Here is a 435538-nt window from a genome sequence, read left to right as displayed (position 1 = left end):
CTGATTGGAGTATGCCAGACAGAGAAAGACAGATGCAATATGCGGAATGTAAAGAACAAAATAAACAAACAAAACAAAAACAAACTCATAGATATAGAGAACATTTTGATGGTTACCAGATGAGAGGGGTGATGGGGATGAGTGAAAATGGAGAAGGGATTAAGAAGTACAAATTGGTTGATACACAGTAATCATGGGGATGTAGTGTATTTCATAAGGAATATAGTCAATAATATTGTAATAACTATGTATGGTGTCAGATGGATACTAGATTTGCTGGGGTGATAGATGAAAGGGTTTTGGGGGCAGGGTAAAGCGAGTAAAGCAAGTAAGAAGCACAAACTGATAGTTACAAAATAGCCATGGGGATATAAAGTAAAGCATACAATACAGTCAATGATATGGCAATAAGTATGTGTAGTGCCAAGTGAGTACTATACTAGTCAGGGGGATAATTTCTTAAATTATGTAAATGTCTGATCACTACACTATACACCTGAAATTAATATAAAATAATATTGAATGTCAACTGTAAGTGAAAAATTTTAAAGTGAGAAAAAAAGGTGAAGGTGAAGAGGTTCAAATCTCCTGGTATAAAACAAATAAGTCAAGGGGATGTAATGTATAGCATAGGGAATCGAGTCAATAATATTGTGATAGCGTAGTACGGTGTTAGATGGTCACTGGCTTTATCATGGTGATCACTCTTTTAGGTATATAAATGTTGAATAAGTATGGTGTACCCCTGAAATCTAATATTAATATAATGTTGTACATTAGCTATATTTTAATAAAAATCTCAAAAATAGAAGTATATATTGAGTATTTATTTTCCAATAATAACAAATGCTATCCTGAAACAGCAATTTCATTACCAAATGGTGAACACCATCACTAAAGAATGGCATTCTTAGGTTCCAATCCTTTTTTCTGACACAATGATTAAGATATGATTCTGCTGAGAATAAATGCTCTCTTGGAGCAAGGAAGATAGGATTGTCATTAATTATCTTTTATTATTTTGGTTGAGATATGCTAGTTAGCATTAAGATTTAGCTCAGCCACTCCATTCCTATTTCAACCAGATTTTCAGCTCAAGTTGCAAATATGACTACTGTGTTTCCCCCAAAATAAGACCTAGCTGGACAATAGGCACTAATGCATCTTTTGGAGTAAAAATTAATATAAGACCCAGTATGATATATGATATGATATGATATGATATATGATATGATATGATATGATATGATATGATATGATATGATATTATACCGGGTAATATATTATAGCAAGTATTATATTATATTATATTATATTATGTTACATTACATTATGTTATATTATGAAGACCCGGTCTTATTTTACTATAAGTAAATTTTTAAAAAATTTACTTATATATTACTTATATATTATATTATTAATATTATTATATACATTATATAATTATAATAGTATATATTATAATTATATATAGTTATATATATTAATATATGATTATAATTAATATATAATTATATATATTAATATTATATATTATAATTATATATTATAATAATATATTAATATTATTATATTATTGTTAATATAATATATTATATTATATTACTTATATATTACTTAGTATAAGTAAATTTTTAAAAAATTTGATAGTATAAGTAAATTTACTATAAGTAAATTTTTACTATAAGTAAATTTTACTTATAGTAAAATAAGACCGGGTCTTATATTAATTTTTGCTACAAAAGATGTGTTAGACCTGATTGTCCAGCTAGGTATTATTTTCGGGGAAACACGGTAAACTAAGATACAATCCTTACATAATTTTCATCATTCCCATTGTCCTTAGAATAAAACACAAATGCTTTTCCAGGGCATACGAAGCCTTCTACTATCTGGCCCCTGCTTATCTGACTGAATTCATTTCCCACTATGCTCCTCCACTATTCCTTAGCCACACTGGTCTTACTTGTTTTCCTATAACATTCTAAGTCATTTTCTGTTATTATTTTATCTTATTTTTGCTCTTGCTATTGCCTCTATCCAAAAAGCTCTCACTTCAATCTTTATGGCTCAGCTCAAATGTTGTTTCCTCAAAGTGACATTCCCTGGCCTTCTTAGTTACTATTAGCTGACCTTGCTTTATTTTCTTCATCGCACTTATCTTTATCTGGAAAATTCTTGTGTCTCTATTTCTTTATTTACTTATTGTTTATCTTCTATTGCTAACATGTGAAAAACACACATGCATGACACTCATTTCTCTTTTCTGTTGCTGTTTTGTGTGCCTATGATGACAGTGTCGTCGTTGAATAAATGATTGAAGAGGATATATAGAAAAGATTGAGATCTCTGTTCACCAGGTGATTGGAGCACTGTAGCTCTTCTGCGTTTTTCATGGACTGCCAGTTTAAGTCTCTCAGATCTTAGATATTTTCCCCAGATCTTGGGGCTCCCATCTTGCTCCAAATTCCAGTGTTTATGTCTTCTTACCTTTTTAATCTACTTGGCATATGTCCTATGGCTGACTCTAACGCTTCCTGTGCCTCATGCTCCATGTTGGACCCAGATACACCAACTTAGTTTCTTGCTGTGGTCTTTAATGCCCAAGGCAATATGTGATGATGAGGGGCGGAGCCTGGATTTGAGTCCAATCCTTCTGCCACTCTCTGACCTTTGGACGAGTCATTCAAAACATTAAACCTTTCTGAACCAGTGTTTCCTGAGAGGCTGGATGTGGAGTGTAAAAGAAAGTGAAAAAGAGACTCTGAGGTGTTGGACCTCAGTAAACAGAGTTGTTTTCACTGAGATGGAGATAAATGCTGGAGCAGCAGGCCTGAGGTGGGGGAAAGCATCTGCAGCTGTTAGGGATGTGTTAATTGTGAGACACCAATACAAATTTAGAGGTCATGAAGGCAGTTGCCAAATACATCTAGAAGTTAGGAGACAGGTCCAGGAAGGAGGTAAAATTTTTGGAATCACTGGCATATGGGAAGTATTTAATGCCTCAAGACTGATGAGACCACCTACTTGTTACCCACAGCATAGAAAGGAAAGAGAAGTGGCCTGAAGTCTGAGGCCTGGACACGCAAACATTAATTGTTGGTGAATTGAAGAGTAACTAGTACATGAAGAGCCAAAGAGGGTGAAGAAAAAAATACAACAGACTATGAAAAAATGATAATTTCTTTATCGTGTACTTTATATATAAATTTTTAAAAAACTATTTACTAGGCATATAACCAGTGCAAGTCACTTCATGGTAACCAAACAAATCAAATCCGTCATGAATCCTGTCTTCAAGGTGACTACAAGTCTAGTAGATGGATAAATGTCTACAAGTAATTCAAATGCGAAGTAAAGAATAATAAGTGAGTCATCAATAATAAGATTTAAAATATGTGGTTACTAAATGCAGTGTGATATCCTGAAGTGCATCCCCAAACAGAAAAGGAGCTCAGTGGAGAAACCAGTGAGATCTGAACTAAGTCTGAAATTTAGTTAATAGTATTGTACCCTTGTTAATTTTTCAGTTTGGACAAATATGCAGAGAATTCCTGCATACTTAGTTTGGACAAAGACATTACAGAGAATTCCTGTATGCCCCTCACTCAGGCTGTAATGTGTTCGTAACTTTCCTGAAAAAAAATTTTAAACATTTTTTTCAAAGAGTATGGAGATTTAGATGAAAATGATCTAGGCAGAGGAAGGTGACATAGGGAAAATCCTCATGCAACAAGCATGGTCAGTATTGGGTGTATAGGATTAATACACAAGACTAAAGAGGAGGGGCATTCTAAACAGGGCAAAAACACTTATGAAGGCAAAGGTAGAGTTCTGAGTAAGCAGAAGATGTCAAACAGCAGTAGGTCCTCCACTAACTGGTTTTAAGTTTGTTTTAGAATTATTTCCCCGCAAGAGTCAGAACTGAGGGTCAATCATTACACCTAGAATTTTTCATCATGTCCCCAAACTTCTTGTCTATTAGACACTCAACCCTTTTCCTCCAGGGACTATCTGTCTCCAAGATCTTGTTTTCTTCCTTGATCCATGATGGCAGGCACATAACATATTGTTACAGTCCCTTTGACTCACGTTTTGGCATGGGATTATTTCGACATCACTTTACTCGTTACAATTTCAATTCAGATGCCACTTAGAAAACGGAGAAGTCTTCCTTCTTTCTTTGTGAACTCCTGAGCATTTTGCTGGAGGAGCCACTTAGGAGTTATCACTTTCTGCCTTGAAGTCATCCAGTGCCTGAAGAAAAGACACAGTGCTGCAAGGTGAAGCGCTCGGGGCCTGGCATTCATGTTCTATCACCTACGGGTTGTGTAAGGTAAGCCATAGTCATCTTTGACTTTCTGAACAGTTTCCTCACTTTGTGAAGTTAGTCACTTTAAGCATTGGGTTGCTGTAAGCATGTAATGAAGTGATGTAACATAGTCCAGGGCCTGGAATAAAAGAAATGCTTAATAAATGTTTGGTATTATTCTCAAGAAGAAATTTCTTCCTAAGAGGAGAGACTACATCTTCTGCATCTTGGAATGGCCTCCAACAGAGTGCCTTATGTCTATCAAGTTGAATTCTCTTATAAAAAGAAAACTTGCCAAGATAGCTTTCAGTCACACTGGAGAATTGTACTGTATTGTTTGTCTTAAGGGTGTAGGAATTATAATGCTTTGTACTGTAGAGTAATATGGATATTTTTACATTACAAGTCTCTCATTGTATAAATTTTATATAAAGAAATTGAAGGTCAAAGAGGTTAAGTGATTTGCTCAAGAGGAGACAAGCTAGCTAGTGGTTATGTTATTCCTATGAGATATTTCCTATTTCACAAAGGGAAGCCAATGTATGTTAAATACAGTGTCAATCATTGTCATCGATAATTTCAAATAAAGATTTTTAAATCAGCATGAAGAGAGAATTCTTAAACATGATCTTAGTATTTGGATGTTGCTTCCTGCATTCCACCAGCTTCTACCTTCACTATTGAATGGCATTTTGATTGTGAGCAGTTACAGTTGGAAGGATTGACCTAAGGGTGGCCCATTTGAGTTCACTGCCTAATCTAATTAAATTCCTAAGGTTGCATGACAAGTTTTAAATTAGTAATAGAGCCTCCTTTCCTTACCATAGCTCTTTACTCATCATCCCTGCTTTCTCTGCTAGTTTATGACCAACAAACTCAGCATAAGATAACTTCTGTCACATTCAATGAATGACATCATTTAGGTCAAAAAACATCGCTGCTTTACTCTAGGTGAAAATTTTACCTAATTCCGACAAGATATAATGTCAAAATATGTGATTAGTGACAATATATGGTAAAGGAACAGCAACTTCCCCCAGTGCTTTTAATGCAAAATTATGTCATGCTGTGCTTTTACTTCTATAGTTAGAGGTGGAAATTTGTCATATATAAATGGTTACCATGTCATATACTGAGGTGCCAAAAAATGTGTACAAATGGACATTTTGGTCAACATTTCAAACAGTAGTTCGCCATAATCAGAAGTGTCTGGACGTTGATGGTAACCCCTTTGAGCACCTCTTTTAATGGCAGAAGTCAAACGTAACTTGTGTTCATCTTTTGTTATCGGTATATATTGAGTATAACAATTTTAATACAGTTTTTTTCCTTTCTTAAAATGTGTATACATTTTTTGTACCCTCTGTATATAAACTTATAATATATGTGATATATATACCAACTATAGCTGAGTTTCTTTTTATTTATAAACATTAAAAATATAAACAAAACTTGATGTGTTAGCCACAATGTGGAAATCATTGGAATGAGTGTCTTTATTTTTTCTATCATATTTGTAAAATAACAAAACTTTATGAAAACCTAAATTTCTATTTAAATAATAAGAAAGAGTATTTGGAGTTGAGAAAGTAAAATTCTGAATTTGGCGGAAAGCCATATTAAGATATATTTTTTAAAATTGTTATTAAAATATAGTTAGCATATAATATTATATTAGTTTCAGGTTTACACAATAGTCATTCAACATTTACATACCTAAAAAACTGATCACCATAAGTCCAGCAACTCTGAAACTGTAACCATGCTGTCACAATTTTATTGATTATATTCCCTATGCTGTACATTACATCCCCATGACTTATTTGTTTTGTACCTGGAAATTTGGGCCACTTATTGCTCTTTACCTTCTCTCCTCCTTTTTAAATTTTTTCAGTTACAGTTGACATTCAATATTATTTTACATTAATTTCATGTGTACAGCATATTTAGATATTTATATAATTAAAGAAGTGATTCCCTTGACTAGTCTAGTACTCACTTGACACTATACGTAATTACCATGTTTCCCCAAAAAGTGGACCTAGCTGAACCATCAGCTCTAATGCATCTTTTGGAGCAAAAATTAATATAAAACCCGGTCTTAATTTACTATAATATAAGACCGGGTCTTAATACAATATAATATAATATAATATAATATAATATAATATAATATAATGCTGGATCTTATATTATTTTTTGCTCCAAACGATGCATTAGAGCTGATGGTCCAGCTAGGTCTTATTTTCGGGGAAATAGGGTATTACCATATTATTGACTATATTCTCTATGCTTTGCTTTACATCCCCATGATTATTTTGTGACTATCAATTTGTACTTAAGTCCTTCACCTTTTTCACCCTATCCCCCAAACCCCTTCCCATCTATCACCCCAATAAATCTAGTACCTGACACCGTATGTAGTTATTACAATATTATTGACTAAAATCTTGATGCTATACCTACATCCCTATGACTACTTTGTAACAACCAATTTGTACTTCTTAATCCCTTCCCCTTTTTCACCCACCATCTCAAAACTCCTCCAATCTGGCAACCATCAAAATGTTCTCTGTATCTATGAATCTGTTTCTGTTTTGTTTGTTCATTTTGTGCTTTAGATTCCACATGTAAGTGAAATCTCATTGCATCTGCCTTTTACTATCTGACATACTCCACTCAGCACAATACCCTCCAGGTCCATCCATTCCACCACAGATGGCAATAACACATTCCCTTCCCTGGCTGAGTAATATTCCATTACTTCTTTATCATATTCCACACCTTCTTTACCAAGCTTCTATTGATGGACACCCAGGTTGCCTCCACATCTTGTATTGTAAATGCTACAATAAACATGTGGATACATACATCCCCTCAAAGTAGCATTTTGGTTTTCTTAGGATAAATACCAGGAAGTGGAATTATGGGGTCCTTCTTTGTCTCCTGTTGTAGCCTTTGTTTTAAAGTCTATTTTGTTGGGTATAAGTATTGCTACCCCAGTTATGTGCTCATTTATTTATTTCCATTTTCATGAAATAACTTTTTCCATCCCTTTACTTTCAGTCTGTGCATGTCTTTCAATCTGAAGTGACTCTCTTATAGACAGCATTTGTAGGAGCTTTGTTTTCTTATCCATTCAGCCACACTGTGTTTTTGATTGAAGCATTTATTCCATTTACTTTGAAAGAAATTGTTAATAGATATATAGTTATTGCCATTTTATTATTTATATTTATGATCCTTTTTTTTTTCCATCTTAAAGATGTCCCTCTAACATTTCTTGTAATACTGGTTTGGTGATGATGAACTTCTTTAGCTTTTTCTTGTTTGGGAAGCTCTTTATATGTCCCTCAATTTTAAAAGATGGCTTCGCTGGGTAGAGTACCCTTGGTTGTAAGTCCTTGTTTTTTTTCACTTTGAATATTTTGTGCCAATCTCTTCTAGCATGCAAAGTTTCTATTTAGACGGACAGTCATATGGGAGCTCCCTTGTAGGTAATTAACTGCTTTTCTCTTGCTGCTTTTAGGATTCACTTTTTGTCTTTAACCTTTGCCATTTTAAATTATGATGTGTCCTGGTGTGGGCCTGTTTGGGTTCATCTTGTTTGGGACTCTGTGCTTCCTGGGCTTGTATGTCTATTTCCTTCACCAGGTTCAGAAAGTTTTCGGTAATTTTTAAAATAGGTTCTCAATCCCTTGCTTTCTCTCTTCTCCTTCTGGTGCCCCTATGATGCAAATGTTGTCGTGCTTGATGTTGTCCCAAAGGTCTCTTACACTTTCCTCTTTCTTCTTCTTCTCCTTCTCCTTCTCCTTCTCCTTCTCCTTCTCCTTCTCCTTCTCCTACTCCTACTCCTACTCCTACTCCTACTCCTACTCCTACTCCTACTGCTGCTGCTGCTGCTGCTTCTTCTTCTTCTCCTCCTCCTCCTCCTCCTCCTCCTCCTCCTCCTCCTCCTCCTCCTCCTCCTCCTCCTCCTCCTCCTCCTCCTTCTTCTTCTTCTTCTTCTTCTTCTTCTTCTTCGATTCTTCTTCTTCTTCGATTCTTCTTCTTCTTCGATTCTTTCTTTCTTTTTGCTGTTCTGATTGGATGTTTTCTACTACTTTATCCTCCAAATCACTGATTTGACCCCCTGCTTCATCTAGTCTGCTGGTGATTTTGTTTAGTGCATTCTTTATTTCAGTTATTGTATTCTTTACTTCTGACTGGTTCTTTTTTTGTGGTTTCTATGTCCTTTTTTTTTATGCTTGCTACCTCTTTGTTGAAGCTCTCACTAAGTTCCTTGAGTATACTTATAGCCATTGTTTTGAATTCTGTATCTGGTACGTTGCTTATCTCCATCTCATTTATTTCTTTTTCTGGAATTGTCTCTTGCTCTTTCATTTCAAATGTATTTCTTTGTTTCCTCATTTTGGCTGCCTCTCTTTTTCTGTGTATTAGGTAGATCTGCTATGTCTCCCAGTCTTGCCAGGTAGCTTTATGTAGTAGGGGTCCTGTGGGGCCCAGTTGGCACAGTCTCCGTAGCCACCGGAGCTGGGTGCTCTAGGAGTGTCCCTTGTATGCGTTGTGTGTGCCCTCATGTTATAGTAGAGACTTGATCACGGTTGGCATGTCAATTGGTGTTATTGACCCTCAGGTTGACTGGCTGTGGGGTTTGGCCATGTCCACAGCTTACAGGCTGCTGTGCAGTGGGCTTGCCCCATGGAGCAGGTTCTGGTGCTTGTTGAAACCACACTTTGCCTGTGCCACTTGAGGGGCTAATGGGGCAGTACTCTGCAGCCAACCTCCAAGTACATTTATTCTGGGGCCTGTTGGGAGGCCCAGGTCGCCCACTGCTTGTGACTGGCCAGAAGTACCTGGTAGGAGCTACAAAGCAATCCAGTTGATTGTTGCCTGTGCTGTACCTGGAGGCATGTGGGAGAGGCCACACTCTGAAACAAGGAAGGCTGCCAATAATACCAGGTCTGGGGTATCTCTGCAGAAAGCCAGGACAGTTTATGGCCTGCTGCCACCTGCCAGATCCCACAAATTTCAGCCACTGATAAAGCCTCTTGTGGTATGCAAAATGGATGCAGCAGGGTCTTAGTGAGTCAGCAGGTTGTAGCAGCAGCACCAGGCCAATCAGATTCAGATTTGGCATGTGGGGATGGAGGGGCTCAACACAGGAAAGATGGTGCCTGCCTGCCAGCTAGAAGGGAGAAGGGCCCCACATAGGAAAAATAAGGACTGTCCCTCCAGTCTTCATCCCAAAGTTACACAACTCAGTCTCTCCCCATCTGTCTCCAAGCCCTCAGAGTCACCGTCTCTTTGCTAGAGCCCAAGGTGAGTGCCTCTGCAGGCCCTTTAAGAAGATGTCTGGATTTCCCACAGCCTTCCGTTTCACTTGAATGGACAGTCAGAATCCTCAGTGTTTTTAATAGCCAGAATTTATGGGCGCTCCTCTTTCTGACACCAGTACTTCGAGCTGGGGAGCCTGGTGTGGGGGCTGGGATCCCATGCTCCTTTGTGGGGAATGTCTATGGCCAAGATATCTTGATTTTCAACTATCACACGTGTGTGTGGGACCAGCTGGTTTCATGTTTCCACTCATCCTATCAGTCTCAATGTGGCTTCTTCTTTATATCCTTAGCTATAAAACTTCTGTTCAACTAGACTTCAGATAGTTCTACAGGTTGATTGCTCTATAATTTAGTTGTAATTTTGATGTGTTCATGGGACGAGGCAAGCACAGCATTTATCTACTCTGCCATCTTAGATCTGTTCTATATTAAGATATTTTTAAAAACAGTTTCTGATAAAATCTTATAGAATTTAGGTTTTGTCACGTGTGTTAATCAAATTAACATTAATACATAGTAATTTTATAATTATGGACTCCCATTTTTATATTTTAAGAAATATATCAATGTTTTGGTGTAAAAGGTATAGAATACAGATCTCTCTGTGTAAATAAGCAGAGTGCTGTTACATACCTGGGTTATTCCACTTGATCATGGTAAAACTTGTTTGTTCAGTACCTCCTTTTTTTTCTGAAGAATTACATTTTTTTCAATGACTTTATTACAAATATTTATTTTATCCTGGTTAATTTTCTATTTGTCTAGTAATGTTTTTTTGTTTGGCCTATTGGGTCCTCATATGGATGTTAGAGTGGATGAGTAGATAGAGATTTTTATTGACATTTGAGCCTTTCTAAGTTTCCTTTATTATTTTTCTGCATAACAATTTGTTTTTTCCTTTGAGCTGTGGGCAGCTTACTGAAAAAATAACTAGAGATATAAATAGAGTAAGAAAATGTTTTCTAAAACCATTTTAAAATATGTGAATGTGTACTACTGAACCATGTCATATATAATTGGTGTCCCAAAAAATTATAATATAATTTCAAAAGAATTGCTCTACTAAAATATCTTTGAAAATTTGGGTACATGCAGTTGTCTGCCTAATCTTTTGTTCTTGTAATGACAACAAGAAAGTTCCATGTTTTCCACAAATATTCCTTTGATAACATTGACCCTTGAAAAGAAAACAACCTTCAGTAAAGCAACCACTTGAATAGCCTATGAGGTCAAGACATTCACTTCTGTGTCCTCTTGACATATTTCCATCATTTTTGAGCACCTACTTATTTTCTGGTACCACAAAATATTCCGGATTTATCTTGCACTTTTTTTTTTTTTTTGTCTCAGGCCTGCAATCAACCATTTCTCTATGTAGCTCTGGTTTCTTTTATTAGGGAATAGTTTAGTGTATTATAAATGAAAATGAGAGCTTATATTCCACCACTTTAAGTCAATCATAAAATATTAGTCTAGGAAAAATTTGAGTAGTAGTAGATGATAGTAGAACAATGAGAAACGACATGTGGAAGCTTGGGTTTTCATCGTGTGATTGGCTTTACAGTAAAAATTGTTGGCTTTCAGTTTTACCAGCTGGAACACACCTTGGTGTTTTACATACTACATACTGGTACTGGATTCAGAAAGTAATGATGGGGGCAGGGGATGTTAAACTGCCACATGAGATCTTGTTGGTGCTGGACAGAATGCTCAGATATGGGTTATAAGCAGGACCATGGAGCTAATATTTAATACCATAAAATTCTGGGCTTGAAGCATAGTGAAGAGGAACTCAGTTTAGGGTGTCAATTGCTGAGCCACCTGATGCCCCAAATGACTTGTGAGTTAGGAAATTGTTTAGAAAAAGGCCTGGGTGAGCTCCAGCTGAAGTTCAACAATCTCTGTCTGTGAGGAACTATGATTTTCAGTCTCTCCTGCACTAAGAAATGGGATGGAGACACTCAGAGGCATTTTCCACTGGAATTTCTGTGAAAAGGGGAAATTTTGTCACAACGTTAAAGAAAAAATCATCACACCGGCTATTTCACTCAGTAAACTCAGTTTTTAGAATGACTCCTGAATTTTTAGCCAATCTTCAAACATCATTTCATACACTTTTCAACATAAAAGTGAAAATGCATACTATTAGTACGTAAACTGAAATCACAGTACTTGAAGAGTGCCCGCATCCTAAAGCTACTTAGGTAAAATCCTAGGCCTTTATAAAAATGAAAAAAACTCTCAGAAGGTGTACACTGCCCCATTTTCCCACCCAGTTTGGCATCAATAAATAGGGAGAGTGAGAGAAAGAGAGAGTGAGAGAAGCATCCTATCATTTTTTCAGGAGTATACATTGTATCCATGTCTACCTTTCCATGTCTTTCTTCTAAGTGGATGTCGTGCGGGGTGTCCGGCAGGGCGGCCTGCAGGGTCTCTGCTCCAGCTCCCCACATAAGAACTCAGGACATGGTGAGGCCAAAAAGGAACACCCACGGAGCCATAGGTAGGGAAGTCATACCACTAAGGTCTCACTGGAGGCTGGGTTTTCACGACGTGCGACCTGCTGTCCACTTTGCTGCCAACCGACCAACTGTCCTCAACTCTCCTTACTCTCCTTCAGTCTCCTCTTTCACTCTCTTCTGCTCCCCTCCGTAGCCGCGGCAGTTATATCAGTGACCAATGGCTTAATGGCTACAGCTGATGGCCAACCAGCCACAGCTGACGGCCATCCACTATCTGAGCCAGCACCTCTCCACGTGAGGCCGAGAGCCTGGACACTGCTTTCTGGGGCTCTGTCCCCACAGTGGATTTTTTTAAATAGAGATAAAGGAATTTCCTCTATGCCCATTTTAGTCAAGTTAGAATTAACTTAAACTTGCCAGGGATAAAGGGAATAGAGTCAATGGAATTGTCACAGCTGTATATGATGTCAGAGGGGTTGTAGATTGGGGGAGGGAGGTTATCACTTGTGACGGGTCAAAATATCTATCACATTGTTTTGTACACCCGACAGTAATAAAAACACACACACACACACACAAAAAAAACTTCCCAGCTCCCAAAATGATGCTGACCATAATTCCTTTTGGAATGGGAAAGCCTGTGAAATCCCGAAGGGGAACGAGAAGGTGCTACAGTGGGTCTCTTCCTGGATTTTCTCCATGTGCCGTGTCATTTCTGCTTCATAAAGTAGTCATGTGAGCTGCAGTCTCTCATTCCACTCTAGAAGTTGTCCTTGAATAGCCTCCAGAAGTGAGGCAGCGGAGGAGTTCCCTCGCTGGAATGTTCAGCAAGTACATTTTTACCTGATACTGTAACCCTGGATTTATCCTTGGCTCTGAAAGCTTCTCCTCCCACATGGTGTGCAAATCAACTCGTCCTCATCCCACTACGCCTGTTCGTCCCACTGCTTCATCTGATGATTGTTTGTAGCGGTAACATCTGTTGCTTATCTGCCTTTCAGGAGGTGGTGGAGACGAGTGAGGTAATATGTGTTAAAATGAAAGGAAAGCACTCAGCTGCACCCTTTGCCAGGGCACAGAGTCACTGAAAACATCATTTTCCCAGAATACCATATGATTTGATAGTAGAAGCTGTCCTTTCACATATAAGAAAATTCCCGAAGGGTGAAGAGACTTAGAAACACAATTAAAGATACAAAAAAATCCAAATTTAGAGCTTACATTTACAGATTCCTAGGCTATGTTTAAAATACTATGTGTCTCTCTAATCCATGGAGCACGTAAGAAAGTTGTATTAACATGTATAAGACTCAACTTTATAGTAACTTTATAGTAAAAAATGTGAAATGCAAAAAAGTAGAGACCACTATTAAAGACAATCCTTATAATTTTGGTTAGTAAAATTCCACCCCCCCCATTTTTTCTTTCTTTTTGTTGAGGTATAATTGACATATAGCACTGAATAATTTTAAAGTGTACGACATGCTTGTTGATTTGATACAATTCTCCAAGGACTCTGGTTCCTTTTATTGGAGAATAGTATTAGAAACCAAGATCTGGACACTGGGTTTGTTTAGTACTTTATATTCTGTAATCATGGGTATAGTTTCTCTAATTTTAATCTGGTTCTCATTTCATGTATATATATATATATATATATATATATATATATATATATATATATATATATATATATTATGTATTACATATATATGATATACATATATATCATATATGTGTGTGTATATATATAATTACATGTTCTATAAATTTATCTTCAATTTAAGACTATTCTTTGTGGCCTGTTGGTAGAAATAAAGCAAGAATGTTCTCAAGCATATGATACATTTCTTTCAATATTAATATGAGTAGCTGATGCATGGATACTTGCATGATGGGCAGAAGGCCTTTTCACTCTTCTTGAGGTCTTCCTAAAACTCTCAGCCTTAGGGTAATAATCACGCTTACAAGCTCTGTGAACTTGCACAGGAGGAAGGAGAAGCTGCATTCTGTCATTTTGCATCCCCGCAGTAAACCCAGTCATCAAAACTTCTATTGTACTTTCGCTTTCTTCACACCTCCCACTAAATAGCCCTAAGATTCTGCCTCTGAAAAAATCAATTTTATATAGCAAAGTGGTAACAGAGCAAAAAAGATGCTGAGTTCATGTTGCGTTTTGCACCATTCCACCTTTAATACAACTTTTGTAAAACGACAAAAGAAAAATGACAAATTTTAAAAAAACATGAGGAGGTCCATTACTTTTTCTGCAGGCATTGGACAATGACAGGGACCATTTGAATCAGAGCTAAGATGAGAAGAGAGATAGTAGTACAATGGGGAATCCATCAGGCACATTAACAGCAAATGACATACTCATCATTTATCCATTATTTATCATACAAATAAGAGTATGCTGTCTAGAATGCTGAAGTACTTAAATACTAGGTGTCACTATATACAAATAGTTAGAGAACTTTATTAAATAGTTGTAAACATTAATTGTAAATTCAAATGAATGCAATGTTAGGGAAAGCACCTTCTGGATTGTGTTTATCAGCATAGCCTAGTCTAGAAAATTGTAATAAGAATTTTGGTTTATATTAGGTGCTAAATCAGATTTGGGGAATTGGGTGGAAAAAAAAATACTTGGTTCAGATTTTGCAAATTAAAAAACATTCTTGCTAGATAAAAGAGCCCTACCTGAATAGAATGTTAAATGTAAATACACAGTGGTTATGGTATTTCCAGATATTTTAATTTGATTTTCAAAATTTATTAGATTAACTTCATGTCCAATAAAAAACTAAAAAAAACTAAAGCAAATGGTTTACCTTGACCATGACTTCTGTCGCCTTGTACAAGAAAAGATCACTGTTCAAGACAGTCATTATTCTAATTTCGGTTAGCAAAATCACAAAATGTAGTGTAGAATTGAACATACATTTAGATAAAGTGAGGAAATAGCCCCCAAATCTTCCTGTTTTGTTTTGTTTTTCATTCAAAGATGGAGTTTCCCTCTTTTGCTGAGTTGTTCAATCAAAAGAGTATTTCATTTGGATGCTGTGGCCAAAGACTCACAGTGAGGCAGGGCAGGCAGGAAAGAACCAGGCTTGACAGGAGAAGGGCCCATTCTTTCCTCCTGGGAAAGCTGACCGAGGTTCCAAAGCTTACAGCCTGGACTTAGACTCATGGGTATTTACTCAGAGAAAATCAATTGAGTCCATCCCCTGTGCCAGGAAAGCTGGGGGCCCCTGACAATCATTATCTGCATCTAAAGAGTCCTTGGCACATGTGTTAGAGAGCTGGGTTGAGAGTGGAGATCCATGATACAATACCGGTGTCTCCATAAATGTGTGGGTCCTTAGCTGCTGGACATCCAGGTGTCCAGGTGGAAGCAAGGCCTTAGCTGGTGGACTGGATTTCAAGGATTCCAATATCTGGTGAGGGATTTGCCTGGCTAAAACGAGCTTCTAGTTTTTCTGGGTGGAACCAGATAGGTTGTTTAATAAAGACCTTGAATTGGATTAAAGCAGAAATCCAAATTTAGAATCAGAGGCACAGAACAAAGGTGGGTTTGGGGACAAGACCACTTTATCAGAACATGGCACTCAAGGGAGGTCGTGAATTGGGCATGAGTGTAGACGTCAAAGTTCAGCAGGATATATTTTATCCTAGGTCAAATAAAGAGCAACAAGGTCTCAGGTTCATAAAAGCCGTTGCTGGGACAGAGCACCACAGAAAGCCTGTGCTGCAGGTCTGATTTGCTGCCTCAGCACGAGCTTTTGGTATGGGTTGGGTCAACTTGATGAAGCTGGGACTTGAGGTAAAGGCTTCTGCCTGCAGGACTGGAACAGCTTAAATATCATCTGACACAGGGCTGCAGTTGCTCTAGTAAACGGGAATGCAGAAGATCAGGCTGTGGGAACCAGGAATTACAGAGGCTCAAATCAGGAGATGTGACAGCTAAGCTTTGGATGGTATTCTGAATGGAATCCTGGGATAGAAAAAGATCTTTGGTAAAAACAAGGATATCTGAATAAAGTATGGACTTCAGCTAATTAGAATGTGTCAGTTGTACATTATTTGTTACAAATGTATCAGAAAATGTCAGATGTTAACAATAAGAGAAACGGGGCTCCAGTATATATAGTAAGCCACTGTACTATCTTTGGGACTTTTCTGTAAATGTAAAATTGTTCAAAAAAGTTTGGTTTTAAAAAAAATCAGGCTCCTTATCTTTTTTTTCTCTGGTAGACACTTTTCCCTGGTCAATGAGGAAACAGCATATCTAATTTATTTGAACTGAGTGTTTTTGTTCTTACGGAACTCAAAATATTCCCAGTAATACTACACTAATGCATATAATGCCATTTGTGTACATCATATACAAAAACTGGCCCATTTTCCTACCTACTGCTCTCGTATTGCTTTCAGAACAAGGAAGAATACATATTACGACTTCAAATATAATAATTTGAAAAAATACTTGTATTCATTTGAAAAAAGCACATTTTAAAAACACTATCATTAAAAAAGAATACATTTACTTTTGTTAATAAAGATTATGTTTTAGATTAAAATTTGAAATCATTCTAACTTAGTTTATTCCTCTGCTTTCTTTTCTTCTTTACCTCATTTCTCCCTTCTCTCCCTCTCCCTCCTTCTGTTGCCTTTTCTCGTTTATTCCCATTTCTTTTCCTTTTCGTTTTAGTAAATTGAAATGCTTACCTAAGTAGGTCTTTTTTTTTGGATTCCTTCCCATTCTAAGATTATTTATCAACTCTCTGTGAATTAGTAACCTGGATAAATATACCCTGTAGTGTTTTGTTGAAAATCTACCATTATATTTGATCATTATAAACATCTAACTCAGTCCCATCTTTTGATAAGGAAATTGAGGTTCAGGCTTTGGAGAGGCTGTCACCATGAGCTATACAAGTCCATGTGATAATAAATAGCAGAACTGGGCCGAAATCCAGGATTTCACCTCCCAGTCAAATGCATATTTGACTGCACAATGTTGCCTTCACTGTATAAAAATTACTTTGTTTGCAGAGTTACTCTTGAAATTTCCTTTCCTTTAAGGAGAAAGGTAAGTTTGTGCCAATAACCATTTACCTTTTGTTCCAGTAGAATGTTGTGAATTCTTTCATAGCCTGACATTATTATCTCTTTAAAAGGAAATGCTGAAAAAAATTAATGATTCTCTTACTTAGATGAAACCCCAGCTAGTTAATAATATATAAAATAATTTCACTACCATATGGATTTTTCTCCCATCTAATCAGATTGTACAAGTACATATATGCACAGAAATTTTAATAGTGTAAACAGTGGTGTTGCTTTTTAAATCTTCTCTCCAAAGAGTTACAGAGCTGTAAAGGACATGAAATTTGTCAACCTTGAAGGTGGTACTATAAAGATATACAATGTCTTGTAGGAAGACGCATGTTCAGTTGTATATTCTGAGCTGTTCTTTATTTTGTGGCTGCAGTTTATTTTCTCTAAGGAAATTCCTGCTTCTATCACAAGCGGTCTGTGTTCCAAAAGAGCCACCCAATTTAATTTCTAACACTCATTGCATTCCCTACAACTCAATGTCCTGCTACACTTAAGATATGTTTTCATGTCCCTAGACCATCTCTTTAGCCCAAACTAGCAGCTGCCTCAGGTGGTTTTACCTGATAGCAGCTGTTGTAATCATATGTGGCCATCAATGATGGTTCACAGTACAATGGAAGAGTATTTTCAGGTGATTAGAACAATGGCTCAATAGACAGATTGTTGTTTTGGCAGGTGCCGGGTCCTTATTTGGTGGAGGGAGGGACCCTAGGGACCCTCCCCCTCCCCTACTATAAGCTGTTTGGTTTGGGGCTTAGTGACTCTCTGGCGCCACACACTGGCGTCTTGATCTTAGGCAAAGCCCTCTAATTGTCATCAATCAGAGCAGCAGATAATCCCAGAGAAACCAGTAGAGAAGGGAACGTAAAAATCTCTGTGTCCTCGATCCGATTCCAGAGATTTGGGACTAGCCTAAATAATTTTCTCGAAGAATTTGTTCTCCTTAGGTATTTAAAGTCAGTGCTAGACACAAAGTCAGCTTTGAGTTCCCATTTGTACCATCTATTTTTTAATTTTCATTTTTCTTTCTTTTGTATTTTCTAATTACAAATAACATAGGCATCATTGAAAAATTCATTCAAAAGGAAAAAATAGTGAAAATTTCTGCCGCAATTCTCAGAAAACCATTGATCACATTTGATATATGTACTTGCAGCTTTTTGACTGTTTATGTAAACACATATGAAAATGTACTAACAAAAAATACATAGTACTGTCTGTGTGTGTGAAGTAGGAATACAAATTCATTTTTTCCCAATTGAATAGCCAAATTTCATGATCCATTTACTTGTCTCATACAAATTAAGGTATATTGATCTATTGTTTGTATTTCTATTAGTATCAGGATGTTTGAATTACTATATTTTTATAATATGTTTTAATAAATTACAGGTCAAGATTTCATTTATCCTTCTTATATTTTTTTCTTGGCTGTTTTAATTTATTCTTTTCTGAGTGAAATTTAAAATTATATTTTCAAGGTTCAAAAACTGCTACATTTAGTTTTAACTGCAGTTTCAAAAACTTTATTATAATTTATCACTTTATACTCTTTCTCTAACATCATCATGTTTCTTCTTTATTTCAGTTTGCTTTTCTTATTTTATTAAAGATCTTGTGTCTTTGTTGTTGTTGTAATTTCTAGGTATGTTCGTTAGTGTTGCTAATGAGTATTTTCTCCCATTTCATTTTCTAACTTGTTAGTGATTTTTGGTATATTAACCTTGAATTGACTGCTTCCCTGTACTTACTTTCTGTTGCTATTAACATATCAAATAATTCTCTTGGTTTTGTTCCAAGGAAGCTATAAAATTTTTGGTAAGTGACTCTACATTTTCTCCCTTGTATATATGCTTCATTTCTTTTTCTTATATTCTTTCATTGGCTAGAGGTTCCAGAATATTGTTGACTGATGGCAGAATTCACAGAAAGATTTTTTAAATTTATGACTTCAATGTGATTATTTTGGTACTTCATTATTAAGTATTATATTTGCTCTGGACTTCTGAAAAATACTTCTTAGAGAGTTAAGAAATTTTGTTTCTTTAAAGCTCACTAGGAACTTTAATCAGAAATAATGCTGAAATTTAGAAAAACCTCTTTTAACATCTATTAAAATTATAGTACCATATTTCTAACATTGAATAATTTTTGTATTCCTTAATAAATTTGATCAGGTAAAATATATTACTCTTTTAACATTTTAATATTTACTATTTTAAAATAGTTCATTTTCATTTCTGCTTATCAGAAAGATTAGTCCCTGGTTTTCCGATATATTTATCAGATTTATTGTATCAATGTTATGCCTTTTTAGAGCTGTATACAGTTAAACAATACAGAATTTAAGACTTTAACATATTTGATAAAATTTTTGGAGAAAACCAACAGGGCCCAGAGCCATTTTTTTTAGAATTTTGACAAAATTTTCAGCTTTTTTTATGGATATTAATCTACTTGGGCTTTCTGGATTTTATTCAGCTAAATCCCGTTGCTTGTATTTTCTTTTAAAAAGATCTATGTAAAACTTTTATCTGCAGGAAAGTGTAGTTTTTTTAAATTATAATTTTTAAAAGTCTTTTCTCTTTCCTAATTGGTGTTTTCTTGGGTTTTCTTTTGGCTAGACTTACCAGGAGTTGCTTAATTTGTTTGTTCAATTTATTTTGGTTTTGCAGTTTTTCAAATAACAGCTCACTGTTTTTAATCAATAAACTCTAATGTTTGGCTTTCTCATTTTTAAATCATTTCTTTTAGTTCCTTTCCTCTTGGTTTTGATTTATTTTGATATTTTAAGATTTCCTGAGTTATATACTTAAAATATTTTTAATAAATGTTTTTCTAAGGTATAATTTGGCTACATCTTATACAATTATATTATGTTACCAGTTTTTCCCCCCTCTTTGTTGCAAGAGTATCTAGAAGATTGTATTTTTATTTCTAGGTGATAATGAAAAATGGACTCTTTTTATATTATTGTCTATATTTTATTGCATTGAGTCAAAACATATTTCCTGTATGCATTGTTGATTTTCAAATATATAATTACACAAGTAGCATATGAATACATTGTTATTGAAAAAGATTCATATAATATACATAAAACAATTTCCTTTAGTTCCATCTATAGTGGCAACCACAGTCATTGGTTTGTTGTATAGCCTTTCAACCTCTGTTCTATTCATTTATATACTATTACTGATGACTAGTACCAAACTGTACTTACTGCGTGCGAGCTTGTCTTCCTTAGGAGTTATGCTCAATTAAAACCAGAAAAGTCAGAAAAAGAGTGGAAGACAAAAAAAAGAAATAAAAACAATGAACAGATTCCAGTTGCAAATTTGGTAAATATTAATTCAACTACATCAATAATCACTTTCACCATGAATGGTCTAAATACACTAATTAAAAGGCACAGATGATCAGAGTGGGTTAAAAAAAAAACAAGACTCAACTATATATTATCCATGAGAAATCTACTTTAAATATAAAGACACAGATAAATTAACATCTAGGAATAGAGAAAGGCATACCATGCTAACCCTAAGTAAAAGGAAGCTAGAGTAGTTATATTAACTTCAAACAAAGCCAGCTTCAGAAAAAGGAAAATTACCAGGGATAAGGATAGGGTACTTGATATGTACTGATTGTTTGTGTCCCCCTAAAATTCATTTCTTGAAATAATAATGCCCAATGTGATGTATTAGGAGTTGGGTCTTTGCGGAGGTGATTAGGTCATGAGGGCTCTGCCCTCATGAGATTAATACCCTTATAAAAGAGTCAGGGGAGAACTCCCTTGCCCTTCTACAATGTGAAGATAGAACAAGAAGTCTATAATCCAGAAAAGGGCCCTCACCTAACCATGCTGACACACTGATCTCAGACCTGCAGCCTCCAGAACTATGGGAAATACATTTCTGTTGTTTGTAAGCCACCCAATCTATAGAATTTTATTATAGTAGCCTGAACAGACTAATATGGTATTACATAATAATAAAGTGGTCAATTCTCCAAGAAGACATAACAATTCTTAATATATTTGCACCTAATAATAGAGCACCAAAATACATGAGGTAAAAAAATTATAGAATAGCAAGGAGAAATAGACAAACTCACTATTACAGTTGGGGAATTCAACACCCCTCCATTAGTAATTGAGGCAGGAAATCAGTAATGACATAATTCATCTGAAAAACATTATCAATCAAGTTGGACTAATTGCCATTTACAGAATAACACATCCAACAACAGCAGAATATACATTCTTCTCAAGCTCATGTGGAACCTTCACCAGGGTAGAGCACATTCTGGGCCATAAAACACACCTTAACAAATTTAAAAGAATAGAAATTACACAAAGTCTCCTCTCAGATCACAAGGAAATTAAATTAAGAATTAATAACAAAAGATAGCTAGAAAAATCCTGAAATATTTGGAGATTAAACAACACACTTCTAAATAACAAATGGGTCAAAGAAGTCTTAAGAGATATTTTTAAATATTTTGATCTAAATAAAGATGAGAATGTAGCTTATCAAAATTTGTAGGATGCAGTGAAAACAGTGATTAGAAGGAAATTCATAGTACTGAATACATCTATTAGGAAAAAAGGGAGATGTAAATTCAATAATCTAAGCTTCCACCTAAGGAAACTGGAAAAAGAAAAGCAAATTAAATATTAAGTAAGCAGGAGAAAAAAATAATAAAAATTAGAGCAGAAATCAATGATATTGGAAACAAGAAAAACAATAGAGAAAATCAATGAAACCAAAAGCTGTTTCTTTGAGAACAATAAAATTGGTAACCTTCTCACCAGGTCAATCAAGAAAAAAAAGAGAACAGACTGAACTTACTAATAGCAGAAATGATAGAGGTGTCATTGCTACTGATCCCATGAACATGAAAGAATAATAAAGGAATACTATGAACAACTCAATACCCACAAATTTGATAACCTAGATGAAATGAACGAATTCCTTGAAAGACACAATCTGCCAAAATCTGCACAAGAAGAAATAGACAATCTGAATAGGCCTATTAAAGACATTTAATCAATAATTAGCAACTTTCCAAAACACAAAGCAATCTCTTATAGAAACTAGAAGTAGAGGGAATACTTCCGAACTCATTCTTTGAGGTTAGGATAACCCAAATACCAAATACAAGTAAATTACAAAGGAAAACTATACACTATTATCTTTCACGAACACAGATGCAAAACTCCTCAACTAAATGTTAGAAAACAGAATCAATAATGTATAAAAACAATTATGCAACATGACTAAGTAGGATTTGTTCTAGGTATGCAAGTTTTGTTCAACATTCAAAAATCAATTAATGTAATCCATCACATCTATAAACTAAAGAATAAAAATCATATGATCAATAAATGCAGGAAAAAGTGCTTGACAAAATCCAACACACATGAATGATACAAACTTTTCACAAAGGAGGAATATAGGGGAACTCTCTCAACTTAAAGAACATATTTAAAAATCCTATTCACATCATATTTAATGGTGAAACATTAGATACTTTCTTCCTGAGGTCGAGAACAAGATAAGAATATTCCCTCTCACCATTCTTATTCAACATTATAGTGAAGTCCTAGATAATGCAATGAGACAAGAAAATGAAATAAAAGGTACACAGATCAAGAATGAATAAATAAAGCTATCTTTGTTCACAGATGGCATAATTGTTTATGTAGAAAATCCCAAAGAAACAACCAAAAAATTCCTGGAACTAATAAATAATTATAACAAGTTTACAGAATATGAGATTAATGTGCAAACATCCACTGTTTTGCTATGTAACAGTGGTGAACAGTTGAAATTTGGAAATAAAAACAAAACATCATTTATATTAGCACCATAAAAAATGAAATACTTAGGTATAATCTAACAAAATATGTACAAGATCTCTATGAGGAAAACTAAAAAACTGGTGAAAGAAATAAAAAATGATCTAAATAAAAGGGTATTCCAGCTTATGGACTAGGAGACTCAATGTTGTTAAGATGTCAGTTTTTCCCAACATACTATATCTATTCAATGTAATCCCAGTCAAATATCAGCAAGTTATTTTTGAAAGCTATTTCAAAAGTTTACATGGAAAGGCAGAAGACCTAGAATAGCCAAAAGAAACAAAACAAAGTTGGAGGACTGACACTACATAATTTCAAGGCTTACTATAAACTACAGTCATCAAGACAGTGTGGTATTATAAAAAGAATAGATAAGTAGATCAATGGAATAGAATACAGAACACTGACATAAACCCACACAAATATAGTCAGCTAATTTTTGACAAAGGAACAAAGGAAATTCAATGGAGAAAAGATAGTCTTTTCAACAAATATGCTAGAAAAACTGATGTCCACATGGGAAAAAAAAATGAACCTAGACATTACATCTTCCAGAAAAATTAACTTAAAATGGATCATAGACCTAATCATAAAATGCAAATCTATAAAACTCCTAGAAAATAACATAGGAGAAAATTGAGGTGATTTGATTTGGCAATGAGATTTTATATACAAAACCAAAGTCATGAGAGATCCTTGAAAGAAAGCATTGATAAGCTAGACTTTATTAAACTTAAAAACTGCTCTGCAAAAGACACTGTTAAAAGAATGCAAAGTCAAACCACAGACTCATAGAAAATATTTGCAAAACATATCTGATAAAACACTTGTATGGAGAAAACACACAAAGATTCCTAAAACTCAACAATAAGAAAACAACTGAATTTAAAATGAGCACCAGATCTTAACAGATACCTCACCTAAGAATATATACAGATGGCAAATAAGCATAGAAGATGCTCAGCATCATATATTATTAGGAAATTTCAAATTAAAACATCAATGAAATACCACCAGAAACCTATTACAATGGCTGAAATCTGAAACACTGATAACATCAAATGTTGATGAAGATATAGAATGACAGGAACTCTCATTATTGCTTGAGGGAATGCAGAATGGTTCAGCCACTTTGGAATACAGTTTGGCAGTTTCTTACAAAGCTAAACATAGTCTTACCATATAATCCAGCAACTGTGCTCCTTGGTATCTACCCAAATGAGTTGAAAACTTATGTCCACAAAATGATCTGCACACAAATGTTTGTAGTAACTTTATTCATAACTGCTAACATTTGGAAGCAACCAAGATGTCCTTAAGTAAATGGATAAACCGTGGTACATCCATACAATGGAATACTATTTAAAAATAGAAAGAAGTGCATTGTCAACCCATGAAAAGACATACAGGAAGCTTCAATGCATATCGCTAAGGGAAAGAAGCCAGTCTGAAAAGGCTATGTACTGTATGATTCCAACAGTATAAAATTCTAGAAAAGACAATGCTATAAAACAGTAAAAGGATTAATGGTTGTCAGGGACTCAGGAAAAGGAAGTGAAGGATGAGTAGGTGGAGCACAGGACAATTTTAGGGCCTTAGTAAAACTACTGTCTTTGATACTCTAATGGTAGATCCATGACGTCATACATTTGTCAAAACCCATAGAATGTACAACGGAAAAAGAGTGAACCCTAATGTAACCATGGATTATAACTAGTAATAATGGTCAATTGTAACAAATGAACCATGCTAATGCAAGATAGTAATAATAGGAAAAACTGTGTGTGGCAGGTCTCTGAGATTGTCTGGTTCTTTTCCTCATGCTTATAAGATGGCTGCTGCAGCTCCAGTCATCACATACACAGTGAAACAGGAAACACAGAAGTCTTTCCAGCAGTTTCTGACTACTCAGAACTGTGGCTTGGCCCAGTTAGATCACCGCATTGCCAAGTAAACTTCCAGACATCTTTATGGGTCTCATATCTTCTTCTATATTCAGAGTCTAGCTGTCAGTGATGTAAACAATTCACCTGCTTTTTTGTACAGATCAATTTTTGAGAGGAATGGAAACTGGATGCTTACCTCCTGGGGAGTGAGATGTCAAAACTAGTCTTGTATCCAGCAGGCCCACTTGGTTACCAGGGTCTTCTGTCAGAATGAGGGAAGTGAGAGCTCTCTCAGCTCTCAGTTGGCCAACTTCACAAATAATTTAAACTGGCTTCTAGCACTTGGCAGGACTGCTTGACGCTGATGTCTCTCATGGCAAATCACGTTTCCTGAAAACAAAATGATGGTGTTTGCTTAATTTTGTCGAACTCCTCTTTCGTGGTGAATGTTTATTATACTAGTTTCTAAAATGGACTTTTAACTAGCTCTGAGGATAACTAACACAGAGGACCAATAAATAGACTGAAGACATTTTAGTTGCCCTTAATTCTGGGAATAAGTTGCTTAATATGGTAAGAAGTAGCAACCCATCTCACCACCCTGACATTCCACACTTCTGTGATATCGCTTTGCTACAGAAGCTACTAGCTCTCCCAATGTCTTGCCTCAGATGGACAAAGAATCTGGGTCCCAAGGGAGTAGTTTAATTAGCTGCTTCACAAAATCTCAGACTATTGAGGAGTACCCTTCCCATCTGACAAAAGAGAGAGAATGCTCCATGACAAGTGCGTCCCCTCTGGATTGGCTAGTTCCATGGGAAGGGCATCTCACGGCAATCCCCTGTAAGAAGGTGATGGTAGTTGTGCCAGGGAAGCTCAAAGGCTGCCCCATCAAGAGAAGATGCCATGATCACCATTTAGTATAATGTGAAAGTGCTTCCTACTTGGCTAAGTATTTGCAAGTATAGGTGTCATGCAGGGTGGCATGCAGCGTTTCAACTCCTGCTTCCCACACAAGAACAAAGGATATGGTGAGGCCAAAAAGGAACACCCACGGAGCCATAGGTAGGGGAGTCATACTACTATATTCTCTCTGGCGGCTGGGTTGGAGACACAGGAAGCAGGAGCCACACGACCTGCAACCTGCAGTCCACTTCTCTGCCAACCAACCAACCTCACTTGCTAACTGCAATCCGCTCTTGTTAGCTCAGCCACCATCTTCTTGCTAGCACCCATTTTCTGTGAACGTAGCCATGGCAGTTATATTAGTGGCCAATGGCTCATTGGTTACAGCTGACGGCCAACTAGCCACAGCTGATGGCCATCTAATCACAGTTGATGGCATTTACTACCTGAGCCAGCACCTTTCTATGTGAGGCCGAGAGCCTGGAAACTGCATTCCTGGCTCTGTCCCCACAATAGGTATCCTTAGAGAATTTCTGCCAGAGCTGGGCCTTGAGAGATGAGTACAAATTCAACAGATGGAGAAGGTGGCATAAATTATTGGCACCCAAGAGGCAGGAAAAAAATAAAAGTAAATGATGAGTTTTTTTGGGGAAATAAGTATTCCTATGACAATAGAATTCATAACTATTTGAAAAGTTGTAATCATGGAAGTTGAAACCCTGGGTTAAGGTCAGATTAATCATGGAAGATGTTGAACATGCTGAGGACGTGAGATTTCCTGTAGGCCATGGGAGTCACTGACTATTTTTTGGGACAGGAATAATATAATCTGACCTATAGTTTCAGGAAGATCATTTGATTGACAATGCTAAGGAGATACGGAGATGCAAGGTGAGATGCAAGTTACAGAGCTTATTCAATAAGGCAACAGCAGTAGAAATAAAAATGAAGGCTCAGGTTTGAGAAATGTTGCAGAGAACAAATCCCTGGAATTTGACTATTCATTGGATGTTGTGGTAGAAACAGTGATCTCTCCCTATGTCTGTTTCCTCCCCTGTATTAGTGTCCTAGAGATGCATTAACAAAGTGTCACAAAACTGCATGGCTTAAAACAACAAAAATTTATTGTCACACAGTTCTGGAGGGTAGACATCAAGGTGTCAGTAGGGTTGGTTCCTTCTGAGGCCTGTGAGGGCCTGTCTCCCAGCTTCTGGTGACAGTCTGCAATCCTTGGCATTCCTTGGCTTGTCATTACTCCAATCTCTGTCTCGGTCTTCATGTGGCATTCTCCCTGTGTGTCTGTCGTCTTATAAGGTCCCCGGTCACATTGGATCAGAGACCTACCCTATCCCAATATGATGTCATCTCTTAACTAATTATCTCTGCAATGACCCTATTTCCAAATCAGGCCACATTCTGAGGAACTGGGAATTAGAACTTCAACATATCTTGTTGATGAACACAATCCAAACCATAACATCCCCCTTCCATAAAAATGGAGCCCTGACTTAGGGCTGAGCAGCCCCAGGATGGAGGCTCTTTTCCTAGCTTTGGCCACGTGGAAGGATAAAAGCCAGTGAGGTGAAGGTGGAATTGTTGGCAGCTTCTTCTGCAAATTTTCCTTAAGAGACAGTGTGCATGTGCCTTTTTGACCTGTCTTCCTCATTTCCTCCATCTTGTTTTAGGAATAGGGTTGTCAGCTACAACCAAAGTCATCTTAAGTCTTACAGATGATGAGATGCTTACAGTGACAGGCCTTGCGTAAGGTGGACACCCTGGGTAAAGTATTAACACAGCACTCTTTCAAAAGGATAATCCAAAAGTCCCTACCTACCGCTGACTCTAGCACACAGGTGTGCGTTTGTTTTTTTTTGGCTGACACAATTTTTAAAAATTAGAATTAAAATGTATTAGGTATGGCACTTACTCTAGTTTGTTATGGACCCAATCATGCCCTATTACCTTATATCTAGGTCTACTTAACTATGATATATGCCTGGTCTCTGAAGAATTTGAGTTGAAGACCTCTGAAATGCCTTTTAATTATCTGTTTAACATTTTCTTAGACTAGATGTTGAAAGCTGTGGAGAACAAAGACCCCTGGTGGTGGTGGTCTGCCTCTTCTCTACTACCCAGAGCAACTGAGTTTCATCCCAAACTCCTATATATACTCCATTCGGCAAAACAAAAGCTCTGCCATTGCCCTGACATCCACTGGGGAGAAGAAATTTAACAATTTACTGTTACTCTCAAATACTTGATATGGTCTCTCTCACCAGTTACCCATCCACCAAAGTAGTTTATGAAGACATTTCTTCCAAGACACACAGTATTCTTCCTGAGCAGAATTCTGGTAAGTGGATTACCTTCATCTTGTCACACTTCCAGGGATATTTTAACACCTTTAAGAGACTGGCACCCTCAGGCCGTCTGGCTCTGTCATGAGGTTTCTAACATATCATGCGGGTGCAGTTTCCAGAGACTGTGGACACTGCAGACTTGGGAGGCTTTTGAAATGAGTACAGTGAGAACACATAGAATTTGAATCACCCTAAACCAACCATGTGGCTTGTTCAGAGCAGGAAGACCACATCCTATATGCCGAAGTGGGATTGTCAAAGTGGATTTATACCACAGCCTGCCTGCGGGATGTGCTGCGTCTGGATATACGCACAGATGAGAGAATGGTTCAAGCAGAATGAGTGAGTAACTCTGGCAAATGCAAAGACAGATTTGAGGGAGTGTGGGGGTGGGGGGGCGATGTTTCAGATCTGTATGAGACCTAGATGGTGACTCTCACCTAATCTCCACACGACTTTTTCAAAAGCTTTTCAATGACTCTCCACAGAATCCGTGGTAGTTAGAAATCTCCTGAGTTAAGTCACAGAGTTCCCTACAGCATGGACAGTCCATCTGTAAGTCAGCAAAAACTGGTGCAACCAGCAACATTAGCACAACTGTTATTAGTGGATGCTCATTTGGCCTATAAATAACAACTCTTCATGCTGAACAGTGAACAAATCTGACTAAATGCATTGGCACTATGTTTCATACCTAAGGCAATTAAAAAAATCTGGAGTGAGCCTCAGTTGTTGGAAAAAAAAGTGATTTTTACCTACTTCTTTCACTGAAATCTTAATCTTTCCCCACTGCCCTCTATGGCAAAAGAGCTCTCCTTGGCTCAACTCATATAAACATGTGTGAAAAAAGTATACTCATTAAGTTGGTTTCTTAATGAAAGGGTGGTTTCTTAACTAGTTTTAAGCTACAAATAATCCTTAAAAAGTGGCTTTCTCAACTCAAAATGCATATATTACAATGTATTTATAGTTGTAAAAAGCTGGAAACAACCCAAATATTCAAAAACAAAGAAAAGATTGAGCAAAATATATGTTCATATTATGTCATGCTGTGAAATCATTAAACATGATTTACAAAGAGTTTTAAATAATAAGGAACATGCTTATTAAATTTCAAGCAAGAAAAAAATGCTTGATGCAAAGTGTTACATGTATGTTACATGTAAAGTTGTGTTACATGTATGTCACAACTAGCTAAGTCTGTATTGTAAAGAAACTGGCAGGTATATACCGAAATATTTGCAGTATCTTCTCTGGTTGATGAGAGTGGGGTAATTTTTTTAAACTATTCTATTTTAATATAATAAATATGGTACTTCTATAATGAAAGAAAAAAAAGCAACCCAAAGGTATCATTTCTATTATACTGAGGGGATTTTCCTATGCCCCAAGCTCTCAGAGGGACACATCCGAACTTGTACCTTTGTGGTGTAGACAAATGTGAATGGGGAAAATAATTTGCTCATTGATTTTGTTAGAAAATGCTTATCTAATGCAAAAACTAAATCAAAGAAAATGCATAAACATTGAATATTGTACGGATATGCATGAACACAATTCTTCATGCATCTTTAAGCAAAGACCCATGGCTTTATGAAGTTGGCTTCTTGGAATACAACATAAGGGAGATACAGGGGTCCCCATCTTTTCTCAAATTAACAAGGATTATTATCACCTTTCCCCTCAAAAAAAGAAAAAGAAAAGAAAAAAGATTTATCAGTTTTTAGAAGTACTTGAAGAAAAGTGTCTTCAGCCCATTATAGACTAAGAGGAAGAGCTATTACAATAATTCAAGAACACTAATGTAACTGGAAGCTAAAACAGGGTCTTGAAATCTTCCCTTGTGAAACATGTTTCCATGAAACTCACCTGCATAAATCTATTCCCCTCCATCCCCACTAATTTTGTGGTAGAATGAGAAAGATAAATAAGTGACATGTAGGTATTTCTTCTGCACAATGAAGAACCGTGTTCTGTAACTCAAATATGGAATTATCATGTAAATACATATCAGTGAATATTACAGTTCATAAAAAGGGATAACCTTCTACTGAGTGAAGTTTAAAAGCAATACCCCATTATGTTATTTACACTGTAGAAACAATCAATCTGTAGATTAATATTTTATCATAAAGAATATCTTTAAAACATCACTAAGATTATTAGATAAGGTCTACAAAGCAAAAAGAGCAACCTGCACAGGTTAATACATAGTTATCAAGAAGTTCCCAAAATTGTGGACTGATATTTTCATGAAATATTCTCGGCACGGTTTATGCAAATGTTTCATTAAAAAATAAACACCCACAAAACACTGTCTTACCATGGTTAGCAAATCACAAAATAAAAGAGGCAAGCCCATTTATTAGAATAGCTTCAAAACACTTCTTTTAGTGCTATTTTTATTTTAAAAAAATTGACCACAGAATAAAACTTTAAATGGCTTTATGAAAATATTATTATATTTTGTAATGATGAGGACAGGGAGTCTTATTAATGATTTTCTAAATTCTAAAGTAGGAAGGTATATCAAACTACAAGGGTGTCACATGAACTCATAAAATTTTATTAAGGACCTAGTAAGATAGGTCTTCACTAGATCTACTTTTTAATTTTGCAATCTTATAAACGTGAGACATGCATACACAATTGTAAAAATACAGACCCAACTTTTAGATGGAAACTATAATCTGTCAATAATGAATAGTTTTAGGCTAGTAGAATCTTCTTAGAATTATCTTGATTTTTGTGACATCATTTCTATTAGCATAATTATAAAGCCAATTTTTAAAATCTACTGGGTTTCTTTATTTTGTTTTAGAGCTTGATTGCAAAAATTCAGGCAAACATTCATGAGTTTCGACACTCTCTCACTCTGCTTTCCCTGCACCCTCCCTCCAACAGTTTCTGACTCAGATACTATTTAGAGAGAACACCTGTTTTAAATGCATGGACAGGAAATACCCGTTTTCTTTTCATAATTTGACCCTGCAGCTGGTTGGCTGAAATGTGATCATGATTTAAAAAAAACAAAACAAAAACAATGCTGCCCACAGACTGATGCAATTCCAAGGTGACAACATTTACTGGAAGGCAGAGGGAATCCAGTTTGTATTTATTTTCCTTCCATTAAACCCTGGATGTGTACTGTAGGAAAAAAATAAGTAAGTAAAAGGGCAAAAACAATTTAACCCTCAAAATATTAGTGTTACACACACAGATTTTACTTCCAAACTCAGAATGATTTGCTTTTAAACGGAATGCAATCTTGCAACATAGACAGTTACCTGACACTTTCTTTACAACCTTTGATTTATAAACCTCTTGTCAAAAGTTCACAGTCTGTCTTGTTCTATATTAATAGGATATTTGTAAATTTTCTATGGAAAATGCAGTGCACTTCATCTACTTTAATAGAATTTATAAGGGAATTTCATAGTGATGGAAAGTAGCCTGACACTAAACATCCAATTAGGTTCCAAATAAAGCAAGTCACTCTACTGGTGTCCTAAGTGATACCCCACGTTCACGCTTCTCCAGTCCCTCAGCACCGAGCACCCCACTTGGCCATCCCAGGGAACTCCGCAGCTCAGTGGGAACGGTGGTCGACACTGGGGTCCCCTCTTTCAGTGCAGGGTTCCCGACCTGCCGCCCGGCCGCGCACCCTCCCCGCGAGGCTGCTGCGACCCGCGGCGGCCCCCAGAGCGCGGCGCGCCCTTCCCGAGCCCTGGTTCCAGTCCCCTCCGCACTCCTGGGACACCTAGGGGGCGCCCCCGGCCGGGTCTCCTGGGACCCCGAGAACGCAGGATGACGGAGATGACGAAAGAGCTGACGCCACGCCGCCCGCCGGCCCCGGCCGCCGTTAGAGCCCGCAAACGCTGCCCCGCCCGCACAGGTCGCTCCGCCACTCGCGGTCGCGCCGGTCCCGCGGGGCGCGCCCCGCCTCCGCCCCGCCCCGCCCCGCCCCGCCGCGCCGGGCTTCCCACGCGCGCGCCCGGTGCCTTCCGCCCTCTCTCCTCGCTGCCCAGCTCGGTGCAGGCCTTGGCGAACATGGCGCTTGTTCCTTGCCAAGTGCTGCGGGTGGCGATTCTGCTGTCCTACTGCTCTATCCTGTGCAACTACAAGGCCATCGAAATGCCCTCTCATCAGACCTACGGAGGGAGCTGGAAATTCCTGACGTTCATTGATCTGGTAAGGCCGTCCTCCCCCTCCCCCGTCTGCCCTGCACCGGAGCCCGTGTTTGTGGGTGTGTGAGCACCTGCGCGGGAGCGTGCCTCCAGATTCCACCCCTGCCCTCGCCTCTTCCCCAGTGAGTGCGTCTACAGGCCTGGCTGCCCCCACAGTACCCCCTCTGCACCAGCCAACGTTTCCTGGTGATTGGGGCACGAGTGGAGGTGGGGGGCAGCCAGGTGGTGGGGTGTTTGGAGGGAAACACAGACCTACTTCTAAGAGGTGATACGGAAAGATTCTCAACCTAGCGAATGGATTGGACGACCTTGATCTTGAGGGGCCAGGCCTCAGACCCCTACGCCCCCAAGGTGCTTTCTGGAGCACCCATCGTGGGATCAAGTTGCAGCACCAGAGGAAACTGGGTACTGTCGAATTACTTGAAGCTTCCTCTGAAAGGACCAAAATACTCTTCACATAGAAGCACCTAATAAAGTTGTCTGTTTTGCATCTGCTTTTTTTTTTTTTTTTTCCCATTGTCAGTAATTTCCTTACAACCTTTTACCCAAAAACATTAGGGGAGAGAGATTTTAAAAATGCATTTCCAGTGTGACTTGACACTCTTCTTTGTCTTCCCATGTAAACATTTGCAGTAGTTTGCATAAGCAGCTCCTCTTTTGGTACAACATAATAAGCCTTGACCCTACTGTTTGTGTGTGTGTTTGTTTGTTTGTTTTGTAAACATACCCACTTCTGGCACTAAAAGGGCCAGAAAATCAGAACATGAACATACGCCCAAGAATGACATGGGGTGGAACCTAGGAAAAGTGACTAATGTAGACTGGGCCCAACGCACTAAAAGATGATCAAGTATGGGTGCAAACAAAAGCAACCAATGCTAAGGACTACAGAAACTGTAGCACCAGCTCCTGGGACGCCAGAACTGTCCGTCCAAGATTATACATGAGGTTGACTATACAAGCAAGATTATAATCTCTAATTGTTGACCCTCCATTTTGATGAAGAGAACTTGATACCTGTTTTCAGATATTTCCAAAGGCTTAGTATTCTTCAAAGAAATACAGTCCCAGGGTTTTAATTTAGAAATACCACCTTGTATTTGTGTCATGTTAGATACTTTCAGAGAGCAATTTAAGTTCTTTCTCCCATCAGTCTTCAAACTGTGCTCGTACCCCAGGGCACCAAGACTTCCCAGGACATGGAGTGTTTCAAGGGTTTCAATTTTCAGATCCTCAACTTTCATCTCTTTCTTGAAACTGAGCTGCCTGTGAACATGGGTGATGGCTGCCTGCCAGTTCTTTTCTCTTCCTCCCCGTTCATCCAGGGGACGAGAACATGACAGGGCTTTGTGTTGTATTTATCTATCCTTCTAGCATTCAGAAGATAGATGATCGTCACCAGGAATATCTTCGTATTTGATTGAAAAACGAAGTCAGACTTGTTTTGACAGGAAGTCTTATTGGGTTGATTGGCATATCAACGAAGATTGGTTCTGCCAATTACGTTAGATAGCAGACATTTTCCATAGATTGAGTGAGGGAAATCTGCAGCCCTGAGGTTCCGATAAAAATGTATCAGAGCAATAGAAATCATACTCCTTTTTCAACTGTTTAAACTTACGTTAAAAATGTTTAGATGTTACTTAAAAATATGTGCATAGATTTTCAGAATTCTGTAAGGGGCTATGTGAACAAAATTCCTCTTAGATCACTAAAGTATCCCATTCCTCAGTCAGGTGTCACTTAGAGCTGGTCCTTTTGAGTGTCACCAAGGAGCAGTGTTGAGCTAAAATACTAATGGAGCTTCCACTCGAGCCACAGGAACTATGAACAGTTCTCAGAAACAACTTCACCTTAAATGTAGTTTGGGGAAAGCAGAGGAGGGGGTCAGCAGGTGAGAGGGATAGAAATTGAAGTCGGTAAATCCATGAGAGATTACTGCTTCTCACATTGGCACTGCTTACTTCATTAAAAAACAAGACTCAAGAAACAACATACCTCTCATAATCTTTGTGTGACATGAAATTGTAGTAGAGCCAATTTCACTCTATTTAAACTATCATACAGTTTATAGTTTAGCGTTTGATGATTGGACTTGCCCATTTTAAATAATGATCATTACAAATATAGTTTTGTCCATCAGAATTCAGGCATAAATTCAAATTTGAAACTTTTATTTTGTTTCATATTTAGACTCAGTTTGTACAGGGCCTTCAGCCACTCATTCAAACCTCTTACTCTCTGTGGCTTCTGATTGAAATATAATAATTATCTTTAATCAAGACTTCCTAGAAGAAAGTATGTCAAGAATATATTCATAGAAACATACAACAACATATTATTTTTAGAGATTTAGAGTCTTTAGAGCCTAAGCATATTGTACAGCTGTTAAAACAACCAACCTGTCAATCCCTAGGAATGGCATGAAAAGATTAGGCTACTATAATTCACCCATTTAACTTTTCATTTTTTTCGTGTTGAAAAGATGGAATAAACTTTATTGCTTAATGCCTTGGGCAATTTTAATGATTCTTTGCTCATTAGAGCAATTTGGGAAGAGGTTTTAGCTTCTCAAAATTTTTTTTAGAAGGCCTGTTTTCTAGTCAGCTTGGACTGAAGAGAATCTGGATCCTTATCCTGGCGGCCACAGTCTGATTCCATGGTCCATGGCATAAGTTGGGAATCTCAGAATACATGGTATCCAGGAGTAGATGGTTAGGTGGCAGTGGCCATTCCAGCTATATCCATATCTTTCTTTGAGTATGAGAGTCATTGTGGGGACAAAGCCCCAAAAAACAGTTTCCAGGCTCTCGGCCTCACATAGAAAGGTGCTGGCTCGGGTAGTAAATGGCCATCAACTGTGATCAGATGGCCAGCAGCTGTGGCTAGTTGGCTGTCAGCTGTAACCCGTAAGCCATTGGCCACTAATATAACGGTTGTGGCTACACTAGCAAAAAGAATGGGGGCTAGCAAGAAGATGGTGGCTGGCAAGTGGAGACTGCTATTAGGCAGATTATGTAGATCCTGCTTCCTGTGTCTCCAGCCCAGCCGCCAGCGAGAATATATTGGTTTGACTCACCTATCTATGGCTCCGTGGGTGTTCCTTTTTGGCCTCACCATGTCCTGCGTTCTTACGTGGGGAGCGGGAGCTGAGACCCCGCAGGCCGCCCCGTCGGACACCCCGCACGACACATGGCGTAGTCGGCAGGATACGGTGCTGGCCAAAGCTTTCCGAAGGTCAGTGGAGCAGTTTGTGCGTATGAAAGCTCAGTCTGAGGAAGACCAGGAGGAGCAGCTGCCGGAGAGCTCGATTCCCCTGGAGGGGTGGAAAGAAGTGGATGGTTCCCCAACCAGCAGAGGCCGGAGAAAGCGGAGAAAGCGAAGGTTGTTGCCGTCCTGTGGGCTGGGAAGTGCTTGCTGAGGCAGCCTGGATGCGGGACTTGTCCCAGGAGGAAACGCTTGCTGAGTCCTCCGTGGGAGATGAGGGTGAGGTCAAGGTCATCCCTCACCCCCAGGACAGCCCTGGCGAATGACTGGACTATGAGGAATTGCCTTCTATCCCTGATTTAATGGACGCTTGACTGTTTGGGAACATACCACCATGTAGTGGGACTGGCGGATGTTTGCTTTTGTGTCTTGACTGGCCGCCATCAAGAATATGTAAGTACCTTGATGTGAGCCGCTGTTGTTCCAGCACAGTACCCCGAGAGGCCCAGAGAGAGAGTGGCAGTGCCCTGAGAGGCCTGGCTGTGTCCAGGAAGTCTGGCTGTGCCCAGAGAGAGTGGCAGTGCCCTGAGAGCCCTGGCTGTGTCCAGGAAGTTTGGCTGAGTCCAGAGAGAGTGGCAGTGCCCTGAGAGCCCTGGCTGTGTCCAGGAAGTCTGGCTGTGTCCAGAGAGAGTGGCAGTGCCCTGAGAAACCTTGGCTGTGCCCAGAGGGATTGGTGGTACCCTAAGAAGCCCAGGAAGTCTGGCTGTGACCAGAAGTACTGGTGGTGCCTTGAGAAACCCTGGCTGTGCTCAAGAGAGCCTGGCTGTGTCCGGAATATTGCATTCACCTCCAGGCTCCTCGCACAGGGCCCCTTGTGGAAGACACTTGTCGAGTAGATTGTGAGGCGAGACCCTGTAGGGGTGGAGTGTGGGGACAAAGCCCCCAAAAAACAGTTTCTAGGCTCTCGGCCTCACATAGAAAGGTGCTGGCTCGGGTAGTAAATGGCCATCAACTGTGATCAGATGGCCAGCAGCTGTGGCTAGTTGGCCGTCAGCTGTAACCCGTAGGCCATGGGCCACTAATATAACAGTTGTGGCTACGCTAGCAAAAAGAATGGGGGCTAGCGAGAAGATGGTGGCTGGCAAGCGCGGACTGCTGTTAGGCAGATTATGTAGATCCTGCTTCCTGTGTCTCCAGCCCAGCTGCCAGCGAGAATATATTGGTTTGACTCCCCTATCTATGGCTCCGTGGGTGTTCCTTTTTGGCCTCACCATGTCCTGCATTCTTATGTTGGGAGCGGGACCAGAGACCCCGCCTGACACCCCGCACGACAGTCATCCCAATAGAAAGAGAGCTCATAGTTAAAAACTGAAATGCAAGTTTTTGCTCTCAGTAATTTTATACTGTTATTCCCCAAGAGCTCCTCTTCCTAGCATTGAAGAGAACTAAACTATAAGAACTAACTATAAAAGAAAGTGCGTCAAGAAAATTCATTAGTAAATGGAAATGGTGGTAGACAGAATAATGGGTCCCCAAAGATGTCCACATCCTAATTCGCAGGACCTGTGAATGTGTTAGGTTATATTGCAAAGGGGAGTCATCCGGGATTATCCAGGCGTGCCCAAAGTAATCACAAGGGTTTTTGAGGGAAGTGGAAAAGGAGTCAGGTGGAGGGGACGTGACTGCTGAAGAAAGTCACAGAGAGATGCAACATTGCTGGCTTTAAAGATAAAGGAAGGGGCCAAGAGCCAAGGAATGTGGGAATTGTCTAGAAGTTGGAAAGGACAAGGAAATAAATTCTCCCCTCAAGCCTCCAGAAGGAACACAGCCCTGATGACACCTTGATTTTAGCCCAATGAGACCTATTTTGGACCTCTGCCTTCCAGATCTATAAAATAGTAATTGTATGTTGTTTAAGCCGCTAAGTACTGTGTTTCCCCGAAAATAAGACCTAGCCGGACAATCAGCTCTAATGCGTCTTTTGGAGCAAAAATTAAAATAAGACCCAGTCTTATTTTAATATTTGCTCCAAAAATAAGACCCAGTGTTATTTTAATATAATACAAGACTGTCTTATATAATACAATATAATATATAATATAATATAATACTGGGTCTTATATAACATACAAGACTGGGTATAATATAATATAATATAATATAATACTGGGTCATATTAATTTTGGCTCCAAAAGATGCATTAGAGCTGATAGTCTGGCCAGGTCTTATTTTCGGGGAAACTCGGTAATTTGTTACAGCAGCAATAGAAAGCTGATACACTTGGTTTAAATCCTCTGACCTAGGGGAAAAAAAAGAAAAACTTAAATGTATTTTTGCCCCAAAACTTAGTGGCTTAAAACAACAAACATTATTATGTCAATAACTTAAGGAATGCAGGAGACCCCATCTTAGAAGTAGCGACGGTTTGAAATAACCTCTGATGAAAGTGAAAAAAGAAAGTGCCCAAACAGGACTGTATTTAAACGTCAAGAAGACAAAAATCATGACTATAAAATAAACACACAACTTTAACATGGACAATGAAGATATCGTAATTAAAGATTTTGCTGACCTTGTTTCAGTCATCAATTCAAATTTATCTCAACTAGTTCTTTATGTACATTAGATAACTTGTTAATTTTAGATTTGATCAAAATGCAGGTTTTAGCCTACTGCATGTATTAAACTATGCAGAGGAGACATACATGTAATGGGGCACTATGAGAATCAATAAAAACAACATTGGAAAAACTAGGTCTCTAAAATATTATCCTGTAACAACATGTTGTGCTAGGAGAAGGAATACACTTAACTGTAAATCAGCTGGAAAGGAAGACAATTTAAACGAACTGATGTTCAAATATTTTCTTAACAGATGTTATAGCTCAGGCAGATTCATTCACTTATCACTAATGAAAGGATAATTGCTCCCCCACTCCAAGTTACATAACAGTTGGCTCCAAAGATAATAAAAATGAAGAATCAGATTAAAACCAGCATAAAGGAAAAGGCAACTGCATGTTGAGGCCTCGTACTGGGGTATAATAGGTGTTTGTAACCATTGACCACATGGAATCTTTCTCTTACCAAATTTTCAAGGAGCATTCCTTTCTTGTCCTATTTCCTCCTAAAACATTCAAAATAATAGGGATTTTTGAAATATATCAACCAGAACTTTATTCCGATGTATATGGTAGAGCGTTAAACATGCATGAGCCAGAATCAACTTCTTTTGAACAACACGCATTGGACATTTGTTACTAAAAATTAATAGCGACGTTGGATTTAGGACACTGGATTTTTGAAGACTGAAACAAAAATCTGGCTATCCCCTTTGCTCTGGTTTGCGGTATCCACCATTTTTGAGATCCATGAGATTGTGGTATCCATCATCTCTTAAGGCTGACTTTTACTTATTGTTCTTCTGGTACTGACTTGTCATTCACGCGTGGAGAGTAGCTTGTTTAGGTCCTGCCTCCTCAAGTCTGGTCTGAGGACCCGAGCGCTGACCTCAGCAGGGGTCCTGCTAGAAATGGGGGACCTCTGGCTCCACCCCTGACCTTCTGAATCAGACTCGACACTTTAATAAGATCACGACTAGGTGGTTCGTCTGCACGTTCTAGTATGATAGATGCTGTAGGCAACACCATTTTCTGTATTGTAATTTAACATGGAAGAGTTTGGAGGACACAGCCTCCGTATATTAGTTCTGCCTACTGTATTGAAAACATTTAAACGTATTTCAAAATATATTGAAGGTGACTTTTACTGTGACATAACTTAAAACATGTTGGAAAAAATGACAACTTTAAAATAAAAGGAGAAAAGTATGTGTTCGGCACCTGGGATAAGTTATTTATTGCCATTGTGAAAACAAATTTAGCTAATCTTCAGGGCAAGCAAGGCGAAAAAGAATACACATTTGGTCGCGTTGTCGGTAGAGCTGGCATAAAAGAAGCTCGACAATTTATCATTAGAAATAGTTCTTTCTAGGCACTGACTTTTCAAGGTTATTTATTACTCAGATCGTCATACAAAGAACATCGGGAAGCATAGTAGATAATGCCTTTGATTAGTTTTTAGCGAAATATATAGAAATGTTCTTATAGCTGATGTTTCTTATGTCATGATTTTATGACAGCCAAAGGCATGGTGTTATATTTTGATTGGATATTTTTGTGGAGGCGTTTTTGTACAGGTTGAAGGTAATATAATCTTGGCACGTGTTTTTGTGTCTAAATCCATATCGCAAAAGTTTAAGAAAACTACAGAAGGATAAATAAGGGCTCAGATGTTGAAAAGCTTGGGGTGTTTAACGATCAGGAAACGGTCAAATATACAAGGAGGATACATTTTCTGGCTTTTAGACATACAAAGAATTTTTGACATTTAAAGAGGCAGAATAAACTGTGTAAGTATATTAAACAATGCATTTGAATTTGTCTTATGTTTACTTATAAGAAAATATTCTTGACTCTGGTTTATGGCTTAATTTTAAATAAGAAATAGTGTCTTGAGAAGAGATGCTGTATCTCATTATGTAACTATGGATGGTACTTAGCTTTGCCACTCAAAACCGTAGCGTGTCATGTGAAGGCCAATAGTTCATTGAGTACTCAGTGAACAAAATGAGGTGGGTTATTTGTTTCTTTGTTTGTATTTGGATGTTATACAAAGGGTGAAAATGCAAGTTTTTTTTTCCAGTAGTATCAGACTTGACTCTGAAATGTCCACGTAAACTTGAAGGATTAAATAATGCTTTTTCCTAACCCAGGGAAAAATTGTGAATACAATAATTAGCATAGAATCCTCTTCACCTTCTTTGAACGTGTTTCTTTTGGATCAAACATAAAATAGGGGTCTGGTTTTGTCAGAGTAGGGGAGATAGTTGAGGATATAATCACTCATTCCCTTTCTTAGTTGCAAGTGTTATTAAAATTATAGAAAGTCAGAGAGAAAAAAATGGCGGCGTGAGGTGAGCCTCTGTAACGCTCCCCTGGAATTTACAACGAATCGGACAACAATAACTCCACAAAGGACTCCTTGCACAGCAGACAGGCAAGACGAAGAGGCCGAGGCTATTAGACCACCATCAACAGGGACAACTTGTGGCAACCAAAACATAAAAAGGGGGAGCGTAAAGGCCTGAACTGGAATATGGGAATAGAGAAAGTAAGCGGACTGAAGAAACTGGAATACTCTAAATATCAAACTTTCTTTTACATAAACTCAAGGGTAACCACTCAAAAAACATCCAAATCTGAAATATATACTGTAATAAAAGAAGAAACAGAGGGAAACATCATAGAATACTACCACACAGAAATAACAGACAACAACAAAAAGGCAAAGAAACAATGGAGACACAGCCTTACCAGAAAACTAAAGACAGAATGACAGGAAATCCTCACATATCAATAATCACCCTAAATGTAAATGGACTGAACTCACCAATAAAGAGACACAGAGTAGCAGATTGGATCAAAAAACTAAACCCAACCATATGCTGCCTACAAGAGACACATCTCAGCTACAAGGACAAGCATAGACTCAAAGTGAAAGGGTGGAAATTGACACTTCAAGCAAATGGTACCCAGAAAAAATCAGGTGTAGCCATAATGATTTCCGATGAAACAGACTTCAGGGTGAAAAAGATAACAAGAGACAAAGATGGACATTTCATAATGGTAAAGGGGACTATACAACAAGAAGACATAACAGTCATCAATATTTATGCCCCCAATCAGGGAGCACCGAAATATACCAAGCAACTACTAACAGAATTAAAGGGAGAAATTGACCAAAACACAATTATACTAGGGGACTTAAATACATCATTGACAGCTATGGATAGATCATCCAAACAGAAGATAAATAACGAAATCGCAGCCCTAAATGACACATTAGATGAATTGGACATAATTGACATATATAGAGCACTTCATCCTAAAACATCAGACTATACATTCTTTTCTAGTGTACATGGAACATTCTCAAGGATAGACCATATATTGGGACACAAAATCAGCCTCAGCAAATTTAAGAAGATTGAAATCATACCAAGCATATTCTCTGATCACAAAGCTTTGAAATTGGATATCAACTGCAAAAAGAAAGCAGGAAAAAACACAAATACATGGAGATTAAACAACATACTTTTAAAGAAGGACTGGGTCAAAGAAGAAATTAGAGGAGAGCTCAAAAGATACATAGAAACAAATGACAATGAAAATACATCCTACCAAAATTTTTGGGATGCCGCGAAAGCAGTTTTAAGAGGGAAATTTATATCATTACAGGCCTATCTCAAGAAACAAGAAAAATCCCAAATAAATAACCTCATGTTACACCTTAAAAAACTAGAAAAAGAAGAACAAGCGAAACCCAAGGTCAGCAGAAGAAAGGAAATAACAAAAATCAGAGCAGAACTAAATGAAATAGAGAACAAAAAGACAATAGAAAAAATTAATGTGACAAAAAGCTGGTTCTTTGAAAAGATTAACAAAATCGACAAACCCTTGGCTAGACTCACTAAGATAAAAAGAGAGAAGACACTACTTAACAAAATCAGAAATGAAAAAGGGGAAGTTATCACGGACACCACAGAAATACAAAGGATTATCCAAGAATACTATGAAGGACTATATGCCACCAAATTTAATAACTTAGAAGAAATGGACAAGTTCTTAGAAACATATAGCCTTCCAAGGCTGAACCGAGAAGAAGTGGAAAATCTAAACAGGCCGATCACCAGTAACGAAATTGAATCAGTCATCAAAAACCTTCCCAAAAGCAAAACTCCTGGACCAGATGGCTTCACCAGTGAATTCTACCAAACCTTCAAAGAGGATCTAATACCAATCCTGCTCAAACTCTTCCAAAAAATTGAAGAAGAGTCAGTACTCCCTAACTCATTTTATGAGGCCAACATTACCCTGATACCAAAACCTGGTAAGGACAACACAGAAAAAGAAAACTACAGACCTATATCTCTGATGAATACAGATGCTAAAATCCTAAACAAAATTCTAGCAAATCGAATACAACAATGCATTAAAAAGATTATTCATCACGACCAAGTGGGGTTCATCCCCGGGGCACAAGGATGGTTCAACATTCGCAAATCCATCAATGTGATACATCACATAAACAAAATAAAGGACAAAAACCATATGATTCTATCAATTGATGCAGAAAAAGCATTTGATAAGATACAACATCCATTTATGATTAAAACACTTACTAAAATTGGTATAGAAGGAAAATACCTCAACATAATAAAGGCCATATACGACAAGCCCTCAGCTAACCTCATAATTAATGGGGAAAAGCTGAAGCCCTTTGCTCTACGTTCAGGAACACGACAAGGTTGTCCCCTATCACCTCTGCTTTTCAACATAGTGTTGGAAGTCCTCGCCAGAGCTATCAGGCAAGAGAAAGAAATAAAAGGCATCCAAATTGGGAATGAAGAAGTTAAATTGTCACTCTTTGCAGATGACATGATGCTATACATAGAAAACCCTAAAGACTCCACCAAAAAGCTATTAGAAACAATCAATGAATATAGTAAAGTTGCTGGCTACAAAATCAACGTACAAAAGTCCATTGCTTTCCTATATACCAACAATGAAATCTCAGAAAAAGAGATAGAAAAAACAATTCCTTTTGCAATTGCAGCAAAAAGAATAAAATACCTAGGAATAAACTTAACCAAGGATGTGAAGGATTTATATGCTGAAAACTATAAGACATTTTTGAAAGAAATTGAAGAAGACACAAAGAAATGGAAAGACATTCCGTGCTCATGGATTGGAAGAATCAACATCGTTAAAATGGCCATATTACCCAAAGCCATATACAGATTTAATGCAATCCCCATTAAAATCCCAATGGCATTTTTTAAAGAAATAGAACAAAAAATCATCAGATTTGTTTGGAACCACAAAAGATCCCGAATAGCCAAAGCAATATTAAAAAAAAAGAACAATACTGGAGGTATCACACTCCCTGATTTTTCCTTGTACTACAGGGCTACAATAATCAAAACAGCTTGGTATTGGCGGAAAAACAGACTCATAGACCAATGGAATAGAATTGAGAACCCAGAAATAAAACCACATAAATATGGACAGATAATTTTTGACAAAGAAGCTAAAAACATACAATGGAGAAAAGACAGCCTCTTCAATAAATGGTGCTGGCAGAATTGGATAGCCACGTGCAAAAGAATGAAACTGGACTGCTGTCTGTCACCATGTACCAAAATTAATTCAAAATGGATCAAAGACTTAAGCATAAGACCTGACACAATAAACTGCATTGAAGAAAACATAGGTACTAAACTTATGGACCTTGGGTTCAAAGAGCATTTTATGAATTTGACTCCAAAGGCAATGGAAGTAAAAACTAAAATAAATAAATGGGATTATATGAAACTGAAAAGCTTCTGCACAGCAAAAGAAACTATTGACAAAATAATGAGGCAACCAACTGAATGGGAGAAGATTTTCACAAACAGTTCCTCTGATAAGGGGCTAATATCCAAAATATACAAGGAACTCATGAAACTCAACAACAAAAATACAAACAACCCAATTGAAAAATGGACAGAGGACCTGAAGAGACATTTCTCCAAAGAGGATATACAAATGGCAAATAGACATATGAAAAAATGCTCAACATCGCTAATCATCAGAGAAATGCAAATGAAAACCACAATGAGATATCACCTCACCCCAGTCAGAATGGCTTTCATCAACAAAACAAATAGTAACAAGTGTTGGAGAGGCTGTGGAGAAAAAGGAACTCTCATACACTGTTGGTGGGAATGCAGACTGGTGCAGCCGCTATGGAAGGCAGTGTGGAGGTTCCTCAAGAAATTACGAATAGAATTACCATATGACCCAGCAATCGCTCTCCTGGGTATCTACCCCAAAAATATAAAAGCATTTCTCTACAGAGACACGTGTACTCCAATGTTCATTGCAGCTTTGTTTACGGTGGCCAAGACATGGAAACAACCAAAATGTCCTTCGATAGATGAATGGATAAAGAAGTTGTGGTACATATACACAATGGAATACTATTCGGCGTTAAGGAAAGATGATATAGGAGCATTTGTGACAACATGGATGGATCTCGAGAGAATAATGCTAAGTGAAATAAGTCAGACAGAAAAAGCAGAGAACCCTATGATTTCACTGATATGTGGTATATAAACCAAAAAGAACAAGACAAACAAATGAGAAACAAAAACTCATAGACACAGACAATAATTTAGTGGTTACCAGAGGGTAAGGGGGTGGAGGGTGGGTGATGAGGGTAAAGGGGATCAAATATATGGTGATGGAAGGAGAACTGACTCTGGGTGGTGAACACACAATGGCATTTATAGACGATGTAATACAGAATTGTACACCTGAAATCTATGTAAATTTACTAACAATTGTCACCCCAATAAAATTAATTAAAAAAAAAAAAAAAAAAAAAAAAAAAAAAATTATAGAAAGTCATCTGATCACTAGTTGAGGTCACTTCTTTTCCCATCCCTGCCATCCCCCACGTCTGGTATAACATTTAACAAAATTGGTAGCTGCTTTGAGGGTTTTCATTTGGTTTTCTGCGTTCCCCTGAAATGTCATATGTTTCTGTGGAAGCGTGAACAATAGTACAATTTTCCATGTTGAATCAGATGTTCCTGTGATCCAAGCATGCTTGGAAAAATCTTGCTGCTTAGGATTCCATAACAACAGAACTCTCTTTTGTGTCTAGCAGCCTATGGCTATTTAGCCAAAGGGCTCACTTCTCACCTGCAGGGCCATCCTACCAGAGTACAGTGAGCACAGAGTTCTCTTTGAATATGAGACTTCCCTTGATCAGATCTATTATGGAGCAAAGGTATGCAATGTAGCTTCGATGAGCTTGATCAAGATAGTCTAATCAAGAATAACCACAGATACTGCTGGAATTTGCAAAGTGGCAAGAACACTGTCATTTTGAACCTTGAGAAAATGGGATGTGTTTGTTACAATTCTTGAAGCCTGGAATTCTAAAACGTCACTTAGCTAAGAGTCTAGCCCTTTCAGATTGACTTATATTTAGATGTGTCAGGCGGTTATAATTTAAAATTTTAATTTAAAAAGCAATGCATAGAATTATAAAAAATTTGTAGAATACAGAAAACCCAAGGGAAGAAAATATATTCCATTCTAATTATCCCCAATTTTCTGTGCTTCTTAGTATTTTAGTGCTTCAAGATGGTATTCAAGTATATTTCAGAACTTTATACACACACACAGAGAGTCAGACTGCAGTTACATATACCGGGAGTGCCAAAAAAATGTATGTGCATGACTTGGATTCATCTTTTGTTACTGGTATATATTGAGTATTACAATTTTAATACAGTTTTTTCCTTTCTTAAAATGTGTATACGTTTTTTTTCGCACTGTCTATAGTCAGATTTCAGAAAAATCATGTTCTTTATAAAAATTACTTTTAAATTACAGAGAAAAATATCACTCAGAAACACCAATGGGACTATTTTGGTATTTGCCTTTTGAGCCATATGTAGACTTGAAAACAAAAGCTCAGTATATACATATGGTTAGTATAATTTCTTTGAATTAACATACAGCAAAATTCACTCTTTTTTTGTTGTACAGTTCTATGTGTTTTGACAGATGCATAGAATTCATGTAGCCACCACCATACTCACCTGAAAATAATTCCTTCGTGCAGTCCCCTTATGGTCAAACCCTCTCCTGAATCTTAAGAACCACAGATTTGTTCTCTATTTCTATTTTGCTTTTTCTAGAAAAATATATGAGGCCTAGAGTATATAGCCTTTGAGTATGGCTCTTTTTGTTTAGCGTAATGCATTTCAGATTCCTCCATGTTGTTGTGTGTCAACAGTTTGTTCCATTTTATTGCTGATGAATTCCATGGTATTGGGTCATTTTGCTGATCCACTCATAAATAGAAAGGCATTTGAGTTGTTTCCTAGTTTGGGATAATTATAAATAAGCAGCTACAAACATTTGCATACAAGTTTTTGTATGAACAGGAATTTTCATTTTTATTGGGTATGTACCTAGGAGTGGAATTGCTTGGTAATGTGGCAAGTATATGATTAACAGGATAAGAAACTGTGAAACTGTTTTCCAGAGTGGCTGTACCATTTTACATTTTTACTAGCAATGTGTGAGGGATCTAGTTTCTCCTGATGTTTACCAGTTATTTGATGTTGTCAGTATTTTTAATTTTAGCCATTTTGATTGATGTGTAGTGGTATCTCATCAAGATTGTAATTTGCATTTCTCAAATGGCTAATAAGGTTGAACATCTTCCCATGTGCTTATTTGCCATCTTTTTATCCTTTGCAGTGAAATAAATAGTATTATTTTGTTATATTTTACTCCCTGGGTTGTTTATTGCTGGTATATAGAGATACATTTGATTTTTGCACTTTGACTTTATATCCTGTGATTTTTGCTAAACTCACTTATTGGAAGAGATTTGCTGTAGACTCCATGAGATTTTCTTGTCTTTTTAAAATAGATAATCATGTCATCTGTTAATGGATGGTTTTCTTCTTTTCCAATCTTCATGACTTTTATTTATTTTTCATGTTTTATTGCATTGGTTAAGACTTCTAATACGATATTAATTAGAAGTGGTGAGAGTGCATATCTTTGCCTTATTTCTTTTTTAGGAGGAAAACAGTTTTTTTTGCAATTAAGTATGTTAGCTATAGTATTTTTTGCATATACCCTTTATTGGTTTGAGTACATTTCCTTTTATTCCTACTTTGCTAAACAGCATTTTAAAAAAACATAAATGGGTGTTGAATTTTGTCATGTGCTTTGACTGCATAAATTGATAAGTTTACATGACTTTTAATTTTTTTTCCTGTTAATATGGTGAATTATATTGATTGATTTTTAAATATTGAACTAGTCTTATATTCCTGGAGTGACTGCATTTGATTGTGCTATATTGTCCTTTTTAAATATTGCTGCATTTGATTTACTAATATTTTGCTGATTTTTTCCTTTCAGTCCATGAGGAATATTTGTGTTTCTTCTTCTCCTCCTCCTTCTCCTTCTTCTTCTCCTCCCCCTCTTCCTTCTCTTTCTCCTTCTTCATCTGCCTTTGATACTAGTGTGATGATAGTTTTATTCCTCCTCAGTATTCTGGAAGAGATTGAGTAGAATTGGCATTATTTCTTCCTGAAGTTTTTGGTAGAATTTACCACTGAAAACCACTGGACCTGGAGTTTTCTTTGTTGGAAATTACAACTACAAATTCAATTTGATTGAGTTCAAGATATAGGACTATTCAATTTATTTCTTTTTCATTGAGATTTGGTAGTTTATATCTTTCAAGGAATTGGTCTATTTTGTCTTAAGTTCAGCATTTTCTTCTTACTTTTATTGTCTGTGGTGATAATCACATGTCATGCCTGATATTGATAATTTGTGTCTTTTTTCCTTCATTAGTCTAAGGATTTCTCAATTTTATTGATTTTTTTTTCCAAAAATGAGCTTTTGGTTTCACTGTTTTTTCCTATTGTTTTTCTGTTTTTGATTTCATTGATTTCTTTTTTTTAACCTTTATTATTTACTTATTTCTGTTTATTTTGAGTTGAATTCATTCTTCTTTTACTAGTTTCTTGATGTTGGAACTTAGATTATTCATTTATTAATCTGAGCCTTTTTTTTCTTCCCAGTATAAACTTCTAATGCTACATACCACGTTAGCTGTATCTCACAAGTTTTAATACATTTTATTTTCATTTTTATTCACTTCAGAGTATTTTTAAAATTTCCTTTGAGTCTTTTATTAAACAAGTTATCAAGACTTTATTTTTTTAGAGCAGTTTTAGGTTCACAGCAAAATGGAGGGAAAGATATAGAGATTTCCCACGTATTCCCCTCTCACTCACAAGAGTCTTTCTATTTCCTGTTGGTTATTTAGGCATATGTTGTTTAATTTACACACTGTAGATGTATCTCGGATATCTTTCTGTCATTTATTTCTAGTTTAATTCCATTATCGTTAGAGATCATTCTTTGCATGATTTCAATTCTTTTAAATTTGTTAAATTTGGTTCCGTAATCCAGAATATGAGCTATCATGTTGAATATTGCATATGCACTTGAAAATACGTATTCTTCTATTGACTGTTCCTTAAATGTCAATTCCATAAAGTTGGTGAATAGCATTGGTCAGATCTTCTATATCTTTGCTGATTTTCTGTTCACTTACTGTCTCATTAACTGAGAGAGGAACGCTGAAATTTCTAAGTGTAATTGTGGGTTTGTCAAGTTCCCATTTCAGTTTTATCAGTTTTTTTGCTTTATCTATTTGGAACCTAGACATTGCTAAGTGCATACACGTTTAGGAATGCTATATATCTTGATGAATTGTCCCTTTTATCATTATAAGATATTCTTTCTTCTGAATTTTCCTTGTTTGAAAGTCTGCTGGTGCTTGATATTAATGTAGCTCCCCTAGCTTTCTTTGGATTAGTGTTTGAATAGTATATCTTTTTCCATCGTTTTATTTATATCAATATATTTAAAGGGGACTTTTGGTAGACAACATATAGTTGAGTCGTTTTGATTTAATTCAATAATCTCTATCCTTTAGTGGATAACCACTTGTATGCACTTTGTCTATTGAGCACAATCAGTGAATTTTTAAATTTCAGATTTTGTCTGTTTCAGTTCTCAATTTTCATTTGGTTCCTTTATATCTTCTATTTCTCAACTAAGAATTTCTATCTTTCATTCATTTAAACAGTGTTCGCCTTTTGGAGGATTGTTCAAGAGCTGTCCTGGAGTCCTTTCCTCATAATTCCAACATTTGGGACATCTTGGAGTTGTCACTTGTTGATTGTCTTTCCCTTGAATATCGGTCAGATTTACCTGGCTCTTTATATGTCAAGTAATTTTTGATTGTAGCCTGCACGTTTTGAATATTATGTTGTGAGACTCTGGGTCTTGTTAAAGTCCTTTGGAGAATGCTAATTTGTTTGTCTGTTTGACCGTTTAGGAGGCCGTCAACCAGGTTAGGGCCAAACCTCATATTCTGTTTCATGGTGGTTCTGATGTCAGGTGAATTTTCAAAGATCTTGCCAAGCTTTCTGGACCTTTCACCACTCAGGGGCTAGTCTGGGACTGGGGCAGTGGTTTATATGGTAGTTTAGGTCTTGATGCGTCTGCTGTCCTATGCAGCTCCAGGACTTATATAAGTTGATACACAGATTTAGGATTTGCCCTTTTCAGCTCTCTTCTCGCCATGATTTCTCCCATCCAGCTCTCAGATTTTCCTTTTCTTGGTTCCTCTGGCCAGAAAGATGGAGTCCTCTCAGAATTTTAGCCTCCCATGCTGTCATGCAGCTTTATAAAGTTGAGGCTACCTTCACAGAGAGACAGCAAGAGGAAAAAAAACCTGTGCTTGCCCCACACTGCTCATACAGTTCCTCTAGCTAGAGAGATGGGTTTTTTGGGGGGGTTGCAGATACCTGTGCTATTGCCAGCGCAGTTCTAAAACCTTGCCCATCCTCAGAGCAAAGCTGGGAGAGAAATGAAAGGCAAAAAAGGAAAAAGAAGATCTCCCTCACAATTTCCAGTGCACAGGAGTCTTTTTGTCCCCAGTGCTCTTGCTGGAAAGCAGGTGTTTCTTCTAGAGTCTTTGGTGTTAGTGCTTGTTGCACAAAATTCCAGGATTTAGCTCACCCTCAGGTCAAATCTAGGAAAAGGAGAATAAAAATACATGAACCTCAACCCTTATGGTTTGTTTGTTTTCAACTTTTCACTTAAGTTCCCAATCCATCTGCTTTGTTCCCAATCCATCTGCTTTGTGTACTTTTCAAAGTCCTCAGGTAGTTGCTTTTTTTGTTTTGTTTTGTTCAGAGTCTTTAGTTGTAATCAGTGACAATGATAGGCTGTAGTCATCTTTCCCCATCTTGGCTGGCACCAAAAATAGCTTGCATATAATTTTAATGCCTGTTTTTCTCCACCTAGAATATTTTGTAAACATTTTCCCATACCCTAATACATTCTTCTATAACATTTTTAATGACTGCATATTCCTTCATGTGGGTGTTTATACTGACCGTCTTAGTGAACATATGAATAGATAAATCTTTTCACACACCTGTGATTTTTCTCCTTAGGATAAATTATTAGAGGCAGAATTGCTGTACTTTATTTAGAGAGTATCTTAACTTTCTTTCAATTTACACTCCCTCCAATATTTAGAGTATTTATTTCTCTATATTCCCACCAACACTATGAATAAAAAAATAATGCAAATGGTTGTTCAGGGTTCTCCATCTTTACAGTTTCCTGCTCAGGAGTCGCCCTGCAAATATTTAATCACATATCCCGTAAGTGTAAGTAAGTAGCTGTCTTTGACTCTATGTTTGTAAAACCCAGTGGTATTAGGCACATTTAGTTTGGGGTCATAAATACTTGAATCAAACATAAATCTTTAAGTGCTTAGAGCATCGTAATTAGGATAGAATTGGCATGGCTGAAGTGAGCAAGAATAGCTTTCTATGCACGATAGTCATGGGTTTGCTTGTACATTCCATGCACCTTGCATTAAAATTATGCCGTAGCTGAGTTGTGAGTGATTTATTAGATCCAATTGAAAAATCAACATTCGGAGTCCAAGGAAAAGTATGTTTGCTATAACATTATACATCCTTTTCTTTGTAATTACATTTACACATCTTTGCTATTTTTAAAGACATGGACATTCAGAATACGTATAAAATACATACAGATATTAAGGCATCTGTCCTAAGCCAGAATAGATCACTTTTGTATCAGCCCAGGTCCTGGCAGAGAAGAGATGACACACTCAGACTGGGGAGTTTGAATGAGTTTAGTGAAGGAACAATTTACAAGGGTGAGCAGGGTACAGAGAAGTCACAAGATACAGCACAAAGCTGTGGGCTAGTAACCAGGGCAGGTTACCATTGGGAGACCTGGAGCAGCAATCTTTGGTGCATATCTAGCATGCAGGGACCCTTCGGGGACTGGAGGAACAAAACAAATATCCCAAGTTCCTTTCTTTCCTCTGTCCTGTCTCCTGCCAGTACTCCACAGTGGTCAGACCTGTTGCAAGCCAGAGAGGTAAGAATGCCTCTTCATACAGAGCACAGACATCTACCAACATCAATAAAGTATTGAATTTAAATCCCCTGCCACAAGTCTCTGAATAATGTGCAACCAATTACATATGATAAAGGAACATTTCTGTCTCACAAAGTATTTATAGATATAAAATAATAATTTTCAACATATGGATTTTTAGCAACATATACTGTCAATTTATTAGTGAATTAGATACAACATATTGTATGCATATAGAGTTCTAAGACCATAAGAGGTGAGCACTTGAATTCAGGAGTTGGTCTGAAATGGAATCTCATCCCTACCATCCACCAGTTATCTGACTCTGGGTAACTTTCTTACTTTCTCTAGGGCCTAATGTTTTAATTGTTTTGTTGTTTTTTTGGGTTTGTTGCTGTTGTTGTTAAATAGGAATAATAATAGAACTTATCACATAAATTTGTAAGGATGAAATGAAATAATGTATGTTAATTGCATAACCCAATGCCTGGTGCATATCAAGTACTTAACAAATGTTGTCTACTGTTATTCTAAGTGTTATATACATGCCCGTGATCAGGGATGAGAACCATGAATTGAGAGGACTGTGGTAATTTTAGGATGAATGAAACTAATTGCTTAACTAAAGGTAGTATTCAGAAAGGACAGAAAGTCCAACAATGAAGTGCACAAGTTCTGGATGAAGACATTCTGGGGTTGCGGCCTAGTCCTGCCTCTTCTGTTTCCTTGCACAAGTGACCTATCTGCTCTGTGGCTTAGTTTCTTCATTTGAAAATTGTGGATAAGAGAAATATCTATCTGTCTGTCTGTCTATCTATCTTTCTTTTTTTCTTTCTTTCTTTCTTTCTCTTTCTATCTATCTATCTATTTATCTATCTATCTACTGTAAGACCTCACATAACATCATCAATAGGTTCTTGGAAAGTGCAACTGTTAGCAAAAGAACATATAAAAAACAAGTTTTGCCATTGGCTAATTGATATAAACAAGAGTTAAGTTTCTATAGCATATTTCTATTCACAGAAATAGCACCAAACTTCTGAATAAAGACCCCAAATAAATCTAATATTTGAACACTGAAATAAATATGAGCTATAATACATTAAAGAAAAATGAATAAAAACAAGTAAGATAATTCCTTTCCAATGCCCTTATTGCGGTTCAGGGTTGAGGGTATCCCTCCCAACAGCTCAGAGTTCGAGGCGGTCATCCACCATGGACAGGATGCCCTTCCATCTCAGCGCCACTCATCCCTACGCCCAGTCACTCAGACTGAGACAGTGTAGACATGCCCGTTCACCTCATGTGCACAGCTTTGGGATGTGGAAGGAAACAGGAGTACCCAGAGAAAACTCACGCAGACATGGGGAGAACAGAGGAGAGAATGCAAACTCCACAGACAGTGGCCCCAACTGGGAATTGATTTATTTTTTTCTTACCAATGTTACAATTATACGACATTGAACTAAATGTCATTCAAGGACGTACTGTGTGTGTGTGTGTGTGTGTGTGTGTGCATGTGCTTGTATGTGTTTAAATGGAAAGGATTAAAATTCACAATAGTTTAAAAAATTTAGTATTTATAGTGAACCTGGTTTCAGAATTTGATTGAATAGTCCCAGAAATCCAGGGCTGGTGAAATTGTTTTCAAATATGTAACTGATAGCTCCCAATATCTGCTGGTTTCAAATCTAAGATGATGGCCCTGAAGCTCTTTTCCTGATTCAGGGATACAGTATCTGGAAATTCTTCTTTTTGGTCCAGGGGGTAGACATGGAAGGCAGCTAAAGTGTGGCCTGATTGGTGACTATGAAACTCAGAAAACAACTAGGCAGGAAGGAAGTAGGAAAAGGACCAAGAAGTGTATTTCATCTTGGGAGGTGTAATACACAGTGTTGTAGGTTCCTGCTAATAGGAAGAGATCTATTCCCAGTACTGTACTCTGGGATTTATAGTTTCTTTTTTTCTGTACTCCATTACTTCAGAGTGACAGGGAACTAACCTATGAGTAGAGGAACATGCCTTTTCAATATTGCAAAGGTTTGTTAACTGGAAACTAAACAAAATACTACTTAATTGAGCTAGAATTTTTCATATTAACTATTATTCAACCATATATCTGACTAGAATAGCACTCAAGTAAAAGAGTGACACCCCCTCACCAAGATCAATCTACATATCCTGTCTGTTGAAAACTAGTAGTAGTAGACAAATCTTTCCTTGTCCGAGGCTGAGTAAATAGATAAAAACTATATGAAACCCTTAAAGACTGTTGCAGAACAAAAAAAAATGGAATAGGGATCCGGATCAAAATGGCGGCGTGAGGTGAGCCTCTGTAAAGCTCTCCTGGAATTTACAACTAATTGGACAACAATAACTCCACAAAACACTCCCTGCACAGCAGACAGGCAAGACGAAGAGGTCCACTACTGAATTCACCTCCAGGTGGGTGAATCGCGCGAGCGGGGGAGGAGGGAAGGGAGAAGTGCGGGACGGAGCCCCGCGGGCGCAGGACAAAGACCTAGCTCAGTGCTCTGAGCTCGCTGCATCCTGGAACTACCGCAGCTGCGGGAAAGGGAAGGACTCGGACTGCTAGGGCTCCGCTTACGGCCCACAGGGCTGAGGGGGCAGCATATAGCACAGCTGAACCCAACGTTCACGGCAGACCTCGGAGAAAAGACTGAGGGAAGAAGGCTGAAAACTGTGATTAAGCCCTCACTGCCGAGCGGAGAACGGAAGCCTTAGGCACTGAGACTAGCCGCCCCTCCCTACCCTCCCAGAGCTCGCCCCACCCCCACCTGCCCGGTGCTAGAAGCGATAAACTAGCAGTGTCAGATCACAAGGACAGGATCTTTGCTGTTCTGAGAACTGTGGACTGCAGAAACAGATTCGCAGCCCAACTAGTTACGGCAAAGGGGAGGGAGCTGTGGAAGCAGGACCGGCTGTGGTGGTGGTCGCCGCCATTGCTCTGGGCCACCTCTCACAACTCACCCCGCCCCTGGCCCCACCTATCTGGGCGGATCCCTGCAGGAGTAAACAGAACTGCTGAAACATACGGGCTCTGAATCGGGTGCAGAAAGAGCTTTGGAACTTCAAAAGCTCTCCGCACCCCCACAGGGACGTGACGCCCTATGACCCAGGTGAACTGTTAACAGAGGAGAGGCCCGTCTCCCAGGGAATCCCCCCATCGTGTGAGAAGCTGGAAAAGTGCAGAGAAAATATAGCACTACTGTGTCAGAGAGACCTCTTCCTATCAACCTGTTGAATAAACCACTCCTGTAGATGTCTAGGAAGAGAAATAATAAATCAGTAATTGCCATGAATAACCAAGGCAACAAGACAGCTCAAAAAGAAAGTGAAAAATCTCCAGAAAAGGAACTTAGAGATATGGAAATATGTGACTTAAATGATAGAGAATTCAAGATTGCAGTTCTGAAAAACCTCAAAGAGATGCAAGAAAACACAGAAAGGCAATTTAATGAACTGAGAAACGCAATCAAAGAACAACATGAGCATTTTACGAAAGAGATTGAAATTTTAAAAAAGAACCAAATGGAATTTCTGGAGATTAAGAACTCAATAGAAGAAATTAAGAATGAAATAACCAGCTTAGGTAGTAGAGTTGACCAGATGGAAGAAAGAATCAGTGACATCGAAGATAGAAACCTGGAAATTACACAGATGGAAGAAGAAAGAGACTTGAGACTTAAAAGAAACGAAAGAACTCTACAAGAACTTTCTGACTCCATCAGAAAGAGCAATATAAGAATAATGGGCATACCAGAAGGAGAAGAAAGAGAGAAGGGAACAGAGAATATACTCAAAGAAATTGTCAATGAGAACTTCCCAAATTTGTGGACAGAACTGGATCCTCGAATCCAAGAAGCAAATAGAACACCTAATTACCTCAATCCCAACAGGCCTTCTCCAAGACACATTGTATTCAAGCTGTCTAAAATTAACTCCAAAGAAAGAATCCTCAAGGCAGCCAGGGAAAAGAAGACGGTAACCTACAAAGGAAAGCCCATTAGATTATCATCCGATTTTTCAGCAGAAACTCTACAAGCCAGGAGGGAGTGGAACCAAATATTCAAACTATTGAAAGAGAGAAATCATGAGCCAAGAATAATATATCCAGCGAAGATATCCTTTAGATATGAAGGAGGAATAAAGACCTTTCCAGACATACAGAAGCTGAGGGAATTTTCTAATACACGACCTGCACTACAAGAAATACTAAAGGAGGCTATTAGACCACCATCAACAGGGACAATTTGTGGCAACCGAAACATAAAAAGGGGGAGCGTAAAGGCCTGAACCGGAATATGGGAATGGAGAAAGTAAGCGTGCTGAAGAAAATGGAATACTCTAAATATCAAACTTACTTTTACATAATCTTAAGGGTAACCACTCAAAAAAATTCCAGAACTGAAATATATATTGTAATAAAAGAAGAAACAGAGGGAAACATCATAGAATACCACCACACAGAAATAATCGACAACAACAAAAAGGCAAAGAAACAATGGAGACACAGCCTTACCAGAAAACTAAAGCTAGAATGACAGGAAATCCTCACGTATCAATAATCACCCTAAATGTAAATGGACTGAACTCACCAATAAAAAGGCACAGAGTAGCAGATTGGATCAAAAAACTAAACCCAACCATATGCTGTCTCCAAGAGACACATCTCAGCTACAAGGACAAGCATAGACTCAAAGTGAAAGGGTGGAAACTGGCACTCCAAGCAAATGGTACCCAGAGAAAATCAGGTGTAGCCATAATGATATCAGATGAAACAGACTTCAGGGTGAAAAAGATAACAAGAGACAAAGATGGACATTTCATAATGGTAAAGGGGACTATACAACAAGAAGACATAACAGTCATCAATATTTATGCCCCCAATCAGGGAGCACCAAAATACACCAAGCAACTACTAACAGAACTAAAGGGAGAAATTGACCAAAACACAATTATACTAGGGGACTTAAATACATCATTGACAGCTATGGATAGATCATCCAAACAGAAAATAAATAACGAAATTGCAGCCCTAAATGACACATTAAATGAAATGGACATCATTGACATATATAGAGCACTTCATCCTAAAACATCAGATTATACATTCTTTTCGAGTGTACATGGAACATTCTCAAGGATAGACCATATATTGGGACATAAAAGCAGCCTCAGCAAATTTAAGAAGATTGAAATCATACCAAGCATATTCTCTGATCACAAGGCTTTGAAATTGGATATCAACTGCGAAAAGAAAGCAAAAAGAAACACAAATACATGGAGATTAAACAACATACTTTTAAAGAACGACTGGGTCAAAGAAGAAATTAGAGGAGAGATCAAAAGATATATAGAAACAAATGACAATGAAAATACATCCTGCCAAAATTTTTGGGATGCGGCGAAAGCAGTTATAAGAGGGAAATTTATATCATTACAGGCCTATCTCAAGAAACAAGAAAAATCCCAAATAAACAACCTCATGTTACACCTCAAAGAACTAGAAAAAGAAGAACAAGTGAAACCCAAAGTCAGCAGAAGAAAGGAAATAACAAAAATCAGAGCAGAGCTAAATGAAATAGAGAACAAAAAGACAATAGAAAAAATTAATGTGACAAAGAGCTGGTTCTTTGAAAAAATTAATAAAATCGACAAACCCTTGGCTAGACTCACTAAGATAAAAAGAGAGAAGACACTAATTAACAAAATCAGAAATGAGAAAGGGGAAGTTATCACGGACACCACAGAAATACAAAGGATCATCCAAGAATACTATGAAGGACTATATGCCACCAAATTTAATAACCTAGAAGAAATGGACAAGTTCTTAGAAACATATAGCCTTCCAAGGCTGAACCATGAAGAACTGGAAAACCTAAACAGACCGATCACCAGTAAAGACATTGAATCAGTCATCCAAAACCTTCCCAAAAGCAAAAGTCCGGGACCAGATGGCTTCACTAGTGAATTCTACCAAACCTTCAAACAGGATCTAATACCAATCCTGCTCAAACTCTTCCAAAAAATTGAAGAAGAGTCAGTACTCCCTAACTCATTTTATGAGGCCAACATTACCCTGATACCAAAACCTGGTAAGGACAACACAAAAAAAGAAAACTACAGACCTATATCTCTGATGAATACTGATGCAAAAATCCTAAACAAAATTTTAGCAAATCGAATACAACAATGCATTAAAAAGATTATTCATCATGACCAAGTGGGGTTCATCCCCGGGGCACAAGGATGGTTCAACGTCCGCAAATCCATCAATGTGATACATCACATAAACAAAATAAAGGACAAAAATCATATGATTATATCAATTGATGCAGAAAAAGCATTTGACAAGATACAACATCCATTTATGATTAAAACACTTAATAAAATAGGTATAGAAGGAAGATACCTCAACATAATAAAGGCCATCTATGACAAGCCCTCAGCTAATCTCATAATTAATGGTGAAAAACTGAAGCCCTTTGCTCTACGTTCAGGAACACGACAGGGCTGTCCCCTATCACCTCTGCTTTTCAACATAGTGTTGGAAGTCCTTGCCAGAGCCATCAGGCAAGAGAAAGAAATAAAAGGCATCCAAATTGGGAATGAAGAAGTTAAAATATCACTCTTTGCAGATGATATGATGCTATATATAGAAAACCCTAAAGACTCCACCAAAAAGCTGTTAGAAACAATCAATGAATACAGTAAAGTTGCTGGCTACAAAATCAACGTACAAAAGTCCATTGCATTCCTATATACTAACAATGAAATCTCAGAAAAAGAAATACAAAAAACAATTCCCTTTGCAATTGCAGCAAAAAGAATAAAATACCTAGGAATAAATTTAACCAAGGATGTGAAGGATTTATATGCTGAAAACTATAAGACATTTTTGAAAGAAATTGAAGATGACACAAAGAAATGGAAGGACATTCCGTGCTCATGGCTTGGAAGAATCAACATAGTTAAAATGGCCATATTACCCAAAGCAATATACAGATTTAATGCAATCCCCATCAAAATCCCAATGGCATTTTTTAAAGAAATAGAACAAAAAATCATCAGATTTGTTTGGAACCACAAAAGACCCCGAATAGCCAAAGCAATCTTAAGAAAAAAGAACAGTGCTGGAGGTATCACACTGCCTGACTTTAGCTTATACTACAGGGCTACAATAATCAAAACAGCATGGTATTGGCGGAAAAACAGACACGTAGACCAATGGAATAGAATTGAGAACCCAGAAATAAAACTACATAAGTATGGACAGATAATTTTTGACAAAGAAGCTAAAAACATACAATGGAGGAATGACAGCCTCTTCAATAAATGGTGCTGGCAGAATTGGATAGCCACGTGCAAAAGAATGAAACTGGACTGCTATCTGTCACCATGTACCAAAATTAATTCAAAATGGATCAAAGACTTAAGCATAAGACCTGACACAATAAACTGCATTGAAGAAAACATAGGTACTAAACTTATGGACCTTGGGTTCAAAGAGCATTTTATGAATTTGACTCCAAAGGCAATGGAAGTAAAAGATAAAATAAACAAATGGGACTATATGAAACTTAAAAGTTTCTGCACAGCAAAAGAAACCATCGACAAAATAAAGAGGGTACCGACTGAATGGGAGAAGATTTTTGCAAATAGTTCCTCCGATAAGGGTCTAATATCCAAAATATACAAGGAACTCATGAAACTCAACAACAAAAAAACGAACAACCCAATTGGAAAATGGGCAGAGGACCTAAAGAGACATTTCTCTAAAGAGGACTTCCAAATGGCAAATAGACATATGAAAAAATGCTCAACATCACTAATCATCAGAGAAATGCAAATAAAAACCACAATGAGATATCACCTCACCCCAGTCAGAATGGCTATCATCAACAAGACAAATAGCAACAAGTGTTGGAGAGGCTGTGGAGAAAAAGGAACCCTCATACACTGTTGGTGGGAATGCAGACTGGTGCAGCCGCTATGGAAGGCAGTGTGGAGGTTCCTCAAGAAATTACGAATAGAATTACCATATGACCCAGCAATCGCTCTCCTGGGTATCTACCCCAAAAATATAAAAGCATTTCTCTATAGAGACACGTGTACTCCAATGTTCATTGCAGCTTTGTTTACGGTGGCCAAGACATGGAAACAACCAAAATGTCCTTCGATAGATGAATGGATAAAGAAGTTGTGGTACATATACACAATGGAATACTATTCAGCGTTAAGGAAAGATGATATAGGAACATTTCTGACAACATGGATGGATCTTGAGAATATAATGCTAAGCGAAATAAGTCAGACAGAAAAAGCAGACAACCCTATGATTTCACTGATATGTGGTATATAAACCAAAAACAAGACAAACAAATGAGAAACAAGAACTCATAGACACAGACATAGTTTAGTGGTTACCAGAGGGTAAGGGGGGTGGGGGGAGGGAGATGAGGGTAAGGGGGATCAAATATATGGTGATGGAAGGAGAACTGACTCTGGGTGGTGAACACACAATGGGATTTATTGATGATGTAATACGGAATTGTACACCTGAAATTATGTAATTTCATTAACAATTGTCACCCCAATAAATAAATTAAAAAAAAAAAAAAAAAAAAAAAATGGAATATCACCCTGAAAACCCTCAAAAAGAGCACATTAATGAAAATTGTTTATAATAGAAAACAAAAATTTTTTGTGGTAAACTTTAAAATTCTCAATAGAATTGAAAAGTACTTTTTGATTTTTTAAGGAAACTTTAAAATTCTCAGTAAAAAAAAACATGGCATTATAGAAACAATATAATGTCGGAAGTTGAGAATAGAGAAATGAAAAGGCAGCAGGAAATGAAAATGGATGTGGGTGAGATAAGGTTAATTGCAAGATTCTTAAAATTAAATAGCAAAATTAAAATCTGCAATGGGGTCAGTAAAAGGTAAAATTGATACTGTGGGAAATCAGACCATCAAAGCTGAGAATAAGGGAAAGAAATTCTCCCAGAATTCAAAAGAGAAGAAAAAAATTAAAATAATGGAAGTGAAGATATGTAGTAAAGAGAATGGAAATTCAATAACGCTTATTGATTGTTTTTGAAAAATAGACCGTAGAAATAATAATTAAAACAAAATTGAAAATAATTCTTACTTTTGGGGTGGGGAGTTGTGGGGAAAGGCCCGAATATTTGGATTGAAAAGGTTCTTTATCTCTCAGGCAAAATAAATAAATGACACACACCTGGGCTTATCCTGGTAAAGTTCGTGATTTAAAATAATTATTACCAATCATATAAGTATTCACAAATGAAAAACAAAATAAATCATAAACAAAGAGTACTCCAACAAATTACATGCTAAGGAGCAAGAATTATAGTATGCTGAGTCATCTAAATTTAGCTTCTATCATTTAGACTCTGAATCAAGGATAGTAACAGAGGAATACCTATGGAATTTTGAGAAGAAAATAATGTGATTTAAACTTTTATACCTCACCAAGTTATATTTCAGAGTTCCAAGTTACTGACATATATTTTCAGTTATGTAAGGTTTCAGAAATATTTACCTCTTCTTGTTTTATTTTTTCTGTTAATTATTGCCATTTTATTGAACAAGCCAAAAGGAATTAAAACAAGAATGAAGTAAACATAGTATAAAACTTGTGTTGTACGTGAAACTAATTGATTATAGAGTTAATTCCAAAGAATCTGTTTTTTCAGGTTATAAGGAGGAGTAGTATAATTAAAAATTAAAATGTCACTAGGGCAACTATTGGTCAGTGTGGGGACAGACCAGGAGTGCAGTTTCCAGGCTCTTGCCCTCATGTGGAGAGGTGCTCACTCGGGTAGTAAATGACCATCAGTTGTGATTGGATGGCCATCAGCTGTGGCTAGTTGGCCGTCAGCTGTAACCAGTGAGCCATTGGCCACTAATATAACTGCAGTAGCTACGCTAGCAGAAAAATGGGGGCTAGCAAGAAGATGGTGGCTGAGCTAGCAAGCAACGGAATGTGGATTGCGGATTGCAGAGAAACGGATTGCAGCTAGCACATGGGGAGTTGGTCGGTTGGCAGAAAAGCGGACATCAGGTCGCACATCGTGTGAATCCAGCCTCCAGGGAGACTATAGTGGTATGACTCGCCTATCTATGGCTCTGTGGGTGTTCCTTTTTGGCGTCACCGTGTCCTGTGTTCTTATATGTGGAGCGGGACTAGAGACCCCACGTGACACCCTGTGTGACACATGGTTCAGGGAGCAGGGTACGGTGCCAGCCAAAGCTCTCCGAAGGGCAGTGGAGCAATTTGTGCATCAGTCTCAGGAAGACCAGGAGGAGCAGCTGCGGGAGAGCTGGACCCCTGTGGAGGGGTGGGAAGATGTGGACAGTTCCCCAACCAGCATAGGCCGGAGAAAGGGAAGGTCTTTGTGGCCCTGTGGGCTGGGAAGTGCTTGCTGAGGCCCTCACCCCCAGGTTGGGGAGGACTTGGAGCCCTCGCCCTGCTGAGAGGGCATACATCCTGAGGCCAACCTACAGCCCTGGCGAATGACTGTGGACTATGGGGAATGTGCTCCATCCCTAATTTAATGGATGGCTTGAATGTTTGGGAATGTACCACCATGTAGTGGAACTGGCGGATGTTTTCTTTTGTCTTGACCAGCCGCCGTGGAGAATAGGTGAGAAAGACTGGATGTGCCCTGAGAGGCCCTGGCTGAGTCTAGGAAGTCGGGCTGTGCCCAGAGAGTGGCAGTGCCCTGAGGCCTTGGCTGAGCCCAGGGAGTCTGGCTGTGCCCAGAAATGGCAGTGCCCTGAGAGCCCTGGCTGAGCCCAGGAAGTCGGGCTAGAGTGGCAGTGTCCGGGGAGACTGGTGGTACCCTAAGAAGCCTAGGAAGTCTGGCTGTGCCCAGAAAGACTGGTGGTGCCCTGAGAAACCCTGGCTGTGCTCAGAGAGCCTGGCTGTGTCCAGGATATTGCATTCACCTCCAGGCTCCTTACACAGGGCCCCTTGCGGAAGATGCTTGTCACGAAACTTGTGAGGCGAGACCCTGTAGGGGTGGAGTGTGGGGACAGAGCCAGGAGTGCAGTTTCCAGGCTCTCGCCCTCACATGGAAAGGTGCTCACTCGGGTAGTAAATGGCCATTAACTGATTGGATGGCCATCAGCTGTGGCTACTTGGCCGTCAGCTGTAACCAGTGACCCTTTGGCCAGTAATACAACTGCCATGGCTACAGTAGCATAAAAATGGGACTAGCAAGAAGATGGTGGCTGAGCTAGGAAGAATGGATTGCAGTTAGCACGGCAGATTGCAATTAGCAAGTGGGGAGTCTGTCGGTTAGCAGAAAAGCGGACAGCAGGTTGCGTGTCGTGTGAATCCAGCCTCCAGTGAGACTATAGTGGTGTGACTCCCCTACCTATGGCTCCGTGGGTGTTCCTTTTTGGCCTAGCCACATCCTGCGTTCTTATGTGGGGAGCGGGAGCAGAGACCCCGCAGGCCGACCCGCACGACCGTCAGAAATCTAGATGAGTTAGTGTGGTTTGAAATATATATATATATATATGTGTGTATATATATATATGTGTATACACACACACACACACACACACACACACACACACACACATATATAGTGTTTTTTTTCCTGATTAAGGTTACACAGAACTAATGTGGGCAAATATTTTCCAGTAGAGATACTACTTTAATGAGTACATAAGCATTTTTTGTACTTAGTACCTGAAAGTACTAATCTGAGCAGTATAGGCTTTTGCTGCTTCCATTGCAGTTTATATAACTAAATATAAATTGATATGCCTAAACTGGCTAAATTATCTTTTCTAAGCCATAAGTATGCTTTTATCATTAGTCAGTTTCAAAGATAAATTTGAAATTGATTTCAAATAACATAGAAAAAAAAAATTTGTGTTATTGTCACTGTAAATAAGACTTAACTTCACATATCTCACCATGTGAATTCCCTTGGGCTAAGATTACATTTATGTGTATACTTCCATAGTGCCATGCCGATATGGATAGTCAATAGATAACTATATGATAATAATTGATAAGTTATTTTCCTAATGACTTCTCTGTCTTCAAAAAATTATTTAAAAACAGAATAATTTATGATCTAGACGTAGATCTCTATCAAATATACATTAGACGTTAATAGGAGTGTATCATATATACTGTAATAGAATTGCAATTGCTTTATTCCTACTTCACATTTTTACTGAATGTCAACTTAGCATTGTAATTTAAAATGATTTTTCTTCTAATTCATTTAATTTTTCCGTATGTTAACATAAGTTAAACTTCTCATTTGATTGTAATAAAAATATCTGAACCAATTTCTGTTTGCCACAGAAAGCCATTATGATGTGTCCTAATTTAATATTTTGAAAATTGCCATTAGTAACCTTAGGCACAAACAGAAAGGGAGCAGCACTGTACCATAAGGTTTAAATTGTAAAGGAAAAGATATTTTTTTTTCCTAGGAGAATGCCTGTTAGATGTAACCTCCTTTTTTGCAGAAATGGGCCTTGTTCTGTTATTTTATAGTGGGAGGATTTCTCAGAGGTATTCTGCTGTAGCACCTTTCCCAGTCCTTACACTCTCCTCATTTCCTCATTTTTTTTTTTCTTTAGAACATAGGTTCCATGGCCCAACATTATAAGCACACCCTTGCATACCCTCAACTACCATATTCCTTTTGCCTTCATCTTATTTGCCTAAAGAAATCTGTAATCCTGATGAAACCCAACTACCTGCCTACTCATGCCTGCACCTGAGTAGTTGAGCATGATTAAAGAAAATCACAGAAGCATGCTGTTTAGTCTTGCTTGCTATTTATGACCACAGATATAAAGTGGGCCCTCAGTACTGCAGAGGTGTACTACGTTTCCCTAGTCAGTTGACTCTCCTGTTCTCACATTGCCTCTTTCACCTATTTTCCTCTATCCTCAAATCTTGGGTATCCCTTCATTGATCTTCTCAGTGTTCACTTAGAGAACAATCTTCATATTGACCAAAGAGCATAATGAACTTGCTGTTTATTTCAATAAAAAAAAACAAACACAGAGACTTCTACGTTGGAAGAGACTTCTCCATTCTCCCATCATCAAATCTACCAGTCTACCTTCAACTGAAGCTGTACTTTATGTTCTCTCCTCTTACAATGGATGAACAGTCTGTATATTTCTAACGACAACACTTCTGTGTGTACACTCCACAACCTCTAGCCTACCTCAGCATTCCATTACTGAGATTATCTCCTCTCCCTCCTGTATTATATAATTTTCCATTTCACCTGCTTCATTTCTATCAATCTACAGACATACTATGCTTGCTCTCATTGTAAGCAAAACAAAGTAAAATTTATCTTGGTCTTGAGTCGTTTAGTGCCACCCTGTTTTTCTTGTTGTATTTTCAGCAAAGCTCCTTGAAGAAAAACTGTCTACATGTCCAGTTTCCACTTCCTCTTCTCCCATACTCTCTTAAACCCACTTCACTCCACTGAAAGAGCTATAATTAAGGTAATCAATCACCAGTACATGGATAGATATAAAGGCCAATTTTGAGTCTTTATTTAATGCAAACTCTCAGGAAAATTTGATCTAGTCAATCACTTTTCGTTTCTTGAAACACTTTCTTAAACTTGGCTTATGGGTAAATATACAATCCTGTCTTTGATCCTACTTTTCTAGCTGTTTTTTAATTAGTTTCCCTTTTTGGTTTCTCTTCCTGTTCTTAATCTCTCAATGTTGAATACCCAGAAACCAGTTCTAAACCCTGTCCCCTTTATAATCTACATTCACTCCCTTGGGGATCTCACCTACATTCTGTGTGATAATGGTCCTCCAGATTTATATCATGAATCCCAATTTCTCCTGAGTTCCATTTTCCTATATCCAACTTCCTACTTTATGTCTCTGCTTAGAGGGTTAACATGAATTTCAAACTTATGCTCAAAATCAGTGTTCTTGGTTTCACTTCCCAAACCTGCTTCTACTTCATTTTTCTCTATCTCAATAAATAGCATCATACAGGACTTCAGGGTAGTACAAATCCATGGTGCATTTTTCTGATGGGTTAATTGAATTTTTATTTGTATCTTCCATGCATTTTTCCTAATAGGCATCTTATTTGTTTGAAATGGCCTTAATAATGCAAACAATTTTTTGGCAACTGTATCTAGCTCTTGAAATTTTTAAACTCACTGGGGAACTGCTGATTAATTACATTATGAAATGATCAACCAATATCCCTTTGTTTGAGACATTGCCAAAGATCGGAGAATAACCTTCATAATGGCCAAAGAACATAATGCAAAAAGGAAGAAAAATCTTTTAGCCAGATTCAGGTATTGGAGAAATTTGAGCAATGGTTTTTTGATTTTTTTTTAAATTAGTTTTTACCTGGCACTTAGGGAAGTAACCATACATTATATTTTAATTCCACCAAAGTTGGCCATATTTATTTTTGATGAACAAGTGGTAAATATTGTGTACAAAATCCAAAAGAATTGACCAAAAAACGCCTGGAACTAATAAGTGGTTATAACAAGATTGCAGGATACAGTTACTTTCCTATATAAACAAATAGAATTTGAAATTAAAAACACAATACAGTTTACATTAGGACTTCCCAAAATGAAATACTTCAGTATAACTCTTACAAAATATATATAGCATGTATATGAGGAAAACTACAAAACTCTCTGTTGAATGAAAACAGGGAAGAACCAAATAAATGGAGAGATAGTCCATGTTCATGGATAGGAATACTCAATATTATTAAGATGTCAGTTCTTCCCAACTTGATGTATAGATTCAATGCAATTCCAGTAAAAATCCCAGCAAGTTATTTTGTGGATATCAACACACTGATTCTAAAGTTTATATGGAGAGGCAAAAATCACAGAATTACCAACACAATATTGAAGGAGAAGAACAAAGTTGGATGATTGACATGTAAATTCAAGACTTACCTAAAGCTACATTGTCACGCAGGGTGGCCTGCGGGGTCTCCGCTCCCGCTCCCCACATAAGAACGCACGACATGGTGCGGCCAAAAAGGAACACCCACAGAGCCATAGATAGGGGAGTCATACCACTATATTCTCGCTGGTGGCTGGGCTGGAGACACAGGAAGCAGGAGCCACACTATCCACAACCTGCTGTCCGCTTCTCTGCCAACCAGCCAACCCCACTTGCTAGCTGCAATCCGCTGTGCTAACTGCAATCCATGCTTGCTAGCTCAGCCACCATCTTCTTGCTAGCCCCCATTCTCTGTTAGCGTAGCCACAGCAGTTATATTAGTGGCCAATGGCTCACTGGTTACAGCAGATGGCCAAGTGGCCACAGCTGATGGCCATCTAATCACAGTTGACGGCCATTTACTACCTGAGCCAGCACCTTTCCTTGTGAGGCTGATAGCCTGGAAACTGCACTCCTGGCTCTGTCCCCACATACATTAATCAAGAGAGTGTGGTATTGGTGAATGAGTAGATAAATAGATCAGTGGAACAGAATAGAGAGCCCTAAAATAGACCCAAATAGATACAGACAACTGATCTTTAACAAAGGAGCAAAGGCAATTCACTGCAGCAGCGGTAGTTATTTCATCAAGTCATGCTAGAACAACTGGACATCACATGCAAAAGGGGACTCTAGATACTGACTGTTGTGTGGGGAGTCACACGGGGTCTCTGGTCCTGCCTCCCACATAAGAACGCAGGACATGGTGAGGCCAAAAAGGAACACCCACAGAGCCATAGGTTGGGGAGTCATACTACTATATTCTCGCTGGCGACTGGGTTAGAGACAGAGGAAGCAGGAGCCACACTGTTCGCAACCCTCACTGCACTGCTTGCAGGCTCAGCCACCATCTTCTTGCTAGCCCCCATTTTTTTCTGCTAGTGTAGCCACAGCAGTTATATTAGTGGTCAATGGCTCACTAGTTACAACTGACGGCCAACTAGCCACAGCTGATGGCCATCCAATCACAGTTGATGGCCATTTACTACCTGAGCCAGTGCCTTTCTATGTGAGGCCGAGAGCCTGGAAACTGCTTTCTGAGGCTCTGTCCCCACACTGACTTTATACCTTTTACAAAAATTAACTCAAAATTGATCCCAGACCAAAACATAAAATCCCAAACTATAAAAACTATATAAGATGACATAGGAGAAAACCTAGGTGACCTTGGTTTTGGTAGTGTCTTTTAGTTACAACACCAAAAGCATGATCCATGAAAAAAATAATCAATAAGCTGGATTTCATTAAAATTAAAAAACTTCTGCTCTATGAAAGACAATGTCAAGAGAATGAGAAAACAAACCACAAACTGGGAGAAAATACTTGCAGAAAACATATCCGCTAAAGGACTGTTATTAAAAATATGTGAAGAACACTTAAAACTCAGCAATTAAAAAAAAGCTCAGTAAGAAATGGGCCAAAGATCTTAATAGATACCTTACCAAAGAAGATACACAGATGGCAAGTAAGCATTTGAAAAGATTTTCCACATACTATGTCATCAGGAAGATACAAAACAAAATAACAAGATACCATTATACACCTATTAGAATGGCCAAAATCCCAAACACTGATTGCATCAAATGCTGATAGGGAGGTGGAACAACAAGAAGTCTCATTCACAGCTGGAAATGGTTCAGCCACTTTGGAAGACAGTTTGGCTATCTCTTACAAAATTAAATATACTCTTACTGTACAATCCAGCAGTCATGTTCTTTGGTACTGTGTTTCCCCGAAAATAATACCTAGCTGGACAATCAGCTCTAATACGTCTTTTGGAGCAAAAATTAATATAAGACCCAGTCTGGCTAGGTCTTATTTTCGGGGAAACACGGTATTTACCCAAAGGAGTTGAAAACTTAAGTCCACACAAAAATCTGCACACATGTTTATAGTGGCTTTATTTGTAATTTCCCAAACTTGAAAGCAACCAATATGTCTTTCAGGAGGAGAATGAATAAATAAACTGTGGTACATCCAGACGATGGAAAATTACTCATACTAAAAAGAAGTGAGCTATCAATCCATGAAAAGACATGGAGGAATCTTAAATGCATATTACTAAGTGAAAGAAGTCAATCTGTAAAGGCCACATAGTGTATGATTCCAACTATAGGACATTCTGGAAAAGGCAAAACTATGCAGATAGTGAAAAGATTAATGGTTGCCAGGTGAGGGAGGTGGGAGGAGGGATGAATAAGCAGAGCATAGAGGATTTTTAGGGCAATTAAAATACTCTGCATGTATAGAAAAGCCTCTGGAATCTACAAAACATATATACTAATTAATAAATACAACAAATCTCAGGATACAAAAAAAAAAATACTCTGCATGATACATTAATAATGCATACTTGTCATTATACATTTATCCAAAAACCATAGAAGGTACAACACTAAGAGCGAACCCTAAGGTAAACTACGGACTTTGGGTGATTGTGATGTGTTAATGTAGGTTCATCAGTTGTAACAACTTACCATTCTGGTGAGGAATCACAGTGGGGGAGGCTCTACTGTGGGCCAGGGAGTGTGGGAAAATCTCTATACCATCCCCTCAATTTTGCTGTGAACTTAAAAGTGCTCTAAAAAATAAAATCTTAATAAAAAGAAAGGATGGTAAATATCAAAAAAACTAAAAACACATTATTAGCTCTTTTTATATGCTGCCACTACTACAGCATACTTCATAAGCTTTCCAGCCAGGAATATTGCAAAGTTCAAAGAACGTTCAAAGGAATTTCGAATTAACAATAAACATAGGTTATTCTCTCTGCATAATCCAGGCTTGCTATGTTCTATTCCAGAGAGTACTTCATAGTCTAAGGAAGATAGAGACTTTTTCTCAAAAGTCAGTCATGGAAACAATGATATACATGAAATAGTATAATCAATAAGTATTTAAATCATTAAGCATATTTATGATTTTACTACTATTGTTGCTTTCCATACCATGTTCCTATCCCATCCCATAGTTCTACTTTCTGCCAGGGGTAGCTGCCATCCTGAATTTTGTGTTTATCACTCCCTTTAAAAAAAATGTAGTATGTACTCGTAAACAGTATATTGTGTTGGTTAGTTTTGCTTGATTAAGGCCTTCATAAAAATGGTATCATTATGAGGCTTTCTTTATCCGAATAGAAATAGCATGTTTAAGTAGGGTAAACTTGACAGTACAATGAACCATTGTGATATTGTTTACATGCCTGTGTTTCTTATTGCCTTCAGTACTGTGTAATTTGGTCTTGCAACTGATTAACCAATTAGGAGTTGGAAGAGTGATATGTAAATGTTACTGTCTAACTGACAGAATGATTTATTAGAAGCGTATCTTTGTGGAATTTCACCTGCTTTGTTGTTTGGGAGGCCCAGTGCTAAACCAAAACATGTGTGTGTCATTTGCAGCCCTGTGGCCAGCTTTTTAAGAAAATTCAGCTACAGTTGAATTCCATACAAGCACATTTTTTTTTTCTTTTGTCAATGGGGTCATACTGATTTTAAGCTTCGATCAGTATTGTTAAAATTTTCAGTGCACGTGATATAAACCAGGGGCCCTGATACCACCCAGTGACTGCATTCGCTTAGTTTTTGCCACTGCTTGTGCTAGTACCTTATATTTTTCCAATGTCAACTGCTAGGTGGATCCTCCGAACCATAAGATTTGCATGAAGAGGTCTTTCCTTTGCTCTTCACGTGTGGCTCATAGAACCAGCTTGTTTACTTTGATCTCAGAGATGGTTGGAGTTTTGTTTTCATTAAAAATATTCTTTTGTGTTGAACCAATGCCGGGTGTCTCGTTCCTGGAGTGGCAGTGTCCTGGAGTGGCGATGTCCTCATCCACCTCTCTGCTGTGTCCAGTGGCCTCCTGAAGGTGCTGCACAGCATCTCCTATGTGGAACTGAACCAGTACTGGGACCAGCACTTACACGGTGACAATGAAGAATGGGAGAAATTACTGAAGAAAAGCTGTGTGTTGTATGTTGGAAATCTTTCCTTTTACACAACGGAAGAACAAATCTGTGAACTCTTCAGCGAAAGTGGTGACATAAAGAAAATCATTATGGGCCTGGATAAAATGAAGACGACAGCATGTGGTTTCTGCTTTATAGAGTACTATTCAGGAGCAGATGCTGAAAACTGCCCTGCGGTGCATAAATGGAACTGGATGACCAATCATTCGCACAGCCTGGGATGCAGGCTTTAAGGAGGGCAGACAGTACGACCGTGGATGGTCTGGGGGCCAGGTACAAGATGAGAATTGGCAGGACTCCTGTGCTGGGAGAGGCGGCTATGGAAAAACCTGCTTTATGAGCAATGAGGGCCCCATCATGGAAAACTCACTCCGTTGGCCTGTTGAATTGGACGTACGTACACTACTACCCAAAGTCTGCAAACCTGCCCATTGTCACCAGGCTTTAATCAATATCTCTCCTGAACCAGAGGCCTCTTCATGATTTCCCTCTGGAAATTATTAAAGGACAGAATTCAAAAGAATGTCTTTAATTCCATATTCTTAGAATATTGGCCATGTGTCAAGTTACCAGTGATTTTCTTACCAGGTCAAAAACTGTTCGTTGGCAACAGATTTGATCTATAATGTTGATCTGTCAGTCAAAACATCACACTTGTGTTAGGAAGACAGGAAAAAATTTTCAGTCTGTTTATTATGTTTTGTTTAAGTAGGTCCAGGATCTACATCGGGGCCTGGCGTTTCTTATTTTTTAAATTTTAAGTTTTCATGAGAGTACTCCATAGCATAAGATTAAGTTTAATAAATGGAGTTTTGCTACATTGTATAGTTTTGCTGTAAGTCAGAAACAGATGTTTCACAACTGAATTTGTTTCTATGTTGAATTCTGATCTCTAAAGGCAAACTTAGGAGTCAAGTGAATTTCCTATATAGTTGTAAAGTAGGTATCCCCCGTTGACAGGGGATACCACCTGCTTACATGCTTTATATATCAGGAAATTAGGTACAGGACTTGAAGGGTATTTACTAATCACATTTTTCAAAAGGTGTGTTTTTCCTAAAGCTAAAATAAAGCAAAAGTTTGTATTACAGAGAACCTCAGATACGCTAAGGTACGTAGGGGACAGTCAGTAGGAAATGGGGTGCAATATCAGTGGACACAAGTTTAATACATTACCTTGATACAATGAAAGTTGCTGTGAGGACCATTAGATTTATTTGTTTCATTTTCAGAGTGATCTTGGGAATGGAATGCGTTTAAAAAGAGCTTGAAGACCAAGCGAATCTAAGGAAACAAAAGCAATTCGAAATACTTACCTCAGGAAGTGTGTTTTGACCGATTCTCATGTTGAAGTGTGTGTTGTTTTTCCCCCTAATTGTGTTTACTGAGTTTCAGAGCCTTGAGAGTGAGCTGAGGATCTCTACAGAGAGGGGAGTCCAGAGTATTTATTTTGCGTTTCTAAGGAAAGAGATGATATCTCTCTAATATTATCTGTGAACTACTTCTCATTTAAAACTGCTAATCTAGTATGGTTTTCTCTGGCATAAGTGAAAGTTTTTTTATCTAGCAACAAATTATCTCCAAACTTCCCATAGTTTATGAAATTTGGGGCTGAAGTATCTCAAATGTGAACATCTTTGATGCTACAGTAAGTGTAGCTTTTCTCGTTGAATTAAAACCGATTATTTGAGTTTTTATAAAAAGATGTAACTGCTTTTAAGTGCTCAGGGAAAAAAAAACATTTGCAAATATTTAATTTCACGAGGACATACTATTCATTTTTTAAATTTCTTTTTACACTGTAGTTTGAATGAACATGTTTTATATTCTTTTGTAGTAAAACATGACTCAGATTTCTCTTGGCCTTAAAACCACAGACAATGGTTCTATTTGAATTGTGTTTTCTGTAACAGATTTCAATAAAGTGGGACCAACTTAAAAAAAATGTTCTTTTAATTTTAGTATTTTATCTCAATGTGATTTGGATAGAAAGTGCTATCAATTATTTTTATAAAGATAGCTGGAAAAGAAGAAACTGACATTTTAGCCGTAACTTTAATCTACCAAAAAAAAAAAGAAGAAAGAAAGAAAGAAAAGCATTGATTTGCTTTAGGAGATAATAGGAGTCAGTATTTGTGGGTTTTTTTTTTTGGGGGGGGGGTTGGTACGGCACGTTCTCCCCACGGAGGGGGTGGCCTCCGGCTGGCCGAATATTTTTTAAAATGTTAGTTAAAGCCTCCTAATTTTAAGATGCTCCCTTAATTGTCTGCTCTGTCTTTTTTCCCTGTGTTTTAGAAAGCAAGCAATATATACATATCCCCATAAAGATTTTATAAGATGCTAATGGAGACTACAATAATAGGATCATACTTAAGGTTTATGGCCTCAAAGAATTAGTTTGTGCTTACTGTTGTAAAACTTTGAATTTTATTTTGTATTGTCTTTGTATGTGTATCTCAGAAGCCTTTTTATAGATAACATTTTACTTAGACTAAAGTTAAACTGCTTTAAATAGCTACCATAGGTAAGTTTATAAAAGTGAGATATCAAGTTGCTGGCTTTCATTCTTCAAGTTTCTATTTTAGGGGAATCAGGTGATAGTGAGATGGCATATGTAGAGGCACCTGGGAGACCCCTGAACCCAATGCTTAAAAAATCCTGGTGGGCCGGTCCGGTGGCTCAGGCGGTTGGAGCTCCATGCTCCTAACTCCAGAGGCTGCCGGTTCAATTCCCACATGGGCCAGTGGGCTGTCAACCACAAGGTTGTGGTTTCAACTCCTCGAGTCCCACAAGGGATGTTGGGCTCTGTCCCCTGCAACTAAGATTGAACACGGCACTTTGAGCTGAGCTGCCACTGAGCTCCCAGATGGCTCAGTTGGTTGGAGCGCATCCTCTCAACCACAAGGTTGCTGGTTCAACTCCCGCAAGGGATGGTGGGCTGTGCCCCCTGCAACTAGCAATGGGACCTGGAGCTGAGCTGTGCCCTACACAGCTAAGACTGAAAGGACAACAACTTGAAGCTGAACAGCACCCTCCACAACTAAGATTGAAAGGACAGCAATTTGACTTGGAAAAAAGTCCTGGAAGTACACACTGTTCCCCAATAAGTCCTGCTCCCCTTCCCCAATGAAATCTGAAGAAAAAAAAATCCTGGCGCGTACATTCCGTCAATTAAAGTATAAGCAGCCAGCAAGGGTGATACCTACCAATGATTCACAGCATTGTGTGAATTACTCTAATTACATAATCACGTTGTTTGCCTTCTACCATCTTAGCCTGATTTCTGGGGAATTATTGGTTAGAGGAAAAAGGAGTAAGTTGGAAGGGTTGGGGAGAGGAAGACCATGCTTAAGGGCATGAATTCCTTCTAGAATGGAGCTTGGAGCAGGTCGAGGTCTTCAGGGGCTGGAGACTGCTGGAGGACAGCATGAGGGGTGGGGCCCTGAAAATTGGGGAGACAAGAGTCCAGAACTGCTTGTCTCAAATGACCACTGTAGAAACCGTCTGCTCTGGCTCCTGAATTCATGTCTGAGCAAACATTTTCAGCCAGAAGAATGACATAAAACATCTAGAAGATGTTAAGTGGAAATGTCCTTATTTCAGGACTTTTCAGATATGTTTTCAAGACCATAGACAGAACATATGCAATGGGAGATTAATTGTTCATCATTGTATTCATTTTAACCTTCTGAGCCCTGCATGTAAAAGTGTCCTAGATAAAAGGGTAGTGGTTGATATTATTTTTATTGCCATTATACACCTTTACTTTTTGTTTGATTAACAGATATCTGACTTAATAAAATACAAACGTTAGTTATAAGCAGAGAGAGATGTAGATATATCAAAGTAGTCATTTATTTTTTTCCTCAAAGTCCAAACCAAGATAAAACAAAGAAACAAGTGAAACTTTATACATTGGATTGATTGACACTTTATTTTATTTTTTATATTATCCCAGAGTCATGAGGATTTGTGTACATGTTAGGCACCAATATCTAGCGTGTGTGTATGTGCATGTGTGTGTGTGTGTGTGTGTGTGTGTCTTAGGCCATTAGCAGTGAATCTGTTCTTTCAGAAAGTGTCATTTAACTATACATTTAAAGTCAACCCAAAGGCAATGAAAAAACCGGCCATTTTTTATTAGTTTACTTCGTTACTCAACAAACACTTTCTGAATACCTACTATGTACTACTCTGTTAGGTTATGGTAATACCATAAGTACTACACAGACCCTGACATGAAAATTATTGCAGTCTGAGGGGACATCAAACCCAGACAGTTATAAGACAATGTGGAAGTATAGTGAAAGAGAGATACACAGGATCTTACGAGTGATTAAAAGCTCTACTCCTATCATTGTTGGAGTCTAAAGAAACATTGATTAGCTAAATTAAGTCCCCTGACGTTACAAACGTTGTACATTGTTGTCTACATTGTAGAATGTAAACATCCATTCTGCCTTTGCCTGGTGTAACCTATGGCTGTGTTTAGAATCACACTATTTTAACTCATTGAGATATCATTTATAGCATTGTCAGGCGTGATAAATAACAGAAGTTTTCTAAAGTGAGCTACCGAACATCCTTCTTCCTGATAAGTTTTAATCCCCAAATTATTCACTAAAGAAGAATTACTAGGGTCTTGGAAGAGGTTTTGTAATTAGTCAGGATTCTTCTGAGTGAATTTGGAAAGTGCTTGCCCCATGAAAACATTTCGCCTTCATTTTCCGTCCTAAATTGAAAGACTTAACAGTGTTTCTGTTGTTGTTTCTGCTGGTAGTGGTAATGATATAGTGGTGGGGACACAAAATTACGTTGATATGTGGGCGAAATGAGATATTTTCAAATTATGAGTGAAAATATAGTTATTTGAAAGTAAACTGGAAAACTTTCCCCCAAAATGCAAGCAACAAAAATATGCGAACTGGCCATATGTGGAAACCTCAGCATCCATTTACTCGAGTTTTAGCTTTTGTACCAAATGGCTGAAAAGCTGAGGGGTGGGAGCCTTATTGGAGACTATCAAGATGATAGGAAGACAGAAGGACAAGGGAAGAGGGGGAGGATTCTGGGTCAGAGGTGGCAGGAATATCATCTGTTAGTTCTTGGAACCCCCAAGTTGGAAGTCTTTTCTGAAAGCTTGGAGATCAACTAAAATATCCTTTACCATAACCATGGAAACAATTTTAACTCAATATATTTTGTGTGTTTCAGTCCCCGTGGTTCTTTGTGTGTGTTTGGTCGTGTTTCTTCTAAAAGAGAGAAGCAAAGAACAAACACTTGCATTAAATTCCTGCTCCACTTAAATAAATGATGGGCATCATGGTTTTACCTAAAAGTTCCCTCTGAAAATTCATTTGCTTGAATTACTATTGTTTAAAATGCAGTTATATGTTTTGCTTAAATGTTTAAACCTGTCAAAATGGCTGCATGGAAGCTTTTATGCTGAATTACATCTCTCAGCTTACAGTTAAGGAGAGAAAGTATTTTCAGAGTACAGGGAAGAGCATATCCTGTGTGGTCAGAAGCGATTCCACGGTGGCTTCTCTCTACTGAGTTTTCTGTATGACATTACTCTTAGGTTGGTGCAAAAGGAATGCGGCTTTTGCAATTATTTTTAATCTTTTAAATCACAATTACTTTTGCACCAACCAAATACAACGAGAGTGTGAATTAGAGACACAGACTCAAGTCTGCTTTCAGAACATTCCAGATTTGCTCTACTAAAAATGTTAAAGGGAAAAATGTTTTTAAGATTTTCTACTTGCTGCATAACATTTAAGAAAAATGTACTCAAGACAGTATCTTGGGAAACCTAAAACCAAAGGGAAAGACTTGGAAGGACTTGGAAAGAGCATAGTGGTAAGATGTTCTGGTGTCCCTTTGATAGTGCAACAAGTGAAATAGAACTCCTTGCTTTTCCATTTCCCTGATCTAACCTCTGTTTCTAGGAATAAAACAAAAACAAAAACAAAACCAGAAGGGCAGTTTGCAGCTCAGAGACTTCTCACTTAATAACTTCAGCTGGGTGAGGCCCAGAATCTCTGGCTCTAGTGTGTAAATTACACTTCTAACTGTATGTGAGGATGTGAACACTACCCTTTGCCAGTTCCAAACAGACACCTATATGTAGTATACACGTAAGTATTTAACTTGCAAAGATATTTACTTGTGAAGATATTTTAAAATACCTTTTAAACCCCTGGTCTACATAGGTGTATTAGTGTAGCATACTATGATTCCATACACTTGACTCCGTCTTACTATGTCCCATTTATTTGCACATTTATTTATTCACTCAGTCACGACTCATTCATTCATTCATTCACTGTCTAAGCGTAACAGACATACTGAGAAGTGCACAAATCATACATGAGTAGCTCCAAAAACTTTTACAAAGGGAACACATCTGTGTAACCACCGCCCAGATAAAGACATTAAACACCAACACCCCAGAAGCCTCCCTGTGTCCCCTCTATGTCATCAGCCCTTCAGAGATAACTACTATTATGACTTCTGCCATTGGAGATTAGTGCTGCTCTTTGTTGAGTTCTGTAGAAATGGAATCCTGTAACCTGTACTCTCTCCAGCTTCTATTGTGCAGTGTCGTGCTTGTGAGGTTCATCCATGTGGTGGAATGTACCAGTACTTTGTTCTTTTTCATTGCTATGTAGAATTCCATATTGTGTGTTTTAAAATTTACTTTCCATCCTATTGCTGATGTACTTTTGGGTTATTGATAGTTTTAAGCTGTTAATCATAATGTCTCTTTGAACATGCTTATATATGTGCATGTGTGCCTTGGAGCAGAATTGCTGGGTTATAGGATAAACATATGTTTAGCTTAGTAGACACTGCCCAAAAGCTTTCTAGAGTGGCTTTAAAAATTTACATTCTGCCAGCAATGTTTGAGTTCCAGTTATTCTGTATCCTCACCAATGCTTTATAGTGTTAATGTTTTATTTCTGATTTATTTTATTGTTTTTATTTTACTATTCTGGTCTGCAATAATAGTTCATTGTGGTTTTAATTTGTATTTCTCTGGTCACTATGATGTTAGCTATTTTATTTGCTTGCTGGCCATTTGAGTAGCCTCTTTTATAAAGTGCCTGTTAAAGTCCTTTGTCTGTTAAAGACCACTTGGGTGGTCTCTCTTTATGGCTTATCTTCACTCTTGATGGTGTCTTTGATCAAATGAAGTTCTTACTTTCAGTGAAGCTCACTTTATTAGTCTGGTTCATTACCGTGCATGCTTTCTTTTACCCTTTTAAGAAATGTTTACATAATCCAAGATCATGAAGGTGTTCTCTGATGCTATATTTCTGGAAGTTTTGTCATTTTACCTTTCACACTTATGATCCATCTGGTAGTGAGTTTTGTGTGTGGTGTGAGGTAAGAGTCAAAGATTATCTTTTCTCATGCGAATATCCATCCATTCTTTAGCCCAAAGAATGTTGATGTGTGGGTCTGTTTGTTTCTATTATGCTCCATTGGCCTATTTGTTGATTTGGGCACCAAATGCCACACACTTTTAATTATTATAACTGTAAATTATGTCTTGATACCTGGTAGTATAAGTCCTTCAACTTTATTCTTCAAAATTGTTTTTTACTCCTCATGACCTTTTGCATTGCCATTTAATTTTAGAATCAGCTTGCCACATTTTACCCAAATCATTTAGGTTATTAATTGAAATGACATTGAATCTATAATCAAGTTAGAGAGAGTTCACATTTCGCAATGTGGTACCTTACAGGAGCGTAGTATATTTCTGCATTCCTTTAGGGCTTCTTTAACCTTATCTCAGTAAAGTTTTGTGGGTTTCTTTGCGGTGATCTTGTACGTCTTTCATTAGCTTCATTCCTAATTACGTGCCCCCTTTTTAGCAGAGAGCTGCTATCTACTTTGCATGCAAGCAAAATCTTCCTTTAGACTAACACCCTTAAATAAAATATTACGGAGAAACTCTATTTTAAAACTAAAGAGAGGAAGTGCCCTGGCGCCTTCAGGAGGAGGTGTGGGTTCTTTTTGTTGTTGTTATTGGTTTGAGGTAGGTGAGATGCAGTATGTCCTGTCCAGATGGAATCTTTACAATATCCTTAAAGGCAGCAGATGTGTGTGGGAAGAATGACAGAGTATATTGAGAAGCAGACTGACTTGCAGCCGTGGGTAATTGCGTAGTTGAATGAAGAAACCGATGCGTATTTTAAGTATCTGAAGCACATTCGTTGATGTGAAACAAATGACCATTCTAAACAAATAGATTAAATTCTGGACCTGCTTTCCTAAATCTCTGGACTTATCTTCACTAATCACCAGAGATTAAAAGTTTTAAAATTAATGAGCAAAATATTATTAAGGTGACTAAGTGAGGGATACATTTGTTGGATTTACCATCAAGCGTATTTCCCATTAAATAAAAAAAAAAAACTTTAAACTTCAATAAATCCTGCATGAGTCAGTGAGAGCATACTGTTTCAGAGTTGAAGTCTTGGAATTCCCTCTAATTACTACTCTATTTTTCTTTCCTTTCCCAGTCATGCTTTGGGAAAGAATATTTCTTTCTCACTGATTTCAGTGTCTTGGCTCCAATTCACTTCTCACACTGGCTCCTGACTCTGAAAGTCCATTGAAACTGCCTTATCATCAAGACCCAAAGACCTCCTGATTGTTAGATCCAGTGAAAGCAGTTCTCCAACTTCAACTTTTAAGGTTATCGAAATACTCCTTCTCCATGGAACTATTTTTTCCTGGCTTCCTTGACAATTATTATCCTCTACTGGTTCTCCTCCTACCTCTCGGACACTGTTTCTCAGGCTAGTTTTCCTTCTCTCTTCATTCTTTTAATGTTGGTGTTGCACTCGACCAGCTTCAGAGTCGTTTTCTCATCGTGAACTCTCATTCTGGGGGAACTCACTCACTCCGTTGGCTTCGTGGATCAGTCAGTATTCTGATTTTTTTTTGAAGGCTGTTCTTGAGATATCCTGCACTACAAACACACGTGTCCAACTGCTTGTTGGCCTTCTTTAAGTGCCCCAATGGCACCTTAAACTTAATATTTCCACACAGGACACTTGTAAACATGCTCTGCATCTTGGCAAATGGCACCCTTTTCAGTAGGCCTGAAATCAGGAAGTGGTTATTGACTCTTCTTTCTCCTTTCTCCTCCCGTATGCAGTGACATCGTCCTGGCTGATCTTCCTCCTTAGTATCCTTAATACCACTCCAGTCTCGGTCCTCCTCTCTGTGTCCACTGCTTTTGTTTCTGTTCCCACATCACTGTCACACCCGGCCTTCTTAAACAGCCTCTGCACTGACCCCTCTGCCTTCAGTATTGTCATGCTCCCATCCATTATTTGTTCTCAGGGTGATCTTTCCAAAATGTGCTATTCCTCTGTGTAAAACTCTATAATGGTTTTATTTTTTCCCGTTAGCATTTTTCCTTTTTTTAAAAAAAAAAAAACTCCTTATGATTTCTTAACCTAGTCGTACTTGAGCTCTCCCTGCTTCTCCAGTCTCATCTCTTGGCATGACCCCTTTTTCACCCTGCTTTCCTTATCCATCACCCTCTTTCTGAGGACTGCCTCTCATTCATTCTCCAGAACTCAACTCAGATAGGACCCACTCCAGGGGAGACCTTTTCTCATCCTTCCCCACCAATCTAGAGTATACTGTATTGCCTTGTAAGTGGTTTTGTATTTTGATAAGCCCACTCTGAACTTCTGGAAGGCAAGGACTGTGTCTTTCATGTGTATATTCTTCCTCCATGGTTGCTTTTATGAACTGGCACTGCACCAGGGTCTGGGGATGCTGAATAAGACATCATATTTGCCCATGGGGCTCTCATAGTATAGAAGGTGAAACAGACACATCAACAGATAATCACTGTGAAATTTAATGAGTGCCATATCACAGGTATTTATAAAATATGGGAGAAAGAGTATCTGACTCTGGGTCTGACAGAGTTCTGTTTCAGTGTACAAAGGGATCTCTAGAGATGTGATGTGTGGAGAAGTAATCCTTCCAGTAAATATCATCTCCAGGAAAATTTCTGGCAACCCCATTGCCAGCTTTACCGGCTGCTCTTCAGAGATTGTTCCTCTGATCTCCAGACGCGGACAACATGTATGGGAGCTAAAATGTTTACAAGTGATACCTGAACATACAAATAAAAATTATGTGGCTTGGTTGGAGAGATATATGCTGTTTTTGTTTTGTGTTTTTTTGGTTGGAGATTATATACATTAAGCTGAGTTGAGACTTGAAAGAATCAGCATTTTATTCTGTGTGCACAGAAGTCGCTGACAAAACTACTAACTCTGATTGAGACAAAAGTCCACCCTGACTTTGACTGTAAAGGTTTGCCTTTTTTGGTGAATGAGAACTTAAAGCCTTGGATGATTCAATCTAGTTTGTTTTCACATATAATGTTAACTCCCGGAGAAGCGTTCAGCAAAGCAGGATCTTTACATTTTGGTGTCCCTCTGTCCACATCCCAGGGGAGGACAGTTCGAGGTTGAGAGCTATTCTATAGCTGTTCTGCCAGGTTGGAGGGTGATGACGAGAGCCTAATACAGTTTGGGATGAACTGACACTGTAGCTGTCAGAGAAGGAAGCTGAATTCCTCTGGCCCAAGGTAATCTAGTCTTTATACAGGATCATCTGAGATAGGGACTCCTACTGGTTCCTACAGACTCAAGGGACCATGACTGAGCTTCAGGGCATTTGGAGAGCCCCTAAAATTCCTCACAAAATTGAGTATGTGTGCATATGGGAAGAAAGGCCATAGTTTTCATCAGATCCTTCCAGTTCTTGTAACTCAAAGAACCACTGGTCGACCAACTTTGGTTTATGTTCACTGTACTTATTCATTTGGTAATCATTGATTGAAGGTCTCGGTCTGAGGCATTTTGCTCAATGCTGATTTACTCTCGGGATGTGTGTTGCAGCCATGAATTCATATTCAAGGTAACATTACCTCAGATCTAGGGGGCCATTTGCTTCCACCTACAATATTTCACTTAATGTGTACAGTCAATCTGTGTGGCAAATATTCTTATGACCATTTGATAGAAGAGGACACTGAAGTTCTGAGTATAAAAAGCACTTTCCTAAGGGCCACTGAGCACGCAAGCATGTAACCTTGACCTAAGAAGGAAACAGTAACTCGCACCTTATGCTCTTCTCCACGAAGCTCATAGTCTTTTGGGGCGGACAGACAGAAACAAACACCTAACTGCAGTGACATAAATTCAAGGATAGAGGAGTGTAAGGTATGAGATCTTGGTAACAAGACACATGTGGACAATCCAGCTGTGCTGTGTTGGGGAGAGTTGGAGATGGGTCTGAAAGGATGAAGAATAGTGGTCTAGCTGAATGGGACTTAGAAAAGCAGGCCAGGTTGAGGTGGAAGCATTTGCAAATCAGACATGGGAACTGTCTCCTGCTTGTGATAGTGGTTTGGAACGGTGAGCTCGTAAGTAAATAGCGAAGCATGGAAAGAGATCTGTGGGATAACCAGGCATTGCCCGATGTAGTTTCACATGTATTAACATATCTATAATTCCTTTCCAGAGACTAGTACAGGCTTACGTAATGACATCTAAAATAATTTTTTTTAGATTTTTTTCCCCAAAAGCTGTTTCAGTGGGTGTGTCCCTCACACTGTGAAAAATGCTAGAATGACAAATTAATTCTGTCTGTTTCCTTAAAAGTGGAGAAACACTGTAAATGTTTTCTTAACCGAAGCTGATTACAAACAAAATTCCAAAGCTAACAACTAACCCAAACACATGGGTAACTGCTTCAACCATTTCATGGACCCGAATGCAGGAAAGTTAATAGAAAAGTATACACGTATCTTCAAGTTGAGCTATCAAAAGAGATAATCTGTTTTCAAAAATCTTATAGGGATAATAAATTTAATGCTCTTTTTCCTTCCTGAAAAACAGTATGACTAGTTTCAAGCAATGCTAGATAATTCCTAAGGGAAAATACTGTAAGAAACTTTGACATAATTAGTTCATGACTTAGCTTGTTGTTTTAGTTGCAAGTTTTCAACAAGTTCTCCAAAATATGAATGGAAAAATTTCTCTGATTCCACTTTAAAATATGTGGGAAAGAAAATGCACAGATGGGAGTGGTGACAGGGAGAGAAAGAACATGAGCAAATATGAGGCCAGCACTATTTTCATTTTATTAACAGTTGGACATAGTGAGTTCTAATTTGAATAAAACGCTCAGGTTGTAAGAGTGTGTTTTCTCATTTGAAAAAGTGAGTTAAACTATAATAGAATTTCCAATGGATGTCAGCTTACAGGTATTTCATCACTGGCACATAGATAGTATCATGTCAGACCATTTGTGTGTGTCACATGTCACTGCATCAGGTGCAACTCCTGGGAACCTCACCAACGAGTGATGTCCACAGTGTCTTGTCCCCACAGCCCCATTCAGCTCCTTTAGTCTCATACCTGTGCTTCCTTTTTGGAGTCCGTCCATCTCATTTGTGGTCTTCCTCGTTCCCTGCTGCCTTGTCTTTTCCCAGCATTATTACCTTTTCCAAAGCCCCCTGCCTTCTCGTGAGATGCCTGAAGTAGGACAGCCTCCATTTTGTCATTTTTGCCTTTTTGATGTTAACGGCTTAATTTGCTCTAGGACCCACTTGCTTATCTTTCTGGAGTCCAGAGCATCTGTAGAGCTCTCCTCCAGCACCATGTTTCACGTGAATCTTTATTTTATTTTTTCCCTATCAGCCTTCTTCACTGTCTAACTTTTGCATCCATATGTTCAATTGGGAACAAAGGTGTGGATGGTATTAGCCTTGGTCTCTAATGACATGTCTTTGTATAAATGTTTTACATAAATTTGAGATCATGCTATCTGCAATATGCTTCTCTACGCCTTCATCTGTACAAGTTATTTTACAGGGACTATTGGGGTCGCTGGCTCATGGGATTGTTGTGAGGATTAAATGAGATGGATTAGTAAAGTGAGCAGCAAGGTGCCTGCACACAATCAGCATTCAGATAAGATTAGTTATTGCTGTTGTGGTTATAGTTACTTTGTGTGTGTGTGATGAGAACTTTTTGAGACCCTCTTTCTTAGCAACTTTCAAATATACAACACAGTATTATTAACTATAGTTACGGATGGTTACATTTTGTTACTTGTTTTTTACACTTGATTGTATATTGTAAGCATTTTTTCAAGTTGTATACTGTTATTCAAAGACCTGATGTTTCATGGATGTGTAACATTCCACCGTTCCCTCAAGATTTAAATATGTCATTTTGGTCAGTTTTACAATTTCCAGATTGTTTATAGTATAGATTCCAGTGAAATAAACATTCTTGTTCATGAGTTTTTGTGACCAAGTAAGACGCATTTCTAAAAGTATTTTTAAAACTTTTTGATTCATATGTTCAAATTACATTCCTGAAGATGGTACCCATTTGGAAGTACCTATTTTTATCATAGTGTTTAAAAGAATTAAGTAAATGTAAAGGAATGTGGAGAAATGTAATAGAAGCCTATAAGTTCCAGAAAGTGCCAAAGCAGGACAGCATTTGAACATCAAGAAGACAAAACTCATGACTACAGAAGAAATACACAACTTTGACATAGACAATGAAGATACTGAAATTATTTAAGATTGTACTCACCTTGGTTCAGCTATCAATTCAAACAGAGACTGCAGCCAAGAAATCAAGAGAAGGCTGAGACTTGGAAGGGCAGTAATGGGAGAAGTAGGAAGGATCACCAAGAGCAAAGATGTATCATTAGAGACCCAGGCTGAGATCATCCACATCCACTACATACAGATGTGAAAGTTGGACAGTGAAGAAGGTTGGTAGGGACAAAGAAATGATTCATTTGAAATATAGTGTTGGAAGAGAGCTCTACAGATACCATCAGAAAGACAAAAAAAAAAAAGAAAAAGAAAGTTATTAGAACAAATTAAGCCTGAAATATCATTGGAAGCAAAAATGACAAAATGGAAGCTGTCCTACTTCAGGCACCTCATGAGAAGGCAGGGGGCTTTGGAAAAGGTAATAATGTTGGGAAAAGAGAAGGCAGCAGGGAACGAGGAAGACCACAAATGAGATGGACGGACTCCAAAAAGGAAGCACAGGTATGAGACTACAGGAGCTGAGCGGGGCTGAGAGGACAGGACACTGTGGACATCACTCGTTCATGGGGTTCACAGGAATTGTAGCTGACTCAGTGACACATAACACGCATGCATTTCAGAGCCAGAATATTGATTTATACAATAGGAGGCAAGACAAATATGATGTCTGTTCCTTCCCTGATTTTTCTATGTTTCATTAGAATAACTGAAACATCTTTAGCAATGCTATTAAATATTAACGAAGTCACAGTGAATTAAATGAGATCTGTATTATCTCTCAGCTCCCAATTGCATCCTCTATACCTGCTCTTCCATAACTTTGTAAACATTTCTTCACATTGAGGATGATGTTGAACTTTCTCGGTAGAAGGCACTGAATGGATATTGCAGGAAAAAGGGGTTACGCTAACTGGTTCCAGCTGCTGCTTCACTGGTCAGCCGCGTAGGGTAGGAAGACATCTAGTTTTGCTCTGCCCCAGCCTTCTGCAGGGGAAGTGCAGTCCCTGGGGATCTCAGAGTCCAGCCTGCTCTGCTGACCAGCTCCCTGCAGCCCTTCAAACAAGGGCATCACTTGCTCCGGGGTCTCCTGCCCAGAGTGGTTGCTCAGCTCTTTCTGTGCACCGGTTCATCAGCCGAGGCTCACTTGCACCTGGGAGGACTGCTTTCAGCTTGCCCACTGACGTGGACCCAGTGTTGCCCAGGCAAGACAGAGAACTACACCACCCAACAGGCTGCAAACCCACCTTCTCCCGTGAAATCTGAAGGTCATCCTTGGGGAGGGGTCTCTTCCAAGTTCTTCCCTTGGGTACTCTCCCTGAGCCCCAGGGCACCCTGTAGAGTTCTCTTTATATCTCGTAATTGCTCTCCTATGATCGTTTAATCATTCCTTATATTAAACTTCCTCTGTTAAAAAAAATTGACACTGTCGCAAGCCTAACAGACTTCCTGTTTCATTGTTCTAAATGTTACCGAGTCTTTAAAGTACAAGAAAATCATGTTATACTTTAGTTATGACTGAAATTCATGTACATTCAGTTATTTTCAAGCCGTAAAAATAGCTTATTTTTAATAGAAACTTAAGGTGACAACTTTGTTAAGAAATTAATGGCTGTATTTACTTTGTTATCTAAGTAATTGAAAACTAGATAAACTCATATTTCTTAGTTTCCTAATATAATAAATAACAATACCACTTCTTCCTTTATTAAAAATATAATTATAGTCTAAAGGACAGAAGCATATGCCAACACCTCCAATCTTATTTCAAGTTATATACTCTAGGTCCCAGGAGACATACATAAGACCATTCACAGGTATATGCATCTTCAAAAATACTAGATAATGCCATTATTTTCCAAAGTAATTGAACCAAAATATATTCCCACTAGCATTGCTCCACATCATCTTCCACACTTGATATTATCAGACTTTTCTGTATCATTAATGAAATTATACATTGTCTTAGGGACTTGAAATTTACATTGTCACTTAAGTTGGATGGTGGTAGGACTCATGTAGTGTTAGCTTCATAACTCTCAAACTATAAGAGTCCTGGGATTTTATAAATACTCTTAATCTAGAGGTAAAATATCGTGGAGTCATAGATGAACTAGCGGAGAACAGAACTGAAAAAGAATGGTGCATCTTAGACCTTTTAGTCTCTGCACCAGTAAACTTTAAACTGATAATAGTAAACAAATTAATGTTGTATAACAATGGCCAGGTTGAGTTAGAAATAGCAAATATTGTCTGATAGGTTGTGAGACCTCTCCAAGCCCATCCAGAAACTTTTGTCGGCAAGATCCTATTTCTGAAGGCAGAAGTCAGCGTAACCGCCTTCATAACTATTTTAAGTTCCCTATCAAGTGTTCATTTACAATAGTATAGATATAGCCTTTATGTAGACTCAATGTTAGTCCAAAATTAATAGATTTCTAAATATTTCAAATGGAAATTTCTAGGGACAGGGACCACGTCTTTCAAATCAGCTTTATTAACACAATTTCACCTGCAGTATATTCTCTCTCTCTCTCTCTCTCTCTCTCTCTCTCTCTCTCTCTCTCTCTGTGTATACATATACATATATATGTATATATATATATGTTTATTATATAACAGATTGTATATGGGTTATGTGGGATTATCTGATTCTATAACATCTAATCAGTTAAGATATGATTTGGTCAATTCAAGTCAAGGTTCTTTTTAAATTAGTTTTTAGATTTATCTAGCTCTTTAAATAATCATTATGTTTGGGACTTAAATCATCTGCTGAAGTAAATTGTTATCATGAGTAAAAATTTAGTGAGATAAAATACATTTTCCAATGTTAGGAAATTTAATGCACTTCCGAACAGATTTGTGTGTTAAAGACATAGCTTTTGTTTTCAACAAATGTTCATCACTGTTATTGTACTTAAATCTAGATATCATGTTTTAGCAAGTGTATATCCCACTAAGTTAGAGGTGAGAGCCTTGTAAGCACATTCACATTTGCAACACAGCATATAGTCATTTAATAGTCTGTGTTTCTGCATTAGTCGTTTACCAAGTGCTTTGTACACAGTAGCTAATCAATAAGTATTTGTTAAACAAATCAATGGTGTGTTTAATACAGTGTTCAAAAGGATTCATACTAATATTAATAGTTTAGAATATTTAGCCTCTAACAATGTTGAGTAGCTCATAGTGTCTCAGTGAGAACACCCGAGGGGGAATTTTCTCTCATTATCTGCAGCTTAGTATGGAGTTTCTGGAAAGATCCTGCAGCACTTATCGGCTGTTGCTGGAACGTGGCATGATTGCCCCCATTACTTTGTGAAGCATATCCAAATGCCTTCTTTAGATGACTCTTCTCCGTGCTACTTATGTATTGAAAGCGAGTATGTGATAATGTAACAAATTTTGTGGACAAGCTTTCCTTTCCAAAGCTGCTTCTCTACGGGCATTATTTCTCACTGAAAAGCTTATTTTTCTTTTTTTCTGTCTGAATGGATGGCTTGCCAGTGGTGACTTGTGGCTTACTTCATCGATTTTCAGTAGTGAGGTAGAGCAGTATGAGATAAGTGTTTGTGTACGTGGGCAAGGATCCTAAATCACATTCTGAAAGCCACGAGCTTGACGATGCAGTGAGTCCATGTCCTCAGAAATGTTTGTGGTGAAGATTCCTTGAAAATGTTTATGCTTAAAGTGCATCACTTGAATGACAGATTCAGAAAGAGTTACAACCATTAGAGTGAGGGAACCATATTGGCTAGTTCGGGCTAATGCTCTCCAACTACGGTAGAGGAAAATACACCAGACTCTGCATCTGTGGGTATAGTCTCAGTGGATGAGGGAGGCAGAGGGAGCCTGTGGAATACTTTTACATGCATTCATCGCTCTATAGAGTAGCGTTCAAACATGTACCTAATCACAGCTTCCATGTAACGAATGGACTCCATACTGAAACTGAGATGGACTCCCGTGGCTGTAGAATTGTTTGGGATGTTCAGATATCTCAGGCAAGGAAGACACTGGAAACAAATGCAAAGGAATCCTTGAAGAATTCAATCATCTGATTTCACACTGAGTCACTGTCTCATGATGCCGAAATACTTTTGGCATCCACTCTTGATCTTGATAATGAGGAGAAGGAATTATGCACTATTAAAAAGTAAGATATGTATGGAATGGAAAGGGACTCCCTTGAAGATTGTGTTCCGTGGTGCTGCTATTTTATGGCTCTTGGATCCTTTCCACGTATTATTTAACTCCTTCGGTCAAATTCGCTCTTCAATGAACACAGATACTGCCATGGATTGGTTTCTTGCAAGAACTGCATTGAAAGTTTTATGAACTGAAAACAAAATAATGATTTATGCTCTATAATGTTACATGGTATGTGGCTGTAAGTGAGACACAGGAAGGCCTCGAGCTCACACCATTTTTCAAAATGTGTTATTCAACCTTCTGAGTAGGAGAAATTACACACACACACACACACACACACACACACACACACACCATGTATGTTATATATATGTCATCTATCTAATTAGATAGATGTCTACCTAAAGCTGTCATAATTACCTGTCATATCTATTATACTATTCTTTCGATTACATATATGTTTATTAAAGGTTACATAATATTTTGTTCTCTAATTAAAAAAAAAAGTGGACTTTTCATTTCTTCGTTATCATCTCCCCTTTAATTAATGCTCTTGTTCTCACATAGAGGACTCCTCCAGGCCTTCCCTTACCTGGAAATCTCCCTGCCTTTTGTCCATCTGTTCTCTCCACAGCTCTCCTTTATTCCATGATCAACCTCACTCCGGTTGCAGTGCTGCCCCTTGGAGTTTCATCTTATTTCTTCTATGTGTCTAAAAGTAACTTTAAGCAAACTTTTCAAAACAAACATCGTGGTACTCTTTATGTTAATTTTATGAAGATGCAATATGAGCAAAATGTAGTACATCCTAGTAAAGGTCATTGGAAGTCATGCTCCCAAAGGTCAAGACAGGTCTGTACTCTGTGCTACACTCTGGTCTTTTAAAATTTGCATAAATAATGATCCCATTTCTTACTTCATGTGCTGCTTTTCCTACTTTGGTGCATTCTTGGTTCCTGCCTGGCTTTGGCCAGTGAGGCAGAAATGTAAAAATTACCAACTAATTAAAGTAATGACATGTGTGTGTTTGTGTGTGTGTGTGTGTGTGTGTGTGTGTGTGTGTGTGTGTAGAGAGAGAATGAGAGAGCGAGAGCGAGAGCGAGAGCGAGAGAGAGAGAGAGAGAGAGAGAGAGAGAGAGAGAATAGCTTTGGTGCAATCACATATGATTGAAGATAGTGATGATCTAATGAAATGAAATAAAAAACCTGTTCTAGATAAACTATGTCATATATGTTTGGGAATAAATGGTAAAAGTCTAGTGAATTTGCCCTATAGTACAAACAGAATTCTAATGGTTTAGTACATTCCAGAAGAAAAAAGAAAATAGTATTAATTTAATGAAAACCACTCATGTGTGAAAAAGATAAAGATATGAATGGAATTTGGGTACATTTTGATATTTGTGGGAATGAATCTTTTACCTAAAATGACTCAGTAAAAAAAGCTATGATTTCCTGACAGGGAGAGTTGAGGGGGTGGAGAAAAGATGCAGAAGGAGTTGAACAGTGGAGAACATTCTGCAGGAACAAATGCTAGAGTGACTCCAAATTATCCTGGGATATTTTTTTCATTCTGATAAATCCCTGTTTATATTTCTTGGAGAGAAATGGTACATTTGACCACTTCATTTCTACACGTGACACAAAACAATAAGAGCAACCAGCCTGCTAAGAACTTAAAGCCAGATGGTGTATAGGTGTGTCATGCTGAGTTGATGCTTTGGAAATGCCAGCTCTGTAGAATGACTGGAGCCAAATAATGCTTTAAGGTAATCCTACTGAAGATTCACTTGTGCGTCTCCATATAACCTTTACATTTTTAACAGTTATTTTAATGAATTTTAAGTTGCAATAGACAACATGACACAGGCAATAAAAAAAACTCAAGTAAAATGTCTCTAATGTGATTTGTTAGGCGTCAGCTCAAATCAAATTATAATAAAGTAGCAGAAATCTAAAGTGGTTTAACAGTATTGACTAACTGCTTCTTAAGTGAGCAAATAACCAAAAGTTAGTTCATGCTTCTCCCCAGAGAATGGCAAACTGTTCCATAAATTGTAGGGATTATCTTTCGAGGATTATTAGTCAGTGTGAGTTTGAGGGAAAAAAAAAATTTAAAAAAACCCAACAATTCCCTCTCTGCCTCCTGATGTTTGGAGATGAGAAGAAAAATCACTTTGTGGTGCCCCTTTTCCCTGACCTCCACATTCTCACTTTGAGGAAGTATTCCTCAGCAGTTCAGGTGAGATGGGGCCACAGGAGGGAATAGGTGGTGGAGAAATCTAAAGACGATGACAGGGTTGCCACCAGGTGATAGTGAGACGGGACTGCTGTGGTAGATGACTCCACGGGATAAGAAGATGGATGAACTGTATAAAAGTGTAAGACTTCATAGTATCATTAACATTACGATTGGCAAAATGTTCAGACTGTTGCATTTATAGTTGCAGAAATTCTTTTGATTTTCTGTTCTAGCATATGAGGTTCTGTTTATCCCCACCCATTTTTGCATTTTAAGATTCCCTCCTTTCCTTTTCTTTTAAATCTTCAGAAAAGCATCAGTGAATCAGTGATTCATTTATTTACCAAACATTTGTTGGGTAATCTAGCCCTTTGTTAAATATGGTTTTGTTTCCTCTACTTGGAAGTTCTGCTATTAGGTACATACACATTTAAGGTCATTGTGCCTTCGTAATGAATTAACCCTTGCTGGATATTGTAATGTTGGATATTCTTGAACGTCTAGATTGTGTTACCTTCTTTTAAAGAGTAGAATTTTATGTTTGCAGGTGTTTGAGTTACCTGTAGATCAGCTTGATCTCTTTGAAGTTTGTTTTTAAGTATGGTTGGAGTGGATGTAGACTAGCTTTGACTCCAAGGCTATTTTAGCATCGCTATTTAGGTATGACATTTCTTAGGTCTCCTCTGAATGCCTGTTGTAGTCAACAAGGCTCTCTGTTTGGTCAGAACTTGAATACCTCTCCATCCTAAGTGAGCTCTGAGAATTGTTTAACCTACAGCTTGTGGTAGGTAGAATTCTAAAATGACCCTCAGTGATACTCACCTTTGTGTAATGCCCTCCCACTGGGTTTTGGAAGATCCTGTGAATATAATCTCCTGCAATTACATTATTTTGTTACACACAAAAAAATAATTATCCAAGGTTGGTCTGACTTCATCAACTGAGTTCACTGGCCATATTGGCATGGATATTATTATTGCCCAGTTTCTTAAACCCTGATAGGATTAACATAAAGATCTAACATCTAAATTCGTAAGATATGCTGTGAAAATGTTCCCAAGTATGAAATTATTCCCTGAGTCATTTAAATTGTTTCTGGTCATCACAACATGATTCTTGCCCACATTTCCATTGCATCATGTTCAATTTTGGTAGTCTTGGTTTCTTTTACTCTGGTTTTGTTTTTTGTTTTTGTTTTTTTGGCTCTAGAAAGAACAACAATAAATTAAGTCATTGAAACTAAAAGGTAGGTTAAGGTATGGGGAAGAATAGAACATTACTCTGATGAAGACTGGCTAATAATAGAATTTGGTGGGTTCCAAAGAGCCCAGTATACTATAGTAAAATACTGCAAGATTTTTGTTTATTTGACTAAGTCTGATGATGGACTCTCCATTATGGGGAATTTTCAAAGTGGCTTCGATAAGAGTTTAAACAGATAATTAACAACCCGAGTGTGCCAGTGCTATGCTAAGGGATAGAACCAGATAATTTTGAGGTCCTTTTTCCCTTTGTTCTGTGCCTCAGTGAGGAACCCATCCACAGAGCTTTCACAGATTCTTTCCACTACCAACATGGAAATTTACCATATATATAGATATACATATGTTTTCTAAACAGGTAATGAGTAAAACTGTATATTTTACAAATAAATACAGCACCAATAAGGTACTTCTGGGAGAAGAAGGCAGAATAATTCCCTAGAATTTCTTCCTAGTGCTAAATGGCATAATTTTGAGCCCAGAGAATATATTTTCTGCCCTTTCCATAATCTTAATTATCATTTGCCAAGCTGTATTACAGTATGCTGCCTGCCTCCACCCTAGCTCTGGATCCTCAGTACTTTTACCTCCATTTTAGGAACATCACAAATAATTGGGCTGTAGCATTTCAGTATTCTCTCTCTGTGAGTCCCAGTCCAAGCAAAACATAGCTAATGTAGGTAATTCAATTTGTAATTGATTTGGGAATGCACAGTGATTACTTTTTTGGGGCAATGGTGTATCTAAGTTTACATTACTTTGTAAAGATTTTATTTCATAAAAACTGAAAACCTGAGAAGGAGATCATTTAGTTCACGTCTGATGATAAAAATTTGCTCCATCATCCTTGATTATTGCCTTCAGTTGATTTCTCTATGACTCAAGGACTGGAAGCTTTCTACCACTTCCTTTGGTGAAAATTTCTAAATCTAACAGAATAAAGCATAGGAATGTTTCTTCACAGTTGGACTAAATTGTCTCATTTATTATTCAGACTATCCTGGTCGTTTTCTGTGCACTCCTTGGATGTTTGTTAAACCCTACTAGTCAATATAAATAGACCACAGATGTGATTTTTTTAAAATAATGGACATATCATTTGATAATTGATATTGCTTTCTGTGGGACCATGTGTGTGCATGCATGTTTTGCATTTGTCCTTAGGTGAACAAAAGTGGAAGTAATGTTTTTAAGATGAATTTTCTCACCTATCTTTCTTTTTTTTATGGGTAGGGCGAACTACTTAAATGTGTCTGATCCTCTCTTACTGTGTGAGTTGCAAACGTGTAGCTTGTTTGCTGTTGTATAGGTGGAGTCTCGTTAGATCTCATTGACTAATACCAGCTATTGTCTCCCTCCAGGTCATCCAGGCTGTCTTTTTTGGCATCTGTGTGTTAACTGATCTTTCCAGTCTTCTGACTAGAGGAAGTGGCAACCAGGAACAAGAGAGGCAACTCAAGAAGCTCATCTCTCTCCGGGACTGGATGTTAGCCGTATTGGCCTTTCCTGTTGGGGTTGTGAGTATGATATAGAATGCATTTAACTACGGAAGAAACATATGTCTTATTTCAGACTTCTAAGAGAGAAAAAACTTCCTCTTCATAGGAAGTTTTGATATTAGTTTGCTCTGACTGCCATTACAAAGCACCACAGGCTGGGTGGCTTAAACAACAGGCATTTATTCTCTCACAGTTCTGGAGGCTAGAAGTCTGAGATCAAAATGTTGGCAGAGTTGATTTCTTCTGAGGCCTCTCTCCTTGGCTTGTAAATGGCCACCTTCTCCATGATTTTTCATATACTCTTCGCTCTGTCTGTATCCATGTCTTAATCTCTTCTTCTCATAAGGACACAGATTAGGGCCCCTCAATGACCTCATTTAACCTTCATTACCTCTTTACAGCCTTACCTCCAAATAAAATCTGAGGTACTAGGGGTTAGGACTTCAACATATGAATTTTGCTGGGAAACAATTCAATCCTTAACAGTTTCTTAAGCACCCCAAACTTGAAATGTATGGTCCTTGGGTCTGTGACCATTCTAGTATTTTTGAACTTGAGAGAGATGAAATCAGCATTCACTCATACTTCCTCACTTACTCAACTGTGCTATTAGCCAACATCACTTAAGTAAATGTTGCTTAACGTTTGGGTCTGTTCTGGCTTCATTGATTTTCATTGTTTCCAGTTAGATTCCCTCCATAGCTTAACTTCACAAGTCTGTTAATCATCCATTATCTATATATTAATGTAAATCATGCTTCTTTAAAGAGCCTGGGCCCCATGAGATTCTATAGATTTTTTTAACTTGTGTATAGCCAAGAGAAGAATGAGAGAACTCATAAATCTCCAACTGTGAGTGCAAGTAAGTGTGTGTTACCTAATTCAAATTCAGACCTTTCATTTGCCAGGAAATTTCTGGGAATAACAGAACCACAAGTGACCTGGGCTAGCATATGTACCAAGTCCAAGGTCCCGTGTAGAAAGAGTCAGAAAGTTATTTTTTAAATCCTTCCAATGGCTCTTATTTATATTTGCCGGATCTACTGTTGGCAGAAGCCAATACATGCTTGTTCTAAGACCAGTTAGTAAGCTCCCAGAATATCAGGGAATTGCTTTTTTAATGTACTGGGTTGTATGAGTATGTTCTTGGATGAAAGAGCCCTTCGGGGTGTATTATAATCTGCTCACACTCCTCTTCTCATTCCCTCATCTTTATCCCCGGGAAACTTAAATGAGTGCTCAGGTTGAAGCCATCTAGCAAATCTCTCAAATTCTAGTGCTTAACATAATCGAGTTAAGTGCTTCATGTATTATTTAATATTTCCTTCTTTGGACTTGCCTTATAAAATTCACATGCTTTCTATCAACATAGTCACCTAAGAGAAAATTTCCAGTGGCAATAAGATAAACACATACACTTTCGGCATAAAGGATTTTTATCTAGAAAATCCAAGTCTATATCTTTTTTGTTTCTTTTTATCCTTTACTCCTTTGGAATTTCTATAGACATGTCATTGCCTCAGGAAGTCTTCTTTGGCTAGAAGGAATATAGTAGTAACAGAATACAAAAGTAAATGGGAATACAATATTAACGCGTTTTCTGTTAGCTCTGCCTCTCCTTCTGTTATATGATGTCAAACTGTGTCTCTAGAGCTTAAATGGTGAGTCTTGCCACTCTCATCACAGGCTCATTGCATATGCCCTTTAGACGTTTTTGACATTACTTTGGCCAGAAACTTTTTGCTCCTGCTTGAGACGCGAGGTATCTGTCAGCTTTCTGTGTCCTTTCTGAATTCGGTCCACGTCTGTGTGCTTCGTGGTTTGAAAAAAGAAAAGGAGCTTTTTTGTTTACTTGATGTTTGATGATATCTGATCTTTTCCTCCATGTTTCACTATTTTTTGTTGTGTTTTCTATGTTTTAAAAGAGGGAAGAGAAGCAATCATACCTTTAATTCCCTCTCCCATTTTTTAACCAGAGTCATAACATTTTCATTATAGATCTATGCACCTTCCCTAGCTGATGAGCTTCATAGAAAAATTTACAGACTAAATAATGAATCTGAGAGATACAGCTTCACTAATTTCTTTAACTCGTATTTGTTTCTTGCCCACTGTTGTTTTATAGTCAGTATTTACATTTTCATAATCTTTCCTGTTATTATGAGTCACTTTCTGTTTTATAGTCACTAGCCTTAAGTTCCTGTTACATTCCCCTCCTGCCTTTTCCCCCATGTCATGTGCTCCTGTTCTGTCTCTCTCCTTCCTTCCCTATATCCCTCCCTCCATCTCGCCCTCTCTCCCTCTCCTCCAGCCCTCCCTACCTCTCTTCCCATTAATATTAAGAAGAATCCTTGCCGGTATTCTCCAGAAATCTCCTTATGTTTTCCACTGTTTCTCTCTTCCTCTTTCATTTGACATTTTGTACCTGTTTAACCAGTTTCTACCTGATTTCTCACTCTAATACACAAAAATTCATTTTGAAGCAAGCACTGACAAATGGCTTCTTCCCAGACCCCATTAATTTTATTGCAAAGTCATATTTACAGAGGATATGAATTTGGCTCTTTATAAGCATTTTAACGTGTTAAATAACAAAAATTTAACTGAGTGATTTTAGGGATCAAATTGGTTTTATTTAGTGAGTCATGAATTGGGCAGCCTCCCATCTAGCAAACAGAAAGGAGCTCCACTGAGCTATAGAAAAGGAAAGGTTTTTTAAAAGTGGAAAGGGAGCGGAAAAAGGAAATTATTAGGAAAGAATGTGTGTTTCAGCCCTCCTAAGGGGAAGGAAGGGGGCCTGTGGGCCAGATTATCTCACTAGTGCTAACCAAGTAATTCCATGTTGACCAGTTAAAAGTTACATTCCGGGGAAGCTGAAACTGCAGTTAGTTTAAGTGTTAAATCTTGGTTTGCTGACAATGGGCCTAGCACAAGTGACTCCATTTTGGGGCCTGTTGTCCCTTTTTTAACAAACACAAAATATTTTTTTTCATGAAGACACATAATTTTGTGAGAGATATATATATATATATATATATATACACACATATATATATGTGTATATATATATATACATATATATATATATATATATATATATATATATATATATATAGCGCCACTCTTTTTGTATATACATATACAAGTATATGTATACATACTTGGTTATATATATGTATATATATATATATACATATATATAGCGCCACTCTTTTCCCAAGGTTATTTCCCAGCTTTCCTTTCAGTGTTCGCTTGTCTTTGTTGTGACCTCAGAACTCTCCCCTGCCCCTTCTGTATCCCCCTCTCCCCCTATAGTCCTCAACTGCTCAGTGGGATCTGGAATTCCACTATTTTATCTTTATCACTTAAGGTTTTCTCCCTCATTAAAATGTGAACCCTTCCTGGAGCACTGCCTCTAGGAATCACCTGAAGAGGCATCATCTTTACTGTTCTTGTGGCTCCTGGCTTGCAGTGAGGTGCCCAGCCTAAAGGGTTTATTACATGAGAAAGATGGGAATAGCAGTGATGCCCAGGACCTGGCAGACATATAGGTAGACCTGTAGGAACCTGTAGTGTAAGAAGGTTCACCATATGAGCCAGTGATTCATTATAACATTTGTAATTAAGCACCTTTTTCCATGTTGGTTGACACAGTCGGAATCCCAGAGGGCGTACCACCCAGGCCCCCCTTGGGTGTCCGGAGAGCCTCAGGCATGGCTCTCACTTCCTAAGGGGGAAGGCGCAGAGCCTCTGCACAGAGCCTCTGCCGAGGGTCCCTACAGGCTTCCCGGCCAGGGGCTGCTAACCTCTCAGACTGCCTCCTCTGCCCTGCGCCACTTGTTTGTCAGCCAGAAGTTTACGAAGAAAGCAGTGTTATTTTTGCTTCCTGGTGCAGGGCAGAAAGGCAACGGGCATAAATAGAGGGCAGAGTGGCAGCTGAATTTATCACCTCTGCTCAAATTTTCCTGAAGTGCCCTCTTAACCCTGAGCTTTTCTTGATGCTCCCATTATGTCTCTCTCTCTCTCTCTCTCACCTCAGCTGCAACTGTGGCAGCGAAAAAAGACATGGGGAGGTTATCTAGGATTTGTATTTTCTACACTAATGCCTCTTCCGATAACGAGGTTAATTGACAGTTGACAGTAATTGCTTTATGCGGGCATGAAGCACTCAATATGATGTTGTGACCTGTGGACCTAATACGTCTACCGCATGGACTCTCTCTAGCTCAAGGATGTATAAAAATAATGAAACATTCCAATCAAAGATAATTGGAGTAAAGTTTTGCTTCAGCATAACCTTGAAGAAGTCAGGCAGGGTTACTTGAGTGAACGTAGCACATGTCATCCTGATTTGAGTAGATTCCCATAAACGCTAAGCTGGCCTTGGTTAGTAGCACTAATGGCCGGAAACCAACACCACTCCCAAAGCCTTGCCACTCACTTTGCAGGCGTGACCCATGGGAGGCTCTTCTTACCATATGCAGTTTATTTCTGAACCCTGTCACCCTTTTAAAGAAGCATTATAACAATTCTATGACATTATGTGGTCTGGAAGCACTGAAGCTTATTAGGAACAATCAAACCAAGAATGTCTTTTGTCTTCTGTGAGTTTGTGGACTTTTGTGCCGGCAGACACTCTTCTAGTTAAGAGAATAGGCTACGGTTTCAACAACAAAACAAAAAAAGATGAAGAAAAACAAGAGCAGCAACAACAACAACAAAAAAAGAATATGTTGAGTATGAAAATGCCCCTCTCAGAAATCCTAAATGTGTCTCCAACTGCTATCCAAAGCAGCCATTTTAATGACAAAAAAAAAACAACCCACAATCATATGTTTTCCATTAATTCAAGTCTGTGCGTCCCATTCAATTGCAGCTGCTCAGCTTGCATGATGCACGTCATCAAATCTCACCACCTCCCGAATATACCTTTGTCCTCCCTGGTAATACCTTTGGTGTCATCTGGTTGCTCTAGACCAGATGCTGGGCTGCCACTAAACTAACCTCGGCCAGTCCTCAGGGTGAAGATGGAGGATGTACCTCCCATAATAAAGAGGGTGTGGGTCCAGGAGGGCCCTGGAAGTTTGGATCTGTTCTAACTTGGAGGCAATGAGCATCCAGCATAGAAGAAACAAATTAGCGTGTGCCAGGATGAACTTTTCTGAAATTTGGCCTTCTTAATAGACCATTTCTGTTGTTATAACCATGTTCTTGAAAAGACTTAGTAAATATTTTATAGGTACCAACCTAGTCTAGAATCCTTTAATACTTGTTTCTAATTATAATGGGGACCTGTGTGTGTGGCACCTGCTTCTTTAGGAAACATGGAAAATGGAATTTGAAATCTCAAATGCAAACTCAAAGAAAAAGTATTTAAGAATTATTTTCACAAAGTGTTTGTTGATAGTCTTAATTTATTGACACACTAGCTAACTCTAAGCCATCCTTAAGAATAATTTTGCAATTCATATACATTTGAATCATCATATTCCTACAATTTAAAAACCATTATTTTCATTTCTGAGTTTTAAATGTAACAGATTGGTTTAAATGGAAAGCAAACATTAAATAATATTAATTACTAATGTTAATGTCTGTTAACATAACACATAAGGAAAGGGAATTTACTTCTATTTGAGATTGTAAATAAAAGCAAATTACTTTCCTTCCATCTTGATATTAAGGGGGATAGTTTTTAAAAGCACATTGTTTATTTTATTCTACAAACACTGGATTTAATTTAAAAATGCACTGACTATCTGCTGATCCTCTCTTCTTTAAATTTTCACACAGGTACCTAAAATCAAACTCTTTTTCTATTGTCTTTAAGCCTCCGTTCATGTTCTAAGTTTCTTCAAATTACCTTTTCCATTCTCTTTACCTTTGAAGTTAAAAGGACAATATCTGCTAGGTCATGGTTTTTGGTTAAAGCCAGTTCATTTTCAGGTTTAGTCAATCACAGACTTACCCTCTTTCACTGAAATGAGTATGAGTTGAGTTGCCTAAGAAGGAAGACTCATAGATGAGGATTCTTTCAAGATCCATAAGCTAAACGAACTCGGAGTAATGCTCAGAAGATTGATGACTAGGTAGGTCAGTGGTCTTACAGTCTTTTTTTGTTTTCTGATAGCCGTTTCAAAAGACCAAGGACATAATGCAATTAGACAGATGTACCTGATAGGGAACCAGGTTGCTTCTCAACCGTATTATATATTCTTCTCTCCTAAATGAAAACCAAAGATTTTCTGCCTACGTGACCTATTTAATTTGTACATGTTCATGCTAACTCAGAGTAGTCAGCTTTCTCACTGCTTGCAAGACAAATTTCTTCAGCACAAAACGTAGTCTCACTAACAAAATTTTACTGTAGATGCTCACTTCTCATCATATTACAGTGAAAAACACACATATCCAGAACATTCAAAGGACAGGCATATAATCAAGTCAGTAATCATTTGTGGGTTCATGGTGCTTACTAGGCAGTGAGTACTGGGTGCTAGGGGCCAAGATGGCCATGACTAAGAATCAATCTTGTCTTTCAAGGGTCTCCCAGTCTAGAGAGGGTGACTTTATACGCTGTGTCAACAACTAAATTAAAAGAAGGCATGATGAGCAAAATAATACATGTGTCTGAGGTACAGAAGTAGCCCACAAGAGGAAGGGATTAATTTTAGTGAGTGGGAGGTCCTGGAAGACATCCCAGAAATGATGATATATGAGCTCTATTTTGAAAAATGACTAAAAGCTTATTGGATGTATAAGTTAATGGCACCTTCAGCTGCAAGTAACAGAATACCCCCAGATATCCACCTGGCTCATGTTTTTTACTCCGTTCAAGTCTCTGCTCACATGATTACCCCTTAGAAAAGCTTGCATGAATAACCTATATACATTGGCCTCCATTATTCTCTATCCCCTGACCTACTGTGTTTCCCTGAAAATAAGACTTAACTGGAAAATAAGTTCTAGCAGACTTTTCAGCATGACATCCCCTGAACATAAGCCTTAATGCATCTTTTGGAGCACAGCTTGATATAAGACCCGGTCTTATTTTCGGGGAAACACGGTAGCTTTACAGTCTCCATAATGATTGCCTCTATCTGGAACAGTCCCTGTCAATGCTTTTCTTTCTGTAGTGTATGTCTCTTCTGACTTGGTACATCCCCTATGAGGCCAGGGAGGTTGTGTATTTGATTTCCTGCTGCAGTGGAAGCCTCAGGAGCAATGTCTCAGTAACAGTGTTTGCTGAGTGAATATCCAACCAACCATGATGTAAGCAATAAAGATATGTAATATCTCACAAAACAGGAAGCCGGTAAGCAGGTAGTTTCAGGGTGGTATTGCTTGGCGTTATCATTTGAGTCTTAGACATTTTCTGTTTTCCGCTTTTCTAGCTCCAGAGTGTTGGCTTTTTGTCTCTGGAGTTGCCGCCAGCAGTCTCAGAGGGTTGGTAAACACCAAACATCACATCCTTCCCAACCATGCTCAAGGCAGGAAGAGGAGGAAGCTCTTTAGGTTGCTCTCCCCCAATGTTTGTCTCTTCATCAGGCAAATGAATCTTTTCTAGAAGCTCTGACAGAAGAATTTCCTATAGGTCTCTTGGTGAGGACTGTCACCTGGCTGGAACCCAGCAGCAAGGGAAGCTGGGAAAGCACAAGGGGGTGAGGTCACCATGGGGGCTTCAACTAATTGTGAGTTATCTGTATGGGTTGGACACATTGCTCCCCAAACAAAATCAGGACTTTCAAGAAATAATTATAAGTAACAAATTTGGAGAATAACAATTAAATATTAAGTAAGTAAAAGCTAACAGGATTTTAGGTAACATTGTTTGTTTCTCTATTGATATGAAAAATAGATTCAGTATAACTAGGCGACTAATCATGAACATTTTGTATCTTAGCCATGAGAGGCATATTTTTTCCATTTATTCTCTGCCAATGCCATTTTTTGGGGTACATTTTCATCAGTATCATCATAAACAACTAATCTAAAACTGACATTTGAAGTTCTCAGAGAAGTCAGATATGATCCACAATTGACCGAATGGTTTCTGTTCAGTTTCTGAAACTCCATATGAAATTTGGAGTCAGAGGTAGCCCTGCTTTAGACCCCCAGTTCAGGTATGCAGACAACCGGGTTCAGTGAATAAAATCTTTCTTTCATAGTCCCCTAGAAATGATAGAGAATTATTGTGCCCTGTGTATTATTTCACAGAGTTCCCACTCTCTGGGCACAAAGGCAACAAAAAATCTCTCGGATGAGTGAGATGTCTTCGTTCTATATTTGTATCTGTAAGTGAAATACACTTTTGAAATATGTGACTGAGAAAAGGTAGACTTCATCTTCAGTAACATTAATGTGATGTACATTGTAAAATAGACATATAATTCCTGGTCTCAAAAATATAATCCCCAAACCAGAATCTGTTGTATGCCCGTGTCTGGGGGACCAGGAACAAGGTGCAATATTAGTTGTTGATTTTAAAAAATGGAAAAGAAAAAAGGGACACAATTCATTTTTCTTCTTCCTTCTCTGCCTGTCCCTATCTCATGATCTCTGTCTTTCTTACTTCTCCCCGCTTATCTGTCTACCCCAATCATCGCCTTCTTTGTAAAAAAAAAAAAAAAAGAAAAGAAAAGAAACAATGATTTGTTGTGTGGGTGTTCCTGAAATTACTACAGTCCCTGTGGGCGTTTTGAGGTAACTCTTACTTGTTTTAGTTGGATCAAAGTGTGCTGTGTTCCATCAGCCAATATCAAAAGGAACATTTCCCCCCCAGGAAGGAGCTAGTAGACATGCCACCTACACAACATTTATTAGCTTTCAGTTGTGATCGTGCAATTACCATGCTGATAACTTGCTTATTTTTACCACAAATCGCCAGTCCTAGATAGGACTTTCATTCATCATGCCTTTTTATAACCATCTGAGGAGCAAAAGTGGAGGCATAATTCAGACTCTGGGGGACGTGTCCCAGAAACACAAGTGGGAACACAAGGAGAGGGGAGGCGGTGGGGGGGGGGCAGTCGTTGCTGCCACACATCACAGGCAGCCCTGCTGGCCCAGCACAGTCCTCAGAAGAGCAACTTTCCAGAAAGTTTCCCTCTTGAGAATGTCTCTTTATCCTGTAGGTGAGGCCTGCGCTTCGTTTACACATAGGAACAAGCATAGTAGGAGTATGGGTTGTGCTGTCAACATTTGCTGTGACAGGAGGAGAAGAAAGGGAGCTATGTCACAGAGTGCACCAGAGGAGCCTTCCATCTCTGTCGGCTTTATGCTTCTCTGGGTTCTCCACCACTTTGTTCATCGGTCACCAAGGGGAGACCAGGGAGGGATGTGAAACCAGGAAGAATCCTAAGGACAAATTAGTGTTGTGTCAGAGTGGGAAGGCATGAACGGAGAAGAGTTTTCTGGACCTGTCTTTATCACCTCACCCCTTAATCTTAGAAGGCTTCTCCCCCTTTTCACCTACAAGTTAGAATGACCAGCTTCATACAAGCTCAAATAACTAGGTAGAAAGCCTCAGTGCTCCGACATCTAGAGAATAACATGAGCACACACGTTGATTGCTGTCAAAATGAGCTTTGAGTCAGCAAAGGAAAAGGCCCCTAGAGTCATTGATATAATAACAGTCTAAGTGTTCAGAAATGCCACTTGTACCTCCTTCCCCGCAATCTGACCTTACAGTTTGAAAGAGGACACCTCATACCCAGAGGCATTTGCTATTGCCTTTCTATTTGGTTCTAACTGGTGGATGAACAGTTCCGTTTACGCTTTCTGAGACTTCACACCATCTCCCTTCCCACAAACAACTCAAGAGGCTGAAAAAGCTAATAATGAGAGCGAACTTTTGATCCTTGCTACTGCTTAAGGCTTTCCCCTAAGTATTTATTCCTTATTGCCCCAACAGGTAGGATTTTCCATCATTTCCATTTCACAGAAGATGCTTTCATTTTACAGTTTTTCATATGTCGTTCCCACTTTACATGTCACTTTCCTGAGGTCCACAGCCAGTAAATGGTCCAACCAGGACTTAAAAAGCCAAACACTGACTAATGGAGCGCTTGCTGTTAGTAAGTACTCGGAACTTTCTGACAAACCACCCCTAAGTTTGTTTTTTGTCATTTGCCTGATAGACATTTTCAGCTAAATACATAAAGTCTGAGCTAACCACAATTTCTAATTACGAAAATTCATCAAAATAAGAAAGGGAGTTATGCAGAATCTGGATCAAACGTTACTGCTTATCTTTTTCCTTGAAGCTGTTTAACAAAAGACTTCATTTGTGCTTATTATTGTTTCTGTTTGATACATTATTTCACACTATACAGCAATGGTTTTATACAGTTTTACAAGCCAGTTTTTAAAGTACAAATTTTTGCAAGAAAAGAAAATCTTTCCTGCCTTGTCTTCACATTACAACAATTGATTACAGATTTAAGCTACTACATATTTTCCTAACATGCTTATTTTTAATATGTAAAAATAAGGTTTTATCAGTAGAATTAACTACATTTTAAAAATGGTTACTCAGTGTATCCAATATCATCTGTAAATCATCTCTGGGCTTCTGAGGAGGCATAGTTCATAGCTACACAATTGCAAAAGAATGTTTTTGCCAACAAATGATCCAATACCTTTTGCGTGGGTATCTTAACAAATGAACTGTGCCCACCCAGTGAAATATTTTACGAATAATTCCTACCTGAAAGCCATTTTGTTGTACTATATCAAGAGAGGTTTAGCTCAAGTCTTTTTTATACTTTTATTTTTTATTTATAATTTATCCCCCACCTATCGTCGACAAGGGTTTGGGGTCATCTAAGTCAAATCAGTTAATCCGAGTGGCACAGCCTTCTTGTACAAGTGCTCTTCCCTATTTGGATAAGTGTCTGCTGTATGATTGTGTATTCTATATTATGTTGCAGGATATACAGAGGAACTTTCTTATGCACTTGATCTTGAAAAGTGAAGCAAGCTGGGAAAATGGAGAGACACCTTCAATTCTAGCAAACTTCAGTTAACATTTATTGAGTGTTGTGTGCCAGTCAGTACGTTAAAGCCTATCACATGATTTCACTTACCTACAAGGGGATCTTACGTAAACAAGAGGCAGTAGACAGTAGGAAGTTCACTGGTCCCTTCAGGGTGTGATGCCAAATAGAGGACTTTGGGACGCAGAGGCTAGGAAAGCTGCCACCACCCTAACCATGACAGCCGGTTGTGGTTTTGCTTCAGTACTGCCTAGAGAATCATGCCTGCCATATTGGACCTGGTCAGTGATGTTTGGTGAATGCTTGGTGCTTGAAGAGTCTCAAGCAAAAAGGGTATTAGAGGAAGAGAAAAAAGAAAGCTCTATGGGTGAAAAATCATCCATATGAAGTAGATTTTCTTTGGGTCTCCCAGCTTTTTTTGCAAATCAGCATCACAACAGATGTGTCTCCCCAATCTTGGCTCCTTCTCAAGCTGTTAATTCTCAAACTAATTAGTTTAATATAACCTTTTGGCTCTTAATTGATGAGACGGGTTCTTCAGCCACACACAAAACTCCATATTGGTTAGCAATTCTAAAAGGGGCCCTAAGTGGATGACAAGGAATTCAGGTACACCAAATGCCAAGAAAAGAATCCTGAAGTGCTGGGAGGCAGGCAGACTGCTGAGTAGATGCGTCTTGTAGCCCTTTTGGTTCCAAAGGTGACCATTTGCTTGTTGAGTCTGTCTACTTTATTTATACAGCATAGATCATCATAGAACAATTTAAAAGGCAAAAACGAAAGTCCACACTAATTTCCACACTGAGCATTTATGACTTTTATAATTTAAAAACAACCAGAAAGGTATTAGATAAGCTCTCACACAATGCTCACATGTGAGGGAAAACAATCACAATGATATTTGCAAATGTATTCTCATTCAGAGATATTCACGATCTAAATCTAAAGGGTAAATTGTTTGTAGAGGAAAAAAGAAGCAAGATTTATATATAATTGATATAATACTAAAAACAAACACAGTCACTTCTCCAAAAGGTCTTTTCCTATTGCAAACTTTGCACAAAAATTACTACGTATTTTCCCAGTTTGTTTATGCATGTAATCTAAACAAAACACAGAAAACTTCAGCCTCCTTCTTCTCCTATCTCTGTAGCAATTCAGAGGCAATGAGGTGGCCATTTGTGGGTGTCCCAGTGTGCTGGGACATTATTCAAGTATCGTTATAACCCAGGACCAAGATTCAAACGCTCACTTTTGTCAGTGTATTTTGAGGTAATCCTTCTCTCAGTAAATGAACCCATGCTAACTAACGTTTAGCTCAGAAAGATAATTCAGCAATTAATAATGACAAAGATTGTCAGGCAGACTGGAGACTGCATAAGCTCTCCCTAGAGGCAGAACAACTTTGAAGAAGACAAAGGGTAGCCAGAAGATTTCTGGGTAAACTGGAAATCAGTGCTGTAATTGGATGATGTTAGTGTTAAATTGTGAAATTTGCACCATAGAGATTGACTTTTTGGGTAAACCAGGATGGTACCTGGGGTGGCCAGAGGACCCTGTGGAGACACATCCCTGCTCTTTTATATCCATAAGCCACTACCCACATTTCTCCTGTTTACATCCCCTTCTTGGGCAGGTTGTGAGTCATTCGATCAGGCTTCAGCTTGCACTGTTACAGTATTGTTCTGGTCTATTCTGGCTATTCTGATACCAAGTAGAGGCAGTCATTGACACAGAGCCACCTCCATGGAAGGTTTCTACAAAAGATGCTCTACTTACTTTTATTAGATTCGATTAAATGAGATTTCCCTTAATTTCATTCTCAGGTGGTAACTTTAAATTCAAGGTGCAGTTAGCTGGATGTCTCTTGTGGGTACTTGTAACTGCCCTGTGGATATTCACTTTAATGTAACCCTAGCTATAATTTCCTTCTTTTTCCTCTTACTACAGAGCTATGGTTCTAGCAGGATGTTTCCTCCCTGTCAGCTTCTCTGCCGAGGGTCATTTCTCATTCACCCTTACACTGAAGGTGTAACCCTTTGAGGTGCCAGCTTTCTGTGGGAGCCTCAAGGTGCCTTCCTGTGCTGGGCAGCCTTTATCTCCTATCTCCTGAATTCCACAGAGCATCATAAGATAAACTCAGGGTCACTGTGCTTTGACCGATCCTCCCAAGGAAAGCTGGCCTCTGCTTGCTGAACTCAGTTTATTTTGACATCTGCATTTTCACTTCTGTTTGTCACATAGTGCTTTATTTATGCTTTATGTTTCCTGGATATGTGATAAAACAACAAAATCAAGGTTCTATGGTATGATATTATGCACATCTAAGAAGGGGATATTAATATAATGCGTGTAATGCCTATATATAAGGGGATATATATCCCCATCTTAGATGTGCATAATATCATACCATATAACCTTGATATATATATAAGACGGGGATATATGTGTGTGTGTGTGTGTATGTATACACACACATAGACACACACATACATATGAACATGGAGACATATATATGTGTGGGTATAAACCTTTTTGTGTGTGTGTTTGCCAAAAGAAACACTGAAAGAATAAAGAAAATATCCCCCACCGGCTGGTATTCTCAGGAAACATTTGTGTCCCAAAAATGACATGAGGATAAGATAGCAGCTTATTAACTAAAATTTGAGTAAGGAAAAGAACGTGACTCCAAGGTTTAAGATAAGAACCAAATATCAGTTAGGACCAGCAGATATTCTCAATCAGTACTGTTTGTCTCTCCTGTGGATATGAATTTGCCAGAGAGAAGATGTACCCTGTCAAGTAATCCTTGTTGAGATGCTTGAGATTCCACTAATGCATTTATTACTACAAGAAAAGAATGATTCTGCTACTGATTCTGCTTCCTGTGTTACTGTCCTGTGGCTTTGTACGTCACGTTCGGTCCAGAGAACTAGCTTGGCGATTTTTCTCCATATGTGACCCTCTTTCTTTTCCTTTTGGTTTTTCTAGAGTGACTGACCAAACATGTCATTCACCCCACATTCATTGAATTTCTGCTATAAGCGGGCCATTCTAGAGGACCCAGAAGTCTTTGGCATTTCATTTTTTTCATTCAAGTATTAATTCCTTTAAAAGTACATACTACCTACTGTGCAAAATATTTTTTTTTTAAAGTTAAAGCCATTGGTTCTGGGGTCTCCCTGTCTGGCCTCACATTCTGACTGGCTACTTGCTAACTTTTTAACTCTGGAAAAGTTACTAAAATTCTGTAAATCTAAGTTTCTTCATCTATAAAACTAGAAAAATAATAGTAGCTACCTGAAGGTAGCTGTGATTCTTACCTAAGATGTTGCTTGTGAAGCCTCTGGCCCATACATAGTAGAGATGTAAGACTGTCTTCATAAAACACTGGGAAATATTACATTATATAATATTCTCCAAGTGACAAAGTGTAGTGATGGAGAACAGATCCGTGGTTACCAAGAGTAAGGTTAGGTGAGGGTGTGACTCCATTGGTGTAACATTAGGAAGTTTCTTTGTGATGATGAAACTCTTCTGAATCCTGATGATGGAGTGGTTACACAAATGAATGCATATGGTAGAATTTCATAGTGCAATAACCATCCCCCAACCAAACAGAAAAGAGTGCATGTAAAAACTGGTGAAATCTGAATAGGTCTGTAGTTCAGTTAATAGTATTGTACCAATATCAGTTTTCTGGTTTTGAAAAATGTACCATGCTTGCATAAGATGTTATCATTGGGGCAAGCTGGGTGAAAGATACACAGGAACTCTCTACATTGTTTGGCAACTTCTTGAGTCTTTATTTCAAAATAAAGAGTTAAGAAATAAAAACATAAAGTACCAAGAGAGATATGACAATGTAACAGCAAGGAAATAGACTGGTCCTTGTTCTCATGGAGTTTGCATTCCACTGGGAAGAGAAATCAGTAATTACACTGTCAATTATTTAATCGTAATTATGCTCTGTATTACGAAGGAAAAGCATAATGTGCTGTGACAGCACATGCAAAGAAAAGGGGCCCGAGTCTGGGGCAACTCAGATGAGGCTTCTTAGAGGTTATGACACTTTTGATCCTATCTACATGGTAAGGATGAGCTGGAAGGGATGGAGGGAAGCATTCCAGGCAAAGGGAGCAGCATATGAGGGGGCCTTGCAGAGGGAAGGAGCCTTCGGCAACTTAGAGAGGCCATCAAGTCAAAGGACATAGAAGAGTCAGAGTTAAATGGGCTAATGTTGTAAGCGGAGTGCTACAGTGGATCAGTGAAAAAAGCACTGCCTTCTGACAAGAAGTTGGAGGGATGAGGGAATGACTGTACAACAAATTTAACACCTGTGAACTTGAAACCTATATAATTTTACCAAGCAATGTCACCCCAATAAATTTAATAAAAATTAAATTTAAAAAGTAACACTTGATAGAGCTTGGATTTTGAAAAAGAATTACAATGAATTTCGAGCTGCAGTTATAAAAATCACAAAGGAATGGATACTTGGAAGTGTGCAGTGAGTTTGGGAAACGATATGTAATCCGGGGATTGGGTTCCTAGAAGAAGCTGGAAAGGGACTGGAAAGAGAATTCAACCAGATCACCAAAGGGATTTTTCATTTCATTCTGCAAGCAAAGGGGTGGGGGACACTGGAAGTTTTAACCTGGGAACTTCTTAAGAGTTTTAATAAGATAAATCTGAAGCCAAGATAAAGCATAAATAGAATTACGAAAAGAAACTGAAGCCAGTCGTCTAGCCAAGAGGCAACCGAAATAGTAAAGGATAGGGACAGAATGGTCTGGAACTGGGGTAAAGTTGGTGGAGCATTGGGAGCACAGAATGACAGAGGAGCCTTTGTGAAAGTCAGCTCAACAGGCAAAGGTGACCTGACATCCAGGAGCTTCACTTCTACTAATTTATTATTCTGAGGTACTCAGTGCATAAAAATGTAGACATAATATGTCCATTGCAGCACTGTTGGAAATTGTAATCATTCGAATGTACATATCCATTAATGAGTGTTTAGTGAATTCTGGTGCATACTCATATAGTGGAGTTCTAAAACGCACTTAAGAAAAATGCGTTGTATCCTTAAAATATTTTTAAATTAAACAACTGCAGAAGACTAGGTATAGTATGATCTAATTTTGTAAAATAGCATATGGGATATATTTTCCATGCATGAAAAAAGATATTGAAGGATATACCTATCCTTTTGACAATGACTATCTCTGCAGGGTGAGATTGCAAATACATGTCTTTATGGTGATTTATTTACTAGAAATGTTTTCATGTTTAAAAATGTCTATCTATTGTGCTTATACATGAATGGCATTGTCTTGGATCCGGTGCCCTGAGACAGGCTCTGAGATGAAGAAGGAGGGAGCTTTTGGGAGATACACCTGTTAGGAAGTGAGGAAGAGCGTGCTGGACAGAGGGAGAAGATTGCAGTTGTGACTGAAGCATCATGGGAGCTCTCGAGCTGGGATGACACATGAGAGTTGCTCTAAGTTGAGGCAAAGGGCTTGAGTATTTGTATTTTTGCATTAGTCAGTCACTGGGTTTGGATTGCCCCTGGGGTGAGCAGGGCAGTTCCCTGCAGCTGAGGGCAATTCCCAGCGAGGAATGCAGCTGACAGTGACCCGGGACGATGTTCCCAGCGGATGGGGTATGGATGCAGGCGGTTCTGAACAGGGTCCTGGGAGACGCACTGCAGTATCCACGACAGCTATTGGGAATAAGTATCCAAGTTATGTTCTGACTTTGCAGACCTTGCTTAATTACCACAGCTTAGCTTTTATGCATACAACTATAAAGGAGGAAAAATGATCTCAGTGCAGAATAAAATTCAATGAAATGAAGCCTTTTTGATTAAAAAATCTTCGCAATTAGGAATAGAAAGCGATTTGTTTAACCTGATGAAGGGTGCTTTCTCTAGCCTGCCCTTGCACTGCAGGTATGCCCTCCGTGTGGGCCAGGCTCCTGGTTCAGTGCCTCCTGCACCAATTTGCATGGGCCCCGAGGCCCTAGGCATCCATCTCCTTGCCCACAATGCGATGAACGCTCTGATTCTAGCATTGGCATTTACCTCCAGGGCAGCCCCGTTTCTGTGCTTGCGACTGTTCTGGTTTTCCTTTTTTCTTTTTTCCTTGTTCTTTTACTGTCGGCATGACTTTTTTTTTTTTTTTTTTTTGGCTCCTAGTGATTTCCTTTCCTTTCTTGTGTGTTCTGAAATACATTTGAGAGTACATTTGTTGTAATTTATTTAGCACCTAGTGTTTCACACCAGGAAGATTTTTCAGTGTATCCAGTCCACAGTGCTGCTTGGAAAGCGAAACCCCAACTGTCTTGACCAAAGGCATTTTTTTCCTTTTCGCTGCTTATAATGTGACTTGCAGTTTGAAGCAGTTTTATTTTTTATATTTTATTTATTTTTAAATTCTGTCCTTCATTTTTACTCTCTTCTCTTGCTTTATCTTCTCTTCTTTCAGTCTCCATTTTTCTTCTTTGACCTCTATTCTTTAATGGAGAATTATTTGATCATAAATTATATTTATCCTGGAATCATTTTTCTGGTTTGTATTCTTCAGTTGCCCCCTTTTTTTGGTCATATTCCACTTTATCTCTTCCTTTGTGTGTGTGTGTGTGTGTGTGTGTGTGTGTGTAATCCATGAATACATTCGATGCTATTTCTTTTCTTATGATTATTCATCCTTAAATTAGTCTGTTCTACCTGAGCCAGCTGTTTGTGAAAGGCTAGCACTGGAGACAGGCTAAGGAACTGAGCTAGGGCAGTTTGAATTTCCAAATGTTTTCAATCACCACCCTCCCCTGGAGAATGGCTTCTTTCTGGACTACACTCATTTCGCTTTCCTTGCCTCATTTTGATCGCAACCCTTTTGTACAGTGACAGGAAGCTTGGCCTCTGCCCGGGGAGCTTGAGGCTGAGCATTCAGGCTGGTTATCCCTTCTCGTTTACTTGAACAGACCCACGTCCTGCTTCTTGAAGAGATGACACGCCTGCCCATTTTCACATTTCACATCATCACTCATGACACCTGAGGCCAAGCAGGAAGGAGAACATTTCCCCAGTGCTCCCATGCATCTCAGACCTCCTGTTCCCAGCAAGGGTCATTTATTGTCCCTTAGAGTGTGCCACCTGTAGTGATCTCTCTGCTCTGCTTGCTCAACCAGAGAGCCCTCAGATCTTGTTTCTTCCACCAGAGTCTCCCCCTGTCCTGGTTCAATTTTCCTAATACTTGGCAGCCTTTTCAAAAAGGTGATGTTTGGATTCTGGGTGTTTCCTACTTTGACTGGTTTCATGTCTGTATCTCATTCTCCTTATTGTTGGTTGATTTCAGGAAAGAGAGCCTTGAGTCTTCCAGTTTGATCTAGCATTCCAGAGGGTTGTTTCAGGGTGTAGAAGACTTAACCAGGTGAAGGAGGAGCTGACTCATAGAAGGGACAGGCTGGAAGAATAACCTTGGGGAGAAGACAAAAAAAAAAATAGGGAGGACATAAAAGAGAAATTTTAGGTCAATGGGAAGAAAATTGAAGGTGTAAAAGGCAACTTGCTTATGAGAAGCAGCAGTACACTTTTATTCATTTATTCAGCTTTTTTTTTTAATCATAAACATGTTCAGTGCCCTGCAGTGGTGAAATAGCAATGAACAAGACAGACAAGTTCCTGTTCTCAGAGATTTCACTTTCTCATAAACGAGCCAGGCAATGAACAATTGAACAACAACAAAAAAAGGCTATTTTTCAAATCGGAGTCTATTTTTTAAATCAGAAAATAGTGGAGCAGTGGAATCACTGGCGAGGCTTCCACGAAGAGGTGATGTTTAAGATGGATCTGAAGGAACAGAAAATCCACCCACGTGAAAATGAGGGAAGAGCATTCATGGCATAGAGAGTAGGAAATACTATGGCCTCGAGGCAGGAAACAGCTTAAGGAGTTTCAGGAACAATCAAATTGCCAGTTGGAACTTAAGGAACAAGAGAGACTATGGTACAAACTGAGGCTGGAGACAAGTCAGGCATCAAATCATATCAGCACTTTCAGAAGTTGGGTTTTTATTCTCACATTATTTATGCAGCCAGGAGAGCTAATGAAAGCTCTAAAGCAGGTAGGTGGATAAATTATAAATTCCACCAAAAAGATGATAGTTAACAGCCATATAGAAGGCGTAACATCAGCGTGTGCTTTAGAAACCCTCTAAATGGAGATTCTAGTTGTAAGGCAATTTGAGCAAAATGCATAGCATGAAAAGTAAAATGTCATAGCCTCATAATTACAAGTAGAGGAGTTCTATGTCACACTTCTAGGAATGAGTACTAAAACTAATTGTACTCTGGAACAGAAGATGCTCTAACATTTCAGAGGGCCCTGGGCTCCACTATGCATTTCTTAATTTGAGGGTATGGCTGAGGGAAGTCAGCCAGGAGGAGAGCACTTCGGAGTCAGGAACTCCTAGGTCTGGAAAGCGAGAAGACGAGCCATGTCAAAATGAAGCATTTACTCTGTGCATGGGGGGCCATCTGAGACAAAGCCAGCTAGCATCCAGAACATGAAACATATTCTCGTGCTTTGTGTATTTGGAAAGAAATCACAACTGGAAACATGTCCAAATATTACCTCTCAGCAACAGTATGACCATGGAAAGAATTGATGGGAAAGCAAATCATGAATAAGAAAGCTGGAAGCAAAGTAATAGAGCCCAGAAACAATTTAAATTTTTTCCAATCAGTATTTGGTAAAGTTCAAGTTCTAAAAGATTAGTTTTAAATGGGAAAACAATTTCATAGGATCATGTCATGCTGAAGCTGTAGACTTTAAAGATGTATTCACCTATTTCTTCTTCCCTCCCCTTCTCCTTCCTTCCGTCCTTCAGCAGTAGGTGTTTGAGATCATGCTAATGGCCTTTCTAGACCAATCTGTAGATAAAGTGACTTTTCTCTTTAGCCTCCTTTGTGGCACTCGTCACTGAAACATGCTTTGCATTCTAATCTGTTTGACTCAATTCCAAAGAACTTCCCTCTGATCAGTAAAGCTTTTTCTTAGAAGTAAACTAAAGCTGATCAGCTTCAGCTTCTAATGGACTCCGTATGAGAGACTTCTTACAGAAAGAGACAAAGTGTGAATCTGGTTTACTTTTGCATTCATTTCTTATAGTTCCGTGGGTTCATACGAGGGCTTCGGTGAATTGCTGTAACAGAAGTATTTTGTCTGGGAAGCTCGAAGGACTGGAAAGTGACCGTGCCCCTTCGACTGTCAGTTCAAGTACAGGATTCTGGTCCTGGCAGCGGAGAAGCAGCAGGTGTGTGCCGAGGACTAGCTGGCCCTCCATCCTGGCCACAGAAGGAGCTTCTTCACTACAGTGGAACGTTTCAGTGTCACCTAGCCTGTTCAAGAAAACCTATTTTTGTTTCATATCCATGCGCTGGTAGTAGAGCTCAAAATTATTTTCGGTTTGCTGATGACCATACTATCAAGAGGATGTCAGCGCAGGAAGCCAAGGAGCTGCCATCTGTGCTGCGTTTATATCTCAAGCACTATTTAGAAGGCTGGTTACTCAGCGGTGCCTCTTGACCTTCTAGTGTTACACTAAGAATGGTGACTTACACTTTCTTGAAAGTCACCTTTATAATAATCCTTACAATTCCCTCAAGAAATGATAGAGGGTCCAAGGATTGACCAAATTGCACTATTAAGTATTGATCCCACAGTGCTTTCCACGTGGTAGGGACTGAATGATCATTCACGGTCAACATGTAGCTTTCAACACTGGTGTTAAGGGAAAGTGATTCATAATCAGCTTTCCAGGGAAAAGGTACCCAATCTGCAACATTGGCTGATTTCCATAGTGGGATATGAAGAACATCTTTATAAATTCAAAAACTTAGATAAAATGGAGAAATTCCACAAAAGGCAAAAATGACTCAAACAAACTCACAAAAGAATAGAAAACCTGAAAACTCTTTATCTAAAAGAATTCAAATTCACAAGTAAATCTCACAAGAAAACTTACAAGTCAAAAAAAAATAAAAGAAAGAAAGAAAACTTACAAGTCCAGAGGGCTGCACTGGAGAAGTATATCAAATAGGTAAAGAAGAAATAATATCAATCTTGCACAAAGCCCTTCAGAAAATAGAGGAGGGAACACTTCCCAGTTTATCTTTTGAGGCCAGCATTATCCTGTTACCAAAATTAGAAAAAGACATGACGAGAGAAGAAAACTAACTACAGATCGATATACTTGATGAATAAAGATGGGGAAAAAATCCTAATGAAATATCAGTAAGTTGAATCCAGCAATATATAAAAATTATAACACAGAATGACCAAGAATTAAAGGTTGGCTTAATATAAAAAAAAAAAATCAATCAATATAAGTCATTGTATTAACAGAATAAAGGTTAAAAAACTATACGGTCACTGTAAGAAATACAGCAAAACTATCTGAAAAAAAGTCAGTACTCATTCATTACATACATAAATTAACAATAGGAGAAATTTTCCTCAATTTTATAAGAGGCAGCTACTTGTGTCCATTTGGGCAGGGAATTGCAGGGTTCTGGTTTCCTGGGATGTAGTCTAGAAGAGGAGGGGTACAGGCTCTGGGTAGGCAAACCACTTGGCCCTAGCTAGGTTCACGTCACTCCTTGGGTAGGGAAGAGGCTCAAGGTGGCTAGGGTAAGGCCTTCCAAAGCAGGACATCTCCAACTTATTGTGCATGTGAACAACCTCAGAAATACAGGATCAGAGCATATGAGGATGGGAGGTGGCATTCTGCACATTCTGCACATCTACCCAGCTACTGTTCTATGGGACCCCACTTTGGGTAGCAAGGCTATAATGCAGGGGCCCCGGTCTGAGGGCAGGGAACACTGATAGGCACTACATTTGAAGTCTGTAGTGGAATAAATAAACTAAAGTTATGGATAATACAAAAATGATTCATTGTACTTGGAAGATCCAATTTTATAGTTAACCTAAAGCTAATAATAGATTTTTTTTCTTTGTTCATCCTGTGCATTTATCAACTCAGTGAAAATAGTTGACCCAAATGCAGGATAAATAACTGAGGACCCTAATCTCCTATTAAAACTATGTACGTCATCTAGAGTTGACTATTGTAATTATCATTCAGTGTGTTTTATGATAGAATAAATATTCACAACATCCTCGATTTTAAGAGTGAATATTTTTGGGGAGCCAAGATTACCCATGTCATAACTGAGATACTTGGAATAGAACTTTGGAACCCATGTGATTACCAGCCATGAGCTATATAACCACCAGGGGTTTTATAAAAAGTGTCATTAAAATATTTATTATTTTTATTAATAAAATGTGGAGACATGGATGACTTATAAGAAATGAGATTAAAATTGTTGCTGTTGCATATTCGTGCTGCATTTCATCATTCTATAGTATGACTATATTATCTGAGACATAGCTCTGCAGAGAATTTGATCCCTCTCTCAGGGTGGTTCCCTTTTCCCAAGCTACATTTATTGACTATTTACAAAAGCATTCACTTTTAAATTCTATGCTGAAGGATAACACCTTGGGCCAGTCATTTCTTTATTGTCTGAACTTATTTTCTCATCGTTAATTTTAAGAAGGATGATAATAAATTGAGTACTCTCTTTTAATGAGTATGTTGCTGATGGATCATAATCAGCCTCTGGAACCCAGATGAACTTTTAAGTTATTCCAAGAGAATTAGGAATCTTCCTTTGCCCTCCATACTCTCTTCTTCTCAGTGCAGCTAAAGCCCCTGCTTAGGCTATATAAATTAATACATTTGCTCGCAATGTGACTTTGGGACATTTTATAGCAGTGATTTCAATGCTGTTAGTGGTAAAATAGAAACTTGAGAATGTGAACATTAATTTAAACCACATGATGGGTTTAAGGAAAAGGGACATCCACTACAGATTCTTGAGTGTGTGCTAACTCTGTACAGTGGGGAATGGGATCCAAAAACCACCAGTGAACTTTTAAACCCTCTTGAGAGGAATCAAACCAACACAATTAGCCCGGGAAGGGAGCTGTTCCAGACAACAGACAGACCATTTCTCTCTCGCTCACAAACAGATCCCTTTGCCTGAGGGAACACCGTTGAGAGATAGAAGAAAAAGGAGGGACTCCAACCATTACCACTAATGGCATGAAGTTAGAACTATCTTTCCGGTCATTAGCTGGTTTACTGATTGTCTTTCATTATAGGTTACAAATTATGTTGGGTTCTTTGAACAATAGATAATTAACAAATTGTATGTTGTGGATAGTTGGTGAATTTGAAATAAAGGATTTCTTTTCCCTTCCAGTTCGTTGTAGCTGTGTTCTGGATCATTTATGCCTATGACAGAGAGATGATTTACCCGAAGTTGCTTGATAATTTTATCCCAGGGTGGCTGAATCATGGAATGGTGAGTGGACGCAAACAAATGATTTCCTTTTGTTTAAAAAAGTCTATTAAAGAGCTGTTTTCTAACTTATGCTTTCCGTAGAATTTATCTAACTGTGAAATGTTGGAAGGCTATAATGCAGTTATAACTAGAGAAGAATATTGAATGTAAGTGAAAAACATCTTCCCATGCAACTGAGTCACTATAAAACGATGTAGTAGATGAGTCCACACTTTGTAAGACGCATCCGTGGTGGTAGATAATACAACCAGCTCATTCATGGATGAATTTGATTTCTGGGCCACTAAAAGGATTGTCCCCTGTTGGGGGATCATTTCCCACCTGTGCAACTGTTAATACCCTGCTCTTCCTCCCCTCCCATCAATGGGATTGTGTTGGAAGCAACTGCGTATTGTACTTGGAGAATCTCGCCCCCAGAAGAGCAGCATGGCTGTTCTGTTCCCCGGGAGATCTGCCATAGGCATTGCAGGGGGCCTGGGCAATGGTTGTCTGCCTTGTCTGGCTCTGCCTGTCCAAAGGTATTTACCTGTGGCTGCTAGGTCTTTTCCTTCTTCTCTGTCTAATTCTTTCTAGTTTATTAGCCATGGTGTTACCTTCACAAGTCTCAAATCAAATGCTTTGGATGATTTCCATATCTCTTTACAAGATTTGGAGAGGTATTTTCTGCAGAGAAGTTGTGTATCGTCTTCCCTTTCTGCTTCTGGAATTGAGCACAGTTTTGGTATTACCTAAGAAGCCTGCATTTTTTGGTTACAGCAATTTTTAGACTGCCACTGGGTGCTCCTAGTGAAAAGGGCAACCTATCACAGAAATTAGAGGGGAGCAAAGAGCTGGAAATTATGTGTCTTAGGTCCAAAATAATAGTTTCCCTACTGCCCCAATTTTGGTTTATTTTAAGAAAGTGGCGTGTACTAACAAACAAACATTACTATACTGAAGAGCTTTGATTAATCCTTTTGTAAGCCAGTGGCACATCTCAGAGGACTGGAAGTTTCTTTGAGTCCAATTAGAGCCACATTCTTGCAGGATTAACATGGCACCTCTGGTCTGGTTTCCCACAAATCAGCCGGGTCTTATCAGTTCAATTTAAACATCTAAGGGACCTGCCATGGTTCCTCTGCCCCTCTCCAACTTTTCACTTTTCTTGAATGTGAAAGCCCTTTCATGGCTCCATGTCTTTGCGATCCTCTACCCCAAATAACCTTCCCGTTCTTTGCTGGGAAACTCCTGCTCATCCTGACGGTTTATATAACATGTTCTCTGAGAAGTCTTTCCTCACCCTCCCAAGCCAAGTTCGCTCTTCTGTCATTTTGTGCTTGCACAGCACTTACAGATGTCTGTTATACATGCATTTATCCCTCACCACAATGTCACCTCTTTAGTGTAAAACAGCAGCCTCAGAATCCAAAGCGTTCGGACCAGCTGCCTGGCGTATAGTATTATCAGTGCATATGTATTAGATTGATGGATGAATTCAGTATTGCCAGGTTCCATAATTCCTTGCCAGTCAGTACTAATAGCTACTATTTTTGAGAACCTACTGTGTGCCAGGCATTCCGTCGTGGTTATATCATTTAATTTTCATAGTAGTAATATGAATGATAAAGTATTATCCGTTTTACAGATGAAGAAACTTAGGCTCAGAAAGTCTTCGACACCAGAAGGGCCTTAGCTGAGAACAAATGGTGCATCACGTGCTAGGAAGTGCAGTGCTTGACTGTCTGGGCTATTGTCCACATCCCTAAAATGCATAATATTACCTTCAGGCCAGAAGATAAATCACAACCTTTGCAGAGGCTAGCACTATTTCATGTTTCGACCAGTTTATGGAGCGTGTATGCAGCCATTAGAACTTCAACTTGACTCTCATCCTTTTCCCTTGATTCACTTTGATGGGCTGAAATTCTCAATCTTGGAGGCAAACACTACTTGGAAGTGCAAGGAGGATTGAGTGACACAAATACTTAGGAAAGGGGAAAGATAAATTAATTAACATGTCAAATCCTCTCAGATGATACGCACTCAGCAGATTGTTTCACAATGAATTTTGTGTCTTAGTAGAGATAAATGACTATGTCTTTGCTTTCTTCATGTTCCAATTCTGGTTCCAAAGTTACTAACAAAGACCTGCATATGGTGGCTGAGGAATATTTTTCAATATTAAATCATTTGCATTACTCTAAATCTGTATAGAAGAAACTTTAACTACAACATGCCTAAAGCATGATACTGATTCTTTAGAATGGCAATTAGAATATGAACATTAAATGCTGGAATCATGAATAATTTTTATAAAAATGTGTAGCAAGATTTATGAAATATCAAAATATTGAATAAGCATTTTCAGCTTTGTTTAAATTTTATTTAAAAGTTTAATCTTAAGTACTTATAATCTGTTTGCTTTTAATTTTAATAGGTAAGTTTGAATATTTAATTCTTAAATAGAAAAATAATTTAATTACAACTTTTTACAATTATTTTAATGTTCATGTTTTTATGAAAATATGCATGTTATGTATACTTTGATTCTAATTACATTGTACGTTTAATTGATGTTAGATTTAGATTAGAGTAACACTCTCAGTAGAGCTCAAATTTTATGAAAATTTCCAACATCTTAATGAATTTGCTGACATAAAAGCAAGAAAAAATTTGGAATATTTAAATGATTATTTACATTATTATATTAACTATTTAGATGAGTTAGAATAGTAACCCACCATTGATGTGTAACTAGTAGATTATATCTAGGCTCCATGAAACTTGCACACACACAAAACAAGTATTTTAATTTATTTCAATTAAAAATATAAATATATAAATACAGTATATTTAAAATGGACTCAGTTCAATATCCAAAATCAAAAACTGTCTATCCTTGAAGCCCTTATTTACCTTTGTATTCCCAGCAACTCAAAAAGCACATGATGCTCGTATGGCGCTCACAAAATATTGATGATAGAAAAGATATTTGTGCGTTTGCTTTTGAAACTTGGAAGAATGTCTACATCTATATCCTTCTACCACCTTTCTATCCTAAGTCTACTGACGACCAGATAAAAGAAAAACAGAGGTGATATCAGCAAATGAGTCAGTTTTTAAAGTGTAATGAGAATGATCGTGGACTGTTGTGGGAGGGTTCTGAATGGATGCAACATGGGGGAGCTGAGCTTTGATTTAGTTCAATTTAGCAAATATTTATTGAAAACCTATTATATGCAAAGCACCCTGCTAGGCACTATGTGGTTATAGGTTGAGAAAAATACTTGCAATTTCAAAGGATGGAAATGACATTTGACATGGAGGAAGGTAAATAGGGAAACCATCCCACAGGCCAACAGAGTACTCCCAGCCAGCTGTGTTCATTCTGACAAGGAGAAGCACTATTACTATTCTGGCATGCTCCTTGGCTGCAAAAATAGAACCCTGAACCTTTCTCTTCTGCTGATTATAGTTTTAAAGCATTGTCAATGGAGTAATTATAGGAAGGAAGGAAGGAAGGGAGGGAGGGAGGGAGGAAAGAAGGAAGGAAAGAAGAAAGGAAGATAGGAAAATTTAAACTCTAGAAAGATTGCAGATGCTCACTGATGATATAACAGGGGGAAAAAACCAACAATGAGACAGTATCTCTGCTTATTGAAGACCTAATGTTTATGAAATGCTTTGAGAATGCCAAACAGTGTAAAAGGTTAGGATATTCTTATTTTTACCACAGATCTTTAAGCAGACATGACATAGATGTTCTTATAATCACAGCAGGAGTTGTTCATTCCCCATATAATTTGTAGGGAGAAAAAAATAAAAATCCCACCTCTCTTCATGCTTGATTTCTCAGTTGTTCTTGTTATATGTAACGGATCCTCAAGAGAACCTTAATTTAGGAAACTATTCTGTTCAGCATTATTTTGACATTTGGTAATTAGTAAAGTTTCTGTGCATTTGTCTTTCCCAGAAGAGAAGCCATGAAATACTGCTTCCATGATCATTGTTTTTGCGAGAACTCAGATTTGGCATTATTCTTTTGGTACATAACACAACTTATGGAAAGTTTCCAGTTCTGAGATACACATATTTGTATGTATTTCTGTACCCGTGGAGTGTGTTCCATTTTGGTAGTGGATATTTTATAAAATAAGCTATTGGTTGAAAGAAGACCATCATAAATATCCCATATGAAAAAAACTGACCTTTCTCAATTTTTCCACTATATTCTAAAGTAACTAGAAGATATCTGGAAATTTTCAAAAATAAATGTTAAGACCAGAACAGAGGTCAGAAATTCCTTGGGAACCTCTTTCTAAGACTCCCAGTGGACCTCCCAAAGAAATCACATATGACCCCAAGGATCCAGGAACAAGGACAGTTACAGCCACAATGAGGCAGACACTTTCAGAAGTGTTGCATACTATTATTGTTTGTAAGCTTTTATCATATCCAGTTTTACCGATCGGATCTTCTTCCGTTGTGAACTTTCATTTGTGATCATTAGTCCTACCAAGTCCTTCCTTGGAATGCTGTCCCCCAGAAATTTGTGTGGCTCATTCCTTCAGCTCCTTCATGTCTGCCCAAGCTCACCTTCTCAGTACCGGTTACTCTGAGCAGCCCGTTAGGCACTGCCGCTAACCCCAATGCTGCCCAGACACCCTTACCCTGCTCTTTATCCCCCTCGTGCCACTTACCATCGTTGACACATTACACAGTTTTAGTTCATGTTGTGTGTATGGCTTGTTGTCCATCTCTCTCTGTGCTAGCATATATTTTCCATAGGGGTAGGGATCTTTCTTTTAGTTACCAAGTTATCCTAAGCACCTAGAACAGTGCCTCTGCATAATGGACAACCCATGAATATTTGTTGCAATATTTCACATCTATGTGTTCTGTTGTTCTCATTTTCCTATGCTTTATCTTTTCATCTACGTAGCAGTTGACAGAAAATGCAATCCAAAACCATTCATTTCTTTCCTAACTTGTATTTTATGGCACTCTTCAATCTTAGCTGCAGTGTAGCAAAATCCTGCATAGATATGGCCTACTGCCACCCTCCCCAGAGGGTCTTACTAGTCGATACATGTCATAATACTGTTTCTGCCTGACAAGGCCTGAATTGACATCCAAAGAACGTACCGAGGGTCCCTGGAACATCTAAGAGCTACAGGCCAGGTAAATAATAGCCTGGATCAAATTCATTGAAATGCTCTTCCATAGATTGATTATTTTATCTGGGTATGACTTATTTTTTTTCTCTAGGGTAATAATCAGACAAAAGCTTTTTAAAGCAATTTCCTGCCATCACAAATTCCTTTGTAGACCTAATTTTCCGTGCAAGGGTAGAATTCGAGGCTAATAATATTTGGCTTATACTCTGCCCCTTTTCCTGCTACATTTAATAGATGAGCAGGCCCAGCAGTCGTGTGAGTTCATCAGAAGGTCTGTAAGTTATATTCAGATATTTTGGGGTCAGCAAAACCAAAAGTGTGGTTTACTCAAGTTCTTTTACCCCTAATCCTTAAATCCATAGATATTTCAAAGTAAACTTAATTCATATGTTTCTCATTCATTTGCCGTTAACTCGTCATAGTTGGGGGCGGGGGTGGGGCAGGGAGGAAGGTATTGTCTTAGGAACTGGCTTCCTTCTTCGCTACCACAGTCAGGTCATTCATTAGCCACAGACCCAACTCCTTGGCAGAAGTCCATCCCTATATCTTTTCCAGCTTTTTTTTCATTGACACTCCAACCTCAGCAAGCATCAGTGATAGCTGCCAAGGAAAGTGAAGTGGAAAAAAGCTGTGTTTTCTGTCATGGAAGCACAGAATCCCAAAATCTTAAACTTGGGAAGTGATTCTAAAGATCATCTTGTCCGTATACCATGTATACTTCAATCATCTGAACAACATCTTGGCAAATTCCCTTTCAGTCTCTGCTTGAGCCTCTCCAGTGATGGAGCTTCAGCAGTGGACCAAGACTGTGGGGTCTTTAGCCTTAGGAAAGACACAAGGAACTGAATCTTCTGTTCTTTTCTATTGAAATCTGCCCAGTCCTTCCATCTGTTCTGCAGGATTCAGACACCAGCCCTCTTTGTTCTCCTCGTGTTCTCATCCAAGAGGCTCTCACTGTCCCTCATGACTTTAGTCTCTGCCATGCACAGGTCATTCCACGTCTGTATTTCCTGGTTCCTCTTCCCATGGGGCGTCACACTCTGCATTTGGCACAACGACCTTCACACAAACATATTGAAACAAACTCATTACAGCGACTTCAACACGAACATAGTGAAACAAACTCCTTACATTAACCCCTCCTCTAAATCATGTTACTCATCTCATGTTGCCATCACAAATAATGGCAAGACGCGTCTAAAAGCTCCCCTTTCTGCCACATCCCCCACAGTTAGTGGACAAGTCCTGTCAGATGTACCTCCAAAGTAGCTCCAGCACTCCCCCAGCGTCCTCGTCTCCACCACCCCTGCTTTAGTTCGAGGCTTCCTCATCTCTCAACGGGACTCAGGCAACAGGCTCATCTCTCATCGCCCTGCCTCCCCACTGTCTCCTCGCCACATCTGTTTCCACATTGCTGCCTCAGTTCCCTTTCCAGGGGAGCCGAAGTTCTGATGGCTCCTTGCTACACTCCTTTCTCAGACACTGCCTATGAGTGGTCCTTGGTCTCCTAGGCATCTAAGTGGCCCCTTTTTACTGCCTTGTTCATACACCTGGGATTTCTCATATCGCATTGTTTACGATGCATATTTACTTGTTTATTCTTCCAACGGTCTATGAGGCCATAAAGGGCAGCACCTGGTTTTCTCCTGTTTCTCCAGAACGTAGCAGAGTGTTTAGCATTCAGTGCACATTCGGTAAATGTTTACTGAGGAAATGGTATACAGGCCCTTCACCATGATACTCAGCCTCCTCTGACTAGTCTTCAGCTTGTCTACATTCGTTTTTACAGTTTCGTAGGAATTGGCAGGTGCACAGCAAAGTAAGCGATTTAGCCATCATCCTTGCTTATTAGTGCTATTCAAGCTTCCATTACATTTTTTGGCAGTTTCATTGTACTCAACACTAAAACTTCCACGTGATTCTTATATGATCATTGTGTGGCTGAGCTAAGACTTAAAGTTGTTATTTTCAGGGTTTGTTTGCACATAAAAGGTAAGACCCCTTATATGTATGCCTAGTGAATTCCATCTTGTTAAACAGTCTGAATACAAGATGAGCTCAGGAGAAGCCACGATACTAAGAATTTGAGGATCATTGAATGGATATCAGAGGATTTAATAAAATGACGTTCTGTTTATTTTGAATTGAGGTGCCAAAGTTTGTGCCATTAAGTTGAAGCTGCTTTGGAGGCTGTGGGTAAAGTCAGTAAACAAAATAGTAGATTTTTTTCAGAGCAGGAATTTTTAAATTTATTTTTATTAAATTTATGGGGGTGACATTGGTTAATAAAATTATATAGGTTTCAAGTGTACAATTCTGTATTACATCATCTGTATATCACATTGTGTGTTCACCACCCAGAGTTAGAGCTTCCATCACCATGTATTTGATCCCCTTTACTCTCTTCTACCACCCCCTCCCCCCTTACCCTCTGGTAATCATTAAACTGTTGTCTGTATCTGTGAGTTTTTATTTATTTGTGTTGTTACTTTCAGTTTTATATCCCACATATGAGTGAAATCATATGGTTCTCAACATTTTCTGTCTTGTTTCGCTTAGCATTATAATCTCAAGATCCATCCGTGTTGTCACAAATGGCAGTATTTCATCTTATGGCCAAGTAATATTCCATTGTATATATGTACCACATCTCTCTCCAATCATCTAGTGAAGGACACTTTGGTTGTTTCCATGTGTTGGCCACCGTGTATAATGATGCAATGAACATAGAGGCACATATATCTTTATGTGTGGATACATGTTTTCAGATTTTGGGGGTGGATACCCAGAAGATGGATTGCTGGATCTTGTGGTGATTCTATTCTTAATTTTTTGAGGAAAAAATTTTTTCCGTAGTGGCTGTACCAATTTACACTCCCAGCAGCAATGTATGAGGGTTCCTTTTTCAGAACAGTAAGTTTTAACCATGTTGTAACCATGCTTGGAGAGGATGATTGAGTCTTAAAGTATTTAAATAAAGATGATGTATGTAGTGGCAGAAGGCAGTAATAATAGGCAGGCAGTAATAATGACTACTGAAAATGATTTCCATGTGCAAGGATGGAGAGACAGGACATTAATTATGCATAGTGGAGAGAGAATTCTGTGACGAGGGACCTTAACGGCTGGAATTGGCAACAAGTGGATGGTGGCCTGGGAAAAACCTCACTTATGGTGGAGAGGTATTGATTTTTCCCAAATTGGCTGGATTCTAGAGTTCCTAAGGGATGGTTGGGTTGTACTGGTCATGCTCACGTAAAGGGGGGAAAAACCTTTTCTGAGAATCCAGAATTATTGTCCCAAATCTTTACATTGCTCCAAATCATGGAGATTCCAAGAATGGGTTGATTGTCTCCCTTGCCTTCCTCTTATCGACATCATTTTATTATTATTATTATTATTATTATTATTATTTATTTAAGTCATGTGCAAAAATGGTTAGCTAAAGAAAAGTGAGGAAAAGACTGTGGCAATCCACTGAAATGTGTTCAACCCAGATTTTTTTTTTTTTTTTGTCTTTTCTATTTGATTCTGAATCCAAGCCACTGACTTTGTCTCCAAACCGCCTCGCCCTTTACGGATGCTGGCTAACTTCCCTGAGCCCATTTATACCTCTTTTCAAAGTGAGGCTTCTCCAAGATGTCTCCAGTATCCCCTCTGCTAGCCTGTGGCTAACAGAACTCCAGTCAGACCTGCCAATGCCCCGCCAAGTGTCCACTCAACCCTCACTTCCATGTCAAAACTCCACTTGTCCTCTGTGTCCACTCATCCATCAGCTTTCCCCTTACATAATATTAATAGAATTGACAACCCCTTTTTTAGAGCCTCTTTACCCAATATGAACCTACTATAGCTTTCACTACACTTTACTTGCAGTTTGTTGTCGCATTTCTCTGGAACTGGGTGTTCTTCTGGGGCAGACACATGGTCTTAGCTTCCTCTACATATTATCATCATCTGGCTCAGTGTCTGGCACATAGCAGGTGTCAGAAAATGTTTTATGAAAGAATGAAAGAATGAATGAATGAATGAATGAATGAATGCATTTCTATTGTATTTCCTTACTCTTTGAGTCTGTAACACTTTCTGGAAAGGAAATAAAATTATTTTCTCTAACTGAACTTAGGTTGATACCTGTGGTCTCCATTTAATTTTCTACATTTCATACCCTAGACCTTCAGTGGCCCATTCTAGAACCTTGTAGCATTCTTGTCAAGCTCATTGGTTTATAATGCTCAGGGTCAGTCCTGTCTTTCTGAATAGCAGAACTGTATCTGCTGGCCTCCAAGTGTCCAGCATGTTAATTTGTCCGTGTTCTCACGGCTAGTGCATGGACAAGCTGGGCGTCAAATGCTGAGGTGACTGACCCCAAGCACTGACTATACCCAGGGACCTTCTGCATGGAGCTTGGTGAACATCTAGTTAAAGAGATGCTTTTAAACATCCATTGGCATTCTCTTTCACCAAACATATCTCATTAGGACACTAATACACATTCCTAGCATTTTATATTATTTTCCTTTTCATCTAAGCCAGGATGATTTTTTTTCCCTCTTGCTTTGCCATGTTCATATCCACGTCTAGGGACTGAGCTTGCACTTCATGGTGTAGTTAAGATAAGTTTTAACCTAGGTACAAGCGTTACCTCTGATTGGTGGACATGTTTCCTTAATACAACTGCTTTCATCCTTATCAAGTACTGTAATTTGTGTGACATAGTGACACAACGAATTGTCCTACACATTCACGTGCTGCTGCTCACGTTGCTACTATCTACACGTGTTGGGATCAAAAGACTGATGTTAGTAAACATGTCTTTCTATACTGACCCTGCTGCAATCACCACGCATACAATAGATGTCTTTCTTGCTCCATTCTTTTTCTCATACCAGCTTAACCCAAAAAGAGCTACTCTGTTTCTGGATGTCATGCTTCTAATAGATGCAGACATATGAGCCACCTAGAAAGGGGAACCGAACCAAATTACCTCTCAAGTTTTCTCTGGTTTTATTATTCTGTGAAAACAGTTTAGTGTAAGTGATTTAAGAGGTTAGTCAGAATAGAATTTTCTGTTCAACAATCTTTTTAAATTTCTCTGCCCAGTTCCATGAGTGGCAAACTTATAGTTTGTTGTGGAATTTCATGAGGTTGGCCCTGGAAATCTATAGCACAATGCCCGACACATAGTAGGCCTAATAAATGTAAAGTTCTCTAAAATAGGACAGGATAGAATGGGATAGGATGGGATGGGATGGGATGGGACGGGACGGGACGGGACGGGGACAGGACAGGACAGGACAGGGTAGGATAGGATAGGGTAAGGTAAGGTAGTGTAGGGTAGGATAGGATAGGATAGGATAGGATAGGATAGGATAGGATAGGATAGGATAGGATAGGGTGGTATAGGATAATATAAGATGAAAGTTTCCCTATACCTAATGATATAATTTATTATCATATAACAGATAATAAGTGAGTGTCAAACTTTATCTAAAGCTTCAAGGAAAAAAATGCCCTGGTGGAAATCTTACATTTGTAGCAACACTGAATAGGTATATACTCCTAAAGTAAAAAAGTTAATAAAATTCCTTAAAAGCTTATATAAAATGTAAGATAGTTATCCTTGGACATAGAATTCAAATCTTCCTTATTTTTAAGCATTTCCCCTCAGTTGCACCTATTCAAAAGAACTTTGCTTAAACTTAGAATTTGACTGCTAATATTCACACATATGGCAAATATGAACTAATCAGACCACAGATATTTTGCTGCATTCCATGGTGTCTCATTTATTTGTTTAATTTGCAGCTATAGCAACTAGGTTCCACCACTTTAGGCTTTTACACAGAGACCTACAGTCTGATCAGCTTGGTTGAAGTTTGGCACTCAGCACTGTATTCAATTGAAGACATATGCACAAGTTCACTTACCACATTTTTTAAACTGGTTTTCACACAGGGCAGATATGTACTATTTGCATAAAAATATCAAAAGCAACCTTCTTCAAGGATAGTAGGCAATTAAAAGATGTTGTGACCTTCTTCTCTGTAACATTTCAAATCTTAAAGTTTTCTTGGCACGCTTTTCAAAAGCCCATCTGACTTTGAAGCAGCCTGCCTCTCCACAGAGAGCTCACTCCAGCAATGACTAATGGATTGACCTGGTGCCATGCTAGTACTGCTCCACGCATGCTACTCTGCACAAGACGCGCGTTTGGAAATGACCTTGACAGAGGGTTGCCAAGTGAATGAAATATGGGTCTTCAAGAAGTGCCGTGTCACAAGCAACTTACAGAAGGGTATTCGCAGCATCCTGAAAGCTCAGCCCCTTTGCTTCCTATTAGTTTACCAAGAGCATTTTACATACATGAGGAATGAGGCTCCTCCTGAGTTTCATAGCTGCACTTTGTAACAGGTTGGAAAAATTAGGTAATGGGGGAAATTGGCATTCCACTGTTGTTTCTCTTAGGTGTTTTCAAACTTTTTGCTGAAGGAAAGGAAGATGCTCAAATGGTTCAATTTTAAAAGGGGAGATAAGAGCTTAAAATAAAGGCTGAACTGCACATGGGGGTGAAGGTGCAGTCAGTGGATAAAGAAAAAACGGTAGGAAGAAGTACCTCTCTGTACCTGTGAATTGCACGGTTAATAGGATTCTAGCTCACAGATTTAGACTTCAGGAGGAGAACATTTTTTATCACCGTATGCACACCCATAGAGTAATCTGTTGTAGTTGTTTAAAAAAAAGCTGTTGGTTGCTAGATGGGAGGGGGTGAGGATGGGGAGAAGGTAAAGGGATTAGAAAGTACAAATTAGTAGTCACAATATAGCCACAGGGATATGGAATACAGTTTGGGGAATATAATCAATAATGTTGTAAAGATTATGCAGGGTGCCAGGTGGGCACTGGACTTATTAGGGAGACCACTTCATAGACTGTGTAGCTGCCTGACCACTGCACTGTACACCTGAGGCCGAAGCTGAATAATAATGAATGTCAACTATAATTATATAGAGGTGGAGTACAGTGTAGGGAATAGAGTCAATGGAATTGTAGCAGCTCTGTACCATGTCAGAGGGATAGTAGATTGGTGGTGGGAGGTTATCACTTTGTGAGGGGTGTAAATGTCTAACTATTACATTGTTTTGTACACCTGAAACTAAAAAAAATAACTTTTTAAAGAGATGAAGAAAAACAAAAAAAAGAATGCTTATCAATGTTGACGTCAGTTGTTCCTCTCTGGTTTCCCATCCTACTGAGTGATGTGTTTGTGTAGGTGCACAGTATCTCCTGTTGATTGGACTTCTCATGCTGGTGAAGTTGGCTGCCATTTCGGGATCTGGGTAATGAAGCCATGCTTTACCTTATTTGGCAGTCAGTGACCAGGATCCTGGATTGGAATGACTTTGGAATGTCCCCCTCAACTTCCCTTCCTGTGACCTTGCTTTCACAATAGTGGGGAGGCTGAGACAGGCCCAGGTCAGGACAAAGTGGGATGTTGGAAGAACACTGGGAAGCAAGTCATATTCTGTTCATTCATTCTTAATTAATTGCCTTAGGCCAGGTGTCCGATTTTTATGCAAAATCAGATTCCATACTTATTCAAAAAAAAAGAAGAAAAACCATTCAACTCTGTTAGAGTTCCCTGAGAAGACTGCAAGAGACTTCTGGCCACTCTTATTTTTCAAATGCTGATAATCCTTACTGAGCAATCCTGGGAAATATACATCTATAAGTTCAGGGCAACATACTGTCAACAGCAACTTCCCAGAACATTCCTTCTTACTTCATCTGGGATTTTTCAATAAGTAATTTGATATTTCTGTAAATTTATACTGGAATAACTAAAATGAAGGCATTTTTTCCTTATAAGCTCAAGACTTCCAGACTCGTCATTTTGTAGTTACATAAGTAAGCCATGCAACTAAGCTAAAAGTCTGAATTGTAGAATATAGTTGTTGCAAAACTGTTCGCACTTTATACAGTAACTTATGTTAAAACCAGTAACAAATTTGCAAAACAGATTTTGCATGCAATAACTTATACTGAAATCAAGCTTGGTGATGCTAAGTGTCATACGCTAAATTATTTGATTGTGATTTTTTTCCCTCTAATTGCCTGTATATGGTAAGTTTGCTTAAACATTTTTGGCATAGGAAACTCAGAGGATTCTATTATTTTATCTTGTTTTCTATATTTAGTGTGATTTGTTTTAAATTACATTACCACACCTTTCTTTTTTTACATTTTAATGGTGTTAATTAGAGAACACATTTTTGCAAATAACCCTCATCCTTAATTTAGATCTTTCTCATATTAATGACTGATTTTTTTTTTTTTAAAGGAGGGCGCAACTCACAGTGGCCCATGTGGGGAGTAAACCGATATGACTGATTTTTAATGTTTTTTTCTAAAATGCTTCTCAGCTGCTTAATAAAGAAGTGGGGCAGGGGAGAAGACCAAAGAAGGGATGAGAAAAAGAGAGAAATGTAACAGGGAACATCAAGCATAAGGAACACCATGACTTCTGGTACTTAATGTCATAGGTCACCAGAACCAAGGCACAGAATAAAAAGAGAAGGCCTGAGCCAATGAGCTCTTGACACCCTAAAAATCCTGTGTTCTTGTCATCCTGCTCACTTCAGCACTGAGCTCTGCCTTGCTTGTCCTGATGATATTTTTTATTTATCTTTTCAGTAAACTTTTTAGACCTGAGGAAGTAGGGAGCTTATCATTATTCAGTAGTCAGATAATGCCCTCACCTTTAAGCTGTGTTCATAGTCTCAGCATTCAAATTTTTAGACTCCCTTGAGATGATTTATGTGTATGAGAATAGAATGTAAAACATTTCCTTATGAAAAACTTTATTTTGCATCCCCACCGACCTCCCCCAATTGAACAGGAGCCTGCCTTCTTACCAAAGCCCCAGTCGGCACTTTCTCAACCATTATTTTAACATGTGACACTTTGTTCTATTTGCTTTTATGTTTTATCATTGCAAAATATCTCTCAAATATGCTCTGTGTACCTTCATATATGTTTATACAAGAGCACACAGTTGAAAGAAATATGATGCTGTATCACCAGCGTTCTCCAGAGAATCAGAATCGACAGGACATGTGTATATAACAAGGAATTAGTTCACGTGATTATGGAGGCTAAGAAGTCCCAAGATTTGCAGTCAACAAGCTGGAGCCCCAGGAGAGCCAATCATACAGTTTCAGTCCAAGCCGAAAGGTTTAAGGACCAGAGGAGCCAATGGTGTATGTTCTAGTCCAAGTCTGAGTCCAAAAGCTTGAAGACAGTCAGGCAGAGAGAGGAAGCCCTTTCTTAGTCAGCCTTTTATTCTGTCCAGGTCTTCAGTAGACTGGATGAGGCCCACCTCCATTGGGTGGGGCATCTGCTTTACTCAGCCTACTGATCCAAATGTTAATCTCATCCAGAAACACTTTCACAGACATATTCAGAGTAACGTCTAACCAACTACCTGGGCACCCTGTGGTCCAGTCAAGTTGATACATAAAATTAACCATCATAGATCCCCTTGAAAACTCCTCTTGGCTTTTAAGAACAACTCCATTTGTCGATATCTGAATAACGCTTTCCTTCTTCCATGCCATTAAAGTGGCCCAGGTCTCAGGCTTAGAGGTTCTGATTTACTCAATCAAGCATGAGACCCATGCACCATCTGTATTTATAAAATGCTCCCTCACATGGTTCTGAGGCATAGCCAAGTTTGAGAACCCTTAAGTTTGCTGATGTCTAGGCTTCCTTGGGGTCAGTGAAAGTAGTTAATGGAAGAACAAAAGAAGAAAGTCACCTTGGTCATGACTGGCACTGAGCTGAATGGAGGGTATGACAAAGAGATAAACCTGGTTAAATGTGCATAACTAGGCTGACTTAACCATTATGGTCTGGTTACAAGGTGACATCTCTGCCTTAGTTCCTGCAGGCACTACCCCAAGATTCTAGGAAAAATGAATCAGTATTAACATTTCTTAGAAGATGAAAAGCATAATACATGCGTCGATTATTATTAATCCTTGAAAATATTTATGGAGTTAAGTTGTCTGTAACTAATTAAAGATGGAAGTTAGCAGGGTATATGGGTTTCCTCTGAGTAATATGAAACAAAATATAAATCTTTTAAGTAACTATTTCCGACAGAAAGGATTTTTGCTTGTCTGTGGGATTTTTTAAGTTTTATTTTATTTTCTGGGATCTCATTACTTTTCCATAAATCCTATAAACAGAATTACAGTGAGATGAGTCACAGTCTTAACACTTTTTTGTAGCTTCTTCTGCCCGTACAGCTTGGAATATGAGGGATTTTTAAAACACTGTTTGGAAAACATGGGAAAGGAAAGGAAAGGAAGGGAGGGAGGCAGGGCAGGAAGGAGAAAGAGGGAGGAGTAAGGAAAGAAAGAAAGAAGGGAGGGAAGAAGGAAGGGAAGGAAGACACAAAGTATTTTACTTTAAATTACTTTTTTTTAACTTAATCACATTATAAAGGTAAAACTTTTCATGGTATCTCATTTGTATATTGTAAACAAACTTGAAATACAAATGGTTTTGGATTTCAAAAGTTCATGAGCTAGTCATTGGGAACTAGGAACATATTTCCTGACAGAAATTTTGTTATATAACTGGTAATTAATTTTCGAGGCAAGCTCATAAACTCGCCGCATTCTGTTTTAAAGCTGAATGATTGTGCATTTACAATGACAAATAGTAGACTATACTGTTGAAAACTTGTAGATCTAAAGAACATAACAATCTAACGGCGATAAAATCAATTGTTGAGTCACTTCCAACTTGTCACTTGAATGCTGGTGCTGGAAGGAAAGAAGATTTAATTGGAGGAATCTAAAGATATTCAAAATGTCTGATGATATTTGAGAGTGCCGGATACAGGAGCAAGAGCCATTTTCTCTTGAGGGTCTCTGCAGCCACATTTATGCTTTAAGTTGGGCACCAAAAAGTGACACACTTGGACTATATGAATAAGTCCTCAATAAAAATGCCTCCTTTGGGGGTGGCCAGATGGCTCAGTTGGTGAAAGCGCGAGCTCTCAACAAGGTTGCTGGTTCAATTCCCACATGGGATGGTGGGCTGCGCCCCCTGCAACTAAAGATTGAAAACGGCGACTGGACTTGGAGCTGAGCTGCGCCCTCCACAACGAGATTGAAAGACAACGACCTGGAGCTGATGGGCCCTGGAGAAACACACTGTTCCCCAATATTCCCCAATAAAATTTTTAAAAAAAGGCCACCTTTCCTTTCTACAAAAAATATTGATGAAGCACATGCTGTGTGTGACACGCTCCTTACCACTTAATTTGGAAGGAAAACAGGAAGAATACATCTCTTTGTGGCGCTTATAATCTAGTGGGGGCGACAATCAAATAATTGTGCAGATAGATGACCTATAATTCATCCATTTTTATGAGAAATGATGACGTGAATATTAAAGTTGATACATATTTATAAGGAAAGATGATCGGCTCCTGGAGGGTGCACCTAGGGATGGGGAGGGCGTAAATCTTTGTCAAACCATGAGCCATGGGCCACCACTTGCTTCACCGCTACCTCATTTAATCCTCAAAGTGACCCTGAGGGGTACAGATCACTATCACCGTTTCCCAGATGAGGAGCTGAGACGCAGACATGTTAAGAAATGTGTCAAAGATGGGAAGACACTGTGCAGCAGAGCTTGGGTGCAAACCAAGCCTGCCTGACTCCTGGCACTTTCTGCCACTCTAAGCCGCCTGTTCTGTAAAACCACCCTGGAGATATTCTCTATTAATTTTACTCAATATCTTTTACATAAGTATCCATGCGCGAATCTTCTCCTGGAATTTAGTAATGGATATAGAGCTTTCTGTCCTGATGCTGTCCTGATAATGCGAACTATTTGGATCTGCCTCTGCTCGGATTCCACAGTTAGTCCTCTCATGCCATTGCCTGCTCACATGGCGATTCTGGAACCGTTTCCTCTCCTTTCCGAATCATCTATTTTTGTCTGATGCTTCATTTCGTGTTGATTTCTACTACTCTGAGTGTTTTATTGCAAGCTGCCTTGCCCTTTTGAGGAATAGTTCGAATATACATAACACAAATAGAAAAGAAATAGATAGGCCATCTGGAATTCCTTAATGCTCTCTTTCTGTACACTCGACGTGATCTAGGACAGAGCCTTGCACTCAGGCCTGAGCAATAAGGATCAGTTAGTAACTGATTAACTTCTGCAATTCTGAAGGATAGTCCCAGTTAATTTAGATAGGACCCGGAAATTGTCAGCTCCCACTTTATATGTGAACTTCACCATAACACTTACTACTTTCCTTTTCCTTAATGGATGTTTATATTTTGCATCTTCTATCACTAATAAAGGGAATATAAAGAACCATGATTACAGCCAACATGCATCACACTCCTCCCTCTTGCTGTGCTAAGCACCTTCTAGATATTGTCTACTAAATCCTCACAAACTCATTATTTTCATTTCACAGAAGGAGAAAACAGGGGGTTAAAGAACAGGTGGTTAATGGGAAAAGTGAGGAAATAACCTTTCTCCTGGTAATTCAGCAATAGATGGAAGACAAGATTAGGGAAAGAAAAAGGATTATAAGAGAAATGAATTGTTTCAGGTATGATCAGTAAAATGCGGAAGAGGGCTGGGAAAAATTGCAAGTGACTTACAAGGGAATTATTCTTCCTGCCCATCCCCTGCTCTGTTGACAAGGAGGGAGAAGTCCTATGCAGATAGGTATTTTTATATATGTGAGACATTCTCTCATCAGAAGATCATAACCTGGGGGTAACGGGGGAGAAGGCTGTAGTAGAAATTCCTTACATCCGCATGTTTATTTGGATAATTTTAAGTTTTACAGTTTAAGGTATGGACAGGAAACTGAAGGTCTTCTTTATCCTTCCGGGTTGCCCCTTGTGTTCGTGAGTCCAGCCCACACTAACCCAGGATCCCTGGAAAAGGTGGATATGTGCTTGATCCCTCTACCTCTTGGCAGGTGAGCCCCAACATACTCCCAGTCATAACTGCCACTGGTGGCAGCATCCAAGGCTCTCAGAGCACATCTGCAGCTCTCCAGAGCGGAAAGACAAAGAAAACAGGGTCCTCTCTGCTTATGCACACTAGAAAGAGGGAGACCTCCATTGTGAGTGATCCCCAGGAAGTAAGCTTCACACAGGGGATGGAAGGGAGTCATAGTCAGAGATTAACCCATTCATGGGTATTTGCTCAACAGATATTTACTTAACATTTCCTGCCTGGGACTATTCTGGGTACTGATTTTGTTCCTCTTGAGAAAAAACAGCCAATCAAGGGAGAGGAATTGAAGCTCCAAGGAAGGGTGGAAGAGGGAAGAGTCCTGGTAACCAGTTTTCAGGAGCTGAAATTGGAAGTCTAGAACAGGTGCAGTAATTTGAGGAGAATTTCTATTCATGATGAATTTAGGGAATTCAAAATGATTGGATATATCTGGAACTGGAGTCAAAGGTGGGGGCATAGCTAGAGCTGTGGTTAGAAAAATAAGGGGGGTTCAGATCTGGGAGATCCTTACATATCAAAAACTAGTTTAGGTTTTATCTTTTAGAAAATAAGAAGCATGGCAAATTTTCACATGAAGATGATTTGACTTATACATTAGAGAGAGATGAAAAAAAAGGAAGGGTGACTGAGCATTTGCAGAGGCAGGAAATACAACCATATGTTGGACAAACTGCATGAAGTGTGATCCAGCAGCATAAGAGGGGCAAGAAGGCAAGGGCACTGAGAGGTCATCCACGTGAGAGGTCCTCCACGGCCGGTTCAGGAACACCCAGTGTCCTGCTCAAGGAGACTGAACTTGATCCTAGTAGATTTGGGAAGTTGTTAAAGGATGTTAAACAGAGAGAAAGTGGGGTCAGAGGAGAATTTTAGAAAGCTTTCTCTGTTGTGGTTGAGGGAGAGTTGACAGGGTCATCCTGGATTTGGGAGGGAAGAGAAGAAGGCTGAGGATGGAGCTTTGGCCAACAGTCGCACGACAGAGAGGGAACACTGAGAGGAGGCCATCACAGGGGTGGGAGAACAGCTCAGTGAGGAAGAGCACTTCTAGAAGAAGGCAGGGTCAGGAACGTGCTGGGCCACACAGGTCTGATCAGACAAGGACAGCATCTGGGTGCCGAGGTGTGGCCAAATGACTACACGTGGACGAACCAGCAGAGAAAAGAGGAACCTTCCTGAAAAGCAAAAAGCAATTTTAAAAAAACCCATTGATGTGGCATTTTTTCAGGTGAGGGAAGATGGGTCGTTTCATTTTTCCCTTTAGCCAGAAACAATGGCAGATCGAGGAACAGCATTTGAGGGATAATTTTTCTGTTACCGGCCTCACCTCTATGTTCTCCTGGTGAAAGAGGTGGTATTTCTGACATAAGCCCTCAGCAGGTTCAGAAGTTTACCCGGGAACAAAGTTTCCCCAAGTACATGATAATGGCCTCTGGTGTTCTTTCTACCACTTAATGTACCGTCATCCCGAATAATTCTTTCTATATCGATGTGAATGTTAATCCATACATAATTAGAATAAATCATAGGAGAATATGCAGAAAAATGGTTAAAGGAAGTTACTTGTTTTGCTCATTTCTTGAGTGGAGAGGAAGAGAAACTTTAACATAATCCTTCCCATTTGTGACTTTTCATTTGTCAGCCCATCAGAAGCAACAAAACCAAAAATAACAAAAACATGGTTTGATTCATTGGAAAGCTGCATGAGTTAGATTATATGTCTTTCTTTAAAATTTTCTGAAATCTGATTTGACTATTTAAGAATCTTCATAAATTTCTGGGTGCAGGCCGTTAAAGATAAGCCATTTGTTTTTGTGAGGATTCAAGAGAGAACTGTATTTTAGAAAATAGATAAAATTGGACTTGACCTGGAGAAATAGTTCTCTGACCAGTGGTTATTTAAAGACATCGGACTATGGGCTCCAGGCTTTGACTGTTTCTCAAGATAAATAGGCATGTAGGAATCAGGAGGAACATTTTCAGAGGTTGCTATGAAGTTGTTATTACAGTGTTCTCAGTGTGCCCATGACATCTTTGGAGGTATGAGAGTACAGATGAGATATAAATGTCTCTCAGTGCTTTCTCATAATTCCTCTAATCTTTCTGGCAATTTAAAAAAAAAATGGAAAGGAAAAACTATTCAGGAGTATAAAATGTTATTGGATTTACAGCAGTCGTCATGGTTACCTGCATAGTTTCATTGCTTTATTAATGTGTAATTCCCTTTATTTCTGGAAATATCATTATAGCAAAACATAATACTCTGCAGCCTCTTAGCGAGTTTCACCGTGTATCTCAGAGACTGACGGTGTCTGTGATGAATGTGTGTGTGGTTTCTGGGCCACCTGTGTGCTGTTGACCCAATAACTAGGACATCGCTGTTTAGGAAAAAACAACTTGAAGATAATGACCTTTGAGTATCCCTTAAAAGTTCAAATACTTCCTTTAACAAAAGTGCTCATTTTTTCCTAGAGGAAAATGATCCAAAGCTCAGTCTTCTTCTAACTAAAATAATTTAAGTGTTCTGCCATTAAATTTTTAAAATGAATTATGATTACTTATTAAAATCACTTCAAGGTGTTCAGGAAATTTTTTTTTTAATGTATAGACATTTATTTTTTAAATTTTTATTGGGGAATATTGGGGAACAGTGTGTTTCTCCAGGGCCCATCAGCTCCAAGTTGTTGTCCTTCAATCTAGTTGTGGAGGACGCAGCTCAGCCCCAAGTCCAATTACCATTTTCAATCTTCAGTTGCAGGGGGTGCAGCCCTCCATCCCATGCGGAATTGAACCAACAACCCTGTTGTTCAGAGCTCCTGCTCTAACCAACTGAGCCATCCGGCCGCCCCAGCAAAATTTTTTTTTTCTGATCAATTCTTTTAAAAATTATCTTTCCTAAAACATTTTTTTTTTGGTATCATAGGATTTTTGTGAGACACTGTTAGTATAGGTTTTGAGCAAGTTTTTCTAAGAGTATTCTTGTACTACTCAGGTTGAATTGTTCAGTATATTACCTCCTGGCTAACTTATGGCAGATACTAGTAGATCCCCACATTATTTCCCTTCTTTCTGGGCACTCACCAGACTACATTTCCCAGCATCCCTAGCAGTTTTGTCTGACAACTGGACTCCTGGGACAGTGGAATGTGAATGGAAGTTATGAAATCACTTCAAGGTCTTGCCCATAAGTACTTCCCACTTAATTATCCCATCCCTTGTTTCCAGATTGACCTGCTGGTCTGGACCCTTGGATACCCAGATGGAGCAGAGCCTCACTGCTGACCAAGAACATCTATTGTTACAAAAAAAAGATAAACCCTCTGAAATATGAGGGTTGTGGGCTATATTGGCTTGTGTTGCCATAATACACTGCTTATCAACATTTCTTTTAAGTAAGCATGTAATCCTTGGGAGAAGGTCCATGTTTTCCATCCACAAGTTTTTCCTGTAGCTTCTTTCACAGACTTTGGAAAGAAACGAGCATTGTAAATCCCAGGGCCCCAATCAGTGTCCAATGATAACTTTGCTGTTTTTGACAAGTGCTGAAGACTGGCTACAGCAATAATAGATAATTGGAAAATATCATCAGACCCTTTTGATTTATTTGCACAGGGAACCAAAGGAAATGGAATTAACTTCTTTCAGATATTTCTATGTGCCAAGTACTGTGGTCACTCCCCTAATATATATTATTTATTCTCTGTAATTAATCTTCTAGGAAACTTTGTCATTCCCATTTTACAGATTTTTAAAGTGTCCTGTAGTTTTAATAACGTCTTCATAGCTAGGGAGTAGCAAGGGAGGTTTCAAATAAAAGTTTGCCTGGAACCAAATCCAGCCAAGCTTTCTACTTCACTGCTTTTTGTGGTATACACTCAGTAAACTAACATCAGTTGTTCCTCAGGCTCCGAGACAAAATGAGTGATAACTAGTAATAAGTGGAAACATATGCATAGAACAGTTGATTAGCTGCGATGTTGGGAACAGAAACTCTCATTAGATTTTTAGAAAATTATAGTACTGACCTTAAGTTTTACCTTCTATCTTAATTAAGATGTCAGAACAGCTGTTGTAACAGATACCAAAATAAAAGGAGTTTAAAACATGGTCTGGAGGTTGACAGGCGAGTTCTTCCTTATGAGGTCAACTAGGACCCCAAGCTCTTTCATTTGGTTGCCTCTGGATCCTCTTGGGTTGTTCTTCATCTACGTAGTGGCAGATGGCTTACTACACCACAGCTGCATTAAGAAGAGGGTGCAGTTAAAGGCATGACCCAGAAATGGCACACATCTCTCTTGCTCAAAAAGTTGCGTGGTCTTGTAGCTAACTGCAAGAAAGTCACGGTATGTCATTTTCAAATGCTTAGCCTTTGAAGAATACTTGTATTCTTATAGAAGGAGATAAGAGATATATGGGACAAATACCAGTCTTTGCCACACCATTTTCTTCCCATTTTTGATAAACATGCTAATGAGAAAGATCCAAAACAGCAGTAGCAGAAAAGGGAAATAAATGAATCAAGGAAACTAAGTAATTCAGAAATTGAATATCTCCTTTCTCCTTAACCTCTCCTAGCACGTATGCTAAAAGAATCAAGGGTTAGTGTCTTGCACTAAATTGCTTGAAAATAGGCTATAACTATTAAATCAAGCATTCTCTGACTAAAATGATTGCAACAAATGGAGGACATATGAACAAAGACTAGATATTAAATTATATTATGTAGTTAGAACTAATTTCATTAGTTTTGACATGTGGGTAAATTATAAAACAAAACCCTATATGGTAAGAGATATTTACTGAAGTCTACATAAGTGAAATCATATGATGCCTAAAGTATGCTTTAAAATATTCCAGGAAAAAAATGGGAGATGAATAGATAAAATTAAATTGGTAAAATGTTCTGAATTGTTGGAACTGGATGATTGGTTTCATGGGGGTTCATTATGTTATTCTTTCTACTTTTAGGTGTATTTGAAATATTCCATACCATAATAAAAAGTTAAACAAATACTTGTTAAGAGAAGAAAAGCAATTTTTGGCAGTGCCCTGTTGTTCATATGAGCTCATTTCTGTACTCCAGTTAAGTGCATTCCTAAGTTTCCAGTGTATTATTATCTATTCTACATATATACAATTGGAAAAACTCATTTCATCTAAAGAAATCATTAATAATTTGCTTTTGAACCAATTAAACAAAACTTTGGTGAGCGCTTGCTGCATCTGGTAATGCAAAGTATACAAAAATAAGTAAGTTTAAAGTCATTAAATTTAAAGTTTAATCAGGCAAATAAGACAGTCTCTCAAATCCATCTAATTTAAGAGACATACAGAAGACGGCTTAAATATTAGGAAATTGCATCAAATTGGAAGGATCAGGGAAGTTTCCTGGATCAGATATCATAAGCTTTAAAGAAAGGGTAGGCTTTTGACAGATGCAAGTGGTGGGTTGAGTGGTCTGGACAGGGGACCACCAAGAGAGAGGCTGTAAGCTGGAGTATATGGGATGGTTTTCTGGTGACAGGAAAAGGAGATATGCATTTGAGTGTCTCTGAATATCCAAGGAAATAGGGGAGTAAAGAGTACCCGACTGAGAAAATTTATACTCTTTATAGGGACTTGTTATTTTTGAGACACTGATGAGACTCAGGATGAGATATCCATCTCCTGATGTGGTGTTGGAGCACAGAAAGAAGTTGGTATAGGTAGCCAACTGAATAAATTGATAGTTGAATCTGTAGTTAGATGATGAGCTTATTACTGAAGAGAATAAAGATTTTTTTAAGCCAGTTTTATTAGAGGATGGAAATTATGACATCATTGTGAAAATGACTAAGTGGTTGCAGTTGACATTAAAGACAATATAGGTCCCTGTTCTTCTCCTACCCTCTTTACTGAGTTCTCAGCACTCCGTACTCTCAGAGAGCCCACTGATTTCTATTTAATCCCTCCTGTCTTCTTTAGCCTAAGCTTTCCAAAGAGTTGTCTACACAGAATGTCTCCACTGCCTGACACCATTCACTGATTAACCCAGTTGAATCAGAACCCTGCTTTACCGTTCCACTGAAAGTGTGTTCAGTTCAACATGGAGGCTTCGTGTTGACCAATTTCCTCCTCACTTCCCTTGACTCTCTGAGCAGTATTTGACCTAACTAGCCACTCCCTCTTCCTTGGAACTCTCTTCTTGACCTCTGGTTTTCTCCTGGCTGCTGTTTCTCATTTTCTTTGCAGACTCTTGCTCTCCTGAACCTTTACATATTGTGGTATGTTGGGACACAGGTTAGATTTTCTTTTCTTCACACAGCCTCTCGTGGAGAGCTTTTTCTTGTTCTATGGTTTCACCTAACAAAAGTCAACAAAGCTCTCACATGTATATCTCATTTGAGTCTGGACCTACCTAATACCTCCACTTGGATTTCTCACAGATATTTCATATGTAACAAAGCTGAAATTTGGACTCCCACCTCCCTCCTTGTTCTACGTCTTAGTAAACAGCACCACCATCCCCCTTGCTGTTCAAGCCCATGAAGTGAAACATTTCATTTGCAAAGAAAGGTCCACGAGGAAGCCCCAGCAAATACTGCTTCATGATGAAATGTCCTGTGACGCCCAGACTGTTCCCGAAAGTAGCTAAACTGAGTAAGCTGTTAAAAAAAAAGAAAGAAAGAAAGAAAGAAAAGCTTTGCCACATACCTTCATTGCAACACAGCAGTTTGATTTAGGCACCAGGGCCAGCTGTACATTTAAATTTATGGTTGGCTTTAAGCTATGTATGTTAAAGGATTTTGTGGTCTGCTTGTCCTGGGCTGCCAAGCTGTCTGAGCCTGACCACACTTGGTCACAGTAAGGACTCACCCCAGGGAGTTCCATAGTAGACGGGACCCCACAGATGATCTCAGAGATGCAGATGCTGTTTTTCTTTCGACCAGGTTAGAAATGCACAAGCCGTGGACCTCTCCACCACTCTTTACTCTGCCCAGAGTAGTGAAAAACCTTAAACCTAATTCTCCTCTTTGGCCAGGAACTGGGAACACTTTCCTTTCTATCCCACTAGGTCTCAAGCAGATGGAGTTAAAGCAGTCTTGCATTTTGTCCATGCGTTATGACTCTTTGTTCTCAGTGGAAAGACAGCAATTTGGAAGGAAGAAAACCTGTTTCTGGTTCCACCTTCGGAATTAATAAATTAGTTGTAAATCTGATTAGTAGAGTAGTCTTACTTCTGTGCTACACCCCTCCATCCACAAAGAACACAACAATAACTAACGCTACTTGAGTATTTACTTGCCAGATGCTGTCCCAATGCTCTCCATGAGTGAACTCATGCAATCCTCATAACAGCCTATGAGTTAGTTGTTATTAGTAGCAGTATTTAACAGATGAGGAAACTGAAGAATGTGAAGTTAATAAATTGCTGAAAGATACCCAGGGTTTAAATTCAGGTTATTCAATTCCAGCTTTTACCCTCTTAACCCCTCAGTTATACCAAGTTGCCTAGAAAGTACCTCTAAATTACTTTTTCCCCTGATTCCTATTGGGCCATTGATGTAAGATGCACATCAATTTAATTAAATAATAGTTTTCAGGAATAAAATAAGCACTACCAAATCTATAGTAGGGCTGTCTTTTAAAATTCTGATATTTTCTCCTTCTTGGTAATTCCTTTTTACATCATATTCCTCAGGCTTTTAGCTTCAGGAACAAGTTAATTGCAGGAAACAAAGAGGCAAATTCTTGGCTATTGACTTCTAAAACTGGGTCATACAATTAATAAAAGATAGTTGGGAGCCAAGGTTGGTTTTTGTTTTGTTTTGTTAATTACAAGATAGAATTTTATAAAAGGTAAACTTTAAAATAGTATCTTCAAGGTTTGCCTTGCACATCAAGAGCCAAAGCCTGACACTTTAGTTGCATTGGGGAAAATGAAGGGTAATGTCTGAGAAGCTTCTTGTCCCATAGGAGATGACATTTTACCTTTTGGCAGGAGGAGAATCTGTAGTTGAGATGGTGAAGGACCATGAGGAGGTACTCCATGCCCTGGTACCCCTGGAGATGGGAGATAATGGAAATCCCAGGAGCATTTGGGGAAATCCCAGAGTCCAAGGGAGCTGGGTTTGATTCTGATCATCACTGTGGGAGAGACCACACCGAACAGGGAAATCTTGCAGCAGCATGACGGTGGAGTGAAAAGGCAGCCCAGACTGGCAGAGATGTCTGGGACACATGGAAAACATTTTAAAATTCCCTCTGTCCCCAGAGGCTGCACTGGAGAGGACCAGAAGGACGCTGGTGTCCTGCAAAAGGGATGCTCTCAGGAAACTTGATGTGGATTTCATGTGCTGGAGGCTGTAGAAACAGAAGCCAGGTCAGCAGCACAAGCAGTATGGGTCAGTGTCCCCAACAAAGGGCAGCAGGGACAGGGGCTAAGGGACCTGATGTCTCTTCCCTGATGCCAGGATGGAGAACGCATATGATGAGCCTTCTTTGAATTTAGATACTACGAGGAAAAAGGGAAGGAAGGCCATGACCCTAATTTGACTGATTAAGTTTTGCATTTGACTAAAATAACTGAACATGATTGAGTTTCCCTGGAAATGGCTCTAGTTTTAATAGCTAAGTTACTAAAGGTCACATAGCTAAGTTACTCAAGGTCACATAGCTACAGAGGACTGCAGCCAGGCTTCTAGCCCAGGCAGTCTGACGGTAAACCACCATCTATGCTGTATTATTCTATACTCAGCTATCTCCATGTTTCCCACAACGAAATGGAATGGTGGCTCACGACCTAAGTTAAATCACGGTATACAAAGATAAAGGGTGATTTATGAGATTCACCCTGTGACTTTACATGTCACATTTTAAGATGCATACAAATTTCAGTAACACTAAAATATCCTGAACATATTCTTTTCTCTCCATCTCTACTGCCACCACCTAATCCATGTCTTCCCTGCATGATGGCAGATGCCTCCCAATTGGAGAGATTAGGCTTTTTCTATGTAATTAGGACCAAGAGAACTAGGACCAAGGGATGGAAGCTTTAAAGGAGACGGAATTCTGTGCCGACTCAGAGAAAACTTCCGCATAATCTCCGGTATCCAAGGATAGAAGGAGCATCCCGGGGTGGCCCCAAATGCTGCTTCCCTTGAGTTGTCAGCATCATCAAGGTGCCTACTTTTAAGATGCGGGGACCTTATAGAGGGGAATTCAGAAGCGAGCGTATGGCCGGATAATGGAGCTTTTAAGGTCCCCTTCAGCTCTGTAATCCTGCCATTTTAGGATGGAGGTTCTAAACACCAGATTGCCGTGTGTTTAAAGTGTGGGAAATGAGGACATGCAAACAGTGGGTATAGACTAGTTTTTTGAACATGGCTGCCACTGAGGGAAGCAGAGCTTTACTGTAGGATAACGTAGGATTGAGGGAAGATTTTGACACTGGGAAGGACTGAGCGGATCTGTACGTAGAAAGTAAGGAACTGGTAAAAAAGAAAAAAAAAAAGAAAATATTGGAGTTCTGTTCCTGTATCTATTGCCACATAACATACTATCTCCAAAACTTGACGGCTTTGAATAACAACCATAGTACTATTCCTCAGGATTTTGTAGGTCTGGAATTAAAGCAGGGCTCAGCTGGCTAATTTTTCTGTTCCACATGGTATCAATAGGGGTCCCTCAGGGGTCTTCAGCTGGCATGGTCTTGTGTGTTGGTGAGGATGGCTGCAAGGCTGTATTCAGCTGGGGCTGTTGACCAGGGCACCGACATATGGCCTCCCCAGTCTCTCAGGGTAATCCAACTTCTTAGATGTCGGCTCATAGCTCCCGGAGAAGTGTTCTAGGAGGTCCAGGCACAACCGCAAGGTTTCTTAAAACCTAGCCTCAGAAGTCTAAAGCATCACTTCCACTGTATCCTTTTTGTCAGTCAAATCCCTGAGGCCAGGTCAGATTCAAGAGGATAGGAACGTGGTGCCATATGTCAATGACAGAATTACAAAGAATATATAACCATCGTTAATCTCCCATAGAGACAACTGAGGGAACAAGATTCTGAACAAAGTGGGGCGTCCAAGTTGAGAGCAAAGATACAAGAATTATCCTTCAAATCATGTAGGGTCATGTCTGCCATGGAGATAAGAACAAAGAAAAGGGGTTCCGGAGAGTGAAGACAGAAATTTTGAGATGAAAACAAGAGAAAGGGGAAGGAGTTATTTTCCAAGAACTCAAGTAATCCGAGGCTACCTAGTGGGAGTTTCACATAACGGACATAGTGCTCCCTGCCCCCAGTTCCTGTTGTTACCTCTGGGTTGTTTCTTCAGTCTGATACTAGGAATCTTGACTGGCTTCACCAATTATGCCTCCCATTGCCTTTTGTCTGACACCCCTGGCTACAAGATTTTTGGTTCATATTTTCAATGCTCTTCATGTACCCCATGCTGCATGCCCAACTCTAGTGTCATCCAGGGCTGTGGAAGGTAAATTGGTCTCCTGGAAACTGAGCCCATCCGTGGCCTCCTTCCAGTTCACGCATAAAGGACCGAGCAGAACAACCACAAACCGAGGTTTAGTGGCAAAACACGAAATCTGCTCTCTACAAATTCTCCAGATAATCTCTTCTAAGCCTCTTCAGGATAAAAAACAGAGCCACACGAGGGTGAGTGACATTGGCAGGCATTCAAAGCTGCAGCGGTGGTGACTTGGCTCCTATTACATGCACAGAGCCTTTGGATGGGGTTGATTGAGCAGAGCTGCCTCTGTGCGTCCTTTTGATAAGTATCTGTGGTAGTTTTATAATTAATTTTAAAGGAATGTTTCTCTTTGGCATCGTGTCTCATTCTTTTCACATTATAGATTCCGGTGATAAGTGATGGGTGCATAAATATGTTACCTTTGCTCAATCAGTGTTTGCTGTTGTTGATGGAAAGTGCACACATTGGATTTGTTTCAGGATAGCTGAATTTGGAATGTGACATTTTGCCAAGTCAGAATCTCACTTGCCCAGACAACACACATGTGGATTTTGTAGTTCTTTTCTTTATAAAATAGTATATGTCTGTGGTGCCATGGATTCACGTACTATTGCATTGATGTGTTGTTACGACCCCCTGGGACATGGATGAGTTCTTTCAGCCAGCAGTCAGGAATTTCCCCAAACTAAACTTTTTAATAAAATACAGATTGCAGGGCGGGGAAAAAAAAAAAGGGATCAGCGTGAGAATTTATGGATAGCAACAGTGCTTGAGGAATCAATGTTTCATGGACAGTGTCATTGGTATATAATTTTGTTCCTATAAATTATTTGACATTGTCTATATCTATATCTATTCATTTATTGAATATGGGGTTTTAAATGACCCAGCTATCTGACTAAGTTCCCCAACTTCTATGTTTTTATTTTTTAAGTTTTCGCTTGCTGCAATGTTTGTGTATTTGTATTGTCAGCTCCAAAACGTCAGTGACGGCTGACATAGCCACATGTGTGACATGGCTCAAACTGTAAAAATTAAAATTCAATTCTTCACTGTCCATTGTAAATAGCTAGCAGGCAATGTTTTTTTCAATACAGTGCTGATTTAACTCTGGCGTGGGGTCATTCTGGAACTATTTCAAGTAACAACTGTTTTGTTTTTTTCTGTCTCAAGGTAGTTTTCAATCTTTAACTGTCATATTTTTCCTATTACGAAAATCTGGAATAATAGTTTTCTAGATCAATTCACTGATATAAAATTTAGCTGAATAAAAATACTCTTGATACAATATATCCGACTTTGTGAATGGAGAGGCTACTGCAGCGTGCTAAACAGAGGGCCTCAATCCACTCTCCTCTTTTTCAGATTCCAGAGGTATTGTTGTTTTCAAATGTCTATTTGATAAGAGAAACACAGATGAGTTTTTGCATTTTTAGCGTAAACCTACCTTAGCCTTAGAGTGGATTGAAAATCTAGAAGGTAACATTTTTCCTCTTAACCCCCTAAAACTTGTAAGATCCTTAGGAAAGCAAAAATACACAAACGAAAACAGGATGGTCTTCTTAATGGAAAGAAAATGTTTCTGTAACCAAGGTTTATGAGTCAGCATTTTGATATAAATAATTTACAACTATAATCAGAAGATCATTAAGTTCAAGCATGCAGAAAACCATTTCATGGTCTTTGCTAATGGTGCTAATAGAAGCCAACTCAAATGAGCTTGGCCACTGAGCTTAATAATATGCTTTCAATGCAGCTGGTGTCGATGTTTACAGTTGAGCTAAAGAAGAGGGTATTTCTCTTATATTGTGATGTTGTTAGATCTGGATAGTTTTCTGTGGATTCTGTAACGTAAATGTCAATTAAGATTGGCAATTAACAGTTAAGTTAGGGGACAGTATCTCTCTGGTGGGTGGTTGTCTGTGTTTAAAAACCATATGTCAAGGGAACAGGGTTTATGAAGGCATCAATGATATAAACTCAGGAGGCATTTGGGGGGGCACCCCCTTACTCCGTCAGAGTCGTGTGGTATAGGTCGGGGAAGCTGCCACTGCCTCCCAGATATCACCTCTCTTGTGAAGAATGCAGTTTTGTTTTGCCTCCTCGTTTACCCAAGTTGTAACAACCTAAGACTTCGATTCCATTCTATGACTGCCTTTTCCCTAAAACCACCAGATAGAATACCTCCCATGTCCCAATTATACATCCCTCTTGTCATTTGTCTGGTGTTTGTATTCCCATAGTTGCAAATAAAAAGTATATTTTTAGTTTTAGAATTTTCCTTTCCATTAAAAAAAAGAAATCCCTGAAGATTTGTGGCACCACTGTTATTTCTGTTAATGTCATTGCTTCCATAGCAGCAAGCTAAGACTGTGTTTACAAAAAAACACAGTCTTACTATGTTTACAAAAAAGCAATTATCTAAGTGAACATTATAGCTACATGTAGCAAAGTTTCAATGTAGCTTTAGCTTTCTGGTAACTATTACAACACACACACACACACACACACACACATACCTCCCAATTTGTGTTATAAACACTGTGTAATCAGCTAGACTGTCCTGTTCATGAAGCTGAGGTGTGACTGGTTCTTTTGGGTTTTGTAGCAAAATGAAACCTCACACAACTCACTTTGTAAGCCATAGATGGTGCATTCTTCCCTGCTCTGAGTTCCAAATTGGAGGATAATATAACATAAATGATTTTGTACTGATATTTAATCCTTGGGGTGGACTTAAGGAAAAATATAGAGAGGAAACAAAGAAAATTCCCAGGTTTTTACAGCTCATTTTGCTAAGCATAAACTTAACCATATTTATTTAGCCTAGAAGGTTTTTCTCCTCTCAGTTGGGAGAGTCATGTCTTTAATTTAGGACATTTCAGATTTGCTTTTACCATCTTCTGGGTCAGAGACTTCAGTGGCCATGCTACAGAGAAATAAAAAGGTCTGTATGAATGGTAATTTCTAATTAGAACTAACTCAGTAGAAAATGAGAGGAGAATGACACCTAGAGAAAGCATGCTAGGGAATGGACCGCAGAGTTTTTCTCTTCATATGAATAGGGTTGCCTTCTCAAATGTTCTCATGTGGCTTGACATTACCAATTTTCTCTGAAAAACTAATTCCAAAATCCTCTTCATGGACGTGGCACATGTTCAGCTGTGCAGATAAAAGCTAGCTAGGAAATAAAATTAATATTTTTTGGCATCATTTTCAAGCCACATTCTTTATTAAAATCATCTAATTCAGCAACTTTTGGCCACAGAACTTGGTAGCCATTGTACAGAAATATAAGCCAAGGTAGAAAAGCTGAGGGCCTCTTTCTCCCTTCCTGCTCAGAGCTTACAGTTGCATGGAGAACACAGCTGTGAATACACAGCAAAATAGATGGATCCAAATGAAAGAAGCAAAATGACACCCATGAAGCCAGCCCTGTTATGTAATCCGGGGCAGGAAGGGTCAGTGATGCAAGGTCTTGTTAGACTGTCAAGGCTCAGTTCTTCTGAGACATTTGGAGGAAAGAAGGCTGTAATTTAGTGAGGACGAGGAATAATGTGCTTCGGATCCATCCAGCCAAATAGTGGCATCATAAAATTGAGCAACACTGCAGAAATTAAAAATTAAACTCACCATCTTCATACTGCCTAACAGCAAGCCCATAAAACTGTCTAATCTCACACTCACCAATCAAAAGCCTTTTTAAATCATTTTTTATCTTTCCCCCAGCTATTCGAAAATTCAGTTTCTTTATCTGGAGCCATGATCACCTAGGATCCTTAAAAAAACAAAACAAACAAACAAAAAGACCTCCATGTTGTACGTCAGGAAAATTGCCACAGCCAACAGAAATCAAGGTGGTAGAGCTCTCAGGAAGCTGAAGGAAAAGGTTTTGCTGGGAGGAGGGAAGAGACGCACGCCACCAGGAATCACTCACTCCTGATGCTGAGAATACCGCTGTGGCAGGGCCAGCCCCAAAGGAGAAGGTGCAGAAGGGACATTTCCTCCAGAGCCTGACGTGGCAGGGGCCCCTGAGCCTCTCTGTGCCCTGGCATAACTTTGTGTTAAGCTGGAAGTTTGAAACATCTGCCCCCCTTGCTGATGCTGCAGTAAAGAAAATGCAGCTCCTGCTGTGATGATTTAACAAGAAGCAAATATATACAGTTCTGATCCATTTACTAAGTATTGAATGTATTAAACATCTCTTCTTTGTACATATTGAACAGCATAGTAAAACTATTGTCTCGCCTTATATCATTGTGGTGGGCAGACTAGTGGCCCCAAAGGAGACCATGCCCTCCTCTCTGTGACCTGTGACTGTGTCGCATTTCACAGCAGAGGGGGTGTTAAGATAATAGATGGACTACTGATTGAGAATCAGCTGACTTTAAGTTAAGGTGATTATCCAGGTGGACCCAGTTGTGATCACAAGGGTCCTTTAAATGTAGAAGAGGGAGGCAGAAGAGGCACTGTCTCATGTGAAGAAAGACTTGTCCAGCTATTGCTGGCCTTGGAGGTGGATGAAGGGACCACTAGACAAGGGATCCCGGCCCATTCTAGACCCTGGAGAAGGCAAGGTGTGGGGACAGAGTCCCAGGGAGCAGTTTCCAGGCTCTCAGCCTCACGTGGAAAGGTGCTGCTGCCGCTAGTAGTAGATGGCCATCAGCTGTGGCTAGTTGACCGTCAGCTGTAACCAGTGAGCCATTGGCCACTGATATAATTGCCGTGGCTGAGCTCACAAGCGTGTATTGCAGTTAGCAAGGGGTTGGTTGGTTGGCAGAGAAGCGGACTGCAGATTGCGGCTAGCAAGTGGGGTTAGGAAGCGTGGATGGCAGATTGCGGATCGTGTGGATCCTACTTCCTGTGTCTCACCTGGCCACCAGCAAGACGGGTGCAGGAAGACCCCCTGTTGGGGTACTGGCGGATGTTTGTTTTTGTGTCTCGATCAGCTGCCATCGAGGAGATAGTGGTATGACTCCCCTGTCTATGGCTCTATTGGTGTTCCTTTTTGGCCTCTCCATATCCTGCGTTTTTGTGCGGGGAGAGGGACCAGAGACCCCGCCTGACACAAGGAAATGGGTTTTCCCCCAGAGCCTTCAGAAGGACTGCAGCCCTGACAATGTCTTGACTTTTAACTAAAGTTGTGTTGTTTTACACTACCAAGTTTGTGGTAATTTGTTATAGTAACCATAGAAAACGAATACAATCATGCTCTTGGTTTGTTTCCTTTAAATAATGTCAGAAATCACCTGATTCGTTTGCTTCTTTTTTCTTTTTTTTTAAAGATCTTTTTTATTGGGGAAGGTGGTGAACAGGACTTTATTGGGGAACAGTGTGTACTTCCAGGACTTTTTCCAAGTTAAGTTGTTGTCCTTTCAATCTTAGTTGTGGAGGGTTGTGGGGACAAAGCCCCAAAAAGCAGTTTCCAGGCTCTCGGCCTCATGTGGAGGAGTGCTGGCTCAGGTAGTAGATGGCCATCAGCTGTGGCTAGTTGGCCGTCAGCTGTAACCCGTAAGCCATTGGCCACTAATATAACTGCTGTGGCTATGCTCGCAGAAAAAATGGGGGCTAGCAAGAAGATGGTGGCTGAGCCTGCAAGCAGTGCAGTGAGGGTTGCGAACAGTGTGGCTCCTGCTTCCTGTGTCTCCAATCTAGCCGCTAGCGAGAATATAGTGGTATGACTCCCCTATCTATGGCTCCGTGGGTGTTCCTGTTTGGCCTCACCGTGTCCTGTGTTCTTATGTGGGGAGTGGCAGTTGGGACCCCGCATGACGTCCCGCACGACAAGGGTGCAGCTCAGCTCCAGGTCCAGTTGCCGTTGCTAGTTGCAGGGGGCACAGCCCACCATCCCTTGAGGGAGTTGAAGGGGCAACCTTGTGGTTGAGAGGACACGCTCCAACCGACTGAGCCATCTGGGAGCTCAGCGGAAGCTGAGCTCAATGGTCTCTTTGTGCTCAAGAACGCCCCCTCTGGGCAGGCAGGCCTTGCCTGTGTGATCACTGAGGTGTCCCAGGAGCTGGGAGCAGAGCTTGGAATACACCAGTGCTCAATCAGTGCTTCCCGATGTCAAGTGAATAATTGTGACCAGGAATGAATGAATGGTTAGAAATCACACTTCTCTTTGGAGCTTCTGCAAGACATAGATATAGGAAATAACCAAGGAAAAATGAAGAGTAGTGAGACCCCCAGGAAGTGTAAATGTAAAAAGTCAAGTTTTACAAAATATCAAAGAAACAATTAAGATTTCCACTCTCTGTGTGCTTGAAAGAGCCCTGTGATACAAAAGAATGTCAGACTGTAGAAAGAAGTCACTTTTATACAGGAAGAAGATTAGTGGTGTTCAGTCACAGCAAACTATTAAATTCCTTTTTCAGGTTGATTTACCATAGTGCCACAAATCAGTTTTCATCAGGAGACAATAAAAAATGAAATTAACCTATAGCAATAAATACAGGGCGAAAACTAGACATGACAGAGCAAGTGGGTAGAACATTTATTGTGAAGTGAAATCAATATGGCAAAAGTGTATATCCTGCTAAGGCTTTCACTGCTTTTGCCTGTAAATATTAATAAACAGCCTTCCACGTTTGTTGCATCACAAAGAAGAAAAACCTTCCATTTCTAAACTCCCACAGAGTAAAAACCAAGGTGCTTTATATGTTTTTCTCTGTTGTTCATTTTCTTCATTGCTGGTTTGCAGGCAGATTTTTAACCCTATCTTTGTTTGCTTTTTGATGCATGACTCACCAACAAATATGAATTACACACTTTGCACGTGTTAATGTTTTTAATTCTACCTGTGAGGCAGGTATCGTATATCCCCATTTTTATAGATGAGGAAAGTGAGTCTTTGTGAAAGTTAAGTGACTTGCCTAAGGTCACACAGAGTTACTGGTGAAGTGAGGATTTAGCGCAGGCAGTTGGACTTCAATGTCCCCTTTCTCAGCTGCCCCCCATCCATCCCACCCCACCCCACCCCACCCCCCAGACCCTGGGCTGGGTCCTAGGATATACGGGAAACACATCAGACCCAGCCCCTGGACTCATGCTGCTTGCAGGCTAGTAGGAGAGGCATATCACAAATAACTGTGGCACAAATGTTGATAGCGACCAGTGCTATGAAGGTGACAAAGCGTAGAGTGCCGAGAGTGAATATTGGGTGCACTAGCCCAGTTCTGGGAGCACCACATGCCAGTCGCATTGCGGGGCTCCATTTATACTCTGTACCAAGAACAAAGGAATATTTGTATGTGAAAATTCATCTCTAAAGTGCCTCACACTCAAACATTAGGTGAGGTGGAGGTTGACCTGAATGAGTTTTTTTTTAATCTTTATTTTTTATTATTAGTTTCAGGTGTACAAAGCACAGTAGTAGACATTTAAACCCCTCACAAAGTGATAACCCTCCCCCAAGCTACTACCCCTCTGACGTCGTGTATAGCTGTTAAAGTACCATCGACTGTCTTCCCTATGTAGTACCCCACATCCCATGATTACATATACCTATGTATTTAGTTATAGTTGACATTCAATATTATTCTACTCCAGCTTCAGGTGTATAGCCCAATGGTCAGGCATCTACACCGTCCATGACGTGATCCCCCTGGTAAGTCCAGTGCCCATCTGGCACCTTACACGATCTTTACAACATTGTTGGTTATATTCCCCATACTGTATTAGCTATCAATTTATATTTCTTAATGCCTTCGCCTTTTTCACCCTGACCTCAACCCCATTCCCATCTATCACCTGATAGATCTAGTACCTGTCTGGCACCATACCTAAATATAACAACCAATTTATACTTCTTATCCCTTCCCCTTTCACCCATCCTTAACCACCCTCCTATCTTAAAGAAGTCCCTCTAAGATTCCTTGTAATACTGGTTTGGTGGTGATGAACTCCTTCAGCTTTTTTTTTTGTCTGGGAAGCTCTGAATGAGTTTTTTATTTCAATAATAAATTAATTTCTAACCTTTTTTCCATTCTTATATATAGTATAACCCTGTTCTGAATGTCCTATCTCTAGCCAGTGTTTCTCAGCCTCGGCAGTATTGAATATTTGGGCCAGATAATTCTTTGTTTTGTGTGTGTGTGTATGTGTGTGTGTGTGTGTGTAGGTAGGGTGCACTGTAGGATGTTTAGCAACATCCCTGGCCTCCTTCCACTAGTAACAATCTGTCCCCGCCCCCAGGTGTGACAACCAAAAATATCTGCAGACATTGCTGATTGTCCCCTGGACATCACCCTGGGTTGAGAAGCACCAATAATCAAATTTCATCCATCCCTGAAGACTAGTTATCTTGGCTGATGTTTCTGGCCCATTTTCTTCTCCATCTTCTTTTCTCAGCAACACTGCAGTCTTTGAAGCTCTGCAGTTGCATTTCCTGAAATCCTCCTTCCACCCCCCACGCCCATCCCCCAGCCAAGCTGGCTGCCCTAGGATGGGAAGGAGTACAAACAGAGAAAGAAGGAAAGCCTTAGGCTGTCAGCTCCCCACTGCTCTGCATGAGGCTGGATTTGGTTGGGTTTTCTGCCTCACTCTGCCCCATAAACCCTCCCCTCTGCATCCCTAAGCTCTGAAGATGTTCAGCTTTGAGACCAGAAGAAAAGAGGGACACTGAGCTTACCAGAGAAGAAGGTCAGGGTGGAAAACACCGTTCTAGAGACTAGTTGAGAGCATGGATGTGAACAGGGTCTAAGGCAATTCTAAAAAATGGCTTCCAGACATGTTTTCAGCGAGACAAACCAGATAATGAATTCTGATCTATTGGTGAAAATGTTGCATTACTTTATAGTCACACCTATTCAGGCCTTAAAGCTGAATCATAAAATTGTGGTGCCATACATTGTGGTGCTATTGAGGAGAAAAGGTAACATGTGTGAGCATAGAAGGGCTTTGATATATGTCTGGGACTAGGGGTCCCTTGAGTGTAGCTGCTATTTGAACCCAAACTTAGAGGCTCCCCCCTGGGAATTATCACCATGGAAAGCAAAGAAGGGAAATCAAGTGAATTTTAAAGACATTTATGCCCATAGCGTGACATGTGGTCTCATAAGACAGCAACTCAAGAAAGCTTAAAGACTTTCTGCTTTTAAACGAAGAAAGACTGCCTTAATCTGTAAAGCCTGTACCTCGTGTGGGAGATGTGACAGGGAAAACACTGAACCACGAAGCAGCCATATCTGGATCAACTTCTTAAAAAGCACTGTGGCCCTAATTCTTCCGTATCAGAATGGACCCCTACACAGTCCCTCTCAATTCCACACCCCTGAAGTTGTTTCTAGAGCTTTTGATTTTTTTATGGTAAAATTACAGCAAAGGTAGTTCTGTTTTTTTCATGTGCTAAATATTCTTTTACGGTACCATTTTAAATATAATTGCATGTGTTTAGTTATATATAACAGCTCCTTTCTGTTAATGAATCTACAATAGTTATTAACTATCTAAATAGTTATTGTGAGCTATTAAATGCCAACTACCGTGCCTGGAGGTAAAAAGAAAAACAAATACCCAGTTGCTGACTCCAAGTATCTTCCTGTCTAGTGGACAAAAAGGTGAGGAAACTAACAATTATATGCAGGTTTTTTAAGTGTCTTGACAGAATGTGGGACAGCATAATAAATGAGGGGCAGCTTCTAACTCAAACATGTAGGTCAGGGGAAGAGAACAGGTATCCGGAAAGTTCTTTCTGAGAAGACAGAAATCGATGAGAACTATTTGAAAAATAAAAATATTATGTAAGTTAGTTGATTTGAGATTTTAAACAAATGTATTTTGGGAATTCTTATGGCTCCCCACATAAATGTTGAAAAAATGGTCTATAATCAAATAGAAAGTTGGAATTGTAGAGAAACATAGACCATTCATGAGTATTTGAATAATTGCCACAGCACTGAACCAGAAAATAATAAAATATATGGTAGATTTTTCCTATTAAGAGAATTTGCCAAAGCCTAATAAAATACTCTTGATATCTTGCCTCATGAAGTCACTGAAGGGAAATGTCTCCGTGTTTTCCTGTGTTTAACACCACTAACATATCTTACTGCCAAGACATGCAAATAGTACTGCCTGGATTGGATTTAAGGGTGACAGGTTGGGCCTGGAATGCTTGTTGCTCTCAAAATGCAGTAAAAAAGAAGAGAAAAAAAATCCCTAGCCTTGGGATCAGAAAAACTTCATACAAAGCCCCACTTAACTAGCTGTGAGGTTTTAGACAAGCCACTTACCTTGTGTGTAAGATGGGGCTTCCCAGGATGGCTGTGAGGATTAAATGAACTATAGGTTGTTTTTATCCATTATAGCTCTTTACTAATGAGCTATTGGGTGAAGGGATCTTCACGTGCAACAATACAGGATCATACTTGAACTTAAGCATAATTACAAAATACGTGATGAGAGATAAGTGGAAGCCTTCTGCCATCTTTCTACCTCCTCACCCCACTTCAGTCTGTCCTCACTATGACCTGAATGATCTTTATGAAGTAGACTGATCATGTCACTCTACTGAGTGACACCCTTCAGTGCCTACTCATCACTGTTCAGAGGAAGTCCAGCGCCTTGGTGCCAAGACCCCTTCTGTTCTGGGGATGATCTGGGCCCACCTCTCTGGCTGATCTATTGTGCTCCCAGCCAGGCTATATATGCTCACTCGCTCTCTCAATCCTCCATGTCTGTACATGTTACTCCCTAATTTGGGGAGGCCTTTGCTCCCACTTCTTTTCTTTACGCCACAAATTCCTTACTAGTTCTTCGGCATTCAGCTCAAGTCTCAAGACCTGTGTGTTTTCCATAGAGCGCCAGTATCCGCCTCCCTAGGAAGCTTCTCTCCCTGAAAGTGTATTGTCCGTGTGCTTGTCTGTCTCCATTGTTGACTCGGACTCCCTGGGGGCAAAGACCAGGGGTCAGTACCCCTGGTCTTTGCCTCACACCATGAGCATGCTGGGAACATCGTACGTAGCTCCTCAGTCAGTCTCATTGAATGGATGAGTTGATCAATCACTGCAATGGAGTCAATGTTTGTGTACTCTCAAAATTCATATGTTGAAATCATAACCCACAAAGGCTATGGTACTAGGACGTGGGGGACCTTGGGAGGTGATTAGATCATGAGGGTGGAGCCCTCATGAATGGAATTAGTGTCCTTATAAAAGGGACTCTTATAAAAGCTCTCTGATTCTCCTTCTACCATATGAGGACCCAGCGAGGAAAGGGCTCTGAGCCAGGAGCTGCATCCTCAGTGGACACTGAATATGCCAGTGCCTTGATCTTGGCCTTGCCAGCCCCATAATTGTGAGAAACAGATGTTTGTTGCTTATACCACGTAGTCTATGATAGTTTTGTTTTTGTTATTGCAGCTCAAATGGACTAAGTCACTGATGTAATTGGCTAATATACATATCAAATGATTAAACATAAGGTAAAAGTAGTATTTATGATGCCAGAATACAAATTCTTCATTCTTCAAACATTTCCACCCAAAAATGGAAACAGGTACGGGTTACCTGTGAATCCGCTACTCATGATTTCACTAGTGTTTTGTAGACAAGACTGCTCAAGATGCCTAACTCAGCATCCACTCTCTCTTTAATCCAAAATAATAGACTCTTATTTTCACCTGGGCACCTGGCTACCAGAAAAGGAAACTTCATTTCCCAGTCTCCTTTGCAGCTAGACATGGCAAATGTCTAAGTTCTGCAAATAAAATATAAGCGGAAGTATTTTGTGGAACTTCCAGAAAGGCTACTTAATGGGAGCTGACTCATCAGGGAGGGGTCCCCCTTTATCCTTCTGCTTTCTCTCTCTCTCTCTCTCTGTCTCTCTGTCTCTCTCTCTCTCTCTCTCTCTCTCTCTCTCTGTCTCTCTCTCTCTCTCTCTCTTTTTCTCTCTCTCTCTCCCTTTCCCCCCTTTCCCCTCCCCTTCTTCCCCCTCCTCTGCCCCTTACTCTCTCCTTCCCTCTCTCCTTCTCCTCTTCCTTCCCTCCCTGTCTGTCTGTCTTTCTCAGAAACGGTAATGAGAGTCTCAAAAGCCATTTTGGACCTTGAGGTGCCCTTGACGATGAAAGCCATATGCCAGGATGTCAAATCGGAAAGATAGAAGGAGTCCATTCCCTGATGGCCATACTAATCCTCCTGCTGCTGCCCTCTGGACTTTTTTACAAAAAGAGAGAACTAAACTGACACTCCAAGGCAGCAGTTAGCAAACGTTTTCTGTAAAGGGCCAGAGAGCAAATGTTTTAGACTTTGTCGGCAATATAATCTCTGTCACAACTGCTTGACTCTGCTCTTAGACTGCAAAGGCAGCTATACACTACTCATAAAGAGATGAGTGATTGTGTTCAAATAAAATTGTATTTTACAAAAAATGGGTGGCAGGCTGGATTGAGTCCATGGGCTGGAGTTTGCTGACCCCTGCTCTGAGGTACTGAAGTGTTGAGTCTTTCTGATATATGCAGCCAACTCTAACCCACGCTAGTACATCATGTTTGGTGAGATGAATCTTTTGACTTGGAAGAGAGACACTATCAAGACTCTTCTTTCATTTGTTTAAAATTTTTCTTCCAATAGACTATCCCATATCCTGATTGAATTATAGAGAGTTTTGACATTTCTGTTTCCAGGCTCTTTTGATTATTTAGACCAACTAATAAATTGGACAGGGTTTTTCTAGGTTTCTCTCAGTTCCATTATGTTTAGTTTGGAGGATTCCAGCAGAATATAAATGGGACAGTCATCAGGTGTGTGGACAAGGAGAATGGAGGACTAAAAGCAAGGCCTATAAGGACGGAACAAAGCATGCCACGCTGAGAGCTCCTAAAATGTGTTTGAATTATACCACAAAACGTTCAGTCTGACTGGGTGATCCTTATTGTGCTCTGTTGCCAGGGAGATGTACAAGCTGAACTGGTGCTCAGCAGCAGGGCAAGAGCTGGTCTTCAAGATTCTTTTAAGCAAAGACTATGCTGGATGCTCTTAGGAGGTCTTGGCTTTTCTGGGTTAGCTCATCCTGTGAAAGCAAAACGATATCGTGCAGACCACGAATGGTGAATTGATGTCCACTTACAGGCAAACGCCACTGACGGGCGGTAGATATCTGGAACTCTGTGTTGAGAAAGATTCTGTGGCTGCGTCCAGGTTTCAGCAGAGGGTTGTCGGTGCTCCCCTACCAGTGTCTTCCAGGTACCTCAAGGTAGGAGAAGAAGGGCTACAAAAGGACCTCACTCTTGGTATAGACTCAAGGAACATGAAAGCTAGAAGGGAGCCATAGTTTAACCCATTTCTAACCTGGTTCTTTATTTTATAGAGGGCTATCTGAAGGATCAAATGTAAAATAATTCATGCAGGATCCACACATACTTAATGGTAAAACCACAATTAGACATTGATAGTGGGGGTTTTTCATTGCACAACACTACACATATTTAAGATATTTTTTTTATACTTTCCAGTGATTCTTTTCATTATTTCTTTCCAACAAAGAACTTGAACAAGCTTATTGGTGAGATCTCGCTTGGTTCCCAACACCACACTTCTCGAGCTCTTATTCCTGGCATTTTACAAACCTGATCCTTCAAACTCCATTTAGTTCTGTGAGCCCTGGTAGCCTTCCAAAAATTGCCCTTTCTGTTGCTCGGTTAGTGATGATCAGAGTCAGTTTCAATTATCTGCAATCAAGAATTATGGTTGATATGGAAATGATGCCAGGAGTGGGTTACAGGAAAGAGACTCGGGGAAATATGAAGAATTGAGAATTGATTATCTAACCTAGATTAGGTAGAACACAGAGAAATCCCACTTCATATCCAGAATGTGATTCTAACAGCCCATGGCACCCAGTGGTGAATGAGTTAACTAAACGCACCGGGCTCACCTGGCACCACCTGCTCATGGAGGAAGGGCAGGGCCTTGGATTACGACTGCCATAGAAGAACAGAAAGGATCTGAGGAATTCAAGGCCCCTGAGGCGAGAACTATGTTGTACTCACATCCACATGTACATGGTTCAAGGTAAAACAAAAATCCAAGGACATTCAGGGGTCACATGAAAAGACTCTTTTATGTGACCTCAAAACAGAGCTATGTACAAAAGAAAAACCCACAAAAGTTTGACCCTGTGGGTGTTCTGAATCATAGTTGTTAGTTGAACTCACAGTGTCTTCAGGTTTCATGGAAAGAGGAAGACCAAGAAAATTGGAGCCGGTAATTTGGGGGTCTCAAAATCCCTGGAATCCCTGTCCCGTGGGTCGGCCTTGCACTTGGACATGGCTTCTCCCTCTTGCTAAAGCCACATCTGCTCTGTTACCTGCAGGGGTTCCTTGCCCGGGGAAGCCACTTTTCCATTTTTGGGAATAAGATTCTGGTTAGGATACCAGAATCTTATCTGTTCTTCAAGCCCAAACCTTTGGAGGAGTTTTTAGCCTATCATGTTTAGGTAACAGAATTTCTTAAGCTCATGCTTCAGAGTAACTTTTATTCATTTATGTGAGACTCTGAAGACTTCCATGTGTGAAGTACAGTGAATCTCTGGTTTAGAACCCTCATAATTTTTCTACTAAAATGAAATCATTTATTGAGTTAACAAATCATAAGTACTAACGATACAACTAAAAGCAATTTTTAAATAAATAAAAATTCTTAAGTATACTTGGTACTTGCTTCATTAGTAATCTTCATCTTTATTCAATAACCACACTATTTTTCTCTTTTCTCATTTATTATTATTATTTTTTAAAGGTACTATAACCACAATACAAAAAAAGAAAGGAAGGAAAGAAAGGGAAGGGAAGGAAAAGGAAAGGAACCTGACCCATTCATTATTTCATCATTGTTACCACTTTGGTTTATTTCCTTTGGGCTTTTTCATTTGCTTTTTCCCCTAAACACTGTGGTAAATGTAATTCATGTGTATAGCTTTTTAAATTTAATATATTGCACATACTTTAATCTCCTAGTGTTCTATAGCATCCTTTCCAATGGTTGCCTAATATTGAAAAGATTACAGGCATTTAAGTTGTTATGAATTAATGGGGGAAAGAACTCTGCTTTATTATACCCAGCTACTGGTAGGTTTTCAATGATCATTTGTTGAATTGAATCAAAATTCCTTGCCAATTCTGGGTTTGTAGTATTTTAAACACTATTCTAACAAATACCTTCATGGATATAGCTTTTCACATATTTTTGTTTAAGATAGATTCCCACAAGTGAAATTACTGGTCATGTGGTATGACCATGTTTATGGCTCACCATGTATTGCCAAATTGCTTTTCTTCTGGAAGGGCTGTATTGATTTCCAACGTCCCCTGCAACGCATGAGCTCACCAGTTTCACTACACTCTTGTCAGCACTCATGTAATGGAAGGAAGTAGAGCATCTCATTGTGATTTTAGTGGGAACGTTTTCTCACTTGTGTATTTAGTAATTGTATTCTCTCATTTGTCACTTCACTTACTTTAGCAATTTGAATGAACTCTAGAGTGAAGATATTAACTTATATTTATTTATTGCCAGTATTGTCCTCATTTGGATTGTGTCCATATAGTTGTGGGATTTTTTTGGAACATCTTTACTCTCCTTTGAAGAAAAGCCTGTTAGCCTTCTGAAAGTACCTTGAGCTCTGAAAATTTCAACCTTGTGAAAATGCTTCTGTCACCTTGCTTGAGTTTCCAGTGTTAACTGACCCAAAGAGGACAACTTATCCATAACTAATGTCCGCTAATCCAGGAAACACTTTAAATTACCTCATCCTACATGCCAGTATTGCTTCCACAGTCCAAAGTAGAATAAAATATCATATATTCCCCACTGTCACTGCCCTTTTCCAACTAGGAAATTTGCCTCTATTATCCTGCCCAACTTCCTGTTCTTGAAGCAGGTGTTTGACATATGTCTTTCCAAACCTTTGCAGATTTCTGGCTTACTCTAAACCTGTTTGTAATGTTTTAAAGTAGCCAGCTGGTCCCCCTCCTTACGAGAATTTTTTGAGCCTAAACAACATAAACTGCTTTTACTATCTAAGGTAGTGATTCCTCAAAAATGGGTGTCCAGAAGGATCCCTTATTCATTCTCAACCTTTTGCAAATCATGTCTTTTATTGTTTTCCTAAACCTCTGCTGCTTTCTGACTCGTGATTCTGTAGTTTACTCTTTCATCAATTTTCAGCTATAGGAAAAGTTGGAAAGAGTAATTTGACTCTTTTATAATCCTTTCAGAAATTGCTGCCTTAATCCTATTCCCTCAAATTTCACTGCTAGATCCTAACTGAAATATCTTTTGGTTCTGAAAAAAATCTCTGTGGACTGCAAGACACCAAAAACAAGCCCTGTGTTTGCTCTTCAAAATTAATTAAACAGAAACAGTACTTTCTAAAGCATCAGAACTCAGATATACACCTTTATTGAAGAGAATGCATACTAGTAGACATAGGTTGAACAGAAACAAATTTCATACCTACAAAGATCAGTGTAGGTGTTTTATATAAGAAAATATATGGGGAAATTATTAAATCAGAGATCAGGAGATGGGTTCTTGGCCCAGTTTGCCATAATCAGCTAAATGGTCTTGAGTAGGTCACTAAACGTCTTTGAGGTTCAGTTTTCTTACTTATAAAACTGGAATCAATTGGTGATTTTCAAGCTTTGGGGTTGTCTTTAGCAAAACAACTCAGTTTTCAAGTGAAAAATAAAACATAGAACAGACACTTGTAGATTTCCTCTGGTTGAAGTGAAGGCAGAAGGCCAAGAGTCCCATCCTCCGAACCGCCCCTAACCTTCCACTCCTCAGGGCTTCAGGGGCTGCTCCAAGGAGCCCTTCCTTAGCAGGATGTGATCACTGATTTATGGGCTAACCAAGTGCTTTTCCAGCTCTGACAATCTGTACTCTCCAGTGGTTAAAATACGGATCATACTAGGATTAGATTGGGTAGGTTAGATTGGCAGAGCGGCAGGTCCCTGGGAGGAGGCCTGGGCACGTTCGAGTGTCCGTGGATGGAGAAGTGATGCCCCTATCTACCCTAACTACACCAGGTCATCGATATGGAATTTTTTAGTGTGAATAATGTGAGTGTTTTCCATGTGCCATGGAAGGTAGTGCAGATCATCTTACGTTACCTCCTTTGATCCTCATCTTGAACTCCTCACCCTGACCCACTCCACACACACTAGTCCAACTCAGTGGGGCCACACAGGGCGTTTGCTGCTTCCTCTGCTAGAGCTTCTCAAAGCCGGCCCCTTCTCTTAGTTTAGGTTCCAATATATATGTCACTTTCTAAGGGAAGTCTTCTTTGAACATCCTAACTGAAGATATCCCGGACATCCTGTTATTTAATTCACAGCATTTAATAACTATCTGCATAATTATCTAGTCAGTTTGTTACTTCATTATATTTATGTTTGCTTGTATAATTTCTGAATCTGTCCACACGCACACTGAAATGTGAACCCCTTAGAGAATAGCGATATTGTCTGTCTTGTTCATCACTAAATCCCGAACACTTAGAAACGTGCGTGGCCCACAGTAGATGCTTTATAAATATCTGGTGAATGAATAAATGAACAGGAGAAGTAGTTATTCTAATCTTTATTGTACAGATGGGGAATGTAAGGCTTAGGTTTAATTACCAACTCTAAGGCACATAACTAATAAATGATAGAATCTGGATTCAAACTCAAGTTTGACTTCAGAGCAACTCTTAACTGTCATTTGGCCTCTCTTGGTGGAACCATTTTCAACTCTAATCAATGCCCATATCTACTTGGTAGAATGATAATAAACGATTCCAGTGACTGAAAATTATGGTGCCAGTAATTGTACACCCTGTGTGTGTTTCCTTGGTGTCGCCTTGATCACCACAGCACACACCAATTCAGCCAGCAGCATGTTCATTTGTAAATACCACTAACTTTTTAAAAGTGTTCTTTTGAGCCAAAATCTACCTTCATGAATCTTTCACTCATTGCCTAGTTTGTCCCTCTGTAGCAAGACAGAATGAATCTTTTCTAGATGCTGGGTTAGAGAGAAAATGGGTAGCATCAGGGCAGGGTCTGTCTTAATTTCCCTGGTTTCTTGCCCAGGTGCAGTACCTGGTACCTCAAGCATTCCCTAGTGGGCAATTTACAAGGCAGTTTACCTTCCAGGGGTGCTTTAACGAGCAGTGGCATTGTTGTTTCATCTTAATTAATGGTGCTGTTCTTTTCCTTCTCTAGTAGATCAGTGCACTTATTAAGGAAATTGAGTCCTCACCAGTGGTTCTGAGTGATCAGTGTTGTCTTTGCAAACTGCCTCCTTATGAAAGAGGTCTACATGTTAGGTTCGCTTTCCACTCCAACTCCAATGTGATAAAGATTGACGAGGGGATGTCTAGTAAACCCTCTGAGCTCCTTGAAACCAAGGGCCCAATACCAACCTGTTTAATTCTGGTCTTTTGTGGTCTCTGGCTTCAGCTTTTGGCCTTGGAGAGCATTTTCGTCCAAGCTACACTGTGGTCACTGTGGTTTCCACTGGTGGCAACTGGCCCCTGCGGATATTCCCTATGTTTGAGTCTTGCATGGCTCATAACTTTTATCTAGATCCAATTTCTTTGGGCTGTTCCACACGAAGAAATAGAGAAAAATGTGATAATAACAGCTAGTATTTAGTATGCCCTGTGCGCCAAGAACTGTTTTAAATCCTTTACTTGGATTATTACATTTAATAGACAATAACATGTCCTAGGAAAACAGTATCGGCCCTGTGCTGAGAGCTTCACTTTCATTATTTCATTTCATCCTTAATTCCCATTTCCTATCTTACGACATTCTAGCTTCCTCAATGATATGACTGATTAAATGCAGTAATCCATGTAAAGTGCTTAGGACAGTGCCTGGCATAGAGTTAGCACTCAAGAAACGTTAGCCGTCATTATTACCATATTTTTTTCTTAATGCTGAAGACATTCAGTATTTTTGGATCTAGACTCGGTGAAGCACGCATTTCTCTGGCTTAACTCAACACACTCTACTGGAGTCGCCAGGAGAATAAGGTAGAAGAAGTAGCAGCAGGCTGCTGGGCAAGAGATGTGTGGCCGGTGTTACTTCCGCCATTTAATCAATTGAATGCCAGCAACTTCCTGGATTCTTGGGAGCTTTCATTTCCTTATCTATTCATGAGATGTGTGAACGCAATCATCTCTAAGATCCTTTGTTCTCTGTACTTCTTTCCCCACCTATTTCTTTGTCGAAAGGTGAATTTTTACCGTGAGGCTTATGTATCTGCCATCTCAGCCTACACATTGTATCAAAGAAACCCAAGTCACTATAATGAAAGATGCTTCGGGAAATGCTTACTAAGGAAGATGAGAAAAGCACCCTTCAGGACCCCTTCTTTCTGTCTGCTCCCCCAGCACTCTCACTAGTAGGCAAAGCCATCAGTAACCAATTGATTTAGGCATTTTCAGGGAAAGCACAGCATAAAATGAACTATTGGTAGTACTTGTTTTTTGTTTGCTTTTTAAATGTTTTCTTATGATTCTACTGCATGGGAGGTGGTAGCTGGTGGTAAGGAAAGTGCTGGCCCAGGAGCCTTCGAGCTTTATTCCAGTTCCAGCTCAGCCACTGTCTGGTCTTTAGACAAGGGACATTTACTTTCCTCAGGCCTTCATTTTCAATGTCAAAAGAGATTGTTAAAAATTCCTCCCAATTCTAAAAACTCTCTGCTACTAAGTTCTTTATACCAGAACAATACTCAGATGAAATCCTATGGACAAAAAAGCATTTTGCCTCTCTTTTTTCCATGCCAAATATATTGAGAATTGGTGTGGAAAACAAAAAAAAATCTTCTGTGAAAAGGTTCATTCAGCCTTTTTCTTAATAGATTGAGCGGTTGGTATTTCTGCTGGCTTCTGAAATACATTACAAATCACAATCTGGAAAAAGTTCCAAAGCGGCTCTGAGCCTTCCTGCTGAATTTGGATACATCTTTAGGTCTTACACTGCAGCTCATCCTTAACAACTGACAAAATATTTACTTTGCTCAGTACAGAAAAGGGTAACATTTTCCAAAATATTAAACTAGGTTGGATTCAGAACACAGACAATGAGGCAAAAAGTTGGACCTCTATTTGAAGCCATGTCGTTGAATCATTTTTCCAGAGTGCCACGAGAAACAGAGCCTTAGTGGATGTTTGTGCACCACGGTAATTCTGAAAGGGGCAGAAGCCAGCCAGCCCCTGTCTAGCATACCCACTGGCATGTCGACCAGAGGTTCTCAAGGTGTGGTCCCTGGACCAGCTCCATCTGCACCACCTGGCCACTGGTAGAAGATGCCAACTCTTACAAACCCATCCCAAACCTGCTGTATCAGAAAGGCCCAAGATGTAGCCCAGCAATCTGCGTTGTAATGAGTCCTCCAGGTAAACAAGTTCAAGTACAGTGCTGGTAAAAGTTTGAGAATCACTGGTGTTGGCCCAGAAAGGTGACAGGTGCTTATTACTTTTGAATCGACAGTGTGAAGCAGTGACAAGACCAGTAACTTCTCATTAATAAATTGATTTTTTTCTAATATAAATGAACCGGTATGTAAATTTGAACCTTGGGCATATTGCTTGTTGAAATGCTTTCCTCCACCACCACCACTACCCCCACCTCCCCTCTGCCCCTCATCTTGCTCTATCCTCTCCCCTGGCCCCCACCTACATGCTCATGACGATGGTGTCTGAGTTTTATTTGGCTGTTGTTTCGGTCTGTAAAAACGCACTGCAATTTGTTGTAATGTATTCGTATGTAGCTAGTGATCTTGATAACAACGAATCGCACTTTTTAAAAACTCACGTGTGAGGTCCCTCCTAGGATTAAAAAAAAGCGGACAAAAATTGAATGACTGCAATTTAAAATTTTCTGCTCTACTAATTAGTTTTATTGTTAACAAAGTAACTGTTTTTATAAATAGTGATTTATTTTCAATTAAATTACTGACAATTACTGTAGTTGCCAGCTTTGATTAAGAAATGGACTGCTATTTTAATGGCTGTATTCTTTCTATCTAAAATTTCCAGTAATTTCTGGGAGAAACTAAGATAATCACAAACACCTCCCCCTGCCCCTCCCCAACGTCTCGTTCTTGCCCCCTCACTCAGGTTTGTTACCTGCCTTGCCGCTGCAGGCATCTGAGCTGTGACCTTTGTCCTGCAGTCTCATGCTTGGCAATGTCATTTGATCCCAGGGTCCTGCATCTGTTGATTTGGAAGGCTCACAAATGTATAACTAGAGTGTGATTTTGCTCCCAGGCTGCAGCCAGCATCTCCCACTGCGTCAATATCCTTCCAGCACCTTAAAGACCTTATAGGACCACACATCCCAACGAGAACGTGTCACCTGTTTCTCTAACCTGACTCTTTCTGACATCCCTACTTCTTTTAATGACCCTCCCTCTCTCTGTGCCGTCCACAACCTGTCATAACTTGGGGCCAGAAAACCAAGTATAGTATAAGATTCACAGGTTTTGCAACTGTAGATCGGGATTCAAATCTAGGCTTCCCACCTACTGGCTACAGGGCCACGAGGCACCTCCTCAGATCTTCAGCTTCCTCATGTGTAAACTGGAGGAGTGTTGGGAGGGATCAAAGAGGAAAAGTAAATAAGAATATGATTGTGAAATGTATTGTCCAAAAAAAGAAACATTAAGAGTGAAAGAGGCTATTGTTAATAATCAACCCGTGATCAAAAGAAAGAAAATAGGCATAAACTCAGACTGCCAAGAGAAGCAGGACGTGTGTTCATCTGTTATACTTAGTGTTATAACACGTAGTTCTGTCCTCAATAAATCCTAGTCCCCTCTCCCTTCCTTCCTGCCATTCCCGTGTTTGCCTTTATGTTTTTTGAATCTGCCTTTCATTTTCATTCCTCTGTCCCCAAAGCTGTCCTCACTCCCTGGTTCTCAGAGGATAGTCATGTTCTCTGGATTGAGCTCCTTGACTTCCATTTCTCCTCTCGAATGCGTTCTATGCACTGTTGCCAAATTAGTCTCCTGAAACCACATCTCTTAAACCATTCAAGACCCTTTTAACGACTTCCCATTGCCCACTTAATAAAGTTAAAACTCCCCAGCATGGCATTTGAAAGTCTTCCAGTTTGGGATCCAACTGATTTTTTCAAGCACCACCCCTTCCCCATACCAAGTTCTAGGCAATGTCCCTGCCATTTCCCTAACTACCCCACCTTCTCTTGTACTTTTGCTTATCCTCTTCCCTGACTGTCACATCTTTCCATCCTGTCTCCAGTTTTAAAATCCATGTTGTCCCTCATGCTGAAGTGTGACCTACTCTAAAGAAAATCTTCCCCAGTGTGCCCAGTAAGAAGCTCTCCCTTAAGCCCCTGAATTCTCCTAAGGGTGTCACATTCATATCCGAGAACATTGGATGTTCTCCGTTTTATATTGTAGTTAATGAGGGTTAGGTTTTAGACACCCCACAAGTAGGGGGTGGTGAGAGGAGGCAGAGAATACACCTGGCCCATACCTCTTGGCCCCAGAAAATTCTCATATAAGAGGAACTTAGTAAATGCTTCTTGAATGAATACCTGACTGAATGAAAATCACTTTTGCCCTGCCAATTATTAAATACTACTGCTATTGCCTCCTCAATTAGCCAAAAGTTCCTAAAAATATATGGCAAAGATTGTCATTTATTTTGTTCCTTTTAAGAACTAAAAGATTAAAATCAAGTCAGACAATAAAGATTCTAAATCTAGACATAACTTTCCCTGACTCTTCACATTGATGGTATTAGCCTGGTTTGCCCAGAGGAAAACATAATTTCATAATTTTTTTAAAAAATTGTTGGTCAAAGAAGCAAATTTTACACATGCATATAGTGAACGTCCAGCCTAGTATCTACTTACAACTCGGGCTTTGGGAAATACTTAAAATCAGTCTCCGTGAGTGCCTCCCTCCAAATTCCAAAATGTGTGGGAAACTTTGTCTTGATTTTTCCTTGCTTCCGTCCCAATGTGAGAAGCAAATTTGTATGTATTCTAAGGTAATGAAGTTCTATCTCTTTTGGCATTTGTTTGTATAACTGTTTTATAGTCAATATGACATACAGATTTTTTAAAAGAGATTGTGTATGGTTAAAATAATAGGCTTTATCAACATTTTAATTTTTAATTTATGCTCAAAATCTCAACAGGAGGAAGCTCCTTGTTTGCAAAGAGATCATTTGGAAAAGTAACAGAGGAACTCAGTTGTAATTTTCTGAGTTTTCCTGTGTTGATATTTATCCACTTGTTTGACTTACAAAACTGCTCTGATGTAGTGAAAAAAGTCACACCTGAACAATCTTAAGTTAAAATGGCAGCTCTAGATTCCATTCTCTGTAACTTTTTGATTCAAGAGATCATTTTCTTTGCATTAAATAATCACTCCAACAATTCTGCCAACTGCTGTGAATATTTTTACTCAAGACTTTTATCTCAGTAGGGGTTTTCAGAAATGAAAATATAGGTAGTTAACCTTCATTGAATTTGAAATGCTTAGGCCTCAGAGTACGCATAATTTTATGAAAATTATATAGGGACTAGTTAACTTAGGTGGCTATTAAAAAATTAACGGAATTACAGAGAGGTAGCTAATTCATAGCCCTTCTCAGGAAACTGGGATGTTAGGGCCGGCCATCACACATGCTATACATATAGCTAACCTAATGTGCTAAAGAAAGCTAATTAATGAACCTTCTGTCTGAACTCTTGTCATTGAGTTACGATTCTTGAACACAGATAATAGACTTCTCAGAGGTAGGAGGGTTATCCGAGAAAACAAGAATCTTACCTGTAGTCAGTCAGTCAGCCTGTCATAAACACTTATTCAGTGCACTGGGCTGGTGTTGGGACACATTGAGAAACAACCAGGCATGGCCTTGCCACGTGGATCATGCTGTCTAGTGGTGAGGAGCCATTACAGCTGTGCCAGTTCCTCTGCCCCATGCCCTTCCTTCACCCACATCTGACTCGATTGGCATCAGGAAGAAGGCTTTAGAAAGCAACAGTGAGAAGTATTCTTTAAGTGTTCTCCAGTCTGAGACCTGGAACATTCTAGACTCTTCAATCTAAGAGATTGTTAAATTGAGGAAAAGAAGAAGAAGAAGGAAAAAAAAAACAGGCTAACTTTTAGGACCTGAAATAGCTCTGTAACTATGCAGAGGTCAGGTCTTCCAATTGTAGGCCAGAAAAGCTCTGAACTCTTTGGGGTAGAATCTTTTTCAACATGGAGAACCCTTGTGAATATTTTAGGGTTCTTTCACTAAGGTTCTTTAGATGCAAGCACCAAAGACTCACTCAGCACTGTCTGTGGTTGGGTCAGCGCGGAGCTGAGGGTGGGGTATGGCAGTTTACTACAAGGGTACATGTGCACGGGCCCCAGGACAAGCCAGGAAGAGCTGGGGCTACAGAACAACAGAAGTGCCTGGTCTTCAGCTGGTGATGTGCGTGAATGTGATCAGATGTTCTCCAGAGCCCGCTGCATTCTCCTGTTGGATGCCTATTAACTGGGGTCTTTAACCTTCTCTGGTTCTACTTTTCTCTTCTCTATGATTTTCAAACACTTTTAAGCAGTGAAAACCTTTCTTTAAGCAACATCTTATATTTAAAGCTGATCAAAGTGGAACTTCTCTGGATAAAAGTGGGTGTGAGCGTGGGTCCTCCCACCCAACCTCTCCTATCCTTACATCAGGCCCTGTGTTACCTCCACAGAACCCCAGTGACTCTTTGGAATACACTTTGGAAACCTCTGCTCTGCCCTGAGCTTTGGCTTTCTCATAGTTTACTTTTCCCCAAGACCTAATATAATCATTTTAAGCTCCGAAGAGAGAATCTCATGGACTCCACTTTGGGTTTTTTGCACCAGGCTTATTTATCGACTGGACTAATTTTTTAAAAAACTTTTATTTATGTAAGTGTGTTTTTCCAGGACCCATCAGCTCCACAACTTGTTTCAATGTAGTTGTGGAGGGCACAGCTCACAGAGGCCCAGGTGGGGATCGAACCAGCAACCTTGTTGTTGAGAGCTCGTGCTCTAACCAACTGAGCCATCCCTCTCCTGACCTCCCCCCGCCACCCCCGGACTGGACTATTCTTGAATGAAGCATCCACCCTTGATCCAATTAGTTGTGGCCAAGGTGGGGGGGGAGTTAAGTGGTGTAAAATGTGGCTACATAGAGCTGTCCTTCAATGGGCTGGTGGTGGTGACTAGGTAGGACTGTGTGTGTGTCAGGCGCCATGACTGCTGGTGACTAGGCAGGACTGTGTGTGTGGCAGGCGCCATGACTGCTGTGTCTAGTGCACAGCGGGATAGAGCAAGTGCCTAGAACCCAAACCAGAAGAGTATGTGGGAGGGCAGAAGCGTCAAACAGCCATGGGCCAACACAGGTGAGAATAGCTGAGGAGCAGAAAGGAGAATCTGAGCAGTCATTATGGGGCTATAACATCCTTTACTTACACAAATGAGAGGAATTTAGGGGGTTTTGGACTGGGGACTGTGGGAAGCTCCAAACCAATAAAGAAATGATTGGCACCAAAGTGAGGGGTATGGTCTGGCAAACGGGGAAAACAAAGGTAACCTTCATCTGCCTCTTTGTGTAGGTGTGGAGCTAGCTTTTTAAAAATGCCTTCTTTCCATTTGCAAGATGTTAAGTGTAAAACGCCAACTCACTCTCAACTTACGAGTTCAATTCTTATTCCTGGGAAAAGGCAAAAGTTGCTTTTGTGGCCACAGGAGAGATGGCTTTGAAGGATGCCTGGCCAAGATCTTTTTGGCAGTGTTGGATCACACCGACACCATGGTAGAAACCCAGATTGGGGGCCAAGAAGAGAAACTGATTCTCCCAGCCAAAGGAAACTGAATGGCCCTGAGTGAGCTCCAGCAGTGCCCTTGGACTTGATGATAAGGCACTGTGAAGAAAGCAGCTCTGTTTCCTACAACTTGAACAAAAGTACTTAAAACTATGTATACTTACTACTCACATTGGAAGACCTTTGCCTCCAATAAGGAATTAGTCTGAGGAGAGTCATGTTATAATAATTCTCTTCCATTTTTCCATTTTTTCTGGGATTCTATCACAAACACATAGGGGTAGCTTGTAGGGAGTTGGAAAAAAGATATATTATTATGTACTATAAATGTTTTATTATGTACTATAAATGCTTCCCAGAAAAGGTGATACTGAAGCTGAGTCTTACAGGCTAAGGAGGACCTATCTCTGTGGACGAAGAGAAAAAAGACCCTCTTGCCGAGCGAGCTCGGGCATAGCTGTAGACCAGCGCTGCCCAACAAGACCATAAAGCAAGCCACATGTGAACCAGATTGACCAGAGGTACAAAGACGCAGGTGAAATCAGGTGAATCACATAATTCATTTAATTCAGCAAATCCTAAATATTATCACTTAACAAGTAACCAATATTTCCAATTACATTCTTTATTTCATACGAAATTGTTCAAATCTGGTGTGCATGACGTACAACGTACAGCCTACCTCAATTTGGACAAACTGTATTTCATGTGTCCGGTAGCCATATGTGTCCAGTGGCTACCGTATTTGACAGCACAAGTTACAGATGATAGAGGCAGCCTGGAATACTAAATACACAGCGAGTTCTTTGATATACGTATAGCACAGGCTGTATGTGGATGACTAGTGGGAGATGAAAGGGAGATGTAGGCAGACACCAGACCACAAAGGCCTCAGATGCCACGTGAGGGGCGTCTCAGTTTAATCATGAAGGCATTCACGAGCCTTTGATGCCGCGGAGAGGTTTTATGTAGATCAGATTGGAGGTTTTCAAAGATTATTCTGGCAACTGTGCGAAGGGTTGATTGGGGAGGCACAGTGCAAAGAACATTGGTGGTCCTTTCTCAATCCGTTGTGTTTCTCCGTGTTCAGTGAAACTTTCATATAAACTCAAGCAATGAGATGACAGCTGTTCTCAATTTTCAGTGTTTCATGAGTTTTTATCATTTTCTGGGCCTTTATGAGAATTTGAAGGGTAAGGTGAAAGAGGAATTAAGAATACCAGGTTGTAAAAGAGAAAAGGTTGGGATATAAACACCATTAGGCTTAGACTATTAAGCAGTTCTTGGTGTGTAGTTTTTATTCAAAGAAACCCTGGCCTCCCCAAAACCACTTTGTACAGGCATTCTGCCATTCCTAAGTGCATGCGAGCAGGCCAGCTGTCCTTACTGGTAAGGGAAATTCTTGTCACCCCCTTTAATACTTTCTTGCTAAGATGCTTCTACTCCTACATTCCAGATTATATAGCTTTCCTGTGAGGTAGCAATGGAATTTTCTAGGTATCTTCTCTGAAAAGGTAAATGTTTTAAGAGGGTGCCAAAAATAATGTATACACATTTTAGGAAAGGAAAAAAAAAACTGTATTAAAATTATAATGATAAATACAAATAATAAAAGATGAATACAAGTCATGGGTACACATTTTTATGGCACCTCCAGTATTTTATCACCATAACCTGCTTATCATTGAGTCTCTTGCTTTGGTTTTCCCTTTATGGCAAAAGACAAACTTCCTGGATTCATTTTTTTCTCAGGATTGCCTAAGAAAGACAGAATCCTTTGTTCTTATTCTCACCTGCCCTTCTGCCATTTTGCTCCATGGCTCTGTTTCAGCTCCACTGGTTTCTAATCCAAAAGACAAGCATATCAATAATTTTTTTATGTGTGAAAGGTAGAACAAATGAACACAGAAATGTAAAATAGAATTTTTTCAAAGTAATAGTTGACCATGCCGCCTCTTTTTTATGTTCTGGAGCTCCCCAATCTCTGCAAGTTCCCCTGAGCCAAATAATAACTAAAATGTATGTGGAGCGGCTGGCAAGATTGGAGGCCACGGGCAAAAAGACGTGTTGCCCTCACTGATGCAGGAGGTGTCTGTGAGTCTCGTATCTGCCTCCACTCCAGGCGCTATCCTACCCGCTTGTCCCCAAAGCCCAGAAAGTGGCAAAAGCACGAGATGATTCTGATGACCCCTTCACCTCAGGGCATGGCCCGTAGGGGTGGCTCTGCCTGGCCCTGCAGCACTGCAGTCTTCAGTCTTATATTTTAAAATCTACAATTTCTTAACCCTTTTGTCATGACGGTTGGATATATCCGAGTGAATATTTCCATGCACTCACTGCGGATGGAAATTTCAAGAAAGGAAGTTTAGGAAAGCATATGTACATTTTTCTATATTTTTGTGTTTTTCAAGAATGAATAACAATACAGAATTTTTATACATAAAATTAATGTCATTTATATACACAGCAGCTCCGTTGTTATTCTTAAATGCTTAAAATAGTCAAAATAACAACTTTTTGGTTTTTTTGTGGCTTTCTGACACATTTTGGGGAAAAAATAACTTGAAATCAAGTAACACAGCGAAAGAATTAAATTTCAAAACCAAGTCCTCAGATTACACAACACTGGTGGAGTCACTTATTTTGCTCAAATTAGAGCCCAGAAAATTCAGAAATGATTGGCAGTTTGATGAGATAATCAAGACAGAGGAGGATATGAACCCTGTTTACGTTGCTGGGGAAACACCTCAACTTTGTTGGTCAGCTGTCTGTGACTGTTATTCTTTGTCCACTGTGTCCATAGTTTACTGAGTTAGTAGACCATTAGAAAAGGCTTTCTTTCTGTCTTCCCTTTAACAAAAGTAGCTACATTTTGACTTACGTGCTTCTGAGAAGCCAGCTCCCGTGCCTGTCTGGCCTCTGTCCATGGTGCTTGAGAAGCAGCAATGAGGTTCTGAAAACTACTAAGCCCCCTAACACACTGCTCTGCCCAGGCTTGTGGGGTGGGGGCAGCAAGAGGGGAGTGGGAATGACAGTATATCTAGGAGGAGAGAAAGACCTGGACTTGGACAGTTAACACTGGGCAATTAGCCTTTTCAAAGGTAGAAGATTTCTGTTCATGATCTCTTCACATGTTACTGCTCACTCCTAAAAGAAGGAAAAGTAATTATGCTCTGGAAAACTGCATGAGGTCAGTTTCCGTAGCTTTTTTCAATTGTCTTCTTTCAAAGCTAGATTGGTGTGATTAGTGATAGTAAGATGAGTATCCCTAAGGGAGTTTCCCAAAGAAAAGAGAAAATCCTTGAGATTTCCCCACCTGGTTGGGAATATTACACACTTTCAGGAGCTTTGTGGTCAAAAGAGAAGTAAATATTGAGTGAGCACTGAGTAGGAGGTTTTGTCTGTATATGGGTGGGGGGGAAATTAACTGCTGGAGAAATAAAGCAGGAAGGGGAAAAAGAATCCATCCAGCTAATATCTCCTCACTGGTCCTCCTTTCTCTTTATCTAGATTTTTCAAGTGTCCTTTTGAGTTGGGGTGAGTAAGGATTCCTTACACAGATCCTGATTAGGATCGTTTTATCGGGGAAGAACGGCTCCAAATTAGACTTGAGAACCTAAACCAACACCCGTGATAATGGGATAGAACAGAAATACTTGGACCTTTCACAACTGGTGTGACTGTTCTGTGATGGGTAACATGAACAAAAACCAATTGGGAGATGAGGATGAAATGAACTTCAGTCAAATTGGCTGAAAACATGGCAAAAGGGTTATTTCATGCTAAGCTCAAATGCACTTCCCTTCTGGGGAAAACAAAAACAAAATTATTACTCCGTAGCTTTGTATGCATGCATTTACTCATTCATTCATCAGTCATTAATTGAGGGCTCACTAAATGTTATGTCGGTGGTGTCAGGGATTTAAAAATGAATAATATCTGATGCTGACTTTAAAGGGGCTGAAATTTTAGTGGCAGAAGTGGTAAGCAGTAAGGAATGGTAAGCAGATAGGAGTTGTGTGTATGGTGTTATGGAACCCCAGAAGACAGACTTTTTCTTCAAATGGAATGCTATGAGGACTTTATCCCATCCTATTTTTTTTTTAAATAGAGTTTGGTATTTTCTTTCATCATTGCATCACCATCAGGGTACATTATGTATTTCTGTATTGTTGGAAGAAGAAGAAAAACAAACCCCGCAATTTGTTTGGATACTTTTGCACTTGGTTTTGCATATGGCTATATTTTATTTTAAAATGGCAAAGGAAATATACATATATAATGTTTCTGATATGAAGCCAAACCTGTGCATCAGGAAGTAAGTATATCAGATTAAGCTCCTGGAATGGAGAACGGTAGCCTTTTTTCTGCTAAATGCCTCCTCTAGGTTCCCCATCTTACTCCCTTCTCTCTCCCCTGATACATTTTTATCTTCGTGTAGCCAGTAAGCCCAAAAGGAAGTGCGATGTTTCACCTGACCAGGATGTTCTTCCTTATTTAATTTTGAGAAGCCTCTGTGAGCTTTACAGGTTGTGCCAATTCTCAGGAGTAGAGCACGTATGGCTGGTGTCCCTCCTGGTGACCTTCGCAGCCATCTGGGCCAGGACCTGCGTCTGCCTGCTCAGCCCAGCGGGGCAGGGCCTGGGCCCTGAGTTTGCAGATGCTTCACTGGGACTCCACTTCCGTGACTCACACCATCTGTTGGTAATTTGTCGTTATTCTGGAGTCAGGGGCTTTCAAAGGTTTCAGTACCTGGAGTCCCTCCATGAGATGTACTATCTGACCTCAGTTCAGCTTCCCATCAGGTCTCAGGCCAGCCCCAGCGCTGAGTCAAACTGCCGTGAATATAATAATAATGTTCTTTGCACTTCAGAGAGCTTCACACCAAGTTCCTGCCCCCCTCCTGAGCAAGCTTCACTCTTCATGGGACCTGTTTTGAAGTTCAGCCAAGCTGGCAGCCATGGGGTTCAATTTTTACAAGCTCTAGCTACAGTAGGCTGCTGTCCTTTGTGTCACCATGCCATCTGCTTAGCTTTTTCCCTCTTCAAACTAAGCAAAATGAGCTACCTACACCAAAAAATGCACCCCCTCCCAATTAAATCACATTTGCATCAAGGCAACCTAAATGGCAAGGCAACCACTTCTGCCACTAAGATTTCAGCCCCTTTAAAGTCAGCATCAGATATTATTCATTTTTAAATCCCTGACACCACCGACATAACATTTAGTGAGCCCTCAATTAATGACTGATGAATGAATGAGTAAATGCATGCATACAAAGCTACGGAGTAATAATTTTGTTTTTGTTTTCCCCAGAAGGGAAGTGCATTTGAGCTTAGCATGAAATAACCCTTTTGCCATGTTTTCAGCCAATTTGACTGAAGTTCATTTTATCCTCATCTCCCAATTGGTTTTCGTTCATGTTACCCATCACAGAACAGTCACACCAGTTGTGAAAGGTCCAAGTATTTCTGTTCTATCCCATTATCACGGGTGTTGGTTTAGGTTCTCAAGTTGAATTTGAACAGTTTTGTCTGTTCTAAACCACACCCCTTCCTCATACCTCTTTAATAAATTTTATTTTCACCAAAAACATAGACAATAATAATAGTGAATATATATTAATTATTTTCTACATACCAGGCACTCTGCTATGTGTTTTATGTTCTCATGATGCCATTTTATCTTCAAAAACCCAATGAAATACTATACTGTTCCCATCCCTGTTTTTGCATGTAAGGAAATTGGGGTTCACATAGGTTAATTAACTTTCCTGTGACCATGTTGTTAGTAAGTAATGAAACCTAAATATAAATGCCACTGCCAGGCTCCTGAGTGCAGAGTTTAACTCTTTTCGTGTACTGCCCCTTTCCTGATATTAATTATGCGGTGCTTTGAATTTTAATGCCTTTGACTATTTAATCCTTTACTTCGTAAATATAGCATCACACATCCATTAGCAATTTCCATTCATTCATTCATTCATTCTCCCAACAAATATTTATTGAGCATCTACAGTGTGCCATGCACCATGTTGGGCCTTGAGGAGACAATTATGAGGAAGTCTTGTCTCATGGAATTTGTAATATAATTGGGGCTACATTTATTTATTTAACAAACCTTTGTCAGTAACAGTATAGTCACTGTGCTACGGACTGGGGCTGTAAAGTCAAGACAATACCATCCCTTAGCTGTGTTACACACTCATAGTTAAGTTTTCCAGTGTATCTGGACTCTCAGGAATTGCATTTCCAGGATTAGGAATTAGAGAAGCTGGATTTAAGCACCAGTGTTTATTATGTATGTCCTGGCCAAATCATTAAACTTCTCTCTCTGTTTCTTCATATATTGAATAGATCTCACATAAGGTTACCTCCAGCTCTAGAAAAATCACTTATACCCAAACTGGACTTAACAGGAAGACTAAGGTTTAGAATTGTGGGGAAAGATAAAAGGGAGAAGGAGGAAAAAACTTCAGGAAGCTTATTAATCAGAAAACTTTTGGCTTCTAGTAACAGAAAACATGACCAATGACTTTAAAAATTAGGAATTTATTTTCTCACATCCAAAGAAATCCAAGGACAAGTGTTTCTGGTGTTATTTCAGTTGCTCAGCAATGCCACCTAGTTTCTTTCTAGGTTTCTGATCTGCCAACCTTGGTGTGTTGGCCTTTTGTCCTCAAAGTAATTATCTTGTGGTTACAAGATGGTTCCTATTGTTTCCAGAATTATTTTCTCATAATGGTGTCCCAAACAGAAAGGAAGCCAGAGGAGAAAAAGCCTTTCTTTCTGGTATGGCACTTTTTTATTGTTTTTATTGTTGTTTTCACTCTATAATAGAAGCCCTCCAGCTGACTTTTCCTTTTATCTCATTGGCTAGAACTGAGTTACATGTCAAGCCCTAAACCAATCATAGTTAATCTTTTGCATGTGAAGAGGGGCTTCTCTTCTATTTTCTCTGAAGTCATGGGATTTCTACCTTACTTCTTCTGCTATAATACCTGGGTTTGATTTGCAAGAAAGAAACTGAGGAGGCAATTAAGGATGTCTGTTATAGAGAGTTGAGTGGAAGCACACTCTAGCAATGGTGATTTAGCCCTAGAAAAGCCTAAAATACTTGAAGGCATTGTACTGAGCAGGAATGCCCAACAGGTTCATTCTAGGAAAGATAGATCCTGGGGGGAAAAAAACACAAAAACCTTTGTTGTCCAGAAAGATACTGTGTTCAGAGGAAATTACCCATAGAAGGGAAAGCTAGGGGATAAGATTGCCACTGAGATTCCTGTGCACTTCTCATGATTAGCTTGTATTTGTAAAGAAGAAGGACCAATTACAACTTCTCTTTCATCTTAAATTCACACACTGTAGAAATAATTAACAAGGCAAATTGATGCTCACTGGAACAGCCTAAAAGAACATCAGTCATCCAAAAATCTATTAAACTGGACGCCATGATACAAAATGAATAAAATACAGTCCACTCACAGAAATGTTAGATTCCTATGCCTTTCCAACTGTCACTGCTATACGATGAGTGTTTTACCATGCATGAATGTACGTGCACAGGATACAGTTGGAGAACGGAGGAGGGACTTGTCAATTCTGTTTGGAATGGGGCAGGTGAGGTTGCAGGGAGGATGGGTATATGACATTTGAGCTGGACCCTGAAGGAGGAAAAGAGCTATTCAGAGTTGAAACATAGGAGAAAGACAGTCTAGCCAAGGGAATCTCGTAACAGAAGTGAAACTCTTCTGAATCTTTTTCAGCAGATACTTAAAGTTAAGACCTTAAACACCCAAAGAACTGCCACTTACACCTGCTAATTGGAAAACCTGTACTATTTTTCTGTGTTGGAATATACTATTGCTATGGCTTCAAAATGAGGAGGTGGTGAATGCTTCTATCTGGTTGCTGGCTGAGGAGCTGAGGAGCCACCCTTGGCTGGAAGACTATGGCAAGCAGCCCCTAATGGATATCGGAAGAACCATGTGTTCAGTTGCCCACCTTTGTTACCAGGTGGTATTGTTTCCCTCTCATCTTCTCTCTTGCATATTCATGTTTATGAGTCCATCCTGCCCAGTAAACTTCACCTCCTAAACAGTGAGGTATGTGGCATTACATCTTTGACTTTCCCATGCCCTAGCTCAAGACCTGACACATTGTCAATGTTCAAAACATGGATGTGGAACAAATGGATGGTTAAATAAATGAAGTGAGAAGTTGGACAAGGGTGACCTATGTGTTGGCCTCATAGACAATTGGAACTTCTCAAGTGGCCTCCCGGTTTCATTATATTAAGCGTATCTGGCTCAGGATGTTTTACTTGACTATAACTTGTGAAATGTGTCAATAGGTGGGGAGTAGAGGCAGAAAGTCTCCCTATAATCAGGTATGTGTAGCATCTGAGGGTCTGAGTTGAATGGAGCCACTACCAAAGCCCACCTAAAATGGCCAAAGAGATTAAATGAGCAGGGAGCAAACATTTATTCAAACTACACATGAAAGGGAGTATGATGTAGGGGGCTAAATTATAGACTCTTCAACCACCTGTTTGAATCCCAGTTTCATCGCTTCCTGGTTGTATGACTTCGGCCAAATCACTTAAACCCTTTATGCCTCCATTTCCTCACCCATAAAATAGTGATGAAAATAGCAACTACCTCAAAGGGTTGTTGTGAGGATTAAATTAATATATGTGTGTCATTCTATGTTACTAAATGCCTGGAGATTAGTGAATGCTATACAAGTGTTAACTGCTTGAACTTCAAAATAAACCCACGAAATAAGTATTACTTTCAGACTTTACAGATGATGAAAGTTTAGCTTACATAGGTAAAATGAGGATCTGAATCTCCTCGGTCAAGTAGGTAGTAGGTGACAAAATCAAGCTTGACATTTAAATCTGACCCTACAACCTCTGTTGTAAGAAATTGCGTGACCACAACTTATGCTACTAGTGGCAATCTATTGACATTAACATGGCTAGATAGTAGCTGAGACTTGTGTAAAGATTTCTCCTTTAACAAGCCTGGTATTTCTACATGAAGAACATAAACCACAGACACCCATTTCTGTGTAGGATCATGAAATTATGGAATCACAGATTTGAGTATCAACCAAACATGATTCCTCCCCTCTGGACCAATGGCTGGTAGAATTTACCTAACTTAAACCTGTGGTGAAGGAGCATTTGTTGTTTTTGTTTGTTTTTAACTGTCAATCTGCCATGAACCAAAATTTTTATAAAATAAAATAAAAAATGAGTTACTAGAAAAAGGAAATGAAAAAGCAAACAACATTCTAGCTCAAATTTTTATTATTAGATTCAATGGGCAAATTGCTTGAAGTTTCTATGCTTATTCTCCATAAGCATCTTTCCACAGACCTATACCAACGGTTGGTCACTGGTACACACACCACACTCTGAGTGCATGATTGAAAGGATTTCCATGAAGACATAGTTACTCCTCAAGTGGAAATGATTCACAATCCTATTTGCTCTTTGCTAATGGGGAAGTTCTTCAGATTTCTATGAATTTTTCTATACAAACATTGGCCTGACGTTTGCAAGGCCATCTGGAAAACCTCTATCCATCATCAGAGGGCATTAGAAAAATGATCTCAGGGTGGGAGGGAACAAAACAGCCCCTACAGTTGATCCTGTGTGGGGCAGAAGGTAAATGTTAAGTCACTTTTCACAAAGGCTCAAGAGAGCTCCTGGAAGAGACAGGCTCTCGAGATATTTCAGAAACACTATTTTAGCACAGAGCTAGTCCAAACCTGTAAGTGATACCCCCTAGCCCTCATGGGTAAGACTGAGGCATTTTAGAGAGACAATATGTGGGGCCCTCTTCCTCACCCCTCAGCCTATATCCCTGACTCAACTCAGACTGGCTTGACAACTTTTCCCTCAGGTCCAAAATCAAATTCGGCTGTCACCATCTTCCCACTCTTGGGATTAAGACATTAAGAGACAAACAGAAAGATAGGAGCCAGACAAAGAGTTTATTCCCATGAAGCCCCGCCATTATACCGTCTGCCAAAAGCTCCACTTTCATTTTCTTTTTATTTAAGAAATACTTCCACTGTGCTCGTTATGTGTCAGGCACTGTTCTAAGGAATTTGCAAACATCAACACACTTAATCCTCACAACAACGCTATGAGGTAGGGTCTATTATTCTCCCTATTTTATAGATGAGGAAACTAAAGCACAGAGCATTTGAGGATTACCCCACGGTCACACAGCTAAGTTCTTACCTGTGTCAACATATCTCCTCCTCCAGGATAAAAAAAAAAGAAGAGTAGAAGGAGAGACATAGAATGAGTGAGATGTAGACCCCCCCCCCCAAAAAAAAGAGCTTGTGTGGAAAATAAAATCACAGTGTGATCTGATCATAAATTCATAACTGGGCAGGTCATGATGGGTATCAGGTCCCAGGCACATAACTTCTTTACTGAAAGGTTTATCTTTGCCTTAAGCAGTCGTGTCCATTGTTTCTGTGCATCAAGGTAAACCACTTTCATATCCCTCATTCTAATAACACCTTTTCAGACCCCTCCTTCTGAAGTGTGCAAGAGAGCACATAATCTTAACTGTCCTGTTTTGTAATCCGCTCACCATCTTGCTTTCTCCCATCTTCATGTAATCTTTCTGAAATTCCCTCCTTAATCTCAAAGGCAGAAAAGAAACTGCAAACTGTCTTATGCACCTTACAAGAGAAATGTGGACATGATAGCTGAGACTATGTCCCCACTGAAAACCTCACTGAAACTCACTGTATCTGTCTCTCTTACACCGGGGTGCATGTGGTCTGTGGAAGGTGAAATGTTACTGAGCCTGATGCCGATCTGATGCCCCGGATGGATGACCCACTAGAGTTATTGGGTTCTGCCAATGTTATTTCCGTCCTAGATCTGCATAAAGTTTGTTGGCAGATAGAGCTGGTTCCTGAGACCAGACCAGAGGGTCATTTCATTATTCCACAGGACTTGTATAAATCCATTCCCTCCTTTACATGATAATCTTCTTCAGTCAAACTTCTTTTCAGTCCTTGCTAAACAGTCACCGGATTGTACGAGAACATTTGTAGTTGTGTGTGTAAATGCTAAAGCCGTATTGAGTATGAAATTGGAATTCTATCTGGGATGTTCACAGTATACCTAAGGCAATTCAGGAAGAAGACAATAAAAGCCAAATAATTCCAGGATGGGTCATCAGGAGTGATACTGGAATGCCAAGTGAAATGGTGAAAATCGCAGTGATGAGAGTTTCCAAAAAAAAAAAAAGAAGAAAAAAAATAGGAAGCTTGTACATTCTTGGAATTGGCAAGGTACTTCATTATAATGATATACTTACCTGGAAGCCTAATCTTATCTCTCTTTGAATGACCCCCCAGTTAAAAATAGCCAGGTAAAGTATCCTAGATTCCAAATGCCAGGAATCTTTTGACCAGGTGAAGTCTCATCTTTCAAGATATCTGATGTTAAGTCACCCCGGATCAACCTATACGTTTTATTCAGTAACAGACAGTGGTAATATGGGTATTGTTAAAGTATTGATATGAGATGGTGGAGGAAAGAGGCTTTCTGTCACCTGCTTAAGAAGAGAAATAATTCTGCATTGCCACCTGGCTATGGTTCAGAAGTATTACCCTGGACTGCTGCTTTCTTGACACTGAGGGTGGACTAGGAGAAGAAATCCCCTGTGGTGTGGGGGAAAGGAGGACTTAATAGATGGAGATTTTCTGGAGAGGGTTAAGGTTCAGGGGGGAAAAAACAGCAACAAATATTTGTAATCCGTGCTTGCCAGGCTCATCTGTGACTATATGTCCATTTAGTTTGAACCAGAAAGCATTCTCCATCCACGCATCCATCCCGCTATGGAAAGGATGTGAACGTGACACTCGTATCTCAACACTCCCCGCCTGCTCTCAACACAGACATAGCCAGTCAATCACAGCTCTCTTCCTTGCCTAGCCAGGATTTGGCATCAAAATTCTTCTCTCTAGACAGATCCTCTCAAGCCATGACAGTTGGTACCTGAGTTGAAACTTGTTTACCTTCTCTGGTCAGCACTGGTAATACAAAGGTGAATAAAACATAACTCCTGGCCTTAAACAGTTCACAGACTTGAGGGAAACAGACTTCTCAAGAATGACTTATAATATTGCAAGATGAAATGATCGATGAAATGGTATAGGAACATGAAAGGAAGAGGAACTATTCTTGAAGGAGTGTTTCCTGGAAGAAATGAACATGAATGAGATCAGGAGAGAGTTTGCTTTTCAGTCAAGGTAGGATAAGCATGGGGGTCTCTAAATAACATGGCCTGTGAAGGTGCCTTCTCAGTCTAGGGTCTGAGTGGAGGAATGGCAAGGGGTGGGGATGGGGGGCCAGGCCTCAGGTCAAGAGTTGCCTCTCCTTGATTGCCAGGTAAGATGCTGAGGGTTTTTCTTGTAGAAAAATTCCCAGGCTGAGTCCTGTGGACCCCACGGGTGCCATGAAATCATTACAAGAGCTCCATGAATTCCCAGCTCACTGAATAGCTTTTGAAACATTGTATGTGTGTCTCACATAGGTGTGTACTCTAATAATGTCGCTGCTAAGAATGCACAATGTGCTCGGAGCAGTAGAAGATATAAGGGAAAAAAGGCTTTCACTCTCAACAATTTAATATGAAACCCCACAAACTGAACACTGTGGGCATAAGGGCACCAGCTAGAGAATTTATTTAATTGTGAAAATGTGCTTCCTCTGCAAGCGAGGAAAATGTAGGGAGTTTAGATGAGTCCTGGGTTCTGAACATCTATGCGCTTGCTTTTGTGATATTTTACATAAAGAAATTAATTCTTTTTTTTTTTTTGAAAAATACTATATATATAAATTCAGTTTGGGTTCACAAGCTCATAGCATGGGTTGCCACTAAAGCCTTTTCCTAACAACCCAGAGTACTTGAACTTAGGTTCATTCTCTGAGAAATCATTATATTTGAACACTCTCTGAAGGCATTATGGTCAGCCATTAATCTGACTCATAGTTCAACCTTCAGAGAAAAATAATCTAACATTGTTATCACTAAATTAGCATCATTAAGGATCGGCAACGATCACTTTTATAGGGGGTCTCAACTCTCAAAGCCTAATTAATAAATAAGCTTTCTGGGTTTATTAATCAAAACATTGAACATTAGCCAGTCCTCATTACGCAAATTAATATTATAATTACTCTTATGTTTGCATAGGACAGTTGGCAAAGCCCTTTCTTCCAATATGTTATATCACTCAATGCTCACAATAGCCACTCAAGGTAGATGGGAAAGTGTTATGAAGGCTACTTTAGTGATAAGTAGTGTCATTATCCTGGGTCTTAATTTTTTTGTTAACAAATACCTATGTAAACAGAGTGAAATAAAGGATTGAATAATTATCTGCAGTGAGAATTTGGGGACAATTAATTGTATTGGCCTTTTCCCATTCCATACCAGTTCAATCATAAAGGGATTATACAAGGTTTATGAGAGCCCTTTCCTATTTTTCAAGGTGAGTAAGCACCCCAAAGATGAACCGAGGGAACCTGGTAACAAATTGGGTCCCATGGCAACCAGGCAGCATGTAATTTGAAGAATTATCCCAATTTGAAATATTACTATTAATAGCACATTGTCAAAAGTACAAACTGTACCCCTGAAAACATGAAAAATGAAGTCAAATTTGTATGAAACTGAAGAGAGGGGAAGGAGGTTGAAATGAACAAGACTGGGAAGGAGAAAGGGAAGAGGTGCTACTGGTAATCGCCAAGAAGTGGGTGTGTAATCATTACAATCCATCAAAGGATAGAAATTGTAAGATTTGTTGTCAGGTTATTGTTCTAGACAACATTGTGATATGTGCAGCAGCAAACTCTACTAAAATGGCAGCCATTTATACAAAAGTAGTAAAAGAAAAAGATGAAGAAGAAAGAACACAGCTCCCAGAGAAGATTTTTGAGTGCGTAGTTTCATAACGATTTGACTCCCGCCCCCTCCCACCCCAACACCCCCCCCCCCCCCCGCAGGGCTCCGCACTAAATTTACTGCCTCTTTCATTTTATTGACACCATAATGGAACTTGATACACTCTAATATAGAAACTAAAATGTTTATTCATTTCATATGTCAGTGCAAAATCCAATCAAGAATAAATACCACCCCTCCCAAAGCTACAGTCATACAGAATGCTAATAGCTCTGAAAAGAAATAAACAAGCTTTGGGTAAGGGTGTTATTCTTTGCTATCGACCAATGAAGCAGTCTCAGAAGTGGGGCTCTTCATCAAGATTTTTCCTGCGGAATGATTTGAGTGTTTATATCCTGCAAGGACAAACACTGGAAACTTGAGAGCTGCTGCTCCCGTTTATTGATCCCTTGCTTGGGGGCTTGCAAACATCTGTAATTCTGAGAGCAATATGGTCGATGAATACCCTCAACAGAGGTATGTCATGGGGCAGTTTAGCATATCAGCTCACAGCATAGGCTTTCAAGAGATACAGGTCTGTGTTCAAGTCACAAAGATCACAGTTTAAGCCCTCGCTTCTGCTAACTGACTCAACCTAGATGAATTATTGAACCCCTCTAAGTTTCCTCTTAGTTGGGAAGTAAACGAGAGGATCCATTTGAGCCATTCAACACAGCAATGGACACGTAGAAAGTGTTCATTTTAAAATGATTAGTAAATGTGTGTGAAGCATAAAATAATAGCCCACATTCAGTGAGCAATGTGTAGACAGACCATGCACTGGTCTACATGTGTTACCTGGAGTCTTCTCAACAACCATATGAGTATAAGGAAATCCAAAAGGCTCATTCAACTGTGAGAGTTTAGCCAACTATATAATGAGAGGGAGCCCTGCTCACACGAGATCATCCATCCTCACTTGTGATACCAGTGAGTATTGCAAGTTCAGGGATTCTCAAAACCATCCTCAGGTTCAAAAATATGCTGGAAGGACTTACAGAACGCATTGAACACTGTTGTATTCAGGGTCCTGGTTTATTACAGGAAAAGGATCCAGATTAAAATCAGCCAAGAGAGTAGAGACATCGAGCTGGGTCTACATGGGTCCTGAAGTAGAGCTCCAGTTGTTCTCTCCCCATGGAGCTATGGATGGCATCAATTCCTCTTGGCGATGTGTGACATTGTGCGCACAGTACTGAGCCCTCGGTGTCCAGAGTTTTCACTGGGGCTCAATCACATACTGCTGCATGGCTGACCTTAAGTCTCCAGCCTTTCTGGAGGCAGAACTGATGCCACATGCCCCAAAGTCCCTATCATAAAATCGCATCATTAGACTGGTGGCCAAAGCTCCAAGGCAAACAGACACTCCAGTGAGCCAGGACATTCCGAGGGCCTCAGGGCAATGGCCAGACCTCTCCTTGGGTTAAGGTTAACTCTTCACTACTAACATTCCCGTTTTATGGATGAAGAAACTGAAACACAGAGAAGGTTAAGAAACTTGCCTAAGCATTCCTTGCTGGTAAGTGAGAGAGCTGGGATTCACATCCAGGCCGTGTTTCTCTGGGATCTTTGAATATTGCTCTTTGCTGCCTGAAGATACCTTGTTGACTGACTCTCCCAGACTGCTGATACATGGTAGGACCTAGATTTGAACCTGGGTGGATCTGATTCAAGAGTTCTGTCTTTCCATGTTCCTCTGGCAAGTCCTTGCAACCATATGAAAGCCCCACTGACCGCTTGTGTAAGGCTCTCTCTCCTTCGTAGGTGAAGTTGCTAATAACCTCCACTGGGTCCTCCCTCTGGCCCACTGAGCCATACTGAGGCTCTCTCAAAAGTAAAGTGCTCCTTTGTGGTCTCCTGGAAGCGTCATAGGACTATTAAGACTCGATGGAGTTTTTATGAGCTTTGAAAATAATATTTTTATGAGGCTGATAATTTTGTATTATTTCTGCAGGAAAAAAAAGTGCTACCAGTACGTATTTGTATATGCATGTGAGTTTAAAACCGAGAGAATGTATTGATGGTCGTGTGCCTTCAGTTTATTTATGAAAGCAGTGTTGGGTTTCACTGGTTCGCTACAGTATATCACAGTGGCACAAGAGAATGCCTCCTGACACATTTCGAAGACAATTTTATCTCTTGGTAGGCTGTATCCAGTACCTTGAAATCTAGGATGTAATTATAGATACCAAGCTAGAGCTTGTTCCTTTAAAAACCCTATCTTAGTTGCTTGTCAGGCACGGATGGTTTTAAAGGGAGTAGTGGGAGGACAGCCACACCCTCACCCCCACCCCCACCATCAGAGAAGTACTTTCCTGAGTAACCACTGCGTGCAAGAGAGGGATCATGGATGAAAACCAAAGGGGCGGGCATACCCACCCACAGACTGGCCATGCTGCTGCACAAGGCCAAGTCATCACCAAGCCCGAAGTCACGTTATGGGAGTGCAGTTGATTGAACTTGAATCAAGGCAAAATATAGGTGAACTTCCTCCCCTATTTCATACAACTCCCATCGGTTGTATGAATTCCTCGTTAATTCAGGCTAAGGTATAAGCAACTATATGCATATTTTTAAGTTTCACAGAGATTCTAAGGCACAGCAAATGTCAAGAGCGTAAAAAAGCTGAAAACTTAAATTTGCATAAGGTGTGAAACAGGACAACGTGTCATTTAATAGTCATTTTCAGCATCTAGGGCAGGTTCATTCTTTAAAGAGAAATGAAATGACCGATCTCCACTTAATATTTAATTTTGGTTTGTAAGAGAGGTTATTAGTGTTAACTGAAAGCTAAGCACATAATTATATAGCATGAATATTTTTAAAATTAGGGCAAGTTTACCACAAAGTAATTTCATTGGCATTTATAAATACATTGCAGTGTCTAAAGTGTTTTCACACTGGGTATAAATGACCACAACTCAAGGAAATCCTAAAGCAGCTTTCAGGTATGGACATGTCCTTTGGTGTAGCTTCTGTGGAGACAAAGGATTGGTTTGAGCAGTTTCCTCAGTACACCATCAATATCACACTGATGAAATAATTAATTATTAAGTGTTTAGTGACACCAATGGGATATGCCGGCTGCGTTCCACGTTCTTTCAGGTTGTGAGGAAGAAACAAGCATGGGTTACTGAAGTGATGTGGATATAGTAGGAGGACACTTGGGGAGGAGAGGTAAGACGTAAGACCAGCAGGGCAGCCTCATAAGCCAGGCATCGCAGAGAAGCAAACAGTGGTCCTTGCTAAGGCCAGGACTGGACAGTAGCACCTTTCATCTAACAGTAGTTCTAGAAACCCAACAGCTGTTCTCATAGCCTCCCAAGTTCAGTAGTCAGCTCTCCCATGTCTGCCCCTCTCTCTACCAGGTTGGATTTCCTATTTCACAAGCAGCTCACAGTTTCTGCTGCTGTTTCAGAGTACCTCTCCACTTTGCAGCTTCTGTTTACTCAGAGCTTCTCTTATCTCATGGCTTCTGCTTCCTGCCTTCCTCTGTGTTTTTTGCTTCAGCCCATCCTGCCATTTGCCGATGCTTTTTGTGTGTCTCCCATTTAAAACCTCTAAAAGAAAGGCTGGTCACAAATCAGGATCCCATATTATACACCTCCATTGGACGTGCATTGCAACAAAGCATGTCCCCGTAAGAGCCACTGCCTGCCTATAGACGATGTCTTTGGATGAAGCACTGGTTCCTTGTCCAACTGGCTTTGACCAGGAATGTAGAGTCATGGGATATGTGAGGTCAGATAATTAAGTTTGCGAATTCATCCTAGAAAAAGTGCTACATACCTCATTGCGGAATATCATTATGGTCACCTTCGAAGTACTCCCCTTGGGAAGCTATACACCGATGCCAGCACCTAGTCCACCCTGCAATATACCAAGTATCATGTTACCCATACTGTAACCAACATGTATTTATTCCATTGTTAGTCTGTGAAAACATGCTTTCCAGATTTCAAGTGGGGATATGGGGTCAAATTGTCCAGTTAATGGATCCTCAACATAGCACATAGGGAATTTAGAAGCTCTACACCTCTGCCATCAGGCCCTCATTCACTGTTTTACACTATGCATATGAACAGATAATTTCCATGTAAAATATTTATCCACTAGCTGATGTTCATCCATGATTTATTTGCTGTGTAGTCATTCTGTGAAGCCCTCAGTATTTGCACTGAGCATCTAAATGTTTCACCAGGGAGAGTAAATCATTTTCTTTTTTTTTTCTTTTTTTATTTCTTTTTTTTTTTATTAGTTTCAGGTGTACATCATTTTCAAAGTCTTTCAGAATGTGTCGTTCAAGGACCATTTCAGATCCTTTTTAAATTCTTATAGAAGAAACAAAAACTTGCGTTGCAACAATACTGAATCTCCTAAGCTGAAGTCCCTGGTCCTGGTTTGTTTACACTAAATCTCATGGGTTAGTGATGATGCCACCTCCTTTCCCTGCAGTTCAGCGTGGAAGAATCTCGCTGTTCTGCTAGCCAAAGAAAGACTTTTGAATTTATAGATTCATCAAAGACTGGTCCTTTCCCTTTAAGAAGTCTCCTCTTGCTTCCTAGCCATTGGGGAGTGCTTTGAACTCAGCTCCCACTGGTCCTGTTTCCGCTTCAAAGGCTTCTCCCTTCCCATGTGGGAAGGAAGTGTCTCTTGAAAGTCCTGCCTTGCCTGAATCTGTCAGTAAGCAGCAATAAACAAAAGTAAGAATAAGCAGCAATAGCCGGTCTTAGTACTTACAGAGAGGGCTGGAGAAAATGGGGTCAGAGGAAAGGCACTTTGCAGTGTTACTTGGAGGAGAGGGTATTTACCATGCCTTATTCTCAGTGGTGCAGCAACTTCTGTAATTTGCATGAGGCAGGATGGCATCTGAAGTGGCTCCTCCTTAGGTGGAAGTTTAGGGCCAGCTGCACATCCCAGAGGGATTATACATGAGAAAGCTCAAATTTAAACAAAGTTACTTCTATGGGAATCTTTCCCAGGTACCTGAGCAGTAAGACCCTGCTGTGAGGAGAAAGTCCTGGACATCCTGGTTATATATCTGCTTTGTTTCATCTGTAACCACAACCTGAAGCTGAAATTCTTGGGAATTCTTTTCTTTCTTTATTCTATATATTGACTCATGAACTAATTATAGGTTGATTCTGTCCTTTTTTCTTGTTTTTTAGTTTAAGTGTGTAACTTAGATATGTACAATTTTAGCGCTAATTAAGTATGTGTTGCTTTGTTTTCTAAGGAAGATATTACTAGAGTTGTTGCGATGCCTTGTGAGGCAATTAAAAGTTGATTCTTCCCACTCTAGAAGTCTCTGATTCCGTAATCTTAAGTACACTCTCAGGGAGGAATATCAGCCAGTGTGACGTAGAATAGCCCCTTAAATCTCAGCCTCATATGGAACAGTTCAGGTCTGGAACAGCCATGATCTTCAATTAGCAACACCAATCAAACCACACTTTCTTCCATATATGGTAATGGTTCTTTCAGTCACAGGAGGGGTTTAGTTTGCTAGGGCTGCCGTAACAAAACACCACAGACTGAGTGGCTTAAACAACAGAAATTTATTTCTCCCAGTTCTGGAGGCTGGAAGTCCAAGATCAAGGTGTCTGCAGGTTTGGATTCTTCTGAGGACTCTATCCTTGGCTCGCCACCTTCTCGCTATGTCCTCACATGGCCTCTTCTCTGTGTGCATGCATTCTTGGTGTTTTTACCTGTCCTTGTAAGCTCTAGTCCTATTCTATTAGGGCCTCACCCGTAGGATCTCATTTTATTTTTAAAGTTTATTGAGGTGACAATTGTTAGTAAAGTTACATAGATTTCAAGTGTACAATTCTGTAATACATTATATATCACATTGTGTGTTCACCACACAGAGTCAGTTCTCTTTCCATCGCCAGATATTGGATCCCCTTTACCCTCATCTGTCACCCCCCCGCCCCCACTTACCCTCTAGTAACCACTAAACTATTGTCTGTGTCTATGAGTTTTTGTTCCTTCATTTGTTTGTCTTGTTCTTTTGTTATTTTCAGTTTTATATCCCACATATCAGTGAAATCATATGGTGCTCCACTTTATCTGTCAGACTTATTTTGCTCAGCATAGTAATCTCAAGATCCATCTATGTTGCAGCAGATGGTCCTATTTCATCTTTTCTTATGGCAGAATAGTATTCCATTGTGTATATATACCACAACTTCTTTATCCATTCATCTATCGAAGGACATTTTGGTTTCCATGTCTTGGCCACCGTAAATAAAGCTCCAATGAACATTGGAGCACATATATCTTTATGGATAAATGTTTTCAGATTTTTTGGGTAGATACCCAGGAGAGGGATTGCTGCGTCAAATGGTAATTTGATTCTTAATTTTTTGACGAACCTCCACACTGCCTTCCATAGCGGCAGCACCAGTCTGCATTCCCACCAACAGTGTATGAGGGTTCCTTTTTCTCCACAGCTTCTCCAACACTTGTTACTATTTGTCTTGATGATGATAGCCATTCTAACTGGGGTGAGGTGACTTCTCATTGTGGTTTTTATGTGCATTTCTCTGATGATTAGTGATGTTGAACATTTATTTTTTCATATGTCTATTTGCCATTTGTATGTCTTCTTTGGAGAATTGGCTATTCAGGTGTTGTGATCTCATTTAACCTCAGTTATCTCTTTAAAGGCTCTATCTTCAAATGCAGTCACATTGGGTGTTGGGACTTCAACATAAGAGTTTTAAGGGAACATACTTCAGTCCATAACATGAGGTTACCCACAATGCCAATGGGTGGATTGGAGGTCATAGATGGTTTTTAAAAATATATGAGTATGTGCATGCATATGTTGATTTTTCTGGAAAGAAAATTTCTAGCTTTTATCGGAATTTCAAAGAATTCTAATAAATAGGATACACTGTTTTATATCAAATTCCTTGAATATTTTTCAGGTGTGATGATATATATGAAACCTTCACAAAGATTCTGTAATTCTAAACCCTGTTCCGTCCTCTTTAGATTCTGAGGTATTGTTTGGCTAATAATCAGTGATCTTTCCAAAGATTAGAGAATAGTTAGAAAATGTGTTTTTTTATCCTGCTGAAATGAGTAAAATGTTGATGTGTTTTTTCATTATTGCACAGTTTTAGAGTGTTTTCTTTTGTAAATGGTGGCTTAGGTGTTTACAAAAATATATCATTTTATAAATCAAATAAATACCTGAGGTAGGTAAAGAGAATAGCAATTAAAAAGCAATCATGAATTTAGGACAGAGTAATTGTATTGCAAAAATTAATTGGTTAATTAATTAATAAAGTTGAACTTCCCAATATAGGCAGTGTTGTTTATGCTTATATAATATATGGAGGAAAGCAATGAAAAAAGTGGCTGGGAAATGGGCCCTATGGTAAAAATCTAAAGAAATTAAAATTTTTAAAATGGAAAATAGAGGATAAATGACACTTTAAAGTTACACCTACCCATTGTTTTCTCTCCCTCTCTTAAAGATCTTCACCTTTATTTGGGTCCTATCATATGCTGATTTCTGGAACTACTATTTTTATTGCATATTTGTGTTACTGGCTTCTTAAACCTGAACTTTGGATTTTCATTTGCCATCAATAAAATTAATTTTGATAGGTTTAGACATTTTTCTTGCCCCATGATTTTCACATCTTTCTCTGCTTATGGAACCATTAAATCCATGGATGTTAAGTAGATAAAAATGGAACTTATAGCTGATAGAGTGTGGGAAAGGGGTCCTACTGAAATAAAAATATATACTATAATCTGGTTTCTCTAATCCAAAGTAGTCTCCACTATATGAAACTCTCCAATCCATGAGCAGTTTATAGTCCATTATTGCTTTCTTTGTTTATCACTCCCTATCTGTTGAAATATCAAAAAAAAAAGAAAAAAAGAAAAAAAACAGAAAGAAAGAAAAGAAAAGAAAAGAAAAGAAAAGAAAAGAAAAGAAAAGAAAAGAAAAGAAAATTATGTTCCCAGTTTGGTTTTTTTTTTTTTTTTTTTTTTTTTTAAAAAGAGCAAAATTAACTGGAAAATACTTATTTTCTCTGACTGTCACCTCTTGTAAAAATGTCAGTCCTGGATGGGAAAATTAAGACAACACTCACTTCCTTTTCCTCATTTTAGGACAATGATGGCAAGAGGGGACAAGAAATCTTAAATCATATAATTGGCTTTGGAAACCCTTTCAACCTTTGGTCTCTCATTTGCCCCTAAAACATGCAGCTGAAGTCACAGAAGTAAATATTAGGGCATCCTCTGACTTTCTGGTGAACAGCTCCTTTGGAAAGAGTCATTTCAAAGCCCATATCATGCTCGCTGCACTCACTCTGTTAGGATCACAGACAGCGGGCAGCTCCCACTGTTGTGGTCTGGTCCATTTCTGATGGCTTGCAGGGAGTGCTCCAAGTTCCTGGGGTCCCCTCCATTTCATTCCTGGAGTCAGTAGCACTTGAAACCCTGAAATAAAAAGAAGTTTGAAATGTGTTGTTTTCTATTTAGAGGGGCTTTGAATACTTCCAGATAGCATAATTTCGTTAAAAAAAAAAAATGAAAACCATCATTCGATGACTCCTCAAAGAATTGAGGAAACCTTTAAAAAAACAAACTAAACTTTTGAAATTACTACAAATAAAACACTTGTGAATCTTGAGGATGTTCAGTGGAAACGTACTGCTGAGTTTCTGTATGTGGGTATCTATTAAACTGTTGTAGTTAGCATTTATATTGTTACAAAAGCTTTACGCCTGCTTTTTTGATGGTGTGTGTGTATGTGTGTGTGTGTTGGTTTTGGTTTGTTTTGTTTGGGTTGGGTTGGGTTGGGTTGGGTTGGGTTTGGTTTTGGTTTTTCGTTTTGTTTTGGTTTGGTTCTCACAGCATTTTGGCTTTAAGTTGCTCAGCAAAGAAATAAAATGATGATGTTTTATGTAATTTGCTCCAGGTCATGCAGAGTTTGTGCTAAAGCCAAGTTGAGATTTTTTTAGCCAGGGGTTTTTTAATGTGCTGCTTTAACTACCCAACACACTATCCCTTGTTTCTTGAGTTATCTGCTAGGTTCTGGATACTGTATTAGGGGCCATGGGAACATAGAAATATAAGTCAAGTTCCATCCCCTCACACGTGTGCTCTCTGCTTTGACTGCACAAGCTCAATCTGATAGGCCAGGATAATCTCTTCGTGAGCTCTAATTCTTACTTCTGTCCAGTAATGCCTGAGGAGGATGAATACTTACTTCCCAAAGCATGCACTTTGATACCAGGCTGAGTTCCCTTACTAGTCGTTGTTTCTGCCAGTCCTTAGGGTCAAGCATATCGGTGGGCAGCTGGTGGTGCTTTTTATACTGGGATTTTGAAAGTTAAAGAAGAAGGGAGGAGAGGAGAGGAAACTAATAACTATTGATTGCCTGTTTATGCCCAGTTGCGGGTTTAAATAATTTAATCCTCAGGACAATCCCTTGAGAACATTATTATTATCCCCATTTAATAGGTGAGGAAACTGAGACTCAGAAAAACCAAGTTGATGCCCAAGATCTTCCCACTCAATCCATGACATCAGCAGTATTTGAATGTAGGTTTCTCCGAAAACAAAAGCCAGATGTTTCCCACTAGAACTTTTTCTATACAAATGCTAGATAAGGTAAGCCGTCAATTTCCTTTTCAATAAAATCAACTCAAAAGACTGCCACCTTGTTCAATCTGTCATTAAATGGGAGAGTCTTGAACATGGCTGAACAAATTAAAATGAATTTGTGTTCATTCATCCTCTTCATGAATTGTGAGCAACCACCAGCAAATTATGACTGAAATCATCCATAGAATTAATGTTTGCTCTGACTCAGCAGTGATGAATTACATGTCATTCCAGTGCAAAGATGTCTTCTTAACTATTGCTAACATTCAAGAGAGCAGTATCTTCCATTTTCACCTACACCCTTTTGCAAAACTCGTAAAGCCTTTGTTTAAAGATTTTTCTTCTCTCAAATACATCTTCCCTGCAACCTCTGCTAACCAATGAAGGTATTTCATGGATTTGATTGGCAGGGAGAACCAAAGAGGGACATGGGTGGAGAATGGAGAAAGAGACCAATAGTGGGACTATCGTAGCTGAGATAGAGACACTGGAGATTATAAATGAAAGCTTCAGTTGCATACAACTTGAGGAACAACTGATGAAAGGTCTTAAATGCTAGACCCAAGAGTGCTGATTGAATGCTATGGGCCAGCAGGGTCTCCTGTACTTTTGTCCTCTGTTGTCGTCATCTACTGAAACGGGTTTTGCCAAGCTCTCTGTTGAACTCCATTTGCCAGAACATCAATAGACATGTTTCAGTCCTTATTTTGCCTTCTCAAGAGTATTAAATGCTATTGCCTGCTCCCTCCATTTACCACCTGACTAAGGATTCTTTAACAAGCTTCAGACCCCCATGAACTTGAACATCATAAAGGTGCCTCATGGCTAACATGCTCATAGCCAAAGCTGGGAATGAGCCCCAGGCCACCACCAAAACCTTGTCCACGCTCACTCCTTCCAATACAGTTTTACCAGCTAGAAACCCGAAGGGAAGGCAGGAATGACTTTCAATGTCTTGTCTGAGCAGTTGTTTGGATAATGGATAGGGAACACTAGAGGAGCGATGACGGCAAAATGGCTGGTGATTAAATTTAGTTTGCGACTTACTGCATTTGAGCTTCTTAAACGTTTCAATACAATAAGATTCAGATGTAGTGACCTGGGGGTCAACTGAACAATTTCTGTAGAGTACGTAGGCCAAAGTTATATTAGAGAAAGGTTAAATGGAGACAGTGAGGTCTTCTGCTTCTCACAGACACCCCTCCCCACCCTACTACTTCAGTTCAATATACATAGTTGTATTCAGTGTTTGTTAAATAGTTGGAATTTACTTCCATCCTTTGCTTTCCTTTGGGAACCAGTAAACTTCATTCATTCATTCATTCATTCATTCATTCATTATAATAGATTCACTGTAAGAGCCAGTTAAAGCCACTCCATTCCAAATTCACTAAGAAACCTTTGGGGTTCTGTGATCACAAAGGAGACTCAAGGAAAGACTATAGCTGGAGCAAGAAACAGTGAAACATAAATATTTATTGAGCACTTACTCTGATGCAGCTATTATGAAGAACCCTTAATATACATTGTCAGATTTACTCCTGCACAGCACCGTTAGATAGTTATTCTTTTTAATCCCATTTTAGAGATATGTGAACTAAAGATTAAATAAGTTAACTATTAAGGTCACAGAGCTAGTAAATGCAAAGCTGGAGTTGCACCCAGGTCTAACTTCAGAGCCCTTCCCTTAATCACACTACAAAAACTTCCAATTCATTGACCAATTCATTTTGCATACAGAAGCCTGCATTTGGCCCCATTCTTCCTTTTTCTCACTAAAATTGATAAACAACAAACAAACAGAAGGAATGCCTTTCTCTTTGGTTTCAGTTCTTTAGCTGAAGGGAAACGGGAGGAAAATTAAAAATGTAAGTCCCAGAGTCTCAAACACACAAGCAAACAGTATGGAGATGACCTCCGAGTGTTATTGTAACCCATACATGGCTGACACTCCAGAGAAAGGGAAGGAAAAAGGAAAGCATCGGTTGCCCTTCGATGCAGCCTGTACAAGCGGATTTGGGGGTGCGAATACTGAGGAGCTTGACCTAAGCAGGCAAGTTTCCCCCTGAAAAGTAGCTTTGCTTAAATGTCAGAATTCATAGAGGAAAAGAATAAAGCTACTAAAAAATATGTACAAATTGCAACCCTTAGCTTTTCCTCCATATAAAATAAATGTTAAATACATGAGTGTAATGTTTTTCAACACACCTGGAGAAATAGAACCACCACCAAACTAACCCCACAATGGGTTGAGTTCACAAAAATGGAAAGTTAGAGGAAACCTCATTAACTCAGAGTTTTCCTTGCCTCATGAAAGGAAAAGAGCTCTAGTGTGTAAGGACACCTACAATGAGAGCAATAAGCTAAGCAAACAGCTCTAACTTCGCAAGGATTTAAGGAACTCCTTGAAGTTCTTTTCCCTCCTTGATGTTAGTGCAATAAATTTAAGTTGGCTGATAATCCTTGGACTCTGGGAAAAGCCAATGGTTTAGTTTATGGTCAGTTTCGCTCAATGATTAGCTTTCAGAAAATGTGTGAGTTATGAGAGAGAGTATGTAACCTGTCCCGCTGTTGAAAAAGAGAATTGGATGACACGTTCAAGGTGCGGCGGCTAAGAGCCTTCCAGCAATTGCTGCAGCTCGGCCATGCATGTTTCCGTGAAATAAATAACAGAAGGCAGTCTAAGAATTTGCCAGAGGAAGTGTTTTCATAATATGGCTTAGCAAAAACATCTCTCTATTAAATTGACATGCAAATTTAAACTGTACCAGGGGAAGGTAAATGGGTTTATATAATCCAAGTAACATAGGAAATATTAAATAGTTCATGTTGTTAAAACAGGGTGACCTCATTACCAAGGTACTTTTTTCTCCAGGAAATTGAAGGCTCTGTCCACAAGTAAGAGGTAGGAAGATTTATTTACTGTGGAAGAAACTCGAGCATACTCACAGTTCCGCCTTACGTTAACTGTGCCACTGGAAAACAAGAAATGCCCTATTTTATCTCATCTCTCCCCTGCCCCCAAGATGCAAAACAAAAAGAAGAGAAGAAATAGGGAAACGAAGGAAGTTCTGGGAAGCCTTGGCCTTCAAATGAAGGACACTGCTGCCAAGAATCACATGAACTTACTAGTTGGTCATATATAGACTTTAAGAAATAGCTTTCTTCAGGATTTCTAGAATGAAGAAAGGAATTTTATTCAGGATTAGGAAAAGATGGAGGAAACCAAACTATACCAAACAAAACTGAAAATTAAAGATTCATTTTTAAAAAAGGTTTACAATCTAGCAAATAGGAGATCTTAGAAGGACATACAACAATTATGGACTCCACTAGTTTCCCAGAGGGTCAATCCAGGGATAGAAAATCATTAGGGCACCACAAATGAGAATCCTGTAATATACGCTTTTCCGGCTAAACACAGTGGTCAATTTTTCAGGAGTTTTTCAAAGTCAAGTTAGTTTCAATGCATTGTTATGGCAAACCTTTCGAATTTTCTCCCCTTTAAAGTCTTCCTCAGACAAATCTGCTTAGCAAGCCAGAAATATCATCCACAAAATTAACACCAGAGATAAACAGGAAGATACTAATCCAGTTGGCAGGGGCCAACTACAAAAAATATTTTGTTATGTCCCAGTAGACTGACTTGAAAACTTGAAACCGAAAACACCATTAACTCCTTTGCTCGTCACTGTGTACGAGGGAAATCAGGTTGGTACACCATCTTGACTTAGCCGAACTATCTTTCACTTTGCTGTTTGTAAAGTCACACGGCCTTACCCCAATGTTACTTATGGTGACCAGCATTTTGAAGTGGTACTCTAGCAAAGCAAAAGGGATCTAGCATTCAGCTCTACAACTTCTGTTGGATGGTTTATCCTTTTCATCTTCTATGCTGTAGTATTTTTTCCGGGTTTTCTTCCTTTCTTATTACTTATCTAAGCTTCTTCCTCATCCTCACTTCTATTTCATTTCTGATATCTAGAACTTGCCTACTTGCCGTTTCTCCTGTTTATCATCTCAGCTTATATTACAAGCTGTGCCCAATTTCTTAATATTTCTGTGTTTTCTTGAAAACACTATATTCTAATATTTTTCTATACACGTGCCATATTTTTAATGCATTTTTCAATTTTATGAATTTATCTTTAATAGCAAAGTAATACAGACAGGTAAAGAACACTTGAAAAAATATAAAAATGTAGACACAAGAAATGGGATCACTCATGATCTTTCAGAGAAAGGAAATAACTGTTATCGTTATAATCTGTTCCTTTTAAACGTTTACAGATAAGATTTTTAAAACCAAATATGATAATATAAGTATTCTTTGACATTCTTTGGTGCCTACTGATAATACAAGTATTTTTCTTAGTATCTTTTAATGGTTATGTAATAGCCATTGAGGGCATGTATCTTAGGTTAAAAACCATTACTTCATTGTAGATCCTTAAGATAATTTTTCATTGTTTTGCCATTGTAAATAGTATTAGAGGAAATATCTTTGTTTACTAGGTTAAGGAAGAATGTGTTTTTATGTTGTGTTTATTTGTTTTATTTAGGCTGATGTTTATTTCTTTAGTATAGATCGCAAAAGTTTAATTATAGTCCTTGGGAAACGGGTTAGGGCCCTTGACAATAGGGTCGATTTGCTTCCAAAACAGTGATTGCAATGTGGTCTTTGTCCAACATTCATGAGTGTGAGCTTTTCACCTCATTCTTGCAACATTAAGTATTCTTAGGAAAAGAAAAAAAGATTAGGTTTGCTAATTTAATATGTGAAAATGGTGTTTCACTTGCATGTAACTGCTTATTAGTAAGGATGCATGTATTTCCATGAATTTGTTCATTATTAGTCTTTGTTCATTAGCTCTTTCACCCCCTCTTTACCTTTCCATTACCTTGTGCCCCACACTGCTAATTTCCAACACTTCTCCTCATTCCCTCTGCTAGATTTTCCTCCCCCAAAGTTATTTTCATAATTCCCTTTTGTCTTGTGTCCAGTAACTTGTGGGGGAGTGGGACCCAAATTGCACTTTTAAGATCATTTTTATGAGTCGTTCTCAGCAGGTGTCTTCAAGGCCCCAAGTTCTTTTTTGGCCCCCCACTGTGAAAAACTGATTGGCAGCTGGCGACGGGCAGGGCACTGGCACTTGGCACTCACAGGAAACCCTGCAGGAGGTGCCCAGAGCCATAGCGAAAGAAGTGTGGCCAAGCCAGCACAAGGTGGGGGACCAGATGTCGCCCGATTATGTTCCATTGAAATCCAAACAAAGCCCCAGATTCAGGATCATTTCCTTGAGACTCCCCAGTTGGAAACTGGCGCCTATCCAGAATCTCACAACAGCTGGCCTCCCCATGCTAGGATTTATGTGCCTTGCAGAAAACTTTACCTGGGTGTTATTGATTGGTTTCTGTAGAACAATCAAACAATATCTCGAAGACCTAAAGCTTACTGTCCTCTGTCAAAAATAAAGAGACCGTATATCACCGAACGCACCAGCAGTCTTATTACAGGCTTGGGAGCTCTGAGAAGGATGCGTTTTCCTGGTTATTTATGTTGCCCATGTCAACCCTGAGGCTGTATACTGACGCTTGACAGCTTTGCAGTGACAGTGCTCCACTCTTATTAGGAAACTAAGCCCATTCTTTGGAAATAAATTATATTATTTAAAAAAAGCTTTCAGGGGACACCAGCAGATGAGAAATCGTGCTTGTGTTTCTCATCATCCAGTTCATGTTGGGAAATCTGAGAATCTTTCCAAAAGCTCATTACTTGTTATGGTTCAAGACATTTGCATGTATGCTTCCACTTTCCTCCTCCGAAGGAAGGTGAACTGTAAGCCTGGCAGTTTCATTTTCTGAATATCAAGGAGGAAAAACAAAACAAAACAAAATCCTCTTCATTCCCACCCAAACAAAATAAAATATATTGAGAAAAAAGATATTATGGTTGGTTGTGCTGAGCAGCAGAGGAAGGTTTTAATTATAACACAAAACAAACATTTTTAAGAAAAAATAAAGAATTGTGAAAGCACATCGAATCGTATGATATTTAGCTAAATATTTCTTTCTGACCTACATCCAGGAACTGTATTTTGTGCATTGCCTTTAGAACTGGCTGCTCCTGCTGTTTCAATCACCTGATAAGGTCTCTGTGACTCACTCTCCATCTCTCCCTGTCTCCCTCTCCCTCTGGCTGCCTGGCGGTCCTCAACCCAGATTCTCAGACCTCACAGTGAGATTTTGGAGCAAACCCTCTCCATTAGAAACAAACAAAATAAATTGTTTCCATTCCCCAAAGGAATGTGCTAAAGCCCTTTTTCCTCTTTAACATGGATGCAATTTAAGTTTGGCAAGATCTGAACACAATATACCTCACTCGGAAGAGGAAGCTTTATGAAAGAGATCCTTCTAGAAAGACTCCCTCATCCTCCCTGTGAACTGAAAATGAAGAAAGGCAACTCTCTCATGTCTTCTGCATCCACAGTGTTTCTGCAGAATCCTCACCCATTCCCTTATGCAGCGAACATGTATGAAGGCCCTACTGTCTGAAAACCCCGTGTACATGTTCCTTCCTGGCGTCCCTGAGAGGCTGTGAGGTCAGTGCTTCTTATGGTGTGCATTTCATGTGCTTACTCTCTAGCCCTGACCACAGCAGGGACATCCAAATATTGTTCAGTGACATTTCTCTTCATTTCGCTGATTTAGAATCCTGTTTATCTGTAATGTTCCATCAGCGATGAATTGAAATAAGTATTAGACTATGGCCCATTCACTACAGATTTCACTATGAGAAAATCACCTGCGATGATTTGTCAAGAATTGATCAAAGACAATACTATGATCCATCAATGGCCAACTTAATCAGAGCCAAAGAACTGAATCTCAAAGAATATGCATATGACTCAGAAAAGCGACGCTGGCCCTCGCCAGAGTCCTGCCTGTCTCTCTCTGTCCTTCTCTTTCCTGTTCTTCATCTGTTTTGTTAAACCTCTGCTCAAAGATCTGAAGGAATCTGACATCTTTGCTCAAATGTTAGAAGCCATCTTGCTTCCCCTAGACCGAAGCAATCACCTTAGAGGGTCGGACCCTACCCAGGTCAGTTCGGGCCACTAGAAAATATCCTCTGAGGCCATGTTGGAGAAGAAGTTCTTCCTCTCTTAACTACTTAACTATAAGGACACCTGATATTCTTAATGCACCCTAACTTTTCCTAGTAAGTTTTTATTCATTTGATCACCTTCACAAATTTATCAAATTTATTTGAATCAATATATTGGATCAATAATTGAATCAATATTTGAATCAATTTATCCTTTTAGTCTCTTCCTCTTTCATACCTTGTAGGCTGCCTATCCTTTTATAGCACAGCACACAGCTATTTTATAATCTCCAGCTCACTTTATTCCTCGTCCCAGTAATTCCAGGAACTGGCTGTTACATCTAGTGCATGCAACCCACGCAGTTCCTCATGTTATACCTTTGAGCAGGTCTTCTCCCACCCTTTCTCCCTTCATCTTCTCTGATTCTTTAAACTGAAAATATTCTCAAGGCCCCAAGTGAGCTCTGACCTCATCCTGCTTCCTCCTTTAATGGCTTCCAGAAAGCTTGGATTTATGGCTGTCAACGCAATAGGAATACCGGGTGAGACAGCTCTGTTGGCTGGAGCCAGGGATGGACCTGAAGACAAGAGCTGATGGCCAGTCCTCGAAGGTCCAGTGTCCACTAAAGAGGAAGGCGCCTGGTGAAGAGACGTAAATTCCACTCATCACTGTATACACTGGGGATGTTTCTGTTTACCTAAGATATTCGCAGAATAGGGATCTGACTCCTAGGGGTCAACAAAAGGAGGTGTGGGGAAGAGCCCCAAGCTGTGCTTAAGCTTACAAAAATGTATCTCTATCCACGATGAGGCTGCAGGGGCTAATGAAAATGTCAGGTTTCTTTGATTTGGCTGAACTTTTCGAGCACGGTGCAATAATTCTGTTGATTTCATACTGATCCAAAATGGGCCAAAATATATGTCTTTGATTAATTTGTATTAAAATGGGGAGGCTTATGACCATATATAATTTGTATTAAAATGGGGAGGCTTATGACCATATATATATATGTGTGTGTGTACACACACACACACACACACACACACACACACACACACACACATACTTCGGGAAATAAAATCATTTAAAATATCGGTCTGTGGGTGAAAATAACAAAACATAGGGCCTTAAGGAAGAATAACACCAAAGGTCATTTGTGTGACCTAGCTAGGGAACCTGAAGCATGTTTTCCCCTCCAGCCACCACTCCCAAGTGTTCTCTGTCATGGGAATAAGAGCTTTATGTTCATACAACTGGCATTGTTTGTAGAGCCTCAAATGCAGTGACCAAAACTGGATGGCCGACTGTGTGCCTTATTCAGCTGAAGAAGATATGAATAGCTACAAATGGATAATCAGTTTTCAAAATGATTAAGCGCTAACTTTATGACCTGTTTCATGAAAATCCCGGTTCCATATCAAGGAGGCTTATTCGTCATGCATAACCAAATACCAAATTACAGTAGCTGGCTTTGTAGTCCCCAAATGAGACTATTCTCTGACCAGTCTGTGTCCTAAAAACACTAAGTCCCCATAAGTGCCAATGTCAGTGCATTTGTAGTCCTGCAGTGTGACTGTGAATGGTCAGGCTCCCTTCACTGTGGGTATTTCCTCCATGAATTTCACAGTCGGGTTCAGACTAGCTGCACTGATAGCTGTGTGGCCCAGATATGGAAGGTGCAGGGAAACATGACCGGAACAAAGACCACCTGTGTTCAGTGGATGCCGTGATGTGCCACGCAGGTAGGTCCCCTTGGGGACGGAAGGACTCACGTCCCCAGCCTCTAGGAGTGTTGTCCCCTGCAGGAGCTGCCTTCATCTGAAGAGAGCTGTCTGGCTACAGGTCAGACCCCCTCCCCTGCGCCACCCCACACCCGACAACTGGTCCATGTGAGGGTATCAAAACCTGGCCCTTTTACTCCAGTTTGGGGCAACTCGGAAGGGCCATCCCAAGTTCAGAGCACCTGGTGGGGTCAGCCAAGGCCTGTGGAGACTGCACTGCAGACAGACTTCTCCAGAACTCTGCTGCATGGCGTGTCCTTCTCCTCCCATGACTGGTGCTGACCGTCAGGGACTCCCTGCTCAACTCTCTGCGTGTTGCTCTCCATCTCAGAGCCTGCCTCACAAGGAACCTGATCTGCAACACTATGACAGTCTGTGGTGCTTGCGTCCAAAGGCGACATAAGTTAGGAATATTGCCCTATAAAGAGCAAGTATGAGAGTGACTGGAACGAAAAAGACAGACAACCTCAAGGATTGATAAGGATGTGGAACAAGTGGAACTCTCAAGCACTGCTGATGGGAGTGTAAATTGATACCCATCACTTTGGAAAACTCTTTGACATTATCTACTAAAGCTAAATAGCCAGTATCGCCCTGCAGCTCCTCTCTCAGTACGTACCCAAGAAAAATAAGACGTGTTCACCAAAAGAAAAATGCACGAGAATGTTCCTAGCAGCATGCTTTCTAATGGACCAAACTGGAAAGAATCCCAGTCAGCAGCCGTAGAATGGATGAGTTAACTTTGTTGTATCCACGCAATGGAGGACTACACAGCAATGAGACTGGAAATCTACAATTCCACACCGCAATGTGGCCGAATCTCACAAATGTAATATTGAGCAAAAACAGCCAGGCACAAAAAAGTGCATACTGTGTGGTGTCACTTATGTAAATTGTAAAAACCAGACAACACTGCGCTGTGGTGTCCGAAGTCAGAGTGGTGGTCACGTTATTGAGGATGAGTTGTGAGAAGAAGAGGCGTGAAGTGGATATTCTGGGAGCCTTGTAATGCTCCGTTTTTTGATCTGGGTGCTGGTCGTGGGAGTACATTCATTTCGTGAACATTCATCTTCTGGACACTTATTATTTGTGTACTTTTGTGTGTAGATGTTATATTTAACACTAAAAGTTTACACAGCAAAAGAGGGAAGAAGGAAGGGCAGATGTAAACAATGGATACAGAAGTGTATCATCAAGGATGGAGACACAAATTCCCAAAACGTGAACAGGACCCTGTTGTCTACTACTGCAAACTCTTACAGGTGAGGAATCGGGAGTCCAGAAGGCTCCAGTTGGCTCCACATTATATAGCCAGCTAATGGTCAGTGACTTCCCAGCCCTGTCTTCTCTCCTCCTCTCCACAGCAAGAGGAACCGGTGTAGTCACTAGGGTCCCCATTCATCTGGACTCTAATCATCAGTGCAGCCTAAGCAAGACGTAGAATGTTCAGGGAAATAGGGCTTGAACAAAGACTTAGAAGAGCCATTGAACTTGATATACTGTGCCTCGGGTGACAGAGATGTCATCCATTTCTTAGAGGCCTCTCTTCTCTCCCATTTGCCCACTCACACAACCATCAGTATTGCCTCATGTTGAAAGTGTGCCCTTTTCTGTTTAAGAGTCTACAGAGAAAAAAGGTTTGAGCCATGCTAAATTGCTTCTTTCTCCCTGGACTTTCCCCTGTAAATCTTTGAGAGAACATTTGACTACTTTGTGCTTTAAGGGCTCCTCCTGACAGTACTACCTTATGTCGTGGAGTTATTGAGAAAAAGAGGTAAGTTATAGCTGCTTTATATGTATTTAAAATAGTGCTTCTGTAAGAGCTAGAATTTAGTTTAATAGGTTATGGAGATGAACTTCAAGATTAAAACTGAAATCTTGTCCATCCCTATATTAATGTATAGGTGTGTGTGTTTGTGCATATGTATGCGTACATGGATGATGTGTGCACATGGATGTTTGCATGTGTGAATGTGTACATATGAGTGTATGCATGGATATGTTTGCATATGTGTATGCATGGGTATGTGTTTGCAAGTATGCATTTGCATGTGTGAATGCACAGATGTATGCATATGTGTGTCTGCATGCGTATATGTATACACAGGCACATTCTCTTTTAACATGATGTCATTTGCAGGGTACATGTCACTCTCTGAAGACTCATGGCTCTCTGCTTTCGATTACATTCAGACTAGTTGAAAACCCCTCTTAACTAATCCTAATCAACTTGGAAGCCACCACACTCAGGCATGAAGCTGTCAGATATGAGTGTTTGCAGATGTCAGTGCAGGATGGCAGGAATCCAGGAGGACAGATCAAGGCGTAGTCACTGAAAAATGCATGCCAGTGCATCCCCGCTCTAGAGTGCTAGCACAGCCATAAGAAAATCGTGTCGTGACAGTAAATCAATAACCTCTTGGAGATGATTCGTTTCTGAAATATCCCTGATTAATTATGCCTGTGCACGCTTGGCAACAATACTTTGCTTCAGCATTAACCTAATGCTTTTTGCATGAAGCAGGATTATAACTAGTCCTCATAAGTCAAATTTCACATTTCGAATCGGGCTTTAAAGGTTTGGGTTATAGATTTTATAATGTCTTCATGTCAAACATAACTGCTCTTACTGCTGCTAGTAGACATTTGCCAATCAATCAGAATAACATTTATTTTATCATAAACAAAGGTAAATTAAAACCATTTGAAATTATTACATTTGAAGACTCAGTGAAGAAGGTTCTTTAGGATCATTGAAATTTGCTTATACACTGTAATAGCGGAGTATAATGAAATAACAGCCGATGGAAATGTGTTACTATTTTCCGACTTCAAAAAAAATCAATGCTCCTATATATTTTGTGAATATCCAGCTTTTGTTTGATGGCTTGGTCCTATATGAATATGATTTGGGGCAAAGTAGCCCCCTTCCTTTCTGTAATAAAAATGACATTTTTGTGTGCTTTCAAGATGAGTGTATTATTTTTATTTACTTATATAATGCAGCCAAGAACTTATTTCGTATTCTTCTTAAATTGCCAGTTAAATAGGGTTTACTTAAGGGAAAGTTGTACTATCATGGTCTTTGAACAAATGTTTACTGAGACTCTGTTAAGTTCCCTGCACTGTGCAGGGAGCTAAGCATAGAATGATCACTAAGGTTTGTTCCTTGGCTCGAAAGTAGTGCTCCTAAGGCATCAGAGTCACCTTCCTTTGTGTTAACTATAGCATATAACATGTTAACTATAACACTTAGATGTAGATATAGAGAGAGAGAGTTAGGTGCGATAGTGTGCATAGTCGGAGCACACACAAAAAAGGAGGATTAATTCTTTCTGGGATAGAGCTGACTTTTTGGAATAGCATACCAGTCAGGATAAGCTAGCTTATTCTAAGGCAGCAAATTAACCCTAAAACCTTCTTCTTGTTGTTGTTGTTGTTTTATTATTTTTTTAATTAAAGTTTATTAGGGTGACAACTGTTAGTAAAGTTACATAGATTTCAGGTCTACAATTCTGTATTACATCATCTATAAATCCCATTGTGTGTTCACCACCCAGAGTCAGTTCTCCTTCCATCACCATATATTTGATCCCCCTTACCCTCATCTCCCACCCCTCTTCCCCCTTAACCTCTGGTAACCACTAAACTACTGTCTGTGTCTATGAGTTTTTGTTTCTCATTTGTTTGTCTTGTTCTTTTGTTATTTTTGGTTTATATACCACATATCAGTGAAATCATAGTGTTCTCTGCTTTTTCTGACTTACTTCGCTTAGCATTATACTCTCAAGATCCATCCATGTTGTCACAAATGTTCCTATATTATCTTTCCTTAACGCCGAATAGTATTCCATTGTGTATATATACCACAACTTCTTTATCCGTTCATCTATCAAAGGACATTTTGGTTGTTTCCATGTCTTGGCCACCGTAAAAAAAGCTGCAATGAACATTGGAGCACATGTGTCTTTATGTACAAATGTTTTCAGATTTTTTGGGTAGTTACCCAGGAGACGGATTGCTGGGTCATATGGTAATTCTATTCATAATTTTTTGAGGAGCCTCCACACTGCCTTCCATAGTGGCTGCACCAATCTTCATTCCCAAAAACAGTGTATGAGAGTACCTTTTTCTCCACAGCCTCTCCAACACTTGTTACTATTTGTCTTGATGATAGCCATTCTAACTGGGATGAGGTGATATCTTGCATTTCTCTGATGATTAGTGATGTTGAGCATTTTTTCATATGTCTATTTGCCATTTGTATGTCCTCTTTGGAGAAATGTCTCCTCAGGTCTTCTGCCCATTTTTCAATTGGGTTGTTTGTTCTTTTGTTGTTGAGTTGCATGAGTTCCTTGTATATTTTGGATATTAGCCCCTTATCAGAGGCACTGTTTGCAAAACTCTTCTCCCATTCAGTTGGTTGCCTCTTTATTTTGTCAATGGTTTCTTTTGCTGTGCAGAAGCTTTTAAGTTTGATATAGTCCCATTCATTTATTTTAGCTTTTATTTCCCTTGTCTTCGGAGTCAAATTCATGAAATGCTCTTTGAACCCAAGGTCCATAAGTTTAGTACCTATGTTTTCTTCTATGCAGTTTATTGTGTCAGGTTTTATGTTTAGGTCTTTGATCCATTTTGAATTAATTTTGGTACATGGTGACAGATAGCAGTCCAGTTTCATTCTTTTGCACGTGGCTTTCCAATTCTGCCAGCACCATTTATTGAAGAGGCTGTCTTTTCTCTATTGTACGTTTTTGGCTTGTTTGTCAAAAATTATCTGTCCATATTTATGTGGTTTTATTTCTGGGTTCTCAATTCTATTCCATTGGTCTACGTGTCTGTTTTTCTGCCAATACCATGCTGTTTTGATTATTGTTGCCCTGTAGTACAAGCTAAAGTCAGGGAGTGTGATACATCCAGCATTGTTCTTTTTTTCTTAAGATTGCTTTGGCTATTCGGGGGTTTTTTGTGGTTCCAAACAAATCTGATGATTTTTTGTTCTGTTTCTTTAAAAAATGCCATTGGGATTTTGATGGGGATTGCATTAAATCTGTATATTGCTTTGGGTAATATGGCCCTTTCAACTATGTTGATTTTTCCAATCCATGAGCACGGATTGTCTTTCCATTTCTTTGTGTCTTCTTCAATTTCTTTTAAAAATGGCTTATAGTTTTCAGCATATAGGTCTTTCACATCCTTGGTTAAGTTAATTCTTAGGTATTTTATTCTTCTTGCTGCAATTGCAAAAGGAATTGTTTTCTTTTTTTCTTTTTCTGAGATTTCATTGTTAGTATATAACAATGCAGTGGACTTTTGTACGTTGATTTTGTAGCCGACAACCTTACTGTATTTGTTGATTGTTTCTAATAGCTTTTTGGTGGAGTCTTTAGGGTTTTCTATGTATAGCATCATGTAATCTGCAAAGAGTGACAATTTAACTTCTTCATTCCCAATTTGGATGCCTTTTATTTCTTTCTCTTGCCTGACTGCTCTGGCGAAGACTTCTAACACTGTGTTGAAAAGCAGAGGTGATCGGGGACAGCCCTGTCGTGTTCCTGAACGTAGAGCAAGGGGCTTCAGTTTTTCACCGTTAATTATGAGATTAGCTGAGGGTTTGTCATATATGACCTTTATTATGTTAAGGTATTTTCCTTCTATACCTATTTTATTAAGTGTTTTAATCATAAATGGATGCTGTATCTTGTCAAATGCTTTTTCTGCATCAATTGATATAATCATATGATTTTTGTCCTTTATTTTGGTTATGTGGTGTATCACGTTGATGGATTTGTTGAACCATCCTTGTGCCCCGGGGATGAACCCCACTTGGTCATGATGAATAATCTTTTTAATGCATTGTTGCATTCGATTTGCTAGAATTTTGTTTAGAATTTTTCATCTATATTCATCAGAGATATAGGTCTGTAGTTTTCTTTTTTGTGTTGTCCATACCAGGTTTTGGTATCAGGGTAATGTTGGCCTCATAAAATGAGTTAGGGAGTACTCTCTTCTTCAATTTTTTGGAAGAGTTTGAGCAAGATTGGTATTAGATCCTGTTTGAAGGTTTGGTAGAATTCAAGTGAAGCCATCTGGTCCCGGACTTTTGCTTTTGGGAAGGTTTTGGATGACTGATTCAATTTCATTATTGGTGATCGGTCTGTTTAGATTTTCCAATTCTTCATGGTTCAGCCTTGGAAGGCTATATGTTTCTAAGAACTTGTCCATTTCTTCTAGGTTATTGAATTTGGTGGCATATAGTCTTCATAGTATTCTTGGATGATCCTTTGTATTTCTGTGGTATCCGTGATAACTTCCCCTTTTTCATTTCTTATTTTGTTAATTAGTGTCTTCTCTCTTTTTATCTTAGTGAGTCTAGGCAAGGGTTTCTCAATTTTGTTAATCTTTCCAAAGAACCAGCTCTTTATCACATTAATTTTTTCTATTGTCTTTTTGTTCTCTATTTCATTTAGTTCTGCTCTGATTTTTATTATTTCTTTTCTTCTGCTGACCTTTCATTTGTTCTTTTTGTTCTAGTTCTTTAAGGTGTAATGTGAGATTGTTTATTTGGGATTTTTCTTGTTTCTTGAGATAGGCCTGTAATGATATAAATTTCCCTCTTAAAACCGCTTTCGCTGCATCCCAAAAATTTGGGGAGGATGTATTTTCATTCTCATTTGTTTCTGTGTATCTTTTCATCTCTCCTCTAATTTCTTCTTTGACCCGGTTGTTCTTTAAAGTATGTTGTTTAATCTCCATGTATTTATGGTTTTTCCTGCTTTCTTTTTGTAGTTGATATCCAATTTCCAAGCCTTGTGATCAGAGAATAGGCTTGGTATGATTTAAATCTACTTAAATTTGCTGAGGCTAGTTTTATGACCCAATATATGGTCTACCCTCGAGAATGTTCCATGTACACTAGAAAAAAATGTATAGTTTTAGGATGTAGTGCTCTATAAATGTTAATTATGTCCATTTCATCTAATGTGTCATTTACAGCTGCTATTCTGTTATTTATTTTCTGTTTGGGTGACCTATCCATAGCTGTCAATGATGTATTAAGGTCCCCTAGTATAATTGTGTTTTGGTCAATTTCAACCTTTAGTTCTGTTAGTAGATACCTGGTATATTTCGGTGCTCCCTGTTGGGGGTGTAAATATTGATGACTGTTATGTCTTCTTGTTGTATAGTCCCCTTTACCATTATGAAATGTTCATCTTTGTCTCTTGTTACCTTTTTCACCCTGAAGTCTGTTTCATCGGAAATCATCATGGCTACACCTGATTTTCTCTGGATACCATTTGCTTGGAGTGTCAATTTTTACCCTTTCACTTTGAGTCTATGCTTGTCCTTGTAGCTGAGATGTGACTCTTGGAGACACCATATGGTTGGGTTTAGTTTTTTGATCCAATCTGCTTCTCTGTGCCTTTTTATTGATGAGTTCAGTCCATTTACATTTAGGGTGATTATTGATATGTGAGGATTTCCTGTCATTCTATCTTTAGTTTTCTGCTAAGGCTGTGTCTCCATTGTTTCTTTGCCTTTCTGTTGTTGTCTATTATTTCTGTGTGGTGGTATTCTATGATTTTTTGCTCTGTTTCTTCTTTTATTACAGTATATATTTCAGTTCTGGATTTTTTTTTTTGAGTGGTTACCATTAAGTTTATGTAAAAGAAGGTTTGATACTTAGAATATTCCATTTTCGTCAGCACGCTTACTTTCTCCATTCCCATATTCCAGTTCACGCCTTTACTCTCCCTCTTTTTATGTTTTGGTTGCCACAAATTGTCCCTATTGATGGTGGTCGAATAACCTCCTTTAGTATTTCTTGTAGTGCAGGTCATGTATTAGAAAATTCCCTCAGCTTCTGTATGTCTGGAAAGGTCTTTATTCCTCCTTCATGTCTAAAAAATATCTTTGCTGGGTATATTATTCTTGGCTCATAATTTCTCACTTTCAATAATTTGAATATCTGGTTCCACTCCCTCCTGGCTTGTAGAGTTTCTGTTGAAAAATCTGATGATAATCTAATGGGCTTTCCTTTGTAGGTCACCATCTTCTTTTCCCTGGCTGTCTTGAGGATTCTTTCTTTGTCGATTTTTGACAGCTTCAATACAATGTGCCTTGGAGAAGGCATGTTGGGGTTGAGGTAATTAGGTGTTCTATTTGCCTCTTGGATTCAAGGATCCAGTTCTTTCCACAAGTTTGGGAAGTTCTCATCAACTATTTGTTTGAATATACTCTGCTCCTTTCTCTCTTTCTTCTCCTTCTGGTATGCCTGTTATTCTTATATTGCTCTTTCTGATGGAGTCAGGAAGGTCTTGTAGAGTTCTTTCATTTCTTTTAAGTTTCAAGTCTCTTTCTTCTTCCACCTGTGTCATTTCCAAGTTTATATCTTCGATGTCACTGATTCTTTCCTCCATCTGGTCAACTCTACTACCTGAGCTGGGTATTTCATTCTTCATTTCTTCTATTGGGTTTTTAATCTTCAGAAATTCTATTTGGTTCTTTATTAAAATTTCAGTCTCTTTGGTAAAATGTTCATGTTGTTCTTTGATTGTGTTTTTGAGTTCATTAAACTGCCTTTCTGTGTTTTCTTAAATCTCGTTTTTTTTTTTTTTCAGAACTGCAATCTTGAATTCTCTGTCATTTAAGTCACATATTTCCATATCTTTCCATATGGATATTTCCATATCCAGAAAGTTCATTTTCTGGAGACTTTTCACTTTCTTTCTGAGCTGTCTTTTTGCCTTGGTTATTCAAGGCAATGAATGATCTATTATTTCTCTTCCTAGACATCACAGGAGTGGGTTCTGCAACAGGTTGATAGGAAGAGGTCTTTCTTTTGTTTTCCAGTACGTGTTGGTAGAATGTTTTATGTTTTCTCTGCAGTATTCCAGCTTCTCACACAATAGGGGGTTTCCTGAAACGCAGGTTTCTCCTCTGTTAATGGTTTCCCTGGGTCATAGGGTGCCACGTCCCTGTGGGGATGCAGAGAGCTTTTGAAGTTCCAAAGCTCTTCCTGCACCGGATTCAGAGCCCGTGTATTTCAGCAGCTCTGTTTACTCCTGCAGGGATCTTCCCAGATAGGTGGGTCCAGGGGCATGGTGGGTTGTGAGAGGTGGCCCAGAGCAATGGTGGTGACCACCACCACAGCCGGTCCTGCTTCCACAGCTCCCTCCCCTTTGCCGGAACTAGTTGGGATGCGAATCTGTGTCTGTGGACCACACTTCTCAGAACTGCAAATATTCTGTTCTGTTGATCTGACACCGCTACTATTCCACTTCTAGCACTGGGCAGTGGGGGCGGGGTGAGCTCTGGGAGAGTTGGGAGGTGGCGGCTAGTCTCAGTGCCTAAGGCTTCCGTTCTCTGCGGCAGTGAGGGCTTAAACCACCGTTTTCAGCCTTTTTCCCTCAGTCTTTTCTCCGAGGTCTCTGCCGTGAGCATTGGGTTCAGCCGTGTTATATGCTGCCCCCTCAGCCCTGTGAGCCGTAAGCAGAGCCCTAGCAGTCCGAGTTCTTCCCTCTCCCACAGCTGCGGTAGTTCCAGGATGCAGCAAGCTTGGAGCACTGACCCAGGTCTGCATCTTGTGCCCGCGTGGCTCCGTCTCCGCACTTCTCCCTTCCCACCTCCTCTGCTGCGCAATTTGCCCACCTTTAGGTGAACTCAGGAGTAAGCCTCTTCATCTTGCCTGTCTGCTGGGCAGGGAGTCCTTTGTGGAGTTATAGTTGTTGAATTTGTTGTACATTCCAGGGGAGATTTCCAGAGGCTCACCTCACGCTGCCACTTTGATGACATCTGACCCTAACGTCTTAATGAATGAAGCCCACAAAGGTTTATTTCTCATTCCACCATGTTGGCTGAGGTCCAGCAGACTTTAGTCCAGTTGACTGCAGCTCCCTTCCACGTGGTGACTCAGGGATGCAGGAGGCTTCCATCTTGTAGCTTCATCATTTCAACACATAGCTTCCAGGTAACTGTGGCAAAGGAAGTCAACTCACACCACCTTTGGCTTAGAATGGGGTGTCCAAACTTTTTTCACCGTTTTTTACCAAGGGCCATATGTGGTAAAATACACAAACAGCCGAGCCACTCACTCGAGGTGATGTACATATTGCCTCTCCTGGTTTATTTAAGTAAACTAAATATATTTTTGGAATTTGCTGCAGGCCAATTAACAATGGATTGTGGACTGTAGGTGGCCCGCAGGCTGCAGTTTTGACACCTCTGGTCCAGAAGTATGTATCACTTCTTCTATAACAGGCCATTCACCAGAGCTAGTCACAGTGGTCTGCCTAATTGCAAAGGTGTAGAGCACTTTGAGGGACGATTCTTTGATGAGCTGAAAATGTCACTGCCATAAATATGTACTAAAGAGAAGGTCTCAGATCTCAGGGGATTCCAGTAAGAGAGAAGAGCGTGAGCAAAGGCATGAACATGTAAGGCCTTTTGGTGGCACAGTGACAGTTGCCAGTACAATGTGTGTAAGATTAATCTAGAAAAATAGGCTGAATCAGATAGTATGAGTCTTTAAAGGCAATGCTAAAACCTCGGACTTTGTTTTGATGATAGTGAGACAGTTTTAGAGAAGGAAACCAAATGGCCATAATGTGTTTTTAGAGGAATACCCTGCCATTGGAGGAGGCTGATATATATGGGTGAGTGGAATCAATTGAGCTCAAAATAACTTTTGAGCAGCATATACATTAAAAACCTAGTTTGTTATTTTTTGAGTTTCTTTTTTCATTTCAGAGTGCTCCTAAAAATGAACTTCGTGTTTCTATACTTGCTCCCTAAACTTATCAGTGTGCCATGATGTTTAAGAAAGCTTTCAATTGTATGGACTACAGGAACAGTTGAATTTCCTTTTGCCTTGTCTCTCTGCTATACCCCCATTGCTTTCCCTTCCATCATTCTTCAACCCACCTCCTACACTTTCAAAAATACTTTTAAGGAGAGTAAGCCAAATAAAGACAAGAAAGGTAGCACAAGTAGAACACCTCTCTATGTCAGTGGATTGGTGTTATTCTCACTGCTGCCGCTCTACCTCCTTGAGGCCCTTGGTACCCAAAGTATGAGTGTAAAGTTTGGTTAGGTAGTCTTCATTTTAACCTTGAATGTAGAGGTCATTCATCCCTCAGCCCTGGGAATCTTTGCAAGGTCCCAGGATCCTTCTCTCAGCCCATAAGACCAAGAGTTACCCTTCCTGATACCACTGGCTACTCTCCTAGCCTCAGGTCTTTCCAGAGGCAGTATAGCACCATGGTTAAAAGGTGGGCTCAGAAGGCAAACTATCCGAGTCTAAGCTTTGAATTCATCACCTTCCAGTTAGTAACTTTGAGCAGTTTTCATAACTTCTGTGCCTCAACTTTTATAAATGAAATTGATAATAATATACGCCTCAAAGGATTATTGTGAAATGTAAATGAGTTTTAATCCATATAAAGTACTTACTATAGTTCCTGGCATGCAGTAAATATTAGACAGTGTTATTTAGCAATTTGTCATAAGTAGGAGATCTCACAAAATAACTTGAATTATTTTTTGCATGTACTTGTACAAGCCACTTTTACTGTGGGATCTCATGTAATCTTCATGCAGTCCTAATGAATTTGGTCTTTTCTGAGGTTGGAGACTTCAAATTTGTGTTCTCAAGAACAGCAACCTATTAGAGGCATGGATCTTTGTCTGCTGTGATGTGGGATATATTTTAAGTACCTGGAGTTATGAGTAACACATAGTAGAAATACAAAGAGTGTTTATTGAATGAATGAGTGAATGAATGAACGAATGAACGAACGATGAACCAGCATGGGAATCGGTGTGTCTCAAGCAGTAAAAGCACAGGTTTTTGGAGTCAGATAGATCTGAGGTCTAATGCTGGCTGCACCATTTACTAGTTCTACATGACCTCTGACAAATTAATCACTCTGTTTCTGCATTTCCTCATTTATAAAATGAAGGTGAATAGAACTATTTCATTAGAGTTGCTATGAGAATTAAACATGATACTGGTGGACAATGTCTAGTATAAAACTGAGCATATATTAGGAGCGCAGTAAACGATAGCTATTCTTATTACTATGTATTTGGTATTTATGGACATAAGTTAATAATGGAGGAAGCAACATAAAACACAGAGGGATGAAAGCAGTCCTATTTACATGTTTACCCGTCAAATACATATTTGCCAAAATTAAAGACTAGCTTTTTTTTTTGTTCTTTTCCCTGTGTTGTTTTCAGCACTATGGTAATTATTAAAATAAAGGAGAAAAGAGTAGAAAGGAGGAAATTGTAGGTGAGGAGGCTAAACGAAAGTCATGGAGAGAATCAAGTCCCTTCCTTGAGGAAAAAGCAAGTAGCATGGAAGGAAAGAAAGAGAGGGGGACATGTTGGTAGATAAATCTCTCTTCTCTCTAATACAGCTTCCACACTGGCTCCAGCGTTCTCTTTCTGTTATTAATAGTCAAATGTTTCTCCTACCTTTGTAGACCTTGCACTCCGTGGAAGGAGTTTAAATCTGTATGGATATGTCTGCTTCCCACAGGACACAGCTCATATGAAAGCCCGCCATGATTTAGCTTATGCCTACCTCACCAGTCCAAACTCCATTCCTAATGCTCCTTCATGTCCTCAAACAGTGACAGTCGCCTCGGTGGTGCCTTTACATACTTTTCATTCTTCTTAGACTCATGAATGACTTCTTCCTTCACACTTTCTTCTGCTTGTGAAGCCCTAGTCACAATTAAAACCCTAGTTCAAATGTCTCCTACTGAGTGAAGTTCTCCCTTGATCACTCCAGCCATTGCACCATCATAGGTCTTTACATCTACATATATCTACATATATGTGATCGTTTGATGGTCTAAGGACAGTAATGAGAGGTACTCTTGTGTGAGAACCACAAATACGAATTGTGAAATGTTCATGGCAGAAGAGAATATTAGATCACATTGAAGTCGCTGTTACCCTTTAAAGTACCATGTGAGTCATGTCTGGCATTAGATGCACAAAAATAATTCCTTTTGATGACCTACAGCCTGCTGGACAATAAAGGAGGCACCACACTGGAGCCCCCCAGTAATGCCACAGACCCTTAGCACCTTATGATACCTTCATTAGGAAGATTCAGCAAGAGATATTAACTGCCCTCAACTAATGTTAAAAATGCTTTTTAAACACAAAAATAATAGCCCAGTAAAATGATACCAATGACCTAGTGTGATTGTTTCTATGATGTCTCGTTCGCTCTTAGTTGCAAAGATATGCATGTCTTGGTTTAATGCATATCACTATTTTGTTTATTGGGCCTAATTATTAAAACCATATCCTAAGAGTTTGGGGACTAATGTTAGATCTGGATGAGTCCCAAATTTTGTACTCAGCCCATGCAGAATTTTTGAAGCGTCTGGAACATACTGGCACTCAGTAAATATTGGTTCCATCTGAATCTGAGTTTCTGACCCTGAGTCCTAACCTGATTGTGAGATGCCCGTGGAAGAGCATCACAGACTGATGTGACAGCCAGCAGGAGCAGGTGTCCAACACCACACCAAAAAGGCACAACCAAAAAGGCTCTAGCAGTTTCTGGGGAGATTCTGTGTCATATTACACAGGCATTGCCACACTAAAACCAGCACCTCAGCCCTTAGGTGAGGGAGGTCCGTGGCAGATAGTTCCGCTTGACTTCTGGAGAAGTGGAAACTGGAGGGGTTAACACGGCAGTGCTCAGTCATTCAAAGCACTAAAATGTCTCTACTGTGAAGAGAATGAGGAAGGGTAGCAAAGTCTGAGCTAAGCAATTAGTAAAATTAATAATAATAGTTTCTGGTGGCATGATAAAACATTTGGTCAGGTTTTCAGACTTAAAAATTTTGATTTTTTTTAAAGCTTACATCACCTTTGTCTCCAAGCTGCCAGGAATGTCATTGCCACCTCCCCACATCCACTAACTGAATTTAAGAGCCAGCCCAGTTCTGTGCATGCTCTCACCCAGTGCTTTCCCTGCATTCATTAAACATTTGACTGACTTGGGGAGCCCAGAAGCTGTGCAAAAGTTGGGAGCAGTCAGCGTTTTGTAATCGTTGCCAGTTTTTCTGACACCACCCTTCCTATCCTTTTAGATCATGTTTTGCAAATACAATGGGCTTTATCTTCAAACTTGGAAATTCCTTCTTGTCTTATTACAGAAGAAAATTTTCTCTTTTTTCATCTTCTGTCATTCTAGAGGGTGTTGGGGGGCGTAAAAAAGCAAACAAAATATTCACGTTGCAATCTGGAGCGTCCATCTTTGTGTATCCTAGAGCCGTTTTCCATATTATTTTTGTTTGCAAGACACCTGTAAACTTGTCAGGACATCATAGGGACTCTCCCTCACCCCATCCTCCCAGGCAAGTCTGGTCACATCTCTAGCCCTGCCTGCAGCCTGGATGCCCACAAGAATGCAGGTGCTGGGTGCTACATGGGCACACGCACGCACGTGCACACAGCCATCCTTCAACTTTTTATTTATGATCAAAAGTTGTCATAGGGATATGAGAAAACCTAGATATCCTGACACACATGTTGTCTACCTATACGGAGATTACCATGAGCACTACACAACCAGGAAGCCAGATGCCCCAGGAGCTAGGCCCAGCAATCTCATTTTTAACAAGCTCACCTGGTGATTTCATGCACACATTCCTGGGAGAACATGTCCAGAGTTCTGCCTATGTCCCATAGATACAAATAAGGAGACATGGGGTGGCCAGCTCTCTTATTGTCCAGCTACGCAAGGGCTGGGCTTGCACACCTCACATTTAAAAGCTGGTTTTCCTTCCGAGGCAGAAAACTATTTATATCTGGTGTTCATAGGGTGCAAGAGCAAGTACTCTCCTAGTTAAAAAACATTCTGGAGAGAGGAGAAAAAAACAGAGAAATAGCAGTGAAATACAGTCTTCAGATCTTGTTTATTGTTTTTTGTAATATGCATGCTGATTACAGCAATAGATTCTAGGGCTCTAAAATAAACTGCAGTGGTCCCCTAATTCACCCCACTCTATCTGAGTGATTTCATACCATACCAGGGACTTCATGTCTGAATTCATACCATCATACAGCATAGTTTTCATTCTTCTATTTATTCCACAGCAAAGTTTATTCTAAAACTTCCCTTTACTTTATAGGCTACTGAGTGCCATCAAAAATAATCAAAATGTTGGGGGTGGCCAGATAGCTCAGTTGCCAGTTAGCTCAGTTGCTAGCTTAGTAGCATAGTTGCTAATAACAGCAAGGTTGCCATCCCCGCATGGGCAACTGCGAACTGTGCCCTCCTTAAAAATATATATATAATAATAATAATCAAAATGTTTTTCCCAATAGCAAGTCCAGATCCTTCTTGGAGTGTAAATCTATTTCTTTAGTCCTGTTAAATCCCACAAAATTCCTCCATCAATACCTAAACTTCCTATTCATCTGTCTCTCCATTTTTCTAGCAAAAGAACATCTGTTCATAAATCAAATAATTTAGCTGTTAGAAAGTACAACTGCAATTTATAGATAATCTGTTCCAGTACATAGGCTGTGTAGCCCTGATGGCATGCAAGATAATTTATGTAGCGCAGGGACCTGGCATTAAAGAATATTGAATCACATAATGAAAAGGTAATTCCCTCCCAATTATCTTTCAGTCTTTCTGATTCCATTTAGGAGAGTCTCTATTTCATGCTAGGGTGTCTTTAATACCCCTCTAGTATTTGCTAACATGTCTGCCAGCAGACCTCAGAATCAGAGCCTTTAACAGCAAACATATCTAGCAAACACTTATTAAGAGCAGTTCATTTTTTACTGTATTTGTTTTTGTGGTTATCTTCTATTTATGACACGTGATATTCCATTTTAGGAACATTTATTAGTCTTGTAAGTTTCCCTTTAAATACATTTATTTAAGAAAAATGTGAATTAATAAAATTTTTTTTTTTTAAAAACCAGGTAACATATGACAGGGCTACATTATGACATTTTACTATTGTAGGCCCTAGGCACTTTATATTTGTGGAGATATATAAATATATATATATATATATATATATACACACACACACACACAGAGAGAGAGAGAGAGAGAGAGAGAGAGAATATTATATACAGATGGTGCCAAAAAAAGTATACACATTTTTTAAAAGGAAAAAACTGTATCAATATACTCGTATACTGATAACAAAAGATGAATGCAAGTCATGTTTGACGTCTGCAATTACAAGAGGTGCTCAAAGTGGTTACCAACAACGTAATTTTAATACAGGTGGGACACAATCAGAACTAGATCCCAGATGCCAGTTTCCTGATCCTTCCACCTAACTACACTTCTTTCTTCCTTGCAGCCTCTTCTCCAAAAGCCTTTTTCTTATCTCATCTCCTTCACTTCATACTGTGTTTCCCCGAAAAGAAGACCTAGCCGGACAATCAGCTCTAATGCATTTTTGGAGTAAAAATTAACATAAGACCAGGTCTTATATAATAATATAATATAACATAATATAATACCCGGTCTTATTGTGCTATAATGTAAGACCGAGTCTTGTAGAATAGAATATAGAGTAGAGTAGAGTAGAATAGAATATTGGGTCTTTATTAATTTTTGTTCCAAAAGATGCTTTAGAGCTGATTGTCTGGCTAGGTCTTATTTTCGGGGAAACGGTAAGTAAGTCCTAGGTCCTTCCCTGAATCCAGCCCTCAGACCAGGTCTGAGCATCTCTGTGCAGAGGCGACACCACCTGGTGGATGGATGCCCTCTGCAGGGAGACCTTTGCCATGGGGTTGCTAGTCAGTTCATAGTGATAAATTATGCCACCAGGAGGGAACCTACTGGAACCCTGTTAAGAAAAACACAAAGGACGCAAAAGCTCAAGATAGATTTGGGCTTTCCCTTTTGGACACAATCTTCCCAATTCAGTCTTGTTAAAATTAGCAGCCATGGAAGATTAAACTTGGGCTAGGATAACTACTTACATCTTGGACCCATACTTTCTAGGGCACTTAACAGAGTAGATCAAGGGTTTACTCCTTGGGCTGTCAGCCCTTCATCTCATTGAGCACTTAAAAGACCAGTCAAACCTCAGTCACTCAGGTGCTAGGCAGTTGTGCTATGGACAATATACTGCAAAAAACAGTCCAGTGCAATTCTTAAGAGCCCCCTCTGGCAACCAGATTTTACCTCTTTTTTTGTTTATCCAGAGTGTATCTCCACCTGTCTAAGAAAATTGTAAGTTAAGAAGTTTGAAGAATAGAAACAGATAATTCCAGGGTTTGCTTTTGTTTGTTTGTTTGTTTGTTTTTGTTTACTTGTCAAATGATCCTTTATCGAAATATTTCCCTCTAGTTCTTAAGTAGCGGAGCATCCCACCCCACCACTGTTGGTGTCACCTATGATGTCATGAGGATGGCAGCCATCCACATGGCAGTCCACAGGCTCAGCAGTCCCAGTTCTTTCTTGCTTCCAGAGAACTCTCTGGCTGTACAGATAAGTGCTGCATCTATCAGGCAGTCTTGTTCAAAGTGCTATTTCCACCGAGCTTGATCGGCTCTGGCTTCTCTCTGTCTCTGCCTGGTTCCTGGAGGGCTTTGATGATGGCGCAGAGGCAGAAGATACCACTCAGTCTGGGCCACTGTTCTGAATGACCAGTTTCACTGTCATCCTCAGACTCTGCCACTTACCTGTTGCCTTGGGATGTCATCACCAACCTTTTGTGGATGAAGACCCAGGGGTCTGATCCCGAGGGCCAGGGTAGACATGGCCGCGAATTCCTCCTCTTGCACTTCAGGTATACGACTTTGAGCTCATTGGCGTGAGACTTAGGTAACATGGTGAAGGCTGCAGCTATCACAGGAGCCCAGATCCAGGACGACCAAGAAAGTTGCAACGTGGCTTCCTCTGAATCCAAAGCTAAAAGAGCTGCCTCCAGCCATCCTTCACTGTCATGGTATCACTGAAAAGGTCTAACTTTATGGCAGCTGCTTTTATTGTTTGTTATTATTCAGAATGCTTATATGCCACAGGAAAAAACATACTTAGCAAAATATATTTTTTTTACAGTGAAGACCTTTTTATTTATTTTGAGGTTCAACCAAAAAATAGTGCCGGTCTATTGAGAGGCAACATAGGTGATCTTCAATCTCATGCACTCCCACAGGTCTATGAGTCAAGGATTATTTAACTCATATTTTTTAAATGTATAATTTTAATGGAGAAAAAAGAGCATGGGATTCGGAGACAGACAGAACTGGTCTTGAACATCACCTCCAGACTTACTGGCTCTGTCATCTTGGGCAAGAGAATTATTGTTACCAAGTCTTTATTGCCTCACCTACAGAATGGAGTTAAAAATTTCCACTTACAATGTTGTTTTGAAGATTAAATGATCTCCACAAATATTTATTGATCACCTCCGATGTGTCAAGCTCTTGTCTAAGTGTGATCGATATCACAGTGAACAAAACCTCTGATTACCATTCTTGGGCAGCTGATGGTCTCGAATGGAGTTGAATATTTCCTCTGGTTCTTAAGTCATTGAAGCAGAGTATTGCCTGGAAGTGGGTTAGAATTGGATTTCTTATACCTGTAGTTCTCAAATAATTACCCCTCTTACTACTATAGATGTTGATTTATAACTGTACTGCTAAAGGTTAAAGATTCAGCAGCACCATTCACAGAGTTTTACCATTTTCTAATTCATAGAACTTTAGCTACCTACAGGGCAACATTTATATTGGCTATAAATATTTTGTACTATTTTTACTTTTGTTAGTATATACTGTTTATCAGTAAATATAATTTGCATTATAAATTTTTAGAGAGGAAGATATACATTCTTTAGTGCCTGAATATTCTAAATGATAAGCTGTTAAGTTACCCCTATATAAAAAGTCTTATCCTGAGATTTGCCACTGGCCAAACTGGCACAGACACAGCTAGCCAAAAATATATCTTTTGTCGTTGGTTATGTCGCTGATGCAACAACTAGCTCCTTTTTAGTGGTGATAATGCCAATGATGAAGTAATCTAGAAAGGTCTCCATTTTTCAAGATTTTCTGCCTGTCATTATTCTAACCCTTCCAGGTATGACATCTGATAATCAGTAACTAAGCTAGGTAAAATAATGATAACTGGATAACTGAACATAGCTTCATTTTTTGAATTTATATAACTTTATAGAAAAATGGATGATTTTCTACTCAGTTTGGAGCAATGAATGAAGAGGAAGAGTTTAAACATTTTTAAATAATACGTAACAAGTCAAAAATAATATCATTGTCATTCTATAACACACACTGTCCATCAGAGTCAGCATTATCATTATTGTAAAGACTTGATTCCCATGGATCTTTCTACTCTAAGATTTGATAAGACTTAGCCTTATTGCTAGCTGTGTGTTTGGATTTTACATGAATATACCATTGTAACACTATTGTTAACAGCTGAAACTTTTGGTGAAATTCCAGGCCAATGTCATCTGAGGTGACTAGATTGTAATGAAAAAAACAATAAAATAGATCTTTAAAATACATACTGTCTCTGTATTCATACACAAGTACATTTATCATGGTTTCCTTCAGAGCTAATTATATGGTTTTAAAACAATAATAAGGAAGCAAAGTATAAAGAAATATAAAGCTTACCCAACTGTGGAATCACCCACCTGACATTCTGGGAATACCATACTCTAATTATTAATATATTGGTAGTCAGAACAGTTATGTGGAGGAGAATGTCTAAGGCAAAAAAAAGCCTTCCATTGTCTTAATATTTCTTGCAAAATCCTGTCCTTCTATTTTTCTGTGAATATAAACAATAAGTTGCTCCAAAGATGTTCCCCTTGATCTCCCCACCAAGACTTTTCCTGCCAAGACCTACCTGCCACCTGGTTCCATTTTGCTACAATACTTATTAGAGTTGGAAAATCATAACATTCAATTTCCTGCCTTTTCCTTGAATGTGCAAACAATACAGCAAGAGCAGAACAAAGATTCTTTCATAGCCGTTAAGGAGGTACTAAATAGAATTCAAAGTTGCTGATGGTTCACTTCTCAGTCCTGCCATCTTCTCACTCAGGAACTCTCCAAAGTTGGAAGGAAAATCTACATCCTGACCCAGTTTGACGTCAAAAGCTCTTTGTCCCCTCTATCTGTCCACCAAATTTCAATACCAAAAGTACTTGACTTTCCTTTCTTCCTACCATATGGAAGAGAGAAATTTCATCCCCAACCTGGCCCACTGAACTGAGTAGTATCTAGAGTGGCCACTGGGCAGAAAAACAAATGGCAACGTTCAATGCAGCTTCTTTAGAGCCTATCTTCAAACATCATATCTAAATCCATGTCCAAGTGGTACAAACTGATACATTTTTTCTGAAAGCAAATTTGGCATTATTCCTAACCTGCTGCTGGTACACACCTCATTTGGAGTTATGTATCAACAACCTTAAAATCTTCATAGCATTTGACTATAAGAACATAATTTAACGTTCAGACATTCAAAGACTTCTACAAAAGATATTTAGTATGACTTTTTATTTTTAGTTTTTTTTTTTTTTAAATTTATTGAGGTGACAATTGTTAGTGAAATTACATAGATTTCAGGTGTACAATTCTGTATTACATCATCTATAAATCCCATTGTGTGTTCACCACCCAGAGTCAGTTCTCCTTCCATCACCATATATTTGATCCCCCTTACGCTCATCTCCCTCCCCATACCCCTCTTACTCTCTGGTAACCACTAAACTATTGAGTATGACATTTTTAATAAGTGAAAAAATGAAAATCTTTTGCTACTTAATGTCCAAGAACAGGAATTGGTTAAATAAATTTTGGTACAACCATAAACTAGAATTTTAAGCAGTTGTAGTCAGATATTCTAGAAGGATTTCTAAAATGGCATATCAAAAATTCTCATGCTACAATCCAAAGCAAAATTGCATGCACAGTATACTCTTAACTATATATAAATAATGTGAACCGGGAGGTGGGGTAGGGGAGACATACACCAAAATATTAGCAGTGGTTATGTTTATTCCTTTCTTATATTCCAATTTTCTTCCTGTACATCTTTCTATATTATAGAAATTTCCAGTAACAGGCATAAATAAAATTTCAAAATTAAGATACCTCAGAAAAATACCAATGGAGCAATTGATGCACTCCATGTTTTCATGTCCATTCTACCTCTTTAGTGAGCCATACACTGCTCTCTGCTGTGTCGCCTTTGCTAGGAACTTACACTATTTCGTTCTCCTACTGGAGACCAAACAACTACTGAGGGGCGATGATAAGAATCGGTGTCACCTGGTCTCTGTTCTTTTTCAGCACACAACGGTTTTGCCCTTTATATTGATCGAGATGAGGACATCACACCATGCGTATCCCAGCAGGAGCAGTGGACTCGCCGCCATATGTACCTTCTCTGTTGGCTATATATTATGGTAAGGCCAGTGCCTGCTGGGCTCTCCTATTGTATTATATTGTGCACTGCTAAATTGGGGCACATATTTCATTATGGATATAATCACTAACAGATTCACACTGCGTGCCTCGTTTGGTCCAGGACCTGGGCTTTGTCTCATTTCCCCAGATGCTTATATTTTTAGAAAGTATATGCCAAACCTCACACAACAGGAATTTGTTGAACAATCCCATGTAAGCAGTGCTTCTTCCAAGGCTACATTTTTCAACTCTTTTTTTCAAACTAAATGTTTTTCTTGGACTCCAGTGTTATTGCTTGAGGGCCTTTTTGCTTGGGATTTTTTGTTGTTGCTTTTGTTGGGGGGTGGGGGAGTTGCCGCAAATGCAAATGAGGACAGAAGAAATGACCTTTGAAAGAAGTGACTCTAAACTTCATAGGAAATAGTGAAAATGTGCATTTGCCTGAGTCCATTTAAAACCTATTCCAGAATTAGCGATTACATACTCGTGTAGCATGCATTTAATGGTTTTGTTTTTGTAAATTGGCATAAATAAATCACAGGAAATCTCCAATTGGTCTATTGGTCTAAGTCCCAAGTGGGAGAAGCCAAATTTATCTGATAACAGTTTTTGCCTGATGATTATTTCACATTGATTTCAGTTCTTACCATGTTTTAATGTTTCAAAATTATTTATCTTAAGATAGAGAATTTCTTATTTCTCTTTATAATTCCAAGTCCTCTTTGCTATATTAACATACGCAACAGAGATCCTTCCCGCCAGGATTTCTGCCTTTTAGGACTCTCTTGTCCTGAGTTCTGGGTCCATCCCCTCCTTTAAAAGGCCTGAAGAACTGAATAACATTCTTCCAAATACCCAGAACTGTGGTTAATTGCACCAAAATCCTGGAGTGCTTTGGGAGACCCAGTCTCCATGGAGAATTTTGCTCCAGCCAGACCAGAAATATAAAATAAACATCAGTCCAGTATTTCACATATTTTGCATGAATGATCATATAATGCCCCAGTTCAACAGAAAGGGAATTTGCTTCTAGAAGTCACACCCTATTACTGTATCTAAGGGGATAGCCAGACTACAGACCATAGAACAAACGTGCAGTAATGTGCATTCTCTCTGCCACTTCCTGGACTAGTCAGGGACCATTCATGAGGACTGGGGAATATTTGTTTTCATACTCACTGTCTACGTGGTTTTTCCCCCTAAAACATTAAGTATTAACTTTCTCTGATAGAAAAGGTCCAAATGATCAGGGCTCACACATGAAGTGTGACTGTGAAATTATTTCTTAAAATGAATGTATGTGCTTTTACATGTGAAGTTGATATTCAAATGACTCCTCTCTTTGAGAAGAGTCGTGTGGGGAAGGTACACACTTACTCCAAGAATGCCACGGTCTTCACAGCATACCTGGAACTGCCTATAGCATTAGTTTAAACATCAAATGCCCATTTCCCCTCCCTCCAAAAATACAGTCTCTTTACTTTGCACTCATATTTGCTTACCTGTGGGAAGGGCATGTTTTTACTCTGGGACCTATGGGTGTATTCCTGTGAATTCATTTATGTGCCATTAAATTATCTGAATCTTGCGGAGACTGAGAGGTTTCAGGAACTATGCACTTTCCAATGGCTTTGCTTCCATTGTGGGTATAATCAGTCCACGTTCCAAAGGGACACGTGGGAAATACCACATAGTCTTCATTATAGAGCCCCCGATCCCTCATTAAAATGAAGCATTACTCACGCTCTTCATGCCAAATGAGGCTTGCCAGCTCTGTGTGCTCCTTAAGCCAACCGGTACTTGTTTGGACACATCTTTGCATTAACTAGTGAATTCTCGAAGATGTGTTCTGAGAAAGCTTTCAAAATAGACTTTTCCTTTTGGTGTTCTCCCCTAGACATTCATAACTATGCCAACACCTAAATAATGTCCCTCACATCATGTCATATTACATAAATCCAAGGGTTTTCATTGTTATCAAGAAGGTACTGGCTTTGGCTCCCTTTCAGATTATCTCAGGGTCGACGTACCAGTGACTCAACAGCAGAAGGTTCAGGATGTAAAATCTTTTGATAGCATACCAGGGTTGTGATGGGACATTCCAGAACGTCATGCCTCATGAGGAAGAAAGCATTCCTCTTGAGGAAAAAAAACATTCCTCTTATCACGTGCTAGTTATAAAATAAATAGATCTCCCGTCCAATTCTCTGTATGGTTGAGCTGAATCTATACCTCCGAGGCTGCTAGCCAGGCTGACTATCAACTTTGCCCTGATTATTCTAGCTTGCTCTCTCCATTCTAGCAAGACTCCCTTCCTGTCTGAATCTCTTCTCTGCCTGGATTGGGATAGCGAGAGCCATGAAAGAAAGGAATGCCGGAACTTACCCTCGTGGACTAGAGCCCGTTGAACTCCCTCCCTCAGTAGCTCCATTTCCCAGCCCCTATCTCAGTCCTACCCAACTTTGGCATCATAAAGTCATCCCAGACTCCTTTCATGGCCACTTCCGCCTCCTCACACGTCTCTTTCTACTTGCCTAGGTGTCTGGGGCACAACATCTCCTTGTCTGTTTATGGTGAGCTCTTAACTCCTTTCCTGCACAACTCCCCCCGTCATCATTCCCTCACACATTTCTCTGAGCCCTATTTGTGGGAATTTCCCTAATAAATGAGATGCTCCATCTTATGCAGTATACAACACAGAAGTCTTGGTTTCTAAGGCAACAGCAATTATCAAGAATTGTAAAAAATACCATTCTTTTGAGTGCTGTGCCAGTGCTTTTCAAATAGTATAATATTTCCTTCCCAAACAGCCCTGTGAGATAGGCATTGTCTGGCCCATTTTACAGATAAGGAAACTAAAGCTTAGAGAGATTATATGACTTACCCAAGGAAAAGCCGTTTTGTTATTGTTATTGTTGCCGTTGTTGTTGCCCTGGTTTGTGGCTGCAAACTCTGTACAGTCAGCCATACTCTCCACTGCCTCTTAGCGTGGGCAGAGTGACTCTGCAGGTGAACAGATTGAGTTTTTAGTTGTATTTTTCTTTTGAAGCATCAGAAGCAGCCATGTCTTGTAGTAAGGACACTTCCGGGTATGAATTCTGACTCCTCCACTTAACCTTTCTGGGCTTCAACTTATTCAGATATAATAGAGGGAGAATAGTAGGTACCTCATGGGGAAGTTGTGAGGATGCAGTTACTGTATGCAGAGCCCATAAAACAATGCCTGGCACACAGTAAAGTTTCTATCTTCACTACTATTGTCATTATTATTATTTTCATGTTTGCTGTAACATAGAGTATATATTTTATTACAGGGGTTCGAGAATTTTAGTTCAGTATCCTACATCCTTCCTCTTTCTTTAACTCATTCTCACTCACTCATACACTCTTCACTTCAAAAATCAAAACAACCCTCAAAGATATAAAATATCACTTTTGTTTGTTTGTTTTTTAAGTTTAATATTAGGACCATCCGATAATCTCGATGGGGGTCGTGTTGGGCTGGGTAAAACAGAGAGCTTTGAGATCATGGGTTGCTGACTGCTATCACCCTCAAGTGGACAGATTCTGCAAAAGACGTCCTCACTCCACCTGGCGCAGGAATCCTGGTGGCCAGTCAGTTCCTTGGCTGTGCTGTCCCCTGGCACCTAGCGTCCTTGTCTCCCTGCCACGCTGCTGCTGCTCACTGCTCTGCTTTTCCATCTCTAGGCCATAAGGGGGAAACCACTCCAGATGGGAAATGTACATGCCCAAGGCTTCAACAGTGAATCTTTTCTGTCCTGGGGATGTTTCTTCCAGCCCCTGGACTTTCCCCTCCCTCAGTGGTTCTCATTCAATCAGAGCCCACAGGAGATTGCAGGGGCCATGCATAATACATGCTGACCACTAAATGGAAGGTCAGGAGCCAGGCAGCATTAGGGAAGGGCAGAAAAGGGGTCCTGGAAACTTCTTATGGAAACTTCTTCTTATGGATAAATAGTCCTTGTCGCTGCAATGAGGTTATTTAAAGCGAAACAGAGATTTCTGTTGTCTCAGAGCCCTAATGAGTTTTCTACGATTCCATATTCCAAATCTTATTACCCCAAATGTGTCCATTGTATAACTTCCCAACCCAGAAAATAACACAAAGTAAAATCAAGATGAAGAATGAGCTTTCTTTCATGATATATAATCCTAAATTGTCCCAAATCAGAATTCTGTTTTCCACTAAACTTGATTATCCCTCACTTGTGCAATTGCAGATTTTTTTTCTAGTTGAAACATTTCTGTATTTCCTCAAGTTACTGCTGGAAACATACTCGTGCATTATTTTTAAAACAGAGAAAACATTCTTAAAAATAAAAGTAAAAGGGTACTCAAATTAAAAATCTTAAAAATAAATTTTAACCATGAACAAGTAAAGTTTCTAGCATAAAATTTATACCCACTTTACTGAGAAAAATAAATTGTAGGAGACATTCCAAAAAAACAAACAAAAAAACTAATTGGATACTTCTTCACCAGTTAAACAAATCTGGGCAACATGCAGTTATCCTTTGACCAGCTTGTGACATTTTCTTCTGTTCAACTTGAGCCTTTCACTCCACCATCACTGCCTACCCTGATGACTTTTACATCTGTAATAGTGTGTGAAAGTTTTCCTGATTTCCTGGCATCGGAGAATTGGCACCAAGATGAAAGAATAAGGTGATAAGTACACATTCTGAAAAGAGATACCTTTCTTAGGGCTTATAAGAAACAGCCCAGAGACTCTGCTCCCTTACCTATCACCAAAGCCATCCACACTCTTCATCGCTCCCGTCTACCCCGCCTTCCCTACCTTCCTTCCTCAGCCTTGCTGTGGAAGAGGGAGAGGGTCTTTGCATCCTCAGTATGAGGTCTAAGGGAGCCATTCGGCGAGGAAGTGCCTCCATACGCAACCAAAGCCAATTGTATGAGGCTCCAAGAGAATCCCTGGTAAATATCAGGGGGGAGACAGGAATCTAATTTGAGAAGCAGACATGTTAACCTTTCTGTACCTCCTACATGAGCAAGGAAACGAACATTGGAAGGATATGGCAGGATGGAGGGAGGGACGAGCTGCAGTGCAGCCTAAATCCCCTCATATGCAGCAGTGATGGATGTTTCTTGTTGATCTGGTTGGACATTGAGGGACATCACTGGGCTTGCGCTGTCCTGATGGGCCTTCCCACCCAGGAAGGCCAGCCCCTGGGCAAGGGTTTCCCAGCAATAAGAAATTGGAGTGTACTGCCATGAGCAGGAGTCAGGGAGGGCTGAAGAGGTCAAGCTGGAGGCAGCCCATCTCCCAGGTACGGGACCTCTGCAGTAGAGAAGCACTTCAGAGACCCCTACAAACCTCACACATAGGGACCCCATGCAAACATGAGCACTGAATGTCAGCCTCAAAGCATTTATCAGTGGGAAGTTGGTATTAACCAGACAGACCGGTGCGACCACTTGCATAGCCACAGGCAATGAAGCCAGGAAATGTTCATTCTTCTCCCACTTCCCCTCCCAGGTCCCCAGACCAGGCCATGCCCTCCCCTTCTACTTCAACGTCCTGGAGAAAGGAGCAGAATGAAAATGTACAGCCCACTCCCTCTCGAGGCAGCAGCAATAATCCTGGTGTGTTTAAGGAAAGCAGACCAAGGTGTTGGAGCAGAATGTGGGGGAGAGTGAACAGAGATGCCTGAGGTAGAAGGGTGATCATGTAGGGCCTCAGAGGCCATTGTAAGGACTGTGTCCTTAATTCAGAACGAAACTGGAAGGTTCTGAACAGAGAGTTGGCATGATCCGAGGTGTTCTTAGAGGATCTAAAACTTGGCTACTGTGTTGAGAATGGATGGAGGGCAAGGATGGAGCAGGAGAACAGGTAAGAAGCTATAGACGTGATCCTGGGGGCAGATAACATGGCTCAGACCAAGGTGGTAGAAATGGCAGTGTGAGAAGCAGTAGGATTCTAGATATAGTCTGAAGATAGTGTCAACAGGATTTCCTGTTTAATTTAGACCTAATCTAAATTAAATTCCGAGCTCATCCCCTTTAATACTGTTTTAACTTGGTAGGCAGAATAATGGTCCCCAAAGATGTCCATGTCCTAATCCCCAGAATTTGTGAATATGTCACCTCAGATAACAAAAGAGACTTCACAGATGGGATTACATGAAAGACCCTGAGATGAGGAGGTTAGCCTGCATTATCCAGGTAGGCCCAGTCTAATCACCTGGTTCTCCAAAGGGAGACCCTTTCCTGGCTGTGGTTAGAGAGAGACATGACTGCGGGAGGGCAGTCAGAGTGTGATGTGATGTGAAAAGTACTCAAACAACCATTGCTGAGTTTGAAGATGGAGGAAAGGCCATGAGCCAAGGAATGGCGGCCGCCTCTAGCAGCTGGAGAAGTCAAGGAAATGGGTTCTTCTCTAGAACCTCCAGAAAGGAACACAGCCCTGCCGACACCTTGATTTTAGTCCCCAAGACCTGTGTTAGATTTCTCATCCATCGAATTGTAAGAAATATCGGTGGTGTTTTAAGCTACAGAGTTTGTGCTAATGTGTTATCGCAGCAATAGAAAGCGTATATGCACTTGGGCAAGTCACTTATTCTCTCTACAGGCCTCAGTTTCCCCATCTGAGAAAAATGAGGGCGATGATACTTTAGAACCAGAAAATGAGTATAAAATGTCTGCCACATAATTGCCACTCAGCGTAGTAGCCATTGTTATTCTGTTTATATGTTAAGAATACTCAGCCCTAAAGTAGCCTAAACTTTCTGCCCCTTTCTGCCTGTTTCTTCCCTCATTAACCTGCTGTGCCTACTCTGGGAGGTAGGGGTTCAGATCCCTGAGGCCAGGCAGTCCTTGTTCAGTTCCCCTTTTCCTAGGGATTTTGAGCAGATTACTTATCCTCTCTTAGCCTCATTTTTACCACCTTTAAAATGGGAGCTGATGCCTGCCTCATAGAATTGTTGTGAAGATGAATGAGCGCATGAGGCGCTCAGGAAATGATAGCATGTTTCCTTCCTCCTGGATGACAAAAATGCTGAATGTCTGAAGAGTCTCTGAGAAAGGCCCATTTCTTCCTCTGTCCCTTCCCTACCACCCTTATTTTCATTTTATCTTCTTCTCTTCTTAGGGATTTTGGTCCTGCTCTGGGAAGTTAGTGTCTCCTTACAACCTATTAAGAATGCTAAAGAGTTTTCTGAAATTTTTTTATGGTTTATGTATTAAACTATTTCCCGAGCTCTGCTTTTCCCCTGAGAATTGAGAATGTCATTGCTTTCCCACTATTTTAATCAGCTTGTTTTTTACAAATACTTTGTTGGGAGTAGGTTACCGTTTATTCATCTTTTGAGGTGGAGATGTCACTCTAGACAATGGAGGGCTTGAAGGCTGAGAGTGCAGTTTGCACAAAGCACCTCAGAGTGTCCACTTGAGTGTTGATTGAATTAGTTTCTTAGATCTGTATCCGGATGGAAAAGGCTTATGTGCATAATTTATGTCACTTTCCTGTATATATTATCCTGAGTTTTGTCTTCTGTCCCCAACAGCTGGTTCTCAGACATTCTGGGAGTACATAAAGAACTAGAATGTTAATGTTAATAAGAATGCTCCCCCCCAAAAAATCATTTTATGTGTGGATATGACCCTTCGTAGCCTACTCAACATCCCCACCCTACATCCATGCCAACACGACCACGTCTTTTCCTTCTAGCCTTCTGGCTTCACCAATTTGATGCCACTTGTGTCCTTGATGTTGACTAGCAATTTTACTTTGTATTTCTCCTGCCAACTCTCACTGCTCCCTTCCACCTCTATCTCACTCTCCCAGGCCTCTCTCAGCAGACGACCTGACCTTTTATTTCACAGAGAATATGAAAGACTTTAAACAGGAACTCTTTGGATTCCTTCCTGCAAACATCCTTTCTGCACTCCCCCTCTCCTGGCCTCTGTGACAATAGGTGAAGGATTTTTACACCTTCCAACAGGTAATGCTTCCCTCTGTGCTCTGGCTCCTCCCACTCCCTGCTCTTCATCCATCAGTCCTCACTTCATTCGCCTGTAACTTCAGTCTCATTACCAGATCCTTCCAATCAATATTTGAATACACTCTAGTCCTAGTCTCCACCTTAAAAACAAACAAAAAAAGTACTCTTCTGGGACCACCCCCCTTTTACATGTTGCTACTGCACTATCTCCCTACTTACAGCTGAGTTTCTCCAAAGAGTTGTCTATATTGTCTCTACTCCGATTTACATACTTAAGAGACAAGGCAATGTAGCTGTGAAGAGAATAGATGCATGAGCCAGAGCCTGAGCCCGGATTCGGCTTCTGCTGTGTGACTTTGCACAAGTCACTTAACCTCTCTGTGCCTTCTTTTCCTCGTCTGTAGAAGGGTATTGAGTACCTACCTCACAACATTAATGTAATGACTAAGTAATTGGTGTATGTAAAGCACATAGAACGGTGCCTAGCACAGAGTGTGTACTGTTGTTACTAACCCACTCCACTGTGGCTTAATCTTCATTATTTTAACAAAACCTTTGCTGATGTCACGAGAGACTTCTGTTTTGCTGAATTCATTGAATGCATCATAGACCTCTTCTCAACTGACATTTCAGCAGTTTCGGTACTAAACCGTGCCGCCACTCTGGACTCTCTCTCTTCCCAGACTTAGATGTTATAACAATATCTCCCTGTTTTCCTCCCAGTTCTCAAAACGATCCCTCTCAGCATCATTTCTTGGCTCTTCCCACTCTACCCAAACCTCAGTGTTGGAGTGTTTTGGAGCTCAGGCCTAGGTCTTCTTCATTTTTTTATGTATTAATTTTTAAATATTCTTGTGGTAAGAATATTTGAAATCTAACCTCTTAACGGAGGCCCTGTTGTTTTACCACCTACTCTCCCTAGGTAAACCCATTCCCTCCGTGTTTACTACGGCCTCCCTCCCAAGTCTCCGGCTCAGAGCTCTCTCCTGATACCTGCTCACACACCTCTCACACTGAGCAATTGCAAACCAAAATCATGCAGGACCTGCTTGCCCAAGCTGACCTTCAAACCTGTATCCCTTGGCATTGCCACCCACCTAGTTGTTCATGCCAGAAATCTCTGAGACCTCCTCACCCCGTCTCTCTTGGGCCCACTACGGACAGTCGTTCACCCACTTCTAGCTCCTTTACCTCCAAAGTACTTTAGAATTCTTACACATCGCTCCCTCTTCACTGCCAATGCCATGGTCCCAGCTTCAGTTCTCTCTCCTGAACCACTGCTTAGAACTGGCATTCCCCCACAGCTAGAACCCCTGTCTGCCCACAGGATTCTCAGGTGATCTTTCAAAAACACATATGATCATGCCACTCCCTTGCTCAGAGAATATGGATGATTTCCCATTGATTCTAGGAATAAAGTCCCATCTTCCTTTACATGCTTATGGGGGCCCTCATTCCCAGACCATGCCGACCTCTCTAGCGTCCTCTCCTTCCCCTTTGTTCACTAGCTCCAGCCACAGAGACCGTCTCTCTGATTGTCAAGAGCAATATGTTCCTTCCAACATCAAAGCTTTCACCTTCCCATACCACCTCTCAACCCCACCTCTTTCCCCATGATGTCTCCCACAGTTATTAATTCCAAATCCTACTCATCCTTCAGGTCTCAGCTAGAAACTTTCTCAGGGAGGCCTTCTCTGATTTCCAAGACTCGGTTTAGCCTGTCTGTGGTACACTCCTGAAGTCTGCCACCCATGTTCCCTTCTCATGATCCAGAGCAAGAGAAAAAGGAGAGCAGTGGAAATGACCTGAAAGAAAATAAAGAACGCTTCTTGGTCTAAGGGTTAATACAAACACGTTTTCTTTAGATCACATCAATTAAAATGTCTGAGAAAATATTCTTCAGATAAAATGCTTAATAAAAAATTGTGACAGTATGTGAGTTTTAAAAGCAAGCAGATAAAGTAGGGGGAAAAGAATTATATGTGTATATATCTTTTAGAATTCTTTTAGAAAAAGAATTACATATATATGTATATATATGCCTTCCTTACCCTTAGCTCAATAGTAACCATGTAAAGTGTTTACAATACTTCTACCATCCATTTCTCTAATATTGAATTTCCACTTTACTGTCTCTTCCCCCACCTGCCTGATTCATTTATTGCCCACTGAAGCTGATAGCTTGTAGGAGGAACCTCACAGATGCATTCCTTGCCAAAGTGACATTCTATATAGAAGATGACGCAGTTCAGGCAATAAAAACATTTCGAGTGGAGGAAAATCCATTTATCAGCCAAATGATAGCCTTCTGGTTGTCTTTGAGAGTCCGAGAGCATGTTGGAGGCTTGGAATATACTCTCTGGTGGCTACGTGGGAGGGATTATGTGAATATCTTTAAGGTGACCAAGTCCTGCCCAGTCTCACTTTCATCAGATGGTTTCCACAGCCTGCAATGCCTGGGAGGAAAAGAGGCCTCAGACATTTGTCTTCCCCAGCACCCAGCAGTGCTGGGCTCCCAAGAGGCACAAAATAGAACTGAAAATAAACAATTCAGATGAGGAGATACCTGCATCAGATTAGAGCTTATTCCCTAAGAGTCAAAAGAAATTTACAGGCAAAAATGACTTTCGTTTGAGAGAAAATGGAACAGGGAAGAGAAATGTGGTCTAAAATACGCATGCAAAACTTTGACTTTATATATATTTCAGTAGATCCGTTTGCCTAATAGTTTTTATACTGAGAGAAGGAACTGGCTTGATTATTGTTATCATACCATTTTAATTCTCCCATAATCTGGAAGCCCTGAGTCTCTGTTGGCTCAGGACTAAGTTTGTTAACTCTGTGAAACAAGTATTTATGGAGTCCCTACCATGTCTCAGGGATCGAGGTATCACGCTAGGTGCAGGGGATAAACAATGTATAAAGCTTCAGCTCTGGTGTCAAGGAGGTGGCAGTCTAGTTAGTGAAGGATCAGAAAAATAAAAAAGCAATTACCATACAGTTCATAAGGGTTACTTAGTAGAAATGCAGGGGATTCGGAGAGCCCAGAGGAACATTTCCTAATTCAGAATTACAGGGTCAGAAGAGGCTTCCAGAAGTGACGTAGAAGCTGGCCCCTAAGGATGAGTGAGATTAGCTACACGAAGGCTGGATAAGAATGTCCCAGGCAGAAAAAAGACATGGGCTAGAGGCAAGAGAGAGAAAATCGAAGGCAGTCAAAGATCAGTACCCCAAGCCATGAACATTTTGCCCTCTTCCGGTCACTACAATCTACATTTGACCTCTACTCTCCCTGCCAAAGCTGCTTTTATCTTACCTCTCTATAGCATCCTATTTGCAGTGGTTTTTTGTTTGGTTGGTTGGTTGGTCAATTTGCCCATTTCCTGTGATGCCAGACTCTCTCCAGCTTCTCCTTCTCAGGCCCTTTCATCTACTTATTCCCTAACATGCAAACCCTTAGTCAACTTTCTTACACTGCCTCACACCCACTTTCCTTTTCTTGGCCAGAGAGTTTGTTTCAAAATGCAAATCTGGTCATGTCAATCCTCCTACTTAAAACTCTTCAATAGTACATTTTTCCCAGTTTGGGTTTTTTAGGGATTTTTTGGTTATTTTCTTTTTCTTGTTTTCTTTTTTTCTTGGTTGTACCTTTATGTTTCCTTATACCATGACATATCCTTGGGCTGTGATATTCTCACATGACAGGAGAAAAACAAGGCTGTGTAAGTCATCCTTAAAAGCTGAGAACCACGTACAAAAATCTTATGTAAATGAAGACAATGCATAAATTTGCAGGTACAAATACAAATCATTTTGTGATGATGGTGAATAATTTAGCCCCATGACATCCTGCTGGAAAAAAACATTGACTAAGAAAGAAAATGGAGTCCAAAGGCTTGGATTAGCTATGTTTTCTAGCTCCGTGGGAAGACTGCAAGAAAGAAGTGACACTTCATTCAGAAATTCATGTCAGTCTCGAGAGGAACCCAGGAATTGTCATTAGTTCTCTGTGCAGATCTGATCAGGCCCCAGAGGAGGGAACAGCTCACAAGAAATTGTCAGTCAGCCAAAGAGCAACACATCCGTCCAAGTCCCATCCATAAAAACAATACCCTTAGTCTCCCTTCATCACAAAATGCCCAAGTAAATGGACTAAACTTTAAATCAAAAGTATGTACAGAATTTTAGAAAACGTATTTTTAAAAGAGGGTAACTTGATGACAATGTGAAATAGTGTTATTTGCCCGCCTATCAGAGAAGGACAGGTGTCTTTTTAAAAAGGCATCTTCCAGGTGAACGAGTCTAACCTAAGATGTAGACTCTCTGCCAGGGCATACTTACTTGCACTTGACTTGTATGGAAAGTTGGGCGTATCCGCCAGCAGCCCATTTAAAAGTATTTGCAATGGCCCATGGCCTCCAGCTCATCGGAGTCCCACTTGCTACCACATCTGCTGGAAGGGAGAGAGGGTAGCCAGACACTGTATTTGCACTCAAAGGAGTGAGCATCTTAATTTTCAGTGCGGTTGGTTCCAGGGCTATGACATCTGCTTGTTCCAACGTCAGTAACACCAGGATACCTGGTAATACTGCCAGAGCAGACGGTGCATGTTGTGTTGGCATATAGGTTCTTTCCAATCTAAGCGTCACATCGTATGGTTGAATGGGAAGCATTCTCGTGCATGTCACGATTCCATGCCTAAGAGGGATGGCTGGAGAGAGCTTCAGGATCTAAGACCCTCTTGTTGCCAGAGAGCCTCACCGACACGAGGACCTCAGTTCTCTTCTCCAGGGAGCACAGTTAGCAGCGATCGCTCCTGTATGACATCCGTGATAGGGCAGCACCACTTCTCCTGGACATCATGTACAATTTCCTTCTCTGCTGTGAGAGTGAAGCGGTAACATCTTTTTTTCTCACAGTCTTTAGTTTAGTAATATTTTTCCAAGTCTCAGCTAGCTGAGTCCAGAAATAGTATCACATGGAACAGATGTAACCCTCGTAGACAGGCATTGTGGGGGTGACACCCGAGTCTCTATACCCAGAGGTACATGACCAGAGGCATCCAGGGACAGCACAGCCAGAATAGAGAGAAGCCTGTATAACTGGGCTACTGAAGGTGTCAGACAGGACCTGTGACACGTGGCCTTGAGGAGCTTCACTAAAGAGAATACGATGTGTCTCAGGAGCAGTGTTACCACTGCAGAAGGTATGATGTCTGATTCCCCAGCTCACCCAGGAGGAATAGAGCCACGTTCAATAGCATGGTGGATAGACCTGTCTTGTTCTGGCTTCATCATTCATATGGTTCTCCTTCTGCCCTACACCTATTCTGACATCCGGTTGTCTTGGCCAATGAAAAACTAAGGGCAACCAGGCACAGTTTGATGTGGTCCCAACAGAGAAGCCTTTGTTCGTGCCTGTTAGGAAACAGTGCTTTCCTGATTCTTCATGATACTTTCATTTGCAGCGTACACATGGATGGAGAACTGGGGGTGAAGCAATGACAGCATCTAGAGAGCTTGTCATTACTGGAACCCTTAAGTCTCCTCAAAGGCCCTACATGACCTCATCCCTGCCTACCTGTGCCACCTCATCCCTGTTCTTGCCCACTCACCCTCTACCCTTCAGCCACACTCAGCTTCTCCATCCATCAGACAAGCCACGCTCCTTCTTGCTTCAAAACATTTACACATGTTCTTCCCTCAGCTGACGCTCTATTCCCAACCCAACCCCTGAACCTACCCAACTCCTACCACCCTTGGATTTTTACCTTAAACATCCCTTCTTTCCAGGAAACCTTCCCTGGTTCCCCAATCTAGTTTAGGTCTGTACTGTTTCTTCCCAGTTGCTCATTTGGAATCACTCCTTAACTGTGTGGCTTTCATTACAGATAGTAAAGTCTTGAGGGTGGGAGCAGTCCCCACATCCTGGCAGAATGTTTGGCTCAAAGCATTTATTAAACACAGAAATGAATGAATGAGGAAAGGCAGTAAGCAAATGTTAAGGTTGGTGACCACAAGCTGAATGAATGATTATCTCTTGGCTTCTATTCTCTTCATGATGTGAAATGATCCCAATGCAAGTAGGAGGGTGGGTGATATGGAAGGGATTTTTTGTTTGTTTGTTTTCTTTTTTAAAGGAGGAATTATATAATAAACCCCAATTAGCCATCACCTAGCTTCAATAATTATCATAATATATTGCCAAACTTGTTCCATCTACACATCTACCTTGCTGGGTTTTTTATAGAGATATAACTTGTTTTTAGAATATGCACAAAGTTTTGCACCCATCACTACTAGTTCGGGAACATTGTTATTGCCCCAAGAAGAATCTCCACATGCTTTGTGCAGTCACTCCCCGTTTCCCCCTCTCCCCAACCCCTGGAAATGACTAATCTCTACTTTCTGTCTATTTGGATTTCCTATTTTGAGCATTTCATATAAATGAAATCCTACACTATGTGGCCTTTTGTATTTGACTTATTTCACTTAAAATGTTCTGAAGGTTTATCCATGCTGTAGCATGTATTAGTACTTCTTTCTTTTTTATAGCCAAATAATATTTCATTGTGTGACTTTACCACATTTTGTTTCTATTCATCAACTGACATGTTTGGGTTTCCACTTTTTTGGCTACAGATGGATATGTGAAGTTATGAAGAATCCACATAGTCACAGGGAGAAAGAGCTAACAGGGAAATAGAAGGAATTTAGGCCACAGAGACGGCCTGGTCGAATTTGAAACCACAAAATAATGCTGCATAGTCGTGTAATTTTATGGTATACAAAACCCGTTGAAATGAGCTCTGCCTCTTCCCCAGAACTGCACACACTTGTTCTAGTCAACTTCTTGTAGTTCCCTGAACCTACCTTGATCTCTGTCACCTCTGCATTTGTAAAGTTCTCTCTGTAGGGACCATTCTCTTCCAGGCCTCATTCCACTTGCAGTCTATCATTGAATTTGTTATTTCCTCCAGGAAACTATCTCTAACATTCTGGTTTTGTGTTAGCGCTCCTTTCAAGTACTCCCATGGCATCCCCCAGTCACCTTATCATAGCATTTACACCCCTGCTTTGAAACCTCATGCTGGTACCCCCACCACCACTGGGCTGTAAGCTTGTGAACATGAACTAATACATTCTCCATATTATCCCCAATGCCTGAAACTATAACAGGGGCTCAGCAAATTTTGATGGAGGAGAGGGTGGGAGGAAAGAATGAATGATGCGTGCATTCAAAACCATGAATCTATGAGGGTCAGAGATGCTAAGAAGTAGGGCAGAACAGTAATGCGGATTTCATTCCATCACAATGGCACTTGCGATTCCTCAGAGATGAATTTTCACAACTTTCAAAATAAGTGAGAACTGGAGTGATTAATGTTTGTCAACACACATTTATTTGTATTTCTGAACAAGTTTTCCATCAAAGTTGAAAATACATTTGGTGTTTCATTCCTGAATGAAGCCTTCTAGAGCAAAACCGGAAAGTGACAAGAAGCTATTCACTCGAGTAGACACAGGTACAGAATAGGATATTAGTCAAGACTTCAAAAATAATCTAGCGTTAGACATAGTCTGTCAATAGACATTGGAGAAAGTGAAAATGTTTTCCAAAGAAAGAGAACCGCTAGTAATGTGTTTCCCCCATTACAGCCAATTTTGTTAGCTCAGTATTTTTGTTGTTGTTGTTACTTATACTAAAATTTTGACTGTGTACACTCCTAAAAAAAATCATTAAATTATGGTAAATCAGGATTTTAATAGCATGTTGAGTTAATAGATATATTGCCTGAACTTGACAAAATAAATTCTTCTTTAAAATACCCAGCTATATATCCGATGGACATGCGTCCTATTTGGGAGACCACCTCAGGGATACTGTGGATACCTGATCATGGCATTGTACACCAGAAGCTAAACATTAATGAATGCTAACTATAATTTTATATATATAATGTGATGGTTCAGTGTGAGGTCGGAGGGATAGTGGATGGGGGGGGGGTTCACAGTGTGAGGGATGTGGATGATGAACGTCTAAGTATTGCCTTGTTTTGTACACCTGAAACTAATAAATAAATTAATTAATTAAAAAAAATAAAATAAAATAAAATAAAATAAAATACCCAGCTATATAAAATACAGCTACATTTAAAACATCGTAAGCTCTAAGTCTTTGATTGAATTTCCTTTGAGGAAGACACTGTATAGAGGAAGAAATATCTGACACAAACTAAGTAAGTTTGACCTATTGAAATGTAGCCGGCAATGATCCAGCTTTTTAGCTTGCTTTTAATAATTTATTTCTAAGCATACGCATCTGGAAACTACGTAGCTTTTTTTTACAAGAGACAAATAATGGGAAATGGCCTTAAGCTGACTCTTGCTTTGCAATCCAAAATATAACTTAACGCAAGGTCCCCTGTGCTTATCTAATAATAAGGTTGGACAAGAATAATGCTGCCTTGGTTTGCAATGTTCAAGGCATTTATTAAAGTTAATAATCAGTGCTCTTGCATAGAAGCTTTCTGCCTAACGTTGATAGGCCCTCTGTTGTGTGGGGTTTGCTCACATTCAACTAGCAAGGAACTCACCACAAAGGCCATCAGGTAGGTTTCCATGGTAGCAGTTCTTTTGTTATTTCCATTTGTAACATAGTATCCAAATACTTACCCACTGTGTCACTGCTTAATGAAAAGAAATTGAATATTGGTAAGCCAGAATAGTCAGGAAGCTGGTCTTTGGGTGCAACACTAAGGGAGGGCATGCTCTCTACTCGGGTTTTCTTTCAAGCAGCTTTCCAGCTAGCCTGACTCGTGTCCCTTTGATCATATTACATTATGTCCTATTAATGACCTTCAGTGGTCTCATATTATTGCTCTACGGACAAATGGAACTACATGATGAAAGAATTATTTCATCAGTGCTGAAACTTATAAAAGACTTGTTTGTGATCATACACTAGTAAGAGTACAGTGTAAAACTATGGCAGGAAAAAAATCAACTTTTTAAGATATAAGGATAACACTGAGGAAGGAAAATAGTTTTGGATTTTTGTTGTGTTCGTATACGTGTTCATTTTTCCTAGTGACTCAACACCTGGATTTGCTCTGTGTAGTCTGTGTTGTCAAAAGTGAATGTATTCTGATAAGTGTCACTTCCCCTTGGTTGTGAGTCGATTATTGGAGCCCTTTAGCAGCAAAGGGGAGCTTTATTGTGTAATCTGTCTTGTTCTAACAGAAATCACCAGATAAGTCAACTGGTGCTCATTCAAATAAAGAGAATTTACTAAGACTGATCTTGCATTTAGTCCTGCCAAAGCAGTGTTTCTGCCACTTACGAAACAGTAAAAACTGTAACTCTTAATTTATTTTTCTTTCCCGTAAGCTAAGAGATATGAAAACATTTAAGAACTGATAGGATTTTAATGCTTCAGTTTTAGCTATTTTAATTTATAAAATTTTCACAGGGCATTGTATGGCTTTTCCTTGTAGTGTTAGACTTCATTTTAAATAGCCTAAATATGTATAGCATACATGTAGGTATGTAAAATTTCTGCCATGTATGACATGTTTTTAAATACTTTACAAAGAAAACTTCAATGAGATAGAGAACAGGAATTAATAGGAAATTAGATATGAATTTGGCCAATGAGGCAGAAATGGAAAGGACCCAGTATTGAGATGGAAGAAATTTAAATTGAATTAAGGGTTGAAGGTTTCTAGTTTGAAGTTGTTGGGAAGCAACCATTGACCTTTCTGGTGGGATGGATGATAAGGGGAAGATGGGCTTCCACAGTGGACAGACAAGAATGAGATCAGGGCACAGAAGAGATTCAAGGTCAGCAGGACTAGAAACTGATGGAGACTTACGATCAAGAAAAGAAGATGTACTAAGAATTTTGAGTGGGGAGGCGTGGAGGCAGAGCCTCCAAAGCCAGGCCAGAGAAAGAGCCGGCCTGAGAGATTGCTGTATTGCTTCCAGAAACCTACCAGTGAACCAGACTATGCTTTTGAAAGAAGGAAGGCCTTCAATTGTTTCTGGAGTGTGCAAAGCACCAGTTTTCCCATTTTCTAAATGAGCCAAAAAAAATCAACATTTTGGCCTCCATTAAATAGATATAAATTTAAAATTGCCCTGTATTTTGAATGCAGTCACCAGCATTGAGGTGAAAATGTTCTCTATTTTTTATTCTAAACCATCTTCTTTATGGTCTCACCTTCATTCTGATGTATTTGTACTACAAATATATACAGTGCTCACTATGTATTATCTGTGCCAGCTGATAAGAGACTCAAAGATAAATGAGACCCATGGTAAAAAGCCAAGAAAAAACCTTGTGTTTCTGGCAAGGGGAGTGAAAAAGTAACCACTTTAAAATACACCCAGCACATTCTCAACAACAACGTCCTTCTTGGAAGTGGACAAGACTTCATCAGACCCTTACAGACCTGTGGGAAGAGCAATTACCCATTTCTAGCCCCCTCTAGCCTTTCTTTCTCACAGTCCAGGGACACAGGCCTACTAAATGACTAAGATTTCACCCGATGGTTATACAACGCATCCCCATCCCACGCCTACCACCACATTAACAGGGCTCTAGTATAACAGTGGATTACAACAGAGAGAACTGCAAGACTTTATTTAAGAAGGAGTTCTTAGGGAAGCTCAAAGACAAAAGAGAGAGAAAAAGAAGGACATTAAAGAAAACTGAAGCCTCTGGCAGTTATGGCTATAACAAACATTAAACACAGCCTGAGTCCTTCCAGAACAATACACTAAAGTTCTGTTTTCCTCGATTTCTAGTATCAGAGACATCATATCTGACTTTCAAGAAAAAAAAAAGAAAAATTACAAAGCATAATAATAGTAAAGAAAACATGGAGTCTGAAGAGACAAAGCAAGCATCAGAATAAGATACGGCCCAAATTTGGAAATTATCCAACAAAAATTTAAAATAATTATGGATCAAACGTTAAGGGCTCTCATGATAAAAGCAGACGACATGCAAAAACAGGGATATTATAATCAGAGAGTTGGAAACTAAGAAGGAATCAAAAAGGAAGGCTACAAATAAAAAATACTAACAGAAATGAAGAATGCCTTTGAAGAACTCGTCAGTAGACTGGACACAGCCAAAGACAGAATCAGTGAGCTTGACAATATTCAATAGAAACTTCTCAAACTGAAATGCAAGGGGGAAAAAAGAATGAAAAAGATGGGACAGAATATTCAGGAACTGTGGAGCAAGTAATTACACAAAATTGGAATACCAAAAGGAGAAGAGACAACAGAGCAGAAGAAATACTTGAAGTAATAATGGCCAAGAATTTTCCAAGATTGAAGAAACCAAACCACAGATCCAGATGTAGGAAGCTCAGAGAATTCCAAGCAGGATAAGTACCAAAACATCTACAAATGTCTTATGCAAGCTGCAGGAGACCAAAGACAAAAATATTGAAAGAAGATACAGCAGGGGATGGAAGTGAGGGAATACCATTTATTTACAGAAGAATGAAGATAGGATTTATAGCATACTTTTCATCAGAAACCGCTGCAAGCAAGAGGAGAATAAATGTTATATTTAAAGTGTTGAAAGAAAACAATCATCGCCCTGGAATTCCCTATATCCAGCAAAATTATCCTTCAAACATGAAGGAGAAATATTTCCTTAAACAAACAAAAACTGAGGGAATTTATTGTCTACAGACTTGCCCTAGAAGAAATGTTAAAGGATGTTCAGGAAGAAGGAAAATCATAAAGGTTAGGAACTTTGATATACATAAGAAAGGAAGAACATAGAAAAAGGAATAAGTAAAGGTGACATAAAAGCTTTGTTTTTCTTATTCTTCACTGGTTTATTAGAGAAGTGTTCAAAGTTACAATAGTAACAATGTACTGGGTGATTATAGTATGTGGATAAGTGAAATGAATGAAAACGAAGTTATAAGGGATGGAAGGGGAAAATTGGGAATACCTTGCTATTAGGTATCTGAACTACCTACCAGTATGAATTGATATTTGAAAGTGGATTTTATTGCGACTCTAGGGAAATACTAGAATAAAATTGCAAAAAGAAGTATAATTGATATTTTAAGAGAAAAGAGAAAATGGGAGCATGTGAAATAATTTAAACCAGAGAAAAAATAAAAGGGGAAAGAAAAAATAAGTACAATGAATAGAAAATACAAACAGGGTAGTTATTAATCCAACTATATCAATAATCATTTTAAATGGGAATGGTCTAAATACAGCAATTAAAAGGTAGAGATTATCACAGTGGATTAAAAAAAAAACAATACCCAAATATGAATTTCCTACAAGAAACCCACTTTAAACTTGAAGACAGGTAGACTAAGAGTGACAGGATGGAAAAAGATATAACATGCTAATACTAATCAAAATAAAGTTAGGGTAGCTAGATTTATTTCAAACATTTCAAACCAAACAAAATGGTGGGAAATTGGATATTTTTCCTTAAGACTGAGAACAAGGCAAGGATGTCACCTCTCACCAAAATTCCTATTCAGCATCGTATAAGAAGTCTTAGCAAGTACAATCAGACAAGAAAAGAAAGTAAAGGGTATGTATAGATTAAGAAGAAATAAGAAAACCGTCTTGGTTCACAGATGACATGATTGTCTATCCAGACAGTCCCAAAAAATTAACAACAACAAAAGAAAAAACTCCTGGAACTAATTAGCCACTGGATACAAGGTTAACCTATAAAAATCAATTGATTTTTCTATTTACTAGCAATGAACAATTGGTATCTGTGATTGAAAACTATACCATTAAAAATAGCAACCCCAAAAATGAAATACTCAGATATAAATCTTAAAAATATATACAAGATCTACATGCAAAAGTTAAAACTCTGATGAAAGAAGTAAATGAGATATAAATGAGGGGAGCTATAGTCTATATTCGGATTGGAAGACTCAAAATTGTTAAGATGTAAATTCTTACCAGCTCAATCTGTAGATTCAACACAAACCTAATCAAAATCCCAGAAGATTATTTTATGGATATTGACAAACTGATTCCAAAGAGCATGTTGAAAGGCAAAAGACCCAGAACAGCCAACACAGTATTGAAGGAGAAAATTGGATAACTGACACTACCTGTCTTCAAGACTTACTATAAAGCTCCAGTAATCAAGACACTGTGCTCTTGGCAAGAAAATAAACGCAAAGATCAATGGAACAGAATAGAGAGCCCAGAAATAGATTCACATAAATATAGTCAACTGATATTTAACAAAGGAGCAAAGGCAATTCAATGAAGAAAGGATATCTTTCCAACAAATGGTGCTGCAACCACTGGAAATCCATATTAAAAAAAAAAAAAACTGAGTCTAGACACAAACTCTACACCGTTCACAAAAATTACCTCAAAATGCATCCTAAACCTAAATGTAGATTTCAATACTATAAACTTCCAGAAGAAAATAGAGGAATTTGGGTTTGGCAGAGTTTTTAGATACAACACCAAAAGAATAAGGAAAAAAATAAATACTGAAAATGATTTAGGCCCCCCAAAATATGATATAAATGTATTTGGTGGATAAAAGATAGGAAAAAATGAGAGGTGGGATTGTAAGAGGGCTGAACCCATATCGTTTATATTAGGAAGTAAGAAGGTAGTATCTAAAATTGATAAATCAAGAAACAGCAATATATGGCTATTTTTTTAAGAAATATAGATATAAAAACTAAAAGAAATAGCTGAAATTATTGAATGTGGCTTCCTCTGGAGAGGACAGGCATGGGAAGGAGACTAAGAGTTGCAGTTTGATGGGGCAGGGAGTTTCTGCGTTTTTTTAATATAAACTTTCTAGAACTTTTGATGGTTTAATCCTGATAAAAATTAAAATGAAGTTGAAAAATGAACACTACAACTCAATCTGAAAAAAATAATAATTGACTCTACCACTCCTCCTTTGCACTAGTAAGGGCGTAATACTCGGGTGTCATCTAATGTCTGTATCACTGTTAGACTGGGAACCCTGTTACAAGGGCAGGGCCACATCTACTTCATATCCTACTTCCTTCACATGCCTGACACATTCTAAGCACTGATACAGGTTTGTCGAATGAAAAAAATAAAAGAAAGATTTAGTCGTTGGAGAAGCAGCACGTAGAGGACAATAATGATACACAGACGGCCTCACTATAATTCAACATGGGGCACTGCCACAAAACAGGAACGCGAGAAATGTCTGGAAATTTTGCTGTTTATTGAAGAAGGTTGATCATTAAAGAGAGAGAAAGATTAGTAGTAGTCCAATGAGGTCACAGGATCAAGGAAGATGTAATCATGGCGGGGGAAACTAGAACATTGTTTGGAATCCTGAAAATAAGAATCTACTAGAAGGAGAAGTACAAACTGTGCTAAAGAGACACTACAGATCTTTTCTGCAAAATATGGCAAATTGTGATTTTCTGCTGTGGGATTTAAGATGTTTCTCCTCCCCTTTCAGAGCTAGCAGTTCAAACACATGGCTTTCTCACTACCGCAGCCAACCCTGACAATCGCCGAGGCCATAAGAGTCCCTCGCTTCCTTCCAGAAAGAACACATGTTCCCTCCAATGTTCAATGTGTCAACTTGATGTTTGGCACCTCTATGCTTTGAGAAGGTCCAAATGATTAAAGTTAAGCAAAGCCGGTATGAATTTTGTTATGGGAAATTCAAACTGACTTCTCTCCAGGGAAACTTCACCATAAGACCAGGTAGGCTGTAGAAAGTGGGACTCAAAGGAAGTCAGTCATTTGAAACCAGTTTAGACATGTGCCAGGACATGTGTTGGGGGAAAATATTCTGAAGTAGATTATTGGCCTGCCTTTGTGGATAAATTACTCTGATATTTATGATTGCGAATCAGGAAGAAAACACATTCCCTCATTACCTCATTACAGGAATTCAGGCTGGGAGGCACGCACAATTTGCCTCTTTCCCCAGGGATGGGTGGAGGGACTTGTAACCTTGAAAACATCTTTTTGTGTGAGAAGTACAGAAAAATATTATATATTTCTGCGGAAGGAACAGCAGTGGAAAGGTCTTTTTGTTTGTTTTGTTTGTTTGTTATCTAGCCTAAGTGGAAGGTGCTAAGAACTTTACATTGTCTGATGACTACATCTCTAAGGTAGGCAGTTTATACCCCTTTACCAAAGCGGGAAACTGAGGCCCAAGATGTCAGATAATATCCATGGTAACCGACTGCTATGTGGATGAGCTGGGTATTGATCCAAAGTATAGATGACACAGCTACACAGACAGGACCGGCTGCGTGATTTGATGGGCCCACTGTGAAATAAAAATGTGGATCCCCTTGTTCAAAAATGATTAAGAATTTGAGGACAGTGACAGCAGAGCACTAACCCAAGTGTGCAGCACCTCTGAGCAGAGGGCCTCACGTGACAGGACAGGATAAACACCACAAAGCCAGCCCCGAGGTAGAGATAACATCCTGGGTTCTGTAAATTTGGGCTAACTCCAGTGAGAAAATGGGAGTCTTTGATGAATCCTAAGTTATGATTATACCTTAAAGATTACCTTGAAGAATACTCCATTAAAGCCCCAGTAAGTGAAGGATTATATAATTATATCTGTAACTCCTAAAATTATCTCTGTAATTGAGCTGGAGGATATTTTAACGCTGCTTCAGAAGGAACCCCTCCATTTGGTATTTACCTGTGAATAGATGCATTAATTTTCTAGCCCTACCACACACATCACCAAAGAGAACGTTTTGATCCCTGTTTCCAGAGCCCTGTTCCTATCTAGGCAGATACCCTTTGTCCTATTCCCCGGGACGTGTAGTCTTTTTACGGGGCACCTTGGCAGCCCCTCTGCACTATGATCCCAAGAGCACACCTTTACATCCCCACTGCTGCTTGCCCCACGTGACACAATACAGGGGCTCAAGAAATGTTTGTGGCATAAATGAGTGAGTACATGAACTCCAGAAAACTCCAACAGAATGCTAGATTTTCAAAAATGTAACAAGAACCAGTCTCCATGCAATCAATACTGAGGACGTGGTCCAAGGGGCCTTCAGGATGGCCCTAAACTGAGATGGTTAGATCTAAAGAGAGGGCCAGGTCTAAAGTCAGCGTTTGAGCCGAAAGTCAACCCTGCCCTTGAGAAGTCCTTCAGAAGCATCAGGTTGGAGGTACGACGAGAGACAAACAGAGACCTACCGGGTAAAAAGCTGGTCCCTGACCTCACCCCGCCGTGGGACACATGCTCATTGCCCGTCAGGTAGTGTAGTACATTCCAGTAGGCTAAACGCATATATGACGTGACCATTTCTTAAGAGGTAAGTCACTGCCTTCTCTGAAGAAAGTGTTTATTGCTTTACCCCTGCAGTGGTTTTCCTCCCCTCCAGTGAAGCTATGAAATACGATCCCTGAGTTTTATAAGAGACTCAGTCTGTGTTAAAACTTCACCACAACTGACTTATCTTACACCTTGCCACATTTCTATATTTCACACATTTTCTATAAGGAGCATGAATTACTTTTATAGAAACTTTTCGGTGGGGGAAAAAAGAGAAGAAATGCACACAGATTTTATACCTGTCATCATTTTGGGTTCTGAACACAGAGAAAGCCATGCAGAGCTCCATTCCCATCCATCGAATCCTAGTCTTCAGAGCGCTAGAGGAGCCTGACATACAGAGCTGCACTGCTGGGGTCCGCATCCCTGCTTCTCCACTTATTGAACCTCTGGGGCCTCAGTGTCCTCATCTGTACAATGGCACCCCTATAACACCTTCCCCAAAGAGCTGCTCATGTAAACATTTAGCACAGTGCCTGTCGGTAAGAATTCAGTGCTGTTAGCTATTGGCTGTTACTGCAAATGGCTCTATGTCCTATGTGTCTTACAACCTACTAGTCTTGCTGCCAAATGGCTTAGCTCTTTATCAAAGTGTAAATAGAGAAATCAATTTTAAAATCCTATTTAAAATAACTACTCTTAAGAACTGAAAGGTCATCAGTAGTAAGATAGGTATGTTTGTTGAACTGGGATAAATAAGGGTGACAGAGCCGGGAAAGGGAGAAACGGTATATCTCCTTCACTACAGCTCCTCAAGGGCTCCAGGGACCATTACAACTCAGGGTTATGTGTTAGGGTGGAATTTGGCCATACGGCATAAAGAGCTACTGGGCTTGACAAAGCCAATTTTTCTTTACTTACTGCTTATCATTTATACCCATTCAACATCCAAGGTAGATTTCAATGATACTTACACCACTTGGAATCTGAAAAAGTCTTGCTCCCACTTTGTAGATGGAAAGTCAGTTTTCTGATTATTCTCAATTCTCAATGAGACTATGCTAATCAGTGTCTACTCTACCCTTGAACCACTTGTTCTTTGGCTTCAAGACACACTTTTCTGTCTTCCTTCCAGGTCACCAGGCCACCATTTTTGGTGTCCTGTTTAGCCTCGTCCTCCTAGGACTATGCCTTAAATCTTTTTCAGGGTTCTCTCATCAACCCGTTTTCTTCATACCTTATACTCTACATGGGTCATCTCAGTCTGTTCAAGTGGCTTCAACCACCATCTTTTTGCCAATGAACTGAATATCCATATTGCCAGAATAGTCCCTTCTCTACAGTCCGAACCCATGTAACTGCCTCCCAGATATCTCCACTTGGATATCTTACAGATATTTCAAACTCAACATGTGCAAACTGAACTCATCATCCCCTCAAACCAGCTCCCTTACTGCATTCCCTATCTCAGGAAATGGCAGCATTCTCCACCCAGTTAATCAAGCCAGGAATCTATGATTAATCCTTTACTCATCTCAGTTCCCCTCACTGCCTAAATCCAATCAATCACCACATTCTCTTAATTCTGTTTCCTAAATCAGTGCCTTTCAAATTTATTTTACTGTGAGTGAAAAAAAACAAGAAACTGTTTCACTACACAATTTTTATCATCATTATATGCAAGGCCTTCTGAGACTTTCTATTATGTTTTCTTCTGTTCTTCTTTATATGTTAGTAACCAGTGGTTACTGACAAATGTGTAACAACCATCTCTTCTGGAAGCCAGGGAAGGGGAGCCTGATGTATAGCATTTGACAGTCCTTGGTGTAAACACTCCCACCTTGGTGGAATTTAAGCTACCAACCAAGCAGCTTGCAAACGCCCTAAAGACCCAACAACCTGCTCTCCTGACCACGTCCAGCACACCACTGCTTATGACCTACGGTTTGACAGACACTAGTATAAATATCTCTTAAATCTACCTGCTAATGTTCATTCCCAATACTATCGTTCCTGGCCACCACCATGTCTGATACAGTTGGTTTCTGGGTCAATCTGATATGTTTCACATTTATTTCATACCCCGCAAAGTCTTCCTGATGTCCACACTAGGATAGTCTACAGTTCTTCCCATGGCTTAAAAAGTCACCCATGGTGTGGTGCTTGCCTGCCCTTCATGTCCTCTCCCTTAATCTCAACAAAAATGTTTTCTTATGGAACACCTGGGAGCTCTCCCTCATTTTCAAGTCTTTGGACATGTGATTCCATTTGGCTCAGAAGATCTTGCCTCCTATCTTTGTTCAACTAATTCTTACTCATCCTTCCTATCACAGTTTGAATGCTACTTTGTGACAGGAATTGTGGTGAGTGCTGAGGTTACAATGAGAAATAAAAATAGACACAGTCCCTCACCTCACAGAATTTAGATCCTCTACAGGGGGAGAAACATTATTCAGAAAAAGATATCATTCAAATTTAAGTACTAATAAAAAGGAGAGCTTACAAAATAAAAGAGATTGATGGTTTTGTAACAGCTTATAAAATCTGACCTAATCTGTTAGACCAGGGAAGGCTTTCATAAGTGATGACTGTTTAGTTATAATAGTTGAGCTAAGATATAAAGGAGAAAAATAACTTGATTAGTCTAAGGGTGCGTAACTAACAGTATAGGCAGAAAGAGGTGCATGTAAAAATCTGCATGGCAGGAAGAAGCACAGCAAAATCAAGGACCCAAATGAAAGTCAGTGTAACAGAAGCAAAGCATGAGATGGAGATAAACGGGTAGAAGCCACTCTATATGAAGGGAAAACTACACTTTATTAAAAATCTGTGTCTTAAAAAAAAGGCCATTGACATGTTTTAGGGGTAAGATATAATGTGTTCAGATTTCTGGTTTGAAAAGATCACTCCGGCAATTGTGAGGATGAGTTGGAAGGAGGCAAAAGTAGATGTGGAGACAAAATAGAAACAATTACAGTACTCTAGACAGAGATGATCAGAACACAGATTGTGAGGAAGATGGGGGGGAAACCAACATATTGGAGAGATGTGTGAGATAACCTTGACAAGACAAGGTAATGGATGGAATATGTGTGATGAAAGAGATGGAAGTAGCAAAGATGACTCCCACATTTGAGTTGCAAAACTGAATGATAGGTGGTACCATTGACAGAGATAAGGCATACCAGAGGAGGACCAGGTTGGAGAGGAAAGAGCATGTCTGTAGATGGCTAGCTGTCGATGTATCGAGATTGAGGTATCTTTATGATGTGCAAATGAGATGTTTTGAATTCTGCTCAAGCAACTGTTCTGGAACAGAAGAGAGATCTGGATTAGGACACAGATTTGTGAGATATCTATATGTAGGTAGTAGACATGAATGAACTCATCAACTATGAATGCATAACATGAAAAGAAGGTTTAAAAACCAAACCTTAAGGAAATTCAATATGTAATGGTTGGGTTGTGAACTTCCAAAAGATGCAAGAACAGCCCACAAGGTGGGAGGAAAACCAGGAGAACTTGATGTCGAAGAGCCAGGGTATTTTGGTGGTGTATCAAGAACAGAAGCCAGACTGTTGTGGGTGGAGAATTGAGTGCAAATTATAGATGTGGAGTCAGTGAGTGTAGACTCACTGGAGAAGTTTGCCTTTGAAGAGGAAGAGAGATGTAGAGCAGTATTTGTGAAGTTGATGGAAAAATTTTTGTTGTGCTGTAATGAAAGGCATTTGAGCATTTCGATCAGCTATGAAAAAAATTGATTTAGAAGAAAGTTGAATACACAAGAGAAAGAAAGATTAATGGTGTGAGATTCGAAAACAAAACAATGGAATGATCCTGTGCACCCATGACGTACCACACTTAACCTTTTCTTAATTCTGACTACACTTGTCATTTCTCTTTTAATATCTGTATTCCTCATTAGACTGTACTGCATGCGGACCAGAATCACCTTTGCCTTATTTACTTCTACATCCTTAGTGTGAGCACAGTATTCAGATAGGGGGCATTAATAAATGCCTTTTTTTTATTTATTGGGGTGACAATTGTTAGTGAAATCACATAGATTTCAGGTGTACAATTCTGTATTACATCATCTATAAATCCCATTGTGTGTTCACCACCCAGAGTCAGTTCTCCTTCCATCACCATATATTTGATAAATGCCATTTTTATTTGCATATTAAAGTGAGTGAAATTGGAAATACTTTTAACAAAATAGACCATCCCAGAAGTCTTATGATAGTATAGCATGCATATATACATATGCACATATGTACACGTGCATGTGTACATACACACACACCTTATGGTTATCAATTTTTCAGGCTAAAATTTAAATTGGTATCATTACCTTAAGCAGAAGGTATTTGGGCATTAAGACACAAAGGCCTTGGAGTGAGACAGAAATTGAAAGTCGACAACGAACTGAGAACTCTGCACAAATACATGAGTCATTTTTGTGCAGAAAACTAAGCCCTGATTATATCAAGGAAACAAATGGTGAAAGCACAACCTGTTAGGACAAGTGGATGCATCATTCACCAATCCAGGTGAAACCCCTCTTAACAGGACTTCTGTATCTGAAACGGATGGATGACCTGCTAAGACCAGAAAACTTTTTTAAAAAGAAAACCCTCACTTTTTTTTTGGAGGCAATGTTAAATGCATCATTTAGAGAAGCAAGTCCTTGCAGAAGAAAATATGGCAGATATGCATTCTTTTCCTGACTTTGCCATTTTCTTAGACGAGTTCTTGAGTCTAGTCTGTTTCTTTATCTGTGAAATGGGATAATCGTACCTCGTAGGGCGGTTGAATAAGGTAAATGGGATTATAAATCATACTAGAACACCATACTCAGAATAGCTCTCTGCTTCCCTGACCTGAGATTTACACATTTCCGTGGTCAGTTCTGACATAATCTATAAACTCTGATTTTCACCTGAGCAGAATGAGAATGACATGCTATATCTAGGATTGCTGAGTAGACTAGATGACATAATGTGCTGTGGTGCTTTGTGAAAGACAAAGAACTACTTAAACAAGGGGTCAACAAACGACAACCAATGGAACAAATGCAGCCCACCGCCTGGTGTTTATTTTTTGTTTCTTCTGTGGCCCACAAGCAAAGAATGGTTTTTGCACTTTTAAGTGATTGAAAAAAATCAAAGAAGATAAATATTTCATCACGTGTGAAAATTATGTGCAATTCAAATTTCAGTGTCCACAAATAAAGTTTTATTGTAACATAACCACTCTCATTTGTTTACATATTGTCTGTGGCTGCTATTGTGCTACAAAGGCAGAGTTGAGAATTGTGACAAAGACTGCATGGCCTCCGACACTGAGAATACTTACTCTCTGGTTCTCTACAGAAAAGATTTGCCATCAAAGGGCATAGAAATTTTTGAAAGGCTTTTTTGAGATTTAAAATTATTGGCCTGTCACAGAGTAAAGGCTCAATAAACAGAGGTGGATTTTGATGTTCCTTTATTCAGTTAGTAATTCAACTAATGATTATTGAGTGCATTCTGTGTGTCAGGCATTGTTCCAAGGGCCACAGACCTATCAGTGAACATAACAGCTAAAAATGCCTGTGCTCATGGGACAGACAATAAACAGATAAGTAAAAATAAACATAGTGTATTAAGTAGCTGGGGAGGAAAATAAAGGGATAGAGAATAGAGAGTCTCAGGATTAGGTTTGTAATTTTTAAATACAATGGCCTCGGAAGAGCTAAAAACTGAAGGAAGCACTGTGGGTACAGGGGAGCAGATAGGGGTAAGGAGCGATCCTCCAGGCGTGGGGACCCCCAAGGAATGCTTAGTGCACTCGGGGAAGACCAAGGACGCTGTGCAGCTGGAGTGGAGTGAGTGAGGGGAGAACAATAGAAGAAACGTCAGGAGAGTGGCCAGCATTCTTCTGTAGGGCCTTGAAGAACCATCTAGGGACTCTGGCTTTTATTCCAAGTACAAGGAGAAGCAAGAGTTTTGAGCAAAATAGTGGCATGACCTGCCTTGCACTTAATCCAGATCAACCTGGCTACTCCAATGGGAATAGGCTAATAGAGCAGACTGTAGTAAAGGTGAAAGTAAAGAGACAGGAAACTATTGCAGTGGTTCCGGTGAGAGGTAGGACGGCATGAACCCAAATGGTAGTGGAAGCAATGGTGAGAAGTAGATACTTTGGGTGTGTTGGAAAGTAGAGTCAGTAGGTTCTAACGATTGATTGGATGTGGATTGTGAGAAAAAGAAAAATCAAAAGTAACTCCACATTTTCTGCCCCAAGCTACTGCTGAAGTGATATAGTAGTCATTGATTTGAGAAATGCAAGATGTGGGAGACATATGTTTCCTATTGGATGATGGGGGTAGGGAGTGTGGGGGGGAGGAGGGAGAGACATGCAGGAATTAGGATGCAGGATGATGACGATGTCATGGAAATGTTAGGTTGGAGATACTCCAAGTAGAAATGTGCAGTGGGCAATTGGATGTAGAACTGTGGAGTTCAGGGAGAGGTCAAGGATGGAGACAGAAATTTAGGAGTCATCTACAGATAGATGGAATGTGGTTATGGCTCGTATACCTGCTCAGTATTATAGAATGATTCCATAGACACCAAAAGTACATTGCAGACAACATCTGAGGAGTAGAGGCCTGGGATGGGAGACTGCAAATGCAAATTTCATTTTCCCAGAAACAGGTAGAATGGCAGGAACAGATATAAAAAATATATAACTAGCAATCAAAATTTGAATTGCTCCTAATTTGCCTAATTGAGAGAACAGTTTTATAGTGAGTCAGATTATAATATTATAAGTTGACTTTGCAAAATCAATTATAGATTTATGGTATTACATTTTTGGGATATGGTATATTATCTCAATGAAAATTAATAAGCTACATGATGGCACTCAACACCTTCTTACACTGGTTAAGACAAGATTAGGAAGATAAAATTGCCTCTAATTTACAAACGACCAATATTACGCATCAGAATCCTATAGGATAGTTCTAACAATGTAATTTCTGCTGATCCTCACAAGTGCTTCATTTAAAAAAAACATGTTGACTAGCTTGGCTTCCTCCTTTGGTAAAATATTTTAGTTTGGACAGTTATTCAAGCTGACCTGGCTGGATCTAATGACCACCTCTTCCTGCTCAAACAGCATTTCTCGACTTCTCTTTTATTATTGACCCCCAACCAGGAACCCTTTTAGGTATTTTTTTCCCTAATCTCTACCCTATGAAAATGTTTTATTGTGGCAAAATACACATGATGTAATATTAATCATTTTAACTATTTGTAAATGTATAATTCGGTGTCATCAAATACCTTCACAATGTTATGTAACTAACCATCCCCACTATCTATGCCCAAAACACTGTCATTATCCCCAACATGAACTCTGAACCCATTATACAATAATTCCCCTTTCCCCACACCTGCTTAGGTCCTGGTAACCTCTGTTATGCTTTCTGTCTCTATAAATCTACCTATTCTAGTATCTCATTTAAGTGGAAGCATACAATATGTGTCCTTCTGTGTCTGGCTTATTTCACTTAGCATAATGTTTTCAAGGTCCATCCATGTTGCAGCCTATATCAAAATTTCATTCCTTTTTATGGCTGAATACTATTTCATTGGATGTATATACGACCATTGGATGTATATATTTTGCTCATCCATTGATCTATTGATGGATACTTGGGTTGTTTCATCCTTTAGAGTATTTTGAATAGTGTTGCTATGAACATCGGTGCACAAGTATCTGTTTTGTGTCCCTGCTTTCAGTTCTTTTGGATATATACCTAGGAGTAGAATTGCTGGGACCATGAAACTTTAATATCTCAAATAAACTATGTAGCTTTTTATGTTCTATGTATATACCATGTTTGCCCAAAAATAAGATCTAACCAGAGAATAAGCCCTAGCATGATTTTTCAGGATGACATCCCCTGAACATAAGCCCTAATGCGTCTTTTGGAGCAAACCTTAATATAAGACCCAGTCTTATTTTTGGGGAAACATGGTGTCATGTGGGGCGGCCTGCGAGGTCTCAGCTCCCGCTCCCCACATAAGAACGCAGGACATGGTGAGGCCAAAAAGGAACACCCACGGAGCCATACGTAGGGGAGTCATACCACTATATTCTCGCTGGCGGCTGGGTTGGAGACACAGGAAGCAGGAGCCACACTGTTCGCAACCCTCACTGCTCCGCTTGCAGGCTCAGCCACCATCTTCTTGCTAGCCCCCATTTTCTGCTAGCAAAGCCATGGCAGTTATATCAGTGGCCAATGGCTCACTGGTTACAGCTGACGGCCAACTAGCCACAGCTGATGGCCATCCAATCACAGTTGATGGCTATTTACTACCTGAGTCAGCACCTTTCTATGTGAGGCCGAGAGCCTGGAAACTGCTCTCTGGGGCTCTGTCCCCACACATGGTTTGTATCTGTGCTTTATACATAAAAAGAGTAGGATTTCTCCACCACCCTCCCAGAATCAATTTTCACCTCCTTGAAGGGGAAGTACTATCACCCTCATTGAGACTGCAAGCTCTAAGGTAAAGATTCCCAGGTTTCTGGCCTGAGGTAGATATATGTAATATATACATAGATAAACTGCTTAAAGAGGAATGAAGCCATGGATGGTAAGTAATTGTAAAATGTAATTGTTATTCCCTGTGCAATAAAGTTATTTATGTTTTACCTAATCTTCAAAATTGACATCAGTTAATAAAGTATTGAACCCAAGAATGTTTTGGAAAATAGCTCTTAGCAGTTGTGTCAGAAACCAATGGTGCAATTATTGTACTGAGCTTTTGAAAAGAGTGGAGATTAATTATGTTGTATTCCCACTGATCCTAAAATATCTCCAGAACACAAATAGAATAATTATAAGTACCTATTATGAAAAATAGAAAGGAAAAAAAAGAAACAAATATGGGATCCAAAGATCAGGTTGTGGGAAGCCAGGTATCACTGAGGTTATGGGATGGTTCTGTCAGCAAATTGAATACATATTGGTATCTAGTTGGAAGGCAGTGTGGCAAGATTCCTGGCATATAGTCACCTAGGTTTTATTATAATGTGGTTGCCTAATGCGACATGGTTTTGTTATGTAAAGAAGAGATTAAGAAGATTGTATAACAGTATTTAGAAAAACAACTGTTTCAAATACCTGACCAGAACTCTTCAAGAGTCAGGAAAGTCAGGGAGAAACAGAGGCACTGCCAAATTGGAGGAGACTAAGGAGACGTGACCACTTAATACAACGTGGGATCCTAGACCAGATAAAGCCCATTAGTGAGAAAACGGAAATTCCGAATAAAGTTGTAGTTCATGTAGTAGCATTGTACCCATGTTAATTGCTTCATTTTAATACTGGTTATACAATATGTTAACAAGATGTCAATAATGTTATACAAGATGCAGGGAAGTTGAATGGAGGGCATACTGGAACTCTCTATACCATATCTGCAACTCTTCTGTGACTCTGAAATTCTTTCAGAGTAAGAAGTAAAAGAAAACAAACAACAACAAAGTTTCTGGTAGCTCCTGAGTGTCAGAAACCAACCTGTGACTGGCATTGCCCGAGAATGTTTGGAGTAGAGGGTCCATATTTGTAATGTCAGCAGCTTTAAAATCTCTCATGAGAGTAACTCCTGTCTTTGTGTCCTTTCCATTCCATTGCAGGGTGTGTTGGGTGCATCATATCACTGGGATGTGGGTGTACCCTTTCCTGGAACACATTGGCCCGGGAGCCAGAATCATCTTCTTTGGGTCTACAACCATCTTAATGAATTTTTTGTACCTGCTGGGCGAAGTCCTGAACAGCTATATCTGGGACACACAGAGAAGTAAGTATTGTGTAGGGGAGCATAAAACGAGAGAATTGCTGTGTAGAAGAGTATGTGCAAAGACTGAAGGCGAATTCCTCTGTAGCACGGGATCGCTTATAAAGAATTACATTTTTATAACAACAACATCAATTTAAAAGCTGCTGGCAGTTATCTGAAAGGTTTATTACTCACTTTGTCTTATGATCTACTAAAACATGCAAATCTAAGCAAAAAGAACATTTTTATAAAATTTTATGAACTTTAAGAAAATGTCTATAAAATTTTATAGGGAGAAATGTAGTGCGAACAGAAAAAAAAAATAGGGAGTTCACGCTCAATAACAAAATACTGCCCTTGCTAAAGAGACCCCCAATGAAATAAATGATTAAATGTAACCATTCCCATTAGAAGTCACCCAGATCTCCACTTTTTATGTGATGCTTTGTATGGGTATAGTAGCCTTCGAGAGGCCTCGCCATCCTGCTAAAACGCCAAGCAGCACAGAACGCTCCAGCCACTGTGATTCACCAGTGAGTGTCCTATGCAAAGGCTGAAGGTGGCAGAGAGGTACGGGCACTGAAGGGTAATACTTCATTGCTGCAAAAACTCTCTTAACCTATGATGTTTCTTTTGTTTCTATTTATGGCAGAGCCTCCATCTTGGCAAAGCACGTAATCTTATCCAAGCCGTGCAAAACCTGTCCAGAGTGTATGTAAGATAACGTAAAAATGGGAAGGTGGAAAAAGCAACAGCACAGATATGTAGTGAGTTGAGTCCTGCATGAAAATACATCCAAAGGCAAGATGGTTTGGGATGTTAGAGCGCTCTGGACATCACAACATTCTCGACGTCACCAGTAAATGATCTGTGTTCCACAAACACTGAGTACTGTAGTCTGTGCCAGACGCTATGCCAGGAACTTGATCTAATTAGACAAATAAAGCACAGTCGTTGTATGGTTATTGAATTGGACTTTGTGTGTATGTGGATCTTCTAAGACGGTATGTGTCAAAGTGTTAGCCAACATTAAATGGCCCAGAGGAATTTGAGGGTTTCTTTTCTCAGCAGCTGGCTTGGTTTTAATAAGTGGTCTATTAGGAAAAGTGTCAAAATTTTTTATTCAGTTCGGGCCAAAAGCTTGGGCGACCAATAATTAACCTTTCAATAATTTTCCTCTCTGTTCAATGGGAATAGTCATCTTTCTCTACTAATTAACTTATAAAAGTATTCAGTTAACTTTCAAAAATGTATTGAGGACAAAATGGAAACTTTCTCAGCTTCTTGGGAGAAATATCATATTTCAATTTAAGCTAAATGTCCAATGTATGTTATTCAGGAAGTATTTATGACTGCGTGTTTCCCCTTGACTAACTTGATTCTGACAGTCATTTTGGCCATTGTTCTATTTCTAAGAGAAGATGAAAACCAGGAGAGAAAAACATCCAATCTAGATTAATAGAATACTGCTTTTTAGCACCTTTGAATGAGAAGTTAAAAAGGAATAATGAAACTAAGGTTTTTTAAAATAATCTGCTCAGTTTACTCTGTGCTGTTCTCTTAAGCAATATGAGTTAAGCTTGACTAACGTTTTGTAACTCACGTCAGGTATAGGGATTAGTTATATCTACATGGGACCAGCTAGTTAATTCCACAGAGGCAGATGTTTTGTGTCAAGTTGTCCTCTTTTTCATATATGAAAGGGATCACAAACTGATGGCTTCCGCCAAATTTTACCAGCCAAAAAGTTATGTCAGGCCTACACAGTGGGATGTTTGTTTTGGAACCAACATTTCACATAAAGGCCAGATTGTTTTTATCTTATCAAATATTTGAAGATCTGGCAGTGCTGAGCTTACCGTTCTCTTCTGGCCACAATGGACTGGAATCAAGTGTCTGTTGCCCCTTTAGATGGTACTCTAATATTCCCTACTCTTCATCTCAGTTACATTCACTTCCTGGTTCTTGAATTTGAAACTACTGATTAAAAACAGTGTGTGACGCGTGCATATGTCTGTGTTGTTGTTGTTAGAATGAATGGAATACAATCAAGTACAGTATTACAATCCTGAGTACATTTACTACACCCTGAACAAAATCCCCCAAGAAGCAGGAATTCCACCTTTGAGTCTTCTTCCCTCTATCCATAATGATTTTTAATGGCTCAACTTCCTCCACTTGGTTATGTTATGTGGGCCTCGACTACAAGATAAAATCGCATAATTACAGAATCTTATAACTAAAAAGGAGATTAGAAATCATTTAAGCCAACCCTTTTCTTTTGCTAAGAGGCAGCGGAGGCCCAGAAATCGTAAGTAACCCATCAAAATAGGTGGTTGCAGAGCCAATACCTTCTCACTGATGTCCAATCCTGTGTTATTTCCAGTGAACCATCAGCATGTCACCATTGGAAAGCCAGACACATGCGAGTTCAGAAACTTCACTTGGAACTGTGGACCTGGCTTATAACAAAATAGACACACCTGATATGAACGAAAAAAAAAAAAGCCTCTAAAATAAGCTAAATTAATAGCTAAGCATTGCTCTTTTTAAAAGAAAGTAACTCCAGGTGGCTTTGTGGATGTTGTATTGGTTTCCTAGGGCTGCTACAGTGAAGTACCAACAACTGGGTGGCTTTAACATTAGAAATGTAATGTCTCGCTGTTCTGGAGACCAGAAGTCCAAAATCACGGTATTAGTAGGGTTAGTTGCTTCTGAGGACTGTGAGGGTGGTTCTGTTACAGGCCTCTCTCCTTAGCTTGTGGAGGGCTGTCTTCATGTTCGTGTAACGTCCTCACTGTGAGGCTGGCTCCAAATTGCTCCTTAATATGAGGACATCAGTCATATTTGAATAGGGCCTTTCCTGATGATTTCATTTTGACTTGGTAAAGACCCTATCTCCAAATACACTCAAGTTCTGGGGTATTGGGAGTTAGGTTTAGGGAGATGCAATTTAGGCCATAATAGTCTGCCTTCGCCCCCCCCCCCGAAATTCATGTCCTTCATTCATGCAGCGCATTTCAACAGGCCCCAAACTCTTTCCTCTTAACTCCAAAATCTCACCTTAAATATCTAAATCACAGATGGGTAAAGCTGGCGGTATGATTCATCCTGAAGCAAAATTGCTCTGTAGTTGTGGACCTGCAAATCCAGACAGACAGTCATCTGCTTCCAAAACACAATGGTTGGACAGTCTCATAGGCACTCCCTTTCTAAAAGAAAGAAATCACGGGGTAAAAAGGGGTCATGATTCCCAATCAAGTCTGAAAGCTAGCAGGGTGAATTCCATTAGATTTTAAGGCTTGAGACTAATCCTCTTTGGCTGAATGTTCTGTCCTTGGGACTCCACAGAAGGGGACCGAGGCCCTGCATCTTTGGCCCTGGGCAATAGCACCCTACCCTCTGGAACCGGGAAGGAGCCAGCCTCTAACATGCCTTCGCAGTCACCCTTCATTTCATCCTGTCCCTTTCAGGCCATGGGGGCAGTGTTCCCGCTTACAAAATTCTCAGTACCCTTATTGGCTTCCCATGTAATCCATGGGGATCCAAATCATCAGACAGAGGGTCCCCCACAGGTTTTCCTGGCTTATGTTGAGATGGTTAATTGGATTCACAAGTCACTTACCTAATCTCTTTAGCAAACAGTTGTCCAGCCATGTCCTTGGCCTTCTCGTCACATTCTGAGGTCCTAGGGTTAGGATTTCAACATATGCATTGGCGTAGGAGGGCACAATTCAACCTATAACAGCTGAAATATTTCTGTACTTTAGCTAAGAATTTATTCCAATGCCAGTGTATCGACCAGGGTGACCAGTCTTATTAAAGTCAAACTTCATACACCCAGAAATGATAGTGTCCATAAGTGAAAGGTTGAGGTGAGGGGAAAGAAAGACCAAAGGAGGAAGGAGTCGGAACCAGGCCTGCATGATAGAAACCTCCACCTTCTCCTCCAGCTGCCCATCCAGCTCATGTCCCACGCAGGCCCACCCGGGCCTGCAATGTCCCAGCACTGCCTTCTGGTTGAGCCCCTTCCTGGCCTGGGGGAATCACAGGTGACTGACTCTCTTAGGAGGGCCATCAGCTCTTGTTTCTGCTCGATGTTTCCGAAAGTGCATCCTGCCTCAGCTTTGTGACAGGTTTCTTTCTGCTATTCATGTGGAAATTACACCTCTAGTTCTCCCAAATATTATATAGTGTCTAATTTTTTCCCTCTATCTCCAAGCTGCCAAATGAAAGTAGGTGGGGAGCCATTTTCCCTGTCTGGGTCAGTGAACACCCCCTGTTCTCCACTCTTGCTGCCAAGACAACCCATCTGCAGGAGAACGCTTCGGAGGAAACAGACTTTAAAAAGAAAAGCAAGCAGTTAGCTCCCAAAAGCTTCTCCACAGGGACGAACACGGGATAAAGTTGGGACCCAAGTCACGTGTGCTGTTTGAACGGGATCCGTGTTGTGTTTTTCTGCCTTTGCCTTGGTTACCCAACAATAAGGCATTGCCTGCCTTCTCCTCCGCAGCCCTGTTCCTCCTCCCTTCAGATGTCCTGCCTCCTCAGTTTGAAGTTTTCCTTAATATGATTTCTGAGAAGTACTTTGGAAAAAGTGTTGCCTATCTCCGCCAGTTCCTTAGTCATGAAAACCAAACCTAAAAGAATGTCTAAGGACACCTGTTCAGAGCATATTAGCCACATCCCACTGCCACCACCCTGACCCCACAAAACACATACTAGGTGCTGAGGCAAGGAGGAGTCTTTCCTAATGTAAGACCTATCATGATGACACTCTGAGGTTAGGCTTTATAATTTTTTATATTGTGAATTTCCACATTTTGTTGTACTGCTTTTCTACTAATCCAGCCTGCTAAGGTCTCCTCTATGTTCATTGTTTATTAAATTGATTCAGTAAAAATTGAGTTCCTACTGTGAGACAGATACTATGTTAGGTGCTAGGAATATAATCCAGAACAAAAGAAGGCCCTGCCCTCAGAGAGCTTGCAATTTATAAAAGAATACCAAGAACTTCAAAGCAATATTTGGGGGTTCTTCTGTTCCACCAAAGGGTCTCTGAGAATTTGACATCAGAAGAAAAATATTTAGCTAGAAGCAAAAGAAAAAAGAAATGGGGGCCATTTGCCAGGTTTAAAATTCATGAGAATTACTTGAACATTTTCGTCTCCAGGAAAATGAAACATGATTAACTAACTACTCACTACAGACAACAGACAGAGGTCTCACCGGTCTGGCACATATGAGTCTCTCACAAAGAAAAACAGTTCCCCAGGGATTGGGTTGAATAGAAGGAGAACTTGACTTTAAGTCCACTCGGGTATGGAAATAAACAGTTCTTGTGGCTAGTAACTCTCTATGAGCTATGAGAAAAAGATTTTTTGACTTGTGAAAATCCAGAGTCCTTGCCTTGGGAAGGGGCAGGACTAAAATAAAAATAAATGAGGTCTGTTTGAAATTCATCAACTACACATCTCCTATCGCTAGAAGCTGATTCCAAAGTAGGCTGGTTGGGGTTTCTTTGCAAACTTAATGAGTCAGGAACTAACTTGAGTCCCTCACTCTCAGAAGCTGGAAGAACTGGGTGTGTCCCAGAGATGTTATGTCACAATTTGGGGGGAAAGATAGGGAGACAGGTCACTGAGGAAGTTTTTGGAGAAAGCTGTAAATGATTTTCCTTCTTAGCTGGAGAAAAGGGTGTGCCAGAGGTTGGATAAGTATAGAGCAGTGATGTCCAAACTGCGGCCCGCGGGCCAACTGCGGCCCACGATACATTTTTTATTGGCCTGCAGCAAATTCCAAAAATATATTTAGTTTACTTAAATAAACCAGGTGAGGCAATACGTACTTCACCTCGAGTGAGTGGCCCAGCTGTTTGTGTATTTTACCGCATATGGCCCTTGGTAAAAAACGTTGAAAAAAGTTTGGACTCCTCTGGTATAGAGGGATGGGATGTTTTTTTAAGCAGCTTGGCAAAGCTGCTCATAGTTTAATCTGATGTTCAAATAAAGTCCTTTGCCTGTATTTTAGGTATGGAAGAAGAGAAAGAGAAGCCTAAATTGGAATGAGATCTAAGTCTACATGGAAGAGCTGGATGGAGCCACCATTGAAGACTCATCCCCCCGAGGCATTGGCAGTGCAGGAGAGGGAGCTTCAAAGAAAGCAGCAGAATGCGCCTCCACTTCCCAGCCCCAGAGGACACCTTTTAGTGTGAAATAGATATAAGAATAGAATCCAGTTGTTTCTAAAATAACTCGCCCTCGTTGTGTTTGAAAAAACTCTTTCCAAATTCATGATTGATAATAACAGCGCTCTTTTTTCCTCTTCTAACTTTTAAAACTAAAATTGGTCATTGGATTTTAATTTGTGCAATTGTAGTATCACTAAGAATAAAATTTTATTGTGTTCTTATTGATAAATTGGTGAAAATCAAAGGGGCAGATATGGAGCAAGGCATCCCTGCATTTGTTCTACAGGTGGCTAGGATAATGAACCTGGGCCACAGTGGAAGTCTGGAGGAAACATGATAGATGGTCCCTATTGCAATAATGTCACAGTTGCCTCAAACAGACAATGTTAGTAATAAGTACATCGATTTAGTCAAAACCCTGAGTGTTTTTGGATCTCATGATTTGTGAAACTTTTCGTAAATGCAAAGTATAACTTTAATAAAGACCACGCAACCCCTAGTCTGCTGTCTGCATGGTACATCCGAAACCCTAACAACACAGGTGTCTCCTTTCTTACTTATTTCTATTACCTATTGAAAAATGGGTTTACTGAACCTGGTTCTTATAATTTGCTGATTTTAAAAATGTGTATCTTTTTGATAAATCCAAAACAATTGTTTTTGAAAAAAGCTAATTTACGAAGTGTTTGACCATAATTATTTTTAAATAATACCAATTAAATAATACTTTTAAAATCAGCAAATATTTAGTAGAAAACACATAAAAATAAATCTTAGTGAAATATGAGGAAGGAACTACTAAAAATAAAAGCAGAAATGATGTAAAGTAACAGAAAAATTACAGTGGAATTGATTAGGTATAGTATCTCATCTACACAAATAACGTTAAAATATGCAAAATACTGATATGTTAACTGAAAAGAAAGAGAAAGAGAAACAGAAGCACAGATGTGAAGCAAATTTTTAACTATAAAAATGTATATCTCTATGGCAACAAATGCTTAGAAACCAATGAAATGTGCAATTTTCAAGGAAAAATGGAGTAAGAATTAGAAAGCTATAATGAACTGATATTCATGGAAGATATTTTTTTAATGTTCAACTGATATCTCCAAAAGAGGAGTTGGGTCCAGTATTTTATGAGCAAGTTCTTGAAAACTCGCAAGTAACAGTTCTCATGTTATTTAAGTCATTCCAAAATTACAGAATGATGAAACACTTCCCAAATTATTTTTTAAAATTAATAACCCTCAAAATAAAGTCAACATAACAAAGAAAAGAATGTTTCACTTGCTTTAACTAAAATAATAGCAACATAAATCCAACGCTACACAAATGATTTCTTAAAATTAAATAAGATTTATCTAAAAATTCAAGGATGGCTTAATACTAGGATTTTTATTTAAAATGTCTCAATGCACAAAAGAAAAAATCATTTTTTCTCTCCAGAGTTGATCTAAGGCACTTGAAAAATTTTAACGTTTATTTCTCATAATACCACTAGTGATATAAAAATATCCCATATCATGAGAAGGAATAGTCATCTCAAAAACCAAAGGCATTTCCTCTTAAGGTCATAAATAAGTTGTCCATGACACAGCTATCGTTGTTGTCCTGAGCTATTTTGGAATGTTAGATCTGGCATCCAATAAGTTATATTTTAACCTGGAGAGAAAAATTTTTATGTTCAAAAAAAGTATTATGTAACTATAGAATTGATGTCATTAATAGGGGGAAAATTAAATGTGGTTAAAAAAAAGAAAAAAACAGGAAACTTGTAAAACCACCATTTAAAAGGAAACTATCCCTCCAGATAACTCTCAGAAGGGGAAACCTCAAGGAATGGAATATTTTAAGGATTTCCTGGGACAATTCCTCTGGAACCCTGTGACTACCCCTCCCCTCCAGCAATAAACACTCTTACTTTGGCCACCTAAAGAAGCCTGTGGACTTCAGATGTAAAGCTGATTCAACTTACAGTATAGCAGATGGGATTTATGACTTACTGCTGCTCAAAATACAATTATGTGATGAGATTTTGGGTTTGGCTTGGTTTTTCTCATGGTGAGTCATTTTTGCCTTGGGAATCCCAGCCTGGAACCCTAGCCACACTTCCTGCAGGACATCCAGGTCTGTCTCTCCAGGTGTGTGGAATGCACTAAGACTCACCTATCCACCCCGGAGCTGCTATTGCACCCACTGACCCATCACAGAAATTCGGCTTGCCCTGGAGTAGAATGCATAAGGCTGACTCTACCCACTTCTCTATAATCACTGGAGGGGGGGTGTGGGGGGAGGGAGGGATGAGAAAAAATCACCAACAATTTCTCCCTTTGGCTACGCACCTTCCACTTTTCCCAATCAGTTCTCAGAAGGATGTCCGTGCTTTACCCTCTTCTCTGTGCCATGTATAAAGACCAGTCCACCGTCCACAATCTCGGGGGAAAATATGCTTCTAGCCCAACTTCTGGAACAAGGAAATTGACAAGGAACTAATGCACTTTAATAGATGAATATTTAACATGAAATTGAACCAAAGATGCAGAACAATGAAAAACTTCTCAAATTATTTTTCAGACTTAATATACTAAATTTCATTTATCATAGATAAGATACTAACAACATAAAACTAATACTATAATAAAATAATTTTTCATGACAAATAATGTATGTTTTTTCCTGAGGTACTTTTGTAAAAGATAAATAAAATAAAAAGATATACTAACTTCCAGAAAATAAGATTTTATTCTTAAAGATGTCATTTCTTCCTCCAAATAATTTATAAGTACCATATAAATACATTCCAGAGGATTTTTTTAAATTTAACACAAGAAGAAACAGGTAAAAACAACTGAAAAATCTTGAAGAGGAAAAGTAATTAAAGCATGCCTGTGCTTTTGAAACATTATAAAAATGCAATAATTAAAATAGTGTGATATGGCTCCAGAATATAGAGCAAAATTAGTAAAATAGAAAACAAAACCAGAAACAGGGCCCTAGTACATACATATAGTAAATAATAAAGATGGCATTTCAGACAAGATATTTCATCAGATATTTGGTAAAGAAGATAAAGCAAAATTGCTCCCCTTATGGTGGACACACACCATACATACATTTTCAGATAGATTAAATAAGGAAATGTTTCCAAAAGTACAAAAGAAATGTAAGAAAACATAGATGAATATCTGATCCTATAACAAAGATATAAAACAATATGTACAAACTATATATAAATCTATAACATTTATGTACAATGTATATATTATGAAATTGAATATTACATAGACTATGAGGAAATTGAAATATACATATATATATATAATATATATATTGCTTGAATCTGCAGTTCTAATAACTAATATAGTGCGGGACAATTGAGAGAAAACCATCTCAGATGTGTTCAAGACAATGACAACACCAGCTCTTTAAATAAAAAACCTGGAGGAGAACTAGACTGGATGTGGTTTGATGATAAACAGGACTTTGGACTTTTTCTTTAAGTACGTCAAGGGTTATTTCAATGAAATTATAGGGACAGAATCTAGATTCCAGAAAATTGAGGCGTCACTGACGTTAGTGGATGGTAAAGAAGTAGAGAGAGCAATGACAGAATACTACTTCAAAAACAGAATTTATACCTATAGAACAAAAGCTTTGAGCGTAATATAAATCGAATATGAAGATTCTTGGTTGGTGACTATTCTGGGTTAGCCTTAAAAGGGAACACCTCCCACGGTCCCAGGAAAGAAGGAGAAGGGGACTCACAAGTGTCCTTGGAAGTGAGTTTGCAAGATAAAGGACAAAGTTTATGGGCTGCTTTTTGATGGCTGACATTTTTTCCTTGAAGAATTGCCTGAAGAGAGTGAGAGAACACATGATGGGCTGGATTTTGCAGTATGCTCTGAGGGCAGCATAGACTATGAAAACATACAAGGTTTTCTCGGTAGCACTGATGACTCAGAGAGGTTGAAGATCATGAATTTACCTTGGTGATAACAAGGACCATTTAGAGATTTCCTCCAAAAGACCTCAACAGACTAGTCAAAGTAAAGAAATTGAAATTTTGGTTTAAAATAGTAGGTACCACAAAAGGACAAGCCAAGCCAGTGAGTACCAAGAATATTTGGAAGGATGCATCATGGGTTCTAGTTGGAACTGAGGAGGAAAGAAAGACAGAGGATCAACCCTGGGCCACAACAAAATGACCCAGAAATTGGCAGTTTCAACAAGGTTGGAAAACAGGTGTATCAAGGAAATGAGGGCAATAGAAAGATAGGAAGTCATGATCAGAAATGAACTGTTAGAGGTTCACATGTCAGGGGTGCATGAGATCATACTATTTCTTGCTTATTTTAATATGGTGTGGTAATAGTACCCCCCCCCCCACACACACACACGCACACACAAAGATGTCCACATCCCAATCACCGGAGCCTTAGAATATGTTACCTATCACAGCAAAAGGGACTTTAGATGTGATTAAGTTAAGGATTTTGAGATGTGGGGGTTACACATCTCAAAATGTGTGGTGGTGAATTTCAAAATGGGTGGTGGATTATCCAGTGCACCCAGTATAATTACAAGGGTCCTTCCAAGAGGGAGGCAGGAAGGTCACAATGAGAGGGGGGGAAATGTGACAAAAGTAGCAGGGGTTGGAGTAGCAGATACAAAGATGGGCCACAAGCCAAAGAAAATGAGTAGACTCTAGAAGCTCAAAAAGACAGGGAAACGGCTTCTCAAAAGGAATTCTACCGTATTGACACATTCATTTTAGGACTTCTAACCTCCAGAACTGTTAGGCAATAAATTTGAGTTTTAAACTACTAAGTTTGTCATCATTTTTTCTATATTAACAATAGAAAACTAACACATGTTATGATTAAGTAGTTTTACATATTTATTGGGTTATTCTTGTACTGTACTAAAAAAAAAAAGAGTAATAGCCACATGGTAATATCTAAAACTCATATTTGACTTTCTAATAATTGAGTGACCAATATTGTTGTCCCTCATTAAGCCAAATCACTTATCCAGTGCTGACAAGTCAGTCAAAGTTATTCAAACTCATCTCATTTATTGAAATGCAAGTGCTGAGGATCATTGAAGAAATCACCATGGAAACATTCAAAATATTTGGATGCTTTCATGCCTACTCACCAACTAAGCAAAGAAAATTTTTGAGATAGATGACCCTAATTTCAACTACAATTCAAAGGATTTTGGAATAATGACAAATGCCTATGCATGTCATAGAGAAATTTGCCAGGAAAAGAGGTAGGCATCTTATGTCCAAGCTTTAATGAAAATATATTTTCTAAAGCCTCAGTCAAAACAATCCATGCAGCAAAATTCTCTCAAGGGAATTATTTTGCATTCATGTAAAATCAAACACAACATGAAAGCTTTTGTAAATGCTATGTCTGGTTTTACATATATGCACAAGCATATTAATTAATTTGATTGAATAGTCTCGACATAGATGTGTGCAAAAATGAAATGCATTCGTTTTCACGCAGCGCTAAATGTTCTGGGCTCTCAACCCTGCATGCTGCCCAGGCCAGACACCATGTTTCCCTGAAAATAAGACCTAGCCAGACAATCAGCTCTAATGCATCGTTTAGAGCAAAAATGAATATAAGACCCAGTATTTTATTTTATATTTATTGTATAAGGCCTGGTATTATATTTATTATATTATATTTATTATATTACATTATACTATATTATATTATACCCAGACTTAGAGTAAAACAAGACTTTTTTTACTTTATAGTAAAATGACTACATTAATTTTTGCTCCAAAAGATGCATTAGAGCTGATTTTCCGGCTAGGTCTTATTTTCAGGGAAACATGGCATCTTATTTCTTCATCCCATTCAGCTTTGATGTTTAATCCTCTGCTTTCTGAAATCCAAACTGTCAAAACTCCCTCTACTTCCTCTCTCTTCCTTGTGCCTGGGGAAGATGGGGGATGACATACGCCAACACAGCAAATGGTATCAGAGCTGGCACGTCCCTTCTCTGCCTTTCAGTCTAACACAGAGGGGCTGGGATCAAGTGTCGGCTCTGGCTTTTGAATGGGAATGAAATTGCTAGCTCTTTCGGGAGCTCCCCAAGGTCCCACCCTTGCACAGTTCCCTTGTCCTCTTCTCCCCATTACCAAGGCAACAAACAATACACCCAAAAGTCTCTTCTTCTGGCAAGCCCCAGCTACCTTCAGTGGCATGCTCCCATGAATCCGTGCCAAGCCAAGACTGAGAACACAGGCTGCCCCGGGGTACTCTCCCTTGCAGCTCCATCAACAGCAGCACCAAATGCTGTCAGCTCAGTAGCAGATGACCTCACCCCCACAGTTCTTACCGGATCTGGAGGGAACTTGGGAAACAGATTTCAACAGAAGAGGGTAGAACAGATAGAAAATTTCCTGCTCCCTGCCTCACGGGCTCTCCACCAAGGGAAGGAAAGGAAAGAGGCATTGCTAATACTCCATGAACCTTCCTTCAGAGGTCTAATACCCTTGCGTCCTCTGTGTCCTTTATTCTGTGAAGAGCAAAGCAGTGGGGTTTAGGAAACTGGTTCAGCTGGATGCCATCTGTGAGCAAATCTCACAGTGTGGGACTGGCATCAAGAAGGCATTTCCCTGAATGTAAAAGGTGAGACACTTGGCAAGTTTTATCCTAAACCAAGGACTGTAGTTGGCAGTTTTAGGGAAGCACAAGTGTCCCTCATCACCACATCAACACTTTACCACTATATATATAAATTTTGTATTATGGTCATCATTAATTTTGAAATTTTTGTATAACAAAATAGTTTTCTCAAGGCAGATTCCCGGTTTACAATATTGTTATAAATTGTATTAGAGGCGGTTTTGAAGTGATTTTTCTGTTTAAACTGGCTCAGTTTAAGAGTATTACCTTGGCACTAATTAAGTTATAAGTTAGGAGGTTTCTAGGCTGATTTCAAGAGTCCTGTTGAAACTCTGGGACAGAGGTTTCTGAGAACTAAGGGTAGTAGGGGTGAGGGGAGGAAGTCCAAGAATAAATAGAGTTTTCTGTTGGGAGAGAGCCTCACAGTCCACAGAATTTATTCTGCACTCTACTAGAATATTAAGGCAAAGTTGAAAGAAAGTATATTGTGTCTGGGGAATTCCTGCTTCCTGCCATGAAGAAATGATAGGGTCTGAAAAAGTCCCTCCCCCACCACCATCACCCAACTGTAAACAACTAGAAAAGATGGGTAAAATATAATATAATGAAAACAGTAATTTTCAGACGCTGGTCAGCAGAGCCGCTTAGGATTATGATCCCTGAAGAAAGGGAAACAAACTATGCATGCCTTATGATCACTCCAGCCTTGTGCCTCCGGGCAACTTCCAGATGAGAAATCTGCGAGGGGAATCCCACACAAAGCCCTTCCTCTCACGGAGTGAAGGAGAACAGAGTTCAGGAAGACGGAGGAGACTAGAACGTGTGGAACTGAGTAGTAGCCATGAGGGAGCTATGAAGAGAAAGAGCTCCAGAAATCTGCATGGAGTCCCCTCCAGTCTTGGCTGAATATCAATTTACACATGAATAAGGTAAAATTCTACAAATTGGAGGAAAGATCATGTCCGCCCCCCTCCCCCAGGAGCTATGCGCTGAATAAATGCAAGTGCTCACACATAACAGCAGGAATCACTCGTGTTCCCACCAACCAGAGTGAAGAGGCTTCACTGAACACACAGGGCATTCAGAAGGGTCAGGTGTTCGTCACAGTTCTTGGGTAAAGGTTACTCTAGACCCACTTCTATAAAGTTTTAAAAGAAGCCTCCAAATTATTAAATTGATCCTCGGTAACTTAACTGCCTGCCAGAATAAAACACAGCACTCTTTAAGGAAGATTTGCACCCCCACCAGCACCGACCCCCCCAGAAAATAAAATAGAAATCCAGTACTCAAGATAAAATTTGTCATGCCTGGCATACAATCAAAATTTCAAGACATACCAAGGGAATTTGACCCAAAACCAGGGGAGAAGTCAGTCAATAGAAATAGGCCCAGATTGATAAAGAGATAAAATTAACAGATAAGGACATTAAAACAGCTATTATAAATATATTCCGTATGTCAAAAAGGTGGAGGGAAAATTTAACATGACTGGGAGACAAATGGAAGATATGAAAAAATGCAAATAAAACTTTTAGATATGAAAAATACACTGCGTGGGTTTAATAGAAGATTGGAGACTTCAGGGAAAAGAGAATCAGTGACTGTGAAGACACTGCAATAGAAACTATCCAAACTGAAGCACAGAGAATAAAAGACTGAAAAAATAAACAAATAAACAGTCTCAGTGACCTGTGGGACAAATAGATGTAATCAAAGGCCTATTAAAAACAAAAAGGAAAGAAACTGGGAAGCCAGAAAATAATATTTGACAAACAATTTTCCAAATATGTTGAAAACTATAAATCTAGAAATCTAAGTTCAACAAACCCTAGACATGATAAAAGTAAAGGAAATCACACCAAAAGGAATAATAATCATATTACTAAAGGCCAATGATAAAGCCATAATCTTAAAAGTATCCATATTAAAAAGATACATTATGCTAAGTCAGACAGAAAAAGTAGAGAACCATATGATTTCACTGATATGTGCTATATAAAACTGAAAACAACACAAGAACAAGACAAACAAGTAAAGGAACAAAAACTCATAGACACTGACAATAATTTAGGGGTTACCAGATGGTAAGAGGGGAGGGATTTCTAGAAGAGGGTAAATGGGGTCTAATATATGGTGATGGAAAGAGAACTGACTCTGGGTGGTGAACACACAGTGTGAGATATAAGTAATGTATTGCAGAATTATACACCTGAAATCTATGTAACTTTACTAACAATTGTCACCACAGTAAACTTTAATGTAAAAAACAAAAGATACATTATATAGAGAGGAACAAAGATAAGGATCATAGATTCCTTCTTGGAAATTAGGCAAGCCCAAAGACAATGGAATTACACTTGAATGTGCTGAAACAAAATAACAGCCAACCTAGAGTTACATACTCAGAGAAATATATTTCACCAAGGCAAAATATTTTTTTTTTCAAACAAACTAACGTTGAGAGAATCTCATCAGCACAACTGCATTACAGGCAGAAGCCAAACGACACTTGATGAGAACTTGGATCTCCACACAGAATGAAGAACATTAAAAATGGAAAATACGTGGGTAAATATATGTCTCAAATTATAATTTCTTTATGAGATAATGAATGTTTAAAGCAAAAATAAAACAATATATTATTAAAGCAAAAATAAAATGGTGTATAAATCATACATGGTTGAAATACATGTAGGAGTGAAATATATAAAAACTTTATAGCACAAAGATGGGAGGGAAAATTTTGTATCGTTCTTCCATAATTCATAAATTGGTATAATATTTTTGAAGGTAACCTGTCAAAAACTAAAGAACCAAATTGTAAATTCTAAGGCAACTACTAAAAAAAGGAAATATAGGTAATAAACCAATAGTGAAGATAAAATGGAATACTAAAAAATGCTCAATCATTGAAGTGTTCTGTATCATCGTTGTGGTGGTAATTTCATGTGTGTATACAACTGACAAAACTCATCAAATTGTATACTTTAAGAAAATGTAGTTTATTATACATGAATTATTTCTCAATAAAGTTAATAAAAAGAATCTAATGGAATGAAAGGCAAAGGGGGAAAGAGGCAATGGGGACAAATAGAAAATGAATTATAAGATTTTAGATTTAAACCCAATTATTCTATTATTACATTAAATGTAAATAATCTAAATACTTCAATAAAAGGCAGGAGTTTTCTGACTGAATAAAAAGCAAGACCCAACCATATTCTGCCTACAACAAATTTATTTTAAAAATAAAGACACAGGTTAAAAGTAAAAAGATTGAAAATATATTCCATGTAGCACTAGTCATAAAAAAGCTCGAATAACTATATTAACAATAGACAAAATACACTTCACAGTAAAAAAAATATTACCAGAAATAAATAAGAGCAGGTTATAGAAATGCTAATCCATCAAAAAGGCATAACAATCCTAAATGTCCAGGCAACCAACAATCTAGTTTCAAAATACATGAGGAAAAAACTGAGAGTTTTGAAAAAGACATAGGCAGATCTGTAATTGAAATTGGATGTTTCAACACTCCTCTCTCAATAATTGATAGAACAATTAAACAAGATAGTAAGGATATAGAAAACTTAACACTATCAACCACTTAATTGACATTTGTCGACCACTCCACCTAACAACTGCAGACTACACATTCTTTTTCAGTGCACATGGACATACATCAAGGTAAACCACATACTGAGTCATACAACAAGTCTCAAATATTTAATAGGATTGAAATCATACTAAGTGTATTTTTCAGCTACAATGGGATTAAATTGAACTAAATGAAACTGAAAATTCAACGTGAAAATTTGTGTGCTACAACTGAAATAGTGTTAAAAGGAAATGTGTAGCTATAGATACTTATTTTAGAAAAGAAGGTCTGAAATAAATCCTGCATCTTCTACCTTAAGAAGTTAGAAAAAAGACATCAGAATAAGCCAGAAGATGAAAGGAAATAATAAAGATAAGAACAGAAATTAATGAAATAGAAAATGAACAAATGATAAGGAAAAATCAATGAAACCAAAAGCTGGTTCTTTGAAAATATCAACAAAATTGATAAACCTCTAATTAGAGTGCTCAAAAAGGAAAGAGGACAAATATTTACCAATAGCAAGAATAAAAGGAGAAATCCTATGCTACAAATCCTCCAGATACTAAAAGGGTAATAAGAGAATATTACAAACAAATGTATGCCAATCATTTACATTTAGATAAAACAGACAAATTCCTGGAAAAGCAAAAATTACCAAAATGGACTCAAAAAAAATTAGAAAACCTGAATGTCCTCTATTAATTGAATAAATTCAATTCCTAATTCAATTCCCACAAAGATAACTCCAGGCCCAGATGGCTTCACTAGTAAATAAAACATTTAAAGAAGGAAATAATACCAATCTTACACATTATAAACCTTAGAGGAGAGAGGAACACTTAAGGCCTACATCACCCTGATATCCAGTATTGCCCTTAGGCCCTAATAAGCACGACCTTGTTCTGGGCTCTTATGCCTCAAGGAGCGCCTCCTCTAAATGTCCTAAGACTCCCTCTGGTGCTTGGGATCAGTTGAGGCTGGATGGGTGCCTTAAGCGTTGCCCAGGACCCTCATTGGTCCTAGCCCCTTATTCTCCCTTCCCTGACCCTCTACCTTTCACCTGGGTTCAACTGTTTGCCTAATTTGACCTACGATGTCATCCCAGGACCTCATAGTAAGATTCCAATCCCAAGAAGGAAGGCTGGCAAGCAGAGAGCTCCCTCTGGCTAGCATAATAGTACTTTGATGGAATCATGAAAGAATGGGCCTCCAGAATGGTGCTGACGTACTGATTTTGAGTGACTCTCACTTATGTCAGACCCAGAGCAAGTGTAGAAGTCTGGACTACTGCCAGAGTTCACTGGCCGCCATGGGTTTAAGCCACATGTGGACCCAGGCCTTGACTCTCACCCATCTATTTTCTGACTGCAGAGCTGCCCACAGTCACAGCACCTGAAGGAAGCAGGAGTCTTTTACCTGTGGTGGCAAGAATGTTTTACTCCCGACCTCTGACCTCCAGGCTGATCACCCAGAGCCCTCTGCAGGCTCCATCAGGCACGTCCGGAAGTGCATGTGCCTGTCTTCTCTGAGGGCTTTGAAGACAGCTGCTCTGCAAAACCCATTGCCTTTCTGACTGATGTTCTCTCTTGCCTCTGATTGGTGTGGTCATGCTCTCCCAGGATGGTTTTAAGTCATGATGAGGGGGAGACATTCCTTGCACAAATGACACTGCCTGCTTGCTCTACCCACAGGCCCCTCAGGTCTCCCTGTGAGTGACAGTGTGTAAAAGGTAGCAATGTGGTCAGCATTAAAAGAGACCACTTTCTAGAAACACACGGATTATAGTCTAAAGGGTTCTACATTCACGCCATAAAATTCCAAACAGTAACCAGAAAACATGTGAACGTGACCAGAAAACAAAATATTTTTTCTGGACACTTTGGGTAAGACCTACATTCGTGGTCATCATTAACAAAGCATAATGACAGCATTTATTGTTCCTCATTGGAAGCCAGTATTCATGGGTGGCAGATGGGTGATGTGGCATCATGAGTAGTGATCTAACCAACATTAAATAAGTATTACTTAGGTTAGTGCAAAAGTAATTGCAGTTTAAAAGGTTAATAATTGCAAAAACCGCAACTACTTTTGCACCAACCTAATAGAGTATTGCAGTGATGAGAGGATATATGTTGTTTCAATATAAACAGTTTCCAGCAAGTAAGAACAACCCTGCTGCATTTTCTCTAGATGGAAGACAGGAAATACACCATAAGCAAGCACTTAATGATGAAGAACTGGAAGAAATGGCTCCTGGACCTAAACATGAAGGAAGAGATAGATACTACAAAGAAACTTCATGAGCACTGATTAGACAATGAAGAAATACATAGGTACCTTTTTCCTACCTATTTTTCTAAATCTTTAATATAACTTACATAGGGCCATGGATTTTATATTACATTTTTAATCAAAAATTTTATAGAGACAAAGGCCTGGCAAAAAATATTTGCCTGGAGACCCACACACCCTAGGGGCACTCCTGCCAATATCAAAACCAAACACATCACACAGAAAAGAAAGCTACAGACACAAAATTCTCAAGATTCTAAACACAAAAATAGCTTAACAAGACATTAGCAAGTTGGATCCAGCAATATATAAAAAGGATAATACACCATGAACAAGTGGAGTTTATCCCAGGAATACAAGCTTTCTTTAACATTATAAAAATCAATCAATTCACCCTATTAGCTGAATAGAAGGAAAAAAATGTATGACAATCTCAATAGATGCAGGAAAAGCATTTGACAAAAAAAAGAAAAAAGAAAAAAAAGCATCCATTCCTGAAACAAGCGTTTTGTGTCTGGCAGAGGGGTTTGGGCCACAGGGCCCTGGTCTGGGGGTGCACGGGTTCACAATGGTGTAATCATTAGGCATCATTCCAGAACTGAGGCCCAGGGTACACCAGTAACATGCCCACTGCTGGTCATTCGCAGCATACGATGCACAGTGTCCCGTCTGTCCCAAGGCCACATCTCTTTCCCCACACCGCAGTGCCTCCTGCAAAGAAGAGCTAATGCCATCGAGGGAAACTGCATTTAGTACTGTAGGAAACAAACCAAAACAAAAAAAACAAGAAAAAATGTAAACGCTGTTTCCTCTAACAACAAAATAACATTTACTTTGTATATTGAGATGTTCATGAGTGTATTTGTGAGATAAGAATTCAATGTGCAAAAATTGCTGTTCTTTGTTTTGTGGTTTTTTTTTTAACTGACTCAGAAACAAATGCCATTTTGTGAGACAGCAGATTAAGCAATGTTAGAAGCCCTCTTTAAGAAAACAAATGCAATACAAAGTTATACATTAAAAATTAGGTATATGAACACTTATTCACAAAAATCACTAATTTTACAAAGCTGACAAATACCACAAACAGAAAATCCCAAAAAGTAACACATATTCTTAACCATTAATTGCCCATCATACCTCTGTGCTATTTTTTCCTTACCTATTCTGACTCATACTGTTTGCTTTTGTGAAATGATTTCAATGGAGAGACTAGAAAGATAATATCCTTTTTTCTCTAACATAGTTAAATGACATTATTATTATTATTATTAATGGTCAGGACTAATAAAATATGCAACTTCACCCTCAGATGTACTGTTTGTATGGTTTGTGCCTTATGAACCCAGGGATCCTCACAAATTCTATTTCCACAATTCCCATTAAAAAAAGAAAAAAGGAATGGTATGTTTATATTTGAAAACAGTGCATTATGGATTACATGCCTGGAGAAGAGAATTCCACACCAAAAGCAGGTTATAGTATGACTCGACCTGAGCACCTCCAAATGATGTGGACTTTCTCTCATCCTCCTCTACCCCGCCAATGACTTGGCTCAACCTAGGGAACACAAAACAAGACCCCCTGTTCTGGAATCTAACTCCCTCAGTCCTTCTCCAGCTCGCTCCCCTTCTCCAGCTTAGAGTCTCTTTATATGCGTATGACAGGGACCAGTGATGCTCAATTGTACTTTCTTCCAAACCACACCTGTCTCATGTTTGGGCTGAGGATTTTTGCATATAGAGGACAAGAATTCGACATTTTTATTCTCAGGTTCCTGTGTGCTTCCATCCTTGTCATCTGGGCTGGGGCAAAGAGTCCCATAAAACAAGGGAAGAAATTCAATAAATAGCAGGAAACACCTGGGTTGTCATCTGTGAGGTGCCACCCCCCAGTTGGTCCAGTAGGACCAAATCCTAGTCATATTCCTTTTCAGGACGATTGCTCTTAACAGATGACCCTTAAAGATTAGGAGTTATTTAATTTTTGCAAATAAGATTCCCAAAGTTAACCTCTTGCTACACGATCTAATTCTTTTAATTTTTTTCTAAATTCTTTAAAAACAAAACAGAGTACTCTGTTAATTAATCATCAATTGAGAGTATGACCAAGAGAAAAGACAGTTTCCCAGCAGGGGGGCCTGAGCATAAAGCATCTCTCCAATTTCACTGTTTAGAGCATTTGGATGTAAACACTGGAAACATAGCAAAGCTTTAGCTTCCCTAAAAGTGATTGTTTTTTTGCTTTTGGGGGTTTTTTACTTACAATACACTCTTTCAAGCAGTAAAGGGGAAAATGTTCAAGGCCATGCTCCAGGTAAATACATATCTCTTCTTGCATTCTCACCCAGGCATAGAACCAGTTTTACCGACTGTGTGTTTTCTCATACTTTTTTTAAACATGAAATTCTAATGGCTTAAAAAATAACCTGGGATATGTCCATATGCTTTTGTATACATCAACTATTACATTTAAAAAGACAATACAGGAAAAATAATTTGAGGATGGCCTTGGCATGAATCCTCTATTACAAGTGGCTGGACTTGGTTTCTTGTCTCGTTTCTCTGTGTGAGCCCCCTTCTCCACAGGGACGCCTTCTCATCCCTCTGACAGATTCTGGCCACTTTCTAGCAAGGCAGTTTCTCAACTCATTATTTTTGCCTATTTATCAGCCTTCAGCCCCTTCTCTTTAATCCCATCCACATAGCTCCATTCCCCCACAATTTCCATTCTTTTTCCTTTGAGACAGCGGGTTTCATAACCTAAACTGAGACTGGTGAGCATTTCCCACCGCTGTGAGGTTTGATCCCTTTTATCAGGAGAAATGACAGGCAAGGGAGCCTAAGACAGGGCGGGCGCAGAGCATTGCTGGGATTCTGCCAGGCCCCCTGCTAACCTGAACACTGTCCTTCTGTGTCCCCCACCATACGTGAATAGAAATGGAAAGTACAGGTCACAGGACACTGGGAGCCGTACCATTAAATTGTTTGAGGATTGTTAGGTGATTAGCATATTGATTGTTGCCACAGACCCCCAAACTCTGGATCTCCCCAAAATCCTTCAGCATTCTCTCATTTCTGTCACTGTCCCAGCTATGGCCCCTTCAGTTTGTGAAAAGGGACTATCATAATAGTTAGCAGAGAGACAAGAAAAGGACAGAATAACAACGCTCATTGCCTTTTGTGCCACATTCCCCAGTTTACCTTCCTAAAGCTGAAAGAGAACTATTCTGTCTGAAACAAAAAGGAAATGACTAGTGAGCTCTAATAGCACAGTGTTTAGGATCTCAAGCTGCAGAATCAGGCGCAGCTTTGATTCCAAACTCTGCCATTCATTAGTTGAGGAACCTCTCATTACTAAGCCCTCTAAGACTCAGTGTTCTCATCTGCAAAGTGGAGGCAATAATATCCCCTTTTTTATAGAGCTGTTGCAGACGTGCAATGAGACAGCTAGAGTGCTTGATCTAGCTTACACCAAGAACTCAAGACACGAAAGACAGTACTACTTTTTCAGTGCAGTGTGGTAGAAACTTAAGGGTAGATTAAAAGTGGAATGTATTTGCTGCCCTTCAAGAGCTCACAATGTAATCAAAGAAACAAAACATACAAAGAAGATAAATGATGCTATAATTCAGGGAAAAGGTCAGTGTTATAGACAACAACCACTGCAGGAGTTCTGAAACAAGAGAAATTTGTGAACACTGAGGGAGGGGGTAAAAATGCTACAAATGGCACAGAACTTTTGTATAACTTTAAGAAAGCAGTAATTTTTAATGTACAGTAATTTCTATACTGTCTTCGTCATCCTTTAAGTTCAAAGACAGTGGGGAAATTACATATGGTTTTGGAGGACGAAATCTGTCACTATACATGTTGAAATTGGCCTGAGTCTTAAACTTTTGCCTTAATGGGTATGGGAGTCCTATCAAAATGGGAAATTGGAATAAGCTTTCAAGATTCCTGATGCTTTGTATGTGTCTGATACATATCAGGGAGTCTCTCTCTCTCAGCTTGTAGAATCTTCTGTTCATCCCCAATATTCCTAGATTCCATTTTGGAATGCATCTTTTTCATTTATAGTGCTGGGCAAAGATCCTTTCCAAATCCTTTTACTCAGGAGACTAACGTCTTTCAGGCCTAGAAAAAATACCTTGAATTATTTATTGGTAATTTCTTCCCTCATTTTTCTTTGTTCTTTGTGTCTGGAATTTCTGTTTTTTAGATATTAGACAACTTGGACTGGTTCTCTAATTCTACAATCTTTCTTCTAATCTTTTATCTCATTGTCTTTTTGGTCTATGTTCTTAGGAATTTCCTTATTTTATCTTTCAATCCTTCAACTGAGTTTTTCAACTTTTAATGTATTTTTTAATTTTCAAAATTATTTTAGTGTTTCCTGAATGTTCCTAGTTTATAGCATCTTGTTCTTGTTGTGTCTTCACATAGTGGGGAGAACAGAAGGGAAGATTTCATGTCTCTTCTTATATGGACATTAATCCCATTCATGAGGGCTCCACCCCATGATTGATAGATAACTAATATAGATAGATATATAGATAATAAATAGATAGATACTCTACACACATACAGAGACAAAGAGAGAGAGAAAAACTACATGATTACCTGACCAGGAACCTGAGATTAAAAAAGTGAAATGTTTGGGTGAGAATGAAAGATACTAAAATTGTAGTGAATTCTTCATTTCTACTTGAGGATTCAAATATACAATTTATTATGATGGTAAAAAAAATTAGGTTTAAAGACTTTAAAAAGCTTTTATTAAAATATGATTATTTTTAACCAAATATACATTATATTCCAGACTAGGTATGAGCAGAGAAAATAGAGTTCATATTTCAAAATGCCGTCAATGAAGCTGGTATAAAATAGGCAAATCAAAATTCCTATTCTATCACAGAGATTATACCTTCTTCTTCAGGTCCACATAAAACACTGATAAAAATAGCTAGATATTAACCTACAAAGAAAATCTTAGTAAATCCTAAAGCAAACGGGCCATGGGACAAAAAATTGTCCAACTGAGCTGGAAGAATTCACAGATAAGATCTTTTTTTAAATTTAAAAGTATAGGCAAAAATATATCAAGTAGAGATGCAAACGGAGAACTTTCTAGGCAGCGGAGGTGAATGAAGTAATGTTTCTAGAGAACAGGTACATGGAGCATGAAGGAGAAGAACGGAGCAGGAAATGAGAGGGAACTTGTCCTTTCCATAACTTCTATTCACAGGAGTTTGAATCTCATCTTTTAGGGGATTTTGAGCAAGGGAGTAACAAGCAGATTTGCATTTTAGAAAAATCGCCCTAGTTTCAATGTGGAGGCAGAAAGGAAGAAACCTCTGCTCTGATAAGTGCACAAAGTAAGGTAGGGCTTGGCAATAAGAATAAGGGGCAAACTGGAGAATTATTTACAACGTTGTCCCATAGAATTTTCTGCAATGATGGAAATGTTCTACATCTGCTCTGTCTAGTATGGAGGCTACTGAGCATTTGAAATGTGTCTAGTGCATATAAGGAACTGAATTTCTAATTTTATTTCATTTGAATTAAATAGCTGAAAGAGTTTATTGAACAGTGCAATTTTAAAAATTAGAACTGTGTGTGTGTGCGCATGTGTATGTGTGTGTGCATTTTTAAAATTATCTTTATTGAGTTGTATCTGGCAAAAAATAAATTGTACATGTTTAAAGTGCACATTCTGATGTTTTGACATATGCATATGTCATGAAACCATAACCACAATCAAGATTGTGAGCATATCCATCTCTGAAAGTTACATATAAAATTAATGAACCTGAGAAAGAGATGCCGGATAAACATGAAAGGATACTAAATTTTATCAGCTGCTTCTTTGTCTGCTTTAAAGATAAAAATGCAGCAAAAAAAGTTTACACCATTTTTTTGGTTCTGGCTCTTTGGGTGTTTTGTTTTTGTTTTTGTTCATTTTCAATATTATATAAAGAATTTTATAACTACAGCAAGAATTCTGGAATGGGAAGGAAGTAAGAAATAGATTCAGATACAGAAAATGATTTGAGGCACAGAAGAGCATGAGGTAGCTTCTGCACCAGGGTTCTTCACTGTGCCTCAGGGAGGAACTGTCAACCATTTCTAGAACACTTTTTGCATGAAATTTGGGCTACTTTCAATAAATTACCATTAGGCTTACACTTGGAGAATTCTATTGTCCTCAAAGATTTAAAGATTTTCTAAATATAGGTGTGTGTGTGTGTGTGTGTGTGTGTGTGTTTCATTTTATAGGTTTTACCACTTAAACATTTGCATAGCATGCAATTTCTGTCAAGAAATGTATGTGCTAATATGGAGGAGTTAGCTATTTTTAACATTTCCTGGATAAAGAAAGAAAACAATGTGAAAGTTAATAAGGGAGCATTTTTACTTTTTTAAATGAGGAATTCATTCCATCTTGGTTCTGAGGCTCACAGAGTGTGTTTGCAAGAGTTCCCAGGATGCCAGCTTAGCATGGCATCTGCCATGGGACCTGCATGCTAGAGGGCAATCTCTTCCTCTCTTGAAGTATGTTTAAAGCAAACTCTTATAAATCTTTGAAAAATTAGTCATGTTGACTATGAACTCTCCTTAGAGGCTAATATGGGCCTCTTCATTGAATAATAAAGATGAGAGAATTCCTTTTATTAAAAAACAATTTGTGATAAAGCCAAGCACTCTACTTAATGCTAGCCTTTCATTGCCTTTCACCTCATAAACTCCCTCCAGCTCTGAATAAAGCAACAGTGCTTCATGCTTGCATCCATCAATTTATTTCATTCATGAAATATTTATTGCTAGTTTCCTATGTGTCAGTCACTTTTCTAAGAACCAGAGACATAATAGTGAACAACAACAACAAAAATCCTACTTTCACCCTAGCTGACATGGGTAAGTCAGAAAATTAAAACAATAATAAATATATAGTAGGTTATATAAAGGTAAGGACTATAGGGGAAACAAAATATACTTTTGCCAAGAAATTCACAGAGAAGTTGATATTTGATCAAATTTTTGCAGCTAATAGGAGAGGGAGCCATGTGGATCTCAGGAAAATGCCCTGAGGCAAGATTTTCCCAGGTATGTTTGGGATTGGCTGGAGCAGAGCAAGCCAGACATCCAAGAGGAAGAAGAGACTCAGATCCTGTAAGACACAGGAATTATTTTTACAAGGACTTTTACCCTAATTGAGATCAGAAGTTATTGGCAAGTCTTAAACAGAGCTGTGATGTTATCTAATGTATGTTTTTAATGGATTGTTCTGAGGTTGCTGTGGTAAGAATAGACTTGATATGATGTGGTAGGCAGAATAATGCCCATGTCCAATCCCTGGAATCTCTGAAATATGCTGTATCACAAGACAAAGGGGAATTAAGGTTACTAATCAAATGGGAAGAGATGAGAAGATTCTCCCGTATCATCTGGATGGGCCCAGTGTAACCACAAGCGTTGTTATAAGTGAAAGAGGGAGACAGAAGAGTCAGAGCAAGATGACACAATGTGAAAGACTTGACCATCGTTGCTGGCTTTTCAGACAGAAGGAGGTCATGAGACCAAGAGATGCGGGCAGCTGCTAAAAGCTGGAAAAGGCAAGGGAATAGAGTCTCTCCTAGAGGTTCTAGAAAGAATGTGGCCTGCCAAAACATGTCAAATTTCTCATCTCCACAACTGTAAGATAATAAATGTGTTTTGTTTGAAGCCACCAAGCTTGTGCTAATTTGTTATAGCAGCAATAAGAAACTAATACAAATGGGGTGCACAGGTGGAAGCAGAGAGGCAGTTAAGGCTGTGCCCACTTACTATGTCCCAGACACTGGGTTAGATGCTGATGCTAAGAAGAGAAAAGATATGCTTTTTATCATCAAAAAGCACACAGTGTAAGAGATACATATAAACAAGTAATTATAGAACAGTGTAAAAACTCCAATACAGATGTATATGTAAGGTTCATTCCTGCCACAAAGGGAGACATTATCGGCCCCCTTCCTCATACGAGTTTTGCCTAAATGTTCTAGATGAATGTTGAAGAAGAAAAGGACTGGGCAAACTGAGTGGGAGGACCAGCACATGCAAAGGCACAAAGATATGATACCAGATGGCACAGTCCAGCACTATAAGGAGTTTGAGAGTCATGACTAAGGCAGAGTGGCAGAAGATAAATTATGAGACACAAATCATAAAGAGTTTTCCACACTAAGAATTATAGATAGCAGGGAATAATTGCAGATTATAATAATTGAGATTAAGCCAGAATTTAATTCATCTTAGAAAAGTCATTTTGGTGGCAGTGTGGAGCATATATTGGTAAAGAATGAAACTGAAGACCCAGATTGGAAAAATAAAGGCTTAAAAGAAGAGAGCAATACCAGAATGGTAATCTCAGTAGGACTTGATGACTGATGGATTGTGGGTTTTGGAAGAGAAGGAATTGTCTAGCATTACTCTAGGACTTTGGTTTGGCTAATATATCAGTTAGAATTAGGTTTGGCTGTGAGTAACAAAGACAAAATATAGCAAAGGCTAGAGAAGACTGAAGCGTATTATCTCTTGTGTGTAAGTCCACAAGTTGACAATGTAGGATTAGAACAGCTCTGCTCCTTGAAGTCCTCAGAGACCCAGGCTCCTTCCTGCACATAATTCAGTATTCCTAAGGTGTGGCCTCAGTCTTGTGGTCCAATATGGCAGCTCAAGCCCCTGTCATCACATTCACATTCCAGGGAGCAGGATGGAGGAAGGAACAAAGAAAATAAGGGCAAAGGAAAGATGCTATGAATATTTTAAAGGTTTTCAAAAGCTGCCACATGACACACCCATTTGCATTCCTTTGGCTAAAACTTAGCCACAGAGAGATTTGGAAAGTAGTCTTTATTCTGAGTGGCCATTAGTACAGCTGAAAATATGGAATTGTGTTACTATGGAAAGAGGAGAGAATAAATAGCAGTTCTGTCCCAACTGATTATTTGATGGTTTTATCATTAAACCAGATAGAGAGCAACAAAGAGATGGAGACAAAAGAAAGAACTTGATTTGTGTCGAGTTTCAAGGGTTTGGAGACTGTAAGGATGGAGTTGTCCAATGGTTGTTGGAAAAACATTTCTAAGAAGAGAAAAAAATGCCCTAGAGGTGAATACTTGGAAATTGTCACAATGTAGGAGTAAAGGTGAGCTCATCCAAATAGGATCTAGAGAATGTCAAAAGAAAAAGATCAAGAAGACCCTTTGGCTATGCCAACATTTACAAGAAACAGAGGCGAAAGGAGTTAGTCAAGGCAAACAGAGAGACAACCACAGAAAAGCAATATCCTGGAAACTAAAGGAGGAGCGAGTTTCAAAAATGTGGAAATAGCAGTGTCAAATCTTAGAAAGGATAAGGAAGGTCAGTTGAATTGGAGAAGGAACCATAAAAATTAACAATTAGGAGGTCATTGTACAGGTTGACAAGATGATTTCTGAGGCATGATGAAGGTAGAATCTACAAAGTTAACAAGTAAAATACTGTCTTTTGTTAAATAAGTAGAACAAGGAGACCTAAGATGATGGAGTAGATAAACGCTGTGCTTGCATCATTACATGAACACATCAGAATTAAAGCTAAATTACAGAACAATCAACCTAGAGAACAATCTCTAGTATAGTTGAACAAAAGTTTTATAACTAAGGATATAAAGAAGCCAAGTTGAGACTGGTAGGAGGGGTGGAGATGCGAAATGGGCTGGTCCCATACCCATCTGTGGTGGTTGAAAATTGGGAGAGATATCTTGGCTCCAGAGGTTCCCCACAGAGGAGCGAGGGATCCCAGTCCCACACCAGACTCCATAGCCTGGAGTATTGGTACAGGAAGAGGAGCCCCCAAAATATCTGGCTGTGAAAAGCAGTGGAGATTCCAACATCATGGTGGGATGAAAGGCAACCAGACATCCCCTTAAATGGTCTGCATAGGCACTCACCGTGGGCTCTGTGGGAGGAACAGTGACTTCGGAGGCCTTGGAGACATATGGAGAAAGACTGAGTTGTGTAACTTTGGGGTGGGGACTGGAGGGACAGTCGCCATTTTTCCTGTGTGGGGTCCTTCTCCCATGCTACCAGCAGGCAAGTACCATCTTTCCTGTGTTGAGCTCCTCCTCCACACCCATGGCCAAATCTGAATCTGAATTGGTCACGTGAGCTCCACTTGCTCCACCCAGGTGACAAACTGAAACCCGGCCTCACCCAACTCAGCACCGCAGGAAACTTTATCAGCTGCCAAACCTTAAGGGAGCTGGCAGGTGGCTGCAGGCCTCAGAGTGTCATGGCTTTCTGTGAAGCTACCCCAGACCCAATACTGGTGGCAGCTGTCCTTTCTTCACAAAGTGGCCTCCCCCACATATCTCCAGATACAGCACAGGCAGTAATCAACCATGGATCACTTTGTAGCTCTTACCAAGTACTCTCCGGCTGGTCACAGGCAGTGGCGGACCTGAGCTTATACCGGAGCCCTTCCTAAGAGCCCTTCCAAACAACATACTTCGACATTGGCTTCAGACCACAGCAGAGCACCATCCAATTAGCCCCATAAGTAGCATACACAAAGGGTGGTCTCAACAGGCATCAGAGCCTGCTGTGGCGAATCCTGCTCCATGGGAAGCCCTCTGCACAGTGGCCCGTAAGCTATGGATGTGATCAAACCCCACTGCCAGGCAGCCTAAGGGTCAATGCCACCCATTGACATGCCAACAACAAACAATGTTCAACTATAAAAGGAGGGCACACACAACCCACATAAGGGACACTCCTGGAGCACCTGACTCAGGTAACCAAGGAGACTGTGCCACTGGGTCCTACAGGTCACCTACTATATAAGTCACCCAGCAAGACTGGGAGACGTAGCAGATCTATCTAATACATAAAAACAAACACAGAGGGACAGCCAAAATGAGGAAACAAAGAAATAAGTCCCAAATCAAAAAACAGGACAAAACTCCAGAAAAAGAACCAAATGAAATGCAGGCAACAACCTACCAGATACAAAGTTCAAAACAGTGGTTATAAGGATGCTCAAGGAACTTAGTGAGAACTTCAACAAAGAGGTAGCAAGCATAAAAAAAGGACATAGAAACCACAAAAGGAACCAGTCAGAAGTAAAGAATACAATAACTGAAATGAAGAATGCAGTAAAAGAAATCAACAGCACATTACATGAAGCAGCAGTTCAAATCAGTGATTTGAAAGATAAGGTAGCAGGAAATAACTAATCAGAACAGCAAAAAGAAAAAAAAAAAAGAAAAAAAGAGTGTTTAAGAAACCTTTGGGACAACATCAAGCATAACAACAGTCACATCATAGGGGTACCAGAAGAAGAGAAAAATCAAGGGATTGATAACCTTTTTGAAGAAATAATGACTGAAAATGTTCCTAACCTGACAAGGAAATAAACATACAAGCCCAGGAAGCACAGAGAGTCCCAAACAAGATGAATTCCAACAGGCCCACACCAAGACACATTGTAATTCAAATGGCAAAGGTTAAAAACAAAGAGAATCTCTAAAGAGGCAAGAGAAATGCATTTAGTTACCCACAAGGGAGCTTCCATAAGACTGATTTCTCAACATAAATTTGCAGGCCAGAAGGGATTGGCATGAAATATTCAAAATGATGAAAAGCAAGGACCTACAACCAAGATTACTCTACCCCGCAAGGCTATCATTTAAAATTGAAGGACAGATAAAGGGCTCCCAGACAAGATAAAGCTAAAGGAGTTAATCACCACCAAATCAGTATTACAAGGAATGTTAGAGGGACTTCTTTAAGACATATATATATATATGAATAATATATATATATGAATAATAAAATGGCAAAAACTACATATCTATCAACAATTACCTTCAATGTAAATGTATTAAACACTCTAATCAAAAGACATAAAAGAGCTAAACAGATAAGAAAACAAACTCTTACATACGCTGCCTACAAGAGACTCACTTCAGATTGAAAGACACACACAGGTGGAAAGTAAAGGGATGGAAAAAGTTATTTCATGAAAATGGAAACAAACAAAGAAACACACAAACAATAAAAGGTTGGGTAGTAATACTTATACCAGACAAAATACACTTTAAAACAAAGGCTATAACAAGAGACAAAGAAGGACCCAGTAATCCCACTTCCTAGTCTTTATCTGAAGAAATTCAAAATGCTACTTCGAGGGGACATTTGAATCCATATGTTCCTTGCAGCATTATTTACAATAGCCAAGATATGGAGGCAACCTGGGTGTCCATCGATAAATGAATGGATAAAGAGGAGGTGATACATATATACAATGGAATATTGCTAGGTCATAAGAGGGAATGGGTTCTTGCCATCTGCGATGGCATGGATGGACCTGGAAGGTCCTATGAGTGGAGTATGTCAGACAGAGAAAGACAGATGCAATGTGATTTCACTTATATGTGGAATCTACAGAACAAACAAAACAGAAACAAACTCACAGACACAGAGAACATTTTGATGGTTGTCAGGGGGGAGAGGGGTTAGGGGATGGGTGAACAGCAGCAAGGGATTAAAAAGTACAAATTGGTAGTTACAAAACTGTCACTGGGATGTAAAATATAGGAAATAAAGTCAATAATATAGTAATAACTATGTATAGTGACAGTGAGCACTAGACTACACAGGGGTATCACTTCTTAAATTAAACAAATGTCTAACTACTATGCTGTACACCTGAAATTAATATAAAGCAATATTGAATTTCACTGTAATTAAAAAATTGAAAAGGGAGGAAAAAGGTGAAAGGCAATAAGTAGTCCAAATTTCCAGGTAGAAAACAAATAAGTCATGGGGATGTAACGTACAGCATGGGGAGTGGAGTCAATAATACTGTGATAGCATAGTACGGTGTCAGATGGTTGCTGGACTTCCCATGGTGATCACTTCCTTAGGTATATAAATGTTGAACAACTATGGTGTACCCCTGAAACTGATACAATGTTGTATGTTAGCTATGTTTTTAATAAAAATCTTTGATAAGTAAAACAAAAAAAGGTATCTTTTAAAGATGAAAATTTAAGCTAAACAGAAACACAGGGTGATAGAAAAACTTTTGCAAAGAGACACTTGGACATATATCCAGGATGATTTCGTTTGACCTGAATTTCCTTTTGAATCAATGGCGATTGTGCTCACAAGGGGAAGGAGAGGCAAAGGGGCACTCTGCGGTAACCATTATGCCACTGCTACAGCAAACTAGTCTCCACATTTACCCATGGGCACTGAACAATGGGGTAGATATTCAGAGCTCATTTTTGCCTTTAATTTCATTTCATACTTATTCTCTCTAATTACATCTTCATTAACATTACCAAGTTCCCTCACTGACCACCCCCCCCCAGGAAAAAACTCAACCCACCCCCATCCCCTTCACTACCAGGCATAGCCATACATTCATATTCATTCTCTCTCTCTCTCTCTCTCTCTCTCTCTCTCTCTCTCTCTCTCTCTCTCTCTCTCTCTCTCTCCACACTCTCTCCTCTCCTCTCCACTCCAGGGCTACATAAGGAGTTCACTCACAGAAACATTATTTTGTTAAAAACAAAACCAGTTTACAAGATAATCAATCTCCCAGGATAATAGAGTCAGAAAAAAATTATAACAGATGTAGTCACAATTAGACTTCTAGGTTAAAAGAACAGAGGCTGCCTTAGACACCATAAACGAGAAAATCAGCCAGGACATAGGACATTCAGAGCCAAAACGAGAAAAGTCCCAGGAAAACTGGGACAAGTTTTTCCCCAATGGCAAGCTGCCAGGATCTGAGGTCACATTAGGAATTTGTTACTCTCCATTTCTGTCTGTCTTGGAGATTTTGCCTCTTCAGAAGAGACTCTTCTCTGTTCTGTTTTTGCTAGGAATGAACAAGGCTTCCCTGATCCAAATCCTAAAAGAAGCTAATCTAAATAGTTTAGTTAATAACCTTTGTCCCCCAACTCCATAAGACACACACACTCAGTTCCCAGCTAGCCTATGAATGGGCTGCCCTTAGGTCAGGTGACTAGCACTGTCCAATCTGTGAGCATCTCTTTATTTAGTTAAATAGCTAATTTCCTGAGCCCAGAATTTCCTTTTGTAAACACAGTTTCAGACTCTGTGAGACAGTTCCAGAAAGTAAGACGAAGCTGAATATGGCAGGTACCACCTAGTGGGTACTATTTGCATACCTAGGACAGTATACCAGTCTGCTAGGGCTGCCTTAACAAAATACCACAGACTGAGAAAAGAAATGAAGGAACAGAAATTTACTCTTTCACACTTCTAGCTGCTGGAAGTCTGAGATCAGGTGTAAGCAGGTTTGATTTCGTCTAAGGGCTCTCTTCTTGGCTTACAGAAGGGCACCTTCTGGTTGTGTCTTCATACGTCCTTTTCTCTGTTGCATACATCCCTGATGTTTCTCTCTCTTTCTTATAAGGACACCAGTTATACTAGATTAGGGCCCCACCTTATGCTCATTAACCTAAATTACCTCCCTCAAAGCCTATCTCCAAATAGTCACATTGGAGGATAGGGCTTCAACATATACATTTGGGGGTGAATACAATTCAGTTCATAACAGTCAACATTAATCCTTGTTTTGGCAAGAACTGTTCTTCATTTCCACCTTTTGGATTTGGTGGAGTCTGTTACAGTACTGCCCCACCTCCCAACCATGGGGATGTGAGTGTGATCCAGTGTGGGGACAGAGCCCCAGAGAGCAGTGTCCAGGCTCTCGGCCTCATGTGGAATGGTGCTGGCTCGGGTACTAGATGGCCGTCAGCTGTGGCTAGTTGGCCGTCAGCTGTAACCATTGAGCCATTGGCCACTAATATAACTGCCGCAGCTATGGAGGGAAGCTGAGGAGAGTGGACCCAAGGAGAGTGAAGGAGAGTGAAGGAGAGTGAAGGAGAGTGAAGGAGAGTGAAGGAGAGTGAAGGAGAGTGAAGGAGAGTGAAGGAGAGTGAAGGAGAGTGAAGGAGAGTCAGTCGGTTGGCAGAAAAGCAGACAGCAAGTTGCATGTCGTGTAAAGCCAGCCTCCAGTGACATCATAGTGGTATTACTTCCCTACCTATGGCTCCGTGGGTGTTCCTTTTTGGCCTCACCATATCCTGCGTTCTTATGTGGGGAGTGGGAGCAGAGACCCTGCAGGCCGCCCCGCAGCACACCCAGGCAGGGCCTGTCGTAGTAATCCATCCCTGACTCTAATGACAGGTTCACACATGAACAAATAAGGCAAGTTTAGCCATTAGAGTTCTCCTTCCCGGGTGTTAACTTTTTTTTAACAGGATTTTGCCTTTTAATTTATAGAACTGGAAGGATATGAATATGGAACAGCCATACTTTTACTACGTGTAGAAAGCTTGTATGGAGGAGAGGATTAAACTAACCCAGAGAAGGACGTGGAGAAGAGGTACAGAGAGGATGCTTATTGAGCCCTGGATCTCGGCCTGACACCACTGGAGCTGATCTGACTCCTGTTTTACATGGTTCTTCCCCCTCTGAGAACCACCCCATGTTCATCCATTAACTTCCCATTTTCAGTTAGACTAACTTCAGGAGTGAATTCTCTGACTTAACAAATTACACATGAGGACTAATATGGCCCCCAAATTTCCACCAATCCCAAAGGCATGCTCAGTTGGGAATAAATATAATAATCACGTAGGTCTGAGCAGCCAGGAATCCAAATGCAATACACGTGGCTTCATTGTGGTCAGGAGCTCCAGACAAATGAGCACAAAACATCCAGTATATTTGGAAGAATGATGGCAAATCCCTCTGAAAGTCAAAGATTATGATGTTTGGGAAGATAGAGAAGGTTGGGATACAGAAGTTTGAAAATAACTATAGGGCTGGCTTGGTGGCTCAGATGGTTGGAGCGCCACGCTCCTAACGCCAATCACTGGTTAGATTCACACATGGGCCAGTGAGCTGCGCCCTCTACAGCTAAGATTGTGAACAACAGCTAGCCCTGGAGTTGGGCTGCCTTGAGTAGCCCAGGGCTTCGGGAGGTGGCGTGAGCTGCCTTGGGGCTGCCAAGGGCTGCTGTGTACTGCCACAGGCTACTGCTGTGAGTGACAGGCAGCCACCACAGGCTGTCATGTGCTGCCGTGAGTGGCCAGTGGCCAGCGTGAGTAGCCAGCAGCCATTGTGAGCTGCTGGCAGCCTGTGAGAGCTGCCATGAGCTGCTGTGAGCTACCTGCAACCGACTGCCTTAGCTGGGGGAGTGCAAGGCTCATAATACCAGCATGGGCCAGGGAGCTGTGTCCTACACAACTAGCCTGAGAAACAACGGCTTTAACTGGAGTGGGGGGCGAGGGAAGGCGGAAGAAGGGAGGGAAAAAAAGAAAAGAACTATAAACATGGAGAAATAAGACGAATATAGTTCTTGAATCAAGAAAACGAAAAGTGATTTGCTTGGAAGTAATTGCATGAATTACCTTACCAAATAGAGTAATTCACTGGGTCTTCAAGATTGTTTTGGGGAAATACAGATTGTCAAAATGACCCAAGGACACTAACTTTAATACCAAACTATTTTGCAATGCTAATTGCCATCAAACACTAACAGTTTGTTTCACTTGACGAAGTATTTATTAAACATCTATTAGAAATCCAGATAAAAGAGTATGAAGGAAAAACCAGAAACAAAACAAAACAAAACAAAACAAAACAAAACAAAACAAAACAAAACTTGAGGCACAACTCTGACCTCAAGAGCTCCAATATTATGGGAGGGACAAGACTTACTATACATGAAACACAAGGGTTTAAGAGAACATAATCAAGGGCCCATGTGGGGACAGAGCCCCAGAGAGCAGTTTCCAGGCTCTCGGCCTCACGTGGAAAGTGCTCGTTCGAGTAGTAGATGGCCGTCAGCTGTGGCTAGTTGGCCGTCAGCTGTAATCAGTGAGCCATTGGCCACTGATATAACTGCCGTGGCTGAGCTAGCAAGAGCGGATTGAAGTTAGCAAGGGGTTATTGGTTGGTTGGCAGAGAAGTGCGGACAGCGGTTAGCAAGGGGAGTTGGTTGGCAGAGAAGTGGACGGCAGATTGCAGATCGTGTGGCTCCTGCTTCCTGTGTCTCCACCCCAGCCACCAGCGAGACTATAGTGATATGAACCCCGCATCCATGGCTCCATGGATGTTCCTTTTTGGCCTCACCATATCCTGCATTCTTATGCGGGGAGTGGGACCAGAGACTCCGCATGACACCCTGCATGACACATGGCGCAGCGAGCAGGGTGTGGTGCCGGCCAGAATCCCCAAAAGGGTAATGGAGCAGTTTATACGTATGAAAGCTCAGTTTCAGGAAGCCCGTGAGGAGTGGCGCTGGGAACAAGAGGCGCAATCTGCTTGGGAGAAATGTGACCTGTCAGTGAATCGGTGGGACTCTCAAGCCTCTGAATGGCACACCACCCTGTTGGCCGTGGCGGGTGCTGCATGCTTTTTGGTGATGTATTGCTGCCATAGGCTCCTAGAGTTGTGGACTACTTGTGCTGAGGCCACCACCCACTCGGACATCTGGCATGGCGAGCAAGATTCTGGTCAGGTAAGAACGATGTCTGACTCTGGGCAGGAGGACGTGTGGCCCCCACACAGTGTGTGGTGCCGGGTGGCCACTGTTCTCAGAAGTTGAACCCCCAAGGAGGGGTGGGAGGGCATGGGTGGCTCTCCTGCCAGCATGGAGAGGGCCCTGCAGGTTCTAGCTGAGCGGTTGCCAGAGGAGGCGAAGGCTACAGCCGGCCATGTGGGCTGGATGTTCCTCACCACCTTGCGTCATAACATGGAGGATACACTTAATGAAATAGCTCAGGTACCAGACCAGCAGCCCCAGGGGGAGGCACTGGAAGCTCAGGACCACCAGTTAGAGGAGGTCCTCACTGCATTGCATTGCGTCATAACTCAGAGCAAGCGCGGATGATGGATTGCAGTTAGCAAGGCATTGGTTGGCAGAGAAGCAGGCGGCAGGTTGCCAATCATGTGACTCCTGCTTCCTGTGTCTCCAACCCAGTGGTCAGCGAGATTATAGTGGTATGATTCCCCTATCTGTGGCTCCGTGGGTGTTCCTTTCTGGCCTCACCATATCCTGCGTTCTTGTGCAGGGAGGAGGAGCTGAGACCCCTTATGACAGTCCAAATATGTGGTATTTTACCTCCAGATTTCAGGAACATAGAAGCAACTGAATGCTTTTGCCTCTCCACTTATGACTTGAGAAGGTTCCATTTCCTAAATTGGACCAGCCTAGAAAGGAAAATATAGAACCTAGAGTATTACAAAACACTTTTTTTGCCCACTAAAAATTCACTATATTCAAACTAAAAACATACAAAATAAAATTAATTTGGGCCACCTGGTATGCACTAGAGGGCTTTAAACATGTCTGTATCTCCTCAAGGTAGACTAACATGAGTCAAGCACAAAGAGAATGTCCAAAGATGTTGAATTACCTTTTACCCCCAAAGTATAGACTTGAGGTCATGTGCATAAGAATTACAGCAAACAAAACAACAAGGAGAGTAAATATAAAAATATTAAGACTTTGTTCTTTCTAAAAAGATTTTAGAAAAAGGTATGTTTGTTTTAAATTTCACAAATAGTACTTTCATAATCATTTAATTGTTCTTATAATACTTAGAATCAAAACATGAAAATAAAGTTAAGGTAACGTAAATAATCCATTAACAGGAAACTCAACCACACAAATGAAGTGCTATTTGAATGAACAAAGGTTACATCAAGTGATGCTGGGACTGTTTTTATTATTCACATGTCTCTAGAGAAACAAGGAAATTATTTAATCATACAATTGCCCAGATTTTACTGCAATGCAAGTTTCAATTCTCCAAATCTTCGTACAATTGCAACTTTTAAAAAGAGATAGCTTTATCAGAAAAAGAAAAAAAAAAGCAGTCCTTATACAGTCCAGAAATATTTTCCAGGGCAAAGCTTACTTTTACAGCCATAGAGTGAAATTTTTTAAATGAGTTGAAACATATCAAAACACACTCATTATTTTATCCACCAAGCACATTTTGGATTCTTCATATTACTTTTCCTGGACATCCAGATGGGTTCTAAGAAAAACTCTACTGGGATTACATTTTATCTACACGATTAAAAGAAGGAGGATTGGTACTCTCCTAATTTAGTGGTTGTTTTAACCCAAATTCCAGCTGAAAAATGTTTAAGTTACTGCAATCACAGCCCTTTAGAACACATCAATGAATTTTCATAGGCTTCATTAAAGGTTGTACAACTAAAAAGATGAGGGGAAAATCACATCCTCTTTAATTAGTCCTTTTGCAAATCCATTCTCTGAATGTTATAGACATCCCTCAACTTAATTCTAACACATTTAAAGCATCTGAGGAGAAGAAGGTGAACAAATCCCATAATGACTTTGGATATGCCTCTTATTAATTACTATTTTCATGGGACAATAGAACTTCCTGTAGTTCTGGTTACCACCATCTGGTGGCCTGCAGGAGAGGTGGCAAGCTGAGACTCATTAGGGCTCAAAGGGTATTGAGAAGACATTTAAATCCATGTCTCTGCTTTAGGCAGAACCACTAGAGAAATATGAGACACTATCAAATAATTGTATAATTTCAAGAAAGTAGATTCTAGGACATAAAAACAGTAACTCAAAAAATTCTAGCAACCCTCATTATCAACTCATCATTCTTAAGATATTTTAAGTCTGTGAGTCTAAAAAATAGATGCGTGACACAACTAATCTCTGGATGTCAATATGTCTACCAATTATGTGTGACTCCCTAGAAAGTGTACATAACTTATGTCTGCACTTTCAGAAAGAAGAGTTCAAAGCCCTCATCATTTCTATAGAGGTTCTAAGACAAAATGACTTTCATTTGCTTTAGAACGAGATATTGATTTCAGGAGGGTGAAACCACCTGTCCCATTTCTATGTACCAGAACGAGTCAAGATTTGAGATTTTATTCTTCTCTTTGTTTCTTCTCTTTGGAATTTATTTTTACATTGGAAGCATGAATGTGAGCATGTGTTTTAAGGACTTAAAAGGAAACACACCCTTTAAACGCTAAGTGTGTCTATAATTATTTAGCACCTGCTTAAATAAAGGCAAGAAGTGCTCCAAAGAGTGTTACTTCTTTTTATTGATCATAGGATCCTGGAGAAGCAGGTGGGATTTGGGGTGGGGAAGGGGAGACAACACCCTGAGAGTATGCCAAGGAGAAACCAACTAAAACAATAGTTACAAACCAAGAACATCCCAAGCCAATGATAATATCCTTTGTTTTTCTTTGATCGTATCAAATATCAATTCATTTTAGAAATTACATTATGCTATGGAGTTTGTTCTTATATTAATCCTAATTAACACCTGAGAACCCTGAGTGACATCATGTTCTTAACCAGATGTGCCTTGAAGAACAAATTGAAGAGACAGAACATGAGACAGTTATAGACCTACAAATGAGAATATAACAAGTAGATCTGTGGGTATGCCAAAACAGATGTTTATTTTGAGAAAAACTGCCCAGACATGACTGTGGAAAGAAGAGCAGAAAGGAAAAAAGTAGAAGGAGAATTTGGAAACATTATAAAAAGAGATAAAGAGAAGAGTGGAAATAAAAGCAATGGGAGGAGATGAGAGTATCAACTTGTGTAAGTAGGAGAGAGCATGCCTTTCATGGAAGCTGAATGTATGTGTGCACACATATGTGTACATATATTAATACAGCAGAGTGTTAGGGAAAGGGCTTGGGATGTGAAATGTGGATTCAGAAGACCTGTAATTTGTCCCCAGATTTTGCCTTCACTGGTGACATGGCCATAGGCAGATGCATTAGTTAGCTAGGGTTGCCAAAATGAAGTACCACAGACTGGGTGACTTAAGCAACAGAAATTTATTTTCTCCCAGTTCTGGAAGCTAGAAGTTTGAGATCAGGGTGTCAGCAGGGTTGGTCTTTTTTGAGTCTTTGCAGATGACCATTCTTTTCCCTGTCTTCTCACAGGGTTTTCTCTCTGTAACTCTCTGTATCTTAATTTCCTTTTCTTATAAAAACACCAGTCAGATTGAACTAGGGCTCAACCTCACTACCTCATTTTAACTTAATTACCTCATTAAAGGCCCTATCTCCAAATTCAATCACATTCTGAGATACTGGGAGTTAGGGCTTTAGTATATGAATTTTGGGGGAAGTAACACAGCCCATAATGGCCCATTATGTAAACTTTTCAAGCTTCCTTTTCTAAAAGAGGATTATAATGAGAGTAACTCATAATGCTATCATATTGAGTAAACGAAGCAATGCATTTAAAAAATTAAATGCCCAACAGTAGAAAAATTACTATAACATATCCATACAACTGAATATTATGCAAAAAATTAGGAAAAGGTTGTAATCACATAAGAGAACACCTATGACACTAAGCATTTTAAAAACCAGAATATTTTTAAATAGGTATGTAAACATACAAATATATTCAGTTTGTAACAAAAATTTTCATTGGAGGAAAACACAGTAACATGTCAATTATGGCAAAATTTGCATAGTAAAATTATTCAGAGATAATCTCTGTTATTCCTATACTAATCTGCATTTTCTAAGTTATCTACAATGTACATGAATTTGTTTTATTTTGCATTAGGATTATACTCAAATTTAAAAAGTAAAGTGTACTATAAGGTTCCAGTCTTCCCCACCCTCCAGTCCTACTACGCAAGGGACTACTTTCAATTTTTTCACTGTATCTCCTGATTTTTATCTCCATGCTTCTAACCCAAATTTAAACTTTTTTTAAATATTCACATTTTTTTTTCTATTGGTGTCCTACCATGGGCAAAGAGAAATTAGGCCTCTCATACTTACTACTCTTCACCCTCCCCTGAAACATTTTCCCTCTCTTATCATCCTAATACAATTTTATTGTTATTAAATAAATATTCATGTTTACATTTTATGACAAATAAAACCTCCTTTCTTGTTCTAAAAATTTACTGTCATCTATCATCAGCTGTCATCTCCTTTCCCCAAAATGAGCTTTTTGTATGGAAAAAAAGGTTATCTTTTAATTATAATCATTCTTGAAAATAAAATAGACACAAGAATGATTTATCATATTATTTACATGACATAATATAAATATATATATATCTGATAGTTAATACTACTGTACATATCTTCACTTAAATCTTGGCTTTGCCATGTACTAGCTTTGTAGTTTTGGAAAAGATACCTAACTTTTCTGATGATCAGCTTTTTTTTTTAATTTAAAAAATAGTAATACCACCTATCTTGCATGGTTGTAGTTTAAAATGGAAATTATGTGTATAAAATGACAATGATATCTGTAGAATGTACTAATGGCTCCAACCAGGTAGTCGGTATGCAGTCGATATTCTTGACATAAACATCAGTTGTAATTTTAAACTACTTTGCACAAATATATGATATAAAATCTAAAACTATCATGTTTCAAGTTAAATAATGCAAGAAGAGATCAGGGAACTCTTAAAAACTTTTACGTCTATTTCCTGGTGGACATAGGACTTAACTAGTGACGGTGAAACTGTCCACTTGATTTGAAAGTGTAGGTAATTTGGAGGTATGAATAGCTAGTGTTACCCTCAGTATAGTCCAGATGGTCTTATCAGGTAGCTTGAACATTAAGAAAGAGTTTAATGAGCCAACAGCACCATAAAGCAGGCTAGCAATAAATTCACCCAACATACTGGCCTCCTTCCCAGTGTGTGAGAAACAGCCTCCTCCCCTCCTGTGGCAACAAAGGGAATCTTGACACCAGAGCATTACTTACTTTCGCCAGATGGGTGGGTGGCTCTTGAAAGGGTTATTATGGAAATGATTTGAGACCAAAATACCTTAAAGAAACTAAAAGAATGAGCATTATGCTTTTCCATTTGGGGACAAGAGATCCAAAGACGAGTCATTCTTCACTGAGACCACTAGATTGTGAAAGGAAATGAAGAGCACAAATCAATGGGGAGATGGGAAGAAAAGGTTGGTGGGAGACAGAGGACAGGTTTTGTGAGGGAGGGAGGGAGGAAGGAGGGAGGGAAGAGGAAGTGAGTAGGAAGGGAGGGGAGGGAGTAAGAAGGGAAGCAGGGAGGAAAGGAAAAAAGGAAAGGAAAATGCCCTCTCTTGATTTTCAATGTCTGACCCATTTCTCTCATCCAAATGACAGACTAGAGCAGGCAAGGAGAGGCTTCCATCTTCTCAGTTCCATTAGAGGTCTGAAATATATTAGTTATGTCCAGCAGAATGATTATTCATTTAACTGTAACATAAGTAAGCCCATCTATTCCATTAGACTCCACACTCCTTAAGGGCATGGAACATGGCTAATTCTCTTTGCATCAACCATACTTAACACACTTTCTGGCACATAGTAAGCACTCTATAAGTAACTATTTTCCTGTTAAAACATTTTAGGGCTCATATGCTTTGTTCTTTCCCTCATGAGGCCCATTGTTTATCCTAGGCTGGAAAAATTTAGCTTATACGTAAATGACAAAATCTTTCAGTTGGTCCTACATAATAGAAGGATGAGTTAAAAGTCCACATTCCATTGGAAAAAATTAGGTCTTCTGCTGATAGATGGCTGTCTGCTGCTGAATAGATATATTCTTAACTAAAAATGACTTTTTAAAGTGGAAATGGAAATTCCTACCCTCAGAGAGTCAGGAGGTATCAGAAATATGGTTATTGTGAAATATCATTCAGGAAGTCATTGAAGTATTATTCTGAAAAATAAAAAACGTGGAATAAAGTAAAAATCAAGGTTGCTTCACTGATTTCAGTTTTGATGATCTATAAAGCAAATGGCAATAAAGCAAAATGTATTTGGACTTGTTACTCTTTTAAGGACAAAGTATTTTTTAATAAGTAAATATGAAATTAGAAAGGTTTGAAAAAGAATTGTTGGTATTGTAGTAAAGTTTTCCACTTTACTTTTTTCATACTTGGATATTAGTCAATGAATTAGAGTGCATAACAAAAATCTAAGCAGGGAATTCATCTGCACCAGCCGGTAGCTCCAGGTCTATAGTGGTCTTATTTGCATGAGCACCTTTGGAGCATTAGGAATAGATGGTAAAGAGGAATTTTCAGACCAAGAGGGGAAATGAAATCTTCCTAGTGTCTAGTGGGTAAAATAAGGATGGAAGGGATATTTAAATCACCCCAAGGTAAGAGAGAATCAAAAGATGTGAGTTATTAGGGACACTCCAGTGGGGTCACAAGGGTCGCATGTTGCCTTTCATTCATCTGGTGCAGTGTTGGGTAAGTTCCTCTGAGGTCCTCAAGGGAGCGCTATCACACTGAAGACTCCGACTGCATGTTGGACACTTGACAAAATCTCTAGTTACTGAGGCACTGTTGTCTAGGATTGTGCTTAGAAAGTCTCATCCATGAGTCGAGACATAACCATGCTCCATCTTTGGACATGTTTGTGGTGACTACAGCCAAACATCAAGCACAAAGTGTCAGTAGATGGGGACAAAGACATGGAAATAACTATAGAAGTAACATGCACTGAATGAAGCCACCAAGCACCAAGCCAGTAAGAAAATTTCAATGACTATCAAGGAGAATTGGAAGCCATCCCATGGGGAGTCAATGCCTCAATAGTGTTCCTGGGTGGGTACTTAGATGCAAAGGCGAGGGCAATAATCAAGAGTCTTATTAGTTATCTATAATGCTAACATCACCAAGAGAAACAAGAGTTAAGCTCCTCAACAAATTATGTTCCAAGCACTGTGCTAAGTTCTGGGCACAAAACAGTGAGAGAGAGAGAGATTTGGTTTTTGCCTCCTTGAGCTTTCATTCTTGGGTATAAAGCCCTTACAAATAGTACTATTAGTACTAGTTATAGAATCCTTATAAACCATTTTGTTGCAGTAGCAAACCCAAATACCTCTGCAGTTTTAAGACTCCCCCAGTTGCAAAAGAGGTAGAGAGGAAGTTACCATAATGGCCACAGAATATATGCAAGAGAATACACAGAGAAACCTGTCTGGGTAATTTCACCACCAGCCTAAAGATATACTTGCTTTAAGACCCGAGTATCTGGAATTAGAAGAAAACATAATACTGCTAAATGTAATAGCACACAGCTTCTGAAAAGAAACTGGCTTAAGTATGCATGTCCTTGTGTAAGCTGAAAATAGAAATGCATTGAAACTCCAAATCTAATTGCATTTGAAAATATCCACAGCATCCTGGAGATGGAAAGTCATGACCTAATATGAGAGAAAATCTACTCTCTTGCTCCTGTTTATTAATTTATTTGTGCAGCAAATACTGATTGAGCATCTCCTACGTGGCAGGCACTCTTGTAAGTACTTGAGATAAAGATGAGCTAGACACAGAAATACCTCACTCTTATGAGACTTGAATTCTAGAGGGCAGGAAAGACAAAAGAAAAATTTAAAAAGTAAGTAAAAAATTTTTTCAGTAGTGGTAAGTGCAAAAGGGGGCAGGGAACAGGGTAGGATATAAGGATAAGAAGAAAGGAAAGAAGTCACTTAAAGGAGAGAAGGAAAAGGGGAAGAAGAATAGGAGCACTTCACCCAGAGTTGGCCCAGGCAGGCCTCTTTAAGCAATTGCCTAAATGTAGTGAGGAAGTGAGCCATGCAAAGATCCAGAGCAGGGTTTTCCAAGCAGAAGCAATAGAGGTTCAAAGGCCTGAAGTAAGACCAGTGTGGCCAAAGCAGATTGAAGAGAGAATAGTGGGAAATGGTGGGAAATATCATGGACAGGAGCTAGATCCTGTAGGACCGTGTAGACCATACTAAGGCATGTTCATTTCTTTGTTTTGTTTTGTTTTGTTCTGTTGTGTGTGTTTTTTTAAAATGATGAGAGGCTATTGGAGACTTCTGAGCAGGGGGGTGACAGCACCTCTTTTTAGCTGCTAGGGCTTCTGCGATTGCACGTTTCATTAGCACTTCTTCCAGACTGGCTTCTCTATAAATTCTGTATGTTGTGTGAAGCGCTCTAGACCCTTGCAGCCCAGCTTCCCACCTCATGGGGGTAAGAACCTTCCTCAAAAGTGGTCATAAGACCTTCCAATGAGAGTACAAAAAGTTGGGGGAAGAGGGCATTTATAATGACGGAGTAGCTAAAACGGAGTGCGAGAGCCCATCCTAACCCTGTCACTCATGCCCAGGGAAAATCAGGGTGTGACTCTGGAGAGTAGTTTTTACGTGTCTTCATATTAGCAGGGCTTCCTCCTTGATTCTCTATCTCAGAGAGGAGAGAGGCTGTTCTCATGTCCATATCTGGGTGCTTTCTCATCTTACAGGTAGAAGAGTGTAGCTGGGAGTGTTGCAACAGACTGAGTCAATTGGATGGAATAGCAATAGCTACTTTTATGGAGCTCCTATTAAGTGCTCTTCACTGTGTATTTAAATAGATTATCTCTAATTTTCACAACCGTCCCCAAATATACTATTTCCGTTTAATAGGTGAGGAACCTGAAATTTAGACAGATTACAAAACTCACCCAAGGCAACACATAAATAACAATGTCAGGATTTGAACCCAGGATTGCCTGATGCAAAAGTTTGAACTCTTTGCCTTCTGCCTCCTAATAGGTCTAATGACTAGAAGAAGAATATTGAAGTTCAGAGCTGTGATTATGGATTTTTCCTTCAGTTTCATTTTATATAAAATTCCATATAGGTGAAATTTCATAATAATAAAATTCAAGAGAACCTCTGTACCATTTTGTTTATAGGGCAGAAGCCTCGGACTTTGTATCATAATTAATTATCTTGGATATTTTTAGAAATAAGTAGACCTTAATTGAAAATTAGAAGAATTGTATTATAGATATTTTTATATAAACAAATAATTTGATTTAATGAATTTCCTAGGAACTGAAATTGCTTTATGCCATATAAATCTTATTTGAACACAGAACTATAGAGTGCAGAGAACAGCATTATTTGAGTGTTATTTACAATCATGGGTACTTTTCTGTTGCTATTTTTCTGCTAATAAACATTAGCTCAGGATTGCCTCATTTTCACCTTCCTGCCCTTGGTTTTGTTGATTCTATGAATTTCAACAGTACTTCTCAGGTCTCTCTCTCTCTCTCTCTCTCTCTCTCTCTCTCTCTCTCTCTCTCTCTCTCTGTCATACACACACACACACATTCTACAGAGAAATCAACTCTATAGACAATTTGGGGGACAGAATAGAATACCTTCTGCCGAGACCAACAAAACAGAGATGGGCCACATACCAGGCTCTGCAGTAACTCTTTTATGTAGATCAACACCGGAATAATATTCTCCAGGTACCGATTCTGCCTTGGTTGCTGTAGACTGTAATCCTGACTAAACTCATCCTCACACACCAACCAGTAAGCACTGGGTAAAAGAACTAGAACATTAAATGTAGGATGGACCTGGAAGATATTGTCATTCAACCTCCAGAATAAATAGATGAAGAAACCAAGGTCTTGTTAGAGGGTTGCTGGTAATTAGGAGGTGGAATGAGACTAGAACTCAGTTCTTCTTACCTCCAGGGAAACCGCCCAGCCTCAACACACCATGCTTTCTCCTGAATGCAAGATCAAAAGAAACTATGTATTCTTATAAAACCTAACTCAGAAAGAACACATTTATGTGAAAATCGTCGTCCTCCGATACCAATAACGTGTGATTTCCCTAGATGCAGCTCATTGCTCTTTCCCATCCTCCCAGCCCAGTGATTGTACCTTTTTTCCTCTGAAATGCCATGATGCCTTGAACACTCACCTGTAGGGACTTCAAATTTCAAAATAAATCCTTGTCGAACAGGAAAGGAGATCCAGGGAACATTGCCTCTTCCTGAATAGAAATTTTATGGCATTTCTCCCAAGTGTATAATATGTGTGTGGTTGTATTTTATGAAACTTTTATGAGAGCACTTCATTTCAGTTCTCTTCCTTTTATGGTGGGCCTGCTCCTGTTATTTTTCTGTAACTGAGATTTCATTTTTAAACATTAAATTGTGATTATGAAAAGAGGTTCTTTATTCCCAGAGTTGCACTCATATATATGTAACTTCTTCTGACTTGTGTGGAAGCTACTCCCACATCAGAGCTTCAGCCCTAGGCCCATAATTTACAAGCATCAAATGTAGCCTCATACTGCAATGCAAATTATAGTACCCAGGGGTCTGCAGTATAACCACCCAGTTACAAAGAAGGTAAAGAAGAGGAGAAATTACCATAATGGGCCACAGAATATACACAGGAGAATGCTCAGGGGCCTGTATGGTAGATTTCACCACCATTATAAAGATATGCTTGCTTTCCTTTGAAAATGTTCTCTCCTTTGTAGAGAAATGTTGGCTCCATCTTGGAGGAACTTGAACTTCAGCTGCTTTTATGGCAGTGATTGATTGAACTGAATTATTCATATCCTTTTATCAGAACTATATGTGAGATAGTTTTGGAAGCTGAACTTTAGTGGATGAGTGGATTCAGTTGAAATATGAAAACAGGGAAAGTGAGAGAGAGCAGCATTCTAGGAGGAGGAAAAGGAGTGAGCAAAGGTGTAGAGACAGCAGACGTGTCTGAGGAGAAGCTATGTGGGATGAGACATTTCTGGCACACAGCAGTGTGAACTTAGAACCCTATTACCTGATGGAGCTTAAAGTTAGGGGCCCGGGAACCTGGCGAGCAAGTTCATCTGAGGGGAAAGCTTCCGCTGATACACTAAATATCTATTGCTGGGCCAACATTCCAGAAAAACCCTTTCTGAGACTGAAGGAAAACCTGGAACTCTTCCGTTTTGATTCCAGGGTCTCTCCAATTGGCAGCAAATCACAATTTCTTCTTGGATAATATATAATAGAATATTGAATGTAGGTAGTTCTCCCTCGAATCACTTGTAAAATGTCAAGGAATACCCAATATTTCATATTTAAGAAATATTTGTTGAGTTATTTCAATTCACTTTTTTTTTATCATTCCACAAACCATTATTGAGCACCTATTAAATGTGGAGATAGAAAACTCAATAAGACACAGTCCCATCACACAATCCCTTCCTGGACTGTTGGGGATGATGAGTGCATAGACAATTTTAGTAAGGTATGGTAAAAGAAATGCTAGAGGAGTGTGAATGGGATCATGGGAACCAGAAAAAGGGTACTGACCCTACCTGGGTGGATGTAGGCTTGGAGGTCAGTGAACTCTTTCCTGTGGTGGGAATGGCCATGATGAGTCACATGGGTAAATAGGACTTGACCAAGAAAATGTGAGCTGGAGGGAGAAAGGAAGGTGGGTGGGAGGCAGCATGGATGGCAGTAAAACAGCAGAGGCAGCAAAGAACATGCACGATGTGGGTGGTGAGCATCAGACAGACTAGTGTTGCTGGAACGTAAAGCACACAGTAGGGAGTAGTACTTCCTGTGTTGGCTGTAACCCTCTGCCATAAACTTAGTGGCTTCAAACAACATAAATTTATTCTCTGAAGTTCTAGGGGTCAGAAGTCTGAACTCAGTGTCATTGGGCTTAAGTTAAGGTGTCGGCCGGGCTGGTTCCTTTTGGAGGCTCTGAGGGCAGAATCCATTTATTTGCCTGTTTCATCTTCTGTTGGTCTGCATTGCTTGGCTTGTGGCTCCTTCCTTCATCTTCAAAGCAAATGACTTCAGTCTGCATTTATCATTGTATCATCTTTTGCTCTGACTTCCCTCCCATTTCCTACTTCCTTATTGACCTTCTTGCTTCCCTCTCTTAAGGATCGTCATATGGCATCGGGCCTACCCAAATAATTTTAGGATAAATCTCCTTCTCAAGATCTTTAACTTAATCACATTTGCAAGGTCCCTTTCTACAAGGTAATATTCACAATACCAGGGATTAGGACCAGGGCGTTTGGGGAGGCTTTGATTCAGGCTCTCCCATAGTGAAGAGCAGGAAATGAGTTTTAGGAAGCAAAAAGGGACCCAGGAAAAGGGCATTGTAAGCCACATTAGAAGTTTGGATATAATTGTAGTCAGTGGGGAACCACTGGAGGGTCGTAAGCAGGGGAGAGACGGGGCAATAGAAGCTGAACTGAGGGTGACACCCTGGAAGTAGAGCAACCACTCGGTAAACTAGAGTGAGAGTTAATGAGATGTACTATTTATGCCTAAATGTAAGACAAAATGTTTTTCATCCCCATATAATCCCTCAGAAAAGATAGTATGACTTTATATTTGAATCCTTATTAAGGGCGTTCTCTCAAGTACTTTAATTGGAACAACAAACTGGTATATAATGATATGATTAATGAGCTAAACTGAGACACTTTTGTAATGGTTCTATTGATAATTACACAGGGACAACGTGTTAAACCAGGACTGTCCCGGGGCAACTGGGCATATGGTCACCCTATGTTTAGAGAAGCACATTTCCCTGAAATGGCTTAAATCAGTGCTAGTCTGGGGTGGTTAGAGAGGTCTCCTGACTGATTCAGTGTTTTAAAAAAATAAAATAAGGCAAAGTCAATTAATAAAGTGGCAATAATTCTTCCTAGGGTTATGACTCCACAATCACAAATGTTGGATAGCGTTATAAACAAGTGTTTGAAAGATTACTTTAAAATGAATATATTAAGTGATTACATAGTGAGGATTACAATACACAGTTGGAAAAAAACCACCTGTTTCTTGGGTTCTTGTGACTTTAGGAAACATTTCCAGAAACAGAATCACATCTGGATTCCAAAAACGTCGTGTCCCAAACACCACAGAATTGACCCTGATTTGCTCTAGAAACCACCTTAATCCTACAGGTGGCTCCAAGGATAATAAAGACACTGATGTCAAAATTGCACAGGAGAAGTTTAAATAAAACTATGGGTGAGGATATTGATTTCTAAATTAGCACCTTGTATTTTATGTTATTTTCAGTATGCATGTGATGCTAAATTAATCATTTAAGAATAGATAGCCATTTGACTATCTAGCTTTAAAATTAGTCCCCCTCGAAAAATGATTGAGTTTTAGGAAGATGATGTTCTAATTGAAAAAACTTGGAGGGGGTCATTAATGCTTATTTCCTTCTATGCTGACATCTGCAGAGTTTTGAGAGTAAACCCAGAACTTGGTAGGTAGGGTGTAGGGTGTGGGAGAATGATAAGTCCATGGGAAGGGTAATGGCATTACCAACTGAACTAACTCATCAATGGAACAGACATACGTTTACAGGGGGAAGGGTAGGCAAAGGGATAGCAAAGTTCATTGTTGGCTATGTTGAGTTTGAGAGGCTTTGGGGGGCACACAGAAGAGTTGGGGATATGGAATAAGTAAAAAAAAATAGGAAAGTTTCTTTGCATTGGAACCACAATGGTAAGACAGCAGCAGAAAACTAGAATAAAAGAGAGAAAGCATAGAGACAGAGCATGATGATACGGGAGAGGTGGGATGACTACAGGGTTTGATGTTCGGGTAAGTTAATGAAGATTGCTGGAATATGTGGAGCAGTGGAATAAAGTGGCCTTGGGATTTCTAATAGTACCAATCTAAAGGAACTCACTGAAGACACGAGTGAAGACTCCGCTGTAGTCAGAACCTGGTGCAGCCGGCACAGTCCCAGCACTATGTCTGGAGGCTGGGGCAGGCTGAGGCCTGGAGTCCAAGGCCCGTTGTAGGTGACAAGACCTGACAGGCACCTGTAACTTTGGGTTTTTCGGCTCTCAAAACTGAGATCTGAAGAAGGAAATGGGTGGCATTAAAAAAAGAGAGTGAGCAAGTTTAATTATGAGCACTGTTATGCATGGAATAGTTGTGTCCCCTCAAAATTCATATGTTGAAGTCCTAACCCCCAATGTAATGGTATTAGGGAAGAGGCCTTTGGGAGATTAGCTTTAGATGGGGTATGGAGGATGGCGTCCCCATAATGGGATTAGTATCTTTACAAGAAGAGGAAGAAATACCAAAACCTCTCATCTCCACCAGGTGAAAAAACAGTGAGAAGGTAAAGGCAGGCATTTCGAAGCCAGGAAGGGGTCCCTCACCAAGAAATGCGTTTGTTGGCACCTTGATCTCGGACTTCTCAGCCTCCAGAACTGTGAGAGAGAGATGCTGTTGTTTAAGCCACCCAGGTTGTGGTGTTTTGTGATGGCAGCCCAAGTAGACTAAGATAATAATGCTGCAGAGGACGTGTTTGATGAGGACGACTTCCAATCTGCCTTTCCAGTGTGTTGGAACGTTCTAGCTGCTGAAGAATGGGGCCAAGAGTTTGGGGTTACCAAGAGAAAATATGGGCCCACATCTCATAGTCACACCTCTCCACGTCACCATCTGTGAGGTTTAATGTGATTAAAGGTGCAATAGGACAACGCCCCCCAACACACACACACCTTCCCAGCCACCCAGAGGTCAGGGAGAGCCTACTTCCTGACCTGACTGGCTGGTTGGAACCATACAAGCTCCAAGGCCTGGTCATGGAGCCGACTCTCCTTGAGCACTGGCTCGAGGTCACTGGCCCTCCAGACAGTACAAGCATCTTTTCCACAAGCTTCTGCTCTGTGGGGCCTCCAAGTGGGAGGGTGGGTGCTTGGTGGCTGCCTGGCTTGAAAAGTGCCCATTATGAACAGTGGATCATCTTGCATTCCATTAAGCATGTGATTACAGCTGTGGTGATGGGCATACAACAACTCCCTATAATAACCGTAATTATGATCCTGGTGTTTCTTTAGCTCAACATACTCTGAACGTCTTAAGTCAGAAGAAATTTGGAAGAATTGCTTATTAGAGGCTGCAATCAAATGGAGGAGCAGAACTTTTCTAAAGAAGGGGGGAAATTCGTCCCTGATGTCTTGGCTTCTGTACAGCCTGTACTGACATCCTGCGGTGGGGTTCTGGAGTCCAGAATGAACATGGCTCTGGTTCCCCATTCCTGTTCTTATTTCTCTTCTTCCCTGCGCTTTACTCTGCCCCCTTCACCCTCACCCCTGGTTCCTTCTCAGCTGCTTTCTCTGTCTGGGAGATCAAAGCAAGCACCTGCTTGCCCATCAGCTCACATTCCCCCTGCTGCGGGGCTTGCTGAGAAGGGCGCCACCCCTACCCATTTGTATGAAGTTCTTGGAATACCCAGGGAGAGGGGGGTCATTCAAAAGCTAAAATTGGCTGCTTGCTGTGATGACTAACAGCCACCTGGGCCTGCCATTCTTGTGGGTCCATCTATTTGTGGAATTGGGAGCTGTTTGGGGTATATTTGTACACACGTGAAGTCTTTACTTACAGGAGCACATTTAAAAGAGTTGGAAACCCAGTCTGGGAAGAAATATGTTGCATTCATTTTCTAGGGCTGCCATAACAAAACACCACACAGTGTTTTGCAACACAAATTTATTTTCCCCAGTTCTGGAGGTTAGAAGTCCAAGATCAAGGTGTCAGCAAGATTGGTTCCTTCAGAGAGCCATGAGGAAAGGGTTGCTCCAGGCCACTCTCCTCGGCTCGTAGACCTTCTTCTCCCTGTATTATCTTCATACCACCTTTACTCTGTGTGTGTGTCTTCCTCTTCACATGGCGATCCTTTTTATAAGGACATCAGTGGTATTGGATTAGGGGCCCACCCTACTCTGGTATGACCTTAACTAATTGCATCTGCAAAAATCCTATCCCCAAGTAAGGGAGCATTTGGAGGTAGTAAAAGTTAGGGTTTCAACCTTATGAATTTGAAAGGGACAAAATTTAACCCATAATATGTATGGTCAGTCTACCACATGCTAGGCACTGTGCTGATTCTGGACATACACTCTCAAAGAAGAAAGGCAATTTCTACCCTCCTAGGACATATGGGGTGTGGGGCTACAGAGAATAATGAGAAAAATTACATAATTGATAAAGTGATCAACGCTGTGGTAAAGCCCTAGAAGGGGCCGTGGGAGAACATGGGAGGAGCACCCCTCCTGGACTTGGAGCCCAGAGCGGGCTGCCCTGAGGAAGGGAGGTTGAGGCTGAGGTCTGAAGGGCAATAGGAGCTTGCCAGGGAAAAGGTGGGGTAGAGCAGATTGATATTCCACTTGGAGGTGACCAAAAGAACTTCCACAGGGTTAGAGTATGGCACATGAGTGTATCCTAGGAGTTAAGGAGATGAAGAACAAGGGGACAGAGATGATGCTGGGTAGAAAATGATGAGGGCCTTGCAGGCCCGCTGAGGAGCTGGGGTATAAACCTGAGTGTACCTTGGAGCCACTGAAGGAAGCCATTTAGGAAATGAGACAATCAAACTTTTCTTAAGACTAAGAAAAAGCGCACTGGCTGCCATGTAAACATGAGGGGAACAGGAAGGAAAACCACTTTGAGGGACATTTCTATGGCAGGTGACCATGGCTTGAACTAGGAGAGTGGCAGAAGATGGAGCCCATGGGACTTTGACACCCACTCATCCTTCACATGCCAGCCCAGGCTCCTCAGATCCCGCAGACACTGCCCTCTCCCAGCGGCCATCTCAAATGTCTGTGTGAGGCTTGATACCGATCTCGCCCCATTATTTTATTTTTCAAACACATGGTTCTTAACATGGGCCAGGCACTGAGTGCATTAGAAATCGTAATTCATGTAGGTGTCAGAAAGTAACTATGAAGCAGGTGGTATTATAATATTATCCCCACTGTACCTGGGAGACAGGAGACCTCGCCCAAGGTCACAAAGCTCATTGGTAGCAGAGCCAGCATATGACCTGTGGCTTCAGAGTCCTCTGATAATCATGACCCTATACTCTCTCTTACAGGCAACCTGGCATTTTATCATCACACCCAGCAGAATGCCTGGCATGTAATAAGCCCTCAATAAATTCACGTTGAATGGATATTGGTGATGATTGGATGTGTGTGTTGAAAAAGGTGGGGGGATGAAGATTGGAGGGCAGGTGTCAAAGATGACTTCCAGAACTTTCAGCATGGGTGGGAAGTGAGGCTATTCACTGACTTAAGGATCACAAAACAGGGCATTGTTGCAAGGGGCTGCAGAGAGAAAAAAACGTTAAAAATCTACACCAGAGATCTCCACACTGTAGAGAGACTGATACAGGCTGATGGGGCACATCTCCTCTGCCTCGGGCCACCCCTCAATAGTATCACATTACCCGCTGCCCTGGTGAGAACGATATCAATCTGAAACTTTTTAGGCCTTACCCATAACAGCTGAATAACAGCTATTAGCTTTGGACTCTAGGCATTTTTATGAGATCCTAGTTCCAGGGCTTGAGGTTTGGCAAAAAGAGCGTATTATTCACACACAAAACAACTGCATTAAAATAGCATTAAGAGTCTGGCTTAGACTGACAAAACCTAGGAAATTCAGAATTATAGTGAAAAGCCTGTCCTGAGTTCACCCTCACCATTAGGCCTGCTGTTACTCCTGCTGCCCAGACATTAAGGTTGGAGAGAAAGGCCCCCAGTGGGCAGGAGGAGCCACGTAGGGAACATTAACGCAGCCCATGTGAGGGAGGACTTGGAGGAAGGGCCATGACAGCAGGGGCCATTGTCCCTGGCCCAGGCCCACCGCTTGCAGCCTGTATGGTGACATAAGCATGAAGCTCTGGCCCCAATGTCTGTGCCCCAGATCCCAGGGTGAGGTAAAACTTTCCAGCACCCACCTCTAGCACCTTTGGGCTGGAGACCTCCCTGGTATAAGCTGATGAAGATAAAACATGCACACCTTTGGCCCGTGAGACAGAGCATCAGTCAAATTTCCATCCCTCTACCAGGGAGGTCACATAGGCAGATACGTCTCTCCCCACTTAATTTCCATTTTTTGAAAGGAATCCAGTAGAAAGAAGCTTAATCATGGGTGAACAAAAAGACCGTATTGTGTTTAAACATGGCAACATGGCTGATCGTGGCACTGGGAGAAAATTCTTTTAAAAAAATCTGAGAAGTTAAACAGTTTTTACTTGGGGTTGCATTGAGAGTTGCGGAGAGAATTGAGGAAAAGAAAGTCCCACCTCTTGACCAAAAAAGACCTTTCTCCATTTGAGAGGAGGTGGAACCATTTGTTCTGAGTCATTTATTTATTTATTCATTCATTCATTCATTCATTCATTCATTCATCCATTCATTCATTCGTTCATTCATTCATTCATTTACTTATTTCAGCTTTATTGAGGTATAGTTGACAAATGAAATGATAATTAAAGTATATAATGTGATGATTTGTTGTATGTATACATTGTGAAAGGATTCCCCCCATCACATTAATTATACATCATGTCCTTCGATAGATGAATGGATAAAGAAGTTGTGGTACATATACACAATGGAATACTATTCGGCGTTAAGGAAAGATGATATAGGAACATTTGTGACAACATGGATGGATCTCGAGAGAATAATGCTAAGTGAAACAAGTCAGACAGAAAAAGCAGAGAACCCTATAATTTCACTGATATATAAACCAAAAAGAACAAGACAAACAAATGAGAAACAAAAACTCATAGACACAGATAATAATTTAGTGGTTACCAGAGGGTAAGGGGGTGGGGGGTGGGTGATGAGGGTAAAGGGGATCAAATATATGGTGATGGAAGGAGAACTGACTCTGGGTGGTGAACACACAATGGGATTTATAGACGATGTAATACAGAATTGTACACCTGAAATCTATGTAAATTTACTAACAATTGTCACCCCAATAAAATTAATTTAAAAAAAAAAAAAAAAAAAAAGTTAAGAATCAAAAAAAAAAAAAAAAAAATTATACATCCATCAGTTCACATATTTACCTTAATTAAGTTCTACTCTCTTAGCGGATTTCAATTATACAATATAGTGTTATCAACTATAGTCACCATATTACACACTAGGTCCTCAGACCTTATTTACCTTATAACTGACAGTTTGTATAATTGGTTCTTGGATATGATTTAGAAAGAAATTTCTGTAATTCCAGAATGCACCGGGGCATGTTTGGTAAGAACTTCCACAAGTCTTTTAAAAATAGTTAAAGTGTAATCCAAGACCTCAAAAACGGTGATGTTACTACCCCCATCTAACCAACTTTAAAGTGACAAAATACATTCCTTGGGGAAGTCATTTAGTCTAGCTTAAAATGTCAGGGGTGAAGGGGAAGGTGAGCCACCCATACATATGCAAGAAACCCAAAGAGCTTTTGTAAAATAAACAAAATATGATGTTAATTACATGAAGTATTGCCCCCTTCCAATACCTTTTGAATTTTATTAAACTTTTCATCTTCCCAATTTCTCAGTGATTAATAAATCTCTTACCTCTACTCTATAATTGCTATATACCAGAATAGTAACCAAAATGGATGGTCCCATGTAACACAACAATCCTATGAAGTTGCTATTCTTGGTTTTGCTGCTAGTAACATAATGATATTATTCATCATTATGATTCAGAATGATGTAAAGTTACTTGACCAAAGTCACACATAAGCAGTAGGGCTGGAGTTGAAACTCCATGTGTCCTGTGTCTAAGGTTGTACTTTTAACATTGTCTGGAGTTCTCACCCCACCCACTACCATATTTGATTTAAGCTGGGGATTAGTCATCCATCCCACCCCAGACCTGAGTTGCCTATTTAAAACAGAGTCATAGAGCTCATGATCCTTCCAGAAGTCCCCATTTTAGCTTAAGAAACCCTCTTCTCCATTAGCCAGCCAAAGGACAGAAAAAGCAATTGTGCTCATTTCTAAATTATTCAAAATGACTCTAAAAATCATGTCTTTCTGAAAGCTCATTGAAGGCCCATTTCATTTAGCCCTCTTCTTAAATGGGAAAATTGAAAGGGTTCTATGTTCCCAGGTCAACAGCTGAGTTGGAGATGAAATGAAGGAAGACTCAGTGTTTAGAAAATGACCTGGAAATCAGTTTTCCAATGTGTTATCAAATAATAATTCCGAGTAATCTGGCTGAAAATGCATGAAAGTACAGAAGAGTTGTAAGTTGAGAGAAAGTCTTTTTTGTGTGTGCCCTCGACCTGTCATTTAGCAAAGCAGAGACAACTTTGGCTCTGCCATAGAGTGCTACTATTTAGATGTCACAGCCATGATTCTGTGAAGACCCTGGTGATACTTCCCCTTTTGTATTTGTTTAGAAGAAAAAGATATGAGAGACTGATCAAATAAAATGGCTTGTTGGGGATAGGGAATAAAGTGACCGTGTAAACACGAGCTATAACTAGTTCGGAAAGATACGGGGAATGCAGTGACATCAGCAGGGCCAGAAATCTTACATCCGGTGACAGAAGGCAGATTCCTTGTGGAGCTCCAGATAACTCTGTTCTGGCTGGAATTTTTATTTAACAGTCCTCATGAGCCTGCTAACTGTGACTTACCTCTAAGTTTGAATGAACAGCACAAGTATTTGACATGTTTCTTGGCAAAAACTTTTGACAGAAGGATGCATTTGTCTCTAGTTCTGTTCTAGAATTCTTGGTGGGGACACTCTTGGATTAATACATACTCTTTGAAAGTCGAAGTTTGAGCCTTTTTCATAGCCTCCTCAAGGGCCTCCTCCCTGTGTGCACACATGCACGTGGGCATAGACCCGTCAATCTGGGTGAGGGCCTCACTCAGCTGGATGTGCGCTGCTGGCCCAGGCTCAGTGTATTCCCACCGGACTGAAGCCGTGAGGCCCCAATTGGACAAACACAGGAGGTCTGAACCAGTCCCACTCCTTATTTCCCAGTCAATGTTTTTCTTTGATCATTCCCATTGGGTTTTTTCCTTGCATGTTTTCTACTTGAGCTATGAGGATTCAGTGAGGAGAAAATGGTAGAAGAAAGAAATGCCTGGGTTGCAGAAACAGGACTATTGAGAAATGAAAATGATGTACAGGGCTTCAATGGCCTCTGCTCTTTCTCCTTTCCTGCTTCTTGTGGTTCAAAACCCTACAGGTGTGAGCATGGCAAAATATGCATCCTTGTTTTACCATGTAATTAAGTAACTCCTCACTCTGAGTCAGGTTGAGTTATGAAACTTTCAGATTCCGAAAATTAGGTCGTGGACGTGGGGGAAACGCCTGCCGTATGAAGTCACTGGGTTCATCCCTCTGGCACCAGGGAAGGAAGAGGCTGCCACCTCATGACCAGCTTCTGGAGATTACTAAACCCACGCAAAGGCTTCTGTTCCATAGAAACCGCAGGAATGCGGGCTGGTGTCTGAGCCCGGGAAAGGGAACTGATCATCCCTATTGGTTTGCTCTCACATCTGACTTCCTGTGTTGTCACCTCATATCACCACACCATGGTTATGCCTTTGGAAACGCCAAAGAGCAAGTGTGTGGGGATCTAGTGAAAGCTCTCTATTTGACTAGGGTGGGCTAGCTTTGTTCTTGCCTCTGGGACAAACAAAGAATGAAATGACATAACCCTATTATTTTCATGTTTCCCCGAAAATAAGACCTAGCCAGACGATACGTTCTAACACATCTTTTGGAACAAAAATTAATATAAGACCGGATTTTATATTAATTTGTGCTCCAAAAGATGTGTTAGAGCTGATTGTCTGGCTAGGTCTTATATTTGGGGAAACAGGGTATTTGCTTCTGCTACAGTGCCGAATGGCTTCACAGGGTCTCTCCTGGGCTGGGAGGTAAGCTGAGAAGACCTCCAACATGCTTCAACCCTATAATTCACAGGAATATGTGCCCTTCATGACGTTCTGCCATCAGGGACCACGGAACTGCATGTTCCCATTACTGGAAAGGATGAGCCCATTCTGAAAGGACATACTCACAGGTGGTGTATTAAATTTTAGGCAGTAGACAAACATAACTTCGTTGTTTCTTCTCAGACAATGAATTACCTTTCTGAAGATGACACTAGGCCCATTTAATAGAAGATCCAGGTGGCTTCTTATATATGTTAATAGAGGAAGAGAATTTTTGCAGACGAATAAAAAAATCACTAAGTTTTACTTTCAAACATCTGAAAATAGGAAGTATCATTGCCTGTCCCCTTCTTGTCACCTGACCCACCAAAGGGTGAAATACTCTTCTAGAAAAGGATATCAGCAAATGCAAATTCACCCCACGGAGGCCATCTGAATGTGCAAGCACCCACAGCATGCTGAGGAGTGTGAAGGGAGGCAGGTAGGGAAGGAAACTTAGAAAGGCTTCCGTGGGGTGGTGAGCTCTGAATATGGCTTTGGAGGAAACAGTGGAACACAGCAAGCAGAGAGGGAGTCACAAAGGGACAAGGCTGGAGGCAAGCAAGTAGGTGCGGAAAAACCTATGGGATAACAGAATTTTACTTTTTCATCTCTCTCTCGTTCATTTCCTGGTGAACCCACCAGGAAATGCAGATTTACGGTATGGTAGGGACAATTGTTCAGTAGGCTTTTTTTTTTTTTTACTTTAATTTGTTGTTGTTGTTGTTGTTGTTTTTGTTGTTCTGACTCTCAAACCATAAAGCTCACTTTGTGGCCAGCGCATGTATGGTTGTGGAGTCCACAAATGTGTATCTAGCTCTCTGTGCTGGGTCCTCTTCCAGAAGCTGGCGTCAGGCATCAGGCCTCAAAAAAATACAAGTAATGTCCTTACTGCCATGGAGCCTGCATTCCTGAGTGGGAGATGAGCAAACAGCAAGTCAATAGACAGAGATCGGTTCTCAGAGTGATGTGTTTCGAGAAAAATAAAACATTCATGTCATGAAGGGACGGGGAGAGAGTAGCATGCAAGACAAGAGTAAGGAAAGACCTCTCCAAAATCATGACATGTGGGCCAAGACCTAAGTGACCAGAAGCAGCCAACCTTGCAGAATGAGACATGCAGTTGAGGCAAAGAGAACAGAAAGTACAAAGGCCCTGAAGAAATGAGATTGGTGTGTACTGGGAACAGCCAAGAAGAGTGACTGAGAGAGAGAGAAAGAGAATGATAGGAGAAGAGGTGGGAGGTGTGGCAATTGTGACAGGAGCCAGATCAGAGTGGGTCTTGCAACTCTTAGCAGGGAATTTGACTTTACTGTTCTAAGTAATAGGAAAGCAAGGTGGAGGTTTGGGTAGAGTAGGCTTATAATTCAACCTGTAAATACGGTGTATGAATTAGACCCTAGAGGGCAATCCCAGAAGCTCTCAGAGCACCTGGGACATGAGTGAATGGATGACAACTGTCCGGTGATCAGACATGTACCTGGATCTATACAGTGGACAGGTCAACATGGTAATTTGGGGACCCTGTAAGAGACTCTAATGCTTTACACAGATATCGTTTCACATGTGAAAATATTGAACCATGAGTGTCCAAATAACATGTATATTCCATTTCCTAAGCATGTGTGTGGTCGTGAATAATAAGCAAAGTTAAAATACAGTGAATTCTACATATTGCATCTAGTATTGTCAGAGGGTCTTCTAAGATTCCATGTCTGGTGGGAAAACTTGCAAACGCAGTCTGAAAGGGAGAGAGGGAACTCAGCTCTCATTCCAAACCTGTTCCCATCCTCCAGAGCACCCCAGGATTCTCGGGAAGAACCAATCTGTCTGTTCTCATTACTGTGACAGATCAGACTCATGGGTATCAAAAATCATCATTTCACCGCCAAGACTTTTTTTCTCCAGACTGTAGCTCATTCATTTCTGACAACATGTTGAAAGTGAAACTTGCCTCCCCACCCATCCTCCTTCCGTTTAGAATTTATAAATTTTGCAGTTTTGTTCAAAACAAAAGTTACTCAAGATTTTCAAAGTGAGATATCTCTTCACACATCAACATGCAGATGGCAAGATCTAAAAGGGCAAGAAAACATTAAATGTAGACCATCATGGAACATACAGAATGAGAATTAACAATTTTTAGAATGAGAAAGAGGATTCTAAAATTCAGACAGCACAGCAAACACCCACCAGAGCCTAACTGGCCAGGAGTGTGTCATAATTGTTCTTATTCATCATTTTGATGGCTTCTGGGCCTAGCAGAGAAGCCACCCCATTCTCTGTTGCCCAATGGAGGCCAGTTAAAAGTTACTATGCAGAAAAGTGGTACCCATCTCTAATTTGGCCTTGTTCCGTCAAGTCCGGGATGACGACAGTGGCCCAGGTAATTTGTTCCACTGCCCTTGTCCCTAGATTTGACCTCAGGATGGCACTAGACCTTGTGTTCACCATTTGGCCATATGCCACGAGTCCTGCATTTTAAAGGATTTTTAAATAGAAACACACATACACACCTCAAAATGTTAAGCTAGAGAAATCTTCTATTTTAAATCTTTCAACTTACAATTAAGGAAATAGATTCGTGGTGAATGGGTAATTTTTCGAGGTAGTAGCAGAATCAGGACCGAAGGTCACATATCCTTCTGTCAAATTCACCCCAAAGCTACCCCACATGGCTCTGTTACACATTCTCACACCATCCCGACTTGGTGACAGCGCTCCTCATGCTCAGCCACTTGGCGTTACAGCTGCAGAGGGGATTCTCCCTCAACGTGGTCAGAGGAGAACACAAGCTCCAGATACAAAATTACCTTTACCGAGTTTCTATTCATCCTCTTCCTTCAAATTATGGTGATTCCTAATCTAGCTTAAACTATACGACATAAAACCTCATCTGTGCAAAATACAGCCAGAAATCAGGAAGTAAACAAGAAAGGCACTTAGAAGGTAAAATTAACTCTCGTTGGCCCATACGAAAGATCATGGCGAGTCCCCTCAGGCCTTTGTTGGTGTCACTGACCCAGATTAATAACCTTAACAAGGGTTTGAAGGGTTTTCCAGCTCCCAGAAGACTGGGAATAGCAAGAAAATAAAGAGAAGAGAAGCTTGTGTGGGCCAGGAGTCACAGGCAAGACCCCGAGAGCGCTGAGAAGGTGGCCCAGCCAGCAAGGCGGGAACACCAACAAAACACAAAACCCAAACACACTGTTTGTTCAAAAGGATCATCTTTGGGCCATCTCCCAAACCTCCACGGGCATGGCACAAACTCTGCCAACAGCTCAGAACAGCAACTGATGCTTTTAAAGCCATCCCTGATTTACACATCAAGAAGAAGTTTTATTTTGTCCATCATCATGCTTTGAAGACACAGAGATGTATGCTATATCTTAGCAAGCCTGGCCAGTCTATTTTTTAACATGGCAGTAACTGTTAAGACTGTATTGTTTAAAGGGTGTAACCACACAAGTGAAATCGCAAATCTCCTCAGCTTTGTAGAATCCCCAGGGGCTTCACACCAGGCGCGCCTGTCACTCCGTTCGTTCTCTTCTCTTTAGCCTCCCCTGAATATCCAGGGCCAGGTCTAGGAGATTGGGCACTGATTCCCCGATTTTTATACTAAAAACTATAGATAGTTGTGGAAAGGGGCTTCAATTACACATTGGTGCAAATTACAAACAGTCTTGACCTTGAGCACTTTGGGGGCCGATGCTCATTGCAATCCTGTCTCTCGCTACAGCATTCAGCAAAACCCAGAGGGGACAGGTTGATTCTTTTACATATTCCACCTAAACCTGACACCTTCGGTACATGCCACTCTCAACCTCCTCTCTTTGAAGAGTGATTGGTTTGGTGCTAGGTTTTTTGTTTTTTACAATGTCTTGGACCATGCTGGTTAGACGAAGACAGTGTCACAGCTTTTTTTAAGTATGCGTTACTTTTATGCTCTCTTTACTCCTCCCCTCCTTATAAACAAATACGTTTTTATGGTTTCTCCTCATAAAAAGTAACTTGGAATCCAAATAACATTATTTTTTAGATAAAGACTCTTTAAAATAAAGACTCTCTCCTGAGGAAAATGTTGCCCCACCACTGACAAAGTTAAAAAAACAGGAAGAAATGGCTCAACATAACCCTGGAGACGAAGAGATGGTTTTGAAACTATTTACAAATAGGGCTGTTGTTCATACCCTCGTGTCTGTGTCACAGAATCTAAGGCCTTAGGAGCATCCTGGCATGCTGAAGTGGCCTCATGGGAGGGTCACGAAAGCATCAGTAATTGTTCTGAGGTCAAAGCCATAGCTCTGGGGGAAGAAAGAACCCCAGGAGCTCTCCTTCCTAGTGGCAGCCTACAAACAAACCAGTCACCCAGGGTGGCCACCCTTAAGATAGCAAAATAATTTAAAAAAAATATGGCACCGCATCATTTGGATTTCCACACTCAACTCTTTACCTATGTGACCAACTGTAAACTGGTCTTTTTCCAGTTGGAGTGAACAACCCAGGAAAATGAAAATTAAAAACAAACAAAAAACATGTCCTCAAAAGCACTGGCCTTTCTTTATCGAGTAGTTATTTCTTCTCTCCTGTCCCCCACCCTTAATGTGGACTTACAAATAGCCCCAGCGTAACTCAAACCATGCCACCAATCCTGTCACTGGCTGAGAGTTGAGCTCAAACAGTCATCATCGTCAACTGGAATTCTGAAACCAAGCAATGCACAGTTTGGTGCTGTTTACTGGAAAAGGGTGAATTATTCCATGATCTAAGTGTTGACGCCTTCAGCGTGCCTCCCCAGACAGCTGCGTTCTTGGAAAACTGCAAAAGCAGATCGAAGAGAGTACAAGAACCAGAGAAGACTGGGAAACATTTTGCGGGCACAAAAGCCAAGTTAAAAAAAAACACACAAAACACGTGTTTTTGAACAATACCGTGTAACTTTAGCAACCTAAGTACGTATTCTCTCTGTGGAGAGTATGCATGACTAACATAAGCCAATCATGAATAAGTAAGTAAGCATCGAAAAGAAGTGTAAAATGAAAGACAATTTCAAATCAGTTATAATGTGGTAGAGGAAGCAGGGACCTTACTCCCCTCTCTTACAACTCACTGAAGAAAACTCTGTCTTCAATGAAATAGTGAAATGACCATGCCCCCAAACAAACCTACTGAATATACTACCCAAAACTCTAAGGCCTGGACTAATGTGGCGAAGGAGGCTGAGAACCAAATCCTAAGAGCTTGGTATGAATCTTTCAAACATCAGATCTGAAAGATAAATAAATCCAGCATCTTTTGGAGGGCCTCGGGGGAGGTCATGCAGACAGTGCCCAAAAAAGGATGCCCAATCCATTGAGTGAGCGGAGGGAGGCTGGAATGAAGCCCTTGCTCTACTCTGCAAGTAGAGCTAAATCCTTTCCCCGATTCACACACAGACAGCATCTGCTCACCAAGCACTGGCTAGCAGGGTTGTTTTCACCCAAAGGAGATGTTTTTGTAACTCACACAAAGCCCCAAGTGGGCTAGTGACAACCCTGGGTCTCAAGTTAGAGAGAGGAAGACCCAGGAGCCAGACGGGCAGAGATGCAGAGAAGGTCAGAGTAGAACCCAGTTCCACCCCTTAGAATGGCGTGGAGTCAGCCGTGCCTGACGTGTCTCACTGTACCCCCTACTTCCTTTTCTTGGAAATATGTCTGTCATTTTTTTTCGGCCTCAAGAATGAGGGTGGCTCTCAGGGAAGTCACTTAAATTAATAAATGACCTGATCATATAGGTGCGTCCCTCTCCCGAATTAAGCAAGCGAGGCTAAAAGAAGCACAAGGTGAGGGTGAGGGACATGCATCCCAAGAAGACTCTCCTAAGGAAATACATTTCAGCCAGCAAGATTTTAATATAAAAAACAAAAAGAGAAAGAGTGATGGTGAATTTTATGTGTCAATGTGACTGGGCTAAGGGGTGCCCAGACAGCTGGTAAAACACTACTTCTGGGTGTGTCTGTGAGAGTGTTTCTGGAAGAGAATAGCATTTGGAATCAGTAGACTGGATAAAGTACATCATCCTCACCAATGTTGTGGGCCTCGTCCAATCCGTTGAGGGCCCGAATAGAGCCAAAAGGAAGAAGAAGAAGAAATTTGCTCTTTTGGCTTGAGCTGGGACATCCATCTTCAGCTGCCCAGGGATATTACTGGTCCTACTTCTCCTACCTTCATACTCTGACCGGGCCTTACATCTTTTGTCGGCCCCTAGTTCTCAGGCCTTTGGACTGAACTGAATTACACCAGTGGCTTTGCTGGTTCTCCAGCTTGCAAATGGCAGATCATAACATTTCTTAGCCTCCATAATCACATGGGCCAATTCCGATAATAAATCTCCTATATATCTATATCTGTATCTATCTGTCTATCTACCGTGTTTCCCCAAAAATAAGACTGGGCATTATATTAATTTTTGCTACAAAAGACGCATTAGGGCTTATGTTCAGGGGATGTCATCCTGAAAAATCATGCTAGGGCTTATTTTCCGGTTAGGTCTTATTTTCAGGGAAACATGGTATCTATTAATACCTATCCACCTATCTATCTATCTATTCTGTTTGTTCTGTTTCCCTGCAGAACCCTAATACAGAAAGAAAGAAAATATACAAAATTCAAAACATGATTAGAAAACAACAGAAAACAACTGAAATAAACTAGCAAATATGCACATTTCAAATTTTGATCATCACTGTTAATTGGGCATCTAAAGATGTTCCTCAATATTCACCCTCTTCAAAATACATGTTTTCCCATATCCATGCTGACTTTGGATATTATCAATCTTTTAAATTTGGGATAATCTGTTGGATGAAAAAATGTCTTCTCCTAATTTTGCTTAGCATTTCCCCAATGATGAGAGAGGTCGAGCATGTTTACACATATGTACTGTACTGCACTTTGTATTTGGCTGCATCTAGAAGTATCCTCCTGTGCTGGGAAGAATTCTCTAAATACATGTGAATGGCGCTCTCCATTGGGAAATAACAGACGCAGTGCTTTTAAAAAAAAAAAAAATTATCGGGGAAGGGGAACTTTCAGGACTTTTTCCCCAGTCAAGTTGTTGTCCTTTCAATCTTAGTTGTGGAGGGCGGCCGGATGGCTCAGTTGGTTAGAGTGTGAGCTCTGAACAACAGGGTTGCTGGTTCAATTCCCACATGGGCCAGTGAGCTGCGCCCTCCACCTAGATTGAAGGACAACTACTTGGAGCTGATGGGCCCTGGAGAAACACACTGTTCCCCAATATTCCCCAATAAAATTAAAAAAAAAAAAAAAATCTTAGTTGTGGAGGGTGCCGTTCAGCTTCAAGTTGTTGTCTTTTCAGTCTTAGTTGTGGAGGGCACAGCTCAGCTCCAGGTCAGGTTGCCATTGCTAGTTGCAGGGGACACAGCCCACAATCCCTTGTGGGAATTGAACTGGCAACCTTATGGTTGAGAGCCCACTGGCCCACGTGGGAATCGAACCTGCAGCCTTCGGAGTTAGGAGCACTGAGCTTTAACCTCCTGAGCCACCAGGCCAGCCCCAGACGCAGTGTTTTTAAGGTCAGACTTCGCTGGAATTCTAGGAGTGTAGAGTAAGCTCAGTCGTTAGACACAGACTTATTTTCAAGAAAATCTAGAGGCCGAATTATGTTATGAGGTTTTCTAAATTGGGGGTCAGCCAAAGGCACAGAAACGAGAAGAAACAGAATCAGAGTCGTCAGAGAAATCATGCTCAGAGTTGCACAAGGCAGTCTGCTAAACTGTGTGACTGGGGTAAGAGGAATGGTGAAAAGGGCTTCATCTACCAAAGTGCCCTTGTGAGCACCCAAAACTTTGAAAGTAATTACTTGGGGGTCAGGCTTTGAATCTTTAAAAATTCATGAATGAGCTACAAATAACCGCAATATTCTCACGCACCTACTACATGCTAGATACTGTCATAGGCATTGAGTGAATCAAAAGGCACCACAACTCAGCATGGGCCCTGGGTCAGGCAGAAGTGAGAGAAAACCTGGCTCACTAACGACACAGTGAAAAATGAGGATAAAAATGTCCAGTTCATAGAGAGCTATGACAATTAGATGAAACAAGGTATGTAAGGTGTTTATGCCTTGTACAAAGTAGATGCTCTGTAGATATTAATTCCTCCCCCCTCTCCTCCAATTCCCTTTAACAGTTAATTGCCATTATCAATCCCTGTTTACCTAGCAAAGTGCGTGAGCTCAAACACAGAACTGTGGACACTGGGCTGCCCCAGGCAGTGGGGCAGGATGAGATGGGAGAAAGGGGTGGGGACATGATAAACTGCTTACTGCACAGCCTTATCATCAGATGGGATAAACCAGGGTTCATTGGACCTATTTATGAGAATATGCTGTGCTGGGTTCCATGCAAACACTAAACTAAAAACATAAAACTCCTGAATTTATTTTAGGAAAAACAGAAATGTGGCATGTAGCATTCATATATTTTTAAAGAGAATAGACGGGAGGGGGTACAAAGCTACTCCAGGTTCTGCTGTGTTCATGGGAGGGAGAAGTGAAATATGTGTATGGAAGGTTGGTGGAGTTCCGTGTGGCAGGGCATGGGGTGGGAGTGACATCAGAAGTACAGTGGACAGCCCAGCTACACGTTCTAAATCTCCCCTCAGGGCTGTGATGTTTTCTTACTGCAAAAATCAAACCTGACACCATGTAAAACTTTCTTTTCATCATTAGCATTTTACTTCCTGAAGTATTTTCACTTGACAGTAACAGTGCTTTAGAAAGTACCCATCCAAGGGTATCATGCTCAAGACTATATAAGGAAAGGAACCCTTTGCCATCTCCACAAACTCTGAAATAGTCCCAAATGTGAGAAATTGCATCAGCTCTCACTGCTATGCAAATCGGAGAGTGGCTTGTAGGGTGGCCTGGCTTATTTTGGTAAATGTGTGGGTAGGGGAGGGAAAGTGGCTGTTTAAAGTGTATTTAAAACTTTTCATTTCAAATTATTAAAGACTGCAAAAAGGTACTTAGATTTCCCAGGAACAAAATAAAACAAAACTTACTCCAGAAATAAGCCAGGCATAAATACACTTAAAGAGAACTCTTTAAAGCCACACTGTTGGCTATCTGAATAGAGAGTTGGGACTTTTCCTACCAAATGGATACTACAAGTTCACTTCACCTACAGACCCAGAACCCCTGGCCTCCCACATCAGTCCTGCTGGCTCTTTACCACTATGGTATAAGGTCATTTCTGAGCTCTTGGGGCCTGGCCACTGCTTCAGACCTGATTGGATGCTCTAGTCAACCGTGACGTCCAGGATCTGGCTCTTACTTGGGGGTTGTCTCCTCTCTCTATGACTTTCCTCATCTCATTTGGGATACTTACACTTAGTCCTCAGTCTTCTTCCAGGACCCAGGTCTCTGCCATGGTTGCCCCTTGGCTGAATTATTGACTGTTAATGCAAATGTACCTCAAGGCTCCTGAATTGCTTCCTCAATTTGACATCACATAATTGAGTGCTGTTAACTATCAAGGTCAATATGTTATTAATGTTAATATAGAAAAACAAACTTGCAAAAATAGCCAGGAGATCAATTAAAAAGAGCGTCTATAAGGGAAAACAAGCTCTTCTAAACACTAACGCCTGCTGTAAAGCCTCCATATCTCAAACAGTCTGGTATTGGTGCCTGAATAGGCAAGTAGACCAGTGGGGTAGAATAACAAAAAGCCCCCAAAGATACCCAAGTACACATGGAGACTTAGTGTGTGACATAGAGGGCATCTCAAATTTCTGGGGCAAAGATAGGGAGAACGTGGCAGCTACTGGAAATAAGACAAGTTCTGTATCTAACACCATACACAAGAATACACTTTACATAGATTGGAAATCTGAATGTAAACATTTAAAACATACAAGTACAAAAAGAAAATATGGGTGAATTCCTCTTTAACCATGTTAGAGGAAAAGTCTTTTTAACCACGACTCAAAATCCAGAAAAAAATAAAAGAATAGATCAATAAATGTGGTGACATAAAACTACTAAAATACTGCATGGAAAAACACCATATACAAAGTCAAAAGACAATTGACACATTGAGGAAAATGTTTATAACTTATACCACAGACAAGTGGCTCAATATTTAGAGAATTCTTAAAGAGGGAGAAACGACCAAAATTAACAGAAAAGTAGGAAAAAGACATAAACAGAAAATTTATTTTAAAACATATATATGACATTTGAACACATAAAAAGATACTTAAATAACTCATAATTAAAGAAGTGCAAGTTAGAACTATACTATTTTTCACCTATCAGATAAGCAGAAATTTAAAAGTATGACAACACATCCTGCTGGCAAAGCTAGGGGAAAACAGGCACTGTCATGCATTGCTGGTGGGTATACAAATTGGCACGGGCTTTTGAAAGGGGAACTTGGCAATGACTAAGAAAATTCATTCATTTTCCTCTCAATTGAGCAATTCCACTTCTAGGAATCTACCCTGAAGATACATCTGCAAAAATACAAAAATATATATGCACAGGTTATTCACTGCAACATTGTTTGGAAAGGGCTTAGATATAGTCGTGCATTATGAGTACGTAAGGATGTTTTGGTCAACTGCATATACGATGGTGCTCCCATAAGATTATAATCTTAAATGGAACTGAAAACTTCCCCTCACCTAGTGACATGTAGCCATTGTAAGGTCGTAGTACAATGCATTATGCATTTGTGGTGACGCTGGTGTAAACAAACCTACTATGCCACCAAGTGTAGAAAAGAATAGCACATACAATTCTGTACAGTACATAATACTTGATAATGATAATAAATAACTATGTTACTAATATATGTATTTACTATACTATTCTTTTAATCGTTATTTTACAGTGTAGTCTTTCTACTGATAAAAAGAAGTTTGCTCTAAAATGGAATGCAAAATTATGTCTCAGCAGCATCATACGTCTCGTGTTTACCTTATCTCTTGCTTGCATCAATGCATTTTGTGGCATTTTGTTCATCATGGCCCCTAAGCACACAAAATCCACTACTAATATTACCAGTAAGAGGTCACATGGAGTGATTGACCTGGAAATGAAATTAAAAATCATTAAGAACTACAAAGATAGGAAATCAGAGATGGTCATTGCTCACCAGTCAGACATGTCCCACTCCACCATAGCTTTGAAGAACTTTGAAGACTTTGAAGAACAAGAACAAAGTGATAGAAGTTGTTAAAAATCTGCTTCATTGAAGGCAGTAAGACTACGAATATTTCAAGAAGGGACTCTATCAGACATGGAGAAACTTCTAATGACCTACCGTGTTTCCCCAAATATAAGACCAGGTCTTATATTAATTTTTGCTCCAAAAGATGCATTAGGGCTTATGTTCAGGAGATGTCATCCTGAAAAATCATGCTAGGGTTTGTTTTCCAGTTAGGTCTTATTTTCGAGGAAACACGGTAGATAGAAGACCAGACACAGAAAGTATCCCTCTTAGCGCCATGATGATCACAGCCAAAGCAAAAAATTTGTTTGCGATGTTGAAAGAAAAGGCTGAACCCAACTACAATATTAAATTTACTAGCTCTGGGTGGTTTAAACAATTCAAGAATCATTATTCATTACATAATGTGAAAGTGAGCGGTGAGTCTGCAAGTGCTGATGTGAAGGCAGCTGAAGAATTTTTGGAAACTCTAGATAAGCTGATGGTAGAGGAAAGTTACTTGCCAGAGTAAATATTCAGTATGGAAGAAATCTCCCTATTCTGGAAACGATGCCTAAAAGTATTTTTCATCCATAAGGAAGGAGGCCAAGTCAATTCCAGGTTTCAAGGCTTTTTTTTAAAGACAGGGTAACAGTCTTGCTTGGGGGCAATGTTGTAGGCTACAAATTGAAACCCTTTGTGATCTGGCACAGTGAGAACCGCAGGGCCTTCAAACATATCAATAAGCACACATTGCCAGTGTACCATAGGAGCAATAAGATGGCATAGATGGCCAACTCCTCTTCCAAGATGTTCTCCTGAATTGCTATGCCAATGAAATGGAAAAATACTGTTTGGAAAATAACTTTCAAGATTTTTCTTGTTGATAATGCTCCCAGACATCCTTCTTCATTGGTGATTTCATCCCAGGATCAAAGTGGTGTTTCTCCCTCCAAACACCATCTCTGTGATTTAATCAATGGATCAGTGAGTTATAGCAGCTTTTACACCTACTACCTAAGGAGGCTATTGCTGCAACTAAGAAGACTCTGATGCAATTCTGAAAGGATTGCAGCCTCTATGATTGCATCAAGAACCTTGCTAGGGCTTGAGGTGATGTCACCAAGGAGTGTATGGATGGCATGTGGAAGAAGACACCCAAGAGGTTCATCCGTGACGTCAAGGATTTGCCAAGGATGAGGAGGAGGTTGCACAAATCCACAAGGCTGTGGCTGCGATGGCAAACAACTTTAACTGGGTGTGGATGAGGATGATATTGGGGAGCGCCTAGAGGTGGTGTCTGAGGAACTGACTAATGAGCAGTTGTTGGAACTGGAACAGGAGCACAAAGCTGAAGAAGAGGCAAGGGAAAAGGAAACTACAGGAGAAGAAAGAGAAGAACCTCCAAGAAAATTCACAGTGAAGGGTGTGGCAGAAGCTTTTGCAGACCTCTGCGAACTCCTTAAAAAGTTTAAAAACTCTACACTGAAAGTCTTTCATTACTAGAGAGGAATGTTCATGGTGCATTATCTGCTTACAAGCAAACTCATGATAAAAAAAAAAAAGAAACAAAGCAAACCATCATGGACATATTTCTGAAAAGAGTGGCACGTCCCCAGAAAGAGCCTCAGGTGGGTCCTTCAGGAGGTGTTCCAGAAGAAGGCGTTATCATGGGAGATGACAGCCCCATGCCTGTTCTTGACCTTAAGACCTTCCCGTGGGACAAGATGTGGAGGTGGAGACAGTGATGTTGATGATCCTGACCCTGTGTGGGCCTAGGCTAATATATGTGTGTCTTAGCCTTTGCCAAAAGAATATTGGAAAAGTAAAAAAAAAAAAAAATTAAAAATAGAAAAAAAGCTTATAGAATAAGAATATAAAGAAAGAAAATATTTTTGTACAGCTGTACAATAATGTGTGTTTTAAGCTAAGTGTTATTATGAAAGTCAAAAAGTTTAAAAAAATAAAAATGTATATAAGTAAAAAAGTTACAGTAAGCGAGTGTACAGTGTTTATAAAGTCTACAGTAACATCCTAGGCCTTCACAACCACTCACCACTCACATGCTGACTCACCCGGAGCAACTTCCAGTCCTAGAAGCTCTATTCATGGTGAGTGCCCTATCCAGGTACACGAATTTTTATCTTTCGTACCATACTTTTACTGTACGTTTTACTGTTTAGATATGTTTAGATCCACAAATACTTAACCATTGTGTTACAACTGCCTACAGTATTTAATACAGTAACATGCTGTATAGGTTTGCAGCGTAGGAGCAATAGTCTACACCATATAGCCTAGGTGTGTAATAGGCTGTACCATTTCTGGTTGTGTAAGTATACTCTGTGATGTTCTCATAATGATGAAATTGCTTAAGACATTTCTCAGAACGTAGCACTGTCATTAAGTGACACGTGACTATACACATACTTTAAAAAGTGGCTGAATAAACTATGGTACATCCAGACAATGGAGTACTCTGCAGCTGTAAAAAACTAAAGAGTGATAAAGGTTTCTATGAACTGTTATGGTATGCTTACTAGGATATATTGTTAAGTGAAAAAAGCAAAGTGTAAATGAATATCAGTAGAATGCTATCCCTCGTTGTGAAAAAAGAAATAAGAAACTATACATGGATCTGTTCAATAGTTCAAAAGAAATAGAGAAAGCATAAATCAGTGAGATAGAATGGTTGATAGGATGGGGAAATGGGAACAGACTGGCATGGATGATGGGGGCAGGAGAGTGACTCTTCTGAGTAAGCCTTTTTATATAGTTCTGACTTTTGAAAACTATAGTAGTGATTCATTTAGTCAAGATATACAGATAGATAAAATCAACAAGGATGGAAAAGGGAATCGAAAATGGAATGTGTATCAGGCAGGGTCCAGTCAGGAGGCAGAGATCATGCAGTGATTTGAATAGGGAAATTTAATATAAACTATAACATAGGAATGACTGTAAAGGTCTAAAGAGAGCTCTAAAAAATACTCTAGGAGAGAGAGAGAGAGAGAGAGAGAGAGAGAGAGAGAGAGAGAGAGAGAGAGAGAGAGAGAGAGAGAGAGAGAGAGAGACAGCTTAAGAAATGAACAAACTTGGAAGGGGCCCCTCCCCAAGAATGACATTCAGACCTCATTGGACAGGGTGTAGTGGTAGGTGGAGACCTTCAGAGAATGCTAAAAATTAGTGGGTTGCCTGGACCAGAGCTGCTCCACAGTCACCAGAGAAGCAGAAAATACCCTTCTAGGGTACAGGCAGGCTGAAGCTGGCAAGAAGGAATATCAGGCAGGGCCAGCAAGCCAAGAGCACTCTGTTGGGACACAAGTGGCCAGGACTCGCAGACAGATACATAAAAGGAGTTGGGACACTGGAAGGCTGCTCACCCACCAGCAGAGCAGCATGAGGCCCAGAGTGCATGATGTCCATGCTGGAAGGACCACAGAGACATGCTCACTGGACTGTGGCCAGAGCCTTGCGCTCACCAAGGAAGTCTGTGGTCTAGAGCAGTGGCGAGGGCAGAGCAGCACAGGAGTTTTCCACACTGCTGGCAGCTATGTGGTAAGAGGAAGAGGAGGAGGAGATAACAAAACAGCAGCACTCTGATTCCAGAACCAGAAAGAGAAGCCGCTCTCTCCTACAATCTCCCTCCAGGGCCCTGCACTGACAAGTCATAACATCATGCTTGTTACAAAGGACAAATTCTTAGAGGATCCACCTCCATTATTGCAGAGTAGGTAATGAAGGGTGAATTTGGAGATAAGGGGCAATAAATTGATAGCTGGCAGAGAATATTGACAAACAAATAAACCTAACCATGTAATCACAAATGAGTAACACAACCACACAGAAAGCGGCGGGAGTAAAAGGAACTAACCGAAATTACTTTCAAAAATGGTATTTTTATTGTATATAGTGAAAACTAAAGATAAGATGAACCATGCACAAATATACTTACAGGGGTATGGGAATTCACTTTCTGTGAATTCTAGTACTGAGTAATAAATATGAGTGAATATGTTGTGGAAATTTTAAGATTATCATTAACGATATTACTATCTATGTTATGATTGTCTATACTCAATAGACAATATTTGTAAAGAACTTAGTGTAGTTTTATCATTGTCAGAGAAAGGAGTTACAAATAAAGAGTTTAGAATAAACCTTATAGCGTTTGATTGGAATTGGTGGTTATCACTACAAAGTAATGCTTTTTATTACATATACAGAAAGGCAGATGTACTAATACAGAAGTGTGGGTATACTCACGTGTATTTCTAGCTCTCTCCACAGAGAGAAACTAGAAGCCATGATGCTCCAGTAATAGTAATTACACCTGGTACCCAGACTGCAGTTTCTGAATACCACTGTCCATCGAAGGGAACCAGGGCTCCTCGGAGAAATGGCTCATGCCATGGCTAGGTGGAGATGGTGCCAGAAAGTAAGTGCTTTAAAACACAATGATGGGAACATGTCAAAGGATACAGAAGCCAACTTGAAGGGGCACTTTTGGTTAAATATGGGACAATCTGAACAAACAAAACAAGTAGTGATAGTAATCAATTGTAACCCACAGACTAATAAGCAGCAATGAGTCCATACCGATATAAATAAATAATTGGATAAATAAATGAATGGGGGAAAAGAGAAAGCGCTTCCTTACAGTAAAACTCCAACTAATCAATGTAGCATTAATGATGGAAAAAGATTGTTATCATTTTCAAATATTATGGTATAATTGTTTCAGATAAAAATAATCAAGTAATGATAAAATTAGTGGCAAAAGTACTGAAACAGGATACTTACAAAGGCTCAGAGTACATACCCTACAAAATATGTATTAATTAATAAGGAAAAATAGGTCATTTGCAGTGGGGAAATGTAGCAGATACAACCTTCACCAAATGATCAAAGTGAACATCACCAGAGATGGTACTAATCAACCTTATGTGCCTCTTGGAATGATGATGTACTGAGAAGGACACAAGATAACTTTGAGAGCATTTTTAGCAAAAATCTACAATCCACATTTATTCATGAAGAAACATCACACAAACCCAAGTTGAGGAAAATTCTGCAAAATTAACTGGCCAGTATTATCTGAAAGTGTGGAGGTTATGAAAGTCAAAGGCAGGTTGAGGAACTGTTCTCTAGTAAAGGGACTGGGATAAAGCAAGCAGTGTCATTAGGGTACAAGATGTGGAAAGGGGCACTGACTCTCAGTCATGCGAGGGTAGAGCTGGCCCTGAAGGCCACCAGGCAGACCTGACAACTAAATACAACATGTAATCCTGGTTTTGAACCTGGACATTAGCGGGAAGCTTGGTGAAATTTCAATCAAGTCTGTAAGATTATACACTAGAATCGTATCAAGGTTAATTTCCTGATCGTGATCATTGAACTGTGTAGTTATGTAAGATAAACATTTGAGGAATCTGGATATACAGGAATTTTTTGTACTGTTTGTACAACTTTTTTTAAAGTTAAAATTGAGTGAAAAGTTAAAACGTTTTTAATTTAAAAAATACTAAAAACAAACAACAATGAAGGGTACCGCCTTCTGATCAAGAACCTAGCATAATGTCTCATATGGGAGCATTTATTAAGTCAGGAAATTCTAATGCCTGGTAAAAACATGGACTTTGGAACCATCCAGATGTGGGCTGAGTTTTGGCCCAGTTACTTACTAATTGAGTAATACCAGACAATCTTCCTAATCCTCAGTTTGCGCATGTGAAAAATGGGTCAACAGTTATACTCACTTCATAGGATTATGACTGTCTATAATACTACCTATATTCAATAGACAACTTAGTGAAAAACTCAATCAACAGAATCCCCAGCCCTCGTTATTATGGTTGTTACGATTAGCAATACCAACAACAAGGTTTTTCTTATGAACAATTACACACTGTGCACTAAAGGGCCCTTTTGAGACCAGGTTGATACCCCATAGGCTATGTCTCGAAAGTTTTGATACATCTCATTATAAGCAAATCCAATGCATGAAATTTTAAACTTACAAAACAAATAATAGGTTCTTGCTTTTTATTAAAACTTGATTCATAGGCCTCTTTTGGAGCAAAGAGCATTGGTTTACTTTTAATTTTTCAGAAACAGATGTATGACACAAAGTAATTATTTGTACATTCCCTTAAGGAGACTGAGAAAGGGCCACCAGTGGGGGACTTAGGCATGGAGAAAAGCAGGCTCACTAATAAGCCTTAAATGTTGACTCTTTCAAAGGCGTAAAGAGAAGCCAAATCTTGGTTTGTGTGTTCTAAGCAGATTCTGAACTACTTAAATGTGATGACATAGATCAATATCTGAGGTTAAGGATTGCTTGTAGATTCGTGCTTTCTCCTTTAATCCATTTTTGAGATAACTCCAGCATAAATAATGGGCAAGCACAGAAGAAGGTTGAAAATGTCTAAACGTATTCTATTCAGTGCAATTTCATTGCTGAGTCAAACACTAACGTATCTGATATTTCTAGTAATACATTTATTTTATGAAAACGATACAAGATCAAGAGACTTCTGTGGCAACTGCTCCATATACATAAATCCAGGGTGCAAAACATCACACACAAAATATGCCAATCTTCTGTCTTCCAAATATTTCCAATAGTCCTTTTAAGTCTAGGAACAAACGTGAAATTCCTGAATACATTCTCTTATCTTTAAAATCTGCTTCAAAGTTTTGGAAACCCTAGCTTTTAAATATTAATCAAACTCAAATTCTTGATCCTTAACATCAACGAAGGCAGAGATGCTGTTTTGTAATCTTTCACTGACCCCTCTTGGTGCCTAGACACTCTGGACACATTGGATGTTCCAAAGCAACTTAATCTTTGAGTCCTCATCCAACACTGATCCCCTTCACTCACTCAGCAGTGGTTTCTAGCTTATGTTGCTAAGATCTGCTATCTTTAGAACACATGTCATCTAAATCAGTGCCGATAGCTCCACCTTCATCAGCCCCCATACTCTCCTCCAGTCTCTGAACAAGTGGCAACTTCTTCCAGACTCACCTCTTTAGTTGGGTCTCAGTCTCATACACAAAAGCATCTTCCAATGATCGTTTCTACAAGTGGCAACTTCTTCCAGACTCACCTCTTTAGTTGGGTCTCAGTCTCATACACAAAAGCATCTTCCAATGATCGTTTCTTTTTCTGATTTTCTCCCAAAACCGTATAGGCTTTGCTTATGCTTTCTCTGAATATTCTCTATACAGTAAGCTCTCTACTGTTTTCCAGCCTGAATCATTGGCTTATCCTTTAAACCTAGCATCTATCCTCACTTCTCTGCTGAAACAAATCCAAGGACCTTTTATTAACATCTGTCCTCTGTCTCTGCCACTTCTGACTTTGGTGAACACACCAGGCTCATTCCTCACTCTAAACCATCACTCCTCTTGTGGCCCCACTGGAAATCCTTCCTCTTCTTCATTTATCTCATTTCTACCCACCCTTAAAGGTGCAGCTTGAGCCCTTTTTCATCTGTGAAGTCTCAACAGAACCTCCCTTCTCTGAAATCTTGTAATACTGCCAATAGGACCCACTGCATCTCAGAGATGCACCCAAATTGTGCTGCGGGGAAGCATGTAGTCCCCACTTCACTCAGTCTTGCCTAACTCTTCTTTCTTGTCCAAGAAGTGAAGATGTCCCCTCGTCATGCCAACTGGATTCTCTCCCTAGAATATGAATCTTGAATAGCGTCACTGAAGGAGAAAAATGAGTGGAGCTAAACCACCATGGGTGCAGGGTCCTAATGAACCTGTGTCCCATTCCCACCCTCTCGGTCTTGGGAGGTCCAGGACCTGGGTTTCCCGGACTTGGCTCTTCCACATTTCCTTCATTTCTGTGACGCACCCTTTGTTTTCTTCCCTTAAGTTGGCCAAAGTAAGTATCTCTCCCTATATCCAAATAAACTTAAATAAGACTCTCCTATAGCCTTTTTACTGTTTAATTTGAGGGAAGAAGAGTTCATTAAGTGTTGTGAATCAATGACATAGGAAATTTCTTGAGGGAAGAAACTCTGCCCTACAACTCAATATATCTTACATAAATTTTTTTTATTATAAATAATTGTTTTATTTTTCAATTATAGTTGATATACAATAGTATATTAGTTTCAGGTGTATAACAGTGATTAGACATTTGTATAACTTACGAAGTGATCACCCCAATAAATCTAGTACCCATCTGATACCATATATAGTTATTATAATATTACTGACTATATTCCTTATGCTATACCCTTCATCCCCATGACTATTTTGTAACTACCAATTTGTACTTCTTAATCCCTTCACCTTTTTCACCCTGCCCCTAGACCCTCTCCCATTTTTTACCCCAACAAATCTAGTATCCCTCTGACACTATACATATTTATTACAATATTATTGATTATATTCTTTATGCTATACCCAATATCCCCATAACTACTTTTTTCTTTTTTATATATATAAAATTATAGTTGGCATTCATTATTGTTCAGTTTCAGATGTACATTGCAGTGATCAGGCATCTACATCTTCCCTGAGGTGGTCTCCCTAATGGGACACGAATCTATCGGATACCCTACAAAACCTTTATAACATTATTGATTACGTTTCCCAAATTAATTTTCAAAACCTCGTGGCCATCTTGTGGTTACGGACTGTTTTCTAATCCCCTCATCTTCCCCTTATCCCCACCCCGCTATCTCACATAAATTTTTAACAATTCAACTGCATGATAATAATCATATGTGAAAATCTTCAGCTATAAACAAGGATATCTGAGATCATCATGATGATTCTATGTGCAGTTTAGGAGTTTTCGTTAATTCCGTAAACACATCCTGAGTGCCGACTACTGCCCATGCACTAAGTTAGGCACTGGAGTTGTGTGCAAGATGAAATAGACAAGACATGTCACCTGCCATACTCCTGTATTCAGAGTTCTTTCCAGTTTAACTTGTGTCTTATAAAGTAATAGTACCTAGTATTAATTTGGCACTTTTACTTCTGAAGCATTTTCAAATATAATGCCTCATTTGTTATTCCTATTGCATACATGGAAAAGCGGCTGTTGGGTCACGTGACCAAGCTCTAAACCAAAGCTATAACAAGATGACAGGTCCCTTGATTTACTGTGATGTTCCTTCCTTCCCTCTCTACCACAGTGAGAAATGTTTCCTTCAGGACACAATTAAATACTGGTTATGTTTTATTTAATTCCCACATTACATCCAACTCATAGGTGATTCTTTCATTGCACAAGATAAAGGCAGTTTCTGAGTTTTTGCTAGAGGAAAACAACAGAAGTATTATGTGGGTCCTAGGACATTTGACAAACAAATATTTACATAGTGCATGCTGAGTGTAATGGATTGAGCTATCCTGTGATGATAACACCACTGAAGACATACATAGTCCCTGCCCTCATCAAGTTTATGGTCTTGTGGGAGAACAGGTGAGCACCATATATGTGGCAGGTGCTAGGATGAGGGAATACAGCACATACTCAAGTTCCCAAAATTTTTACATTCACAAAGAATCTGAAATGAATTTCTCCGTCTCCCCCAGTCACTTTTATATTGATTGAAATTTGTTCTTCCTCTTCGTTCCAGAGCCAATGTCCCTTCATCTTCCTGGTATCAGCTCTCTTCAAATTTCCCCTTTCCTCTCCATAATCTCCCTAATTCCGTATGTCTAAGGTGATTTCCAATACCTTAATGGAACCAGAGGTCATTCACAAAGACGCTGATGGGCCCTCAATAGTTCTCAGAGCCCTATAAAAAATTTCCTTTTCTGAGAAGCAGAAACTTGTCTCTGGTATATTGTCAAAGGTCCAGGACAGGACCAGAGTGCCAAGAGCCAAAGGGTACGCCATGAAATTTCTCCTTTAGGAATGTATTTTTGGCAAGAAATATGTCTGAATGTGCTCTTCGGCTGTTTTGCTTCTAGGGTCAACAGAAGTATATAAAACTTTTCAACTTTCTTCAAAACATGTGCCATGAAATTGACTTGATAAAAAGAATAACAACAGTAGTAGCTAGTTACAATGCAAAACTAGGCAAAGGCACATCTAGATGCTGAAAGGGCAGTTGATATAACAACTGAATTTTATCAGTTTAGAGTCCACATTTGTCAATTATTAAAATGTACAACTTTCTGGACAGTCCTAGAGATATTACTGTCGTTTTTTAAAACAGGAATTTGTATAGGGTATTATTTTAATTTATAGTTACTGCTAATGTAGGCAGATTGGGATGAGTTGAGGAGGAAAGAAGTGAGAATATAAAAAGATTTTATACTCAACGCATTTCTAAATCATGGCAGGTGAGAGAGATCTGAAAAACTCAAAAGGTAAAATGAGGTCAAGCAGTGATTTAAAAGTCTGTTTATTTCTTTGATCACAATACCTAGCACTTTTTCCGAGAATCTGCTAACATTCTCACAGCACTCTCATTCCATAATATCAACAGCTGCATTTTGTCTTCATTGGTGAAGATGTATCAAAAGAGAGTTAAAAGATTGCTCAGATCTGGAAAGTAGTTGGAGGCAGAGCTAGTCTCTAAATCTTGCTTTTATAGTGCATCACTAAGAGCTCCAGCTTTGAGAAAAGAAACCCAGGTTCAAATTCCAACTCTGTCACTGAACGTCTATGTGGTCCTAGGCAAGCCACTTACTAGCTAAGTCCCAGTTTCTCCATCTGCAAAATGAAAATATGTTACAGATGGCAATTGTTTACCATTTCCTATATCCATGCCTTTTGTTATGCTGCTTTCCAGGGCTCTCCCAAGGGAGTGAGTGCATAATTCCACTGTGTGACTTGCTTTGACCAATGGGATATTAACAAATGCATTGCAAGCAGAAGGTTGAAATGGACTCAAGCGAATAAGCTTATTCAGAGCTTATGATTAGGGTTTACAGCTCTGCAATTACCCAGCCAGAATATGCCCAGCCCAGACTAGTGGAAGATGAGAGACAAATGCAGGAACTATATTTCCCCATTCATCCTAACCAAGGTCAGGCTAGCTTAGTCTTCAGTGAGCCAAACCCTCCGTGTTATGAGCTAGTCTAGCCAAGATTGGCAGATCTGTTTAGCCCATCGTCCTAGATGTATAAGTAATATAGTTGTTTTTTCATGCCAGTGAGGGGTCTTTTGGGTTTCTGTTATGCAGCATTGCTATGACAATAGATAACTGATACATGATGGTAGTACCTATCATATACATATCAATGTAAGTGAGAAAATACATGTAAATTACCTAGCACAGTACCTAACAGTAATAATAACAACCACAATGATAATATATTCTGTTCTTTCAGCAAAACAATTACAGACTACACCGTGTTTCCCCGAAAGTAAGACCTAGCCAGACAATCAGCTGTAATGCGTCTTTTGGAACAAAAATTAATATAAGACCCAGTCTTATTTTAATGTAAGACTGGGTATAATATAACATAATATGATATAATATAATATAATATAATATAATATAATATAATATAATATAATATAATATAAGACTGGGTCTTATATTAATTTTTGCTCCAAAAGACGCATTAGAGCTGATTGTCCAGTTAGGTCTTATTTTCGGGAAAACAGTAATAAAGGTATTAGCAATTCAATTCATCTGTGGATCCTGAACAAGACCTGTCTCATTGAAAATATTTTACATAATCATACAATTTTACTTCCAGGTTTTGTAAAGGACTGAGATGATAGTCCAATTGTATTTTTTGCAGCTTAAATGTATTCTGAGACCTGTTCTCATAAGTAAAACAATTATTTTCTTTCTAGAAGTTTTACTTTGTTAAAATTTAAAATCAAACAACCAATGCCAGCTCCTGCCCCCTGCGCGCGCGCACACACACACACACACACACACACACACAGAGAAGAGGAAGACCTTCAAATTCAGGACATACTGAGAGAAGCCAAATGCTAGCCTCATGAATACACCGGAGTTCTAGGGTTTTGTCACAGTGGAGGGCTTGGCAGGCAAAAAAAAATCACCATTCTTTTTGTTCTTTTCCTATTTGGGTAATCTTGTAATAGTTTAGTATGATGGTTAAGGAATGTGAGCTCTAGAGTTTAAGCTCTAGTTCTGCTCCTGTGATCTTGAGCGAGTTAAACCCTATCAACCTCCATTAACTCACTAAGTAGGAAAAAGGACAGTAACCTCCTAAGGTTGCTGCAAGGATCACATAATAGCTGCAAGGCCTTCACAGCTGTGTCCGCACAACAGTCAATAAATATCAGCTATCACTAGTTATTCTAACAAATGAGCCCGTGTTCAGTTGCATTTCTAACTAGGCAAGATTGTAGAAACCACCACTGTGTACGCAAGGTGAGCCCAATAGGCTTTGATTCAAACCAGCCCATTTTATCGAACTACCTATAAATCAAGACTAAGTGTAGATCAAAAACTGAACCTCAGATTTTTACACGGCCACGTCAGGAAAAGCCACACCCATGAAAGAGAAGAATGAGGTTTGGACACATGCCAAGAGTTATGTTTCTTCGCAATTCCCAAGCCATCTTACCTAGCCCCTTACAAGAAAGAGTCCAAAGTGACTTCTAACCTTATCATAGTTTTGTCCGTTAGCACAGAGACCTGTCAAATGCCCTAAGCAACAATGGCATGAATAGAGAAGGGACTCTCCACACCAACATTCTTCCTTTTTTTGGCTATTTCTTTTATTAATCTAGTGACATTAACCATAAAGCCATAGTCTACCCTGAGTACAGTTGTCTTGCTCAAGAAAAGAGATCAGAAGAGAAGTCAAAAACTTCTTACCCCCTCCTTCATGGAGTCACTTCTTCCATATCCTCTCTTACCCTTGCTTCCTCCATATCTTAACTGGTGTCAAAGAGATAGCTGCTTCTTCCACTCAGGGCCCTTATAAATGGCTCTCTGTTGTGGCCCCCAGAAGCTGCGGGAACAGGTCAGGACATTAATTACATTAGTCCAGTGCCACAGTCAGCCCCAATTCCCCTTCTCATCTTGGATCCTGCTCAGCTATGCTCTTTGACCAAGCAGGATGAACAAGGAGCATCAGGTGAAAATATGGCCCAAATCATCTGCCAGCATTATAAAATTCCTGAAATTTACTGCCACCTTATAAAAGCTAACAATACAAACTTTCTCCCATTATCAATTCAATCTGTTGCTCCCACAGAGAAATTTCAGTCCAAAATTCTGCCCTACCCTATTTCTTTTTACTGATTCAGTTCCAGGCAGAAGAGATGGCATTAGGCCTTCGGGGGAATCTGGGATCCTTTGTCTGACAGCACCTGCACCCTAGGCCATCTGCCAATATAATTGGAGTAGAGCCTTAGCACCTTCAAAATTTGATTATGTCAACCCTAAGACACTCTTTTCCCTCTTTTCTCAAATACCTAAGGGTCAACAGAACATGTTGATGTGATATGAGAAAATCACAGCACCAGCCTTAATCCCACAAAATCCAGCATCACAAATTCCCAGTAATAACCTAAATATCGATTTCCATCCAAGCAAATGGTAGCATTTCCCAGAGCACAACATGTTATATTCCAGACACTTATTGCTAGGGCCAGCTATGGACCGTTGAAAGCTTCGATGTTATCCAGGTCTTCGAGAAAACCAAAAAAGGGCAAGACCTCTTCCTTCCAATTTCACAATGCCAGTGAATTTGTACCCACTGTTAGAATTCAGGTCCTGGAAAGTCAAGTTCAAGGGAGAGAGAAACCCTGCATCAAGACCTGAATTGTGTTAGTGTGTGCTCCTTGCCATATTCTGCCTACACAGCTGAGTTTAAACACACAATTAAAATGGCAACTGAAAAATAAAAGAAAATGCAGGATGTTCTCTTGCACTCATTGCTAATTCTGCTTTTGCCAAGGGTGATCAACAGTGAAAAGATAAAACCGTCAGTATTTTAATTTAAATGTTACAATAATAATAAAGTCTATGGTCTCCCTAAGGTTAGTTTATAATAAAAATAACTTCTTGATCCTGGAAAACTTATCTGGTTTCTTTCCTCCTTTCATTCTCCACTTAATGACTGAAGTTATTATTTCCATGGTGGTCTCCAAACCACACTCGGTTTCTATGTAGATTGGCATGTCACCTCCAACAATTTCACCAGCTGCCTTTTCCTCTCAAGAGAATAGGATTAAAATATTAATCCAGCTTCTGGACTAGTCTAGCAAAAAAGTTATATAAATCAATTCTCCACACAGCATTTTACTTGCTCTTAAATATGCAACGTGTCCTCCCTTTATTTGTTATGCCTGCAAGGGAAAGCTACAGGTTCTTGCAAAGCAGATAGAAAATATTTTTACCTCTTTGCGCCTCTATTTCTTATTCTTCCTGACTTCTCAAACCTGGAAATGGGGAATTGCAAACCCCAGTTCAAAATGAAGGTTTCTTAATGAGAGGAGATGAGCTGGAGGACAGTCTTGGAGTTCTAAGTTGCAATGCCTTGACTGCCCACAGCTGTCTGGCATCAATGCCCTTCACAAAAGCACAGGTAGACAGAAGCCCTGCTCAGGAAACTGAGACAGCCTTCTCACTGTAGTGCTAATTTACCATTTGTCCTGCTCACTGGAAACCATCCAAAGCTGGAAATCCATCACTCAGCAGGCATTTTCGGAAACCGCCTCTGGGCCTAGCACTGGGCTACGTCCTGGCTTTGGAGGAGCTTACAATCTAATTACTATAATTAGAGACCAATTGAGTGTTAAACTGTGTGACACTAAGTAGGCGTTTGAAGACAACTATCATTGTGGGCTGGTGTAGTTAGAAAAGATTTCATGGAGATTGCAGGACTTTGAAGGGAAGAGTAAAATAATGCTTGAGATTTATGACGTTGATAAAACGTGCTTAGGATAAAAGAACACTGTGCATGCGGGTAGGATTGCTGGATTGTCTGGCTTACCTGGAAGCAGGTCCACCAAGGAAGGCAGCTGCTGGGTTCCCTTTGGCACCTGGCCAGTGTAGCTCCTCACTAAGAAAATGGGATTCCTCTCAGGTCAAGAAGAAATGTAATCTTTCCTGAAATTCTTTAGCATTTGAATCAGGACAGTGACGTTGCCAATATAAATATCAAGCTGCCATCCTTAACTTATTTAGGTCTCCAATATGGAAATGGCATTGAAAGAAATGACTTTCTATTGGGTTGGGTCAAAAGTAATTGTGGTTTTTGCAATTTTTAACCTTTTAAACTGCAATTACTTTTGCCCCAACCTAATAGTAATGCCAGTGCAGACTAGATTACAAGCTGAAGAAAGCACTTTTATGTGGTCAGGATTACCGGTGAAGTGAGGTCTTTTTCCAGAGGGCACTAATAGCTGCGAAAGATCACTGATAATACCTTCTAGGATTAGGACTTGAACAATCAAGTAGTAGAATTCTGTTCCATTAATTTTAAAAAGTCATACTGCAGGCTTCAGTCTAAGTAATTAATGAAAATAGCAATACTTTGTTTTATTATTTTCCCTTAATTATTAATTTTGCATTCATCTGCATATTTTAATTGAACTACCTACCATTTTACAGGACAAAAATGTCTCTGGAGGGACAGTTTTCTGTTCTTCCCATGATTACTGACAGAACAGGTGGACAGAAGTGAAAGCAGTTTTCAACAAGGCAAACTTGATTTTCCAAACAAAAAACTGTCAAGGCCCATTTTCTCCCTCATGTCTAGCTAAATTGCTGACTGAATCACCTGGAGCAGTGGGTTAATTCTGAAATCCTATCATTATATAATCATTACATAAAACTGAAATGTACCTCTATTTCCCTTTTGGGAGGATTTTCTTTTTTTTTTTTTTTAATGGAGGAAGAACAGTCCTATTTCATTCCAAGTAGCATTTGCAGATCAGGCTTTCCACAAGGCAGACAGGGGCCTTGCTTAAACTGGTGTTTCTACGTAGTTCATCTACACGTCGCCTGGGAATTGACAGCAAGGCTTTTTGTGGATGCCAGAGGGTCACTCATAGGAGAGGCCAAGTTCACTGCGCTGTAAGTAACCCAATCCACTTCTCTCCATTTAAACTCTAACACGGGCCTGGAATCCACTGCCCACTTTCACAATTCTCCATCGTTTGGGACCATATCCGAAGTTCCCAGTTATGGGTGGAGGCTGCAGGCTCAGAGAAGCTGCTTCTCAGCCACCACCCCCACCCTGGGAACTCAGTTTGCTGTGCCAACCACAAGCCAGGACCCTTCCAGACCAGCAACTCCAGCACTTTGCAGCAAACATACCTGATGGATAGTGTGTGTGTGTGTGTGTGTGTGTGTGTACACAGCCATGAGCATTCCCCAGGATCACACACAATCCCCTGACTGCTAGCTTTCACCCCACCCTTTCTCCAACACAAGAAAGCGTTGCCGAATATCCAATGAGAGTGTCATTGGGAAAGGCTTGAATCTACTCTAAGGTATGCTTAGAAATACCTTATAATAATAATACAAAAAGAAATAATTCACAGATGTCAGCACATTATTAAGAAGAAAAAAAATGAACTAAAACATTTCACAGAGTTGCAACACAAGGTGGAGAACTGCTGCCTGGGACCTCCGGCATCAGTGTCACACAAATTGACTGCCACTGGTCAGTCTCGAGGACTACTGCGAACGGCTGTCTGCCAAGCAGGGCGGGTGCCATCATGCTGCCCTTTCTCCCTAGAGGATGAGCCAACAGCTCTGACTGGACGGAGTGATGATTAACAGCACACACTCTGGGGACAGCCTGCTCAATTCAAATCCTAGCTTCACATTTTTCACTCTTCACGGGGGCTGTTCATGAATATTCCACTTCTGCTCCTCCTGAGGTAAATAGTGGATTACAATCTCTGCCACCTTGAAGGTGGGCAGGGCTATGTGACTTCCTTTAATTCTCATGGGAACAGATGTGATGTGTCCCTTTTGGGAACAAGTCAGTGAGGTCTGCTGACTCTAGTGGAGCATGGTCCCGCTGTATAGGAATCACCTGGAAACTTGCTGAAAATGCAGACTCTCAGGCCCATCCCAGACCTCTGGAATCACCATGTGCATTTAACAAGCTCCCCAGGTGGTGCATATGCACCTTCCAGTTTGGGAAGCCCTGCGCTAGACACAGAGCACGATTCGCCCTTTTCTCTTCTCCTTCCACTGGGACTGATGACGTTCCAGAAGGTGGAGTTTAGCCTAAGACCCTGGCCTAACCTGAGATGGACAAGAAGTGAAACATGAGAGAATTACACCTTTGTTCTAAGCCACTAAAACATGAGGGTTGTTAGCTTGGCATGACCTACCCCATTTTGACGCAATCACTTAGTACTCTGTGACCCTGGGCAAGTTATTTCATCTCCCTGTGCCTCAGTTTCCTTGATGTAAAATGGAGATAAGAATACTGACTCATAGGGCTATTATGAGGATTGAGGTAACATATGAATAGAGGCTGGCACCTAGTAAGTTCTATGTAAATATTGGCTTCTATGCTTGACCCACTCCATCCCCACAGCTCAGTTCCAGGCTCCTTACCTCAGCAACTGTCCCTGGCAGTCACCCACCCCAAACCACACATACTCCAGGCACCGGTACGAAATCACACATCAGAAAGAGAATGAAAAATCACTCCTTCTCAGAAAACAGTTGGGGCTCTTAATTGTGATGATTTGGCCCCAGCATGCCTTGCCGATATCTTCACATCACGGTCATTTTCCTACTCTGCCGTAATATTGCATATGCTCTACCTCGCCTCTTACCTACCTTCCCAAATCCTGCCTGCCTTTCAGGACTCAGCTGGGGTCACTCCTTCTCCAGGAAGTCTCCCTTAAATACTTCTTTACTATGCAATTTAGAATTGACATAGTATTTGTCCATTGTACTTAAGGCTTTGTCTTGAAGTCAATACTGGGTGAAAAGAAAAAACTCAAAATACGTAATAAATGTTTATTTTTTTGTCTTTTCTTCAAGCTCAGTGTACATGATTCTAGCACCAAAGTGCTACCAAACCTTCAGAGAAAACTGGGGAAGACACAGTGATGGGGATGGTATGGAGATAGTTGCAGTTTAAGTCCAGGTTTTTAAAAGGGTCCAACATGTTTCTGACCTTATAGTTCTTAAAGAGGACAAATACTTGTTAATATTTTTAATATGATGATCATAAATGAAATGTATTGTTTATTCTAAGCTCGAATAAAATGATAAATTTTCTTTTCTCCTGGACATTCCCTTAAAGTGTAATCAGGAAACAAAATATTTTAAGCCAGAATAAATACTTGGGTGTCTTCAATTTCTCTTTTATATTTATAAACCAACTTTTAAAAAATCATGGTACTGAAGCAATTCTCCACAGCTGCACAATAAGCCACATTCAGTTCCAAAGTCACAGACCTTGAAAGAGCAACTCTGAGATTCAACCTCAACATTTTATATCCTCTAGGGCAGGGGGCAGCAAACCTTTTCATAAAGGGCCAGACACTAAATAGTTTAGGCTTGGGGAGCCATAGGTCTCTGTCACCACCACACATCTCTGCCATTTGTGGCACAGAGACAGTACCATACAGTATGAAAACAAATGGGCATGGATATGTTCCAATAAAACTTAATTTATGAGCACTAAAATCTAAATTTCATATAATGTTCACAGGTCACTAAATTTGTCTTTGAATTTTTTTCAACCATTTAAAAACGTAAAACCATTTTTAACTTATGAGTGGTGCTAAAACAGGCAGCAGTCTGGGTTTGGTCCATGGGCATATTTTCCTTACTCCTGCTTTAAACTCCCAAGTTCATGCTTCTTCAACCACACCACATAGTCTTTAGCCCAATATTCACTTAAAAACCAGGTAAGAAATAAGCCCATGAGCCTGTTTTTATTAGCTCAACTTGAAAAAACATAAGATCCTAAAGATGTCAAACTTTCACCAGAACTTATATCAGTCTTACCCATAAAAATAACGTCACCCATCACCCCTTTCCTCACCACATGCAATTAACAATTACAGAGTCAGAAAATAGTTGGCAGTTCTCTTCACAGATGAAGTCAATGCAGTCTCATTCCTTTGCCAAAAGGCAGGGAAACCAGTTCTTGATTCCTTTCCCCTCAGAGCTGTTCAAGGCCAGTTGATGCAGAAAGACTGGGAAGGACAAGCTTTGGCTTCAACAAGGATTTTTAACTGGGAATCTCACTACTTGAAAAAAATTTTCATTACTTTTTTGAAAAAAAGCTTTGGCTTTGCTATTTTTACTGATACTCATTTTAAAAGTAGCAGTGCTTAAAACATTTTAAGTCTAGATGTCTCTATGGAAACCCAAGAGAACTATTATTTTATGGCCAAATGACTACCTACCTAGAGTTATATATCCTACTGGATCGCTACAGCCATCTGTGATATGAGAAATATCTACACGTATTCTTCCAAAACTCTATTTTACCAGATACAATTAAGTTAACATACTTTTTAGTTTTGATAAGGAGATAAGGAGACAAAGAACTTATGTCTGAGGCTTCTTTTTAATTTTTATTAAGACAGCCCTATTTGTAATGTTCTCATTAGCAAAACAATTTTGTAAATTTTGGCAACTATAATAAAAGAGGAAGAATGCAATCAATAATTTAACAGTTGCTTTGAAATTTGTATCATAAATATTTTTCTCCTTCCCATCAATGTCAAATATATTTTCTCTTAAAAATGTAACCATTTCTCTCTCCAAAGTGCTTGTTCCTTAGGAGAAATAAACAATAATTTCATAGCGCAGAAATCAAAGAACACCTTTTATCAGATGACCGAAGTTAACATCACCAGTGAAGGGCAGATGGCTTTTGGGTACCTCCCAATGTGATACTCCGAATACATAAGATAGCCTAGAATGCATAACCAGAATCTCATCATGAGAAAACACAATAATAATAATAATAATAATAATAAAGAAAAAGTTGGGGGGAGTGTATGTTGTAGGAGGACTGTATCATTTTTAAAAATGTCAATGTCATAAAAGACAAAGAGAGGAAATGAAAAGGTTCTAGATTAAAAGAAGCTAGAGATACATGACAACTAAATGTAATACCTGACCCTAGAATAGATCCAATATTGCAGGGGGTGGGGGAAATTCTCCAAAAAACAACATGGAGTCATATGAAAAAATTGGAATACAAATGGTATATCAGATAGAAGTGTGGTATTGATGTTAAATTTATTGAAGTCAAAAACTATATCGTGATTACATAAGAGAGTATCGTATGCTTAGGAAATACTGAAACATTTCATGGTAAAGGCCCACAGTGTATGATGTATGTACGTAACTTTCTACAAAATGATTCAGAAAAACAATTATATGCATTCATACAGATCTAGCTATCTATCTATAGAGAAAATAGAGAGCAAATTGATAAAGCTAAAGGTATAAAATGTTAATAAATAGGTTTAAAGAATAAGGGACATGTGGGTATTTTTTCAACTTTTCTCTGTTTTAAATTATTTCCAAATAGTTTTAAAAAAATTTAATAGTTCTTGCCTATATTGGAGTTTTTGGTTATCTATTTTCTCTCCATAATATTCCAAATACAACACAGGAAGAGATGCTTGTGCCAAGTAACAAGAAAGTGCAATTTTTTTTAACATGATCTTTTGTCAGTGATTGAAGCCTGACAAAGCATTACCCATTATTAGCTGAGTCCACTACAAACACCAGCAAACATTGGATACTCCAGCAACTTAGATGCAATCATTTCCCACTAATTTCTCTAAATAGGGCCCAGATTCTAAAACCTTTTTACTTCCCACAACTTCCAGAATTATCTCATACACAAAGCAAGTATCTCAGCTAGTCTCTTAGGCACCATCAGTATCAATCAATTAGATTCATCTTTTGACCTGGAGCATCTTAATATTTTAAGCCCTGTCTAAGTAGCTGAAGAACGTGGTACTCAGGAAGCAGGGTCACCTCCTCAGATAGGCACAGCTCCTCACCACCACTTGCTGTCAGAATCCCACAGCCTCAGCGTCTATGACCCCACCATTATCCTGTACCAGCACCAGAAGTGCCTCCTATCAATCTGCAATACGCTGTCTAAACTGATTTACCCCAAAAACAATGGAAGACACTGTGACTAAGACCAAAAAATTAAGACGGACGCTTCTATAAGTTAAATCACTGGAGAGCGAATCAAAAAGGTTGTAACCAAAATTTAAATTTTCAGCCATGCTTGGGAATTAGGAAATACCCATTCTCCTAAACAGAACAAAGACAGACGTGTGTGAATCGTTAAGTCTTTTCTTTCTATCCCTCCCTATTTATAGTTTTATTATTATATATTCTTGGTCTTTTTAATAATGGCTATCTCTAGGTTAAAATACTCATATGCTATTTTTGGCTTTGGCTTTTTATCCAAGATATGCTCCTTATGACTCATTGTCCCCAAAGTTTTAATTAATAATTTTATTTAACAAATGTTTATCAAGAACCTACTTGGCATAAGAATGCTTAGGCCAGACTTACTGGTGGTACTCTCTAGAGGAAAGATTCCAGGTTTTTTGTCTATAAGTAATCCCCGACAAAATGATATGAAGACAATAAGTGCAATGAAGTCTGTGCAGAAAAGCATAAGGAGTCAGAAATGAATTATGACCACTGCAAATTGGATAAATTAGTCAAAGCACTAAAATTTAATGAGAGGATGATTTTAAAAGCAGGTGAAATTGAAGAGAAGTTACATGTAACATTTATTATAGATTTAAAACCATGCATATTCTTCTCTATAAAACTTCTCAAATGCGGTTAAAAACACACGTACAAAACCAAGCAATTATAAATCCTCTGAAGCATGTAACTGATTAGCTGCTACTCTCAGCAATTTAAAAGTACTTTCACCACAATTACATTCCAGCCTGTAATGTAATTCAAAACAAACAAGTCAGAGACATCGCCCAAATGGCAGCACTAACAAATACAGATGCTTTGCATCAAGAAAATGAATCCACTGAAGAAATGCAACGGAGAAGGAGCTGCCGGCCAGAGCCTGGCGCTGGGCTTCCGGTGGAACGGCGAGGCCCCCTTCTGGGCAGAGCCGGTGAACTGCAGCGTGGCCTGCAAGCGGCACTTCATCAGCACCAGCCCTTACCGCACTCAGTCAGCCTGAGTGTCTGGGACTTCCTGCTGTGGATACCCTTTCTGGGGTTGTGTTCACATTTTACAAATTTAGATTTTAAATTCTAAATCTGGATTTTATAAAAAGAAAGAACTGTATTCGGTTTCAGATCAAACTCACCATTCCACTTAATTGTGCAACCAGCATTGCCAAAACCAATGGCATGCCCATCCCCTTTACTCTGTTCTCCTTTTTCTTTTCGCCGTATCTTTACCACCCTCTAACGTGCTATACAATCTATTCCGTTTATTATCTGTCTCCCCTGCTAGAACATAAGCTCCACGAGGGCGGAATTCTTTGTTTTGTTCACTGATTCAATGACCAAACGGGGCCTGGCACGGTACAGTCGTGCAACGACAAAGAAACAATGTCCCAGTTATGCTTTTACTTTTTAAGACTAGTCATCTCAAAGGTCCATAAGTAAGATCTTATTATAGCAATATGCTGTAATTTAAAAGTGATACTTAAGCACTTATTTTAAAAATGTTTTCTCCAAATGCTTTATAAAAGCAAAAGGTCTTTTCCAAAGACCATATAAACATGGTCTACGTGTATACAACTCATATACAATCTCCAAGGCAGTCATGGGCCCCTAACACCCTGGGAGAACATAGCAGCTGCAAAGAATGAAGACCCCGATTCTGAAATTCCAGGCCTGGAGCAGGTGTGCGCCGTGCGGCATGCCCTGGCTCCCTCCCCACGTCCCCCACATTCGCGCCGAACGTCTGGCTGCATGTTCTCTGACAGTCAGCACTTTCCTGGACTGGGCATAATGGTTCTGGCAGGAAGTGCAGGCACTCCTTACTAATTTCTAAAACCTCAACCTTTAAACTTTCCCCTTCTTACCATGTTCTTTCAGCTTGTGGAAAAGCGAACAGTTGATTACAATTGTCAGACTTTTTAAAAGTGCTAATTTGTTCTTTTAACAGAGCAAATGATGAGAGACCATTTTCCCACGGGTTAAGGAAAGTGTATAACATATGATTCAGTGATGTCACCAGTTTTCAGTCCAACGTCCAGGGGCCTTAGTCCTTAATTAGAAGAACTTTAGGATTTTGGGCATTCCTTTTTCCGAACCTTTGATTTTGGTGCTGTGAAAAGAACAAAAAAGAAAAAGAGAAAATGAAGAAAGAGGTAAGCCCAAGTCAGACTCTCTTCATACTGATTTGTTTTAAGTGGGGTACATTATATACAGTTGGGGAAAACTGACCATTAGGATTTTCTTGTTTGTAGAATGTCTTTAACATTTCCACTGCTTCCTCAGCCCGATATCCAGGGATGCACTGATGAAACAAGAGTGTCGAGAATGAACACAGGCCCATGAAAATGTGTTCTGTCCCAATAAGAACAGCAACATGTACATAATTAGGTAAACATTTTTCAGAAAATGTTAATATACTTTGTGGATATTAATAACACGGGTTATTAATAATTTTAATTTTAATTTAATAATTTAATAATTTTGATTTTAATTAATAATTTTATATATTTATAAATTTATAAACATATTTATAAATTTAATTAATAATTTTAATTTTAATTTAATAATTTTAATTTTAATTAATAATTTTAATAATTAATAACACGGGTTATTAATATAAGAAAGTATATTTCCAGAGAATAGATGTATGGCTTCAATCAGAAACCTCTCTCAATCAACTATTATTTCTTAAGCAACTACTATTGTAATTACAAGCTCTGTGATCATGGGTAAGATACTTCAGACATATGCCTCAGTTTCCTCATGTAAAAGGTAGTAATCATAGCAATTAACCCAGAAGAATTCTGTGAGGATTAAATGAGATTAAATAAAATAATACTGGCTAAATACCTAGCACATCGTAAGTATCCATTGAGCGTTTCATGCTATAAAGCTACAGCTGGCGGTCCACAGCCAAAGATGGACTGTCTGGTAAGAAGGGTTTTTATATTGTTAAAGGGTTGTTAAGAAAAGACTATGCGACAGAGACATGAGTGGCTCACAAAGGCTAAAATATTTACTATCAGGCTCTTTACAGAAAAGATCCTTTCCTTTCGATACTTACTATAGAGGATTTTTTTTAAGTGTTCACTTTGTGCTATCTTTGGTACCTAACTGGGGAGAAGAGATCAACATTTGAAAAAATAAGAAATTGTGGTAACAGTAAGGAGATGAAACTTGAACTTGCCTTAATGATGGAGCATACTTAAAGAGACTGAGCAGAGCATTTCAGGGAAAGAGTAAGAATAAGCTTGGGTTCTGTGTAAGGAAACTAGCTGATGGGGGCAGGGGTGATTATTAAGGGAGTATAAGGAAAGAAATTAAAGAGACAAAATAAGGCTGAAATATATAGGGCTTTGAAGGCTTGTCACAGGAGTTTGGACTTGATAGGTCACACCGTTCTGAGGTGCATGAAATGATACAGTGAAAGGAGATGTCAAGGAGGAATGTCTGGAAGCAGCAGAGAGGATGGAACCAGCACAGGAACTGGCAGGCGTGGTGTGCTGCTCAGAACGAGCCTCCGTGTCTCTTGTGCTTGCAGTGGGCTCCTGCCTGGGCCTACAAACCCTGCATTAGCCTTCACCATTGACACAAATAACCTCCTGCAAGGTCAGTGTTTTTACATTCCATATGTAAGTGAAATCACACAATGAGATCAGACAGATTTTTGTCTGACTTAACATAATGCCCTAGAGATCCATCCATATTGTCGTACATGGCAGGATTTCCTCCTTTTTTATGGCTGAGCAATATTCCGTGTGTGTGTGTGTGTGTCTATTTTCCTTTTAGAAGCACAGAGTATGGTGGTTGCCAGAGACAGAGGGGTGGAGGAAATGGAGAGATATTGGCCAAAGAGTACAAACTTTTCATTATAAAAGTTAGAATAAGCTCCAGGAACCTAAGATACAGGATGATAGTTAACAATTGTATACTTGACAGTTGCTATAAAAGTAGAGCTTAAATGTTCTCACCATAACAACAACAACAACAACAAAATGGTAATTATGTGACATGAAGGATGTATTAGTATTTCACAATATACACATATCAAATCATCACATTGTATACCTTAAACTTATACAATGTTATAGATCAATTATATTCCAATAAAGCTGGGGGGGGGGGGAACACACCAGAAAACCAACAACTTTCTTTCTACCCTGTCCCCCAAGCAAGTTACTACCCTGCTCCTGAGAATTTTCCAGAATCATGGCCGTCACTTTGGGGCTCTCATTTCTTCCTCTACCTCTTCCTCACTGGCTTATGCCCTAGGACTCCACTGCAACTGCCCTCTCAGACGTCGCAAGGGCCCTGATTGACCAAAATACTGGTCATTGCATCCTCCTCCACTCTGCAGTCGTAGAGACTGCTGACCACACTTGCTTCTTTTTAGAACTCTCTCTTCCCTTGGCTTCCCAATACGTCTTCATTCTAAGAATCGTCAGTCACTCCCCTTCTCTTTCTGTCGTGTTATGTTCCTGCTCCCCAGGGCTCCCACCTCTCCTCTCGCTTCTCTCACAAGCACCCCTGTGCACAAAACACTATCATCTCACATGGAGTTAGAGCCGCAGTTCTCAACCTTGTTCTCCACCTTGGCTGCTCAGTAGAATTGCTTGGGAGCTCTCTTAAAAAACACCAATGTTCCCCCACCCCCAGCCTTCTGATTCAGTTGGCCGGGGTGCGGGTGGAGCACAGGCATGCTTCAACCTAACAGGCAGTCAGGGAGGAGAGCACTGAGTCACAGGCGGAGAAGGAAAGTGTATCTCTCTAAGATACTAAGGCAATGTTTTCAAGGTTCCGTGATAGCTATAAATTTGTGGCTTTAATTAAAAAACACATTCTTATTAAAATAATTTCTTTTAAATGGAGCCATCTTCTTTGAAAATAATAGTTCCATAGGTCTCCTCTATGAACTTTGATGCTGCTTATAATATAACACTAAAAGCATCTATAATTCTGCAATATGTAAACAGCAATCCACCTCCCACAAACTCACCCCCCACACACACGACCCAGCAAATAAAGGAAGAAAACACAGCATCCAGAAGACTTTAGAATCTCAAAACACTTTTAAAAACCATAATGTGGCATCAAACCTGGGGATATGTCTTTAAACCATGGCCATTCATCTCGATGGAGCTAACTTGGCCAGGTTCACACACTGCAAATGAATGTGTTTTTTGGCTTGGCCAGATCAACTGTGTTCAGGGGCATTGTAGGTGGCAGAGGACTGTGTATACTCAATGTCACTAATGTGTTGGAAGAAATGTTCCACCCGTGTCTCATAGCCAAGGGTTCATCTTTTTCTGCCCGGAAGCTTTGAGAAATTCTTTAGATCTTTCTCACAAATGAAGTACAAAGTCAGTAATTCATGTGCAGAGCTTTGTAAGCAAAATTTGAGCTACTAATAAAACTGATTGGAAAAATCAAATCACTTTGCAGATTTTTTAATGATCAAGCTAATTGTGTTTACTCTTCATCATTCCAATGTCTTTTCTGATGCAATGTTAAAAGTTGCCTATTCTCAGATGTTCAGGACTTGCTAGGAAAGCTCATGTTCAGCTGGGAAAACTCAGAATATGCTTCAAAACGTTTTCTCGGTGGGTTTCAGCCAAATGTAGCTCTTCACACTTAATATTCTCCTAAGAAGCTCTGAGTCTCTGAAGTTAACTGCCCACTATGTCCAACATTTGTTAAATCCTTTTCTTTTTAAAGAAAAATACTTTTAGGATTAACCTCACATCTTGAAGAGAAAAACAAGAAAACCAGTTTACAAAAAGGTCTATGTCTCCAGACCAAACACTGAAACATAAATTCGTATTGCTCACAGCCTTAAACATAAAAGTTAGGGAGAAGTCGCAAAATTAAAGAGAAAGTAGAATTTCTAAGAGAACATGAAAGAAATGTGGATTCTTGGGTCTGGAGGGAAATGTTAACGTTAAAAAAGCAGGGGAAAAAATAACTTAAGTATTGATTGCTAGACACCAAAAATAAAATGTGACAATCAAGCAAAATAATTGAATTTGTGCAAAAATATTGCATGTTCACTGTAAATACCATCTACTGTCACTGCTTCACACAAACTCATTCTAGTGTAGAGCTAGGAACACTCACTGAGTGAAAACACCACCACTGGTATAATGTCTTCAAACATACGGGAAGACGTGCGTGAGGATTGTCAGGAGATACCTCAGAAGGCTGGGGACGCTCCTTCAGTAGAGGTTCTGTTCATGAAGAGAGCTAGGCACTCACCTGTAAATGACTGCCTATGACCTAACAGTGAGGCATAAATGAACTCAACCAATAGTCCTGAGAGCCTATCTAATTCTAGTGTGGCTTTTGGTATACCCATCACATGCTACTTGCAAGCCCGTGATGAGATTAAAGTAATTAGAAAGAAAGAAAAAGTATACACAGTTCGTGTTACCTGAAATGGTGTCCCAGTATTTGGTAAATCCGCAGAGGCAATATCTAGAACCGAGCCACAACCCCCAAAACGTTCATTCTGACAGCCGTATACAACCAGCGGGATTTATAAGAGAGAATTAAGGTCCTTCAGAGAATGTGCCGTTTAAGTGTGTATGGTAAGAAAACCAGGGTAGGTCCACACCAGCCATCCTGGAGAGGAAAGCTCATGCTACTCTTAAAAATAACTAAGCTGGGGCTTAGGCTGAAAGAAATACAATCCAGTTACACAAAAGAAAGAGATTTAAAGGATAGAGACATTAACATCTCACAACTGCAAACAATGAAAACTAAATATGCCGTTTCTAAGTGTTCAGTTTGGTGCTCTTCTCTTTAGTTTTTACTGATAACCTTTTTGGATTCATTATAAAACAAGAGCCAGAAAGGAGGCAGGCACTTAATCTGGGAATTTTCACCTTTTAAAAATACTAGCTCATTCCCTGTTCTTGCCCCAAATAAAATATAACCTGTGCTCCAGTACAAAACAGACTAAAGGTGAGCCACTGTGTAAGGCAGGATGGGGAGAGTTCTGATGACCATACGTCCCATCTGTAAAAAGCAGAGACTATACATTTTACCATACTCAAAATCCTCTGCATTATTTTTAAAGTGAGAAATGACTCACACGTACATAACAAAATAAGTAGATAAATAATATGTAGTATGAAACTGAGTTTTCGAATTATTAAATCGTTTTTTCAAGATAACTTGCAGCACTCAGTATATATGTCACTTACTCGACGAAAGACAATTCAAAGAGCTGTAACTTTATCAATTTCCCATTTATTTACAATTATATCATAAATGATTGGCTTGTTTTATACTTTGTATTGACTTCTTTCTGACTTGAAGTTTTTCATATATTATAATAGGTATTTGTGGCAAAAATAAACAAACAAAAACATATAAATCGAGAAAGACAATCTGTAAATCACCTATAATCTATTGTCCAAAGGCAAAACTTAAGTGCACATTCTTCAAACCTTTTCCTACGCAGTTTTATAATCTACTTTAATTTAACCTATAATTTGTCCTTATATAACACTTTAAATTAGTCCTAAGCTTTTCTTTCTCCAGTTTATTTAACACTTACATGTTTATAGATATTTAAAAAAATAGGTCATTTTACTATTTAAAACATTTTCCTAAAAATGTTTGGCCAAGGGATACTATATTTTGTAATGTAAACCTCCCAGAATGTTTCATAAATCTGTTTTCATATATTAGGAACGAGTTATGTGTCTGGCCATTTTCAGGTTCATAGGAAGAATACAGACAATAACCCAGGAAATCAAAGGATACTCATGAGCCGGAGGGCAGCGGCACACATAATGCATGGCTCCACGGTGACATACAGCACCGTGCGTCCAAACACTTCAGAAGGACTCTTGCCACTTCGATGACACCAATCAAGGGCCTGATCGATGGCCACCATTTCTGCATGTCGTGTAGCCTGAAAAGAGAGAGGGGCTTGCACTGACATTGTTTGCTACATGTAACGGTGTTTTTACAAACACTCAAAAGTAAATGCAAAAAACTGGGCCTATCATTTCTTACAACATTTAACAAATACAGATTTCAGGATGCCCTTAGCCGTTGATAGCATACTCCCCAGTATAAGTACCAAAAGCTCACCAACAAAAGATATTTTAGTTAAGTACCTGAGAAGTTGGGGGACACTCTTTCAATTAAAATGCCATAGAGAAAATAAGTCTTAAAAAAAAAAAAGATGAGTCCAGCAATTCTGATTATTTTAGGGGAAGTTTGAAATGTTCATAAGCATGTGCTCCAGTTTCAAATGTGTTTTCAAGGCTGTCGCTGACCTCACTATGCGTAAGTCTATATTTAGCTTATTGGAAGGTCATCACTTACATTTTCTTTGGGATGAGATTTTATATCCTGGTGGACACTAGGGAGAAGCAGAGATTTGGTATTGGTCTCTGACACCTCATGAGAGGCAGCAGAATATAGGAGAAATCACACAGCATTTGGAATAAACCACACTTAAATTTCAATCCTTACCAGGACATTATAAATTATATGGCACAGGACAAGTTATACAACTTCTCTAAGCCTTAGTTTCCCCCTATGGAAAATGGGATGTACTGCCATCTACACCTCTTCAAGCAATCTGAATTACAGGAAGCACATGCCACAAATGTTAGAAATGTACTCTGCAATGTGACATTATTTATAATATTCACGATCGTGACTTTCATCAACAACCTCCCACTGACAGCTAACTATGTCCAAGCCACTGTGCTAAATTCTGTGGGGGATAAAAAGTCTCTGTCCCCAACAAGTATAAAATCTGATGGGGCAAAGAGAAAGGTGCTCATTTACCTGTGACGTAGGGCAGGCTGTGGAAAGTGCTGACACAGTGGCCCCAGGTGCCAGGAGAGCCAGAATTCTAAACTCAGAACTAGGAGGTACTTTAGAGAAGAGGTTCCCAAACCTGATGGCATGCCAGAACCAACTGGGGAGCTTAAAAAAAAAAAGTTCCCCAACGTTTAAAAAATCAGATTCAGAATTACTAAATCAAATCCCCCCATAGTTCTCAATAAATCATTGTTGAACTGAATCATTTCAATCAACTTCCTCTTTTATGGCAGAAGAAGCAGAAGCTAAGATAGGACATTAAAGACACACAGCTGGCATAGGTGATGGTGGTGGTGACAGGAGGTAGTGGTGGTATAAAAGCCTAAAGTAGGACTCAGGTCTCCTCAAATGGGGTCAGGAGTCTTTCCATACTGTGATTACAGGGTCATCTTCTATAAGACTCCGAATACCAAAATAAATCCAGGCTAACTTCAAAGTACAGAAGAAATGCAGGTCATTGGGCAGTTAGCTGGATGTTGTTAGGATAGTCAAAGTTCTTATGTTAAAGGTATTGCACTGAACCACAAAATACAAATAGGGAGATATAACAATTATCTAAACTACAAAATTCCACTCCCAAATAAGTATCTATATTCACTAATTGCTATATTATGTTTATTACTTATCTCACAGGTATTTTGACATCCACATACTAATTGCTTTGTGAAGCTGGGTTCCCATTTTGCATGTTTTGCTAAATCTCAGTTTTCTTTTTGGCAGATACGACGGGTGAACTTGAAAGTCCACATAACACTAGCACCGACACCAGCTTGTTCTCTGGCTCCCAAGATCACATGATAAGGTCAAAATCTGTGAGTGGTGCTAAGGTGATAAGCTCTCCTTGAGTCTACCTCGCACCTCTTGTAATCATAAAATCTGATTTTTCATTTATACTTACTGTGACACTGTCGTAATACCATGTTCAAGAAGTATTGCCTTAATTGATGAACTTCTCAACCTAACCACAATAAATTAAAAGTCACACACAAGCTATGAAAGTATACATACTATGTGTAGGTAGAAACAGCTAGTATGGAGACTTCATTTCATTGAATTATCTGAAATAGGAATAGCTTCTTTATACATCCTTTTATACCTCCAAAATTATAAACTGGGGGGTGATTTTTTTTTTTTAATTTACTAGGAGGAACACATTATTTAAAGGTACTAAAGAATGCAATGAGTTAAATTGATATGTGTTGTAAAGTGGAATTTTCATATATTAGATTTGCTTAAAATGGATATAGACTCATTTCTCCTGCACTGTGGCCCCAGGTGCCAGGAGACACGCCAATGCAATAAAACCAATTCTTAGGTTTCACTCAAGTGTTACAGTAAAACTCCATGAAATAGAAAATTAGCTTTGAAAATTTATATTGGTTCATTCAACTTTTTCTACATTTTCCAAATTTTAAAAAAGTCAACATGTATCACTTTTATAATCAGAAAAAAAGGCATTCAAAAAAAGAGATGGTTACGGCAGCAGCATGGCTCAGTTCGTTAGAGTGCCAGCTTTGAAGAACAAGGTTGCTGGTTCAATTCCCACATGGGATGGTGGGCTGCGCCCCCTGCAACTAAGATTGAAAATGGCAACTGGACTTGGGGCTGAGCTGCGCCCTCCACAACTAGACTGAAGGACAACTTGGAGCTGATAGACCCTGGAGAAACACACTCTTCCCCAATATTCCCCAGTAAAATTTATTTTTAAAAAAAGAAGAAAGAGATGTTTAGAGAAACTACCCTTCTATTGATACCTATGGGACACTGCATAGACCCATCTTTTCACCAACTGATAAAGTCACTCTATTCCCACCATCGCTGACCTTTGTTCTCAGTTATATTATTCAACTCACATACATTTTTGGTTTGATTAACTTCATTCCTTCCCTTCCCCACAACTTCATTGTTGTAGACCATAAGGCAGCCAACAGGAACTTCTATATTTTCTAGGGCTTCTTTCGCCTGAAAGACAAAGTGGAAAATCTTTGTTCAATACTTGAAAATACTATAGAAAAAAAAATAGATGCAGCACGAGCAGTTAACACATGCATAAATCCTAGAACAAGGAAATGCAGTTGAGCTTTCCCTTTTCTCCAATATAGTACAAGTATGTAGTTCCTTAGTTCTCTGTTGTGTTCATGTTAAGGGAGACTCAGGGACAAATGCCTTTCCCAGGTCTTGAGCTCCCTGATTTTTTTTTTCCTCATTGGAAGCTGAGGTGATCAAAAGACTGTTACTGACTGTCATTTTTAAGCACCTTTTCAGAGATAGTACATATATTTGCAAAGAGGTAGAAGAATAAATAACATTTGTAAATCCTGTATTAAAATTCTGTCCTTGTTAAAATTCCACTTGCTTATTTTTCTTGTTTCTCTGAAAATGATAGAAAACATTCTCTAGAGTTTCAGTATCACAAAGGTGACGAGACTGGATGTCTCCCTGTGTGCCCACAATTTCTGCTCTAAGTGAGACAAGAAAAGCTAAGGTGGGGGGAGACAATTTAACCAGAACAACTCTTAGGTAGAGAATAAAATAATAATGTCCAAAAGGTTACACTACAACTACTATTACTGCTGATGACACTCAGAAGTTCTGTTTTTCCCTCTATCAACTTTAAATTCCTCAACCTGGCACCAAGAGGCTCCCAACTACCACCCATCCTCCCCACCACCCATCTGAACCAGCCTAACTTTTCATTATTCTTCTAGGTCCTTGATTCTTAACCTTTTTGGAGCCAAACCTTTGAGAATCTGATGAAAGTTATGGACTCTCTCACATGACACAGGCACATGCACGTAATATTGTTACATACAGTTTCAGGGTTTCAAGATCCCCCAAAAACCTGGGCCCCAGATTAGGAAGCCCTATTCTAGACAGACAGCTGGATCACCTCCTAACCCAAGATGAAGTCCTCCATTTCTTTTGTAGTTGATAGTTCCTCTGCTTTGATCAATCTTTCCTTTCCTTTCCATCGACCCCCATTCCTTTTATTCCTTTTAAAATTCAGGAAGCATCCAAAATTTATCTCAACTGACTGGCTCAGGACTTTGCCACCTGTTATCTGATAGCGCTTTGTATCTGTCTCTTATTTTGGACCCTGGACGTGTTACTTATTAACTTTTTCATTTGTGCATGACTTAATTTCATCAACTAAACAGAATGCTCCTGGGACGCAAGCACCGGATCCAGGTACTAGCATGCCTGCTCATGTTTACAGCCGTAGCACCCGACACAAGGCCGAAAACAGGAAATAGTTCATTACACCACATTTGTGGAAATGGGTAAGTGTCTGTGCTTGATTAACTAGGCACCCAGAAAATGTATACTACAATAACATAAAATTGATTTACTCTAGAAAACTTGCCTTCTCCTCTCTCTCTCTCTCTCTGTGTATATATGTGTATATATATACATATATATACGTATATATATGTGTGTACATATAGTCTACATATATTGAGTATATACATACTGAGTACATACATATATAATACATACATCTATTATAAAAAATATACATATATAGCATATACAACCAAACAGCATGGTATAGGCCAGTGGTGAAGATCAATGGCTGGATTCAAATCACCGCTTGTCCTGACCAGCTCTCTAACTGTGGGGAATTTACTTAACTCTCTAAACCTCAATGTCCCCATATGAAAATAAGGATAGTAATAATACCCATCTTATAGGGCTGCTGTGAGACGTATATATTATGGCCCACAGGAAACACTGTGCATAGCACTGTGTCTGGAACATAACAAGAGTGCAACACTGTTACTTATTCTTATATATGTTTCCAAGCCTGTACCTTAGAATTAGATGCTATTATGATTACAACAGTAACCTTTATTATATGCTTAGCTCTCCAAAAGAAAACTGTCATGAAAAAGTGATTTTACAAAAGAATAATAAAGTAGATAACTTTATTTAAAGTTTGATAACTTTATCAAAGAATAACAAAAAGTTACACAGATGTTACTTCTTGCCTATATTACCAAATATTAAAGAATGGTAATTCCAGGGGTAGCGGGAATAGGGGTTAGGACAAAACATCCTTGTACACTGGTGATGGAACTGTGACCATTTCCGACCAGTGCTGTCCAACAGAACCTTTTGTAGCAATGGAAATGTCTCTTGATCTGCTCTGTCCAATATGTAACCACTGCCTATGTGTGGCTACTAAGTACTTAAAATGTGGCTAACGTGACTGAGGAACTGAATATTTCATCTCAGTTCATTTAAAATTAAATAGCCACATGTGCTGATGGGTACTCTATTGAGCAGCATAATTCTAGAAGGCAATCTAAGAATATGTGTTTTTTTGTTTGTTTGTTTGTTTTTAATTGGGGAATATTGGGGAACAGTGTGTTTCTCCAGGGCCCATCAGCTCCAAGTCATTGTCCTTTAATTTAGTTGTAGAGGGTGCAGCTCATCTCCAAGACCAGTTGCCCTTTTCAATCTTTAGTTGCAGGGGGCACAGCCCACCATCCCATGCGGGAATTGAACCAGCAGCCTTGCCATTGAGAGCCCGTGCTGTAACCAACTGAACGATCCAGCCCCCTCTCCAGAAGCTCCTTGTTGTTGAGAGCCTGTGCTCTAACCAACTGAGCCGTCCAGCTGCCCCGATATGGTTTCAAAACACATAGGAGTATTAAAGTTATCAAACCTGTCCTTTTATGTATGTTGCAAATATTTTCCCTCTTTGTCATTTGCTTTACTTTGTATCTTGCCTTTTTAATATGTAGACATTTTCAGTATTTATGCAGTTAAAGCCTGTCAATTTTCCTTTTATGTTTTCTGCCTCTGGTGGTATACTTTAAAGAGTCCGTCTTCATTCCAGGCCTTCTCTCGAGAAATACTAACATATATTTACTAGTGGTTCTTTTCAGGTTTTCTATTTGTAATTCTATCTCTTCGATGAGTTTGTTAAAATATTTTTGCTACAAAAATAAATTGTTAAATTTCTTTAAAATGATCCATAACTTTATCTTAATGAATTATTTTTGTTAATGAATTATTTTGGTGTGTTCTCCTCTAGTCTTTGTTCTTCTGATTTAAAAAAAAAATAGCTTCTATTTATTGAGCATATTTTGTCAGGTGCTTTACAAACATTTTCTCTTAATCTATACAGCCCTGTGAGATAGATGTCACACATGCCCATTTTAGAGAAGAAGACACTGAGGCTGAAAGGTTAAGAATGAACATATATATGTACTTTCCAAACACACTTTAATCCCTATTAAAGAGCTCGCTGGCACACATAAGAATGGGTAAAGCTTGGATTATACAAAAAAATCTGATTAGAGCCCTCCTTCATCAGCGGTTTCAAAGGGAGGGAGGGAGGGAAGGAAATAAAGGGACAGAGAGCAGCAGGATGAGTGGATGGGTGAATGAATGGCAGGTAGTATCTGGCTGCAGAGGAACTTGTTTTTATTCTGCTCTCTACCAGGCAATACTCGGCTTCCTTCTACTGGATGGGCTCAAGGGGCCACAAATACAAAACCACGTGACTTGGCGCATTTGCGAGTGTGTCCAGGGGAAAGAAGGGGCAGCAGCACGTCCGTGCCAACAACAACCGAACAGGGATATTTGGCGCATTCTTCATGCCGGTGAAAAAGACTTTCTGTATTTCCTCTCTTCCTCCCCCAAAGCCTCTGTGAGAACGGGCTCAGTAAACTCTCAGGGTTGGGATGAGAACCGTAGGAAGTTCCCGCCCGCGGCAGCCACCTCCCAGGCTCCTCACCATTTGCATCGCCTCCTCCATCCACTTTTCGGTCTCCTCCACCGACACCGAGAACCCTCCGCCCGGAGCGGGCGTGGAGGCCTGCTTCCCCTCCATACCGTCCTGGGGCCGCGGAACTCAGCACTAGAGGCCGCAACAGCGGAAGGGCGCCGGCAACGGAACGCGGGGACTGCCGGCCGCCGTTTCCGGGGGGGAAGCGGAACAGCGAGGCACTCGGGAGCTAATTCTGGACGGACCGGGTGCCGGGGCCCCGTGAGCAGCTGCGGCGGCGCAGTGGCTGCCACAGACAGCGCAGCTGCTCTGCTGTCGTCCACGCCCCCTTCCCGCTCCGGTGACAGTCTCTGCGGAAAGTTGGGTTTGTGATTTCTGGAGAGCACCCAGGGGAAGCGCGACGGTCCTGCCGGATCGTCTAGGTCAGGTGACAGAGAAACGGTGTCCTGGTGAACCACCCTCCCCCCCCAGGCAGCCCGCACCCCCAGGGCCGGAAGATGCTGAGATCTATGTGGAATTTTCTGAAACGTCACAAAAAGAAATGTATCTTCCTGGGCACGGTCCTCGGAGGTGGGTGACAGGGTTCTTGGAACGGGGCATTGGGAGCACGGGGTGGGCCGGAGGTGACCGTGTCCTCCAGCGCAGAGGCCTGGCGAGCGCGGTCCGGGGTACGTGGAAGGGCTTGGTCCGCCGTCGGACGGGGAGCGGGGTGGCCAACGGCCGCGGGGCTCCCCCTCGCGCCCTTTGCCCGGACAGTGCCCCCTCCTCTGTTTTCCGCGTCTGCTTCCTCCTCGCTGACTTTCGGGGGGGCCCACCACAGTTCCGCGTCCGCGTCCCGGCCCCGTCCTCGGACGGACACGTGCTTCCTGATTTCGCGTCTGTTGTTTTCCCGGGAGACCCTCCGTGTCTGTGCGGCGCTCCCGGGACGGTGCTCGGCTTCTCGCCCTTGGCGGAAGTTTCGCGATATTCTAGGCGAGTTCCTCCAAGCGTGCGTTTCGAGTGTGGTGGGAAGTTTAAGTGGAGTTTTTGAAAACAGCGCAATCGTCCGGAAGAGCTGGCATGCATAGGCGAGGCCCGAAAAGAAGCCCTCGGTGTTTTGAGCTCGTGTCCGATGTTTAGACTACAAACCGTGCAGGAAATTGTGCCGTGAGACAGTGCTCGTGGCGTGGCATTTCCTCTGCGAGTCTGGCATCAGTGCCCATCTAGCTGACAGGACCGAGTTGCACAGGAGGAGAGGAGATTTAGAAAACGATAATGTTGAGAACCTCGTTTCCTCATACGGCAGTCATGTCGCAATGAGCAGGGACGTGAAGGGCAGAAGAAAAAGCCTTGTGAGATAGATACAGAAGAAGGAATGTTAAGGAATGTTAAGAAGCAATTTTTAGAATCTGAGTTTTTTGAAAAATATTGTTACCAGCCACGTGCTCTGGTTGCCCACATCCTTAAAAATCAAGAACAGATGTTTCCGAAAGAATTTGCTTGCTTTTCTCTTGCTCTTGAATTATAGTCTATTGACACCCCCCCCCCGACAATTTTAAATTAATCAATACTTCAGGTCTGTTGGTTCTTGAAAGTTTGGAGCAGGCTTCTTGTAGGTGAGGTAAGGAGAGTCTTTTCCTAGTCTCAGGTCTGTGTCATAATTTGATAATGAGCATATGCAAGTTTTTATCACATTTTTTGAGAAATCCTTTATAAATAAAATGTTTCTTGATATCTTCAGCCACTGATACCTCATGTGTATTTACATTATGCTAAGATTGCTGAGTCCAATTTATTTATAGACGCTACAGAAATATGTGTGATGGAAGAAGCATAAATAAAATACTTTTGCCACCACTGAAGGAAAGAAAATAATCTCTCTGTACCAATCTCAGGAAGACTAACATACCTCCTTCAAATTTATGGAACAATCTCATGGTAGATTAGAAGTAATCATAGGAGAAGCAAAACAGTGTATACTTAAGAGATAGTTAATAGATTTTTTCAAAAATCTATTGAGAGCTTTATAGTTACAGATTAAGAGGAACGAGAAAGAGTTGTGAGAAGCAGAAAAAGAAAATAATCCTAGAGCTTTATAACAAAAAAGGAAGTTAGTCTAAAAGAAAAAGAAAAATAGATGACTGGGATTGGCATTTGAGTCTCATATTCTTTCTGCTTCAAGGAAAAGGTTCTATAACATGTTACACTTCAATTTATCTAATTTAAGAAGTATTTATCAAGTGTCTGTAGTATTGAAGGTAATGTGATGGAAATAGAAGATTTATGGAGATTTTTAATAGTAATAATTCCAGTTTATTGGGTGCCCAGTGAACATTGTGCTGAGCTCTTCTATTCAGTGGGGATGACAACAGGGTAGTTATTATTATCTCCATTCAAAAATGAGGGAACCAGATACCTAAGAATTTAAGAAACTTGCCCTGGGTCTTAGAGTTAGGAAGAAGGAAGCTAGAATTCAAACCCAGGTGTGTTACATCCCCGCCAAAGCACATTGTCTTTGCACACTATACCACTTTCCCTTCATGGACTTTATGGTCTGATTTAAATGAAAAACAAGTGTCTTAGTTCGTTCAAGCTGCTATAACAAAATACCACGAAATGGGCAGCTTATAAACAATAGAAATTTATTTCTCCCAGTTCTAGACACTGGAAATCCAAGATCAGGGTGCCAGCAGGGTTACATGGGGGCCTGATCCCAGGTTTCAGACTTCTTGCTATACCTCACCTGGCAGAAGGGTCTGTGGAGCTGGGTGAAATCCCTTTTATAAGTGTCTTAGGTGCTTAGGTCATAAGCACCATTCATGAGGGCCCCACCCTTATGACCTAAGCACCTCCTAGAGACCCCATCTCTTGTAGTACCATTACATCATGTGTTAGATTAGGATTTCAGTATAAAAATTGGTGGAGGGATAGGATACAAGCATTCAGAACATAGCAACAAGTATACAAATAATTAAAATAATAAACAAACAATAAGAGCTGAAAAAATGCACTACAGCTCAAACTGGCAGATAGCATATAAGGTTATATAATAAAAAATCAGGAAAGGACTTAATGGAAGAAGTGGCACATTTTGACAGGCTTGATAGCTAGGGAAGATATCGTCGTGTGCTCAAAGAGCTTTGGCCATTCAGTAGTGGCAAAAAAAACTTTGAGTTACAGGCCTCCTTAAGTAGAAATTTCCTGCATTTTGGATGAGTAACTGCGTTAGACCAATTTGTACAATTTGACCAGTTTATGCAAAGACTAGAGCTATGGTTCTCAAACTTTTTGGCTTGAGGTCTCCTTTACACTTTTAAAAATTAAGGTCTCTAAAGAGATTTTTTAAATTTGTATCTATTATTAGAAATTACAACCAAGAAATTTAAGAATATTAATTTAAAAATAACAATAGTAAACCCATTGTATATTAACAAATTTTTTTTTTAATTAGTGAGAAGAGTGGCATTGTTTCACATCTTTGCAAATCTTTTTACTGTCTGGCTTTTAATTGAAGAAAGCTGGATTCTCATATCTCTTTTAGCATTTAGTCAGTTGCAGTACCACATGTCACGTAGCCTCTAGAGTACTCCACTGTACACTCATGAGAGAATGAGAATGAAAAAGGCAAACAGTGTTTTGGTATTGTTACAAAGTAGTTTTGACTCACAGATCCCTTGAAGGGTGTTGAACACCTCCAGTGCTGCTCAAGCCACACTTTGAAAATCACTCCACTAGAGAAAGTATTGCGGAACAGAGAACAGCCACGTTCATATATAGTGGCTTGCTCATTTCTAAAACTCCCAGAGCATTGACTTCTAATTCTATTTTAATCCCTGTAATTTCTGGTCTCTTAAGGTTTTCATTCATGTATTCATTCTTTCATTCAACCAACATTTGAAGGAGAATAAGCACATACTTTGTCAGGCTCTGGGAACACGAAGGAATAAGACACAGTTCTTAACTTTAAGGAGCTCATGGTGCAGTCCAGAAAGCAGAAATGGAACTAAACAAAAGTAGTCCAGTGATAGCATTATAGTGCTGTAATAGAGCGGGGTGCTGTGGGGAGCATAGAGGAGAGAGAAACACCAAGGTGTCGGGCAAGCTTTGCTCAAGAATCCACTTGCTTTAGGTTGTGCAGCAAGCAGAGGAGAAGGGGCACAGCAGGGAAAAGTGATGGTCAGCATAGTCAGAGACATTACTTTAGATGAGTCAAAGTGTATTTCGCTGTGGCTGAGCCCAGGGAACACATGGGAAATGGCAAAAGATGAATTGGGAGAATGGATTGGGAAGGGTCTTCCTAACTGCCATTCTACGGGATTTGGACATCATCCTGTGTATCAGGGCTTTTCAGACTTTAGTGTGGGTAAAAGTCACGATGGGCTTAGTAGGAATATAGAATCCTTGTTCCCAGATTCTGATTCTTTAAGTCCAGCATGCAGTTCATTAATTCATTAATTCATTCAACAAATATTTATTGAGCTCCCATCGTGCACCAATATCATGTATTGGGAATGCAGCATCATATAAGACAAGACATTTGGGGATGTCTTCGAGGAACTTCCTTAAAAGCTACATTTTCAACAAGTACCTCAAATAATTCTGATGTAGGTGGAACAGAGAATCCACATTAAGAAATAATGGGGGATGTTGAAGAATCTTAAACACAGGAATAATACAGTCAGATTTAAGTTTTAGAAAATCAATTCTCATGTAAAAGATGGACTGGAAAGGTGTGAGACCGAGAACAAAAGAAGCTGGTAAACCAGTTCAAATGCATTAATATTCAGGGTCTGAAAGAAGATGGTGGTAAAGGAGCTGGAGTAAAGTTGCAAAAGTGAAAAAATTTTCTGAAATAGAATCAGAATAGCAGGATTTGGTGGTCCTTTGTTGGGAACAATGTTAATAGATTATTTTCAAACTTTTATTGAAATTATTAACCTGGTAAAATAGTTGTATTTCAGGGATTTTCATCCAGGAAGAGGAGACTAAAACGATTATAAAAATCCAAATATATAATATGGATAGACTAGACGGTATTTTGCTTTACCAGCAATGTTCTGAAAGGAAACCTCCAAACATTCCACATTTATTTTTTGAGATATTTAGTGAATTTTTCATTATTCATAAATAAAGTTATAGCTACAGAGGAGACTTTAAAGCTCATCTGATTCCATCCTTTTATTTTATGAGTAAAGAAATTTAGACCCAGAGAGCGGAAGGGACTTGCTCAGAGTTACCTACCTAGTTGGTGCCACAGTCATCAGTATCTGCTGTCTTCCAGGCCAGAATGCAGGCAGCCAGTCAGAATCAGATGGTCCTGAGTTCCAGAATTTAGCTAATTAATTCTCTTCCTTCAGTCTTACTGCCCTACAGAGATAAATCTGACAAAATCAGAATTTATGAATTTTGGGAATGAGAGCCTGGGTAAATTAGACTTTGCGTAGGAACTTATTTCAGTGTTACTCAAAAAAAAAAAAATAATGGATTGTGGAATTTTGGCCTAATTATGTCTATTAATTTGCCAAGGCTGCCATAACAGAGTACCACAAACTGAGTGGCTTAAGCAGCAGAAATGTGTAGTCTCACAGTTCTGCAGGCCAGAGGTCTAAGATCCATGTGTTAGTAGAATTGGCTCCTTCTGAGGCTGTGAGAGAAGAATCTGCCTCAGGCCTCTCTCAGTTTGTAGACAGCCCTCTCCTCCCTGTCAACATAAGAAATGTCCAAACCTGTGCAGAAGTTTTGTAAGTTTATTTGAGCCAAACTGACAATATACACCGGGAAGCAAGATCTCAAGTGCTCCAGAAAATAAGTTTTGCATTTTCTTCTACCGTGTTTCCCCCAAAATGAGACCTAGCCAGACCATCAGCTCTAATGCATCTTTTGGAGCAAAAATTAATATAAGACCTGGTCGTATTTGAATAGTATAAGACCAGGTATAACATAACATAATATCACATCACATCACAACACAACACAACATAACATGAAACACCCTGTCTAATTTTACTATAATATAAGACTGGGTCTTATATTAATTTTTGCTCCAAAAGACTCATTAGAGCTGATGGTCCGGCTAGGTGTTGTTTTCGGGGAAACACGGTATACATTTGGAATTAAGTAGAGAATGTAAAGATTACATGAAGATGGGAGAAAACAAGGTACAGGATAGTTAACAAAATTGTCTTCCCTCCAGGGTGGTTACTCCTTCAAAGTGTCTAAAAAGAGGATCACTCTGGCATTGCCAAGTGTGTTACCCTTGACGCACCAGGACAATGGACTTGCTTAGGGCAGAGACAGACCTTTGTACAGGCCTGGGCTGTGACTACCCACCATGATCTGCCCCATTAGGGATTTATGATCACATCACCCTGTGAGGCTACTTTCAGTCAGATGTATTACAGAGCCCACTTTTCATCCATATTCCTGTGTCTTTACATCATCTCTCTACACGTCTGTGTAAAAATTTCCTCTTCTTATAAGAACACCAGTCATATTGGATTAGGCACCACCTTCATGATCTTTTAACTTGATTACCTCTGTAAAGACCCAAATAAGGTAACATTCTGAAGTACAGGGGCTTCAACATAGGAATTTGGGATACACACAGTTCAACCCATAACAATTCATTTTGTTCTTTTAACTTTAGTTAGAATATACTACGTTTATCAATCAGTAGTTCCTAAAAAAATTTTACCTGACAGTGCTGAGGATTTAATGAGAGCAGTGGGCCCTCTCCCCAGGAAAACATATATGCCAATCAAATATACTATTATTCCAGAAAATTCTTAGCTATACAACATGCATTATTTTAGTGTTTCATTTTACACTATTATTTGAGAAATAATAATTTTACACAAAATTTGCAATCTGTTGTGCAAATAAAATACAAGCAATTCATTGAGAAGTAGTTGTTAAGTAACAAACAGTTGCCTATCAGAGTGTTACTTTGTAAAATATATGCCAGTTTCTTCCTTGGTTTTGTGGCACCATCATCAGATTATTGAAGATAGATTACAAGAAAGGTAGCTCTGAAGCAAACCTCTTATGTGAACTGTTATTTGTTCTTTAAGCATGATTATAGTACCTTTATTTTCATACAGACATAACAGCAGTCATACTTTATTTCTGCCTAATTATTTGTAGGACATACCTTTCAATGAACGGTTATTTTTAGGAAAACATAACATGTCATCAGTTCATCTCTAATGCTTATATTAGTGAAAATAATTCTGGATATGTGTTTGCTTTACAGTACTTAGAGGGCTGCCTCCTCCCCATCTGTGACAAACAGGCCAAACCCAATTTTTAGGTCGTGCCAATTCTTAGGTTCTTTGTGGTAGATATTGGGGTCCGCAGACAGTTGGAGGTAGGTGAGGATTTATCTACCCCCCTAGAACCTTGTTGCCAGGTTGTAAGGAAACAAATTCTGGCACACATAAAAACATCTGTTAGCAAGCATAGATAAAAGAGTATCATAACTTTTTCTATAAGCTCCGTGAAGTCCCAGTGCCCTTTTTACTGCTACAATAGAACCGTGCATAAACAGTTTCCCTGAAGGAAATGCAACAGTAGTCTAGCTGTAGGATTTGCTGGCCATGCAGTTAACCCCTCTGACTAAGAATCCTGCAGACCAGCAGTTGAGGATCTGAGGTAAGCCACTCCTAAAGGTGAAGGACTTGCTGGATTCGTGCATTCTTGTTCAAATGAGTATTACTAAAATGTCTTAGCTAATCCAGAATCTTAAACACAATTTTATCTGTGGAAATCCATTTCTGATATTCCTTATGCTAGATAAAAGTTAGTTGACGTGCTTAAACCTTGGAGTAGGGCTTTTGATCAAGTGCTAGCTAACCACTCTGGAGTATTCACATTCCCAGTTAGGACAACTGACTGCCCCTGGGGTATAGACCAAAACGTGCACACTTATATCATACTGTCTATGATGAACTGTGTTAAAGTAAGTTACAGGCTGCATGACCCCGCCTATCTTTTTACACTGTTATAATTGAGAAATTTCTGTACCCTCTGCTCCCTCCTGGTTTTGTGTAAGTTACTGGTTTTAGAAGTCTGCCTGACTGAGTACCTTTCTTGTATTCTTCCTTTTAAAATTTTTGCCTTATATTTTTAAAAAGTATTATATGTTTATTGAAGAAAATATGGAAAAGACAGAGAAGCAAAAAGAAGGAAAACAGTCACCTGCTACCTCACTATTCAACACTGACCATTGTTTATTATATGTTAGAAATTAACACCCATCTGTTTTTCTGTATATCTGCTTACATTAAAAAGCAAAACTTCCAGGGTATTCTTTTATCATCTAACAATAAAACATGGATATTTCCGTGAGTCATTATCTGTATAGTAATGTGTTTTTTTAATAGCTACATCAAATTTCATTGTATTCGTGAACCATAATTTATTTAAACGATACCCTATTGCTGGTCATTTAGAATACCTCCAGTCCACTATCAAAGGCATTACCAAACTTTGTAGACTTAATTCCTTTCTGTTTCTGCAGACCTAGTCCTTATGTACCCATCTATCATTGGCTGTTAAAATGCCAATCTCCTTTTCCTTCTCTTTAGGTCACAGTTCTTACATAACTTTTTAATTTAGGTTTTTAAAAGTTGTAATTTTTAGCTTTTCACTAATATAAGCCTTATATTTGGATAAACGAGGTTAAAACTACTGTTTGGAATTTTTAATACTCTAATGAATTGGATTAATATACTAGCTTGTTTTAAAAATACAATTTTAGGAGTATATATCCTGGGGAAATATGGACAGAAGAAAATCAGAGAAATACAAGAAAAGGAGGCTGCAGAATACATTGCCCAAGCACGACGACAGTATCATTTTGAAAGTAACCAGAGGACTTGCAATATGACTGGTAAGGCAAAGAGAATATTGATAGTTATTTGATGATTTATATTTGTATAACTCTGGGACCAAACTTAAAAGGCAAAGGAAAAATGATAAATCTAGCAAGTATTTATCACGTGATTTAACTGAAATACATCATTTAATGTGGATTTTTAAAAATCAATATAAATCAGTATACAATATAAATGCTTGTTCATTCATTTTATTTATTCATTCAGCAAATACTGGGGGTACCCAGCGATTGGAAAACAGAAGGTGAACAATAAAAAATAAAAAAATCCCAGACATTCAGAGTTCATGTGCTAGTGAGAGAAAATGAGGATAACCAACAAATAGATAATTTTAGGCAGTGGTGGCTGCTATAAGGAGACTAAAGCTTTGACGGGGTGGGAATGCTCTTTAAGATACAGCAGTCAGGAGAGTCAGGCCTCTTTGAGGAGGTGACATTTGAGGAGAAACCAGATAATACAATGGAGGAACCACGCAAAATGCCTGAGATGGAAACGAACTTGGCACATTCAAGAAACAGCAGAAAGGCTGTGTAGCTACAGTGGAATGAGCAACGGACGAGTGTTAGGAAGTGAGGCTGCACAGGGGGGCCTGATCCCACTGGCTCTTACACGTCGCAGCAGAGCATCCCAAGTTTGTTCAATTTACAGTAGGCAACCACAGACCTGTAAGTTTAGTACAATACTATCCAGTCAGTCCATGATAATTAATAGGAATAGTTTATCCTCCAGAGCTAGAAACCTACTAGTAGAATGCTATTACAAAATCATTTGAAAAGAATAAGGTGTTATCGTGTAACTGGCATAACTTTAAAGAATCAGTTTTCAAATCCATGTCAAACCTTTTTGGGCTTTATTATTATTATTATTATTGTTATTTAAGACTTAATCCTTTCTCTGACATTTCTTTCAAGAACAATTAATTTAGGAAGAATGTATAAAGATAGGTTCTCTTTGTTCAATTTTAAAAGTAGAATGTTTTTCAGAGAACTTTATTTTTAGTTCAGTCTCATTTAACAACTAACGAGGCTGAGATTAAGGAAGTTAAGAGACACATCCAAAGTTACAGCTAGATTATGATTTTTTACATTTGAAACAATAAAATGGCATTCTATAAAGCAAGTAGTAATCATAAATACGGTATATAATGACAACCCAAGACACAGTGTGTAAGAGCACAGCTCAAGAGTGGGGCGGCTCTGGTTCTCTTCCCAGTTTTGCCTCATAATATCTGTGTGTCTTTGGGCAAATCTAAATCTCAGCTCTCTCCTCTATACAAAGATCTTCTAAAACTCACTTCATAAATGTTTTGTGAGAATGTGATGAGATAGTGCATATAAAGCGGTTGGCGTAGAATACTCAGTAAGTAACTTTTTTACAATGACGTAATTCTTTAAATGGATATTCAGTATTCAATATAGTGGTGCTGCCAAGGACCTTTTAATGAATTTTTAGAGAATAAGAACAGTCTGTTTTTGGTTATTACTCACATTTTCAGAAAAATGGAAAAAGGTAGCTCTGATTTTGAAAAGGAGCTTCAAAGTCATCTCAGTTTGGCATGGACCCTTGTGTCAGTTTGGGTCCTCTGGGAAGCAGATGCTAAGATGGGATTAGATGTACAAGAGCTTAATTGGGGGAAGCACCTGTGAAGAATAAAAGGAAGGGAACGGAAGTAGTCAAGGAAAGCCTTTAGACCACAACGTGGGTCTGACAGGTGAATGGAAAGGGAGAAGGAAGGAAGAGTAGGTAAGAAGAGGCGCCATCTACAGCACAGTTCTAGAGAGTTTTGGCAGGCTGGTGGGGAGTCTTCAAGCCTAAGTTTCCTGGTAGGTGAGTCCTGCAGGAATCGTCCTGTTTCCGTGACCCCACTGAGCCCTCGGGTTGCCTGGGAGTGGTGCAGACCTGGTAATGCATCCAGAGGAGTGGCAGCTGGGGCTGTCAGCTTCTTATGCTCCTCCAACCAGAATGTGGTGGCACTTTTCTGTGACCCTCACAGCCCTCAGGTTAATGAGTAGCTGACTGTAGGCAATTAAAAATAAAATATGGTGATCACTAGGAGCCAAAGTATAGATTCACTGAAAAACTTTCCCAGTTAGCTTTCTGGATGCATTGATAATGGGGTTACAGATCACGATTACATTTCTATCCTTTTGGATAAGATGTGATGAATATACTAGAACAATTTAGTACTTTTAGGTAAATATAGCTAGTTTTCCTACCCAAGAAGTTAGCCTCAACTTGAAAAATAGCATCAATAGAATGCTCTGTGCCCTGCCCATTGGCTTTACCTTCTTCATGATTTTACTCAAGATTTAGGAGAAATGCTTCCTAAATTGACACGTGACATGATGCTCAGACACTATAAATGAAGTTTCAGGAAGCAAAATAGTCTTGTCCCATATAAGTGCTAGACAGGACTAAATGAATTGTCTGCATTAAAAGTCATTTGTACACATACAGAATTGTCCAGCTTGTTACGAACAAATCGTATACTGTGGCTTACAGAAATACTAATTTACTCTTAGGCTACAGTAATAAAGTCTGCGGTTGGATCCAAGGTAGTTACAACATGCTCTGCAGTAGTCAGAGTGCAGGTCCATTTCTGCCTCTCACATGTTAAGAAGATACAAACTGGAATGTGTCAGAAGCTAAGTAAGGATAATAATAAGCACTAACACTTACTGAGCATTTCCATGTGCAAAGAAGCACTGTTCTCAATCCTTACAATAATCGTAAAAGATAAATCCAGCGTTATCCTCAGTTACAGATGAGGATACTGAGGCACGGAGAGGTTAAGTAACTTTCTCAGGTCACGCAGATTCACAGCTGATTGAAGGGTCATCTTGTGATTTGTGGTTAGACTGGGAATGCTTATCATGGAGACCAGATGGCTAAAAGAAGACATGAAAGTTGTATTCAACAAGATACAGAAACATATTTGTTCAGTGTTAATACTGACGACTGGAGGAGAAGAATAGGCTTTTCTTCAGTTGAATAGGCTGAAAGGGAACGTAAAAAGCTCATATCTCTCAGGAGAATTATTGAAGAGACTCCTCTCAGATCATGTTGTTATACCACATTATCTTTTTGGGTTTCTTTTCTGGGAAAAGCTTTATTGTTTCAATGTGGTTCACACCACACAATCTTTAAACTAGTTCCCTGCTAACTCCATTTTCTGAATGTAGGATTCTAGTCTTGCTTTTTCTTGGTAAGGTAACATATCATGTTATGGATTTTGTAATTAATATGTCTTGCCCAGTCAAGAAGTAAAAATCATACACTAAAGTTTTCCCTTTTAAAATGTGGCATTTGTGACCTCTTGATATTTTTCAGTTTTATTTTGTCATTGCTTATTTAGTGTTAGAAACTCATTTTAAATTTATATGTGTACATTTCTCCAGCATGTCTTATGCCATGCATGGAGCCATAAATAAAACAACTCCTGTAAATTACATGCAATCTTTTTTCCTTGGAGTACTGTATCTTATTTTATCTTGATGTTATTCATGGGAGTTACAGGCAATAGCTATTGGCAAAACCAAAACTACAACTCAGCAGTTTTTGTCTAGGTTTTAATAACTGCGTATTACTTTGTAGTATTTAATAAACTTTTTTCTAAAATTAGAATTAAAATGTGAAGCAAAAAGTGTAGCTAAAGATAAAAGTGTTTTTGATCATTTCATTCTATCAGAAATAAACGTTTATTGTAAAGAAAATTTGGAGCGTACAGAAGAGAAAAAAAAAGAATTACCCATAATCCATAGCCCAAAGACAACCACTGTTAACATTTGGGAATAATTCTTCTTCCCTCATTCTTTCTTCTTTGTGCACTTGTTTACATTGCTGTAATCATAATATATATAAAACTTTGTTCACTTAACATAAGCAGATAAATTACTTATTAGTACATAATCTATTTTTATTAATATTAACAATAACTTGAAAACTCTATCCCTGACCTTCTCTCCCAGCCTTTGCTAGTTGCTAGTCCTATCATATAGCCTAAAATAATGCACACTTCTCAGTGAGGGCAGCCATGTTACTTGTGACCATTTTTATGTTCTGTTCGTATTGCAGTGCTGTCCATGCTGCCCACACTGAGAGAGGCCTTAATGCAGCAACTCAATTCTGAGAGCCTCACAGCTCTGCTAAAAAACAGGTAAATAAATGCAAGATATAGTGTTTTTCATTGATATACTGCTCTTAAAGTTGATTTGATGAACTGAAATAGTTCAGGTGTCTTTGTTTCCTTGTTTTTCTAATTTTTTTTTTTTTTGGCATTTATATTTATCTATTTAATTTCCTTTACTAGTATTCTTTATTTCTTTTTTTTTCTTTTTTTTTAAAATTTATTGGGGTGACAATTGTTAGTGAAATTACATAGATTTCAGGTGTACAATTCTGTATTACATCATCTGTAAATCCCATTGTGTGTTCACCACCCAGAGTCAGTTCTCCTTCCATCACCATATATTTGATCCCCCTTACCCTCATCTCCCGCCCCCCACCCTGTTTTTCTAATTAAAACTTACAGAGGCTTATTGAGAAAAAGATGTTTACTAACTGTATCATTTAATTCATTTTATTTCGTCCATTTATTTATACTCTAACTTGATGCACAAAATATTTAGGTCAATATTTATATGCATTCTGGTTTTCTTGTAAATAGGTCTTATATTACTTTGATGTTATTCAGAAATTTAATTATTGCATGCTTATGGAATACATGTTCCTGAATCAGATGTTGTGAACCTAATTTATCTTAAACATTGTGCTTCATAACGAGTTTACAGTAATAGGTAAAGCATATGAACATATATCTTAGAGAAATAAGGCATATGAACTTGTCTTTTATATTATTAACAAAATGAAGTAAAAATATAACATAAGCATACAATAATGACAATTTCCCTTACCATGACAGTTTACTGTGTACAAACCACTTTCGTAGGACCTCGTATATAGAGTGCAGTATGTGTTGGGGTATTGTAGTTTAGTGTGGTGCTGTGTTCATTTGAGAAGAGTTCCAGAAGGAAAGAGCTTCTTATTTCAATGAACAAGATGGAGAGAAATGGTTTCAATAAATAAATTCTAATCATTGTGAACTTACTGAAATATTCACTTTCCTTATAAATCATCCTTCAATAGCCGGGGGAAGGAAGTACTATTTCTGGAGTGTTTCTCTGTGCCAGGCCCAGTGCCAGATGTCTTATATACATGCTCCCATTTAATTTTCACAATAGCCTTATGAGGCAGATATTAGCATCTCCATTTTGCAGATAGGAATTTACTGTTCAGACAGCTTAAATAGTAAGCTGGAAAATTTCTTTGAAAAACATTTTCTATATTCAGAGAATACCTCCTGAAATACCAGTGCATTTGTGTACTTGGGATTTTTTTTTTCAATTTGATTAAAGTATAATGCTAGTGATAAGGGGTTTTCCTCCTAAATTTCATCATTCTCTTAGAGGTTGACACACTTAATAGATATAAGGTTCTTAATAGATGTAAGATTCAGTTTATGAATTAGTTCATATAATTATATGAAGAAGAAACACGTAAGCAAGTTACTCTCAAATAAAGGCTTAATTATCACCTGTATGAACATATATAGGGGATAAAGAAATATGTACATAAGTAAGGGATAAAGAATAGAAATGCATTTTAATTGCCATAAGTTTTAGTCTTATTGAGGAGACAAGACAAATGAAATAAGTGAATACCACTTTTATAAAAGCAACATAAAAACAGACACAATAAACATATAGTGGCATTGTTCCTTCTTGGTGACTCTGTTTCCTGCAAGGCCCTATGTTCCCTGTTCTTAGGGAGATTCAAGATAAGATTTGGTCTCTTTCCCTTTAAAACATTGTCATCCAAGGGAGGAAGTAGATGAAATAAAGTATGATAATTCAAGACATTATGTTTAATCTAGGGTAAAAAGTAGAAGGAAAATGTGGGAGGCTAGAGAACACAGGGATTATTTTTGATGGCTCATCCTGGACAGCTTTAAAGAAAAGGTGTCATTCCTCTTTTCTTACTCAATACACAAGAGAAGTTCTTAAGCTCCTGAGTGTTTAAGACGGGCAACAGTTCTCATTGACTGTTTCCTTTTTAAATATCTCATGTTATTTTTTTCTTGCTTTTCTTTTGATTTGAATGTATTATTTGCAGTTTGTGGGGTGAGAATGTCCATTTGGAAACCATTTGCGTAAAGAGGGGGTTAAGCCCTAACGAAGTGTAGTTAAATAAGGCCTCCAATCTTATGACTGCTTTTGTATTAATTTTCAGTCAGCTAAGCTCTCATATAAGCCTGTCAAGCAAGTACATTTTCTTTTAAACTAATTATAATAATAGCTAATCAGAAATAAATAAAAGACTTGGTAGTCTTATTTTGTCAGTTTTATGACAGCAAATACATGTCCATCACTGTTTTCAGTGCTTAGCATTCTTAGTGAAGATTGATAATGGCAATGAAGTTTCAGTGACAAAGAATCTTCAACAGCCTACCTCACAAGAGAGGTAGAACACTTGGAAAGGATTAGTGTAATTCTTACACAGATACTCGTATTTCAGTGACATTAAAGAGTGTCATGGTATTTAATTTGGAGTTAATTCCATTAGACAAATCATTTGAAATGAATCTTTAAATACAAAGTATTTTCTCTGTTCTTCTACGTAGATTTGGAATTGAAATCTTTTAAAAAGATAATAAGGTGAATTTTTTTAAATCATTTTTAAAAATACATACATGTGAAATGATTACCACCATCAGAGTAATTAACATATCCATCACCTTATGTAGTTACGTGTGTGTAATGATAACACTTAAGATTTACTCTCTGAGCCTATTGTAAGTATACAATGCATTTTAATAACTGTACTCACCATTGCTGTGCCTTAGGTCTCCGGAACTTATTTGTCTTATAACTCTAAGTTTAAATCTACTTTTAAGGTCTAATAATGGTGAATGGCAATATGAAGAAATGTCCTGTATGGCTATAACTCTTCCCTCTCCTACTAAAGTCACCTCAAATAGATAGTTTCAAGACTTATTTCCCCTTCCTTAGACTGTTGCTACTAAGTACTTCCTATACTGAAATTTGTGGAAGTGCTGTTTTCTTATCTTGTTTCATTTAGATTTCTGTAAAAAGCACTTTAAATTTTTTCTGAGGTAACATTCAAAAGAAAATGTGATTTACCTGCGTCAGAATACTTAACCCTTAAATTTTGGTTGATTCTCAATTTAATCAGAATAAATATGGCATTCCACCGTGAGGCTTAAACATTAGCTTCAGGTTGCAGCGGTACCTTGTAGGATTCACTCCATAGATCTTCTGAACTTGTGCCATCTAGGAAAGGGGTAATGGAAGCTATAGTGTCTGTTCAGTGGCAAAGAAAGACAACACGCTCCTAATGTCCCACAATTGTAATGGTAACTAAACTTCTTATTGAAATGTAAATTTATTTCTGAATATAGTAATAAAGAATATGCGTTTGTATATCTTTGTGGGTTTTTATTTCATTTTTCTAGTAATTTATTTTCATTGTGTTTTACAATAGTATTGGTCTGTAACAGATTGGAAATAAGAAAGAAAAAAAAAACACAACTGTTCCTTCCACATAGGTGGTTTGAAAAGCACTGAACTCTATCCACATAGCATATTCACACAGGGGAGTACTGTGCTGTGGTTAAAAAAAAAAAAAAAAGGAGAGACTTGCAAGCAACCATCTTGCTCCTGCCCCATACAGACTGTTGTCCTGGGTGGTACATTCTGCCACTGCCACAGCAGCCCCATCTCGAGAACACAGCTCTCCTCGGTCCACAGATATTGCAGGTAACGAGGATCTTTCACCCTGGGCAGCCGACTCTTGTCCCTGTACCACCTCCTCCTGAATATTGAGGAAAAGTTCATCATGGGCTGATCCCTGAGGAATTCTTCCCAGTGCCTTAATCCTAAAACCGGTGTAACAGGACCCTATGTGCTCAGAACTGGGATTCTCTTAAATTTTCTATCCAAAGAAATATATGTGATTACACTGGAGACCATCTCTTCCATATCAACAATACAGTTGATTGTCTACGTAGTTAAAAAAAAAAATATGATGCCTGTATTGGGGAATTTGATGATAAACTCATGAGCAAAAAATTGCCCAACTAGAAGAGGTAAAACAGGCTTCCTTCAAATACATCCAGAGTGCAACTGATCTGGAGAAGTCACAGAAGGCACTGGTTCAGAAACGCCATTACATTCTTGACGTCCAGAGGAATGACATTGCTACCTACAGCCTTGGAGGTTACTTACCAGAAATGGCTGCATAGAGTATACAAGGAGGTAAAGAATCGCCTGGACTATCCTATCTCTGCAGAATGTGATGCATTGGAAGGAGCAAGAGCACATGACAAGCACGAGGCAGAGTGTATCTACACAGCAGGAAATGCAGATCCAAGGCTGCTGCAGAGATGGCCCCGACACAGCCAGTTTTGTAAATGTGTCCCGATTGAGACGGCTACAAACAGTTGACTAAGTGGGAATTAGTCTGTGTGACAGAATCTTTCTGTATTGTGGTCTACTACCTAAAAATGAAACGCCTGAGACGCATATGAGAGAATTAAAACAAACTATCTATTGACCCGTGGTGGGGGGGGAGATGATTATCTTTATATTTCTACAGAATGGTCTCCAGGATATATTGTTAGGTATTTTTAAAAAGGTAAAGTATAATGTGTATAGTATGCTGCCATTTATCTAAGGGGCAGATATAAATATCAATACATATTTATTTACATGGAGCAAAACATGGCAAAGTATATATTTTTAAATAATAATCTATGAAGAAGGGAGAATAAAGGGGAATGGGAACAGATTTCTTTGAATCTACTGTGTTGTATAAATTTGCTTTTGGGACCATATAAGTACATATTTATAAAACTATATTTAATGTTTAAAAACCAATGTCTAAAAATGATAGTAAAATAAATTAACCTAAAAATGTGTCTAGTTGGTGGTATAACCGCAAAGACAGAAACTGTGCCAGGAGCCTTTAAAACAGAAATTTGACTGTAAATTCTTAGTAGAATATATGCTCTTAGAACTCACAGAGTTGAAAAACAAAAACATTCAAGTCTTTTAAATATTGCTTTTGCTATTCTGAGACTATTGTGCATAGAGTGAGGGATAATGCAAATTAGTAATTGCATTGATTTCACTGATTTCTGGTGTTGTCAAAGAAATACAGGGGTATGATCAATGGTGTGAAGTTAAAGCCCCATGGTTCTAATTTTGAATTAGAAATATCAGAATGAATTCTTAATGTATTTTATCTCTTTGAATATGTGTTTATATAAATAGATAGGCACACACACACACTTACTAGCTTAGTCTACTGAAAAGGCATAGAAATAATGACCTACCCAGTAGCAATGCATGTGCCTAATCGAAGGTTGCAGTTTCAGACTACCGTTTCCCAATACAAGGAACTAGGACTCTCGGAAAACATGGCTGATTTCAGGTCTGCCGCAAGAATTGAACAAGATAAACTCAGAACAACTTTTTGTGTCAATAAGCAAGGAAGGCTAATTGGGGTCATGTTGAAAGGATTCAGGAACCAACCTGAACAGTCCCCCCATTGGTCAAAGATGGGCAATTTTAACATCAATAAGACTAATAACTACAGTAGGTTGAAACTTATCAAATATACATTTAAATTCATGTGTTCGTAATGACACTTTAAACAAAAAATACTTCATTATTACCTTAGAAGGGATTATAGGACCTACTTTATTACATGTAAAATGTAAATGAGGGGAAAAAACATTTTTCCTTCTTTTCCTATATGATTTTACAAAAATTTCCAAGAGAGGAAAAGGACTGGAAGGGTATATATCAAGTTACTAGTGAAAATGGTTATCATTGGTTACTGAAATTGCAGTAGTTTTGTTCCCATATTTTGTGAGCTTTGTGTTCTGCAGTTACCCTGTGATAAACTATAATTAAATGTAGAGCTATAAAGTTCAAAGTTTTCTGTTAGATTACCTGATTATTTTCATATTTTTTTCTTCAGGCCTTCAAACAAGCTAGAAATATGGGAGGATCTGAAGATTATCAGTAAGCCTACATATTCTGGGTGACAGCACATCCTTAAAATATCTCTATAGGGAAATTTATACTCTGTTATATGGATGACTCTTTATCTCATAGTTGTCAGGATTAAATCTCACAAAGCAAGTAGATCAATGTCTGATCATAGAAAGTACTCGGTAAATGTTAGCAGCAGTGGTGCTTTTGTTATTGTTGTTGTTATGATAATATATAAACCTGTCCTAGATCACATATGCCTCTACTAGGTACTGCTATTATACTTTAAAGGAAGTTTTTACTCCAATCCAGATAGTTACTTTTTAAAAATTTTAAACAAAGAGATGCTCTGGGTAGTATATACACACACACACACACACACACACGCGCGCGCGCGCGCGCGCGCGCGCGCGCCTTAGAACTTAATACTATTATTCCTACATTTTCCCATCCACTTGACTAATCTTTATCAACTGAGTCATGCTTAAGCTTTGCCTATTTGAAAATAAATTAAACCTGTGTAGTACCCTGTATTTCCTTTCACCTATTAAACGTTCTCACACCCCTTATATGATACCAAAGATTTCTACATTCCGTTCTCACTCCCACTTACTCTTTGACACACTACAGCCTGCCTTCCAGTCCCGAGTCTCCACCCAAGCAACTCTTGCAAGCGTCAGTAGTAACTTGTGTGTTGCTAAATCCAATGGACATTTTCCTCCTGCTAGGCTTCACGGCAACAGTCAACGCCTTGGCTCTGTCCTCTGTTTTGAACAGTCTGTCCTAGGCTGCTGTGAAGCCTCGTCTCCAGATGTTCCCCCAGTTTCCATACCTTCCCCCAGCCTTTTAATGGGCTCACCCTTCTTTGCCTGCCGTTGGAGGCTGGAGTTCTTCCATGCTCAGCCCTCTTCTCTTACTCTGAACTAGCTCCCGGGACAAATCAGTTCTGAGGCTGCAACTCTTAGCTTCCCAGTCTTCTTGTTTCCCTTTTAAAGCTAATAATATATAACCCTTAACTCAATATATGTTATTGTTGCAATTAAGATCATACATAATTTACATTAAAAAGTTGTAAGGAGATAGACTTTGAAATATTTTGAATTGATATATTCTTATACAAAACAGTTACAAATGAATTTTTTAAATCATCTTATGAAAAAATAACCATAGGGATGGTTTCTGATTTTACACATTTATTTGTGTTTTAATAATAGTACCAAATGGTTTTCTTTTCTCTGTGAAGGTTTCACAAGAAGTATCGTAGCTGTGTATAGTACCTGTATGCTGGTTGTTCTTTTGCGAGTCCAGTTAAACATTATTGGTGGATATATTTACCTGGATAATGCAGCAGTTGGCAAAAATGGCACTGTAAGTTTAATAGATTTAAAAAGATATTGCCCTTTGTTTCAAGAGGTTCAAAATTTAACCGAATATTATTTTTCCGATAATTTCTATAAAATATCTTTATATTTCATGTGATTGTAAACTTTTAGCATTATTGTTTTTCATATTTTGAAACTAGACTTTTTGTTACATTAAAGAGTAGTATTTTGCCTACTATTCCAGGTCCTGAAAATTGCTCAAGTTATACTGAAAGTATTATTTATTTACTAGTACTACTGGATAATTTAACCTTATTTCTGTTGATACAGACAGTTCTTGCTCCACCAGATGTCCAACAGCAATATTTGTCAAGCATTCAACATCTCCTTGGAGATGGTGAGATTCTTATTTGTGACCTTTAAACTAACTGTAATTCATTCCTGGTATTACTGAGGAATTTAAAAGATAAACAAAGCTTTTATGTTTGTTTTTCCTTTAATAGGTCTGACAGAATTGATCACTGTCATTAAACAAGCTGTGCAGAAGATTTTAGGAAGGTAAGACATTTTATTTGCTTTTCTGACTTCCTTATTCTGATGAATAAAAGAAAAATCAGAATTGTTCTAGTGAAGTTAATGAAACTTGACAAATGGTGGTTTGTGAAATTCTTTATGACCTAAAACAGACACAGTCTCCTTGGATATTGAATTATGGAATCCGTTTTCTTCCCCATTATCAACCTTTTGATACTAAGGGAGGTTTTAATGTTTCATTGTTTATTGATTGACTTCCAAACAAATCAGAAATATTTGGGTCATGAGATAAAAGTTCTACTTTAAAATCTACCTCTGAAGAGTTTATCTACCGTTTATACTAATAATATCTATAATCACAGTGGGAGTTTACTTGTGAAATCTGCAGCAAGATTTTTCTTGGCTCTGTAATAGTGCCCCTTAACTGATGGCTGATTTCTTAATCTACTCTGATGATTTCACCGTCAGCAGTTTCAGGTTTGACTGGATGAAACAGGATCCCAGTTAGTCACCAGTTAAGGAAGAGTATATGTAGGATGTGTTGTATAGTTTCAGTTAATCCCAATTTCCTTTTCTCTGTTTCTAGTGTTTCTCTTAAACATTCTCTGTCCCTTTTGGACTTGGAGCAAAAACTAAAAGAAATCAGAAATCTCGTTGAGCAGCATAAATCTTCTTCTTGGATTAATAAAGATGGATCCAAATCTTTATTATGCCATTATATGATGCCAGATGAAGAAACTCCATTAGCAGTTCAGGTGCTTAATTCATAACCATCTAACCAAACCACTTACTCTATATTTTTATTTTTTTTTTTTTTACTGTCCCTTAAAATTTAGATTTCTGAGGTAAGTGATTTAAAGACATAATTTCAATAATTTAAGTAAAACCTCATTAATTTAGAAAACAAATTTCAAACATGAATTCTAGTTAGAAACATTTATAATTTTAGATATTCAGCAATTTTTTTATTGGGTATTAGTTATGTGCCAGATACTATGCTATATGATCAGAATATAAAATGAATAGGACAATTGGTTACTGAAATTACAGTTACATTACATTATGATGGTAATTACATTACACATGGGAAACTCAGGAGACCAATTCATGTGGCTAGAGTGTATTTCTATGAGATCAAGTAGCAAAAAATAGAGCTGACAGTTGGGGCAAGATCGTGAATTGCTTTGTACGCCAGGTCAGTAGTCTGAACTTCAGTTTATAGACAAAGAAAGGCAAATTTTAATCAGGCCAATAACTGATTGCAGAATCAAATGGACTGAAGGAAGATGTAGTCATCCAGTTGAGAAACAAATGCCTAATCTAACAGTTATCCACCATAGTGTTATTATACACTGGTCTGTCCTATTCAGTAGTGATTTAAGTTATTCATTGATTAAGAATAAAAAGATGCTAAAGATTGTAGGTTATATACCTCATTTTAAAATAATTACTGTTTTTTTTCATATGTGAGTGGATTGTACCGATAATTTGCAGTTGAGGAAAGAATCTCTTTCACTTGACAACTAAAGAAGTCTTAAACCAGAAAGGCCTCCATTTCATACCTCAGCATTAGAATAAAGTCTGACATGTTTTTCACTGCTTGCAGGTTTTGCCCTCCCTTAAAGACCCCAAGGATAGACTGATTTGGATGCTGAGAGAGCCTACATTCATGAGTAGGCCAAAAAAAAGTCGCAACCCATTTCAGGCATGCTGGCAGGATGGAGGCTAAAATGAACAAGCAGAACAGATGGGACAGAATTAATGAAAGAAACAGGCGAAAAGTTACGAACAAATAGAATCTCAAGGAGATGCAATAAGAGTATTATAAAAAAGCTTTCTGAAGTGATAAAACAATTTCTAAATTTTAAAATTTGACAGTGGAACTGAAAAAGAAAATGGTTCAAAAGAACAGGTGAAGAGAGGAATTATGGACCAAATTTTACTGAATTGAATTAAAACCGGAAACTTAACATTGAAAGGACACACAGAGCCCCAGACTAGAGTAGATTGATGAAAAAGACACGTAAATGTCCTTATAAAATGTCTTACCCAATAAAAGAAAAAAAAATATTCCAGGCCTCTGCAACCTCAAAGCCTATTTTTTCCTTTGTAAACATATTCTAGAAATGTGTCCAAGAGAGGCTAGATAAATAAAGATCTTACGAAGTATGATTTTACTTTGACTCATATATTTAATACTACTCACCTGTGCATATGAACCTTTACAGGTTTTTTAGTTTAACATTTTTTTAATTGTTGATAGAACATAAACTTTTAGACTTCTTGAACTCTTGAGTTTATTAATATGACTAGTTTCATCGTAACCCTGTGCTAATATTTGAAACCTGAAGTGTGGCATTTTAATTTCACAGGCCTGTGGGCTTTCTCCTAGAGATGTTACCACTATTAAACTACTCAATGAAACTAGAGACATGTTGGAAAGGTACGTGAACTGCGTGTAACAGAAAACATGTGTTTCTATTTTGATTGTATGATGACCATTTTTATTTAAAAAATATATTCAACATAATATTTTGCTAAAATTAAATTTAGAATCTATTGTCCTGCCTTTAGGTAGGATTTCCTACCTAAATTAGTGGTTCTCTTATTACGGTGGGGAGGGAAGCAGAGATTTTTTTCAAGATAACCCGTGTCTTGCCCACCTACTTCCCAAGCCTAGAGATTCTGATATTCTAGTTAAGGAACTGGAAGATAGTTAGCATTTATATTTTGCAAAGAGCTTTCAAGGATGAATCTGATATACCCAGTATATACTAATAAATAGTAAATGTTTAGGAACTGCCTATGTATAAAAACAAAAAACTGAAATGGTAACCGCAGCAGTTCTGACCACCAATTCAAAGTCACTCAATATTGACTTGGAGAGTTGGGAAGAGATGCTGTTGTAAGCCAGAGCTACCTAGCTTCAGCTAATCTTCATGTAAACACACACACACACAATCACACCTCTCTCTCTCTCTCTCTCTCTCTCTCTCTCTCACCCCCTCGCCCCCAATATTGAGAACTACTCCCCCTAACCCTTTCAGGATAGACTGCAATCTAAAACCTCAAGTGATAAAATTTCCCATCTTTTCTAAACTGAGTATTACTGTTTTCAATTACCCAGAAGACAGCCAGGCCCCAGACTATACATTAGAAGACCAGAAGACCTAGATTCAAGGCTGACTCTTCTACTAGCTGTTCACCCGCGTTGCACTACTTAAACTCTTGGAGGTAGTTTTATCATTGTAAAATCTGAGTAGTAATACCAGTCCTTCCCACTTTATCTTGAGTGATTAAAATATCAAAACTTCTTTTAAAGATAATTTAAGACCATTTCTCTAGTTCTGTTTTCTGAGGAAATTCTATCTTCTGCTTATATTTTTTCAGAATCTTGAAGAAAATCAGCAAATTCTTAGGTTATCTCAGCTACTGAATCTACTCTCTGAATTCATCACGTTCTAGTCCCTTGACACTCTGCAGTAGTGATCTCCCCTTTTCTCTTATTCAGGTTTCCACCAAATCACTCTGTGAAGCTCTAGAAAAGGTCATCAGTGATCATTTGCCAAATCCAGTCAACCCGTAATATTCATCTTACCTGACCTTTCTCTCATAATTGACAATGTTGATCAAGCCGTTCTTGAAATTCTTTTCTCTTATGCCTTCCATGGCAGTATGATCACTTAATTTTTCTCTCGATTATCAGATTATTTCTTCTTAGGTTCCTCTATGCCTGTCTTTCCTTTAAATATTAGTGTTTCCCATGTATTTCTTAATTCATCCTCACTTGCCTCAAGCAATTTTATATACGATTGCTTTCACTACTGTCTGTATGCTAAAAATTCCCAAATTTTATAGCCTTAGCCCTCCACTCCCATGAGTTGACCTAGATTGAGATTTCTGCATGTCGAAGATAGAACTAATCTGTTCAACTAGGCATTTTCTAACTGTCATATCAACTATATTTTATTATTTATATCAAAGAGTTTTTTGTGAAGTACTAATATGGTATAAAGAAAAGAGCTTGAACTTTAAGGTCAAAAAGGCCTGGGTTCAAATTCTAACTCCCTTATTTACTAATTGCATCCCATCTAACAAATTTCTTCATCCCTCAAGTATCCAATCCCTCATCTGTACAGTTTAACAACATTTTCTGAATCACTGGTATTTCATGATGGAGTGTGTAAAGTAAACCAATAATCTATGACTACAAGAGGATTTCTCTTCAAGAGTTTCCTCAAGAGAAATAATATTATTGATTGCTTTAAAAATACATTGTACAAAGTGCTGACTAATGTAAGAAAATCTAGAGAAGTAAATGAATATTCTCATTGTGTTGCGTTAAATAATAAGCTCACTTTTATGGTAATTTTAAAGATTAACTCCTTGATATATTGTTATAGTGGTATAGGCTGTAAAACTAGATTGTGACTAGAAATGTTGGTGGCTGTCAAACGTAGCCACAGTAATAGAATTTATTTCCTTTTCCATTGAGAATCTTAAAAAGTAACTTATTCTTCTTATTTTGTGTAGTCCAGATTTTAGTACAGTTCTGAATACCTGTTTAAACCGAGGTTTTAGTAGACTGCTAGACAATATGGCTGAGTTCTTTCGACCTACTGAACAGGACCTGCAACATGGTAACTCCATGAATAGGTAAGATTACATGTAAAAATGTTATCAGTCTAATAAAATAGTGCTTTGGATACGTTTATGTTTTGTTTCAGGTAACAAAAAAAATTTAGAGGATGAATTTGAATGTTCATTTTTCAACAAATTAAACTCTTTTCAACAAGTTAAACCAATGACTCCTTCATTAGAACTCCCTCTGGATTCAATATTAAAACTTTCATTTCTTCCCCCAATTTTTCCACTACATAGAAGTACTTAAGTTATGAAACTACCTTTATAGGCCAAATTCCAATTACTGGATTTTCTTTAATTCTTTAGAATACAAAACTGAAAATGTTTTAAGTTTTAATGTATTCTCTAATTTATTCCAGTGCTGCAAGCCATAATTCACCTACATAACCCAGTACTTTGGTCATTATAATAAACAGACACTCCTGTTATAGATTTCCATTTGATGAATTATCTGCTAGTTCTACAGCTACATAAATGTGTTAATTTGCAGCCCTTATTGTTGGTACCTTTAATCATAACTGTTACTAAGTCATTGATTCATGCTGACAAAGGTATTTTATGGTTTTATTATATCCTTATCATCTCAACATGAGCACCTTGGATCTCCTATTAGACTTTACACTCTGAGAACCTCTGTTTTTTATATTAAACTCAGAAAATAATAGGTGCTAAATCAAGTTAACTGACTATAAACTCTTCCATGAAAAATAGAGGAAACAGTAACTGATATGCAGTATGTATGTGCAATGTCCATTTAATTCTTAGATATGTAGGGCAAGAGATTATTATTTGCCCAATTCTCAGGGACTCTTCTTTATTGTACAAAAAAGAATAATTTGTAATTAACATTGAGGCTATGGAATGCTCACAGCCATAAAATTTATTTTCTGAAGCAATTTAAATATCATCCTAAGATCTTTTTTTAGCAATTCTTTATATTATACAAAAAATAAATCTGAGCCCCTATGTACTCCCTAAATCAAGGTGTTCCAATTAATAAAATTTCACTATAATCTCTACCCAGCAAAGTATTAGTTATTTCCTGAGTGGTAATAAAGAATTGTAACAGTTGTTTTAACATGAACAAGTACTTGATCTTATACACTGAAAAATTGTGAAACTTTGCTACAACCACATCAGCCATTGATAGTCTTCCTTTTCTGAACTCTTGTACTACTCATCTGTACTTTTCATATACAACAGACAGGTTTCACCTTAAACTGTAGTCTTATTCCTTGATTACATTTTAAGACTCCTCTCAAAGTCATCTTTGCCCTTTCATATTTCATCATACACACGAGGCATTCAGTAGATATTTCCTATCTAAGCCTTTTTCTTGCATGTCAATTACCAACTTTAAATTCAATAGTAGAAATATTCTAATTATGCCTACTCTCGTTCCTATAGTTTAACATATCATGGAAGTTCTAGCCATCACAATAAGTGAAGAAAAAAGATTTTTACTATTAGAAAAGAGAGAAAATATCATTACTTATTTGTGTTACAATTAATAATCCAGAACCCTCAAGAGAGTCAATTGAAAAGTGATGCAAACTAATAATAGCTCAAACTATATCTATGTATATATTTATATACTATACATAATATGCACATATGTATATATACTACTATATGTATAATAAATGTTTAAGAATCAAGAAATTTCCTATTACCCGTAATAACCCAATATAAAATATAATGGATAAAGATGGAACCTAAAAGGAAAACTATACAGACTTAAAGTATGAATATAAATGTAAGAATCTTAAATAAAATATAAGCAAATGAAATCCAGAAATATATAGAAACAATTATAGCAACCAATACTTCCTTTGCCATGTGCAAGTATAATTATAGATACTTTTCAGAACATTGTCTCATTGAATTTTTAAAATAGCATTAAAAGGTAGGTACTATTATTTTCTTCTTCTTACAGGTGAGGAAACTAAGAGAAAATTAAATAACTTGAGGTCAAATAGCTAGCAAGTAGTAAAGCCATGTGTTCAATCACTTCTGTCTCATATCAGAGACTGGAGTTTTTAATTATTCTCCCACACTGACTAATTAGGATTTATTTTAAGACCACTAGGATGGTTAAAGCTTTAAGAAATCTATGACAGTACTTTATAACATTAATAAGTCGGACAAAAAAACAAAAACATCACCTTTAGTGTTACTGAAAAGGCATTCAATAAAATTTAACATTTATTATTAATAAAACCTTTTAGAAATAAGAAACACTTTTTATATAACAAAAGAATATTTGAAATCAAAAGTTGTACTTAATGTTAAAACACTAGAATTATTTCCATTAAATTCTAAAACAATATAAAGATGGTCACTATTTGGAAGGAGACTAGACTTTGGCTGGTGAGCACACAATGCAGCGTACAGATGATGTATTAAAAGTTGTACACCTGAAACTTACATAATGTTACTGACCAATGTCACCCCAATAAAGTTATTTTTTTACAAAATTTTAGAAAAGATGGTCACTACTGACATATTTATTCAGCATCATTTTATTCTAACCAATGCAGTAAGGCTAGGAAATGACTGATTTTGAGAACAAAATGCAAAAACACCGTTAATTTTTATATATTTACCTTGCAAATAGACAACTTCCTGAACATTTATTACTATATAATAAACTATTAGCTGACTCTTGATTTTCTAAGTTAAATTCTTATCTTTCAAAAAGGATATGTCAGTTTTGGAAAGGGAGAGAAAAAATTATTGTTATATAAATGTGACATAATTTTACACTTAGAAACCCAAATCAACTAAAAATTGTGAAGTTAGCCTCCCAAAATTAATCTATAAATGTAGCCGAAGTACCACTAAATGAGGGATTAGAAGGTGGTTGCTTTATTTTTGAATCTGAAAAATTGACAGTAAAAGTGATCTGGAGGAATAAACGGCTGAGAATATTCAAGAAATTATTGAAAAGGTAGAGGAACGAGTGTACTTCAACTATAGAACAGAGAATATAATGTGTAATTATTAGAATAATGTTATTCATAAAAGAGTAGATAAAGCGATGGAATAGTATGTCATATCCATAAACGGAGTCTAAAATATGCAGGATATTGGCACATGATGAAGATGAGGAAGAGCTATATTATTTCATAAATGTTGATAAGACAAATAGTCATTTTACAGTGACTGATTGTAAAATAATAATAATAAAATTAAGTCCTCCTGTACCATACATATAGCATGTGTGTGTGTGTGTGTCCAGGAGGTTTAAACAATAAAAACATAAATGAACTGATAGAAAACAACTGTTTGATCTCAAAGTGGAGGAAATCTTTCTAAGAATGAAAGAAAACTTTAGATAAACAAAATGATAGGTTTTATTGTAAAATTTAAAACTTATATAACTTTATAATCAATATTAAATGCAAATGATAATGTTGGGGAAATGTTTGCAAACTATATATGTCATACAAAGAAGTTAATAGCATTATATACACATCGGTTAAGGAAGGAAATACCCACAGAAAGAAATGGTCGTAGACACAGATACTTCACAAAAGAACAGAAAGAAATGGCCAATCTGTCCCTTCATCGAACATCTATTTATTGAGCACATGCTATGTATCAAGTGCTGTACCAGGTCTCTATCCTCATGGATCTTACCATCTAGTAGGAGAAACAGACAATAAACATAATTGTACAAACTACGATAAGTGTTAGAAAGGAAAAGAACAATGAACATGTAATAGAAGTATTGGAACAAACACGAAAAGTGCAAGCGTATTTTTCCCTGAGGAAATCATTTGAACTGAAAACTAAAAACTGAGTGACTATTAAATACACCTTGGACTGGCGTGAGGCAGTTGAGATTGAAGACAGAAGCCACAGGCCAAAGACTTGAAGACAGGAGGACCAAGGTTCACTTTGAGGACCTGGAAGCAGGCCAGTGGCAGTGGAACAGACGGAAGGGGGAAAAGAATGGTGTGAGATGAAGTTGGGGCGAGAATTCAGCACACACAAATTATGGCTGTCGGCTTGAGAATGCTGGGAGCCACTGGAGAAGTGGCAGGATTTGCCTTGTAGGATCACTTTGCTTTGTAGAGAAGGACTTGGGAAAGTGGAAGCTGGAGTGGGACATAGCAGTAGATGAATGAAGACTTTTATTAATTGATTCAGCAAGTGCATATTGAACATGCACTGTGCACCAGGGCCTTTACTGGGTGCTAGGAGAATACAGTGAGTAAAGCAGACGTGGAACCTAACATGGACCTTGTGTGATAGTGGTCTCTTCAATTTCTGTTGAAAACACAACAATTTGTTTTTTAAGAGTCGTTTCATACATAATCACATTATATCACATATAATCATTTAACAGTTGTTATACATAATCACACATTTATTCATCTCACAAATGTTCAGACAAGAGATAATGCTTAGTTTGGACTAGGTTTGGCAATGGGGAAAAGTAGATACATTTGAGAAATATTTAAGATTGTGGAGAGGTTGGATATAGGATACAGGAGAAGGAAGTGCCAAGGATAATGCTTAGGTTTGTTTCCTTCTTACACAGCAGGATAAGTAATGGTACAATTCACTGGAGTGGAGGGGGAAACACAGTAAACATTGCTAGAAATTAAGTGAAATACCAAAACTGTTGAGATACCATTTTCAGCTATCGGACATACAATGATTAAAGAAAAAGATAATGCTTGGCATTTTAGAAGGCATGATGGAGCAGGTATTCTCACACACTGCTGGAAAAGCAGAGGGCATTTGGCAATATACATTTTATTTTTTAAATATACATTTTAAACCTTAAAAGTATTGATGCTCTTTGACCCAGTAATCCCATGTTAATACAAAGAGTTATTTATATTAAGGAAAATTAGGCAAAAACTTAAATGCCCAATCTAGGGAGCTGATGATATAAATTGTCACAGATAGATGGATTACTATATAATTAAAAAACACAACTTTGGGAGATATATTAATAAGGTGAAAAATGATTATGAATTAAAGATTCAAAACAATATTTCTTTGGAGGTATAGTTATTTGTTAAAAAACCACACAAGCATCGATATTTATAAAAATTACTTGAAGAAATTAACCATGTTGTCAAGTATATAGTTTTTTTCTGGGTGGTAGAATTATATGTGATTTTTATTTTCTTATGAATACATTAAGGATTTTTCAATAGCTATTTATTAATTCTACAATTAAAATGTTAAATACCTGTAAGAAAATTTCAGAAAATAATTATTACTTTGATGATTTTTCAGTCTTTCCAGTGTCAGCCTGCCTTTAGCTAAGATAATTCCAATAGTAAATGGACAGATCCATTCCGTTTGCAGTGAAACACCTAGTCATTTTGTTCAGGTAAGAAGAAAGCTTTGGGGTTTTATAAATAGATTGTATTTTTGGAGGTGGTCCTGTTTGCCTAACATAAAATTACAATTCTCTCCTGTGATGTTTGTTCAAAGAAACCAAAAACTTGAAACCACATGTGATAGAGTGCCCCATGAGAGTAAGAACGTATCATGGCAAATTGATTAGGTTAGAAATTTCTGTCTCCATGTTATAGCTCTACACCTGTTAGACTGCATTTTAGTCCAGATACATTCTAGGCGTCAGTTTACAGTTAAGCTGTGCTAGTGAGAATATTGAGCTTTGAGGCAGATTCGTTCCTCAAATTTTAAGGAAAGCCAAAACATTTTTGTAGAGAAGTAAAGCATTTTAATAATTAACAAATATAACTATTAACAGTACACCAATAATTTGCTACCTAAAAGCTGCATAGACAGTAGGTTATTGAAATTTTTTCACTAGTCTACCTATTACTCCTTCTTTCTTAGGAAAGCACTTTAGAGCACATGGAGTGATACTGATATTAAAAGGATAACTTTGAATCCACATAAAGTTTTTTCTGCATCCTTTGCAAACTTGGAAACTATATTACAAGTAAAAAATTACTTGCAATACCCTTCAATTCCAAACTACTGCGGTAATGTGCAGTGAGAAGAGACCCTGAGCCCTCAGTGTAAAGACGGCATCTTGTCAGACAAGTTAGAGTATTTTCTATGTGGACTTTCTACTCAGGAACAGGAAGAGCACTGAGTCTTGGGTTGTATTTCTTTTTTTCTCTGTATAGTGTCATTAGCTTGTGCTTCACAAGCTTATCTCCCCTCATTGTTCTGTTCAGTCTTCTTTGCCATCTTTCTCACCCGTGAGAGTTAGGCATTCATATTGCAGAAGGAAGAGTGAGTAAAGCTGATCTCATTTCACTTAATTTTAAACTTAATTTAAGCTCAAATGTTTTTACATTAAAAAACTTGGTTTTAAATTTTTAATTAAATTTTCACATGTATATCAGTGTGAGAAAAAAGGCTGTAACTTCTGGCATTCAAACCTTAACTTTACTTTTCTCCACTTTCATAAAGTCTCTGGCTACATCACTAGGCCGTTTATCCTGACAGACAAGTGTAACACAACTGAGCGTAATACAACACCACCAGCCTTAGTGCTTAAGTAATTTATGTGCTACTTTAATTAAAATCTGTATAATTGATAATGAAAACAAAAGGTTTCAATCTAGTAAAAATACCACTGATACTGTTTACAAAGTTCTCTAGTGTGACTGGATATAGATTAAATGTATATAATAGGCTGTTAATTGACAAGACTTCCACCAATTTTTTAACTCATTTCTATGAGTTAAAATACCAAATGATGTTCAGAGAATTTAGCCATGAGATCAAGACTTGCCTAAAGCTCACTTTGGTTTTCTGGTGCTTAAGAGGGACGCAAAGATTAAGTTCACTTCCTAGTCCTCTGCCTCTCACAGGGGCATTTAACTGTTTCTGTGTCAAGGATCTTTCCAGTCTGATGAAGTCTATGGACCCCTTCTAAGAACAATATCTATAAAATGTATATTGTAAAATACATAGGGTTTAAAGAAAATCAATTATATAGTTCTCAAAATACTTTTAAAAATCGATGATGTCACAATATTGCTTCTTTGTTCACACATTAAACAAGATGTAATGGCAGTTCATATAACTTCTACAACTATCATATGATACCAAAATGATTTCTACAGAAGACAAATTCACAAGTTATGCTAATACTATCACCGTTTGTTGCTTATATTCACGATTGAAGGAAATGCTAGATTTTAGTTAAAGGTTAATGAAAATAAAGATGTAATTTTTTTTCCTTTTTACTCACAAATGTCTTTAGAACCCTTGTTCTCAAGTGTGTATGTGTGGTTTATATATGTGCATATATACATACTACATATATTCTATATTAAATCTTTTAGAAAGTAAAATACCTCAACCACGTCATGTCAGTGTCCAGCAAAAGTACCTTTAGACTTGTATCCTTAGTATTGTAATCCTTTACTCAAAAGATATTTATCTGGCACTTGGCACACAAAAAAAATCCATTTGAAGACCATTTTGGGTCTTTTCTCAAAGTCACACTTTAATATATAGCATAGCTACCATCCCTCATATAAGAACTTAAACAATAAATATCTCCTAGAATTTGTTATAAGAAAAAAATATTCCTTTCATTAAATGGTATGCTTTTTGGCCTTAACGCCACAAAACTTAGACCAAAATCCATTGCTTTATTTCAGAAATGAATTCAAATTATCTGTACTTTTTACAAACTGTAACATTTTATTGTCATCTTTGCTAGGATCTGTTGATGATGGAGCAAGTGAGAGACTTTGCGGCTAACGTCTACGAAGCTTTTAGTACTCCTCAACAACTGGAGAAATGATTTTTTTCCAACAAAAACTGGGTGGACTTCACTTACTTTTAAAAATATGCTGAATAAGTCAACTAGATAGGGTAATGATTTGTTACCAAAATGCCTAATAAAACTATATTCTTAATCAAAGTTTCATTTCAGAATGAAACAGATTTGTCATCTTAATGTATTTTTAAACTCATCAACAGACTACTTTTTGTGGGCATATCTGAATGGACAGTGCAAATATCAGAATTTGTTACACCATGGATATTAGCTTCAAACTGACTGAAAACTAATGTAGATACTTTTTTTTAATATTTGAAATTCAGTTTACTTTGACATTAATACTGAAGTAAAATCAGGTGGGAAATAGGTGTAAAGTTTGGGAAATATGCTATTTAACCAATCATACAGTTCACTGGACTGTAGTGTACAGGTGTAAATTAGACTTTTCTCCAGTTACTCTTCAAATAAATCAATTATTTGTCTTAAATGTACCTGATGGAGGGCTTTTCTTTTTATGGAAATCAGTGAATTTACCAACCATGATCAGGATTTTTTTTCCTTTATTATTGTTAACAATCCTTAGAAAATTATACAGTGATGTAGAGGCTAAAATTGTGTTGATGCTGTTTACTCAGTTTCTAACTATAGTTTCATTTGTATGTAAATAATTTTAATAACTTACTTTGTATTGATTTTGAGCACAGTGGATATCTTATTGCAATAAAATATTTTAGTAAAATATGGTTTTGTTAATACTTTATAGCTATTTGTCTCATAGCATTTTGCTGTTATTTTGGGAAAATGCTAGTTTTCAAGTTTCACTTTAACTGGTAATATAATTGATGCTTTCTTTTAACTTGTTTTAGAAAAAAATAAATAGCATTTCCTTCTGAAAAGAAATAGTTCACTATCTCTAGTAAATCTGTAAGTGCTGGGTTTATAAGGGTAATTAGAGCAGAAATAAGTGATGTATCAGTGTATTGGATATATTTTCAGTAATATAAGAATATTTTCAGTAACATCGTTTTATGTTCCTCCAACATAACATACCGCTCAATATTGGAAGGTAGACAATGAATTGTGAAGTTTCTTCTAAAGCCAGGCTAGGCCCGAAGCCAACTGCCTGGAAGTCTGTGTCTACAATATTTAAAAAATAAAAAAAATGTAACGGTGGAGAGAGGGCAAATGCTTCTTTTCAACATGTGACAGAATATGTTATTTCTAATACGGTGACAGAGAGACTGTGTTTTGGAAAATTAGTGAATGTGTGTGTAATAGGGCGTCTCTTCCAGCAGTATTAACCCAGGATTTCATCCAAGGAAAATATGAGACTGAACCAGGTGTGGCCTTGTAAGGACAGAAAGCTGATCAGCTGAAAATTATCACCTGGAATCATCTGCATCTGTAGAGTTAATGGCAATTGAAGAGATGACAAGGTAAAAACCAATGTACTTGAAACTAATTGGCCTTAGACATTGCAAATTTGTCTTCCCACAGTACAGTAAGAGCCCTTGTCTGGGACCCTTAAGTTGTTTAATCTAAAAAGTCATTTAAAGCAGAATATCATAAACAATAAATAATACGTGTTCTTAGATATTTTAATTTAAAATGAAATATTTTTTAGTTGCCAATTATTTAATGTAGGAACAAGGCCTTTTCTACCTCTTCAGTATACGTCTGCTTATAGACCTCTATCTTTATACAAATTACATGCATTACATTACTCAGTTGTTAAACAGGTACAAAGTTCTTGTAGATTTTTAGTATATTTCCCCAAATCTTTTAGAGCTGTTTTGTCCACAATTAAATAACCAATACCTTAAGAAATAAATAAAAAGGTAACACACTTTTATCTAGACTTTCTATTCCACTTCAGAAAACAACTCTTCACACATACATGTCATCAGTTCATGTAATCATGATAAAGAGTTCAGCTGGCATCATCAGTTTGGTAAGTATTTAGTTTCCTAGAGCTGCCATAACCACAATTAACTGGGTGGCTTAAATCAACAGAAATTTATTCTCCCACAGTTCTGTCACTCAGAAGTCCAAAATCAAGGTGCAAGCAGGCCATGCTCCCTCTGAAGGCTCTAAAGAAGAATCTTTCCAATCCTTCCTTGACTCACCCAGTTTCTGGTGGCCCCAGGTCTTCCTTGGCTTGTAGCAGCATAACTCCAATTTCTGTCTGTCTTCACCTGGTCATTTTTTCTGTATCTGAGTTCTCTGTCTCTTATAAGGATACTCTCATTTTGGACCCACCCACATTCAATGTGAGCTTATCTCAATACTTATCTGAATTCCATCTGCAAAGACACTATTTCCAAGTAAGATCACATTCTGAGCTTCTGGGTGGACATGACTTGTTGGGGAATATTCAGTATCATTTAATAATAATATTATTCAACCCACTATGACAAACTCAAGTAACCCTTGATAAACATATTTTGCAGCAAGTGGAAATCGAAGTGAAGGGTGTGCCAGACAGAAGCCTGCTAACTGAAAGCCCACAGCTTGCTCTAGCCATCAGTTTGCTTTTTCAAGGAAATGGAGAGCATCAGTTAATCTAGTGAGTTGGTTAAATGGAGATTACTTAAAACAGTTTCTACTTTTCTCCTTCAAACATGTATAATTGTGTTTATTACTGTGCATGTATATATACGTGTGTGTATATATATGTGTGTGTGTATATATACATATATACACACATATGTATATATGTACTTCATATGACCATTTATTTATTTCGAAGTTAAGGAAGATTTTTATGTAATGAGATCTTTTACTTACAAAATTGAAATGAACAGAAGGCAAAACATCTGCCCTTGTTTTCTGTTGTCTTGATTTATATTTGAATAGCCTGACCTTTTAGAGTAATTGTTGCTGCAATATGGCACTCATAAGAAAATGAGACAGAATCTTACTAAAGTGATATCCATATTTCAAATGATATCAATATCTAGATTATTCAGTCTAACAACCTACTTTGGTTTACCTTCAATATCTCTCTTGTCAATTAAGGAAAAATCAAAAGTTACTGAAATTCAAAACGGGATTTTATACCTATTAATAACTCTGAGATAAAAACTGTTGGCTTAAACTAGGTAATGAAAGATCTTATTTTTAATTATCCTTACTGGAATTCTTGCCATCTATCCCATAGATAATTCTAATTTACTGGAATAGTTTTAAATCCTTGTTATGAGTCACAGTTGTACATTTCACATATAAGCAAGACATATCTTAAATTTAAATTGGGGCTCTCATATTTTCACATATTATGTCTGGTTATTAGCACTGCATTTTTTATCAGTGTCTCTGAATACTGAGCTGTATTTTCTCATTTATTTATTTTTTTATTCTCATCCCCTACTCCCTCCCCTTCGGCAACCATCAGCTTATATCTTGGGGTCTGTTTCTTTTTTGCTTTGTTTATTCATTAATTTTGTTATTTTAGATTCCACCTACAAGTGAGCTCATCCAGTATTTGTCTTTCTCTGTCTGATTTATTTCACTTAGCATAATACCCTCTAGGTTAATCCATGTTGTCGCAAATGGCAAGATTTCATTCTTTTTATGGCTAAACATTGTGTGTGTATACCATATCTTCTCTACCCATTGATTTATTGATAGACTTCTAGGTTGCTTCCATATCTTGGCTATTACTAGTAATTATGCAGTGAACATACGGGTGCGTATATCTTTTCAAGTTAGTGTTTTTATTTTCTTCAGATAAATACCCAGAAGTGGAATTGCCAGCTATTTTTCAAATTTTTTGAAGAGTCTCCATACTGTTTTCCATAGTGGCTGTACCAGTTTACAATCTCACCAACAGTGTACAGGAGTTCCCTTTTTTTCCACATCCACTTCAGCTTTTGTTATTTGCTGGTTATTGATGATGCCCATTCTGACAGGTGTGAGGTGATAACTAATTGTGATTTTAATTCTCATTTCTCTGATGATTGATGATGTTGAGCATCTTTTCATGTTTTTTGGCCATCTGTATGTCCTCTTGGGAGAAATGTCTATTCAGATCTTCTGCCCATTTTTTAATTGGACTGTTTACTTATTTTATTTTTTTGGTATTACATTGTATGAGTCCTTCATATATTTTGGATATTAACCTCCCATCAGATGTATCATTTGTAGATATTTTCACCTATTCAGTAGGCTGTCTTTACATTTTGTTGATGGTTTGTATTTTCTCATTTAGCTCCGTAATAGATACTTATTAATTATATCCTATATCTAATTATAATTTTCTTAAATATTTCCACTTTTCTCCTTTATTCTCAATGTGTAAATAAAGGTGGACAGGGTAAGAATTTAAGTGGTTGACAGATTTTAGTATCAAAAATACTTTTTTTAAACAAACAATAACCCTACTTTTAGATTCTATAACACTGTTTTTTTGAGTTTGTTTGGGTTTCTTCCTTTTTTTTTTTTTTTTTTTTTTGCTGTTTCTTAGTCTAGTGTTTGGGATCATGTTAATCTGTCCACATTGTATCTCTAACAAAATGTTAATAGAACAATGGAGTATTACGCAGCCATAAAGAAAAAAGAAATCTTACCATTTGCAACAACATGGATGGATCTAGAGAACATTATGTTAAGCGAAATAAGCCAGAAAGAGAAAGACAAGTACCATATGATCTCACTTATGTGTGGAAACTAAAGAAAAGAATAAGTGAATGAACTAATCAGAAACAGTGCTGGGGACAAAGAGGAAAAACTGAGGTTGTTAGATGAGTGGGGGGTGGGGATAAGGGGAAAGGTGAGGGGATTAGAAAACAGTCGGTAACCACAAAATGGAAAAAAAATAATGTGAAGAATTAAAAAAATAAGAAAAATTAAAAATAAAAATGTTAATAGAGATTTAGAACTATTAAAGTATTTATTCATATAAATACTTTGGCATGGTTTCAAAAATTTGAAATTCAACAATGAGTAATTTTTTTAAAGTTTCTCAGTTTAGCATGGTTTTAGGAACTAAACATGGTGTTTTATTTCACTCTCTATTTGAAGCTTTTTTGTTTGTTTTTTAGAAACAATGAGGTATCCGCATTTGATTAATGTGACAAAATGGAAGCTGTAACACTTCAAATAAAGATCTGGCCATATTGAACATCTTTTGTTGAAGTTAATCAACAGTTAATTAGTGTTTCTTTAAAGTTACATCAAAATTAGTAATATTTTTGCTTCATTATTTTGCTTTATCCTTAGGGAAGATCTAAATTCATTTCCTAATTTTCAACTAGGTTTTCAACTTTAGCTTGCTTGAAGGCAAATGCAGGAAGCAAATTTTTTAAATTAAATTGGAACTCAAATTAGCCCACCTACTAAAATAGGCACAAACCTCCAATCCCACACCCCTTCCTTACCCCCCAAAAAATCTGGATGAATATGTACTAAAATGTTAATAGTGGTGATCTGAACAGTGATTTTATCTTTGAGTATTTCTGTATGTTTTACAATACAGTGAACATGTCAGTTTTATTACTAAGAAGAAAAAAGACATTTTTTTAATGAAAACACAATTACTACAAGCACTGGAAATATGTTAGGTCAAATTTATTATATACCTACCACCTGTATTACTCTGCTAGGGTTGCCATAACAAAATACTGCCAACTGGGTGGCTTAAACAGTAATTTGTTTTCTCACGGTTCTGGAGGCTCCAAGTCCAAGGTGTCATCCGGTTGGGGTTCTCTTGAGGCCTCGCTCCTTGGCTTGCAGATGGCACGTCTTCTGTCTCCTTATAGGGCCTTTCCTCTGCAGGCTTGCATCCCTAATGTCTCTTCCTCTTCTTACAAGGACACCAGTCGTACTGGATTCGGGCCCCACCCTTAGATTTCATTTAACCTTAATGATCTCTTTATAAAGCTCTATCTCCAAAGACAGTCAGATTGGCTTCAACATATGAATTTGGCAGGAGATACCATTCAGTCCTTAATGCCACAGTTCCTAGTTACTCTAAAACACAAATTCCCACCTCTGCTTCAAACATGGAATTAAATTCAAGGGAAGAGATTTCAGTAGCAAATGTAGGGAAGGGAAAAATATTCCCCTACCCTTCTATAGGTTCTTCCAGCCGGTTTAATCAAATTGACATGAGGCAGATAAACAAGAGAAGAAAATCAAACTTAATTACGTACGTATGTGTGGGAACCCCACATACATGAGAGAGTCAGAGACCCCACATACAGGAGAGGTTCAAAGACCAAAAGTTGAAATGAGGTTTATACGGCATTCTGAGCGAAGGTTGAGGTAAGGCGCCTTCAGGCTTCACAGGGGAGGAAGGTCATTCACAGGACGATAAGAAAATCTGATGTTCAGTAATTACACGTTTGCCCTGTCCTACACATAGAGCTTAAAAAGTTATTTCTAGTGATAACTCTTATTATGGGCAAGGCCCCAAATTTAAATTCTTTAAGGGAGAGGTAAAAGTTTCTCATGAGCCTATAGGGTCTTGATTACTTTCAGCTCAAAATAATTCACAAGGTCAAGTGACACATCTTGGGAAGGCCTGTTCTGAACCCCTTCACAAAGTGCACTGGAGAGTTAAAACAGGTACATGCGTAATTTAGGGAAAAAATTAGGGAGTAAGAGGAGGAAAGGGCTGCATTGCCTAAACAGTTATTTGACTTTTCTTGACCTGTTTTACATTAGTTTTCTCCATGTGCTACAATTATAGAAACCTGATATTTTCTCATCTGAGATGTAACTGCAGCATGAACCACCCAGTTGCACATTACATCACATTAGTTAGTGCCAAAGCCCAGCCCCATTTACAGGGCATCTGATGAGAGGTTAGATGTGGCAGTTCTACCGTGATTCCATTTTGGACCTTCAAAGTGGTCCAATGAAGTGGCTGTCCATGTCCCAGTAGTTTAACCTGAAATTAAAAACATACACACAAATGTCTCCAAATGTATCTCTTGGACTCACCTACTTTATTGAGAGGAAGTGGTTGATATTTCTTAAAGCATTGTAAATAGAAGATCCATTTTTTACTTAGTAGTCACAAATTGTTTTAACCCTTGCTCAAAGAGTGCATACATCTGTCTTGCTCCTATATTCTTGCTCCTAGATTATTCTCAAATAAGCACGTGCAGGAGTTGGGAGAGAAGAATTGTAAAGGTTGAATAAAGTGTCTGACTAGAGAAAATGCTGAATAAAGGATCAGGGAAAATGACTCTGGAACCAATCTGCCCAAATTAAGTTCTCACACAGAATGTTTAGAGAAAGGCGTCCCTCCCTTATACTTCCTCCGCAGATTTTCCAATAACCTGCACTAATCCACTATCTGTAATTGTGATTTTTACTGTAATTGTTTTATATCCATAGTCTTATACTAAATGAATTTAAATAAGTAGTTTTCTACATACCTATAAACCAGAAAACTTTGCTTACCATTAGAGCAATATAAACACAAAACCCATGAACTTTTTTTTTTTTGGCTTTTCTTTTTTTTCTTTTTTCTTTCTTTTTTTTTACCATGAACTTTTATGTAACAGTATTAATGAGGGCCAAACAGAATGTTGATAAAATACAAAAATAATGTTATACCCAGGCCACCAAGCTGTAATTAAACATCAGATTTGAACTCCATCTTCTTTTCTGGCTGATCAGCCACAAGCATTAGAAATAAAATATGAAAAGATGACGCAAAGAGAATCATATGGACAATTCACCTCCAAGGAAATTGTCAATATCTTAAAAATAAGCTATAAAATATATCAAAATGAACTCAGTGCCAGACCTAGTGGTTATAATTATTAGATTAACCTGTAACTTTCTCCAAATTTTTTATGAACTTAAAATAGTAGACCCATGACATCTTACTTTTATTCAAATGTACACTATGGTGGGATGTCAAGGGAAAAATCCAAATTCCAGTTTTATGAAAAGAATCATTTTGGATACATATGGTGAATTTGAACAATATAGAATCACTGTGAAGAATATTTTACATTGATATACAGGGAGATAATGCAGCTGTTTTGTAAGTTTAGTTTTCTGAGAAATGAAAGAAAATTTTCAAAGGTTTTGGCCAAAGATTGCCATTGATGAAGCTCATTTTAAAATAACCATAATGAGTAATAAGAGGAATACATCTAAGGCTCCCCTTGCAGTTAAAATTGATGTTTTCATCAGGATGTTCTAGTTAACAATTTAAAGGAACAATAAAGATAAAATTCCCTCTTACCTCTGTTGACCCCAGAGTAGCTTTGGGTTGGCCAAGAATCAACTGTCCTGTTGTGGGCCATTTGAGAAACATGGCATAGACCAATTTTTCTTTAGGTTTAGATGTGTACCTGTTTACAAGGGGGGAAAAAATAGTAATATTTCTCATTTAAGGGTCAGATCTGGAATTATTTACAGAGATACTTGCATTTGGTAAATATTTACTAATGTCTTCATTAATACAGGGAATGAAAAATAGCCCTGTGGTAATGTAAATAGCACCCAAAAGGGATCCCAATTCTACTGAGTGGGGAGGGGAGTTCCCCACACCACAAAACAATTCTCAGACATGATCTGTGGGTCCTACAATTCTGTCCAATTCTGACACTCTCTACATGGAGAGAGTGTCAGATTCCACAGGTTAAGGCTCAGTGCTAGAAGACTCACCAGTCCTCCCAATTCAGATGCCAGTCACAAGTCCAGGTAGTCACCTGGGCTTCTGACCCACAGGCTGTAGGTCAGAGGTTCCAAAGACCTCCTTGGGTTCAACTGATTTGCTAAAGCAATTCACAGAACTCTCAGAAACATTTTACTTACTGGATTACCAGTTTATTCTAAAACGGTATAACTCAGGAACAAGCCAGATGGAAGAGCTGCATAGAGCAAGGTACAGGAAAAGGTGAGGAGCTTCCATGCCCTCTCCAGATGTGCCACTCTCTAGGCTTCTCCACCAACCTGGAAGCTCTCTAAACCCTGTCATTTCGGGTTTTTATGGAACCTTCATTATATAGGTTTTTTTTTATATATAGGCCAATGATTAAATCATTGGCCATTGATGACTGGCTCAACCTCCAGCCTCTCTTCCCTCCCTGGAGGTGGGGAGGGAGAGGCTGAAAGTTTCAAACCTCTAATAATGAGATTTGGGTCTCCTGGCAACCAGCCCCCATCCTTTGATTCTGGTCCAAAAGTCGTCTCATTAACATAACAAAAGACACCATTATAGCTTTATCCAATTAGGAAATTCTCAGAGTTTTAAAGGAGCTCGGTAGCAGAAATACTTTTATCATAAATAACTATCACAGCACCTTCCTCCCCTACTTTCCCAGAACTGAAAAGAATTTCTTGGAACAAAGATTTTTCTAGTACTATGCCTCATCAGACTGTTCTCAGTTGAAATAGGCAGGGAGTATGAGTGAAGGGGGTCAGATGCAAGAATAGATGACTTTCCACCCGCTGATTCAAACCTCCATGTTCCTTATTCAGCAGACACATGTACATATGTCAACACTGATCCAAGTACTGTGCTTGGTGCTAGGGAGACAGTAGAAAACCAGACACCTAGTTCTTTTTCTTATGGAGCTTAGACTAGAGTGAGGAAGACGGACATGAAATAATCACACAGATAATGTAAAAGTGTGAGTTTTGATAAGTACTATGAAGGACAAGAAAATTGAGAGATTTTAACACAGGGATCTCTTTAGATTAGACCATCAGTAAGAAGCTTCTCCAAGAAAATGACAGAGCTTACACTGTAGTGAGAAAAATTGGAATGAGCAAATAAATATATGTCAGGTGATGATTAAGAGCTATGGAGAAAATTGGAGGCAAGTAAGAAGGATGCAGCATGCTAGGTTGGAAAGGAGTGATCTGGGTTATTATTTTAACTAGAAGAGTCAGGAAAGACCTCTTTACGGAGGTGGCATTGTGGAAACCTGAAAAACGTGAGGAAAAGTCATATGAGTATCTGAAGAAGAGAGACTGACAAGCAGAGAAGTCCTAATGCAAGGGTGTGCTTGGCCTGTTGATAGGACAGCAAGGAGGTCAGGGTAGGTGAAGGAGGGGAAGTGAGGGACAGCCTGAGAGCAAACAAGATCACAGACCCAACAAAGAGCCAATTTTCATAGGACCTTGTAAGCCTCAATGAGACCTGGCTTTTTCTCTATGCCTAGAAGTCACTGGAGGAATTTGAGTATGGCTGTGACATAACCTGATTTATTACTTAAAAGATTTTGTTGCAGATAAATTAGTGGGGCAAGGATGGAAACAGATAAGCCAAGAAACTGGAATAATCCGGAGAAGAGACAACGGAGACAAACAGGAGGAGGGCTGCCACAGAGAAGATGAGAAGTGGTCAAATTCTGGCTATGTTTCAAAAATAAACATATTTGCTGATGGGTTGTCTGTGGGATGTAAAAGAAAGGGAAGCTAACAATACCAAAGTTTTTGGCCTGACAACCATCTAAATGGATGCAGCTGCCATTCAGTAAGGATGAGCAAGCTGGTGGGTGGAGCAAATTTAGAGCACAATTTAAAAATCAGGATCTACGTTTTGGACATAAGAGGTATAAGATGCTTTTACTTCCAAGTGGAGATGTTGACTAGGAAGTTGAATACAGGAATCTGGAGTTGAGGAAAAGATGTGTCTGCATTGTAGAGGTCATTGGTATGGCATTTAAAGCCATGAAAATGGATGGAATCACTTGGAGAATGAAGATAAACAGAGAATAGAAATCCAAGGACTAAGTCTCAGGGCACTTCAAGATTTAGTGGTTGAGAACCTGAGGTACAGACAGCAAAGCAAACTAAGAGAGCCAACAGGCACGAAGAAGACGAGGAGAGACAGCAATCAAAGGAGGCAAATGCTGTCATAAGCTCGGAAAATAGGGTCTGGGAACTGATCCTGGATTTGGCAAGGGAGAGATTATTACGGGCTTTGATGACAGTGACACTGAGAGTGGGGGGCCAAGGCGTTACTACAGGGAAGAACTGGAGCAAGAAATCGGAGATAGCAAGTGAAAACAATTCTTATATCATGTTTTACAAGAAAGGAAATGAGAGAAAATGGGAAGGTGACTGAAAACCTAAATAGGGTCAAAAGAGTACTTATTTTAAGATGAAAGAAATAACATATTTGTATATGATGGGAAAGTATCTAATAAAGAGGGGAAACTGAAGATGAGAAAACAGAGAGAACTGCTAAAACAATGTCCTTGAGTGAATAGCGAGTGATGGGATCCATCACATAGGACTCGGCCTTAAAGCCAAAAGTGAATTTACTTGACGTGTGTGTGTGTGTGTGTGTGTGTGTGTGTGTGTGTGTGTGTTTAGCTGCCCAGGGGCTGGCATGGAATTAGAGCTGAATTTAGTCAAAATTGAGATTTTAATGAGTATGACAGAGGGAGAGAATTAAGGAGTTTGCAATGGAGTAACCGGCTACGGAATCTGACCTTGATAAGGAAGAAAAGATACAAGAGGGTAAGACAGGAGGGACAGATGATACGTGATGGGATCAAAGATGGTGTGATCAATGGATTACAGATCCCTTTGGAAGCTGAAGTGCTATGTGGAATGAGCTAAAATAAGAGAGACCGTAGTGGAATGCTTTAAGTTCAGATCATGGAAGGAGTGCAATCGCTGGTAATTCAGGTCTAAGGTATGACCAAAAGAAGAGGTAGCAAAAATAGAATGGACAAGATCCCTAGAAAAGAAGAGGTGCAGGAATTGAGGGCCAGCACATTAAAACTGTAAATACAGACATTAAATGACTGAAAATCACGTTAAGGGTAGTTCTGGGGACAGGGACAGTGAGCCAGGGCTAAAATCTCAAAGGATTTTAAGGATGTACTCAGGAGTCTATTGTGTATGAAAACGGGATTCTACGGAAAGTAACCTTCACAGGACAATCTGATCATAGGTCGTGGTGGGTAGTCACACCTCAGTCATATAACTTTTTTAGTAAAAGGTTTACCTTTGCCTTAAGCAAGCCCCATCCATTGCTTGTGTGTATTTAGGTTAACATACCTTTGAAATAAGTGTGACTACCCTCAAGTCACACTTGGTTAACTACCCTGTAACCCAATCCCCACTTTGCTTTCTCCCACTTTCATGTAATCTTCTCTATGTTCCCTCCTTAATTTCAAATGCATAAAAGAAACTGCCAAACTTGCCGTCTCAGGAGCATTTTAAATCTTGCTGCCCAGCATTTGTCATTAGTTTTGGCTCAAATAAACTCATAATTCTCTACAGTTGTAGGCGTTTCTTACATCAACACTGTAGATGACTGGTACTAGGAGGGGAAGCATATATGATGAAACCAAGGGCAAAAGAGCTCTAACCAGTGGGAGGGGAGAGCAGGGCCACCTGAGGTTGGTGACACTGGTAGGAGCCACACACAAGACTTTACAAGCCTTGTTAAATATCTTGGTTTTTAGCTTTACTTATTGAAAGAAAACTTAATGGAATGATGGTTAATAACTGTGACGTCCCAGATCAGACACCCTCATAGACAAATATAAGCAGAGAAAAAAATTCCAACACCAATTTAAGCTAGCTTCTGTGAAATGAAGGCTCAGTACTGAGTTCTCATTATGGCTGCTCCCAAACCCAACATTCTAAAATTCTGTAATTAGCTGCTTCTGTCTACATTACTTTATTTTCCTCAATGAGCTGACAATATTTTTAAGTCATAAATCAAGTGAAATCAGAGAACATTTAGTCTAATCGTTTGCTTTATATTTGATCAGGCTATAATCACTTTAGTAGCAACACATGGTAAATTCTCAGAGCTTCACTCATACCACCCTTATTTATGTATGTTAAGACCCAACATCAGAAGCCATCATAACTGCAGAGTCTGATTCAGGCACTCACTGGCACACAGAACCTTCCAAAGCTCAGACAAAAATCTGAGGCAAAGAATACCTTTAAAGAATACCATAAAAAGAAAAATTAGCAAGTTCAGATAATTAATTTAAAAGAAATTTCAGGTTTAGATTTATTTGAATAATATGAACAAGTGACAATTTTTAATGAATTAAAATAATGCTGTTATTTGAGCTGGTTTTAATATTTTTTCTGCCCTCTGGGCACCTCTTGCTTGCTAATATCATGTGATACAACCTCTGCAAAAGTTAGAATTTACTTAATTGAATTAACAGAAGTCTCACTCATCAATTAACCACTCAGCATTTTTTACTTTTCTGAATGGCTTACAACTTTTGTGAGAGCTGACTACTTCTCACTATAATTTGTCCACCATTAGGAGGTATCTAGAGATGACTTAGGCTCAATTCACTAAACAAAAAGCGTTCAAGAACATGCTGATTTCTGTCCTTCCCTCTCTTTACAATAAATAAAGTTCGGAAAGTGTTTTGTAGAGATAGGCCTTCAACCAATTTCCATTTTTATCCTACTTTTCTCTTCATATATACTCAGAGAAATTTTAAATACCTTCCTCTATCAGATCGTACCTGGTAACAAGAGTAACGTACCATACATCTGGGGTGACTGTGTCATTCTGGGATCTCCAAGTAATAGTTTCGTAAATGGCTTCTCCATTGACTTTTAGCCAGGTCCCCATTTGCCTTAATCGCTCCTCAAAAATTGGAGAAATGGTGCCATCTTGTGTGGGCCCAATATTCATCAAAAGATTGCCTCCACATGAAACTGTTTCCACCAGTTGCTAAACAATTAAGAATAAACATAGTTTTTAGAGAGATAAAACAATTCCTTTGTGAGAGTGTTAGTATGTTGTGTGTTTGGACTTACACATGCACATGTAGTCACTCTCTAGGAGAACAAACATGGAAGACTGAATAACGTCCTATGTTTATAGGCCATTGAGCTACACACATTATAAAATATAATCCTCACACACCCACACTATTAAGAATATTACCATAGTAGTTACTAGACATTTTAGGGTACCTTCACCAATTCTTCGATGGTAAGGTAGTCAGAGATTCCAGCATTCCTCCTATAGCCCCAGGAAAACTTGTCTATTGTCATGCAGTTTTCCCATTTATGTGGCAAAAGATGTCCTGGGTTATAACGATCACTGCAGGTATAGTAGCCGCCATGCTTACAGATACTGCCAGCTCCCCAACGGTCATTGGTGACTACTGTGTCCCGAACTGGGCTGAAATGAAAAGGATACATTTTATAAACAAAAAGTAAAATTTTTTGACACAAAAGGACATATCACTGAAAAGAGAGCTGGCTGAAATCTACTCCTGAAAATTCGCCGTCGTTTAATACAATGCAAAGCTCCTGGTTTTGAAGTCAAACAAACCTGGGTGGGTTGCAATCCTGTCTGTCCCTTTCCAAGCTCACTGTCCTAGAGCAAGTTACCTAAACTAACTCCTCCAAATAATCAATTTCCTCAGATAGTATTTGAACAGAAGTAAGTTATATAAAACACCTAGCCCAGTGTCCAGCCACACAGCACTCCTAAGAGTATTGTACTATTATTTGCAGCTTCCCCCGTCCCCATATTGTGAATGATAGCCAAAACTGAATTTACAATCAAAATGTTTTCTCACCTATGACTAAATAAATCTCACACATACATTCTAGCCATTCTTTTTCTGTTACAGTTGTGCCTAGTATTGAAAAAAAGTCTCAGAAAAGTTGACTGTTGCCATCATGGAATTCGCTGTGGCATGAAATATCCCCATAGCATTATTGATCCTGGCAGGTGGGACCTCCTGCACCTCTCTACTTAGAGGGGACAGTTTTGATTCACAAATTGAAGCGGGTGGCTCCCAGTCTTTTCATTGGAAGGAGTACCTGGAAGAACTGCTGTTATAAATATCAAGAGCTCTCCACAGTATTTGGATGTGCACCGTTTGTGGGCCCAGGGAACACAAGCAGACCACTCCCTGGCTTCCTAGCACAATACCAAGTACCTTCTGATTACAAATATAAATTGGTTCCATATAGTTCAAGCCTAATAGAGGAGCTCAATCAGAACTCCCTGTTCTAATGAGACAGGGTGAAACATGCAGTAAGAGAGAACAGGAAAAGGTGACAATGCTGACGATGACAGAAAAAAAGAGACAGAGAAGGGGACACTGACTAGACAGCAAAGGTTATCAAAGAGTAAGAGAATAAAAACAAGGAGTAATCAGAGGAATTGAAAAGCACACAATCAGAAACAATAGAGTTGTCCCAGAATAGATGAAAATAGGGACCCACAAAATGAGTATCTTCAAAACTCTGGATTCTGTGATTTTTAGTCTGATTTCAAAATCAGACTGTTGAGTTGTATTTGATTCCTGATTTGAAACTCTTGATTATTTTGAGTAAATACTGGCATTATTTATGATTTCCTCCCCGCTACCACACATGAGCCTGAAAGGAACTATTTCAAGAAGCAAGGGCATGAAAATGTTATCCTTGTTTTCAGAACCTGGAAGGTCACTACAACAATCTAATCGCATACACGCCTTTCATTGTACAGCCAAGCTAAGAAACCTGTGCTGTTCCAGTAGCAATCAGGCGCTCCTCCATCACCATCTGACCACAGGACCTCGGGCCGGTACTTAGTCACCAACTCATAGAGCTCAGGCAGCATCTTAGAAACTGGAAATTGTCGCTTCTGGAATGAACTGGATTGATCGTCAAGGAAGAGCGGATGGAACCACTCAAAAAGGGAATAGTACAGTCCGAAATGCAGGTCGGTACTGGTCCGTACGGCTACCTCAAGTTCCTTGACAATGTCCCTCATCGGCCCCTCATCCACAGCGTTCCAGTTCCACGAGTACTCGGAGCCCCACAAGGTGAAGCCTGCACAAGGATAGGAAAAACCTGTGTAAGTGTATGGATTTGTTGTAGTAAATACCTGTCCAAACGCCACAACAGAGGTGATCGTAGGTACCATATATAAATAACTGCTTCTACAAACAACTTGCATGGCAACTTTTTTCATAGTAGAGATTTTGCTTTTATACAAGAAGCAAATGAGAATTTCAAGGAAGTAGAACCGAGGTTTGTAAAAGTAACTCTCAGGACACCCATAAGGTCTTCACAGTTTGATCTAGCTTCTGGGTTTTCCCTCTTAGAATATACGCTCCTTGAGGAACAGCACGTCTGCAGTGTTCTCCGCCATCTCCCCCACCAACTGCTAGCACTGGGTCTGACACAAAATCAACAATCAACATTAGCAGACCTCATTGGAGATTAAAGTACATTCCCTGGCTTTAGGATTATTTGTTTTATTACAGTGTGATTTTTAGAGCACTGGTGATCCATGTGTCACAGTAAATCTCCTTTAGTCTCATTATTCATTTAACAAGGGGTGGGCTGGGGATGGGGGTGGGAGTGGGTACGACCCTATTGCTCAGTAGTTCTGTACTTTAAAATACTATACCCACCATTTGTAATCTCATCCTACTGTAAAGTCATAAGCTTAGATGTCACTCTTTCAATTACCCACCAACTAAATGGTTGAGAAAAATAATGTCTGCCATTAGACAAGCACTTTGAAATAATTCGTATTTTAAAAGGAATTTGCCTTTAGATGGCTGGTTGTTCTATGTAAAAATATTAGAACCAATATATAAACTGAAATACTTAAGAAATCATATAAAAGCCTCAAAATTTTTAGTTAGTGCCTAGGAACATAGGTAGGTTGTTATTACCCCGCTGAAATCTAAGGGAATCTTTGAGAATAGTCATGTACATAAGGCGCTTTTGGTGAAACACTTGACTCTTGTAACTTAGGACACGTCTAAGATGGACACACTGTTTAGATGCATTGTTTAAGACCCTTTTAAAAGAACTCACACTTGTTCCAAAGATGTCTGTGGTAAGCTTCAATGCAAGTGTGGATGTTTAGAGTCTTATTCAAAATGTTTCAGCGTGACAGGCCCTCATGTTGGGCCGTGCTAAAATCACGTGGGTGTTCAGTTCAGCATTACAACCATAAACTCACACAGCAGTCTTCCTGCCTAACCAAGTGCAGCAGGGTCTTTTCCACAAGCAATGAAAACATCTGACAACATGGGTCCTCGGAAAGTTTATAAACATGAGCTTCATCATCTGTCCTCACAGTATGACTGAGACTTGTTTTGTTCTTTTAATAAGTTCACTATGTAATTCTTTGTGCCATACAACTTGGAGAAGTTCTTAGAGCAGGAAATCAACACATTCACAAACAAATACACTTCATAAATATTCATCTAAACAGGAGAAACATCTACAGGAGAAAATCATTCAGCTAGTAGAATGTGGCCAAAGGGGACAATATTCTAAGATAATTCCAGATTTGTGGTTTTGGTTCTTCCCTCACCCCTGAAGAAAACAATGAGGCAAAATTTCTTACGCCAAGGCAAAGATGTCAAACAGAGGAAACTATCAGATCACTTAACAGGAAGTTAAGACAATAATGATTTGTTGATGCTTCCTGATCTTATAAATACCAAAATGGTAATGGATGGAAATGATTCTGTGAATGTAGGACCAACGTGATGGTTAACTTTATGCGTCAACTTGACTAGGCCACAGAGTGCCAAGATATTTGGTAAAACATTATTCTTGGTATGTTCATGAGGGTATTTCTGCATGAGATAAACATTTGAATAGGTAGGCTGTATAAAACAGATTGCCCTCCCCAATGTGGTGGGCCTCATCCAATCTGTTGAAGGCCTGAATGGAATAAAAAACTGAGTAATAAAGAATTCTTTCTCTCTGCCTTTCTTTCAGCTAAGACGTTGGTTTTCTCCTACCTTTGGACTCAGACTTGGACTAAACCTACATCATCTGCTCTCCTGGTTCTCAGACCTGCAGACTCAGACTGGAACTATACCATCGGCTCTCCTGGGTCTGGACTTCTCAGCCTCCATAACGGTGTGAGTCAATTTCTTAAAATAAATCTCTTTATATCTATTATACTTCCTTTGAGTTCTGTTTCTCCAAAGAGCCCTGACTAATACAAACACTCTGTTCCCTTCTAGTCTTCCACCATCTCTGATATTTCTGAGCACCATTACAGTTCCATAATCCTTTTCCTTTTAAGTTATCTGTGTCACTTTCATCACTAGCAAATTGTCTACCATTTTGCCATGTAAGAGTTGGCCAAAAGCACAGCCATGTATGTCGGTAAGAATGCAAGACTACAGTGGCATAATGCCCATGGTACCCAAGATGTTACAGAGGTGGAATGAAAGGAAAGAGTGCAATTCTAATTATAAACTTTGACCTGCAACCCACATCCCATTTCAAATAACTTTACTCAAATTTTTGAAATATGGTTAAATATGCACATAACAAAATGTGATCCTTTTTAAAAATTCTTTTTCTCTGTTATGTGGAGGGTATGATTTTCTGCATACCTAATGCCTCTTAATTGAGTGGAACATGTTGTCCCCTAAATTATAAGCAAAATCAGTAACCACTTATGGTTGTCCTAAGAGAAAACTCTGAGTTCACGTGGATGATCTTGCTTTAGTTTTTACTTCCAAAAGAACTACTTTACATTCGATAACTATTGTCAGTGTTTGCAAATGTTGCATTTACTTACCTTCATGATGTTTGGAAGTTAAGACAACATATTTGGCACCAGAAGCCTGAAAAATATCTGCCCACTGGCTCGCATTAAAAAACTTTGCTGTAAATAGTGGCCCAAAATCTTCATATTTGAAACCAGGAGGGTAATTATTTTTCATAAAGTCCACAAACTTTTGTATCTTTTCCTTTTGCCAATACCACCTAAGGGGAGGAACAGAAACAGAATACATAGAAACATTTGAAATAATTGCACCAGCTCCCTTTACTAATTCCCCCTTACTCAAATATTACCCAGATTCTCTTTCTCATTTCATCTAAGTTCAACATTGCCTTAAAGAAAGCTTGTGTAAACCCAAACTATTCTCACTTCTATCTATCCCTCTGTGAAATCCACTCAGCTCATAAACTGGGACATTCTAGACAACCCAGCCACCCATTCGTTATTAATTCCCCACTTTTAAATTGCAGCATGTAGTATCTTTGTAATGTAAGTGCTAAAGACTTCACAGGGAAGAGGGGTGCCTAAAATATAACATGGATCCACTGGCAGAGAACAAGTGGAGGAAGAGGCAACACTAAAATTAAGAAGACACTGTTACTGTCATATACTGACTCAACCTCCAAGGATTACTTGTTATATGCATTTATTCTGAGCAATGGGGCCTCAACTTCCTAAGCAAGCCTTCATGAGGAAAACTGTATCAAAAAACAATATACACTGTAGAGAAATACAGCAGTAACTAGGCCCCACCTCTGACCCATCCTCTACTTCTTCCACCACCACGCCTTTCATAGGAGTCTTTCTATAGAATGAGCAATCCCTAATCAGCACCACCTCCCCAAAGATGACCAGGAGGTGCTTCCTGCTGAGAAGACTTCATTGAAGATATATGTCACAGGCACTATTGTTTGCCTGCTCAAAAGTCAGATACATAATTTCCCAGCTTCCACTGCAACTTGTATATAGACACATCGTAACCCATGCTGGCCAATGGAATTTAAGGGGAAGCCAACTTCCGGGAATGTGTTCCTCGCTAATAAGAAAAACCAGCCTTCCTGTGTTTGGGCAAAGTTGTGTGAAGTGATGCCTGGCCACCATCATACGAGTATGACCATGAAGGAACAAGTCAAAAGGCTGAGGATGACAGAGCGAGCCTATGTCTTTGATTTCATCAATGAGCCAACTACCTCTAAATTTGACAACAAGCCCCTATTATTCCATGTTTTATTTGGATTTTCTATACCTTGAAGTGTAAGTATTCTAATTGATCTATGACACATTTTTACCTTTTCAGTCGAATTACAAAAAACAAACTGAGACAGTCATAAAGTTGAAAAAGAATAAGGAATTTCTTCTATTTTCTCCTAGGCCAGTCTAATTTGAAGCTTCATTCTCTATATTGTCTAGAGTCACTTTTCAAATTTCATACTAATAGACGTGAAAAGAGGCACTTAAACAGTCGGTCATTTATATTTGGCTTTGAACTACATTCAGGACAGTCAGATATACTCATCACCACTGTAGACTGCCTACAAGTCACATTAGGATGGGGAGCAGAGGTTTAGAAAGGACACGAAGGGAAACCATAGATAATTAAAGAAACTTTCACAGGGTTCATGCACTTCCAGACCATTAGGAATATACTCTGTTTTGTTTGAGAAGTATCTTTATTGTTCTAGGTCACCACAACAACCGTGTGTTCATTTGTAGAAAATGAAAATTTAACCATCACAAAGAATAAAATTACTTAAAACTAGGTGTTTTTGGCAGAGCACTGGTCTCAATTAACAAATGTCAAATCCTCTTCCAGCACCAAATGTATATTTACCTACGCTTCAGGGCTGAACAAAATGGTAACTTAAAATATAATGTATTATATTTAATAAAAGGAAAAAAATCTGTTAATTTATGTACCTAGCTAATCTGAAACATTTCAAAACTAACCTCAAAATGCCTGAGAGCACAAAACTTGCAAAGAGAGATTTGTAACATCCTGAAATAAATATGTTTGCCAACACATGGTATGGGAAGAAATAATCCCTTGTTTTACCATAAGTTTATTTCAAAAGAGTCAATGAATAGACCTCCAGAGCTGACGCAACTGGCTTGATTTCATAAGAGACATTAGTGGTTGCCGAAAGTCAATCTCATTATAGAAATGGTAGAATGTATACTATGTAATGTTAATACAATATAGAGCTTACAATATACTCTATATTGTATCTACTTTATATAGTGTACATTAAATTTGACTTTATATATATAATATAGATTTAAATAACTCATTGTTTATTTTTATTTTACTTAGGAATACATGTGTTTGTATGCATATATATGTATATAGTTTATGTGTAAGCATGTATATTATGCATACACACATATACTATATACACACACATATACTATATACATACTATATACATGTATATATGATTACATTTCTATCTTGAGGAATTTAGTACCTGGAGTACTTAATCAGGAAAGGTGTATGAAACACTTCAAAGTTGTAAGAGATTACATGCACATTTTTACAGGTCTCAAGGTAAAGTTCAAAGAGCAACTTTTTTGTGCAGCACCTTACTTGTAGTAGGCTATTAATAATTAAGATTTGTTTTATTAGGGTAACATTCAGAACCTTTTTAAAAAAAATTCCTAGAGACACACATTTTAACATTAAAGAGCCAGTGCAGGCAGACGTCTCACATACCCATGAATTTCTGTTCTAAGCATACTTCATGGCAAAACGACTGAATATTGGCAGGTAGCAGATGGGACATTGAGTCTGAGTATTGAGTTTAGGCTCAAGCTTCACCCCACATAGTTTGACCCTGCACAAGTCGATTGGTTTCTGCTGGTTGAATCGTGTGACGGTTATACTGTAGTGTGACGGCTACAACTTGATAAGTGCAACCAACTATCCAGAAGCTGAGAAGCCAAAGCCCCATTAAGTATCTGACAACTGCAGCCACACGGAGGGAAAAGTCAATGTTCATCCAGGATGAACCCGTTACACAGTAAGTTCTACATTTAACAACCGGAAATTCTAAACGCAGTTAAAACAGCGTGGGAGGCGAAAGTGGCAAGTGAGCAAAACAAGGAGCCCAAGGCGGTGGGTCGGGTCGTGACTGGAGCCCGGGGGACAAAAGCTGTGTCAGAGGGTGCGGAGGGAGGCGCACTCACCAGAACCATTCGCTCCCGAAACTGGGCACGGAGAACACGCCCCAGTGGATGAAGATGCCGAACTTGGCCTGGTCGAACCAAGCGGGCAGCGGCCGGCGGTCCAGGGACTCCCAGGTGGGGTCGAACCGTGCGGCGCCGCCGGCGGGACACTGCGTGGGCAGCAGCAGCAGCAGCAGCAGCGGCGGCGGGAGCCGGAGCGCGAGCCCTGGCAGCTCCCGGGGCAGCATGTCCGGCGCCGTCCCGGCCCTGTACACGCTCGGTCCTTCCGCGTCTCCTACGTACGCTCCGCCACTGTCACCTGACTACGCTGTCTCCTAGAAAGGCACCCTGCCCCGCTGGGGGGGGGCGTGGCCGCTGGGGGGCGCTGCAGCTGAAGGCCCGGGCCGGCTGCAGGGCTTCCTCGCACAGCTAGGGAGCCGGTAACAGCCCTACGCCAGCCCGGTGGCTGCCTGCTGTCGCCACGGCTCCGCGGGAGGCTATCCGTCTGGGGCGGCGATGGGTCTGCTTCTGAGACCTGTGGGAGAGCCTCTCTCCTCTAGCAGCACGACCATTGCAAAAACCTCCCGAGAGGGCAACCCGGGGTGGCACCGTGGACCCGGAGGCTAAGGCGACAACCTCGAGTGGGTCATCCAGTCGTTTCCAAGCTGGAGGCACGGAAAGCAACCCAGATCGCCCTCGGCTTCTGGGTGTCTGAGTCTGTATGAAGCGAAATTCCAGGCGTTTCCAATTCAAATTGAGGCCCCAGTTTGCATTTCTAACCAAGTCCTACTTGTTGCTGTTTCTGGTCCAGGCACTAAACTGAGAACTACTGCGTTAGAAACCAAGGTGGAACCAGTGGGATGAACGTTTGAGAAATCTGAAGGCTTGGGAAAGGAAACCAGAAACGGAATGATCGATCAAGGGACATCATCAAAGCTCATGTCTCCCCCTCTTACGCTTTCAGAGTAAAGCCAGAATCCCCACCCCTCTGCTCCTGCGTAACCCCTTCGTCCTTCAGATGTCACCTCCTCCCAGCTTTCTGTCACCACCTTCCCTCCCAGATGGTCTACTCCCTCCAGTGTGTTTCAATTAACATCTTATTCCAACCTTTAATACAAGATTCCAGAGATTGTCTTGTATTAGTAGGAAGATAGAGATCTCTTTTCTCAGTAGGCATGAGCTTCCTGAGGACAGGGATGGCGACCTTCATTTCTGTAGTCCCTGCATTTAAAGCAGAGCCTGGCATCAAGCAGCAGTGCTCAGAGCATGTCTGTTGAGGCCCTTCACTGAGTTAGAACTGGGGTTCTAATTATCCAGTGTTATCAAAGAACAAAGAAAGTGAGGACTTAAAGGGACTTTAATATCTGGCCCAACATTGGGATTTTTGCAGTTTGAACTCTGAGGCTGCTTACAGAGCATGATTTTGTTCCTGGGGCCTGGAAACTGCCTGAAAAAACGAACAGTCACTCTGTGCTGTTTGATTTCTGTTGGTAAGTATCCCAAAATCTTTTGTCCTACAAGCCTGGACCAGAACTAGTGTTATCCAACAGAAGAGTTCATCCACTGGGCACTAGCAGAGAATTGCAGTGAAGAAAGACTGATGATTTTATTACGAATGGTGCCGTCCAGAAGAACAGGACGCTAATGCCCAAAAGCCCAAACAACCCCCGATGGAGTGTAGATTACAGAGTCTATAGAAAAAATCACAAGACACCATGGGTTAGGGATTCTGGGTGGTGCTGGGAACTGATTGGTCGGAGGTGAGGTAAGGGTAATAAATCATGTCTTCTCGTCTTACGGAGAGTTCTAAGGTCTGTTTCGGCATCCCTCTGTCCGGTCTCAGGGGAAAGTAGCCAGGGGGTTGTTCCACTTTAGGGCTCAGGAGCTGAAGCATAGCTTAGGTCAAGGTGTTATCTTATCCCACCAGAGGTCCGATCATTGTGACCGTCAGTCAGCTCTCGGCTACTGCCTTCTGCAGCCTCCAGGGTTGCTGATTATCCAGGGGAAAGGCTAGGTTTCTGAGGGTTATATAGAGAGACAGAGCTAAGATTTCTAGAACTAAATTTAATCAGTCATAGGGACCTTCAGTTTCACTAGGATGTAGACCCATGGTAATCACATGCTAACCGTTGTTCTCACCTCACAGTCCTACCTGCTTGCCCACTGAGTGAGCCGACTGTTGACAGTCCAGCTGCCCCCACCAATCCGAAAATGAATGATGTGTGTTTGTGGTCTTGTTTCCCCTAGCAATGCATCCCTTTGATAACTTATGCCTTTTAAAAAACCCTGTTCTCTCTCCTCAGCTGGGAACATGTCTTTGGTTCATACCGAGGGCTATGTCCCTGGTTTGCAAATCATATATAAATAAAATTCTCTTTGAATTCTTTCGGAATTTTTGTTAACAAAGGAATGATACTAAGTAGCCCTTAGTTGCCCTCACTCTCCTCTCTCCGCAAAGACATGGGAGAAGCAGCTGCCGCTGTCGCCCCAGGTATAAGAGCTTCACGCTCCTGATGCAGCTTCAGTGGCCGCCAGGACCACTGTGCACACACAGCTGCACTATAAGGCCCCCCATCTTCCCAGGGTGTCCAGGGAATCCACTGAACATGCATTACCAGTGGCAATAACCCCAGTTAGTGATAAAGTGGGTGACAGTTTTTATTATTTAGTCTTTGAGCCTGGAATTATCTAGCATCTCAGTGCCCACTGAATCCCCAGGGCACGTTTGAACAAATGGACCGTTTTAGTCTCTGCGCTTTGGCACCCTTTGAAATAAAGTTTTGTGTAATGAGTGTATAAGACATTTTTCACAGTGACAATGAGCTTCTGAGCTCTCAAAGGTACAATAGACATAGCTGGGTGACAATGCAGCCTTGGGGCCATATCTTCTCATCAAGCATGAGTTGCCCATGTGAACGCCACATTTTGAAAGTTTCCATCTTCCAAACAAGTTTATGTTATCATGCAATATATTCCTTATGTTTTCTTATATTTCAGGTATTGAGTGCTAATCAAACCTTCTGATCTGCATAAGTGCCACTTGGGTCATTCACCGTTTCACTAGAAGGCAATGAAATATTTTTATAGTGAGTAAGTACAACCTTATCATAAAATTACACTTTCTGTAGGAGATACTGAAAATAGATGAAAGGGCTTCTTTAGGGCCCTTGAGGACACATAAGAACGCTACAATACCAGGTGGGGAACCATTGATAAAGGATTTGGAATAAATAGGAAATAGATTTATTTAGAAATGAAGAGGGAGAAGAGATTCTCCTCTAAATACACATCTGTTCAAGACAGAAAGAATGAAATCTATGAACTATTTTAAAACATGATCACTTACGGAGAGAGCTGCATGCAACAGGTTAAACTTCACATTTTATAAGAGAGTCCTTTACAAACCCAGTCTCCGCACTTAAAGCTACTGCTAGTTGAGCCGTGGCACACCACACTGAGACTTCAACTCTGGGTTTAAAGGTTTTCATAGAGGATCCAGATACTTGAGAAATGACAGAGTCCCCGGATTCACATGGTTCATGTGGGGGGCCTGGGGCCTCAGCGGGAAACACTGTCAAGGAGCCCTGATCCCATCCTGTTTGTCTGGGGTCACCGTGAGCTGCCAGACAAGACAGTGAAAGGAGAAGGCCTTAGTCCCTATAGCAACAGGTGTGCCTCTCTGTGAGGCCACACGGCTGGTGGTGCAGGCATCCCAGCTGCAGGTTCAGGGGTGCTGACCCGGGTCACTGCTCCTGATCTGCAGGGCAGGAGAGTGCAGGAGGCCGCCCTGGCCAGCTTCCTGCTCCTTGTTCCTCGCAGGGCTGTCGTTAGCTGCCCAGGGTGGAACTGACGTCTGAGTGACGCTCTCTCGAGGACAGTCTGTCTCTCCATCAGAGAGTTGGAGGACTGCCACCGCCCAGTCTCAGCAGTTACCAGAATTCCTCTGAAGTGGACAACAGAAGAGGTGAAACATTGGCCTCCCTGCTGACATCAACATGCAGTCTCTCTCTGGAAATGCAGACGAAAAGCATTCGAAACGAACTGAACCCACTTCATTCCAGTGGGTTCAAATAAATAAACCAGCTTTATGGTAGAACAAGCGTATGACATGGGGGAAACAAAATCCCGCCTGTTACTGGCTTGAGGATGGGAAATAGAAGGAGGAATGAAGGGAGGAGGCCACCAGGTGCAGAAGAGGCAGGTGAGCAGCAGAGCACAGTCAGAGCTCAGGTTCCACAGCCAGGCCTCTGGGTTCCCAGACCCACTGCTTCCTGTTCCACGGGGCTGTGTGATCCTGGAGGAGTCAGGCAACATCTCTGTGCTCCAGCTTCCACACCACTGGCTGTGAGTGGTAACAGTATGTCTTCCTCACAGGCTGGCTGTGAGAATTAAATCATGCAAAACACATATTAAGCCTCATCTAAGTGTGACTCGTATTGTTATGTATGTTAGATAAATAAGGAGAGACTAAGGGACGGGACATTTCTGTCCTGAATCCAATTTAGGGCACCAGAGGAAGCCTCTAAGGCTGATTGGAAAATGTAAGTAGGTGGAGCTGTTGTTAGACGAAGGGAGAGGCTGCCTTTTAGCTTTCCCGGATGGCCTCGATACTCAAGTAACACACACGAGACCCAAAAGTAGCTGAGACCCTGACAGAAAACCTGGCCTGAGTGGTTCCCTGTGGCCACTCTATGCCAAGGGTGTGGGCTTCGCAGACGTACCTCAGAGGACTCCAGCGTACCAACCGGGGAAAGCTGAGCTGGGCCCGAGAGAGGCCAGACCCTGAATGACAGCAGCTTCAGGCCTCGTCTGGGAACACCAACAGGACAAGTGTCGGTACCCCAGGATCAGAAGAGGCAGACTGGGGAGCAGCAGCTAAGCCTCCCTGTCCCCAACCCCTTGCCACCTTAGGAAGAAGCAGGGGCTGGGGAGCTTCTGAGACTCAGCCTAAATATTTGCTAAAGAGGCTGTTTCATTTACAGGGTTTGTCTACATTGAATTCATATTGGACAATTAATTTTGGCCACCACCCAACTGGTGTGTGTATGGGGAGAGAGAAGATATGCTGGTCTGCTAAAGCAATAAACAAAACCGGGACCCATATTTTCTCTGCTCAACACTGGGGACGGCCAGGTACTTTTAGGACCCTGACATTCGCAGCTAAGCATCAGAATGTGCCACACGTGTGTCTTCTATGTCACTCCTTTCCAATGTCTTCATGGAAAAATGAGTGATCAAGTTAGTGCCTGTGCACGGAGGCCAAATTCAGGGAGAAGAGGTCTGTGTGACTCAGCATTCTTCTTTGTGTGACCCTTGTGGCTGAGGGGGACAGCCGCCTCTGGGCTGTGCTGGGGGTGGGGGTAGGGCCCAGGTCCTCAGAGGAAGAGGAAGCGAAAGAAAGGGAGGGAAGGAAGGACTAAAGGCAGGAAGGCAGGGAGGAAGGAAGGAAGGAAGGAAGGAAGGAAGGAAGGAAGGAAGGAAGGAAGGAAGGAAGGAAGGAAGGAAAAAGGAGGGAGAGAGGAAGGGGAAGGAAAAAGAAAAAAGAAGAGAAGAAGAAACTAAGAGGACTGAAAAGGGGCTGGGCAAGAGGGAGAAAGGAATATATATATATATAAAATATATATATGTATGTATATATATATATATATATATATATATATATATATATATTTGGTTTTTTTCAAATAAAAGAACTTACAAGAGCATGGAGCTAATAAAATAAAAGACAACAGGAGAAACCAAGAGTGCCCAAAATTCGAATCAATAAAACTACAAAGCAAAGAAAAGCACACACCGTGCAAGAAGGATGAGTGACGAGAAGGCAAGCGGAGGGATCAAAAGGAATTGCTACAGAAGCAAAGCCCCGTGACAAACACTGGAACCTTCTAGCAGGCGAACCCCGGGGGACTAAGTGCCCATGAGCCGGGGCGGAGGAGCGTGGACGGCGACACCCGGGGGGAGACAGGACAGGGGGAGGGTGGGCAGGCAATCTGGGGGTGAGGCGAGCGGGACGGCTGGGGAACCAGCGGGAGGCAGAGGGAAGCGGAGTCTCCCCGGGGTACAAGCAACATAGAAAGATTACCTACTGCCGGGATGTCCGTTCTCAGTGGGCAGCCGGCCCTTACCATCATTTCTTTTAACTGTTCTCATTTCTTTTAACTGTGGAACCAAGGCTCTGGTGCGGAGCGTCAGTCGGGGCAGGAACTGCACTCTGCGCTCTGGCTCTCAAGGCCCTGGGACACTGTTGCCTTCTAGGGCCGCTTACTCCAAAAATATAATAAATAAAATAATAATAATAGCATATACACACATATACATTCACATATGTCAGGGGTGCCAAAAAAAATGTATGCACATGATTTGTCTTCATCTTCTGTTATCGGTATATATTAAGTATTACAATTTTAATACAGTTTTTTCCTTTCTTAAAATGTGTATACATTTTTTGGCGCCCTCTGTGTAAAAGTGTTTTATGACTATGTTGGTATAAAGGCAAATAGATTACTATGACATATTAAAACATTTTCTTTAACCTAAAAGTTCTTCCCTTCCCTTACCCCCTCCCCTCCATTTATACTTCAGAAGAAGCAAGAACATTTTTGTGGGCCGTGGGCATTGTGCCTGCTGCCTGGACAGATAGTTCAGCCCTGGAGAACTTAGAAACACAGGATAACGAACACTAAAAATACACAAACAGATTAGATAAAATATTTATATTCATGTGAGCCAGGGTAAGTGCACTCGAGTAGCCACAGTTGAATGTGGTGACCATACAGATCCCAGGATTGCAGAGAGGGGGTTTCTAAGGGGCTGTATATACTGTTTAGTGCTACATATGCTGAGCACTCTTCTAAGTGTTTGGTGACACATACGCAGTACATATGTCCAGTTTCATTAAATCCTCATAAGGCACTTTCCTTTCCCCCAGTCTACAGACAAGGGAAAAAGGCACAGGTAGGCATTAATAGACTAGGCCTAAATAGACTAAATAGACTAGGCCCATGTTTCTAACCACCATGTTAAACTGAGGAGAACGGCCTGGACTCTGGTTATTGTGTAAATGAAAGCACTGCAGTCACTTATTCATTCATTTAGTCATTACTCCTTTACTTTATTCGGTCAAAATATATTTATTCAGACCCAACTCTGCCAGGTACTGACTGAGCTGGACGCAGCAGTTGCAGTGGCAGAAAAACACACCCAGTCCTCCACCTCATATGACTTGCTCTCTAGTGGGGAATATGGACATTAAACAAATGACCATCCAGACATAATACCGCAAATTGGGGTACATGCTATGAAGTACAGAATAGTATGAAAGCATAGATCATGGGACTCCAATCTAGTCTTGAGGGTCAGAGAAGGCTTCCCTGGTGAATGAAAATTTTCAGTAAAATCTCCAGGATAAGTAAGTTACTTAGGTATACACACAGCGAGAGCAACAGTGTTCCACAAGAGGCAAACCGCATGGGTCAGGAGCCCAGGATATAAAATCAGCCCTGAATAAGTTTCCAAGAACTCTGTTTCCTTCAAGAACCAGAGTCCAATGTGGAGAGAGAGGGAGTCCACAGAGAGAAGTAGTGATGAAGTGCGTGAGAGCTGAGTGGGGCACATGAGTAATGGGAGGGAAGGTACTGAGGGGAAGAGGGGGTTCTGAACAATAATCTCGGGGTAAGACCCATAAGTAACACTAGAGAAGCCTCAAGTAACTTTGACAAGAGGCAGGCAGAGGATCTTACCCATTTTAGAGCCCCCAGGGGTATTCATCGGAATAACTGAAGACAGTAAGGATATCAAGAGTCGGTCCTGCCGATGGAGTCTAACAAGAAGAGATTGCTGTAATCTTGTCATAAAATGACCAGGGCCCCCATAGGAGGCTATGGGGGGTGAGACCGGTAGAGCTATCAAAGATTGTACCACGACACAGTGGTCAAAATAAAGAAGCGTGTGCAGTGCTGAGGTGATGGCTCATCTGAAGAGATGCCGTGCCCTACAGACTGGCGCACGCAGACCCCTTTTTCATATTATCTGTAGCATCTCTTACAAAGGGATAAAGATGGTGTAACACATATGACTGCAATTCCTTGAAGTCTCCAGATGGGGGCCACGTTTCAGTTCCCTTCAGAACACATTTCTCTTCATTCAGGGATGTTGACACCTTGAGAATTTACCAGAAAGAACTTCATTCATTCTGTGAAGATTAGTAGAGCCCATATTATTATCTGACCACAGAACTGCTCAAATGTTCATTCCAAAAGGTAAGACTCCCTCAAATATCTGTGTAAGATTTGTTCTCTATATTTTATGTTTTCCCAGTTTTCTCCACAGAAAATTAAACATTAAACCATGTAGTTATTCATCAACAAGAAAAATGGAATTAGGAAAATGGAATGATCATTACAATTCTTCTGAAACTACAATGAAATCTCCATGCTTGTTTTTGAAGGTAAGATCCGTATCTGGATCCTTATACATTAGCTACTGAACAACATAACAACTGAGAAATTTCCAGGACTGCCTCACTTACCCAGAATGTTGAAACATAATCTTACCGGTTCGGATTCATCCTCAGAATTAACAGGAGTTTTTCATTTACTCTTTTTTTTTTCCTTAAGTGAGGATTGATCTTATGTATATTTAAAATTTCGATATTTTGTTCATCGTGTTTTGTTTGTTTTCATTACCTCTGCCTCAAGTACTCACTTATCTTCTTGGCAGAAGGCTTAGTATCTCCCCGTTTCCACATGAGCTGTTATAGGCACTCTGGATATTCAAAAAGAAGTAAGTCCAACTTCCACCTCCGACTGCGGGGAGAGCTCTGGTGTTGGACTATCCACAATGGCTCTGCTTCTTTCTGCTCCCCTAGCTGGTTGTGAAATTTGTTGGCAACTGCCCAATGGAGTTGAACAGATAATTCTGGTTCTGTGCTGTGGCATGTTTGGGGCTGGCTGCTGGGTTTTTCAAGGGAGGATGTCCCCATACTCCTTGCTTCCCACTTGTGGTCATCTCCCTGGATGCCCAGGATGACTGTGCATGGGTTTTCACAATGGGCTGCTCTCCGTTGGCCAGCTCACTGAATTCCTGTGGGTGGCTATCACTTGCATGCCCAGGATGCCTGTATATGGCTTCTCAAAGTGGTAGCTCTTTGCAGTCAGCTCTTTCAGGTTACACACTGTGGTAGGCAAAATAATGCCTAAGGATGTCCACCCAATCCTCAGAACCTATGACTATATCATGTTTCATGGCAAAAGGGAATGCAGATTGCAGGTGGAATTAAGGTTGCTAATATGCTGACCTTGAAATAAGGAGATTAGCTTGGATAATCTGGGTGAGCCCAATGCAATCATAAAAGTCTGAATGGGGAAGAAAGATGCAGAAAAGTCAAAACCAGAAAGATGGCATCATGAGAAAGATTTGACTGGTCATTGCTGCCTTTGAAGATGGAAGAGAATCATGAGCCAAAGAATGCTTGCAGCCTCTAGAAGCTAAAAAGGCAAGGAAATGGATTCTTCCCTAGAGCCTCCAGAAGGAACACAGCTTGCCTTAATTTTAGCTCAGTGAGACCCATTTTGGACTTCTAACCTCCAGAACTGGAAAATAATAAATTTGTGTTATTTTCAGCTACTTAGTTTGTGGTCATTTGTTACAGCAACAATAAATATACTAATACACACATATAACCTCCCAAACTTCCCAGGGGGCCCCTGCCTGGGTTTTCAAGCTGGTAGCTCTCCATACTCACTTCTTCTAGCTTGCACATGTAGCTATCTCCCAGAGGGCCTTGGGGTCCATGTCTGGATTTTCAAGGTGATAGGTCTCTGTGGTTGGCAATGTTGGATCACACAAGTGGCCCTCTCTAGGAGTGCCTGGATGCTCATGTCTCTGAGGTCAGGCCTTCCAGTTCACACAACATGGCCATCTCCAGAATTCCAGGGGACCTGGGGCATGACTGTTTCTGGAGTCTGAGCCCAGATGGATTATGACCATCTGTTCCCCTTTCCTTCCCAGAGAGTAAGAACTCAATACCAGCAGTAGGAACTCTTACTTGTAAACCCTCAAACACAAAGAGTCTAACTAACCATCTCTGATAACTGCTTTGGAGCTAGTCATTAATTGTCTGAAGAAAGATTATCCTCGGTGCTTCCAGTGGCCCCCGCTCTCCTTCGGAGGAAGGCTTCCTATAGTAGCACCAAGTTTCTTTACCTTTCAAGGGGCCACATCTACCTTACTAAATGTGGGAGTAGAACTAAGTGAAAGATGCCAGACGCAGAGTTCATATGGTAGTTACATTTATATAAAATTCTAGGAAATGCCAACTAATCCATAATGACAAAAAAGCAGACCAGTGGTTGCCTGGGGCTGTGGACAAAGGCAGGGATGGATTAAGAAGAAGCCCAAGGAATCTTTTGGGGTAATAGAAATTGCCAGTATCTTGATTGTGGCAGTTTCACCAGTGTGCCCACCTGTTAAAATTCATAAAATTATGCATTTAAATACATATAATGTATATAAATTAAACTTCAGTGACGTTTATCTTGATTTTTTGTTTTAAGGGATGAGGAGTACTATCCAAAGGAAAATCAAGAGACTAGTAAAACACAAACAAAAAGTTGTCCATTACACAGAGAAAATAGTCGAGGATGGTTTTTTTGTGGGTTTTATTTTTTCTCTCAAATGGAATATATACGGTGTTGCTAGTATACTTTCTGCCTAAGGTTTAAAATTTGGCTTTAATTTCTGTTATCATCTTTGATAGATAGGAGTGATATCCTGCCAGCCTTAAAAAAACAAAAACCTTAGAATAGAAAGATGGTTACTAAGGTAAACATTAATATTTATATGACATCAAGAGCCAACTTCACACTTGAGTGAAAGTCTAGAGACATTCCATTAGAATAAGGAAAAAAACTATGATATTTATTGCCAAATTTGCTGCACATTCTGGCAAAAAAAACACACAACATATCAAGGCTAAATAAGAGTTTTATTTTTAGCATGGAGAAGAAAACATCCCCCCTCCTGTCCTCCTGTCCTTCTGTTTGTAGATGATATTACTGTAGACTTAAAAAACCCAAGAGAGAATCAGCGGAAAACTCTTAGAGCTAGAAAGAGTTCAATAGGTACTAGGTTACAAAGGTATAAAAAATCAATCGCTTTCCTATATACACAACTGACTTGAAAAAGAAAAAAAAATCAATAACAACAACAACAAAAAATGTCAAATAGAAGCTGAAAGATAAACAATGAACTGGGCAAAACATTTTCTACAAATATGAAAAAAATGTATTCTTGATCTATAAATTGCTCATACAAATCAATAAGCTAAAATTTCCACAGAGAAAGGACATGAACAACCATTTCACGGACAGGAAATACAAATGGCCAATAAAGAGATCAAACACATGTTCAAAGTTACGAGACTTTTAAAATACTAATTATAGTAAAGTTACATAGATTTCAGGTGTGCAATTCTGTAATACATCATCTATATCTCCCATTGTGTGTTCACCACCCAGAGTCAGTTCTCTTTCCATCAACAAACACTGGATCTCCTTTACCCTCATCATCTATCATCCCCTTACCCCCTTACCCTCTGATAACCACTAAACTATTGTCTATATCTATGCGTTTGTGTTTCTTCATTTGTTTGTTGCCCCAATAAACTTTAATTTAAAAACATACTAATTATAACAACAGATGTTTACCATTTTATCTTGTCAATCTAGAAAATGTTATTAAATTTTTTATGGCCAATGCTGGCCATGTTTAATGGGTATTCATTCTCAAATACTGCAAAGGATGGTATGAATTGATACAATCATGTGAACCATAATATAAATTGGATACAGTATTTCAGGAAAGCAATTTACTTGGGACATGGGCTCTGGAGCCAGGCTACCCATGAGCTTTGGGACTTGGTACATTTTACTTATCCTTTCTGTGCCTTTGTTCCTCATCCATAAAATACTGCTAATTGGTCCCTGTCTATTACCATTTCTATGAGGATGAATTGTGTTATATATCTAAAGTACTAGTGTGATGGATGGTACATGTAAAATGAGTCTCAACAATTAATATAATGGCACCACATTGTTTTAATTATTATAGCTCTGTCTTATTTTTAAAATATTGAAGAAAACATCTTTCTCATTTCTATTCCTTTAAAAAATTAGCTCATTTTACCACTATTTTTGCACCAAAAATGTTGGAGTGATCCCTGATTCATTGCCTTCCCTCATTCCCCACCTCCAATCCATCAGTACCAAATCCGGATTTTTTTTAATGTAATTCAGATCATGTCACTCTCCTGCTTAAAATCTTTCATTGACTTCCTTCCACTTGGATTAGTGGAGCGTCTGGTACCTTCCTTACCTCTCTGTGTCACCTATTCTACCTCCTCCTCCTTGCTCATTACATCTGGGCCTCCTGGCTATCTTTCTGTGGCTCCGTCTTTCTGCAGAATTTTCACATCTGCTGGTCCTTCAACCTGTCACAGTGCCCTCTGTGCTCTTGGTACCTGTGATGCCTCACGTTTTAAGTCTGTACAGAGGCCACATCCTAGCTAAAGGACCCCTTTGCCCAGCTATTTCCTATCAAAATACCCTATTGATTTTCTTCAGAGTATTATACTTATAAGAAATGACCTTGTTTGTTTACTTGTTATCAGTCTCCCCTGCTGCCCTCCCTGTTTGTCTGTGAGCCCCTGCAGTCCTCTAACTCCCACAGACTCAGCCCTCAGAATCGACTCTGCAGGTGGTATGCTATTCTGAGATACAATGTAGCAGCAAACTTATCAAGAAATTACATTGTCTTATTTCTCTACAAGGCAGTCTCATCAAGGAATGAAAGGTAATTTTTAATCTACTCCTCCCCCTCCTGGAAATTCAAGCTTAAAAACAAAGAAACCAGAAATTGCCAAGTCCCAAAGACAACCCCTAAACTGTTCTGCTTTTTTGTTTTGTTTATGACCCTCCCCCCCGCCCCCCATGCAGCTGGAGATGCATCAAGAGGGAACAAAAGATAATTCTGTCTCCCCGCCAGAAGGGTAGACCTTTGCTTCCTCGAGCCACATAATTGCATGTGAACATCTATTATGTTTTTCTATGTGAGTCTAAGGACTACAAACTAGAGAAGTTTCTAAGCACAGAACAATCTCTATGCAGGTCTCTGCCTGCTGACCGTCTCGGCCATGCCAGGGAATTAGGCTGGATTGTCTCCAAAGGGAAGGAAACGGAAGACAATTAGATGGGCGTTATTTTTCCTTTTTCCTTTTTTCTTGAGGTATGATTTACACCCTGTACATTTCCCTCTTTTTGGCATACAATTCTATGACTTTTGTCAAATACTGTTGTGTACTCAGCACAACAGAGCACAGCGTAGAACAGTTCCGTTAGCCCCCAAAGTCATCCCGTCTCTCTACTCCCAGCAACGGGCAACTCCTGCTCCATTTTCTGTCCCTAGATTTTTGCCTTTTCCATGATATCATTGAAGGGGGACAATATAGTATAAAGTCATTTGAGTCTGACTTCTTTTACTTAGCATTACGCTTTGGAAGTCCTTTCCACGTCGTATGTATATCAGTAGTTCATACCTTTAGATTAGTGAGTGGTATTCTATGGTAAGAAAGTGCTTACCTGTGTTGTTTTCAGGTTTTAAACATTATGAATAAAGCTGCTATCAACACTTGCTTTCAGACGTTTGGGTGCATATAAATTTTTATTTCCCTTGGGCAAATACTTAGGAATAGAATTGTTGAGTCACAGTATAAGTGTACATTTCACCTTAGAAGAAACTGCCGAAGTAGTTTCCGAAGTGGCTGAGCCATTTTGCGTTGCCACCAGGAGCTGAGTGTACTGTACTGAGGGTTGAATTGAGGAGGACCCAATCCCCAGGTGTGTTTGACATCTGAATGATGGGTACCTTAGCACGCCCTCTAACAGACAGTCTCTGAAGGGTGCAGGATATGGACAGGTGACATGTTGATGTCTTGGAAGTCTAGGTGAAGGACGCTATAATTGACTTTGGAATCCACTGCCCTAAGAATTAGGCCAGTCCCTCCCATCTTCCTAGAGCCATAAGTACTACAGTTCTTGTTTGATCTGAGGAGAAAGAAGGAATTCTGGGAAATGTCTTTGGAGTGACCTTTGTAGATGGAGCTGAGCTGGATATGATTTACAGAAATAAAGAAATATATTGCTTCTCCCAAATGTCTTAGAATAGTATATTGAGCTCCCAGTTTAAGCCAATCGTTACACTTAGCACTTTATGTACATTGTTTTTCGATCTTTAAAACAACCCAACAAATTAAGTATATGCATCACTTAGGTATCCAGTTTAGGTGTCAAAATTGAAGCAAAAGATAATGACTCTGATCATGTTAATACTCTGTTTAAATCCACTGGCAGCTCTCTGTTTCACATCCCACCACTTCTCCACTCTCCTCTACGGCTCCATCCAGACTCACCTCCATGCACCTCTCTGCTGTTCCCTGCCCTGGGCGCCTGAGCAGGCATTCCCTCTGCCTGAGAGGCTTTCCCTGCTTCCTCCTCTTTTACGTCCCTACTTACTTTTATGACCTCCTTCTTGTGACCTCTCCATTGAAGCTTCCCTGACTCATTGAAAAGACTGAATGCTTTCCTCCCTTGTCTCTCGCCTGGAGTTTGTACACCCGACTCCTCAACTGATAGTCTGAGCTTTGAGGGGTTCCTTTCTCTGTGCCTGCCACAGAGCCTGGAGATACAGTAGATAGAGTAGCTGTTTTTAGAGCAAGAAGAGGGAAGGAAGAGAGGGAGCAAGGGAAGAAAGGAGGAAGATGGTTACTTTTACAGCCTAGTACTATAGAGAGGAATGGTAGGTTGGGCTCAAAACTATGAACCAGCTTAACCTCGCTTATAAAACAATTTCATCATCAGTTTTAAAATGCATAAATGCATAAATGCATCAATTTTAAAATGCATAAATGCATAAATGCATAAATGAATGCATAAATGCATTATGAATACAAAATTTCATAGACCCATCAAATCTCAGACCAGAAGAAACCGTAGAGGTCATCAAAACGAGTTTCCTTGTTTTTCTGTTTTTAATGTCACCTTACCTGCAGATCTGCTTTCACTCTGTTGTGGGATTTTCTCTTCATTTCCTTTGATACCAAGATCTGTTTATTACCTGAATCCTTGCTTTTCTGTTATTTCATTTTGATTGTATATCATCCATTCTGATCTCTGCCACTTCTTTTCAAATATTACTTTGACCCCCCTTCTCTCACTCCTGGTGATTTTATCTAGCTGTGTTAAAGAAACAATACTGTCCATAAAAAACACTCATTTCTAATGCCATGCATTTTGGAATAGTTTTTCCTAAACAAATAGTTGTACTGTCTTTTTATGTATGTATTTTGCGTATAGTCTGATAAATGGAATTTTGTACAAAGGGTGGGGAAGACAGCAAAATACAATTATAATTATAAATGTAATCCAAGTCAGGGCATTGGTATTACCATATCTTCAAGAAAGGTCTTGAGGTTTGGTTTTCATTTGAGCAGCACAACTATTTGCATACCATTCCTATCTAAAAACTACCATACCCTGAAATACCAATCAGTTACCAATTTAAAATCCTTATCCTTAGCGTCTAATTTGAAAATATTAGGTTGGTGCAAAAGTAATTGCAGTTTTTGCCATTCTTTTTAACCTTGTAGAGCGCAATTACTTTTGCACCAACCTAATATATCAGCATTTTTCACTCTGCTTCAGTCTTTGCATAAAAATTCCTTCTTCCACAAGTTAAACTGTAATACACAAAGAACCCTCCAAGTTTGTGTG

The 435538-nt window shown here is 39.3% G+C and overlaps 4 protein-coding genes, 1 long non-coding RNA gene and 2 pseudogenes across 10 annotated transcripts; 4 read left to right on the top strand and 3 right to left on the bottom strand.

The window, feature by feature from the left end:
- The first annotated feature begins 32072 nt into the window (after nt 1-32072).
- Nucleotides 32073-268530, top strand: AIG1 (androgen induced 1). 2 transcript variants are annotated; one of them, XM_081044950.1, is made up of 6 exons: nt 32073-32443; nt 93468-93623; nt 116936-117037; nt 225387-225502; nt 259466-259629; nt 265639-268530. In XM_081044950.1, exons 1-6 carry the CDS (start codon nt 32303-32305, stop codon nt 265674-265676), a joined length of 717 nt encoding a protein of 238 aa, XP_080901076.1. In that variant the 5' UTR covers nt 32073-32302; the 3' UTR covers nt 265677-268530. The 2 variants fall into 2 exon arrangements, with proteins under 2 accessions (XP_080901076.1, XP_080901077.1); XM_081044951.1 differs by lacking the exon at nt 265639-268530 and adding an exon at nt 260261-262103 and having other exon boundaries at nt 32196-32443.
- On the top strand, nt 60635-71300 carry LOC308490793 (nuclear cap-binding protein subunit 2-like; annotated as a pseudogene). The gene is made up of 2 exons: nt 60635-60692; nt 70653-71300. The product of its transcript is annotated as a nuclear cap-binding protein subunit 2-like (transcript).
- An 82293-nt stretch (nt 268531-350823) lies between the features above and the next one.
- Nucleotides 350824-365015, bottom strand: ADAT2 (adenosine deaminase tRNA specific 2). Its single transcript, XM_081044275.1, has 6 exons — nt 364900-365015; nt 361011-361115; nt 358077-358227; nt 356737-356843; nt 352539-352611; nt 350824-352419 (listed from the first exon to the last, which is right to left on the bottom strand). The coding sequence occupies exons 1-6, from the start codon at nt 364993-364995 to the stop codon at nt 352376-352378; spliced, it is 576 nt and encodes a 191-aa protein (XP_080900401.1). The 5' UTR covers nt 364996-365015; the 3' UTR covers nt 350824-352375.
- Nucleotides 365016-365102: 87 nt separating this feature from the next.
- On the top strand, nt 365103-403203 carry PEX3 (peroxisomal biogenesis factor 3). 2 transcript variants are annotated; one of them, XM_081044274.1, is made up of 13 exons: nt 365103-365460; nt 373628-373759; nt 377838-377919; nt 383826-383869; nt 385083-385207; nt 385492-385558; nt 385665-385719; nt 386282-386450; nt 388068-388138; nt 390229-390351; nt 395599-395695; nt 398021-400649; nt 403126-403203. In XM_081044274.1, exons 1-12 carry the CDS (start codon nt 365388-365390, stop codon nt 398102-398104), a joined length of 1122 nt encoding a protein of 373 aa, XP_080900400.1. In that variant the 5' UTR covers nt 365103-365387; the 3' UTR covers nt 398105-400649; nt 403126-403203. The 2 variants fall into 2 exon arrangements, with proteins under 2 accessions (XP_080900400.1, XP_080900399.1); XM_081044273.1 differs by lacking the exon at nt 403126-403203 and having other exon boundaries at nt 365132-365460; nt 385638-385719; nt 398021-399683.
- On the top strand, nt 379949-382424 carry LOC308490785 (ATP synthase F(0) complex subunit B1, mitochondrial-like; annotated as a pseudogene). The gene is made up of 2 exons: nt 379949-379971; nt 381513-382424. The product of its transcript is annotated as an ATP synthase F(0) complex subunit B1, mitochondrial-like (transcript).
- Nucleotides 402537-420021, bottom strand: FUCA2 (alpha-L-fucosidase 2). Of its 2 annotated transcripts, none has more exons than XM_081044271.1 (7): nt 419736-420021; nt 416568-416755; nt 413494-413833; nt 411974-412184; nt 411517-411728; nt 406290-406398; nt 402537-404975 (listed from the first exon to the last, which is right to left on the bottom strand). In XM_081044271.1, exons 1-7 carry the CDS (start codon nt 419960-419962, stop codon nt 404832-404834), a joined length of 1431 nt encoding a protein of 476 aa, XP_080900397.1. In that variant the 5' UTR covers nt 419963-420021; the 3' UTR covers nt 402537-404831. The 2 variants fall into 2 exon arrangements, with proteins under 2 accessions (XP_080900397.1, XP_080900398.1); XM_081044272.1 differs by having other exon boundaries at nt 411538-411728.
- Nucleotides 420022-422355: 2334 nt separating this feature from the next.
- On the bottom strand, nt 422356-428757 carry LOC308495819. The gene is made up of 3 exons (XR_013993063.1): nt 428267-428757; nt 425797-425978; nt 422356-424093 (listed from the first exon to the last, which is right to left on the bottom strand). It is a non-coding gene; the product is annotated as an uncharacterized lncRNA (long non-coding RNA).
- Nucleotides 428758-435538: the final 6781 nt, after the last annotated feature.

This window comes from Rhinolophus hipposideros (assembly GCF_964194185.1).
Source record: "Rhinolophus hipposideros genome assembly, chromosome: 3".
NCBI lineage: Eukaryota > Metazoa > Chordata > Mammalia > Chiroptera > Rhinolophidae > Rhinolophus > Rhinolophus hipposideros.
This window is presented reverse-complemented; position numbering and strand designations above follow the sequence as displayed.

Coding starts and splice junctions, on each gene's coding strand:
- AIG1 (XM_081044950.1), top strand. CDS start 32,303: ATGGCGCTTGTTCCTTGCCAAGTGCTGCGGGTGGCGATTCTGCTGTCC. Junction 117,038..225,386: donor GGTGGCTGAATCATGGAATG/GTGAGTGGACGC, acceptor GTTCTTTTTCAG/CACACAACGGTTTTGCCCTT. Junction 225,503..259,465: donor TCTGTTGGCTATATATTATG/GTAAGGCCAGTG, acceptor ATTCCATTGCAG/GGTGTGTTGGGTGCATCATA.
- ADAT2 (XM_081044275.1), bottom strand. CDS start 364,995: ATGGAGGGGAAGCAGGCCTCCACGCCCGCTCCGGGCGGAGGGTTCTCG. Junction 361,116..364,899: donor TGGAGGAGGCGATGCAAATG/GTGAGGAGCCTG, acceptor TTTGTCTTTCAG/GCGAAAGAAGCCCTAGAAAA. Junction 352,612..356,736: donor ATACTGGGACACCATTTCAG/GTAACACGAACT, acceptor TTGTTTCATCAG/TGCATCCCTGGATATCGGGC.
- PEX3 (XM_081044273.1), top strand. CDS start 365,388: ATGCTGAGATCTATGTGGAATTTTCTGAAACGTCACAAAAAGAAATGT. Junction 377,920..383,825: donor ACAGCTCTGCTAAAAAACAG/GTAAATAAATGC, acceptor TTTTTTCTTCAG/GCCTTCAAACAAGCTAGAAA. Junction 390,352..395,598: donor CATGGTAACTCCATGAATAG/GTAAGATTACAT, acceptor ATGATTTTTCAG/TCTTTCCAGTGTCAGCCTGC.
- FUCA2 (XM_081044271.1), bottom strand. CDS start 419,962: ATGCTGCCCCGGGAGCTGCCAGGGCTCGCGCTCCGGCTCCCGCCGCCG. Junction 413,834..416,567: donor AACTTCCAAACATCATGAAG/GTAAGTAAATGC, acceptor ATCCTTGTGCAG/GCTTCACCTTGTGGGGCTCC. Junction 404,976..406,289: donor CTACTCTGGGGTCAACAGAG/GTAAGAGGGAAT, acceptor TTTTAATTTCAG/GTTAAACTACTGGGACATGG.